At 45.1% G+C, this 576,716-nt stretch overlaps 1 protein-coding gene across 1 annotated transcript; it reads right to left on the bottom strand.

Annotated features, from left to right (window-relative positions):
• Window positions 1-119,707: 119,707 nt before the first annotated feature.
• Window positions 119,708-479,817, bottom strand: TMEM278 (transmembrane protein 278). Its single transcript, XM_086920048.1, has 2 exons — window positions 477,609-479,817; window positions 119,708-120,813 (listed from the first exon to the last, which is right to left on the bottom strand). Exons 1-2 carry the CDS (start codon window positions 477,876-477,878, stop codon window positions 120,544-120,546), a joined length of 540 nt encoding a protein of 179 aa, XP_086776174.1. The 5' UTR covers window positions 477,879-479,817; the 3' UTR covers window positions 119,708-120,543.
• Window positions 479,818-576,716: the final 96,899 nt, after the last annotated feature.

The raw sequence follows: 576,716 nt of genomic DNA, 5'->3' as shown, positions 1-576,716 counted from the left end.
TGAAATTCTAGAAACAATATTAGGACAGGAGGATATATAGTCACTCGATATTGTCACATTCATCTGCACATTTCTTAAAACACGTATGGAATTCAGATGATGTTCTTGCAGTAACTGTCCATAAAGCAGGATTGATTCTCTTAAACGACACAGCTGGAGGTTGCTTGAGCCATGCATGGTTTACTGCATTTTTAGTAGCAGACATCCTGCACTTCTTTTTTCCATGAATATCAATTCGTTAACACTGTAGAAGAATCTGTTTTTATTGAAAAAGGCTTTGATAAACTGGTTAATTGATCTTCTGATGAAGTGATAATTGCTGGCAGGACATCTTGCTGTGGGTATTCTGAAAGGCAGAAGGACAAAACTGGATGCTAGACATTCAGGCTGCAGACAAGGTCAGTTTGTACCCTATCCAGGCGACAGTAATAATAAGCATAAATCCAGAGCTGAATCCTGTCATGAAGAGCTGTTAAGGGCCGTTGCTACAATTGAAATTCTTTCACACTCCCTGCCTTGTCTTAGCTCAGTGTCAAACCGCATGAAAAGACTTGACGACGGTAGATGGGAGCCGGCTGGCCTTCCGTCCAGGGCATACGTGCTAGAAAAACAATCGTTGGCAAAACCAAATAGGTCTATGCAAGATCTATTGGCTTTACCAATATATTTTAGCTAAGTTGTACACCAGCGTGTCTGCTGCTCAGCATGGCTATATGTTAGTGGTGTAGAGGAAAGTGGCATGGAGTGTCATACAGTGGAGTCGGCATTGAGTGTTGTGTATTAGAGTGGCATAGAGTGGAGTTGAATAGAGTGGCAGACAGTGGTGTGGCATAGAGTTGAGCGGACTAGCGTAGAGTTCATTGGAGGAGGGTGTTGCAGAGTATAGTGCCGTAGATTGCAGTGGCACAGAATTCAGTGGTGTACACTGCAGCATCGTAGAATGCAGTGCCGTAGATTAGAGTGTTGCATAGCAGCGTGCAAAAGAAACAACTGATGGACGGAATGCTGGACAATGCAAACATTCACCCCCAGTCACAAGGATCTGGGTTTAATCCATCATTCTTTTGCTCACCACACCACCCCAGTTTGGACCCAGCCATATGCAAATCAGTCTTAAACCTGTTCCTTGTGGGAACAGTCCAGCCCGAACTGCCAAACCAGGTTGTCCCTGGACCTTAAGCAAGCATCCTGGGACCGGTTTCAGAGCTTCACCCTTCATCAGCCAGGCTAGCTTGAATCCAGTGGTGTAGGGAGCCCGGGACCCACATCTGGGCATACCCTTCTGAAAGACCAAAACCGGTCCTACGATGCTTGTTTCCAGTCCAGGGAGAACCTGGCCTGGCAGTTCGGGCTGGACTGTTCCCATTGGGCGCAGAGTCAAGACTGATTTGCATATGGCTGGGTCCAAACTGGAATGGCATGGTGACTCTTGGTGAGCAAAAAAATGATGGATTTAGGCCCAGATCTCTGTACAGGGGTGAATGTATGACAGTGTTCTGCATTCTATCCATCAATTGTTCTTTTTACATTTGTCACCCCGAGTGGGACAGGTATATCCAGACGTGGGTCCTGTGCTCTCCATGCCACTGGAGTCAAGTTATCCTGGCTGATGAGGGCTGAAAGCCTGAAACCAGTCCTAGAATGCTTGTTTCCAGTCCAGGGAGGACCTGGCCTGGCAGTTTGGGCTGGACTGTTCCCATTGGGCGCATGGTCAAGACTGATTTGCTTATGGCTGGGTCCAAACTGGAATGGCATGGTGAGCAAAGAAACAATGGATTTAGGCCCAGATCTCTGTACTGGGGTGTATGTATGAAAGTGTTCTGCATTCTGTCCATCAATTGTTCTTTTTGCATAGTAGAGTGCAGTGGTTTAGGGGGTAGTGGTGCGGAGAAGAGGGGCATAGAGTGCAGCGGTGCGGAGTGGTGCAGAGTAGAGTGCTGTAGAGTGTAGCAGAGTAGAATGGCATAGAGTGGTACAGAGTAGAGCATAGTGCAGTAGAGTGCAGTGGCATAGAGTGCAGTGACACACTGTGGAGTGCTGCAGAGTGCAGTTGCAAAGAGTGTTGTGATGCCGAGTAGAGTGGCGTAGAGTGCAGTGGCATTGAGTACAATGGTGCAGAGTAGAGTGCAGTGGTGCATAGTGGTGTAGAGTAGAGTGCAGTGATGTACAGTGGAGAGGAGTGGCATAGAGTAGAGTGGATTGGTGTGGAATGCAGTAGTGTAGAGAATTCCAAAGCACAGTGGCGTAAATTGCAGCAGCATAGAATTCAGCGGCATACAATGCAGCATTGTAGAAGGCAGTGGTATAGATTAGAGTGATGCATAGTAGAGTGCTGTGGGGTCAGGGTGGAGTGGTGTGGAGCAGTATGGCCGATTTCAGTGGTGTAGGTTGCATTCGTGCAGAGTAGAGTGGCATAGGGTGGTGCAGAGTAGTGTATAGTGGCATGTAGTGGAATATAGTGCAGTGGCATAGAGTGAAGTGCTGCAGAGTGCAGTAGCATAGAGTACAATAGTGCAGAGTAGAGTGACGTAGAATTCAGTTGCAGAATGCAGTCCTCCAGAGTAGAATATCGTAGAGTGCAGTGGTGTAGAGTGATGGCATAAAGTGCAGTGACAAAGAGTAGAGTGCAGTGGCATAGAGGGCAGTGGTGTAGAGTGCAGTGGTTTGCAGTAGATTGCAGTGGCATAGAGTGGCACAGAGTGCAGCGGTTTAGAGTAAAATAGATCATAGTATAGTGAGGTGCTGTACAGAGGAGTGGTGCAGAAAATGATGAAATGGCATAATGTGCAGTGGTGCACATTAGAATGGTGTAGAATATTGGCTTAAAGTGGTGTAGAGTGCAGTGGCATTGAGTGCAGTGATAGAGAGTAGATTAGAGTGGCGTAGAGTGAATTTGCATACATTGCAGGGGCAAGGAGAGTGGTGGTACAATGTAGAGTGTTTTGACATTGATTGCATTGGCATAGAGTGCAGTGCCATAAAGTGTAGTGTTGCAAAGTGGCATGAAGTGGCATAAAGTGGGGTTGTGCAGAGTTGAGTAGCCTAGACTAAAGTGGTGTACAGTACAATGGCAAACAGTGCAGTGGTGTAGAGTAGAGAAGTGCGGAGTAGAGTGCAGTGACATAGAGTGAAGTGGCATAGAGAAGAGTGGTGCAGAGTGTAGCAGAGTGCAGTGGTGTAGAGTGCAGTAGCGTGGTGTGTAGTGGTGCAGAGTAGAATGCAGTGGAGTGGTGTAGAATAGATTGGAGTGGCATAGAGTGGAGTATGCCGGGTGTGTTAGCACACTGTCATTACAGACAACTCATTTTTAATTTAAATGACTATTACATTACCACAAACATAGTTTTACCATTAAAACTATACAGAGCACAAATGATAATATGTGGATATGCCATCACATCATTGTTTTGATCACATTACAGTATCCAGCACACTTCAGAATTAACAACAAAATGTGCTTCAATTGTGCCTTGCTATTTCTGAGATTTCTGAAATGCTTGCACAGTTCATTTAAATGTTGTTGTGTGCTAGAAAAACCCTTTTCTTCTACCCCAGTATCAAGCTAGATTGTCACATAAATCCTCTCACTTTGAAGTCCGAGAAAGAAAATTAGACACCAATTTCCCTTCGAAGACAGAGCCCGACTTTTGACCTCTGTTTTTTGAATCCCATCAAATATGACAAGGTGAACAAGGTTAACAGGCCTATTTACAGAAAGGAGCACTTGTGGAAGAATACAGAGAGAGATAGTGTGACAAGGCTTTGCTCCTTGGGAGGGACAAACTGAATCTCGACAGCCTAAAACAATTATAGCTAGCAAACAAAAACAGAAAACAGAAAATGTGAGTTGCAAAGCCAATGGAAGGCAACGGGTAGACTGCATTCACAGGAAGCTTTCTGAATGTCCCCAAGATATCTGTAGCAAACCAGACAGTTGTGCTGTCTGGTAGGCTCTGACCTAATGGGGGACACGTTCTAATGTACAGTCATAGCAAGGAAAGTGGTGCAAAAGAAAATGTGAGCGCAACCCTATCACCCACCCAGACTTTAACCACAGTGGGTCTAATTTCTATACTATGACAGGCCGATTTTTTGTGAATTCTGTTAAGTCACTGAAGTAGATGTTTTTTATACTTCTCACTTTTTTATGTTCCATTTTTGGTTCAATCTTAGCCTGGAGCCCCACATAAATATTTTTAGAAAGTGCACCAGTTTAAGTACTGCCTGCTGAGATATGCGCACAAGTTAAAATTCATGGTTCAAATCCCAGTGATGTCAACTGAACCTATCATCTTTTTCAGGCACAGGAAATTACATCCTGGGGCTGCATTACATACAGTGCGCCAGAGGTGCAATGGGCCTTTGCAATTGCTTTTTGCACCCACAGGGCATTAAAGTATTGCAGATGGGTTTGCAAAGGCTTTTGCGTCCCCTTCTGTAATACTGATAGCACTGGTGCACATTTTGAGTCAGCTCTGTCTTGAGATGGCATTCCCTCATTTGCATGGGGGTGTGCCCCGAGTTATGTTATGCAGATTTGTAGAGCGCTCTATCATCCTGGAGGGTTTCCTGCAAAATGAAGGAGTAACTTAGCCTCTTTGTCCTAACCCTATTATGGATGCATGGGAAGAGGCAAAGAGACCCGTAATAGATCCAATAGCAGTGCACGAGAGAGAGGTGGCACACTGTGAGTAAGCCCTCTAACAGAAGCTATCTGGAGGGCGGAAAAGTGGTCACATGACTCCCTAACACATTCCTATGCAGGCGGGTGCATTCACTCACTGCATCTATCCGCAGTGGCAATCTTTTTTCCCCTTTATAGTGCAAGCAGTTACCACCTTGTAAAGGATGTACTCGGGGCAGGGGGGGGGATAACCCGTAGAGCGAAAGGAGGTTCACCCAGAGAGAGCTTTTGTGGGGTAAACGTTTGTTTTTATTGGGTTGTACTTCAAGGAAAACAACAAGAGTCTCGTGTCTTGAGATAACAAAGTCTTAGGTTTATATCCAGCCAGCTTTAGGTCCTTCACTGTAGGCTCCCAGGGTGTAGTCCAACAGAAAGTATTCAGGCTTCGAAGGTACTCAAAAGAAGGAAAAGAAAGAATACCCTAAGGTACTGGCGTGACCGATAGTCCGGTTATGACAGGAAGGGGGACGGGGGAGTGAAGGGGATCACCAGGGACCGCAACCGATTCGTGCAATGCAGCGTTTCAATGTACTCGTGGACGTGAGTAGGTTCGCACACACTCACGCTTGCCCCGTGACCACCCTCAACCACCCCTACCCGTTCCCTCCCTGTGTGAAGAACACTCCCCTTAGTTTCGCACGTACCTTGTGGAGCCACACTTCTCCTCCTGAAGTGTGGCGGGGCGGAGCGTGGTCCCGTTGGCATCCCGTTTTTTTCTTCTCCTGCGGCGACTCGGCTTCTCTGTCTTCTCTCCTCTCCTCGGGCAGCGACGTAGCTTCCGTGTTCTCCCTCTGCACAACGAAGTCCTCCCGAGGTTCACTGGACGCTTCCTCCTCTTCTGTTCCGGTCGCGCCGTTCTCCTCCTGACTTTGCGTTAACAGTGCCTCCGTTGCACCGGATTGGAGGAACAAGGATGACGTCACCGGCGGAGCTCCCACCTCCGGGTAAGCCCAGGCTGCCTTAAAGGGAGCGTATCCGTCCTGTGTACGCCGGGGTGGAAAGGAACAGGGGTTAATGTTGGTACCCGACTCGTGGCAGGCAGGGACCCCCTGACACACATATACTGTAAAACACTGAGTGGCTTATATGTAGCCACTCCGCCTTTCACTGAATGCCCTGCCGCCAAGGAAGTCATGAGTTTGTGGTGACCCTAGGAGCAGTGTGCACTATCCCTGTCCGCACCAGGAGAAAGCACCCCTTTACAAAGGTTTTTCAGCCCTTTGAAGTCTGAATACTGCACCAAGAGCTCAATAGGCACCCTCATCCTGGGCCCCTCTTAGATACAAAGTGGACATACAGCTAGAGGGGATTAAAAGGAAAATATTTCTATGTGTTTGTCCAGATAACGGTCAGTAATTAAAAGGAACAAAAGAATCTAGGCCACCTCTACATAAACCGGGGTTTATGTAAAGGAACCATAAGCCTCTATTTGCTAGTGAATGGTTGATGATATCTTTGGCCGTGACCGCAGCACAGATGCCTAGGAGATGTCCTTGATATAACCTGTTCATCTCTCTTTTTCTTTTGCAACGAAATAGGCAGCCACGGAGTTGCCTATTTTGTGGGAGAGCATTGCTTTGGAGTCTATGAATTCAGAGTTCTGGGGTTAGTTATTACTTATGTACATTTCTCTTGTTTGGTAGCTGACAAAAGGCACAGTGCTTGAAGTACAATCTTTTTGCCTTTTTGATGGTGGGGAGATTCTCCACATAGTGCAAAATTAACTTGCGTTATGGTTAAATTACTTGCAGAGGGGGGCATCAGCCAAGATGGGCGGATATTGTAGAAGCTCTGATGCGACCCTTCTTCCAACCCCAATATCCGTACGTGATACGCCCAGCCCTGCGCTGTGGGGCACGCCGGGGTGTCCTCCCTTACTGGGGGTAGCCTTCTGGCTGACGACAGAACTGGCAACGAAGATACAGGGAGGCCGACAGGTCCTAGCCTGCAGCCGCTGGAGGAGGCCAGTGCGGGGCTTGCCCGGGTGTCGAGCTCCGGATGCTGCAGGGAGACGCTGCAGACCGGAGTCCGGGTGAGGTGGAGCCCTAGGGCAGCCGCCCGAACCTACAGTGACCTGGGGGTGAGGGCGCATTCTCCATCCCTGTATGAGTCAGAGTAGCGACTCCGAAAGAGCAAGGGCAGAGCAGGAGGCTGGACGGGTGTGTATCGCCCACCACCCCTGGTTTTCCTCATGGTCGGAGACTAGAGAGAGGAGGCGACAGAGCAGGACGCTAACACCCGGGAGCCCCCACTGGCCAATACAATCAATCAATCAATAAGAACTTTATTCGGATAACAAAGTATCCATAAAAGTACAAGTACAAAGGAAAAAGAAAAAAGAAAAAAAACACAAAGCAGTTAAAAGAAGCATCAAAAATTCACATAATACATACAATTTCATGGGTCAAGCATAGTCTATCTAGCTCGGACGGCTGTACGCAAAAAAGTACCAGTGCGAAATATGAGTTCATCGTTATCCATAGTTAATATCATTAGATATGCATTTTCCAAGCTAATAGGCTTAAGTTTTTTAAAATACGGAGTTAAAAACCATTTAATATATTTCATATAAAATTTACAAAAGAATAAAAAATGCAACACAGATTGATCACTCAAGCCATCACACGGACAAGGCAAGGAATCAAATTCTTTCTGATGGCCAAGAGGGAAACAAAGTGCAAATTTAATTGAGCCTGCCCTCAGGCGGAATAATAATCCCCGCACCCAGTGGCTCATCGGAAGTGTCAGACAGTGAGGCATAGGCGAAGTTAAAAAATCAAAAGCCAGATGTGTGGAAACAGTGGTCTTAAGAGATTCCCGGTTTGATCTTTCTTCATCATACAGTGTGTATAGCGCATTTCATATTTCATTTTTGTGTGGGAGATTATCTGCAATATGCTTAGTAAAAACATTCCCATAACTAATGCTACAGAGACTATTATACACTCCAGAGAGCCAGGGAATATCCAGACATTTATCACAGTTCCGACAGTCAATAATAATATCCCTGGTGAGTGATGCCGCCGGGTTCTTCCAAATAGAAAGCCAAAGCAGGGCAGGGCGAGCACGAATTAAGTACTCGATGAAATTCAAATTTAACTCCTTGTGACAAACATATTGTGTAGTAGAGACAGGGACACAGAGCATCTTCCTGAGGAATCTATTATCTTCCAATTGTATGGGTTCACACTTAGCCACACCCCAAACCTCCGCGCCATAAGTGGCAACGGGGGTACACTGGGCTTTATACATTTTTAAGATAGCAGATAAGGTGCCAGTGTGCTTGAAACTGGGTAGGCTAAGGATTGAATTGATGGCCTTTGGGAACCTAACACTGGAGTGAGCAATATGCTCAGTCCAGGAGTTGTTCGCAGCAAAGACCACCCCTAAATAAGGAAAACAATTAGTGGACCACAGTTTGTCTGCGCCTACCGAAATACTACCTAACTGTCGTTTATTAGGGCCACAGGACATGATAAAGGATTTCTTGAAGTTGGTTTTTAAGTCGAGAGACTCCATATAATCGACAAATCCCTTCACCAAGATGCGTAAAGCATTCAGAGTGCGGCCCATAAGGACCGCGTCATCTGCGTAGAGCAGAACGGGGCGGGAATTGCCCATAATTTTCGGGACATCATGGGAAAGAGGGATAAGGGTTTTATGAAGGCCATTAATATAAATATTAAAAAGGAGAGGGGCTAAGACACAACCTTGTCTAAACCCTCTTTGGACTTTAAAAGTGTTTGTTACTTCGCCCCCATGCCAATTCTGACGCAAGCGTTCAAATCTTTGTGCAAGTAAGCAAGGAAATGCACGAGGGGCTCGTCTAAGCCGTAATTCAATAGGGGTGTCCAGAGTTTCGATCTATTGACAAAGTCGAACACAGAAGACAGGTCCATGAAGGCGAGATAGACTGACGATCTGCGTGCAATATTGTATTTCCCCAGAATTAGGTTTAGATTGAGACACTGCTCAATGGTTCCAACCCTATTGCGGAAACCTAATTGGCAGCGTTCCAAAATGCCATTGTCCTCGGTCCAGCACAGAATCTTATTATATAAGATCCTGCCAAGAATTGTTATCGTATTATCGATGAAGGATATTGGCCTGTAACAGCTTGGTTGAGAACGATCTCCCTTTTTAAAAATAGGGACGATAATGCTTGTTGACCAAGTGCAAGGGAGGGGAGCAACAGTAAGATTGTTAAAAACATTTAAAAGGAGCGGAGCCCAGACATCTGGATTCAGTTAGATAATATCTATGGGTAAGCCATCAGGGCCCGGTGCCTTATTCCCCACGCTCTGATTAATGCCATCTTCTACCTCAGATAGAGTTATATCAACCCTTGGTGGGTGGCATAAGGACAATAAAGCCGGCTCCGAATGGGGCACGGCATAAATGGCATTAAAATGATTCACCCATGCTTCACCTGTGATGGTGCAACTGATCTGGGTCATGAGCTGTCCAGAGGAACGAAGGTCTTTAACATCTGTCCAGCGTAGGTCTTTTACTACTCCTAAACTGAGAAAAAACCTAACTTTAAGACTTTCGGTATTCACAGAAGGCATTTAAGATTCCTAAAGTTAGGACTACTAACTTCTGTGAATACCGAAATGAGTAAGTGCCTTCTGTGAATACCAAAATGAGTAAGTGCCTTCTGTGAATACCAAAATGGTAGTAAGTTTAGGATTTTGTCTTAAGTTAGTTCTGTGAATCGGGCCCTGGATCCCTAAAGCGGAAAAGAGATTTCTAGAACTGAATCTATATTCTCAACTGGAGAGATTGCGTAGAGGTGTGGTTAATTGGCAGAAGCTCCCGGTCTCTCTTATGGGACAGGCTTAAGTATGAACACCCCCAATCCGTTACGCTTGCGGATTTTGCGGATTTTCGGTAAATTCGCAATCCGCGAGATTTGCGAATTTCCCGCAAAATCCGCAAATTCGCACGCAGCAGATTTTTTTTTTTTCTTGGTGATACAATATTGCGGCGCGCGGCGTTTATCATCGTTTGCCGAGTTGTTTTTCTCGATATTTTGCGAGTGCTGCGCCATTTTGAATCTTGCTGCGGGATCCCGCGGGAATTTGGCAAGCGCGATTACGTAATCGCGGCTTGCCAACTTTTGCAGCAAGCGTTTGTCAACGCGAGTACGCCGAGATCACGTCTCGCGGTACTTCGCAATTGCGAGCTTTGAGATGCGGCGAGCAGCAACAATCTCGCACACGCGAAAATATAAAATTTGCAATTCTGCACAAGAAATCCACCCGCAAGCAGCATAAACCTTCTTGAAATGATGATTTTTATCTGAATAACTCCTTAGGATGACATTTGCCTGCACTTTTTTTGCGAGGAGTCCATTTTGGGGAGGGGGGGAGGGGGGTGGGAGGAAGGAAGTGCCCCACAGTCTTCAACTTCCTGTTCCTGTCCAGCAGGCTCCTCCCAGTGCTTTGTCCATCTCCTGGTCACTTTTCATTTGGATCTGGAGCTGGAAGGATTACTTTTTGTGGATGCTGCTGGATATTTGGATTTGAGGCCTTTTTGACTTTCTTTGGATCACTTTTGGATTAGAAATTTTACAAGTAAGTTTGTTTGGGGCATTACAGTTGCTGCAACTACAATTTTGGAATTTTCGATTTTTGGGCTGTTTTGGGGCCTTTTGCCCAGGGGTACTCAGTGGTGGGTGGACTTGAACTTAAACATCATGGAGGGCATGGATGGATTGGGATTGTGCTGATTTTTCAGTTATTTTCGTTTTTTGGGGCTGTACTTGTGGCCTTTTCACCAGGAGTATTGAGTCTAGCATGGGCCTAGTCTTTTTGTGGGGTGTCTTGAACTTAAACATCATGGAGGGCATGGATGGAATGGGATTGTGCTGATTTTTCAGTGATTTTCGAATTTTGGTGGTGTTCATAGGGAGGGACAGGCCATGTGGCTGGGGGCCATTTTGAGTGCTGCTACAGGCCCTGGCCATGTGCAGGGAGGCAAGTGGCCATTTTGAATGTAGGCATTGTTGTTAGGCCTGCAACCATTTTGCCTACTTTTCAACCTTTATGCCCAGGGGTAGTGAGTCTTGCATGGGCCTAGTCTTTCTGTGGGTTGTCTTGAATTTAAACATCATGGAGGGCATGGATGGAATGGGATTGTGCTGATTTTTCAGTGATTTTCGTTTTTGGGGGCTGTACTTGTGGCCTTTTCACCAGGGGTATTGAGTCTAGCACGGGCCTAGTCTTTTTGTGGGGTGTCTTGAACTTAAACATCATGGATGGCATGGATGGAATGGGATTGTGCTGATTTTTCAGTGTTTTTCGATTTTTGGGGGTGTTCATGGGGAGGGACAGGCCATGTGGCTGGGGGCCATTTTGAGTGCTGCTACAGGCCCTGGCCATGTGCTGGGAGGCAAGTGGCCATTTTGAATGCAGGCATTGTTGTTAGGCCTGCAACCATTTTGCCTACTTTTCAACCTTTATGCCCAGGGGTAGTGAGTCTTGCATGGGCCTAGTCTTTCTGTGGGGTGTCTTGAATTTAAACATCATGGAGGGCATGGATGGAATGGGATTGTGCTGATTTTTCAGTGATTTTCGTTTTTGGGGGCTGTACTTGTGGCCTTTTCACCAGGGGTATTGAGTCTAGCATGAGCCTAGTCTTTTTGTGGGGTGTCTTGAACTTAAACATCATGGAGGGCATGGATGGAATGGGATTGTGCTGATTTTTCAGTGTTTTTCGATTTTGGGGGGTGTTCATGGGGAGAGACAGGCCATGTGGCTGGGGGGCATTTTGAGTGCTGCCACAGGCCCTGGCCATGTGCAGGGAGGCAAGTGGCCATTTTGAATGTAGGCATTGTTGTTAGGCCTGCAACCATTTTGCCTACTTTTCAACCTTTATGCCCAGGGGTAGTGAGTCTTGCATGGGCCTAGTCTTTCTGTGGGTTGTCTTGAATTTAAACATCATGGAGGGCATGGATGGGATGGGATTGTGCTGATTTTTCAGTGATTTTCGTTTTTGGGGGCTGTACTTGTGGCCTTTTCACCAGGGGTATTGAGTCTAGCATGGGCCTAGTCTTTTTGTGGGGTGTCTTGAACTTAAACATCATGGATGGCATGGATGGAATGGGATTGTGCTGATTTTTCAGTGTTTTTCGATTTTTGGGGGTGTTCATGGGGAGGGACAGGCCATGTGGCTGGGGGCCATTTTGAGTGCTGCTACAGGCCCTGGCCAGTGCTGGGAGGCAAGTGGCCATTTTGAATGCAGGCATTGTTGTTAGGCCTGCAACCATTTTGCCTACTTTTCAACCTTTATGCCCAGGGGTAGTGAGTCTTGCATGGGCCTAGTCTTTCTGTGGGGTGTCTTGAATTTAAACATCATGGAGGGCATGGATGGAATGGGATTGTGCTGATTTTTCAGTGATTTTCGTTTTTGGGGGCTGTACTTGTGGCCTTTTCACCAGGGGTATTGAGTCTAGCATGAGCCTAGTCTTTTTGTGGGGTGTCTTGAACTTAAACATCATGGAGGGCATGGATGGAATGGGAATGTGCTGATTTTTCAGTGTTTTTTGATTTTTGGGGGTGTTCATGGGGAGGGACAGGCCATGTGGCTGGGGGCCATTTTGAGTGCTGCTACAGGCCCTGGCCATGTGCAGGGAGGCAAGTGGCCATTTTGAATGCAGGCATTGTTGTTAGGCCTGCAACCATTTTGCCTACTTTTCAACCTTTATGCCCAGGGGTAGTGAGTCTTGCATGGGCCTAGTCTTTCTGTGGGGTGTCTTGAATTTAAACATCATGGAGGGCATGGATGGAATGGGATTGTGCTGATTTTTCAGTGATTTTCGTTTTTTGGGGCTGTACTTGTGGCCTTTTCACCAGGGGTATTGAGTCTTGCATGGGCCTAGTCTTTCTGTGGGGTGTCTTGAACTTAAACATCATGGAGGGCATGAATGGAATGGGATTGTGCTGATTTTTCTGGGTTTTTTTTCGATTTTTTTGGGGTGTATAACTGAACTGATGTTCCTCTGTCTTCCATTGTTTTTAGGTGCACAAGACTCAAGAGAACCACCAGTGCCAGGAAGAAGTCCTGCAGCGGTGTGTGTGTGCAGCATAACGTCACGCGACGTCACGTCTGGCCTCAGACAACTCTACAATTTGTGCAACTGCGGCCTGCTGTCTGACCTGCTCTGAAGAAGATGGCCCCAAAAAATGGTCTCCGTAGCTCCTCTAGCAAGAAAGTTGCTAGTAAGGAGCAGAAGAAGCAAGTTACCAAGGAGGCTGGTGTGCCAACCGCCACGTTTTTTGGGAGCAAAAAAAAAAGTACGCCTGCAGCAGCAGGATCTGCTGGGGACCAAGCTGGGAGCAGCACCCCCGCTCCATTGGGTTCAGTGCCTCCACCACCACGCCAACTTAAGTCAAAGCCCTTGAGTGCTTCAGAGGCAGTCAGTGTACTTCTCCAATCACCATCGACCAGTGATGTTGGCTCATCGCAAGAAAGTAGCAGCAATGTCCCTGAATCAACACAGCTTGTTGTAAGTCATCTGACAAGTGTTGAACAACCACAGCCGCAACAACAACACCATGTGCAAGTACAAGCCCAAGTACATATGGAAGGAGAGGCAGCGCAAGGAGATGTGCAAGCAGAGGTGCATGGAGGGTCACAAGTGCCCACAATAGTTGTTCCTCCCGACGTAGGGGCACATCAGGAAATCGACAATCAAGGCGAGGTATCATTTGAGGAAGCCACTCCTCCTGATGATCATTCATTGTCTTCCACACCCCTAGCAAGGAAGAGATCAAGGGTGAGGTCTACATCTTCTTCAAGCACACCTCCTTCTGATGATCGGGATGAAGATGGGGAACCACCAAGGCTGTCTGAGAGTGAGGCACACCATGATCTGACAAAGATACCTAAGCGTAAAAGGAAGGTCGTCGAAAAACTCATACCTATGGAGTGTGATGAGGCTCAACAAGAAGTGACGCATACTGCTGCTGATGAAGCCCTTCACGACGACGATCCAGTCATCATAATGGTGACTGCAGCCCCAGCGGGCATGCAGCAAAGAGACATTTTGACCCTATCCCGAGAAGCTGCTGAGCGTGATGATGATGTCGACGAGGAGTCAATGGAAACACAACAATCATTGGATTTGGAGTTAACTAGTACACCAACACCTACCGCTTCCATATTTCTTCCTCGCAAGAAGGTCAAGGGACCTCCATCCACCTCGACCTCAATTAGTGGTGGTGAAAAGGCAAAACGTACTGAAGTTCGGCAATCCACATCCTCCACTTCATCTGGCATTAGCAGCAGGACCACCACCACCAGTATCGCCGCCTCCTCCGGCCCCCAAAGACATTTCAAGTCTCCAGTTTGGGACTTCTTTAGTGTTTGCCCAAAAAAGGAAAACCTCGCCATTTGTAGCATTTGTAAGCATGCAGTTAGTCGTGGTAAGTTTGGTACCAACTATGGTACCGGAGGCCAGAGAGGTCATCTTGAGAGACAGCACGCTGTCCAATGGTTTGCACACCTAAAGGAGATCAAGGAAGCCGGAATTGCAAGTCAAGAAAACGTTGATGTTTCATCTGATGATGACGAGGAGGAAGAAGACGTGTCAAACACTTCACTTACACCCAGTACCCCTGTCAGCAGCACACCCCATGTGAGACACAATAAGAGTGTGGGAGAGAGTGAGACATCAATGCGAAAAAGTTCATCAGCGAGCGTAACTGGGTCGAAGATATCATCATCATCCCGTAAATCTTTGGTCCAGGGCAACATTAAAAAGATGTTGTTTACAGAAGCGCAATATGAACGCAACCACCCACTGACGCGTCTGTATATGCAGGACGCTTCCCGCCCTCCCATGGTATTTAAATCGGTAAGCAGCGCTGCCTCGCTGACTCGACCGATGTCTTTCCCCTGAGGCGGAAGCCGGGGGCGCTGTGCTCTGCCTTTTTAATATTGCACCTTGCACTTTGTATCATCTATTTTACTGTGTTGGTTATTTGATTTTACGAAAATTGCCGCACGTGTCAGAATATCTTTTTAAAATAATTGTACTCGGCAGGTTAGTTGAAGAATAACTACCACGGGTCCCTGCCCCCTCGAACCGACTCCCAGAGCGCATTTCCACCCGTGGCGCCTGGAGAGAAGGGTTCGGCCATCTTGGGTGAGGGAGGGGTAGCGCTGTAGATGCAGGACGCTTCCCACCCTCCTCACACCGGATATAAGGAGATGCTTTCCCGTCCGCGCAGCGGACGGGCGCAGCGGGCGCGCCGGCGGCGCGCCAAAGGCAAGCCCGTCTGCGCCCGTCCGCGCCGGGACCGGGCCTAGGGCCATGACCCCTGCTCGGACCTTCCCGTACAAACGGAGTACTTTACTGGGGCTTCGACCAACCCACGCCTCCCGCTGTACAAAATTTGACCTGCCGCATACTCCTATGGGTGCCAACGCTAAATGCTCTCATTGTGATACCATAATTCCCTTTCACAATTGTACTACCCCCACTCAGGTCCCAAAACATGTCAATGAGAAGCACGTCACTATGGCCCTCATCAACGCGCGATCCTTGGGCAAACACTGCCAAGAGATAGCGGACCTCATCATCGATCACAACTTAGACGCTCTTTATATCACAGAAACGTGGACGGATGAGGCATCCGCCCCCGACTTGGTCACGGCAGTTCCACCTGGCTATAATGCCTATCAGCAGGATAGGGCGAGAAAGAGAGGCGGAGGTCTGGCCATCATAGTAAGAGACCAATTTGAGGTCCGCATATCACCTATTCCTGCCACGTCATGCGAAGCTATACATTTTAACATAAAATTGACATCTTCTTTTAGCTTCAAGGGAGTGCTCCTCTATCGACCTCCTGGGACCAGAGCAGCGTTCCTAACGAATTTGAGTACCATAACAGAATCAATAGCCACAGACGAGTCCACCACTGTTATGGGCGATTTTAATTTTTATCTCGAACAAAATAATGATAAAGATACTATTACCCTCACATCAGACCTGGAAATAATAGGCCTCAGGCAATTGGTCACGGCTCCAACCCACCAGGCAGGACACATGCTGGATGGTATGTTCACTAACGTTGAAGACCTACATGTAACCGAAATTCTCCCCATGACCTGGACAGATCACTCGGCCATATTTAGTAGTTTGACCATTAAAGAATCGTCGAGGAAGAAGATCTCCTACCCAAAGCTAGGCACGTTTAAAGCATGGAAGGACATAAACTATAATAATTTAAATATACTTTTGAATAACACTAGACCTGACCTATCTAACGATCCCTGCATTGCGACCCACCAATTCCATGAATGGTTGGGCGATGCCACGTCGCAGTTGGCACCCACCAAGTCCCACTCAAGAAATAGGAGCACGCCGACTGCTCAGTGGTACACAGAAGAGTTAAAAATACTAAAACAATTAACGAGAAACAGGGAAAGGCACTGGCAACGAACTTATGATAGCGAAAATAAGAGCAAATATAAAGAAGCTCTAGCCACCTATAAAACTATGATAACGGCAGCAAAGAAGCACTTTTTTTCACTACATATAGAACAAGCCAAAAATTCCAGCAAACAACTGTACAACATAGCCAAAACCCTATCCGGTAACACACCGGATTTAAATCCCCCTCCATCACAATCACTATGCGATGCCTTGTCTGAGTTCTTCTTCGCGAAGGTAAATAATATATACCTAGCTTTTACCTCAGAACCAAATATCAGTTTTGCCCCTACCTCCCAGACCGTCCTGAGCAACACTATGACTAGTTTTAAACTCTTAACGACCGATCAAACAAAGGTCATACTGAGTTCCATTAAATCAGGATCAGCCCTGGACCCTTGCCCCACGTCGGTGCTAGCCATGTTATCAGACACAATTATTCCAATTATCACCCACGTCTGCAACACAATATTGAGCTCTGGGACTTATCCGGACACCTTAAAAAATACGCTGATTAAACCTCTGCTCAAAAAACCAAATCTCGATAGACAGGAACTGAAAAATTACCGGCCTATAGCAAGTCTCCCTTTTCTAGCCAAAGTGACGGAGAAGGCCATGAACCAGCAGCTGTCGGAACACATAGAGAAAAACAACCTGCTTGATGATACTCAGTTCGGGTTCCGTAAATACCATGGGACGGAAACCGCTCTCATCAAAGCAGCGGATGATATTAGACTCATCCGGAACCAAGGAGGGACAGCACTGCTGGTACTCCTAGATCTTTCGGCAGCTTTCGACACGGTTGACCACAAGACCTTGGTCGACCGTGTCGGAAAAATGGGTATTCAGTCCGCTGCGAGAGACCTGCTTGCCTCCTTCTTGGCTAATAGAACTCAGGCGGTCACATTAGGACCAATTCAATCTGCCAATTTGTCGTTACCGTGTGGGGTTCCTCAAGGCTCATCCCTAAGTCCGACACTATTTAACATTTACGTGTCGGACCTTGCTAGTGTCATCAAAGCACATGGGATGAGCCTAACCTCATACGCAGACGACACGCAGTTGGTGTTGGCCTTTAAGGGTGACGGACAGGAGGTGGCAGAACGGTTCCAAAGAGGAATGACAGCTATCTAGCATCTCAAACAGACAATGACACTCTGACTGTTCTCCCCCCCACCGAAAACACTAACCTCACGCTGACCACATTCCCTCCTATCAACAATGAAGAGCTGTTCACACTAATGACCCATGTAAAATCCGGGTCTCCGGATGACCTCATCCCTGTTAACACCCTAACCTCCCTCAGCACCTTGTTAGGTCCACACATCCAAGATGTAATTAATCAGTCTCTGAAGAAGGGATATGTACCAACTGAATGGAAAAGAGCGGTGGTGAACCCCATCCGTAAGAACGCGGCTCTCCCCTGGACGGAGCTTTCCAACCTCCGGCCCATCTCCCTCCTACCGTATTTCAGCAAGCTGGCCGATAAACATGTCAACGCACACCTGTCTAATTACATCGAGGCAGCAGGCGGCCTAGACCACTCACAATCTGGTTTTAGGCCCAACCATAGCACCGAATCAGCCCTCCTGTCAGTGACAGATAACATCAGAATGTCACTTGACAGGGGGAGCTCAGTGATTCTGGTGCTATTGGATTTGTCCGCTGCCTTCGACACGGTGTCGCACAAAATCCTTCTCGACTGCTTGAAGGGAGTGGGAGTAAAAGGGACCGCCCTTGCGTGGCTTGAAAGCTTTCTTGCAGACATACAACAGGGTGTCAAACTTGGCTCCCATGAATCTATCTGTAGGAAGCTCACCAAGGGTGTGCCACAGGGCTCATGCCTGAGCCCCACGTTATTCAACGTATATGTGGCCCCCTTAGCGGAGATTATAAGATCTTACGGGTTCTCCCCAATCTCCTACGCTGATGACACCCAGCTGTTGTTTCCCTTCCAAACTATCACACCTGCAGTCATGCAATCCTTTCAAAATGGCATGAGAGCTGTGGCAGGTTGGATGGCCCAGAACTTCCTCCAATGCAATGTGACTAAAACCGAAGTCATGTTGTTTGGAGGGGCCACCCTGCTCTGGTCTCCGGATTGGTGGCCACTTGAGCTAGGACCTGTTCCTGTGCCCAAACAGACCATCAAAAACCTGGGAGTACGCCTGGACCAAACACTGATTCTAAAAGACCATGTCAGTCAAGTCACGGGAACGTGCTTCCGAATAATTGGTCTTCTACGGCGCATCTTCCCTTTCCTGCCAGACATCCACAGGAAAACGCTGGTACAGGCACTAGTTCTCGGGCGGGTAGACTATTGCAATGGTCTACTCATCTCTGCCAACCAAGAACAACTATGCAGACTGCAGGTGGTGCAGAACACCGCAGCAAGACTCATCTTGAATGCCCCCCCCGTACCCCGTCACGCCCTCTCCTTTCCCACCTTCACTGGCTCCCAGTGCAACAACGGGTCAGCTTCAAACTTTGCTGCATAATGCATAAGTGCATTTATGGGTCCGGTCCCAAATACTTAAAAGACATTTTTGTCCCATATTCTCCTGGACGTGCTTTGCGCTCCAGCAACACCATGTTGATGCATGTACCCAAAGTCACCAGAGCGAGACAGGGTGGCCGAGCACCTTCTCTCAAAGGCCCTTTGCTATGGAACTCCCTCCCACCACAATTGAGACAAGTCTCTAATCTTTTCTCTTTTAGGAAAAAACTAAAAACATACCTATTTACCCAAGACTAATTTTCTTCTGCTCCCTACACTGCCATCCCCACATTAAGTTCTTTCGACTCATACAGAAGCTACGCGCGGAGATACCCCTTCGGGGCTGATTCAGGCGCGCTATAAGAATATAAATAAAATAAATAAATAAATTGGTGAGTGGATGGCAGGAAACTGCCTGAAACTCAATTCCGATAAAACGGAGGTGGTCATCTTTGGCACTCTCTCGCCATCCTGGCCTGCAACTTGGTGGCCATCAGCATTCGGCACTCCACCTTGTCCTACTTCCAAGGTTAGAAATTTGGGAGTCACCTTTGACGACCAGCTCAACTTTATGGCACATGCCAATAAGGTAGCGTCCACGGCCCATTTTAAACTCAGAATGATAAGGAAAATCTTGCCTTTTCTGCCTGACACGGCCGCCAAGACCCTGGTCACGTCATTGGTTTTAACTTCATTAGATTATTGTAATGGACTCTTTCTGAATGCACAAACCAGAGTCACAAAAAAGCTGCAGACGGTACAGAATGCGGCCGCACGCTTGCTGTCCAAAAAGCCTAAATTCGCACCCATTTCGGATACCTTGAGGACCTACCACTGGCTATCTATCCAAAACAGGATAAAGTTTAAATCACTGTGTACAGTCTACAAAGTGATGCAGGATCAAGGGCCTCGCTTCCTAAAAGACCAATTAATACCTTACAACCCAGCCAGAAAGCTCCGATCCTCATCACTGAATCAACTAGTGGTCCCACGCAGCAGAACAGTCACCTGGGGCGACCGCCGCTTCTTAGTTGCGGCTCCCAAAATCTGGAATACCCTGCCATACCACGTAAAAACCAGTCCCTCACTCCTACAGTTTAGGAAAAGACTGAAGACGTGGTTATTCAACCAATAATACAGTATACCAGTCCGCATGAATTCACCTCTGAGGAGAGACATTACTGCAGTCTAGCGCCGAGACACCTACGGATATTCGTTCGCGCTCTATAAATGTCAGTAAATAAAAGTAAATAAATAAGTATAACACTAAGCTGGCTAAAATGCTAGCTCTGGACCTTCTCCCTTTTTCTTTTGTAGAAGGGGTTGGTTTTCTAGAATTAGTGGCAGCGCTCTGCCCTAAATGGAAGGTTCCTAGCCGGTTCTATTTTGCCCGAGTTGCGGTTCCAGCACTACATGAAGATGTTCTGGAGGTGATTGGGGCAGCTTTGCAGAAGAGTGCTGTTCACACTATACATCTGACAACAGACATGTGGACCAGTGGCGCAGGCGCTGATTACATGTGCATCACTGCACACTGGGTCTCTTTTTCAGGGGCTAAAGCAAAGCTAAACACAGGTGTTGACCCGGACATTGTTTTTAAAGCTGCTTGGAAACATGCAACACTAGCCATGTTTGGTTTGGAGAAACGTCACACAGCAGAAAACATTTTGGATGTCTTTAACACAAAGGTCCTTAAGTGGCTGTCCCCAAAAAAACGTCAGGTTGGTTATGTTTCCATGGACAATGGCGCCAATATAGTTAAGGCCATGAGGCTGGGTGAGTATTTCAGAGTGCCGTGTTTGGCGCACTGTATAAACCTGGTTGTCCAAAAATTCTTGGGTAATAAAGACAGTGCAGCGTACAGAGTATTGGACACCTGCCGAAAAATGTGCAACCATTTCAGCCATTCTTTTAAGGCCCAGAAGCAGCTGAGGAGCCTGCTATATCAACGTCAAATGCCAGTGAAAGCACTCATCCAGGAGGTGGTAACACGTTGGAACTCAACCTTCTACATGCTTGAGCGTCTGTATGAGCAGTATACGGTACTCGATCAATATTTCTTAACAGAGGGTACAGCTCAGGAGGACCTGTGGATGGGTGCGGCGCAATGGAACATAGTTCAAAGCCTGACACGCATGCTTCGTCCTTTTGAGTTCTTCACGCGTGCAGTCAGCAAGGAGGACTGTAATTTGGGAAAAGCTATCCCATTGTTGTACATGCTGGAGCACCAACTGAAGGAGGTGTGTTCTGTGTTTGAAAAAGATGTAAAAAACCAAGACTCTTTTGTTCTGGCTGAGAAATTATTAGAGCTCCTACAAGGTGATGAACGTCTTAAAATGATCCACTCAGAACAGCATTACATTTGTGCTACTATTCTGGATCCAGGCTACAAAAAGGCGCTGGCAGGCCAAGCATTCTTTCCTTTTGATGATGAACATGTTCCAAAGTACAAACGTTGGCTAGCCTTGTCAGCCAAGAGGTTTGAAAGAGAACGGCAGAAAATCGAAGGAAAAGGCAGTACATCAGCATCAGCAGGCCATCCCCAGTCAAAACAATCCACTTCTGCACCTGTGGCTGTGGCACAAGTGACCTCTCAGCGGTTAAAGACACCGGCAACCGGATCATCTGCACCAGACACAACAGAAACATTGGAGGCTGAAGAGGATTGGCTAGCTCGGCTTGGGTTTGGTTCTCAAAAGGTCAGAGGCACAGCAACAGCTAAGCAAAGTGGAGGAACCTTGGATGAGGACCTTGAGTCGATGGTGAAAGACTATCTGAATGACTCAACAGAGGTCTATGTTAATGCTGACCCATTGGCGTATTGGCATGGGAAAAAAGAATTGTGGCCACAGCTCACCAACCTGGCTTTAAACTACTTGTCTTGCCCACTCGCAAGCGTGTCTTCTGAACGTGTTTTCAGTGCTGCTGGTGGCATTGTAAAAATGTGGAGAGGTTAACAATGATCAAGATGAATCAGCACCTCATACCACCAGATTTCAGAGTACGAGAAAGCACGCCGGATGAAGACGAGGTGGCCAGCAACATAGATGAGGGAATTTCTACTCTGTCAGGTGACACTGAGCTCACCCTGCCTGAATTCGCAGAGTATGATGACGAAGCCTTATTCTTATTCCTGGACCGTGATACCGAGCCCTGAAAATGAGACAACGAATCAATAACTTTCTTTTTCGTCCTTATTCACTTGTATTCCTGTGTGTCTGTCTTTCTTTGTTGTGCACAGTTAATATAATTCAAACTTTAATCAGATAATCACAAAAACAAGCCCATCAGCAGAACTGTCTTCACTTGTTTGCTAATTGATTTGAAGGTGCCGCAGTCTGCATTCCTCAGGTTCACAAGTTCAGAAGAACATGCTCCTCTATCCTCCTCCTCCAGACTCCTATTTCCATCAAAGCAGAGAGCTGGTTTACGCCCAATGAAGAAAGACTCAGCACTTGTAGGGGTGTTGTTCTACCTCTTTGCAGGTGAGTTGACGGCTCTGGGGCCATTGTTGGGAAGCTCTAATACCGTATAAAAGTGGTTTGGACCAAATCCGAGGCGCAAATTTTTTAGTGTTTTTGCTGACTTGCTTGCCTTTGAGGTGCTCTTAGGGGGGTTCCGTCTGTTTGTGGGTGAGTTTCGGGGTCTGTCAGCACTGCTGGGACACTCTAATCTTGATTGCATTTGCTTTTCAGGAAATCCGTGGTGGCAACCCCGACTTATGGCCTAGCTACGCAGCGCGTTTGGACCGAAGGCCGAGAAATATTGTAAGTAGGAGATGTTGCTTTTGGCCTGTTTGGGGGTGTTATGCTTTTTGGCGGGTGGGTTGGCGGGTCTTGGGCCATTCCTGGGAAGGTCTAATACCGGGTGGAAGTGGTTGGGACAAAATCCAGGCCGATTTTTGTTGTTGCTATTTCTGACATTTTGCTCAATGTAGCGTTTTCGGGGGCCTGTTTGGGGGGCTTCCTGGTGTTTGTGGGTGGGTTTCGGGGTCTGGGCGCACTGCTGGCTATGGATACTTTACATTGCAAGAGGTTTGAAGCAAATCCATGGTGGCAGAGGGGAGTTAGGGCCTAGCTGCAGAGCGCGCGCGGAGTGATTTGGGAAATTTGGAAAAAAATGACAAAGTCCCCATTTTTTGTACTTTTGCTCTTTGGCTGTTTGGGGGTCTTCTACTCATTTTCTCCTGGGTTGACGGCTCTGGGGCCATTGCTGGGAAGCTCTAATACCGGATAAAAGTGGTTTGGACAAAATCCACGCCGATTTTTTGTTGTTGCTATTTCTGACATTTTGCTCAATGTAGCGTTTTCGGGGGCCTGTTTGGGGGGCTTCCTGGTGTTTGTGGGTGAGTTTCGGGGTCTGGGAGCACTGCTGGGACACTCTAATCTTGATTGCATTTGCTTTTCAGGAAATCCGTGGTGGCAAACCGGACCTATGGCCTAGCTACGCAACGCGTTTGGACCGAGATTTTGCTTTTGGCCTGTTTGGGGGTGTTATGCTTTTTGGCGGGTGGGTTGGCGGGTCTTGGGGCATTCCTGGGAAGGTCTAATACCGGGTAGAAGTGGTTGGGACAAAATCCTCGCGGAAAAGCCTTTTGGCACTTTTTGTAACTTAGGGTTCGTTAGGGTTAGCCCTAACAGCAGGATTGCATGTGTTTCGGGGTGTTCTAGATTTTTGCAACTGAGTTCTGGGGTCTTAGAGCACTCGTGAGAATGTGTAATTTTGGTTGCAAGTCATTTGAAGAAAATCCATGGTGGGAAAGGGGGGATTTGGCATAGTTAAAGAAAGCCTTTGCCACTATTCTTAACTTAGGGTTCGTTAGGGTTAGCAGTATTTCTATTGCATGTGTTTGGGCGGGGGGGTTTTCGAGTCTTGGAGCGATGCTGGCTATGGATACTTTTGCTTGGTTGCTTGCAAGTGGTTTGAATGCAATCCACGGTGGGTAAGGGGGTACTTGGGCCTACTTTTACTTTCAAAGTACGTTTTGTCACCAGTTTTCTGCTAGGCCTCGTTTTTTGAGATTTGATTGGGGGTCTTCTACATTTTTGAGACTGGCTTTAGTAAGGGTCTGGGTGGGAGCACTGCTGGGAAGATCTAATTTTGTTCTAAAACACAGTTTACAGTACACCTAGCTTGAGGGGAAAGATCCGCTACATTAATTTGCCCATACTTATTTATCCTTCAAAAGGTGACTCAGACAGAGTACGCACTTTCAAAAATATTGTACTGTCTACTAGGAAAATCAAAGTGTGACTTTTTGCACTCCACAGCCTACATACCTTATATTTATTTATCAGTGGTGTTGTAATATTATATCACTTCCTGTTTTTCGTTGAATAATTACAGGCCGGGTTTCAGTCTGTGCAATGGGGAAAAAAGGATGGAGTCAGGCTTCACATTAGCGAGCCACAATTCAGCATCAGGCAGGCAGTGGACAGGGTGTCTTCTGGTCACCAACATTGATGGACGAAGCGTCAGCTGCAATGGAGGAGTGCCGCTAATGAGAGGAATTTTTTTCTGCATGCAACTTACTTACCAAATTCAACAGGACAACTACAACAAAATACAGATACAGTATCCTTTGTGTTTTTCTAAGACTGTGACTGCATTTCTTGGATCTCTCTCTGCTTCTAAATTGATCCCTTAACACATCACTTAGTCCACTCCACAATCACATCTGCACCAGACATAGTCATTTGTAAGTGCTCCTACGTAATTCGCAAGTCGCAGCACGCCCCAGCCCGTAGAGGACTGGGATGGCCCCAATGATGAAGCATGTCACCAAGGGGCAACCCTGGTGAGTGAGGGGACACCTAGAAAAAGAGCAATTTCTCCTTTTCTATCTACTATACCTTCCAGACCAACCCCATTGAGTGTTGTGAATGGGTTTATAGTGACCAGCAAGGCTCTCAGGTATCTGGCAACAGAGACCTTATGTTGAATATAGTTATCAATAATTCCACACATGCCCTGTACTGTCGCATTCTTTCTTCCACAGTTGTCGAAAGTACTACTTACTTTTCACTGACATGCATGCAGTAGTGCATGCACTTTCAAAGATTGATGGATAGGTTTGTACCCAAAGATTTGTTTATGTTCACAATTGTTTGTCCATGCTGTGCTATTTTTACAGGGTGTCTTCTGGTGACCAACATCGATGGACGAAGCGTCAGCTGCAATGGAGGAGTGCCGCTAATAAGAGGATTTTTTTTCTGCATGCAACTTACTTACCACTTTCAACAGGACAACTACAACAACATACAGATACAGTATCCATTGTGTTTTTCTAAGACTGTGACTGCATTTCTTGGATCTCTCTCTGCTTCTAAATTGATCCCTTAACACATCACTTAGTCCACTCCACAATCACATCTGCACCACACATAGTCATTTGTAAGTGCTCCTACGTAATTCGCAAGTCGCAGCACGCCCCAGCCCGTAGAGGACTGGGATGGCCCGAATGATGAAGCATGTCACCAAGGGGCAACCCTGGTGAGTGAGGGGACACCTAGAAAAAGAGCAATTTCTCCTTTTCTATCTACTATACCTTCCAGACCAACCCCATTGAGTGTTGTGAATGGATTTATAGTGACCAGCAAGGCTCTCAGGTATCTGGCAACAGAGACCTTATGTTGAATATACTTATCAATAATTCCACACACGCCCTGTACTGTCGCATTCTTTCTTCCACAGTTGTCGAAAGTACTACTTACTTTTCACTGACATGCATGCAGTAGTGCATGCACTTTCAAAGATTGATGGATAGGTTTGTACCCAAAGATTTGTTTATGTTCACAATTGTTTGTCCATGCTGTGCTATTTTTTCTTGTCTCCCAAAACCTTTCCCAAAAACCCCGGTACCCATCCATTTTTCAAACCCTAACCCTCTTCCCCCGGGCTGTGTGGTTTTGATTGATGTGTGACTAAATTACAGCAATATATCCACACACTTGCTGGGGAGGATAAGGTGATAGCAACAGGCTGGTGAAGAAATCCGAGGATATATTCTTACTCTGCTTGACAAAGACCCATGGCTAATGTCAAAGAACTTCAACCGAATTAGTAGTTATACTTTACCATTTGTTAGGCTACAATGTGGCACTGTTCTAGTGTACTTCTGTCACCTGCTATATTCTCTATTGTACCGTTGGATTGCTCAGGAGGACAAACCAGATTTAATTTTATTTTTTTTCATAGGCATGCAACTGCCACTGTGTCACACCACTAGTACCACCGCTATGAGGAAATTTTATCCGCCCAGGATTGCCAACCTTATTCGCTGTTTCCCGTGGAGCCAGCCCTGGGTCTAGCCCTACTTTCAAACACAAATTACAGGTAAGATAAGCGTTTGGTGGTTTGGGAGTATAATGGAGTATTAGGAGAGACGAGAGACTGACGGTAGTACTACTAAAGTCCTAGGACTCTTGAATTCACTTCACTTACTCTGTGAGAGGCACTTAGTGTTGAAAACATTTGGGCATTTACACTTAAAGGAAGAAAATGGAACTAAACTTTCAGGAAAACAAAGTCACTGTTAAACCCCCACCCACCAGGCAAGCAGTAAAAAACAGGTATGCTCAGATAAAGTTTGAAAAAGTATATTTATATCCCTAACAAAATAATCTCCCGCAAGACCCTCCCTAACCCCAACGATTGTCCTTCAAAAGTCCCCAAAAACCCAACTCCCAATTCCCACCCCCCAAAAGTCTCTAAAAAAGCGGCAAGGGACACTATGGGTGGATGCTGTTTACTTTTTGGGCCAGGGCATCATGCTCCTGGCGGAGCAAGGCGTGCTCTACGCGGAGCCCCTCCAACACGTTTGTAAAGTGGTGGAGCTCCTGCTGAAGGCGGGACACCATCAGGGTACTGCGGCGCAGGCGTGCCTTCACTGCCCTGCAGGTGCAATGGCTGTGAGAGGCAGCTGTTGTCCTTGCTGCTCGGCGGTGGCGTTTGGCTTTGGCAGCCCGGCTCAGTCTGGGTGGAGCACTGTGCTGGGTGGCAGCCGACGTTGTTGTTGTGGTCGACTGCACACTTTCTTCGTCCTCCAGGGCCACCAGCCGCCGATATTCCGCAACAGTGGCATCGATCCTCCGTTGCCGGGCCGCTCTAGCCAGCTCCTTCCTCCTTGTTGGTTTGGCAGGAGCATCTATATGAAGAAAGAAAGACATAATCTGTAACCAATGCTCTTTAAGATTAACTCAATCATTCAGCAGAAATTTGTGTTGCAGTACAACTAGCAACTTGCAAGCGCATTACATAACTATTGAGGCCAGTATCTATCTAACCTCCCACTTCTTCATCCTTGCTCTAACATTAGTGGGAGTTTAAGGAACAAATTCTACGAGCACTATGGACTTCCATTGGAGTCGACTATGAAAGTACACCAGTCTTATTCTTCTTCTTGTCTCTTGTTTAGGAAAATTGGTACGTTATCTTCTGCAAGCCGGCATAATGCCAGCGCAGTGAACTTGCACCCGAGAAAAAGAGACGCACGCCATGATGAGTGACCTAGACTTGCGTTGCGTTACTGTACCCGTCCAGTACATGCAGGTGGTGAAGCTCTTACTTTTCTATTACGGGTGGCACTGAGAATACTCTGTTACAAGGGCTACTGCTTAATTAATTTAACTTTCACCCTACAGTGCAAATGAGTACTAGAAATGGAAAATTGAAGAAGATAAATAATCTGATTATCTATCACTTCACATGGGATGTTTTTGCTTATATATGGGATGACTTTAGGTGCTTTGCTTTTTATTGAGTGACCAGTGATACATCCACACATGAATGACTGAGTACTACTAAACTTATTAAGAGAGGTAGGGAGTGGCCACCGTAATAACCAGATCTATGCTGTGCTTGCAATACAAACTACTGCTACTGTTGATGGTTGTATTTGGACAAAATTAAAACTTCTTTTCCTTGCCTTTCCTACACTGGAACGGACGTGCGGGTGCAGTGTTACATGCTCTTCAAAGTTACACTTAGTTCATCCACTGACCGTCTACTCTCTCTAGATCACGGGTACTCACAAACTTTCTCTCAGGGGCTAAATTTGCAGTGTAGTTTGTGGCCGAGGGCCGCACTGGTGGGGGCGGAGTCAGAGGGGGCGGGGCTAAAGCAAAACGAAAACTTGTGACCATGAGGTTGCACACAGGTCCCTGCAGCAGATGCCTTCATCCACTGAGCCACCAGACCCAGCATTTACATACATCTCTCTCCCTCCTGCTCTCCCTCCTGCCCTCCCTCTCCATCTCTCTCTCCCTCCTGCCCTCCCTCTCCCTCCCCCTCTGTCATCTCACTGTGTGTGTGTCTGTCTGTGTCAGCCTTCAGCCCGGGCTGAGACCGCTTCCTCAACGCGCACACACAGACAACCACACCAAAGTACTTAACAGGTCTTTAAAAGACCATTAACATATTATTGAGGCTTTGTTTGTTGTAGCGCCCCTGCATCTCCACCCTGACAATCACTGCTTGCCCGGCCCCACAGAGCAGAGGCTTTGTTCTATTTCACCTCTTTGTGGCCCTGCATCTCCACTCTGCTCTGTGGGGGCCGGGGGAGCAGTGATAGTCAGAGTGGAGATGCAGGGGTGCTAACAGGTTAAATACAACAAAGCCTCTGCTCTGTGGGGGCCGGGGGAGCAGTGATTGTCTGCAAGGTCTGCGCACCGCCAAGGAAGGCTTGCCGGGCCACCACCGGCCCGCGGGCCGTACTATGAGTATCCCTGCTCTAGATACACATATGCTATCTAAGAGTCAGATAGTAGCATGATCCAGGTATATGGACACACACAGTTTCTGTGTCACCCACCCAGGCTGTTGTCCTTCCACCCATCATTGCTTCATCATTAAGCATGGGTGAATTTTGCGAATCTGGCGTTCGCGAATTTTGCGAATTTGCGAACTCGCAATCCGCAAAATCCGCGAATTCTCGCGAATTTGCGGATTTTTCTTTTTTGTGTTCGCAAGGATTTCTGCCAGTTCGCAAGGATTTCTGACAGTTCGCGAGGGTTTTGTAACAGTTCGCAATCGCGAACTTACATGTCGGCTCGCAACGGTCACGATTATGTTGTTTCTACGTCTGGTTCATCATCATAGGTTCCCAGCACCCTCTGTTTCACCCCTGCCACCCTCTGTTTTACCCATGCCACCCTCTGGTACATCAATGCCTTATGCCACCCTCTGGTTCATCACTGTAGATTATGGGGAGAAAAAGCAAGCACACCTGCCTGCTTCAACTGACATGAATTAATTTGGGGTTGATTTATTAATGTGTCACTGTTTTAAAATTCCAGTCTGGCACCTGCATCCTTATCTGTAATTTGCTTTCTGTTGCAGTGCAATTTTTTTTTCCAGGACCTTTGTGGCCTACTTGTAGCTATTCTATGAGCCTGCTGTGAGGGTCAGAGCAGGGTCATACAATTGTTGCAACTAGCAACTGAACAATTGTTGCAACTAGCAACTGAACTTTGGAGGGGCCCTTGTCAGGAAGCACTACAGGAAACGGTTACTAATGATGAGTTTGAACTTTTGAACCTGCTTTCACTTTTGCAAAACTCGTTTTTCTGCAGAGCAGCATTACAGCAACTTTAATGCCCCACCAAGCTTATATGAGAAAGTTGACTTCTAATCCAAAAGTTATCCAAAGAAAATCAAAAGGCCTCAAATCTAAAAAAGTGCAGGTAAATGTCAACCTGAGGAGTTATTCTGATAAAAATAATCATTTTCAGAAGGTCTATGCTGCTTGCTAGTAGATTTCTTGTGCGGAATTGCAATTTTTGTAATTTCGTGAGTGCAAGATTGTTGCTGCCCGCCGCACCTACATGTTTGCAATTGCGAACTTACACCGCAAAGAAAAAAAATCCGCTGCGTGCGAATTTGCGGATTTTGCGGGAAATTCGCGAATCTCGCGGATTGCGAATTTACCGAAAATCCGCAAAATCCGCGAGCGTAACGGATTTTCCGCCCATGCTTATTCATCATTCACCCAGCCATGCATCTCATATTCTTGCCTTCCCAGCCACGTCTTCAATCTCAATAAGTAAGGAATATATAAGAGCTTACCTCTGGCCGCCACCACCACCGTCTCAACTCTCACAGCCGCCGCCTCCTCCCCTGAAGAATTGCCCTCCGCCTCCGTGTCGAGCACCACCACCTCCACGCTGGCCCCGCCACCAGATGTTCCACCTACAAAGTACATTTAAGAATGTTAGAATAAAGCACTCACTAGTATTTGGTCTAGGAATGAAGACATGTGAAAACAATGTAATTTGTGACTGTCTACTTTAAAGTTAAAAAAAATGTCCCTTTTTCCAGGGAAGGTTGTCTTGCTGCACTTTTTGGCACAACTGATGAAGGCTGGTTTTTTAACACGCACCATTTTTCTCCACACAGACAGAAGATGGACTTCTAACAACAAGATCAAGTTGAAACCAGGTGAGAGCTCGGCTCGACCACAAGAAATGTCTTCAATTAATGGTCAGCACTAACCACTTTTCCATTATCAGTTAAACGTTTAGTTTTATTATGACTTCATTTTAATAAATGTGTTTACTTTTAATAAAGCTTTTAAACTTAAATAGACTCTGTGTTTTTTTGTCCAGACTAGAGTGACTGAGCGAAAGGTTTTGCAATTTTTGCAAGCATGAGTCCAGATAGAACACTTCAAAAGACATTATGGACAATCCCAGAGGACTGCACTAAGTTGATAGAGCTATTGCTGACTAGAATGGGAGTTTCGCCAACCGTGCAATCTTAGTTAGCTACACAGACAGACTAATAAGAATAATCTAGTAATACCACAGGGAGTCATAGTAGAGGTAGGATAAGAATTTAGATACAGTCTACAAGAAGATCAAAGACGATTTTGAAAAAATCAAATGAGGAACGCTAGGAAAAATAGGTACTAGTCTAAAATGAAAACTTACTGGGGCCAGCAAAGGAGCCCTCGCCTGCCCGATCCTGGCCCTGTTCAACAGCATCCGCCGCCTGCTGCTCCTGTGTCCTCCCCTCGCCCCTGGGGGGAGCTGACGTACAACATGAAAGAAAGAACAGAAAACATGGATGATTGTTGCTTGTCAATGTCAACCAAATCAAACATTTCAAAACAACAATAACAAAATATTTCTGCGAAATTACATTCATTAGGGTTAGTTTTCATTGATTTGCGGACCTGCGACTTCTAAAGTCACGTAACTCACTAAACAAAGTACTGAAAGGTTCACCTAGGACTGGCAGGCAGCAGTCCGCAGGCAAGACGCAAAGTGACAGACAAACTCCATTGTGATTCAGTCAGATCAGTGACAACACTAACAGTTGCCTGCTACATAACCAGTCATTTAAATAGTCAAACTATCAATCCACCGCCACTATTTTTCTTATTGTCAGGGGTACAAAGGAAGGGGCAGATTTAAGCCCCTTGCGGCTCTTTTGCTCCGATCTTGCGTGACTTTTGTGACGCAGCAGCTAAACAAAAGAGGCGCCATGGTGCGGCGTATAATATTATAACAACGTGACGCATTTGGGAGATGCATCCCGTTATAAAGCCCTGCGCCATCAGGGGGCGTTCCGGCGCAAGGGAGGGCATTCCTGCGCTGGAACACATCCTAAAAGTGGCTGAGGGAAATCTACAAAATTTCAATCAGTCACCTTTAGGACAATGATGCGTCACACAAACCGTGCACCTGCTTGAAGCAGACGTACGGCTTGACCCAGCATTGGGGAGATAGGGTACCCAAGAGCATTGCTGGAGCTGCGCCATCGTTGCGACGCAACTCCAGCAGTAAAGCTTCGGTGACGTTTTGGGCCCATGGTGCGCCGCATTACAAATACTGCGCACCATGTTTGGTGGTGGTAGCGGGCCGCACAATTACTGGCGCATCCCTGCTACTTTGCAGGGATGCGACGGTAATTGCAATTCTGCCCCTTAGGGGCATACTTACTTAAGCGTTCTGGCGCATCTCCAGAGATGCGCCAGATCAAATGCGTCACGCAAAACTACCCTTGCGACACGGCAGATGCGCCTCATTTACAATGCGGCGCGCCCTGGCGCAAGGGTAGGCACTTGCGTGACGCATCTCGTCACGTAAGAGCGGCGCATCGCTGGAGTCACGTCGCCAACGCAATGCAACTTCAGTAATGCTCAGGGCCACCCAATACGTAACATGCTGTGTCAGTCCTTACGCCTGCTTCAAGCAGGCATAAGGAATTGAATTGACGTAGCAGCGTCGCAGAAGTGCCTGCGTTAAATCTTGTCGATTTCACGCAGGCACTTTTGCGAGGCTCACAGCCGCAGGACTGCCCACCCTGAATACTAGGAACGCACCCATTGTGGCGCAGGCCCATGGCTTTATAACGTGACGCATCTCCCTAGATGCGTCACGCTGTAAATGACTCGCAGGGATGCGCCACGTTTACGCCGCTGTTGCGTCACGCAAGGCAACGTAAACGTGGCGCAAGGGGCTTGTAAATGTAATCTGCCCCCTAGTGTCTAGCATTACGCAGTTCTGTAAAGTACACTCATACATAATTGTTACTCAGGCCAATGAGACCACAAAATAGAAAACAAATAAGCATAGTAGCAATGCCACTGAGAAGGAGAGCAGTGCACCTGAAATGCACAGAAGATTTTGAAATATAATTTAACTACAATGTAATCGTCAGCAGCATTATTGGCTTGCTCCATGTAAAAAAACAAATATTTGCAATACAACAACACAGAGCAGGAGAAAACATAGTAGTGAGTGATGAAATAGCTACTACTACTCACCAAGCCCGGGGATCTCCAAGCCGAGCTGGTCCAGCAGGTCGCGTTCCCTGTCCAGGACGTCCGTCCAGCGGTGGGTGACCTGGCTGTAGGTGCGCTGGACCCCGGAGAGTTGGGACATGGCCCAGCACACCTTCTCCCACCGCTTCCGGCGCTCCCGGATGTTGTAGCCGGCCGCGATCCTGCCGCCTCCCGCGATGGTCCTGGGCAGGCGGCGCTGGACGAAGTAGACCAGCGCGCCCACTTCCTCCGGGCTGAAGATCTCCCGTCGGGTCACCTGCTCCCCCCTCAATCGCCCGCATGCTGTCCTGGCACGGGGTCCAGGACTCCTCCTCCCCGCCGCCGCTGCGTCCCTCAAGTGCCTGGGCAGCTTCACGGCGCCTGGCTTCACCATGGTCTGGGCAGGTAAGGTAGGAAGTAGAAAATTAAGAAGGAATAGGATAGGGAAGACGAAAAGAAAAGAGTTTAAAAAGTAGTTTAAAAGTAAACAAAAATAGCAGAAAAGACAAAAATATACAGCTAGGAAAAGAGAGGGATAGATAAGAAGCAAAATCGTTTGAAAAAAAACTGAAAACAAGCAAAGGATGGCAAAGATAGCAAGAGGATAAACACCATGCCCAGACACAGGAAATGAATGAAAAACAAGATGGCCGCCCGTTCACGAGCGCGAAAGTAAGTTCGCACGCAATTTTCCTCGCGATCTCGTGCGAACTTGTACTCGCAATGCGCTTACCTCGCGAGATTATACGTAGCGGGCGGAAACGGAAATACGTCACGCAAACAAAATGGCCGCGCCCGTACTCGACTTTGGGGTAAATTCGCGTGTTGCGCTGCAAGCGGCTCGCGAATACTGCAAAAAAACTCGCGAAATAACACGGTGCAAAAAAAATATAAAGCTCATTCGCACGAATTGGCGGCTTCCGCGGTCGGTTTTGCACGACGCCGAGCCTCGCAAATAGCACGAAATTACCGAAGAACGATTTTTGCAAAAGCAAAACAAATGAGCAGGTGCAAAAGGTCAATCTCATGATTTGTAACGATTCCCTGTTGTGCTTCCTGAGGGGGCCCTCCAGAATTCGGTTGCCTGCTTGCAACAATTGTGTGACCCTGCTATGACCTTAACTGTATGCCACAAAGGTCCTGACTCCTGATTTACAGCTAAGGGAGCAGACAAGCAGGTGCCAGGCTGGAACTTCAAATTCAGTGACACATTAATTAGCCCCTAATTCATTATTGTCAGTTGGGGCAGGGCAGGTGTTGTTAATAAGCTAACCCCAAATTAATTCATGTCAGTTGAAGCAGGGCAGGTGTGCTTGCTTTTCCCCCCCATCTTCTACAGTGATGATGTAACAGAGGGTGGAATTGATGTAACAGAGGGTGGCATGGGTCAAAGAGAGGGTGGCAGTAGTGAAACAGAGGGTGCTGGGAGGCTGTGATGATGAACCAGACGTAGAAAAAACATAGTCGCGACCGTTGCGAGCCGATAAGTAAGTTCGCAATTGCGAACTATACCAAATCCTCGCGAACTGGCAGAAACACTTGCGAACACAAAAAAAAAAAATCCGGGAATTCGCGGATTTTGCGGATTGCGAGTTCGCAAATCCGCAAAATTCGCGAATGCGAGATTCGCAAAATTTGCCCATACTTAGACAGGCTACCCTGTTCAAGATGATGGCCCTTCCACGCCTGCTCTATGTGCTTCAAAACACCCCACAGCAGGTCTCGAGCGCAGTTTTTTGAACGATTGGCGGAGAATTGCGCACCGTGTTATGGGCAGGGGGCAGCTCCCGAATTGCACTGCGTAAGCTGCAACAGGGAATTTATGAGGGCATACTGGCGTTATCGGATGTCAGGAGTTATTACTTGGCAACCCATCTTATCAATGTAAATGACTGCGTCTTTGCACTATATACGGAATCAGCGTACTGGGGGGACTGTCATCCCATGGGGCCTGGGTGCTACCCAGTGGCATTGTATCAAGGAGGACGCAAGGCATTTTTCCCTACACACACGAGGACTGTGATTCAGCCATGGTGTGTGGACACAAAATTGCTGGGGTGGGAATCCAAATTAACAGACTTAAACCCGTTATGGGACTGTGATCGGTTGGGAGAAGTCGGTTGCTTATTGGGTTTCTGCAAGTAGGGTGTTATTGGGATCGATGACCTCGTCTGGCAGAATAGGGCCATGATTAAATTTGAAAATCTCCAGATAGAGTATCAGTTGGCAGATGGGGAGTGCTTCTGATATTTACAGTTGAGGCACACTTTCAGGTGCCATATACCAGAAGGAGAGATGCCAACTAGAGGATAGGTTGCTGATAGAACCAATGGTGGTCAAGGCTATCTCTCTCACATATTGTAAGATCATGAATAATTTACCAGATCCACTGAGGGAGACGTGGGAAATGGACCTGGGATTGCTGGAAGATGAGGATTGGGCGGAGACCATACAGAGTCTCAGGGAAATTGCTATATGAGCAAGATTTAGACTGATCCAGCTAAGGATTTTACACAGGTCATACACAAACACTTCAACAGAGGCTGGGCCGGTATGATTCAGTCAGTGTGTTAGGAACTGTGGGGAGGTGGGAAACTTTTTTCACATCCTCTGGACCTGTCCTAAAATTCAACGATACTGGGAGGAGGTATCTCGGGTGATGGCTACGGTGGTGGGTATGCAGATCCCAGTCGAGGCAAGATGCTACCAAGTGGGTGTGAAAGGGGAGTTAACCTCTCCCAAACATCCCAAAACATGGCTTATTCTAGCCTTGGGAGTGGCAAAGCGGAACATTGCAAGATCATGGGGCAGTTGATCCACCAAGGTTGGGGGCCTGGAAACAAGATCTAGACTAGTGTCAGCAGGCGGAAAAGGTGGTTTATCATAGTAGAGGGTGCCCCAAAAAATGGGAGTAAATCTGGACCCAATGTGAAAAATACAGAAGCTAGTTGTATAGAGACGGGGAAATGCCACAATATAGTAGGTTAGAGCCCAATATGATGGGTTCCGGACCTGTGAGACTTACTTGCTTAAAATTGTACTACTCCTTCAATCAATGTTGCCCTATTATATCCTGTACTGATGATGACTATGAAGATGTATTGAGCAACTGTTTAATAAAAAGAATTATATAAAAAAAATTACTTGCAGAGTCTTTTCAGTATCCTATTTGAGTTTAATGATCTTACTTCAGGTGTCAGTCAAATTTCTTAAGGGTTCAGAGTATGGTGCACATTTGAATGAGAAGTGGCCATCTAGTACACTGCCATTCTCAAGTAGAATTGTACAACTGTTATTGTGGGGCTGGTGGTTAAGGTATAAGGTAATAGGGAGCAAAAGAGAGATGGGTCCAATTTCTTTTATGCTGTAACATAGGGGTCTCCAAACGTTTCTGTAATAAGAGCTACCTCTGGTCAATGAAAATCATCCTGAGCTACTAATATTGTAATTTTGTCAGAACAGTGGGGTTTGCAGTATCAAGGTTTTTAATGAGTATGTGTTTTTTACGGAAGAAAATGGGAGCAGCTGCTTAATCAGATTAGTTAGAATGCTCTAGACAGATTTGCTGACCCCAATGGAGATCGGAACACCGAGGTCTACAATGAGCATTGAGTTTGCACTGAAGAAAGTGGGAGCTGCTTCCAAACTTGATAAACAAGGAACTTTTAAGGTGTATAATTGATGATGACTAATTGATTTTAAGATTTTAAATCACCTGTGCTGACGCTAGGGAATTGAGTGGCATACCAATACATTTTAAAAGTTTTTATTTATTTGAAGGCCATAAATGTATTTTAGGATTATGAATGTGTTTTATGATAATGACTGTTTCATGACCCTAAATGTAAGTCTTTTTTAGGTATTTTTGATTACTGAAAGAAAGAGTGTTGATCTGATCTGACATACACCACCCATCCATAATCAATCTAAAATGCCTTACAATACCAGGTCTCTCGGCCACCCCTGTACATCGGGTGGGCAACCAGGACTCTAGCGACCCCACATGGGTGCACCCCAAATGTTTGTAAATGTTACTTTAATTGCGGCAACCAATGCATACCGCCAATGTTCTATGTTTTCTTTGTTTTTACTTTGCAGAGAGCCCTTTGGCATAATTGGGATGCTGAAGTGGGAGGGGGGAGGGCTATACGATTAGAAATGTTCTTGCCATGGCATTACACTGATTGCTATAGACAATGCACACAATGATACACTGATATATTACCAGCTTAAAAATTAACCAAGACTAAACTGAAACCACCTGACACCACCTCATTAATCACATGGACTGTTCAAGGGCCCTGCAGAACAAGTCAGGTACTGGTGTAACTAGACTGATGCTATATACAGATTGCTCCCCTTCAGGAGGCTCATTTGATAAAATGGACTGAAAGTAAGGTGGGGTTGTGGTGGGCTGGGACCAGACTGGCCTCATTATACTCCTCATATTTCTAGGGAGTGGTGATATTGATAAAGAGAGATGTGCCATTCACGGTGACTCATGCTATTACAGATGATCACGGCAGATATGCTATGCTACAGAGTGTTCTTTCTGGCTCTTTAATCACCCAAGTGAACACATATGGCCCAAATGTGGATGATACAGAGTTCCTCACTTGCATATGGAATACCCTATGCACCTTGCCACGATCTTTCATTATATGGGGGGTATTTTAATGCACCTGTCAACTCACTGCAGGACAGATCAGCACACACACTCTCCGCAAACCTGACAAACAGTCGGACAAATGCAAATTGTGACAACCCCACTCGCTCATTAACACTGACGTTAAAATATTGGCTAAAATTCTAGCCTGCAGACTTCATTCCCCTTAACTAACATGGTCCTACCTGATTAATCGGGATTCATATCAACCCGCTCCACCACACACAATTTAAGCACAATATTTGTACTCCACCAATTAAACCCGGAATTGGAAGCAGCCGCAGTATTACTTCATGCCGCTAAAGTTTTCAATTCGATAGAATGGCCTTAGATATGCACTATATTAACGAGGATGGGGATCTAAATGGGGTTCCTCAGGTGGGTGAGATTGCTGTATACATCTCCAGTAGCCAGGGTGTGAGTCGATGGGCACACATCAGAGCTTATATCGATCCATCGAGATACAAGACAGGGATGCCCCGTCTCCCCTATTATATTTGCATTAACTCATGCACCACAGGCATGCATGATTCAACAGCGGCATGTAGCTGCAGCAGCACTACGATTCCAGTAGAGACCGATTGACATCTCACTATAAGCGGACGACATGGTCATATACCTGTAGAACCCTATACAACACCTGATGAACCTTCTTAGCGAATACATCCGATTTGAAAGGCATTCTGGATTGGGTATAAATCGGGCGAAATTGGTAATTTTACCTTTAACCATATGCTCTAGAGTACCCACTTGAGTGGAGTACAGAACCTGTAAAATACTTAGGCGTGTGGATACATAGAGATCCTGAACTGGTGATACGTGAAACTATGGTAAAACTACAGTGAAACTGGAGTACCAAGTGGTGAGATGGATACAAATGCATCAGTCCCTGGCTGACAGAGTTGCCATAAGAAAAATGATTATAGTGACATGATTCCTATACCTATTTAGCAATATACCTATAGTAATGCCCCAGGCCCTTTTTAAAACGCTTTGTACACAACTAATCACGTTGGCATAGGCGGGCAAACAACCACACATCGGGTGGGACATAATGACTGGACCTTATGCGCAAGGCGGCTTCGGAGCACCAGATTTATATCTCTACTACCTATGGCTCAAGCGCAATAGGAGCCCTACTGGAACTTCCCCCAGGCGTATGTGCTGCACCTGGCAATAAAGACAGGGGACGTGCATCCCATCCCACTTAGATATGTCCTACCAGATAAACGTACAGATACCTCTCGCACAGAAGTAAACACGATCGATTTCACAACATCAGCCTGGAGAGATCCGGGGCAAGACCCCACAAACTCCCACTATATGCTCCTTCACTGCCACTAGGATATCCCCCAGCCCTTTCATTAACTCAGGAAAATGAGGTTCTTGCTCAACTCAAATGGGGATTGAAACGATGGGGGATAAATACCCAAGCGGGAAATTTCTGGAACTCACAGACCTGAAATACATACAAAATGCAAAACCACTTTTCACATTCATGTGCAGTTTTCGCAAGGATCACCCATGGACGACGAGGAAGAGGAGGAGGGCAGTCCGAGGACGCCGCAGTACAGGTAAGTGTTTTTTGTTTTAGTTTTCATTAATGTCCAATTAATTGTTATTAGTGGGGTGGAGGCGAGGCTGGCCAACTCTGCAGTGTGCAGAGATTTGCCTTCCCCGCGTTCTCCGCGGAACGCAGAGTCGGCAAAAACTCTGCACACTCCGCGGGCGGAGCAGAGATCTCCGCCCTTCGCCTAGTGAGAAGTTTTCGCCAACCACAGCATATAATTAATTACATGATGTGGCATGACAGAGGAAATTCAGGACTTTTGCAGAATTACGGAAGTTTATTCTAGTGCAATGGAACTTTCACCCAGGCCTAGCTGGTTGAAGGTGGAGATACAATCAGAGACTGACAAGTGTTGTGTCGAGTGGGGCACACTCGACAGGGTGGGTGACACTGTGGGGGCAGTGGGGGTGACACTTGGGCCCTATACAATGAACACTCGGACATGGAGTTATTCTGTGTCTCGTCTTCCACGCCGTCGCCTCTCTGGTGTACGTGCGTGCTTAGACGCTATTTATTCAAACCAAGTCACGTGGGTGTGACGTGTTCCGTTGGTTGCGTCACCAACTAGAACACTACATTCCTCCCCACCAAACAAAAAAACATCATAGAACATAGAGCCTCTGTCTTTCAATACTGTTGATCACTGTCCATCAGGGGCATAGGCCGCGTGGCAACAGAATCATGATGACAATAATAATCAAAACAGGAATCAAGTAAAACAAAGAACAGTCTTACATCATGTAGTCTTTCAGATGGCAGGAGGGGGCCGGATTTTTCCTGAGCTGGTACTGGGACAGTCCTCAGCCCTGGCTTTCACTACCTCCAGACTCACCATCACCTCCAGTTGCGGCAGCCGCTTGGTCATAATTCTCCGCACTGACAGGACCACTGGCCTCTTCCAGTCCACCCCCCCTGCGGTGCGTCTCATCACGGGCTTGGGGATAGTCAGTGGGAATGGCCACGTCCATCAGGGTCCCAGGGCTATCGGGATCATCAATTGGGAACTGTGGTCTGGCCGGCGACGGCATCCTTTCTTGCTCCACTGGGGGTGCTGTGCAAACTCCACTCTGTTGATATTTTTTGAAGTGGGATACATTGCTGGTCACTCTTTCTTGACCTCTATTTGCAGTGACTCTGGTGCCTTTGATGCTGACTATTGTCCATGGGTCAGGTTCATAGGGGAGCCTGAACTTGCCACTGGTTACTCTGTTCTTTAGTAACACCAAATCCCCTTGGGCAATCTGGGGCCTCTGGGCCCTTCGCCGGCGGCTGACTTGCGCATGTGCTCGCTGACGTCGTGATTCAACCCGACACTCATCTGGAGATGCAGGCTGCCACTCTGGATGATGGGGTATCGAGTCCATGACTAACCTTCCCATGAGCAAGTGGCCCAGAGCAACGCCTGTTGTAGTGTGGGGTGTCTGCCTGTAGTTTCGTAAAAATTTGAAAATGGCCAATTCGATGGAGTGACCTTTGTCATGGGCAATTCGGATTACTTTATCAAGAGTCCTCATAAACCTTTCAGCTTCACCATTGGCCTGCGGCCATCTTGGAGTGATTCGTCGGTGTCTGATGCCTAGAGCACTCAAATAGTTTGCTAGTTCCTGTCCTTGAAATGGAGGACCATTGTCCGTTTTGAGTTCTCGTATGAGTCCATGGGCTGCCATGATTTTCTCGAGCTTTGGGATTAGTTCGGCCACGCTGGTGGTGGATACAATCTCCACCTCTGGATACTTGGAGTGATGATCAATTACTACCACTGTATGACGTCCATCTGGAAGGCTGCCAAAATCGAGGCTGACACAATTCCACGGAGCCTTGGGTCAGGGTTCCACCAATATCGGGGCTGGCCTTGGGAGATCTCCGGTCGTTTGACAGGCGGCACAGTCCCGAACGGTGGCCTCAACTAGGTCATCCATCAGCGGAAACCATACCTTGGTCCGAAGGCGGGATTTTGTCTTGACCATACCTTGGTGGCCTACATGAGCTAGCTGAACAACCTGGTCTGTTAAGGAGGACGGTATTACCAGCCGATGTCCTCACAATAAACATCCGGTGTGGTCCTCATTTAGCTCTTCCCTTCCCATGAGCAAGTGGCCCAGAGCAACGCCTGTTGTAGTGTGGGGTGTCTGCCTGTAGTTTCGTAAAAATTTGAAAATGGCCAATTCGATGGAGTGACCTTTGTCATGGGCAATTCGGATTACTTTATTAAGAGTACTCATAAACCTTTCGGCTTCACCATTGGCCTGCGGCCACCTTGGAGTGATTCGTCGGTATCTGATGCCTAGAGCACTCAAATAGTTCGCTAGTTCCTGTCCTTGAAATGGAGGACCATTGTCCGTTTTGAGTTCTCGTATGAGTCCATGGGCTGCCATGATTTTCTCGAGCTTTGGGATTAGTTCGGCCGCGCTGGTGGTGGATACAATCTCCACCTCTGGATACTTGGAGTGATGATCAATTACTACCACTGTATGACGTCCATCTGGAAGGCTGCCAAAATCGAGGCTGACACAATTCCACGGAGCCTTGGGTCAGGGTTCCACCAATATCGGGGCTGGCCTTGGGAGGTCTCCGGTCGTTTGACAGGCGGCACAGTCCCGAACGGTGGCCTCAACTAGGTCATCCATCAGCGGAAACCATACCTTGGTCCGAAGGCGGGATTTTGTCTTGACCATACCTTGGTGGCCTACATGAGCTAGCTGAACAACCTGGTCTGTTAAGGAGGACGGTATTACCAGCCGATGTCCTCACAATAAACATCCGGTGTGGTCCTCATTTAGCTCTTCCCTCACATGGTACAAGCTGTCCAGGATTCGTTGTGCTCCCGGGGTCAGGATCTTCCACTCCTCTTTTGCCTTGTGCCAGTTTCCACTTTGAACTGCCCCAATAGCTCTTTGAAGGCATTCATCCTTCCTGGTAGCTTCCGCGATGGGTTCAATAGATATTGGCAGCGGACATGATCGGGCAGTGATGCACCTTACATACTCTTCGGTGTCCGCGGCATCTTCCATCTCTTCTTGGGTGGCTGCCCGCGGGTGTCGTGATAGATAGTCCGCAGGGTTGCGGAATCCAGGCTGGTACTCCACCAGGCAATTGTAGTTTTGGAGCTGTAACATCCATTTTTCAATTCGTGGTGGGGGCTTTGTAGACGTTCCTGAAAACAACGCCACCAATGGTTTCCGATCCTTGGCCACAACGAACGGTTTCCCATATACATAGAGATGGAAATGCCGACACCCCCAATGTATAGCTATTGTCTCCTTTTCAATTTGAGAGTATCTCTGTTCCGTTGCGGTAAGGGATCGACTAGCAAAAGCCACTGAAGACCAATCTTCCTCAGCTCGCTGGCGCTGCATCAGAACTGCTCCCAGTTCAACCGGACCTGCATCTACCGCCACCAGGGTCATTTTCCGGGGGTCGAAGAATGCTAGGGTGGTGGCTTCTGACAATGCCTCCTTGATGTCTCGGAATGCTTTATCTTGTTCCGGACCCCATTTCCAGGGGGTAGCTTCTTTGGTTAGTTCCCGCAAAGGCAATGTTAGGTTGGCCAGGTCTCTCATGAACCTTCCACAGTAATTTACCATTCCAAGGAAGCTCCTGACTTCTGTGACAGTTGTGGGTGGTGCAGCCTCCTTGACGTCTTTGACTTTATCAGGGTCAGGGTTCACTCCTGTTGAAAACATGTAGCCAAAGAATTGTATTTTCCGCTTTAGGAACTCACATTTTTCCCTGTGCAGCGTCAGCCCCATTTCTCGTAGTCTCCGCAGAACTTGGGTGAGGCGACTGTTGTGCTCCTGTATGGTTCTCGCGTGTATCATGATGTCATCACTGACATTTATCACCCCTGGAATGTCAGCTATGAGTTCCTGGATCACATTTTGGAAAACCTCCGCCGCACTCGAGATCCCAAAACTCAGGCGTGTGTATCTCCTGAGTACCAGATGCGTCGAGAACGTGGTGATGTTGCGGGAGGACTCGTCCAATACTAGCTGATGGTATCCTGATCGTAGGTCTAACTTGGAGAACCAGCACGCGCCTGCCATTTCGCCTATGAGGTCATCAACGGTGGGAGTTATGTGGCGTTCTCGTTTGATGGCGGCGTTTGGGGAGCCGCATATCTACGCAAATCCTGACCGCCCCAGGTTGCTTGGGCTTCCTCGTGACCACGATTGGTGACACCCAGGGGGTCGGGCCGGTTACTTTCTCTATTATTCCGGCCTGCTCAAGCTTCTTGAGTTCATCTTCGACTAGTGGTCGCAGGTGGAACGCTATCCGGCGGTGCCTCAGGGCCACGGGTTGCACGGTCTGGTCAATGTGAAGGTTGACCTCCTTTCCTCCGAACCTTCCAATGCCTTTGAACACCTCGGCAAATTCCGTCAGTAGTTGTTGAATGGATTCTTGATGTACTCCGAACGCGAAGGATACTACTCCTAGGTCTTCAGCCACTCTGCATCCCAGTAGCATGCCCTGTCCATCTTCTGACACGAACACGTTGGCGGTAACGGACTGATCCCTGTGTGATATTACTGTCTTGAACTTTCCTTTTATCTTCAAGGGAGTGTCTTGTCCGTAGGCGAACACAGTGATGGCTGACGGGGTTAGGCGCGGAGGCGGATCTAACGTTTGGTGTAGGGCCGAGGCCATCAGGTTGATGGTGGCCCCTGTGTCCACGACTGCCAGAACGTCTTGTGTGCCTACCCAGATGACACATTGAGGCAGGCTTCTGGCCTTGCGCGTGGCAGCGCCAATCATGTGCACCTTGTGCACCGTCCGTTTCTCTTCTTCATCATCATCCATGTCGCTCTGATGAGGGTCTCCTTCCGGTATGGTATTTACGACCTGGCGGGGTTTCCTGTACTTTATCGCTCTACATACTTTTTCAAAGTGATTAAACCGGCCGCAGCCCGAACATCTTTTTCCTTTTGCGGGACACTCTGCCGCAGGGTGTGGGGAACCTCCACAGTAGCCACATGACTTGGATTGGGCCGTCCATGGTGCTCCAGGGCCCTTCTTGGTCCATTTTGCCGGAGACTTGACGGTTACTTTGTTGACTGGTTCCGTTTTCACAGGCGCCAGAAGGGCAGCTTCCATGTGCGCAGCCCTGGCTTTCATAGCTCTTTGGTACGCCCTAATGTTAGAATGTCGGCCAGGGTCTTCCCAGACTCCTCTAGGATTCGCTCCCTTAGTTTGGCAGATGAGCACCCTTGAATGATTTGGCCACAAACCTCTTCAGTGATGTCCGCAAACCCACACGTGGACGCAAGATTCTTCAAGCGCGCGTGATAGGTGTCTAGCGACTCCTCTGGCAGCTGTCTCGCCTGCCGGAAAATGAACCTCTCGTAGTCCTGGTTAGCCATGGGCTCAAAGTGGGCGTTCAATGCGTTAATCAACGTGTGATGGTTCTTAGGGGTGGCTTCCACCAGTGTCTTTGCTATGTGGTGAACATCCTTGCCTCCTAGATGTAAGACCATGGCTCTCTTTTGCTCCTTGTGAACCTTGGTGGCTTCAAAAAATATCATGAGCCGATCCACCCAGTCTTTCCATTTAGGGGCTAGCGACGATGGGGATCCCTCGACCACAAAGGGTTCAATGGGAGGTATTGTGGCCATGACGTGACTCTGGACGACGTAGTATCCGTGTGGGACGAAGAGCCGTTCTCTGGTCCTGACTCACCGTGCTGCCCTGACTAGAATATCCCCTTTTCGTGTTTTTAGACTTGTTGGTGTTGCCACTGCTTGTTGTGCTTTTCTCGCTGTGAAGCTTATGGTGCTTTATGCCCCCGGGGCTGAGTTTGCGTGTGAACCAATGTATGCTGCAACCCTGACTGAGTCCGCAGGCGTCTTGGTGGCCAGTAGTATATTTGCGATGCAGTAATTCACCCCTTATCAGCTTGGGGCACAGTAGAGTCTGGAAGTGTCCTGTGGTGTGTTCTGGACTTTCACTGTGGCTTGACTTTAAATGTATGGTGGATTGTCATTGCCTGCCGAGGACACACGCACCTCCGTGCGCCGCTCCGCGCTGTAGCGGGGATCGCCCCTCCCCCTTCCTTGCTGGGGTCCACGTGGCGCTAGGCCTGCGACCGGCCGCTGCAGGGACAGGATAGCAGGGGGCAACGCTCCTCACCTGTCGTTTGCGTGTGCTGCGGGTACAGCCGCGCTGCGTACTCCTCCCCTCCGACACTCGGAGAGACAGCCACACTTTGGGGGCCCGCCGGGCACAGGCACCGTGAGCCGAGGGCAAGGCTCGCGGCCGCCACGCGGCAGGCACGGGGACACAGCAGCGAAGGTATCCCACCCTCGTCGCCAGTTGTTGTGTCGAGTGGGGCACACTCGACAGGGTGGGTGACACTGTGGGGGCAGTGGGGGTGACATTTGGGCCCTATACAATGAACACTCGGACACGGAGTTATTCTGTGTCTCATCTCCCACGCCGTCGCCTCTCTGGCGTACGTGCGTGCGTAGACGCTATTTATTCAAACCAAGTCACGTGGGTGTGACGTGTTCCGTTGGTTGCGTCACCAACTAGAACACTACAACAAGAGGAGGTGTTAGGATATGAGAGGGTAGGTGGACTATTTACTGTGTTGTGATGTGGCGCTCTGTAAAAGGTATATCTTTTGCTTTTTCCTGAATTCAAGAAGAGTAGAGGCAATCCTGATGGATATCGGGATTTTATTCCAGATCTTGTGTTGATAGATAAAAATGGCTTGTTGATTTTTTTCCTTTTTTGCTCTTCTTCTTCTCTTTTCAGATGCTGTTCTTACTGTCAGTTTGCTTAGAGACTTTTGACTTGGTGAACTTGCCTGTCAGACCGAAAGTATGAAGTCTATTTTGGACCAGAGGGAAAGTTAACCTAAGAGAACAATCATAAACAGCTATTCTTGAATCAAGAGATAACCTGCAGGGTACAATTAATTAAAATGTAGTCATCCAGGCTAGCAGTCCTCATTGAGAAGAACCCCCCCCCCACCCCCGGGACAACTTACTTAGGAAAGTCAGAAGAACTTCTGAGATTTTGAAGAAATGATTGCCTGAATGTTCTTATAAGAAAAAATATGAAGCAGCCAGGTTACCAAACAACCACACAAGTCAGTGCCTCCAAAAGAAGAGGTGACAGCAGTAACTAAATTGACTTGCGGGGTCTCAGTTTATAAATGGGACACAGAAATGGTGTGTTAATACCACTCCTTGATTTTCTCATCTTAGAGATGTCAACTTCCGAGACCCTGTGAGAACAGCTTTCAGACCTTTGAATTAAAGAGGAAGCAGGCCACAATATTTCTCCAGGCAAGCAGCCAGTCTTCTCCAAGTTCTAGAAAATGTTCTGATTTCCAGAACCAGGAGCCCGAAGATGTACTGGCTGGTGGAGGGCCCTAAAGATATCCTCACAAAGTCCCCCACGCTTCCAACCTTTACAGTGCTACCTGTAACTAAAATTTCCCCAACATGCTAACCCAGGAGCTTTGTAAGATCGCAGACAGTGATCTCAGATGCTGGAGTTCCATAAGCCAGTCCATGGTCTTATCTCTTAAAATGAGGTACCGCACTCTCTCAGCTATTGAGAAGGTACCGCACTCTCTCAGCTATTGAGAAGGTACCGCACTCTCTCAGCTATTGAGAAGGTACCGCACTCTCTCTGCTATTGAGAAGGTACCGCACTCTCTCAGCTATTGAGAAGGTACAGCACTCTCTCAGCTATTGAGAAGGTACCGCACTCTCTCAGCTATTGAGAAGGGTCCGCACTCTCTCAGCTATTGAGAAGGTACCGCACTCTCTCAGCTATTGAGAAGGTACCGCACTCTCTCAGCTATTGAGAAGGTACTGCACTCTCTCAGCTATTGAGAAGGTACCGCACTCTCTCAGCTATTGAGAAGGTACCGCACTCTCTCAGCTATTGAGAAGGTACTGCACTCTCTCTGCTATTGAGAAGGTACCGCACTCTCTCAGCTATGGAGAAGGTACCGCACTCTCTCAGCTATTGAGAAGGTACAGCACTCTCTCAGCTGTTGAGAAGGTACCGCACTCTCTCAGCTATTGAGAAGGTACCGCACTCTCTCAGCTATTGAGAAGGTACCGCACTCTCTCAGCTATTGAGAAGGTACCGCACTCTCTCAGCTATTGGGAACGTACCGCACTCTCTCAGCTATTGAGAAGAGCCTACACTCTCTCAGTTATTGAGAAGGTACCACACTCTCTCAGCTATTGAGAAGAGCCCGCACTCTCTCAGCTATTGAGAAGGTACCGCACTCTCTCAGCTATTGAGAAGGTACAGCACTCTCTCAGCTATGGAGAATGTACCGCACTCTCTCAGCTATGGAGAAGGTACTGCACTCTCTCAGCTATTGAGAAGGTACCGCACTCTCTCAGCTATTGAGAAGGTACAGCACTCTCTCAGCTATTGAGAAGGTACAGCACTCTCTCAGCTATTGAGAAGGTACCGCACTCTCTCAGCTATGGAGAAGGTACCGCACTCTCTCAGCTATTGAGAAGGTACCGCACTCTCTCAACTATTGAGAAGGTACAGCACTCTCTCAGCTATGGAGAAGGTACCGCACTCTCTCAGCTATTGAGAAGGTACTGCACTCTCTCAGCTATGGAGAAGGTACCGCACTCTCTCAGCTATTGAGAAGGTACCGCACTCTCTCAGCTATTGAGAAGGTACAGCACTCTCTCAGCTATTGAGAAGGTACAGCACTCTCTCAGCTATTGAGACGGTACCGCACTCTCTCAGCTATTGAGAAGGTACCGCACTCTCTAAGCTATTGAGAAGGTACCGCACTCTCCCAGCTATGGAGAAGGTACCGCACTCTCTCAGCTATTGAGAAGGTACCGCACTCTCTGAGCTATTGAGAAGGTACAGCACTCTTTCAGCTATTGAGAAGGTACAGCACTCTCTAAGCTATTGAGAAGGTACCGCATTCTCTCAGCTATGGAGAAGAGCCCGCACTCTCTCAGCTATTGAGAAGGTACCGCACTCGCTCAGCTATTGAGAAGGTACCGCACTCTCTCAGCTATTGAGAAGGTACCGCACTCTCTCAGCTATTGAGAAGGTACAGCACTCTCTCTGCTATTGAGAAGGTACAGCACTCTCTCAGCTATTGAGACGGTACTGCACTCTCTCAGCTATTGAGAAGGTACCGCACTCTCTAAGCTATTGAGAAGGTACCGCACTCTCTCAGCTATGGAGAAGGTACCGCACTCTCTCATCTATTGAGAAGGTACCGCACTCTCTCAGCTATTGAGAAAGTACAGCACTCTTTCAGCTATTGAGAAGGTACAGCACTCTCTAAGCTATTGAGAAGGTACCGCACTCTCTCAGCTATGGAGAAGAGCCCGCACTCTCTCAGCTATGGAGAAGGTACCGCACTCTCTCAGCTATTGAGAAGGTACTGCACTCTCTCAGCTATGGAGAAGGTACCGCACTCTCTCAGCTATTGAGAAGGTACCGCACTCTCTCAGCTATTGAGAAGGTACAGCACTCTCTCAGCTATTGAGAAGGTACAGCACTCTCTCAGCTATTGAGACGGTACCGCACTCTCTCAGCTATTGAGAAGGTACCGCACTCTCTAAGCTATTGAGAAGGTACCGCACTCTCCCAGCTATGGAGAAGGTACCGCACTCTCTCAGCTATTGAGAAGGTACCGCACTCTCTGAGCTATTGAGAAGGTACAGCACTCTTTCAGCTATTGAGAAGGTACAGCACTCTCTAAGCTATTGAGAAGGTACCGCATTCTCTCAGCTATGGAGAAGAGCCCGCACTCTCTCAGCTATTGAGAAGGTACCGCACTCGCTCAGCTATTGAGAAGGTACCGCACTCTCTCAGCTATTGAGAAGGTACCGCACTCTCTCAGCTATTGAGAAGGTACAGCACTCTCTCTGCTATTGAGAAGGTACAGCACTCTCTCAGCTATTGAGACGGTACTGCACTCTCTCAGCTATTGAGAAGGTACCGCACTCTCTAAGCTATTGAGAAGGTACCGCACTCTCTCAGCTATGGAGAAGGTACCGCACTCTCTCATCTATTGAGAAGGTACCGCACTCTCTCAGCTATTGAGAAAGTACAGCACTCTTTCAGCTATTGAGAAGGTACAGCACTCTCTAAGCTATTGAGAAGGTACCGCACTCTCTCAGCTATGGAGAAGAGCCCGCACTCTCTCAGCTATTGAGAAGGTACCGCACTCTCTCAGCTATTGAGAAGGTACAGCACTCTCTAAGCTAGTGAGAAAGCAAACTTCTGGTATCCCTTTGTCTCTAGCACCCCTCTCTTAGTTTCTGGAAGTAAATATTTTTGCAGTTCTTTTTTCACTCCATACCTAAGTGTTTGAGACACTGTTCCTTTAGGATCAAGGAGCAGGGCGGTTCAACTGGTGCGACCCCACCCGGTGCTGATTTTGGTTGGGGCGTCGTGTTTGATGCATATTATGTTTAAAAAGCACCTGCTGCCGCTTTCCTGGTTTCTAGCATTTTCAGGAAAGAATAAAAATGTCAAGATAACTCTGGTGATTAATGTTCTTTCTAAAGAGAGTTCAGAGGTTTGTCTAGTGGAAGTTTTTACCTATGGTAAGATAGTACAGAAGGTTAATATACCTGCGGCAAAGAGCGTGTAGCATTCCAATCACAAAGTGCATTTTGTGTAAATAGGGCAGTGAGTTACTGCTTTTGTCTGAGAGTATCTTTGAAACTTGCAGATTACAAATTATAATCCTAACAAAGCAGTGACCTATTAACACCTTCGCTGCGGCGGCTATTTCCCCGCAGCGCTAAGGGGCGGGGCGGCCGCGCGGCGCACCCATGCTGGTGACGGAACCGTTCCGTCACCAGCCTTGGTTGAGCTGTGCTCATGACAGAGCGGTTCCGTCATGGCCTCGCCCGCTCAATGAAACGCCCAGCGCAGGCACGGAATCCACGCCACGCAGGCGCGGCGAGCGGGCCATGATGGAAACGCTCCGTCATCAGCACAGCGCTACTGCGGCTTCTGACGGAGCGGTTCCGTTATCAACATCGAAGGAGTTAACAGTCATCAAAGAGCTGCATGCAAACTGCAAGGTATAGAGCAGAACATTATGATTTTTTTCCAGGTATTTCCTACTATTGGAAAAGGGTTCATTTGGGTAGAAAACAATTCTGATTATTAAAGAGAACCCCCAACCATTGTGGTACGTTTTATATTCTGAGTTTGTGCTTCTCCAGACCAAGCACTCTTAAACTATCCCGCCTACCAGTTTTAATAACATGTGACTCCTACAACTTGTAGTCCTCTGTCTTATGTAACATTTCCTATACACTGATTTCCACATCTATGATTGTATCTGTGTAGTGTGTGATGTAAAATGATCTGACACCCTACACTAGTATGAGTGGCAGCGACGGTGCTATAAAACTAATTTAATGCATCTGAGAGAGAGCGATTATGGAGACTTGAGGGCACTGTTAAAGGGTGATAGTGAGGGAATCCCTGGTAGAGGTGGGCATTGGGGGGCTCCAACAAACTTTGTCACACTGGACGCCACCAGCGCTATAGCCAGCCCTGCCAAGGAGAATATTAACCCATATCACTAACTAAGTAGGAAACAGGAGTTTCCTCCCAAATCGCTTCTATAAGGTGTTTGTAATTGGTAATACCGGGGACAATTCTCAGGCGAATCCTGGAGGAAACTTTACCCTCAAAGAGGTTGGAATTGAGAATTACATGCAGAAATGGTGGAGGTAATGCCAGTTCTGATGCTACTACACATACCATGAGGGTTATAAATGGGATTGCTTGAAATTCTGTAGAAATTCCGCTTCATGGAATTACCCATACCTGTGGTGTCAAGAGTGCTGGATGCAAACTTATTTGCCACAACTGCAGCGGTACTTGTGATGTAGGGTAAAGTGTCTTACAGGGTGATTGACTCCCTGGAAAAAAGGCCCTAACAGATCCACGAATGAGATGCGGCTGGCAAATGTGTACTGTGATCAATCTCTGGAGTAATAAGTAAGCCAATTCATTCAAAATCGACCAGGCTCCCTGTTTGCTGAAATCCATCCGAGCTTGCTTTTGTTAGTATAATGACAGGCTGATGGCAGGCACTTTAAAGAAAAATTGCAGGTTACTAGAAAACGAGCAGATCGATTCACTATCACCAAGGGCTGTTTCATTAAATGCAATAAGGTTTCTCTTATGCTTGTCATTTGTGTTGCTCTTTGTACACCGCATATCACTGCCATTTCACTCTTTCATGATCAATGACTCTTTAAAAGAGGAAACAAAACATATTTTAAAAGAGGCCCTAGGCTCGGTTGTAGATTGATTCTCGAATTGTTTTGTTGCAATTTTCTTCTGGAAAACAGAAAGTAAATTTGTAAGTCTGCAACACTTTTACAAATTACAAAACTATGAACATGTTACTGCACACTTGTATGGAGAGAGAGTCCCTACAGTCTGCTGTGGTTGGCAGCTGACCGCTTAAAATTGAAAGGCAGCAAAGCTCCTGTTTTAAGACCGTCTGCCTTTTAGCTGCAGACAAACTAAAAAAAATACTGTGGCTAAGCCTGGGGTCAGCAGGCGGCATTACGTTGCTGGCCATTCTAGAGAGAGTTTCCGTACCAGGAAAGGAGCTTTTCTGCCGTGGCCCCCTTAGGTGACACCAATGAGGGCTAACTCAAGAGAGACCTCAACCAAAGGTGAAATGCAACATAAAAAAACGTATGCCACGGGGGGCGTGGCTTGGATGCCGAGGAGGTAGGCAGCGTGAGCCCGGAGCTCCGTGCCCGATCCCGAATATCATCCTGATTATCTGAACGAATTCCAGCGAAACTGGGATAACCCAAAATCTAAAGTCATCGCGGAGGGTGTGGCGCTCACAGCGGACGACCTGGAGCCGTTCCTGGCCTTGAAATTAGACTTAGACGGCTGGCACCGGGGGTGATGCCAGCGATCTAAGATGGCGCCCTGAGCCCGGGACGAAGAAACGTCGAGAGCGCGAGGCTGGACTCTTCTGCTATCCTATCACTGGTGCTGTTGGATGAACTGCAGGACCCCTCTTGGCCTACCCGGCGAGCACGGACGAACTCTCCTCGGATTGAGGCGAGCTAGTGGGAATAGTCGCCATAATTAAGCTCGCCGACGAAGCGACAAAATGGGGGCGGCCCTGTGACGACGGTCCAGATTATCAGTGCACAGGCTGGCATCAAAGGGCTCAACGGCGGCAGGGGACCCTAAACTACGGCGCAATCTAGCGCGATTGGAGCGGAGCCCACTGTGCTGAGTACATCCGTGGTCTTTGATCCTGTTGCCCGGGGAGTTTCCTAGTGGCGGAACTCTACATTGCGGAGACAGTGGGGGTGACAAAGGGACCCTAGAGGCCACCGCCATTTGCAGCCGAGATGGGGAAACCGAAAGGGAAGGGAGAAGGTGCGACCGACACAGAGGCGGCGGATGGAGCGGATCGTGACCACTCTGCTCTCCAGCGCATGCAGGACCGTATATTGGAGGCCATCGCGACCACGAAAGACTCCCTGCAGCAGGACATCGCCCAGGTGGCGACAGGTTTGGTTCTCCTAAAAGCGGATCACGATAAACTTAAGGATAGAGTGAAATCCGTGGAGGTCACTGTTCAGGAATTGGCCCCGGACCACGCAGCTCTGAAAGCGCAGATGGCAAATGCCCTAGACAGGCTGAGGGTGCTGGAGAGGAGGGCCAAGAATGCGGAAAACAGGAGTAGGCGCAATAATGTTCGCCTCGTGGGCCTGCCGGAGAAAATTGAGGGCGATGATATGGTGGGCTACCTCGACAACTGGTTACGTATTGAGGTGGCACCGGAGGGACTGTCTCCTTTCTTCTCCCTGGAACGGGCCCACAGGGTACCGGCGAGGCCTCCGGCCCCGGGCCTTCCACCCCGCCCGGTGGTGTTCAAGTTGCTCCATCACAGGGACCGGGACTGGCTACTACAGAAGGCGAGGGAAGCGGGACCCTTTCAAGTGGACAATAACAGAGTCACCATGTTCCCGGACTACACTTTTGAGACTCAGAAACTCAGGGCCAACTTCTTGTCCCTCAAGCGGGAGCTCCGTGGCGAGGGCATAAAATACTCCCTGCTCTTCCCAGCAAAGTTGAGAGTGGTGGTGGATGAAAAATCGCTATTTTTTACGACATCGGCGGATGCTTGGGCCTGGTGGGACACTTATAAAGCTGGAACGGACGGAGCTAAAGCCAGGGCGGAGGAGGCTAGAGTGGAGCAGCCGATCAGGAAGTCCCAACGGATTCGGAAAAATCGTTGAAGAACTGGTAAACCATCCATGTCACAAACAGAGATAGAGAGGAAGGCGGCCCTGCAGGCAGTTGTGGACCTATCTAACACGACTAGAAGCCAGTCCGGGAAGGGCACGGACTCTGATGAGCAGGGCATGGGGTCGGAGACGGGGCTCTCGGAATTTGGCGGAGCCAAAGGCCCAATAGTGACACCGCAGACTTCTGGGGAGATCCTGGAAGCATGAAACACTGGACGAGAGGAGCGGCCTACTGGTCGGACGCTGGGGCGCGATGCCCGTGAACGCAGTAAATTGCTATATGAGGTATCGTGACTCTGTAATGAGGGGATCATGGGACGGAATGTGCGGGACTGATTTGTTTTGACGGACCCTCTCGGCATCGGTCCGCGCCCTACTGGCCCTTACGGTCATCGCAGTGGAGACTGCGAATACTAGTGCCTTCTTTTGAGGGATGTTGGGTGTGATTGTTTGGATGGGGTTGCTTCCGATTGTGGAGGGGCCTGTCCTGGGGGGGTGGGAACCGAGAGTAGTTGGGGTTGCTCAGGTTGTTTTGGAGGGGGGGGGTTTCATTTGTTTGGAGTGGGAGGGAGGGGCAGTAGGCTGTTGGCAAAAGCGCATGGTCGATGACTCTTATTGTTCTATCTGTGTATGCGAAGGGATATGGCTAGTACGGGGGCTCTGAAATGTGTGACTTGGAATGTGCGGGGTCTCCAGACTATGGAACGGAGACACAAGGTTCAAGGGTATCTGAAAAGTAGGGGTGTGCACATAGCGTTCCTACAAGAGACGCACCTCAACAAGCAGGAGGGGATTGCGCTGCAAAGGAGGTGGCGGGGACAACTGTTTAACACAACCTATTCGGCCTTTGCAAGAGGGACGTTGATTTGGATACGAGCGGGGGTCCCTTTCCAAGTCACTAAAACAATGGTGGACCCGGAGGGAAGGTATGTGGCGGTGGAGGGGAGATTGAGGGGCCGGGTGGTTTCTCTCTGCAGTGTGTACGCTCCCAATGACGATTTGCCTGCTTTTTTAATGACTCTCTCGGGCAAACTGGCGAGCTACTTAGCAGGGCCAGTGCTTATGGGAGGGGACTTCAACTCGGTGGTGGATGTTGATATGGATAGAACCCACCCCCCGCTGCGCGCGTCCCCAGTACACAGGGTAGCAAAACGCAGGCTAGAGTGGCAGGAGAGTTGGGCCCTAGGAGACGCTTGGAGGACGCTACACCCCACCACTAGGGACTATTCCTTTCACTCACATATGCATGACCTGCATGTTAGATTAGATGCATTTCTATGCTCATCACATATGCTCTCCACAGTGGGTAGCGCGGAGTATTTGGCTCGCACGATGTCGGACCACAACCCTTTGTTGTTGTCCCTGAACTGGATGGTGGAAGTTAACTGTGTACCGACATGGCGACTGCAGCCTGATACCTTAGATGACTTGCTTTTCAGGGAGGCCTTAGGGGAGCGAATAGAGCGCTATTTTGAGGAGAACAGTGGCTCCGCCTCTTCTAGGGCGGTGGAGTGGGACGCGTTTAAGGTGATGGTCAGGGGGCACTGTATTGGGAGCACTGCAGGGGCTCGGAGGAATTTGTTGGATGATCTTGAAAAGGCGGAGAAGCGGTTGAGGGAGAAGGAGCGGGAACGCCCGAATCACCCCGAGCTTCAGGAGGGGCTTAGTGGCGCCAGGGAGGCACTGGCGGTGGAATTAGAAAGGCTGCGTAGCTTTGACCATAAAGCGTACATGGCAAAGGCGCATGCGGAAGGTGATAAGGCGGGGTCGATGCTGGCGTGGCTTGCCAATCCGGTCAGGCGGGGCTCGCCGATCATGGCGATTCAGGCGGTGGGGGAGGAGCTGTGTCACACCCTGGCCGGGATCCTGGATAGGTTCAGGGCGTATTACGAGTGTTTGTACGAGAGCGGAGAGACGGGCGGGGTGGATGAGCTGGGCACCTTTCTAGACGGGTTACAGCTACCACACTTGGAGGAATCGGAGGCTGAGGAGTTAGGTCGGCCCATCACGGTCGGGGAGATAGGGAGTGCGGTGAAGCAGATGGCTAGGAATAAGACTCCAGGGCTTGACGGTCTCCCGATAGAGTTTTATAGTAAATGTTTGGAGTACCTAGCTCCACAACTACAACTGGTCTACAATGAAGCGCAATCGTGTGGTCGGCTCCCGGGCTCCATGTGTGAGGCCCTTATGATCCCATTATTGAAACCTGGCAGAGAGGGCACGGCCCTTTCATCCTACCGTCCGTTATCCATGCTCACGACGGACTACAAGATCCTGAGTAAAATCCTAGCAAATAGATTACTGGCCCACATGACCGATCTGGTTCACAAGGATCAATGCGGATTTATCCCCACGCGTAACACTACCCACAATATCCGCAGGCTAACAAGGTTGATGGGGACCTGCTGGTCGGATGCCACTACTCCCTTTGTGCTCTCCATAGACATCGAGAAGGCCTTCGATAGCCTTGAGTGGGATTATCTATACGAGGTGATGAGGAGGTTCGGGCTGGGGGATGGGTACATCAACTGGACCAAAGTCCTGTATACGGAGGCCGTAGCTAGAGTCAAGGTTGGCACCCTAATCTCGAAACAGTACCCCGTACGGCGTGGAACCAGGCAAGGGTGCTCCCTCTCTCCCCTCTTATTTGCTTTGGCAATGGAACCCTTTGCAGTGGAAGCCAGATCTTGCCGCCACTATGCGGGGCTGATGTACAGGGACAGGCCGCATCTCATCTCGTTGTATGCGGATGACCTACTCATGTTCTTGGCTGATGCGGAAGCAGAGTTACTGGGGGGCGAGACATCTGTTGGAGCTGTTTGGGAGGCTGTCGGGCCTAAAGGTTAATTGGCCCAAATCCTGTCTGTACCCACTGAGACAGGGGGAGCCGTGCCCTCTCACAGCGCAGGAACTCCGATGGGAGCCGCACTGCCTGCACTATCTTGGTGTATACATCTACCATACTCCACCGGATATGCTGGATGGTAATATTAACCGTTGCATTACTGCTCTGAGAGGGAGTATGGATTTTTGGTCCACTCTTCCATTGTCGCTGGCTGGGCGGGTCTCTCTCCTAAAGATGGTGGCTCTAACCAGGCTGTTGTACTACTTCAGAACGCTCCCGGTATGGATTCCGAGCTCTGTTTTCCGACGCCTGAGATCGCTGACTATAGCTTTTCTTTGGGGCACGGGTAGGCGACGAATCGCGCTGGACACCCTCCTGAGGCCCAAGGACGAGGGAGGAATGGCGGTGCCTGATTTTGAAGGTTACTATCTGGCGGCTCAGTTGCAGGCTTTCACTCAGGAGGTCGCGAGGGTATATCGAGGCCCGAAGCATGCTAGGGATGAGGGCATCCCGCGGCATGTGCTGGCATACATCACACTGCATCAGAAGCTCTTGGTTAGGGATCTGACAGTGGAGGAGCAGACATTTCGACTCTGCTGGAATCGGGCGCGCAAACGAGCGGGGGTCCGCCTCATGTATGCTCCGGAAATCCCGCTGGGAATGGTCACGGCCCTCCCTCATGGTGGGGACTGGTTGCGTTTACTGGGCTGGGAGGAGGCTGGAGTTCAAATGCTGGGCGACTAGTATGAGGACGGTGTGATGCTCCCATTTCAGGAATTGCAAGAGTGGTTCGATCTCCCACGGGGCGACTATTTGTTGCATGCGGCGGTGACAGGCGCTATGCAGGATCACTGGGGAGAGGGTCTGCAGGAACCGGCGGTCTCCATGGCGTGCCAATACGCGATGATGGCAGCCGGGACCTTTAAGGCGGTAACCTGTCTATACTCCAGAATGTTGCGGGAGGCCTTGCAGCCGCTCGCGGCTTTGAAAGCTAAGTGGGAGGTGGACCTCCAAATGGAGATTCCTGATGCAACATGGGGACAATTGCTGCAACGGGCGCGAAAAAGCTCAAGGAACGCTAGGTTCCAGCTCATACACCTTTACATTATCCATCGGGCATACCTCACGCCCCGGGAAAGTGCGGCAATACTTTGGGGTAGAACAAGCGGCCTGTCCCAGGTGTAACACAGTCGGGGCGGATTTGGGTCACATGTTGTGGGATTGCCCTGCCTTGGGGGATTACTGGCAGGAAATCGGGAGGGCTCTGAATAATGCTACGGATAGGGACATACAATACACCAAGGCAGTGGGGGTCCTACATTGGTTTCCGCACACGTCTAAGAATAAAAACACCAGCCGATTTATAGATTTGGGGCTGATCCTTGCTAAGCGGGAAATAACGAGGAATTGGAAATCGAAAACGGGACCCACGTATAGGCGGTGGTATGGTGAATGTTTGCGGTGGGCAGCGTGTGAAAGTACTTTACGGTACCAGTTGGCTAGGAGGACGGATGATGAGAAGGCGCTGGAGAGGGCAACGGCATGGGAAATGATGGTGCAAGCGCTCCGAGATGATTCTGAGGAGGAGGATGAGGAGGGGGAGGAGCTAATGGTAGTTGACCCTGCTAGCACACCTAGGAACACACCTTAGTGAATGTAGGACCTTCTGCAACACACCAGACCATACTTTGACTAGGATTCTTGCGTAGCGCTGCCACGGGGGGGGGGGGAGTTCGGGAATTTTGGGCAAAGGGGGGAGGGTGTTCAATAGGGGTGGGGGAGGGGCGAAAATTACAAAAGCGGTCCACTTTTTCTTGTAAATAAGGTGTCGGGCGTTGAGTTATGTAGCAAGGACTGACCTCGGCGCAGTGGCAGATGAAGTCTTCTTTTTGGGGACACGCCAGGAATGTTGAGGGGTGAATTTTCATACTGTGTCTTCTTGCTATGTTTTCTAACAATACTGTGAAATTTATGTCTGTACGATTATTTTGGTACTGCAATAAAAACGATGTTACAAAAAAAACCAAAAAAAACGTATGCCACGAGGACAGAGCCTGCTCTGTATCGAGGACTTTACACCAGCAGACCAAAAAAGGCTTACCTCTGCATGACCGAGACTACATGGAAGCCGGTTCGAGGGAGAGCCGGCAAGGCAACCATAATGAAGCGCAATTCAGTCAAGCAATGTGCCAAGAGGAGTAGCACTTAGGACCTGATTATGATTTTGGGGGATGGGATTCACCATCACAAATGTGACGAGTATCCCATCCACTGTATTGCAAGTTCCATCGGATATAATGGAACAGTAATACAGTGGACTGGATATCCATCAAGTTTGTGACGGAGTAACCCTGTCTGCCAAAATCGCAATCAGGCCCTTAGTCCCTGACCTTAAGTGAAGCTTGACACACAGGACTATGCAGGGTGTCATTTAACCAAGTGCCCACTTTACAGTGTCAGCTTAAGGAGTTTTTCAGGAGCGTTCGGTCGTGGGAGGACTGTCGGGCAGTGACGTGGGGAGGGGAGGGGCAGGGTGGGGGGTAGTAAACTATGGATTACAGCAGATTACAGGTAAGTAAACATATAAATAAATTAAAATGAATTTCGTTGCGCGCACTGCATCACATTTGGCCCAGTTGTCTTTCTGCCTCCTCTATGTATATTTTTCTGTCCCAAAGTACGATATTGCCTCCTTTATCTGCAGATCGTATAACTAGATTCTCATTATCAGCTAGACTTTTAATGATTTCACGTTGGGTTCTTGAAAAAATTAGAGGATGTTCGTGTTTTCCCTTCCTTCTTGCGGAATTGCATGAGATCTCTGGTTACCGTGTCATGGAAAGCATCGATGTTATCATGTGGCGTACTAGGGTAGAAGATAGATTTGGGTTTGAATTTAGTTGTTGCTGGTCGGTCGGTGATGATCTTACAGTTAGTTTCTAAGGGACCTAGACCTGTTTCTACATCTTGCATGGCGTGTAGGGTATTCATAGCTCCCACACTGAGGATGTTACTGTCTTCTCTATTCTCATTGTCACTGGGTTATTTATTTATTTATTTAAAGTATTTGTATAGCGCGGCTAACACCTTGCAGGTTTCTTGGCGCTGGAGAATACTCTTTAAACTGAGGAAAACGAAGCGAGTAGCAGGCGAATAGAGTTAGGGAAATAGCCAGGTCTTGATACTTTTCCGAAAGGGGAGGAGTTGTGATATTTGGCGGATGTCAGAGGGCAGACTGTTCCACAGTTTAGCTGCTGCAACTCTGAAGGATCTGCCCCCAGTTCTAGCTTTGTTGTATCTAGGAACTGTTACCAGACAGGCTGAGGCAGAGCGAAGGGTTCTGTTGGGGGTGTACCAGGAGAACAAGGCTTGCAGAGGTCTGGGCCCGACTCCATGCAGAGCCTTAAAGACAAGGCAAAGGGCCTTGAATGCCACACGCTGCTTCAGAGGGAGCCAGTGTAGCTCGGATAAGGCCGCTGTGGCAGAGGATCTCCTGGTCCAGCCGAGAGCTAGCTTGGCAGCGGCCGACTGAATTCTTTGGAGTCGATCCAGCAGCACAGCTGGAGACTCAAGTAACAAAGCGTTACAATAGTCAAGGCGACTAAGAATAGTGCACCCGACTATCAACGCCTGAGCTTGTGCGGGAAGGAAAGGCATGATTTTGCGCAAGGATCGCAGAAGGGCGGAGCAAGTCCCTACTGTTTTTGCAACCTGGGTTTCCATACTCAGCTTGTTATTAAGCATGGCCCCCAGGTTGCGGACCGAGGTGATTGACTGTGGTTTTTCCGGTGTTTCCCGAGGCCAGAAATCGCTCGGGAATGGGCGTGGTATTCGGTTACCAGCACAAAACAGAACCTCAGTTTTGGAGGAGTTGAATTGCAGGGAGTTTTTGTGCAACCACCCAGCCGTCTCTCTTAGGCAGTTGTGAAATGATGTTAAGGGGACAGAGTCTTCTCCCTCCCATGAGAGAATAAGCTGGGTGTCGTCCGCGTAATTGATAGTTTTTAACCTGTAGGTCTTTATTAACGTGATCAAGGGTTTAAGATACACGTTAAAAAGAATGGGGCTGATGGAGGAGCCCTGGGGCACTCCCTGGGGCACAGATGCGAATGCGGATTGGAATGGGGGAAGGGACACTGCCTGTCTCCTGTCCCGCAGGTAGGAATGGAACCATAGCAAAGCTGTGCCATCCACCCCAGCCTCACCGAGTCTCTCCAACAGAATCCTATGGTTAACCGTATCGAATGCGGCAGACAGGTCCAGCAGTATCAAAGCTACTGCCTGGCCCCTGTCTGCGCGCATACGAAGATCCTCCATGGCTGTCAGGACAGCTGTTTCGGTGCCATGGGCTGGACGAAAGCCAAATTTGAAGTCGTCCAGAATGTGGTTCTGCTCCAGGTGAGTAGAGAGACAAGAGCTGACCCATCGTTCGGCAACTTTTGCTGGGAATGGCAAGAGGGAGATAGGCCGATAGTTCGACAAACATTCAGGACTTAGAGAGGGCTTTTTCAGCAGCGGGGTGACAAGAGCTTGCTTCCATGGAGTTGGGACATATCCACAGTGCAAGGATTGGTTGCAGATTCTGCGCAGACTGCCGAAGAGTTCGGTTCCAAAACTTTTCCAAATTTTTGGAGGTAGAGGATCAAGAGGGGAGCCCGAGGTGATTCCGAGCGCCAGTCTTTCAAACTCGCTTTCTGGAATAGGGGGGAATTCCCGCAACCTTACCGTGGGGAGATGACCTGAATGCGTCGAATCAGAGCCGATGGTACTGGCTCCCTGGTTATTGGGGCAGCCCAACGGAGGGGAGGTGTTCAGATTGTGGATAATGGTGTTGATTTTGTCTATAAAGAATGATGCGAGATTATCGCAGAATTTTTGTGTAGGTGGCAGAGTCATTGTGGCACAATCTGGGTGGGTGAGGTTTTTGAAAATCTGAAAGATACTTTTCGAGCTGTTGGAAGCTTTGGCAATGGTTGAGCAAAAGTAGTTGGCTTTACTTTGCACAATAGCAATTTTGTAAGCCTGAAGGTTATCTTTCCAGTTCTATGCTGTGAGTGCTGTATTCTTGGTCTGGTGTTCTTGATCCTGTGAGAGTGTACCATTTTTTAAGTTTGAGTTCCTCTCTAATTTGTACATGTCTATTCGAGTTTCCGGGTAGTGCAAGTTGTTGGAAGGGCAGAAAGACAAGCCTAGGCAGAGTGTTTTCTTCTCTAGCACAGATAGAGGTCGGTAGTAGAGGTTAATGATTGTTTGATGTACCGTTTCGTCATCCATTATATCTGTGTTTTTGGGCCAGTTGATTTATTTCCCATGAGCCTCTTTCCTCGGCCTCCCCCTCTTCTGTTTCCTCTGCCTGAGTCGCTTTCTTCTCATCCAGTTCCTTCCTAGCTTCTTCCTCTTCCTTTTCCCCTGCCGCGTTGTCCTCTTCCTCGTGTCCTTGGTGGTGGGATTGTTCTTTTGGTCTGCCTCCCCATCCATAAGAGGTGATATTCGTCCAAGACAGTGGGCTTTACTCTTGTTCCTGTTGTTCCTTTTGAAGATGTTGCAGCTGTAAGGGAAAGATCTCCCTCTGTATCACTGCTCGTGATGGAGTCAGTTCCGGTTATGTTCTCTGTTGTGTTGTTGATTGCTTCTCCTAGTGACATCTTCTCGTACATGTGGTCATATTTGTGGCTGTATGTTAGAATTCTTGCCTCCTCCCCCACCCCTAAAGTTCCCCCTTTCCAATTCCTTGTAAGTATTTACAACCCCTATTCAATCAATAACTGTTGAACTTTAAGATTGTGACCTCTTCCTACTTCTCAAAACATCTATCTAACTAAGCATCCCCTATCTTAACTTCCTGTTATTGCCTGCTCCCGGATTAATTTGTTCCTCACCCTAAACTTTACCCTGTAAACCACTAGCTACCACACTCCACTCAGAAAAGCCCCACGCCTGACTTAGGACTTTTTTGACCACCCCAAACTAGGGTGCTTAGGATATCTCCTAATATAGACAGATCTATCTATGATCTCTTTTATCTTTTATCTGAATCAGATACTGCTCCATCCCGAAGCGTGACACATGAACACCATCATCCCTGAAAAAATACACCACCGCATACTTCAGTTCTGGATGTTCTACTCTACCCATACCCTCCTTTTCGCAAAAAATCCTCATGTCCCTGTTAATTTTTCTCCTGGCTTTATGAATTGCAGAGGGCCTTTCCGCATCCCCTCCAATGTCTTCTGGGAATAAACTCTGACCAAATAATAAAACAACCGGACCATTGCGCTTGATTTCTGCTTCAGCTAAACCTTTGCACACCACCAGGTCATTCTCACCAAGGTACACTAACAACAAATCAGGACAAATGTTACTGCTAATTAAGTTGTTCAGACAGGGGATGAGCTCGTGCCATCTTGTGCCACTCTTCCCACGTCAAGGAACATGGAATAAAGACGTATCCAAACCAAGATTCAAACCTTTCCCTTTTTAGATTTCATGCCTCTCTGCCCATTTTACAAAAGAATGACCAACTATCCATATAGACAGCTCCACAGAAGCTCGCCCAACCACTGCACCTGGAAAGACACAAGTGTCCTATATGGAAACTAGGCATCACCATACCCTTGTTCCCCCAGCTTAATATACGTATTAAAACAATCAGAAGTCCACCGCCCAAAACGCATGATCCTGTCCTGCCTCCAACCTTGCATAGCTGCGTCTGCAGCTACCCTGATCCGGAAAGAGTGAGTAACATATTCCCCGGGGCTTCCCCCAGAGGCAACAGTGCTCTCTGCATCACCCAAAGCAGCTGTGCCACTGTGACCCCTTTCCTTGCCAGCCTTCTGAACACTCCCCCAGAAGCTGTCCCAGTTAAACCGTGCAAATGAATACCCCCATCTCACCGGCCATACCGCCCTGTTAATTCTGGCTCTCACTACAACACACTACCCTTATCCACTTTAGTCTGTCTCTGATTGCTTTAGCTTCACTTCAACCACCCCTTTCAGCATGTTCACTTCCCCCCATTGAAGACCTGGGATGCCTTTCCTGTCCAATAACTCTGAAACCTGAAAGCCCCCAAAATACATCCAAGATATTAAAGTAGAGAATAATGTTGTCTCTTCCATGTTCTTGCAAATACTCTGCATCAACTGTAACATGTGGGCCATCAATATTTTAGACACTGGTCTCCTCATTCAGGGCTTAGACCCCTTTTCTCTTGCCCAGCCTTCTAGGATACACCAGTCTAAGTCGCCTGCAGAAGGGGCATGCCCCCACCACACCTTACCCATGAATGTAATCCCTGCTAGTTTTCCTGTAAACGTGATTCTCGACACGCCCCTTGAATAAACTCAAGCCAAGCCTGCTTATACGCCCTCCTAGTTGAGGGAGCCAAGGGCCCTACCACAAATTGCAGCATCCTTTGTCTCTGATGGACTACATCCCCACCGGCACTGGTGTCTTGCATGTGTCCGCCTCCATGGCCAGACCATGGAACCTCTCCCACTGTGAATGAAACAAAGCTTTCACAATGTCATTGTCCACCCCAGGCATGTGTCTGGCTTGAAACAGTATATCATGTTTCAAACCACTGAATAGGAAAACAATCATCAACTTGAGTACATGGGTATCCCTAGCAGATTTCCTGTTGACCACCTGCACTACTGCCATGTGGTCCACCCTGAAAATGACCTTCTTGTGTGCCATTTCCTGAGCCCATACTGTTGTTGCCACCATTAGGGAGAATAATTCTAGAAAGGCAATGTTCCTGCCCCTGTTCTTCCACTGTTGTGGCTACTCTTCAGTGTACCATCCACCCTGCCAGTACAGTCCGAAACCACTAGATGCTTCTGCGTCAGAATATATGTGTGCGTCCCATTCCCATTCCTTGAGTTTCACCATTGGCATGCCATTGAAGTCCTCTGGGAATTTCTGCCACATGTGTAAATACTCCTTCGTCCCCGCAGACAACTGCATGTGAAGATGTGGGAGCGAGACGCCCACTAATGACCTGCTCAGTCTCCTGCAAAAAGTCAGCCCTGTGCGCACCACTCTACATGCAAAATCAAGATGTCCAAGCAGCACCAGCACCACCCTGACCGCCACCTTCCATCTGGCCAGCATGTCATCAATCAGCATCATCATGTGCAACTTTTTGTCTGTCAGCAGGCATGCCTCCATTGCCACAGAGTCTAACTCAATGCCCAGCTATTACAACACTGTACTTTGACCTTGTGTCTTCTCTGGTTTCAGGGGAACTCCCAGTAAACCCATGAGCTCTTGAAGACTTGTCAACTGCTGTTGACAGTCCATGGAACCAGGTCGAACCACCAGGAAGAAGTCGTCAAGGTAGTGTGTCACCTTCTCTTTACCCGTCTGCCATGAGAAAGCCCATTGCAAGAAGTAGCTGAAACACTTGAACAAAGCGCAAGAAATTGAACATCCCATAGGCAATGCTTTTTCACAAAGATGTGTCCTTCAAACTGTACACCCAACAGTTGGAAATCATCCAGATGCACCGGCAGTAAACAGAAAGCTGATTTTTTGTCACATTTTGCCATCTCTGCACCTTTCCCTACCTTCTCCACCAATGCCTTGACTACATCTACTAACGAATATGACACGGATGTCCTCTTATATGAAATCATTAACTGAAGACCCTACCATCCAAGAGAGGTGCTGTATCAATCGAAAATATCCCAGTTCTTTTGTGGGTACCTCCCCAATTGTTGATATTATCAAATCCCTGATAGGTAAGTGTCTGAACGGTCTCTCCATACACCCTTCCTCCATCAACTTTTCCCGCACTGTTGCCTTGTGTGCATTTACTGATCTCAAATTCTCCGCCCACCCTGCAAACTGTGGCCCTTCTTACCCTAGCCTAAACCCCTCCTGAAAATCTTAACTCACTAGTGCGACATTCTCACGGCATGGATAGTGTGTCAGCCAGTGGTCTAAGCATTCTTATCTAATGGGTGTACGAACCTTTTCCCATGGGACCCTGTGCTCCCCTCTTATCCTGCCCCCCACCATCTGGTGAACCTGTTGCCCTTGAAAGGAGCTCTTGTGCTGAAACCTTGGCCATACTGTTGCCCCTGTCTGTTGTATCCTTCCCCAAAACATTGTACCAACGGGTGTCGCCCTGCACACTTGTAGCACTCATGTCAGTGTGGCTCAATGATTAGAGCTGCAGACCCTGATGCAGAGGTCTAGCCCGGGACCAGGGTTCAATTACCCACCTTGGCGGGTCTTGGGCTCAAAATTCAACGGACCTGATAATTCTCGCCTCTGTGCCTATTCCAATCATGGAGTCCCACTCTGCAACTCTGGGCAATAGCTTGCTTAATCTCCACAACGGCCCCCACAATGCTAAGGATGCCTGGCCTCCACCTTGTGGGTGCCCAGGAGTGGACGCCTCACAGGGAAAGCCAGGATGGGTTCCACAGCGGTATTCGTACAAGTCCCTTGAGACCCTTGCGGGTGAGTAGTGGACTATACAAGTATCAATTTACATTACATTACATTTATATGTCTAAATCTGCAGTATTCCCTTCCAAATTATCCTTTATTGAAATCCAAGCAGGCCCCCTGCACTCCTCCTGAGTTCTTTGCTGTGTAACCCACCCCCTGGGTGGGGTGGCTCTGAAAGGGGTGACATGTCAGTGGAAGTCCGCAGGCTGTGTACATTGTTTTTACAAACTTAACTGCCCCCACGGTTTATTGGTACAAATCTGCATTGATCTCCCCCCATTTTGCTGCTTGGTCCCTTGCTAACCTGGCCCTAAGCTCCTTGTTGTAGTGTGTCCAAGTGTAGCCACTATACGTCACCTGTGAACTTCTGATCACGTCCATGCAAAAGCTTCATGAAAGGGTTTCAATGCTTTTGTATTTGACTTGTGAGGGACATCTAGTAACGACTAGTGGAACTGCAGCTTGATGTAAGACTAATTTCAATGCATTTGCATTTGACTCGTGAGGGACATCTAGTAACGACTAGTTGAACTTCAGCTCTTTGTAGAATTATTTTGATGTTGGATAGTATAATATTCACTGCCCTCTGCTAATCTCATCCCATAAGGCTTTGCAGGGCCTTTGGTTGGGTTGGTTTTTTGCCAATAACTGTGCTTGGGGTGGTCCTATGAGGATGGGACCACCACTGAATCGTTCATACAGATGTGCTTTTTGTTTATGCTCTTTGAGTTCAAGGCATCTGCTTGGTCCTCCCCCTTGGTTAGGGGGGACCCCAAAATCGTCACCTCTCTCATTGCCCAATATTTGCATTCAAAATGTTCACTTTTGTGAATTGGTTATATGCTTTTTAGCATGTAAAATTGATTTATCAAAGCATCTGTGGATGTTGTTGGTTTTGTATTGTGCTACGTGCAATTTGCGGAGTGTGAATTAGTAAAATCCATGCATACTCCCTTAGTGTAGTGTAGTGCTACGCCCAGGGTTACCCAGCAGGGTTGTTGCACTGCCTCTGTTACTTCTGATCAAAGTTTGGCTGTGATGTATTCCAGCTGGCGGCCTTTGCCTGTGCCATGACTTCTCCTCGGAAGCACGGAGCCACATGGGACTCACCCGAGTATTCTATCTCCTGAGCTGGCTGCTCCTGCAAAGAAAAAGTAAAGTCCAGCAAGCCGGGGTTAGTGGCTCTGTCTGTGCTTACCCCCCTTGAACACGGACACTACTGGCAAAAAAAACTATTTCTTGCCTTGCTTCATGGTTTTCCCAAACCGCCCGCTGTCCACTCCTTCCTCTCAGCCTTCCTGCCATGCCCATTTCCTCCCCCCTGTTGAGCTGCCCCCCATCCTACTCCCCAGCACATATATGTCCTGGCTGGTGGTATAGACTCTGTCACTTGTCCCCTCTCGCTAACTCCCTCTTGCTCCTCCACCTCACTCCACTCTAACATGGCCGCTACGGTCGCTGCCACTGATCCCCTGTGCCGCCCCCTTAACCCACCCCTAGGGAAACCCCTGTCCTCCCACTCGTTATTCCCTGACGCCCCTGTCTGCGCCTCCTGAAGCCGCCCCCCTCCTCTGACCAGCGCGATCTAAGCCCCCAAGGGACCCTGTCTAGCCAGCCTTCCAGTTCCATTGATGCTGGGGGACACCAACGTTGCCCCACCCCCTCCCCATTTTTGCCGGGCCTATCTCCTGCCTCCCCTGTCCCTGCGGTACAAAAGGGGGTGGTGATGGACGGAGCATCTGAACCAATCAAACACTCACTCCCAGTCTAAAGATCTGGGTTTAATCCATCACCGTTCTTTAGCCCACTCTGCCACCCTTTTCCCTTTGTCCAGTTTCACGCCAGAGCTGGAGTGCCCCAGCACCAGTTTGAACTTGACTATGCATGGGACACCTTGGGTGCCCCAGGCGGTGTCTCATTTCTTTCAGCCCTCCCTGCCCCAATACACTATAGCCTGTCTGAGGTGGTGCTAGCACCTCCCAAGACAGGAAACCTATTGTCCAAGCCTCCCTCGCTAAAAAGACTCCCAGCAGCAAGAGGTCAGACTTGTGTCTGTGGCAGCAGCATCCATTTTGTGATGCTGAGGCTCTGGTTAACTTTAACTGGGATTAGTAGGAACAACATGTCTTCTCCTTCTAGAAGGGTGGAATGCTACCCCTGTCACCAGAACTGGCAAGGGGGTAGTATTCCAAAGCGTATGACACCTTACACGACATGTTTTGATAAAGCCAAACCAGAGTTAGCATTTAACAGCGAGGTTCATAATGCACTTAGGAGTATATGGTATGGCTATATCCTGGAACAGCTATAAGGACATGGTTCCGAAAGCTGCAGACAGGCTCAGCTCATGCTAGGGCCTCATCTCACATAAAACCAAGCACTCTGCCTCCAGTATTGTTAAGGCCTGCCATAGGAGTGACTTATAGGTGTATATGTGTCTAGATATAGGGTTAGATATAGGAATACTATATCTAAGCAAGGGGTGATTACACAACATTGCCCCAGCCTAGTGATCAGCCAGTTGTGTCAATGTGAGTGGCCCGGCAGGGGTGGCATAATACATGCTGCAGCCCCTGGTAGGCCTTGGATGCACCTATGCCCTGGGTACCTATAGTACACTGTAAAGGGGCTCATAAGGTGACCCAATGTCTAATTGGAGCTGTACCTAAAGTCCATTTTACAGTGAAAGCAGATAGCCTGGGGCCCTGATTAGCAGGATCCCAGGCCAACTAATTAAAAAACCAGCTAAACACTAGGCAAAATATCTGGGGTAACCATAGTCAGGTATCCACCTTCCTACACAACCCCCCCCCCAAACGAAAGGAGATAAGGCTATCCTTGACCAGGTAAGCCTATATTGCCTAAGTGGCCATAGAAGGGAGTACCTGCACTAGCATGGTTACCCATGGTTACCCCCTGTCTCATCGTCCACTAAGAAATCCCTTACCCTAAGGGTATCATAGGGTCTCCACCATAGGGAATTTCTACCTGTGGTGTGTTTTGGCAAAGTAAAAGGCTGGTGTTGAGATGGAGTACTGAAGTGAGACTCCTCTAATTTAGGGCTCAGCTTCCTCCAGTCATCTTCCACCATGTGTGCCTTTCTTTCCAGGGCTGAGTTGCACTGTGCTCTCAGGGTCAACCTCTGGCTGCCTACAGCTGGAGGCGGGGTCCCTTTTGCTGGCTTACTGAAAGGGCAGGTCAGGTTTGGGGCCCTTAGGTCCCAGGTTTGGCTGTGCCCAACAGAATCCATCTGGGGAAGGTTCCTAACTAAGTGTAAGGGAGATCCCTCAGGAGTTTTAGAAATTTTCACCTTGCTAGGGCTGCTAGCTTTGGTGCCCCTAATATGCTGATGGGGTGGTTTTTGTGGACAGGGGGCCCTTTGGGGTCTACCACTGGCCTCCCTGACCTCTGCCGCCCTGGGCTGACTGAGGCAGGGTAGAGAGGGGCAGGTTACCTGCTCCAGGCTGGGTCCCACCTTGGAAGGGTCCACTGACATCAGGGGCTCTGCCAGGCTAGGCCTGACTACCTCTGGGACAGTTCCTTCACAAGGGGTAGGGTCAGTTCCCTGAGGAGGCTGGCTCCCACCTAATGTCTGCTGGGAGGGAGACTTTTCTTCCTCCCCAATGCTCTCTGCCTGAGTGGAGTGATCCATAGTTTCAGGCTTCTCAACACTAAAATCTGTTTGAGTTTGGGCTGTGACCATCACAGCCCTACCAACCTTTTCAGGAAGGAACTCTGTTTGGGTGTGGGCTGTGACCATCACAGCCCAGCCAACCTTTTCAGGGAAGTCTGCCTGAGCTTGGACTGTGACCATCACAGCCCTTCCAACCTCTTTAGGAAGGAATTCTGCCTGAGCTCGGGCTGTGGCCATCACAGCCCCACTAACCTTTTCTGGAAGGCCTACCATTTTGGAATGGGTTTCTTGTTCTACCCCAGTCCAGGCTGAGATCTCTGGATCATTCCCCAGTAGACAATCTACAGGCAAGTTTGTAGACACACCACCACTCTCTTGGGGCCAGTGACACTTCCCCAGCTGAGATTAACTACTGCTATGGAATTATCTTTCTGCACTCCATCAATGTTGATCACCTGATAGGTGAACCCAGGTAAAAGTTGTCCTGAGAGGACTAGACTGTCAGTCACCATAGTGATGCTAGCCCCTGTGTCTCTGTAGCCTTCAACTTTCTGGCCATTGATGTGGGGCTCCTGCCTGTACTTGCCCAAAGTGTTGGGACAAGCAGTGAAGTTGGCAAACCCAATGCCATTTTCACAGACAAGAGTAGTTACATTAGGGGAACTAGTTGGACCAGCGTCCACATGAGTTCCCAAAGTAAACCCAGCCAAATTCTTGGGGGCACTCCCACCACCTGGGGGATTACTACTAATAGTAACAGGAGGTCTGGGAGTATTACTTGGGGGAATGTTATCCTTATTGTTGGCCCTTGGGCAACTGCTGTCAGTCTTCCAGTGGCCAGGCTGTTTACAGACATGGCAATAAGGTTTCCTAGGGTTAGAGGAAGTGTTCTGGGACCCACCCCCACCATTGGAGTTTTGGGGCCCTGTGGAGGACTTGTCTTTTGATGTATCCCCACCTTTCTCTTGAGGCTTGGTAGAATCTTTCTTCTGGTCACTACCCTGATTTTTATGCCTAATCCTGGTTCTGACCATTTGTCTGCCCTCTTACCCAATTCTTGTAGAGAGGTCAGATCTGAATCCACCAGGTGCTGGTGTAGAAGCTGGTTTTGACAATTACTTATCATGGAAAAGGGCGATGGTAAATAGAAGATTGCTCTACCAACGTGCAACTTCTGCCCTCGTCTCCTTTTCCAGAAAAATGGGTAAACCATCTCCCTCAGTACTGCTTAAAATCCACCAAGCAAAATGCCTGAGCATCGCCACATACGGAGCTGGGGTCTGGGGCTACATAAAAACAGATGAACTACAAAAAATACAAAATGGCTTCGTAAAATATCTCCTGGCTCTCCCGCGGAGCGCCCCCTCTTTTGGATGCCATACGGAGCTTGGGATAGACTATTTAACAGACTATGTTAGGTGTCAACCAATGCTCCTATGGCACCGCATATGGACAAAGCCCCAGTGCCACCTTACGCGTGCCCTGATCTCAGATTGTCTCGAGATGTCGGCCTGGAAAAACATCCCATGGCTGTCTTTCGTGGTCAATTTCCTGAAAGACCTTGATCTTACTCAGTACATCATCGAGCCTTCAGCCATTACTGAGATGAGTAGAAAAACCCTGAAAGTTCACTGTCTTACTCATCTAAGGGAACTCCGTATGTCCGGTGAAGTATCTAAACAATCTAATGCCCATATTCTGATGGTTCAGATGTCCCCAGGCACACAACCATATTTATCGTATCACATATCCAACTATGAAAAGTACCTATTAACGAGGTTTCGGTTTAATTTGTTTTTTCGTTTAGTTACCTTTCCTAAAATGTTAATCTGGTCACATGATTTGGATAAATGTCCATGCGACAAGGTCTCCCCTCAAACAACAATGCACGTAGTACTGTTTTGTCACTACTATGCAGTACCACGCAGGCGCTGGGTTTTACCTTTGTAACGCCAAATGGGGTTGAGGACCTGTCGCCCGGCATTTTTAGCATTGCAACAGCTTGATTCGCAATATGTGGCAAAGAATTTAGCTGTGTTTTTGAAAACTTGTATAGCCATTCGTAAAACTCTGGAAATGAACTTTGCCTGATTATCAGTATTAGTGCTGTAAATGAACAAAAACTGTATTCCTAAAATGTATTAATAACAATTGTGATTTTATGATGTATTGTTTAACTACGATGTACTTTTTATGATTGACAAAACGGTTAATCGAATAAAAGATTTGAACTGAACTGACAATTACTAAGGATCTGCTCCCTCATAATCAAATTATACAATCCTGTATAGTCCTGTACTTTGCTGCCCAATAACCAGCCCTCCAGAGCCTTAATAGTACAATCTACAAAATCAGTCCAGTCCTGAGTCTGGGCCTTCTGGGTATCTCTGAACTTCAACCTGTACTGTTCAGTGTTTAAGCCAAACCCATCAATCAGAGCACTCTTCAGGACTTTGTAGTTACTAGCATCCTCATCACTAACTGTGAGGAGCTTATCTCTACCTTTTTCTGAAAAGGAGAGCCACAAGATTACTGCCCACTGACTTTGGGGTACCTGATGTACTTTGCAGGCCCTCTCCAAAGCAGTTATCCATTTGTGGATGTCATCCCCATCTTTGTAGGGGTGCACAATCTTACTCAGGTGTATATTGTCATAGGACCTGTCTTTATCCTTAGGGATATTGCTGCCATAAGTGGGTTCTGACCCACTTAACTTCTTTTCTCTAGCAAAAACAAGTTTTTCTTTAGCAAGGGCATGTTCCTCTCTCTCTATTCTGAGATTGACTTCCCTCATCCTAGCCTGGTGTTCTCTTCTCTGAGGGGAGGTCATTCCCCTCTGAGAACCCCTTGAAGCATTGGAGTGAAGAGATTCACCTGAGTGAGATCTATTCCTCCTATACCTCTGATTAAGCCCACTTGAAGGCCTGAATGGGGCTGTCCCATTCTCAGAACCAAATTGGCTTAGGTTAGCCTGGCTAAGTCTTCTGACTGTTACCTGGCTGTCTACCTCTTCCTCAGAATCTTCCCCAACCTCATCCTCATCATCTTCTATGACTGGGGGGTCAGTGTCATCATCTGCTGAGGGTAGGACCTCATCTGCATTCCCTGTAGGGCCTGAACCAGAGGCCTTAAGAACTTCAGATTCCTCTAGGAGTTCTATCAGTTGCTGAAGGGTAGGGTTAGAACCTTGTTTCAGCTTTCTTGTGGTACACAAGTGTCTCAGTTCTCTGAAGCTGAGTATATCAAATTTGGAGGGTGCCCTGGGAGGGTCACTCACCACAGATAGAGATCCACTTGGTTCACCTGTGCCAGACATGTTCTAGTGAGGAGTGGTGTGTGCACCTTCCTACACTCAGTGTTTTCCTACTAAACCTCTCTAGGAGTTGTATTCAGGGTGTGCTAGGCCATTTGGTCTACAACAACTAAGTTCAGTAGAACTTAAATATTATAAGTCTTGTTATATGTACCTATAGGTACCTATGTGATCTTTCAAATGATATTTTAAGATTACAATTGGTAAAACAACAGCAAGCTCTTATCCCAACGCTGCACCCCAATGTGATAAGTTGGCCTAATATGTGATGTCCACTATTCTAGTGGGCACCCTGTATCAGTCCAAACAACCCTTATGGTGATGGTTGTAAAGTCAACCTTATAGACCAGCTATCCTAGAGGTAGCATGGACAAAGCTGTCTCAGGCTAAAACTTCAGAGGGCATGTAAAGCCAGCTGTTTTACCATATGCAACCCCTTGAATACCAAATGAAAGGACACCACCCAGGATATATAAAAAATATATATGTATTTATTTCTAAACAACCCCCCTGAGCTCTTTATGAGGTCAGAGGCACAAGCACATAACAAGATGCTTAATTATCATACAATAAGTTGCACAAAATACAGTAGGGCCCTAGGGGCACGCTAAACCATATACTAAAATAGTGGTATAAGAACCACGTCACGAACAAAGGACAGGCCTAGGGCCTAGGGATTCGCTGGGGCTACACTGTACTACCAAGGGATAGGAAGTAGGAGGCCCACTGGAGGCGTGTGCAGTGTCTTTACACACACGCAAGTTACCATGGAGTTAGAATGAGAACGAATTGGAAACTAGTTCTTTTAGGTCACTTCTGGATGGACTAGGAGAAAGCTACTTGAAACTTAGACACTAGGATAGTCAATACCCACAGGAGCACCCGAGTACTCGCGTTACCTCACCCACAGGAAGCGGGTGCATAGGTGTCAAAGTGTGTCGGGTTCCGTCACTGAATCCTATGGAGCCTTGAAGAAAGATGCTGCAGGGGACAAGGAGAGAAGTGTCCGGTTGGATCCAAGGGCGGATCAAGGATGAAGAGTACCTGAAAGCAGAGGGGACAGAGTCTGGGTCACTAGCCAGGAAGGAACCAGGCGATGTCGTGAAGCAATCAGGTGATGTCATGAAGCTTGTCTCTGCAGCCACGTGGACCAGGAGATGTCGACGACAACCAAGAGCTGGGCACGGACTGTCCCACAAAGGATCTCGCAGTTAGCGGTGTCGGCTTCCGGATTGGAGTCAACAAGCCTTGGCTAAGGCAACCCACGCAGGAATCAAAGATGGCTTCTTAATCAGACCAGCAAGTTCTGATGGGCTTCATCTTTTTAGGGAAGAAAGGGCCAGTCTGGGGCAACCAGACCAGAGGTGTATATTCAAGATTTCTTCATCACAGAGGCCACTAGCCAATGGGCAAGTGACCGGACAGATGCGTCAAGCAGGAAAATGCAAAAGGGCCCCACGCAGCACTCGAAGAGTGTGGAGGGATGATCTTTGGTGCCGATGATGCTCGGCGCTCATGCTTCTTAATCCCCAATGCACAACTTCGAGGTTGCCTCGGAAGTTGCACGGAAAGCAATTCGCTGGCTTTCCAAGATGACCAGTCCCACATCTCGCGTCGCCTCCACGGGGCTCAGCTTTGATGGGACTGTGGATCAGGCTGAAGGAAGTCTGGAAGTCTGGGTCTTGTCAGGCTCTGTGCCCGGCTGGAGCGATGACAAAGCAAGCCACCACAAGGGAGATTCTTCAGTCTTCTATCTTCAAGTAGAACATCGAAGGTCCAGAGTTTTGTTTCAAGTTTCAGTCAGGATTAATCTAAAGTCTTGGGACTCAGCTCCTACCTATATACCAAATTTAGGGGCTGGATAACCTGCTAGGTCCTTCCTATGGGTGGGACCAGGGAAGGGGGTGGTTAGACCCCTTTCCCTTTGTCCAGTTTCATGCCAGAGCTGGGGCTGGAGTGCGCCAGCACCGGTTTGAACTGGACTACGCATGGGACACCTTGTGTGCCCAAGCAAGGTCTTAATTTTTTCAGCCCTCCCTGCCCCAATACACTATAGCCTGTCTGGGGTGGTGCTAGCACCTCCCAAGAACGGAAACCTATTGTCCAAGCCTCCCTCGCTGGAAGGACTCCCAGCAGCAGGAGCTCAGACTTGTGTCTGTGGCAGCAGCATTCATTTTGTGATGCTGAGGCTCTGGTTAACTTTAACCGGGATTAGTAGGAACAACATGTCTTCTCCCTCTAGAAGGGTGGAATGCTACCCCCGTCGCCAGAACTGGCGAGGGGGTAGTATTCCAAAGCGTATGACACCTTAAAAGACATGTTTTGATAAAGCCAAACCAGAGTTAGCATTTAACTGCGAGGTTCATAATGCGCTTAAGAGTATATGGTATGGCTATCTCCTAGAACAGCTATAAGGACTTGGTTTCGAAAGCTACAGACAGGCTCAGCTCATGCTAGGGCCTCATCTCACATAAAACCAAGCACTCTGCCTCCAGGATTGCTAAGACCTGCCATAGGAGTAGACCCCTCAGGATATAGCGGCATGGATTAGCAAATTTAGCGGCACAAAAATGGAAATTTAGCGGCACAAATATGGAAATTTATTGGCATTTTATTTGGCCATTCTTCCTACAACAAACACAGATATCTTAGTTTTTTTAGGTATTTAACAACAGGAAGCTATGCATATTTGATTTATTTACAATGTAGACACTGGGGGACTAGGGAATAAGAAAGGTTAAATGTGCTAACGGACAATACAGCAGTTTTTGCTACATTTACTTTGTATAAAATCATTAAGCATGGGCGAATTTTGCGAATCTGGCGTTTGCGAATTTTGCGAATTTGCGAACTCGCGATCCGCAAAATCCACGAATTCTCGTGAATTTGCTTTTTTTTTCTGTGTGTTCGCAAGGGTTTCTGCCAGTTCGCGAGGGTTTGGTACCAGTTCGCAATTGCGAACTTACTTGTCGGCTCGCAACAGTCGCGACTATGTTGTTTCTACGTCTGGTTCATCATCACAGGTTCCCAGCACCCTCTGTTTCACCACTGCCACCCTCTGTTTCACCCATGCCACCCTCTGTTACATCAATGCCACCCTCTGGTACATCATCACTGTAGATTATGGGGGGGAAAAGCAAGCACACCTGCCCTGCTTCAACTGACATGAATTAATTTGGGGTTGGTTTATTAATGTGTCACTGTTTTAAAATTCCAGTTCTGGCACCTGCTTCCTTATCAGTAATTTGCTTTCTTTTTTTTTTCCAGGACCTTTGTGGCCTACTTGTAGCTATTCTATGAGCCTGCTGTGAGGGTCAGAGCAGGGTCATACAATTGTTGCAACTAGCAACTGAACTCTGGAGGGGCCCCAGTTAGGAAGCACTACAGGGAATGGTTACTAATGATGAGGTTGAACTGTTGCACCTGCTGAGTGCTTTCAGTTTTGCAAAACTCGTTTTTCTGCAATTTTGCGGGATTCGCGGGGCGCAAACTTGCGCGAGATCGGATTCGGAAGCAGCGAATTCGTTCGAATATGCGATTTATGTTTTTGCGGCGTGTTAGTTCGCAAGGTTTTGTGCGTTTCAACAAGCCGCTTGTAGCGCAAGGCGCGAAGTTACCCTCGCGGTCGTTCAAGGGCGCGGCCATCTTGTTTACATGACGTATTTCCGTTTCCGGCCGCGAAGTGTAATCTCGCAAAGTGTGCAGCTCGCTAGTACAATTTTGCGTGTGTTCGCGAGGAAAATATCGCGCGAACTTACCCGCGCGGTCGTGAACGGGCGCGGCCATCTTGTTTCTCATTCATTGCTATGGTTCTGGGCATGCTTTTTGTATCCTCTCTAAATCTCTGCCATCCTTTGCTTGTTTGAAGTTTTTTTTAATCTATTTTACTTATTATCTATCCCTCTATTTTTCTAGCCCTATATTTTTGTGTTTACTGCTACTTTTGGTTAATGTTAAACTACTTTTTTCAACTCTTTTCTTTTCTTCTCTTCCCTATTCTATTTTCTTTATTATTTAGCTTCCTTTCCGCCCAGACCATGGTAAAGGAAGCCGGGAAGCATCCCGAGAAGGGGAAGGGTCCCGCAGTCTGAGTCCAGGTCTATATTCATCACTAACTGGTGTTGATGTAAAAGCTGAACGAATGAATTATTGACAAACTCCAATCTTGTAGCAGACTAGTGTTCAGGCAGAGGGTGAAAGGAGTGTGGGGAAACAGTAGGAGGAGGTATGGGCTGTGTAGTGGGTACAGATGTCACTTGAAAAGTTAAGCAAACATAACCTATTAAAAACATCATCACACCAAGCAGCATAAAAAATGCATATAATTAAAAATTGTTTTTCTTGCCATCACAGTGCATATTGTCTTTTCAAAGTTTGTAGATCTGGCAGGTCTCTCCATCCCGGGAAACTCCATCCTCTAAGTTGCTGCCCGCGGTGGGAGATTGATTCTGCTAAGGAGTGCTTCTGTTCAGTCCAGGGTAACTCCCTTAGACCAACCAGAACTGTCGACCTAATCGTCTCCAGCTGCACTCCAAAGACTGTGGCAACCGCGACCCTAGCAGCAGAACCGGATGGCGGTTCGAAAATCAAAAATGAGCAAGTTTCGTGGATGAGAGAGCTGCACAATCAAAAAGAAAAAAAACGTTTATTTAGTCCATAGTCATAGTTCTTGGCCTACAAATCCGCTTCCATTGTTTTCTTCCGCGTTGAGCCTCTTCAATTCAGGCTTTTTCATGAGAAAACAAGACTGTTTAGTTGGAGTGCCCTCCTGGCAAAACACCCACAGCTCACTCGAAAGTCTCAATGTCTCAAAACAAATGCACCAGTGTCTCTTCTTTGTGGCAGACACTACAAATGATGTGCTCTTCATTGATCAAGGGCACAAAGCATCTCGTGCAGATCCAAGCACTACTGAGAAACAACCTAGCAAGATCAGCAGCACTTTCAGACTCCAACACTCATTATTTAGTGTCAGAGGACGCTCAAGCTGCTTTCCCATGGACGCCAAAATGTAGTGCCTTTTCCAAACGTGGATCCTTGGGTGCACTGCCTTTCCGCTGGAGCAAAGCAAAAGAGGTGTGTGTATGGCCAAAACTCGGGCCAAGAGCTCAAAGGACTGTACACTGACAGAGGTTTCCAGCACATAACAGGTACAAAGCTCAAACACACAGAAGCTCTAATTCTGTGGCAAACAAAGAACCAGCTCCTCCTTTTTTCTGCCTTGCCTTTCGTTGAAGTAAATGCCTTGCTTGGGAGGTACCATTGATGTCACGCTGATGATCGCTGTCCAGCTTCGCGACTTTCTTGTTGCAGGAATTGTAGAGCCAAGAAATCAGTCATTCATCTGTAGCGGTCACTGATGGGGAGTGGGCTTAGTCTTGATCACAGGTCTGCAGGGAATCACTCTTCCTTTGACTCTGAAAGATCCAGCAGAACCTAGTGATGTAGGAAATGTAACACAATTGTTAGTTTCCCTCAAATCAAGCACAAAAAACAGTTCATGGGTTTTAACAAGGGGACTGCAAACAGGTGGCCTGCAGTCTGCAAGGGAGTGGCAATACGTCATAGGAACCTAAATGGGTGTCCTCACACAGTGGCATTGTCTAATGGGGTAAATACATATTTCCCTCAATTATTAAGCCTAGGTGTTTCTAAATTCCTTATCTTAGAACATCTCAAAATAGAGAAATTACATAATACAGATTATCAAGGACATGAGGAAAAGTCCCTTTAAAAAATGTGCATCAGGTGCACTATGCAATACAAAGGCTAATGATCAAATGTGCAGACAAAGGACAAGCACTAGAAGGTCCTGGTATTTGCATGATTAGAACACATCTGATCCCACCAAAAATTAAAGCAGCAGGAACAAAAGAGAACTGAAAAATTTAAAAAATAGACATTGAAAATTCGTCATGTTCAAAAGGGTAAACTTAAGGTATCTCCTATTGAGATGGAAAACTTGTCTTGCTATAATATTGGGTCAGTTAACCAGCCTATCACTACCCTGACAGTCAGTCTGAAAAAAACATTTTACATAACATGGGGGGTCCCTGATACATCACTACAGTCTAGAAGTGTGCACATAAACAATACACCCATAATAAATGGGCTGACTGGTGAAAGGAATATGGAGAAGGGGATATGGAACCAGGACACAACTAAGATCCCCAATAACTAAGCATAATGCGACATTGGTCAGGGGAGAAGCAACAAAAGAAAAATCTATAGGAAGAACAAGAGTTTGCTTGGGTGCCTCAGGCATGTGACACAGCACCAAGAGTACGGGGGGGGATACACAAAAGACCAAAGTTACACAAATTCTAACTCTGCTGGCAACTACACCATATACGGTAATCCTAACTAATGTTCCTGTTCTCTCTTCAGGAGAGAAAAAATGAAACCTGGTTTCCTTTCAAGGGACAAAGCCATATGCTATTTGGGAAACAAAACATGATTAAATAATGCAATATAGAAATTAGGTCACCTTGAGTCACAGATCTATAATTCCATCCTTAGGTCCAATCAAGGATACATAACAATTTAGGGCTGCCTATCCCTTTAAGGGAATGTGCAGTAAGTGACTAACATCAAGTGATACACTTTGATTCTGTATATCTTTTTAGTTTTCTTCAATATCATTACAGCCAGATTTAGGCATGCACTGGTAAAAATGCTGCCTGTCTTCCTCACAGTATGAAAACCATATCTGTGAAATTTATCATTATACCAAATTCATCCAATTATTGTGTAACGATACGTATCGTCATACGGACCCCTTCACAACACAGGACAACTTGTAATAGTAACAACATAAAACAAAACATACAAAAAAAATAAAAATGCACATGTCAAGCCATCAGATATACTTGTTGGCGGTGCCACACAGCACCATGGCATATGTACTTTATGCACTGTAAACCTGCAGCCAAAAACCCAGTATTTGGGCCTGCACCATCCTTTTGACAGTAGAACACAACATAGTTGGAGTCTACTGTCAAGTATAACTTTACTGTCTCTCTCCTAACATACAGGACCAATTAAAATATTTCACGATAGGGCCAAATACACAAACATGAACATTTTTTCCAAAGAAATTACACAAAAACACATCCCTGTTCAATTAACCAAACTCACGTGTCTTGTCTGTCTTAGAACAATCCATGAATAATCTGTTGGCAGAAGCAGAAAAATACATAGCACAAAAAAAATATTTTAACATACACAAAAATAAAGTTACATTACTTAACTGTTACTCTCTTGTCAGTTCACATCGCAACATCAAGCCATCATATTTTTACCGTTCTAAAAGAAATGGTTATACTGACACTCTATATTAACTTGGCACCTATAATGTGCACTGAAAAATAATATCTAATGAGCAAATCTTTTTTTACGTAGGCCTGTAGCCTGTAGCCATCAAAATTTGGAAAAGGGCTGCATCCTATTTTCTATCTAAGACTTAATGCAACACTATTTACAATATTTTTTGTTCTTTACAGTTCTTCATCGTTTGTGCAAGAATTTTCAATTTGTAAGGGTAAAATCCCTGGAGTACTACGTCGACAGTCTGCTCGGTAATCCTTCCGCTATCGCGATCTCCGCGATAGCGGAAGGATTACCGAGCAGACTGTCGACGTAGTACTCCAGGGATTTTAGAAGAACTGTAAAGAACAAAAAATAATGTAAATAGCCTTGAAAAAGCCCTGGCGCAAATCGCCATAGGGGCGAAACACGTGTCGGCTGTTTATGTTTTTATCTAAACAAATAAAGAGCAACTTTTCTACAAAATAAGGACTTCTGACTCTGACTATACAAGCAAGGATTGAGCCTAAGGACACTAAGACTTGACACCAAACACACTCATTACCCCCTTCAAAACTTGTCATTTTAGTGATGCAACATAACTTAAATCAAATTTTGATGCTAGGAGGTCATAGTATGAGTGTTAAGCTTCATAAATATTAAAAAACGATTTTTGTAGCACTAATTTTTAATAATTATTTTTCATAATTAATAATTTTTGTCTTCTAAAAAAAAACCAATTATCCCTTTTTGTGATTGTTCTACATATAAGAGTCCGCTGCATCCCTTGCCTATCATTTAGATGCAGTAACTCACGAACCTAAGCGCATATGCCTAACTTAAAATGCGTCACAATCCTGCGTCACATTTTTTTTCCGCCACATTTAAAAGGACTGTTATGCAAAATTCCACCCGTGTTTAACTGAAAAAGTGCTGGCTGAATGAACATTCCAATCAAATATACTGCAGCTGAAAGGTTTGCCTGTGAACATCTAAATACAGTGCATCTAAGGAAAAATGCTGTAAATTTATTTATTTTTGCAAAAATAGGTAATTTTGTTTTTATTTGGGGCCTTATTTATATCTATTGAATGTGACCCACACACACACTGAGCTCATTTCAGACATAAACAAAAAGTGTTGAAACATTCAGGACACACAATACAATGCTTTCATAAATTGCTCGAACGCTATGTACATACCGAAGTTACACTAATGAGAAAACCCACATAAACATTTAAACACACATTGAAACCCACAAATCAACACTCAGGACGAAAACTGGACAGTGCAGACTGTACGTAAACCAAGTAGCTGTAAGTCATATTTACAAGAAACACTTCTCAATAGTGTTCCAAAAGACTGTATAAACAGCCCAACAGCACTAGCTGTATGTGCAGGCATAACATTGCACAGAGCAAAGGATCCTTGTTTTGTATTATGTCATATTTTAATTCCCTGGGGATAAAAAATCACCAAGGAAGAAATATGTTAGTAAACCTAACCTATTTAACCGGCTAATCCAAACATATACAAAGTTGGCCAACACAAATCTTCAAATTTGCTAAGATCAGGCATCTTATAGCTCACTAATCTAGCTTCAAACTTCAAGGGGCTATCTCTATCGATACACTTGTAAATATACGAAACCCTTAGTTATTGAAAATTGCAATCTTCAAATAATACTAAACAAAAACAAAGGACTGGGAGCGACCCACTTATACTTCAACTAAAGCAGACGGAGAAAAATCCCATTACCTGCCTACACAAATTGCAATTTGCATATACAAACCTATACAAACCTATCAAAGCTATACCAAGAAATAGTTCTCTAAATTCTAACTGCCAAGTTCTAACTGCACCTACAGTCTCTTTTTAAAAAAAAAATTACGCCAAAAGGGTTCCTCAGTAAGGAGTGACATCTTTTGGAGATTTTAAGTCAGAAAAATCAAAAATATACTGAGCCACAAAGACAGAGAATCCCCCAGAACCTCCGTGCACAGAGTACCTCTTTTAGTAGATTTCTGTCTTGCCTTCCCCAGTAGATTTCTGTCCTCTGACAAGATTACTCCTCCAGGTAGTCACTTCTTGATGAGGCCCACAGTTGGTTGCGCCATCTGAGAAACCTAACAATCCTCATACTCCTGCCCAGGGGTCTTACCAATAAGTAGTCCATTCAAAAGCAGCAAAGAAATCAACAGAGAATCTGAAATATGAAAAGACATCTTTATTACAATTAATTGTGAGGCTACGTCGCCCAGTCACACCTAAAGCAACTGAATGAGGTAGTCTGCCTGAATGGTCTCTGCACAGACCTTTTATACAATTTATTATGCCTTAGGCACACATTCTTTCTTTGAAATACATTATTGTTGGTCACTCCCAGGACGTGCACACAAAGCACTGTATGATGACAAACCCACTTTCAAGATAAGTCCAGGCCATAAACAATGTCCACATAATGCGTGCATTCTCTAGCTGACAAGGCCGGATAAACCCAACACATTAAGAACACAGCCCATGTCATAAATAGCTTGTGGAGGCAGGAGCAAGAACAGATGGAAGTAAGATAGGCATGTTTGTGTGTAGTAAATCTTTACCATGTCCTGTGCTCTGATCTATAATCTTGATCAGCTAAAGGGCAGGAACTGGCTTGGCAAGGTTAGCCTCAAGCAACAGGGTCAGCTTTCGTCAGGTCATGCAGAAGTTAGCAAAAACCCATGCTAAGGTTATGCCCTTAAATACTTGTTCTGCCATGGTTAGTGCCTACTGTAAGGGCAATGCACAAAATGGCTGCTATTCACAAGATGGAACCCAAGGCTTCAAAACAGAACCTTCAAATACACAGTGAATCCATTGGTGTAACATGATGAAAACACTCATGCATACCGCATTCGTCATTTGCGGTTCGCTGATACCAAATTCATAACAGAATCATGATATTTAAAACACAGGTTCAGAATTTTCAGAACCACACTCCTGCTCTGTGTGTTATTATCTTGCAAATTTTTGTTTTTTACCAAGAGCAATAATGCTGCTGATTACATTGTAGGTAAATTATATTTCAAAATCTTCTGTGCATTTCAGGTGCACTGCTCTCCTTCTCAGTAGTGTTGCTACTATGCTTATTTGTTTTCGATTTTGTGTTCATTTCATTGGCCTGTGAAATTATGTATGAGTGTAATGCTAGACACTAAGGGGCAGATTTATGAGGCCGTTGCGCCTCTTTGTGCCGCAATTGCGTCACTTTATTTGACGCAACTGCGGCGCAAACAATGCGCCCTATTTACACCTAGAAGATGCGTCACGTTGTAAAGCACTGCGCCATAAGGAGGCGTTCCTGCGCAGGGGGAGGGGGGGCATTCCTGCGCAGGAACGCCTCCTGAAAGTGGCTGAGTGAAATCTATGAGATTTCACTCAGTCGCATTCAGGGCAATGCTGCGTCAAAACCCTGCGCCTGCTTGAAGCAGGTGTAGGTCTTGACGCAGCCTTGTGTAGATGGGGCACACCCGAACCTTGCTGGAGCTGCGTCGCTCTTGCGACGCAACTCCAGCAATGCACCACATTTCCGGCACAGATCCGTCACGCATCTGTGCCATTTTTGCACCATGGTGCGCCGCATTATAAATGCGGCGCACCATGGGTGGCGGAGCTATGGCGCACTGTGGCGCACGTTAACTGGCGCATCCATGGGGATGCGCCAGTTAACATAAATCTGCCCCTAAAGTTCAGATTTTTAATTACCGGCACATCCCTGCAAAGTAGCAGGGATGCGTCAGTAATTGTGCGCCACGCCACCACCACCCATGGTGCGCCGTATTTACAATGCGGCGCACCATGGGCCCAAAATGTCACCAAAGCGTTACGCATCTGTGTTGTAAAGGCGGTGCATTGCTGGAGTTGCGTCGTAACGATGCCGCAGCTCCATCAATGCTCTGGGGTGCCCTATCTCCCCAATGCTGCATCAAGCCGTACGTCTGCTTCAAGCAGGCGCAGGGTTTGAGTCACGCATCATTGCCGTTAAAGTGAGTGATTGAAATCTTGTAGATTTCCCTCAGCCACTTTTAGGATGCGTTCCTGCGCAGGAACGCCCTCCCTTGCGCCGGACCGCCCCCTGATGGCGCAGGGCTTTACAACGTGATGCATTTCCCATATGCGTCACGTTGTTAATATACGCCGCACCATTGCGCCTCATTTGTTCTGCTGCTGCGTCACAAAAGTCACGCAACAATGGAGCAAAAGAGCCGCAAGGGGCTTCTAAATCAGTCCCTACAGACTCAAGTCCAGTCCTTCCTTTGTACACATGGCAATAAGAAGAAATAGTGGTGGTGGATTGATAGTTTGAGTATTTTAATGACTGGTTAATGTAGTAGGAAACTTTAGTGTTGTCGCTGATCTGCAATCACAATGGACTTTGTCTGTCACTTCGGGTGCTGCGGACTGCTGCCTGCCAGTCCTAGGCGAACCTTTTTAGTATTTTGTTTAGTGAGTTACATAAGAACTTTCCAAGTCGACGGTCCGCAAATCAAGCAATACTAATAACGTAGTAGACCACATGAGATCGGTCAATATATCCTGTGGAATAGTTGTCAATTTGCTATTTCGCCGAAATATTTTGTTATTGTTCTTTTGAAATGTTTGATTTGGTTGACAAATATCATCCATGTTTTCTGGTCTTTCTTTCTTTCATGTTGTACATCAGCTCCCCCCAGGGGCAAGAGGACACAGGAGGATGAGGCTGCTGTTCAACAGGATGCAGGCCAGGATCGGGCAGGCGAGGGCTCCTTTGCTGGCCCCGGTAAGTTTTAATTTTAATATAGAGTACCTATTTTTTCCTAGCGTTCCTCATTCGATTTTTTCTAAATCGTCTTTGATCTTCTTGCAGACTGTATCTAATTTCTTATCCTGCCTTGACTATAACTCCCTGTGGTATTACTAGATTATTCTTATTAGTCTGTCTGTGTAGCTAACTAAGATTGCACATTTGGCAATTCCATTGGACTCCCATTCCAGTCAGCAATAGCTCTATGCACTGAGTGCAGTCCTCTGGGATTGTCCATAATGTCTTTTCAAGTCTTCTAAATATTTATGCTTCTGTCTGTTAGGAGAAAAAGTGGTGCGTGTTAAAAATATAACAGAGATCATTCATCAGTTGTGCCAAAAAGTGCAGCAAGACAACAGCCTTCCCTGTAAAAAGGGACATTTTTACTTTAGAGTAGACAGTCACAAATTATTACATTGTTTTCTGTTTTTTTCACATTTCTTTATTCCTCGACCAAATATTATATAGTAGTGAGTGGTGTATTCTAACATTCTTAAATGTACTTTGTAGGTGGAACATCTGGTGGCGGGGCCAGCGCGGAGGTGGTGGCATTGGACGAGGAGAACAACTCTGGGGAGGAGGCGGTGGAAGTGCCGGACAATTCTGTGAGGGATAACACGGTGGTGGCGGGCAGAGGTAAGCTATATATTCCTTACTTATTGAGATTGAAGACTGCAGAGTGTGCTTTCTGCACGGGTGTATTATAAATATTATAAATCAACCAGGTAGTAGCCTCCTCTAAATGTACTTCGACTTAGCTGTGAAGTTTTCAGCGAGAAGAATCCCAATCAGATCTGAGATGAACTTGATGGATGGGATGAACGAAAAGCGAAAGAAGGGTGTAAGTAAGTGTGGAAGGCCGAGAAATGTAATGATGACTGGCAAAGAAGAATGATATGTGTTTGCTTGGTCCCCGAGGTGGCTGGGAAGGAAAGAATATGGTATGGTGCATGGCTGGGTGAATGATGAAGCAAGAATGGGTGGAAGGAGAACAGCCTGGGGGGGGTGAAACAGAAACTGTATGTGTGCATATACTTTGAATGCATGGATGCCTGGATCATGGTACTATCTGACTCTTAGATAGCATATGTGTATCTAGAGAGAGTAGACGGTCACTGGATGAACTAAGTGTTACTTTGAAGAGCATGTAACACCGCACCCGCACGTCCGTTCCAGTGTATGAAAGGCAAGGAAAGGAAGTTGTAATTTTGTCCAAATACTACCATGAATAGTAGCACTAGTTTGTATTGCAACTGCAAGCACAGCATATATCCGGTTATTACGGTGGACACTCCCTACCTCTCTTAATAACTTTAGTTTAGTAGTAGTACGTCATTCATGTGTGGGTGTATCACTGTTCACTCAATGATAAGCAAAGCACCTAAAGTCATCCCATATGTCATCAAATACATCCCATGTGAAGTGGTAGATAATCAGATTATTTAGCTTCTTCATTTTCCTTTTCTAATACTCATTTGCACTATAGGGTGAAAGCTAAATTAATTAAGCAGTAGCCCTTTTAACAGAGTATTCTCAGTGCCACCCGTAATAGAAAAGTAAGAGCTTCACCACCTGCATGTACTGGACCGGTACAGTAACGCAAGTCTGTCTCACTCATCATGGTGTGCGTCTGTTTTTCTCGGGTGCAAGTTCACTGCGCTGGCATTATGCCGGCTTGCATAAGATAACGTACCAATTTTCCTAAACAAGAGAGGAGAAGAAGAAGAATAAGACTGGTGTACTGTCATAGTCGACTGTAATGGAAGTCCATAGTGCTCGTAGAATTTGTTCCTTAAACTCCCACTAATGTTAGAGCAAGGATGAAGAAGTCGGAAGTTACATAGATACTGTCCTCAATAGTTATGCACTGTGCTTTCAATTTGCTACTTGTACTGTGACACAACTTTCTGCTCAATCATTTTGTGTTAATCTTAAGGAGCATTGGTTACAGACTATGTCTTTCTTTCTTCATATAGTTGCTCCTTCCAAATCCAACAGACCATCAAGGAGGAGGGAGCTGGCTCGAATGGCCCGGCAACGGAGGCTGGATGCCACTGTCGCTGAATATCGGCAGCTGGTGGCCCTGGAGGAGGAGGAGACGCAGTCTACCGGTACTACAACAACATCCAATGGGACAGATGCCTCCTCCTCCGTGCCCCCACGGGCTGCCAGCCAGCGCAGTGCTCCAGCGGTACGGAGCCGGGCTACCAAAGCCAAACGCCACCGCCGAGCAGCAAAGACAGCAGCTGCCCCCCACAGGATTTGCAAGGCACGCCGGCGCCGCTTATGCCTCAGAGTGTCCTACCTGGATCAGGAGGTCCTAAGCTATAAGAACTTGGTAGAGGGCCTCCGCTTCGACCATGCCACCCTCCGCAAGGAGCATGATGCCCTGGCCGCTAAAGTCAACAGCACCCTGCCGTAGTGCCCCTTGCCCCTTTTTTAGAGACTTTTGGGGGGTGGGAATTGGGAGTTGGGTTTTTTTGGGACTTTTGAAGGACAATCGTTGGGGTTAGGGAGGGTCTTGCGGGAGATTATTTTGTTAGGGCTATAAAAATATACTTTTTGAAACTTTATCTGACCATACCAGTTTTTTACTGCTTTTGAGTCTGGTGGGTGGGGGTTTAACAGTAAGTTTGTTTTCCTGAATAGTCCTAGGACTTTAGTAGTACTACCGTCAATCTCTCGTCTCTCCTAATACTCCATTATACTACCTCCAACCAAACGCTTATCTTACCTTTAATTTGTGTTTGAAAGCAGGGCTAGGCCCAGGGCTGGCTCCACGGGCAATGGCAATTAAGGTTGGCAATCCAGGGCGGATGAAATTTCCTCCTCATTGTGGTGGTACTAGTGGTGTGACACAGTGGCAGTTGCATGCCTATTGAAAAAAAGAAAATGAAACCTGGTTTGTCCTTACTGTAGCATTACAACGGTACGATAGAGAATATAGCAGGTGACAGTACACTAGAACAGTGCCACAATGTAGCCTAACAAATGGTAAAGTATTGATAGTATAACTTGTACTTGTGTTGGATTTTTGACATTGGCTACTACTACAAGAAATAGTACTGAAGCTGAGTAAGTCTAGAATATATCCTCGGATTCCTTCACCAGCCTGTTGCTATGACCTTATCCTCCCCAGCAAGTGTGTGGAATTATTGATGTCATTTAGTCACACATCACGCAAAACCACACAGCCCGGGGGAAGAGGGTTAGGGTTTGTAAAATGGATGGGAATTGGGGTTTCTTTTTGGGTAGGTTTTGTTGAGAGAAAAAAAAAAAGCACAGCATGGACAAACAATAATTGAACATAAAGAAATTTTTGGGTACAAAGCTAACCATAAATCTTTTACGTGACATAAAGGAAGTGCATGCACTACTGAATGCATTGTTACTGAAAAGTAAGTAGTACTTTCGACAACCGTGAATGACAGAATGCGACAGTACAGGGCTACATTAAATTAGGTTTAAAAAATAGCCGAAGTAAAACCTATAGAATGGCTGTAGGGATCAATTTAGAAGCAGAGAGAGATCCAAGAAATGCAGTCACACACACTCATAGAAGAAAAGAATGGATACTGTATCTGTATTGTTGTAGTTGTCCTGTTGAATTTGGTAAGTAAGTTGCATTCAGCAAACAATTCCTCTTATTAGCGGCACTCCTCCATTCCAGCTGACGCTTCGTCCATCAATGTTGGTGACCAGAAGACACCCTGTCCACTGCCTGCCTGGCGGATGCTGAATTAGTGCTCGCTAATGTGAAGCCTGACTCCATCCTTTTTTCCCCATTGCACAGACTGAAACCCGGCCTTTAATTATTGAACGAAAAACAGGAAGTGATATAATATTACAACACCACTGATAAATAAATATAAGGTATGTACGCTGTGTAGTGCAAAAAGTCACACTTTGATTCTCCTAATAGACAGTACAACATTTTTGAAAGTGCGTACTCTGTCTGAGTCACCTTTTCAAGGATAAATAAGTATGGGCAAATTAATTTAGCGGATCTTTCCCCTCAAGCTAGGTGTACTGTAAACTGTGTTTTAGAACAAAATTAGACCTTCCCAGCAGTGCTCCCACCCAAACCCTTACTAAAACCAATCGCAAAAATGTAGAAGACCCCCAATCAGATCTCAAAAAACGAGGCCTAGCAAAAAACTGGTGACAAAACGTACTTTGAAAGTAAAAGTAGGCCCAAATACCCCCTTACCCACCGTGGATTGTATTCAAACCACTTGCAAGCAAGCAAAAGTATCCATAGCCAGCATCGCTCCAAGACTCGAAAACCCCCCTCCCAAACACATGCAATAGAAATACTGCTAACCCTAACAAGCCCTAAGTTAAGAATAGTGGCAAAGGCTTTCTTTAACTATGCCAAATCCCCCCTTTCCCACCATGGATTTTCTTCAAATGACTTCCAACCAAAATTACACATTCTCACGAGTGCTCTAAGACCCCAGAATTCAGTTGCAAAAATCTAGAACACCCCGAACACATGCAATCCTGCTGCTAGGGCTAACCCTAACGAACCCTAAGTTACAAAAAGTGCCAAAAGGCTTTTCCTTATGGATTTTGTCCCAACCACTTCTATCCGGTATTAGACCTTCCCAGGAATGCCCCAAGACCCGCCAACCCACCCGCCAAAAAGCACAACACCCCCAAACAGCCAAAAAGGAAAATCTCATACTTACAATATTTCTCGGCCTTCGGTCCAAACGCGCTGTGCAGCTAGGCCGTAACTCCCGTTTTCCACCACGGATTTCCTGAAAAGCAAATGCAATCAAGATTAGACTGTCCCAGCAGTGCTCCCAGACCCCAAAACTCACCCACAAACACCCGGAACCCCCTAAAGAGCACCTCAAAGGCAAGCAAGTCAGCAAAAACACACAAAAAATTCCGCCTCCGATTTGGTCCAAACCACTTTTATCCGGTATTGGAGATTCCCAGCAATGGCCCCAGAGCCGTCAACCCAGGAGAAAACTAGTAGAAGACCCCCAAACAGCCAAAAAGCAAAAGTACAAAAATGGGAACTTAATCATTTTTTTGCTAATTTCCCAAATCACTCCGCGCGCGCTCTGCAGCTAGGCCCTAACTCCCCTCTGCCACCATGGATTTGCTTCAAACCTCTTGCAAACTAAATTATCCATAGCCAGCAGTGCTCCCAGACCCCGAAACCCACCCACAAACACCAGGAAGCCCCCAAACAGGCCCCCAAAAACACTACATTGAGCAAAATGTCAGAAATAGCACAAAAAAAATCAGCGTGGTTTTTGTCCCAACCACTTCTATCCGATATTAGACCTTCCCAGGAATGCCCCAAGACCCGTCAACCCACCCGCCAAAAAGCACAACAACCCCAAACAGCCAAAAAGGAAAATCTCATACTTACAATATTTCTCGGCCTTCGGTGCAAACGCGCTGTGCAGCTAGGCCGTAACTCCCATTTTCCACCACGGATTTCCTGAAAAGCAAATGCAATCAAGATTAGACTGTCCCAGCAGTGCTCCCAGACCCCAAAACTCACCCACAAACACCCAGAACCTCCCCAAAGAGCACCTCAAAGGCAAGCAAGTCAGCAAAAACACAAAAAGAATTCCGCCTCCGATTTGGTGCAAACCACTTTTATCCGTTATTAGAGCTTCCCAGCAATGGCCCCAGAGCCGTCAACTCACCCGCAAAGAAGTAGAACACCCCCACAAGTGCTGAGTCTTTCTTCATTGGGCGTAATCCAGCCCTCTGCTTTCATGGAAATAGGAGTCTGGAGGAGGAGGATAGAGGAGCATGTTCTTCTGAACTTGTGAACCTGAGGAATGCAGACTGCGGCACCTTCAAATCAATAAGCAAACAAGTGAAGACAGTTCTGCTGATGGGCTTGTTTTTGTGATTAGGTGATTAAAGTTTGAATTATATTAACTGTGCACAACAAAGAAAGACAGACACACAGGAATAAAAGTGAATACGGACGAAAAAGAAAGTTATTGATTCATTGTCTCATTTTCAGGGCTCGGTGTCAGGGTCCAGGAATAAGATTAAGGCTTCATCATCATACTCTGCGAATTCAGGCGGGGTGAGCTCAGTGTCACCTAACAGAGAAGAAATTCCCTCATCTAAGTTGCTGTCCACCTCGTCTTCATCCGGCGTGCTTTTTCGTACTTTGTAATCTGGTGGTATGAGGTGCTGATTCATCTTGATCATTGTTAACCTCTCCACATTTTTGGGTGAGAGGCGGCTCCGTAAGGGAGTTACAATGCCACCAGCAGCACTGAAAACACGTTCAGAAGACACACTTGCGAGTGGGCAAGACAAGTAGTTTAAAGCCAGGTTGGAGAGCTGTGGCCACAATTCTTTTTTCCCATGCCAATACGCCAATGGGTCAGCATTAACATTGACCTCTGTTGAGTCATTCAGATAGTCCTGCACCATCGACTCAAGGTCCTCAAGGTTCCTCCACTTTGCTTAGCTTTTGCTGTGACCTTTTGAGAACCAAACCCAAGCCGAGTTAGCCAATCCTCTTCAGCATCCAATGTTACTGTTATGTCTGGTGCAGATGATCCGGTTGCCGGTGTCTTTAACGGCTGAGAGGTCACTTGTGCCACAGCCACAGGTGCAGAAGTGGATTGTTTTGACTGGGGATGACCTGCTGATGCTGATGCTGATGTACTGCCTTTTCCTTCAATTTTCTGCTGTTCTCTTTCAAACCTCTTGGCTGACAAGGCTAGCCAACGTTTGTACTTTGTAACATCTTCATCAGCAAAAGGAAAGAATGCTTGGCCTGCCAGCGCCTTTTTGTAGCGTGGATCCAGAATAGTAGCACAAATGTAATGCTGGTCTGAGTGGATCATTTTAAGACGTTCCTCACCTTGTAGGCGCTCTAATAATTTCTCCGCCAAAACAAAAGGGTCTTGGTTTTTTTCATCTTTTTGAAACACAGAAGACACCTCCTTCAGTTGGTGCTCCAGCATGTACAACAATGGGATAGATTTTCCCAAATGACAGTCCTCCTTGCTGACTGCACGCGTGAAGACCTCAAAAGGACGAAGCATGCCTGTCAGGCTTTTAACTATGTCCCATTGCGCCGCACCCATCCTCAGGTCCTTCTGAGCTGTACCCTGTTTTAAGAAATAGTGATCGAGTACCGTATACTGCTCATACAGACGCTCAAGCATGTAGAAGGTTGAGTTCCAACGTGTTGCCACCTCCTGGATGAGTGCTTTCACTGGCATTCGACGTTCATATAGCAGGCTCCTCAGATGCTTCCGGGCCTTAAAAGAATGGCTGAAATGGTTGCACATTTTTCGGCAGGTCTCCACTACCTCGTACGCTGGACTGTCTTTATCACTCAAGAATTTTTTGACAACCAGGTTTATACAGTGCGCCAAACACGGCACTCTGAAATACTGACCCAGCTCCATGGCCTTAACTACATTGGCGCCATTATCCGTGGAAAGATAACTAATCTGGCGTTTTTTTGGGGACAGCCAGTCAAGGACCTTTGTGTTAAACTCATCCAAAATGCTTTGTGCTGTGTGACGTTTCTCCAAACCAAACATGGCTAGTGTTGCATGTTTCCGAGCAGCTTTAAAACTTGGTCCGGGTCAACACCTGCGTTTAGCTTTGCTTTAACCCCTAAAAAAGAGACCCAGTGTACAGTGATGCACATGTAATCAGCGCCTGCGCCACTGGTCCACATGTCTGTTGCCAGCTGTATAGTGTGAACAGCACTCTTCTGCAAAGCTGCCCCAATCACCTCCAGCACATCTTCATGTAGTGCTGGAACCACAACTCTGGCAAAATAGAACCGGCTAGGAACCTTCCATTTAGGGCAGAGCGCTGCCACTACCCCTTCTACAAAAGAAAAAGGGAGAAGGTCCAGAGCTAGCATTTTAGCCAGCTTAGTGTTATACAGACGCGTCAGTGGGTGGTTGCGTTCATATTGCGCTTCTGTAAACAACATCTTTTTAATGTTGCCCTGGACCAAGCATTTACGGGATGATGATGATGATTTCTTCGACCCAGTTACGCTCGCTGATGAACTTTTTCGCATTGGTGTCTCACTCTCTCCCACACTCTTAGTGTGGCTCACATGGGGTGTGCTGCTGACAGGGGTACTGGGTGTAAGTGAAGTGTTTGACACGTCTTCATCCTACTCGTCATCATCAGATGAAAAATCAACGTTTTCATTACGTGCAATTCGGGCTTCCTTGATCGCCTGTAGGTGCGCAAACCATTGGACAGCGTGCTGTCTCTTAAGATGACCTCTCTGGCCTCCGGTACCATAGTTGGAACCAAACTTACCACGACTAACTGCAACCGTACCAATGCTACAAATGGCGAAGCTTTCCCTTTTTGGGCAAACACTAAAGAAGTCCCAAGCTGGGGACTTGAATTGTCTGTGGGGGCCGGAGGAGGGGGCGATACTGGTGGCAGTGGACATGCTGCTAATGCCAGATGAAGTGGAGGATGTGGATTGCCGAACTTTAGTACGTTGTGCACTTTCACCACAACTAATTGAGGTCGAGGTGGATGGAGGTCCCTTCTGGCGAGGAAGAAACATGGAAGCGGTACGTGTTGGTGTACTACTTAACTCCAATGATTGTTGTGTTTCCATTGCCTCCTCGTCGACATCATCATCACGCTCAGCAGCTTCTCGGGCTAGGGTCAAAATGTCTGTTTGCTGCATGCCCGCTGGGGCTGCAGTGACCTTTATGATGACTGGGTCGTCGTCGTGAGAGCCTTCATCAGCAGCAGTATCCGCCACTTCTTGTTGAGCCTCATCACACTCCATAACTATGAGTTTTTCGACGACCTTCCTTTTACGCTTAAGTATCTTTGTCAGATCATGGTGTGCCTCACTCTCAGACGGCCGTGGTGGTTCCCAATTTTCATCCATATCATCAGAAGGAGGTGGGCTTGAAGAAGATGTAGACACCCCCCTTGATCTTTTCCTTGCTAGGGATGTGGAAGACAATGAATGATCATCAGGAGGAGTGGCTTCCTCAAATGATACCTCGGCTTGATTGTCGATTTCCTGGTGTGCCCCTACTTCGGGAGGAACAACTATTGTGTGCACTTGTGACCCTCCATGCACCTTTGCTTGCGCATCTCCGTGCGCTGCCTCTCCTTCCACATCTACTTGGGCTTGTACTTGGACATGTGGTTGTTGTTGTGGCTGTGGTTGTTCAACACTCGTCAGATGAGTTACATCAACCTGTGTTGATTCAGGGACATTGCTGTTACTTTCTTGCGATGAGCCAACATCACTGGTCGATGGTGATTGAACAACTAGACTAAGTGCCTCTGCAGCTCTCAAGGGCTTGGACTTAAGTTGGTGTGGTGGTGGTGGCGGCACTGAGCCCAATGGAGCGGGGGTGCTGCTCCCAGCTTGGTCCCCAGCATATCCCGCTGCTGTTTTTTTTACTCCCAAAGTTACCAAGGAGGCGGCACACCAGCCTCCTTGGTAACTTGCTTCTTCTGGTCCTTACTGGCAACTTTCTTGCTAGAGGAGCTACGGGGAACTTTTTTTGGGGCCATCTTCTTCAGAGTAGGTCAGACCAGCAGGCCGCAGTTGCACGAGTTGCAGAGTTGTCTGTGGCCAGACGTGACGTCGCGTGACGTTATGCTGCACACACACACCGCTGCAGGACTTCTTCCTGGCACTGGTGGTTCTCTTGAGTCTTGCGCACCTAAAAGCAATGGAAGACAGAGGAACATCAGTTCAGTTATACAACCCAAAAAAATCGAAAAAACACAGAAAAATCAGCACAATCCCATGCCATCCATGATGTTTAAATTCAAGACACCCCACAGAAAGACTAGGCACATGCACCACTCACTATCCCTGGTGAAAAGGCCACAACAACAGCCCAAAAAAACAAAAATCACAGAAAAATCAGCACAATCCCATGCCCTCCATGATGTTTAAATTCAAGACACCCCACAGAAAGACTAGGCACATGCACCACTCACTATCCCTGGTGAAAAGGCCACAACAACAGCCCAAAAAAACGAAAATCACAGAAAAATCAGCACAATCCCAAGCCCTCCATGATGTTTAAATTCAAGACACCCCACAGAAAGACTAGGCCCATGCACCACTCAGTACCCCTGGGCATAAAGGTTGAAAGCTAGGCAAAATGGTTGCAGACCTCAGAACACTGCCTGCATTCAAAATGGCCCCCTCCCTCCCAGCACATGGCCAGGGCCTGTAGCAGCACTCAAAATGGCCCCCACCCATATGGCCTGTCCCCATGAACACCCCAAAAAATCGAAAAACACAGAAAAATCAGCACAATCCCATGCCATCCAGGCCCTCCATGATGTTTAAATTCAAGACACCCCACAGAAAGACTAGGCACATGCACCACTCACTATCCCTGGTGAAAAGGCCACGACAACAGCCCAAAAAAACGAAAATCACAGAAAAATCAGCACAATCCCAAGCCCTCCATGATGTTTAAATTCAAGACACCCCACAGAAAGACTAGGCCCATGCACCACTCAGTACCCCTGGGCATAAAGGTTGAAAGCTAGGCAAAATGGTTGCAGACCTCAGAACACTGCCTGCATTCAAAATGGCCCCCTCCCTCCCAGCACATGGCCAGGGCCTGTAGCAGCACTCAAAATGGCCCCCACCCATATGGCCTGTCCCCATGAACACCCCAAAAAATCGAAAAACACAGAAAAATCAGCACAATCCCATGCCATCCAGGCCCTCCATGATGTTTAAATTCAAGACACCCCACAGAAAGACTAGTCACATGCACCACTCACTATCCCTGGTGAAAAGACCACAACAACAGCCCAAAAAAACGAAAATCACAGAAAAATCAGCACAATCCCAAGCCCTCCATGATGTTTAAATTCAAGACACCCCATAGAAAGACTAGGCCTACGCACCACTCACTACCCCTGGGCATAAAGGTTGAAAGCTAGGGAAAATGGTTGCAGACCTCAGAACACTGCCTGCATTAAAAATGGCCCCCTCCCTCCCAGCACATGGCCAGGGCCTGTAGCAGCACTCAAAATGGCCCCCACCCATATGGCCTGTCCCCATGAACACCCCAAAAAATGGAAAAACACAGAAAAATCAGCACAATCCCATGCCATCCAGGCCCTCCATGATGTTTAAATTCAAGACACCCCACAGAAAGACTAGGCACATGCACCACTCACTATCCCTGGTGAAAAGGCCACAACAACAGCCCAAAAAAACGAAAATCACAGAAAAATCAGCACAATCCCAAGCCCTCCATGATGTTTAAATTCAAGACACCCCACAGAAAGACTAGGCCTATGCACCACTCAGTACCCCTTGGCATAAAGGTTGAAAGCTAGGCAAAATGGTTGCAGACCTCAGAACACTGCCTGCATTTAAAAAGGGCCCCCTCCCTCACAGCACATGGCCAGGGCCTGTAGCAGCACTCACAATGGCCCCCACCCACATGGCCTGTCCCCATGAACACCCCAAAAATCGAAAAACACAGATAAATCAGCACAATCCCATGCCATCCAGGCCCTCCATGATGTTTAAATTCAAGACACCCCACAGAAAGACTAGGCACATGCACCACTCACTACCCCTGGTGAAAAGGCCACAACAACAGCCCAAAAAAACGAAAATCACAGAAAATTCAGCACAATCCCAAGCCCTCCATGATGTTTAAATTCAAGACACCCCACAGAAAGACTAGGCCTATGCACCACTCAGTACCCCTGGGCATAAAGGTTGAAAGCTAGGCAAAATGGTTGCAGACCTCAGAACACTGCCTGCATTTAAAAAGGGCCCCCTCCCTCACAGCACATGGCCAGGGCCTGTAGCAGCACTCAAAATGGCCCCCACCCACATGGCCTGTCCCCATGAACACCCCCAAAAATCGAAAAACACAGTAAAATCAGCACAATCCCATGCCATCCAGGCCCTCCATGATGTTTAAATTCAAGACATCCCACAGAAAGACTAGGCACATCCACTACTCACTAGCCCTGGTGAAAAGGCCACAACAACATCCCAAAAAAACGAAAATCACAGAAAAATTAGCACAATCCCAAGCCCTCCATGATGTTTAAATTCAAGACACCCCACAGAAAGACTAGGCATATGCACCACTCAGTACCCCTGGGCATAAAGGTTGAAAGCTAGGCAAAATGGTTGCAGACCTCAGAACACTGCCTGCATTCAAAATGGCCCCCTCCCTCCCAGCACATGGCCAGGGCCTGTAGCAGCACTCAAAATGGCTCCCACCCACATGGCCTGTCCCCATGAACACCCCAAAAAAATCGAAAAACACAGAAAAATCAGCACAATCCCATGCCATCCAGGCCCTCCATGATGTTTAAATTCATGACACCCCACAGAAAGACTAGGCACATGCACCACTCACTAGCCCTGGTGAAAAGGCCACAACAACAGCCCAAAAAAACGAAAATCACAGAAAAATCAGCACAATCCCAAGCAATCCAGGCCCTCCATGATGTGTTTATTAAAGAGACCCCACAGAAAGACTCAGTCCACCCACCACTGAGTACCCCTGGGCAAAAGGCCCCAACAACAGCCCAAAAATCGAAAATAACAAAATTGTAGTTGCAGCAACTGTAATGCCCCAAACAAACTTACTTGTGCTATTTCTAATCCAAAAGTGATCCAAAGAAAGTCAAAAAGGCCTCAAATCCAAATATCCAGCAGCATCCACAAAAATTAATCCTTCCAGCTCCAGATGAAAAGTGACCAGGAGATGGACAAAGCACTGGGAGGAGCCTGCTGGACAGGAACAGGAAGTTGGAGACTGTGGGGCACTTCCTTCCTCCCACCCCCCCCACCCCAAAATGGACTCCTTGCAAAAAAAGTGCAGGCAAATGTCAACCTGAGGAGTTATTCAGATAAAAATCATCATTTTCAGAAGGTTTATGCTGCTTGCTGGTGGATTTCTTGAGCAGAATTGCAAATTTTGTATTTTCGCGAGTGTGAGATTGTTGCTGCTCGCCGCATGTATGAGTTCGCAATTGCGAACTCCCGCGATACGTGATCACGGCGTACTCGCGTTGACAAACTCTCGCTGTGCAAGGTGGCGAGCGCGATGACGTAATCGCGGTCGCCAAACTCCCGCGGGATCTCGCAGCAAAATCCAAAATGGCGCAGCACTCGCAAAATATTGAGAAAAACAACTCGGCAAACGCTAAATGACGGTAAGTGAACGCCGCGTGCCGCAAAATTGTATCACCAAGAAAAAAAATCCGCTGCGTGCGAATTTGCGGATTTTCGGTACATTTGCGAGCGTTCGCGGATTGCGAATTTACCGAAAATCCGCAAAATCCACGAGCGTAATGGATTTTCCGCCCATGCTTAAAAATAATATATCAAAGAAGACTATGAAGCATTAGATTATGTATTATTATTTTTTTAGACATTGGCTAGCTTTCTCCACCAAAAGCCAACAGGATATCATCAGCTTTTCACTTATTTCAAGTGAAGGAGATCTGCAGGACATGCCAGAGGTTGTCGCCTGTTTCTAGGCGCATAGTTATCAATGTGCATCAATTACAGTGGCCGTAGGAGCGACGGGGACCTCCTGCGCCCCATTTACAATACAGCATAAATAATTGCGTATGGTGTGGGAGAACAGGGACATGACCCTTCTCCCCTGGTGCTTTCAGGCAAGACCAGGGCTTGACTGGAGCATTCCATGTTCAAAGTGTCGCTAGCGGTCCCCTGTATTCCTTGTATTCCACTCCGGTTGTTGTTCTTTAAACTCGATGTAACATCCCCCTGTGAGCCTGCTGTCTTCGACGAATTATAAGGCGGCACAGGCCAATAAAAAGCCGGCACCTCGGAGGCTTCTTAACAGGAAGGGCATACATTCAGGCTGAGGCAGCAGAAACTAGGCCTTATCAGTTCTGGGAGAATATTCATGCATGTGAAAAGTCAAGCATTAACAAGAGACTTCCGGTTTCCAGATGCTTCGGGACAGCAGGTGCTATCTTGGTTTCACGTCCGTGGTGAGCAGGCGAGAATCCTGGGTCAGCGTTCAATCAAGACGATAACAGGCATCAGTGGCTGCTGAAGGTGGGGCCAGGATCTTCATTTCCGGCTTCCTCAAGCCAGGTGTACACAGCAAGCCATGAGGGCTGCGCAGGAGCAGAAAACAAATCATGGTGCACCGAGAGGGGCAAGAAAGATAATCAGTCAGACCCCCAGGATATAGCGGCTTTTGTAAAAATGCTGCGATTTCTACAAAAGTGCCGATTTCGCGTCACTTTTGTAAAAATCGCAGCATTTTTACAAAAGTGCTGATTTTGCGGCTAACCGCAAAATCGCGAAATCGCGAAATCGCGAAATCCTCGAGGGTCTGCTTATAGGTGTATATGTGTCTAGATATAAGGTTAGATATAGGAATACTATATCTAAGCAAGGGGTGATTACACGACCTTGCCCCAGCTGAGTGATCAGCCAGTTGTGTCAATGTGAGTGGCCAGCCAGGGGTGGCATAATACATGCTGCAGCCCCTGGTAGGCCTTGGACCTAGACCCTGGGTACCTATAGTACACTGTACAGGGGCTCATAAGGTGACCCAATGTCCAATTGGAGATGTACCTAAAGTACATGGAGTCCATTTTACAGTGAAAGCAGATAGCCTGGGGCCCTGATTAGCAGGATCCCAGGCCAACTAAGTCAAAAACCAGCTAAACACTAGGCAAAAAATCTGGGGTAACCATAGTCAGGTATCCACCTTCCTACAAGGGTAATGTAATCTGCTTATCAGCACACAACGCCAGCAGGATGTCACATTGTGCCGCGTTGCCCGCTTTCCGGACATGCCATCTCCCTCCTGGGCACCTCTGTGCTCTGTGTCCTGCCCCCTAGCTCACCTGCTGCAGATGGTGGGACAGTGGGGGTCGCACGCAGGGCCGGTCTGGGAACCGCAACCGGTCCTGGCAAAGTGCTCGGCCACCCCCGCCCTAAGGGGTTGGAGGTGCTGCCGACCTCTTTGCCGGGGCCGGTTTTCGGACAATTTCGGTACAAAGCTGATTTTGCAGCTATGCTGCAAAAAGGGCCCTGTAACAAAAACGGCCCCCACCCGTGCGGCGCACCGGGGGTTTGTCCGGTGCCCACTATGGCCAGTCCGGCCCTGGTCGGACGGGCAGAGGAAGATGTGTTTGTTTGTCAGAGACAATGTTGTGGTGCGGCAGATGGCAATTCCTGACAGCGGGCTTTGCTCCCTAACACCCCTGTAACACTCCGAGTAGCGCTGGCATGTAGGGGGCACCTCCCCATCTTCTTTAGACATACCACTCTTCTTTTCTTTTCTTTTTTAAATCTTTTCATTTATGTTTTTTAAGTACAAAGGAAACTAGAATTCTGGCTGATCCGAACAGGGCTCGTGTAGTCTGCCTGCTCTGAGAATGGGCAGCCAGGATGGTTTCCAGGCACATCGCACACCATGCTGTGTTTTGGCATTTTACGGTAACTGTTTTCAAGTACGGTAGGGACCCTCAAAGCTTTTTCAGCTTAGGCGCCCTCTGGGCTGTCCTGCCCGTCGCATAAGTAAAAAACATTTCTATTACAAAGCCAATAGCTTCATTTAAAAAAACATGCAAGCCCTATTGTGTTGCAAATGCTTGTTTAAAAGTTAAGGCTGCCTTTTTGAAGATTGGGCACGATTTTGTCGGGTTAGGTGCCTCGCCATCGTGAGGCAGGGTCTTAGATCTAGCTGTTAGTTTATTCAGTTTTTGCGCAATCGTTTTTTCTGCGTTTTTGTGAGATGGGACATCTTGTTCTTCTCGTGTGGCAAACTTCTGGTCCTTACTTCATTTTTATTCCTGTTGTCGATAAGGGAGCTCTTTGGGCTTGCAAAAAGTGAGAGCCTCTTATCTGGCACTTCCACTGGAGCTCCAAGGCTGCTGCTGATCGGAATTATTGGGGTCTTGAGCAAGGATTTGTCATTGAGGTCTTGTTCGCTGAAGCCATCTGCCGCCTGAACTTTCCAGGTTTATTTTTTCTTTTCTTTTTTAAATTTTTGTGTAGCGCGGACATGGCCCGAAAGCATCAACAATCTTTACAACAGCAGCATGATACAAGGGTACAGCAAGTTAAAGTTACAATAATTATGTTCAGACATATTGCATCTGTGGCTGCGACCAGAAACTGTTGGACAGGGACGTACACGGTTCAAGCACTGATTTTGATGGTGGGGACACACAATGAAAGTTTGTTTCTGTTGGTTGATGAGGGGGAGCCCGAGAAGCTACCCATGAATATTCGAGCGGCTCACTGTTGCTCCGGTAAATCTGAATGTTATGGATACATTGGGCGAAGCAGGTTCAAAGTAAGTTTTTATCTTGTTTAATAAAGATTGTGGCTGAGAGCTTATTTGTTCAATCAGGGGGTACACATGCATGTAGTTGAGAAGGATGTATGTTGAAGCAGAGCACTGTTCATTTGAGTTCTCTAGTTTAGAGTCCATGCTGGTCACGTATACAGCCAGCATTTTTAAAAGCTCTACTTGGGTCGCCAGTTTTTCGGAGTGAAAATTAAGGGTGTCACATTTGATTAAAACATATCTATGAACAAGGCCCAGTAGTCAATTTTCCCCACTTTTTTCAAGTTATGAGGTTTGTGTATCAGTGTTTTTTTTACCCCAGGCTCAAAGGAGATCTAAACATTTTATTCACACTTAACAATGAACCCGGAGTTATAGAAGCCAGGGTGGAGTTGCGGGAGGAGGTCACGCTTGCCCTCTCTGGCCTAAAAATCTGGTTTGGAGTTGGAAGAGTAGATGATGAATTGGTTATCGGCTCTTATTCCTGCTGGGTGGGGTGCCTCAGCCTCAACCTTAGGTTGCAGTTTATTTTTTTTCAACTGAGGCTTAGATATGGGTTAAATTCATGGACCATTCCCATGAGGACCAGGGTCAAGACTTGTTTGCAAATGACTGGGTCTGAACTGGGGTGGCGAAGTGAGCTAAAGAACGATGATAGATTCAACACAGATCTGTGATTAGAGGTGAGTGCTTGAAAAGTTTCAGTGCTCCGTCCATTATCTTATTGTGTCTGCTTTGTTCGCGCTAAGTTGGCAGGGTATGCCCAGACTTGGGTCCCTTGCTCACTTTGCCACTGGATTCAAGCTAGCCTGGCTGATGAGGTGTGTTACCTTGAAACCGGTACCAGGATTCTAGTTTCTGGTCCAGGGAGGACCTGGCTTGGTAGTTCGGGCTGGACTGTTCCCATGAGGAGCAGGGTCAAGACTGATTTGTATATGGCTGGGTCTGAACAGGGGTGGCGAAGTGAGCTAAAGAACCATGATGGATTTAACCCAGATCTAATAGAGACTGGGGTGAGTGTCTAAAAAGTTTCAGCGCTCTGTTCAATATCTTATTTTGTTTGCTTTGCATCTCCACTGATGTCAATAGAACCACTAAGATACTGGGATAGGTCACATATTTTCCTTGAACTCCTTGATCCCATTGACCTTGGTTTCAAATACATATCCATTTTAGCGTGTCAATAAGCCCGTCTATGTTTAGTTTATTGGGAATTTCTTATTTCGTTTTCTAGGATTCACTTTCAGATCGCTTCATGCTCTCTCCCTCCATCTGTGCTCCACTGTTGCTGTTCTCTGACACACCCTTTGGTCTGCTTCACAGTTGCTCCTTGCTGCACTCTGTCCCACAGTCACTCAACCCCATTGTCAAGCTCTTTCCCTTCTGGCGCCCCATATATAAACGCTCTTTTCTTTCCATTCGCTGTGGCCCCATTGTTCATTATTTTAATTCTCTCCTGAAGGGCTATCTTCTTGCCTCGAGGGCTTCTTTATTGTATTTTCATATGCAATGTATACTATATATGTATATTTTAAGTGGTCTGGCAGAAGCTTGGGGTTAATTTACATATATAGTTTCCAGATAGATTGTAAAGCGATAATGGTTAAAAATAGAGGGGCCACTGGTTGCACAAATACAAAGAAATATTGAGTATACATAGTAGGCGATCAACTAGTAAATTCTGTAGTAGTTCTTGAACATTTCCACAATCTTTTTTGCATTATCTTCCGTCAAATCATATTATGTGAACAAATATGAGTATGGTGATGTATTTTTATGTATGCGATAGTCCTTGCACACAATGCATTGCCTTTTCTGGTGTGTGTTAGATGTATCGAGCCTGCATACCGATGCTTTCAGTGTACAGCAGCACGTGAGTGCATTCGGGCCATTACACTTCAAAGCATTCAGTTAGTGTCTGTATTGACGTCTGTGGATGCATTAACGTAGTAGGCCCTGCGCACAAGCAGCCATTTTAGTGTAAGGAAGTAGTGAGGCGAGGCAAAGGTTTTCATACATATTTTAATGCTTATCTGCTTGTTGTGGGGACAGAAGAGGACAGCAATCTGAAAAGCGAGCCTGGGAGTGTAGGATGAGAGGTTGCTATTATTATATATGATTTTATCACGTTCATCAATGCATATGCAGCAGCCAGGCAGGCGCATTTTTTTTCTTTTTGCTGGTGCGAATAAGCTGTCGGCTGACGGCTGCCTCGCCCTCTGTTGGGGGCAGGAAGGCAGGCGCGGAGTGCCAGCTGTGGGCGTCGCGCGCCCATCAGATGCGCAGTAGCGCGCGAATGCAGCGTCCCCGCGCCTGGCCAGGCAATTCCACCGTGTTGATGAGCTGTGACTGCCGTAGAGCGCGCGCTCCTGCTCGCTGAACCCCATCGGACTTATTTCCGCGCTGAGCTCTCTATGCAGCCATAAAAATAATGGATACGCAGTGTAAATGCCATGAAAGCTGGAGCTCCAGCTGTGCACGCCCCCAAAAATAAATACAAGGGCTCTCTGGGGCAGATGCAGACCAAGACCAAACCCGAAAACGTGAGGATGAAGTCAAGCACTGCACGTACAAGTGACGTGCACAAGTAATGTCGAATGTTAATGCATAGGACACTATTGAACACTTTCTTGGCCTCCTAGCACTGCCTTCATGTCAGAGTTCGGAACAGACGTCATAGTCAATAGCATGAAGGTCATTTGGTCATGAGTTTGGTAGTGCGGTGATCTGTCGGTCTGCTTGTGTGATACCAACCAGTCCCTAATGAGAGGCTGTGTGGGTGACCACACCCAGGTGCCTGGAGGATGGCAAGGGATGTCTGAAGGTAAAATGACTGTCTTCTAAATGGTGTGTTTTTACTGAAAACAACTTTGCAGGGCTCTCAAGTTAGTGGGGTTTGGACTTGTGACCTTCATGTACTCTCATCTTGTGGTGCGCGGGTCATGTGGAAGTGTGAGGCTAGTCAAATAGCACGTGTGTCGAGGTGGTTCGAGGTCCTGGGTGCTTTATTCTGTGATCTGGTTAGATTGTACTTACTTGGGAGAGGTCAGTGTGGTGTGATGCTGATGCATTTCTTTGTGTGTTTGGATGTTTGGGTGAAAATGTTGCTAGATTGTACTCACTTGAGAGAGGTCGATGTGGGTGTGTTGTCAGTCGTTTTGTGTGGTTGAGTGTCTTAAAGAGGAGGGTGTAATGAGGTGGAGGTGTGATGTGCCCAAAAGGCAATTCAGTAGAGAAGGGATTCTAAGTGTGTCATTCCTGAACACAGAATCAGTGGTTTAGGCACTAATGGCATGTTGGATAATATTGTTCTGTGTTGTATTAAGTGATTGCCTATTCTACAGTCCACAATCTGCCAACAGTATAGTCTGAGCGATAGGTATTCTGGGTAATTTTCCAAACGGTTACTACATATATCTGTCTATCAGGTGATTGATAAAGCACAGACCTACACCCCAAAAGAGGTCTCTTGGCACTGAGAACTTCTGAAGAACAAAAGAAACCTGAAATTCTGGAGGCTACAAAAAAAGAAGCCAGAAAGTCGATCGTTTAGCATTTTCCTAAACTTTAGGAGTTTCTCTTAATTTTAGATAGAGGTTTCAATAACGGACCGCAGTCTGGTTCGGCTTTTGACGATGCGTAGGTGGGAGCTGTCTTTTGATAAGTCTTTCAAATCAATGGTTTTGTCCTATTTAATGACCTGTGGGGTTTAAATTTGTCTGACAAGTGAGACTGAAGGCTTTACTGATTGTGAAAGTGTTGTCTACTATGTAAGACCAGTTATTTGCCTGTTGTGTGGTTCAGACTGACTCTATCTCAGCAGCCAGCCGACCTCCTGCTCACCTACCAATTTCCAATAGGCCACTTTTTTCTGTCTAAATAATAATATGCTAGGTTTCTATTTTTGGGGGGGTAGCCATGTTAAATTTGTTAAGTGTTATATGTTATCTTATGAAAATGTATACTTATCGTTGCAACTGCATATTGTGAAGCTGAAGTCCGTACATTCTGGTGTTTTTCTTAAAACGTTATCATTCTAATGCAAGTGCTATTGTAATATCACTATTGCACAGTAGTAAATAAAAAAATGAACTCATAATAATATAGTTCTAATATATTCTTTAAAACATAAAAGGACTTCTCATAGTAGTAACACTGTACAGTTACAAATGAGCTGCCTGGAAAAAATCAAACATGGAAATAATATTGATTATTTGTCTCTTACAATTGCAATGTGTATTGTTTACCATTCCAGGTTTGAGATAAATATTGTTTGCTAATATTTGTAGGTTGCTATGGTGTGAACAGACTCATGGCGTCCTGCATTTATTAGTATTCTTTCTTGTGGTCAGTCGGTATTCTGCACTGCTTCAATGATGACTGGATGACTCGTTGTTTGTTGTCAATTATAAAACATCTTAATTTCAGAAGCTTCAGATGCCTCTTTGGAACATCATGCTGGGAAATTAGATGTTCTCTTCTCCAGTCCATTTTCCTATATATGACTTAATACTGCCATTATATTCGAGAAGCACCAACATCTGTCCGATAGTGGAAAGAGGACCAAGGAAATGAAATGACTTCTAAGGAGCACAGTTTTTAGTGAAAAGTGTGAAGTAAGAACTTGAGCTCAGGTTTGTAGATTTGAGGCCAGAGTTTTATTGTCTCAATCTTCTTAATTTGGTGCGAACCTTGTAGCAGAGCCATCCACTGCGAGGCTGACACTTGCAAAGGCTGCTGTCCCTCCGAAGGGTACAATTGGCACTGCTAGAAGATCCCTCTATAAGCATAAGACTCATGCTGCAGTCTTGGGGCATGGCCATATAATCAATGCCAGCCTCCTTGAACTCACAAGCATTGACATGATTGAGTAACAAATCCACCAACCCCTCCGATGATCATTCAGTCAGATAACGTATCCTCGGCTCTCCGTACCATGGATAAAATTACACACCTCCCCAATCACATGGACTTGAAAAACAAGACAATTATCTTACTGCATGGATGGATTTTGGGATGATTACACTTCAATTTAAGCAACCACCATCGTGTATCTCATGCCCTAAACATTAGCTACTTAGGTTTTTTTTATTGACGAGCAGGCAATAGCATAGGACCTCTACTCTAAACTTGAACCCTGTGTTTTAACTTTAAAATCTTAATGCTGGCTAAATCCATCTATCACAAAGGAAGTCACTTAGAATGTGCTAGAGAAAGCCATGTACGGCATTACACATTATTAGGGACTAACCATTTCATAGAAGATGTAGTGAAACGTGTGAGCAATAGGAATTTATCAAAGCCAAATTTGGTCCCCCTGGTCACCTTTCCAATCATAGTGGTATCTCCCTCTATTTTCCACACACTTTGCATATTTATCTATAAGGTGCTCATGGAGGAATTCCTGAGAATTCTTGCTGTCCTCCATTTTGGTGCTGCCAATAATTAAAAAACTCATTTAGTTTAGCATATACGAACAGGGTATGGGGCAATAGTGACCGCACCTAACTCTTTAGTGGGATCTAGTGGCTGGGTAGGGTGCCTAGGACCTGAGACGCAATACCCTTCTGTCTCCTATGGAACAATCCACATAAAGTCAATTTAACATGCAATGATCCAGCACTCCATTTAGTAATTTAGAACCTATAACAATACATAAAATTTTCAAAAGAACAGAAAAAGCAGGTCATGGTCTGACTTCTTTATTCAAGAGCTTTTTTTTCTTATTTTCTTTATGAAACAAGCGAGGTAGCCAAACATGAGGTAGCCAATGCGTTTCGTCCTAACAGGACTTCTTCAGGGTGAATCCAGCTTCCTTTAGTGTGTCCCTTTCATTCAAAAACAATGGTAAAATCCATATCAAGACGGCAAGAATATATGTATATTCAATAATAACTGCAATGAGATATTTAAGAAGCTTTGAGCGCACTAGTAGTAAATCCAGAAGTCACGTTTCCACAGGAGATCGTGGTGCTGAGTTGCTATATTTCAACCTTAGAGTCCAACACCTTGGAAATTCAGCCGCCCGACGTCACGGTAGCATTTTGCTCGCAAGGTTATTATTGAATATACATATATTCTTGCCATCTTGATATGGATTTTACCATTGTTTTTGAATGAAAGGGACACACTAAAGGAAACTGGATTCGCCCTGAAGAAGTCCTGTTAGGACGAAACGCGTTGGCTACCTCGTGTTTTGTTTGCTCGCTTGTTTCATAAAGAAAAAAAGAAAAAAAAACTCTTGAATAAAGAAGTCAGACCATGACCTGCTTTTTCTGTTCTTTTGAAAATTTGATGTATTGTTATAGGTTCTAAATTACTAGATGGAGTGCCGGATCATTGTATGTTAAATAAAACTCATTTAGTTACTGGAATGTTCTCCTCTTTCCAGATCCTGTAATTTTAGGAGATGCTAGATCCCATCAAAGTCAGACCTCTTCTGAAACTGACCGGTCCCTGAACAGCCCCCTTTCATCCAAAACACTGGATGCCTCGTTAGATTTACTTCTTTAAGCCTTTGTTTGCCACTGTGTCTTTAGAGATTATGCAGTTATACCCTTTCACTTATCCATCACTCATCCATTCAAGCTTTCACTCATCTGTCCATCCATTCACCCTCTCTTTCACTCATCCATCCATTTTTTCACTCATCCTTCCATCCACCCTTTCATCTATCCACCCTATGTTTCACTCCACCATTCTTTCACTCATCCATCCCTACACCCTTTTTCCATCCACACACATTTCACTCATTCATCCATTATTTAAATCACCCATCCTTTATTTCATCCATTCATCCTCCCTTTCCCTTCATCCATCATTCCATCTTCCCGTTCACTCATCCCACCCATCGACCCTTTCATTCACACAGCCATCCACCCATCCTTTCTCATCATCCATCCATCCACCCATCCTTCCAATCATTCATCCATCAACCCACCCTCCCTTCCACTCATTCATTCATTCCCTCATCCACCTATCCACCCTTTCATCCACTCACACACCCTCTTTTTCAGTCATCCATCTATTCTCTCACTCATCTTTTCTTACAACCATCCTTTCATTCATACATACATCCACCATCCATCCTTTCGCTCACCTATCCATCCACCTTTCACTCACATCCATCCACCCATCCTATCTCTCACTCACCTTTGTCTGCCAAGTTACAGACAGAAGATGCACATCAAGAAATTCATCCCCACTGTAGTTGCTAAAGTTGGGGGTTCATGACTGCCCAGCATCCATCCTTTTACTCATCAATTCATCCATCCTTTCGCTCACCCATCTATCCACCCGTTCACTTTGTCCATCCATCCACTCTGTTACTCCACCCATCAGTCATCCATACTTTCAATCACTAATGCATTTAAACATTCTCTCATCCATTATCCCTTTCACTTATCCATCCATTCACCCATTTATCCATCTATCCGTCCATCCACCCACCCTCTCTTTCACTCATTTATCCATTCTTTCACTCATCCATCCAAACATCCGTCCTTTCACTCATTCATCCACCTATATACCCATCCACCCTTTCATTCACTCATCCATCCACACTTTCACTCACACACCCATCCATCAATACTTTCACTCACTCGTGCATCCGCCCACCCTCTAACATTATTTATAGTCCTTTGCAGGCCGTGGTGCAGACAGAAGAGGCCCATCAGGAACTCCACCCTTGCTGTAGCTGATAAAGCAGGGATTCACGACGCCCCTGTTTACACCTACATCAATTCCATGCCCTTGTAGAGGTTGCCATTGTGGCCTGCTCAGCAGTGGCCAGCAGACTCTGCCCCGTTTGGGCTTCTGTCAGTGATGCTTCTGCAGCACTGCTTTCCTTGTCTCTTTGCTTAATCTATCTCCATGTAATCCATCACTGCCATGTTTCTGGTGTCTTGATCAATATCTATTTACCCTGAAGTTCTTGTGAGTAAAACAGAAGAGCAGGTCAGAGTTTTGTTTGATTGATTTGTAACACTGCTACCTGTGCTGACCTGAGAGCCTGAAGCTTAAGATCCTCAATATGAGCGACCAAGTCGTCATTCATCACCAGCACTGCTGTCATAGCAGAGAAAGGTTCTCTAAAATCAATCCCTTATCTTAGCAGACTTTCATTCATGCCCACTGCTGGAGGGAAGTGCCTGTTTCTGAAGCTGTGAATCCTATTCTCCCATGTCTCTAAGACCTGGGTCCACTAATGGTTCAGGCATTCCTGGTGAAGTCTCATGCTCTGATATCAAACATGGGCACATCGGGGCCCATTAGGATGGCGGGCGGATCGCCCCGCCAGGCTGGCGGTAGCCTCCGCTGGCCTGGCGGGGGCGATCCGCCCGCCATCCTACCCTGAATGACCCCCCGCCTTATTAGCATGGCGGGGGGTACCGCGGAGGACGGAAAGACCGTCCGCCGCTTTTCCGCCCCAGTCGCCTTGCGGCTGGGGCGGAAAAGGGTTTATATGGTGGCGGTGTCTATTAGATACCGCCAACCATATTATGATGGGCACTTGTGAATGCCTTTCTGTGGCGGCAATGCCGCCATGGAAAGGCATGCGGAGTCCCCCTGTGGGGGCCCGTTGTGGGCCCCCAGGGGGTGCACATGGGGGGTACCTATGGTACCCCTATGCATTTCAATGCACAAAGTGCATTTTTAGCATTGCGGTGGGCGGTGCTTTCAGCACCGCCCGCCACAATGCTAAAAATGTAGAAAGCACATGCCACTGTGGCGGGCGCATCCTAATATGTACAGCGGGACCCCCGCCCTTATGGTGGTTGGTCCAAGCACCGCCCACCCCAATGCTAAAAATGTAGGAAACGCCCACCACTGTGGCGGGCGCATCCTAATATGTATAGCGGGACCCCCGCCCTTATGGCGGGTGGTCCATTCACCGGTAGGATGACAGGCGGACAAAGTCCTCCCGTCATCCTAATGGGGGCCATAGTGTGCAGAGGGCAGCAGGCCCAGCATGCTTTTCAAAGTCATCAATAAGCGCGTGATCAGCAGGTTTGAATTGCAGGGGCTAATACCCAGATTCACCTGGCAACTGGACCAGGGTGGGGTTTCAGTTAATGTACCACTGAATCACAGAGCTAAATACTGCATGTGGAAGACACAGGCTTGTGTCCATGGTGAGAAAAATACCACTGTGTGTGAAAATTGTACTGTACTGTCTATTTCTGTTACGACTGGTTCTTTGTCACGGTCTCATATCAGCCAGTCATGCAGACACAACGATGTGAGTGAAATCTGAACCTGTAAAAAGAAGCCACGCCTACTGGCGGAGAATTGGCAAAGATCTGTTGCTGATTTAGGTCAGATGAAAGAACGTTATTTATTTCCAATAGTTATTCTTCTTAATCTCTTCTGCTTTGTAGTTACCAGGACACGAAAGAAAGCATGCTGTAACCTGATTGTGCACAGTAAATTCTTCATATTGCAATTACAGCTTTAACATCGTGAGTAAACAAAGTATCAATATGTCTTTCTTGATACATTATTTACAAATGTATTAGTATATTTTTTCTTTATCGCCTACCAGAAAGCAAAAAGTATGTTGTAACTCAAAAAACTATTTTTCAGATAATTATTCAGTTTTTGGTTGAAGGGTGGGTTGATTTGTGTTTAGTGTCGTTTTGAGCAGTGTTTTCTTTCCAGCTGTGCAGTGACTTTATTGTGCTCACCATTGCCAGAGTACAGTGAGCAGCGAGGGAAAAGGAAAGACCAGGATGAATGCATCAGTAATTTAGGGGCACAATACAATTCTCTCATCCTCCCTGAGGGTGTTTTCTGTCTTCTACTTTTTCATTGCTGCTGGGTGAACAATGACTGCTGATGGGGTGGCTCTTTTGAAAATGCAAGTCATAAATCCCATTTGGTTGATTTTTTTTTAAATTACCTTTTAAACATTTTTTTCAGGTAACAGTTCTATATTACACGTAGGGTTACGTATGGCCTCGACAAGGTCTGGGGAAATTATTGCAAAGCAGGTCTTCTTCAGTTATACAACGAGAGTAGGCATTAGAATATGATTGAACCTCAAACATAACATTAACCATATCTCATTTCTAAAATCGCATCAGAGAATAGGAAATGGTGCGCTATCCAGTACAGGCCTACAGCATGCACGCTGTGTCCTCAGGGGCTCATCCCGGTACAAAACCCTATACTGAATCTATCATTGCGCCCCTCAGCTGCGTCCCTTTACACCACCCTTCGCAACATTCAGGAGCCATGGGCACAGCTTGGTCAGTATGACTGTGGGGGTTACCTTCAGATCTCCCAACAATCACTCTGGGGCATCTTCTTAAAACACATTATATGAGAAGCAAGACATGAGGGGGGCTTTCGGGAGAGTGGAAAGAGAGAAGAGAGTGGATTCTTAAGGGTGCACAGTATACTGAAAACAGACGAGAAAGAGTATGTGTGTTTTTGTCAGCGTGACCATTTAAAATTCCCCGGTGAAATCCGACAGACACTTCATATTACCCTAATGAAAGCACGTGTACCCAAGTATTTACTGCAGAATACATTTCTTAGGGGGTGTAACATCCCAAACACCCCCCTGGGAGCTGCGCACCTGGTTACGCCTCCGCTGATTTATCAGTAATAGCCAAAACCATGGCTTTCCAGTCATTGGAAGCTGAGCTCCGGCCCTGCTAGTGCTGCTGAGCCGTGACTGCTGCCAACTCGCCCACACTCTGTTTTTTCACATCATAGAGCCATTTTTTAGGTCTCGCCTGTCGATGCGCATGCGCATCGAGCAAGCGAGAGTATTGGGACTTATCCACTCTTTATCCACACTGCAAGGAATCGTGGCGATTCCTTGCAGTGCCCGTGACTTTTAAGCTCAATGCGCATGCCCATTGAGCTTAAAAGCGCGTGCACGTCCGTCTTGGTTTACCCGCTCCGCCCCCTCCCCTTCCCGCCGTGTCGCATTTCTCCTCCCCCTCCCCTCTCTTCCCTCCGTCTTGTTTGGTTGTCCCTCCCCTTCCCGCCGTGTCGCATTTCTCCTCCCCCCTCCCCTCTCTTCCCTCCGTCTTGTTTCCTTTAGCTGCCCTGGATGATCTATTCTTACTCAAACTTGCACCGCTTTTACTAAATCTTACCCTTTTAACCTTCGCGATGTTTCCCCCTTTTTACCTCCAGTGCTTGATATATCGTTCTCCCCTTTTTAACTCGGTTTTGCGAGGTCTCCGTTTATTTATCCTCTTGCTGGCTCCCCTTTTCTTTACCCCGCCCGGTCCGGAGGATCTCCTCTGCCATAGCCCGGTGCTGGATCTGTCCTCGTTAGCCCGGTGCTGTAATTGTCACGCTCCCCCTTAGCCCGGTGCTGGATCGCCCTTCTCTTATTTACTTCGCTGTTGGATTCACCACTCTTCGTCAGCTCAGTGCCGGGTTTTCGTTCGCCTAGTTAGCACGGTGCTAGTTCGCCCATGTTTCTCCGTCGGGCGCTGGATCGCCCCTTTTCTCTCTGTGCTGGATCTCCTCGCTTCGGTTTCGCTCGCCCTCCCTTCCCCCTTCCTGTGGCTGCTTTGTCTGCTCTCCAGCTCTGCGGGCTCGCTGCTGCCCCGGGCGTGGACTGGCTCCAGTCCCCGCAGAGAGCGGCTCTTCCCCCGACCCTCCATCCCGCTCTCTCTGCTCTGCCTCCCCCTCTCTTCCAATCAGCCAGCGGGCTCCAGCCTGCGCCGACCCCACAGCAGAGCAGCGGAGCCAGGCGGACGGAGAGGGAGGGCTGTGCTGTTGCCTGCCACAGAGCAGGGGGCACTGCTGTCTGTGCCTGCTCCTCGCGATCTGGAGAGGAGACAAGCACGAAGGGTTTACTGTTCGGATCGGGCAGCCAAAGACGGCGAAATCTTTTGGGGTTCATCATCGCTACCTACCACACGCCTGGTGGCTTACTGCAGTCCAGTCTCCAGCTTGGGACGACATTGGCTGCCGTCATCGAAAAGCATTCTAAAGGCTGCCTACTCCTATTTTCTGTAGTCCGAGCCAACAGGCACACCTAAACTTTCTGGTGGTTGTCCTGGAATAGAGCGCCAGGCACAAGGGGGAGCTACCAGTGCTGCCTGCCTTAGACGGAGAAGGAGGGCTTCACACATTATTGCAGAACTCTGTGCCTGCCCACACCAATGACAAGCGAATCCCTCAGATGTCTTGCATAACATCAAGTATGGGCTGTTTGTTACTTGTCACTGTTGTCTGTCGTTGGCAGCGAGCTCCTACCAGCAGGAGTCATGACCACTGGTGCCAGGACATCCCGTGCCACAGAACACCCGTAATTAACGCCCTGTTTCCAATGCTTGCTTCTGGCCTCTCACAGACATTACTATTTCTACCCCCGCTATTTAACAGGATCCCACACATGAGTTGCCCGACCGTGCTAATCCTGACTGCATGAATAAAATCCAGCACAGGCAAACGCACCCGTTCTCCTACTGTAACTTCAATATACTCGCAGGCTCGCCACCTCACCCAAACGTGCTCCCCCAAACAACGCGGCCTGCCACGCAAGGACATCAAACCTGGTTGCTGGTGGTCCCTACAGCTGCTTGAACCAGGTCCCGAGCTACAAATACCTCTCCCTAAATATTCTTGACTTCCCCTGCCACCCTCAACCCCTCACCCTCACTCACTCACCCTCAACCCCTCACTCTCACTCACTCACCCTCAACCCCTCCCCCTCGACCCCTCCCCCTCAACCCCTCACCCTCACCCTCACTCACCCTCACTCACCCTCAACCCCTCACCCTCAACCCCTCACTCACCCTCACTCTCACTCATCCTCACTCACCCTCAACCCCTCACCCTCACTCACCCTCACCCTCACTCACCCTCAACCCCTCACCCTCACTCACCCTCAACCCCTCACCCTCAACCCCTCACTCACCCTCACTCTCACTCAGCCTCAACTACTCCCCCTCCCCCTCACTCACCCAAAACCCCTCACTCACCCTCACCCTCACTCACCCTCACCCTCACTCACCCTCAACACCTCACTCACCCTCACTCACCCTCAACACCTCACCCTCAACCCCTCACCCTCACTCACCCTCACTCACCCTCACTCACCCTCACTCACCCTCACTCACTCACCCTCACTCACCCTCACTCACCCTCACCCTCAACCCCTCACCCTCACTCACCCTCACTCACACTCACCCTCACCCTCACTCACCCTCACTCACACTCACCCTCACCCTCACACAGTGCAATAGTTCTCAGACCATTTCAGTTACAGCTTTTAGAAATGTTTATGGCTTTTTTTATTTGTAATACTTTAGCATTGGCTACAGGAAACAAAAATGCTAAACATTTACAAAAAAAAACCATAAACAATTCTAAAAGCACTAACTCTAATGGTGCGAGACCTATTGCATTTCCAATGCTTGTTTATACTTGGTGCCATATTTGCCTTTTAATCCATAGCAATGTCTCTTCTGGCAATTGCGACGCTAGGTCAATGGATCTACAAACTTGTTTCAGGCTCCTGGCTCTGTCAATGGGCACTAGCATACATTCTGATCAGTGTTTTCTGTTTAAAGACACTGGCTGGATCTATCCCCAACTTACCGACTGATGTATGCCAAAGTACCTTCCATTACAGCTCACAAACACACTCTTACAATCATAGTCTCTATTGTGTGAGGTGCATACATCACGAAGAGGAATACCCATTTGGGAGCTGCTATTGTCCTCCCCTCCCCTACATATTTGTGCTGTGTCCAGCACCCTACCTCCTACAAGCCTTATTTTCTGTAGCTACGCCTAAAAATGCAGGACATTTCAGCTAAAGCAAACAAGGCAGGTATGTGCCCATTCAGGCCACGAGTTCAGCAGTCATCAGGATAACTACACTACCCAACCAAGTACCTTATCTATAGCAGCTCTGTCAGTAATCATCTTCTCGTTTCATAGGTTTTGAAGCAGAATCCTGTGAGTTAGTGTTTTTTGCAACATTCTCCACCAGTTGAGCTCTTTGAACGTGCCAGTTGGATTCCCTGGAACCAGGTGTCCTTGTCAGATGTTGTCCTGGCGAGCCATGCGTCTTTGTTTATTCTGGTCTCTTCTGTCTCCCGTAGCAATCAATCCCTGAACCCTCCATACAGGCCAATGCATCTTTCAGGGTTTGGACCGAGATGAGTGATGCCCCCTTAGATGCATTCTCTATTTCACTGGGTTAAGTAGTGTACATTAGAAATCATGTTCTCGCAATGCGCATTTGATTTCTAGGAAGGGCCGTCTTTGATGCTGAATTAATAAGCTATAATCGGGGGAAAAAGTGCACCGTATTGTTTTAAAGTGACCATTGCCCATGTTCACAGGTGACATGCAAGATTTAATATCCGTCCTTAAATTTAGCAAGAGCACCGTCAGTGGCTGAGTGGCCCTGCAGGGATGGCTCGGTATCCCAAGTGTCTATGTGCCTGCTCAATTGCGAAGATCTTGAAGGACCTACCTGCATAAATATTCAGAGACATCCATTCCTCCAGAATCACCTCTATATTTGGACCTTCAGTCTGTCCTTGGATCTCTACCAAAGTGACAGTAAGCCTTCGGGATCGACCTTCAGCATTTTGGCTCTGTGCTGCAGGGATTTCACGGTCACTACTCTCATGGTAGATAATTTGGATTCATTCATGGTCACTCTGGTCACTATCCTCTTATGATTACCTCTCAACAAGTTCACATCTATAGGATCATCCATGTCTACCTTTGCTTTTAAAGTGGTTTTTGGGTGAAAGATTGCTTTATGTGCCCTTCTAATGTGGATTCCACTAGCCTTAACACGTCCTTCTCGCCCTCTTCTTTAAATGTGTTTTCGGATCGGAGAGGTCCTTGCTGGATGCCTTTTTTTTGGGCCCCGTTTCACCATTCTTTCAGCTGGGGGAGGTTTGCCATGCTCTGAGCACATCATGATATGCACCAGCCCCTGATATACCCTACCTTATTTAGTACCTGGTCCCACATGCAGCAGCACACAAAGTGGAACTCTGCTCCACGGCCATCCAGTCACTCAGGATTGGGGCCTCAATGGGCCAGTCTCACTCGAACGCTCCTACTAGTACATGCCCTCTATCATAAGAATCACAATTCTATTAGTAATTGCAAGGTGTTGGGTGGTAGCTTTAGATATTTAGTGTTCTTTACACGTGTTATACTGTCTTCATCAATTAATCCATTGTCCCATAAACAAAGACACAGTATTTGTTTACAGGACTGTTGGGAGGTGATTATATGGTCCTCTACATGGGGACATGGCCTTCATGAGCATCCAGAAGCAGGCCTTCCTGGGAACGTTGCAGTTCTGTGCTCTTCTCCCCTGTTTGAATTCTGCTTCTGTGGTAACCGTATCTGAAGGCCATTTGCACAAGAAGGTGACATATTCACAAGGCTCCTCGCAATCTCTACACAGTCTCACACCAAGACACGCGTCAAGCCAAGCCCACATGTATTCCATCTACTTGCTGAAGAATCTGGGAGGTCCTTCTGGGCTGAAAGGCCCCCATAAGCGGTGGTGTATGATTCATCCCTTTAATTTTCATACATCAGACACCAGCACCTGGCCAAACGCGTTGGAAACATCGACGGCAGTGTTAAGTGCTCCTCATCAGGCAATCATTGTCATTGCCTCAATTCTGGAAGGACCTCAAGACCTCGCTCTTCGACTGAACCACAGTGCCGTCAGTAGATCAGCAGTCCCCCGCAGCACATTGTGACCCTTACGGGTGAGTATCCACACTTCACAAGTCACTTGATTGATTGACTGATTTACTGCACCCACCAGGATTGAAATCCAGATCAAAAAGTACAAATCCCTTCTAAGGGTGCTGCTTGAGACTACTCCTCCATCTGAAATACATAAGAAGTCAGTCATGTTGCCTTGGTGCTAATTCTATTTTCTTCATTGAAGGGTAGGATACAGGTTTGCTCACGGGTTAGCTTAGATTAAAGTAAAAGAGATGAATGTAGCATGGGCTAAAATGTTAAATATAATGTTGGTGAGATAGTAGACCCTGGAGGTGAAGTGTATAGCCCTGTTCTGTTGCTTCTTGGGACATGGGTGAACTGGTGATTTTGCAAGGAACAGCCGATTCTCCAGTAAATTGCCAAATCTGTTGTCATGGAAACGTAACAAGTGGTAGTCTCAGCACAGGAAAAGAGGAGGGAGAGGGTGTAAGGTGCTATTGTGAGCACACAGAGGTAGTTCGGGGGGTTCCACCCTGGGCCGAAGAAATTGGGCTGGCAATGGGTATTTCCAGATTGGATTGGTGAGAATTTGCAGACTGAGGACCAGAAAAGGGAGAATGCAAACCTGGGTTTTTGATGAATGGAATGAAGGAGGCGAGAGAGGGAGGTGGAAAGTGACAAGGTAGGTAGGGATTAAAAAAGCAAAGATCCGGAGAGAGGGACTATCGACATAAATAGGCTGGTCGCCAACAAGCTGGAGCAGTACAGAAACTGCATACACCAGCCCAGTGGTGGACAATCGCCGCATCCTAAGTTTTCCACCTATTCTGTGGGTAAATTGTGTAGCAAGTCATTTCGACAATATGCTAGGAGCAATGTTGGCAACAGCAAGAAAAAAGCAACCAGCCCCACATGTCATACTGGCTGGTTTTAAATGACAAAATCCAACCTCCCAAAACAATGAGAGTTTACTTTGAAAACCCAAAATAGCATTGACTGTCATTGGTGGACATTTGAGCATTTTTCATGTCTGGGAAAGTCTTGTTACCCGTGGTGGTACCGAGCATGAAAACAATCTAATGGGAAACAAATTGGAGAAAGTGCCATAAACATGGCAGCACCTCTGATGCCCTGCTCGCTGACTGATGAGAGAGTGAGGTTGTTTTTGAAATGAGACATATCTCCAACCTCTAGTCTAAAAGAAGAGGGCAACGGGTAGTGGGCACATGGGGCTTCTATGACTCTTTGGGGGACGCTGTGTTACCCGCCAACTTTATATATAACGGCCCAAGTTATCTTATTTGCAGAGAACAGGCAGAGGGCAGACGGTTTAGCAGGAAAAGACAGAATGTTACTAGCAGCACGCAAGTGAGAAATGGAGGACCGTGTGCTTTAGGCGACTGAAGGAGAGAAAAGGAACTAGGGCAGACACACTTTATACATGTAGCGAGTTATGCTTCCAAGCATCAAATGACATTTCACTTAGGTCAAATAAATACATTTTATTCTAATTTGAGCATGTAGTCAGTTACTTGTGTACTACGAGATCAGATAGTATACAAGCGACAGAATGTGAAATGGAAAGAGAGAGGGTGAGAGTGATGAGATAGAGATAGAGAGAACAAAGACGAATAGAACAAGGTAGAGGAAGAGCGCGTAAAAGAGAAAACCGAAGAGAGAGATGAAGATAGGGAAAGTGAAAAAACGGAAAGGGGGAGTATGAAAAAATAGGGAGCGATAAAGAAATAATAAGCAGCCCTGCTCCAGTTGCAACCAGAATATACACAGTTTCTCTGAGAGTAGTTATGCATGAATATATGAACGTATGAGTCGGTATATGTAGAGAAGAACCCTAGCTACAGAGCAAGGGAGAACTTTGCACAAGGGATGGAGCCGGGGTCTAAGAAAAGGTTTCCAGATCCATTTACAATGAAGCAGGATGTTCGTGGGTGGTTCAAGAGAGAGCAGAGAGTGCAAGCCCAGGGAAGGGAGAACCTGAAGTGTAAGCTAAGAGCAGCCCCTCAATGGAAACTGCATCAGAGGAATTCAATAAACGAGTTTGCAAAGTCATTAAAAGACATATTAGTGGGGTTGGGACAGGGAGCTTGTGTTCTTTCGTAGGAAAATACTTAATTTTCTAGTACCTCTTTACTCCCTAATAAGCATTTATAGGATTAGCTTTCGATATCTTACAAGGGGAACGTCTTGTTATAGGGTACTGGGTTCAGTCTTAGTAAACACTTGCAGGCGCAGCACAAGATCCACGATGAGAGTCGGGTTCATAATGTTTATGACATTTAAAGGCCTCTTAGTCTTGAGAGGTGAAGAGGCGAGAGATCAGCGCTCTCTTGATGCTGAACACAAGGGGCCTCATTTATGAGAAATGACGCATCGCTGCGTGAAAGCAGCGATGCGTCACTTCTCAGTGCGCACTCCTTGCGACATACCTGATGCGTCATATTTACTGTATGACGCATCATGTCGCAAGGAGTTACAGATACGTCAGTATTTCTGACGTATCTGTAAGCACAAAAGTGACGCATTTCTGGAGTGTGTCACAAAAGTGACGCATCAGCAGCGCAAAACTGACGCAAGGCCTCATAAATGAGGCCCCTGGCTTCCAGAGTCAGTCTGTCTGTGTTCAGAAGGCCCGGAAGAGGTCCTTGTGTCACAGGAAGTGCACAGGGGATCGGGTGGCCTTTACAGAGCCCATATACTGAAGGCCTCTGGGTGGAACCGCACTCAGATGCCAATATCCACTCGTCCTCAGGAGACTGTGAGAGCAAGGCCAGCGGGCGGGAGGCTAGGGGTTAGATCCTGATTGTAGACATTATTTACTCTTCTTTGTGGAACGGTTGCCTGCAGGAGCTTTTCGTCTTCAGCTAAAATTGAGTGTGTGCAACGGATGTGGTGGGAGTCCCTTTTCCTCCTCCAGGAAATGGATTTGGAGAAACTCCAGTGCACAACTCACTTCAGTGACCAAGTACTTTGTTTCGCTAGGCTATAGTCCTCGATTCGCAAATATAACAGTAAAGTGATATTAGGCAACCTTTGAGCCTTGACGACATCGCATGGCCCTTTGTCTTATCCTAATCTCCCTTTTGATGGCTAGGGGCAAATGGAAGGACCAGGGCATTGATTTTTGTTTTTCCTCTGCCTTCTTGACCCCTCGGACTGAGGGCAGAAAGGGTGGTGCCAGAGGTAGGGTAGGGCGACGCAAAAACCGAGGCTGCAACTGCTCGATACCCCTGGTTGGCGGGCCAGCACCCTGTTTCAAGCCTGTGATATCCACAACTTGTTATCTCTCATTAGAAACATTGCGCCGTTCATCAAAAGAAAGTTTAATTCGTGCCTGCTCCGCTGGTCTCAGAGGACTAGTGAACGAAAACGGATCAAATGAACAATGCTGCAAGGTAAAAAATAAAAAATATTAAACTGATCAGGTACAGCCAGAAACGTGTTAAATATGAAAACACTGAGGGCTGAAAGAAAACATTTTTTTTCAGTGGATCACAGAAATCTGAAAAAACAACAACAAAATGAGAGTACTGTGGTTTTCCTACCCACTGAGAACTGGATTCAGACTGGAAACAGTGTCAAGAAGACTGGAATCCATGCCGTCCAATGGTTATAACCACATGCTCTGGTCTACACAACAAGAATAAATAGCAAGTCTTTACAACAAACCCACAGGTGTCCTTTCAAGTCTCTGGCCCTTTAACAATGACGTTGAGATGTTCTTCTTCAGAAAAAAACGTTAGAAAATATTTAAACTAAGAAACAATCATGGCTTCCAACGATATGGGAAACAGCGCATTGAGAGACCAAGGGAAAAAATGTTTTCATTACGTTGAAGTCTGTGCTGTAATCAAAAAAATCCCTCGCTAAAAAGTGATGAAATACACTATTTGGAAGAGCTAACACAAACACCAATTTGATTGAAATGAGGAAAATTTCTGCTGCACATTCTCCTTTTTATTATTTGTACAGTGGCATTCATTTAAGCAGATGTGCAAGCATGGTAAACATCTGTAGCATACAGCTCATTCAGACTGCCCTTTCAACTTTATTCAGTCTCTGAAACAGACATGTGCACCAATGGGACCAGTGTGGGGGCCATGAGTCCATCCATTTCATCCTATCACCCCCTGGCAGGTGGAGGATGGGGTTATGTGCCTTCACTGTATTTGTCATCCGCTGAGCCCCCAACGCCAGCCAAGTCTCTCCATCCTTGGCTCTCAAGCTGCTGCCAGCGGGCGACATGTCAGACCCAAGCCTTGACGTGGCTGTTCCATTCCTTGATGCAGCCGCACAGCCCGCCGTCCTCATACCAGCGCCATTTCACCCCCTTGTATACAGCCCGGGCGTAGGGCTGGAAGCACATGAAGAGACGGAGGCGGCGGGCAAGGCTGCAGTAGAGCGCCATGGCCACCACGATGAGGGGGGACATGATGACGAAGCCCAGGATGATCAGGGCTGAGGAGCTGCTGTCGTCCAGGATAGCCTTGCAGTAGTAGGCATCCGAATGGAGCACCTGCAACAGGGAAGAAAGAACACAAGGCCATCGGTATGAATGTCCATTGGAGTTGACCCATAACATTGAGCACTCAATTCTATCTGTTGACCTTTTGCTTAGCCTTGCTTGACACACTCTCTTTAATATTGATAAACGTTAGTACTTCTCATTAAGTTACCTTTTTGCAGAAGGTATTGTGCACATTTTTTTTTCTGCAAGGGTCCATGTCATTTATTATTGCCACAGGGACAATGAACACAAAGATCGCTTGGTGGAACATACTATCTTCCTCTCGGGGGAGGAGGAGTATAAACCAATGCTTCATTTATGCAGATACCAGCCTTCCTTTGAACATCTTTGATTGGCCTATATTGAAGGAGTCTGAAATACTGGTCCTTGCTTCAACAAATCATTACAGCCCCACAAATCACAGGTTTGTGCCGATCTTGTCCCTTTAAATGTTGTAAGGCCCAGCACTAGATACATCACAAGTATCTACATATAGACTCAACTCACAATTCTTCGTGTTTATGTTGCCAATGGCTCTTTTTTTGAGTGCACGTTATTGTGGTACACAAAACAGTGTGAGGCTTATTTATAAACCCTTGAGTCATTTTTGAGCCACTGGTGCGTCACTTTTTGTGACGCACCAGCAGGGTAAAAAATTTGCCTTGTTGCACCATATTTACAAAGTGACGCATCTAGCTAGATGCATTACTTTGTAAACCCCTGCGCCACATTATACCTGCGCCAGATATGCAGGGGGGCATTCTAACGCAAGAAAGGGTCATAGAAATGATGCAATGAAATCTATAAGATTTCACTGCCCCACTTCTAGGACGCAAATGCGTCATATCGTACTCCTGCGTCATGGCAGGCGTAAGACTGACGTAGGCACATTCCACATGGGACTTGCCCATGTGTAATGACCCATTGCTGGAGTTGCGTCACTTTTGTGACACACTCCAGCAATGCGTCATTTTTGAGCCTACAGATACGTCAGAAATACTGACGTATCTGTAACTCCTTGCAACATGATGCATCATAGTATAAATATGATGCATCATTGGTGTTGCAAGGAGGGCGCAATGAAAAGTGACGCGTCGCTGTTTTCTCGCAGCGATACATCCCTTTTCATAAATGAGGACCTGTATTTGTAATGGAAACTTCACAAACATAATAACAACGGTATTTATGATCTCGGACGGATTATACAAGCATGAATTCTAAATTATCCACTTTATGGTAATGCATAAAAGAGGGATGAGAAGGGGCAGCCCCGGTGAGAGTATGTGTTCTTTTCCACACCAGAATTCTAATCCTTATTTACACTAAAAGACAGCCTCCATCTGAAGGCAATTGGATCTCGAGCCCTCCCCCCCACCGCCTCCTCTCTTCTCAACTCTCTTCATTTTCTCTCATTTTCATTCCTTAGCTTGTCCTGTGCTTTACATCCATCACCTCCTTTTTTCGGTCTCCTCTACCTGACTGTTTGTGAAAAAGTCTATTGTCAGCGTACAGTGGATTTAGAACCCACCCATTTCTGACCATTGGTTGGCTCTCTTTCCTCTTCTTGTATTTGTTCCTCCTCTGGAGCATAGCTTCATTACTTGTGTCCTTTTACTGCTTACTTTACAAGCGCTACTTTTTCTTTGGTTAAGCACTCCATGAGAGTGCATGTGTTTTCCAGCTGTCTTCCTCATGTACCTCTCTACCACCTTCTGCCAGTCTCTGTGTTGATGTCTCTGGCCCGTGTGCTTCTCCAAAACCCACCTTTGTTATGTACTCGCCATCATGTGCATTTCCCTCCTGTGTTGCTTTTCCTGCCAGTGTTCTTCTCCTTACCCAGTTCCATGTTGCTCTCTCGCCCATGTGCTTCTCTTTCTGCCTAACACGCCATGTTGCTCCCTCTCTCTGTCATGCACTTCTCCCATTCACCCTCTGTTTTGCTTCCCACCCCACCCCTACTCTCTGTGTTGCTTCTGCCCCCCCAGGCCCTCCATGTTGCATTGTCCCCCCACCTTCAGTGGAGGCTACTCTTCTTTAGCTCATGGTGTGCCCCTCTCTTAGCCCGCTATGTACCTGGTATTGTATTACTCTCCTCTGACCCCTTGTCCTGTAATTTTGTAATTATTCATGTTTGTTGTTCTTACTTGATGTCGATATTGCATTTATTACCTGCCTTCCATCCTTTTGTAAAGCGCACTGATATCCTTCGGGATCTTGTTCGCGCTATATAAAATGTTATAAATAAATAAATCCCCTGCCCCTGAGTTGCCTGCTTCCACCTTCTTTGTGAAAAAAAACAACTGCTTTTGCCTTACTTTTTTAAAATTTACCAATCCAACTGAGACTGGTAAACAGAAAAAAAGTGCTTGCCTAATATGGTAGGCCAGCAACACCATTGGCTTTTTCTCTTCTCTTTAGCCATGCTATATAGCACCAGGGCTGCAGTATAGCATCACAAAAAAACAATGGAAAAGCCAATAGGTCCCGAAGGGAAGAGGAAGTGGACAAACAGTACAGAGCAGTCAGTCACTCTCAGATCTGGGAAGTTGGGTTCGAGTCTCGGCAATGACGCTCAACACCCTGTGATTCTGGGCAAATCACTTAATCTCCCCGTGCCTAACAAATGCTCAAGTAAAGCGCTCTGATACCTGATACCTTCGGGTCAAGTTCACGCTATATAAAACTCCGGGGAAAAAAAAGTAGAGACCTATTTGCATTTGTTTTGTCAAGCTGAATTCCCACAGCACTGGTTGAAGCTTTGTCAATACGTTTCAGCCTACAAGCCCCAAACGTTTGGAATTGTAACCTGTTTTACCATGAGCTTTATGCGAAGATTTGCACTTGGATTTAGATAGCACTAAATTCCCATGACCAGGCATGAAAGTGCTTTTGGTGGATGGGTAGCATGATACTCTGTCATTCTGGACCATGAGTTAGGGCTCAGCAAGGTGGATACGGAGTGTGATGCTTTGTCATAGTCCGATTCAATAAAATGCCACCATATGCATCTCTTTTCAAGTGCTGGGGATGATGAAGTTATTAACATCTAGAAATTAGTGCTTGAGATGGAAATATATAAGTGCAGGCACTCGCTATACCAGAATACCAATTTGCCACTAAGTGCAGGTACTGTCCATTTGATGGTACATCTGCTGAGAAGTGCAGGCACTCTACCTTGCAAATCGAAGGAGTGCAGGTAGTCTGTACCTGACAGTTTCTGTGACAAAACCTGCCCATTGAAAAGCAAGTTTTAGTCTTGCACTTTGACTGGGATGAGGAGTGCTGCCTCCAAATAAAATGAATATCATATCATTTAAGTTGTGGGATTTTTCCTAATGGGAAAATCTCACCAGCTGAAAGTAACTTCTTCTTGTGATATGAAGGCTAGGGTAGCTTGCAGTGCTTAGTTTGTAAAACAAATAAGTACCAGGGGGGCCCTCGTCAGTAGGCCACTGCTGCTTATGCCCCCCATTGCCCCTACCAACACAGCCAGTGAGAGTACCAACACAATTACCAAACCATCACACACCCAAGTGCAGCAATTTAGACTCCCAAAGCCATAGTAATAACTTGGGTGGCAGGTATGAGTCACTTTCAAAGTATGTTGAATTGATAAGCAACTGTTGTTATGATGCTCTCTAAATTACACAAACAGCGCCACCATGTGGCAGGCTGTCATTAGTACCAGTGTTGCCAATTAAGTGCCGGTGCCGAGCACCGGAAACCATAGGCTCAAATTAAGCACTGGTGGGTTGTGGCTGCAAAGATTTAAATGAAACCACAGCTTAAACTTAAATACACTTAGGCCTGGGTGAAATTTTAATTATGCTGATGTAAATGGAACAGTTTTGTAAAATCATGTTACTCTTTTGATGCAAAATTCATGAAAACAATGTGATTCTGTCATTTAGCATAATTATCAGTAGTTTGGCACAAAAATCATACTTCAGGAGCACAGGAACAACGGACTTAGCACACGTGAGCGGCTGCTGCTGTTCGTGTAATTTTGCTTCTAGTGCTGTTTTCCCAGTACAAAATGCATCCTCAGGTCCATTTAGAAAATAGAGATAAATGCTGGTTATGTTTCTTGCTTAATTCCACCTAATTGCGCTTAATTTTGCTGTCATTTCACACAATTCCACGACAGCAAATTATCAGAGCGATATTGATGCCTGAACACACCCCCTGTGGAGAGCATCCTCTTGGGCCAATAAGCCCATTGAGTGCACAACCTGTAAGATGCAGAGCACTAGTCACACAGCACTCAAACCTGTACCACTTGCAGCTGCTGGTGCTGATTCAGTACTTTTCGGGATTATGATAATAACTGTGGCATGCTTAACAGAAATGGACTGGCCTATAGCAGTGGCGTTTTCTTCATGACGCCGTTGGAGCGTTGTCCCCCTGCCCGCTGAGGGCTGCGCTAAGCGTTACAGATTAAGCATGGGCAAATTTTGCGAATCTCGCGTTCGCGAATTTTGCGGATTTGCGAACTTGCAATCTGCAAAATCCGCGAAGTCTCGCGAATTTTTTTTTTTGTGTTTGCGCGGGTTTCTGCCAGTTCGCGAGGGTTTTGTACAATGTCGCAAATTGCGAACTTACCTGTCGGGTCGCAAGTTCGCGAACTTGTTGTTTCTACGTGTCCAGCCTGTTTGGGACACTCTTCTTCATCACTGCCACTCTCTGTCACCACTGCCACTCTCTGACTACTCATGCCACCCTCTGGCCCACCCATGCCACCCTCTGTTTCATCACAGCACCCTCTGGTTGTCCAGTCAGTGTACATTATTGTGGCAACGCAAGCACACCTTCCCTGCCTCAAGTGACCTGAATTAATTTGGGGCTGATTAATGTGTCACAGAATATTTTTTTAGCTGGCACCTGCTTCCTTAGTGCTTCCTGATTAGTGATCTTTTGCACTTGCTAAGTGCTTTCATTGTTGCAAAATTAGTTACAACACCTGCCCTGCCCCAACTGACAATAATGAATTAGGGGCTGATTAATGGATTTGAACTTCCAGCCTGGCTCCTGCTTGTCTCCCTTAGCTGTAATTCAGGACCTTTGTGGCATATGTGTAACTATTCTGAGGTTCAGAGCAGGGTCACATAATAGTTGCAACTGGCAACTGAACTCTGGAGGGGCCCCTCAGGAAGCACTACAGGAAATGGCTACTAATGATGAGCCTGAACTTTTGAACCTGGTAAGTAGTTTCAGTTTTGCTAAGATCGTATTTCTGCAATTTTGCACTTATTCGCGGGGCGCGAAGTTGTACTGGGAAGCCGCGAACTCACACGAACAGTGCGAGCAAAATCCGCTGCTCGCGGATTTGCGGATTTTGCGGGAGATTCGCAAATCTCGCGGATTGCGAATTTACCGAAAATCCGCAAAATCCGCGAGCGAAACGGATTTTCCGCCCATGCTTATTACAGATAAAATGACAATGAAGTGATTTTATTGCGATTTTATTTTTCAGCAAGGCACGCTGCAGCCGTAAGTCTTTCCCTGAGCCAGGAGAAATGGGGCGTGTCCTCTGCTGCTGATTGGCAGCATAAAGTACTAGAGCAGGGACTTGACTGGATGCTCCCAAGTGCCATGCCACTTTGGCCAGCAGTCTTGCGTCAGCTAAAGTGATATGCGCACTTTGAAGCTGGAGGAGAGCCAGCACAGGACTCCAGGGCCTGTAGGAGTTTTCAGCAACTCTGCTCCATCCAATCCTGGCGCTTCTCTCATGCTGGTTAGTAGCATGAGAACAGTGTCTTGATTGGTTATCAGGAGTTCTTCGTGACACAGACAAACTGCAGAAGAACACTGAGGAGGACGCGTAACCCGTGGGTAAGTACCATCTTTTTTTGTTTATATCAAATGTGTAATGCATGTAGTTTAGTTATTGCTTATGCTTTATGGTATGTTTTTGTAGGGAGGGATTGTTTTAGTTCGGGCTTTTTGGAGGGAGGGGTTGTTTAATTTTGCTGTTTCCGAAGGATACCAGCTGCGCGTTGGCCAATAGGCAAATCACAAAAAGTTTGCCTTTTATCTCTGCGTTCCAAAGACCGCCAGATGTGGTGCTGACCTGAGCACATGCCAGTTATGTCTTCACTGGCAGCTTGTTCCCTTAGACCATGTACACAAAGAGGGTTCTTTTAAAAGTAAAGAAAATGAAAAAAATAATTACTAATGCGAGCACTGGGGAGCAACTAATCCCAAAGTATCTTCTTGAATTTTCCCTATTGATGGATAATGTTCCTGTGTAAGAGGCGGTTCAGTCTGAGAGGAGATATCTTTCAGGGAAATACTGCATTCCAGAAATTACTGGGGCGATTGTTAAGTGAAGCATGTTAGCGCAAGGTCACCCTTTTCAGGGCGAATGTTTGCTCTGCCTAAATAAATTAACTTCTTGATAAGATGGATACTTCATAGTGGTTAACCCTTTCGATGCTGATGACGAGCTCAGCTCGTCATCACCCAAAGGTGTCGTGTGCTGATGACGAGCTGAGCTCGTCATGGTGCCACTAAAATGGCATTTTCCAGCACAGGGGGGGAAAACGCCCAGCAGCCATGTGGTTAAGGTATAAAGGGGCATATTATCAACAACTAGCAATATCTACGCTAAATAAGCTTAGCGACAATTTTTTTATCGCCGTATTTTATCGCAGAGATAACGTGCTATTAGCAACGTTTATCTCAAATGTGACAAAACATCCGGCAATAGCGGCTTAATGCGTGAATATCGATGGAAATCCACCAATATTCAGGCATTAACGCCAATAGGGTCTTAACCTGAATATCCAACTCCCATTGGATATACAGGTTAAGAACTGGTCTGAGCAGGCGTTAGTTTTCAGCGATATTCGCGCTTAGCGTGAATTTTTTCATCGCTACGCCTGCGTTGATAATAGGCAATAGCGATGTTAGCGATTGCTTTCAGTCGCTAACAGGTTGGGTACGCCCACTTTGCATGTCATTAGCGATAAATATTGCTGACATGCAAAGCGGGCCCCAAACCGCTCGCTATCACCTAAAAGCTGTCGCTAACTGATGTTAGCGATAGCTTGCTAATAGGGCGATGAAATTATCACAGTCGCGGCGATGATTTCATATCGCCCGCCTTGGTAATATGCCCCAAAATTACTTGCAAACAAATTTAGGCGAGGCAATTGATTAGCCAAGGAAATGCTGAACTGCAGCCACTGTACAAATCAAGAGCCATTAAATCACCCCATCCAAGTACACAAAAGCAAGTGAAATATATAGTAAGTAAATGAGTATTCCGCTCCAAACACCGTGGGGCAAATTTACAAGCCCCTTGTGGCACTTTTGCGCTGCTGTTGCATCACTTTTGTGACGCAGCGACCGCGTAAAAAATGCGGCCAATTTACAACGTGACGCATCTAGGGAGATGCGTCAGGTTGTAAAGCCCTGCGTCACATGATATCTGCTCCAGGTATAATGTATGCAGGGTGGGCATTCACATGCAGTAAAGCCTCGTAAAAGTGATGCAGTAAAATCTACAAGATTTCACTGCGTCACTTCTAGGACGCCACTGCGTAAGAAGTGAGGTAGTGTCCTGGGAATAGGCCTCAAAATGCATTGTTGGAGTTGCATAGTGCTTGCAACACGACTCCAGCAATGTGTGTCTATTGTCCCAACAGATGCATCAGAACTTTTGACGCATCTGTCAATCCTTCCTCCATGGTGCACCGTATTGTAAATACGGTGCAAACATTGTGGCGCAAGGGTTCCCAGGGTGGCGCAGGGAAAGTGATGCATCTCTACAGATGCGTCACTTTATTGTAAATATACCCCCAAATATATAGCATGTAAAAGTAAGAGACATAATAGACACTTAAAGCACCTCACCTTCTCGTTGCAACGGATTAGGGGGCCCAGTGCTGCTTGTAAGAGAAGCAGACTCAAATTTCCTGACCTACATAGGAATGCAACAACGTCCATGTTTGATTATTATGTTATGTTAATTTCGATTTATATAGCGCCAAATCACCGACAGGTCTCTTAGCGCTTGCTTTGGGAACCCATCCTGGCTTTCCCTGCGAGATAACCCCTACTGGGCATCCCCAAGGTGAAGACCATGCATCCCATTGCGGTGGGGCCATAGTGGAGATTAAGCAAGCTATTGCCCAGAGTTGCAGAGTGTGAACCCATGACTCGAGTAGGCACCGAGGTGAGAATAATCGAGTCCATGGACATTTTTGAGCTCAAGACCCTGCCGCGTCGGGAATTGAACTCTGGTCCCGGGTCTGACATCTGCATCAGGGTCTGCCTCCTCTAACCAGTGAGCCACACTCTGTCTCCTTTCTTTTATTACCTGTTTTCACCCCTACCACAGAACATACCAAATGGTAAATAATTTATTACTGAAGCAGAAATAGTACAAAATGTACTAAATTGCTGCACGCAAGAGCGAAATGTAGCTCCCAAAACTTTCTAAAAAAAAATAAACTAGCCACCATCCGTCTCCTGATTGCTGTATTAAAGAATTAAAGATGTTTGCATTTTGCCCAGGTTTTGTTAATATCCTCAATTAATGAATTTGGGGAATTGCTACTGTCTGCAAATGGAACTAAAATCTCTAAATATTTAATGTGAACTGGAAGGAAAGAATAACAAATGTAAGAAAAAAACAGTTTTGTGTCGCTGTAAATGCAAATGTATGTTTCTGTGAGAATGTTGTGACAGCATCACTGATTTTAAAATGGCACTCAGAAATTAGAGGAGTCGCGCCCATTCTGCATATATCTTTAAATTATGATGTATTGAATCATAAAGTGCATATAATGAGGCACTTAAATAATGATTAACATACATATTGTTCTGCAGGGATGTTTCGTGCTAAGAAGACATTCTCCTAGATGCACTTGTGTGGCAACAGAGAGAAACCCGAAATCGAAGACAAGTTTTAAAACACATCCGGGATGAACAGAAAGAAAGATGACTGCTTTCATTACAAACAAGCATTTGCAATGCAATAGGTCTCGATTTTGTTAAAGTTAGTGCTGGTGGCATTAAAAATAACTATGTTTTTTATTTTTGTTTTTTTGCAGTTGAGTAATTTTAAAAGTAAAAGTAAAAAACATTGTCATTTTTAACGCCAACATCTCTAACTTTAACAAATGCGAGACCTTTTGCATTGCAAATGACCATTACTTGTTGGCTATGATTGCAGGCAGGCCAGGGCGTGATGGCTGTGCGATTGACGGCACTTGGTGGCTTTGGGTTGGAAATCAATGCAGTTTAATAGCATTTAGCTGTGTGTCGGAAAATATGAGTTACTTGGGCAGTGGGTGTATGATGAACAATAGTTTTTGGTTGCCGAATTATACATGGAAGGGTGGCCCGCAGGAGTTGTTCGGTGTTGCTGGGGTAGTCTGAGTACCATTAGTGGGATGGGTTTTAGAAGAAGGAGACTGTAGGTAGTATTGTGAAGTGTATCAAGCGGCTGGGAGACAACCATTGCTTGCACTGTCAGTGTCTCGTTTCAAAGTATGAATGAATATTCATGAGCTCGATGTAAAAAATCTGTCGGCACACCACAACTGCAATCAGCCCCAAATAGGCACAGGGTCTGCTTACTTTGCTATCAGACACATAAGAATGACAAGAGCAATACAAATGTTATAGCGCTTACAGTCACAATCACAGCTTCCGAACACTTTGAAGAATTATTGCTTCAAATTCCTATTAGAACAATCTTTGAAGATCTTACAGGTAATTCCCTATTGCTGTGGTTTTTAACCTGTGGTACGTGGACCCCTGGGGGTCCGCTAAACCTAATCACTAAGTCCAAGACTGCATAGAATATTAAATAATATCACAAATTTAATAAAGTGAGTATAAATAAAAAAGCAAAATGTAGAATTAAAATTGTAATACTTTCTGCCAATGTGAAATTGGAGGATAAAACTAACGATTGCATCTGCAGATTGCTCCATGGGAGCAGTGCAAGTGCATTAAATAGGTTACGGTAATGAAGATGACTGGCCTCAATTACATTAAGCAACGCTTGACCTTCCCATTAAAATCCATACTAATATAATAAAGAGAGAGCCCAAACCTTTGAGGCGGGTAATCTCAGGAACCACAGCACCAATCACAACACCCAATACAGCGTTGGAAAGGGCAGTTGCAGCAGAAGGACATAGGCTATGCTGACGCCCACCATATACATTTAAAAGGTAAAAGAACCGTGCCAGCAAAGTAGTCCCTTGTGGGTGTGTCTGCGCTGTGCTGTGGGCATGTGCTTGGGGTGTGACAAACACTGGGGGCGTGTGGTACGTTCCGCCCTTCATGTCATGTCTCGTATTGTGTGCTAATCCCACCCTGCTCCCTTGAAATACCCCTGCACCCCAACGTCATAACCCATCCATACACCTTAAAATACCCTAACACCCTTAAACACTAACCCATCTTAACCCTATAAATATACCCTGTACCCCAAAACCCAAAACCCAAACCTATCCCTAAACCCTAAAAATACCCCTATATCCCAAAACCCAAACCTAGCCCTGAACCCTATAAATACCCCTGTACCCCAAAACCCAAACCTAGCCCTGAAAACTTAAAATAATCCGTACCCCAAAACCCAAACCTACCCCTGAACCCTAATAATACCCCTGTACCCCAAAACCCAAACCTAGCCCTGAACCCTAAAAATAACCCTGTACACCAAAACCCAAACCTACCCCTGAACCCTAAAATACCCATGTACCCCAAAACCCAAACCTAGCCCTGAACCCTAAAAATACCCCTGTACCCCAAAACCCAAACCTAGCCATGAACCCTTAAAATACCCCTGTACCCCAAAACCCAAACCTATCCCTAAACCCTAAAACTATCCCTGTACCCCATAACCCAAAACTATATCTGAACCCTTAAAATACCAAAACACCCCAAAACATATACCTCAGTACCCCAAAACATATACCCATACTTACCTTCTCCAAACATTAAAAAAAACATGCTTTTACCATTCATGCATTTACAACAAATTTCGTTTAAAGTGTATGCGTGGTAAAAGCATATAAAAGGAAATGCCATGCGTTATAATGGCATTGCGGAGGGAAAGTTGTGGAATAATGGGTGTTTACCCTCCCCCGGTAAGTACATTGGTGGCACGGCGGCCAACATCTTCAGCAACATACTCATATTTTTTCACCACCCATTTTAAAAATGCACAGGTCTCTCTCATTGATGGCCAGCACCGACATACAGGCACGGCCCGTGCAGGGCGCTATACCGGGGCGGTGACGTCAGGTGGGGGAGGGTCAGGGTGGGGGGTCATAAAGTGTGGGATATGGACCATTACAGGTAAGTACCGAAAAAAAACAAAAAAACGAATTTTGTTGCCCGTGCTGCATCACATTTGGCGATGCAGCGCGGGTAACGAAATTCGTTTTTTTTTCTTCTTTCGGTACTTACCTGTAATGGTCCATATCCCGCATTTTATGACCCCCCACCCTGACCCTCCCCCACCTGACGTCAACATCTTGGTATAACGCCCTGCATGGGCCGTGCCTGCCTACATAAACTTTTAGACACACCGCCCGCCACAAGTTCTAGAATTGCGAACTTTACAGCTGGGGAGCTACGTTGGAATCTCGGCATCGGCTCAACATCCTGTGATTCCAGGCAAATCGCTTTGTCTCCCCGTGCCTATCACAAATGAATGTGTTCTTCTTTAATGTAAATTGTGCTCATGCCATGTTGTCGAGTTCGTGCTATATAATATTGCAAGGAGAAATAAAGTAGGGAAACTCGAGTTCACACACTACTGAACGCGCACTCTTAAGTGCATCAGCAGTGCACTGTGAATCGGAGCGTTTCACAGGCCTGTCCCAGATAAGAAATGCTATCAAAACGAAATCCTACAAAACAATATACTAATGGCCGGCAGCAATTCATACCCGGACAACGTCGGGACGGGCTGTTAGTTAATATATATATATATATATATATATATATATATATATATATATATATATATATATATATATATATATATATATATATATATATATATATATATATGTATATATATATATATATATATATATGTATATATATATATATATATATATATATATATATGTATATATATATATATATATGTATATATATATGTTTATGAATTAAATACAATATTTTCATCGTTTGTACGTATGTTTAATGAATGCTTTGCATTTGTATTTTCCATGTGTTTTTTTGCTGTCGAAATTATCAAGAATTTTTAGATTGAGGTCCCTGGCTTTCAGTAATTATTTAGTGGGGTCCCAGGGTTCCAGTAATGATTCCGTAGGGGTCCTTAGGTTCCAGCAATGATTGAGTGAAGGTCTACAGAAGTCAAAAGGTTAAGAACAACTGCCCTATTGCATTTAAAATGGCAATGTCAAATACTTTCAATGCAAGTGTGGAGGCTAAAAACGACCTTCAAAAATAAAATAGCAGCTTGTTGGAGTTTTACTAAAGTCTTAAATTAAAGCAGGGTGTTTGATTTCCAAGAACAGTCTAAAACATGCCTTCTACCTGTCTGGGCCTCTCTCCCTCTATGCGGCAGAATCAACTTGAAAGTTCTACGTTGGTATTTTACGGCAAAAAGGATTTAAAAAACACACACATGACATCAACAAATGTCTGGGGAGGGGAGCTTGTTAAAAAATGTGTGAACTTCAGGGGAGAGTGTTAAGGGGGACCTGAGCATAGAACTGCACAATAAGCGCACACCTCAGTTACTGTAAGAGCTGTATTTACTCCTAGTATGCGTTGTCACCTTCCAGCCGTGTGATCTTGCTGCGCTGTAGTAGCGTAGCAAGCTCAGGTGGTACCCTGTGCGGAAAATTTCTTGCCACCCCCGCGTCGAATTCAGCAACACTTCGTTGCGTTTGTTGACTGAACTAAAAAGTTTCAATAAGTACATATTTTTGCCATTTTGTCACCCCCTCAGTGATGACACCCAGGGTGGCTCGCACCCACCGCACCCCCCTTCCTACGCCGCTGCTGTACAGTGTGGCAGAACCTACAAACTTTCCACTAGTTGCAGGAGAGGCGGCAACAGAGCTTCGAGGGGAGTAAAATAGCTCAATAGTTAGGGTACCCAATGGTGTTAGGTTTCCAAACTGTGGCCAACAGGTAGTCCACCTGACAGGGCAAATATAGCCTTCATCATTTACAAGATCTATAACGTAACATGACACAACTGCATACTAGCATCACATATCAATTAGTACCAATTGTGTTTGTGGAGGCAGCTTTGTAAAAAGTACTACAGTGGACATGATGGCAATTAGGGAGACGGAAGAGTGGGCTATGGAAACCCTCTTTTTAGGGAAGGGACAGGGAGCAATCATCACACAGCATTGGTAGTTAGGGCCACAACAGTACACGAATGGGCCTGGGGCTGCAAGCACTCATCTGTCAGAAGTAACTTATATTAAAAACATTCTGCAACTAAACTGGTGTACTCACCTTTAGTCCATAATACACAAATGCGTAGTGTCCATTTATTTGAATTAAACATCAAATAATACTAATATGGCCACTAAAATTGCGACAAACCATTGGCTTTAATGTGCATTAGGAAAGATGTATTGAAAGAATTGTCTCCTGAAGATGCCACTGCCTTCCACGCTATTTATGAAATGGTTTTCACCCCAGCCAGATTCACTGGGCATACTTACAGTAGCTGTAGGTAAGTGCTCTCTTAATGGACAAAAACAATTTTTTGCACTGACGATTCCGAGCAAAAGCTCAGAATAATGTTTCACTCTAAAGACAGATTTGCTTTCAACTATCATCTAAGAACCACCATATCTCATAGCTGTGCAAGTATCATTGGTGCATGTTGTCAAATAAAACGAATTGCATGTCGCAGGATGTATTGCCCCTCTCGAGACCCCTCCATTTCATGCTGAGTTCCAATAGCATGAGGGCGAGGGAAGCCAGAATAGCAGCGCCCACCCTTGCTGCGCACCGGGGGATTGCCCGGTGCCCGCTATGGCCAGTCCGAGCCTGGCTGCCACCTCTCGTGCAACGCCAGGCCTGACTGAGTGTTAAGGGGCACGCAAGTACTCCGAGTCCAAAAAAAAGTCAATATGCAGCACGGGCACCCTACAGAAGCGGCTCCTTGGCTGGCATACCGACTACCTGACTGGTAAAACGAGAAATGCCTGCCGCCCGTCTTTATAGCAATTAAACCTGTGCACGTGAAGTGTCGTAAAACCGGAAGGGTCCGTGAAGTTGAAACTCCAGTTCACTGGCAGCACGAGAAAGGCCAGCTTTGTATGTGCCTGCTCATGTAAATTCCCACGCTGCAAAACACAAATACTGCGCTAATTTCTCCCGGAGCATCCACACCTTTTCAAAATACAAGCATTTGAAATGCAATAGGTCTCGCATTTGCGAGAGTTTAAGCTATTGGCATTGTATATGACATGCCTTATATTTATCTGTTTTGATAATTAACACATAAATAAAAGGCATTGTCATTTACAGTGCGAATAGCTCAAACTCTTGTACATTTCACTTCAAAGAATCGGCTGCCATTATCCCGGGCTGCTTGGAAAGTAGAAGCGTGCATGGGACCCTGAATGTTGCAGGAAAGCACGCTGTGCCTGCTGTGGGAAAAACTTATTAAAGAAAATAGTGCTTACAGACTAAAGAAGACATACCGTGTAACAACAGAAGTAAAAGGGCCAGTCCTGAAGGAAGTCACAAATGAAGACAAGGCCGTACTAAGGAGGGACTAACAAGCCTAATAACAAATCAGAAGCCAGCATTTACAAAGGACAATGACACAAGCCAGTGAAAAGTACAGGCGGAGAATGGGCGGAGCTTCAAGTCCATACATCAACACAGCATGCCTCGCAGAGCAGAGCATGCGCTGCCCGGGTTCAACCTAAAACAGGTGTGTACATGTGTTTTCTCACGTTTGCATGATGCATCGTTATAAATGTTTCATGAAAGCTATTTTACTAGAAGAGGTAGTAGGGGCATTGTTCATTAGATAATATTCCTGTCCTTCCATCCAAAACAAAATTATGAATTGTTGATGAAAAACATTTTGGACTTCTGAATGTGTCCAATTTTCTTTCTCCTGAAACCATTACATTTTCTAAAACGTTGTGATCTCTGTCGTATCAGGGTTTATGATAATGCAATACCAAGTAGACAACAACCCCATTCAACGTGCTGCATAATATGCAGATTAATTTTGCTTTCTTTGAAGCAAAATGTGCCATCCTGTACCACATAAATAAGCCAGTCTTTTGCATAATTGGGTCCTCCACTGCCACATAATTCTCGCGGTGCCACTTGAAGCACAGATGTAATAAGATCCATTATGTCTCTGCCTGCCCTTATGTAAAGAAAGAATAAATTACCTTCCACAACCCCTATTACCACGTGCTACACATTAGTTACAGCTACATAAAAGCACTGTACACTAATGCATTGCTTTTCATCTCCTCTAATTGGTCATATTTTTGATAATTGCCCAGAATGATCTTTGTTATGCATTATTTTCCAGCAGTAATTTCCTTCTTTTAGAATACATCTGTGAATACAACATCATCACCTGTGGGCAGATGACGGAGATGCCAGCCCTGACAAACAAAACTGTTACATGTTCTAACCAAATCCAAATCCAAAAATCTTTATTTCGGCCTTTTAGGCCATAAAAGAGACATTCAAATACATACAACAGTATAAAAAACATCATTGGAATGTACACAGATACAAGTAACGAGACTTCTTATCCATTTTAAAATCGAATAGATAAAATACATAAAAGGGAACAGCACAATTCATTACATGAGAGTAAAATTGACATTATGGTAAAGGACATTTACAACGGAAGCCGTAAATAACAATAAGACAGTGGCAGAATATTCAATCTATATTAGTTTATCCTTAATCAGCTTGGACCTCATACGCCACATGGCAAGGAGATATTTAGAAACTGCAAATACAATATGGGGGGAAGAGTCAGATTTCAGTATTCTATAGGATGACAGACAGTTCCTTATGGCCATGTTCCTTCATAGGGGCACCAACCAATATTTCCTTGGGGATTTATAGGTGGGGCAGAAAAATAGAACATGGATTTCGTCCTCATCGCACAGATTGCAGCCAGGGCATAACTTATCCCCCCCATTGGTCCATTTACTAGTAAAGGATTTGATTGGCAGGGAGCCAAACCGCCACTGTAAAAACAGCTTCCTTGCCAAGGTTGGGTATATAAAATCCCAAAAAGTTTCAAACTTGTATGAATTTTTGGATTGGGTAAAACAGTGAGTTAGGGTGCCAGTGCTAAGTGCAGTCATGTGAGATGTGAGATTTTGTTCCTTGTACACTTCCACTAGTCTTTTCCGGGGTACCTTGCTACAGCCTATTTCTGGAGTCACCCAAAGCTCGCTAAAACCAAGATGTTCTAACTTCCTGCTAAGATGTGTAGTTAGAGAGAACATTTTGAGCAGGAAAGCAGGAAACATATGTCGGCAGAGTTGTTCTTGCAGTGTATACTGATTACACAGAAAATCAGAACTCCAGACAGTAGCAGCAGCCTGCCAGTGTTGTGGTATGACATCAAAGAGCTAGAGTTCAGTCTGTCTGTGGACTTACAAAGCCTTCACTGAAGCCTAAAGGGTTCCATTCACAAAATGCCATGGCAGGAGCGGCTCATATTGGGGAAAAGAGGCGGGGTAGGTGAGAGGGCCAGGGGTAGGGAAGGGGTAACGGGGGACAATGGAGGTAGATTAGAATTTGTATTTACAAAATAGGCGGAGGGGGGGAACAAAGACTAAAAAATAAAAAAGAAAACTTACCTGTGGCCCTCCATCATCGCGTAGCACTTTTTTGCTCCTCTCCGCCGCTGCAGGCTGGCACAGGCTCCCAGCCAGCCCTGTGGCAAATCCTGAAGCTGCTCTCAAATGAGAGCAGCTTCAGGATTGGCCTGAGCGCCGATGATGTACACTCCAGGACAAACTGGGTGTCTGTGCCTGCTCTCGCCAGCCCAAGCAATGCAGCTGGGGTTGGAGAGGGGTCACTATGTATGTGGGGCCTCATTTATGAAAAGTGACGCATCGCTGCGTGGAAACAGCAATGTGCCACTTTCATTGCGCCCTCCTTGCGACACCAATGATGCGTCATATTTACAGTATGACGCATCATTGCGCAAGGAGTTACAGATACGTCAGTATTTCTGACGTATATGTATGGCACAAAAGTGACGCAACTCCAGCAATGTGTACTTTCACATGGGGCAAGCCCCATGTGAAAGGGTCTGCGTCAGTCTTACGCCTGCTGTGAGGCAGGCATAAGAAATTGACGCATTTGAGTCCTAGAAGTGGTGCAGTGAAATCTTATAGATTTCACTGCGTCACTTCTATGACCCTTTATTGCGTCAGAACGCCCCACCCTGCATACATTATACCTGGCGCAGGTATGATGTAGCGCAGGGGTTTACAAAGTGACGCATCTACCTAGATGCCTCACTTTGTAAATATGGTGCAACAAGGCACATTTTTTACGCTGCTGGTGCGTCACAAAAAGTGACGCACAGGCGGCGTAAAAGTGACGCACGGCCTCATAAATGAGGGCTGTGGTTTTTGACCAGACTGAGAGCGCCTGCCAAAAACCACATGTGCCGTGTAGGTAGAGCCCACCACTCCCTCTCCACCCTATCATAACTCTGGCCCGCCCCAAACCCGGCACAAGCTAAATAAAATGATACTTAAATAGGTTTTAAACCCATTTTAGTAATGTTTTATATTTACATTTTTTAGCGTGCTGGCAGGGGAAGTAATGCTCCTCCGCCATAGCGAAGGAGCCGCCACTGCTTGAAGGACAGCCCGGCCAAGCAATGTCAAACCAAGAAAAACACATCAAAACGAGTGGTTGAAGTGGGCCTGGACCAAAGTCCAATCTTTCTCTCTGTACTTCATACTGTACTGTTGTGATAAAATTAGATGATTTAGATATCTAAAACTTCCTGGATCTAAAACTTGCTGGACCTAAAAAGAGAGAAATCGCAAAAATCCCCAAGTCAATCTTAAGAGGTCATTTATTCCTTATTTTTCTGTGCAATCTAATAGTTGTATTTTTTCGTTTCTCATCACAAAATACAGGACTACAATTACCAGAATGCAGAGGGGGGGGGGGGAAGAAGAATTGGATGAGATGCTCCTGCCTGACATATGTTTGATTGATTTAATTTTATATGTCAACTTTTTGACTAGCAAGCACTGTTGTTCTCCCCGCAGATTTCACACATTAAACACTTTTTCCTTGAAACGGTTTCCAGATTACTGTGTTTGCTTTCAAAGTATGTTAAACACAAATATCTCTAACTTGAAATGCTTCCTTTTCCTCCTTTCAATCTTGCCATACCCTCAGGGCTCGTTCTCAATGCGGATGTATTAGGAAAATAGAGCTCTGCAGAGGATAGTCTGGCTTGTTATATGAAAAATCCATTGCTATTCACCCTCAGGCTCTTTCCAGGCAGTCAAGAGCAAGCAGTGATATTTCACTGCTATTAATTGCAAATGGGGCTTGAGGCGGCCATTTCTAGATTGTTTAAAGCAGTTTTAAGTGTCAGTGAGCACGAATGAACCTGATCTGCAGGGAGTGTCGCTGTGTTTGGTGGGTGGACTAAGAAAATCGCCTATAATAGCCAATAATGTGCTTTCGGCTTGGCTGTGACTTCTTACTAATCCCTAGCGCCAAGAAACCGTGCTTTACAAGTTCAGTTTAACATAACATAACATTTGATATAACATATCCAAGAGTGCAGAACTGCTTCGGCTGCGACTGTTCTGACCGCAGTGATGCTGGGACTTGGCTATCAATGGGGCAGCAGGTGCAGTGACACTGAGGCTCAGAAGCAGGAGGGGCCACACACCCCTGATTATTGGTGTATTTTACTACCTAATCAGCAGTCGGAAGGCCCCTTTTGTCTTCTTTGCACTGGGGCTTTAGCACCCTTGCTACTCCACGGGGGTGATTCATTCTTGGGTATCCAACTTCTAACTGCAGCTATAAAATTAAAAGGCCAACAAACAAAAAGATATGGTTGGAGGCACTGAATGATGTTGAGTGACTGGAGAGAATGCCAGAAAAAGAGACAAGGGTAGGGAGGGAAGGGACTGCCAAACAAACAGGTAAAGGGAGAGATGGATCTTTATAGACCAAAATAAAACGGAATGCGTGGTTAATTTGTGATGCCAGACTGCCTACACACAACTGTGGGTGTGCACGAGTACGCGTGTGTGTCACTTTTAAGTCATGTACAACTCCTCCTATAGATGTACATATGATGCATTGACCTATATTTAGAGCAATATAGATTCACATTAGCAGCTACACTGCTATATATGTATTAACCCTTTCGCTGCGGCGGCTATTCCGCCGCAGCGCTAACAGGGCGGGGCGGCCGGGCGACGGCCGCATGCTGGTGACAGAACCGCTCTGTCACCAGCCGCGGTTGAGCTGTGTGCTCGTGACGGAGCGGTTCCGTCATGGCCCGCCCCGCTCAATAGAACGCGCAGCGCAGGCGCGAAATCAGCCGCTCCGTCATCAGCACAGCCCAACCGCAGCTGATGACGGAGCGGTTCCGTCATCAGCATGGAACGTGTTAAGAGATAGCGAAGCCTAGTCTTGGCCATATCTTGTGATAAGAAAGATAGATTTATGTATTGTGTTATGTATAGAATGATACAGCCAGACCGGAAAGTGCCATCTGACTACCACACTCAGGTTATTCACATGTATTCTGAGAATCCTCGTTTCCTTTCTACTCCTTACAGCTATGGAGACTATGGGCCTTACTTGGAGTTTGGTGGATGGGAGACTCCATTAACCCGTTGCGTGCTCATGACGGCTCCACGCCATCATGAGCCATGGGCGGCGTGTGCTCCTGACAGCGTGGAGCCAACATGCTGCTGCCGCTCCGCCCACGCAGCACTAATTCCCCACCTGTGTGGGCGGATTAGTGAGTGGGCGGGGTCATGTCGGCTCCACGCCGTCATGAGCACACACCGACCGTGACTCATGACGACGTTGAGCCGTCATAAATACCGGAGCTCTGCGCTCACCCCCGTGCTGCGGCGGAATTCGCGGCGCAGGGAAGGGGTTAAAAAGTGGCGAATGTACCATACACCATTTTACTAATGCCATAGGCTATAACAAGCTTGTAGATCACGGGAGGATACCTTCCATTTTTATGATGGAGTATCCCATCTCCCAGACTTGAAATAGGGCCCTATGCCACCAAAGCTTAAACAGCACCAAATTCTTCTAGTATAAAATATGTCCTCCTACTCAACTGATTGAAGGTGGAAAGTTGTCCTGGGCGGAACTCTGGGAAGTGTTAAAAAAACTCTGCTGGTCTACGCAGTTCTGCAAGCGACAGAGTGCGATAGGTTGCGCCTTTCACATTGATATTTAGTACTGGTAGTTTGTCATGCGCTGGAAAATCAGTGCAAACGGCATCATGCACAGCGCAAAAGGAACCTGCTTCTTCTTACCGCTCGAGCAGATGTTCTACGCAAGTGGCAGCTTCCTCGACACGAACAGAAGTTTTCTAAATGTGAGTGGTAGCTGCCATCCGCGACCACCCGCATTGAGAAATCGCACCAGGAGATGGCCTGGAGTAAGATTTTCCCTGCTTCCGCTCACCAATTTAATGTTGGTGAGCGGGGAAAAAATTCTGCTCCAGAATGAGAAAAACTCTTCAAAATCCACAAGTGGCCAGGTCCAGTTGAAAAGGCTCCTAAAAGCTCAAACAATATCCTCTTATGCTGCTTAAATGTGTGTATGCCCATTTACAGAGGTTTCTGTTGTGCAATAGATGCTATCTAAGTACCAGGACTTCTTACCATGTGCAAATGAACAAGCCTTTTTTAATGTTCCAGGTTCAGTCTGGTATAAAAGACTTCCCCCTGCAGCATACTTGGAAGGCAATAAATCAACATCAATTCACCAACTGGCAAGAGAAGTGACATCATGCACGCTTTGATACCACATGATCACCCGTTCTAGTATCCCTTGACTCTCAACAGCCTGATATTGGCATAGAGGGACGGGGAAGAGTAAAACTACAGAATGGAAATGGTGGGCTCTTGGGCCCTGTTTACATTGTGTTCCTGATACTTCCTGAATGACCTCTGAGAACAGGGGTAGCATGGATAGAGTCAGCAGTAGCAAAGGGATACCAGGGTCAACGGCTGATGCTCCTGGATATCTCTGACTGACACTCCTTAGGAAATATGGCTTCCCTTTTGAATGTATCAAATGTTTCACACAATAGTCTAATCAAATAATTGAAAAGGGGGATAGCTTGGGTCATAAGAGACACTTCAAATTCTAGTAGCATTATGACATATATAATATGAATGGTCTTTTTTGCAAGAATATAATTTCCTAAATGTTTAAATTAAGAGAGATAACTGGATACATCTTGTACAGTAAAAGCCCAATTTCCTTTCTTCTTTCCTTGTACATCCCTTCCACTTCTCTTCAAACTGGGTTTTCAAGCAGACTAAGCAAGTGCTAAGCAGCACAGTATGGTTTATGTGTATATTCTTCCATCTCTCCTCTCTCCTCTCTCTTGGATCGCCAGGTACTTCCTCCATCCCTTCCACTCTACTTGCCAGTACTGCATATAAGAGACCAAGGATGGAGCTGCATATTCATAACACCTAGTGGCAGCTGAGAACTTGGGGCGAGAATCCTCAGTTTGAATACTATATATGGAGAGAATAATTTGAGGAAGCAGAATAATTGAGAATTTGGACTATTCTCTAAAGCCCATTTGTAAATAATGGGACCATCAAGTGTATTTTATGGGAAACATCTATTACAACGCATTCATTACATCGTAGTGCCTTTACAGCGCAGTCAGTCCCACGACTCAGACGTTACAACGACTTGCTTTAGAGAATGCTGTGCTGGACTGGTGTTGAATTTTAAGTCCAACTCCTTCCCTACTGATACATCAACTGGAGTTGTAATAGTAAGTAATTTAAACTATTCCAAAGTTCAGTGCTTTCCTAAAGCAAGTCATTGTAATGATTTGAATTGTAATGGAACTTGTGGTAACGACACAGTTGTGGTATTGACTGCTTGTTAAGCCATGCATAGTTTTGGCATGCGTGGTAACAGATGCTATTCGTATTTTACAGTCCATCTTTCAAAAAGAATTTAAAATACAATACAAAGGGGTCTATTAGGATGGTGGATGGCTAGCCGCGGCCAGGCCGGCGGTAGCAACTGCCGGATCAGTAGCGGACATCCGGCCGTGATAGCCACCTGGAAAACTACCGGTCCCATTAGCATGGCGGTGACGACCATGGCGGCCACTTTTCCACCGGTAGCAGTCTGCACGCCTGCCTAGCGGATGGAATTGGACCGCCACAATGGCGCCGGAGTAGGGCCAGGCTCCGCTGACATGATTATGATGCCGGCGGTAGCCAGCCTTTCCGCAGCAGTGTGACCGCAATGGAAAGGCATGCAGAGAATGTCTCCGGGGGCTCATTGCGGGCCCCCAATGTGTTGGGGGTGTATGTGGGTGCACTGGGGAGGGTACCCATGGTACCCCCCTACATGTCCCTGTACCAGGTGGCAGGCACTGTGTAGTGCATGCCAAACAGTGCAGGGACATGCAGGACATGCTTCTATGGGCATCGCGGCAGTGCTGCTGGCAGCTGCCACCGCTGCAATGTTAATTGCTGCAATCCGACCGCCGTGGTCGGATCTCGACTACGGAGCATACTAATTTAGATTGCAGATTTCTCGCGGTCCTAGCGGGTGGTGTTTTCCTGCAATCATGTTGGTCAGAGTGATTTTCCGACCACCATCTTAATAGACCTCAAAGGCTTTTACATGCAGTGCAGAAGGGTTACTTTTTAACTATTATAATAATCCTGGTCTGCCACACAGAAACTGACCCTTCCCAGCCGTGTTGGGTAGAATATCGAATGAGGTTCTGCACAAGAATATTTTGAAGAAATAGACCCTGATGGTGCATTGTATGGCACAGTTACCAAATAAATTTACTGAAAGCCCACAGGTTTCACTGGCAGATCATATCATTTATTTATAACACTTATAAAGCGCTCTATCACATAACAGGCATCCTGGCGCTGACCCAACAGTGTACAAACAGACTAGTGTTCCCGGAGGCGCAAGAAGGACCAGTTACATACTAGGAAAGAGCCAAGTTTTGAATCTCTTTCTAAAAGGGACGAGATCCTCCATTTGTCTCAGCTCCAGTGGGAGCCTGTTCCATAGTCGTGCAGCCGAAATGCCGTAAGCCCTACCTCCTAATTTAATTTTTTGGAACCTCAACACCTTTACCAATCTCGCTGCGGAGGAGCAAAGGCTTCTCTCCGGAAAATACCAAGCAAATTTCCTCCTCAGCAGTATCAGCCCAAGCCTGTGCAGGGCTTTAAAACTATATAAAGAGATTTAAATTGGACTCGCTGAAATATCAGAAACCAGTGCAGCTCAGACAGAGCCAGGGAGGTAGAGGAATGTTTTGGTTTCCCCATGGCAAGTTTAGCTGCTATTGCATGAATCCTCTGGAGCCTTTCCAATAAATATCTCGGGATTCCAGCAATAAGGTATTGCAGTAATCTAAGCTGCTTGCAATGATGCATTGCACTATCAATGCTCGAGCATGCATTGGCAGAAGCAGAAGAATTTTGTGCAGGACTCTAATAATGGCAAAACAGCTCCCCACGGTTTTATTGACCTGTGATTCAAGAGTCAACTTATTATTGAACATGACACCCAAGTGCTCTACAAACAAAATATAGAATACTGGGCAAAGGCTCTTAGTCCTTTGTTCTGGGAAATAAGAACAACAGGCCAACTCCCTCCATCCTAGCGATTTCGATAATTTCACCAATCTTTAAATCAGGTGATAAGACCCAGCCCAAAAGTTATCGGTTAGTCGCCCTCTTGGACAACGATGCAAAATACTTTGCTGGGACACTGCTGGACGAACTGCAACTCTGGGCGGAAGACAACTCAATCATTCCCCTAAATCAAACAGGCTTCTCTAAATCTGTGGGGACCTCAACAAACATAATAACAATGGCTTTGTTAATTGATAAGGCTGATGTCACAAGAAGGCCATTACATTTATGCTTCATCGATTACCGGGCAGCCTTTGACCATGTGAACCAACAGAAACTCTGGTTGAAACTGGCAGGCTGGGGCATCCTCCAGGATTTACTGAACCTGTTAATCAACTTGCACACTGAAACATGGGTGCAAGTAAAGCTCGGCGATGGGTCAACACTATCCAGGAAAATTCCAACAACAAAAGGCCTCAAGCAAGGCTGTGTACTGGCCCCAACGTCATTCAATCTGTTTCTTGCAGATTTGATTCCGTTAATAAATGCCTGCAACACGCACTCCCCAAAGATTGAGAATCTAGTACTACCATGCCTGCTCTACACTGATGATCTAGTATTGATTAGTCAAACAAAGGTGGGTCTTCAGCGTCTTCTTGACATCACGCTCCAAAACTCGGAGGCTAATGATTTAACCATGACCCTGGAGAAAACTTAAACCATGACAATTAAAAAGAACCTTAAGAAAATACCTGTCTTGTTTTGGGACAAGATTCAAATAGATTCAGTGTCAGAGTATAAATACTTGGGGGTGATCATTGATAAAGGCGGGCACTTTGTAACCCAAAGAGATGTGATTAAAAGGAAAAGCATAACCTTAACCACCTCAATGAGAAACCTAAATTCCAGATTAAGGGCCCCCTCACTCGCCCCTCTGGTTGAAGTTATACAAGCCCAACTACTACCCACAATAACCTACGGGAGCGAGGCACAGAGGGGAAGGGATTTGAAGCTCTTGGACACTGTGGTTGCAAAAGTATACAGAATTGTCTTTGGTCTACCTACACGAGTCTCTCCAGCACAAATCAGGCTCGAGTTTGGCGTGCAAAAACAGACCATTGCAAGGAAAGGCGCAATAGTTATTTTCTGGGACAGAGTAAGGAAATGTAAACCACGTACCTTAAACTGGCACTTGTGGACTGAGCTACAATAGAAATGGTTGTATGGCATTACAACGCGGGCTTTTACCACACGTGCCATTACAATGCTGTTTTTACAACGCAAGTCGTTACAACGACTTGCGCTGTAAGCGCTGGATAGTGGAATAGTTTAATTTTCAATTCCAACTCCAGCCCACGTTACAGTAGGGAAGGTGTTGTAATAGAAAATTAAACTATTCCCTATCCAACAGCGCCCTTCCAGCGCAAGTCATTGTAACGACTTGCGTTGTAATAGCAGCGTTGTAAAGGCTGTTCCCCATAGAAACAGTCATCTCCAGCAGCAAAATATATAGCTACTAGTTTGTCAATCCTGGGCCTTACCAAACTTTGGGCAACTCCGACAAGTCACTGTCTTCTCAAAAATCAACAAAGCAAATAGTAAAACAGGAATCTTGGATTGAAGATACGGCAGCCCTAACAAAGAGGTTGCATGGTTTGATGATCCTGGGCACCTATTCCTCTCAGACTTCATAAATGTATTTAGCTTTTGGCTTTGCCAAACATATAAAAATCTAATTTTTAAAATACAGACTAGGCTTGTTGCCATGCACAAAGCACTTTCCACATTGGTGGAAAAACCAATCTGATTCTAACTGCCGTCTATGTGAGACAGCGCAAGAAGATAGGCTGCATCTCCTCTGTACATGCAAAGATCTAACAGAGCAAAGGAGACAGCTTTTAAAACCACTTTACAATCAGAGAGACATCCGTACACGGAGACATGCCGTATTAGCGTGCTTTGCACCTGGGGACACGCAGCTTAACTGCAGGTTTGTGAAATTTTTAGTAAAAGTGGAGAAGAAAATGCAAAATCAGATCAGCATTGCATCTGACAAGGAAAGAGACTGACGCTGTTAGAATAATCGCTTGCTTTTCTAATGGACTATAAATACTATAATGTCTTTTAATCGATTTTAATGTTTGAACTTGCAATGAGATATTTGTAGCTGTGGTTTTAAGTAACTCTGCTAAATAAAATAAATTTGAACAAAAAATGTGGACACCCAAGCTACGGACCTTCTCGACAGGCAGCAGTGGGATGGCTGATGCTAATGGCCAGAAGTTTGGGGGGAGCCCAGTCGTGTTCTTCCCCTCTGGACAATGGAGAATCTCAGTTTTCTCTGAGTTAAACTGAAGCGAATTCTCCTTCAGCCATTGGGCAGTATCTCAAAGACACTCATGAAACACCTCCAACGGTGTGGACTGTTCTCCCTCTAAGGAGAGTAAGTTGGGTATCGTCTGCATAATTTACAATATTAATATTGTGTGACCTCATAACAGCAATTAAAGGTTTCATATAAATATTAAATAGGATAGGGCTGAGCGCAGAGCCCTGTGGAACGCCATGTAGGATATCAGTGAAGTCCGACTGATAGGGGAAAGGCGCCACTGCCTGTCTCCTATTTGAGAGAAAGGATTGGAACCAGCTCAAAGCCGTGCTTGCTATTCCCACCTCTTTAAGTCTCTCCAAAAGAGTGGCATGATTGACCGTATCGAATGTGGCAGACAGGTCAAGCAGGATTAAACCCACTGCCTAACCTCTGTCTGCACGCATACAAAGCTCATCCATCATTCAATGTGTCCTGGCCTCCAATCAAATTCCAATACGTATATGCATCTTTCCTTTAATTTTACCATTCACTTACTTTCATCCCCTGCATCTTCAGAGTAGATTCTCAGTTATCAAGTATTGATCGAAATTCTACCTAAAAATGGACACGGGGGAAACTAAAAGTTCCACAGATCTCTACAGTCAAGCTTGAAACACCAGTGCTATGCCGCGAGTCCTGCACATGGTACAATCTGTAGAACTAGATTATCTTGTAAGGAAGCAGGCGTATTGCATGTTCCCACACCCAAACTTTTGTGCCCCATCTGACCTCCAATGCTGATGTTTTTTAACTCTGAAAGTGCCTTGGAGCATGATAACCAGATCCCAGTGCCAGTGCTCTAATGTGATACATGTGAATTGGTAACCCCAGTTGGCAAGGAATTTAACCCCCTTATAAGTCCCTAGTAAGGGGTACCAGTGGTACCCAGGGCATGGGAGGTAAAGAGGTCACCAGGGCCTACAGCACTGATTGGGGTACCCCAGTAACCCAAAGAAAAAGATGACAGCACGCCTGCCATTGCATACTGCAGGAGAAGTGCAAACTTCTCAAAATCGACTTTCCCATCACCATGAGTGCCAAGGGCACTGCACTATTTTTAATATATGTAATTCACCCCTAAACTATACCTCCTGATCCCCGGGGACAGGGTGCAATATATTAAAGGTGTGTACATATAAGTCCAAGCATATATGACCCTTAAGTAGTCTCCTTTCATTAGGGGCTACTATACATTTTCATGGGGCCATAGGATAACACAGGCTGGCACCTCGGCACCCTTAGGTTGCCAGGTCCATTATGGTCCCTCTAAAGGTGTCATGTTTGGTATCAAACAACTTGCCTTATCAAACCCGACTTTTTCCCAAAGTCAGTTTTAATGTAACACTCATTCAGTTGGCTACCTCAGAGGTTGCTCACCTGGTTGCCTTAGCCTTTCCTGTGCCCTGACTGACAGGAATCTGACCTCCTGCCATGGGATGTGCGCACTTTCAGGAGTCATAAACAAAGGCCTGCCTGGGTAGGAAAAGTCATCTCCCTCCCTGGCAGGATGGCTAGTGAAGTGGCACATCAACATTGTGCGGTTGAATGCTCACCGCCTCTGATATGCAACCAGGCTAACACCCAAAATGGCGCCGGTATCAATAAGAACTAACGGATGCCTCGTGGTGTTCCTTAGCTAATGAAACTAGATGTACTAAGATTTATATATGAACCTTTGCGCACTTGATGAAAAAGGGAGGAGGGTTCGCTTGACGAACATTTGAAAGGGGTCCCGTAAAAATGTTGATTTCAATGAACGATTTATTTTGATATTTATTGTAACTGGTACATAACGTCGCTTATGATGCACACCCACGGTATACATCTAGGAAATGTGATTGCAATGAGCTTGACTGTGTTTCCATTTATGAACTGAAATGCCCCTGATCCCTCATCACGCAATGAAACGTTTTTAGTTACTTGCAAATAATTAATTAGGCCTTTCTAACATGTTCTTGTGCCGCGAAATAACCCCCCTACTGTATGTGCTTCCATCGTCGACATGTCCGGCCAAAATATGATTGCACTCTCACATTTTACGTACTGAACGATTATGCAAATAAAGGTTTTCCAAACTATGAATAGGCATCACATACTTTTGTAAATGTGGGAATTGGTGGGAGGGCTTTTTCTGTGCGCAACCGTTCTGCTCTTTTTTTAAGGTTATCTGAAAAATGGTTGTTCGGCCCTGGATTGATGATCGAATCAAAGGTATGATACGCTGCCTCCAAAATATGCGACTAAGCTCAGGAACTCACGTATGAAGAAGGACCTCGACTTCTGAGAATGGGTAAAGTAAAGCGGTGTGATTGATAGAATGTTATAAAGGTATGGTGGTCGAAGGTACTAAGGGACAGGGTTGACCGAAGAACTGATATGCCTTAGAACATCACAGCTTTGGGAATGATTTAAGGATCCCGATGGCCAGATACATCTACAAAACCAGGTACCTCGCGCTAGGCACCTCTGATTCCTCTTTTTAGCGTTTCCCTACACACGATCCATAATGCCACCCTCGAACCCCCCCATGAACCACCTATCACGCTGCCCGCCCCCTTGACTTCAGAAACCAAGACCATAAGAACGAGTATGTGGTAAGTAAAGGACTTTCGTGCCCGTACATTTGATGTGTTCGAATGTTGTTCCCCCTCCCTTTTCCTCCTTTTTTCCTCTGCAGGTTACATTGGAGTCCCGATTAGGGTATCGTAAAGGATCTGGAGCCACGTCACGCCCGATGCATGAATACGGACTAACGCTGCAAGACGACACAACAAGACGCCCTACTCAATGCGCGACCTTTTTGTACCTGACCTAATGCTCTTTCGTCCCAAAACTGCATGCTCTCTACGTCCTAACACAGACCCGAAACGTCTAACGTTGGGTAACGCACTGAATAGCCCAAACAATACACGGTCATTCTCCATGTCACACGTGTACTATTTGGCCTATTGTGTTTCTCTCTCTCTCTCTCTCTCTCTCTCTCTCTCTCTCTCTCTCTCTCTCTTTCACCCCTCCACACTTTCCCTCTTCCTAGCGACTGGCACCTAATTGGCGAACCTGGTGCACCTCCTGATTGGCCCCAAATACCACAAGTATTTGCACAAATTCGTCCTAAATACAATTGTATCGATACCACGTTACTACCTCTCCTTTTCTGCTAAATATGGATGAAAATTAAATTGGCCAAAAGGAAAGGGACAGGTAAGACGACTAAGGTTCCCTAAATTTGACCCACAGTCAGGGAACTATTTGTCAGTGCCTTCTTTGATAACAAAAATGTCTGTGGTAATGCGACCTTCCCCATTCCAAATTGTCTCCATACCCCAAGCAGTAAGAAATGATCGAGACACCCCCGTCTTCCCAAAATGCCCCCAGTTTGGTATCAGCTGCCCTGAACGAGAATCTGAAAAACGCCCCTTGCTTCAATTCGCTGTGTTCCTAGTTGTTTTCCATAAGATCCCACCCACCCCAAGGATAAGTTTAATAATTATCGCAAGCCCCCCGAGTTTTTGTAGTAGCCAGGTTGCGAGAATCTATATAGAAAGTTAGAAAGATGTGTGCAAAGTTAAAATTAGATCGAAAACTGAAAGAACTTGTTGCAGTAAACCCTGTTGAAAATAGGATGTTTAGCTAAAAGATAGGACGCATTGATGTAATGGAGAGTCGTTTAGCCTATGTTCATCCCTCAGAAGGATGCCTATCAGACTATGGTGAATAGCACGTTGCACTTTTCCGTAAGATACAAAGCCCTGAAGACCGGCCTAGCCTTGTAAGACTCGTACTAGGGAAATGGGTCTCTGCCAAAAGAACTGACATCTACTGTAATAGACGAATGCAATGAATGGGTACCAGACCTCGTACCACGACAAATGAATGTAATAACCAACAAAACGCCAAAGAATTAGCCACAAAGGGAAGTTGTAGGAAATCCAGCAAACCCATCATCAATTGTTGGCTGCAAATCTCAATGTAGCGGATGTTTACCCCAGCTGCTTGGTGTTGGGAGAGAAATAGGTTTATGTAATTACCTTCTTCTGCAAAATCTCTAAAGACTGTCTTTTCAAACTCATTTAAGGGTACCACTGTCGGAGGAGAAAGAGACCGGATGTGGGAGCACGCGGCCTGACTGCGGATCGTGGAACCTCAGCGACGGAGGCCAAGGCGAGACCACAGCAGTAAGGAGTCGCAGGATGAGGCACTGTTTCAGACAAAGCTAAGGATAGGGCTGACCTGAAGCCCCTGCTCTATGATCGACGTGTGCCAAAAAAAAGAGTCCCCGCTCTCTGTACCTGGTTATGGACCCGCCTGTCTCAAATTCTCCGTCCCCCTGATCTGTTCCCGACTTGGCCCTGCTCCATCTCCTCCTCCTCCGACCTACCATAAGGACTGTTCACACACACACCTTTCCACCTGAACTTCCAAGTTCCTCCAAATCCTACTGAGCTATCCAGAGAAGGGTATTCCCTGCGTCAAAAGGGAGGGAGCTCCAACTAAGTAGACCACGAACTATGTTAATCTCAGAACGGTGACCTAGAACTCCACCAAGGGTCGCCCCTAAAGAGAAGATGAACGAAGTATGTGGTTCTACCCGCTGCTGAACGCCTCGATGATGATGGAAGCAACAGGAAATACCCACCACAGAGACTCAAGAAACAAACAGACCCCACAACTCAAAGACAATTGCACTTTTCATCACAATCCTTTTTCTGCCTCCTAATAACTATGCTCTGGGTTACGGAAGAAAATGCACCTGCTCCAAAACCGTAACGCATTTCTCCTATGAGGTCTGGCGAAACAAAACAAAATGTACCCCTGCCCGCAGACCTCCAACGACTCAATCCACATGAACATTCCTGTTGACAGAACGAATTGTAATCCAGGTGTTTAACAGTGCCAACAGAAGACGACAAAGACACTGAGAACTCTGATTTTTTTTTTTTTTTTATATATCTCATTTCTCTCCCAACCACCATTGGACTGACTATGCTCCCGCCGAGTACAAAAAGGACTTACTTATATGATAACTTACCAGTTCCTATTCCAAATGACTATAAGTATCTATGATCTGTACCCAACGCCCTCGCTACATAATTCTAGTCTGATATTGCAGTATTATGACTTTTTCTGCAACCAACTTAACGATGAACCCGCCTACTAGATGATGAGATTTTTCAACGTGATGTTTATAATGTGATGTTTATGTACAGTTCTTTTACCTAAGTCCCCTCTCCCTTACTTATGACCGCTGCAATAGGTATAGATAGGAAATAGGCCAGCAAGATGTCTTGGAAATGTTAAAGGGAGGACTGTGGAAAATTAATACAGTTTGGTGAACATTATCTACGCCATCTTGCCTTTTTCCGATGCCACACTTTTCGTCATGCACATCCGCCATATTTTAGCCGTTACGATCAGAATCACCCTCACGAAAGACCCCCACGCACCGGTCATCCCCACTCTCACATGCCTTGCGCATAAGCAGCAGCCATTTTAAACACCATGGCCTCCCTGCCCCTCGCTGATAGCCGGCGCGTCTCTCTCTCTCTCTCTCCTAACCTCGCAAGCATCCCCCGCACGCTGACAACCCCCGCTCTCTCATGCCTTGGGTCATAAACCCCTCTTCAGCGCAGCTCCGCCACAGAATCCCATCCTGTTCCCAGCGCGACACCTCCCTTCGTTCCTTTCATGGTCTCAGATCCTTTTGATGCAAACCCCCTTTCCCTGTGTCCCCGTTTGTCTTCCTTGTTCCCAGGCCGCCACCTGGCCCTGCGGATACAGTTTATTACCCCGTACAGTAGGAAGCTTCCCCTCCCCATCAAAAGACCCTCGAGCCGATCAAAGCCCCCACCCTATGAGATCCGATCAACTCCACGCATTCCGTGAATCGGCGGAATGCCCTGCTGCGCGACAATCATCACCTGTTGTGACCGGGGTGGGGAATTCAACTGTAAATGTATGTGGGAACGGGCCTGAAGGGGAGATTCCGAGGATGTTCTTTCAAATATCAAAGTGTTGCGAGAATGTGTTACGTGCAATAAAGGTCATAAACCCTAGTATAAGAGGCCAGGCCTCAGAGATGTGGTTAGAGCACCTCGTGACGATACTTGCTGTCTGAATTGATGTGTTCTCCTCCGGAGAGAATAAAATCCTCGTTTCCTGCCTTCCAGTCTCCAGCGCCTGCTTCTTCATTGATTAATATTGGTGGGTCATAGAGGCGACACCGCCGGGCAACATAAAGGGGTCTTTGGTTACTGGTTGTCTTTGAACCCCTTTTAACACACAGAGGAGGAAAAAGCCAACCCCTTGCCCCAGACACATTTGCAACCCAGGCAGGCAGGATAGTTAGATAGTCAGGAGACATATGCCCCCAGAAGACTATCCACACCACTAAGGTGGGTTACCTGGTTTGTACAGCGAAGTAGGGTTCTACTATTTTTAAAAGAGGCAGAATAGAGGCTTCTCAGTAGAAAAGGTGTCACACTCCACCTGAAATGGTTTCCTCAGGGCTGGATTCGTGGCCAGGGCTAGTAGCCTAACAGCTACTAGCTCCCACACCCCTAACACCCCTAAATGTAGGATTTGGGGGGCTCCCCAGGCACCGTAACTTCAAATCTGAATGACTCACAACCAAAAGAAAAAGAAGACACCCGAGTCTGCGACTTCCAGCCCTTCACAAATTAAAGGTGCCAAAGACTGCACCTGTGGCAGCCACCCTGCAACGACGTGACTATGACTCATGTTGGACAATCTACAAAAGGAGGGGCAAAGGGCAGATAAAGGTCCAGCACACAAACTCCCAGGGATGCATGTATGCACAGAGGAGTCCTGTATTGGGGCTCTTTGACGGATTTCTTTTTAAGCTGCCGTCGTGAAGTGTGAGGTGCTACGTAAACGTGCCGTGAGTGAGTAGAGTGGTGTATTGTAAATCTAAAAATAACTTGAGGAAATCACAGAGCTGTAGTTTAATATATGGATCCTTCTGGTATACTAAAAACAGGTATAGGCCAAAGGGGGGATGTGATGATCCCAGATGGCTCTAAATACAGGTGAAGGTCAACATGTTTCTTGCCATTTATGTGTTGTAGAGTTGATCGTGGGTAATTCGCCAGGACTGTGAAAAGTGAAAACTAAACTACTCAAGGGAAGGTCGTTCAGAAGTACATGTGTTTCCTAAAGCCGTACCTTACCCCAGCTCATTAACAGTATATAGTATAACTTGATACAATCAATGTATGAACCGACTGCGGAAAGGGTGGGCTATGGCTCCATAGACAGTAGCGGAGTCGGCATCAAAGGTGTCAAACTGCAGAGATTAGCCGATGCGCAAAGAGTGCAACCTACCCCGGGCTTGCCGAGCCCAGGGGTAGGTTGCATGATTTGCACGGTGGTTAATGTCAGCGGAGCCATAGTCCGCCCGCACACCCAAAAACGGCAGGAAAGGAAAAATAAAACTAGACTTGTTTTATTTCTCCTTTCCTGCTGAGTCTTGGGGGCGGGCCTGGGGAGGTGACAGCACTGAGGGGAGTGGTAGTGTACTCCCATCACTGCGCATGATGGTTTGGCCGGCCGTCTCAGGCTGGCCAAACTGTCATGAGCAGTGAAGCTCTTTCCAGCCCCAGTTGCATTGCTGGGGGTGGAGAGAGCAGGCACTGGCTCCAAGTCTGTCCTGAAGCGCTAATTTAGGGCACTCAGGCAAATCCTGTAGTTGCTTTCTTGTGAGAGCAGCTTCAGGATTGGCCATGGGGCATTCTGGGAGCCTGTGGCTGAAGAAGAGGAGCAAAGGAGCGGGGCACGCGACGCAGCGGCTGAAGGTACGTTTAGAAAAATGTTTTATAATGTTTTATTTTGCCTCCCTCCCTTTGCGACCCCTATGCTCCCCCCACCCCTTCAAACCATGTCACTCGTCCTAAACACCGGCCGTGCTGATGCCTGTGTATAGGAAATTTCACCCAGGCTTTATCTTTTGTCTACACTACTGCTCTCATCACCTTGTGAGCTTCACAGCTAACTCCCTTTCACAGGTAATTTTATCTTTCAGACATCCATTTTCCTCCATTTAACTGCAACTTTTACGACATGTATTCCTTGCTTATGATTTCACTGCAGTGGCTTCTTTTACCATTCGAAGTTCAGTTTAATGTTTTGTGCATTGTTCATAAATGCATCGATAGATTGTTCCCTATATCAACCTGTTTGGTCTGTAAATTTGATGTGTCATTTTGCCCATCTTGTTCCCTCTCCTAAATTCTTCCTTTCTTCCGCCTTCTCTTTGTGCTTGCTCCTTTTGGTATTGCTCCCATAATGGCCACAAATTCTGCAATGATTTTTCTCCTTCTGTTTGTTTAAATCCTGCACTTGTGACTTTTCACACTGATCGAAATTGTGTGCTTTCTGTTATCTGTTCTAGAACTTTTCACTCAGTATAATTTTCCTACCATTTCACATTGCTGATTTTAACTATTTGTGCCTTATATTGTCCACCACCTCTTTTTGTATAAATTACCTAGATGGCTGTGCCATTTAAGCTACAAAAATAAACACATAAATAAAGAATGCCAGTTAATACATTCATGCTCTCGGGTATCCCCACAAAAAACTAGTAATAAAACTGATGTCCTCATGTATTCCCCATTGTACACGTCGTTGCCTTTGTAGTCCTAGGTATAGCAGCATTTTATGCCACTCATTACAATTGTGTGCATAGGTGTACCAATCAAAAGCCACTCAATATAAGTGTAGGCCTAGGCATCTGAACCCATATTAAATCCATTGCATAATTACCAAAGTATCCTCTAACATATGCCAATAAATGCCACCATGATCCCAGAGAGCTCCCATCACATGTCAATCATAGCCATCACGTACCTGGCATGGGTGACTCCTCCATTAGGGCGGAGGGGTGTCGCCCCACTGCTTTCTCGCAGTGCTAGAAGCAACAATATAAAATTGTATTTTAAATACCATTTTATGTTTCTGCTTCTCGCGCCCGTCTGGGAATTGTCCACACCAATAACTATGCTGCCATTGCAGCTTTGTGATTGGCTAAGGGGAGGGGAGGGAGGCTGCCTGTGGCTGCTTCCTGTTCAGCAGGCTAGCAGCAGGAAAATGTGGACCCGGCCAGGAGTGGAGGAGGTGCGGGACTCGGTAAGGTAAGATTTTTCTTTTTTTTTACCCACCGGGACGAACCCCCACGTGAACCCACCACCCGTTGCCCCACCCGTGAGTCATGTGAGCCGAGACTGGTACCTAGGTATTTTTAATTAATTCCATCTTGTGCTCAATCATCTCAAAGCGTAGTTCAGTCAATGTTCTTTTGTGTCCATGTATCAACTATAATTTGCCAGAGAATTCCAATGTGTTCTAGGCATCCCCTTTATTTCCTAACCAATGCCAATGTCAGCGGCGGCTTCTCTGCTATGGCGCAGGAAGTGTCGCCCGCCTTCCAGCAGTGTAAAGTAAATAAAAATAAAATGATAATGAACCGTGCTTTAATATCATTTTATTTTGTGTCCCTGAGTCTTGGAGGCGGGGCCAGGGGAATAACAGGCACCCACAGGGAGTAGTATGCACTATTATCCGTGGCCATGACAGTTTGGCTGGCCGTCTCAGGCCAGCCAAACTGTCATGCGCACATTGCATGTTCTCCGCGCAGGCTGCATTACAGCCTGGGAGGAGAGCATGCCCAGACTTACAGTCCCTGGCTGAGAGCCAAACCACGGGGCTCAGACCAATCCCAACGCTGCACTGCAGTGTTGTGAATGGATCAGGGGAGCCTGGGTGGTTTCTGCTTCCGGCCGGATGACAGATGAGGGACGACTAGAAGAGATGCGGCGGCAACAAGGTACCATTTTTTTTTTACTACCCACCACCCCCGATCCGTGCCAGACACCACAGGCCAATATGTACCAAGTTATCTCATTCTATGGCCAATATCACCATCAAGTGTCCAGGTGACATTCATCCTATGCCTGTCAATGTCTTCATGTATTTAGGTCTCATAATATTATGGTAGTCAATATATTCTCCTGCTCATATGTCAGTGAATGCCATCATGGCTTCTGGAAAGAACCATCCAATGTTATTAGTTGCCCATGTATGTCAATTCACTGGCCCTTCATACGGACATGTGCACACCATCACACGTGCGCTCCCTTCCCCGCTCACCTCATGGTGACTGGCATCTCCAGTGTAGCTCGTTTGCCACTCCATTAGCATTCAGTTAAGTGGAATGGGGCTTGGATGGGAAGGCCACATGGATGGTTCATGTTCTCTCATGGCTGAATTGTCTACGATGGATATTGAGGAATCACTTGGCAGGCGTGAGGAAATGGGACAACCAGCTTTCTGACTTGGATGGTACTGGCACACATTTCTGTGAGTGGCATATACATACCAGGCATACATTGCTGCTGTGGCCAAACCCTCGAAAAGGTCTAAATTGATCATTTTGATTGGTCACTTCCTCTGAGTAGTGTGTGAGGCTGGTATTACAATGTTTTCCTGGGCCGAATTTAGCTCAGAGTCCAGCCCTGACAGCCTAACTGACTTTATAAGTTCAATAGGCCCATCATCATTGTTAGTCCCTACATTAGGGGTTACTGGCAGTTAGCTGCTGCTGGAGAGAGAGAGAGGGACAGAATCGTGGAATTCATCTGGTTGTCATCACAGCAAGTGGCCTTAATATTAAGCATGATGCCTTGTGATGCTTCCGTGTGATGTTCAGGGCATCTTGTTCCTTAGCCTTTTATGAGGATTTCCACATTGTGAGATTGGTTGCAAATTTGACTTAGAGTGGTGTCTGCATCTGGTGTATATGTGTAATTAGAACATTGGAATGTTGGGAGCTCCATTGAAAACAATGGAGTCGCTCCCGGCTTACAATGGCTGGTATAAGCCTGGAGCTCCAACATTCCAATCTTATTTTGTTCACAGCTCTGCCCTGGAACAAAGGCTTCAGGGAGCTTGAGGGGATTCCAATCCCCTCACGCTCCCATAAGGCTTTGTTCTTTTTTGTTAGAACATTCTGCCCTCTAGTGGCAGAATGTTCTAATAGCTTTATAGCCCTTCGTAGCTGGGCTATACCGGCTATTAAAGTCCCTCTCCCTTGTTAAAGGCCCGGAGAGGGCCTTTAATAGCCGGTATAGCCCTCTACAGCGGCCTATAAGGCTATAATAAGGACATATAATAAGGACATTGGCTACGTATTTATTGGCCACAGTCAGAGATTGACCAGCAGTGCCAGAGACAGATAACAAGGATACAGGCAGTGTCTTGTGACATTTCCGGCCTTGGTGAAGCCTGAAGCACATTTCTAGCATTAGGTCCATGGGTGCTCTTCGCAAAAGTGTTTGTTCGCAGGACACTGATTCCAATGTCTGCCAGTTTTGAAACATGGTTCGAATGGCAGGGATAGAAGGCCGACTGGTTTCACCCCTCATTCCTCCTCTACTTATGAATCAGCAACAGATGTGGAAGCAAGTTTTGGGGCAGAGAGATTGCAGAAGTTTAGGTATTCTATGTATGTGCTGTTTGTATAGCTCAAACCTAGCCGAAAAGGCAGTGGAGCACTGTACAGGACCAAAGGCAAGTATACAGTCAAAGAGTAATTGGAAAAGTAGCTGGTTATTGGATTGTTACTGCATTGGGATGTAGTGCTCTTTGAAGAGATGAGTCTTGAACTCTTTTGTAAATTGAAGCAATGTTGAGGCGGTCCTTGTGGATACAGGAGGGATGTTCCACTCCCTGGGTGCATGGATGGAAAAGGCCTGTTGCCCTGTTCTTTGTATTGCACTTCTTAGTCTCTAGTATGATGGTGTCCTGGCTGAAGTTGTGCGGACAACCACCAGAGATGGTGGGCGGGATAAGAACTACCACAGATGGTGGGGTGTTGCTTATGATGGCTTTGAAGATAATGCAGGCCAGCGAGGGGAGCCAATGTAGTTTCATCAGGATGGGAATGGTGTGATCGTGTACCTTTCGGTCTTGTGGCTTGTAGAACACCCAGGGTGCCCGGCCAGTGTTAGGTCTAGGAACCCATGGATCAAGGTGTTGCCACATCCACTGGTACTTGGAGTGCAGTTGTTTTAAATGTCATGAATGCCCTTATTTGCTGTGATATTTCGTTGCCCTGTACATAGTTTGATGTAGGATTGATGATCCTGCTGAGTCGAGTCCTGGCAGTCTGCCACAATGCTTAATTCATGAGTAACTAACAATACTTGATCTCGGACTGAAATTAAGATTTTACTTCCTGAGTACGATTAGGACAGAACCAAACAATTTGGTCAAGTGGTGCAGTTCAGGGGTATTTCTTTTATTGCCATCAGACACACAGTTTCTTCCTCACTCCTCTACAGGCTTCGACAGGGACAGGACGTTAGGGATCACATCTCAGATTAAATTACCTAGGCAGAGTCATTCCATTGTTCTCTGGCCCCACACGACCTCAGCTGCATTCTATATACACTTTAACTCGTCAGGGTGCTTTCTTCAACTTATTTTCTGCTTATTATCCAATTTTAACTCATAAATGTTATTGACTTCCAGTTTCTGGACATTGGAACATCTCAGGACGCAGCTGCTTTTCCTGTCTGAATGTGCCCTCCAGGCGGGAGCCTTTTAATTTCAAAATGCGGCGTGACTGATGTTCCATGACGGAACATGCATCAGGACAACATGTCCTCATATTTTGTTATTCTGCAGAGAATCACGGGCTTCACTTCAAAGTCTTGTGATACAAGTTCGGAAACTGGCCTTTTTGTACATAATGGTTTTCATTCACTCCGACTAAAAGGGGACACCCTTGGATGAATTATTATGTACAGCTGTTTCCGTGCGGTTTGTTATCTTCTTTCTTGCTGCATTGAGCGTGGATTAAATTGTAAGAAAAAAGATAGGCTGGCGGCACCTGTTTTTGTTTGTTTTTATGCGCCAAAATGTTTATTTAAATACTTTTCTGATTATCCATCCATCCATCTACCTACCAATTTCTGTGTCTGTCTGTCTTAATTTTATATATATATATATATATATATATATATATATATATATATGTGTGTGTGTGTGTGTGTTTGTATGTGTGTGTGTGTGTGAGTGTATGTATGGACACATATGTACACACACACAGATGCACGGAGTGTAGTAAGTTATTTGCTCCATTGTACAGTGTAAGGAGGGCTACGACTCAGCAGAGGCAAAGCCTGGAGTGGGTCATGTTCAGTTCTTTATTTGAGCCGGTGGTTGCAGGTGGGACCCACCGGCAGGGGCCTCATCAGCCCTCCACTGTAGCTGCTTGAGTGGGGGTGGGTGTCACTGGGCTGTTTTGCGTGACATGAGAGATTTAAGTTTTTGTTTATGGTTGCCTTCATTTTGATCAAAGGAGGGGTGGACAGGAGACTGGAGAGAGGATACATAAATGAATGCAGAGATGGATGGATAGAGTGATGGGTGAAGAGAAAAAGATGGAGAGAGGATGGACGAAGAGATGCATGGAAGAGAGAACGAAGGGATGGATAGAGAAAAGGGTGGATGACCGAAGGAGGTATGATGTTGGACGGAGAGAGAGAAGAATGGAGAAAAAGACAGAGTGAAGGATGGAAAGAAGAAGAAACTTTGGATTGATGGAAAGATGAATGGGTGGATAGATGGCGAGAAGAAAGGGCGGATGATGAATAAAAAAGGAAGGAATGAAAAAAAACATGGATGGAAAGATGGAAGGATGAATAAAAAGAAATATTGAGGAAAGGAAGGTTGGACGCATGGAAGGATAATACAAAAGGATTGCTTGATGAACGGAAAAAGAACATTGGATTGAAATAAAAGGTAAGCAAAGTGAAAAAAGACAAAAAATGATAGAGAGGAGGACAAAAGGACATTTTCGAATGTCAGAAAACCTTCTGGGGGAAACAATCTCCTGAACGACTCCCAGATGTACCTCGTTCACTCACTCAAAGCTATTTGATACATGGTTCACAGTGGTGTATTTACTTTTTGGGCTACTCCCTTGCCCTATGCCACTAATTTTACGGGACCAGCATTTCATTTTTTCAAAACCAGACTTTGCCCAGAGCAAGAGAGAGAATACAAAAGAGGGGAAAGAGAAACAGGAGAGAAAGTCTTAAAACAGTGACAAAGGAAGAAGGCAGGAACGAATAAGAACCGTTATAAGTGAGATAAAGGGGAAGGGGGAAGTCTGTGTTGGTGAATAGGAGCCAGGGTGTAATCGAGACTATGAAGCATTGGTATTCGGCAGCCCCAATAATTGGTAGCTCAGCCCATGATCAAACCTTTGGGCCATTTACAAATGTAGTACCGTTGTTGCCTCTCCCCTCTGTGCATCTCCATATCTGTTTCATTTGTACATGTTTTATAAAGGCATTTAACTAAACACTATATATGTAGGTGTACAGAGTGTATTATGCTGCATATTACCATTGTTCAGTGTGGGGAGAGGTCTTGATTCACAAAAGGTGAAGCTTCTAGTGGGTTAAGATTCCCCGCAATCAATAATGGCAATAATTTGAGTTATTGCACCCGGAGCAGCTGTATCTATGGCTTCTGGCATGGCAATTTTAACTTGTGTATGTGTTTTAAAATAAGATATTGAACCAAAACCAGGATGCAATCGTTCAATTTGAGGAGGAAGGTAAAATTACTTGAAGAAGCCTGGAGACTATTAGAACAGTTGTTTCTCTGTGTTGAGTTGGTGTAATATGGACTCCGTCAAGCAGTAGCCACTACCTGCCTCCTGTAGCTCTTCCTACACTATGGTAATAATGTGGCAAGCGACCTTTTCAGTGCAGTAATAAAATGTGACTGTATGGTTATAGTACAGTCACGACCTCTTTGATGTGATTATACCAACTGCTCAAATTTAACCAATGGCATCCTGGTTTTGTGTAAACACCCTTTTTACATAAATACACAAACATCGATAGCATGGCCATAATTGGAGATGCAGAATGTAATATGCTTTTTTAATTACTATTGTGTATATTTGGTGTTGATTATGATAACTACTGCTTTGGCGCCAAAAACAGTTACTTCATAACTACTGATCGCTGTTAGTCTCGCAATAAAAAAAATGGTTCAATGGACAAAATTCAGTTATTGATAATTTGTGGAATAGAATTTATGTTGCTTTGGTGATCGTGAAAGAACAGTCCTGGTCATTGAAAGACAAATATTATGAATCACTTGTGATTACTCAACTGAAAAACTCTTAAGCTAATGGAACCCACAAATGTTAGCCTTGACTCGAACCACCTTATCTGGCCAAAGTTCTCGAGACCGTCATATGTGGTTACATTTCTGGAGCCACCCAATGCCTATGAAATGGTATACAAAGAGCTGTGCTGTCTTAGTTATCTATCTCCATGGAGTAACAAACATTGCACCAGCCTCGGTCAAGGGTTACACCTGGCAGTGAGACAGTCCATCATTATCTCTGGACGAGTCCACCAGAAAGCTGCTTGTGTAAATACTGCGGCCATGTTACTGCTGGTGCATTTAAAATGGTTGATCAGACCATGCCAATCAACCACCTATCTCTTACTTTCATTAATGACTGAAATTTGGATTCATATGGTTCTTTTAAATCAGCTATCTTTAAGTCCTGATTTAGGTAATGATGTATGGTCGGTATGTATTTAATCTGCTTGCAGACTGCCTCAAGGTTCTACTCTGTAGTTGTCTTTTTAAAGAGTATATTTTTCCCCTCGAGGCTGACATTGGGTCACATGATTTGTCTCCCAATTTGGGTCTTTCTCCTAAGTCTGCAGTTAAGCAGGCGTTTCGGTCTTGATCCTTATATACAACTCACAACTGGATGTGTATCAGTGTGTTGAAGTTGAGTAGAGCCTTACTAAGCATGAAGCTATTGTAGCTCCACTGCGTCTTGGTTTTCGTATGTGTGCAGAAATGGTTGAAGTGGTGACTTTCCTCTTCTAACGAAAAAAATCTTAAAAGGGTCTTGGAGCCTGCTCATTACTTATCTTTACTCACCATTGGTTGGCTCACACATCACTCTAGTTTCCTTTCTTCCTGTTGATCAGTGCCTTCTACTGCCTCCTGACTCCTGCATCCTGCTCAGCTTCAAATCTTTATCAGTGATGTGGAGCTAGGACCCAGTACTACTGCTTCCGGCTGTCAGTTGGCTTCTGCACTTCTAACATACGTGACCGCCCCTACCATCATTTCACTTCTCCCACCACCTTGCTACCATCACTGCATGCCCCTTCCCCACTACGTTGCTAGTTGCCTTCATCATAGCTTGTTTACTATAGTGCAAAGGCGACTGGAAGGACTTGGAATGCTTTACATGAGCACAGGTTACGTTACACAAGGACACAAAAAGGTTTACAGGCACGGGGAGATTAGGGGCCAGATGTAGGTAAGTATATTTTACCGATTCATAAATACCGAATTTTACCGATTCGGTATTTATGAATCGGTAAATACCGAATGTTGCAAGGGTGCAGGGGGTGTCACTTTGACACCCTCTAGCACCTCGAATTATGGCATGTGGGACATGTGGCACACAGACATGCCCTAAGAGCATGTCTGTCTGTCACATGCCATAGGTGTGCATGCACACATGTGCATGCACACCTGGAATCGGTATTTTACCACCCAATTGGATTGGGTGGTAAAATACCGATTCGGTAAGGCCTGTGGGACTCAGAAGAGTCCCACCTACATATCAAAATTACCGAATTGGTAAAAATAACGATTCGGTAAATTTACTGATTCGGTAAAATAGGCCACCTACATCTAGAATAGCCATTTACCGGTCGGTAACGGCCGAATCGGACGTTACCGGTCGGTAAATGTCGTCCTACATCTGGCCCTAGGTGATTTGCCTAGAATCACAGGATGAACTGCTGGCCCCGTGACTTGAACCTGGTTCCCCAGCTCCTAAGTCAGCAACTTTGACTGTAACGCCACAGCCTGTCCATGCTCACTGTTCCAGCCAGCTACACTTTGGCATGCTATATTAACTGCATTTTAAGTATAGGGAAAATAACAATTTTAACTTGTTTGTACATGAATAGCTTAAAGTTAAGAAAGAAAAGTGCTGTGGCACCATCTTGCCATGTCATATCGCTTTTATTTTTTTTACTGAAAGCTTTGCAGAACAGCATATGGCACAACTGTGAAACATTTAAAAATAAACAGTGGAAATGCCAATAGATCTCACATAGGCGAAACCTATTGGTTTTGCCAATGCTTGTTTAACTTCTTCACTACGTTTAATGTGATTGGGGTGTACAATCAAAACCACTTTATGTAATCATCTGCCTTTGAGCTGCATGTATGGACAGTTGTCATAAGAGACAGATCTTGGTAACAGATTCCTAGTGTCTGTGATGCAACATACGCTTCGTTGATAAAATTGCCAAACTGTGTCTTCATTTTGTGTTTTTATTTACAACTTATCACTTAAAATGTGGTTGTGGTGGTCTTATCTCGTGCTATGGGTTTTAGTGTAACATACTATATGGACAGTAAGTTGATAAGTGATGCTGCTCTATGGCATTTGCTTTGCAATCAATGAAACAGTCCCTTGTGCAATCCTATTTATTTCCCGTTTATGCCTCTCCACTTGTACCCTTCTCATGCCCGCCCATTCAGACCTCTCACAAGTCTCCTTTCCCCTGACAATTAAGAGTCTCCCTGCTTAGGGACCGCAAATATCTTCTAGCTCGTGCCCCTCCTGTGCCACCCTCTCCCTGCCCATTTAGCCCACTGATGGGAACAATCTACCTCTTCTGCTCTGTGTCTTCATACGCGTGCCCTCAGTGCCTCCATCTGCCTCCCAGCCTACTAACACATGCGCGAGGCCCATGCCTCACTACATCTCATCTTCTTACATCACACTCGCCCTTGACAAAATCCCTGCAACTATCACACACTGCAATAACCGGTCATCACTATACCCTGCGACTCCATGCCACTTGCCCCTTCCTGCACCCACCTAGGTCTGCACTTCTAAATCCACTTTGCTTCCTCAATCAGATGCCCCTCTTACACCCTCACCCACTGTGCCTCCTTGCCCCTTGGCTATGCCCCAACATGTCTCTCCTCTCCTTGTGTGCCTCCACAGCTGCATCTTCCATGACTGTGCAATTTCACTTCACTGTCACCTTGCCTGTGACCCCCAGCGCCTCTGCCCTTGTGTTCTCCCAGTACACATCATCACTTCAGTCATATTGAAACAGGAGGCACGTGTTTACTGCACCATAACCTGAAACAATTAGTTCATTTGGTATTTTTTATGTGAGTGAAGGTAACACTGCTGATCAATGTTCTTCACTGCGCCTGCCCCAGGGAGCATGTGTTTGCATGAGAGGGCATGGTTCTGCGATGAATCTGCTCTGTGTGAGGGAAGCTTGCACCACTGCTGCCCATTTGGTACCGCTTCAGTGTGCCTTTTCTTCATACAAAAGCTTGGTTTACCTATTCAAAGAAATTGCAGAAAAGGAAACTGGAGACAAAGAAAGTCGGGATGAGGGTGTGTAGAAGGAACCAAACAGCTTAATTGAGAATCAAGAATCATAGACAAATAATGCATTTATATAACAGGTGTTCATGACGAACCATAATGTCATACAATAAAATATTTTTACTAAAAAACCAACATATATTTCAAGTTACCATTTGACATTTTGACTAGGCCTGAGAGAAATTGTAATTAAGCCAGAGTAATAAGAGTAATTACACATTACCAGTGTGATTGTGAAATTTAAATCACCAAAATTCCGCGATTATGCCAGCTTGAGTAATTAAGAGTAATTTGGGGTGTTAAAATTATTGATTTTTTAATAGCGGTTGCTTTTCAGCAAATAACCATAAATTGGAAAGATTTTACAAACATTTCTTACAAAGCTTGGTGGTATGCTGTTTGCCATAATCATAGAGTGGACACTTCTTTTGTTTACCGTTTACATATGGCAATGAAACGTATAAATCTGTGGTCACCTGTCACAGCATACATAGACGCAAGTGCCCAAAGAGGTTCCTTACCACAACCATCCAAGCAAGAAGTTCTTAAACCACCTTGATCCTCCTGATGGTTCCTGAAATGTATTTCGTCAATTTTATAAATGCTTCACTATATTCTTTTTGCCTTTCCTTTTTCCTCTCGTCAGGAAGTCCGATTCATATAGTTCTATTGTAAAAGACGTGTAATGTAATTATGTGATTTTAATACTTTGTATTGTATGCAGACACCTCTATTCTTTTTAATAAAATTATCTTTTGAACTAAAAAAAAGCGTAATTTGGGGCAAAAATCCTATTACAGGAGCATAGGAATAACAAACTAAGGGGCATATTACCAAGGGCATTATCGCCGCTTTAGCGGGAATTTTTCCCGCTAAAGCGGCGATAATTGTATCGCCCGATTACCTAGCTGTCGCTAACACCAGTTAGCGACAGCTAGTAGGAGATAGCGGGCATTTAGGTGTCCACTTTGCATGTCAGCGATAATTATCGCTAATGACATGCAAAGTGGGCGTGCCAAGATGTTAGCGACTAGAAACAGTCGCTAAAATCTCTATCTCCTATTACCAACTTTTGGAAATAATTGCGCTAAGCGCAATTATCTCCAAAAGCTAACGCCTTCCCAGAGCTGTTCTTAGCCATGTTATCCAATGATAGGTGGATAACATGACTAAGAGCATTTGCTCGGTAATGTATGAATATCGCTGACTTTACAGCGATATTCATGCATTTCGGCCGATTTTTATCGCTTAGGAGATAAACCTTGATAATAGCAAGGCTCCTAAGTGATAAAAATCGCCGCAGCTCGGCGATATTAATATTGCCGCTAAACCAACACAGCGATAATCATCGCTAGTTGTTGGTAATATGCCCATAAGAGAGAGCAAGCACCTGCTGGCTATGGCTGCTTGTGTACTGTACCATTTAGTGCTATTTTCTTAACGTACATTTTGGATGCAAGGGTGCATCTTGCACTAAGAAAATCGGGCTAAATGCCGGATTACGCTTCCCACACAATTACAAGTAGTTACGAGTAACTACGCTCAAGAGAATTACCCCAGTTAACCCCACTCCTAATTTTGGCATGTGTATAATCGTGCCTCCACTCATAGAGTCTGGCAGAAATAATTCTGAAACATTCATTTTACTGACCTTGACAGCAGGAGACTGAACACATCAAATGAGGGCTCCGGCGCGGGCAGGTGAGAGAAGACGTGGTCAATGGGCTGGAGCGGACAGAGACAAAGAACAGCCGGGGACGCTGAGTTCTCATAAGAGCTTTGATGCAAGCTTCAGGCAGGAGGATTTGGAGCTCAGTCAGGCAGTTACTTAAAGCACAGTGAGGAACAGCCTGTCTGACTTTATTTCTAAAGGTCAAGAATGTAAGACCTGCCTTTGAAAGTGTAAGCCTTCTGCTGCAGTGAACCCTCAGTCTCCATTGGGCAACTTTAATTCAAGTCAGCATTGTACATTGGAGATTCTTCTACCCTTAAGGCCGCAGTAATATTAATCAGTTGTTGGGGTCAGCGTCTGTTGTGATGGGTTGTTGTGTCTTGTGTGGCATCAAGTTGTGTGTAGGTGAATGGGGTTAGGATTGGCCTGTGTGTCTCAGCTTCAATTTGCATCAGGTTGAGGATTCCCTCAGAGTGAGTGTTTGACCTGGCAGTGGACTGTGTCAGGATGAGTCCAGCACATGTAACTCAAGAGCAGCCCGAATAAAGGAAGTCCTTGTGTGACTGTTGTGTCCTGTCACTTCCTGACTGACCCCAACACTAACCTTAACCCTTAAAATAAACACAAAACACTTTCTCAAACATTAACCCTTAACCTAACACTAAGACTGACCCAGACCTTCATCTAAAACTAACACTAACGCTTACAATAACACTACCCTTTTCTTGAGTACGTGCCATTGTTATCACATTTACACCTTTGTGTCGCATGATTTCTTCACTGATCCCAATTTTCTTTTACTTGAATTATATTCAATTCGTTACATTGACAGAGCAGTAAACTGTTTTACAGCCACATTTCTTCAGATCAACGCGTAGTGTCCTAATCCCACATACAAAAACATGTAAAGAATTCAAACGAGGTTTGACGTATGAAAAGTACTCATTAATTGAGGGTACTATGTAATACCCTGTGGGAGAGATGGACGGTTGGCAGAGGAGAAACATGGCTGTGCTGATAAGGCCTAGATTTATTTTCAGTTCTACAAACTCCCTGTCACTCCTGTCAAGTATGCTTGAGTTGCCAACAAGGTCAAGAGGCGAAGTAAAGCTGGATCTGACCTGATAAATGTCCTCTGTTACTCATTTGGAGTTGTTGGTAGCTTATTGGGGATGCTTCTGCAACAGCGACTGTTGGGATGTCGTGGGATGTGTTCACAGATGCTTTAACATTCCAAACTCCCGTGGGTCCAATCTTTCTAATCGGGGACAGTGAGAAATGTGAGACTTTATTGGTCCTGGAGAAAAAAGATTTTGAAGAGGCGATGATATCTTTTCCTGAACAAAGATAAGTAATTACAAAATGCCATCTCTATATAAATGGATTTCTGAGTCCAGAGAGGGCCTTCAATCACTTAAGAGTAATCTGTGGACCCAAAACTCATTTATTTTTGTAATATCTTTAAATCATTTGAGTTAGTCCAAGAAAAAATATCCGTAAGTATCACAGACTTTGAACAAGAATAAAGTAATTTCTCCGGACTAGATGTCAGTAGAATATCTGAATAAATCAGACTAAGAATATCATTAACAGCTGAACAAGGAGAGTGGTGCATGGAACTATTTTGCAGTCATAAGGCAAAGGTTTGTGACCACACAAAATGTGTCCATTATGCACTAGAAGTACTTTGCAAGTCTGGAAGGTCTTTCCAGTTCACACAGTATCTTCTCTCCCAAATGTCATTCTATGGGAGGGGAGTGGGGAGCCGAGCCTCCCTGTGTACCGGGTAGGGCCTGTTTTAAAAAAAAAATGTTTGACATGCAGAGCATGTGCATGTCTAATGTCCCTTGCAGGCCTTCGTTCCTGCATTCACAACCACTGGCTGGGGTGTAGTAAAAGGACTCCTGTCTTCTACATAAAGCCTGGCACTAGTGCCTCCTTGTAGTCACAACGTTTCCTAATAAGGCTAAGGACTGGGTGGATTTTGCCTGTTGGTGATGTGTTACATCCCTCAAATGAGTGCCTCCCTTGAGCCACACAATGCCATTATGGGGGTGAGGTATGGCATTGGATTTGCCTTCAAGTGGAGTGCTGCTGTGATTGTCTCCCCCAAGCCAATCTTCTTAAAATGGGAATAATCTGGATTTTGCCTGTCACTGAAATACATTCTCTTACAGGTTACATGGAGTGCATGCATTGTATGAGCTACATGTTGTTATTTATAGTGAAGACTGGATTACGCACCTTCTCCAATTGATGGGGTGAAAGTCCACATTTGGCTGGTCTTGGGTTGTATGACGGAACAACGCAGCTAAAACCATTGCATGCTTTTCAACGCATTTGTGACCTCGCATTTTTTTATTGAGCATATGATTTTACCTTGCATGCCATTACCAAGCATTAGTAGTCTACCTAAGGTAAGTATTAGTAAGGTAAGTTTAAATATATATATGTTTATAGATGTTTCGTTTGTAAGAGCTAATATATTTCTTAGATGCATTTGGAGTGTTCTATTGTACGTGAACAAAGAGAGTGATAAACAAATCCCTATACTTACCTAAAATGCATTCTAAAGTCATGTGTGGTAAAGGCCTATACGTGGTATAAACTTGGGGGCATATTAGCAAGGGCCAGAATGCTGCTTTCTCAACTCTTTTTGCCGATAAAGCAGCGATTCTTTTATCGTCCAACTACCAAGCTGTCACTAACAGCAGTTAGCAACAGCTTTCTGGCGATAGCAACCGGTTTGAGGTCCGCTTTGCATGTCAGCGATATTTATCGCTAATGACATGCAGAGTGGGCGTACCCAAACTGGTAGCGACTGAAAGCAGTCCCTACCACAGCTATCGCCTATTAGCAATACCTGCGACGCAATAAAAAAACACGCGCTAACCGCGATTAGCGCCAAGATTTTACACCTGGTAAAAACCTGACTGAGCAGGAGGTACACAGACAAAATATCGAGTTTTAAATTTCGATATACAATTATATCAAAGTTTAAATATCGATGGGACAAAATATCGAAGGTAAGTAATATCAGCAGTCTTGATATCGATATTAGTATGATATCAGTAATATCGAAGTTTTAAATATCGATGTCAATGTAACTTCGATGTTACTAATATCAATTTTTAAATAAATTTAGTGTATATTATATTGTATTTATTATGTTTTATTATTTATTTTTAATGTAATTTAATTAAATATTGTCTTTTACTACTGTAGCGGGTTGTGGGTTTATAGGGGAATAGGGTGGGAAGTAATTTTATTATGTTAAATTAATTATTAATTTGTAGGAATTATTAATTAATTAATTGAGAATTAATTTTTAATTAATTTTAATTAATTGATTAATTGATAAATATGTTCTGTAGCGGGTTATGGGTTTATAGGGGAATAGGGTGAGAAGTAATTTAATAATAATTAATTAATTAATATATGTTTGTACATATTTTAATTAATAATTAATTGGTAATTAATTTAGATTAATTAGTTAATTAATTAATATAATTTTATACATATTTTTAATTATTAATTAGTTGGTAATTAATTAATAATAATTAGTTAATTACATTAATTAGAGTAATGTTTTATATATAATTTTTTGGTATTCCTAATTAATTAATTGGGAAAAATAATATTAATTATTAAATTAAATTAATTACAGCTAATGTGCTAATATATTTACTTTATTGTTATTGTTAATTAATAATGAATTGGTAATTAAATAATAATAATTCATTTTGGGTAAAGGAGTATTTTTAGGGTTCAGGGTCAGTTTTCAGTTTTTGGGTAAAGGGGTATTTTTAGGGTTCAGGGTCAGTTTTCAGTTTTTGGGTAAAGGGGTATTTTTAGGGTTCAGGGTCAGTTTTCAGTTTTTGGGTAAAGGGGTATTTTTAGGGTTCAGGGTCAGTTTTCAGTTCTTGGGTGAAGGGGTATTTTTAGGGTTCAGGGTCAGTTTTCAGTTTTTGGGTAAAGAGGTATTTTTAGGGTTCAGGGTCAGTTTTCAGTTTTTGGGTAAAGGGGTATTTTTAGGGTTCAGGGTCAGTTTTGGGTTTTTGGGGTACAGGGATATTTTTAGGGTTCAGGGTCAGTTTTGGGTTTTCGGGGTACAGGGATATTTTTAGGGTTCAGGGTCAGTTTTGGGATTTTGGGGTACAGGCGTACAGGGTAAAAATAATTTTTTTTTACATTAAATCAATTAAATGAAATTAAAAAAAAGAAAATTACATTAAATTATTAAGTGTTTTATTTATTTTAAATGTATATGTATTCGTTTTAATTTTGTTTTAATATTTTTATTTAATATTTGTAAAATTATATGTATTTTAAAATTATTTTTACAATATTATTAATACATTTAAAAAAACGATATTTTTAATTTCGATATTTTTGTACTACGATATTATTTTTTCGATATTTTTGTACTTACCTTTATGAAGATATGACTCCGATATTTTTGATGTCGATATTTTTGTGCCGATATTTTTGTATTTCGATATTCTGTCTGTCGATATTATGTCAGACATTCTGAGCAGGAATAGTCAATGGGAGGTGGATTCTACGGCTAAGTCCCCACCTGCCTATTAGCGAGATTTTCCTTAGCGATAGGATTTTTATCGCTGGAAATCTCATACGAGGATGCGATTCATCGATATCACTGGACGGACTTTTTATGGCAATGGAGATAAACGTTGGTAATACTGTGTTATCTCGGCGATAAAATCCAGCGATAGGAGGCGATTAAATTTTTTTTCGATAAGAGCGGTTTGCGATAATTATCGCAAGTTGATGCTAATATGCCCCTTGAGTGGTAATAAATGCATGGTAAAGGTACTCGTTGTACAGATCGCGTTGTAAAGGCTGTTTCCCATAATCTTGTGGCTCTTTCTCAATAGTGTTCTTTTTCCATGCGAATGATGGCTGGCAGACTAACCTTTTCGACTAGGTGGTAGTCTTTTACATACTCTGATCACCACTTCAAAAATGTAGAGCTGGAATAATACAGCTGTCCCAGCCGGCGTTTCTTTTATTATGTCCCTTAAAAGTTCTCTATTCGTTAAATCGTACAGAAAATACCTCTCCTTCCCCCACTGGGCACAACTTCCTGTTTGGCTGGATTGATGTTTAGAGTTGTTGATCTTAGCATTGGTGATGCCTCCCTGTTGGCTTAACTTTAGCGCTATACTGACCCTCCTGCTTCAAAAAAGCCATACAGCACTGTGCAATGTAGGACCATTGTGCCTCTTATACTGTTAAAACGTTCATAAACGCAGGACTGTGCAAATACACGAAGAGGAACACTAGATGGATGCAGATATGACTACCTCCCCATTATATTTCTTAATGCAGTGATCCTTTTGCCTTCCCCTGTTTAGCTTAGGTGTAGAAATATACAGCAACTTTCAGCTCTGCCAGCTGTCTTCCAAAAGTGCTGGAAGAAGCTTGCCAACATTTACTGTCTGAGAAAGAACTTCATTTAAGTTTTTTTTTGTTCATGTGTAGTTTAGGTACTTTAATCCACACCCTGCAGCAGCACAAGACAGCTTCGCAGCTGTGCCCATGAGAAAGCCTGAGAATTGGCTTTTGGCAGCAGTTTACTGGTGCACATAATCTTTAAAACAGCCTTGGAACCGTTTGGAGCTGGACCCCTGCCCTGCTCCCTCATGAGCTAAAATGCAATGTTTCCTTCGTGGAAAGCTTCTCTGCTCTCGACCACGGACCTGCATGGCTGCCTTGCTGATGCTTCCTGTCATCATTTTACTATGAACCAATACTTTTGGTGTTGTGGCAGGGAGTGAACCCACCCAGCAGCCTGTCAGTGGGAAACATATCCAGTCTCACTGTTGAAACTGTTAGGTGCCGCCTAAGATTTCGTGATCAGGAAATACCTCGTTCCAAGAATGTCATTTAGGGGTCGCCAGAGGTCACATCTGCGACCCCTAGCATGATCCCTGCGACCGCTGGCCCTGCCTTTGCGACCCCAGGCCTCAGAAGCTGGCAAGACAATAAAAACAAAGAAGAGAACAAAATGTGAATGGTGCCTTGATGTGCAATATTTACATTCTACATTTCTGGCTGCAAACTAAGGCATTTTGCTCCTTGCTCAGTAAAACAACTAAGTATAGAGGAGTGCAATATAGATATCACTTCTTGGGAGGGTTAAGTTTCCCATCGTATGATAACACTTTGTGTTATGTGATTGATCAAACAGATATTATGTGATGACACTTTCCCTACCCCTGGCATTTTGGTGAATTAACAGTGACTCTGGGCCTCATGAGAAATGTCAACTTGTCTCTAAACAGCATTCCAACTCGGGACCCAATATCTGGTTTCTTTGTTTTTTGTAAGTTTTGAGGGCAGACAATCACCAACAATTACAATGTTAAGAGCTAGGAGATCATCGCTTGCAGTTAGTTTGAAGTAGCACGTCCAGCCACGGAGTATCAGAATTATTATTAAATTATATCTGCCTCTCTGAAGCCTTCTCTCCTCTTCCTTTGACTTACTTGGAACTCCTGTCGTTCAAAATGGCTGCTCTGGCTTCCATTTTCTTCTTAGACTTGGAAATTTTAATTTTTAAAGAACAAAATTAAATTACTTCCACATTTCTGGTTCTGGCATTTTATTGACTTGGGGGCATATTACCAACGTTTAGCGATATTTACCGCTAACGATGCTTAGCAACGAATTTTTTAACGCTAAGCATCGCCGGAAATTATCGCAGAGATAACTTGCTATTAGCAAGGTTTATCTCAGAAGTGATAAAAATCCTCGCACTAACTGCAAATTGAGAGATTATCGCTGGAAAACCAACGATAATCTCTCGAAGTTTGGTGTTAGCTTGATGATAGGGGCTCACAAACTTAGCCATGATATCCACCTTCCATTGGATATCATGGCTAAGTAAGGAAAATACCAGGTGTAAAAAAAGCAGTGCTAACTCCGGTTAGCACTGCTTTTTTTTATCACTTACAGGGTTAGCGAAATCCTTGATAATAGGAGAAATGTCGCTTAACAACATTTCTCCTATTATTTTTCTCTGGAACGCCCCCTTTGCATCTCATTAGAGATGCAAGGGGAAGCGTAGAGAAAAAGGGTGCTAACATGCAAATTTGTGTGTTAGCACCCTGTTGCTGATAGGGAGATAATTTTATCTCCTCTTTCTTGGCTTTTAAAGCCAAAAAAGTGGAGATAAATCCCTTGATAATATGCCCCCAGGTTTTTTAAATAGTTGGCTAATGCCATCTAGTATACTAAAACAAAATTACTTATCCCCCCTACTCCAGGATAGAAAGTCCTTGAACCCAACACACGACATCAGACAGAACCACGTAGGCAGGCGCCACGACAAATCCCTTAACTAAGAAGCCAGTTTGGTTTCAATAATAAGTTTCTTAATTATTTCACATCACAGAAAAAAACTAACATCATTAGTCTGTCCAATTATAAGGAAGAGCGCATCATCTTCAGCCAAATATAATTATTGTCTCATTACTCGTTTCCTCGATGCCATATTAGCCTCTTCACAGTTTAGGGTCCTTGGGCCAGGCATAAATTACTTCTGCGCAATTTCTGTTAATTAACTGTACATTGAGAAAAATACCACTCAAGAAAGAAAACTGGATTGAGACTAATTAATGAGCCCCACGAGCTCAGGCCACTTCTAGACATAGGTTAAGAATGAAAAGGTTATTTTTTTTTAATATGATGTGTTGTGCGGGTTGCCAACTTACTAAATTCTGACTCCTGAAAAATGCGTTAAGACTGTAGAAAAATGCAGATTTGCAAAACAAGAAGTATGATTCAGAAAATACAAGGAGACGCAGCATACAGAGAATATCAAGTTGTATGTTAAAGAGGGCTTCAACGGATGCATGGTAGAGGACCTGGATGTATTTCCTGTCTAATTTGTCTTAAGTAATCTTTTAGGAAGTGGCAAATTAAATCTTGAAAAAAAACCTTTCTCACCGGGGATGAGCAAGTAAGGGCAAGTAAGGGCAAACAGTGGTGTGATGCAAGTTTCTGGGGTCCCTGCAGATGAAGAGGCTCCCGTCATTCTCCTATATCCCACAAATATGTATTGAAGTTTGGTTGAATGGGGCTCCCTGGAGAATTGTGTGCCTCAGAAATGCCCACGGTCCTTGGCATTAGGTGCTTGCGTTACACCCCTAACGGCAAGTCAAGAGTTTTGGAAATCAAAGGAAAAGCAAATAAACATGAAAAAAGATCTCAGGAGCTGAGAAATCTGTAAGTGGAATAAGTATTTATTTAGATACACGCAGTGCTACTGGTCAGGACAAACAACAGACAGCTAATGATGTTACAGATCCCCTCACATTCCACGTTTCATGCTAACAACAGTATGCATGGAGACTCATGCTTCTGCCCTGGCTTCTAAACTTAGAACCCAACACATCTCCTTCCCTATAAACCAACATCAATTTACCCCCACACAATTCCCAAAAACGAAACTTACAAAACAAATTGCAGCAAAACTACTACCCCTTAGGTAATGGAAAGAATACATTTAGAGAATCACATATAAATAGCCTGTACCATCCAAAGAAATACATAACACTAAAGTAAAAGCTTAACAATTTCATGTGACAGAAGTACATCATTTGCGACCAATGCTGATGGGGCATCTGACTCATATTTTCACATAGTACTTATGCCACACAGGTGGGCTTCTCTGTCCTTCTGACCTCAAAGACCTTTCTAACCCATCATACATCATAGGTTTGTAGGATAACATTGGAAGAACTGGTTGCTTCATATTGTTTGGATAATTTTTTCTTTATTCCACCACTTGCCATTGCTCAGTTGAACCACACTCTTTTGGCAGAAATTACTTGCTTGGGAACAAAACACTTAGAGTGACCCTTAGGGACTGTAACAGGAAATCTCATTCTGACCGAATCCCCACTTTAAAAATAGTCTGACGTCTACCTTTAAGGCTCCTTTCACTCACATATTTATTTTGTGATTTTTGCACAACTTACCTTCACCTGCTACAATTTATCAACAGGCACGGTAGAATCATACATCCGAGGCGTAAGCAATTTGGTGGTAGCCAGCCTTCCCTTCAACAAGGCAAATGATGACACATTGGTGGTGGCTTAAGGAGTAGTATGTAAAGTCCACAATAGATTCCTGAGTTAATTCTTCCATTCCAACCCATTCTCCACAGACAACTGAATGTGTTCCTTGATAATTCTGTTGCATCACTCCACTAGCCCATTGCTACGAGGATGATATAAAGAGATCATATGTGTAATGCTCAACTGAGATAAAATAAAATCTAGACCTCTTCTAAAACAAATGGCACCCCATTATCAGTGATAAGTTCAATTGGGGCACCCTCCCTCAAAAATACTGGTTGTAAGAATTCTATCACTCCTTTGTTATTAGCCATTTTGACAAACTGCACCTAGTTGCATAGTCTACTAAGGTAAGACCATACATATTGCGCTCATCCAGAACATAGAAAGGTTTAATTATTTATATATAAACCTAGTTTCAACCAAGGATTCTCAGATACAGAAATAGCCTCCACAGGGCTGGGAAATGTCACCTGGGTCTTATCACTTACCACGCAAGTTATACAATCCCCCACAAAGTGCTCAACACTCCGGTTCATCCTAGGGCACCAAAATATCTCCCTGATCCTTCTTTTCATTGCTCTTATGTCAATGTGACCCTGATGAGCTAAAGTCAACACTTTTTTCTGCATGGCACTTGGAACCACAAGTAGATCCATCCTTTTCATCACACCCTTCTTCAGGCTGCATTCTGGGTTACATGCTTAAATGCCTTGTCATCTTCTTCTATACGTATATCCAACAAATTTTTACTCAACATACTTACCACCTGTTGCAAAATTTGGTCCTCACGCACCACTGCCATTCACTCCTCCTCCAGAATATATTGAAATTGCCATTCCCTGCAATGCCGTAATCATTCAAAAATCCTCATCTAATACCTGCTCTATGGTATCACCCTTAAAAGTCATCTAGAAAAACATTCCGCAAACACATTTTTTATGCCCGTGATATATTCCAAACAAAATTGAAATTACAACATTCTGCAATGCCACTTAGCGATTCGAGGCATAGGTTTGCTGGCACCCTCCATAGTGAACACAGCCAACAAGGGTTTGAGATCCATGTGAATAACAAATTCAGGGGCATATTACCAACAACTAGCGATAATTTTTGTCTCTAACTTGTTTAGAGACAAAAATTATCGCCGCACATCGGCAATTTTTATCGCAGATAAACCTTGCTATTAACAAGGTTTATCGCAATTGCGATAAAAAACGGCCGAAATGCATGAATATCGCTGAAAAGTCAGCGATATTCATGCATTATCGAGCAAATACTCCTAGCCATGTTATCCACCTCCCATTGGATAACATGGCTAAGAACTGCTCAGGGCAGGTGTTAGCTTTTGGAGATATTCCCGCTTAGCGCGAATATCTCCAAAAGTTGGTAATAGGAGATAGCGATGTTAGCGACTGTTTTCAGTCTCTAACATCTTGGTACGCCCACTTTGCATCTCATTAGTGATAAATATCACTGACATGCAAAGTGGGGCCCAAGATGGTCGCTATCTCCTACTAGCTGTCGCTAACTGGTGTTAGCGACAGCTTGGTAATAGGGAGATAATTTTATCTCCGCTTTCTTGTCTTTTAAAGCCAAAAAAGCGGAGATAAACCCCCTTGATAATATGCCCCTCAGTTCCCCACAAATATTTCCTGAAGTGGTCTACACTCCACCAATATGCTAGTGTTTCAAAATCGATGGCTGCCCCAATCAACACACCAGAAGCTAATGATATAGATATACCTACATCTCTACCCTCTCCAATATGCAAATCTACCAAATCCACTGCAAATCTGCACTTTGAGGACTTTAAAGTGACACCTTTTTCTGTCAAAATAGTTACAACTCTGTCTAAGGTTTTGTTGTGACACTCCAGAGACTTACCATACACCAAAATATCATCCTGGAAACATTTCACGTTTGTAACCCCCTTGAACATGGCTTCCACCACTCTCTGAAAAACATCAGAGGCAGATGCCAAGCCAAAAATGCATCCTTTTAATTCCAAATATACCAGAAGGTGACAAATGAAGTTAGATGCTGACTTCCTTTATGCAAAACAATGTGATGATGTGTGGATCACATATCAAGTGTAGTGAAAACGTTGGCCCGATTGAGAGAACTCAACATTTCGGTGATGTTTGATAATGGGTGTCTGTCCTCCCAAATTCTCTCAGTAAGATCCCTCAAGTCTAAGCACATGCTTAAACTTTCATTAGCCTTCCTTGCTAGAACCACAGGTGACAACCATTCAGAACTCTCTATAGGTTTAATTATGCCTTGTTCACGTAAGGATTTGAATTCCTGTTTCATCTTCTCCCTCATGGCAAAAGACACCCATCTGGGCTTGTGAACTACAGGTTTCCCTCCATCTTTCAAGATGATGCAATGTGAAAATTCCTTGATTTTGCCCAATTTCTGACTGAAAACCTCTGAAAAGGCCTTCTCTCACACTTGATCCTCCACTGACCACACATACTTGCACCCACCCCTTAACAATACTTGTTCCTGACTATTAGATTATATACAAAGAGATTGCAGAAAAGGGAAGTGTGACGTTGTCCCTCCTGAAATCAAATCCAAAATGATCAAAGGCTGGACAAAAGCACAAGGGGGACTCTTCAGGACATGAAGGGGAGGATAATACTTTTGCACAGTAACCTCACTCTCTATAGCAATTCCTTTGTGAAAACCAAAAAATAAATGCTTTTCCTGCTCAAAATGTAAAGAACGGTCCACTACAGTAAACAAAATGTATGGAAACTACTTTGAGTTATTTATTCGGTGCACACATAAACAAAATGTTGCTTGCATTTGAATTGATCGTGCTGTAATTGTGCATCGATCATTACCTTCCTGTGCTCCTGCAATCGTTTTTCCCTTGAATGGACATCTTGGTTGTGTGAGATGGCATAAGGAATAAGCTCCCACTGCATCACCCACTGCCCACCCCTTTCACGCTAAACATAGAATGAAAGGGGCCCTTATTTACAAGGCAGCGTTCTTAACGCTGCCTTGTAAATAAGATGAAGCACCTATCGCCACAGAAACATCACAAAAAGTGACGTTCAGTGGCAATAGGGGCTTGTACATACACCTCTGTGCCAAACCGAAAATCAGTTGGATTGCATTTGCAACCATTCCATAACCTACTGAACCTTATTTGAGTGAGATTAGCTTCAGGTATGTCAGTCTGATGGGAGTTCACAGGTGTAATTAGCTTATCCCAAACCTTCTTTAATTAAGGTAGCGCTCACTCAAGAACATTAGTAAACGAGGCCTACATTTTCAAGATTTATTTCTAAAACCAAAACCCTAACCTGGTCCCGCGATATCAATTACTACCATAAAAAAACTGAATGGTAGCTGCAGTTTACGGAAAGTGTGAACAACAAATAATATACCAACATATTTGCTGTATAACTTTATCAAAATCCTGCCTTCATTCATTTATTCGCTAAAGTGTACTTAGCACTAAATGGAAAGTCTAACCTGAATTCCAGAGATGGTTCACACCAGCATACCTGTTTGAACAATAACATTTTATTTTCGATGTGAGAGCAAGGCCTGCTGTTCTCCTCTTGTGCTAGCAGATGGGCTTAGAAGAACAGCAAGTGAAGGCTGAATGCCTTCCTGTTAGCCTTCAGCCAACATGGGGGATGTGAATCTGCAAGTCCTACCTTGTCTGTGTGTGTGTCTCTTGGCACACAATTTCCTCTTTAGAATCTCACACTCTTTGCTTATTTTACTTGTTGTTGAATTTTTCAGAATAAAAAAATGTGCAGAAGTGGCCTGATGCCCTTTTATTTATCTTCATTCAACAAGACTGAGCTCCTTTGAAGAATACGTAAAAAGATGATGTGTATTTATCAGCTTCCCATAAAACCATGTTCATAACAGCGCCAGGTATTTTAAAGTAACACAGTCAGCTTAGATTAAATACTTTCAATGTGTTTGACTGAGGAAGAAAGCCTCTGATCGCAAATGTATTAGTTGGCAGTTGTCAATGTTTAAACTTTATACTCTCCACGCGGATACTGTTGGTTTTCAACAATACTTAACAACGGTCACCAGAACATCACATCGGTTCGTGCTCACTAGAATGAGACTAAGTATTGTCCATCATTTGGTGGCCTTTTCATGTGTCAGAAAATATCCAACTGCACCATGTCCATGTGATGGAGTAACAAAACAGAGCACAATGCACTTCCATTTGTGATTTATATTTGTACCTTCGTATTGCCTTCCTTAAACCTCTTTTTAAAAAATATGGCATTTTAACTGTAAATACTGCCATGAACTTGCTGTTTTCACTACAAGAGTCGGATATGTGTTTTTTCACTGCCACTTATATCCTTAAATCCATTGCTGCTAGAAAGAGTGTGACATTTTAATATTTGTTATCCTGACTGTTTTTACATAGCCCGATATACAGAAAATTGCAACCCAAAATGTATTGTTGTTAGGAAGAATATAACATTGTAACATTGTTATCCTGATTGCTGCTATATGTATAAAATGTATTGCTGTTATAAAAAAAAAAGGATATTTTAGCACTGTTACCTTGATTACTGCTATATGTATAATGTTTTGTCTATGTTTTTATTGCCTGTGCTTTTATGATTGTTTTTAATAATCGAATAAAACTTACTGAACTGAACTGACTCAGGAGTCAAATAAATAGTGTGATGGCAAAGGATGCCCACCAGAATCTCCGATGCCCCTTCACCTATAGGATGTTGTCACATCTTCAGCAAAGGATAGCTTACTTGTAATCATTGTGCTGCAAAGGTCTGCGGTGGACATTTAGCTCTGGGCTTGCATGTGTGTGACTTTGAATGTTGTGATGAAGCTGAGATAAGATTGAGGTACCATTAGTTTATTCATCAGGTAGTTCTCTCTGGGGTGATAGTTCCAGACTGGCTCCCTGTGCATTCCACACTGGTAACCTGTGCAAGGATAACTGTAACCTAAACTCACCCAAACATCCAGTCAGGTTGTGCACACACCACCCACTCAGAAAAACACAAGAAATCCACTCCACAATCTCCTGACATGCAATATCTTGATGTGTCTATGAGTAGCCAGCATCGTACCCAGGGACGAATGCATGTAAACATCTCTGGGGTCACGTCATGGAGGATGAACTGACTGGTTGAAGAGTGTAGAATCATGAAAGTGTCATATTCAGATATGGCGGCTCCATTCGCAGGCGGACAAAGTCAAAAAGCCAAATTCGCTTGCGCTATTCCTTACCTAATGTCCTGCGCTCTGGCCTTTTTGGTCTCTTTTGTATCAGTGGATAGTAAAATGGAACTGGGGCAGATCTGAGCTCCATAATAGTGTTGAGGGAGGCATCTTCACCATTACCTAGATGTCCCTTTCCCTACTTGATGTAGTGCCTAGAAACCCTGTTTGGTGTATTGCCTAGATGCCCCTTTGCCTACTTAATGTAGTGCCTAGAAAACCTCTTTGTTCTAGGACTTTGTCCAGTTCATTAGATATTGGAGTGGCTATGAGCTCAGCAACAGCTCTAACAGAGGCAAGGCCACTAGTGGTTACCTTTCCCTACCTAATGTAGTGCACAGACACCCTATTTGGACTATTGCTTACATGTCCTTTCCCTACTTGGTGTAGTTCCTTGAGACCCTAATTAGTCTATGACTTGGCCAAACTCATTTGCTATGTGAGCAACTATGAGCAGTATATAATAGCCCTGAGGGAGGCATGGCTGCCAGGGGCCAGCATTCCCTACCTAATGAAGTGCATGGACTTCCTATTGGGACTATTGCCTGGAAGCCTCTTCCCCTACTTAATGCAGCGCTTAGAGACCTTATTTGGTCTATGACTTGGCCTAGGGCAGTAATAGCGGAGCAGCTGTGTGCCCAGTAAAATCAAAGAGAGAGGCACAGTAATTAGTGTGCAGTCAGTGGGTTGATGGACTGGGAGTCTGAATCTTCATATTTCTCAGCTGACTGCTGCCTCTAAAGTCAAGATTGGCTGGGAAAGGGTCTGCTATGGGTGAGGTATTTCTATGACAGGCCAATAGGATTTAGGCAGAACCAAAGACGTCATGTCACCTCTGAGAGCCATCAGAAGGTTTTTGGGAAATGTCAGTCTCATGTGAGCCAGTGTCACAGCCAGGGTGGTAGGGCTGGGGCAGACACAGTTACATACAGGCAGGCGCGCAACACCCATTGGGCTCACAGGGCTTCAGCCCCCCCCCCCCCTCTAATTGCAGCCGCACCCAAGTACTTAACAGGTCTTTAAAAGATCATTTACTTGTAAATTAGGCTTTTGTTGTGTTTTAACCCCTTCTTTCAGTCTCTCTGCCTATGGTTCGAAGAATTAGCCCCCCGAAATATTTTTCAGCCCCTCCCCCCCGAAATTTGGCTCTAGTTGCCCGCCTGCATACAGGCTTCTTGTCTTTTTACTGGCAGATTGTTCCGAACCACTTAAACTTCGAGAGATTACGTCCTGTCAAAGATGGCATAACAATTCCCACATTTTCCCGCGCATCTGGCGTCCGCAGCTCTTTTTCTGGTACCTCCGAGAAACACGACGCTCTCCTATTCAGAGAGCCCCGCGGCAGATCCGCGCCCACCTCCCTAGATTGCTCAGGTGCGCCCATTGGCTCAGCGTCGCTGAAGCGACGTTCAGCGTCTGCAGACGGCGCTGCGAAGAAGGGGCTTTCAATCTCCCTCGATACCTTTGATGTTACTGTTCAGAGTTTGTCATTTATTGTGCATTATCGCTCTCGGGATTGTCAAGCGGTTTCCGTGAAATGAGGCATCAGACCAAATGTGGTGACCAAATGTGGTGTCTCAGATTCTCCATAGATTCGCTGCCTCTGCTTGCAGACATATAGGCCTAGATGTATCAAGCCTTTTGCGATTCCTTAAGGCCGAAATTCTGCGAATGTCGGCCTTAAGGAATCGCAAACGGACATTTAGCATCTTTTGGGATGTATCACACATTAGCAAAATAAGGAATCGCAAAAAATTGCGATTCCTTATTTTGCTTATGCATTTAAGGAATCGCAATTTTGCGATTCCTTAAATGGCATGTATGACACTTTTTTAAATTGCGAATTTGGGTTAAGGAATCGCAAATTAACACCAATTTGAGGTTCGTGTTAATTTGCGAAATCCTTTTAAAAAACAAAATATGACTATTTTGAAGGTGGCATGTGACACACATACATGCCCATAGGGCATGTATGTGTGCCATATGCACACACATGTAAGTTTTAGGGGTGCAGCAGGGTGTCCATGAGACACCCCTGCACCCTTGAAATAATTCTCAAATTGCGATTAGCAAATTGCGAATTCGCAATTTGAGAATTACTGCACAATCATTCCTATGGGCCTCCTGGCCCATAGAAATGAATGGGAAAATTATTCCTTAATTGCGATTAGCAATTTGCTAATCGCAATTAAAGAATTTTAAGGAATCGCTAAAAAATAGCGAAATTCTACATACATACCATTTTGCACTTCTCAAATAGCGATTCCTTAACAATCGCTATTAGAGAAGTGCAAATTGGTTTCTTGATACATCTGCCCCATAGGCCTTCTAATCTCGAGCATCCCTTCGGCCCTGCTGCAGTGAAGAGACGTGCAGCCCGGTCCATCCGGGAAGTGTGGGTGCCATTCACCGAATAAAGGGTGCCAGGATGACAGAGTTATAAAAACGTACCGCCAAAATGTGCATAGCATCCTTCAACATGGTTAATCGACAAGGAAAAGCGACTGTCGCTTGCGTAGTCACTGGGTGGGGGGGAGTTTGGCTGCATTTTGGGCACGCCCCATAGCACCTACCGCAGCCACAGGAACCAATATTGTGATGAGAAAGAAAATATTCTGATGTGTTCCTTTCGGGAGAGCGAAGCCTGAAGTGTCGGAGTGAGAGTTGGTGATGGTTTGTGGGTTACAGGAGACAGGGCCGGCTTCAGCGCTGGTGGCGACTGGCGCGATAATCTGTTTTGCCCCCCCCCCCCCCTATGACTTCCTCCTTGGATTCCCTCACTAACACCTGGGCAAAGGTGCCCCTCATCTCTCCATGACCCCTCTCTCAAATAGATTTCATTTGTTTTAAAGCTCTGGTACAGGCTGGCTTTACTCATCCACTCAGCTAATATCCAGATAAAATACAGATCTCTTCTCTGTGCTACTTTATGGAGAACCAAAACTGCCAATAGAAAAAGCTCTGACATCACTCTCTAGCAGGAACATAAATCACAAGAATTATCATGACATTTTTATTGCTGCCCAAAAGCTGGATGCACAAGGAACTTTGCAGCAGGTGCTATTAAATCACATGTTGTTGCTAAACATAGCGCCCTCCTGAGGTCAGTGCCCCCCCCCCCCCCCCCTGCCCAACTCCCCCTCATCCCTCCCAGGTCAGCACCCTGCTGCACTGCACTGAAGCCAGGCCCGGTTAAAGAACAGTGACACTGGGAAGTGTCTAAAAAACAGGCAGGGTTGCATCAGAGTCAATTACATACTGGTATGTGATAAGGTTTTATTCAGGGCCACGGAGTACCTGCTTCTAAGTTAAAAAAAAAGAATAATTAAATACCAGCAACAGAACGAGAAAAAGCCGCAACTCCAGCATCGGTGTCATTTGGTAGAATAGCAGCGCGAGCTGCCTCTTGATCAATAACCTTGGCAGGCTCGCTTCAATATATTCAAATAGGTGTCGCTGCAGGAGTAAGGGGGCCATGAAGCAGCAAGGGGCATGCGCGCTGACACCCCCCTACTGCCTCTGTCTGATGACCAGGTTAAATTACAGGCAAATGCCCCCTGCCACACTGTTCGATTTGTCAAAGTGATGCAATGATTGACTTTTTACCTGCCGGACAAGACTCAGTTTTACCAATGAGTTGGACTTCTCAGTTTAATTGCACCAAACAGCAAAAATCCACTGTGGCATTCAATGTAGTTGGATTTAGAGGCTGCATATTTCTTTCGGAACTGTCACACCCCGGTATTCTCTTCTCTCCCATGCTGGGTTCCTGTTTACACTCCTAACTCCTCATGATACGACTGATGATTAGAGAAAAGATTATATTTGCAGCATATGGGTGCAGAGAAGGAATGCCGGTGGCCTTTAATGCAAACGAGTGAATCAGTGGCCTGTGTGAAAATGGCGATGTAAGGAAGTGTCCCCTGTGTTCAGGGTCAGCGGTTCTCGGGTGTCAGACACTGTCCCTGCGCAACAAAAACTGAAGAATGTATGTCAATGAGCTTTCTGCTTCGGACAAATACCAGACGTTAACGGAAGTGACATGACAAACTCCCTGACTTCCATGATATCATAGCTTTGTCACACCCCTTGCCACTCTACAGTCTCTCACTTGCTGCTGAAAAGGACAAGCAGTCGAAGCTATCATTTCCCTAGAGCTCTTTCACTTCCTGTTGTTGCCGCAGCTTCCATGACCCCTTTGAACCAAGTGTTGAAAGGACAATACAAAGGGTACGATCCTGATTGGTGGCTCCGTTGATGCGCAGAGCCAATTATATTAAACTATTTGTTTGAGGCCTGTATACAGGATTAGCATGCTGCTTCTAAGCCCTCCAAAGCAATAAGCAAAGGAAGATGACAAAAACAGACACAAAACGTAGAAAGTTCTAGTTAACACAGCATTGTGCATCCCAGGACAAGGAGACTATATAAGGACATGGACGCAGGTGCCTCCTAAGCTCCACACTCCCACCTCTTCTAATTTCGCAAATATCAATCCTCTATACAAAGAGCCACTGGAAAATGTGAATTTGTGGCTGCAGCGTTTTAATTACCAATATGAACCCATCATCTGCTGCACAATTAGCGGATTTGATAAAAAAGTGTTTTGATAAAAGAGATCCAAGGCTATTAAAATTGCCTTGCTAAACACAGGCCACAATCCTTTTCCAGACACTATCGAACATTTACTGGTCATCTTTAAATGCAATCAGCCATTGAAACAGGTGACACCTGTTGGCCTTGGCTTTCTCTGCAGTGTCATCCCCAAACTTGTTACCTTCTTCTTGCTTTCTGAATCCTTTTTCTTGACTTTTAGGACTCTGCATTTTACCACAGCCAACTTGTGCTAAAGTGCTTGTGCTCACGCTTTAAACATGGTAAAATTGGCTTACACCTATTTGGCAAATTTAATTTACTTTTAAGTGGTACTGCATGTACCCAGGATCTATGAATTGAATACTAATGGCCTGCAGCATTTATTGTGTCACATATTTAAGTAGCCCAATAAAATATGTCTCTGGTCTGCTGTTGCAGCCAGTGTGCCACTTCGACCTGGCAAAAGAAACTTTTTGCCAGGCCTAAGCCTTTCTTTTTAAAACATATAAGCAGCTTATAGTAGACCCAACACCACCTATTGGGCAAAGTGCATTGTATTTAAAAATTAGGACATGTGTTTATAAGTTTTACGTGTCCCAGTAGTAACAAACTACTAAATTAGTTGTTCACTACTGGAAGGCCTACCTCTCCCATAGGATAACATTGGGCTACCTTACATTTAATAAGTGCTAACTTTTGATTGGGAACAGCTAGAAATGACCTGTTTGGACTCAAATTAACTGTAATTTAAAATCCTCTTAAATGGTATGTAATATTTTATATTACAATGTTGAAAGTACCACTTTTAGAAAGTTGCATGTTCTTGCCCTAAACTTTTTGAGGCCTTCTAGGAGTTTCCTGCTTCCTGGGCCAGTTCATTGCACCCCAATCAGAAATGCGTATTTCTGTCCAGACAGTGAACTATAGGACATGAGTGTAGCTGGGAGAGGGTCATCCTTCCAGGATTGGAGAGGTGGAGCTGCTTCCTAGCCACTTATATTTAAACGAAGCAGCTTTAGCACACTCACAAAGAACTTGACACCTGGCTTTTGTCACCCCAGACATTTTGGGACCTGGGCAGGGAGGAAGGTAATTCCAGACCCATCTGTGGGGGGAAACTCAAGACGGTTCTTCCACTTAAAAGCTGGCACTTGGTATAAACAGTGGACCCTCAGATTTACCCTTAAGTACACTCTTGGACCTCTGGAAGACAACAGAAGGCTGTCCTTGTACTCTAGAAGACTGCCCTGGTGCTTGAGGCTTGTCTTGTTTCACAGAGGACTGCCCTGCTGCTTGAGACTACATTGCTTTTTGAAGGAGAGAGAACCATCTCCTTGAACCCAGGACTACCAGAGTGACTCCATGAGCCAGTTGTCTGACGTCTTGTTCTGAACTACAGAGACACAGCAAGCTCCAGAGGCCTCCTTGCAGCCGCCCAGCCAACCTTCCACAACTGGACCTGCCTGGACATGCAACTGGTTAATCCAAAGAACAGTGGTTCCTGTGGCATATTTATTTGACACGATATTTAATATAACAGCTTAAATAAGCACTATTAAATTGTAACAGAAAGGGGTTGGCAAGGAAAGAAGCACACATATATACCAATTTGTTAAGAAATTACTTTTTGTATTTCAACTTTAAGACACTCAGTCTAATAGTTATAACAGCGACATATATACAAAAAAGTGCAATGTGTCCCCAGTGATTTGTGAACAAAAAAACAGAACATAAAACAATAAGTGATCTGTACAGTTTTGTTGTTATGGATATTTACAAAGGGAAATGACCAAGCGCAATAATAAAGCAATTCTTAACAGTGACTATCTACAATCATAGAACACTGTGCTTGAAAAGGTTCATTCCCTATGGCGTCGACGGCGTTTCGACCTGCTTTGTAAAGGTCTCGTCAGGACTAGACAGTGAGGGACATCTAAGGGAAAGTGAAAATTGTGTAAGTATGTGTAGTCGCAATAATTAATGAATATGTATGAAATAAATTGAAATGGATAATACCTTGTGGTGTCTTTTATTAATACCACCCATGCGTGATAGAGAATTGGAATAGACTTACAGTATACCCAGCCGGGCACTGTTTGGAAGCAAGATAGAAGATCAGTTGTTGTAAACACGTACTTTAAGGTGGGCTAGAGTGTCATAAAAGCCACAACTTAGACTTATATATAGCACAGAATTAGCCACTCACCACTGTCGGTGGAATACGTGGTAGTCTTGAATGTAAGGCTGACAATCGATAAATGGCAGCAGAAAACAGGAAAATGCCTGATAACAAACGGAATTTGTAAATTTATTGCAGGCATCTTTGTAAGGGTCTTAAAAAGTCACAACTTAAACTTAGACTTATATATAACACGGAAGTAGCCACTCACCACTGTCGGTGGAATACGTGGTAATCTTGAATGTAAGGCTGACAATTGGTAAATGGCAGCAGAAGACAGGAAAATGCCTGGTAACAAACGGAATATGTATTAAAAGAAGGTTGATTTACTGCAGGCATCTATGTAAGGGGCAGTCTTGGAGCTTACCTGCTCCCAGAACTCGGAACGCCTGATCGCGTTTCCCCGGTCGTCTGTCCGATAACAGAGTAGTTCCGGGTGTGTGTGCGTCATCGCGTTTATAACGCGGTGCGTAAGGTGCGCACGCATTCTCTGTGAAGTAACGGGTGTTAGTCATGGTTACGGCCGTAAAGATGTAAACAAATACAATTGTCTACATTGTATAAACACAGGACATTCTATCGCGGTGGCAATAGTGTAATTCAACCCAATCGTCGTTGTTCGAGTCTTCACCTTTCAAAGTGCCAACCACATTTGACAATTACTATATAAGTCGAGCAGCCCTTCCTGTGTAACAATTGTTTGTCAAGATAGCGGTCAATCACTGTCACTATTCAACTTGATGTACAGCAGTGCAAACTTCCCAAGTTATGTCACACATATTAAAGATTTTTTTAAAAAAGAAGTGTACAGATACCATACATATTTAAGCTAAGAGAATAGATGTACACCAGTCATATTTTGCCTTGTTTACCAATACTAGCACCTCTCTTATACAGTTATGCAAATAAATGAAGAAACATTTCAAGAACATCTCAACACATTCACATCTCTAATATATGTTCAGACGTACAAAATGAACACATTTTTCTACTTGGCATAATCAGGTTATGACGCGGTGCGTAAAGTGAGCACGCATTCTCTGTGAGTCGTCGTTGTTCGAGTCTCCACCATTTCCAACCCCAAGGTGCTAGCCACATTTAACAATTACTATATAAGCAGAGACATGCAACTGGAACTGCCTGAACCCTGCTGGCCTCTGCTAGAGTGAGGTCCTGATCCCCAACAGATGCCTTTCCAGGACTTGCACCCTTGGCTGGCATCAACTCAGCTCATCCTGTGAAATCCTGAAGTTTTGAACTCTGCACGCTCAACTTTGAGAAGGCAATTTTTCAGTGGGACTAAGCTGGTCCCTGTATCTGGCCCTCGCCGTCGACCTGAACTTATAACTTTGTCTAAGTTTGCTGTGACCAGATACCCACAGTTAGGGCTTTTTGCTTCTTGGTGCTGCTTTTTAACTTAACCCTTTAAAACTGCATATCTCCTGTTCTACTAATTTGATTTTTGTTAGTTTGGTCTCATTTTATTGATTACATTTTACTAGATTTTCTAAATTGGTGTGGGATTTTTGTTGATTTTTTTTTTTTTTTCTGTCCTCATACCTCATACCTCATGCCGCCAGTTAGTAAATACTCTAAGTAGGCGCTCTTCAAGCCACTAACACAAACCTTCCTTCCCAGCCCTCGTGTTTGTGGATAGCCATAGAAGATTGCCCAGAGGTATGGTTGTTACCCGTCCAACTTCCTCTCGTAATGGTACTTGCTGCTTAGGAAGGACAGGACCACAAACCTCTGGCATAATCATTGGACTATTAGTTTATTTTTCGCTCCAGGCATTCAATGCTGACCACAACTTGGCAGACTTTTCGCCCCCACATAAAGTGTCTAATTTACTCACCGCCATGATGTTTTTAAGACAATCTGCAAACGTCGGAGGGGATACCGACTTCCAAACTTTACAGATCTCTCTTCTAGCGATCACTATTACATAGAAAATAAACTGTGAGAAATTACTGTTAACTACATAATCAGATGGAAGACCAAAGAAGATTAATCTGCAAGTGCATACGATTGGAACTGAAAGTACCTCCTCTAAAAACTTACACACTTGTCCCCAGAAGTTACATATATTGGGACACTCAAAAAACATATGGATATCATTTGCGCCCTGTAGATTGCACCTTGGACATGAATATTGGACTGCAGAGATCTTAGAGAGTTTCGCTGGGGTCCAATACACTCTATACATTGTGTATAAATGATTTCTTCTTAAGTTAGAAGGTTTAATTATTTTTTGAGACATGGAGAAGGAGTCTAACCACAATTTCTCTAAATCCTCTGAGGTCTGGACTGGAGAAGGGTCCCATAGTGTAACGATCTCTGATTCCAGATTGTCTTTATGGTCTAATAAGATCTTATACAATTGTGCAGTCTCCCCTTTCCTTCCTCTAGGATTGCTAATTAACTCCAACAGAGGGTTTTCATCATCTGTATCCCAGTATTGGCTACCCCACCAAGTGGAAAGTTGATAAAACTTAAATCTCGTGAGAGTACCACTGGTTAAACCAGCTAAGAATTCCCATTTTAAAACTTTCGATGTATCACATAGATCCCCCCATCTCAAGAGACCAGCTCTTTTTAAAGGGAGAGCCAGTTGGTCCATTAAACAGTCAGGGGTGCCAGGGGAATCCCAAATTGGGGAATATTGATGGTAGTACTGAATACATAACAGCTTACAAATCTGCGACCAGTAATATAACGCTGCCTTTAGAAGCTTCAGTCTAACCTTTTAAAAAAACTTTTTGTCACCAAACTTAAACAAAAAAAAGTCAGTGCCATAAGGAAGGTCCTGCAGCATAGCCTGAAAAAGTAAACTATTAGAAGTAAAGTCCAATTTATTGGCTAATAACCTGAAGTTTTTAAGCTGGAAGGCATAGCAGTAAAGTAATAAATCCGGGAGAGCTAAGCCACCTAATTTTAATCCCCTCCTTAACTTCTTCCAAGCTATCCTTGGGGTTTTTGTCACCCAAATAAAAGACCCAATCCTACCCTGCAAGTTGAGGATATCTTTTCTGCTAAAAACTAAAGGAATAGAGTTAAACAAAAACGTTACCTTAGGTAAGATGATCATTTTAACTAAATTAACTCTGCCATAGATGTTGAAGGGCAGAGTATTCCACTTAGACAGAAGTTTTTTGATCTCCTTTACCACTACTTCCCAGCTGATCTTAGGAATATCTTCTAATTTATGTGTCAAATGAATACCTAGATATCTCATTTTAAGCTTAGCTTCTGTAATTGGGACTGAATTATTCCAACACGTAACCTCAGTTTTGTCCCTGTTAATACTGTAACCTGAAACAAAACCAAAATTCTCAGCAAGCCTAAATAATCTGGGAATTGCTTCTAGAGGGTTTGAAGTATAAAGGAGAAGGTCGTCAGCATACAGTGCTGTCCTGATTGATAATTCTCCTAGGTTAAACGAGGAAATAATAGGATCTTGCCTTAAAGAACAGTCAAAGGGCTCAATATATATGTCAAATAATAATGGAGACAAGGGACATCCTTGCCTTGTTCCTCTGCAAATGTTCAGCCAATCTGACAAACCACCGTTTACCAGAATCCTAGCTCTCGGACCCCTGTATAAAGATTCCACACTCTTAATATAGATCTCAGGGAAGCCAAATTTCTTCAACACTGTCCATAAATACAGCCAATTCACTTGATCAAAGGCTTTGGCTGCATCTATTGCAACAATGGCGAGTGGCTTTTTCTTCTGAATTGCGTAATCTATGGCGCCGATTACTTGGAATGTAAGTTTGTTCAATTGTCGACCAGGAATAAATCCTCGCAGGTCTGGGTGTATGATAGTTTTTATCACCTTAGCCAGTCTGTTTGCTAAAATACCTGAATAGATTTTTAGATCAGAGTTCAATAATGAAATGGGCCGATACGATTCTGTTTTTTCTGGGTCTTTATTCGGTTTCGCGATTAATGAGATGGTTGCATCTAACCAAGAGGACGGAATTTGCTGTCCCTGAATGAAGATTTCATTAAATAATTTCTGGAGTGGAGCTAGAAATTCCTCCGTATTATCCTTATAAATCTCTATCGGAAGCCCGTCTGGACCTGCAGATTTATTTCTTGCCATTTTCTTCAGTTGAGATCTGATCTCCCCCTCAGTTATTTCCTTTGCCAAAGAGGCTATGTCTTCACTGCTCAACTGTGGTAGGTCTCTCAGAATAGCCAGGTTTTCTAATTCATCAGATGGCCAATTCGCTTTTTCACGATAAAGATCTTCATAAAAAGATCTAGCTTCCTCCTTAATATCTTTATCTTCTGACAGAACAGTACCAGTTCCTCGTTGTATTAAAGATTTAATATTATTTCTAGTCCTCTCAGTCCTAGCTTTCCAAGCTAGCAGTGATCCGCATTTCTCACCATATTCAAAATTACGCAATTTGCTCACCTCCCATTTATCTTTGAGTATTTTTTCAGTCCTTAATCTGAGGTTAGTTTGTAGGATGGATAGTTCCTTTTCCAGTCTTAATTTCTCAGTTTGATCGTTAGAGATGGCAGATATAAGCTGCTGTTCTTTTATTTTAATCAAACTAAGATCGTTAACATCCCTTTCTTTATTTAACTTTCTATTCAGAGCCATTTGAGAGCCATATATTCCTCTTAAAAAAGATTTAAGAGCATCCCATATAATATGATCTGGAGCTGAGTCATTATTAAATAAGAAAAACTCTGATATACTTTCCTTGATTTTGATGTTAAAGTCTTCATTAAGCAAGATAGTCCTGTCCAAAGTCCACCTATACTCTGAAGAATTTTTTTGAATATTAATACTTAACTTAACCATTGAGTGATCAGACAACCCTATCGGAGTATAAGTGATAGAAAAGATGTTTACTAACAATGATCTATTGAGCAGAAAATAGTCTATCCTGGAGAACTGATGGTATTTTTTACTATAGAAAGAATACTCTCTCTGGGTTCCATGTTTAACTCTCCATACATCACACAACGTATACTCTTTCATAATATTCTTCAGAGTAGAGAAAGATTTCTTTGGTCAGTTATATCTGGCCTTTGAGGTGCGGTCTACTTCAGGGTCTAATAGCATATTAAAATCACCTCCTAACACTATAGGAATAGTATATTGTAGCAAATAACTTTCTAATTTATGTAAAAAACAGGGATTATCCTCGTTTGGACCGTAGTAGACCCCACATAAAAGCTTGACTGCACTTATTGATACTACTGCGGCCAACCACCTTCCTGACTGATCTGTGGCCCAATCGTGGATAACAATTCCCTTATTGGCGCAAATTATAATTGCCACCCCTCTCGTGGTGCCAGATTGTTTTGAACACAAAATGTCCTGAACCCACTTGTACTTTATAAAAATATTTCTACAGTCTTTTGCTTCCAAGTGAGTTTCTTGTAAGAAAATTAAAGAAGCTCCAGCATTTTCTAAAAAGTGAGAAACATTAAATTGTTTCTTGCGACTCCCTAAACCATTCACATTCCAGGAGAGGATTATAGTATGCCTAACTTGAAACATCAAAAAATTGTAATCTTCGATTGTGGCTAGCAAAAGAGCATAATAACCTATAGAGATAATTAAAAAAGAAAAAGTACACTTTTATGGCGCATGAGGACATTTTTATTTGATTTTTACCCCCACCCCTGGGCACCCCACCCGCCCTCCCCCCGAGGAACCCTTCCCTCCTGATTGGCGAATATACGCCTTAAGAGGCCATTAGATCCCGATTACCCCACCTGAAAAACAAAGAAAATGCAAGTCTCTAATTCCCTATCTACATTGTTAGTTTGGTCTCATTTTATTGATTACATTTTACTAGATTTTCTAAATTGGTGTGGGATTTTTGTTGATTTGTGGCTGCACTTCATTACTGTTTGTGTGCTGCATAAATACTTAACCCGGTGCCTCTAAGTTAAGCCTGGCTTCTTTTGTGTCAAGTTATTAGAGGGTTAAGCACAGTTTACATTGGGGACTTTTGTGGTTCAGCATTACAAGGATTGTGGTTGTTGCTTGGAAGGGCTTTTACCCCCCCCCCTCAATCAAAAACCAAATGTCTTTTAACGCTGTTACCCTGATGGGTTAACCATCCCCATCAGATTGAATGCTAGAAGAGCTGTGGTATGGAGCACGATTTTCTGTACAGCATGAAATAAAAACCTCAAAAACTTAAATGAACTTTAAACAAGATGCATAAGATAGTTCCTTCTTTGTCAATTCATATTTGCACCACACAGACTGATTTCAAAGCTGCAATTCCATTAACAGGACACACAGACTTTAAAAGAATCACACATATGTTGTGTCTCTTTTTAAAGTGCCATATCTTGAACCCTAAAGTTCCTTAATGAATGCATACATAACACATATGAGATATAAAATCCAGGGTTTTTAAGAGACCCTTTTAAATGGAAATACCTGCTATATAATTCCTAGATAATTTGCAGTTCCTTGCTGCACAGCATAGTCCACTTTGCTACATAATTTGGTTCTCTGCTGCCATATGATTTCCAGTGCCCCTGTCTAAAGGAAGTTTTCCTAGGAGTCACTAGGAGCACTGTGGGTGGGTGTTGATGTGTGCATCCCATGCATTGCAGACTGCAGTGCAGTGGCGGCTGGCACGGATCGGGGCAGGGGTGAGAGGGTTAAAAATAAAGAAAAAAACCTTCCAGATTGTCGGGTCTCTCTTCTGCTGTCCCTCTGTCATCTAGGAAGCAGCAAGCTCCCGGCTCCCAGGATCCCCATAGCCAATCACAAAGCTGCAATGCAGCATTGTGATTGGTCTGAGCATCGTGGTTCGACGCTCAGCCAGGGAATGGGGGCCTGGGCATGTTCTCCATGCAGGCTGTAATGCAGCCCGCATGGAGAACATGCAAGAGGCGCACGACTATTTGGACAACCCGAGAGGGCCGGCCAAACATTCATGCTCACGTAGGGAGAGCAAACCACTCCTCCCCTGACCTGCTCTGTAAGCAGAGCAGCCCCGCCCGCAAAGCTGCGGCAGCAGGGAAACATAAATGATAACAAGTTATGATCATTTTATGTTTTCTTTATTTCACTGCTGTAAAGCAGTGGGGTGACGCCTCTCCGCCTTAGCGGAGGAGCCGCAACTGGTGCATTGTCACAATATTTGCTGCTTGGACTTAGTCTGAAGTGGAATAGCCCAGTCTTAGGCCCTTCTAGAGGTTCTCTGAGACATATCTGCATGAGCTTGTGCCTTCCGTCACCCAGAGATGCATGGCTGCACTCAGAGGGTAGAGTCAACCCAAATTCTTGACTTAGCACCATAACTGCAATGTGGACACCTGTGAAATGGGGAAGGGGGGTCAGAGCAGTTTTAAGGGATGGGCAAGGCAGGAAAAGCCCTGTGTCTCCATTTTCTTTGAGCCCCAAGTTAAAAAAATCCTCTTCTCTCTGGTTCACCTCTCTACCTCAACACTTCCTCCCTGCCTAACCTCTTTATTTCTATCTAACCCCTGACATCTTTCCATGCTTTGCAGAGAGTCACTCAAGCTTCCAAATGTATATTGGGTTTCCCACCTTCTCCTACACGCACCATGGATAGGGCATCATATGTCTGCCTGCTGTGCAGTATGCAAGGAATCCATATAGCGTGCACGGTCCTTCTGGCATCTCATGCATTGAAGGCCTACTTCCTAATGATGACTCTTCTCCCTGGAGTTGGGTCGTCTAGAGCAGAGGAGCCGTCTAAGATGAACAAAGGAAGATGGTCTGATAATGATCTGAAAGGGCTGCCCTGCCTCTGCTCAGACATGCTTCTCATCTTTTAAGCGGTTCTCGGATATAATGGCCTTTCTGTGCGAGTCCAGCTGATTAGACCGACTCTTCCTCATAAGCGCTTATCGCATGACCGGATTTTCAGCTAATTTGATTGCACCGATGACAACTAGGAACATGTACATTTTGGCTTCTATCCATCCGCTTCTTGTAGATATTCGTAACCTGACCTCACCTCTTCTTAGTGATGTTCAGTTAAAGAACTGGAACTGGTCCAGAACAGCGATCATTGCCAGAGGACAGCTTTAGTAGTAATGAGTGAGGGCAGGGCTTTAAGTGGGCCGGGTCCTGCCGGTGCTCAGCACCAGCAGTTCTAAAAAGCAGGTGCTGAGACGGGTCCCTATCGGGTCTCAATGTTGCCTTCATCCTCAAGGTGGGAAAAAATCTGAACCCTGCAGCAGTGCTACCCATCACTGCCTGTGATGTAACTTCAAAGAGGCTCTTAGTAGGTCTTTAAGTCTCATCAATTCAGAACTGAAGCATTTTCAATGTTTTATACAACAAAGCCAGGGCGCGCTATGCTCAGGGTTGGCTTGTTAGAAAAGCAGGGTCACTAATAAAATGTGTTACAATATTTGAAGATTCACTATCACTACATTCAAATTTCCACTTGCCAATATTCTGTGACCAAAAGGAGGTAGGGCAATGGTCCGGGACGGAAAAATCGGGCTGGAAAAAATTAGACGAGGCTTGGGCTGCAAGTAGAGTCTGGCCTCAGCCTGGCACCCTCCTAGCCCTTTTCCAGAGCACAGGGGTGCCCCAAATGTTCCCCCATGCCAGTAATTGGGTATTTTGCGGCACCCTTCCTACCCCCTGCCTCCCACCCGCAACCTGCACTTATTAAGCCCCAAACTTCTATTAGCTGGGACATGGAAGCATATTTGTGGGTAGAATGGGGCCACCACACAAGGTACCGCCAGTGCAGGTAAGAGTGGTGGGTGGGACAGGGCGGAGGGGATGTCGATGGAATAGGGAAAATAAAATAAATAAAACTAACTTACCTTGCGAACGCCGCATCGCTGAGTCGGCGATGCGGCAAGCGCAAGGTAAATGGTTTCTTTTATATATTTTTTCTGTTCCTTATTCCGTCATCTGATGACTCCCCACCGCCCGCCCACTGATCTTACCTGCACCGGCCGGGACTGCACCGCAGACAGATTTGGACCTGTAGATCCAGGTCACATGCTATTCAAATTCGGGGTCAAATTCTAATTATAGTAGGATTTACGTGGTGGTCACTCGGGGCGAATGCTATCTCCAGCCACACGATATCCCCGCATATAAACCCGGGCACCTTGTAGCCAGGGCCAAACTCACATAATGATGACATCTCTGCAAATGCCATCAAACGATGTCTGGCATGATTAGGACATTACAGGAAATCACATTACTTGCTAAGGGACCTGGATCAAAAAAAGGACAATGACGGTTCTGGGCCAGATGGCCTCATAAGGAAAACATTTAACGATGCAATGGAATTAAGTTTTATGCGTTGTGGCCAGTTTTTATTTATATAATTTTTTTAATTAATTTGAATAACTGGAGAAGTAATGACAGAAATAATTACAGTTCTTTCAAAATAGCCCACCATCGCATTATCTTTGACCACAAAATCAGAATGATACAATTCGCATGTTTCATATGTAAAACCTTTCCATACCCTCCCCGCTATCTCCATCAGAACCCAGTACCAGACATTTACGCCTTTCCTGCTCCCCCCCTCCCCCCGGGGCAGGGAGATTCCCATTAGTGGCCCTAGTCCAGTCATCTCTTATAGTACTTCCTTGGGAAACCCCTTCCCGAGTACACCGGTCTCACCCAGCTCATGCCACGCTCTTCAACATTTAAGTTTCCGAACTTGCTTCACTGATTAGAAGTTTTAACTTGATTCCCACTTCCTATGCCGATGATACCCAGTTGGTAATCTCAACAGTGGATAAGGATGTTAGCCACTCCCTCAAACTACATGACTGTATGATCACACTGAGCAGTTGGATGAGTAGGCACTGCTAGAAGGTGATTTCAAGAAAAACTGAGGTTGTTCTGTTTGGAAGCCTTTTTTCACCATCGTCTCCAGCTTGGTGACCAGACACCTGTGGCCCCCCTCCCACACCAGTAGTTAAAGACAAAAATCTTGGGGTCCCTGGTCTCCAAGATTGTGTCTTCCTCGTAATTTACCATTAGAACCTTACGGAAATTTCTCCCATTTTTTCCCAAAAACACCAGAAAGAGAGAGATGACCTTTTTGGTTTTATCAAAATTGGATTCTTGGAATGGTCTACATCTCAACCTCCAATCCAACCTACTGAGAAGGCTGCTGGCGGTACAAAAAGCAGCTGCTAGACTAGTCCTGGATGTTCCCAAATATCAGTCCGTTAAGACAGGTATTCAGGATATTCATTGGCTGCAAGTTTGTCAGCGTATTACATTAAAGGCTCTCTGCATTGCACATAAGGCACTGCACAGAGAAGGCCCACAATTTCTCTGGGACCTTTTTAGCTGGTATTCCCCAAATAGACCTCTACGTTCGGCCAATGCCAACGTGATACACACTGCCAGAATTAAAATGACGAACTGGGGTGGGAAGAGTTTCAGCTATAATACCATCAAGGAATGGAACTCCCTTTCATTACATCTCAGGAAGATTCCCTCCCTTCTTGAGTTTAGGAAACAACTCAAGACATGGCTTTTTTAGAAACTAGTTGTCCTGGCACAGTATGCAGAACCGGAAGCGCCAAGACACCCATGGGTATGAGTGCACTATATAAATTGCAAACCCATAACATAACATTCAACCCTTTCTTCCACTCTTCAAGTGTTGAAGAGTGAGGACCTTCTCATATCGTATACAAAAGGCACCCATTGTGTGTGCCAGGTCAAGTCAAGAAAATCTTTATTCGACCACATAGTGATCATAAAAGCACATAAAATAAATACAAAATTCATAATCAATCATGAAAAAAATAAGTGGTCATTAAAAAAAAACTTTTTAAGAATCTAAAATCACAATAACAGACTTACATTACATAAGATTTTCTAATTTCCATAGCAGCAATTATGTAATTGAGTGCAGCATAACAGAGTTCTGGGGTAGCCAAGGATTTGGTTTAATCCTAGTCTTGTCAAATAAAGTCTATGATGTGGGTTGCTTATCCAAGGTAAATAGGAGAAAGTTCCAGGAGTAGTAAAAATGTGCATATAATTAATGATAGCACTAGTGGCAGGACATTTTTCAATTCTAATGTCTTCTCTATGGGATGCAAAAAACTCTTTAACCCTTCCTTTTGTTTGCGGGCATATGCTTTCTGGGGAGTTTAAGAGGGCACTCAGGCCTAAATTGTAAAAACCCTTCTTCACATAAGCCAATCAATGAGATGGCATTCATATTATCAAGGTTCAAACAATCCTGTAAAACTTCCCCAGAAAAGCCAGTCTGATGGGTGCTCCATAATGTAACACATAATACTAATAAGGGGGCGATACCAATAGAGTCTTCTAAAAACCCAGCCCTAATTCTGCAAGTGTGCTAAAATTTGGGATAGTTTTTGGTAATGCAAAAAGTCTGAATAAAAACGTATTCTCTGCAATCTGTAGCTTCCTTACAGCTGTATATCCCCACACTTTTGCTCCATAGGAGCCCAGAGATAAGCACTTACAGCCAGATTCATCATTGTCCCGTTTTGCGAGTCCTTAATAGCGATGAATAAGGAATCGCTATTAAGGACTTGCAAAACGGGATTCATGTAGGAATCGCAAAATAAATTGCGATTCCTACAGCTTCCTTATTTGTGGTTAGCATTTTGCTAATCGCAAATAAGGATGCGATTTCAAGGGTGCCAGGGGTGTCCAAAGGACACCCTGTAGCACCCCTGAAATGAAAATGTAGACTGATGTTGCGCACACATGTGTCCAAAGGACATGTGTGTGTGTAACATACAACTTAGATAAATGCACTAAATTGCATTTTTCTAAGTTTTCGCTATTTACCACGAAGTCAGACTTCGCGGTTAATAGCGGGCAAAAATTGCGAATTCGCAAATAAAAAATGGTTAATGAATTGCATTTAAGGAATCTCAAATATTGATTCCTTAAATGCAATTCCTCGCAATTTAGCGATTTTGCTATTAGCGATTATTGCATTTGGGATGATGAATCCCAAATGCAAAAATCGCGCTCGCAAAGGGCCAGATTCTCAAAATCTGGCCCTTTGCGAGCACAATTTTCAATGATGAATCTGGCTGTTGCTTTGATAGCGCTGAATTGTCTCCCGAATCGGTTTGTGTCTCAATTTTTTTTGCAAACTTTAGGATCGCATCCCCAGCTACTTTCATCTTGTGCGATCTCTGATGAAGCAAATTATCCCAGGAACCATTTGTATTAATCAGGAGGCCTTAATAACTAAAAGTTGATACCTTTTCTATTGGGGTTCTTCCAATATTACAATGCTTAGTCTCCGTACTTTTGGGGCACGTCATTATATAGGACGTTTGGTGATTTACCTTAAGTTTTTAGCTATTCATAAAATCATTAAAGCCATTTAATAAACTTTGTAGACCATTTGCAGTTAGCCCCCAAAAAACTGAATTTTCCGCATACCAAAGAACGGTTTCTGTACGAGAACCGATTCGCGGGATATCTGTGTGTCACTAGCTCCAGCAGAGCGGGGAGGGTATAATTCCACCTCTCCATAGCCTGGTTCTTGTAAAGTCTACTCAATGAATGTATACTTTTTTGCTGAATTATTCAGTCGTGGAATACAACAGCACAGCAGACTCCGTCGGGGATGCCAACACCTTCAATCATCGCCAGCAAGCGGTCTCAGGTCTTTTCCCCAAGCTCGGCAGAGCTTACCAAATGCATTTGGGGGGTTAATGACAAGAGACTGGTACATCTGGTTTATTTTGTGGTTGGGTATCTCACCCACCAGCAATTTCGCTTCAGCAAATTACTCTTGAGATTGCAGCTGCTTTCAGCAGCCAATCATGCTGGGGCATGCATTGAAAGGCCCACTGTAACACCACAGATATTATAATTGTGGGCGGCCTAGCAATATTCTATGGATCGTCCCCAATATCAGTAGAATAATTTAGAGAACTGTGGGGGCTGATAAAGGGTAACCAACCTCTGAAATCAATCAGGCTGACAAGTATACAGATTTCACATAGTGTTGTGTGACTTTTCAGGCTACAAGTACAGCCAATCACCTCTCATTCCATCTAACTTTCGGGGATGAGAAAGCTGAAGAAAGCTTATGTTATATTGACAAATGAAGACTCAAGGAGTAAGAAGATGCAGATTTGTTGGAGCTTAAGTCAACATAGTCTTCTCCCAAAAAACGTCTCCCAAACAACCCACATCCAAAAGTTCAGACCCTCCACAACATTTGACTTCTCTCCATGCACAAGTGCAAATCCATTCACCAAGAAGGGCCAGGATGGAGAATCATGAAACAGGAAATTGGAAATGGTAACAGAAGAGGAAAACAACATATCACTATCCTCTGTATATACAAGTAAATAGTAGTTGAACTGCAAAATATCCAATGACTACAGCCTCATACACCATGTCACATTGCAACATGACATTTACCAGGCAAGCAGCTACCAGCAAAGACACATACAAAACACGAAAGAAAAACAAAAGAATATTACACAAAATAGAAAGAAATCTAACAAACTTGGAACAATTCTTCAGTCTATTCACAAATCTGTGAACATTTGAGTTTGTCTCTCTTCAATAGATTTTTCACACAACCACATTGAAATGCGGAAAGACACATAGAAAGGTGTTGCAGCAGAAACAGAGTTTGGACTTTCCTTGGGAACATGTGTTAATATTTTTAGATGTGGTGGGATCCAATAGAGGCGGAGGTTGTGTGCAGACATCTGTTCTACTGTTTGTGAACCATTACTCAAGGGACTGGATGTATAGTGTAAGACCAGTGCCACAATGAAAGTGATGGTTCTTAGAGATAGGAAGATTCGGCTGTGATGGATGGATTTCTGGAGAACAATGGACTAGAGAACGAGGTCTTCACTATGCCATCAGAGGTTTGATGAGATGCTGCAACGTTTGAACCGTACTGTGTACCTGAGCATAAAGATGGCAAAAGAATATGGTAAAGCTTGGACGTTGGAAATTGGAAGCAAGAAGTCACAATGCATTCATGGGTGACGCTGTTGTGAGGATGACAGAGTAAGACAAGGCAGCAATAAAAGCAAACCATTAGATTTATAATGTGAGAAAAGTGACTAGAGCAAGAATTGTAAAATTGGTGAAATATGGATATTAAATTCCTGCATGGAAAAGAAAAATGTGCCTTGATATCTTCTAAACTAGTAGAAGTTTTGAAGGTTTTGAGATGAGCTGTGTTTTAGTGAGGGGAATTCTGGAACGACTGAAGAAATGTAGTGTGTAGAGGACTCGCTCTTTCTTGAATAGTTGATAATAGAGTCTTAACTGGTGGGGACAAGATGGCAGAAGGAAAAGATGCGTGCGTTTGTGTGAGAACGATGTGCAGAAGGACCATTGAACTGAAAACAGTGTAGAAATATTTTATTTGGGGTCTTCAGTCATTTGTGTTGGTGTAGATATTCTTTACTTGCTGTGTCCTTGTATTTGTGGTTTTGTGTATTGTCTTTGTGCTGTGCTAGTGTGTGCAAAGAAGGAGTCATGTAGTGATACAGGTGTGTGTTGTGTGGCTTTCAGGCAGAGGTATGTGTAAAGGCTTTCAGTGTCACAATGAATCACAACGGAAGAAATGGAAGGTTGACTACTTGGTGGGCAGACATTTTTGGGTGTGAGTTTAGGCAGGTCCATGACACTTCCTTCTAAATTGTGTCACTCATATTGCAATTAACATTACTTTGTAGGCAAGCTCTAAATGTCTTGTTTTTGTTACTGACAATCCAAAACCCACATGTCCTTCATGGGCCAACTCTTTCTCTTTCCTTCAGAATAACTTGAAGGAATAAACGTATATTCAATCATGACAACATTATTCTTCACAGTCAGCAAATCACTCATCTGGGCAGTAGACTCTTATGATCCACTGAGTACATTACCAATAGCCACTATCAACAATGGCTGTGTGACCTGCACAACAGCCATTTCATATTCCAGCATCCATTTTTTCTCATTCATGCAGCATTTTGTAGCAAAGTTTCTGCGTGTTGACCCAAACCTTTTTGTCCTTTTTTGGACCCTATTATTGTTGGCTTTAGCACTCTGTACACTTTCTAAGCAGACGTTACGCATGTGTGCTTTCACTTTAAAATTTGATGTACATTGGGACCCGGATTGGGCCTTTTTAAATGCCCTATAAATCCATTGTAAATGGTGCCTTGGATGCTCCCATGGCATGGAAAGTTTAAGGTCATATGTGGGCTGCATTGTGTTTTTACACCACCCACATATATGACAAAACTATTTACAGCAAGAGCAGCACTGTGCTCTAACTAGCCAGCAGTTTAAGTCCATTGCAGTGACACGTGGTTGGGAGAATCGCCTTTCCATGTAGGAAGAAAATATTTGATGTATTCATAAGTGGAACCTATCCCTAAAGTTCTGGGCCTCATGGGGAGCAAGACATTGGTAAACTCTCAGTCACATTTGCCTCAAGAGGATACCCCTGCGTTAGGCCTAGACTCTCTTTGCTCATGTACCTGAACCCCCCCCCTCCCCCCCTCCACCTTCTCCCCAAGAGCAAGCCAACAGCTCCAAAGCGGATCCTAAAGTATCAGGTTCAATGGAAACATATACTTACATATTATGATGATTCATTGATGTGTTGTGTCTTGTAGTTCATAGATTAGTGTATGCCGTTAGCATAGTCCCCGAGGAATGCCACTGAAGGGTGAGGATAGGATGGCAGAAACATGTCAACCAACTCTAATTGTTCACTTTTGGGATTATAAATTCCCATAAGTCCTTTTTCTGTTTTCAGTTTTACCATGGTTAGTCTGAATTAAAAATAAGAAAAACATTCAAACCATTACTGCAATTAATTTTAACCACTTGCAATCGTCCTATCTAAAAACAAAGGGGCAGATGCGAATTCCGGCCTTTGCGAATCGCAAAAGGCTTTTTAGCATTTTTTGACATGTATTAAAAAATCCCAAAGTAAGGAATCGCAAAAATTTGCGATTCCTTATTTTGCTTAAGCATTTAAGGAATCGCAAATTTTGCGATTCCTTAAATGCGATGTATGTAGCTTTTCCAAAGTACGATTTTGGGTTAAGAAATCGCAAATTACCACCAACCTGTAGTTGGTGGTAATTTGCGAATTCTTTTAAAAATGCCCAGTTTGGCATTTGTGAAGGTGGCATGTGATGCACATACAGGCCCATAGGGCATGTATGTGCACCATATGCACACACAAGTAGATTTCAGGGGTGCAGCAGGGTGTCTTTGAGACACCCCTGCACCCTTGAAATTATTCTCAATTTGCGATTAGCAAATTGCGAATCGCAAATTGAGAATATTTTCACGATCATTCCTATGGGCCTAAGACTAAGAAATAGCTAAAAAATAGCAATTTTCTACATACATTCCATTTTGCGATTTCTAAATAGCGATTCCTTAAAAATCGCTATTTAGAATTTGCAAAATGGAATCTTGATACATCTGCCCTAAAATGTCTGAAGGTACCTAAACTTTGAGGTTATTTGCCCTTGATAACAAAAAGATGTCCGTAAAGAGCAACTTCATGGAGCCCATAGGGTTTTGCACAACCTTGATAGGTGAGGGTCAGCACATCCTAAAGCGGATAGTATTCGGACCACGGAGTTGGAAACTTAGAGGAAGTTTACCCCAAAGTATCATTCACAGAACAGTGCATTTTGTGAATTGATTATAGAGTTTTGGGAGGTATGTGAGTGACCGAGAAGCGCCCTCTACTTTTTTAGTGCCGCATGGTGGGATGTGCGAACCTTACTATTTATTTATGCACGAGCTATCGGTGTTAATTTCCATACAAAGGAGGCAGTTTAAGTTATGAAAAGGTTTTATTTGTATATGTTATGAAACAGGAGCCACCTAATGCAACACAACAGCAGCTGACAGAGACAAAGCATCAATTGTCAGAATCTCATCTCAACAGTTTACAAACAATACCCTATTATTCCGAAAGGGTAGACGCGGGCGGGCCTGAGTCACAGAGGTAAATGCAGCACTTTAAGTGGAATCAAAAAACTGGGGAGTCTCTCAAAGGGGCGTGGCCGATGTAATTAAGGATGTGGCTTAAAAATACAAGCTAATAATCTGTGCTTAGCATAGTGTGCCACCCAACTGGTATTTTGCTGCTTCTGTCGTTGCATCCAGATATACAATACAAGTAACATTTACATTTACAACAAGTCAGGGCTATTGGCTTTTCCAATGGTTGTTAGTTGTGTAAAATAGAATACTGAAAATACTTCAGTTCTGAAATTATGAGACTGGAATAACTCTAACGAGTCTCTTTAAAGTAATGAACGGTGGTACTGCTGCAGAGTTTTAAAAAAATCCACCGAGGGTGAGGACGAAAATGGAGAGCCCGTTAGAGACCCGTCTCAGCTCCTGTTTTTTACTGCCGGTGCTCGCAGAACCCGGCCCACTTAAAGCCCTGGGTAATTGTACACGTGTGTGTAAGTTTACGCTTTCTCTGAATTCTTAAAACTGCACTTTAATAGTTAGTTTACGAGTGCCGAACATGACGGAGAACTCTGCACCTAAGGAGATGGGCCTGTCCTTTGCCTATGGCCGGCAGGCACTTCATGGACACCCGCCATGTAGAATACCCTGGACATTTTGGCACAGCCAGATGACCTCGGCAGCCGAGTGTTTTCTGTAAGTGCTCAGTTTACCCGGCACAGTTTCAGATTTGAATCCCCTGAGCGCGAGATGACTAGATTGAAAGGCGACCACGACAGACAGAAAACATCTCCGGCTGCAAACAAATCAGATATTTCATCGCCCCCAACATGCCGCTGGCGGCGTCCTTCACCGAGAGCCCTGTTAGAGCTGCACCAAGCGTTGATTGCTATTACGGATGCCGCGCGCTATTCGCCGCCCACTGGGCCTCGCCTTGATGAGACGGCGCCGCCGTTCCACCCGAGCTCGCGCCCTCACCTTCCACCATGTCACCTTGAGGAGCTCGTAAAGAGCAGACGCGGAAACACATCCAGCTTCAATATAAAGGCAGAATTGCTTTCATCAGCGCCACGCGATAAGGGCCCGGGATCCATGGCAACGGGTAACAATAAAGTCCACTCCCAATCCGATAATTGAGTTATTAGTATTTTTTCGTGTTCACGTTGTGTGGTTCATGAAGTAGAAGCCGTCATGATCAGTATAGTAGGCATTTCAACCCTTTTTTTATGTTTGTGCTTTCTAAAATTTTCTTAGCTGTGGAAGGGTGGTTCCCTTTAAAATAGCTTCTCACAACGATTCTAAAACTTTCCCCGTTGGCTCGGACATATGTTTCGAATGTACACATGTGTGAGTGGAATCCAGCCAATGCTCTCATATCATGACCATGTTTGTCCATTCCCCCCCAAAAAATAAGTCAGGTGGAGACAACAACGGACACTATTCCTGGGACGCAAATATAAAAACTTATTTTTTATAGTCACTCAGGTGCATAGGGTTTAACTTCCTGGTGCAGAAATATTTATTATTTATTTATGAGGTTTTATATAGCGCTGCTGGACCCAAGAGTATCAGAGCGCTTTACAAGGTAGGTAGACATATTAAGAAATTATAAACAATTTACAATGTGCAGGAAGATTCACAGAAAGGTGAAAACATTGAATTGAATGCGTGAGGGGGGCAGAGAAGCAACGGGATAAAAAGAGGGATACACAGGAGTTGAAATTAGGGAGAGAAGGGGGTGTAGGGAAGGGGAGAGGGAGAGTGGAAAGAAGGAGAGGGGATGGGTAAGATGTGAGTCTCCATAGAGCGGTAATCTTGATCCATTCCAAACAGTCCCCTATCTGTTTGTACCTAAATGCCATAGAGGTGTCACTTGCTAACATCGCACCTCTCTTAAAGCTCGCCAGCTCTGGACAGACTTTATAACATTGGAAGAGGCTCTAAGGCCCAAGTCTGTTGGAAGGCTGCTTTCTACATGGTGAAACTCTTCACAAGAAATTTGAGACTTATCAGAGTGACTCTGGTGCCCTAAGTCCACAGTCCTCACTCTGGTGCACTTGTTACAGTTATAAATACAAAATAACAAGCATTGGCAAAACCAATAAGTCTTGCCTATGAGAGATTTATTGGCTTTGTTGATTTTCTATTTAGCTGTGTTGTACTCTGCTGTGCAGCATGACTGAATGTTAAAAAAGAAAGTGCTATAACATGGTCAATCCTGGCCACATTGCAGTATTAAAAAAATATATTATTTCAACTTTGCAACGTTTAATGTTGCAAGCGGAAGCAAGGTTCCGGGTACCAACAACAACCCTAGGGTAGCCGGGGAGAGGAGATGGCCTGAAAACTCATGCAATTCAACAAAGTGCTACATCTGAAAGAAACAAAAAAGTAACTCCAGAAACGCATGACCAGTTGAAGGACACTAGTCGCCAATCACGGAAAAAACGGATAGTAGTATTTTCGTACTGCAGATCACAATGTGAGTGGGCCTCTTGAAGGATTGTGTCTTGGTCTCTAAAGATAACAAGCATTTACAATGCAATGGTTTTGCCTTTGTTAAAGTTAGAGCTATTGGCATTGCTCTTGACATTATTTTTATTAATGTTTTTTTTAACATAAATAAATGGCATTGTCATTTACAATGCCACTAGCTTTATCTCTCGCAAATGACACCCACAAACACACAGAGCCCCCCCCACACACACACAGAGCCCCCCACACACACAGCCACACAGAGCCCCCCACACACACAGCCACACAAAGCCCCCCCACACACAGCCACACAAAGCTTCCTACACACACAGCCACACAAACCTTCCCACACACACAGCCACACAGAGCCCTCCACACACACCCACACAGCACAAGCAGGCAACAGGGACACACGGAAGCACAAGCAGGCAACAGGGGCACACGGAGGCACAAGCAGGCAACAGGGGCACACGGAGGCACAAGCAGGCAACAGGGGCACACGGAGGCACAAGCAGGCAATGGGGGCACACGGAGGCACAAGCAGGCAACGGGGGCACACGGAGGCACAAGCAGGCAACAGGGGCACACGGAGGCACAAGCAGGCAACAGTGGCACACGGAGGCACAAGCAGGCAACAGGGGCACACAGAGGCACAAGCAGGCAACAGGGGCACACGGAGGCACAAGCAGGCAACAGGGGCACACGGAGGTACAAGCAGGCAACAGGGGCACACGGAGGCACACGCAGGCAACAGGGGCACACGATTACTGGTGGCTGACATTATTTCATGAAGTCGACCCATCACTTGTTTTGCTTTCCTTAAACAGAACAGGGTAGGAATCGAGTTCCTGCAGGAAACACATTAAAATGCACATGGAGTATTCCAAGCTAGCAGAGAAATGGGGTGGACAGTGATATTATTCTGTGTCTTCTACCGTCAACAGAGGGGTGGCTATCTATTTGTTCTAGAAGTGATAAACATGGACCAGGAAGATTACTTCTGATAGATGTTTCATAAGCAAGAGCCCTATGAAACGGACAAGCAATGGTAACTGTGTAATGAAGGGTAAAATGGATATCCTCAATGAACAGGGACAGAGCACATATTTTCGAATGTAGTTGGCTGACTTGATGGATAGCGTAGATATGATGGATGACTGGAGAGAACTGCATTGCACTGAAAGGGATTATTCCTTTACCCTCTCCACCTACCCCCTATCCCTCACCATGGCTCAATAAAAGAAAAGACACGAGAAAAAAAGCTAAACCTAGCATCTTCTTTCAGCCAGTGGGGCTCTCCTGCAACTCCGGCAGCCGAGGCAGTGGTAGGGGGCGGGAACGGGAGCCGAGGCAGCTGTAGGGGGGCGGGAACGGGGCCGGGGAGACACAGAGAGCGAGGCAGCGGTAGGGGGGCGGGAACGGGAGCCGAGGCAGCGGTAGGGGGGCGGGAACGGGGCCGGGGAGACACAGAGAGTAAGGCAGCGGCAGGGGGGCGGGAACGGGAGCCGAGGCAGCGGTAGGGGGGCAGGAACGGGGCCGGGGAGACACAGAGAGCGAGGCAGCGGTAGGGGGGCGGGAACGGGAGCCGAGGCAGCGGTAGGGGGGCGGGAACGAAGCCGGGGAGACACGGAGAGCGAGGCAGCGGTAGGGGGGCGGGAACGGGAGCCGAGGCAGCGGTAGGGGGGCGGGAACGGGGCCGGGGAGACACGGAGAGCTTGGCAGCGGTAGGGGGGCGGGAACGGGAGCCGAGGCAGCGGTAGGGGGGCGGGAACAGGGCCGGGGAGACACGGAGAGCGAGGCAGCGGTAGGGGGGCGGGTTTTAGGCATCTAAAAGACAAGCATCGTTACCCTCACCACCACTAAAGTTTTGCACTTTATTGACCTTGAAATGATCAAAGGCTAAGCAGGTCCAGTGGGAGTTCAAAAAGGGACTTACAGGCTAAACAAATAGCAGCAGTAGACAAGGTGCCCACTCAGATGGTCCACTGTGTAGCCCTCCAAGGCCTATGATCTGGAGCATCTTGGGTGTGTAAGACTCTGTTCTGACTTATCAAATCAGCACAGTCTGGAGCCTTCTGTATTGGTTTGTTTCACAAATGCACAAAGTTACAAACGTTTCTAAAGTGAAGGCCTTGGACTGAAAGCGTGGGAGGCATGCAGACACAGTGTGCTGCCCACCCTAAAAACCAACTGCCTTAAGTATCCTAATACAATGAATAGTACAATCTAAGCCCCAGAACCGAAAACCTACAGTTGTATTTAAAGATTGCCACATGGTCAACACACTTAGTTATGTGCTGAGATCGCACACCTCCCACAAGAGAAAGCAGGTGTCATTCCCTCTGTGACCTGCGCTTCAGACCTGTTCCTCCCCTAGATCTGACGTGCTTCTCCTGCCCTGCGCACTTGTGCCCTCCTGGACTTGTTTGCCCCTGGGGAGCTGCTCTCGTAGAGGGGTGGCGGTGTCCCTTTGAAGTGCGGTTATCACACCGAGCATTTAAAGGGGACAGCAGCGCTTTTGTTCTCCCCGTGGGTGGTGTTGTGCCAGCGTGGAGTTGCTGTCTCCCAACCGCCCCGGCTCGCTGCTTTCCCCCTGGAGCCTCCTGCCCGGGGGCACTGGCGCCATGGAGGTGCTCTTTGCTCTTCTCCTGCGGTTGCAGTGTCACCCTGAAGCAGTTGTCTCTCCAGCTGGACTCCGGGTGTCTCAGTGGAAACGTGCTGCTGCCGTGGAGTGGTCTCACCTCCTGAAGGCGCCCAGGGCCCGTGCCCGTCCCCTCTTCGCGGCGGCTGCTGCCTCCGCCGCACTGTTGCTCTTCCCCTGAAACCCGGCGAAGTTGTCGCTGCTTCTCCGGAGTTCGGCAGTGACAGGCTGTCACCGCCCCGGTCCTCTGTCCGCCCCTCGGATTCAGGGGGCTCCGGGCAGGTGGCGCCACGGACCACGATCGGGGAATCAGCGCACAGGGCCCGGGAGAGCCAGCAGAGCGGCCGAGAGAGTGTCGAGGCAGCGGTAGGGGGGCGGGAACGGGAGCCGAGGCAGCGGTAGGGGGGCGGGAACGGGGCCGGGGAGACACGGAGAGCGAGGCAGCGGTAGGGGGGCGGGAACGGGAGCCGAGGCAGCGGTAGGGGGGCGGGAACGGGCCGGGGAGGCACGGAGAGCGAGGCAGCGGTAGGGGGGCGGGAACGGGAGCTGAGGCAGCGGAGGGGGGCGGGAACGGGGCCGGGGAGACACGGAGAGCGAGGCAGCGGTAGGGGGGTGGGAACGGGAGCCGAGGCAGCGGTAGGGGGCGGGAACGGGTCTGGTGACACGGAGAGCGGGAGAGGGGGTGGGAACGGGCAAAAAAAAGCACAAAAAAAAGCAAGCACTCACCTGGACTTCTTCCGGGTGCCTTCAATGCCGGACCAGATTCGGGGGCGTTCCCGAGAACAGGCTTTCGGCTGACGTCGCCAAAAGCCAAAAATTCTCGGGAACGCCCCCGAATCTGGTCCGGGATTGACGGACAGAGCCAACTCCCAATGGTTAGCCTCCATTTATGGAGCTAGCCAATGGGAGGAGGGGGCTGTTACCTGACTCCACACACAGATCATAAGATTTTTCCTAGCGCATGCGTACTTCGTACGCATGCATTTGCTAGGCAAAACCTAAAAATGGGGGCTATAAGCATGTGAGTGGGTCCCAACGCTTGGTGTGCTCGTTCAATGGAGAAATAGTTTGACAGTCTCTTGGGCCAGAGGGTGTTAAGAATAAGGTCTTTGAGGAAAAGCTCTGCAGATTGTCCCTCCACTCTCTTGGGGACCCCCACCACACTGATATTGTTGCATCTAGACCTGCCCTCCTGGTCCTCGAGGTGGGTCATTGTCTTGGTCTGTTGTTTTGTTAGTTGGGCGACTTGTTCCTCCACAAATTTAGTTTTCGATTGTAGGCTCCCTTTATGCATTTCAACTTTGGACACCTTGTCTGCCATTTTAAGGATGTCCGCTCACAGCAGGTTCCTTTCCTAAGTGACTGTATCTAGTGTAGGCTCAAGTGTGCCTCTGAGATCCCTAATTGCCTTAATTATATCCTTTAAAGAGTCATCAGGCATGCGGTCCTGCCTGCCTGCCACAGTGGGGTCAGTGGTTGCCCCTCCTGTTCCCCCCGTCTGTCCCTTTGCGATGGTATATTTGTCAATCTGAGTAGACTGACCTGGGTGAGGGCCTTTCGTTCGAACCTTTACTGTCATGCACTATGACCAGTAGCAGAGGGTCTAGTGCAGGGACCTGGAATGCTCTGGAGGTTCACACAGTGTTGTATTCTCCTGGGCAGTTGCCTGGTCACTGGTTAGAAGAAGGTATCTCCTACGCCTATCTGTTGTGACTGTGAGGCCACCGTATCCCCACGCTGGCCATGGTTTTCTCTCGCTACAAGCAGGCTGCCTCCGGTCCCTCTATGCAGGCCCAGACACTAACTTTAATGCCATCTCTATCGCCCACGCGGCTCATCAGCAAACATTGGGAGTGAGGGGTTCACCCTGCAAGGGACAGGGGCGGCTCCTCCGCTATGGTGGAGTAGTGTCGCCTCACTGCTTTCTTGCAGTGTGAGAATTCAAAACATAAAATGGCAATAACTTTAAGTTATTACCATTTTATCTTTGCTTTGCTTTGCGGGCGGGCGGGCGGGCGAGTGGGTGGGGCTGCACTGCTCACCTAGCAGGGCAGGGGAGAAGTGGTTTGCCCATTCCTGAGTACTCAAAGACAGTTTGGTCAGCGCTCTTGGGCCGGCCAAACCAGACATGCGCACTGCCCTTCTCCATGCAGGCTGCATCACAGCCTACATGGAGAACATGTTCACCCCCACTAGCCCTTGGCTTTGTGCTCTTCCGACCAATTACAAAGCTGCATTACAGCATTGTGATTGTCTTAGGGGAGGGAGCCTGGCTGCCTGCTTCCTGTTCTTGTAGGAGACAGGAGAGCAGGAGGAGAGAAGACACGGGACCCGGAGAAAAGGTAGGTTTAAATTCTTTTAAAATTATGACTCCCCTCCACATGCGACCACCCCCACGAGAACCCTCATGCCCGCTCCCCACCGCGAGTCATGCCTGCCGCTTCTGCCAAGTAAATGGCCCAGCAATCAAGCTGCTGCCGTGGACAGTGTAGCTCAGCCTAGGCGCAGAGAGTCCCACCACGTAAAGTGAAGCAGAGGGGAGGTCTCCTGCACTCTCACTTCACAAGGGAGGAAGGGACAGCACACCCAAGGCTCAATCTCCAGGTTTCCGCTGCTCCACTTGTGTCACCAGGGTATCCGCACCCTCCACCACAGCAACTCTCGAGGGCCCTGCGATCATCTCACCTCAGTCAGGGCCACCATCAGGGCCTCATATTTGGGCACGATCTCACCTCATCTCCTAACCTCCACCCGTCCAGGCGTTTGCGGGTCCCTCACAGCCGAAACTAGACTCACTCCCATTTAGCGCCACCCATCGCTCATCACCCGTTCCCAGACCTCTCCAAAGGTCCACCTCGCCTCCATCGGGCTGCTGGGGAGCCAGAACATGTTCTGACGTCCACACCTGTAGGGCAACATCCCGACCAAAAACAGGACAGAGGTCAGGGGAGCTCCAGTCATAATCCTCGCAGACGGCACTGCTTCCACTTATACCTGAGACTCGAAACGGCCACCGCCATCTTAGGTCACGGCCGAGGCTCACCTCAGAATCACAGGTTGTCTCCCCTACTTGAACCGCCTATATGAATCTGCTGTTGTGCACTTCAGTGCACTATATAAGTCTCCAAGGTAGGTGAGAGACGGACCTACAAATTATGACAGATTTTTGGGAGTGTTCACTGATGGCTAAAAGTGCTCGTTTAGTGTGCGGCCTTCTTTGTTGGCTGCAGACAGACTTACTGGCACTATATTTGAGTGTATTAATAGAAATCCGTATGTACCATTAGATTTCTAAAAAAAATGTTTCTGTTAATAAAGTGGATTGAGCAACACCTCCCTTCTATTTCTTCATTACAAGAGGTACACATCTGCACTGTTTGCTTTTTATCGCTGTAATTGAATTAGAGACCCACTTTTATTTTGGGACCTGTTGTCCTTTCTTTAATAGATTGGGTTTCACATTACGCGGTTTCATTTCCTTAGCCCAGTGACTGTTTATTGAAATGGATTTGTGACCCCTTATATGCGGTGTAATTGTGACAGCTTTGATGTCCGCTTTGTGCGCTGCAAAGCAGTCTGTGAGCCTTTAGTCAGGACCCTGGTTCCTTCCGTTATCTTCCTTTCGCTGTATGGGTTTTTACCTGTTCCATTATGGCGGACCTGTGCTCTCGCGATACCTCGCGAGTGTTTGTACAACGCCCAGGAACTACTTCTAGCTAGAGGAGTTGGTTCCAGGCGTTCGCGTGTGCTGATTTAACGCTGGTTTCTTCTCTTTTACCGGTAAGATGCATATCGTTCGAGTCTCCGGGCCCCGTGAATTGCCAAATGGTTGGAATGGTGTGGCGAGGCTCTCAATTTACCAGTAATCCCACATGACTTTGCAGTGCGATATGCAAAATATTCCAAAACAATGGCCCCAAATGTTTTGTATCGCATTATGATATCGCGATATACTAATTGTGGCCTAACGATATTCATTCTAAAGAGACTTTGTATTTTTTAGGACGTGGGTGTTTGAATCGTTACATGGTGAAAAATGTAGTAAAAATGTTTGTGCATAGTGGCTCAGTGGGACCATCACCGTAGTCGTGTTTTTATGATGCACCACATTGAAACCCCATCGAACATAGTGTTTACGTCATAGAAAGCTCTGTGGTTGATTGCTGAACTGGGTTTTTACGTGACATCACCTACATCCTAATGGCCCCCTGTTTCCTCCAAACTTTGACAGTGTCATAGTGGTAGAATATAGGGTGCAGTAAGGGCTCACAACATCTTAAGGTGTGCTACAACTTGAGATAGATAGAGATTAATACCACATATGCTCTATTTTTTATAGCAAAATTGCGGAAAGAAGAGTGACTCACACCTGGAGTCACCCTGAAACGTATTATGGTTTGGACCTCTTGACTGGTATGAGCCAACGTGGTCAATTGAGGGTAAATAGCTGGATGTTTGGGACACCTCACATTTTTTGAAGCCTCCTACCGTTTGGCTTCTATACATGAAAGGATGACAAACTACATGTGTGTGTTTTTATTTGTATTTCAGTTGTGAAGACAACGATTGTCCTCATGCAGTGGCTTAAAAATCTGTGATGCCCTGAAGAAATTGCCCGAAATGGAACTGGCAATGAAACATGTCGGCAAGTGGAGTATGGCTAGAAAGGTATTAGCCATTCTCATTTTTTTAACATCCCACGACCAACACGAAAGTGACAGAATAAAGCTAAGTTCTGTGTTGCTTGTGGTCTTTTACGTATTTGTCTTTTGACACGTTTTTGTGTTTGTTTGTTACTCCCACACACTGCATTCCCTCACAAACACTGTTTTGTTTGTTTTGTGAACACCATTCTTTCTTTTGAGCTTGATGGCGCCAATGATTAGATCAGGGCAATCCTGGTGAGCACCTGCCAGGTTCCCGTTGGTGGTTCGCCCGTGAGGCGCCATTTCGCTCACACACACTTTTTTCTACTTTTCTCCATTTACCTATTTAGGCACATAGGTGTGTGTTATTTGTTGTCTCACAACTGGTTTATGTTTTTCATGGGTTTGGGCAGTTGTTTTTTAACTATGGCATAATTTGGGTGTACCTCCTACCTCAGCAATTAAAATAGAGGAGCAGTGTGCAAAAAGGTTTCCATTTGATGGTACACCATCAATTGATTGAATGTTCTATGCCTGTTCGGTCTACGTCTTGGTTTGTGAATATATATTTGAGTGCAGACCACGCCCCCGATGTAAAAGAGATGTAATACACCATTAGATTCAAATCTGGATACATGTGATAACTTTAGAAATCTGCATAGAGAATAGAGAATAATTGAAGCAACGCGTCTGTTTATCCGAGATATTGACTTCTGGATTTCCATTATCAGTTTATAGGTTGTAAAATGACACAAAGTACACAATATTGGTAACCTAACCAATGACTTGCCTTTTTTTATCTGTTAAAAAAAGCTTAAACTATTGACCCTTGAGTCTACAGGACACATGGGCAGGAGCTGTGTCACTGCAGCATGGAGATATGTACAATCAAGGCCAAACATACATGAAAGCCTGGTGACACCCTACACAAACTTCTCCAGTTGGTAATTAGTGGATTGATTTTAAAAGTCGGAGTACGTGGGAGCCAGATCGCAGATATAAAATCACAATGTATACAAACGATACAGATTATCTCTGCATATTCTGAGAAATTTGGTTTGATTCTTTCCTGTATATTTAGGAAAAGGAAAGAGTCCACCACTAGATTGTTGGACACTTGAGCAACAAGTGACTGACATCACTTAGTATATGGAAGATCAAGACCTGCATGAATCCTGCTTCCGAAATTGATGGAGGTATTCAATGAGAACTTCCCTATTGGTTCCAAAGCCCTGCTCGCCACTATGCTATGATGGAGGACACGAGGGGCAAACCTTTTCAGAAAAACATTAACCTTTTCCTTGGTTGGAAGATTTGGCCCTTTGAGGTGTTCAGTACCACTCCTGCTAACAGGAGCTATTTGAAAGTTAATTGTCAGGACATTACCTTGTGATGGACTAGGCTAGAATGAAGAGAAGAGATGCCAGCTAGGTGTGAGAGAGAACAGGGTTCATAGGGGAAGAGGTTCTCACCAACTAATCATTCAACTGGGAACACGCGAACCCTCTTGCCGCAAACATAAAAGTATTGCTAATCTGCACGTAAATATGGTTGATCCAGGTGCTACCTGACCACCAAATGTGTATGTGTAGTAAGGAGTAGGAAGCTGATGGTGGAAGGTGTTGTTGGGTGTGTGTTATGTTCTGTCCTGTTCTAAGTGCACAGTTGGACTAACCTGTGGAGCATCTCAAGGGAAGAAGTGGATAGCATTGTTAATAGTCTCACACTCCAGTCTCAATATTGATAAATATATCCAAAGTGCAATGTAACCTGAAAGGGAGCACTTTGTATTGATGGTCAAACTCTTCTGGCCTAGCTCACCACACCTCAAATGTTTTCCTGAGGTTGATGGTGCATTTATAGAGCCCTGGTGGGATTTATGACACTGTACTTTCTTCCTTTGTGAAAAAATTATTGAATAGATGGAGTTCGAGCATGGTATGTAAACTGTATCCACTTGTCCATCTCAAAATGGCAAGACTAAAGCCAAGAGCGATCTTCAGGGCTATCGATAGCATGAATTTGTCCAGCAGATTCTGTAAAAGACCTGATCCAGGGCAAGGCCAGACATGTTGGCTAACAAGAGTACCTCTAGTTGGAGATTCAGGTGGCTTCTACAAGGAGAAATGAACCTAGCAGAGAGATTTCAAATGGATTTTTGCTGAATGTGCAAAAACCCAATGCCCCCCATAATTCTGGATCTCACATGGAAATTGTGGGTAGATCTGAAACTCCTTAAGGTATGAAAAGGAGTAAAAGGTGACAAAGAAAATCTGAAGCGCAATCTAACTATCATCAGAGTGATCCTATTGTGTGTCAGAGTTCAATTCTGACCACATGAATGTTAATTTACCGACATGAGCACTCAAATAGTGCAGGTGGGGTCCTATCGATCTCTACTGAACTTAGCCAGAATGAGATCACATTTGGAAAATAACATAAATGGAATATTACCGGTAAAAGACACAGGGATTGACGTGGGTGCCTTTGTTTCTTTACTCCAACAGAGCACATACAATAAATATGAAGGCTTTATCTGTGGATAATCTAATGCATATCATATGTATGGTTGTTATTGCATGTAGATATTAAAAAGATTGCAGCAATTACAAATGATCAGAAAATAAAAATTATAAACACAGAATACTTAGTACATGATTCAAATTTCCTTTTTGCTTGGTGAGGCCAATTACCACTGGAATGCATTCCATGGTAAGGGGTTCCATTCTGTACGTGAACGCTGAAGGTAAAACACTCTGGCTGTCTCCAAGGACAATCAGGGTTGGACTGACATATAGGGCAATCATACGGTGACCAGATTTTGAGAACCAAAAACCCTGATATTTTGCAAAAATAGAAGAAGGACTACCATTTTACATCAACGGAGCAGCACAGAATGACAACTCTCATGAACATAGGAACACAGAAGAGGCACTAAGAAAATAAATAATATGTAATTTCTAAAATCAGCATCATACCTGTTAAATAAATTGCTTTCTTACACCAGCTGCTAACTAGCACAGCCTTAGAACACCCAAAAGGTGCATCTCACTGTTTCCAGTTGACCCACTCTAAAAACCAGGACATGAGCGAAAATTGTGAAATCTGCTGGTACTGCTGGTGAAAATCCAGGACTGTCCCGGCAAACCTGGGAACCCTGGTCACCCTAGGCCATAGGCCTTCAAACTGTGGGGCGCACCCCCCTGGGGGAGGCACTCCACCCCACCACTTCACTTCCATTGTTGCTTCCAGGCGCGCAACGCCCATTAGGCTTCAGCCCCCGCCGTCATGTCTCATCCTGAGCTGCTGGGGGTTTGGCTAGGCAGTGTCTGGGGTCTTATCTCCAGCACGCCAGGGCTGTGCCTGCCTGGCTGGATTTCTGCAGCCCTCCCACTACGCACTCCGGTCTCCAAATAAAGAGAGTGTGGAAATACTTGTTTTCCAGGGAGAAAACATTCCTAGCAGGAAACAGTACCAGGAAGGCGATCAAATGCAGGAATCAGACAAGTGGGGCTGAAATCTTGCAAACTATTCAAGAACTGTCAGTCCAGTTATCTGTCTTTCCTTCTTGGCGTGTTATCATCTGCACCATTTGATTTTCCAAAAGGGAGAATCTTATAAGGAGACATCAATAATTTCACAGTGTTCCCGTCGATCTGGGAACTAGCACAATCTTGTACTCCTGAGGAAACACTGTCAGTTTGTAGGGAATTATGATAGGCATCCAGCTGCATGTGGCATTTAGCACACAACACACGTTTACTTGAGTTGAGGGGTTTATTTACCTACATAATCTATAATTTAGAGATCACGCTATATGACCTCTATCTTTTTATCTCTGGCTTCTGAGCACACCTGTCTGGCAGAGCTTTTTTCACCACTGTTATAAAACATTTAATTACAGTTCCCCAGCGGATGTATGTCGTTACAACGCATGCTTTTTCAACGCATGCCTTTACAGCGCAGGTTTTACAACGCAAGTCATTACAACGACTTTACTATTAAATATTATTTAATTTACTATTCCAACTCCAGTCCCCGTGGATAGTAGGGAAGGTTTTGGATAGTAAATTAAACTATTCCCTATCCTACAGCGCCCTCCAGCGCAAGTCGTTGTAACGACTTGTGTTGTAATTCCTGCGTTGTAAAGGTAATGCATTGAAAAAGTTTCATTGTAAAGGATGTTTCCCTTCCCCAGCGGAGTAAACATGTCACTCCTCATTCTAATTACAGGTTAGTGTATCATTTAGCCCACTCGACAGCGCATCCATAGTAGTGCATTAGATGCATTGGGGCAGATTTACAAGCCCCCTATACCACCAGTACGTCACTTTTCATGACGTACTGGTGGCGCAGGGGACTTCTCCATATTTACAAGTAGAGGAAAAGCCACCTGCATGACTTTTCCTCTCCTTGTAAATACGGCCCCTTCACACGCAGCACTTTGCGTTGAAGGGGCATTCCATGGGTGTTGCTGTGGGTATTCCCACGCAACACCCATGGAACAAGACACATGTCCAGATTTACGGGAAATCGTAAATCTGGAGATGCGTGTGAATGCTACGCCACCCTAGAGGTGGCATAGGGAGGCGCACAGGGAGAAATTTTTTCATTCCTCCTCATTATTTCCTCTTTCAATGCATGCTGCATTCTACAGCACACATTAAAGGAGGAAAATGCCTGTAGTGATTGTTTTGTGCAGGAAAGTGTCCCTTCCTGCACAAAAACAATCTCCCCACGACGTAGGCATCCTTGCACCATGGTGCAAGGGTGTCTGCGCCAGCGCGTGGCTGCAGTTTGTGCGCTAGCACAGGGGGAAGCACAGAGACGCGACATATTCTTGTAAATATGTCGCATCCCTGTGCTTTGAAAGTGCCGCAGCGTGGCACAGCTAAAGGGCTTGCGGTGCCATGCTGCGGCACTTCCTCATAGATCTGCCCCATTGTTTTCAGCACATGGTAAGGACTCTTTGGTATAGCTAGGTGCCATCTTGGAAATAAGGCTTTCCTCTCTAAGAGCAAAATGTTTTATATTATGACCAAATGTTAAATATGTAAATGCTCAATATTATTGGTCATGTGTTCTTTTAAAAGAAAATGTTGGTGTGGAAAAGGCACACAGAAAAAATATCAGAGACATTATTTAGCGTTCACACACTTCTTTATCAGCTGTGTCATTACTTCTCGTAGGCTCCCACTTAATTCCTCAAAATTAATTGTCTGACTTTGTTTCATTGTGAGCATGCTCCTAAGAAATTCTATAAGTGGCATTATAGTGCTTCTTCTATGTCACTGGCAGTATGTGCCATTGTGGTCTTTCCTCAATGTTGCTGGTTGAACGTGTCACTGTTGTCCATCTATATAACACGTGCTATCCCCCTTAATTCTACTTCTTTTACGTTGCTGGCTCTGTGTGCCACTCTGGCCCTTCTTAAAAGTTACTGTTTGTATGTGCCACTGTAGACCTTCTTCTATGTTTCTGATTGTTGTAATTCTTAAATATATAATTTTTTTAGAAACAGTAAATCCAACTTAATCTACCAGTGACTTAAGAAAAATGAATTTGACCGTGTTTAAAGTCGCTAGTGCTTGTTTAACCCATTCCAATCCCTAGAGCTGAGTCCACAAGCCTAATATAACAAATATTGTGAAGTATGCCTACCATCTGTCCTCACTTCCTCCGTAGACCAAATTTAAATGCTTTCTTGTGCAGCTATTTCTGAAGCTTTGGAAGGTGATCTTCTTTATTAGCCAACTATTCTAACAAATTGACTCTTGATGCTGCTAGAGAATAAAGATGTATATATCCTCTTAAATCACGTATATCACATGTGTATGATGTAAATGTCCCCTAGGCCTTTTTGGAAAACTGTGGCTGGCCTCTTACTGGAGTGGCAACACCTGGCCATACTCCACATAATCACAGATTTTTCAATTGTGTCTGAAAGCATGTTTTGTGGAACCCCTTTTTCTGATATGTTGTCTAGGGGCAAGGATGTGGCGCAACAGCCAGAGCTGATGACTCTGGAGCTGGGGAACCAATTCTTGGTGTTTGCTCAACATCCTGTGATTCTGGGCAAATCACTTAATCTCCCTGTGCTTACAAAAATGAATGTGTGCATGCTTAATGTAAAAGATGCTCATGAGAAGCGCTTCAATACCTTTGGGTTATGTTCACTCTATATAAAACAGTAAAAAATATATTCCAAAATATTGTGAGCACTCCCGTTTCCAGGTACTGCTCAAGACTGGAAGCGGAGCCCAACCTAAGGATGGCAGAAGCAAGAATCCATCCACACATTGACTGTCTCTGTGGAGAAAAACAGGCACACCCCTCTCCTGTGGTTTGGGAGTGTTTTTACTAATCGATCCTAAATTTTGTGTTTTATGTGAAAAATAAAGCACCAATGTAATTTTTTGTGCACGTTATTTCTTGGAGACTTTTCATTTGAACTTTATATTAAGAACAAGCACTACAAAAACTTCAGTTTACTAAACACTCTTACTTTATTTCATACTAGCAGCCCGTCCCGACGTTGTCCGGGTATGAATTGCTGACGGTCAGTAGTATATTGTTTTGTAGGATTTCGTTTCAATAGCATTTCTTATCTGTAACAGGCCGGTGAAATGCTCAGATTCAAGTGCACTGCTGATGCACTTAAGAGTGCGCGTTCAGTAGTGTGTGAACTCGAGTTTCCCTACTTTATTACAGCATGAGCACAATTTACATTACAGAAGAACACATTCATTTGTGGTAGCTAAGGGGAGACAAAGCGATTTGCCTGGAATCACAGGATGTTGAGCTGATGCCGAGATTCGAACGTAGCTCCCCAGCTCTAAAGTTCCCAATTCTAGAACTTGAGGCGGGAGGTGTGCCTAAAAGTGTATGTCGGTGCTGGCCATCAATGAGAGAGACCTGTGCATTTTTCAAATCGGTGGTGAAAAAATATGAGTATGTTGCTGGAGATGTGGGCCGCCGTGCCACCAATGTACTTACCGGGGGAGGGTAAACACCCATTATTCCGCAACTTTCTTTCCGCATACCAAAACTCTGCATACTTTCATTACGAAAGTACCATGACTCCGCAATGCCATTATAACGCATGGCATTACTTTTTATATGCTTTTACCATGCATACATTTACAACGAAATTCGTTGTAAATGCATGAATGGTAAAAACATGTTTTTTTAATGTTTGGATAAGGTAAGTATGGGTATAGGGGAATATGTTTTGGGGTACTGAGGTATATGTTTTGGGGTGTTTGGGTATTTTAAGGGTTCAGATATAGTTTTGGGTTATGGGGTACAGGGGTAGTTTTAGGGTTTAGGGATAGGTATGGGTTTTGGGGTACAGGGGTATTTTTAGGGTTCAGGGCTAGGTTTGGGTTTTGGGGTATAGGGGTATTTTTAGGGTTCAGGGTAAGGTTTGAGTTTTGGGGTACAGGGGTATTTTAAGGGTTCAGGGCTAGGTTTGGGTTTGAGGTACAGGGTTATTTTTAGTGTTCATGGCTAGGTTTGTGTTTGGGGTACAGGGGTATTTTAGGGTTCAGGGGTAGGTTTGGGTTTTGGGGTACAGGGTTATTTTTATGGTTCAGGGCTAGGTTTGGGTTTTTGGGTTCCGGGGTATTTTTAGGGTTCAGGGGTAGGTTTGGGTTTTGGGGTACAGGGGTATTTTAAGGGTTCAGGGCTAGGTTTGGGTTCTGGGGTACAGGGTTTGTTTTAGGGTTCAGGGGTAGGTTTGGGTTTTGAGGTACAGGGGTATTTATAGGGTTCAGGGCTAGGTTTGGGTTTTAGGGTACAGGGGTATTTTTAGGTTTTAGGGATAAGTTTGGGTTTTGGGGTACAGGGTATATTTATAGGGTTAAGATGGGTTAGTATTTAAGGGTGTTGGGGTATTTTAAGGAGTACGGGTGGGTTATGATTATGGGGTGCAAGGGGTATTTAAAGGGAGCAGGCGGTACACCCGGAGCTGGAATGTACAGAACCTGGGAAGAAAAAACAATGAAATATTGGGCACAACGCTCGCTTTTTTTACGTAATCCCGCGCCCCGCACACGCCCACTCCCCCAGCACATGTCTGCATAGCCTATGTCCTTCTGCTGCAACTGCCCTTTCCAATGCTGTATTGGGTGTTGTGATTGGTGCTGTGGTTCCTGAGATTACCCGCCTCAAAGGTTTGGGTTCTCTCTTTATTATATTAGTATAGATTATTTACCTTATATATCCTGTGCTCTGCAGGAGGGACTGGCAATCAATGGAAGAGTACCAGCTTTTTTTGTCAGGAGGTGGTTGCTGTGGGGGGGCTCGACATGTAAAAAGGTTTAGATGGGGGGTTCAGACGACAAAAGTTTGAAGACCTCTGCCCTAGGCAATCAGACAGTGTCCAACGGGCTGGTCTGAAGGTCAGTGTGTGGGCCAATTTTTTGACTGCTTGTGGGCTTGTTTTATGGTCTGCTGAGCTAGTATTTACTGTTGATTTCCCAGGTATTAAAACAAATTTGACCGGCAGCGAGCATAAATGCATGCAGTCTACCATACCTTATAAAACAAATTTGTGTCTTTACATGATCAGAACTGTTCAGATTTCCAAATATGAGCAACTTTCTTAGCCATCTCATTCACTCACAGGGGACACTTTAATTTTGGTGCCCGGAACCATTTTCTGTCCCAGTCTGACCCTGGGCTAGATTTATTTTTCTGAGAGACCAGGGTGTTATCAGACAGCAGCCTTGATGCAAGGACAGTAAGTTTCTTTGTAGACCAAGTATTCGCTCTCCGCCAAAGGATCAGGAATGCTGATTTTATACCGATTTCCAAAACCATTATGTGAAAATATGATTGTCACACGTGATGTAACTTAAGAGGAAATCCATATGAGTTGTCCATGAGAATTATTTCTCCATTCTATACATATGACCTCCCTATGCCAACATAAACACTACTCAAGATGAGTATATGAATATCTAAACTAAACCCACACTCTAAAAACTCATAACAAATATAAATCACACATTAATTTAATCTAGGAAAATAGGTAACAGTTATAAATAAAAAGGCCTTTGGGCCCTAAGGGAATGACGGGCAGATGTGCAAAGGATATAGAACACATGACAACCCCAATCCCTAGGTGTAGGGTTAAAGTGGAACTCTTTCCAATTGTGTGATTTAAGCCCAGACAATTGTGAAAACAGGGTCAGTTGTGTTTCGCATTCTCGGTCACTTGAGGGGAGAAGAAGCCACCCCTGCAAAATGTGAAAAAAAATCCTGTAGAGATTACAAAGCCACCAAACCCACTGGCCACTCCTAGGGACCCAAGCCTGTATTCTTTAAATGTACCTGCCTCACTGTACCAACTTGTAGAGAGGTTAAGGGGCATATTCTCAAGAACGTGTGATAACCATCGCAAAAGTAACTTAAAGCAACTCTCAACATTGCAGTCTATTGTGGGAAAATTATGACGTGTTAACCAAGTATTCACAACACGGCGGTACCATGTGATAGTCTCCAGATAGCGCTTCAAATGACCGTGTTAAAATCAACCCCGTGCCACAAAAAAAGCAAAACGCGAATGCAAAAAACTTGTGATGAGGCCACTCGCGGTACAAAGAGCAGTGAAAACCAGCGACAGGCCTACAAATCCCACGCGTCTGGCTGGAACATACACTATAATATCTACAGAAACAACACACCAGAAACAATCCAAAACGCGTAGCAACATGGATGCACCCTGACCGAGTGCAGAGGCCAAAATGAATCCCACAACCCCCACAGACCACAAGCAAGGAACAACAGGGTTGGTGAAGGCCAAGGAGAAGAGGGAGTGGAAGACGGGGTGCAGTTCGCAGAAAAACCAGATCTGCGTCATGGAGGTAACAGAACACTACCATCAACTGACCCACAATTAGACCACCGGGAATGCAGTTGGGGTGTCGAGGAGGCCAATGGAGGAGGCCAAGAGGTGCTGGCATGATGTGATAATCTAAACCAGGCACAAACCCGCTGCCAACAGGAAGGCAGCAACGGCAACAGGAGGTGGGAGTCCTCCGCCACAGGAGGAGCTGAAGGAAGGGGAGGCCACAGTCATCAGTGTTGAGACGGTGCAAGGAGTAAGGAGTACGGACATAACTCAAGAGGACCTGACACAACATCAACTGGGTGAGTAAGAACCAGGGACTGGGAGACGGGGGAAGATGGGCACAATGGCACACATGCACAACAATGTGTAGCCCACTGCACACCCACTATGACCCTAGTTCATGTCCCTGATCCCCGTGGCACACTCCAGCACACACACAAAGCAAGAACAGCACACCCACATTGATGACAATGTGGTACAATGCGCAAACCCGACACCGCATAACAGAGGACACAACTGGCTCCGCACACACGCAGTAACAGGCCTACTACATCTGACAGAGCTGGAAACTGTGAAATGGAAATGTAAGTGTACAATACCACATCTGTTATGTAGTCCAAATGTACACTGTCCCGCATCTAAATCCTGCACCTCCAAAACAGTCACAATGTACATTGTCATCCAGTCTGCATGTAAACAAGAACAATGGCCAACATACATGTCAACACAATGTGAACATGTATATCTCCTTCACATTGCAGAGGGACACACAACACCTCCAGCAGAGCACAGAAGACCATACATCAGTGATGCCGGAGAGGACTACCACACCTTCGACACTGATGCCCTACAACTGCCCATGGACATCCCACCCAACCTACCACCAGGAACAGGGCAGCCAAGCTACTTAGAAGAGAACCCAGACCCTGCAACAGACCACACAGCAATGAGCACCCGCACGCACGGCTGGCTCACTACACTTCACCGACCCACACATGGCACCCCAATGACAGTTGTCAGAACGGCAAAAGGAGGTGGCCGAACAGGTGTGGGTGGGATCCATACCCATGGAAGGAAAACTAGATCACATACGTGGGTGTCTGTTATCCTTCAGGGACCACTCACACACCACAAAGGAGACCCACACTGCCATAGTGATACATGAAGATGCACATTACCCGTACAGAACCACACTCAGGGGCACGCAAATATCAGTCACACACCCACGTTGATACTGCGTACTACAGCCTAGCCCACTCCCCTTACGAATTGAGTGGGTGATGACAAAGCTACATGTCCAAGATCTAACCCTCTGCCTGCGGTGACATGTCTGCGTTCGCTGTTCACAGCACAATGTAATGTCATAGGGTCCAAGGCCCTCATGCATACAGCAAGACCACAGGGACACACCAGATATTATGTTGAACTGGCACGGGCACGTGCGACCGGCCCCTTTATTAGCAGGGCCACATGTACAGTGATGCCTGTGCTGGATATGTGTGGGGTGAGTGTAAGCCAGCCCGCACGGAGTGCTTGGTGCTGGCAACAACTTCAACAGTGGATACCAGTGTAACTGAAACTGAAAACACCTGCTTACCAGAGTCAACTGCTGAGCAACATGGAGGGAGCCTGACCAAGTACAGAGGTCACCCAACATTCAAACAGAAGTGTCCGTGAGTTGCAGTGCACTGAGGTTGGGGCACTAGAGCTGAGCGCACTCATGTGATGAAAATGACTAGGATTGTGTCCATTCGGGATATTCCTGATGCAGATGCAGTGGGGTGTGTTACACCTGCATCATCTTCCTCATAAACGTCCCAGGTCTCCTACACTGCCTGAGGTGACATTGCTGCGCAGCCTATCCACAGCACAAAACTCAATCAGAAACGGTCCATGGGTTGAGGTGCACTAAGTCAGTGGCACCTGGAGTGCTGAGCAGGGGATCAGGCAGATGACGGCATCCATGATAGGTCTGAGCAACTCTGTTAGTCTGCCAGTACCAATGTTTCCACTCTGGCAGATGGTGGTTGGAGTTGGCCCTGGCGATGGTGGTGTGTGCCTCCTGCGGTGATGCGATGTCCGGGCCGGTCAGGACTCAATTTGATGTGTAAGCCCCGGTGGTCCGCAGGTGAGGCCGAAGGCAGTGGACAGTGCAGGGCCACATACACATGGCATTGATGACCCCAAGACCACCGTCACAGAGGTCATCCAATATTAAATCAGACAGGGTCCCTGACTTGAGCTGCACAGAGTTAGTGGCCCTGGAAGCACAGCCGCCGGCACAGGCACACTGTCACGGAACGGTGACTTGCGGTCCACTGAGGTAGGGCCATGCAGACTGAGCGTGTCCTCATTGATGATGAAGGTGAATGTGGCAGAGGGTTGCAGGGGACAGTGGAAGGTGTCCTCCAGGGCATGATGCAGAGGGCAGAAGCTATCTGGAAGCAGCAAATGGAGGAGAGGAGTGCCACAGTCTCGTTGCCACCACCAATTTGGTATCATGTACATGAGGATGAAAACTACCCCCTAGTCCATAGACTCAGACACCACTAATGTTCAACCAGAGAGTGTCCATAAATGTTGGGGAACAGACTTAGTGGCACCAAGGCTGAGAGGGGATGCAGTCTATGATGATGCTGTTACACTGAAATGTACTCTGCCATTGCTAAATCAAGACTCTGTGACCTACTGGTCCACAGTTTAGGCCGGAGGAAGCGGTCAGCAGTGGCCCACAGCCACGTGTCGTAGGTTTGCGATGCACAGAGTTAGTAACACCAGGGCAGTTGTCAGTAGTGTTCGATCACCTCCGGAACGATGATCCTTTTTTCCTCCAAAATACAGCGTGTCATCCTCTAACGCCTCTCCTTGAGTGCAATGATATGTACTCTGCCTTTGAATATTCGATGTTCAGTTCTAATTGTGTGACATACTCAAGCGCAGCGTAGGCCAAGAGCAGTAGTCTGCGTTGGCCCACAGAATCTTGCGGTTGTGATGCACTAATAAGACCTGGTGGCATCACATCAAAGGGAGTATAGTGACATAAAACTCAGACATAATTAATGTGCTCTGCCATGGTGTAATCAAGACTCAGTTACAAATGTGTGACCTACTAGTCCGGTGTGTCAGCCGGTAGAGTACGTAAACGAAAAAGGAGTACTGTGTGCCTTGCTCACGGTGGCCATCATGGTGGTAGCAGGTTGCCAGGCTCGCAGGCCTCGAAGCGTACACTGGCACATGGTGGGCCCTCTTCAACACAGGCCGGTGTCGGCAGGTGGGCATTGAGGCCTGGGTACGCAGGGGCAGGGGCGGGTAAGACAGGTTCGGGGACCAGCGTCCCGGTGTGCAGCAGGCACACAGGATCACAGGCAACCTCGCTCACAGCGATGGTGTCGGCCTTGTGGCGGGGTGAGAAGTGCCACCCTCGCAGAGACTTTGGGCATTCCGGAAGAGGACCACGCCCAGAGTTACATGCCTTTTATTCACACCCCTACGCTGGCCTGGCGAACGCAAGGCCAGCTCACTGCACTCACGCTTACTCGGGGGACACAACAAGGTATATTTCAGTGATCTTCCCCACTGGCTGGGGTGAAATGGTTGCATCCACTGTCTACTACATTGCAAACACCAGCGGTGTGTGTCGACATGGATATGTGTGTGGTCTGCATAGTGCAGTTTGGTCAGCACATCCACGCCACACTTGGCATTAAGTACAATCTCATTCATCCGTCACTTGCCTCCTTCACACATGCCTGCTCCCCACCTCTTCCGACATTCTGCTATTGTGTGGCTGAGGTGCCATGTCATTGATGACTAATGAAAATGGCTGGCCCAGGTTCCCACAGTGAGTTGTTCTGTTGTGTCTGGTGGGTGTGCATGTTGTATGTGAGCCTGTGACTGTTGCATTTCCTGTGTTGTGGGTTGCATGATGTGGAGTTGAGAGGTGTGGTGTGTGCATTTGGTATTGGCCAACGAACAGTGCATTTCCGTGGGTGCTGTCCTGGTAGCACAGGTTGATGATGAAGTGTCGAAGGTGTAGGAATCATGCACACTGCCTGGGTGGTTGGCGGTGACATTGGCGAAGATTCCCCGGTGGTCCACTATTGCCTGCACATTGGTAGGATTTGTGCACTTTCTGTTGTGCTTATTGTGTGCAGTGTTGCCAGGGGCCACTAGTAGGACATGTGTGTAGTCAATTGCCCCCTGACATGTGCGGGAAGCCAGCTGTGGCGTGGATGCCTTGCTTGGTCTCCAGCTGTTCCTGCGCACTGTGTGGAAAGTATAGATAGTTGAATACCAAGCTGATGGTGTCATCCATGACCATTGTGAGGAACTTGGATTGGCCTGACTGTGTGACTCCTCCGTCTCAGACGGATGGTGATTGGAGGGTACCAGAGGCCAACACGTGCAGCACGGCCAGCAGCTTTGACTGAGGTGGGACGTTGGTTGTCCGCTGCATTGGTACCGTCATCCTGTGGACAATGGTGGTCAGGATGCGGAGGAGGCTTGTCCCTTTGAGCATGTAGTGGGCAATTGAATTCTCTGGTGTTGGGTCTGTGAGGTTGGTGAATGTTCAGATGTTCGCTGTCTTTGTCTTCGCTGCCTCAGTGTTGGTCTGGGGGGGTGGTGTGTGTCCCGGGGGGGGTCCTGGGGTGGTGGCAGTGGGTGTTGTGGCCTCTTGGGTGTCCGGATCGCATGTTCAGTGGCTCCATGTCATCTCTTGTTCTTCCGGTGTGGCTCTGGGCTGGGCTCCCTTTTCTGGTGCAGTTTGCTGTCCGACTTTACACCTGGTCAGAGCAGGTGCTAATTTCCTGCTTCTAAAGCGTCTTCTCGTATGTTTCGTGGTCTTTTCCCGATCTGGCTGGTCATTGAGAATGTTGCGGAGTGGTGTTGTTGTGGCTTTTGGCACGGGAACACCTACTCTGCATCTCATTCGCGACAGTTGCCGGGGTCGTCTGTGGCGATGTTTTTTGCAGTTGCTAAGGTGGGTAAACTGGTGTTATGGGCTGTTAGCACCAGCTTGTGAATGGGGTGATAAATTTATCGTGACTTTGGGTGCGATAAAGTGTCGTTAACTCGGCGATAACTCCTTGAGAATATGTCCCTAAACGTATAAACAAAACTGAATTGTTATTGCTTTCTGGCTTGTGCCGTATGAGAGTATAATTCTTTCAAAGTATAAAAAAGGTTTTGACTTTAAATGGTAGGTGTGATCCTTTATCTTGAGGCTCATGGTAAAAAAAATCCAGCAGAACCAAGCCTGCTGATGGACGATCAAGCCTTAAACCATCTCTCTGGGTTCTATTGTGACATTACCAAGGGCTAGGATGAGCATGCATTTTCATGTTTACCTCTCCTACCAGAGCAGCACATTCTGGATACTGTGAGCTGGCAAGAAATTTATGCAACTGGGACACCTTTAAAGGTTGCATCCTGACAGAACTCGGTTTACATTGGATTGTCATATTTGTGATGGCAGTCTAAAAAACTGTGTTGCATACCAAATCATCATATTTTGACTCTTTGTCTGGAGAAGAAGAGGAATAAATATTTTCTCTGCTCAGAGCCACTGACAGAACAAAGTTCCCTGTAGTGGGGCCTGGGAAGGCACATCTGTGCCCGCGAAAGCATACCGCACCTTCATCTGTGGACCTCAAAATATTTTTTTGAACAACAGATGCAGGTCTAAACTTCCGCTAGAATTTTATATTCTGTCAGTTCATTGTCTAGGCTAGTAATTGAGGGCTTCTGGTCAGAGCTGGCCAGAGGCCCCTGAGGTGATGTCCCAGCTGATTTAAACCCTTTTCTTCCAACACACCACACTATCATTGTGAAAGTAATGTGAGCTTGGAGGATTCCTCATTCAGTGCCTCCTAACCCTGTGCTGAACTTCATTTGTGATGGCTTTAGGACTCTGGGCACTTTACCACTGCTGAACAGTGCTAAAGTGCCTGTGCTTTGTTTCTATAATGTAATGGTATTTGATTTCCCATGATTGGCATATTTGATTGACTAGTAAGTCCCTAATACAGTGCACTACATGTGTCCAGGGCCTGTACATCAAATGCTACTAGTGGGCCTGCAGCAAGGATAGTGCCACTCACATAAGTAGCCCTTCAAACTTGTCTCAGGCATGCCACTGCAGAGCCTGTATGTGCAGTTTTATACTGCCATGTGGACGTGGCGAATTCACCTTCTTATCATGCCCAAACCTTCCCTTTTAATGCACATAAGACTTCCCTAAGGCAGGCCCTACATAGCTACATAGGCAGGGGGCAATGTAATTAAAGGTAGGATATGCACTTTTTAGCCTTACATGTCTTGGTAGTGAAAAACGACTGAACTAATTTTTCACTACAGCAAGGCATATCTCTGGCCTGAAGATAGGCGAGGGTGTTTAGGGATATGGAAGGTCCAAAGGACCAGACTGACAGCAGGATGAGAACATTTCCACTGATTGACAGAAAAAGGAGTCAAAGGAACCAATGGTGCTAGAGATGCTTGACTTAACTGGTTGACAATTTCTTCTAAAAATTAGTCGAGGCTGATCAACTTCATATCTGTTGAACAGGGTGGCTCAATAAATTCCCAGGTGTAAAAAAATGGCAAGACGCTACTGTCCTATCGACATAGGGGACGTGACTGAATGAGAATCTTTAAAACCACCTAACCACTAAGCGATTCTATGAGTAAATTGATTGGGGAACTGGACGTATTCGAGGTGACAGAGTAACTCTTGCTTCACCACCAGTTTTTCCCCTCTTCTTTGTTTTATAGTTGGAACACTGAGTTTTCGTGAAACTTGGCAAGTGCTAAAAGTACGACCACTTGGGGTGTCAGTACTGATGTGTTCCACTGTAACTGATGCAGGGATTAATGACATGTGATTTAGATAGTGTTGAAAGCATTGAAAATGGGAGTGATACGTAACATTTGGATTCAGTACTTGGACCACCTCGTTTGATTAAAATATTATTGAGTCTCTGGTAAAGGTGTCTAATGTTAGTCGAGGAAGGTACATTGATGTCTGCTAATATTAGCCCTAGAGGTCGTTTTCAGAGCAGGTAGTCACCTAGGTTCAACATTTATCGATCATTTGTGAGAGAGGGTTTACTGTCGACCGCAAGGGATCTTCACTGTTATGGCGAGACATTTTTGGGCAGAGTAGTTCACTGCCAAAGATTTGCAAAATTATAATCTCACCTACAAAAATATTAGTAGAAGATTTCCCCCACAAATATTACCTTCTTAGTGGTAAAATTCTCTCTGAAAAAAATAGATTGAATGTTTTTTTTCTGACAAAATCTTTTTTCAGAATTATTCACTTGCTAGTTAGCGAATGAAAGTTTACAAAGTACATAAAGCCAAACTAAGCAAACCTTTGCCACCTTTTGAATAGGGCCCTGAGACAAATGTGATTGATACTCTACCTTTATCCTAGGTATGGAGTCTTTTAACTCCACATGGATAATGTAGAAGTAAGTGCTCCCACTACAGCAGATTCTTCTAAGCCTAGCTGAAACAAATCGCTCCACATACAAGTGGGAATGGAATATCCTAGTTATACAAAATGCAAGCCCAAATACTGAAAGAATCTTTCTAGAACCTGTGAAATGTTGCATCAAGATACTTTGACCAAGAGACCTGTGTCATATGTCGAAGCCCTGAAGTGAGCCAAAGAGGCACATTTGATAGTGAGAACATCTCTTCAAAAACTCACCAAGCTGGGCAAAATAAAAGGATATGCCAGTGGCAGTCCCATGAGTTTGTGTCTTGTCATTAGGCCTGGGGAAAGTTGTAATCAAGCCGGAGTAATCGGAGTAATTTCAGTAATTGCTCGTTATTCCTCTGGTGCGAAGTTACAGAAATTACACAATTAGGCCAGCTTCAATAATTAAGAGAAATGTGTGGTAAACATTCGACTGCAGGAGCACAGGAACAATGAACTAAGTGTGAGAGTGGCTGCTGGATACTGCTGTTCATGTCTTGCAGCATTTAGTGTTATTTTCTCAGTGAGAAATGCATCTTCCATTTTGGACACAAGGGTACATTTTGAAGTAAGAAAATAGCACTAAATGCTGGATTGCGCGTTCCACACCGTCACACATAATTACAACTAGTTTTGCATTAATTACGAGCAATTACGCTAGAGAGAATTTCACCAGTTATGCCTACCTCTGTTCATAAGATTGCCTGAAAAAAGGGGTTATGAAAATGGGGGTGCAATTCAGGGCATAGGTTCGTGGACCGAGAAAGAAAACTTGTGGCAGGCTTCCAAAATACTTTCACACTTTAGAAAAAAGTCCCGGCTGTCCGCATGAAGGAGTACAATGTTTCCTAATGAAATATTTATGAATAAAATTCACATGTCTTTACACGAGTCTCTCCGTCCGTGTGTGCATTAGTAATGCTCTAAAAATGATGAATACTTCATTTTATTTTTAAAGGCTAAGTGGTCACTCACTGTCTACTCTAATGAAAAAAAGACTTTGAAAATAAATCGGTATACTTGATCAGCAGCAGGGCAGCTAGTGCTTTCGTTCTCAAAATTAATTATTCATCAGTTGTTCACCTGGTACTGTGTACACACCGTAACAGACTTGTAAGGTCAGATAAATCTTGGTTCATCAATCTTTCCACAGGGAAGGAATTTCTTCTTTATTTTTAGGTGTTAGCATTCCAGCATTCTGAGGGTTGGAGGATAGATGTTGAACTACAATTTCAATCCAAGATGCCCAAGTCATTGCTCTTTCTTTGCAGCCTATGTAAAGGCTCACTCAGTTCCTCTGGCTAGAGCAGCTGACTTTGAAGCTGGGGAACCAGGTTGGAGTCTGGCGGGAAGCTCAACATCCAGTGATTCTGGGCAAGTCACTCCATCTCTCTGTCCCTAAAAACTCCTTCCCAAAAAATAAATAAAAACTAATGTATCCATCTGTAATGCATCTGATACTCATATAAAGCGCTCTGATACCTTTGGGTCGAGTTTGTGCTATATACAACTGCAAAAAAAAAAAAATAACTTGTGATAGCCACAGCGATCTTGACGATAAACGAAGAAACCATATTTTTAGTGGGTCTGAGGAAGGATCCCTCTAAATGTAAGTGCTCTTCTGCAACAAAACATGGGTCCTTATTGAAGGAAGGCAAGGCCGCCCGCTGGCCTCAAAGGTCTGTGATAATTAGGGCCATGCTGAGGGACAACTTACCCTGTGCCTTCAGTGGAGCCACCAATCATTTGCCGAGCCGGCAGTATGTTGATGTGCCCACCTAACAATGTATTTTTGTTATGCAAGGACAAACTCCAAAGTGAGAGTTTTGTGCCTTCTGAACAGAATAATATTGATTGCAAGGTTTAGGGAGTTTGCACCTTCAGCGTTGGTGTCATGGTGTGATTTACCTACCCGGGAGAGCCATGTCTTACCCACCCCCTGTCACGTGATGCACATACCATAAGGTCTAGGATGTCTACCATTGGAGCTGGCTGAGGCTCCCTGGCAGACTTCCAGTAGATCTCTCCCCTCTAAATATGGTGGGGGAACTTTGAGTCTGAAGGTAAAGTGGATGTGCCACTTTATGGTAGATGCACCGTTTAGACAAGTTCTAAATGATCCCCATAATCTCTTCTGAAATCATTATTATTAAAGTCAACAGGCATAAGATAGTGATTGAACCCATGGTCATGAATGGCAATTAGGGGTAGCCATGGGTACCCTGTGCTACCCCTGGTTTGCTGTTTGGCAACCCTTACTATACCAGGTGTTAGGGATCATAAGGAAGCAGCAGAAACAGGATACAAACATGGTATTTGGAATCAAGTTTTTTTTGAGTGGATTCCACCTCTTGCTCAGCTCCAGCTAGGTTGCTGTTGAGGTGCTAATGAAGGACAAGGAAGACAAACCTTTTAGGTCATTGAGGTCAAACGCTGTCTGATGTTACTGCAGCTTCCCCAGAGTTATGGTAAATAGGTATCCCTACTTCTGGGTGGAACTTTAGCCAATTACACCTTAAATTATTTTTTCTTCTGTATTCTTACTAATATTGATTGTTGGGTTGCGGAGACAGGGATAGTATTCTTCTCAAACTTGTTTCACAGCAAAATGTTCAGTGTTGTCTGAAAGCATCACAATATTTCACAATTGTGTAGCTTTTTGATTAACATAAGGCTGTAAGGGCTAGTTTCCGCTCCAGAATAAATTTGCCATTCTACCAAATTCTACTACTGTGCAAGCGAAAAATATTGGTCTGTATGTATAAAAAAAAAAAATCGATACTAAATGGAAGAAACTTTGAATTCAGTTGTTTTCATGTCTCTCTGGTGGGTGGTTTTTCTGTTCTCAAGCTGTGTGTTAAAAAAAGAATATATAGAATTATTGCAATTATTTGTTCTTAAAGCTGCAATCACTAAACAGCAGGTTTTCAATTAAACCGACCGGGACCTCACGTATTAAATGATAAAAGCTTTTTTGTGCTCTGCCTTGAAAGTGACTTCTAAAGCTTTATTTTTTTTATCATCAATTGCTTTACAGAATGCAAAATGGAATGAACAGTCAAAAGAATCTAGATGGTTTTAATAACTGGTGAGATTGCAAACATATTAAAAACGATCCAATTTCTCCAAACACAATAAAGCTGAATTGGCCTTTGCTTGCTGTTTTAAATGAATAACCTTTCTATTTCTGAAAGGCGGCCTGGACAAAAAACATTCTTGAAAATGGTGCCTGCCGATCCCTATATTGCTGTCTTCGGCCAATCCAAATTTGTGCAAAACAGTCAATAATGTAACAATTTTGTAATGTTAATATGCGAATACAAAAGTAAACACACTCCCAGGTGGAACCTTATTCCACTGCCCCCCAGGTCCTCGAGTCAACTTTGCTAGCAACATTATGGACTTCATCGCCTCCCTAGTCATCGACTCCAGCACATTCACCCACCTAGGAGACCTCTATTTCCATCTAGAAGACCAGACTGACCCCAACTCATCTGCCCTTCTTGACAACCTGAGAAACGTGGGACTAACCCAATGCTGCTGGACACACCCTAGATCCCATCTTCACATCCTATTTTTGATGGTGTTAGGACTCTGGGCACTTTACCACTGCTGACCAGTGCTAAAGTGCATGTGCTCTGTGTCTAAAATGTAATGGTACTTGGTTTCCCATGATTGGCATATTTGATTTACTGATAAGTCCCTTGTACAATGCACTACATGTGACCTCGGCCTGTAAATCAAATGCTACTAGTGGGCCTGCAGCACTGATTGTGCCACTCGCTTAAGTAGCCCTTCAATCCTGTCTCAGGCATGCCACCGCAGAGCCTGTTTGTGAAGTTTTAAACTGCCTTGTAGACCTGGAAAATTCACCTGCTGACCAGGCCCAACCGTTCCCTTCTATTGCATGTAGGACATCCATAAGGTAGGCCCTATGTAGCCCAATGGGCCGGGTGCAATGCATTTAACAGGTAGGATATGTACTTTTAAGTCTTATATGTCTTGGTAGTGAAAAACGACTACACTTGTTTTTCACTACAGCAAGGCCTATCTTTCCCATAGGTTATCGGTTTTTTCTTTTGTCGTTCAAACTGCTTTATTGCATTTTTCATACAGTACACTGCTTTGTTTTCGCCTATAACCCGGAGGCCGGCAGCATAAGTGTTATATCAATAAATAGGTAGTAAATAATGTGACACAGCCTTTGTTACCGACATCCCGGAGGTCCGGTGGCGTAAAAGATTACCAGTTGGTACATGTCCTGTATCTAGAGCAGGAGTATACTTGTTATTTTGCTGCAGTAGAACAGTTTTTTGGTTTTTATCAGTTCCCAACATGAACAAAACTAGGAGGTCTTGAAAATACACATGGAGGTAGAGTTCCGAGTCGACAAATCATCTTATGTATCAAAGATTTTTGATATTATGCAGTAATACTTGAGTATCCGTGGTAGTGTACATTCGTCCTGAGGTTGAGCACAATGTTCAGTGATATGAGGCGTCGTTGAGTTTGATGCTGTGAATGCATGGTGTGAGCAGCGCGATAATACCAAATAGTGTGTGAGGGCCCGAAGGCAGGGTCAACGAGGGCAGTGATCATTGAACATAGGTAAAGGTGATTCGGGCAGGCCTGTGAGGTATAGAGTGATGCATGGGGTCAGCTTACTGGGTCGAAGGGAGATCAGTGGTGAGAGAATCAACAGACAATGTCCCCTGTCTCTGAATGTCAGCAGTATCCCTGTTATGGTCCCTCTCCGGATCGTCATCATCATCTGTCTGAGCCAGCAGATAGCTAACCAGAGGCCCCCAAATGTCTTTAGGTTGATTAGTAATTGGCAGCAATTCAGTGAAGGTGAGATGTTGTTCCTGACAGTAAATCATGTCCGCCAGCCAGTCCTTGAATTTAGGTGCTCTGCCCCGACCCCAACGGCACGCCACTCGCCAAGAGTAATGCTGTATCTATACATTTTCTGCAGGATTTTGGAATGTTAGGCGTGTGTCCGAGTAGCATGAGTAAATGGCTCTATAGGTATGGGTTCTTTAGTCATTGTTTTAAGAGGGTCGTGTACCTGTTGCCAGTAGAGACGGACAGGGGGGCATTCCCAAGCAAGATGCAGGAAGCCCGCACGCTCGGCGTGGCAACGCTTGCATCTGTCATTGTCAGCCAGGCGGAACCTGTGTTTTTTTACCGGTTTGTAGTACAGTCGCTGTAGGAATTTGTAGTGAATTATCTTGAGTCTACTGCTGGCCGATATTCGGGCTGTAAGGGCGCAGCAATACTGCCATTGTTCGTCAGTGAGTTAGGTCTCTAGGTCAGCGTTCCAATGTGCTCGAGCACTCGCCTCGGGTATGGGAGCGTCGGCCCTAAGTTGGTGATAGAGGCCGGAGACAAGGTGCGTGCCTTCCTGTGAACACATCAGAAAGTATAGCGGAGGCAGGACCACAGGCTCATCAGGGAACCCAGGAAGGATATCTTTCATCCCTTGGCGTAGGCGCAGGTAATAAAACACATCGGTGGAGTGCGAACATGGGTAGCAAAGAACAGCTAAGCAGACTTGAACTTGCCATTCAAGAAAAGGTCGCCCCAACAGTTAATGTGTATGCATTCACAGAGCATTCGAAAGCCCCGTTCTTGTAACAGTGCGAGTTTAGGGTGATATGTCAGCGGTAGTCTAGGGGAGTATGGTAGGCAGCAGGACAACCATTTGTCTATGCGGCGTCATGCGTCTAGTGTGCAGGAAACTGACGTATTCAATGTCGTTATTAAAGATTCTGGGCAATGGAGTAGGCCATTAAGTGGGATGGGGTGCACAATCCAATCCTCCACCGCCAGTTGAGGCATGAATGGGGTGGGGACCAGCCAGTGGTAAGCATAATGCGCCTGTGCACATAGATAGTAAGCCTCGAGGTCGGGGACATCGAAGCCGCCTTTATCATATGGCTGAATCAGCGTGGACCATTTCAAGCGCGGGCCCTTACCGCCCCAGAACAATCAACAGAGTTCCGACTTCAAGGTTTTAAAGAAGAAGGCTCCTGGGTAGTAGGGGATGTTAAGGAAGAGGTATAGAAATCGGGGTAGTATTACCATTTTAATTAGGGACGCTCTGCCAGCCATGGAGAGCGGCAGGGTAATCCAGCAGTCCACTGAAGCCGTAAGCTTCGTGATTGCTACTCCGTAATTGGAGCGCAGTATTTCGTCTTTGTCTCGGGAGATCTGTATACCGAGGTATCAGAGGTCTGACCGACACCATTCCAGGGGGTAGTCAAGGGGGAAGTCAGTAACTGCATCTGTGAGTGGGTAAAGTTGTGACTTGGACAAGTTTATGTGCACTCCCGACATCCTTTCAAATACCACAAATTCTCTAAGTAGGGGATTAAGGTTCAGGTCAGGGTGTTTGACATAGAGCGTTATGTCGTCAGGGTATAACGACACATCAATCTGTCGCTGGAAGCATTGTATCGCACCATCTCGGTGTAATTGCCGAAACCTGCAGGGAAGGGGCTCGATCGCGATCGAGAATAAGAGGGGAGATAGAGGGCACCCCTGGCGGGTGCCCCTGGTAATGGCAATGGAGTCTGAGAGGCGACCATTGAGGAGGACTTTCGCCGTTGGTTGCGTGTAGAGCAGGTAGACCCAAGAGATAAAGAGCTTGGGGAAGCCCATGCTCGCCAGGACAGAAAACAAGTAAGGCCATTCGACAGAGTCGAATGCCTTGGTGGCATCCAGGAAGACTGCTGCTACTGGTAAGTCGGAGTGGACTGTGCGAAGCAAGGAAAACAGGGTGCGTAAGTTGTGAGAGGTGGATTGGCCCGAGACAAATCCGGATTGATCAGGCAAGACAATCCTAGTCATCAGGAGGGACAGCCTGGTAGCTAAAACATTCGCAAGGATTTTGATGTCGCAATTTAAGAGGGAGAGTGGGCGGTAAGAGCTGCAGGAGCTAGGGTCCTTGCCGGGTTTCAGGTGCGAGGTAATGACCACCTCACGCATGGAGCCGGGAAGGACTCCGTCATGTAGGGATTCCTCGTAGACCTCTCGAAGGACAGGGGCCATAATATCTATGTAAGCTTTATAAAATTCGGCAGGGATTCCGTCTAGTCCGGGTGCCTTACCGTTCTTCAGCGATATTATAGCTTCCTGGATTTCATCTAATTCAAAAGGGGCTGCTAGGAAGGCCCTATCGCCGTCACTGAGCCAGCAGAGGGCTACGTCACCTAGGAAGTCAGCATAAGGTACATCATGCGTGATGGCAGTGGTGTAGAGTGTGTGATAATGAGTGGTAAAAGCGTTGAGCAATTTGTCCGAATTCCGTATTGTGTGTCCCTGGCAGTCTGTAAGTTCTAGGACCGCGTTGCGGTCTCGTGGAGTGCGCGTCATCTCTGCAAGTACCTTTCCTGGTCTGTCGCCCTCACAGTATTTCCTAGCCTGCCAGTGTTTCCCACGAAATGTTGCTTTCCTATTAGCTTCCTCCTCATATTGTGACAATTTGTCTCTAAATTCAGCGTGTATGTCAGGGCTATTATCCTCCACCATGTGGACCTCCAAAGCCTTCAGTTCCCTATCCAGAGTGCGAATTGTGTTTTGTATGTCTTGCAGAACCCCAAAACTCTTGGATATACAATATCCCCTAATCGTGACCTTGAAAGCCTCCCATATGTGTTCGACCGACTCTACAGACCCTTTGTTCCTGGGAAAGAAAGCGGCAATCTCTTCTCCAAGTTTGACGCGGAATAGATTATCCAATAGGGCCGTCGGCTGTAACCTCCATTGCGGCCTAGGGCTATCCCATCCGGGTATACGTGTGTGCATAAGGACGGGGCTATGGTCAGAATATGTCCTTGGCAAATGTGTCACCCCCAAGACTCCCGTGGTGATCTCTCTGGTGATAAGAAAATAGTCCAATCGTGCCCATGTGCCCGACTGCGAAGTGAAGTGCGTGCCCTCCCTCCTGGTGGGGTGTAAACATCTCCATATGTCCAATTATCTGCCCTCCGTGATCACACCCTCCAATGCCTCTCTAGATCTGGGTTTGTAGTGCATCGCTCCATCCGCCCTGTCCAGGTGTGGTGTCAATGCCAGGTTAAAGCCCCCCCCCAGATGATGTGGTGGGACCCTACGGCATGATTTTGCCCCAGAGTGTAGTGAAGAAGGCGGGCGTATCGATGTTAGGAGCATAACAATTAACAAAAGTAATAGTGTTGTGTCCTATACGCCCCATAGCAGGGCAAAGCGCCCCTCTTTGTCAATCAATTCTCCACCCTTTCGGAACGGCACAGTACGTCTAATGAGGATAGCGACCCCTCTCGCATATGTAGAGTAGGAGGAGAGTATACGGACCCCAGCCCATTTACCTGCAAAGGTGGACCCCATTTGTGGTGATAAATGAGTTTCCTGTAACATGGCAACATGTACATGGTGTCGGTTCAGATAAGCAATCACATTTCGAATTTTTTTTGCATTGTTAAGCCCTCTAATGTTCCATGACATGCAGTTCAGTTGTGCATCAGTTCTTACGTCCGCCAAAAGCCAATAAGCACCAGGTTATCTAGTTGTGCTATCAGGAATGCATCAGCATCCGCCCTTCTCTGACGATAAAGTTCACCATGACACTCTGTACCTCGCCCATTCACTCCGTGTGTAAAACTTCCCTCCCTGAAACAAACCATCCCCCCTCCCACTACAGCATCCCAAACATGCCTGCAGCCACCGTTCCCACCCCTCCCCCCCATCAACTCCGATAACTCAGCATTATACATGGGGAGCACCCGTGAGGGAAACAACATCAAGGGCGCACAGCCACTTCTCCCGCCGATGGCCATCCATACTGTACCACCCTCGGTGGAGGCCAGGGCAGGGATAGTGGTTCTTGGCATACGTTACCACTGGAGAGGTCAGCTAGTCCTGTTCTGCAGTACGTCGCTCGTGCCCTCCGTGTCCACATAGCAAGGGTTGGGCATGGCCGTTCAAAGTTATAGCGATTCCGGTCGTGTCGGTTTAGTCTGATCAATGTTCGTCCGCTGCTGAGGATGGGTCTTCTTCTGGGTCCGCCTAGGCATCTCGACCCTCCCTGCGTGCCCTGCGAATCGATTTCAGGTAGTCTTCAGCCTTTTGTGGGTTTGTGAAAAAGCGATGCTTCCCCTAGTGCGTTACTCGTAGCTTCGCCGGGTAGAGTAGAGCATAGTCCAGCTGGGCCTCCCGCAGCTTCTTTTTCACAGCGATGAATTTGTGCCGCTCCTCCTGCACCATAAGAGTGAAGTCAGGATATATGGAAAATGCAATGCCATTGTAATGTAGATTCTGTTTAGTCCGGGCCGCTCTCAAAGCCACATCTCGGTCGCGATAATTCAGCAATTTAGCGATAATTGGTCTGGGCGGTAGTCCAGGCTTGGGGACAGGGGCCAACCGATCCCTTGAGGAGTTTCTCCACATACAGTTCCATCTTGCCCGTGTCTGTGGATTCTGGAATACCTGTGACGCGTATGTTGTTGCGTCCACTACGAGCTTCCAAGTCCTCGTTCTTAGCTGCTATTAGTCGTAGCAAGTTATCCATACGGGCTAATTGTGTGGTGTGGGAGGCGGTGACGTCATTGTTGTCTGAGATGCGTTGTTCCGTTGCCGTGATCCGTTCTTCGTGCCGGTCCACCTTATGTACCAGGGCGTCCAACCTGCACGTCATCCCGTCAACCTATTCCACCACTGTGGCGAACCCTTGCCTCATCTCCTGGAATAGGTGGTGCAGGTCCATTTCTTTGGTGGGAGAGGCAGCGACGGTCGAGTTCGTATCGCTAGGTCCCGGCTCAGCCGGTGTAGTTTTTGTACCCTTTTTTGCATTCTCAAAGTTTATTTTGGTCTGGCAGTTTTCGGGTCACACCATTTTGTTCTCTGGTCGCTTGTTTCCTGTTGCCTCGAGGTGTAAAGCCGTCACCCCACGCGCCTTCAAGCCTGGGGCGGTGTCGCGGCGGCAGCAGGCTCACTCCGAATCCAGAACTTTCTCAACTCCACACGCAGTGTCTTTTAATTTCGGAGGAGCCTGTCACTGCGAAAATAAGCTGCACTGTAGGATATCCGAGTCGTCAGCAGGTACATATGCAGTTGAATCGGGCAAGGGGAATGCGCAGATGTCTGTCAATAGCGGGCAGTATTCAGTGACATGTAACGTATGTCTCGCACGATGTACAGCGGCGCTATGGGTCAGCAGTATTTCCGCGCCGTAGGTACCTGACCCTGGGTGCCTCTCTCAATGTGCAAGCCGGACAGCGACAGCTTCCATAACGTCAATGGTGCGGGAAGGTGGCCAGCCCAGGCATAGGCCCCGGCAGCAGGTGACAGGGGCAGAGTGGTGCAGTGTCGATCTCGGTCTTGTCTGTCCCGCAAGCCGTCCAGCAATAACGAATCGTGGTATAACGGTGGGACCAGGATGTGTGCAGGCCTGTTTGTGTGACAGTGCAGTTAGCAGCAGTGGTCGCAGGCACCGCGTCCCTCGGCGTAGCGCCAAAGAAAGAGAAAATGAAAAAATAAGCGGCCGTCTACAGTGCCAATCTCTCTGTACCTCGTTTGGCGCAGCGATGGGAACCACAGATATCCGACCCCCCCTCGATGTCACCAGGGATCGGGCAGCGGTGTTGGCGCCTCGCTCGAGGGGATCTCTCAGCATGGGCCGCACGGGGAACAGCAATGCACTCCGCAGGTGGTCACTCCGTCAGCCTCGAGCCGTCATCGAGGGCCAGTCTGCATGGGCAAGTGGCAGCCCGCGACAATAGTTGAGGCCAAAGTTAGTAGCAGTGAGCGGTGCCAGACTTATCTCGAGCGCCGCATCTGAGAGCTCAGGTTGGGCCTTCCGCCTCGTGGCGAGCACCAGCCTCGCGTTCTGAGCAGCGGCCGACCTCCTCACCTCGCGGTCTCCGAGGGCATCGCCGGAAAACTTTCCGAGGTTGATTCCGCGGGTTCAGGTGCCGCCAGCGGTCCAGGACTCGGGTCGATTGTGGAGGGCGTCTTTCTGCATCGAATGTGTAGAGTTACTCGCCAGTGATGTAGGATAATTTAAGGATCTTTAGCCAAGAAACTGGAGCTACTCAGCTAAGCAGCCATTCCGTGTGCGCGCCCTCTAGCGCCCCCCCTCCCATAGGTTATCGTTGGAACTGTCTTGTAACACTTTTTAAGTGTATCTTACAATTGTGAGCAGTCAGAAAATTGGAGTTTGGTGTCACTGGTCTCACAATTTAAAAATACATCTTTTAGTGGAGTTTTTTTTTAAACTGCAGGTCTGAAAATTTCACTTTTAGAGAGTTGGCATGTTTTTACTTGAATAATTCTCTGCCTCTGCCTGCCCCTAGAATATACGTCTGGATTGGATGACTGTTGGAATTTGTGAATTCACTCTAGACAGTCACACACAAAAGGAGCTGAGGTGTGTCCTGCATATCCTGATAGCCCAATACCAGGTTGATGGGCCTTTCTGAGCTAAAATAGTGAGAGGAGTTGTTACTTGTACCTGAATAGGGTTGTGCCTTTCCCCCACACAAAGAGCTGCCTCTCCTCCCCTTTAGTGTTTCTGTAGCCTGGGCCAGGAAGGGCAGGGTCTCAGGCACTACAAATACCTTTCTTTGAAGTCTCCCTACTTCAAAGGCTAAAATGGGTATAAATACTGGATCTCTGACACCATATACATAGAACACTTCTGGACTGAGAACATTCTGCCAGGAAGAACAGCTGTTGTGCTGCCAGGAGGGACTGCCACTTTGATGCTTGCTTTGCTGTATTGGCCTTCTGCCTGCTGCTTCTGTCCTGGGCGTGAGAGGACTGAACTTTGTCCTCTGCATCCTGCTTTCTAAAGTTCTCCAAGGGCTTGAGTTGAGCTTGCCTCTTTAACGAACTCTCAGGACAATCAAAGATTTCACCTGGGCTCCTCTGCTGATAGCACTGTTCTGCCAAGTAGTGCCAAATCCTATTCCTCTGCCTGTGGACGAGAGATTGCTGAGACAAAAAGAAGAATTAACCCATCGAGTCACACGTTATTTCGGAATCTGCGCAACTCTTCAACTCTGTGCCATGGTTCCCGTTTGACGCAATGACTATGACTTACAACACAGGCCCACATCACTGCAGCACCTTCAATGCACCACAACAATGGGAGCCTCGAGTACTGTTTCACTGACATCTGTGGCAACCAACTCCCACTCCGCCACAAGACCTGTGGGCCAGTGGTGTGACATCGTCACTGCGAAGTCGATGCCTCATGGCTTGACCCTCAGAGGCCCACCAACACCGCACCACCATTGGACTTGATGCATTGCCGCAAATGTCACATCACCTCCCCTGAATCTTGCAATGTCCTATGGCATATGCGGCTAAATGACTCTGCATCGCCTCTAGGAACTGACACTACACTGGCTTCACTGACGCCTTACCTCAGTTGTGCAGTGCATGTCCCCAAGCACTGACAGGTCAACGACCTGCCTAGCAATTAAAAAAAATAACCCACCTGTCTATGCGATCCCTCACCTTCCCAGCACCTTGCACCGTCATTGGTTCTCAATATTTCCAAGGTACAGTAACCGGGGTCTGCACAACTCCATAGCTGGACCTCGCTCCATCATGGTCGGCCTGAACTTGTGGACTCGTCAACCACGTTGAGAATAGCCAGAGCTATTGTTTTGTATGTGCTTTAACAACAATTAAATTTTTTGAAAATTCATATCTTGACTTATGTATGATGGGTTGTTTCCTGTTTTGGTTTTGTTCTACTCAGATACATGTTGGCTCTTTTTCTAAACTGGCATGGAGTACTTTTGTGGTGTTCTCACTGTGTTACTGTGTGTGTGTACAAATACTTTACATATTGCCTCTGTGGATAATCTTGACTGCTCTGTGCCAAGCTACTATGGGGGTGAGCACAGGTTATCTTTGGTGGGTAACTTGCTTTCCCTGACTAGGATTGTGGGTCCCTACTTCAACAGATACCCCATATTTACCAGGTGGACTGGACAACCTCCCTCCAGGAGAACAAACCAAACCGTTGAACCTCCCAGCACATGACATAGAAAACTTCAACAAATGCCTATTATGACAATACTGAGGCTGTAGCAAATGAACGGTAGTTTGTGAATTGCAACAATCTTAGTTTTTTGTAGTGTGTTTTGTACCAGCATGTCATTCAAAGCTCCTCCTTTGTTTTCAGTAAACCCCATCCATAAATGTGTGCAGAGATCTCCACCACTCTGCATAGAAAAGAGAGGTAAATGAAAGGCGCAGATCTGCACCTATAACTTTGTGAACTAAATATTGTGGTATGTGGTACTGCTGGAGCTCTTCTTTCCATATTACAAAATGCAGTTTGTGAAGCCATGAGTGCCTTTACAGTGTCAACACCAACTGAGAACAAGAATATGTGAGGGGTCTCTGTCTGTATTATGCATACTCAATATTATAAGCAGAGGCTGCAAAAAGCGCTACTAGGGCACCAGTGCAAGCCTCTGCGCTTTATAAAAGTCATTAAAATAACATGAGGTGCACTGTTTCATGAACACAAGAGGGCAAACCTAGCTGCCTTGGATGCTGCCCCCATTTTAACACATCCCTTTGGCTAATTCCCAAGAGGCACGTTTGCTACAGGCTGCGGCCCATCAAACGGGGTGCATCTCTGCAGACAAGCACTATGTGGGCAAGCCTCAGAACTGCATAATGAGCATGCTGGGTGAATCAAACTAAGATCAGATGTTAATGTTAAACATTAGGCCGTGCTTTAAATGGGTAGGTACTCTCAGGTTTTGAGTACTTGGACTTCTTGTTTTTTAATTTTTTTTATTTTTCCAAAACCTTTACTAAGGAAGAATTGCACATCAAGTTACAGCATTGCAGGCGGAAGGTCCGCAATCAAAGAGGAGAACCACATCTTTTACATACAATACATAAACCATTGTATATAAGTAGCCCATTGCATTACACAGAAAGAGAAATGCTTAGGTGAAACAGGAAGAGCGGGGAATAGCACCTGGGAAAGGGCCAATGCTGATGGAAGAGGGCGCAAGGGACCTGTATAGTGTGTGAATGGGGAGGCAACACCTCACGAGCCAACGCCGCCTGCCGCCGCGGGCGGAGTGCCAGCAGGGAGTGCGGGGGAGGTCGCAGAGGGCAGGGCGCCTTGGCGCTGGAGATTAGAGACAAGGGGACCCCAAATATCGATCGGGAGGCAAGTGACCAGCACCAAGTCCCAGAATTTGGACAGAAGTGTCTGTTGTCTGACAACGCAAAGCATCCTCAAGCCAAGCGCCAACTCTGGGCACAGACCGTCGACGCCAGCACATGGAGACCCTGCGCCGTACAAGAATGAGCAGCATCGAAGTCAGCCGACGGGTAGCGTCTGGGCAGAATTTCACAAAGCCTAAGGGACAAAGCAGTGGGTCCAGCGTGACCAGCAGTGGGTCCGGCATGACAGGCGTAGAGGTGATCTCAGTGACAGTGACGCACACATCGCGCCAGTATGAAGAGACCTTGGGGCACAGCCAGGTGAGGTGGGAGAAGTCTGCCGCAGGAGCGAAACAGCACAAGCATCTATCGCTGGGGGTGAGGCCATTTTGTGCAGCTGAGCGGGGGAGCAGTATAGCCTACGCAGATATTTAAAATGTATGAGGCGCAGATGGAAATTTGGGGATGAACGTTTGGTCTGATTGCAGCAGTAAAGCCAGACCTCCTGAGAGAGATTGGCGCCCAAAACAAAACTTGGACTTGATCTATTGCAATTAAATCTGTAAGTGACTCACCCCCCCACTACTTTTAATCTGCAAATCTACAAAAATGGAAGCTCATTCCTTTTGGAAATTGGGTTACTTGTAAACGGGGTGAAATCCAACTCAAGCAGCAACCACAATTCTTGTCAGGGGGAAACATAAGCAAACCCTAAATTAATCTGTACTCAACCCTCTCGAAGTTTGGCACAAAGCAGTCAGGCATAACCAAGAGCCAATTTGTAAAGCATTTATGCTCACTTCAAAGATTAATAAAGTGAAAACACTATACAAATCCATCACTAATTTAGAAAACTAAGTAAAATTTTGCAAATTATTTGGTATCAAAACAACAAAAATCCAATGAGTAGAACTGGGGATGTGCAATTTCAAAGATTTAAGTGAAAACAGTGCTTAGAAGCACAAAGCACCAACTGTGGTTATCTTGTCGAGCAGGCCTGGGACAAAATCACAAGTACAGGCTAACTGAAATGATGCGTTAGAAGATACAGGGACCAAGTTAGGCCCACTGAACAAAATACCTTAAATAATGGTATGCAGAGCCTTCCAAGATCCTGCGTCGAGATGCGTTGTACACCAGCAGTTCTGACGAAGCTGCTGGGCTTTGATTAAAGGCCTGCATCGCCGTCAAGGATGCCGTCGACAAGTGGTGGCCGCCGCAAAATGAAAGGGGGGAGAGGAGCCGGGCAATTTAGGTTTAGACTCTCCCTGCAGTCGAAAGCACAGGCTCCCCACCCAATGCAAACACTGCTCTAATGCTATGGGAGCAGTGCCAGGAGTAGCCTGGTCTGCTGCTCAGACAGTGCCTGGGAGGCTGCGGCTTTTTTCAAACCCGGCTGTGCACCCCAGCTGGGTTGGAGAAATAGAAGTGCGTATGTCTGTTCCGCCGGCCTAAGAAAGCCAGCCAAACTGACATGCGCACTTCCAAGTGTCCGCCACTCCTCCCTGTCATGGCCCGGCACCACCCCGCACACATGCCTCAGCCAGAGCCAGTCACAGGAAAATAAAATTTAATTATTTTATTTTTTTGTGATTGACTCTGACCAGTTGGGTGACGCTCTTCCGCCATTATGGAGGAGTTGCCCTTGCTGTTGACAAGAGGCTTGAGATACAAAGGTCTGAGTCAAGGATGCGTCGTGCAGCAGTGGTTCTAAGGAGACTGTGGGCTGCGATGCGCGGTCTGACGTCAGGGATGCGTTGTTCTGTGGTGGTTCAGAAGCAGGACTGCAAGGAGATGTATTGTGCTGCATTGGTTCTGTCCACACGACCACAGATGGCCGGCAGAGCACCTTTAGGCCCAAATCCAAGGGCCCAGGCCTCAATTGGCACCATTTTCAGGGAGTAGGACTGGCAGCATACATAGTACAAGTGATGGGTGCAAGTGATAGCAGCCTTTTCGGTCCCCGAGACTTTGACCGGGAGGCCAGCCATCAAGCCCTTGGAGTCACCCTGGTGGTCCTGCATTCCAGATGGAGGGTTAGTTCTTTTTTACTCAGGCAGCAGGGTATTATAGTAGCAGTCCTTCCTTGAGGGCAGTAAACAGTACTTCTGAGTATTCCACATGTCTACAGGTGTACTGAAGTGTTGGGTCTGAGGGTCCAATATTTATACCTGGTACCCATTTATTAGGAGAAGGTTCTGGAGGTGCTTGCAATTCCCTACCTCCCTGCCCTAGCCCGAGGTCATCTGGGGTCACAAAAGACAAGAATAAAATACTTTGTGAGTGTGCTCAGGCAGAGTCTTTGTGATGTGCAAATGTGGTAGGTGACACCTCCACCCCCTCATCAAGTCAGAGGTGGCACATCCTGCCAACACCTATTACGCTTTGTCTTACTACCTGAGAGCAATATACAAAGACCAATTTTCGGCTACTCCTAGTCGTGTGACCCAGGATACAAGCTTTATACACCAAATAGTGAGGACTAGAAAATGACAACTTTTTTTATAGTGCCATTTTCAGAATTGTGACTTAAAATCTGACTTTCCATTAAAGGTTTTAAATTGCAATTTCATCAACACCAAACTCGCCATTCCTATCCGCTCTCAATTCACAGTTACCACTTGTTACATTTAATAAGGGAACCCAATGCTATCCTATGGCAGAGGTAGGTCTTGCAGTCGTAGAAAACTAATTTAAGAGTGTTCACTACCAGAAGATGTAAAAGTTAAAAGTACAAGTCCAACTTTTTAAATACACTGCACTTGGCCCTATAAACTGTTTAGGACCTACCCGAGGAATGACTTACCCATATTAAAAAGGAACGTTTATGCCTGAGAAAAGGCTTATTTTTCTAGTTGAAATGACACTTTAAAACTGCACACAGAGGCTGCAATGGCCGGCCTGATACATGTTTTAAAAGGCTGCCTAATTGTTACTGCAGTCCCACTAGTAGCTTTTAATGTACAGGGCAAGGGTACCTGTTGGACCAATTTACTAGGGATGTACAAGGAAAATAATGTGCCAATCGGGTGTAAGACAATTTTATCACATTTAGAGGAGAGAGCACACACACTGGTTAGCAGTGGTAAAGTGCACAGAGGCCTACGGCCAACAAAAACAAGATCAGCAAAAATGAAGAAAGATGCAAAAAGTTTGGGGGAAGACCACTGTAAGACTGTCAGGTCAAACAAGCCCTTGTATCAAAGTCAAATCACAGTGCAGCTCTGTGATATGCCATGCGATGCCAGCAGTAGTGACAAAACCATCCACTTTTGTGGCATCAGCAATTAATACAAAGGAATGCCCTACTACCACCATCATATTACCAAGTGCACCCCAATGCAGGGAAATATAAACCATGTCATCTCCCCAGCACATGATGATTACAAAGGTACTTTAGTGTTACTGCCATTGGCTAATCCGGATAGTTTTACAAATGTACCCAAAATACACAGTTTCAGTACCTATCCAGGAAAAAACACACACACAAAGGAAAGGGTGTGGCCACCAGATCTAGAGCACTTGAGGTGAGTGATTGAGTGCTAGAGATTAAGCTTCTCAAGCAATTATAGTGGTTGACGTGCAAAATCAGAGTTTTTTTCTGTACTCTAGAAAAATCTATCCAAAAGGATGAGAGTTTCAAAGAAAATTCTTTGTTTCAACGGAAGCCTGTAGAGGTAGATTCTTGCCTGACTTACATGGTCGAATTTTCTTATTAGCAATATGGCTGTGTTTTGGATCTTCTGGAGTCAACAATGATTCAGGTGGCCAAGATAAAGGATGCTCAAGTATTGATTCTAGATAGAACACAGGCAGAGACAACCTGAGCAAGGGGATGGTGTGGCAAAAAAAATATTCAGATGACAAAGCCTTAATCTGAGTTTGAAAAGATATGGGAGCCAAGCATAACCCAAAATGACTTCACCCTCGGTACAGGAGATGGGGCTTTTTCATAAGTGTAGACCAGACTGTTTTTTGTCATACTCGATGATATTACCACCTAAGAAGATTTTAGATTTGTTGCCATTTAGTTTGAGAAAGTTAAATGCCCTCCATGGCATGTGACCTGTTTAGCTGTGGATTGTGAAGCCTGATGATTTAGGCACACATTCAGATATGTATCATCAGCATAGAAATAGCAAGGCAGGAGGAGAATATAATCAGTTGACTCAAATGGCAGACGTAAATGTTGAATAAACTCTGGGAAGATATCATCATTGAGGGGCCTCAAAGTTAACTGGTACAGGTAAAGAGCAAAAAGGTGGAAGCAATGCCATTTGGGAGAACCATGCATGATCTGCCCCTTTTAGCCCAGCCTCGGCTAAGCAGCTCAAGAATTTTTTATGATCTACAGTTTCAAATGTAGCTCAGAGGTCAAGAAGAATAATGGCAGCAGTCTAGGATGGCTATTAATTCATCAAGCGAAAGGTCAATAATTTTCTTAGCACCCCTGCCCAGCCAGAAGCCAAGTGGCCAGGGACCCAGGAAGTTGCATTCTTCCACACGGTCTGCTAGTTGTTTGGCTACTGCCTGCTTAGTTATTTTATCCAAAGCTGGAATGAGAGTTATTGGTTTTAGTACTTAACCTCAGCTTTTCTTGGTTGTCTCTTTTTTAAGGAGGAAAGTGACTACTCCCATTCTCCTGTCCCGCGGAGTTGCTTCAGTGGAAAGGGACACGTTGATGATGTTCGAACTAGTACCGACCACAAGACTGTAAAAAGGACACCAGAAAACAGGTGATCACAGGAACCAGATTTAGTTAGCCTTAGCATGGAATGTATTGCCTTGTGATTGGAGAGAGTGAGTTGGACCAATATATAGATCGAAAGGAGCATTCGTGAGTAGTGGGAGGACATTGGAGAGAAGAACTAACCAATCCATTAGAAGGGGATCTCCTGTAGAGCAAAACCTTCACTGCTTCATTCAAGATAACGTGAGAGTGATCGATCTAAGTAACACAAGAGCTGCTGAACAACTCTTCATTTGTCATCGGATTGACTAACCTTAGTGGAAAGGCAGTCAAGGTTCCTGGAGAGTTTAGCAGGATAAGCTTGTCAGTTCACGCCACATGGCATCAAAGGTTTCTCAACTGTTAATGTTAGCTACAAACACTTGACTTTGATAACTATCAAGAGTTGACAAGTAAGTATTGTGTAAGGAGCTCACTTTTAGGTCTGGCTAATAAGAATTTTAGCGCTATTTGGAGCAAATGGTGCCATCATCATTGCAGTAGTGTAGCATGAGGCCAGGCACCTGCGATATTTAATGTGGATATGAGCACGGTCCGCCTTTGAAGTATAAGTGAGGCTAGTGGGGACACGAACCATATGAGAAGAGCCCAGGCGATGCCGCTCTGGCCGAATATTGTGAAATCGTGTGAGGAACTTGGGGCCATATGTATCAACACATTTCCCCATAGACACAGAATGGGCAAAACCCTTTGATACATCTGGCCCTTAGACACTATATAAGAGGCAGGTAAGCTGGCCCTAATCATAAAATATAAGCACATTTGTGTGTTGTTTTATTTACATTTTTTACAGTTATTTCTGCTCTCAAATGTTTCTGGCAGCCAGAGCCCGCTGTGGACATCCCAGGCAGAGGGACTGATAGAAATTAAACTGCTGGGCATAACATTATAATGTTGAACACCCTCACCTGAGACTTTAGTGAACAGTAGCTGTCTGCCATGACGGGGAATTGAAATGAAAAACACAGCCAATCAAGAAAGGGGGTCGAGGAGCCTAGACGCTCCAAGCACAAAGCACTGCGCGATGACCAATGAATCATTGTAAGAGACTAATATTGAACGCATAACCAAGACAGGCAACTTTCTATTGGTTAAATGGCACCTGAGGAATGCCCGCGGACTCAAATGAACTGTCATGGCAACTGGACACCTGGCTCTGCCAGCAAGAGTTTTTTAGCTCACGCTCTCGATGTGGCTGCACAGATTCAATACCATTTGTGGGTGCCACTGGGAGGTTTTTTTATTAGCGCTTGGAGCAACTAAGACTTGTCTTTAAATCTCACAAGTGGACCCTGCGGTTGGGCGGAAGTTAATGAGCCAGGGAATTAGGAGGGAGAGACAGATGTTAGGCCGTTATTGCTTCCACGCCGCACTGTTTATGATGCAGGCTTGAATCCATAACCGTCCCGCTGATATTACATATTGCGGCCACGCGCCATGAGCTTGCGGCGTCCATCTGTCTCTGTAATATCAGCATCAGCCTCAGTATCCGCCGCCGCTCGGACGTGGCGCACACAGACTACGGAGCAACGCACTGCGGAAAATGTAAACGCAGTCAGACGTAGGCGAGCGTGGCGCGTAGACGTAGGCGAGCGTGGCGCGTACTCCCAGACTACCTCTTGCGGGAGTCCCGGGTGCTGTTTTTTTTCATTTCTGTTTTTGTTCTGGTTTTATGTCTGTGCAATTCTGAAGCGAGTTGGGCAAGGGGCAATGAAAGGGGATGTTTTTCCCCCACTGGTGATATATCATTTAGTGAGATAAAGAAATGGCGGGGAATAAAACAAAACCAGTCACAAAAAGTGCGTGTAATCAATGATATATATGTAAACTTTCATCAGGTAAAGTTGAAATAAGAAGGCATTATCCAACTTCAAATCGTATTTATTTCAAGAGGGGCCACAGTTTGGGAAACCTACACTGCGTCCTCAGAGGGGCTTGCAAACAGTGAACTCCCACTTCACCTGGTGAAAGCTGCACCATCCACTCTGTGAAGGGCAGGGGAAGCGCCACATTCTGAGAGAGGCCTTGGAGAGCAAAGAGGCGAAATCTCCTCTGGGACTCCATGAAATGGCCGGTGCTGGGTTGCATGACTCTGTTCCAGGCACCACAGTCCTGAATTTGAAAAAGGGCTAAGACTGACAGAAGATAGCAGAGCGGGGAGTCAGGTGCAGAAAGTGAGCTTCCACCACCACCTGCACCCACAGAAGAGTCATCTAACTCAGTCGCGACCCGTGCAGGTAAGAGCGGTGAGGCTGGGTTGAGGGGGGATTCGACAGACGACCACGAGGGAAAATAAATAAATTATTAATTTCCCCTCATGGTCGTATGTCGAAATCCCCTCCCCGACCCCACAGCCCCACCAGCATGGGCAGAGGCTGATCTACCTTTCAGAAAGGAATTGGAGGGTCACATTTTCCAACAAAAAATCTTCTCGCTGAATATTGAAGCTCCAGTGATCAAAGCTGGGGAATTATTGTAGCGGCAAAGTAATTTTGCCTTTTTTCCTTAGGATACTTCTGAGATTCAGTACCATACGCTCATCACACACCCCTACAATGAGAACACTGGGGCAGCTTAGAGCTGATTGCAACAACATTAGAAAACTAGGTTAATGTTCAATGTAACTTACCAGCTGCCTCCCTTTGGAACCTGAACTAAGCTAAAATATCCACCACAGACAGGAACAGGTTTTGGATAGGCCTGGGTGAAAGTTTAATTATGCTAGAGTAATTGGAGTAATTTCAGTAATTACACATTACTCTTGTGATGTGAAATTGCCAAAATGATGTGCATACAACAGCTTGACTATTTAAGAGAAATTTGGGGCAAAAATCCAACTGCAGAAGCAGAGGAACGATGAACTAAGAAAGAAAGAGCGGTTGCTTGCCACTGGTGTTCATGCCCTGTAGCATTCAATGCTATTTTCTTAGCGAAAAATACACCCTTGGGCCCATTTTGAATGCAATGGTGCATTTTGCACTAAGAGAATAGTGCCAAATGTTGGATTAATCTTCTCATACAATTATGCATAATAACGAATAATTGTACAGTAATTACCAATAATGACACTAGGGAGATTCATGCCAGTTAAACACCCTTCTCTTTAGTTTTGGAATTAAATTCAGTCAGAATCTATTTTAACACACTGTTTTTTTTCTCTTTGAAATAATAGTAAGATTTTAAACCCCTGTCTGGTCAATTCAACTAGTACTCCTTGAAAAATCCTTGACCATAAACAAGTCTAGTGCATTGGCTCTTTTAACTTTAATGCAGCACCCAGGTATCCAAGACACCTCTAGTCACTCACAAAAGAAAGTAGGCACTTTCCTCCACTCGGCAGAAGAATGGTGTTGGATTGGAAATAGAAAGGAGTCATCCCTTGGTACAAACAGAAAAGCGTGCTGTTTGCTTGGCTGGAAACCTTAAAACTCTTGTGGATTAGGATATAGTAGAGTATGGAGGAGAAGATGACAAAGTGCTGAACTATTTGGAACTTATCTCAGTTAAGGATACTTAGTAATAGGTGTATGTCAGAGTATCTACATACATTAAAGAAATATATGTTCACTGAAAATAAACTGGTAAAAACTGAATTATGGTTCTGTCTTAAAACTGCAGAACCACTGAATTCGCTGTGGTTACTAACACAGACAGAAAAAGTCATACCTCGCGCTGCCCACCATGTTGTTGTTTTAATAGGTCTTTGTTTTTGTATCTATACAAATTGCTGTTTTCAACACAGCTGGAGGCACGGATAATGTCATTTGTTTTGTGCATTGGCAATTTAATTGCTTTTTTAATAGATGTACTTAATTTCCAATCCCCACTGTGCAGGCATTCATCTCTATTTACCATAGGCAGCCAACTCCTGCGGCACATAACCAAAGGCCTTGCACAGTGAGGGGTGACCAAGCATAGCTGTAAAGCACCAGTATTTTAAACTTGTTTCTCAGGAGTCATAAATCATGTAATCCCAGAAAGGTCTCAGGCTAATTTACAAGACAATGGGAGACCTTTGATCTCATGGATCGCATCATAAATTGCACATTTGCAGGGGGGTTGCAAACCTACCCGCACAATTTTGCATTATACTAGTTGCAAACTATGAACTCTTTAGAATGACTGCAAAGAAGATTTGTTAAAAAGCAGTCATGCCAATTAAAGGGACAGGAGATGTTTTTAAACAGATGTATCCCATTTGGAAACAAATTGAGAGGGGGCATGCTGTGGCCCTGTACTACACTGATTTCTTCCTCGAGGTAGCCCAAACTCATATGGAAAGAGAAACATCTCTAAATGGAACAGCCTTCCCTTGGCAAACCAGTTGTCACCCCCTTTGAGGTGTGTGTAGCTTTCAATGGTTTGAGACCACAAGAATGGTCACAAACCATTAATCCATACCACAGCGATTCACATTTGTAGGAACGCACCTTACATTCTGCCTCCTAATTGTATTTTGCAATGATTTGCAAAACTTCTTTAGAAAGTAAGAAAGGCTTTTCTGACTCGCAAAAGAGGATTAGAACATGGCGTAGCACCCTTTTACAGCCACAAACCCTATGAGTTTTAAAATTGCATGGTTTGCAATAGCAAAGATATTTAGTGCATTTATATTTAGTGGGCATACTGCCTAATTCAAAAGGATCTAAGATGAGCATGGTCCCACATACAACACCATAAGATACTGGCATGTCATCAATTCCATGACACAAAGCTAGTAATGCAACACATGTCATAGATAATACAACATTTACCAATAAAATAAAATAAAGGCATTTCAAAGCAGATGAATTGATTGCCAATAAATTAAGATATATGGTTGCTCATGTCATCCTAAAAATAACACTGTTGGCCAGAGTAAGTGATTTAATTTCTAGCTTGGGGTGAATTATATCACTGTCACAGATTAAAGGCTGCTGGAGGATGAAGCTTGATGGTTATATCAGCTTCAAAAAAGGAACACTGCCATTAAATAGGGCTTGTTGTAGTAACTACCAGTTTCCAATGTTGAACACTATTGGAAGGAGGCTTGGTGTAGATTTGTGGCATTCACTAGAGGATGGGCTTGTTGAAGATTATATTGCTTTCACAAGTTTAACTCTGCAGGGGTATGGAAGAAAGGTGTTTGTTGTAGTTTATATCAATTTAACAGGTTTAACACTCTTCAAATATGGGTCTTGGTGTGAGTTATATCACTTTCAGACGTGGAATAGCCAGCCAGTGGATGGGACTGGTTGTAGCACATACAACTTTCTGATGTTGAACACCATTGAAGCCTGCCTTGTGTTCGATTATACCATGTTTACATTCAAAAACCTGTGAAAAGATCATGTTGGGTGTTGGTTATTTAACTTTAGGATGTTGACACCGCTGTTGGGTGGGCCTTGGTGTAGGCTATTTTGCATAAGAATCATTGCTAAATAATGACATCCTAAAACTGTAAGACCTCAACAGTTGTAGCGAAGAATATAGCAAAAGATAGTGGATGTGCTTGATGGAAAGAAATGCCTTATTTGCATGTTGGCCCCCACATTTTTGGACTAATGCTGCTGGTTTTTCGACTCTGAGAGTGTATTGAGGCCTGCTGTTCAGATCTCAACATCGTGAAGGAAGTCTCCAACCCCAGCTTCAACACCAATGACTTCCCGCTGTCGCAATCCCTGTGCGACTCCCTTGCCACCTTCTTTCACCGTAAGATAGCAGACATCCACAACAGCTTCAACACCCAGACAGCCCCAACAGAGAGCAACACAATAGACCCTCCGCACACCATCGACCACGTCCCCTTGCTAGCCTGGACCAGCGTGAGCGTCGATGACACCATCAAGACCATGAGCACAATCCACTCCGGCCCTCCGTCAGACCGATTCCCGCACCACGTCTTCAACAAAGCAAGCAGCTCCATCGCACCCCACCTACGCAATGTCATCAATCTCTCTCTTGAGACAGCGACCTTCCCAGAGAGCTGGAAACACGCAGAGATCAACACCATACTAAAAAAACCCAAGGCAGACCCAAGAGACCTCAAGAACGTCCGACCCATCTCTCTGCTCCCCTTCCTGGCCAAGGTCATCGAGAAAATCATTAACAGACAGCTACCTCGAAGAGAACAGAACCCTGGACCCTTCCCAGTCAGGGTTCTGCAGCACCACAGCACAGAGACCGCCCTCATTGCCGCCACCGACGACATCAGGACCCTGCTAGACAACGAGGAGACTGTAGCACTCATCCTCCTAGACCTCTCCGCCGCCTTCGACACCATCTGCCACCGCACACTACACCATGCCTCCACGCCGCAGGGATCCGAGCCATGGGTCTGGAATGGACCACCTCCTTCCTCTCCGGCAGAACCCAGAGCGTCCGCCTCCCCCGTTCCGAAGCCTCCGAGATCATCTGCGGAGTACCCCAAGGATCCTCCCTCAGCCCGACACTGTTCAACATTTACATGGCCCCGCTCGCACACGTCGCCCGACAGCACGACCTCAACATAATCTCCAATCCGACGACACTCAACTGATCCTCTCCCTCACCAAGGACCCCATCACCACCAAAGCCAACCTCCATGAAGGAATGAAGGCCATCGCCAACTGGATGAAGATCAGCCATCTGAAGCTGAACTCGGACAAGACAGAGGTCCTCATCCTTGGCTCCAACCTGTGAGCATGGTATGACTCCTGGTGGCCAACAGCACTGGGGGCAGCCCCGTCCCCCACAGACCACGCACGCAACCTGGTAATCATCCTGGACTCAACGCTCTCAATGACCAAGCAAGTCAACGCCGTCTCCTCCTCCTGCTTCAACACCCTCCACATGCTCCACAAGATCTACAGATGGATCCCGACAGATACAAGAAAGACGGTCACCCAGGCCCTCGTCAGCAGCAGACTCGACTAAGTAAACACCCTCTACGCGGGAGCCCCGACCAAGCTCATCAATCAACTATAACGCATCCAAAATGCCTCGGCATGACTGATCCTCGATGTACCACGACACGGCCACATCACCCCTGACCTGAGATACCTGCACTGGCTCCCCGTCAACAAGAGGATATCCTTCAAGCTCCTCATCCATACACATAAGGCACTCCACAAGACCAGCCCAGCCTATCTCAACAGACGGCTCTCCTTCTACACCCACAACCGCCAGCTACGCTCTGGCGACCTCTCACTCGCCACCGTCCCGCGCATCCGAAGGACAACCACCGGGGGTGATCCTTCTCCCACCTCGGCGCAAAGACATGGAACACCCTCCCACTGAGCCTACGACAGACCCAAGGCCTGCTGACCTTCAGGAGGATACTAAATACCTGGCTGTTCGATCAGTAGCTGCCCCCATCCCCCCCCAGCGCCTTGAGACCCTTGCGGGTATGTAGTGCACTTAACAAATGACTGATTGATTGATCGATCTCAGTGCCAGTGTTCTAAACCTATACCAAAGTTATGTTACATTGGATACACCCAATTGGCAAGTACTGACTTACTCATAAGTCCCTAGAATATGGTACCGCAGGTACTCAGGGCATGTAAAGCAGAGGGTTTCCCCAGGGTTGCAGCACTGATTGTGCCACCCTGCATGTGCGAGAGGCAAAATGGACCCCAGACTGCCACTGCAGACTGAAAAGGCAGTGTTTTGCGCTGATAGTTCAACTTTGTAATTACACCTAATGGCAAAGCCACCACTTGCCTTAAGGATATATGTAATTCTCCCCTAAGGTAGACCTATGGAGCCCTGTGGCAGGGAGATATATATTGTTAAGTAGGACATATGATTTTCAATATGTCTTAGCAGAAACATTTCCAAGTGTCACTTTGGTGCAGAAAGGTTAGTAGCCCCATCGGCTAACACAGAGTTACCGGCTGTCATCCTAGCCTGGCTAACCTCTGAATGGGACTACCTAACAAGGTTGAGTAAGGTATCAAATTAAGTGTGGCATTAAATCTGACCTGGTGCCCAGACCAAACTTTAGGTCACTATTAAAGTTAGCAACTTTTAGAAAATTGCCCCTCTGCACTCCAGGTAGACCAGTGGCCTCACAAAGGCCCTGACACATAGACAGATTTCTGACCGCCTGGGGAGATGTGTGAACAACTCCCAGACCCAGGAACAATGGCAGTCGCCTCCTCTCCCAGGATTGCCACTCAGGCTCAAAAGGAGATGTTCAAAGAGGAAGCTGCCTTTGAAGGGCCGCTTGAGCAGGATGCCTTATGTTGCTGGAGATAATTATGAGACAGAGTCAAGGAAGGTAAACCTGTGCCCAAACTGGTTTTGCCACAGGTAGTCACACCTCTAGGGTGGGCTACCCTGCTCCTGATGACCGAGTAAGGGTCGTGCAATTTTGAAAGGGGCAATAATGGAGCACTCTGTGATAACTAGATGCCACACATAATAAGAACTTCATTACTAAATAGAAGGAGACCGAGTAGCACTTGTCCTAGTGACAACTTTGTCCCCTCTGGCTAATTCATGGGAATGTGGCACCCCTGGCACCTTGCCCTTCAATGTATACTGAAGAAGAAGAGAGGACTGAAGAAGGACTGCCCTGCTGCCTTTGACCTGCACAAAGAAAGGCTGCACCATAGAGAGGACTTCACCAGATGCACTTTTGGGCTAGCAAGACTGGGAGTGTGTCTACTGCTACTAACATGAGGAAAAGTTGATTTCCTGCCTTTCATTGATTCCAAGGATCAGTTGACTGATCCCCCGGAACCAGCTCTAGGGCTACAAAAGCTGAAAGATCCCAAATTGGCAAGCTAGTAGCCACTACAGACGTTTTGCGGCTACCAGTTGCTGGGCACTTCAAGAGACAAATCTCAAAAAGCCAAACCATGCACCGATGTCTGCTGGACCCAGGAGTTCTCTCAGAGTCCATATTAGTCACACTCAGTGGACACCAACGCCCAACAAAGAGTTTGCATCCAACCGTGTTGCAGCGAGACCAGTACAAAGTATTCTTTCTGGTCCACTAGTTCTTTTCCTTGCCGGATTTGTTTACCCAACCTGGACCAGAGTTCTCGTACTAACTCTTTCATACTTTTGAAAAATGTACAAACTTTATGTTGACCAATGCTTGCTTGCGGTTGCACTTAAGTGTGAGAAAAGATTCTGAAATCTGAATCTCTGGAACCCTCTGGTGGATTTGAATGAGCAAGGTCTCTAAAAATTCATAAAAATATGGCCTGTTTTTATAAATTTTTGTTGTGTCTCTTTATTGATGTGTGATTTTCCTATTCTGTTGTTTGGTGCTGTTAAATGCTTCGCTCTAAGTTCATTTGCCAGGTCTTACTTCTCATAGCCACAGCTACCCAGGGTTAAGCTAAGGCTAAGTAAACAATGCTGACTGGACCCAAGATGATATCTTCAAATGTACTTCACAATAGGGCCCCACAGCCATATCAAAAAGTACACTCAGATCCTCAAGATTAGTGCCTAGCGGTGGAATCCAGAACTTGTGTTTAGCTGAACCAGATATCTAATAAAACGATAACCACTGACAAAAGACTGCCAAGTTGGCATTAAGAAAACGTTTACGAAGTTGCCAAGTTCGGAAAATTCCAAGGGCACCTGTTCTCTGTAAGAAAAGTTTAAGCAGCAAAACTTTTTTTCTGCAAAGTCATCAATGATGGAACACATCTCTCAAGATTAATACCCCAGAGTCACTGTGCAGGGAGAGAAACATTTTTCCAGGAAATACTGCATCTAAGAAGGATCTCGAGAAAGCCCTTGAAGCTTGAGAGGAAACAAGGAGGGCCCAGATTCAACTGGAAGAAGAGATTCCCCTCACTCACAGTGGAGAAGAGGGGGTGATATAGAGTTTGATAACCTGGAGGGGGGTGACAATGACAGTGGAGTCCGCACCATTCAATCAAGAGTCAACTCCCTGTCGGGAAGTGAAAGGAGCACTTCTTCAGTGAGGTGACCACAGTCCAGTATCCCCTCTTGGAGATCCAGGAGAGGAATCAGGCCCTAGAAGAGAGGAGGGTCAAGCTGGGGATGAAATGGCAAGAGAATGGTGGCAGCAAAAAAGCAGAGATAATCACTGGTGGTGCCTATGATCCCATGTTGCTTAAGGGTATTGTTCCTAAATACACTGAGGGGGATGACATAGACAAGTGGTTAGCATCCTATGAGAGAGCCTCTAGGGTGAGGAGGGTGAGTGCATAACATTGGGGGTCCTTACTTTGGGAACTGATACCCATAGTAGGGAGAGGTAGACTGCTTGCACTTTGAGCATGAAGGGGCAGAATCTTAAACACAAATGAGGGAGGCACTTGCTGAGCTACTTGGTCTTACCCTTGAGGAGTATAGAAAAAAGAGTAGGAGCATACATAAAGGAGCAACATAGACATGGGTGGACTTTGTGGATGACTTTTCGTGAAATCACTGTAGGGCTGGAGTAAAGGTAACAAGGTAAATACACACAAGAGCCTATACAATTTAGTGGTAAAACAACACATTCTTACAAATTGTACCTCAGAGAAGTTATACCAGCATCTAGCAGACTCTAAGGTATCTAGACCTAGAGATTGGGGAAGATAGCTGATGAGTGGGTACAGACCAGGATGCCCATGTAGTCCCAAGGTGGTGAAAGCAAAAAGGTGGACAGGCCCCCTCCTTCAGCGGAAATATGGGGGCACGTTTAAAAAGACAGAGAAACTTAAAGAGGGCCCAAAAGATACTCAAGATGGGCAGTCTAGAGCCACATCCCAATTCCAAAAGAGGAGTGGGTATCAAAGGAAGAATTTTGACCCATCAAAGGCTGCAGTGTTCTATGACTGTAGACAGCCAGATCACAGGAAAGGGGATCCTGCATGCAGAATGAAATCACTCACTGCTCATAGAACCAAGAGAATTGTCAGTGTAGGGATTGGGGTGGAAGTTGGCCATGGGGATTGCAGGCATTACACTGAAGCCACAATAGTTTCCCCGGATGATGAGGGAATTTAACCCTTGGCCCACTAGCCTGCGGGTATGGTAAAGTACAGGCAGTGAATGAGCTTGTAAACTCTGACAGTTACAAAGTCACAACCCACAGCTGTGGTAGACTTTTAGTGGGGAAGGGTTACTGGCCCTAAGACAGTTACTGTGTCCCATGCCATCCCGCTGGACTGTCTATTGGGCAACGACCTTGAAACGTCTGCTTGGGTGGAGAGAAGGACTCATGCAGTAATGCTGGGTCTCCCTGAGTGGGTTTGTGTCTCCGCCAGAGCACAAAAGGCCTTACTGGAAAGTCAAGGGACTGTGGATCCTGAAACAATGGACTGGTCCCTAGTATCAAGAGGAGAGTGAGGACACCTGGGAAGGTCTGTCCAAAAAGTCCACCGAGCCAGAAGGAGCCCAATCCTCAGGGGGAAGACCTGGTCTCTGAAGTCGAGGGAACTGACCTGTAGGACTGGCCTAACCTGGAAGAAGTTAAAGGAGCAGGGGGCCTCTCCTGAGAGGACTTGAGCAAGGGGCAACAGTCTTGTCCCACTCTTGAAGGCATGAGCCAGTTGGCTGTCAGAGAAGAGGAAGGAGATATTAGTAGTACCCCTAAGGTATGCTGGGAGGAGGGAATCCTGTGGAGTGAGGGCCAATTAGGAGAGTGGTAATCCCTCAACAGGACAGAGAATTCCTCCTTAACCTAGCCCATGGCATCCCTTTAGCTGGAAATATGGGGCAGACCAAAACCCACGACAAGTTGGTCAACCACTTTTATTGGCCTAAAATATCAGAAAAGATGAAGGTGCTTTGTCCCTCCTGTGTTACATGTTAAGCCAGTAATAAAACCTGATGTCAACACATGTCAAAGATGGATCCGTGGAGGGAGCAGTTCTCTCTACCACTTTGAGTGGTCAGCAGCAGAGAGACTTGCATGGGCACATGCTGACTTGTTTTTAATCAACACCAGGTTTGACAACATGGTGCACACATGATGTGGACAAAGGTGACAGTTTACCTGGTAAAAGTAAAATTTACAAATTTCCAGACCAGGTCAAGACTAGCATAAAAGCAGAGATTGCAAAAATGCTACAGTTAGGGGTGATTGAGCCCTCCAGTACTTCTTTGCTGGCGCAGTGGTTCTGGTGCCCAAAACCAATGCAAAAGAAGGAAAACTAGAGTTAAGTTCCTGAGTGGACTACAGAGGCCTAAATACAGTCACAAAGACTGTTGCTTTTAGAGTGGCCTACTGTGATAGCTTGTATGCAAGTTCATCTAAACAACCTATTCCGAAATTATAGGTTATACAACACTCTGCGTCCAGACTGGTAATAAAACGTCCCCAACGTTGCTCTGCATTTGTAGCACTGGAAGTTGTACACTGGCTGCCAGTGCACAAAATGGTTTTTTTCAAAATCCTTGTATTTGCTTTCAGAGCTTATAGAGCACTGAGGCCAAAATACTTAACTTTCAGAGCCACTTACCATATCTATGGTTGCTTAGGTCCTCACAAGTCAACCTTCTTAAAACTCCTACATTCAGACCTAAAATACAGGGAGAACAATCCTTTACAGACTTAGGTACAAAGGCTTGGAATCATTTTCCTAGGTATTTGAGATTCATTGAATCAGAAGTCATCTCTAGAAGGCAGATCAAGACATAGCTTTTTGGCATTTCTGATTTGCTGTGTTACTCGCTTATGATTTGAAGCACGCTCTTCTTGGGTCACACTGGATTATGTAGCCACAATTATGGCCGCTTTGCTCTTTAAGAGTGGCAGTGCGCTCTATAAGTACGCCATGTTGACGGGCAACAATATGCCACCATGTCCCATACTTAATAGCAGCCACGCAGCGGGCGCACTGCTGGCATGCCAAAGACATGCCCGTCTGCCCCCATCCGTGACCTGACCATGGCCAACGCCAGGGACCCTGGTTCTCTGGCCTTCTACCACTACGACTCAGCTGTCTTCCTCGCAACAACGGATGGAACAACAACTGCCAGAGATCAACGGCGAACACCACCCACGGCTAGTTCTTCTACCTACACTGCGGACAATTCTTCACCATCAACAGCCCCCCACGACCACAGAACCCACGCCGGACTCCCGCACCACCAAAGCCCTGACGTGCATCCTACTCAACATGCATTCCCTCAACAGACACGCTACCGAGACCTGGGACCTTCTCAACACCCTCTCACCAGACGTCACCTTCTTCGCGGAAACGTGGACCAACACCACCTCCGCCCGACATTGCCACCGCCATCCCCAACGGATACAAGATCCAAAGAAAGGACCCCCCCACTGCCCAGGAGGAGGCCTCGCCATCGCACATAAGAGCTCCCTCCGACTTTCCACCTCCAGAACGAGCGACCCCCTCTCCAACACAGAGCAACTCCCCTTTCAGATCCAAACCAGCCCCATAACCACACTGCGCGGGACCCTCGACTCGAGATCCCCTGGCCTCGCGCCTCCTTAGCCACCACCATTGCCGACCTCGTAGCACCCCACCCCATCACCTCCATGGACTACATTCTCGATGGAGACCTGAACTTCCACCTCTACAACCACAGCGACCTCGACTCCACCACCCTCCTTGACAACCTCGACAACCTCTGACTGAAACAGCTCGTCAATGCTTCCCAAAAACAGAACTGGAGACACCCTCGGCCCCATCTTCGCAGAAGGTGCAACCATCCACTACAGCCACACAATGCAGCCCCTCTGGACAGACCACCACTGTGTACACTTCACCTTCAACACCACCACCACACCCAATCCCACCCCGCTCCCACCACAAAAGAACTGGAGCAAGACCACCCTTCTCCACAACCCCCGCCTCTGCATGACCGACGCCAACTCGGCAGTCAAAGAACTACACCGCTGGCTTTCCTGCTGCACTGTCAAGCTCGCAACCCATCAAACAATGCCGCCGGAAGGCCACCTAGTTCACCTCCAACCTCCAAGAAAAAAGGGGCTCTTGCAGACGCCTCGAGAAACTCTGGCAAAACAGGAAAACCACTGCAGACCAGAACAACTACGGGAATGCCATGAATGAATCCCAGCAGTGCATAAGAGCCCCCAAGCAGACCTTCATCAAGAACAAAATAAACCCCAATGCAAGTAACGCTGAAGAACTCTTTAACATCATACAACAGTTCACCAAGCCCCCCAGCAAAGCCACGTACGTCCCACCTTCCTATAACCACACAACAAGCTCAGCTCCTACGTCCACCTGAAAATCAAGGCCCTTTAATTAAAACTTCAGCGAAACAGACTCTGTACACCTCTCTCCCAAACCACCTCCAACCAGCCAACCATCACCACCTGGAAACCTGCTACTACCGAAGACACCACCACGACCATGAAGGACACCCACTCAGGAGCCCCTATGGACCCCTACCCACCACACATCTACCACAGAACACCAGAACTAGGCCGGACCATCAATGCCTCCCTCGAATCCGGCATCTTCCCCGACAACTGGAAGCGAGCAGAGGTCAAGCCCCTCCTCAAGAAACCCTCGGCCGACCCGACAGACCTGAAGAACTACCAGCCCATCTCTCTCCTTCCCTTCGCAGCTAAAGTCACTGAGAGATTAATCAACGCCCAGCTGACCACCTTCATCAAAGAGAACACCATCATCGACTCCTCCTAGTCTTAATTTCGCAGCAACCACAACACCGAGACTGCCCTCCTCACCGCCACCGACGATATCCGCATGCTACCCGACCAGTGCCACACTGCGGCCCTCATCCTACTAGACCTCTCCGCAGCCTTCGACACCGTCTCACACCGCACTCTCATAGCCAGACTCCACGACGCTGGTATACTAGGAACCACACTCGACTGGATTCGCTACTTTCTCTCTGGCAGAACCCAAAGGATCAGAATGCCCCCCTTTCTTCTCTGAACCTACAGAGATCAACTGTGGAGTACCCCAAGGATCGTCGCTCAGCCCCATGCTCTTCAACATCTACATGGCCCCCCTCGCCACCATCGTCAGACAGCATGGGCTCAGCATAGTATCTTACGCCGATGACACCCAGCTCATGCTGTCCCACATGAAGAACCCTGAAGACACCAGACTCAGCTTCCAAGGAGGAATGAAAGATATTGCAGCCTGGATGAGTGACAGTTGCCTAAAACTGAACTCGGAGAAGACTGAGGTCCTTGTCCTTGGACCCTCCCCCACTGTGTGGGACAGCTCCTGGTGGCCCCCTGCCCTCTACATCCCACCCACCCGACGGATCATGCCCGGAGCCGCTGCATCATTCTAGACTCCTCCCTCACCATGACTCGCCAGACCAACGCTGTTGCCTCTACCGGTATACACCTGTTACAACGCATTTGTTACAACGCACTACCGTTACAACGCGACTTTTACAACGCATACCATTACAACGCATTGCGCTGGGGGGCGCTCTAGGATAGGGAATATGTATAATTTACTATCCAACACCTTCCATAGGGTCCACGGGGACTGGAGTTAGAATAGTAAATTATACTTACCACTATCCAGCACCTCAAAGCGCTATGCGTTGTAATGGTATGCGTTGTAATGGTCGCGTTGTAACGGTAGGTAGTTGTAATAGTATGCGGAGTAACATGGTACATCCACTCTACCTGCTTCATCTCCCTCAACATCCTCCGCAAAACCTTCAAGTGGATCCCCCGAATGCAGAAAGACCATCACCCACACACTCATAACCAGCAGACTGGACTACGGTAAGACCCTCTACGCCGGAATCAACAACACCCTGCTACACAAGCTCCAAACCATCAAGAACACCGCAGCCAGACTCGTATTCAGAATCCCACGACATGAGCACATGACCCAGCACCTACGAAACCTCCACTGGCTCCCTATTGAGAAGAGAGAAACATTCAAACTACTCACCCATGCCTACAAATCCCTCCACAACATCGGACCCAAATTCCTCAACGAAAGAGTCTCCTTCCACGTACCCAAAAAGAACCTTTGCTCTGCTGACCTCACCCTGGCAGAGACCCCACGCATCCGCAGAGCAGGCGGAAGAGCCTTCTCCTAAGTTCCAGCAAAGACCTGGAACACGCTCACTGTCAACATAAGACGCTCCCCCACTCTGCACAACTTCAGGAAGAGCCTCAAAACCTGGCTTTTTGACTGATCCGGAGCTGCACCTCCCTCCCCAGCACCTTGAGACCCTTGCGGGTGAGTAGCGCACTTTATAAACCCGTGATTGATTGATTGATTGATTGATTGATTGATTGATTTGTTGTCCAACCTGAAGTCTCAGACCTTAGGATTGGTGCAGTATTGTCACAGCTGAATGACCAGGGTCAAGATCAACCAGTTGCCTTCATCAGCAGAATATCCCTCCCCAGAGAGCCATGTTGAAGTGCCATTGAGAGGGAAGCCTTATCTGAGGTTTGGTCCCTGAAGAAGCTAAGACACTTCCTGTCTGATACTCGCTTTGAAGTTCAAACTGATCACATGCCTCTCAGATAGTTTATGCAGATGAAAGAAGATAATCCCATTTCCCTACAGTGGAACATAGACCTAGGACTGACCATTTCAATGCAGATGGCCTTTGCAGGTTTTCGACTAATATGATGAGAATCACTAGAATAAGTGTTAGCTTGCTCATCATCTATCGTTTGGAGGGAGGCCATGTAAGAAAATGCCTCTTTTTGTATGCTTGCCCCCACACTTTTAGACTGATGGTGCTGGTTTTTCTACTCTGAGAGTGCACTGAGGCCTGCTATCCGGACCTCAGTGCCAGAGATCAAACCATATACTAAAGCTATTTTAAATTGGATACACCCAACTGACAAGTACTGACTTACTGAGAAATCCCTAATATATGGCACTCCCAGGTACTTAGGGCATGTACAACAGAGTGTTCACTCAGGGCTATAGCACTGGTTGTGCCACTCTGCATGTGTCAGAGACAAAATGGACCCCAGCCTTTCACTGCAGACTTAAAGGTCAGTGTCTCAATTCGAAAGAATGTGATATCTAGATGCCACACCTCGCAGGAACTTAGTCAATAGGTAGGAGGGAGCACAGTAGCCCATTATCTAGTGATCGAGTGGTTCCCTCAGGGCACCTCATGGGATTAATATGCAATCCCTGGCACGGTGCCCCTCATTTCACACTGGAGAAGGGAAGAAGAGAGGACTGGAGTAGGAGTAACCTGCTACCTTTGACCAACAAAAAGAATGGCCGCACTGTCGAGATAACTCCACCTGCTGAAGGTTTGGGCTAGCAAGACTGGCATTGTGCCTGTTGCTCCTGACACAGCAAAAAGTTGATTTCTTGCCTTCACCCACAGCAGTGACTATAACGATCAGTCCACTGATCATCTAGAATCAACTCCAGGGCTACAAGAGCTGAAAGAGTCTAAACCGGCAAGTTGGTAGCCACTGCAGATGTTTTGCCAAAACCAGTCGCCAGGCACAAGAGACAAATGCCAGATAGCCAAACCTTGCACCTGTGTCTGACAGACCCAGAAGTTCTATCAGAGTCCGAGTACGCGGGATTCAAGGTATACCAGTCCCTACCAAAGATTTTGCAACCAACTGCAGTCCAGTGAGTATAGAAGCGCAGCATCGGATGTCTGACTACTGCTCCATAGAGGACTTTGAAGGACCCCTAACTCCAAAGCTAAAGTTGCCCCATGTCACCCGTGGCCTGAGGAAACACCACTGAGACACCTCTGTTGACTGCACCACAATGGGAGCATCCTTTTGAGCATCTTTGCCTGTATTCCCAGCACTAGGACCACTCCATTGAAGTCTATGCTGTTGTCTTGTTTTTTTTTAAGCAAACTTTATTAAACCTTCAGTTTAAGTACAGTATCATGGTAAGTACACGTGGCATTTTTGTTTTAGTTGAAAGTAGTCCAGTCATCATCAATAAATCATTACACAGTACAACGCACTGTAACCAATGTAGTACATCACAGTACATATGATATGATTATAAGGACCATGCGAATCATCCATAATATATACTGTGAGTTTGAAGGATGATGGCTCTGTATCTAAGTCTAGAACTATAAACTGAATTCAACTCCTCCCCTCCCACCCTCCCCACCCTCCCCCTGTTCCTGGTCTGTTTATCTTCTGTCATCCGTCCCGCCTCGTGCTCCTAGTTTATTATCATACTCCGATCTGTGCAGCTGGTGCGCATTGGGCCAGTCCGTGCTGTCTGCTCAGGCCATTGCCATCTATGGGCATCATAACTAGGTCGTTCCTGGGTCAGGGTAAGCAAAGGTGAGTGGAATATCTAATTGTTTAAGCTCCTCCAGCATAATGTCCCATTCCATAGAGATGGGATTTTTCCGTAGTCCTCGTGCTTCCTCATGTCTGAGTGTCGCGCTCTCTGCACTACCTCACCTAACTACTTCATCCCGCCCTGTGTGTATTGGGGGTTCCTAGGGGATTTCCATCGCATAGGGATTGCTCTGATGGGCAATATAAATGCAAGGTCTAAAAAGCGTAATTGGACCTTAAGGGCACTAGTACGCTTGTGCAAACCCAGTAGACACTCCAGGTTATTGTCAGTAGTGGTGAGGTTTGTGATCTCTCCAAGCGTAATCGGGATCTTTCCTCAGGAGTCTCGAAGATGTGGGCAGGTTCATAACATATGAACAAAGCCCGCCTCTTCTGTTTTGCACCTCGGGGAGCAATGTTGGGCATCAGGGAACATGTGGTGTATCCCCTTCGGTGTTAAATAGGATCTATGTAGCACCATTGTCTGTATACATTTTAATTTTAAGTTCTGGGAAACCCTTTTGGGATGCTCTAGGATACTCTCCCAGGCTTTGTCCGTAGGTTCTGTGGTAGCGTCCTCTTCCCATTTCGCGCGGAGTGCAGTCAGAGTAGTGGACGCTTGCGCTCTTATACCTGTATAGAGCCATTTCACTAAGTGCCCCCCCCCATATAATAAAGTAGGTGTAATAGATTGTGACGTGGCGGCTCAGTACATTGAGGTGCCCATGATGATAATGCACAATCATTGCGTGAAGCAAATAAAGGCGGTCTGGTGCGCCAGTATTCCTCACAAAGGTGGCATGGTCTGATAAAACCCTGTCACCAAATAGAGAACCAACCTCCCCTACGCCTGTGACTATCCAGTCCTGTAGCCTGTTCATCGTGAACCTACCACCCGCGGTTGGTATCCCCAGTAATGGGATATTTTACTTGCATAGGGGAACGTGCAGAAAGTATGCTGTAGGGATTTTTTCCAGCACCTTGGTGCGGATATTAACAACGGGGTCCGTCCTTGGGTATTTTCACTTTCGGGTGCAGCAAATTATACAGGGTACCTCGGCTTAGAGCGTTGGTGTCATAACATATTTCCTGTAGTTGGGATGCATAGTAGTATGGCTGGCAATCAGGAACACCCAACCCTCCCCTGTGCGTTGCTAGTTGCATCTTTCTTCAGGCCAACCCTATATCTTCCTGCCCCCCAGATGAGCTCCAGCAGTAGTGTCTCTGGGGTATGAAAGGCGGTTGTCCTGTTAAGCTTGGAACCTACTTCAAAAAGGCTCTTGTGGCCAGGTAACTATCCGAATTATTCTTTTTGACATCCTAGACCTTTCCCCTGCTGGATTTAGTTATCCAACCAAGGCCGGAGTACACGCACTAACTCTTTCAAAGTTGTGAAAAGTTTACAAACGTGTTGTTGACCAATGCTTGTTTGCAGTTGCATTTAAAAGTAACTACAGCTTCTAAACTCTGTATCTCTGGAACCTTCCGGTGGATTTGGATGATCAAGGCAGTCAAAAATGTATTAAAATACGCTTTATTTGTTATAAATTGTTGTCGTTTCTCTTTTTTGATGTGTAATTTTCTTATTCTGGTGTTTGAGGCTGTTAAATGCTTCACATTAACTTCCTTTGTCAAGCCTTACTGCTTGCAGTTACAGCTACCCAGGGTTGAACTAAGGTTAAGTAAACGATACTGACAGGACCCAAGACAGTATCTGCTAGTGTACTCCACAATAAGGCCCCACAGCCATATCATATAGTACACCCACAGCCTCACACCTGAGATTTAATGGTGGACTTGAAATACTTCCAGTACTCAGCCTCACCGGCTCTTTGGGACACTGGGCCATGAAACTCATCCAATGTCCTGTTAGCCCACCCGTCTAACTGAATCATTCCTAGCCAGTGCTTTACTCAGTGCCAGAATGCCTAAGACTGATCTTAGTGACAAGGCTTTTCTAAATACTAAGCTTGGGAACTGGAACTTGTAGGAAAGTTCTCAGAGACTGGCTTTCATTTTCTCCTCTCTCTTCCCATCATGACTATTATCTCCTCCTTCTCTTCTGAACCCTTATGTCATTTTTTCTTTTGCTCACCTTTCATTTCTGTCACTCATTGTACCTCGTGACTTTGCTTTCCCTTTTTTCCCTCTCATTCACTCTCTACCTTCGTTCTCTTTTGCTTCCCTTGGTCTGTATCCTGTTACCATCTTTCTCTCTTCTCTTGTCGTTTTTGCATCTCTTTACCCATCCCCCTGACCATTTTCACAACTCCTGTCTTTCTATCTGTCTCCAGCTTCTTCCACTTTTTAGTCCCATCCCATCACATCTCCTCTTCCTTCTCTTTTGTCCCCTTCACTGATCCTGATTTCAATCTTCAATTTCCCTGTTCTGGTTTCCCCACCTCTGTCCCAGTTTATAACTCTAAGCACTCTTCTACCTCTTTTACCCATCTTCTTCTCACTACTTCTGGTATTTTTCATCTAGTTCAACATACAGTGCCTTTTCTCGCTAGACTCCAGTATTTGCCTCATGACTCTCTACATATTACTACCCATTCATCGTTTCTCCCTTTCTCCAGCTATTTTACTTTTTAATCTGCTCCATCTGCTCCAATCTCCCTGCCTCTCACCAATCTTTTTTCCATATCACTCTTTCATATTTATTGCTACAGTCACTGGCTGGTTTTACTTGTTTGTATAAACCATCCCTTTCCTATTGTGTCATCACATCATTTGGACATTCTTTTCACAAATGTAGCCCCATATTTTGCTTCTCTACTTTTTAACCTTCCTTCCAATTTTCTTTCCCCTCATCAACTCCTTTATTTTCTCTTCTTTAATCATTCTTTTTGCTCTCTTTTTTTCATTTCCATTTTCCTGCCTGCTGCTCGTAGTATTTGTCCCCTAAGCTCTCTCCTTTTTAGTTTGTGCATTCAAGACCTCTTGTATATACTTTAGTATATACTTATATGTGTATGTACTGTTTGGGCTCTGGAGATCAGTCTGCTTCCACGTAGGGACTTTTTTTTTCTGTTCAACTGCCTCTATTTAACTGTCTTGATAGAAAAGGACCAGCAGAGGTCAGTAAAATACCAGAATCGCTTTAGTGTTCTCTAGATTCCAGTCCATAGAAATTGTCTTCCAAAAGCACCCGTAGACAATAATATTTTTTTCACATCTTGTATTGTCAGTGATATTACCACCGAAGACCCTGATTTTATATTAAAAACAGAGCTTAGGACTATATCATTTCCTTCTGAAAGGCAATATTTCTCTCCATGTGTTCCCATACCTGGCATGTCACACAATTTGGTGCTTACTTTCCCTCCATGTTAAAGAACAGTAGATGTTTCAGCACCCAGGCTAATGTGCTGCATAGCTGAAAACATATAAGGTTCCAAAGGCGGGACCGATTTAATTGCAAATGCTTGTTTACCTTCCTTGCACTTTTTCTATTGTCATCTCTTGCACCCTTCTGCATGTTTGTCTTCTGTCCGTCCTTTCTAGCCTCTTCTCTTCTTTCTTCTCACTAGGGGTGGGCGAGCCAAATGCCTGACTCTGGCTCAGCTCAAAGTCTTCTTGGACCCTCATGCTACATGAGCCAAGCCTTCAGGTGGCTGCTACCGCCCACCCTCTTACCTCGACCGCCCTGGCTCCCTGCTCCCTTACAGCAGCAGGGGAGATGCTGCCCAGAACTGTGCCATGTTCGCTTTGTAGGTGAGCTGGGAGTGAAGTCCCTGCAAAGTCCTGTTAAAGTTCTTAGAGAGGAGTGTTATGGTAATGATTTTTCTTCAAGCTCTTTCATAGCACTCTCAAGGCTCTGATTTTCAATACAACTGATTGACAACCCACCACTTCAGAGGGGAATGACAAATGCAACTCACTTGCGCGGTGTGGGCTCTGTGTCAAAGTTGCTTGCAGCCGAGCTTTGCCCATCACTTGTAACAGGTAAAGTCCATGGACTCTCCTAAAATATCATCGATCCCTTTGTTAGGACAGGGGAAGAAGGCTATATCAACATTAAAACAGTCAGCTACCTTCCCTTCATTTTGTTCTAAAAGAACCTCTTGTTTCACCTTGATTTGACTCGTTCTACATACATATATTTAACACAGAGTCAGATGTAGACCCTCAAAGTATTACATTCAAAACGTTAACCTTTGGTGTAAAACAGGAGAAAGAAAGAGAGAAAGAAAGAAAAAAACAGCAAAAAGAAAGAAAGAAAGAGAGAAACACATCTACTGAATAAATTGCACAATACAAAATGGGGAAACAGGCTAAATCCTGCAGTCTCCACTTGACCAATTTGTGTCATCCTGGACAATTGTCTTATATCACTGTCGTCTTTTCCTGTATCTTCACTTTTCAGAGCACAAGTAAATACATCAGTTCAATTTTGCGCATTGCACAAAATATAGGGTGCACTTGGTAAATGACTCGCCTCTCAGTTCATAATGGCATAATCATCAGGGAGTTGATAGGCCATGAATTTTCTAAGTTCAGATTTAAAACTATAATTTTTTTTTAAATGCCACACAATGCAGTGATATGATCAAATTTATTAGAGTGAAACGCTGCATGTGGAAGAAATACACATTTTTTATTTTTAAGAGTCTTTATCTATTATCACATGATTCGTGATGCACGATTTAAATGTCAACTATGTTAAAGGCTTGTAGTCACCTGCACTTCTCACTTGCACCTCGTTCCCTCATTAATTATCTTGTTGCTTTCTTATCTTACCAAGTCTTCTGGTTTTTCCCCTCTCCTGCTCCCATTTCTTTCTAGCTCATTTTAAATTCCTCTGTTCCTGTGCTTCATCCCTTTCCATCCAACCCTCAACCCCTTGTCAATTTTCCAAGGTCGCAGTGAAACCCACCGTGCTTTACAAATTGATAGAGGAGGTCTTTTCCATTACATAGAGATTGTCCAAATTCCCTCCCATTGCCATCATCCGGCGCCTTGGTAGCAGCGAGACCCTTTCAGTCAGGGATCAGAGCCAAGCGCATAAGATTGCACTTCACTCACGCAAGACCTCAGTCGGAGAAACCCATCAGTAGTGTGTAAAGGGGGAGGATCTAAGGCAGCTTGACTCCATCTGATTGCACTGGATCAATTCCAGACCATTTGTAGTTATCGCCCGCTGGACAGCATTGAAGGCGGCGTGATAAGCCGCGTAATTAATTCCATTCACCAATCTAGACATAGATTGCAGACTCAGATGGCGCTCGAATACGGTCAATCAGCTTCACTCTTACGCTTTCTTTTTTTTCAGCTACTTGAGTTTCACCTTCGATTCCCTGTCCTTGACTGATTACCTTGCGGTGATGGGCACCCACCCTCCTCCTCCTTGCTGGGCTTCAATTACTTATGCACACAGCGAGGAAAGAGGAGAAGCCAAGGTTGGCCATATGAAGACCGGCAGAAGAACTTTGTCCATGTGATGACTGATGAAGACAACTAGTAAGTAAGTAAGTAAGTAACCTTTATTGTGTATGGTTAATTAAAACTGTTTACAAAATACATTTTAAGAAGCTCAGTTCTATTCAGTATGCTTAAAGTTCATAAAAGAGATTAAGAAGTGCATACTAAAAAAGATTTTAAATTTGTGGGGACCATGCAGCTGTCTTCATCTAGTTCTGTTTGGTTTGCGTGGTCCTTCATTCTAGGCCGTCCGAAAGGGCCCTGTCTGTGCAAACTCTTTGCAGTTTGTCTTCTGCCGGTGTTACCAATTTCACCAGCTTGCAACTCAGGTGGGGGTTGTCTGGTTTAAAGCAGGCTATCCCTGCTTGTCTCGCGTGCGAATCCTGGGGAGGTTGAATAGTGGTTTGAGCAGCCGAGACCTTTCTTCCCTCAAGTGAATGAAGGTGCAGATCAAGTGCGCCATATCCTCAATTCCAACTCTGCACAGGCGGCAGCTCGTTGGGGTTTGCCCCCTCAGCCATGTTTGGAGATGCAGGGTAGAAGAAAGTTTTCCCAGCCGATCTTTAAAGAATTTTCCTGTTTTGATCCTTGAATATCTCAGGCTGAAGTATATTTAAAGCTGAGTGTTTCATATCCATTGATGAACAAAACTAGGTACAATGACAAAGCAACACATGGCGGATGAATGGTGGGTGCTAGACAAAGGGTTCCAGCTCTGCATAGGGAAACAAATTCTGTTGCCCGCCTTTTGAGATAAGCAACACCCACTTCCATTTCAGAAAGCACGTGTATTGCACTTGTAAAGACTTGTTGAAAGTATTCAGATAGGGTTGAGGTTTAGAGTAAAAGAAGCTGAGCAGATGCTTTCTTGTTCCTGGAAAGTCTATTAATGGACCTACTTAAAATTACACTAAGGACTTCTGAGAACAATCTAACTAGAAGGCATACACTGCTTGAAGGGGATGTTACACAAGAGCCTCCAAGGTGTTATTCATCTTTTTTAACAAAAGATTGCATGGTTTTAAAGTGCTTTTTTGTGCCTTTCTTTGGGTAACTGCTTAGAGAATACATAGATTCTTCCAGCAGCTCAGCTTGACAGATTTCCTCTTAATGGAGTGTTTAGCAAGCTTTTGTGCAGCCCATGTATGGCCAGGTACCACTTTTTCAGTTCTCAAATTCTCAACTGAGAAAGTCTAGAGTCTACTCACTGAGTGACATGAGGGGAGGACCACTTGGAATGCCATCATCCAGTCCTTCGTATTACAAAACTGGACGCGTCGAGTATCAGAGGCAACACAGGGCCAGGTGAAGATAAAGAAGGCACCAGAGAACTATCAGTCCACATCTTGCCACTTTTCTTATTTTCCCTTATGTTGGATTTAAAATAGGGAAGGGTGTTAGAATTGACAGGGCCTGAGGCGGATTGACGGATGTGATGAAATGTGTGATGTCACCTATAGGGATAGGAAATTGGTGTGCTTACAATTTACACGTTGTCTGAGCACTTGTTCCTGCTGTGCAGATGTAAACTGCAAATGTTCATGCAGTGCCGGTGTCCTTTCTTCAACACCTTGAAAGGAGAGCACAGAGCTGGCACCCAATTTTAAGCATCTGTGCCAGGATGACCACCTTGAACCTCTCCTTAGAAAGTGGTTTGTGGATGAGACAGGAGGCAGGGGTGGGCGTAACTCATGTAGTTCAGTGCAGCGTAATCACACAGAATTACCCCAAAATTAAATGAGATTACGCATAATTGCGCAAGAAGACTAATGCTGCATTTAGCACTATTTCTTAATGCAAAAAATACACCCTCGCATCCAAAATTAGCGTGAGAATGCATTTTATACAACAACAAAAAAATGGGAAATGCGACAGAACACAAATATTTCGCACTCGCTAAATGAGGTGATGGGGTAGGATTTTACCCCAATATACCCCCGGCATTTCGCGCTATTGTCTTATTGTAGAATGCCCTCTCACGTCCAAATTGTGTGCAAGAAGGCATTTTGCGCTAAGCAATAGCATTAGATGTGCTGTTGGGGTAGAATTCTTCCCCATCTTGCTCCCAGCATCTAGGGCTACTTTCTAAACACAAAATACGGCCTGGTGCATTTTGCATTAAGAAACAGCACTAAATGCAGCAGAAGACAAATGGCGAGAGACCGCTCATGGTGGCTAAATGTGCATTCTCCTTAATCACTTTCAATTACACAAGCAGGTGTAATCGCGTTATTATAGGTATACAAGTGTAACACAGAATTACTCTAATTACTCCAGTGTAATTAAGCCCGGGCCTAACAGGAAGGAAAGGAAATCATCAAACCTCTTGCCCACAGCAAGGACTCCCTCTATTTCACAACAATGTATGACCCCTTCGAGCAAGGAACTTATCCAATGGGAGCTCCTTCAAATCTGGACATAGAGGGGGGGATGAGGGAGAATGTGGCAGAGGGAGGCTGAGCCACTTTCTCACCAGTGACCGAACCCAAGTGTCCAGTATAATTCAGCCCAGTTCTGAAGGCTATCCGTGTGATGATACATCTGAATGGTGTGCCCTTGCCATGGCTAGAAGTTAAGCTGCTTCTCTTTCTCTCTCTACTGGGCCAGGGATGATGGAATAACGCCTTTGTACTCAGATCTGGGATGCTCCCCTCGTGGTTCACAGCTCGATCAGTCTGCACAGACCATTGCTTAAAACATGGGTTTGGAGATTGGAGATTGCCTGTCTGTAGGCTCGTGGTGAAGAGATGGTGAGGGCTTCGGGGAGTTTTAGAGGACATGGCAGTAACTAATGAGTTTTTTCACCTTTTTAGTACTTAATATGGGTGTGAGATGCGTGTGAACTCGCAGTAGCCCCGAACCAAAGGAAATGGCACTAAAGGATTTTTTGGCATGGTTGTAGGTGGAGTCAGGGAGATTGATGCCTACATGTGGCCCATCATGTACCCCTGCGTGTTACTAAATTAATCTCTTCATCTACTGAAACAGGTCCCTCGATGCACCATAGTTTCATTCTTCTAACTGGCGAGATGCCTCTGTCAGTTAAATGCTCATTGCTAACATTTGCAGAGAACTCCAGGTCACTTGTTCAAATTCTAGTAATGAAACTAAGGGCCAGATGTAGGAAGGCTATTACCGGTCGGTAACTGCCGAAATCGGCCGTTACTGACCGGTAATACGCTTTTCCTATGTAGGTGGTATATTTACCGATTCGGTAAAAAACGAATCGGTATTTACCGATTCGGTATTTACCAAATCATCATTTACCGATTCGGTATTTACCGAAACGGTAAATGAGATGTAGGAAGCACTTTAAAGAATGCTTCTGTGCTTACAGGATTCGTTATTTACTACCAACTATTAGTGGTGGTAAGTAACGAATACCTCTGTAAATGCAAATCTGTGCATTTACACCTGTGCCATGTGATAGACATACATGCCCTTAGGGCATGTATGTGTGCCACATGTGCACACAAGCACTATTCAAGGGTGCAACAGGGTGTTAATGTGACATCCTGCCACCCTTGACTCTTACCCTATTTTACCGAATCGGTAATTACCGATTCAGTAATTGACATTCATTCCTATGGGCCTCGCCGATTCGGTAATTACCGAATATTAACGATTCAGTAATTTTTACCGAAATATTACCTACATAGGATTTACCGATTCTAAAATACTGAATCGGTAAAATTCGGTATTTTAGAATCGGTAAATCCTATTTACCTACATCTAGCCCCAAGTCTTAACTTTATTACAAGGTCAGCAAATTGATTGACAATAAATTGTCTAGTGGAAAAAAACACCTCATGTTTACTCTGTTTAAAGCACTAGAACTATGGTATGCAGTACTATATAAAGCACATTATTGTAATCTGAAACATGCATCTTGAGAGGATCTGACCAGCATCTGCCTTCCAGAGAGAAATACCCCATTTTGGTACAGTTTCTTCCCTAATGATCTTAACTTTATTTCCATCTGAGGGTCACTTCAATAGTACAGAAATAGAACAGAAATCAAAACAAATGGCCCCAGCGATATCATGTGGGATGAAAAAGCATTGTTGGGAAGAACTGGTCAAACGGCCCTGTGACATTTAAGTTAAGTCCTGTGCCATAATCTCTATTAGCAAAAGGGTCACAAAATGGCATCTTCATCGCCCTCCCGATGGCCAGGTTTTCCACAACAGGTGGCATCAATATGTTGGCCAAGGAGATGTCCAGCCTGGTGACCACAACACAGTTCAAATCCAAGCATTGCTGCAGGCTGAACAAAATATATAGTAAGGGCCCACCTAGATGGTTAGTAAGAGATGCTTCAAAATAGAGCTGATTAAGTGCCCGCTGACTCTGTGAAGACATCCTCGGCAAAGACGACAGCCATAGACCTCTCAAGAGCTGCTACCGTAAAGATGTCCACTTTTAAATAGCGGGAGCTCTATAGGTGGCTGAGAGGACCGAGGAAAGTGTTTCACACTATTGCCCGAGTATCTCGACAACAAGATGCGCAGTGCCCATCTCAAGATTTTATGGAGCACTTTCCTTATTACATTTCTAGCTCTTCCTTTATTTTTGGGTCCCCTGACCGCCGGTCCCAGTTCAACATGTCATACATTGCACCCTACACCACACCAGGTGGCACAATGAATGATCGCTTATGTGGCTAATCCTAGAAGCGGTGGAAGAGTCCAGATTCAGAGCGGTTCTAGAACTGTGAAGTCTAGACCACCAGCTTAAGCTTATTTCAAACTACACAAAATAGTTTAACAAACACGACAACTTAGCAATAGAAATAAACTTATTGAACCATTTTTATGTCTTTTATCAACACATGCTTTGTCGCTTGCTAATGATATTTGTTTGTTTTCTGTTTTAGGGACATATAATGATGTTACAGTATTTTTCAATGAAGTTTGCCAGGTACGAAGTTACCAAAATGAAAAAAGATTAAATAAGAGCGGCAATTTTCAGAAGCTCTATGTGAAATCGGGAAACTATTTTAGGAGCAGTGTGTGGGCAGCAGTTTGTTAAGGAGCAGTGGGTGGGCAGGAGTTTATTAGGGTAGGCTCCCATTAGAGCGTAGGTCCACAGTATGTGTCGGACCCATCCCCCAAATGGTCTACTACCATACTGCCACACTGCCCTCTCGTCCACTTCTCCAAGCTAAAGGGAGGGATACAGCACCACCCATCTTCCCACACATCGACCCAGAGCACAAAGCCTCTGCAGAGGCCTGGGAGACCACCCGGACAGCCCATCTCCCCCCCAAACATATCTGCTCCTTGGGTCAACACATATTTTTGACCACAGTACGCTGCATCGCTTATTCGACAGGACATCTGAAGCCAGGTGAAATCCTAAAACCTAATCTGGCTTTCCAAATTTAGCACTTTGGTCTCCTGCGTCTCAGAAATTCTCCCCTAGCCAGGCACCCTCTTTACTTATTTGCTCTCCTCATTGTCAAGGGGAGATTTGCTGGATTTTAGTCTTCAATAACTTTAATTTTGAGAAATGAAGGGCTCAGGATAATAAGGAAAATTCGAAACAACTGTAACTTCATTTCTGATGACTTAGAAATCACTTTATTAATAATCCTTTGGGGCTTTCTATGAAATATGCTTTTGTATTCTACTCTCATGAAGGTTATTACTTTTTGTAATCTCTGCCCAATCCTGAGGATTTAGAAAATATATTAACATAGTTCTTTACGTTTTTATTAACTTCCGTGAACATCAGTCTAGTAAATTTGAGTGGTGCCGGTACCATTCCGTTGCAAGTCACCACAGACTAATGAAACAGCTATTGTTGTAGCGACAGCACCATATCCTTGTAATGACATCATGATGTTTCTGTAACAATGTCATCACTAGTGGTGTGCAAATCTTAAATCTGCATCCTGGCGTCTATATATTTTTACGTTTTGGAACTTTATGTGAAACATCTAAATTAAAAAAAAACAGGTTGCATAGCCATGCCTTTGCGGCAGCAGGAAAAGGCTCTCATTCCAACCAGGAGTTGTGGGGCGAAATGAGGGCACTGTTGTCACCTGACATCTCTCCGCGAATCCATTTCGCTGCTAAGCTGGCCCTTTGGTGCCCCACCCCAGTTTCAGGCTAGACTTCTTTCTGGCCCTGGATGGCACTGGCCTGCCCATCATTCCACACTATGGTTCCACGGTAAGGAAGATGTAAGAGCGCCAAGTGCCACATCTGAAACCCCAAGGCGTCCGTCACAAAGCTACAATCAAGATTGATTTTACACCATAGAGATATGGAGAAAGCCACACATCTTCCCTCTGTAAACAAATGAACATTTATGTATTCAAAGTGCATTTACATGAAAAACACAGTTAAATAGAGTCACCAAAGTGCACTAAAATTTAGGAACACACAGGGGGAAAATGAGCATTTTCAAAATGAAAATAATCAATCAGATAAGTGGGCTTTCAAATACATTTCCTGCCCACATAATCAAATCCCCCAAAAGACATCCCTGGAATATTCTCTCATTTGGGGCCACTCTCAGAAGTCCCATCAATGACGCTACATCACCCAAAAAGCGGTTTTCTCTAGGTCTATTTCTGGTAGCAGCTACGATTCAGAAAAGGGGGTGGTGATGGACAGAGTATCTGAATTAAACAGAACACTCGTACCCAGTCAACAGATCAGGGCTTGATCCATCACCGTTTTTTAGCTCACTGCACCATCCCAGCTCAGAACCTGGCTACATGCAAATTAGTCTGTCCCTGGCCCAGTGCATCATGGGATCAGGGCAGACCAAACTACCAAGCCAATTCTTTAACTGGAAAGGAAACAAGCTTCCAGGGACCGGTTTCTGGCATTACAGCCGTCTTCGGCCCGGCTTGCTTGAATCCTGATGGTGCAGTGAGCAAGGGACTCACATCTGAGTATACCCTTCCACGCTTGTGGTGGACAAAACGATTCAGAAAAGGGGGTGGTGATGGACAGAGTATCTGAATTAAACAGAACACTCGTGCCCAGTCAACAGATCAGGGCTTGATCCATCACCGTTTGGTAGCAGCTACAACATCCTCATCATCCTTCACCTCATGTACTCTCTGACGAACTGAGACATGACTTAAAATACAGAATCTAGTTTTTTCAGTTTTCACTGCATACTTGAACATCTCAATGACACGCAGTGGTCCAGGGAACGTTGACTACTTCACAGTGCCAATAGTTGATTTAATCCTCATCCAAACAACCGAACACACACCAATATCCTTCGTTGCTTCCTCCTATCATAATACTTCTCCTTCTTTGGTAACTTCCTTCAATCATCTTCCCCTGACACATCAACTTTGCCTTAGTGACACTTCATCAACGCAGAGCAAGTTTGGTGTCTTCTTTACCCAAACTGTGCTCCTACTGTTTTTAAGTGGAGACATTTTGTAGGCAAATAGTCTTATCTGGTCCTCCCTCTCCTAATCAAATCCATTCACTATGGCTAATTGGATTCCCTCGTTGGTGATTTTGTTGAACCTAGCCACAATGCCCTTCATTTCTGGATGACATAGACAACTCGTCGTCTTATATTTAATGCCATAAAATAACTCTCCACTTAACTTGCGGAAAATAGTACTCTATTGTCGGGCAAGAGCAGCAAGATCAAGTTGGGGATACACCCTCTTCTAAGAACTTTACCGCACTTCTGGAACGTAGGTCCCCAACACATTAGGCCTGCAGCTACCACGAAAATATGTCAAATTAAATGAAAAGTATGGAATTTCCCCTAGGTGGTCCAGCAATACATTGACAACTACTCTCTGTGTCCTCTTAAGCAGAACAGGATATTGCAGAGGTGAAATGCGCTTTTTGTGAACCTTGTCATTTATATAATCTTCACTACAGTATCATGTAGCACACTTCGTATCCAGGTTTTTACCCGGCCACCAGAGAACCAACCCAACCTTCTCCTTATTTTACACTACTCCTAAATGTCCTCCATGGACCAGGCTGCATCTTAACGCAATCTGAGGAACCACCTTTGTCCCCATAACAATTCTTTCTTCTCAGTTAACTCATCTTAAAATGATATACAAGAGTTTCAATTCTGTTCCGATGTCTTCCTTGCTTGGCCACTCTTCATTCATCTTCCTCAAAGTTTCTAAATGAATAACATTTTAAGCATCTCTCCTCTCCATTCTTCCTCAGTTAATGCATCATTAGTAACCAACAACAACTCTCCATTATTCAGCCTTTTTCTTACTGAAATTCCTCATTAGTTTCTTTTGAGTCTAACTTTGATAAACAGAGAGGAGCACATGTTGTTTTCACCCAGTATGTGTTCACCTTTGAAAGTGAATTCCTTTGCGCCAACCACCCTTTTTGTGATCCTTGCTGACACCATATCAACTCCCCTCTTAGTGAATATTTCCCTCAAAGTATTGTGGTCTGTTCTTACAGTGAATATAGTTCCACACAAAAATGTCTGAATCTATGTATTGCCCACCTTTCCACGAGAGCTTCCACTAGAACCTCTTTTTCTATTACTGGATAATGTAGCTCGGACGCTTTTAAAGGCTCTCTCTTCAAAAGCTAGTGTTTGGTCTTCCATATCAGACATTTATAATAGCACTGTAGCAAGACTATTAGAGCATGCATCACAACGACTAGAGCGTCTCTTCCTAGGACAGAAACTGGTAGGTTAGGATGATGTTCTAAATCCATTTTTATCTTCTCAATTTAATTCCCACATTAGTCATTCTAGTAACATTCAACATTTCTCTTTATAAGTTCTATCATCTTGCAAGTTATCTCCACTGATTTTTTTTACTCTACAGAAAGTTTTACCATTCCTGAAAATGACAATAATTCGTCTCTGACCTTTGGGTTCTTTACATTTAAGACAGTCTCAACATTTTTCTGATCTGACACCTTTGGCTAAAACATGGTATCCCAAATAGAAAATGTCTTCCTTACCAAAGCAATTTTTATCTGCCTTCAAATGTAAACTTTTTTCTAAACCTTTAATTTTCTTTACTCACACATTGTGTTCCTGCCATGCATTTCGAAAAATCAGCTTTTGATCCTGAAAATACTTTACACATGCCATTTCACCTATGATTGACAACATAGTTCTCTGAAAAACAGAGGCAGTTGAATCTAGTCCAAGTTGCATTCTCTTCAATTAATATTCTCCCATTGGCGTTATAAATACCTTTAAATCTTGAGAGTCACTACGTATCCTTATTTGCAGACATGCTGAAGCTAAATATATTTAGTAAAAACGTAGCTTTTGATAACATGATATCATTTCTGAGATGTTTAACAAAGGGTACTTGCTAACTTCCACTTCCTTAACCCTTTCGATGCTGATGACGAGCTCAGCTCGTCATCACCCACGGGTGTCGTGTGCTGATGACGAGCTGAGCTCGTCATGGAAACAGCAAAATGGTAATTCCCAGCACAGGAGGGGGAAAACGCCTAGCAGCCAAGGTGTTAATGAGTGTTCTCAAGTCTACGCACAGATCAATTTCTCCATTGCCTTCCTGGCAACAACTGTGGCTATCCACTCCATGGACTCTAACTATTCTATCAAATCTAATTTGCCAACTTTTGCTAAATCCTTGTCAACAGAATCATTCACATTTATGTGCAACGTTCTAACTTCTTTTGAAGCCACTGGAACTACTTAATTTCTATTTTTTTATTTGTGACTGTACCAGGTGCGGTGTCTCAGTAAAGAGGCCTGGCAAACTCAGATCCACTTTAAAAAAAAAAATATATTTTCATTTTATTTATTTCTAAAGCACCCGAATCACCCCAACAGGGGTATTTCTACGCTGGGACTGCCATTACCAACCAAGGAGAGATGAATTAGAACAGTGTGGTTTTCAGCAGCTTTCTAAAAACCTGGAAGTTAGTGCATTGACATAAGGGAATAGGGAGTTGGTTCCAGTAAAGTGGGGCAAGGTGGGAGAAAGCTTTACAACCCATGCAAGCTTGTTTAAAGCGAGGGATATGGAGGAGAGCTTTGGACGCTGACCTGAGGGGCCTAAATGGCACATATCTTGGCAACTTATCTGTCAGATAGCTAGGACCCACATTGTTTAGAGATTTGTAAACCATAAAACAAATCTTGAATGTAATCCTTTATATTCCTGTAATTTCTATATTGTAGTTTTGCTGCAAGGATATGCATTGGACAAAGGTGAGGCCAACTACATCTCTAGAATATGAAAATGTTTTGTTGGGGAGTGCCTTTCCTGAGTTGTTCCTATGGTACCTTGCTTAATTAAATGAATGCAGCTTGATGATACATTTTAGCTGTTTTTCATTCATGCACACTTCATGTTCATCAACAAGTGAATACAAAAAGATAGTATTCTGTATTATAAAAAGATATCTCCAATTTCTAGTTCCAGTAATCATTTTATTTCGATGATAAAGTCTTGGTAGAGAATATACAACTTGTGGTTACAGTTTTCTGTTGCTCGGCCAACATGTGTTTTACCCCTGCAGCTTCCAGGTCTAGGGTTTCCTTAAGGATTTAGTTGGTCGATACTCTCTTGCAACCTTCATGAATGTTCCAAAAAAGGTTGCTACTCTGTGTAGTCCTTTTATTACTCAATCTTTGTCCATCATGACTTCAGATACTGCTTCTGCCAGAGTTTAGGTCACATTTTCAACTGGGCCCATTGAAACTGCATTATTCTCCCTTGCCCTTTATTGACCCGACAACATGATTGTTTTAAGATGACATCACAAAGCCTCTATTTGCAAGGATATTGTAATCCTGTCTATCCTGCTTTAGTAGCCTCAGCACCGTCTTGTCTCCCTTAGACGACACCTACACACCTCTGTCCTTTTAACTACATCACAACAGCCTTTCTCCTAACACCCAGTAATGACATTCCAAACACATTTTCTTCTTCTTGCAACACAATAAGTCTCTTTCTTTCCCTCCAATGACATTACAATACACCTCTTTCATTATGACTTAATTTAAGTTACCTCGCAATTACAGCACAATTCTTCCTCCCCTGTAAATACATTACAGCGTTCTCTATCATTATGACATCTCAATCCCATGTTTCTCCCTCTCCAATGTCATCATAATCCTTTTTATGTCACAGTGATATCACAATAACTCTCTCTTGTAGTGCCATTGGAATCCCTTTCTCACTTGGTAGTGAGATAATTTCAATGTATTGCTCTTGAGGTTCTGTAATTCTCGAGACTGACTCCATTTTATATTGTGCCACCATTTTGTGTTGCCCTCACGTAGGCCTGTGAAGGTAGCCTGGCGAATAAAGTGGCCTGGCCTTCTTAGTCCATGTATACATTAATTAGGTTTCTTTCTGACTCTGGAATGAACTGTAAGAAACTGACCTCTTCACCTGAAACTGACCTCGCAAAGCCAACTTCCCTGATTGATCTTTGTCTGAGATTGCCAATCAATGTTCAGGACATCGTTAACTTTTAGTTTCCTTGCACATGCCTTATCTTGTTCATCATCTGTTACTGTTTCTTTTTATGTTTCTTCATTACATGGGTTATGCTTTCAATTATAGGTTTGTCCGGCTTTTGGAAGTTGAATTTGGGACATTCTTAATGATTAACTTTTGGGTTGGGATACTGTACATGTAATCATGCCATGCCCTGCAGTGCCATCTAAATCAGATTAACCTTTGTGAACTATGTAATTATAATGTTTTGCTGATATCCTGCTAAAACCCCAAAGGCTACTCACCTGCTGACACTCCAGATTTTCCATTTGTTTAGGAATGTAATTGGTACAACTCCCCTACATGCCTGGGGCAGGATAAACAGTATATAAGACGTGAAGTAAGACCATTCGAGCAAACTGCCTCATTCAGTTGCTAAGGCTTCTGTGTGACGTAGTCTCACTCATTTGAGTTTAATAAAGATGTTATTTTATATTCCAGCTTCTGTGTCAACTTCTTTGTATTAGTGGAACCCCTGAGAAGTGGATTTTTGATTTCTACACTCTACAGGAACCACAGACCCCGAACTCTCTGTGCAATGGTATCACATTACTTCACCTCTTTGTAATGACATTGCAATATTCTTACTTCTCTTTGGTGGCGGCATTCTACATCTCACTGCTTGCAATGACGTCAAAATTTCTTTTAATTCCAGCAGAAACATCACAATTCCCATATATCTCAGTAATAACATCATAATCCCAATGCCTGTCTGTACTGACAAAAATGTCTTTTCATTCCATGTAAGGACATCACAATGCCCATATGTGTCAGTGACAACATTCCCCCCTCTCTCCTTATAATATGGGCCATCACAGAGCCCATATTTGTCTGTACTGACAAGTTCCCTCTCTTTGTCTTTTGAAGACAATGGAGTGCTCCATGCGTCTAATGGCTGGTAGAAGCTAGGAGCATCAACATTCCAATGTTTGTTCACAGCTGTTGCTGTGAATAAAGGCCTCGCGCAGCCCGAGGAGATTTCAGCCCCCTCAGGCTCCGTGAGGCCTTTGATTTACAAATTAGAACATTCTGCCCGCTAGGGGCTGAATGTTCTAATAACCTTAGAGCCCTCCGTAGCTGGCTATATCGGCCATTAAAGGTCCGCTTCCTTCTTAAAGTCCTTCACCTTCGGCTCGGGCATTTAATGCTGGAGCTGCCCTTTAATGGCCAGCAGAGCCCGCTAAGGCGGGCTCTTATGCTATATTATTTCTCTTTGAAGACCGCATAATCCACCCCAGTAGTGATATCAAAATTCTATTGAGTTATTGAAACAATATCATTATTAAGGCTCCCGGTTTTCTGTTTAAACAGATTTTTACATATAAATAAATACAGAAAATATTTTTCTTCCATCTGTATTTATAAATAGAAACTGAAAAATACGACCAAATCAGATTTTAGGATTCTGAGAATTGTTTGGCAATCCTTGCTCCAGCCCAGGATTGTGTCGCTTCGCCCCTCTTCCTGATTGCTGTTTATGCCGGCACAGTTTAACACCTGCTGGGCCATTAATCTTTGGTAGGCGCAGGAAATTAGTGTGAAACCAAAAAGGTCAGAAAGACCTGTGGCATAAACACAATAGGGAAATGAGGTCGCATTAGCGATACTTTCAGGCCTTAAAACATAAACTTTCCTCCTTGACATGGTCCCACATTAAGAAACGCAAACATTCCTGAGAGACAGAGACAGCGGGGGCAAACATGTAAGCTCTTTTTCAAGTTAAATCATTTTTTTCACCACTGTGCGAAGAACTGTGTGGAATTACTGTATTAAAGTAAATTGTTCAATTTCTACTAGGCTGTAGAAAGTAAACTAAGGCAAGTGATACATGCCCAATGTTTTCAACTTATGTAAAATGTGTTTCTGCATTAGCAAAGGATTTAGTTTAAAAAATTTGAATTAAAAGCTGCCAGCTCACATGGGTGTTGTTGGGTATTTTAGGCCTCAGATATATGAGGGAAATAGTGCCCGGCATGACTAATGCAAGGGCCAGTAATTTATTTGTGAAATAAGAGCTTGCTGCTTCAGAGGAGGTCATTTGCTCTCTCTGTTGTGGATAGTCAACTCGTCCCACAAGCATGCGGCAGGGAGGAGCATGGAACTGACAATAAGGAGAACGAGGCATCCAATATCTCTAATTTATCACAAAAGTAGACAGGTCTTTCATGCCGTCTTTGGCCAGGTCACTGAAAGTGCACAGGTGCACTCGTCTAAATTCAAATTGTGTTTACATCTAATAATCATGGCTAGTGACAGTGTTTTCAATATTGTAACACAGCAGCAGCTCACTAATATTACTGCAAGTAATCTCTGTGACACCACTGTGACTTGTATTACAATGTCAAAGTTTTCAGATGACAGTATTGTGTTTACTTAATTTGGCACATATAAAAATATAGCTAAACCTATAACAACCGTGTGCACTGTCTATTTAAATAAATGTGGAAAAATACTAGCTGCAACGTCTTTTTTTGCTTGCGACAAAAATGAATGCGGATATATAAAGAGAAAATTACATAAAAATAAATAAGGATAAATACAGACGTAAATGTTAAAAAAATAAATACCATGAAACCGGGAGCCCTAATCATAATCACCATCTCTCTCCTTGATGACATCACAATCGGGATATCTGTACTGACAATCCCCCTTCTCTCATTGTACTGGCATTGCAATGCTAATATCTCTCTTTCATTATATTTCCCTTTTATTATTGTAATGACATCACAATCTGCATGTGTGTCATGACAATCTCCATTCTATAGGGACATCAGGATCCCTATATAGGTCTACACCGATAATATCCCTGCTCTTATTGTAATGACATCACAATCTCAAAATCGCTCCGTAGAGACCATCCCGCTCCTTGGATAGAACTGCATCACAATGCACAGATCTCTCTCTACCATTACATTGTTGTGTGCTCGTTGAGAGGTCCCCTACTCAAACAGTTAAGAGATCACTATCCCATTACTGTAGCCATAAATTCCATTGGAAAAGCACTTGACGTTTTACTACTAGATTAATACTAACCAAAAAGTAAACTGACATAAATTAATGTTCTTCCGTTCCAAGTGAGAATGTTGTTTTTACACTTTAAGGCAATCATTAGTGTGATTTACCTTGCAAGATCTCATTGGTCCACAAAACAAAATTATGTATCACTTTAGGTTATAATATTATGTAGGACCTGTAGGCAACTATGCAGTATAGTGATGATTAACAATCCTGTTTGTGAAATGTTCATGTGAACATTGACTAGGCTTTTGTGATAAGGAACAGTATGGGTGTGGTAATTCTGCTGGAAGATTCTCCATCATGGAAAATCCTGCAATGGAGAATGTGCCACTTCCTGCACAGATTGGGGATTTACTGACGCCTTCCCTCCTACCACAGGTCCTAAGTCCTCTCTTTCACTCTTGCAGAGATGAGCGTTGAACATATTTTAAATGCTCTTCTGGTGAATATGAACCTATGGCTACAGTTAGCATTCCCTTAGTAGGGTTATGATACTTTTTGATCACCTGTTAAATTCATTCCTTCCTACGTTTTGTTACACTTTCTAGGGGACATTGGATTCTTGCTTTTTCATTGCTTTCAATTGCGTTGGCTCTGGTATTGAGTCGGTCTCCACGCTCCCCAAAAGCCCACTCTCAGAGGGAGAGGAAAGGTTCTTGAAGACTCATCATGTTCCCTCCTTGTCGAGGACCTAGTTGTAGTATTCCCTCCTGAAGACTGTGGATGTTCAAGCTGTTCTTCCTTATTAAATCTTCTATCCACAACTACTCTGTTTCCTGAATAACTACACTAGTACTTGCTGAGCAGCGATAATCTTCCGGGTAAGGTTCAGCCCTGACTCCTTGGACCATCTTTAAATGAATCATACACAAAGGTGTGGTACCAGAATGTCATGGACTAAATATCATTCGACAAAAACATTATGCCCTAAATATAATTTGCAATCATATCACACATTGGATTTAATATTATACAATCTATACCTACTGGGTACTATATTTAGGACATAATAGCTATGTTAGACAATATTTTTGTCAACAATACTCTGACATAAACCTACCATGTGACATCACCTTGTCACATTATATATGCTTGTAGTTTCTCATATTCTGCGCTGATCTGTGTGGTTTTTCCTTGCATGTATGACCCATTTGGTTTGAAGTGATATATAAGAGAGACGATGATGATATACACAGCCCCACGTTTGACAATTTGCATTGCAGATTTAGACACCTGGTATGCCACTCAAGTCCCGGCCCAAAATCCCTTTCTTTGTGACCCTGGGACATAAACTTTTTTTTCCTCCTGTGTCAGGCCCGGCAACAGCACAATTAAACAATAATGACAATGGAATTAAACTACCCAGTCACAAATGGATTCTATTGCACCCTGATGCCAACAAAGGGCTATCTAGATCTTCATTGATGTGCTAGGAAGAAAATTCATGTTAAACCCAAGCTCATTGAAGAAGTAATCATTGCTAAATATTGATTTATTTTGAATTCTATTGATGTGATCAGTTGACCATTAAATTGATGTTTTTTTTTCTTCTGGGCATCTATAGTCCAAGGTCTCACAACCCTTCTGTCAGAAACCATTGGAAATGGTCAACAGGAATCGTCAGCAGGGATAAGCTTCTCAAGCGTGGGGACACATATGAAGTAAGGGAGGGCAAATTTTTAGCTCCAGGTAAGAGATGGTGTCAGGAGCTGTTGCTAGAATGATAGTGGCATGGGTAACAAAAGCTGGTGTGATGGCGGCGGAGAAGCAGGGCAGCAGTGAAAAGTGGGTCCAGTCCACTCACAGTCTTGCACAGCACTTTCCGATTGAGAGAATGCTAACGGCATCTGCAAAGTGCCACTGACACTGCTTTTGTAAGTCTGAGGGCTTTGCAAACTTACAGACTGCCAGCCTGAAGATCAGCTGCAGAAATGGACTGCAAAGGATTCCACAGCATAAGGGGAGCACTTGCGTGGGGCGGGGGCAGGGAAGTCCACTCTATAAATGGGCAGAACTGCCTCGAGATGCTGAATTATCTGAACCACTTACCAAAAGTAAATGAAAACAACATGTTTACGAAGCAGAAGAGATGGTGCTAGCGGCGTCCAGCGAGAAGACGGTGGAGCTCTCACCGAGGACATATTGATTGAAGCCTTTAAGCCCATTAGCTTCGCTGATAATGTCGCAGATGGTCTGAGAGAAAGTCATCCCAGCAGCTGTGAGGAGGCCTGCCCGCCATTTATCCCAATTAATGTACTCTGATGAAAGTTGGTTTATATTTTGGCATGAAGCCTTTCGCAGAAGAGATGGTCACAGTGGCCAATGGGGCGACTGTGAGATTGACTGCAGTCAGGGAAGACCAGAGCAGAGTAAGCCACATTTCAGGCAGCCAGACACCTTCTCAATTCTGCACCGGCATTTCTCTGTAAGCAGGCCAGCACCGCATATAAAAAAAACCATAGGGCAAAGCCAACAGGTCTGGCGTAGCCTTTTGGCTTCGTTAGTGCTTGTTTTTTTTCTTTTTTATTGTTCGAGAAAAAAATATTGATGGGGAAGCTGCTAATACATGAAACATAATTTTTGGTAAAATTAAAAGAGCTTGGCTAATGACAGATCTAAAAATCGTAGGAGCTCAAATTCTTTCTTCGAGCCTGCTGCTGGTGCTATGCCACCGAATACCAAGTTTGCGAAAACCAAGGCCACCTATTTTGATTCCACCTCAAGCCTCTTTCTTTCACTTCCCTATTCTTTCTATCTATTTATTTCACTATTTTGGGTTTTTTGTCACTGCTTTCACCTCCCTTCCTTTCCTGCCTTTCTCTCTTTTGTTCTGGGTCAAAGCCTGGTGTTGAAAAATAAGTCCTGGTAAGGGTCCACCCACTGCAAGTGCAAAGTTAGCACTGAGGCAGACACTCCTCTGAAGGGTGGAAGGACACAGAAAAACTCCCCGGTCGAGTATACTAGTTTCATATATGCTTTACCACAATCTCAAGATATTCTTATCAACCTGTAAAATTATCGACCCCAGATATTGACTATGACCATATTGTCAAGGTGAGCCTATGTGGATATGTATAGTTTTGCTCCCGTAGCGCCGTAGATATTTTCGCAGATAAATATAGTTTACCTCGATATTGTGGTATAAAGCTATCACCAATTCCTGCTGGAAATCTAGGATTTCAAACAAAAACTTCGGATAATGAGTCACTTGAGCAGCAAATGGAAATGGAGCAAACTACAGAAGAGAGCGACTTTTACGAGGGTTTTTACAAATCTACTATTTAAATTATTTTGATATATGCTACGGTGCAACCCATGGTAACATCATTGGTTAGAATTGCTATTTGCAGTGGTGGCTGGTGACATTTGAAAGTGGCGAGGCGTAAAAGTTTGTGATGGGTGACATGTGGCGAGCAAGCATAGCGAGCAAGCCCAACTGCTAGTGGGAGGGTTCAGGAGGTTCTCCCACTGAGAAAAAAGTTTGAAAAAAGAATGTGCAAATGGTGAATTTTCAAGCAAATTTACTCACTTATGTACTCAGTCAGATATGCTCACTCTGATATTCAAACTGTCATTTTGTCTAATATCTTGTCATTTGCGCTTTTGTTGTAGCCCCTTGTTAAACACTCACTCGCTGTTTACCCGAGTTATTGGTGCACTCACACCCTCACCTGGTTTCTTGAAACCCTCTTATTGGATTGGGCAGTTACTTAGTTTATGTATCACTAATGATTGACCTGATCAACTCAATGGAAGCCCCATTCGCTCTCTCCCTCGCTTGGTCACTCAGTCCCTATCACACACTCTCCAATTCATTCACTCACTTGGCTATATACTTGTTTATCAGTCCTCCTGTTAATTATTCAGTAAGTAATTAATTCAAAGAAAGTTTATGTGTTCATGAACCATAAGTGATTCAAAAATAAACACTAAAAAAGAAAAAGGTGTGTTAAAATCATTATTGATATTAAAAACTACACATTACATATTAAAACAGAGTAAAATACTTTCAATTAAACGGCTGACTAAGTGTTAATATTGCCTATATAACCAGGAATATACAAGATTTAAACTCAATTGAGAATATTTTAAAACCTACAATTTTCTCAGTTTTTCTCAAATACCAGGGTGAAAGCAATTATCTGGAGATGGTGGATAGCGAGGGCCACTGGAATTATACAGAAGAGAGAGCCAATTATATGGCAAAAAAATGCAAATTAGGCAGCATAATGCAGAAGATTTTGTGATAGCATTATTTCATTTTTTGTCATTTCATACACTTGTTAACACTGTCTGGGCTTTGTTTATACCTCAATAGTAGCAGTTTAACAACCAAATGTAGCAACAAGCAACAGAAAGATGACCAGTCAACCTTTGCAAAGGACCTTCCACTGCACAGCAGCACGTTGCAGCATTTTTTGTAATTTTTTAACCGTGTGAGCTAGAAACAAATGTATTTTTGTTAACCTGTGCAGATTAAGCGGCAGATGATGGATTATGTGGCAAATGCTGCAAATCTATAATTATGCGAAAACCGATGCAATCACATGCAATCACATAATTCCAGTGCCTTGCAAACACCATGGAAGGTGACCTTGTTAAAGTAATCACTTGTCCAGGTTTTTGAAAATGAGTGCTAAAAAAGGCCTGTCATGAAGACCCAGATCATCGCCCAGTATTTTTGGTCTAGACAAGTAAGGCCGGTACCACAGCTGCCAATACATGCAGGCATTTTACTTTCAAGGTGCATCTTCTTATCCTTCCACAACCCATGCCCTTACCTACACTATACCTGATTTTTAAACTATGTCCACCCACTATCATGGGCAAGATGACACCAGACTAAAGGCTCGCTCTGAATTGGTGTTGGATTAAAGGGTACTGAACACTTAGGAGTAGGAGTCTGAGGGAGAGCGGGGGGAGGGGGGCGGGACATAGGGAATGTGCCTTAAAGAGAAGCCCGTCCATAGATTGTCTCAAACTTTGGCATGCAATAGTATATCCAGCTAAAGTGAAAAGCGCCTATCTTAAGGTGACTGGGCATTCACTTGGATATGTTGAAGGGAAGGGAAGGTGACAGAAGATCAGAGATAGAGCAATAAAAAATGCAAACCCTCCCTAAACGCCTTGGATTAGATTCACCTGCACCAAAGAACAATGCAAAATTTCAACCCAGATTGTAGAATAACTGAAGAATGAAAACAATGATATCCTAACTGACATCAGAAACCGCACTTTGTGAGGCTCTTTCTACATACCCTTTATAAACCTCACCAAGTGTTCGTTGAACACTATTAACAAACTATTAGCTAAGTGTGCGCACATATTTAGTTACTGAGACTGACACGATTCGTACACCCATTCTCTATCCGTCTCCCTTAAAATCAGATGGGTGCAGATAAACCAATAATTGCTGACATGTTGGGGCATAAAAAGATTTGTAAAAAGCAAATGTACACAAGTAGGCATGCCACACACAAATAGATATACATGCAACCATATTTTAGAGCCGATAGGCACGTGGCCACGAGTACATACTTTACTGCTGGGCTCACAAGGAGGGGCAAGGATACCAAGGGCACATAGTCTGTCAGGGGATAGCTGGGTGTAAAACCCCAAATAAACATACTTTCTTGCTATCACGCATTCTCAAACACATTCACAACTTCACACACAGATGCACACACTGTTCAAATACCTTAATTATAAAACTGCAACGTTTTCCTCTCGCTTACTCACGCATTCTGTGATAAATGCAGGCAAACATTAGTATCAGCCTCACAGACACACAAGTGTGTATATTTGAACTGTGTTGCATTTGTTATTTACACACGTGTGGACTCATTTTCATTTCTTTTTATTTATTTGCAAAGTTTTATATAGCGCTGGCTAGACCCGGAGGTATCAGAGCGCTTTACATGAAGATCAGCGAGTTACAGGTTACATAGTTATATCAGTTGGATCAGCGAGTTACCGGTTACAAAGTTACAACAGTTTGAATCAAAGAAACAGAGGGAGGAGGTGGGGGAGGGAAGGAGACACAAACGGGGAGATGAGGAAGACAATGCCAGATGACCGGCTGGGTAGGTGATGGCCAAGGGGCCAGACTCCTCTATAGCTGCATAGGACAGCTCCACTGGGCATCGGCCAAGGTTGCTCAGGCTCCGCTGTAGGTATCTACATCAGTTGAATCAGTGAGTTACAGGATACATAGATACATCAGTTAAAATCCACACAATCGCAGAGGAGGGAGGAGGGGGAGGGAAGGGGACTGAACGGGGAGACGAGTAAAACAATGTCAGATGTCAGGCTGGGTAGGTGACGGCCAAGGGGCCAGACTCCTCTATAGCTGCATAGGACAGCTTCACCAGGCATCGGCAAAGGTTGTTCAGGCTCGGCTGCAGGTATCCACATCAGTTGAAACAGGGAGTTACAGGACACATAGTTACAGCATTTAGCATCAAGAGAATCAGAGAGGAGGGGGAGGGAAGGAGACCAAACGGGGAGACGCGGAAAACAATGTTTGAAGAAAATGTTGTGACAGCCACTTCACACTTTTGCCCGTTAATACTGTAGATGTGCACACTTATGACTAAAAAGCAGTACTGTACAGACCATGGCATTAGAGGTTCTGTAAGCTGTAATTGCTACTGCGCCCAAATGAAAGCAAAGGATAGAAGGCTTAGAATGACAGCCAGCATTCTGAAAGCTCGAGGCTTCAAGCTTGTGTTCGGGGCAGGCACCAGGCTGTAACCAAGTAATTTGGAAAGAACCCAAAAGGCTGTAAATCATCAGTTGGTTTTATTAGAAGGAAACACGTTTTTGCCATCAGTGAGCAAATGGGAACCCTTGTAATACACAAACTGAAAATAGTTAGAGTTTCTTGCAAATCATGGCTTCCAACCAGAGAGGGCTGGATAGAGTTGGTCATCTGAAAGGCAGCAATGGCTTGGACAGAGCCTGTCTGTTGGGGGTTGGGGCAGAGTCAGCCACCCGCCAGTCAGCAGGGGCCCGGAAAAAGTTAGTCACGGTTATGCCTGCAGAGAGAACATTCTAGAACTAGGTGTTTAGTGATATTTGTTCACCTCCATTGATCCCAGCACCACACCGCCCCCCGTGAAATGGTGTGAGCAGGGATTCAAATGGTGTAAATTGGATTCTGATCCCGTTGTCCGTTAAGGTATTTATTTCAGCCTGCAAGAATATCACCCGAGTTACACACATCTAGAAACAAGACGTTTTCATAGGAGAGCGCTGTGCCTTGGTTTAGACTCTGTCTGTAGCTGCTCTCTTTCAGTCCGATCGACGCTCCGAATCCTTTACAAAGTAAGCCAAGCCAATACACTGGGAGCTTTATTCAGCCACGGCCCGTGGATGGAGTTCCGGTGGGGGAGAAAGGGGGGGCGGGGGAGGGGCAGGGTCTAGGGTGCTAAAAACCGGAATATGGATAATTGGAGGTAAGTAAACAATTTAATTAATAAAACGAATTTCGTAGTGCGCACTGCATCGCATTTTGCGGTGCAGGGCGCGCTACGAAATTCGTTTTATTTATTAAATTGTTTACTTACTTCCAATTATCCATATTCCAGTTTTTAGCATCCCCCACCCTGCCCCTCCCCCTCCCCGCCTTCCTACCCCACCGTAACTCCCTCCACGGACCGCGGCTGGCTATATTATATACCAAATCAAAATAAATGCTTAAGCAGGCAAACTCACCATCCGGCACCAGAACCCTCTGGAGTTCACCGAAGGTCCAAAAGCCCCACCCCTCTCCTCGGGACTCCTGAGCCAATCTTCACGCTGCTCCCTTCATGACAGCACATGAGAATTTGCTGGGGCAGGGGCTGCCAACGCCCCTTTAGAGAAATGGGAGCTGTGGATGCAATCCACCCTGGGCTCCTATCATTGAAGATAGGCGACGGTTCAAGTACGCATGTCGGGCTGGAAAAAGCAAGGCACCCGTCCAACCCTACATGCGCACTTCACCCCAAGGAAGCCCTGCTGTGTGAGTGTCACTCTCAACGCAGCTCCACCCTCTACCCACGTCTTACTCCGCCCACACCTGCTGATTAAAAATAGCAAACTTTGCCATGATGCCGCGCAATGCTGCTGCTAATAAAAAAAGTGTAAAATGAGGCACTGATCTTGAGGGTGCCAAAGCCAGTTAGCCAAGAATTTGGGGATCAAAATTGACAATGGCTTGACTTTAAGATCTCAGATCCTTGCCCTCACTGGCACCTGTTTTGGTCTTCTCCGTATGCTTCGGAAGTTTTTCCCTTTGCTTTCTGAGGACCACAGGAGGACTACGGTACAGGTCTTGATCGGTTCAAGACTGGACTATTCCAACGTCCTATATCTTGGCCTGCCGGAATATATCCTGCAACGGATGCAGGTGGTCCAGAACGCGGCAGCGCGTGCCATTTTTGGCCTGCATAGGCGAGTCAGAGTTTCTGCCTTGTTGCAGTCGCTTCATTGGCTGCCTATCCGACAGCGGATAGTCTTCAAAGCCTTAACTCTTGCTCACAAGGCCTTTTATGCCACAGGGGCTAAATACCTTCAGAAGAGGCTTGTCTCCTATCGTCCTTCTCGATCTCTGAGATCAGAGTCGATGTTTCTTGCTACTGTTCCTCGTGTGAGGAAGGCCCGTATGGGAGGTCGTTCCTTTATGTTCCGGGCCCCTCAGCTTTGAACTCCCTGCCCCTGACATTGCGTAGCACCTCAAATCTGTTGGCCTTCAGGAAGGGCCTAAAAACTTGGCTTTTTGCTTCCTAGATCTCCTTATTCTGCTGACCCTGTTTGCTTTTAATTTTGTGTTGTGTTTGTCTTTTTCAGGTTGTCAATAAAGCGCCGGGACACTCTTTTGAGTAGCCGAGCGCTATAAAAGACACAAAATAACATAACATAACATAACAGAGGGGAACACAGGCAGAGTGGGGCAGAAAATGAATGGGATAGCACAGCTGTGTGTACAGCCCAAGGGTTTTCAAACATAAATTATCATGGAGTTTCGCACTTCTGATGCCCCATAACGTAGCATTACATAGAAAAACATAACATGCCACAGTATAAGCAACCATAACATGATGTAGCATAAACAACTATAACATCAAACAGCATAACATAAGAAACCATAACGTAACACCATAACATAACAATGCGGCACAATATGTCATGCAGTGGCGGTCGGAACAGGTAAAATCGGCTAGTTGGGGGAAGTCGACAGACAATGGAATAGGTATAATTAAATAAATAAATGAATAATACCTATACCATTGTCTGCCGGCTTCACCCCTCCCACGCCCTGACCCGCCCACTTTGCTTGCCTGTGCCTGCCACCGCTGATGTCAATGAAAACATACACATGGCCATAGCAACATTTGAACTAAGGAGACTAAAGGCACAATGGTTATAGTGCTCTGTTCTTTAAGCTTATGGTGATTTTACCGCACTGTTTGCAATGAACGACCTTATTTTAACATGGACAATGTACAAGCTCAGATAAAATCCGACACTGAGACATTGAGACAAGGAAGGGGAGCATATAGGAGGGCAGAGCGTTATGAAGCCCCCAGTCTCAGCTGAGCAAATTCAAGCTGTCAGAAGTACACAAAACAAATTGATATATATTCATCCAGGTACCCAACCTCCAGTGTTTGTTGTGTTTATTTATTTGAATATTGTTTTCGTTGAGCAATAACTAGGCTAGTTCACACAGCGGGGGCTCCGTCCATTTTTTATGTCTGTAATACTCCTCGTGATGACAGTGTAGGTTAAGACGCCCTTTTTCTAATAGTTTATAAATGTCAGTTTTTCAATCTGTTGAAGATAGTATTGCCTGGAAACTTGTGATTTTTTGGGGGCCAGTAAAGTCAAATTTTTTTTTATGCTATGTATTTCTTGCGATAGCTATAGGTTTTTCCTGTGCTATACAAGAGTTTCAGTCTGCGTGAAATTTGGGACTTTTTGTATTATTTTAATTGTGAGAGTCACATGCTTCCTATACGTTTGTGAATATAAAAGATGTTGCGGGCTTTCTCACATGACTGTCCTCTGCGCACCTACCAGGGCCGGTTTGGGCGCAAGTGGCGCCCAGTGAGACGATCACTTTTGGTGCCCTCCCCTCACCCCATGACCGCCTTCTTGGATTGTCTCACTACCACCAGGCAAAGTGCTTCTCATCTCTCCAATTATAAGTTATTACTGAACACAGCGCCCTCCCTGAGGTCAGCGCCCCCGTCACTGGTCATCGCCCAGTGCGGCCGTATCAGTCTACTGCCCATAAGCCGGCCCTGGCACCTACAGTATGTTGCACGGTGAACTTTGCTGGCACTGTGCAAAAATCAGACTGAAGTTTCAAACCAGCTCAATCACGAGAGAAATCTGTGTGGTCGGTGTAAGAATAACCGGAAATTACTCGAACTATGGGCAGCCCAGTAATTGGCATCTGTGTGAGATTCAGTCTTGTAATGAAAAATAAGCAGAGGCATAATTATTTTTTGTAAGACATTCATACACTGTGCATTCTCTCATTACAATGGTCTCAGAATGGGGCCTTGTAGATTATAATATTAAGAATTGTGTCTCAAGAGGAAGCCTGGTTTGGTTCATGAGGTGTGACTTCAGCAGTGTATTTCTGAAGTGGCCCAACAGAGAGGAAAGCCTTCCTTCCAGCAGCAGAGGTAATTACAGTACAGCGTGGAAGAAAAAACTGACTCTAATGTCAGTGCTAGGCACTGAATGAAAACTGGAATTTCCAAACACTCATATGAGGGACAGTGTGCTAGGACAGAACAAATGTCCATTTTGAACATAAGGGTGCATTTTGGTCTAATAAACTAGTGCTAAATACCAGGTGGGGAAAATCCTACCCAAAGTACACATTCAGAGCCACAAGTGGCTGCTTGCACTCACTATTACTCTTCTGTGCAAAATGCATCCTTGTATCAATTTTGGACTCGAGGGGCATTTTTGCATTAAAAAAAAATACTATATGCATAACTCTCGCACTGTGCCCACTCCAGAATAGCATGCAACCTTCTTATCCATGTACCTCTAATGAAACAGCCAACGCGAGTTGTAGTTTTTGTGATTGATGTTGGCTGCAGTTTTATTACCATTATATGAATATTCATCTTTTTATTTTTTACAACACCCTGGTCAAAATTGTATGTCCCTGGCCATAAATCACCATTGTGAACTGTCATACATTGCTTGCCATAAATCATTTGCACATCCTAGATTCGTAAATCACTGTGGCAGTTCGTTGTTCCGCTCTTTTGCAGGCATATCTCATTTCTTACGACTTTTGGGGTCATAAAATTGTTCTTTTGGTTTCCACGCTCCTTGCGTGTGGGGGGTAGCCTCTACCCGGATTGAGGCCCCAACTCGCTACCTTGTTAGTCTCTTTTGTGCCCTGCCGTCTGGCGGGGTCTGGGCTGAGAGCGCCGTGTCCTTTTGCTACCCCCTTTTGTCAGGCCTACTCACCCCGAAGTAAGGCATCTCAAAGTGAGTGGCCCTCCTCCTACTCACCGCCCTGTCGGTGTGACCCATAACCAATCATTGTACCCCTTCTTATCTGCCTACCTGCTGTCCAGCACTGCAACACTGCTATTCCTTTGGTGTGGGTCACAAAATTCCAGATGCGCCGCTCCCCAGCTCCACGATGATAATACTGAGCTGTGTGTGGAGAGTGGGCCTTATAAACCCCCACAGCTTTCCCGCCACCAAAGGCGGTTCCCCCCATTGGGGGGTTCGAAAACCATCTGGCCCTCTATTGGCCAGGCAACTCAGCGCCTCTCTGGAGCACTTTTTGGCACGAGGGTGTAGCCCCCTCTCACTTCTGGGTGATTCGTAGCGGCTGAAACCGAATCCTTTCAGAGGCCTTGGTGGCTGTTATAGCACCCCCTTAGGGGGTGGCTTCTGCAAGAATTACTCTTCTTGCATAATTCTGCCTAATCTTGCAGAATATTTAGGTAATTCCTTGTGAATGCGCTACATGGAAATATGCAAGTTACGCCTACCCCTATAAAAATATCTACACACACAAAGCGATGTCCTGTACACACTAAGCCACACTGGACCCGATTCACAGAATTAACTTAAGACTCAATCCTAAACTTACTACTGTTTTGGTATTCACAGATTGCACTTACTACTTTTGGTATTCACAGAATGAACTTACTACTTTTGGCATTCACAGAATTAACTTACTACTTTTGGTATTCACAGAATGAACTTACTCATTTCGGTATTCACAGAAGTTAGGACTCCAAACTTTAGGACTCCTAAATGCCTTCTGTGAATACTGAAAGTCTTAAAATTAGGATTTTTCTCAATGTAGTAGTAGTAAAGTTAGGACCAAAACTACCAAAAGTAGTAAGTGCATTCTGTGAATGCCAAAAGTAGTAAGTTCATTCTGTGAATACCAAAAGTAGTAAGTGCAATCTGTGAATACCAAAACAGTAGTAAGTTTAGGATTGAGTCTCAAGTTCATTCTGTGAATCGGGCCCACTGTATCCCCACAGCCAGACTCTACAAACGGTCAAACAAGCTGCACACTTCCAGCCAGTGTGCATGCTGCTAGTTTTGTCCTGAGCACTCCCAATAATGCTCTGTACACTCCCAGCTAAGCGCTATGCAATGGCAGCATCACTCTGAACTCTCTCCCTCCAGTCTCTGGATATGTTTCTCTGGGGGTAGATCTCACATACATACACACATCTACTAGGGGAAAGAGGAAATGTGCAGAGGTAGAAGTCTAAGGCGCTGTGCTGGGTGGTCAGGCGTCCGCACGAACGGTGAGCCACTGAGCTCACAAACTGCTTGCCACTTACTGTTCACAGAAGTGCTCAGAGATGTGCTGCAATTACTGGTGAATACAATCCAACCACACGAGCACTGGGACAAGTTCAGTGCTTAATTTAAGCCAGTGGTTTACGGTGCTCAGCACCAGCACTTAAACATCAACACCAACGCTTTTAATGAGCACCAGTCAAGGACACATTCATTTATGGTAGGCACGGGGAGATTAAGTGACTTGTCCAGAATCACAGGATGTTGAACTGACTCCAAGACTACAAAGTCGGCAGCTCTGGCCATTACACCACATCCTCTCCCCACTCTCATGATTAGTAGTTGGTTTTAGGCAGTGCTAACAGGAGAAACAGGCTCCTGCAAGCTGCCTCCTGACGAGAACCCCTGCACTTATTTCTTGTACAAATTGGACGAGCCATTACTGACATCTCTTAAGCTACTGTCAAAAATATCAAAAGCTAAATACAGGCAGACTCCTGCCAACGCCGAGCAAAGCGCCCTACCTGAGATTAGACAGCTGCTAATATTCACTCTGGCATATCTATAACTGACAGCATTTTACAGGTCAGAAATCAAACCCTGAACCGCTCAGCATCAGGCTGTACATGACTCGGATAGAGAGAGAGCTGAACGGCATACCTAGCCTTAGGGCAAATACTCCTGATAGCATGGAGAAATGGATTTCCTTTAAATTGCATTGACATTACACTTTCTCTTATGGGTCACATACACCATTGGAAATGCCGTGCTTGCAGGTTTCCATTAATCCTGAGGTGTATCTCTCATGTGAAAGATGCATTAGGAATAGGCACTAGGCACCAGTCTTCAGAATGTGCTGCAGGTCTATTCAGCATTGTATCAGTTCTCAAATTATTTTGGAATAGGTCTTTGGATTTTCCTATCTGAAGCATAGTTATGCTCATGTAGGTCAGTCTGTTGGTAATGTAGCTCAGAATCTCACTCATTTGAAGGGATGTGCCGGTTATAACTGGAAATTAAAGAAACGTGCTTACAGACACTTTATTTCACTTCTCTTGTGAAGCGGTCCCTCCAATGTACATACATTTTTTTTAACTTTGTATGTGTATGAAAGGGTCATTTGAACGTCTGTCTGGAAATATTCCTGGCCCAGGGCTTCTTTCAGGCAAAGCTTCCTAGGAATGCGAGAATCACGCCTTTCAGTGGTAGAATCACCTCAAATGTAATGATACTTGGGGGCATATTATCAAGGAACGGAGTTAAAATCATCGCCGCTTTAGCGGCAGAAAACTGCTGCTAAAGCGGCGATAATGGGCTCGATAATATGCCCTTGAGAATTCCAATAGGAGCCCATGAACTGGTGTGAACATGGGCTTCTATTGGAATTCTCAAGCATGTATTATCAAGCCCATTATCGCCGCTTTAGCTGCAGTTTTCTGCCGCTAAAGCCGCAATATTTTAACGCTGTTCCTTGATAATATGCCCCTTGAAGTGTTACACTATCCATAATTCGAAGCATTGCGACTGCTAAGCCTGTCGTTCCAACAGTGCATACAACAATGAAATTGTGTCCTGACTAATGCCAGATTTAAAAACACTGGGGCAGATTTAAAAGCCCCCTGCGCCACAAGTATGTCACTTTTTTCATGACGTACTGGTGGCGCAAGGGGCTCCTCCATATTTACAAGGAGAGGAAAAGCCACCCTGCGTGACTTTTCCTCTCCTTGTAAATACGGCCCCTTCACACACAGCACTTTGCTTTGAAGGGGCGATCCATGGGTGTTGCTGTGGGTGTTCCCACGCAACACCCATGGAACCAGACACATTTATGAGAAATTGTAAATCTAGAGATGCGTCTGAATGCTACTCCACCCTAGAGGTGGCGTAGGGAGGCGCAATGAGGAGAAATGTTTTAATTTCTCCTCGTTTTTTCTCTTTCAATGTGTGCTGCATTCTACAGCACGCATTGAAAGAGGAAAATGCCTGTAGTGATTGTTTTTAATGCAGGAAGGTGCCCCTTCCTGCACAAAAACAATCTCCCCATGAAGCAGGCATCCTTGCACCATAGTGCAAGGGTGCCTGCGCCAGCGCGTGGCTGCAGTTTGTGCGCCAGCGCACGGTGAAGCACAGAGAGGCAACATATTCTTGTAAATGTGTTCCCTGTGCTTCTGAAGTGCTGGAGCGTGGCGCAGCCAAAGGGCTTGCGGTGCCACACTGTAGCACTTCCTTGTAGATCTGCCCCCACAGAACTTGCATATAAACTTTAGAAGGCAGATTTGGGGGTTTAACCATATCAACCTCAAAGCAATTATTTCTCTAGGTCCAGAGGATCCACAACACCTGCAGAGTCCCAAAGCATTCCTTCCATCTTTTCCCTGCCAACTTCAACATCTACAGGAGCTTGAGTCACTGATAATAGGATCAACATTCACCAATAAGCTGATGATAGATAATTCTGCTTGAAAGTGTTGACTCCAGACATTCTAATTTCTACGCCGTAAGCAGTGCCTCCACTTGGGGCGTGGCCTGGAGGAGTGGGATGGCGAACGCATAGACTGTGAGCTCCCACTCCACCAAAGAAATCCTTTGATGTTTTTTGGTCCATAGGAACCAGACCTGACTGCCATTGCCTGAATCGCCCTTCTCAATACCTGGGCAGCCTTTGTTGTGGGAAAGTGCACCAGAGATGGGCCGCCTTCATTACTGTGGTGAACGCGGGTTGACTGGTGGCATGGAGGCCTTATGACGACCAGGATTGCATGCGCTGACCAGGGCTTGACCCTCCGCAACCAGTCAACCTACTGGGCTCTGCAACGGGAGACGTTGGCCCGCAACCACAAGACGATCACAGGCACGGCCCTCTGGAGCGGATACGCATTGGACCTGAAATGAGCCTCATTTGACTCGGATCACCTACCTTAGCACCTGGGGTACAGCTGGTGAAGGTGTGTACATCGGAGGAGGATGCCGGGAATCCCACAGGAGGTTGGATGGAGCTGATCTGGGGGAGGTTGATGCTGCCTGAAACAGCAACGCAGCTGAGTGTGGAAGGCGGCGTGGGGGGCCTTGCGGGAGGACAAGGGGGTTTGTGACAGTGCCTGCTATCGACTACTACCCATGGCTGATAGATTGGTTGGTCTGGGCAGCTGGGGCCCTGCACTTGTTCGGGCAGGGCCCACAACAGGCAGGTGACATAAGACTGAGCCTGAGATGGGACCTGGCCTGCACCACCCACTCAATCACCCTAACCTCCCCTCACTTCTGCAAGCAAGAATGCGCCCATGGGTACCTGAAGATTGGGCACAATCGCAAATGGTCTGGGGCAGAGACCCCTGAAGGCGAACTGGATGTTTCTGAACTACAGATGTTCATGCAAAGCACTTGGTGATATGCTCTAGACATCTCACATTGCACTCCCGACCAAACGTGTAGACATTCGAAGCCCTGGGTTATTACTGGGCCAGGCGGGATGGACAAGATGGGCAAACCCACAAATAAGAGCACCCACACTGGCGGTCAGGGAGAGAATTCCCAAGCTGGGTGGACCATGCACGGGGTTCTGGCCACCATAGGGAGAAACTTGGAGATGCAGATTGTCACTCTAGATAACAGCTACATGGGGACCATAGTGCAGGCGAACCGGGAATCCTGTGCGGTGATGGAACTGAAAATAGATGCCATCGCGATCCATTTGGGTCTCCTCTGGGCTGATCAATGGAAACTGACAAAAAAGTAGGGAAGAATGAGTCCACCAAAGGCGTTATGAGACCAGCAGTTTCCGCTTTGATACAACAGATGGAGACTGTGTGCCGGCATCCATTAAAATGGCAAGAACAAGCAGAAGATGCGGAAAGTCGTTCCCGAAGCACCAACATTAGGACCCCATTTGTGGCCTCCCTGAACATAGAAAAAACTTTCGAGACTCCACTGTTGCCATACCTGTTTGTGGTGCTTCAGGCTCTGGAGATTAAGGAAAATAATTTGAAGTGGATACAATTACTATACATGAAACACCTTGTTAGGGTTTACACAGGAAGAGTTTTTGTCTGACAGATGGCAGTTGGATAGGCATACCAGACAGTGCTGTCTGTTGCCCCCTTTTATTTTTGTACTGGCCCTGGGACCCTTGGTGTGCCTTCTTTGCAAAAAGGGACCAGGATGAGGGATCAGGGTAGGAAACAGATACCATGCAGCGGCTTGGTATGTAGATGATGCTCTACTATTCCTTAGAGAGGTGAAGGTCACCTTACTAAGATTGGAGGGACTGATGGAAGAGTCTGGGTCAATATCGGGTCTATGGGTGAATTGAGACAAGCCCTGCTGGTTTCCTCTCCGCCTGCAGTATTGGTGGGATGTCCTTTATTTTTGGTGACATCTCTCATCTGGGAGAATTTAGATGTAGAGATCTACCATACGGACCAGGACCTACTGGGGAAAATGTGAATAAATGTGTCTCTAATACACAGGGAGCAATTCCCTTCTGGCTCCACCTCCCACGATCCCCTCTAAGGCACGTGGCCATACTTAAGATGATTCTTCTCCCCAGATTACTGTACTTCTTGATAGCTGTCCGCCTCAGCTTGTATAGGACTTTCTTTAACACCATGCGCGCTAGCGGAATTCCGCTCGCACGCTGATATTTTGTAAATCGCATGTAACGTGACGAGCTGGGCTCGTCATCAGCGTGCGAGGAGGCTATGCCATGACGAGCCCAGCTCGTCATCAGCGTGGAAGGGGTTAACGGACTGAGGGCTCTTTTTTGTAACTAATTTGGGATGCCCAACGATGGCAATAGAAAAGTCGATGAACCCCTTAGACATGAACAGCATGGGAGTGCCGTACTCCTAAATCTACTACGTGGACGCTTCAGTTGGTTTGGCTGGCACGGTGGATGATGGTGGACACAGACCCAGAGAGGTAAGATATAGTGGGCCTACTAGACAATGGGGACCTTACACTAGTGCGCTCCAAATGATGAAGGCTTTCTGGGGCATTTATTCTAGGAAAGTGGGCACGAGAACCCCATACTCTCATGATACCCCACTGTGGGTGTCCCAGCAGAAAAGTAAAGAAAAAAAATCAATAAAAAAACAGGGCAACTGTCTTTCTACATCCAAGCACCCAGGATCTGGAACAACCATGCAGCCACAGAAATGCAACAACCCGACTGCAATGTAAGACACCATTTATTTTAAAGAACACTAGCTGCCCACTTCCACCTGCAGACCAAGCCTCTCCGCCAAGCACTCCTTAACTTTATCTTTGCCTTTACCCTGTATAGCTGTGTGATCTGGCTAGGTTTACACTATACAAATACTACGTGCATACATAGGTTAGTTCAGGTCTTGTTTTCTCAGACTACCAGGAATCCTCTTTAAATGGTGAATTTTTTCAGGCGCTAAGCATGCTAGATACTTTATTTTATTTATTTATTTATTTTAAGAGTTTTATATAGCGCTGGCAAGACCCGGAGGTATCAGAGAGCTTTACATGAGGATCCACAAAATTACAAGATTACATCAGTTCCAATTTATATCAGTTGCTAGACAAACAATTACAACAGCATAGAAAACGATATAAGTGAAGTGTAGAGGGGAAGGGGGTAAGGGCAAAGGGGTGGGAGGAGATACGGCAGAAAGACGAAGGAAAGTCTGCCCAAAGTCCGGCTGGGTAGGTGACGGTCGAGGGGGAAGTCCCAAAACCCATCTCCTCTATAGCTATCAGGTAGCTCCACCGGGCTTTGGCCAAATAGCTATGGGAAACATTTAAGGAACATGGAGGGCAAAATTAATGGAGCGGGGAGGGGACAGGGAAGGTGAGAAAGGGAGGATAGGGGAAGAGACAACAAGAAGAGAATGAATGAAATCTGTCTAAAGGCCGACTGGGTTGGTGACGACTAAGGAGGGAGTCCACGGCTCATCCCCCCTATAGCTAAACCAGGTACCTCCATCGGGCATCAGACAAAATAGTTCAATTTCAAAACATTGAGAGAGGAGAGAAGGAAAGACATAAATAGAGGGAGGATGCGGGAAGAGACGACAGGAGAGATGAAAGGAAGTCTGGGTAAAGACCGACTGGGTAGGTGACGTCCAAGGAGGGAATCCCCGACCTGTCTCCTCTATAGCTAAACCAGGTACTTGTGGCCTGGACTGATCTTCTGTACATGGGCATTTCCTGTCTTCTCTCCTGACAGCAGGCTTTGGCGTGCCAAGAACCAATCAGCTCAGTGTGGCGCTATAGGGCGCTATATACATTTTCCTCTCAGTAAAAAACGAGCTGTTGGTTCATGTCCCTGCTAAAGACATTAAGGTGCGACCCCCGACCACGGTCGGCGGGAAGCCCTGCCGGTGTTACTCAGCTGAGTAGTGTTGAGAGGGTGGTGTAATAATAAAATAAGTTATTTACATTGCTACCGAACAGGAATCCCGAGGCAGCAAGTGTTATTTATTATTGATTCTTAGTTAGACTTCTGAAAAATGATGAACTTACTTGAACAAGCACAGTGAAGGCAACTTTAATTATTCTCAGAATGCACCTTTCAGCAGAGTCAAGGCTGCTATTTTTAGGAGGGGGATCTCAGAAGTTTGATGTCCAAGTGGTAAACAGCTCCTTGGTGAGTTCTGAAGCTGCCGGAAAGGACATGGCCTTCTCGAGTGTCTCCTTCCAGCAGATTGCAGGATGTTGCTCTAATGAGCAGGCCAAATTGGTTATTAATATTTCTCAGTGATCGCCCACGGGCAAGTCATGCCCTAGGGACGCTCAAGCACGCAGGGAAAGGAAATAAAACAAAACCTGAAGATACTAACGACTGAAATGTTGGGGTCACCGAGACCCGTTCTTCCGATTAAATGCGGTAGCAAAAGCTCTAATTGTATTCGCATATCTTGCGCAAGCCCTCTTTTTAAAGGGCACCTCTATAGTTAGTGCATTTTTAGTCATTTCTGCTGAGTTGAGGGGGTGGGGGTGGGGGGGGGGGGGGCTACGAGGTTTCACAGCCATTAAGAAGAAAACTTTAATTCTCCTGTTCCAATTTAGGGGGAATCAAGGGGGGTTGGCTCAGCGATATCTATCTATCTATCTATCTATCTATCTATCTATCTATCTATCTATCTATCTATCTATCTATCTATCTATCTATCTATCTATCTACCTATCTACCTATCTATCTATCTCTATATATTATTCATCAGTGAGCAAGGACATTTCTGTCCGAAACACGTCTGGCGGCTTGCACCACTATTATTTATTCAATGAAATTAAAAGCATTTGACACAGAAGTCTGACTCCGGCGATTATTGGTGTCTGCGTACCTGTCTGTGCGGCTTGCACTTTGAAGAAGAGTTGGATTTTATATATAAATATATATATATATATATATATATATATATATATATACAGATATACATATTTTTATATATATATATATTTGTCTCTCTCTCTCTCTCTCTCTCTCTCTATATATATATATATATATATATATATATATATATATATATATATATATATATATATATATAAATGTTTTTTTTTTTTTAAGTTATTAACTCTATTTAAGGCTTGTTGCAGAACCCCTTCACTATAACCACGAGTCCTAAAACGTTATTCTGGAGACTGAACGTCAGGAACTCAATTAGCATTTTGTTGTGTTCATAGAACCTGACCGGTCTAGTTTCCAGAAAATTTTGCACAGCTTTTAAACCAATGTCATGGGCTATACTGGTATATAGACTCGTAATATTTAATACCATCATACAAAAGCCGTATGTTCAGTCTCCAGAATAATTTTTTTACATTTAATGGCCAACTATATAGATAACTGTTAGGGGTGGCCATGGGTTCTTGCTCCTCCCCCAGTTTCGCAAATTTATTCGTGGGCTGGTGGGAGGAGCGGGTGGCCTGGGTGGACACCAATGACAGTTGGTTCAGGAGGGTCATAACATGGCATCGATACATAGATGATCTTTTTATTATTTTCAAGGGATCCATTGAAGAAGCTGAAATCTATGTAGAAATGTTAAATGACAATAAGGTAAATTTGAGGTTCAGTGGAGAAATTAGCAAATTGAGTGTGAACTATTTGGACTTAACTGTTTACATCGAAGATGGGCAATTATAAACTAAATTGTTTCGAAAAACAACAGCAGGTAACTCAACACTATTTGCCACTAGCAACCATCCTAAAAACCTCATTAACAACATTCCATATGGCGAGTTATTAAGACTCAAAAGAAACAACTCTGACACTAAAGAATTCCAGAAGTCAGCCAAATGCAGTATGGAACGTTTTAGGACTTGTGGTTATAGTGAAGGGGTTCTGCAACAAGCCTTAAATAGAGTTAATAACTTAAACCTTGAAGAGCTCTTAAAAACTAAACCAAAAATAACTTCAGAGAATAAGAGTTTTAGACTCATAACCACTTTCTCTGATCACGCAGGCAATTTGAAAAGGATCTTGAAAAAAAATTGGAGTATCCTATTAACTGATACCAGTATCAAAGATGCTTTGCCAACCAATCCGCAAATCACTTTTCGTAAAGCGAGATCTTTAAAAGATCATTTGGTACACAGTTACCATGCCACAAAAATTATTAAACCCAAGACATTACAACCAATAAAGGGTTTTTATCCCTGTGGCAGGTGCAAAGCCTGCCAAATGAGCAAACAAACTTTGAGTTATAAAATTCCAGGCATTCGCAAACCCAGAAAAATCAACAAATTCATAACCTACTCGACCCCATATGTAATCTACTGTTTAATATGCCCTTGTGGGCTGCAATATATTGGCAGTACGATAAATCCAGTAAAACTCTGCATATTGGAACATAAGCGTGCGATTAATAATGTTGATAAAGCGTACCCTGTTGCCAGACATTTTAACAACGTTCATGGGCACAATAGGGACCTATTGGCCTATTATTGTCTGGACCACACACCCATACATCCAAGGGGGGGAGATCGCTTACAAAAGTTGAGACGTTTAGAATCTCGTTACATTATTGATCTTCAAACCAAGAGTCCACTGGGTTTAAATAATCATGAAGAATTAACTTCACACTTGGGCTAAAACTAATCGTTCTGTTGTTCTTGCATCTTCTGAAATTTGTAAAAAGTAAAATGAATTTGCTAGATGTAAATGTTCAAATGAATTGATAGGTTTTTTCAGTTTCTGATGTATTTACAAATTGTTATTTTTTAAAGACCTTACAGGCTGTCATGTACTGTCATTGGATGTTTGACACATTAGCCCATCTATGGGCAAGATTTAGATGCATTTTTTGCGACTGCAATATATATTAGCATCAAGCCCATCCAGGGCTACATAATCCAATGATTAAGAGGCATTGGTCCCATCGTGAAATACAATGATGTAATGAAATGTATACAATGGTAAACACCGACTTGAATTGGGTTTGAATGTTCATTGTAAATTACATGTTCCAAGATGGCGGGACTTTTGTTACACATCTAGTCCCTTATTCATGTCAATGTAACATTGATGACGTTGTCAGCTTGTATCATATTTAAAAATGGCCGCGATGCGTTATGTGGTGCAATGGAAAAAGGCCAAGTGCCGAAACGCGTCTTGCTGGTGCTTGACGGTTTCGAATAAAAACACTGGAAACCTCCCCCTCGTGAGTGCTTTCGTCTTTCTTGGCGGCTGACTTTACCGCATTTCGGAAAGGACTTTGGGAGCTTGTATTCTATAGCGGGTACACCCCCGCTTTGATAGCACCCGCTCGTGAGTGCAACCGGCTGGTTGTCATTTGGAGCAGTGGATATATATATATATATATATATGAGACAATCCCTGCTTACTCTCGCCTGGAGCCCAATCCTGGATACCGCAGCGCAGAAGAAGAGAGGAGACCCAAGTGCAGGTGAGCAGTGTATTTTATTTCGTCGGGGAGACGGCACACCTCAGCATGACGTTTCGGCCTTCATATTGTCGCTCCAGGTTGTCCACCTCTTGAGTAGCACAAGAGCAGCAGCTTAATTTATGTGTAGGTGAGGACGGGGATCCGCTTGTAGATGTCGCTCCGTAATGGATCTGCTCGACTCGTTTCGAAGCTCCATCTGCTTCTCTTCAGGGGCTTTAACGGAAGCGGTGTGCGCACCCGCTGACACACTTCTCCAATTTCCATATGACACACCCGCCGATGGGAGGCTCCGATGAGACTGTGCATTATGGGAAGTCTGGTGCGGAAAGCACACAATCAAGTCCTGTATGGACCCCACAAGTGGGCCCGTCCTCGATCCCATGTACGGCTGCTGTTTCACTTCCGTGACCCCCAAGGATAATATATATTGCTTTGAATCTTCTAGCCCTCCGGTTCCCTTCTGGCAGAAGTCACGGCACAGCAGCAGCAAGTAAGTTTTACAAAAACTATATTTTTCACACACTATATGCAAGATTGCGTGCAAGATAAGACGGCCTACGCGTTTTGGCTTCTGCAGCCTTCCACTGGACCATAGAGTCCCTGATGTCTAGACCTTCTTAAAAATACTTAGTGAGCGTGCCCTTTTTCCCTTTCTATTGCTCCTCTAGACAATCAACCTTGGTTACAGATTAAGGCCAAAAGATGGGCGCCATTTTTTTGAGTGAAAAAGATTCTAACTCTAATTTCAAACAATATTTACAGTAAAGTACACATATATTAATTGAATTTGAATTAGATCGTACTGCAGCATGCATCATCACTACAATTTGATTTATTGCATTCATTGTAAAGTACTTATTGATCACCATTTTAAATTGAAATTATTAACTATTGCCATTCTATGACTTCTTTTACTCTTTCGATAAATGAAAAATTCGTTTTTCCATTATCAGTCCCACTATGTACACTATTTACAACCATTTATATATATATATATATATATATATATATATATATATATATATATATATATATATATATATATATATATATATATATATATATATACCCAAGCACAGACCTGCCGCCTCCAAGCGGTTCTACGGTGCGAGGAACGCCCACACTGACTACAGAACGGAGGGCTCAAGAACGAAGGACCGACATAGACAGCAAGCTCAGTGTTTTGAACTTTCATCACCCCACTGTGGTCTTGATTTTCAATATGGCACAGGACATTGCGACACCCACTGGGGTTATTTTTTTGGGAGACTTAACTGATATAGTAAATGTAACAACAACAGGACTCAATAAATAGGTCAAATAATCAGAGTGATAATGGACAGCCCTGGAGTGTCTCTCTTTCAATCTGAATTGCCCCATCACATCTCCATTCCACATTAGCTATGCTGTAGAGTCCTGATATTAAAAAATACAAATTAGTCTCAAAAATTGGTCAAGAAAATAAGTTGCCAAGAGGACCTTTTCTAAAAATTCCCAATTCATCAAATCAAAAGCATTCACAGCATCCAGAAAGCAAAACAGTGATATATGAACTGGTTGCATAGTCTACCACCTCCCAAAGGTAATGGGTATTGAAAGCTAGAAGTCTACCTGGGATAGGTCACATCTGATTTGTACAGAAGATTGTTGCAGCAAGCTCTGCCAATCTAGAGGAAATTATTTTCATGAAAATGTCATAATCAATATTAAGAAATTTGATTGGGCTGCCCAGGAAAGTCCCTTTTTCAATCAGAAATCACCCCCCCCCCCCCACATATCCATTCAATATTAGCTGTGCCTTGTAGTCCTGATAGAAAACACACAAATTAGTCTGGTACATTTTTCATAAAAATACTAGCCAAGAGTACCTTTTGCAGAAATTCCCAATTCATCAGTTCAAAAGCATTCTCAGCATCTAGAAATCAAACAGCCATGAATGATGTAAGACTGCTTACATAGTCAACAGTCTCCAAAAGATAATGGATTTTGCAAGCTAAAGGCTTCATTACAAGTTTGGCAGAGCGGGAACAGGACCACACTGCTCTCACACCGCCAAACCCGTGGCTGAACCGCATGCCAGATTAGAAGTTTTTTCCTGTCTGGAGGGCGGTTCTTTGCTGTTCCCACAGCAGTGCCTACAAAATAGGCACTGCAGTGGGAACGTCAAAATCAGAAACTGCACGGCATGGACTGCTGCAGTCCATGCCGTTCATGTACAACATGTGCCCCCCTGCATGCACTCCATGGCACAGAGGCACAAGCGGGCCCGGTAGGGTACCCTATGTTTCCTCATCTCCACATTTTTCAAGGCGGTCACACCGCCATAAAAAGTCGGGCAGTGAAAAAACTCATAATATGTTTGACAGGGTCGCAGTGGCCCCACCTCACATATTGCAGCCTCAAGACCACTGCACCACTGCCTGGAATCTACAATCCCTGGAGATTGAGCCGCCCAATCGCCCTGGTCGTAGTAGGGTGGTTCGGAAGACTGCCACCGGCAAGTCTGGTGGTTCCTGGACCTCCAGACTCGTAATGATGTCTTAAGAGTTTACCTGGAATAAACCACATCTGATTTCTTTCTCTAAATGTTGCAGCAATCTCCTCCAATCTAAATGACATTATTTTCATTAAAGTATTATTTTCAACGCTAAGCAATGTGATTGGTAGGTAGAAGTTACAACTTTATGGACTCTTTCTGGTCTTAAAAGAGTAACTAAGTTCCCCAATTAGAAAGATGGTGTTTTTCCCCTTCTTGCAATATTGTATTATTCAATATACTTAAGGGGGGATAATCTCTTTTGAAAGTAATTTCTACATTTCCACTGGTGGACCATCTGCCCCCCAAGCTTTGGTGTAGCCATAGAGTTTTTTGATTCCTTAAATTCTTCTTGACTTATTGCCCAAACTCTGCTGTTTTTTCCAGATTGGGTTCCTGTAAAAAGGTTAGAGTATCTCCCATTCTAGGGGTTAAAGTCTCCTGATACAAGTTACAAAAAGTAAAACATATTATTATCGATTTTGTCTGGATCTTCCGCAATATTGCTAGTTTCATTGTTGTTCATTTTACCAACACATTTTCTTGTGATTTTAATTCCCATGCTAAGAATTTCCTTACCTTATTGCCCTCCTCATACCTCCATTGGTAAGCTCTTTTTTCAATAAATATCTCAATTCTTAGTTTTATATTCTGTAATACTTTGATATTCACTTGGTTAGGATCAGACTTTTTAAACTAATACCTAACTGTAGCTGTGTTTTGTTTTTGAAATGGATACGTGCCTCCAGCTTCCTTCTCTGACTACTCTTCAAAGTCCAAACACAGAAGAGCTCAAGTTAAAGAAAACAAGTCCTTAGGCCTGGGTTAAGCTATGATTTCCAAATTTGGCTCCTGAATTAAGTTACAGGTCAGCTCTCCAATTACATGGTATGACTTTTAATAGATGCCATAGTAAGTTAACTGGAGAATGAGCTGAGAAAGTAGGGGGAGCAAGTAACTAAACTTACATTTTTTTAAATTGGCTGAACTGAGAAAACATTAAAATGAGACCATGTTTTGATATTTAAGGTCAAAGCATGTGAACTACTGTTGGTACGTGAAAGCTTCATATCAAATATATTTGAATCCCAAACTGTCTTGTATCAACTTTATTGCTAACCACATATGGTGACTCCTTAAACTATTACTGAACTTGCTACTTACTCTAACTATAGGTGTTAAAGCAACATGTAAATGTTCCCCTGCTATAAATGAGGTGTGATGAATGTTGACAGAGCCGGAATGAATTCTTCTGAGGGATGTGGATCATCAAATATACAACCGTAATAGCTACACACCAAGATAATCAGACACTTGTTAAATTGTTAACTTAATCCATCTTCTAATGTTATACCGGAGTTCTTTGAAATTCGTATTTCATGGTTACAGCATTGGCGGGTTTTTCGAGCAGCCGGAGGTTTGGCGTTTGGGCAGATATGACCCACACATAAGGTGAATGTTTTCTGGGGAGATATAATTGGATTTGGACTATCATATCCTTCATTTTGTGGAAATTTATATGGAAGACTGACTCTTGAGGATCTCATAAAATACTCAAGCCCTGAAGAAGTTCTGTTGTACAGAACGAAACGCGACGGCTGGCTGTGGTACATAAATTTAAGAAAAATAAAATAACATTTAAATATACACCAAGATTCAGCGCCTCAATAAAGACTCTAATTGATATTTTTTGACGGGACTTGCTGCATAAGTGGTGCTGTACCAAACTTGAGAACAACATGTAAATGTTCCCCTGCTATAAATGAGGTGTGATGAATGTTGACAGAGCCGGAATGATTTCTTCTGAGGGATGTGGATCATCAAATATACAACCGTAATAGCTACACACCAAGATAATCAGACACTTATTTAATTGTTAACCTAATCCATCTTCCAATGTTATACCGGAGTTCTTTGTAATTCTTATTTCATGTTTTTCCTAATCACAATTGCTACTTCTATGATGGCTTCCATTCCATTAAATATTCTAACTTACCAAACCAATTAATGTTTATTCTACTTCTACTTTTCTGTTAAATAAGTCTTTCAATAGTATGATCTCTGCATTGATTTGCTCTAAACAATCATTGCCATATTTATTTTCAGATGGTCTAATTGGCAGTAGTAGATTCGCTAGAGGGGGCCAAATGTGAGCTTGTGACCAGGTCTATTTTCCAAGACCCCCCCCACCCCCCGTGGGCCCCACCACCCTTGCTGTTGAATGTGGGAAGATGTCACACAGGAAAAGACAAACGTTGCATCTTGCCACCCACATGTATTTTATCCATCTGTTTTCACTTCAAAGCAGTGTTTACTTGAGGCAATGCATGAGCCTACATGTTTGCTTAAAATGTTTACATTTGACTTTCTATGTGTGTGTGGTGGGGGTGTCTATACATACATGTAAGCATTTTAAACAAGCATGTATTTGTGTATTTACACAATTGTCATAATTGCCCTTGACAGTGGCTTTACCAGTTTTACCTGTGGCCTTGCGTGTACCACCATTAAAAATAATTTCTAGAGATACCACTTCTAATGCACCATTCACATTCACTGCTGGTACTGTTCATCTGTGCTTGGTTTTACTTGTCAGCTATTCGTCTGCTACTCCTCTGCATTATACACACTTTCATTTTATACCCAGCTGTTTCCCGTATTCCCAATACGGGCTGTTCGACCTTTGCCCATCCCAGCCACACCCAGAATTCCTCTGTCACCGCTTCACCAAGCCTCCTTTTCCCTACATGCCTGGGCCCAATTCCTTGGATGCTGTGCTTCGTCACCGTCCATGGTGGAGCCCATGTGCAAACTCTTTTATACTTGAGTGCCTTCTTTATGCTTATGTGCTAGAAAAGGGTTGGGGTATCACTATTGACATCAAGTTAAGCTACTTCTGTCTGAAAAGAAACCGTTTTTAGTTACTTGGACAATATCATCCCAGTTGGGCCCATAGGGAATAGGAGACTCTTCAGCACATACATATTCTAAATTCAATATCCTAGTATTCTGGTTGCTTATTTACTCAGGTTCCACACTTCTGTATATTGTGTCCCATTTTCAATTTTCTTCAGCAGCCCTTTGGCTTCTGATGTTTCTTGTAGAAAGATAAATTCTTTATTCGCAAGTATTCTCAGCTTTCTCTGTTGTACCAGCTGGATCTGTATGCCCAGAGACCTCAACTCTGGTATTGATCTGTACATCTTCTTGTCCTTTTCAGTTGGCTCATAGGCAAGATCCAGGAAAAATCTAACAATGGAAACCAGCTTTGGTTTTTCTCTCCATTAATTTTCTTACGATTCAGTATTTTTTCTTTTAGACTAAAGATTTGGAAATATGCAATCACTGCCTAGGGAAGTGCCTTCTTTTTTTAACCTGATAAAGGGAATTCTTTGGGGTCTCGAAATAGTTACATCTTTCGGTTCATTGTCCCTTTCAGTCAATAAGGTATCCTTATAAGCTTAAGTAACACTTGTTCCATAGGAGCACTGTCCTCCAATCCCTCTGGTAGACCAAGAAATCTTAAATTGGATATGTTTTCTGGATCCTCACAATGAAGCTTATGTGGAGCCGCGTCTGTTCCTTTTTTTCTATTGGCACAAGTTGTCTTAGTTTGTTCAACAAACACAGCCTCTCAGGGGCTCCATCTTGTTCCAGTCGGCGGCCTGGCCGCTTCATCATAGCTGCGGGTCTGCTTTCCATCAAGAACAAAGCTGCCATGGAGTCCTCCACAGGATCCATTCACTGAAAGTATCCACAGCTGAACGCCAGAGTCTCCTCTCCGTGCTCTCTTTCCCAAGTGAATTTGGCCGGGTGTCTCTAGGCTGATGGTGCTCACCATATCTATGGGATCCGAAGCTATGAAGCCACCTCTGCCATGGCCTAAAGGGACATTGACGCACTTCTCTGCCTTTTTCTCCAGGTTGCCTCTGGGTTGCCTTGTACCATTTCGACAATGATGCTCCGTTTCACCCTCGTAAATACATACAACTACTGTATCAAGTCTTTTGTCAGTGGGTGATATCCTCACTTAATCACTACTCACTGCACCATTTGCAGTGCTTAGTCAACATGCTACTGCTGGTGAGCTGCACCACCAGCTGAGGAACACACTTGATGTTGAAATTTCGATGAACGCAACACAGTTTTTCAGTCAGTAGCGTTCCTTCGGTGTTGTGTCTTTCAGACAGAGCTATGTATCATTTGTGTACTTGTGGATCATAACTGTGCAGCTGGCAACGTGCCCATAACATGGTTCATGTACAAACTGAAGGCCACAGGGAGAATATGGGTCCATGTGGTACTCCAAAGGTCAACAGTGGCCATTTGGATCTGGAAGTGTTGGTTAGAGGTACAGCCTATGTAGCGGGGTACCAGTTAGAGTTGCAACCACAGCAATGGGTGATGTGCGTGGGCCTCACATGGCCCTGGCACATAGACCTTAACCACTGTTCCACTTAGTCTGTCCTAGGAGAGCATAAGAAGTTACAGCCACACCTTTCAATCATAGCTCTTCAAAGGACTCAGTTAGAACCCAACCTCATTAAAAAAAACCTTAAGTCCGCACTTTTAAATGGATACTTTGTTAATACATGTTACCACTGCCGGTCAAGCCATTTAATTGCAAGTTTGATATGTACCATGCGTTATCACAACTTTAACGAGTAGAGCTAATGCTCCAAAGAACCTTGAGCTGGCTCTAGGGTCTATGGGCCATAGGAGTGAAAGTGGCCATGGAAAGCTTGGGTGCTGAGACTGAAAGTCGAACAAGAAATCTCAAGAGGAGTAGGGAAGAGGACTTGTATAGAGGAAATTGTTCTATGTACCTCTACCAAAGTAGTACAATGACCAGCCATGTTGTGTAGGTGCTTCCAAGCTCTCCCAGTTTGTGCACATGGGAGAAGTTAGACATCTCTAGTGGCGGCTCCTCCACTAAGGCAGAGGAGCGTCGCCCCACTGCCTTGAAGCAGTAAAAGAGAGGAAAAAATAAAATTATAATAACGTGGTGTTATTATCATTGTATTTTGTTCTTCTGCTGCTGCAGTTTTGCGTGACGGGCGGGGCTGCAGAGCAGGGGAGGATTGGTAGCACCCTCCTAAGTGCACAATAACTGTTTGGCCAGCTCTCTCCAGCCAGCTAAATAGTCATGCGCACTTTCCCTGTTCTCAATGCAGAACATGCCCAGGATCGCAGTTCCTAGCTGAGCACCGAACGACGGCGCTCAGAACAATCACAATGCAGCATTGCAGCGTTGTGATTGGTATGGGGAGTCTGGGTGCTTACCAATCACAATGCTGCGCTGTCATTGGTCAAGGGAGCCTGGCTGCCTGCTTCCTTTTTTCATTCCCGAGGCGAGTAGAGACGACGGATAGACGCTGCAGGAAGGTAAGTGTTTTAGCTTTTTTAAATATCCCCTTACGCCCCCGAGCCCCGCCACTCCCGATCCATGCTGGCCGCTACTGGACACCTCCTGCTTTTTCAAACCACTCAGACCTGGACCACTACTACTGCTCTTTCAACGGACTGAACCCCACCAATTCGAGAACATTCTATAGCTCTACCAGCACACCCACCCTTTCACCAAATACCCCTCGGGCTGGAGCACTAAATGGGCTTCAATGAAACAATAGAGTCCACTACAAAACACCCAAATTACATTTACAAAGTAATTAAAAAGGCCATTGGTAGTGCAACAACAAAAACATTTCAGTATAAGAAAGCCAGAATAGTTACATTTACCAATGTGTGCCATAGAGCTCAGTTTCACTTTCTACTTCGTGTGTGTGTGTGTGTGTGTGCCCACTGATGGACCAGGGACCAAGTTCTGGTTGGTTTTGCTTTATTAGAGTCAGTCCGCTGGTCTCGCTGGATTGGATGTACTTTTGTTCTTCTTTTTCCTCCGTTGCTGTCGCTTGTTTTATCATGTTGCCAGTCCCGTCACTCAATTGCACAGTCTACTTTTAATCTTTGTTGGTTTGTATGTGAGTTTGTCATATTTTGACAAAATGTATCCTGCACCGCAACGACTTTAATCCTGCCCTCGAAATCACCATGTTGGTGCTTTTGCAGCAGCATTCTTCGTCGCATTAAAACAGGTCATGCGTAACGAACGTGATGCAAAAGAAATCGTTCCAATGGGAAGGCCGTGTTTTTCTGTAAGTATAATATTAAAACACTGGGCCTTATTTATGAAGGCCTAGCGCCGCCAGTGCGTCACTTTTAAAACGGGCATAAGTGACTTACTGGCGGCACAAGGCCTTCATAAATAAGGCCCACTGAGTTTTAGGGTAGACCGGAAACAGCCCGGCCTTATAAATGTGGTAATCCAGCCGCGAAAGGTTATGTCTTTCTCCATCTTCCAACCTGTTTTCAGTTTTACTGTCTCGGTATAGCTGATTTCCTTAAGTTCTTGGAGGTCATTCTGCCCTTGGTCCCACTGGCCTGTAGGGCAATCTGGCAGAGCCAGGAGGACTCGTCTGACAGCGGTAGCTATTTAATATGCCTTGCCCACGTGGCACTTGTTTTATGTTGCTGCAGCCCTTTCCCTTTCATGATCCTGTCATTTCATAAATATGGCGCCTGCCAAGGAAGGGTACACAGGACACGGAGTGCTTCAGAATCCCTTAAATCTATTTCTCAGGCCTAACAACACGCTTTACATCACAAGAGTGCTTGTTGTAAACCAGAGTGCCAGATGTGACTATGGAAATGCGAGGGGGTTACGTGATTTAACCCAGAGTAAGAGGGTGTTGTGCCGGGGCTGGGCTTAAACCTGGTTCTACAATCACCAATAGCAGCTTTTTCCCTGAGGACTTTTCTCTACCTTTTGTCACTTTAGGTTCAGGGTCCGGTATAGATGCAGTCCAGCATCCTGGCCCTCAGAGCACTTAGCCATTCTCACGTTCCTTCCTGGGGCATTTAAATCCTGCCCCGGGTCGTGCTGGCCTATAGGGCAATCTGGAAGTGCCAGGAGGACTGGTCTGACGTGTGTGTGTGTGTGGGGTAGATAAATGCTTGCTCCCATACCTTGCAAAACAACTATAAAGCGTCTTAACAAGCATTTACAATGCAATGGTCTCGGCTTTGTTAAAGTTAGAGCTATTGGCATTGCAAATGGCATTTTTTTTAAAAACAGAAATAAATTGTTTTGTCATTTACAACGGCAATAGGTGAGCATTAGAGAGTAGTAGAGAGTATTAGCGGACACAGAGCCACTCACACAGAGCCACACACACACACAGAGAGCCACACACACAGAGCCACACACACACACACAGACAGAGCCACACACACACAGAGCCACACACACACACTCAAACACACAGAGAGCGACACACAGAGTCACACACACACACAGAGTCACACACACAGAGCCACACACACAGAGCCACACACACAGAGAGCCACACAAACAGAGCCACACACACAGAGAGCCACACACAAACACACAGAGCCACACACACACACACAGCTCTCTGCCCTGTAACGCCCCAGGGAACAAAGGCACGAAAAAACGGATCACAAGCAGGGAACAGAGGCACGAACAGGGAACAGAGGCACGAAAACCAGATCACAAGCAGGGAACAAAGGCACGAAAACTCGATCACAAGCAGGGCACAGAGGCACGAGCAGAGAACAGAGGCACAAGCATGGAACAGAGGCACAAGCAGGGAACAGAGTCATAAGCAGGGAACAGAGGCACGAAAACCGGATCACAAGCAAGGAACAGAGGCACAAAAACTGGACCCGATTTTCGTTTTTTACGGTTTCACTGAGATAATGGACACCGACACCGGACTCCATTCATTTCCTCATACCAAGGCCAAACACTGAGGTATCCTAGGTGAGGCCAGGCCACGCCCCCGGTACCACCTCTCCCCCACCAAGATAGAAATACCCTCTACCATGCCCCTAAACCTCGGCAGACCACCATTCTCCTTTCACCCGAAGATTTACCTGCACATCCTCACTCCGCAGCTCGTTGATCAGCATGGCAATGGGGTAAAGCGAGTCGTCTCCGTCAGCACCAGCCATCCTGAGCCCGAGAGAAAAGCAGACCACTTCCGGCCGCAAAGAGGAAGGCGCGGGGACTAGGGGAGGAAGCGTCAGCTGGAGCAGGGGAGGGGAACTTTACCCGAAGGTGTCAGAGCGCTTCACAATAGGAACAGAACTGATACATGAGATAAACCTGAAGCGTGAACAAGTTGAAACGAAACTACGCATCAGGGCTGCTCGCGAGAAGCACCTTTATAGTTAAAAATATTTTTGTATTTTGCTTTTCTTTTATTACGCCCAAATACATTTAAAAAATTGCGGATCGTTCCCCAAAATATCTGGTGCTGATTATCCGTATTTGTTGTTTACGCCTCTGCACTTGGTCCCGATATTATTTATATCGTTTAGCCGACCGTTCAAAAGTTCTTCCATATTTAATACCTCGACTGTTGCGGAGTACGATCTGGCTTTAGCTATAGTTTTTTAAACATTCTTGCTGCCCATTTCCCTATTCTCTGCTTTTGCAGTTGTTAACAGACCTAATCCATTTCTGCCGTCTGCAATGGCAAACTAGTCTGAAAACAACTCTTTTGTTTTGTATTTATCAGGAAGGGACTGCCTTTCGAAAACATCAAGATAGGCTCCCTCTGGAGTCCGTGCTACCTTATACGCAGCTGTTTGCATTTGAGCAGGTAATGTGTGCCTTTCTATTTTTCGCCCTCTGACGGGATTTCCCTGACTCTTAATCACAGTTGTAGGGAACCTGAATATCTTGAGAGTCTTACTACTAACTAATGTGAACCTTATGGCTGTATGCCCTTTCAAATGCGTTGGGTAGAGTTGCTTTGTGATTAAGGATGGTTCTATTGTTTTTCCATTTCCCTTCTTGTATAGAACTTGGAATTGGGACTCCTCTAACTCCGACCCAGTGTGGAACGTCTATCAATATCTGCGCCCTTTGAATACGGATTATACCTGTTTTCCCCGGAGAGGGTTTGGGTATTTGTTGTTCGGTGAGTATAGGGTAGAGAGGAATTCTAAACTGTATCCTTTCCTTTCAACTATAATTCAAAAAACTGTTTAAACACTGGCGTTAAGTTTATTTGGTTTTTGTGCAATACAGCCCGTGTATCCTGGATACAGACGAAGGTGACTTATAAATCCCCCTTCTGTAAACGCCATGGAAAAAAAACAACGCTTCGTGCGGAAGCGTCTTAAATGAACTGACGTTAGGAAAGAAAAGTAAGTAACGCCTCTAGGAATTCTTTTAAAGAATGCACAATTGGAAAATAAAATAAATTATGCTCAGCAACTAAGGGAGTTTCTTGTTCCTGTTTTGATTATGATCCACCCTATTGGGAAAAATTAAGAACCCTGTGTGGTATAGAACTACAAGATCCAAGAGGGGGCTTTGAGGGCCTTGCCGGCCACTTTTGTCTCACTTATACATGACCTATGAATGTGAATGTTTATGTAAGTGCTGTATTATGCTATTGTTTGTTTCTCCTGGGGATTCCTGTTCTATTCGATTGAGCTACCTAACCCCCAGATTCATCAAAGTCCTCTTTTGCGAGTCTGTATTAGCGATTATTAAGGAATCGCTATTACAGACTCGCAAAACAGGATGCATGTAGAAATCGCAATATTTTTTGCGATTTCTACTGCTTCCTTATTTGCGATTCGCAAATTGCTAATAGCAAATAAGGATGCGATTTCCCATTCATTCCTATGGGCCTTAAGGCCCATAGGAATGAATGGGGAGTCAATCCTTATTTGCGATTAGCAATTAGCGATTCGCAAATAAGGATGCGATTTCAAGGGTGCCAGGGTTTCCAAAGGACACCCTGTAGCACCCCTGAAATGGAAATGTACACTGATGTTGCACACACACATGTCCAAAGGACATGTGTGTGTGTAACATGCAACTTAGATAAATGCACAAAAGTGCATTTATCTAAGTATTCGCTATTTGCCAGGTAGTCAGACTTCGCGGTAAATAGCGGTCCCGGATTGCGAAATCGCAATTTTAAAATGGTTCATGTATTGCATATAAGGAATCGCAAATTGCGATTCCTTAAATGCAATCGCAATATCAGAACTCCCAATTATTTGCGAATTCTTATATTGCGAGAGCATGAACCATTGATGAATCCCAAATGCAATTTTTGTGGGCGCAAACGGCTGATTTTTGCGATTCGCACCGTTTGCGCTCGCAAAAATGCTTGATGAATCTACCTGCAAATGTATTATCAGTAAAGAGATTCTTTTGCAATTGATTGAACTTACTGTGGCAAATGCAAGGGAAAAGTTGTTTAGTATTTCACTAAATTCTTGTGTATTTAACTGTATCTTTCTTGATATTGGTACCTACCAATGTGGCTGTAATATTATATGTATGTTGACCTTGTATCTAAGCTTGGGATATAGAATTTTAAAATGTAGTTTTGCCTATTACAGATTTTCTGCTGTTGTGTTGTGGCCCCGTCTCCCCTCCTTGGCGTTGTTTTGCCCTGATGAAGGTGTTGCCGTAAACCTGGCTCTGCACCGAAACGCGCGTTGGCGTTGTGTTCTCTGTCTCGCATTTAAATCTTCTGGCCTCCTTGTGTGATCTTGGAAGACCCACCGCGACAGACAGAGTGTGCTACATCCGAATCTATGATGAGTGCAGAATGTGAGATTGGTATATGTGGATGACTGTGTCTGAGTGTGCTAGAGTATGGCAAGTTGTATTTAAGTGTTGAATGGTTCATGGAGTGTTGCGGGCCGATATCGATTTGATGTGTGTATTTCTAATTTTTGATGTTATGAAACTATATATTCACTTTGAATGAACTATGCTAAATAAAAAAAAAAGAACAAAAATAATAACTAACTAAATAAAAAACACGTTTTTTTGACATCTATGTTGTAATCATTGATTTTGGTGTCTGGTTTTAGCTTCAGTGAGCTCATCTTTTGCTTTTTTCTAAACTACGGACTCTTTATGAGCCATTTATATATCAGGAGGAGGCAGACAATTTTGTGATTTTGTACCTTGTTTCTTCCCCTGCGTGTCTGCTTCATATTAGTTCTCAGGGGCCCCTTTCTTTGTATTAGTTGCCTTCCCCAAAATCCATCGGATAAGACTTTTACATCAGTTAAGGTAAAATGCATTTTCCCTAACAAGTTTAAAGCAGCGCCGTAGACGCTTCCGTGTTCCTTGTTTACAGCAGCTGTGCTTGGAAACTACCGCCACGTGACCTACTCGAGTGCTGCTGTTTTCTTCTATCATACTGTATGAGAAAGAACGGCCTCGCTGGTTATTCAGTAGACGTGTGCACCTGGCGTTTTGGTTTGAATTTTTGCCCAAAAATGCTTCTGGAAACAGTGTCTACTAATACCAAATGGATCGGGGATAAATGAGGCAAGAAAGGAAGTGGGAGGGAGATCACATGATTGTACTTTAATCTGGTGTCAGCTGACTCTGTAGCTATAAAGCGCCGGTCTTGTAAGTAGAATGCTTTATGTTGGTAGAAATCCTAGTTTTGGTAATTTGATTTCAGGGAATATGCTTTATTTTGTCCGCAGTGTGTCTATTTTGATTTCCTGCTCACATATACCGCTGTGCGCACAGGAAAAAAAAGATTGTGTTATTTTGGTACGTTTCCGCTGACTTGTTCGTTCATTGTATTCTTTCTACACTTAGAGGGTAGGCGGTCTGGCAGACACTGGTTCCATTTGCCACAAGTTTAAAAGTTCTCCCGGTTTGGTTTGGTTGAGAATAATGTTTAGGGGATATTTTTAAATATTTTGTTTAGTGGAAGCGGCATACGTATTCTTAAAGATATGTTTAGTTCAACGATCGAAGTGCATGAAGTCCGCCACAAAGCACACTGCATTTCAGTGGGCGCGCCTGTGAGGGGTGCTGGGGGTCAGTCCTCCTTCCTGTACTTGAACACGACCACACCATGAACATGACCACGTTTCTCCAAGGCAAAGCAGAAATGCCTCAGAGAAACGAAGCTTCATTTTTGGATTCGGGGTGTGTTTTCTTTCTCTGCTCTTCCCATTGGCTAGAATGTAAAATTCCAGCCAATGGGAAGAGGAGAGAAGGAAAACAGAAAGAAGCAAAAAAACACACCCCGAATCCGGGCTTCAATGGAGTGACGCCCCTCTCCTACAATGATTCAGAAAAGAGGGTGGTGATGGACAGAGTATCTGAATTAAACAGAACACTCGTACCCAGTCAACAGATCAGGGCTTGATCCATCACCGTTTTTTAGCTCACTGTACCAGCCCAGCTCAGAACCTGGCTACATGCAAATTAGTCTGTCCCTGGCCCAGTGCATCATGGGAACAGGGCAGACCAAACGACCAAGCCAATTCTTTTACTGGAAAGGAAACAAGCTTCCGGGGACCGGTTTCTGGCATTACAGCCGTCTTCGGCCCGGCTTGCTTGAATCCTGATGGTGCAGTGAGCAAGGGACTCATGTCTGAGCATACTCTTGCACGCTTATGGTGGACAAAACGATTCAGAAAAGGGGGTGGTGATGGACAGAGTATCTGAATTAAACAGAACACTCGTGCCCAGACAACAGATCAAGGCTTGATCCATCACCGTTTTTAGCTCACTGCACCATCCCAGATCAGAATCTGGCTACATGCAAATTAGTCTGTCCCTAGCCCAGTGCATCATGGGAACAGGGCAGACCAAACTACCAAGCCAATTCTTTTACTGGAAAGGAAACAAGCTTCCGGGGACCGTTTTCTGGCATTACAGCCGACTTTGCCCGGCTTGCTTGAATCCTGATGGTGCAGTGAGCAAGGGACTCATGTCTGAGCATACCCTTCCACGCTTATGGTGGACAAAACGATTCAGAAAAGGGGGTGGTGATGGACAGAGTACCTGAATTAAACAGAACACTCGTACCCAGTCAACAGATCAGGGCTTGATCCATCACCGTTTTTTAGCTCACTGTACCATCTCAGCTCAGAACCTGGCTACATGCAAATTAGTCTGTCCCTGGCCCAGTGCATCATGGGAACAGGGCAGACCAAACTACCAAGCCAATTCTTTTACTGGAAAGGAAACAAGCTTCCGGGGACCGGTTTCTGGCATTACAGCCGTCTTCGGCCCGGCTTGCTTGAATCCTGATGGTGCAGTGAGCAAGGGACTCATGTCTGAGCATACCCTTCCACGCTTATGGTGGACAAAACGATTCAGAAAAGGGGGTGGTGAGGGACAGAGTATCTGAATTAAACAGAACACTCGTACCCAGTCAACAGATCAGGGCTTGATCCATCACCGTTTTTTAGCTCACTGCACCATCCCAGCTCAGAACCTGGCTACATGCAAATTAGTCTGTCCCTGGCCCAGTGCATCATGGGAACAGGGCAGACCAAACTACCAAGCCAATTCTTTTACTGGAAAGGAAACAAGCTTCCGGGGACCAGTTTCTGGCATTACAGCCGTCTTCGGCCCGGCTTGCTTGAATCCTGATGGTGCAGTGAGCAAGGGACTCATGTCTGAGCATACCCTTCCACGCTTCCTCTCCTACAATGGCTGGCCTGCGTTTAGGAAGCCAGCCAATGGGGAAGAGGGGCGGGTTCAAACCCCCATACTGAAAGACAAAATTTCTCGCCAGCGAGACTGCGCAAGCGCAGCCTACGCAGGCCGAGACCTAACAAGTTAAAAACTGGCCTCATTTGCAAATGTGGGCTACATTGTTTAGAAATCTTCCTCCCTAATGGGGCCCACTTTTAAGGTCTTGCCTGCGACAACTCATGACTGACACCCTCGCTTGGGACCTGTGTCCTACAAGGAGCTTGGAGCCTGCCCATTGCTTACCATTCATGGGCAAAATATTCACTCACATTTTCTGCCTCCTAATTGGGCAGCCTGAGCAGGCTTTGCTACTTCTTCTTTTGTATAGTGCGCGGAAAAAGCACAAATAGCTTCATCTTGATTAGGGTCCTTCAACTGCAGGCACTGTGATTGAGGTACTATTTAAATTCTTCCTGTCATGTTTATTCCCAGCCAAACACTCACGCCTGTTGTCTATGTTGCTTCTTTCCTACCACCACCTTCATGTTGTTTGTATTGCTTCTTCCCTACCACCAACCAGCACCGTTGTTCCCGTTGCTCTTTCTCTCTAGTTGCCTGTGTTGCCCCGTCACCTACCCACCATAAAAAAAGAGCTATAAGTGATGCCTGCATCATAGACCTTTTTTTATCCTTCCTGCATCAAAGTGCTTTTCCCAATAGCTCTCACATAGAGGAGACCTCCAGGATTTGCCAATGCTTGTTTCTTTTATTTTAAGCACTCCATGAGAGTACATGTGTTTTCTTGCTCTCTCACTTGTATGTTGCTTCCCCTCTCAGTTAACCCTCCTTGCACGCTCTAGGTTGCTCCCTCCTTCTCAACTTGCTTTCAACCTCTGGAGCTGCTTTTCCTATTCAAAACACTTACAACCACTCGATCAGTAGCGGTCGGTGGTGGGAGTGCTGCCGAGCAGTGACGTGGGGTGGGGGAGGGGCAGGGTGAGGGGGGTAGTAAACTACAGAATACGGCCAAATACAGGTAAGTAAACATATAAATAAATAAAACGAATTTCGTTGTGCGCACTGAATCGAATTTGGCGATGCAGTGCCTGCAACGGAATTCCCTGCCATTATCCCTTAGGAGTCTGGAGGCTCTCTCAGCCTTTAGAAAGGCGTTGAAAACCTACCTCTTCCCGAGGACAGGCTAGCGGCTGAAGTTGCTGGATCAGGGTTCAAAGCGCCAGGATGCCCTTGGTGGTGACAGGCTGCGCTATATAAGTATACCACAATACAATACAATACCACCGACTGCTACTGCACTCGATGTACTTCGTATTCAGGGACATGTTAAGGAGTTTGGGGGCCCTGGGCCAAACGGATTTTGGGGACCCCTGTTCGGAAAAGTTTTGATTTTAAGAACCAGTTTCAGCATTTTCATGAACTCTTTGGCCAGGTCACTGACAGTGCACAAGAACGCTGGTCTAAATTCTAAATGTGTTTACATCTAATATTTACGGACAGTGATGTGTGTTTTCAATATTGTAACACAGCAGCAGCTCACTAATATTGCTGCAAATAATCTCTGTGGGCCACTGCCATTTCTCACATGCGCGGCCCTTCTTTGATCTAAAAGAAATTTGTTTTTATGGATGTTGCATGAAACATAAACACAACATTTTTCTGCAAAAGACTCTCATACATCACTCACACCAATAATAAATTAAAGGAAAATAGTGATTAAAACAATATGTTTAAGAATTATTCAAGGTCAACAGGGCAAGACTCTCTGCAGAACAGAGCTGGGTCTATCAGGGGGCCCACGAAAACCAGGGGCCCTGGGCCAGAGCCCACTTTGTCCACCTCTTAAAGCATCTCTGTATGTGTTGCTCCCTAACCTTCCAGTTGCAGCTGCTCTGCGTAAAAAAAACAGTGCTTTCACGCACGTGCTATCAGCAGTGACCCATCTATGAAAGTAAAGTAGTCAGTTGAGAGGTGCAAAATATGAGGCAATCAGTCAAATTTTATAAACGTTGAACGAAAACGAATTGGTTTGCCCATAATAGCATTTTACCATGTTAATCTAGAACAGCTAACATGGGCCGTATAAGGAATGTGTGCACTGCTGCAAAGCAACTTTTCCCTGGTTAGTCTATGAACTGCAGCCAGCACAGCTCAAAATTAGAGTATAAATTGCACACAGAATTACTCAGAAACTGAGCTATGGCTGCTTTTCTCTCTTTCGGAGCTTTGCTCTTTACCTTCATGCATCAACTTTGAGAATTTCCAAGTTAAATGTATGTGTTTTAGAAAGTGAAATGCTTAATTTGAGCCAGTGGTTTCCAGTGCTCAGCACCGCCACTTATTTTACAGGGCCGGGTCTACAGGTTTTTTTCTCCAGTTGGTGGTGGTCCAGATGCGAAAATAAAACGAAAATTGTAACTCGCCGGATGAATCACTTGGTATATTATGGCAGTATTTTACGCCTAAAAGGGATGGGGAGGACTACTTTCCATGATTGGATTAGGCTCATATAGAGCGTTTCTTCTAAAGTGTGGGATAGCTCAGAGGGTTAAGGTTTCGCTGCTCGAGTTCTAGCACGTCTGAATTGCGTTTCATTTTTCCATAAGCGTAGATAGTAAAAAGTGTGGCCCTGGTTACATTATCATCTGAGGCCACGTACATAATACAAAACTAACGGGTGCCCTGCAAGTCCACATCAAGCAGCACAGAAAAAAATCCAAGCATTCAGAAGTGACAGGCTTCTGAACAAAATGTAGGCCCGGCATCTATTCTGACTGAGTCGTTATTCCTGGTTTCCAATGTTTTGTGCAGGGAGCAGAATGAGACACTTATGTAGCCACCCACTACAGGCTCATGCCCAGATTACAAGTTGCAGGCTACTTGGGTAACAGTAAAATCACATGCAAGTTTACTGTTACCATCTGGTCATTTCATGCCATTATCCTGCAATTAAGATTAAATCCCCATGGACTGGGAAATATTCAGTTGTAAAACCACACATAGTTCTTCATGTCCCTGTTTTACCCGCTTTCATTTACCACCTGCTCCAAGTAGGTGGTACAGTGGTGTAGCAATGGGGGGTGGCGCTCTTACCTGCCGCCCACTCTTACCTCCTGTCTCGGGTGGAAATCGTAAGCCCCCCCCCACCGCTCCTAAATCTGTTTGCTGAAAAAACTTGCCAGCAAACCCCCCCTTCTCCCCTCCCCCACCCTGCGATGCAGGGTGCGCTACGAAATTCGTTTTATTTATTAAATTGTTTACTTACCTTCAATTATCCATGCTCCAGTTTTTAGCACCCCCCACCCTGCCCCTCCTTGCCCACCTCTCTGCCCCACCGAAACTCCCTCCACGGGCCGTGGCTGTGACTTAGGTCTTCCATCAAATGCCTCAAAGCTGACAAGGGAGGCGCTTTAGTCATCCTCAACACACACCTATACAACCGGAGAATGACGGAACATGTCATGGACTCCAACACCTACTTGCTACTAGATGGGAACCCCACCAGTGAATATAAAATTGAGCTGTCTAAAATCATTGCTAAAGCAATAGAGGATGATATTATTGATGAAAGAACAAAAAGGTACCTGACAGTGGAACATCCCAGGAGCCCCACTATCACCATGTTACCTAAAATACACAAGAACCTCATGGACCCTCCATTCCGTCCAATCGTCTCTACTAGAGGTTCTATACACGAACCGATAGGCAAGTTTATCGATCGATATCTGCAACCCATGGTCTTGAGTTTGGAAAGTTACATAAAAGACACTACCGAGTTTCTAAACAAACTGTCATCAATACAAATCAATGAGGATGAAAAATTGATTTTATGTACTGCCGATGTCAAGAGTTTATACACTTCCATTCCCCATGAAGGAGGAATTGACGCAGTAGAACAAGCCGTACTTTGATCCGACATCACCGATCCTTTGAAAACTTTCATCCTGGAACTTATGATATTTACTTTATATCATAGCTACTTCTCTTTCGAACAGAAATGGTACTTACAAATGTCTGGAATGGCTATGGGCAATTGCGCTGCTCCAACATACGCAAACATTTACATGGGCAATTTTGAACTCAACAACATCCACTTGAACAAAAACTGGACGAACAATTTGAAACTTTACGTGCGTTATATAGATGACTTGTTCTTCATCTGGAAGGACTCCCGAGAAAATCTTGCACTCGCACTCGCAGACTTGAACTCAAAAGACGATCGAATCGAGTTCACATGGAACATCAACTGCCAGGAAATAGCATTCCTGGATGTACTCATAAAAATCACCTCTCATGGTATTCAGACAGACCCTTTCCGTAAACCAACGGACCGAAACAACGCCTTACTATACAGCAGTTTTCACCAAAACTCCTTGAAAAGACACTTACCGTTCAGTCAGATGCTAAGAATCACACGTATAGTATCTGACCCCAACACCAGAACGGACCAAATCAAATCCATGGCATCAAGATTCCTCAACAGAGGATACCCAGAGGAAATAATCAATGAGGCAATAAATAGAGCTTCTTCAATCTCCCGCTCGGAAGCTCTAAAGAGCACCAAAAAAACCGACAATCAAAGAATGGCTCTAGTCTCCAGATACTCCACATCTAGTAAATCTTTCAAGAACATTATTCTAAAACATTGGCGTATCCTATCCTCAGAACCAGACTTTGGGGACCTTTTTAAGGAACCTCCCATTTTTGCTTACACCCGCCCTATGAACATCAAAGAGATCCTGTCAAAAACCACCACTGCACCGGTGAAACACACGGGCACACGCCCCTGTCATTACTGCAACAACTGCAATAATATCATCAGAGGCAATAGCATCAATCATCCAATGAGAGGTTTCAACATCAAATTAAACGTAGATGCTACATGCGACTCCACAAACCTCATCTACCTTCTCAAATGTCCTTGCGGAAAAATCTACGTTGGCAAAACCAGCAGGAAAATAAAAATCCGTTTGAACGAGCACAAGTCTAATATACGCACCAAAAACATCAAATCCAGCGTGGCCACCCATTTCAACGAAGCCAATCACAACATGGCTCAATTAAAATACCTGGTTCTTGAAATTGTTCCAAAGATCGAAGGAAGAGACACTCACAAGACCCTCCTACAAAGGGAGACAGCATGGATTTATAGACTTCAATCACTAAAGCCTTTTGGTCTTAATGACCGGACTGAATTAAGTTGTTATCTATAGTACCCTTTGGGTAAATTTTTGATACATTGTATCTCAGTTTTGTTTGTTACATTCATCCTGTGATTCCATTGTGTTACACATTCGTTTCCCATTTTAAGATGGCTGCACCTTTTTGCCCTCACCCCCATTGTCCCTCATCGGTTTCCACCACCCTTTAACCTCCTCCTGGAACTCCGCGTTCACTCCGCGAAGTTCTCGGAATCCGATCACAGACCCGGTCGACACGCTTCACGCCCATTCCAAGTAAGTTTTGTTGTGAAACCCCGGCCACCCGTCCTGGGACTTCCCTACTGACTCCCTTACGCTGAACGGTCCATTCCCGTTACTTTTTTGCAGTGCCACGCGAACATTGACCTGAAGACCATTACGTAAGTCTCGCCTTGCACGAGCAGTTGGTTCATTTATTTTCTTTACCTGTTTCCTTTTAAAACACACCCTACCATTCTCCGCCTCCGTATGCACCGGCGGCATGCCGTTTCCCCGATTCATCCTCACCAACCATCACCCTTTCTTCCATTCATTTTTTTATTTTCTCACTCACAATCGCATTTATTAATTTCCTACCCACGATCGTACATATAACGCATGGACACTGTTTGTGATATTGTTGAAGGTTAATCGTCTATGTGGACGCATGCGGATGATTCACCCACGCACCAATGTTAACTATACAGGATGATTCAATTGTATTTTTGGTACAATCATTGATTTAAGTTGCATTTTGTTCTTTGTTGCAGCGCTCCTTGAGAAAGGACTCTTTCAGTCAGAAATGCATTGGAGCATTTCTAATCCACTTTAATTATGTCGACAAAATTCATTGTCTGATGATTTACATGAAAAACGTATAAACTTCAAAATGAAAACTTCAAAATAAATACAGCAACATGATATTTTGAAACTCTTTCTTGAACTTTTGTGGAATCAGTTGCGTTTCTCACAACGAACCATATAAGTGTGCCCAACAGCAGGGATGCGCCTACGCCTCAGTAGCGCACTCAACCCTTCACACTTATCCAGCCACCCACTACAGGCTCAGGCCCAGATTACAAGTTGCAGGCTACTTGGGTAACAGTAAAATCACATGCAAGTTTACTGTTACCATCTGGTCATTTCATGCCATTATCCTGCAATTAAGATTAAATCCCCATGGAATGGGAAATATTCAGTTGTAAAACCACACATAGTTCTTCATGTCCCTGTTTTACCCGCTTTCATTTACCACCTGCTCCAAGTAGGTGGTACAGTGGTGTAGCAAGGGGGGGTGGCACTCTTACCTGCCGCCCACTCTTACCTCCTGTCTCGGGTGGAAATCGTAAGCCCCCCTCCCACCGCTCCTCAATCCGTTTGCTGAAAAAACTTGCCAGCAAACCCCCCCTTCTCCCCTCCCCCACCCTGCGATGCAGGGTGCGCTACGAAATTAGTTTTATTTATTAAATTGTTTACTTACCTTCAATTATCCATACTCCAGTTTTTAGCACCCCCACCCTGCCCCTCCTTGCCCACCTCTCCGCCCCACCGAAACTCCCTCCACGGGCCGTGGCTGCGAATTAGGCTTGGTTGCTACTGCAGGCAGGCTCAAGCAATTGTTCCGACCAGTGCTTGAAATAGAAAAATAGAAGTGCAGGTACTCTCCCTCTCAAAATAAAGAAGTGCCGTTACTCAGTACCGGACAGTACTGGCCCATTTAAAACACTGGTTCCGGCTGGTAGATAAGGTAGGGTTCTCTCATACTCTATAAAAACTAGGTGTGGAAAAACCTACCAACTCTGAATCAAGCTGGGAGAAATTCCAAGTGGCATTTTCGCTTTAACGGGGTCAGAATAAGGCCCCAAGCGTTCTCTCCTTCTCTAAGGGTTTCAGAGCACTTACATTTTTAACTCAAAGCTCTTTTTCCAGGAATGCACGGAGAGAAAAGTAAAATGCACTTACAAACTGCCATGAATAGCAAAAGAGTGCATATTAAATTAAAACTCGCATTACACCATGCTTTTAAAATTGCAGAGCTCCGCACAAGTAATTACATACATTACATTATCAATTATGAATGTTAATCTAAAACACTTCCCTTATGTGAACATGTCTGTTTTGTTCCAACGCCCAAACGCCGAGCACGTTGCCAAAGTCTTAATAAAACAGTGTAAAAGACACACATTATAAAAGTTAGTCTTTGCAGCATGGCAGTGGAAATATAGAAGTGCAGGTACTCACTATTTAGAGTACCTGTCTGCTCCTGAGAAGTGCTGGTACTCTCCCTTTAAATGCTTTACAGCAGTGAAGAGAAGTGCAGGTACTCTCCCTTTAAAATGAAAGAAGTGCAGGTGCTCAGTACTGGACAGCCCCATCCCATTTAAAGCACTGCAGCTGGGTTATACCAATGCAGACATTGCCTATACATGCTGAGATGTTTGCCCAGTCACACTGAAGTCTCAAGAAATAGTCAGGATACTGCCAGGGCCGTGGGTGTAGGAGGATATGGGTGGGAAGGGGGCTCTGCGGGTGGGGCGGGCGGAGGGCAGATCATTGGATCCTTAATGGGATCTTGAACTGGAGTCCGGGTGTCATCAAGGGCCTGGCGAGGGCTAATTTTGAAATTTGCATTTAGGAATTTCACTGACGTCCATGCACAACAAGCACTAGCAAAGTCAAGGCATATAGCTTGCACTGTGTGAAGAGTTCAATATTGAATTACCAGGAGAGAATCAATTTCAGCTGGAGCGCATTGGGTGAGTGCATTTAGTGTCGTTCCGGCCTGCCAGGACTGGAGAAGCTGTTTCTGCTGCTGAAAATCTGCAACTATTGTTTTTACAGGAATTATCTACTTTCCAACATCACCCAAGCCATACTATATAAAGTCAATGGCACAGTGTAGCCATCCATTTGCAGCTAAGGGGCTAGGTAAAAGCAAGGAGTGGCATCTACAGAAAGTATTGTATATACAATGTTGATGACTTATGCCCTACCGTGTACAGCACCCACGTCGAACAGAGAATCAAAAATGGGATTTATTGTTAATCTCGCAGCTAGGCTCATGCAAGGTGGAACATCTTTGTTCAAGAAGCATGTTTATTTACTTAGGAGTCAGATGAAAATTGAAAAATTAGCATGAAATACTGCAAAACGAAAAGATAAGGCGTTCCAAAGTTGCTTTTTGTATTTGTGAGGTTGTGCAGATAACATATGCAGATTAAAAGATTAAAAAAATTAGTAGAAAAGATCTAGATTCGCGGTATAGTTAAGGATAGCACCTCTGTGCATGATGGGTTGTGTAGTACGTATGGCGAGCGCGGGTAAAGAGTGTAGGCAACATCATGTGGGAAAAGTGGGTAGGTACCTAAAGGTTTAAATTTAGGTAGTGTCTCAAAGTTCCTTTATTCGGCATTTCAACAACACCATAAAAGTACATTATTCAAACTATATAAACATTTCATTAAAAAAGAAGCAGGAATAGATTAATCAAATATATGATGTAAACCCATCTCCACATTTTCTCCATTCTTAACAGAATCAAAAATCTAATTCATCTAGTTGACCTTAATCTTTCTGATGACCTTAAAAAATGTATCACACAGAATTGTGTCAGGGGATCTCTAGACTCTTTTAAAAAAACAAGTGCATCTCTTGCTGATCTTAAATTAGCATTTTTTTAAAAAGATGTATTAAAAAACAGCGTCTTGGTACTTGATAAAATGGGCATAATAATACAAAATGAAGGGTGTCCTGTGGAGATCGATAATCGCAGCCACAGGGACCCTTTGACTCAACTGCATTAGTGAATCGCGCAGGTTCAGATAAAAGATGATGAAGCAAGTTGAGTCTAAAACGCGTTATTAAAAACCTATCGTGCGGGTTGTATACAAGGGAGAGAAGGGCTCCATCCCACTAGAGGGTTTCACTGTCATATAGACCTGTGCAGTGTGCTTATTCCTTTCCCTCATTTCTCGTGACCTGGTGGTAAGTTTGGAGAGCTTCTCATTTACTCTTGCTTGGTCTTGTTTTGTGATACTCTGTGGATTTGAAAACAAGTTTCCACATCCAATGCTCTCCAGAGCCTCTTTCACATACTTTAGCCAGGGAATAGACATACCCTTCTCACTCCCCAAACAATCTGTAATAATCATCCGCGACAGATTGGCATCCTGATTGACCCATAGTTTTAAGCAGGCCATGAGGGGTCTGTTCCTCACCCTGTCCTCCAGGTACGTACAGCCAAGATCCTCATGTACTATATATGACGGTACAGATTGGGGGACTTTAAGCAGCCTCCTTAAGTATTTGGTTTCCTTGGTTTGTAAACTGGTTGCATTTGCCATTCCCCATAACTCTACCCCGTACAGAACTTTAGCAACAGTGAACGAGTTGTACATGGTCAGCATTTGTTCAGGAGCCCAGCGGCCCAATCTGCGCCCAAAATTCATAACCGCTCCTGAACTCGCTACCATGTTCTTCGATCAATGGTTTAAAATTCAAATTTCTATCAAATAAAATGCCCAGATATAAAAAAGTCTGCACTTTTGCCAGACTTGTAGCGCCTATTCTGTAATTAAATTGTTTGCCTTTAAAGTTTATGTTTGGGGCCCAGCTCCATGATATATGATTTTGTCAGGTTGGTAGATAAGTCTAGGTTAGACATAAACTCCACAAACCCGTCTATCAGACGTTGCAGTCCTACTGGCGTTCGGGCCAGCAGGACCACATCGTCCGCATAAAGCAGAACTGGAACAGATCTACTTCCTATTCTGGGCGTGTCTGCTTTCAGGTTCAGTAAAAAACGTTCAAGCCCATTAATGTAAATAGAAAATAGGAAGGGTGCAAGTATGGACCCTTGCCTAACCCCGCTCGTGCATTTAAAGGAGTCTGCCTGGTCACCCTCCAGATTATACCTCACTGTTGCGGTGGTGTTCTGATGAAGGTTCCTCAAAATAGAAATGAGGCCAACATCAACCCCCAGATCTGACAATATTGCCCACAGCTTCGATCGATTTATGCAATCGAAAGCTGCTGCCAGATCCATGAAGGCTAAATATACTTTTTCCTGTCTGGCAACTGTATATTTGGTGACCAGTAAATATAAATTTAAACACTGGTCTGTCGTGGACCTCCCGGCCCGAAAGCCATACTGTACTTCTGTGAGGATACCATTTTCTTCTTCCCAGTCCATTAAGCGGTTCAGGATAGCCTTTCCCATTACTTTAGCTTTTACATCAATTAAAGAGATGGGCCTGTAACATTGGGGGCTATCTCTGCTACCCTTCTTGAAAATTGGTACTATTATCGCTGTTGACCATGAGCGGGGTAAGCCCGATACTATGGCCTCATTTATAACTCTTGTGACTACCGGGCCCCATAGTCTATGTTACGTAAGAAAAGGTCCGGCGGGATCCCATCAGGACCAGGGGCTTTGTTGCGTGTAAGACCCTTTATGCCCCCCTCAATCTCTTTTAGGGTGAATTCTATCCTTCCAGGAACGATGTCCCTATGGTCATCTTGTTCACCTTCCAGCATGTTCCCTCTGTTGTATAGAGCACTGAAATGTTCCACCCATTGTGCTGGGAGTACATTTGAGGCAATGCTAGGACTATTCCCATCTTGAAAGCAGCGTTTGTTAATTATTTGCCAAAACCTGGTAAGATTGCGTTTTTCTGCAGCCTCTCGTAGATCTTCCCACGTTTCAGATTGAAGGGCTAATTTACGGCGCCTAACTTCTTGCTTATAATGTGCTCTACAGAGCGTAATCCTGACACCGTCTCTGGGTTTCTGTTTGAGGGCGGCTCTAAGCTTTCTCTGGGCCAAAGAGCATCCCCTATCGAACCATCTCAGATTATGGGCTTCCTTCCCTTTCCCTGTTGCATGCATTAAGCGATTTACTAGCCTACCCATCTCCTCAAATGCCTCCACCACCTGTGGCCCTTTAATCTCCGGGTTTAGGTATACCTCCAACTGCTGTTTCCCTTTGGAGACTAGTGACTTATAAAAACCTCTGCTATCCCTTTTAGCCCATTTTAGTCTTCTGCCTTGATATGTGACCGTCTCCCTAACGTCTAAAGGTCTCTTCCTTATTTCTCTGTTCACCTTTGACACTACAATACTCACTGTAAGGGGGTTGTTGTCGCTAAAGCCACTACAGTCGATGTTAAATCTTAAAACTCTCTCTTTAAGTAAGCGGGAAACAATAACAAAGTCAATGTATGAGCTACATCCTCTACCTTTGAAGGGTGGATTGACCCCACTTTTGGAGTTGAGAGATAAAAGATCCATGGAATGAGACAAGTCAAAGTTATTCATCATCCCATTGAGATTAGCTCCATCTATTGTGTGGTCAAAGTGGGCGCCCTCCACTAGATTACACGATGCCCAATTTTCCATAAAGGGAATCAGCTGAGGACATAAATGGCAGTTAAAATCCCCTGCAATTAAAAGTAAAGGGGCAAGGGCATTATTCATCTTCTCTATCTGGATTCCCAGTTGATCCTCCAACTCCTCCACTCTACAACCCCCTGCATTATAAAAATTAACTATAATCAGGTTAAAATCCCTGGTTTTAAACTGAACTGCAAGCACACAATCTGATTTCCAGTTGAGATCTGTCAAGGTCCCATCTAGAGTCAGATGCGCCCACAGAACAAGACCTCCTTTTGCTCTGCCTGCCCTAGATCTTACAGCCGGGGTCCCAAACAGCTTATACCCCACAAGATTGAAATTTGTTGGGTCAACTTCCCATGTTTCCTGGGCACAGATTACGTTAAATTTATTTACATAATCCAGCCATTCCTTACTATGAAATTTGGTTGAAAGTCCCGCCACATTCCATGACAACAGATCTACAGTGTTCCACTCATTCAGTTTTACTGATCTCCTGACTGGCGGAGATCCCTCAATAACTTTCCCCACAGTTATTAATCCTTGTGATAAATTGCTTCTGGTTTCCCCTTCTGCCATGCATAACTGTCAGTCACAATCTTCTAATCCTGACAAGGCCCCAAACCTATTTTGTAACCTGATGTTCTGTGGCTTGTAGTAGTTGGAGCCGCACTTCCTAATGGGGTGCCCCATTCTGTGTTCTGTTCAGGGGCATAAAAAACCTTAGGGGAAGTGCTTGGATTCGAGATCTAGAGCCGAGTTGTCCTCCATTGCAAATCAATTCGGTACAACTTGTGTCCCTGAAGTTAATGATAATACAATCACCTTCATTCGACTTTGCCCGTCTTCCCACCCAATTTACTTTCCTAACAAATAATATCTCTGAACAAACGTAGCTAGGCAATGGCCAATTAACATTCAGCCAAAAAATACACTTATTTTTCAATTCCCTATAGGTCTCCCTCTTTCCATGTTCTAACGGTGGTACCCCTGTCAGAACTACAACGTACGGGGCTGAATCCGGGGGAAGATCAATTGTTTTTTGCCTATGCACATCATGAGTTATAGGGGTTTGTGTGTTGTCTGAGGTTATGCTAAAGGGCTAATAACCTTCACCGTTTTATCCTTGCTTGCCTGTTCTATATGAGGTACCTCTGCAGGGATTCTCAGGGGGACAGTGGCACTAGAAGCTGATACATTATTTGCTGCAAGGCTTTGACTACCTTTTGGAGATACATTAGAATTAGTTAGAGCATTAGAACTAGTGCCCACAATGCCTTGCCCCCCCATTTGACTGCCTGCAGGTTGGATCCCTCCCCTGAACACCCCTGGCCTGTACTGATGCGAGCAAAAGTTCGAAACACACCAGTCCATTTTCAATTCGGTCCAGTCTGTCATGTATCGGATGGGTTAGCTTGTGTACAGTACATTCCAATTTTTTCCAAAAGGCGACATCCGAAACCAGTGGGGCATCTCCATCCCTGGATCGCAAAATGTTTGCCCCTTCCTTTGCAGGTGGCGGTAGATGTGAAGCACATGTTAACAAGTTCTCTTTGGGCGCGACCTCCTTAGTTTTTTTCCCTTTTCCATCTGCCGCTTGATGTTGTACCCCTGTGCATTTCCTTTTGGATGTTGGGCCCTGTGACTGTTGAGCCACTCCAACTTTTGCACAACTGGCTGATCTATTTTTCATATTGGGGGAAGGCCCCTTCTTGGCAGGGTTACTCGGGTTAGGTCCAGCCTCAGGGCTTGCTTCCTGCAGTATAATGACACTCCCTTCCCTCCCCTCAATAGAAAACCCCGTATCGTGTGAATCGGTCTCTTGGGGAGTAGGTGATCTTGCCCTTGCCAGACTACCCAATGAGGACCGCTTATCCAAGAGTGGGTCTAACGATAATCTCTTTTCGGTAAGTTCGATATCTTTAGCCAGGGCGGTAGAGACTCTTCTCAAGAAATTGTCTAGAGTACCCATGAGAGACCCACCAGTACTTCTCCCACAGTTTCCCGCTGCAACTGGGGATGCAGTCATGGTTCACACAATCCTCTTAAAACAATGGATATGAATCCTTACTACACTTTAGATGTTGGTTGACAGAACATGCAAAGGACTCACTGACCTTTGTAACTGTAGTTGTTAAGGGGGTGGCCCATCCCGTCAATGATCGGTCTTGAACGGGCTTAAACGGGCCCGCCCTTGGCGCGGGCTTCGCCCGGATCGTCCCGCGACGCGGGGCTGCGCGCTGGTTAAATGCGCCTTCTGGCGCTGGTGGAACATGTATCTAGCGCGCCGCCGATGAGCCTGCCGGGATATGTAGTCCCGGGCGGCGGCGCTGGTTGTTGCGTCCGTTGATTCCTGGCGGTGGCGGCAAAGTAATTTGGGCACTCGCTGCCCTGCTGCTGCTGCCGGTATGTTTGATAGTCTGGGTAGTGAAATTGAAGAGATGACAGACGAGAGATGAGGATGGTGGTAGTTAGCAAGTACGTGCGGGGAAATGAAAAGGAGGTTGGGTAGAACTGATAGACGCACTGACGGGGAAAACAATTTGAAAGAATGGGTAGATATAGCTATATTGTTGGTTGGGAAGGAAGATGGGAAGAGCGCGGGTGTTGCTAGAAGGAAAGTAGAGACTTTAAGAGTAAGGTTGAGGTGGGAGTTGTGAAGGGTAGTTTTGATATACGAAAGAAGGGCTATCGGTAATGGGAACTGGGGGATAACTGGGCACGTACAGACGAAGGATGAGAAGTGAGGTTAAAAGTGGGGGTGTAGGAAACTCAAGAGGTGAAGTGTGGCTCGAGTGAAGTTGTGTCACATAAAAACTAAAGGAATCGAGCACTGCCAGAGGTGTTAGGAGGTTTAGAGGAATATTACAAATAACCTCATTGGTATTAATTACGGATAATTGAAGAGTCATACTTTGTGAAAAGCATTTTTATTGAAATGTTGAGTATGAATTAGTGAACAGTATTGAATGTATGTGCTATTGTTATTTTCAGTTTCCCCTGACGAAGGGCCCCAGAGGCCAGAAATGCATTGGGTTTTTAAATAAACTGCTTTCGGCGCTTGCACGTGTTTTAAATAAAAAGGCTCGGATGGCCCATTTCCAACATGAGAAAGCCAGGAAAATGCTTACCTTGCATGAAGACTTGAACAGTGTTATGAGTTTAAAGAGAAAGGAAATACAAAAGGAAGAAATTGGACAGAATCAGAAAATATTGGAAAAAGAAGTGCAAATGCAGTTTGGGCAGTACCATTGGAGCTAGGGTGAAAGGTCGCCCCGACAAGATGTATCTACAGAAAGTAACCATGGCTATTACAAAACTCTTTTCTTCCTGTTGCTGTATTATTGCTATTGTTAATTAACATATGGAGGGTCCCTTGAAGCCAATATTGCACGGCTGGTTGTACAATGCCCATACTGAAGAGTTCTTCTGCTGCTGCTCGTAAACTGACACCTCACAGCATATTTCAAGGTAGGTTATTTACTGCCCTCTATAGCTCTTTATATAACTCCCAGTCCAATGGGTTGCTCCTATACTGCTCCTGGTAGGACTCAGACAAAATACCATGACTGGTAGTACAAGGACACTTCCTGTGAGTTGCTTCCTAGCACTCTTGGATGGGCTCAATAAAATGTAATTTGGATGATTCAACATTGCAACCTCAATGGGTGGCATCTTTCACCGCTGGGCAATTCTTAAACCCACCTTCAGTGTAGTTAAAATTAGATGAAACATGCCAATCCAAAACTGCTCAGTAGCCACAAGCAAGTACAGCCACATCATCAGCGAGCTCTGCAGTCTCTGCAGACACACACGACTCCAAAAAAACCTTCCAACGTAAGCCTTGCTGCACTCCCACACTTTCTGTCCATCTACACACATGCATCCGAAGCTTACGGGACCTGTATCATCTCTTTCCACTTTTGAATTTGAATTTGAATTTTAACATATTTGTAGAGCGCGCTTATACCGGGATGTATGCATGGACCCAGCAACAGACCATGATGACGTACCCTCAGTTCAACTTCTCACGCACAGCAACAAAGTAGTACCCACCCAAATATCAGACACATTTTCTTACCCATAGCACTCCCACCCAATTGCACGCTACCCGAATACAACTGTACTTTGGTGCCTTGCATGAAGTGCTATATAAACACAAATACAATACATGATCCTGAGATCATGGTTAGCAAAGGCAGTGTTGGGGTAAAAAATGCCCGTCAAGGATGGAATTTGGTGTCTCTATCTACCTCCACCATGGATAAAACATGATTTGTCTGCCAGCATGTGGGCCTTTGACATAACATAACATGTGTATTTGTAAAGCGCTCGTTCACCCCTGACGGGGAATCTTGGCCCTGAATAACAGATGTTTATTGTTACCCAACTCAATGGTACTCATTTTGTCGACCTCAGATGGATGAAAGGCTGAGTGGACCTGCCAGGATTTGAATCTGTGACCATGAGAGGCCTTTGGAGTGGATGCATTAGTCCACTGAGCCACCAGAGCGGCCTAGTGTAGTGATGGTCCTGGTTCCAAGCGTCCCTAGATAGCACTCCTGACACTAAGGGCGGTCCAGCTGAAGAAAGACAAGTGTTCCAGAAGGCCACATGGAGTGGAAAATCTGAAACACACCTCCTGTGCCCTGTGCATTGCATCATATGCTCAACAGGAGTAGGCCAATAACTGATGTGAGAGCATAAATAGGGACAATTGCTGGTAAGTGTGGTACATTTAGATCTGCAGGTGATTTGACTTAGATCCCGCATTCTGATTTGGTAGGTGGAAATTTGACCAGCAGATGAGGTGACCTTCGGTACCTATTGCCTTGCGAAGGTTTTAGTTGTGGGTCCCTAGTCGAACTCTGGTTCACTTTCTGAGTTTCCCCAGCATTTTTTCCACTTTTAATTGCAGAACTGATTGTGTGGCTACTGAGAGATGTACTGACTGACTCGCAGCGCTGAAAAACCAGTACAGAATGGCACTGCCAACCTTTCAGGCACACATCATTCAGGACTCCGAGCCTCTGGTTCCAGTTTTAAAAATAACAAAGCTCCCACTCTGCAATCATGTACAAACAGGACACATTGGCAATCTATGAGCAGGCACACGAGTGGGCTTTGGAAGTTAATAAGCAGGCAAAACAAATCCTGAAAAGGCTTGGTTTGAAGCAGTCTGAATCGTTTTGCCTTTACAACAGGGGAGTAGATGCACAGCTCCATATCCAAGTTGGTCCTCTGAAAACACTGAAACATACAACGGCTTGCTGTGTAAAGGCTTGAAAACAGGTGAAATTGACTGACCACAGACCTGTGCAAAAAAATAAGCCTGCCATACATGCAATGTTAGAAACCATTCATCAGAAGCTTTTTTACTTTATCTGATTTTTATTTAATTCAATGTTTCGTACAGTGGCAGCAGAGAACATCAATGCACTTTGGCAATAAAAAGCCTCATGCAGGTGCATAGGTGATATACCTCTATGCAAAAGCCACCCTGATCTAAAAATAGGCACATCATAATCGGCCCCTTTGTGTCCAATGCTGGAAATCCGTAACTATGCGAAAAACGGCGCTGCCCCTGAACTGCATAATTCCAGTGACTCTGTCCATGTTCACCTAGCTAAACATCATTGCAAAGACCTACTGTAATTCGTCTGGTTCAAAATTACCAAAATCCACGATTGTTTGCCCAAAAATTCAGAACTGGGGGGCATATTATCAAAAACTGCTATAAAATTATCGCCGCATTAGCGGCAGGAAACTACCGCTAAAACGGCGATAATGGGTTTTAGCGGCAGTTTCCTGCCGCTAAAGCAGCGATAATTTTATCACCATTCTTGATAATATGCCCCTACGTCCCTTGTCTCCCATTTTACCAACTTAGGTGTAATATTTTCTCCACACTTAAGCCCTTGGAGACCCCTGCGGTGCTATCCTATGGTGCCAGTCATTATCCCACTCAGAAGCATCTGCCCAAGCACACAGAATGAGCACTGAAGGGCAACAGCATGGAAAGATTCTGTCACCCTTCATAAGCATCCCAGCCGCACTGTCTGTTTCTGGGCGCGCCTAGAGGTGATTCAGTTTGTGGTGTGCGCTATAAATGACAACTTCCTCAAATCAACACCAGGAGACTGCGGGGAGCGCCCCCTTCCACCCGCACGTCTGCATGTGTCAGGCCTTCTACTCAAAACCCCGCATATTTGTGGCCTTAGAATTAATTAGATTCTAATTGGTTTCGAGGAATTGGCTGACTTGAACGTTTTCGCCTAATCTGTGCGCGCCTTGTTGATTTATTTCAATTTGTAATGTTTCTGGCCTCGAGCTGGCACCACTCTTTAAATTATGCCATCATTACCCGATAATAGAATGCGCAAGTATAAGCAATCGGGGAGGGAGGGAGGGGGGAAATAAATTTATTGGGATTATTTATTTAGCTCTTGCAGTTCCGTTCTGAAATCCCAGCACATACATCAACTCAGCTCTCGATATAGAAATACCTGCAAGAAAGAAACTTTTCTCCTCCCATGGGCGGTCTCGGATTTTCTTTCTGTTCAGTGATTTGCCACTAACTTTGTGCAGTTATATTAAGCTATTTTTAATACCAATAATTTATCATTGATGCATCTCACTAGGCCTTGGCGAAATGTTAGTACACAAAGCAAATGGGGGATCATTTCTGCTTATTGTTTAATTTTTATTCTGGCAAGTTTTCTTTCCTGCTCGAAGACTTGCTCTAGCAGAAGAAGTCTCGCGGGGACTGTGGACCTGGATGAGTGCCACGGCAGTAAACTGCGCATGCGCAACTTTAAAGAAAATACATTGAGCAGTTATCTCCTGTGACTGAGTACGAGGACACTGTGTATGATTTGCACGTGGGTGACCGCCCTTGTGTATGTCAGAGAATACATGTTACTTTTTCGCAAATGTTGTGCATATATCTAGTGGAAATAAATGCAATTTCGTCCAGGGTAGCCCCCATTTAACGTGTTAGCCAAGGCCCTTGTCTGGACAGCTGCTAAAAGGGTATCTCAGTCGTAGCACAGGAACCTACCTACCCAACTCACCACCCACCGAGCTCCACACCAGGGCAACAATCTCACCCCACTTAAGCAACAAGATAAAAACACAACAGTCTTCCGAATGCACCGAGAATGTTCCCAGGAGCGTCTTGCCCTCTGACACAGTCTCCATCCTACCCCGCTGCATTTGTGTTGCCTTAGTTTTCCCTCTCACCCAACTTCACTCAACAACTGATAATGTAACACTCCTCTACCCAATATTCATCTGTGCAGGTGTGTTTGCCACAATCATATTGTGAAATAGAAAAGGGACATGTCTAAAGCGAATAGGTGTAAATGTCACACCTGAAATCTAAGTTGACATTCAGACATGACACATACCACTTTTACAAAACCAATCACCACGCACCACACAGACCTAATAAATAAATACACCTGTCTGCTTCCCTGCATAGTGACATGAAAAGGAGGCTTCTCATCCAGTTAGCCATGTGTTTTTGTTCCAACAATACAGTGCATGCCCACTCATGAGTGTTGCTGATGCTGTACCATGAGTAGGTGGAGTGGTCTTGATATGTGCGTGCACGTGGGTTCAGTGTGTGGTTGTTGCAAGTGTTTAGGTAGTGTAATTTCTTTGGCGACAGCTTCCTCCATTGGTGTCCATGCCACTCAGGCTGATGATGTGTGTCACTGTCCATGCCAAATTTGGCTGCTGCTTGGAGAAAACCATCATCTTATCCCTGTACTACTTGAGATGGTGGCTTTGGTGGGTTTACGGTATGAGTTAATGTTACAGTTGTGCCTGGCCCTCTTTTCTTTGTGGAGGAAGTCCAGAAGGTGTGGCTAGTTCTGGTCAACCAGGATAATACATGTTGAACATGCAAACATGTAGAACGACACTGGTTACCAGGCACCACCCTCACTTACACTGGACCGTTCAAAGTAGGCTATTTCCTCAGGGCCTCTGGAGAAGGTTGGCAGCATAAGCTGATAGAGAAATATGACTAGAGAGGCTTTGGAAGTTTCTGTTTCCTTAAAAGGCAGAAAACAAGTTAAGGACTGGGAGAAAAGAAATCTGTACTATCCACTGTGGAGAAAAGCAGGTCCATGATTAAAAGAACAAGATAAAGATCAAGTAGACTGAAGCCTAAGCGGAAGTTGCCCCCACCGGCAAACACTGGCTAAAATTAGGCACTGCTGAGAGCAGGAGAGGGAAAAACTTACAAAGGGGAAAGGAGAAGAAAGCAAAAGGCAAAAAAAACATTACAAATGGAGAAAACAGGTACCTGCAGGCATGGGATAAAGTGACAAGGAGTATCGGGGTAGGGTAAAGATTCATGAAAAGTCACAGCTTCTGAGCAGAGCTTTGGGCACCAGCACTAATTTTTCTTTTTACAAATTAAGCACTGCTAAGAGTGACATGGCTAGCCAAATATAGGGCGTAATGTCAGGTGCAATGTGAAAAGTAAGGAGGGGTGTTAAAGGGAGCTCTTAGAGCATCTGACTATCCTGAGAAATGTGACCTCCTCGACAAGATTATTTCCAGACTCCAAAAATTGCAGAATCGGACAGCCAAACTCTGCCTCAATCTCCAGGAACACGACCATGCTAAACTGGCCTTGAAAATGATTCACACCAGTGGAATCCAGGATTACTTTCAAAATCGTCTGCACCATTCACAAAGCTGACAGAAACAAAGAGCCCAGCAACCTTCAAAACATACGTACACATTACATTGTAGCTAGTAGTCTTTGATCAACAAATCTGCACCTTACCCTTCAACCTTAGTGACATCACAAGGAGTGAAATCATATGTCCATGATCTTTTTCAAAGAAGGCAGGTCACATGACCCTAACATCACACTTGTCCAGTACTTTACACTCATTCCTTATTATTCTCACTCACATACATTCACCCTTAATCTCACTCATACTTACTGACATCAGGCCCAGATTTAGTAACGATTTGCAACTTGTTTGTGTCATTTTTTGGTCAGGGGTTCAAGACCTGTTGTAACTTCTCTTGTGAGCTTAAAGCCACCCCCTTGCTTTCGATTTGTTTGTTTCACTGCTCTTTAAAAATCCTTGCTAGCTAGTGGTCAGTGCTGCCTTTTTGTCCCACCTTTTTCTCTTGAGTCCCTCCCATGCAGCAGGGACTAAGTACTGTCTCATTACACTGTGGTTCTTTATATGTTCTTTGATGGACTATTTTGTTTGATCTTGGTTTCCGGCTCTGTTACAGTCTGCCTTTGTTTAGCGTTGGTGCCATAGCTGCTTAGATTTTACTATATCATTCCTCCCTCCCACCTTCCCTTAAGTTGTGTTAGTGTGCCCCCTCTCACGATTTGCCTCCCACTATTTTGTGTGTGTGTTTTTTATGTAACTTTTTGATGGCCACGGCAATTGGGCTAGATATTGGTTTGGATTGGGCTTGTTGACATCTTCTTCCTAAGAAGGAGAGATGCAATGCAGCCCCTCCCACTCCTCCTAGTGCTCTGGCAGCCTGAATATGAGACAGAATCTGACTCCGGCTCTCTGGGGAGAGGTGGCAGCTAATGAGAGCACATAGCCAAGCAGTGCCCAGGCTCTTGCCTAAGACTGAGGGCACATCATTCTCCCCGAAATCCACATCCCTCCTGCTCGATAAGCCACACACTGCCCACTGCAGGCCCAGCCATCTCTAACAGGCACCTCCCACTCTCTAACCCCTGCCTGCATCCCCACTTCCTCCGCTTGACTTGGTCCAGGCATCCTTCTAAAAGCAGCAAAAGGCTAGTATTTTCTACGGGGAGATGCATCTCTTGTAGTAACATCTTTAGAAATATAGTGGCTCTACCAACATACTGCCCTTAGGAGCTGTGGGAGCAAGCACTGTAAACAACGAGTGGTGAACAGGGCTTAGAAGGTGCGAGTGAAACATAATCGCTCCCTCCTGCTTGACAAGCCACGCGCCAGCCAGTGCAGGCCAATGAGCACCTTCCACCCTCTAACTCCCATCTGCCTCACTGCTTCCTTCCCCTTCCTTCAATGCTGCTGATTGGGCTATTACCCGCAGAAATGGGTGACATTTTCTCCATGTGGCTGGTGACCTATTTTTGGGCTGTAGTTGGCCCTCTGTGTTGAATTTTTTCAAGGAGAGGTGGCACCCCCTTTAATGCGTCTTACTGCATCCACGGAGCATGCACGATACAGCTGTCTGGTTTCTTTTCCTGCCCTCAAGCAAGCTCAGGCTCTCCTTAGCCTGCCCCGCCCACCCTCCCCCAAGTCAGCTCCCACCCTCTCCTGTGAGGCAGCGGGCCCCCAAGTAAGCCCCTACCCTCTCCTAAGAGCCGGCTGGCTCACACACACTTGATACAAGTAGTTACTTTTAAGGCGCAAAGGAAAACGCCTTATGGTAACTAATGGTGTCCTTATTGACAGTGCCCCGGGCCCACAATGGTGTTTGACTGCAAGGCCATTAGAGCACGGGAAAGCGCTTGCACTGACGGCGCTGTTTAAAAGGCGAGAACACAGCTGCTGATTGGCTGAAGCTCCAACTCCTGTGCTCAAACTTGTGCTAAGCGTGAAGGGGTCGGGCCTGCCTCTTCGCCCAGCTTGAAGTAGGTGATAACCTCTGCTAGTCCATCAGTTTCGCTTGCATATGTTATTATTTCCAGTTACAATGAATAGAAGACAAGGGCAGTGTTCACTTCTAAGCTGGCAGCTTCACCCCCACTCTTTCTTCCTCTTCTGCCGCCCTCTTATTCAGCCATGGCCCGTGGAGGGAGTTTCACTGGGGCGGAGAGGCGGGGCGGGGGAGGGGCAGGGTGGGGGGTGCTAAAAACTGGGTATGGATAATTGAAGGTAAGTAAACAATTTAATTAATAAAAACGAATTTCGTAGCGCACCCTGCATCGCATATTGCCAATAATTTCTGAATAATGAGTGCACAAGCGTTAAGGTAAAAATATTGTTCCTGCCTACATTTCATATACTTTACTTAATCTTGCATTCCCTATGAGTGTGCTTTTTCCTGGAGGTTGTTAATTCTTTTTTCATAGTAAACCAACAGAATACCAGTACTGCGCAACTAATCAAGAAATAACAAGGACAATGAGTTATAAATCTCTCATTTCCACAGACCACTCTTTCAATCAAAATTTTATCTATTCAAATGAGTTTATTTTTAATTTTTCACTTATTTTTTGAGGATTTTTTTAATAGTATTATAAAAGACGGCACTATAAATATTTGGCTTTCACTTAGTCCAACATATTTATCATGAATAAAATTGGGGGAGGAAAAAGGGCCTTTGTATTGGACATTTTTTAACAAAAGCAGGAGTTATTTAGGAGTGAGGAAGAGTGGTAGTCCATAATTTGAATTGAGTCGCATCCAGGTGTTTATAGCAGGGCACAATTGGGTTGCAGCTGAAGGCAGTGCACATTTCTTTCCTTGGAGCAGTATGGTGTTAAGTCAGGGAGAGGATGTGTCACTATGGCCAGAGCTACTGAATTTGGAACTGGTGACCAGTCCACCAGACCACTCTCCATGAGGGAGCACATTCCCATGCTTGACCTTAGAAGCCCTGGTATCTTAGCACTGGCAGGTGGACCCTAGCAGTGTTAAGTATGGGTTAACCTTAAAGGCCTGTCTACCACAATCTACTCATAAGTTCACCTCCAGTCTTGCGGGCAAGCATACGAATCAGCACACCCTAGAGCAACCGTGACTCTGTCACTGAGGTTACAGGACCCTTGAGGCCAGTCTCCCTCACCCATTGGCCTTGTTTCAGAAGTAGTAGTGCAACTCACCAGGGATTGGCAATGCAAGATTTGCATGCACACCAAACTAAGTTTGCAAGCTTTACGGTCGCTATGCTTCCTGCACCAGCAGTTTTAACATGTGCTGTCTGCTTTGGGGCAACAGGAATTATGCAGCAATGGAGGACAAAATGATGTCACTGTGTTTGCTAAATTGTGCACCAAAAAAGGCTGCAGCGTAATGCGGAACATTTTTTGATACTTTATTATTTTGACATTTTTACACATACTAACAGTCTCTGCAAAGATGTTGCCTCAGTGCTAGTATAACATACAAATGCACGGCGAGAAAGGTGACCAGTCAATCTTTCCAAAAGCCCTTTAGTTAAAATTAATAGATTATGTAACAGATGATGTATTATGTGGCAAGTAAGGCAGGCCCATAAATATGTGGAAAACATTTGCAAACTAGGACATTTTGCCATCCATTTTTGAAATGCGTTTGTGGAAAAAGGGAGAAGTGCTGATGGCAATTGGCTTGTGAATCCACTTTTAAGCGCATTTGGGACGCTCTGTGATTGGAAACGTATCCCACTTTGTGAATGTATTTTATATTTTAATGCCAATATCTCACTTTAAACCTTAAATAAACATGCGCTTTCAAGAAGCAAGGCTGGCAGTAACTGCACCTCTTTTACTGCCCGCCTTACTTCCCATAAAACAAGGAATATATGTACAAACAGCCTGATTCATCAAAGACCCGTTTTGCGAGTCTGTAATAGCGATTCATAAGGAATCGCTATTACAGGCTCGCAAAACGGGATTCATGTAGGAATCGCAAAATAAAATGCGATTCCTACATATTCTTTATTTGCGATTAGCAAATTGCTAATCGCAAATAAGGAATAACTCCCCATTCATTCCTATGGGCCAAAAGGCCCATAGGAATGAATGGGGAGTATTCCTTATTTGCGATTAGCAATTAGCTAATCGCAAATAAGATAGCGATTTTAAGGGTTCCAGGGGTGTCCAAAGGACACCCTGTAGCACCCCTTAAATGCAAATTTAAACAGGTGTTGGGCACACACATGTCCAAAGGACATGTGTGTGTGCAACATGCAACTTAGAAAAATGCTTTTAAAAGCATTTTTCTAAGTTTTCGCTACTTACCACGAGGTTTGACCTCGCGGTAAATAGCAAATTCGCAATTTGAAAATGGATGATGAATTGCATTTAAGGAATCTCAAATAGAGATTCCTTAAATGTAATTCCTCGCAAAATTGCGAATTCGCTATTACCGATTTTTGCATTTGGGATGATGAATCCCAAATGCAAAAATTGCGCTTGCAAAGGGCCAGATTCTGAGAATCTGGCCCTTCGCGAGCGCTATTCACCTTCATGAATCCGGCTGTAAGTGTTTACGCACCGCCTGCAGGTTTTCAAAACATATAAATAATAAAAAGCATTTTAATTTACAATGTCAATAGCTCAAACTTGCATAACTGCTAGTCCTATTGCATTGCAAATGCTTGTACTGTTTGTGAGGGATTTACTATCCAATGAAAATCCTGATTTGTGTTGGATGGAATTCCAAAGCGACACAATTTGCGCTATACACTGCTTCACATTAGTTTGTGGCAAGTGGGTATTCTATTGGCATTCTCATGCACCCGACCAGGGATTTAATAAAAATCGCTGTCTACAAACATTGGTAGAGATTAACTTGTGGCAAAATCCTATGACTCCCCCAGGTAAGCATAATGAGGAGAAATATTATAGTTTTCCTCATTTTCCAACTTTGCATCTGTTGCATTTTATTCCTCTCTTCCTCTCTCTACACGCCACTTGGGGCCTCTGTTTGTCTCTGTCCTTCTTTTCAATGGTTTAAGTAGCTGCAAATCTAAATGTCTGGTGCTTTACAAAACAGGTAAATACAAACATGTGAAGGTAATGGCAGCCAGACTGTTGTTGACTGATATATCAGTAGGTGAGAAAAAAGTGTGTGAATGTTTTTAACTAAGTCTAAAAAAATGGAAAACATATGGCGAATATTGGTTCAGACATTAAGCAGAAAGGATGGTTTTAGCAGAATGCCTTTTTAATAATGGTAAGACAACTGTAAATTTGAAATAATCTTAGCTGAGCGAGTGATACAAAAAGGACAGGTGGCAAATTAACATTCTGGAGGAGAGGGTAACTGATTTGATTAGATGTGGTGCAGTGTGAAATAGCATCGCAAGGTGTTGGTGCCAAATCAACATGAGAGGTGGATGAGGGTGTTAAGTGTGAGGGATGGGCGCCATTACGTAGGGGAGAGCCATGAGCAGCAGTGGCGCTGGAACAAGTTTCCGACTGGGGGTGCTGTCATTAACCGCATGCGCGCTAGCGGGTTTTCCCGCTGTGCGCTGGAAATTCAAAAAACCTGCGTTTCGTGACAAAGCCAGCTCGTCATGCGCACAGCGCAGGTAACGCCCATGACGACCTGGCTTTGTCACCAGCATCGAAGGGGTTAATGTTACATCGCTGACATCATGAGGATTGTGAAAGACCCAAGCCTCGCACAAATAAAAAGAGTAGCAAATGGAGCATGCCCGTTCAACAGAAGAGTGCTAAGGATGTAGTATGTAACGGGTGGTGCATTTTACAGAACACAGCTGCATATATATTACTGAAGCATGGTGTGGTAGCACACTGTGATTTACAGACAACACATTTTCCAATTAAATCACCATTAGATTCACACAACGTACAGTTTTACTGTTCAAAATTTATAGTGCACAAATTATAATGTGTGGATATTGGGTTTGAGTAAATATTTGTCATTTGCGCATCACCAAATAAACTGTCTTTATTTGTTTTTATCATATTAATATCTTTAAATCGCACTTCAGAATTCGAAAAGAAAGTGCTTTGTTAGTGCTTTCCTTATTCTTTATTTATTTTGAAATATTTGTACAGTTCATTTATAGATATTTACAATTTGCTGTATGTAGGAAGAAAGGACATCCTACAGCCTTTCCTTTCACATTAGCAAGATTGTCAAATAGTTCACTTTACAAAATGATCACACTTTGCAGTAAAACACAAGTCTCCATCTTAAAAGAATAAAACATTTGTCAGAAGATCAGACTGGCGTTTGACCTCTGTCTTTGAACAATCAGAAAACGTGACAAGATTAAATAAAGTCCCCTTAATTGGACATTCACCTTTGGAACTCTAACATTGTTATTTTAGGGGTGCTGCAGCTTGGCCTGGGCAGAGTTAGTGGAGTTTTGCGCACTCCGCAAAATGACCAAAAAAACTCTACCGCGCTATGCGGAGTTCTGCAAGCAGCGAAGTGCATTGTTGCACTGTTCGCGCTGATTTTTAGTGCTGGGTGTTTTTCCCAGGCTGGAAAAGCAGCACAAATGGCACCATCAAGAGGTTGCTGCTTCTTTCTGCCGTTCGAGTAGATGTTCTACTCAAGCAGCATTTTCCTCAATGCAAACAAAAGGTTTATCAACGTGAGTGGTTGTGACCATCCATGACCTCCTGCATTGAGAAATCTCACTGGGGGGTGGTGTAGGGGTGGATTTGCCTCACTTCCGCTTGCCAAATTAACATTGGCGAGTCAGGAAAGAACGCTGCTCTGTGTTTTCGGAACTCCGCGAGCTCTGTGAAGCACGGAGTGACGAAAACTCTGCAAACTCTGCGAACGGAGCTGAGTTCACTGCCCAGGGCTAGCTGCAGCACCCCCACAGCCCTACTTCCAGTGCCTATGATGAGTAGTGCTCTAAGAGAGTTTCTGGTTGTATTGCACTAAGTGAAGTTTCCCACAGTGATTTTGGATGAAGTGGTGACGATGTGAGTAGTGTGCAAAAGTGACTTGATAGCGCTTTGTAGGCATTCTGGATGAGGCTGGAGAACAGAGGTCAGACTGAGGAACATTTAAAAACTGTCAGATTTGAGGGTTGTTGTGAATGTGTTATGGTTAGGTCTGAAGGGTATATGGAATATTATGATTTTAAGGGCAAAAGTGTCAGTGTTGAGCAAGAGCTATGGACATTTGATAGTGTGTAGGAAGGTGAAAACAGATTAGAAGGAATTGAGGACAATAGATAATTACCTATTGAAATTGTAAGGGAATTGTATAAGGAAAAAGGGAAAGTTCTTAGTGAATGTGGACAATGTAGGGATAGATAGAATCAGGACTGATGTTTCATCTGAGGTAGCGACTGTAGTAGGATGCAAGAAACGTACAGGTCATAAATGTGATGTGTTAAACAGTGATCAGATGAGGAAGAGTTGTTAATGGAGAAAAACGAGACAGTTATTTACATAAGAATGCATTTGAGCATGTTGCAACAGGTGTGGCTGGGGGTCGGAGTGCATATTGCTGAATAATAAATTCAGTACCTTTAAGGTTTCTGAGGACTATAAAGGCAGTGAATGAGTCCTTTACAGCACAATGGTAGTAAAAAAAGTATTCGGTTGCAGGTCGATTATAATGATCTGGAGCTTGAAAGGGGATATATTTTTGATGGTCATAGAAGAAGTATGTAAACAAACAGATTTTACTACAACGGATCATCATTTTTCATGTATGCCATCTACATCTACGTTTTCACTACCTTTTCACTAATTTTCACTTTCCCTTACAAGTAGATTCTCAACCATAAAATGACCGAGAGTCTTCTTCAACGGGGAAGGGTGGAAAAATAGAAAAATGCAAGCCTTTAACAGGCAGAACACAGCACAGTGAGATAGACTTTACAGCTTTGACTACAGTGCTGTCACTTCATTACAGAGACCTTATGGGTTAAGGTACCCTATAGGTTACTCCATTTTTAAAGAACGGGGCCCGACAGCAGTACTTATTATTACTTAAGTATCAGCTTCTAATATATATTTGGAAATTCAATCCTTTTTTCTCCCAGACGTCCACTTGTGAAAATTCTGATGGAAATAAACGTTTTTCATAGAGAAGAAATAAGCAAATAAAAAAAGAAAACTAAGGATTATCATTAAAAACACATAATTTCATTCCTGGAATGCCAACTTTTTCATTTCTACTAAGTACATGTTTGGTGTTCAAATGTCAATTCGTCATTTTAAAGTACTCACAAGTACTGCTACAACACATCGAGTGATTAGGCCTTGCATTCCCATGTATTAACATCTCATGCCACGGATGCCCACACTATGGCAAGACATGTAATTATTAACCAAGGTTCAGCATTATGCCAAGACCATGACATGAATATCCAAATTAGGCAGTAAATCACCTCCATTATGCTGGCGCCAGCACTATATAATAGAAAATATAATGCATTCAATACCCACAGTATTTCAGGAATTATCAATGCAATTCCACTGCCAGCATGTCACTAGGAGTTTGCATCATACAAAGAATAAACACGCTTTGCAAATAATTACCACTTTTAGATGGGGTGGGCACTAGGCATAACACAGCCTTTTATTACAGGTATTATTATATCATAGATGCCAAAAATGTATAATGAATTGCAAGAAAATAGTTTAACAAGCAAGACTGAGGTGAAGCTGGCTCACAGTGGAAAAACAAATCCGGCATAGATTTCTAATCCTGGTAAGGAAAGCAGTACACTGCAAAGCCCCATGTATCTGATAGGCTAGTGCAACATTTAAGTGATGCTGGCAAAATTGGCCCAATTTTGAGAATTTGCTAAATTTACGAAGTTGAGCTATTACTCCAGTCATCTAATTATGCCGCTGATCAGTGAAAATTATAGAACAGGGACAATGCAAACAACCAGAAATACAGCGACTGTTATTTTCTGAAATGTTGTTTTTGATGCAATTTTTTTTCGGGTCAAATGTGTCACACATTGACTTGAAGGTGAATTTTGTAAAAGGTTTAGGGCCAGATTCATCGAACAAAAATCCGCTTGCAAAGGGCCAGATTCTGAGAATCTGGCCCTTTGCGAGCGGTATGATGCATCCCAAATGCAAAAATCGCAATTTTACAAAACGCTGAATTGCGATTATTTGCATTTAAGGAATCTCAATTTGAGATTCCTTAAATGCAATGCATCAAAGTGTTTAAAATAGCGAATTCACTAATAATGTACGCAAATTACTAGGAAGTACAACTTTGTGGTAATTTGCAAAAACTTTGAAAAATGCATTAAAGTGCATTTTTCAAAGTTCCATGTTGCGCACACACATGCCCTAAGGGCATGTGTGTGCGCAACATATGTGCATATATCAATTTCAGGCGTGCAACAGGGTGTCCTTTGGACACCCCTGCACCCTTGAAATCGCAATCTCAATTTGCGAATAGCTAATTGCGATTCGCAAATTGAGATTGTCTTCCCATTCATTCCTACGGGCCTCTAGGCCCATAGGAATGAATGGGGAGGTATTCCTTAATTGCGACTCGCAATTTGCGAGTCGCAATTAAGGAATTCTAAGAAATCGCTATTTTTTAAGTGATTTCTTGATGCCTTCCATTTTGCAATTCCTTAATAGTGAATTGGTATTTTTCGCTATTAAGGAATCGCAAATTGGTTTGTTGATGCATCTGAGGGTTGGTGCTTAGTGGCAGATTTGAAGTTTGCTTAATTTCAAGTAATTTTCCCAACATTTGATAAATCTACATGAAAGCAAATTTAGCCAATTTCCTACACTTCTAGTATCTGACTGAAATGTTTTCCTATAATTAACCTGCCAGACTTTTATATCGAAAAAAAGAACAGAGACTACAAATCCCCAAGTGGCATCTCTTCAAGTTTGTGGTGAATTCACTGAAAGCTGCAGGTGCCAAGTTATGGAACGAATGTCCCGAAAGGTTCAGATTTATAAAGGACTTGACTTTATTCAAACAAAGGCTCAAGCAAACCAACTGCATAAAGGCCAATGTGAAGCTCAGATGAGTCACCCAGTCCTTGTCTCTGCCAATTCCGTTTTTGCTTGGTTTACTGGTGTATTTTTAGTTGTACCTTTTCTTTCATTTGTTTACGTTGTTTAATATCTTATCCAGTGCCTTGAAGCTGAGATTCTGGCAATGTTGTGCCTGAAAAACAATAAGCTTAAATGAAAAAGAACTAAACTAAATGAATCTAAGTTACCACCATTGTACCAGAGCTACAATTACCAAAGGTAGGTATCATACCATGGGTGGGAACAATCTTCTACAAATCAACACTGTTTGGCCAGGATTACCAAGGAAAGGCATAGTTCCATGGTTGCCAAAGCTTTGCCAAGAATTACCACCATCATGCCATGGTCATTGTTATACCAGAGGTAGGCAAAATACTATGAATGCCCACAATTTGTCAAGCATTACTGCCATCATGCCAGTGCCGGCATTTAACAAGAGGTGACCACTGGACGAAACACTGATACAAAAACCCACCTGAACTACATTATGTAATTGTAAATGTAAATGTATTGTGATTTATATAGCGCACGTATCACCCGAAGGCACCAAGGCGCTTGCCTTGGGAACCCGTCCTGGCTTTCCCTGCGAGATAACCCCTACTGGGCATCCCCAAGATGAAAGCCAGGCATCCCGCAGCAGGTGGGCCGCCGTAGTGGCGATTAAGCAAGCTATTGCCCAGAGTTGCAGCGTGGGACCCCATGATTAGAGTAGGCGCCGAGGCAAGAATTATTGAGTCCGTGGACATTTTGGGCTCAGGACCCTGCCGCGTCGGGAATTGAACCCTGGTCCCGGGGCAGACCTCTGCATCAGGGTCTGCCGCTCTAATCAGTGAGCCACACTCCTCCACATTAAAACCTAGAAGTCCAGTATCTAACTGAAATTCTACTCTAAGACTGAATTCCTACTGTTTGCCAAGAACAACAAGCAACAATTAGTCCAAACCTGGCTCAGTGACATGAAGGAATCCCAATTTCTTCCGTTGCCGTGTCACATGGATCAATCTGGGCATAAAACTCACCTTCAAGGAAAACATGGGGGCCGATTCACAGAACTAATCTGAGATAAAATCCTAAACTTCTACTTTTGGTATTCACAGAAGGCGTTGAGTAGTAGTAAAGTTAGGAGTCCTAACTTTACTAGTACTAAATGCCTACTGTGAATACCAAAAGTGATAAATTTAGGATTTTATCTCAGATTAGTTCTCACCACTCCTCCCCCTGCTCTGTGGGCAGCCCCGCTCGCCACACAGCTTCAGAGCCAGAACAAAAAAATAAAATATTAATAACATGGTGTTGTTATCATTTTATTTTTCATGTGAGGCGACACTCTTCCGCCTTAGCGCCGGAGTTGCCGCTGAAGACTTCCCACTAGAGTATGATCGGTGTCATCAAAATTCAAGAACATGTATATCTTAAACACACGGAAGCGGTTCACCTTAGTGGATCAAACTAACTGTGAATGATTTTTTAAAAGTGAGAGTTTCTAAATATGATCGCGTTGATAGAAATACTATTACTGAACTAAGAGGCATGTCAGGAGTCTTGAGGCCTAGATTCCCATTATAGAGTAATCATCAACATCATAGGTTAATAAATCAAACACAAGGCAGGGTTTTCTGTACAGCGCTCATTCTGAACCCGTGTATTTGAGGGTGCTCTCATAAGTGATAAACAACCAAAAGCAGGCGCAGGGAAATAAACTGTTGATCCCACATTTTGTAGCATTATTGTGTGCAATTCAGCTACTAGATGGATATCTCTTTTACACGCCAAAGTTTAACATTTAGGGCAAATGTATCATGCAAATTCGTAATCGCAAAGGCCGAAATTCGCAGAATTTCGGCCTTTGCGAATGCGAATTTGCTAAACGGAATGTATCATGAAAAACTGGTGAAAAATAAGGAATCGCAAAATTTGCGATTCCTAAAATGCAAAATATGTAGCAAAAAAATTGGCAAAATGCCCTTAAGGAATCGCAAATTACCACCAACTTCTAGTTGGTGGTAAGTTGCGAATTCCTAGAAAAATGTACATATTTGCATTTTTCAAAGTGCCATGTGACGCACATACATGGCCCTAGAGCATGTATGTGCGCCACATGTGCACCCATGCATATTTCAGGGGTGCAACAGGGTGTCCTTTGGACACCCCTGCACCCTTGAAATTATTCTCAATATGCGATTTGCAAATTGCGAATCGCAAATTGAGATTAACTTCCCATTCATTCCTATGGGCCTCCTGGCCCATAGAAATGAATGGGAAAGTATTCCTTGATTGCGATTCTCAATTTGCTAATCGCAATTAAGGAATTCTAAGGAATCGCAAAAAAATGCGATTTTGTACATACATACCCATTTGCGATTCTCAAATAGCGATTTCTTAAAAATCGCTATTTGAGAATCGCAAATGGGTATCTTGATACATATGGCCCTTTGTCCTTATATCTTGGATGTTGAGAATAGAGCGTGGGTAACAGGCAGAATCTGCATTTTATTTTGGCCGGTTTTACACAGAGCAAGCCTTGCCCAAGGACACTAAAGCACTTCACAACCAACAAAGACCACATTACACTTTGTTCCCAGCAGTAATAGATGTGTTACGATTCACAGAATGCTGAGCTGAGGACGAGTTTTTAACCTGTCGCCCCATGATGCATGGTCAGGGGCTGTAGCCACTAGGCCACATTGCCTTCAGTAAAAGCTTGGCTTGTTGTGGTCCGGAGGTTGCAAGTGGACCTCGGGCAAACCCAGAGCCTGGCATTGGGCTCGAGCTTTCAGTGGCTCGCCCACCCCTATGAATGGTAGTGCAGGGCCCTGTTAAACGTAATGTAGCGTGTATCAGCTGAACACAATATACTCTGGTGCTTGGCTCAGTGTGGGATATAGACATGTTCTGATCTGACAGTGTTGTCGTCCATAGCACCTGCACCACAAACCCTCCACTCTGCACCTCTGACTGTCCCTGTGAATACAGCTACTCTCTCTGGCCAAAGAGGCATTCCACTTCTCAAGGAGAGAAAATCCAGAGGTGCTGCTACTCAGTGGAATGAAAAGCAACAAATTACACAGGCTCTGATTTCACCAACAGAGTTTAATGAGGAGGAGGCGAGCCTGCAAAAGGGAAATTCTGATTATATAGAATCCGGAAGGTGGCAATTCAAGGGGTGTTACCTGGACTCCTCAAGCCAGCCATGCACAGCATAGATGCCAACCTCGAGCCAGAGCCTCATTGAGACACCATAGCAGGCCGCCTAACACGGCCCAGGACACTGCTGTGGACGCTGAACACGAGCTGAGAGCACGACCCCGCCCTCGGCATCGATGAGGGGATTTGGAGCCAAATCCATTCCGCATCTTGACGTCGAACGGATCAATGCCAATATTCTCCCTGGCACGAGGCATGAAAGCGCCTGAAAGCGCTGCTCGCGGGGCCTCTGTTGCTGCATCAGGAGCGCCGGTGCTGGGATTAGGCTGTCAAGAGGCCCGTCTCGGGCAGATAACTTGGCATTTACAAGGCTTGGCACATCATTAGGATCCCCGGCTTCCGCTGAGAGGATGAACACGTCTTCGGATGCTTCACGGTAAACTGAACCGAAGTGCCGTGCGTGCGCGCGCCGCGGCCGCCGCTGGCATTAGGAGGATGTTAACAGGGAGCGGACGGGGAGACAGAGACACCCGGCCCGTCAGGGAGCCTGTGGCGGCGCAGAAGTGACAGGCCGTCCCTCTCCGGCCATCCTTCGCCAGCTCGTCGTCCCCTCTTTTTAATAAACATCTCATTGATCTATACGGCAGCTCGGCAGAACAACAACCCCAGCCTGCGGGGACGAGGGAGAAACCAACAGGTGACACTGACAGCCGCACCGCGGCGCGTGCCCAGAATACCACACTAATGCAAACAGACATGCACAGAGTACGCGGACTGTGGCCGCATAGGGCCCCTGACTGTATGTTTTATCTTTATGTCGTGCATAACATCCAAGGGATGCAGGTGTGTTCTGTTTTATAGGATATTTTATGGGATTCAGTGGTCCAAGTGGGGAATAAAAAGTAGGGGAACTGTGGGTGGAGAATCAGGGGGCGGGAATAACCGAAGATTGGACCAGTGGGCGGAGTCAGGGGTGTGGCTAGAAATCGCAAAACATACCAATTTTTTGTATGTTTAGCATTTCACTGACCAGTTACAACTTATAACGTTATTTAATTCAAGCAATGGATAAACATGTTTATTGGAGGTTTAATTCAGGAAAAAGCAAATACTCATAGGGAATACATGTTTATGTAAAGCGGGCGAAATATAAGCAGGAACAGTGGCATGGGAGAAAATTCAGGATGGCGAGTGTAAAAATTCAGGACAAGGGGTCTAAATTCAGGACAAAAATTCAGGACAGGAGGTCAAAATTCAGGACGAAAATTCGGGGCAACAGGTATGCTTTGCAGACACATCAGTGGATGTCATGCAATAGTATATAAATAAATAGGCAACAAACATAAGTACAAGTCACTTCTCCTACCCCGTCACCGCTCCTTCCCTGTCATTTCCCCTGCCCTGTCACCACTCCTGCCCATTCACCGCTCCTGCCCATTCACCGCTCCTGCCCTGTCACTTCTTCTGCCCCGTCCACTGCTCCTGCCCCCTCCACTGCTCCTGTCCTGTTCACTGCACCTTCCCCGTTCACTGCTCCTGCCTCGTTCACCTCTCCTGCCCTGTTCACCTCTCCTGTCCTGTTCACTGCTCCTGTCCTTTCACCGTTCCCGCCCGGTTACTGCTCCTGCTCATGCCTAATCACCACTCCTGCCCTGTCACTTCTCCTGCCCTGTCATCTCTGCTGCCCCGTTACCTCTCCTACCCCGTCACCACTCCTGCCCCGTCACCACTCCTGCCCGGTCACCTCTCCTGCCCAGTCACCTCTCCTGCCCAGTCCCCTCTCCTGCCCAGTCACTGCAATGCCCCATCACTTCTCCTGCCCCGTCACTTCTCCTGCCCCGCCACCGCTCATGCCCCGTCCACCGCTCATGCCCCGTCCATGCTCCTACCCATTCCCCGCTCCTACCCATTCACCGCTCCTGCCCCGTCACTTCTCCTCCCCGTTACTTCTCCTGCCCAGTCATTTCTTCTGCCCGCCACTTCTTCTGCCCTGTCACTGCTCCTGCCCCGTCACTGCTCCGGCCCAGTCACTGCTCCTGCCCCATCCACCGCTCCTGTCCCGTCACTTCTCCTGCACCATCATTTCTCCTGCCCCGTCACTTCTCCTGCCCGTTACCTCTCCTGCCCCGTCCCCTCTCCTTCCCCTTCACTTTTGCTGCCCCTTCACTTTTCCTGCTCCGTCACTTCTCCTGCCAGTCGCTTCTCCTGCCCAGGCACCTCTCCTGCCGGGTCACCTCTCCTGCCGGGTCACCTCTCCTGCCCGTCACCTCTCCTGGCCCGTCACCTCTCCTGCCCCGTCACCTCTCCATCCCTGTTGCCTCTCCTTCCTTGTCACTTCACCTGCCCTGTCACTTCTCCTGCCCCGTCACTTCTCCTGCCCATTACTTCTCCTACCCGGTCACCTCTCCCGCCCCATCACCTCTCCTTTCCTGTCTCCTCTTCTGCCCCTTCATTGCTCCTGCCCAGTTGACTCTGTGTATAACATCAATATATTTCACATGGTGGCAAGTTCCCCACAGTACTCTGTCTGGGGAAAGTTCCTCTGTAATCACTAACTCAGCATGATATGCTAAAGGCAGAAGGCGGCGCATTGCCATTCGAAAGGGGATAATCAGCCTCAATCGGAATGACAATGGGCCTGCCCACAGCCTGTGTGAGCTCAGGGAGGGGCTGCTGCAGCCTCTGGAGTTCAAAAGTGAGAGCCGCCCCTGGAAGCTGACAGAAAAAGTTATCACAGTTGGACTATTCTTGCCGTCCCAGGATGCTTTTTTGAAAGAAAGAAGTAGGGGAAGGACTGAAATAATTTTTAAAAGTAGGGGCACGCCGTGCCCTTCCGATCCCGCCCACTTCTACCACTGATGGGATTGTATTCTTTTGTGGAATTGTGGAATTTGACATGTTTTTACAGTTTGGATGAACGGTACACTGTACTGCCTATTACTAAGGGCTGCAGATATGTGGCTTTGTTGGGTGGTGGTGTGCAATGTCTGTTTTTTTTGGTCACCTGCAAAGATTGAGAGGTTTCCAATTTTCACCCTTCGTGAAGGCTGCTAAGGTCTTTTGGGTTTTTTCAGTGCTTTTACCACTGCCTAGTTCTTTCTCACCACAGCAGCACACTTTTCAAGCTAATAAAGCTGTTTTGTTAATTGTGGCTCACGGCAACCCGAGGGCCTACACGCAGTGGGGAGGTGTGTGATACTCGGAAACTTATACACATGCTATATTATTTACTAAGCCACTGTGTAGGCTAGACTTTGGTCTTGAAATGAGACCTGAAACTGTTTTACCAAATATATTATGTGTGCAGGTGTATATTTAAAGTAACATCGAGCTTATACTACATTGCAAAGAGTACAAGCAGGGGGGTAGATTGGTCAGTAAGATTAGTGCGGTGTGAGGTTCAGATTTCCAACAATTAGGCTGGCATATAATGTTTAAATACATTATAAGGCAAGCAGGATTCATGAGAGGATCATAAGGGGCAGTGGAAATGGAAAGGAATGCTGTTTGGTAGGAGTAGTAAGAGAGGAAGCTAAATATTTTGTAAAGTAACCACAATTTTTGAGGGCTTTCAAAATAGAGAGGGAGTGTGTGCGTGTGTGGGTTTTTGTCTGAGCGTATGTAAATATTCCCGGTGAAAGCCAACAGGCATCTCACCATATCCGGATGAAATCACCTATACCCAACTATTTATCGGAAAACGCATTTTTTAGGGGAGTGGAACAACCCAAACACCCCCCTGAAGCTAGGACCCTGAGTACACACAGATTACTTGTCTTAAAATGTATGAGACCCTATCTCAGTGGTTGATATCAACATCCAAGTAAATAAAGTAAGACATTTTCCTGCGAAGATTCAAATTTATGCTAAGAAGGCAACATGCAGATGTTTACATACTCCATGATATCCACTGAATCATTTTCCAGAATATGCATTTGTTATTGACAGGTTACACCAGGATCTCTGCAATAACTGCCCTATCTCACTGAACTATCAGTTTTCAAGGCAGTACCCTAGGTGTTGTTGACTAGTGAAGAGCCTGGCTGCACAGTGAATGACCATCCCTTGGGAATCTGTGGACTGAGCACCCATGGGGTAATTGGTAGGGCATCTTGTGGGCTGTGAAGGCAAGGAAAGGGACCCTGGGGGAATTGGGGATTGTTTAAAACACCCAAAAGGTCACAGAGTAAGTGGTGGATGCTTAGGAGGTCTTAGAATTAGGGTCTTAGGACTAACAGAGGTGCTTTACTGCTAAGTTTGGGTTGGTAGAGAGAGTTTGAAGGCTGCCTGAAGAGCCCTCCCAGTCTGGGTGATAGGATCTATGAGGGAGCAAAGGAGGCCCCAAAAGATTCAGAGAGTGAGCACTGTAGGACAGGGGATTCTACAGCCATGATTTCCCCCATAAATATAGATTTGCTGCACTTGCCACATAACCCACCATCTTCTGCATAATTTGTGTATTTTAACCAAATAATTGTTTGTAACTACCACACCTGTTGCCATGCATATAAGAATGGAAAAACATTGAAACATTGAAGAAAAAGTGATTCAAAGTGTGCCACATTATGCTGCATAATTTGTCTTTTCTTGCTGCATAACTGTCAACACTGCCACATATAATGTGTCCCTCCTGTGCAGCATAATACAAATATCCCTGTGCTAAATCATGGTCTGTGATGGTGGCATATGATGGCCGGTTAAGGGCTTCTGAGGGGTGAGTTAAGGCTTTCTTCCAGCTCAGCCTCTCTGATATAAACAGAGGAGCAGCAGGGTGTGATCTTTGGCAGACTGAAGGCAGGCTGAGAATATTGATGGAGAGGATGAGACCTAGTAAAGGGCATTTTACAGACTGAGGAGCAGGAGAGAAGGCCCTAGGGCTGGCAGAAGGGAACCAAGGGTCAATTTTGTGTATCTGGAGGCCAGCCCAGGATTATTCTGGATGGAATGACATTCTCCGAGGCTAGACAAGGACCTGCTATGTTTGGCTGATGCCTAGTGGTCGAGCTTGACTTTGAGGGTTGGTTGAGCATCCGTGAGGGCCTGCTGGAGATCTGTGGAGATGTTCTGGGAGTTTTAGCAGAAGAGATGTGAGATTCAGCTAAGGGCCCTCGAAAGGCAACAGACAACATCTATGAAGGCAATTTGAGGGCCTGCATAACAGCTAGCTGAGGGTTACTGAGTACAGGCCGAATTATCAAAAGATCAGATAAGAGGCTCAGGGATGCATCGAAGATGCCAACGTTGTTGTGTCCCACTAATGGTTGAAAGAGGAGGAGGATGATAGAGGGCTCAACCCTTCAACCAAATGCCTTGCCTTGTCCTCCCTTTTTTTGTACAGCATTGGAAGAGGGATAACAATGGCATAGTACCCGTGTTACAATTGGGATTTCTAGTTGGCTAAGGTTTGCACCAAAGCTTGGCAGAAACCACCACTCTAGTCAGGATAAGGGAGTTACACTCCTAAAATAACCCCTGCTCACCCCCTTGGTAGCTTGGCACTAGCAGCCAGGCTTATCTCAGGGGCAGTGTGTAAAGCATTTGCACATAACCAACAGTAATACAGTGTAAGCACTAAAACCGGACACCACACCAGTTTAGAAAAATATCCAATATTTTTATATACAAGACCAAATACGATAAGAATCCACAATACAGTACTTTAAAAATAGTTATTTCACCAGATGTTTCTTAAATGGCAAAAATACTTTGAAACACAGTTCGTACGAGCCGGTACCTCGGTCCGAGCATACCGTGATGCTGAAAACAACAGAGTCTCGCAGTTCCAGCTGACCGCATCGGTACGGGCCAGCAACAGAGGGACACATTCGTTCACAGTACCTTTCTTAGTGCGGCTCACACGGAGGTGCGAGTCGTTCTTGGCATCTGTCGTGGTTGCGATGCGAAGTGGAAGTGGTGCCCGGTGCCTCTGGATGCGGTGCAAGCAGCGGCTCGGTGACAATCATCCAGATGGCGTCGGTGAGACCAAGGCTTACGGTGCAGGGTGAGACGGTGCTTGATGCGGTGCTGGCAGGTTGTGGTGCAGGTGACAGAGTCGGTCGTGGCATCAGTCTCGGATACGGTGCAAAGTGGAAGCGGTGCACGGTGCGGTATCCCTCTATGCGGTGCAGGCAGCGGCTTGGTGATGATCGCGCAGACAATGTCGGTGAGACCAAAACGTGTTGGGCAGGGCGAGCCGTGTTAAATGCGATGCTAGAATGTTGCGATGCAAGCGATGGAGCTGGTGTGATGAGGCGGTCACGGGTGTCAAGCCAGCGGCGACCGTGTTGGTGATACTAGGCAAGCGAAGTGAAGCTAGGCGATGCGGGTTGCGGTGCCCCTTGATTCGGTGCAGGCAGCGGCTCGGTGACAATTGTGCAGACGGCATCGGTGAGACCAAGGCGTGCGGTGCAGGGCGAGACGATGTGGCCTGCGGTGCCTTCAGGACACAAGGCCAGTGATGGAGTCGGATGACAGAGTCGGTCGCGGTTCCCTCTTCTCTGTGGTAACTGAAACAGCGGTTCCAGGAGCGGTACCCAGAAGTTGGTGAAGTCTTTGCAGTCTCTGAGACTTCTTAACAAGGGGCCAGCTCAGTTTCAGGCCCTTGGGGATACTCAGCAAAAGTAGAGAAAGTTCAGTCCAGTCCTTTTACTGCCAAAGGCAGAAGCAGCAGCTGCAGGCCAACCCAACAAAGCAACAACACAGCAAAGGGGCAGTACTCCTCCTGGCGGCTCTTCCAGCTCTTCTTCTTGGCAGGTTCCTTGATTCCAGTGAGATCTAAATAATCTGGGGTTTGGGTCCCCCTTTTATCCACAATTTCTCTTTGTTCTCTGAAGGCAGACAGGCCTTTGCCAAGTCCAAACCAGTTCTGGTCAGGGCTGGAGCACTTTCTTAGGTGTAGGCCAGGGACATCAGACGCACCACAGGAGGTGGAGCCAGCATTGTGGAGGGAAGGCCCAGCCCTATTCAGGTCCCAGGTGCAACTCCTCCCACCCATCTACATATAGATCTTGCTATTCAGCCCTGTGCTGGCTCACCCTGCCTCCGGGAATCCCCCAGCTCCTGTCACTCAAACTCCAGACAAGAAATACACTACCTAGCAGAGGCAGGCTTAGATGGTTGGACAAGAAAATATCTACTTTCTAAAAGTGGTATTTTCAAACACAGAATGTTAAAACCAACTTCATTAAAATATGTACTTTATCATTCAGAGTTCAGGCATACTAAACTCGAATTTCTACCATGTTCCCTGAGTCAGTTAGTATTATAGGATGTAATAATCAAACTGCCCATTCTTGCCTATTGGGAACAGCTAGTCTTGCAATAGTGAAAAACAAAGTAGGCTGTAATTCACTATCAGGACATGCCACACACACCAGGGCATGTTCCACCTTTTACATACAATGCACCCTGCCCATGGGGGTACCTTGGGCCGACCTTAGGGTCGACTCACATGTAGAAAAGGGAAGGCTTAAGGACTTACAAGTGTGTGCACTTGCCAAGTCAACATGGCAGTCCCAGGCTGCGCACAGGCTCTGCAATGGCAGGCCAGAGTTACACTTTATGGGCTGTTTGCGTGGTTGGCACAATCCAGTGCTGCAGCCCAACAACAGCATTTGATCTATAGGCCCTGGCACTCGTAGTGCACTTTATTAGGGACTGACACATAAATCAAATAGGCCAATCATGGAAACACCAATCCATTACACATTTTATACAGGAGCACTTGCATGTTACCACTGGACAGCAGTGAGGAAAGTGCGCAGAATCATTACACCAGCAAAAACAGAGTCAAAACCAGGTCAGAAAGCAACAAATCAGGGGAAACATGCCAAAAAATTGTCAAGTCTAACAACCCACCTCAGTCCCTCTCTCTGGCATACACTGTAAGGTTCAGACGAGCAGTGTAGCATACCCTTGCCTTTGACACCTGCCAGCATACATTGGTGAGCCAAGAAGACCATACAGTATGCACCTGCCCCCAAGGATGACTTTCAAGGGTCGTATTGCTTACAGATTCATCGGCCCTCTGTGCGCCATAGTGCACACTTTACTGGGTGCACAGAGCATAGCCCTGCACAATGATCCCTTTAGCAGTGAATACAATGTATAGAGTGTAGATTCAAATAGGCGTGCATTTCAAATGGGGGCAAAGATCCTTTGGAAGTCATGTACATAAGGGAGTGCATATGCCTATAGGGAGATGCTTGGAGGTCCCTAGGACCCCCATGTGCCACTAGGTAAATGCAATGACTATACACCACCTCTGTGTGCCTACAGTTGGCCTATTTGTCTCTGAGCTTGTGTCTGTATAAATGCAAAATGAAAAATTGATGGACAGAATATGGAACAATGTCATATATTCACCCCAGTACATACATCTGGGCCTAAATCCATAGTTTTTTTCTCCCCATGCCAGTCCAGTTCAGACCCAGCCACATGCAAATCAGTCTTGAACCTGTTAACCATGGGAGCAGTCCAGCCGGATCTGCCAGGCCAGGTCATCCCTGGACTGTAAATAAGCATCCTAGGAAAGGTTTTGGGGTATCACCCCTCATCAGCCAGGATAGCTTGACTCCAGTGGCATGGAGTACACGGGACCCACGTCTGGGCATACCCGTCCTACTTGGAGTGACAAATGAAAAAAGAACAATTGGTGGAAAGAATGCTGAACAATGTCATAAATTCACCCCAGTATAGAGGTCTGGACCTAAATCCATATTTATTTTTGCTCCCCATGCCATTCCAGTTCAGACCCAGCTGCAAATCAGTCTTGACCGTGTTTCCCATGGGAACAGTACCGCCTGAACTGCCAGGCCAGGTCCTCTGTGGAATGGAAACAAACATCCTAGGACTGGTTTCAGGGTATCACCCCCTCATAAGCCAGGCTAGCTTGACTCCAGTGGCTTGGAGAGCACGGGACCCATGTCTGGGCATACCCTTGACCACTTAGGGAGAACATAGCAAACACAACCAGATGATGAATAGAGTGCTGAAACTTTTCAACCACTCACCCCGAGACACAGATCTGGGTTTAATCCATCGTTCTTTTGCTCACCATGACACCCTAGTTTGGACCCAGCCAAATGCAAATCAGTCTTTACCATGTTCCTCATGGGAACAGTCCAGCCCAAACTGCCAGGCTAGGTCCTCCCTGGACCAGAAAAAAGCATTCTGGGACTGTGATTGCCATCATACGCGTGAAAATCATTTGAGTGTCACATACATTCCATCTCATCCACGAAGCTTCCACATTCAAGGAGATACCTGTCCTCGGAAGGGCAGGTAGCCGACTGGATCCTGTGGCTAATCCTACTGTGACAAGCCCACTCTGAGCTATGTCTGTATAAATGGCACAGACACAAAGGCAACAGAATCCTTTTCTTCAATAGAGCCATGCCTTCATGCAAATGAGGGAACGCCTTCTTGAGATCAAGTCACCGGCACCGCACATTTAGTGCTCACATGAATTGTGTCACAGGAGGAGTTCTGCAAGCCTCTGCTGCCTTTGTTAGAATACCAACTTTCTATAATATTGCCCCTGATGTGTCTGTTATACCTGCTCTTACTGTGACATAAAGTTCCTCTGATGTTGTCTGTCCTATATCTGTTTTGTGTGGGAAGAAGTCTAACACTGCTGCTGCATATTAATTGCAGTGCTTACATGCAAACAAGTTCTCATTATCACATTCTGAGATCACATGGCCACTTCAATGGAGTACATTAAGCTGATCTGCTTCTATTAACTGCCTGTTGTTTATTTGTTTCCCTTAGTTATATGACTCTTTCAAAAATATAATGATTCTAATTAGAATTAATGACTGTTCTTGTTTACAAATGTCTGTCATTGTTGAATGTCTTTGCCCGTGATGGCTAACAAATTAAAAATCACACAGGGATCATTAGCCGTCACTCACTCCACAGCCACAGTGCTTAATTTGTGCGTGTGGTTTCCTTGATCGGCACCAACAAATAATTGTCAACACCAGAGTTTGTGATAGTCTGCTACAAAGTGGCACTGTCTGGCTAATTTAGAGATGACCACAACAACAATTAATTATTAATTTATTATTAGCTGCTGACCAAGTAATTCCTTGGGGGTCTGGAATAGTCTGAATTGCCACACTTGTATGTGATTGTTAGCACCTGTGTTGTTACTGTCATTGGCAGCATGTCAGGGGCAATGTGTGGTTCAAGCTGAAGTGGCCACCTAACGAGAGCCAGGGCACTTACATTTTTTTTAAATTAATATTAAGCACTGCTCCGGCATGAGTCATACCGTGTCAAAATGTGTCAAATTAGATTATTATCCTTGTTCGCTTCTGCTGACCACAAATACTGAACAGTGTGTGTTCTGCATCCCACCCCCAGTAGAGACCCATGTGGGGATGGTCCAACAATCATGCATGATCACTGAGAACACATGTGTAATGGCATGAGACCCAGGCCATAGAATGTGCTGTGTTTCTATAGACTCTCTTGTGCATGCACAGGTACGTGAACCTCACTGACGAGGGCCTAAGCGATGGGTTGATTGGGGTCTGTCTATCACACCTTCCCACTTGGATTGAACAGATTTCAGGAATCTATGATCCATAACTCCTCAGATGCTGGTGGCGGGTCAGTGTGCTGGTTTTGGCTAATGCTAAATGAGTATGGGTTGCCCGGGCACAGAGTTCTGACCTACATGGTGAAATTCACTGGTTAGGGTTTTGTTTGTTAGTGGTGTGCTGGTCTGGTGTATGGCTCTCAGTAGGAGTAGTTCAAAATTCTCACCCAGAGTCACTGACATGTAGTAGTTTCTTCTAGTGGCGAAGACGTAAAATTGAGTAAGTGGTCCATTTCTGGGACTGGACCTTACTGCAAGACATAAGGAAGAAGTGTTGCTTAGCGTGCAGATAGGTCTTTCCATAGGTCTATCCATTCGGCAATCAGACTTATTCCTCGTTTGTCAGTGCTGATACATATGATTTTGGAGTGGCATATGTTGGGATGTATTTTTGCATACCTGTCCCTGAAGAACATGCAGCCTGCCATCTGTTGGCCTGCTCAGACAGTAACGGTATCTCCAAGCCTGTATTTTGTTTCCACTTCTGTGCACAAGACAATCACACATATTGATTGTTGACTAGGGTTCATTAATAATGGCTTAGAAGTCTAGAGTGTGGCACTGAGGTCAAGCGAGGAACCAAAAGTGCGCCTCTTGTTTTGACAGTGACTACTGTTCTCCCTCTAGGCTAAGAGGAACTGACAGTGGTGGAACAATTTGAGCATTGTCAAGGAGTCAGATCCCCTTTGTCCGCTCCATTTAAGTGTGAGATAGCTACCGTACTCTCCTGTTGAAATGTCTGTGTCCTCGCTAGCAAACTGGTCCTTTGCCCAGACGTGGGTCCCTTGCTCGCAGTGCCACTGGATTCACGCAAGCTTGGCTGATCAAGGGTGAATCCCTGAAACTGGTCCCAGGATGCTTGTTTACAGTCCAGAGAGGATCTGGCTTGGGAGTTCGAGCTGGACAGTTACCATGAAGCGCTAGGTAAAGACTGATTTGCATATGGCTGGGTCCAAACTGGGGTGGGGTGGTGAGCTAAATAACAATGGATTTAACTCAGATCTCTTGACTAGGGGGGTTAATGTTTGATTTGTTCAGTATTTTGTCCATCATTTGTTTGTGCAGCATTCCCTCAAACACCAGCAGCATATTTTGTGAGAGAAAAAGCTTGTGTTTTTGGACCAGGACACATCAGAAACTAACATGGACTACATTACACTTGCGGTTTCTTTCATATTCATTTATATTTTCATGTGCAGTATTAGCAGTATGTAGAATAAAGTCCTTGTATGTCTTTTCAGTAAACACACTGACTGGAGAAGTAGCATTATTGTGTGCTTTTGATGTGTCTGCTGGACTTTAATGAGTTTCTAGCCCACACCACCTCTCTGGCTTAGTCCTGGACCATCTGTTTCATTACTTGTCGAGCCAAGAGCTAAACAGACACTTGGTGCTCTGTAAGATTTTTACAGGACATCAGAAATATAATGTCTCAGTTGGCACAATTGAGGCCCAGAAACCTATGATCGCCCTGCCCCCTCCACCTCTAAAAGCAGTTTTTACAATCAGTAAAACCCCTCCAGTGCGAAAGAAGCGGACTAAACATTCTGGACAAGGACCCTAGTTTTCCATTCCTTCCATCGGACCAAATCTTCTTTCCCATACATGCTTGCCTCTGCTCTACCTCTTGTCTTCTAACAACAGAGTGTGGTGTGGCTGTGTCCTGCAATCATGCTTTTGCTATCTGTCTTGTCCTTGTATGCTTTGATGCCTTCTCAGGTTCCTCACCTTAACTACGCCCTCTTTTCACCGACTTCAGTAGCTCCGGCAAGCAATCAGTGTCAGGTGGCTGTGCACAGTAGAGCATGGTCTCTGCAGTCTCTTGCACTTTGCCTTGAGATTCATGCCTCTTCTGGCTGCACTGATCCAGTAGTACCAGCTGCAACATGTGGCACAGCAGAGGTATTGCACAGAAGGCCAACGTGAGGTCTGCAGCTCGCTTCAGACTTCCTGCTGCAACTCTTGTCCAGAACCTGTCCCAGTCCTAACTGGAAGGGGTTGTGTGTGTAGGCTTCTCCTGTGCCTCTGCTGTGCAAGAAAGGGAAGCTTGTACTGCTGCTGCCAGTGTCATATATGTGTATGTATGTAAGGAATGTTTGCACTGATTTTACCAATACTGTAGTATGGGGTATATTTATAAGGAAATGGTGCAGCGTGGCACTGTGGCAAATATTGGAGTACTGCATCATTTATTAACCGCATGGATGCGCCGTATTTTCAAGAATATAGTGCACACCTGTGTATTCTGTTGCACTGGTGCTAAAAATAGCTGCCTAGAGGCAACACAACCACCCTTGCGCCATAGTGCAAGGGTGTCTGTGTTGCATGGAATGATTGTTTATGTGCAGGTTAAGACACCTTCTTGCACATAAACAATCTTTAAAGGCACTTTGCTCTTTCTGTGTGTGCTGTGGAAGGCAGCATTCATAGAAAGAGCAAAAACAAGGAGAAATCAAAGTATTTCTCCTCGTTGCGCCAATCTAACATGTGCTTTTGCATGGTGTTAGTTTTTGGCGCTGCCTCAGATTTACATTTCCTTGTAAATCTGGGGCAGTTTAAAAAAGCAATGGGTGTTGCGGTGGATAGGATAGGTGAGGAAAATAAGGTCAAGGGTATGGACACCATTATAAGTGACAACCTCGAACAATTGGAGTAAATTTAAGTCCTCCATTGGTTACCTAAACAGTTCTGCCAATCTACATGTATGATCATTGGTATGTACATTGGATTCTTTCAAGACCACGAAATTTGAGTATTGTAGGTAGAAGTGGAGAAGTGTGGCTCAATGATTAAAGCGGCAGACCCTGATGCAGAGGTCCAGCCCGGGACCAGGGTTCAATTCCCCGCCTCGGCGGGTCTTGGGCTCAAAATTCCACGGACCTGATAATTCTCGCCTCAGTGCCTATTCCAATCATGGAGTCCCACTCTGCAACTCTGGGCAATAGCTTGCTTAATCTCCACAACGGCCCCCACAATGCTAAGGATGCCTGGCCTCCACCTTGGGGGTGCCCAGGAGTGGACGCCTCACAGGGAAAGCCAGGATGGGTTCCACAGCGGTATTTGTACAAGCGCCTTGAGACCCTTGCGGGTGAGTAGTGCGCTATACAAGTGTCAATTTACATTACATTTACAAGTGTGTCTAAAGACAAAGCAGAGATTTTGGGAGGGTGATTGACTAAGGCCCCCAAGAGGGAGAAATCGGCTGAGACCTTGAGAGATAGACCAGCCCCTCATTGAGGTCTAGACCCTCAAGCTCAGAGATGGTACAACTAAATTTGGAACGGTAGATAATGTCAACCTCTCCTCCAGACCAATAGATCAATAAGTATGAATGAGCAAATAGCCCTCTGCTACTGCCAGAGGTATATTGGGGGCTGAGTTGGGGTTGACCCATATTTCAGTTAAAAATAAGACATTCCAGGTATTATCATTTAGAAGATCCCAAATAAATGTTTTGTTTTTTGGGACCGATCTTACATTAATTAGGGTGGCATGTAATTCTCTCGGGTTGTGCAGAGAATTACCTATACCGTTTATATCACAAGGTTGCTTTTGGGTTCTCAGGGCAGCCTCTGGGTTGTTGGACAAGATGTGCCAATCAAGGTTACATGTGGAGCAGTATGTCATGGGGCTAGCCTTTAGTAAACAGAACAGTGTTGTACCACAGTGCTGTGAACGTAAGGCAAGTAGAGCTTCTTTACCATAAACTCATTTCAGAGCAAGGGGTGGATTAAAATGTGAGAAGAGAGCTACATCTGCCAGTGACAGGGTAAGCAACCTTTAATTCCCAGGGAGGGGCTGGGCACAGGTCCCAGGTCATCCTTCTAAAGGAGGGAAAACACCGCTCCACATTGAAGCCCTGTATCCACTGTTGATAACGGACACTGACATAATGGCCCTTTTGACTTAGGTAGGAAAAGGACAACTTTCTAAAAGTGTAATTTCCGAAATGGAAATATAAAATCTGGCTTGGTCATTAAGGTGAATTTTAAAATACTATTAAAATGAGTTCTTGAATCATCTATCTAGCAGCTGTCAAACTGAAATCAAGGTCTATAAGTTGTCATAGTGTAAGCCAGCATTTTCCCATGGAAGAGCCAGCCTTGCCTCAGTGAAAAACAATTTTGAAGGGTTTTCACCGCCAGGACACGTAAAGCATCAGATGTACATGTCCTACTTTTTAAATACCATGATCCCAGCCCTATGGGCATTTAGGGACAACCTTAGGGGTGACTTATAAGTATTAAAAAGTAAGGCTTTTTTGCCAGATCAAAATGGCAGCTAGAAACTGCATCCCCAGGTTGCAGGGCAGACCTGGAGCCATGTTTTAAAGGACTACTTTAGTGAGCTTCTCAATGAGTGCTGCAGCCCACCATTAGCATTTATTTTACTTGCCCTGGGTAAATGGAGTGGCATAAAATAAGGACTTATAAGTAAATTAGATAAACCAATTAGGTGTATAACAATTTCACCATGTCTAACAGGGAGAGCACTTGCATTGGTTAGAAGGAGTAAAGTGTGCAGAGTCCTGATGGCCAACACAAATGGGTTCAATAAAAGAAGGCAAACATCTGGGGTGTTATATATAAGGGATAACCTTAAAAGTGCAAGTGAAATGTAAACCTTCTAAAAATCAGACTCATAGCTAGCTTTTTGACTGTTACTTTGAAACAGATAAACTCACTTCTCTTGATACAGTTTGAACCAATCATCACATATGACAGCAAAGCAAAAATGCAAGGAAAAAACATAAAAGCAAATGAGATTGAAATCCTTTTCCCAAACTCCCTCAAAGTAAGCTGCTGATTATGGCTCTTTGGAATTAAAATCAGTGTTTGGGTTTAGGGCCCAGTTGCTGGCCTGGCCTGTTCTGTACAGGCTCCTTCTAAGGGAGAGAGTCCATCACAGGCCTGCAGGGCTCTGGAATTTGGCAGGCATCATTTGTAAGTCTCCCCACCCCCAGAAGCCATATGAATATGGGGAGAGTTTTGCAGCCCATGCGTTCTGGCTCCACCTGTGACTGGTGGACATGAAAGATAGAGGTGAACTAGCCTGAATCAAAGGTGGAAGGACTCTTGACTGACTGCTGCTTGTTGGATGGCTGATGGGCTGTTGTAAAGTTAATGATTTATTCGGGTGTCTGCTGTCTCTCTCTGGTGGCGATTTTCTATTTTGACACTCCACTCTCCTACAATGCACACAAAAAGCCATTAAGAAAAAAAGAGCGATCGCTCCTACTTCTGTGCTTGTTCAACAGTGCTTAATTTGAGCCAGTGGATTCTGGTGCCCAGCACCAGCACTTAATTGTCAACACCGGGCTTGTGACAGCTTGCCACGAGGTGGCAGTGTCTAGATAAATTAGAAATGACTCCAACAACAGCTAATTTGAGATTCAAAATAGATTAAAATGATTCTTGCCTGCTGCTCAAGCCATTCTTGTAGCTTTGGGGACTTGATATAGTGAGTATTTTCACACTTGTAGGTGTGTGATGGTTAGTAATTGTGTTGTTACTATCATTGGCAGCATAGCAGGGGCAATGCATGGTGCAAGCTGCAGTTGTTTCCCGACGAGAGCCATAGCACTTAAGCACTGTTGTATGAACCAGCTGCCAATGACTCTAGGGCTGTTCTATCGTGATATTAATTCAGACTATTTCGCAGCCTGGTCGCTGCTTCGTGATAGCCACACTCAGTGCTGTTCAACAATAAACATCCCGCAGAAAAAGCAGGCAATGCTAAGCTAGTGTGACCAGGCATCCCGGAATTGCCCGGACTGTACAGTTTTTTCGACAGTTGTCCAGGCAGATTTGGGTAAAAGTGGCTCAGGTCCCGTTTTTTTGAGAGGGTAAACTGAAAACAGTGAGAGGCACTTTTTAGGTGTTCCAAAGCAGCTGTTATGAGTAAGCAAGTTAATTAAATCACATTGTATTTATTTTCTTAGTGCCTCTTCTGTGTTTCTATGAGGATGAGGGCTGTCATGCTTTGCCATTTTATTGATGTAAATTTGTAGCCCTTCTTCTATTTTTGCGAAATGCCGCCGTTTTTGGGTCGCACTATCTAGTCACCCTATGCTAAGCGTTCTGCTTCGCTGGGCACTAGCTCTTCGGCAGCAGAGCAGACCCAAGTGACGCAAGAGGGACACGTGGGTCAACGCCTCAAAATTGATTCGGCACAGTCGCGACTTCCCATTCAACAAAATGTTTGACCTTTGGTTAATCAGCGCATCATGCTGTATCCGAGTTCGCTTATCTGAAAAAATTGTATAGAAAAAACCTTATCTTTCACATTACTCGGTTTACAGATAAATGGACAATAAATGAATGTGTAAAATAATTATGCTTTGCATAATTGCAAAAAGGCGTACTTAAAGAAATTGTAATTCTAATCACAATACAAAAGGAATACATACAATGAGAAATTAATCATTCATATGATTATCCCACATTCCTAGCACTCTGTAGTTCAGCCTTTAAAACTCCCCAAACTGATTAAATACCCAACACATTTTATTAGATTCTGTTTTCATTAAAAGAAAATCCAATACTTCATTACCAGTTTTAACCCCATGTAATGCGGAGCGGGGCGCCAGGAGAGTCGTTATTGGCAATGGGAATGCAGGAAAAATTAAAAACTCAAACTTCTTGGAGTCTACTGCAGATACAAATCCTTGCAAACCTACAATCCGCCACAAACCTGTTCCGAGGGTAGGGGTCAAATAGAAAGATGCAAGGACTCTATTTAGTGGTCACAGAGAAGCAAACTGTAACCCTTGGTTTCCATGTAGTATTCCTAAAGTATACAAAAAAGTGATGGATGGAATGCTTGAATTATTCTCAGCCACTGGTAATCACTCAGGCCACATTCCAGTCCATCGTTAGTTTGCACACCATGCCGCCTTAGTTTGGACCCAACTATATAAAATTCAGTCTTGACCCTCCTTCAGCCGTCATTCCGAACTGCCAGGCCAGTCCGCCTTGGGCAAGAGTAATTAATAGTGGCTGAGATTAATTCAAGCATTCCATCCATCACATTTTATATGCTTTAATCCATAGTATTCTAGGCACTAGCCATGCTCCACCTGGCCTTAGAAGTCCAGTAACTAGAGGCAGGAACTGGGGGCCCGATTCACAAAGGTAAACTTATACCTGAAGTCTAATGGCACAATTCTCATGGGTAAACTTAAACCTGAAGTCTAATGGCCCAATTACCAATGGTAAACTTAGACCTAGACTTCAGGTTTAAGTTTACCTTTGTGAATTGGGCCCAGAGAGTATAAGGGATAGACGACTGGTGTCAGACTTTGAAACTTTAATGAGAAAAATGGTCTACAATCAGTTTTCGGTGGAGCAACAGGAGAGAGAGTGTATAAGGGTTAGAAGACCCCAGTTAATTCTCTATGGTTTCCACTGCTTGCTCGTCCCCTATCCTCTAGGCATCAAACATGAGTATATGAAGGGGCTAGGGGTGGTACAATAATGCTAGACCTAGGGTAGCCTTCCTAGCCCTGACCTCAGAGGTCCTCGTCTCCTAGCCTCTAGACATCAAACATAAGAATATCCAGGGCTAAGGATGGTACAAGAAGGGTAGACTAGGGCTAGCCTTGCTAGCCCATGCCTCAGAGGTCCTTGTCTCCTAGCCTCTAGACATCAAACATAAGAATATCCGGGTCTAGGGATGGTACAAGAAGGGTAGACCTGGACTAGCCTTGCTAGCCCTGGCCTCAGAAGCCCAGTAGCTGGAGGCAAGACAAGGAATATAAGGGTTAAAAGACCCCTGTTCACTTTCTATGGTTTCCACTGCTTGCTCGTCTCCTGGCCTCTAGGCATCAAACATCAGCATATAGAGGGCCTAGTGGTGGTACAAGAAGGTTAGACTTGAGCTAGCTTTGCTAGCCCTGACCTCAGAGGTCCAGTAGCCAGAGGAGGACAGAGAATATAGGGGTTAGAAGATCCTTCTTTACTTTCTATGGTTTCCACTGCTTCCTCGTTTCCTAGGCTCTCAGCATAAGAATATCATAATAACAATATCATAATAATATCAACAGGATAGGAATGGTACAAGAAGGGTAGACCTGGTGCTGCAGACAGTCGTCAAACAGGTGGACTGCTGAGAAACAAGCTCTGCTCTGGGAGCCAGTCACATAGCACTGTTGTCTCACTGCCTGGTAAACCCACGTGCAGAAATAAATAAATGTGTCTATAGGAATGAAGGCAACATCTGGCCAAACCTTGCGTTCACCCCTCCTTCTGGACCCCATAGTCCAGGAAAAGAGCTCTTGCGCAGGGCAGAGCAGTAGCTGCTGCCCTTGGGGATAGCGGGGTACAATCACTTTCATCGCATGGTCCCAGAAAGGACCACCAGGGCATTGGCCTGACCCCTCCTTTGGAAACTCTCCACTTTCATGATATTCAGACTCCCCATTGGTCGGAAATAGAGGAGAAGAGACAGATGGGGGTGAAGCCTAGCAGGAGCCAAGAGTGCCTCCCACCACAGTGTCGTATTTGTGGGGCGTGGGCAGCCACAGAGCCGAAGACGATACATAGGTGTGATCTTGCGCTGAGGATAACATTTTAATTCAGGAGGTGTGGAAACTCTGGAACCTGCTCTGTGATATGCTATGGGCTCAAGTGGTGGGAGAAAAGTAGAAGCTCGTTTGGGGGGCCTGTGATGTGTTAGCCTCCTCTACAGTGGATAGGGAAGAATGTTCACTCTTTTAACAAGCATTTGCAATGCAATAGGTCTCGCATTATTAAAGTTTGAGCTATTTGCAGTGCTAATAATAATGCAACGCCAATAGCTCAAACATTCAGTAATGTGAGACCTATTGCATTGCAAATGCTTGTTGGAATATGGAGGAGTTGGCATGTGTTGTTTAAGGAGAGCCATGGAACAGGTTATGCTTCCACTACAGACGGCTGACATACAGGAAGACTACCTTTCACACTAGGGTGATCATCAAGACTGACCTCTTAATTCTGACGGGCCTGGTAATCACAGGCAGTAGGCCCACTGGAATTATGATTACAGTAGAAAAAGTAACACCTAAGTGATCCAAATGGAAATTCACCTTCAGTTACCATGACCATTGCAAAGCCATGCCAACGGCTGCTAGTGCACTGCTAAAATGTAAAAAAAAAAAAAAAAAAAAAAAAAATAAGCCCCAAATTTCTTAAATGGGCTCTCGTCTGGGTCTACAAACCTTTGTTTTTAAGCATTGCGAGTATCATGCCTTGAGTGTTTTATGTCTTGGTATTCCATGTTTTGCACGATCAGTCAAGACCAGTGTCTGAAATCATCATAACTCCTGGTGACATATTACAATTGTACACATTTCCCTGGTGTTATGTGTAGGTGCATCTTTTTGGAATACCAACACAGATAGTTATCTTTACAGTGTGCAACGACCAAACTTGCCACATTAACTTTATGAAATAATAATTGCTAGTAACTGGTGCAAGGATAGTGGGAAACAGCTATGGCATGCAGCCAAGGCTACAGGAACTCATCCTGGTAGCAGTACTTTCCTGTACTGGGTAGGGTAACATATTGAAGCTGCCACTACCACAATATACGCTGCCTTGCCTTGCTCAAGGTGTGCATAATATTTATGGGTGGTCGCCTTGCTGACAGTGCTCTAGGCACAACTTAATTTCAACTTCCCATATTATCCATCATGATTGATCCCACTAACTTTAAATGACAATTCCTTTTATTTTTGTTTCAGTTTTTAAAATTTTAATTAAAGGCATTGTATTTACAATGCCAATAGCTCAAACTTGAGTAAATTAAAATTCTATAGTCTTACCAAACTGTAGAAGAATATGTTACTTTTCTACAACATCTCAGTGCAACTACTGGTTTCACTTTTTTAAATGTTTATAGTATGAATATCCTTATTTTGACTATGTTCCGCATTTGCAGTTTAGGGCTTAAAGTACTATATAAAGGACTAGAAATGGAATGGATTTGAACGATGGGACTGAAAAGATGGTCCATAAAATAAATATGTCTATAAATCCGGAGAATCAAATTCTGTTTGATTACCTATTTAAATTGTCGAAATTAAATTGGTTAAACCTGTAGCTATTACTCTGCACATCTTGCCAATCTCTCAATGAGGTGGGGGAAGACACAGCATCCCAAAGATCCCACCGGTACAAACATATCTACATGCCTGGGTCAGAGGGCTAACTAAACCAGCAAACAGTAGTGTCCATTTACACCTGAATTAAGGAATCCCATTCTCCAAGGAATCCCATCTTTTTATTGGTTGTTAAAAAACATATGCACAGCAAAAAAGATCATTTCATAGGTATCTTTATAATGATTACCTAAAAATGCTTACAGGTAACGGTTTTATGTTTGAAATCCCTACTCCATCCCTACTTTTTATTGTTCCTACTATGTAGAAGGGATTCCTAAAATAAGTCCTTCGTTGCACTAGGAGCCATGCTAGTATTTAAAAAATAGGCTTGCACTATCTCAGCTCCTTCCATAGTCAGATAAAATTCAAAACTCCATAGTGTTATTGCAATAGTCTACAGGAATGTAGCAGCATGTTTTTTCTCAATGTCCATGAGCAACATGTGGCCTCACTTTTTAAAATGTTTTTAGTTTGAATATCCTTAATCAAACTATGTTCCTCATGTGTAGTTTGCAAATAATGTTTACTTGTAGGTTCATCGCTAGAGTTCTGATTACTTAATGTCCACTAAAAATATACATACTGCACAGCAACGACAACAGGGAAAATATTATTGTGATCTACAGAAAACATATAAAAGTAAACTACACTACATTTTACTAGGTGTCACACCAAGGAATGCCACCTCAGCACTACTTTCCTCTATGGGCTGTAAGCTAGAAGTAATCCACGTGGGTATCTTCATCCTGCATAGCTTCTTACTGTAACTAGAAATTGGAGGGGGGTGTATGATTAATGGGCATTTTTCTTTTCTGCTGCTCATTAGTAAATGTTATCCCCTTTGTTTTAAACTTGGATTTCCTACTTTATATGCAAAAATGCGAATTCCACACACTTTGTTCAAAACTACGTAACATGTTGCTTGGAATGTTGCATAATGGAATTTTATTGCAGAACTGGTAAGATTGAACGGGAAACTAACATCATTGAATTACTGTACTTGCGCACTTATAGCATGAAATTCCAAAGAATTAAATGATATGCAGCTGACTGAAAGTTAAGTTCTAAAGTTCCAAGTGGCTGGCTATCGATTCACAATGTAGCAAACCCAATGTGAGCAGTTCCATGGACTGAAAAGTGCACTGGGTTTATGCTGAGCTCAACTGAGTAAATCCAATGTTATGCTCTGATACGTTCTGTTTGTTGAGAGACTTATGAAATCCTCAGATCTAGTGAAAGGCCTCCATCCCAGAGTTTAGTTTATACTTAGACTGGTAGACGCCTCAATCCTTCAGTGGTCCTAGGAGACGGGCCTCTAACAGTACTATAATGGATTGTCCCCAAAGCTCCCTAGCGATACGCAGTCCTGCCAAGTACAACGCATCACTTGTGACACTAACGCATTTCATTGTGGTGTTCCGCACCACCTCACTGAAATGCTTTGTCACGCATTTTAATGCCACTCTCTTGGGTGCTACTACTAGCTTGCCCCCGCTCTGCTGCTCTCAGCAAAGTCACGTGCTGCTGGCGGGCCGCTGAGCGCTCTCTGGCTCATAAACAGTTAAGGATCATCATGCAGCTCTGGCTGGAAGTCAGGGTGCTGCAGTGCTAGCTACATTCTTACAATTTAATTTGCGGCCTCACAGCCACGCCTGCCAGGCAGAGCCTGGCTTAATTAATATTCCCAGATCTGCCCACAGCGCCACCGCGCTGCAGGCTGTGAAATTAACACACAGCCCACATGCACCAGGGTGCCGGGGCCTGTCCATTTTCTGGATGAGACGTCACGGCGGTCCTCCTGCACACTGCAGGAACTAGGGGGATAATTATGATTGCGGATTTCCCGCATCTTCCGGGCCGGCGGAAGCCACCGCCGGCCCGGAGGATGCGGGAAAACCGCTGCGGAGCCTCCACAGACCCACCGCCAAATTAGGATGGCTGGTGGGTCTGATATTCTGTCCGCAGCTTTTCCGCCGCAGTCGCCTTCCGACCACGGCGGAAAAGCACAAACATGTCTGACGGTGTCTATCAGACACCGCCAGGCATATTAGGATTTCTGCATTGCTATGCTTTTCCACGGCGGCTTTTCCGCCGTGGAAAAGCATACGGACCTTCACTTCGGGGGCCTGTTGCGGGCCCCCTGGGTGAAGGGGTGGTGGGGGATGCACAAGGGGGGTACCTATGGTACCCCCCTGCATTTGCGTGCACAAAGCAGCAGGCACTGCGCGGTGCCTGCCGCTTTGTGCACACAAATGCCGTGCATGCATTTTTAACATTGCGGCGGGTGCAGCTTGAAGCTGCACCCGCCGCAATGTTAAAGATAGAGGATGTGACCGCCACCCTGGTGGTCACATCCTAATCTGCACAGAGGGAACGCTGCAGCCCATGCGGACGTTCCCTCCTACTCTGGGGTCGCGGACGGACTCTAGTCCGTCTGCGATCCTAATGACCCCCTCAGTGAGGTCACTCGTCGCTACAGAAGGCCCGTTCACTGGTGGACTGGAGTGAGTGAAGTCAAGTTGTGCGCTCGCCGCTCAGCTAAGCTACACTGAGTGCTGCCTCAGCGGAGCTGCAGCTTGCTGGCGCTACTGCGCAGTTCCACCAAGTTGAGCTGCCTCTGAGCTGGGTTAACATCCACCAGGCAGGCAGCCAGCCGCAGTGCAGCCCCTGAGCCAGCACGCTGGACGACGGTGGGCAGTGCGAGTTGCACCACAGTGGAGTATTCAACTCTTACTAAGCCTGACAGAACAGAAGATGATCATCTCGGCCCACCGGGCCCCGGCGCTGCATGATGACTGGCATCACGGGCGCTGCGGGGAGTGTGACTCGACTGCCAGCTGAATAACTGGTGGTGCTGCAGCCGGTCATCATGTGTGCCAGCCAGTGCGCCTGCATTGACCACGTCAACTGTTCCACCACTGGGCAGTGAGTCTGGACTGGCGCTGCTGCCATAGTGACGCTTCGGTAAGTACGTTAACTTAAATCGTCTCACTGTGAATGGCTGTTTTTGCTGCAAATCATGGCGTAGCGCTGCTTGTTCGCACCACCGCAAATTTAGAATCATTCACAAATGAATGTTACCATTGCAGCGGCCAGGACATTGTCATTAAACTCACAGGTGAGTGGCTTGCGGCTTGAACCTGCCGCAAAATTGAAGTAAGTGACTGTACTCACTGCAGTGCAGCAGTATGTGTGTAAATTTTTAAACAATAATTTCCTTTTTAGCGGCAGCGCTGCAGGATCAGGCAGGCCCATACTTTAAGCATGGACGACCTGCTGTGTGCCAATAAGGCCCAGTCTGTGCACATATAGGATAATGCGACTTATCGATTTCCATGTGAGTGAAACATTCCGACCCTTCGTCTTATCCCGTGCCAAGGCCGCAAGTACATAATGGTGAAGCAGAACTGCATCTCCTAGGCAGTCTCGAACCGACCAGGCCCCACCACTGTCTGAGCCCCTTCATTGCAGCTCCAGGACACGCTAGTGCAGGCTGGGCTCCCAGGCTGGCCACTGCCGATCCCTGCTGACCCTTTTGGTGTGTCTGCCCCTCTGGCACCGGGCTGTACCTGACATGGAGTCAGGGAAAGACCAGGACAGCCGCGGCTTCGGCTGCCACCTTATCCCCGCAGGCCCTCACTTGCCATTTTGACCCTGAGAGCAGCTGTCAGGTAGGGTGAACAGCAGCTCTGGGGCTGGGACTGCAGACCTGGGAGGTGTGAGAGGTAGCCAGCTCAACCATCACAGGGGAAATCTGTACTGCCAGGGCCACTCAAACCCAATCTCTGCCCACCGCTGGGAGCTCCCGGAAGTGCCCCGGACACAACCACCCACAGTCGGAGCTCAGGCTGGAAGGTTCAGCGAAGAGTCGGTTCCTACCACTCGTGTGCTGCAATGGACACCGACGAGGAACTAAACTTTTAACACGGAAAACATCAACCCAGCGGCCATCTTGGAACATCATTTGTTACGGTCTCGGAGGGACAGTGCCTTTAGTCTTCCACCTTCCATGTCCACAGTCTACAAGAAATGCTGCATGGGATGTTTATTTAGTTAGTAGAGGAAGCTGTTCAGCCTCTTTTTCTCTCAGTGCGAACAACCATTGCCCACAGAAAAATATTGAAGTAAAAAAGTAAATCAAAGCGAAAAATGTATTACATTAACATTACATGGTACAGAGAAGGCACAAATCTGAAAATTGTAATGGTTCTTAAGTTGACAACGAACGCCAAGTTACTTTGAACAAAACTTGTGGTGCGCACGCACCACAGAGGAGCCATACACGGGAATCTAAACCAGTGGTGCATGCGCACCACAGAGGAGTAGGGGGGACGAGGGAACCTTTTCGTCAGTGCCGTGCGCTGATGCGCGTCCTAGACAGAGACAGGAATGGGCGGAGCAAAGTCGGGACATGCGCCCGTCTTTGCCCAATTAGGTGCCTTATTTTTGTTTTTAAAAAAAATAAAGCCAATGGTGATGGCGAAAGCCTGATCACACGCACGAGCGTGTGGTCAGCTTTCAAAACCCCTTTACAAGAGGTCTCATGCTGCGCGGCAGGGCTGCGCACTGCAACGCTAGGTGCAAGACCTAAAAAGGTTGGGGAAAGAACTGGCACGTGAGGGGTGTTGCTTGCCAGGTGCGAGTGGGAGATGGAGTGATTGACAGTGAGTGGTGATAAACGTCCCATAGTGCGAGCAGCATCTGTACCTTCTTGTGGTTCCTTGTGCTTTTTATCCCTTTTCTGTTATCGTATCTGACCTCACCATGCCTGATCTGCTTCGCAGAGACTCCCGGGACCCAGCTCTGAAACATATGAACCGGCAGAACCTGGCACAGTTCTATCTTTTGCTCCGAGTCAGCGACCTCACTGCACCTTCTCAGGGCCCCTGTAATCTTGCGCCTCTAGAGTGCCGAATTGTATAACAGGGTTAACAAAACTATGCAGCAACAAAAGAAAAATGGTGTGACATAATACGGCGCAATCAGTGGCAGTATTGATTTGCTATTTGTCATTGTCAGACATTACTTGGAAAATTTGGGCAAAATTGCAGCTCATTAGTGCATGTTTAACGTCTGAATACAGCAATCAGAAATTGAAAGTTCATCCGTTAACCTTTGCAAATGTTCTGCCTCTGGAAAAAGCGTCAGTTTGAGCTTTTTAGAAACTTTAGATCCATTTGAGCTAAAAATTTGTTCTGTTAAATCTGAAAAGTTATACGGTAGATGGTGGATTACATTTCAAAAGCAGCAAAGCCATGCAGAATCGGATAATCCCAGTGGCCCTGCTCCTGGTGGACAGATGGCTGTTGGCCATCTGGTCACAGTTTTTAATGGTGGACCTTGGTCTAGCCAAAGAGCGAGGACAGCTGCAGTGGAACACTGCACCCCCTTGTAAAACCAATGAGGTTCCCAAATAGGGACATTTTCCCCACATGAAAAGAGGAAAGGGATCCTTTTTCAGGGGGATGCCTGAGTGAAATCAAGCAGCTCCATGTTTTGGTGGAGGGTGGGGGTAGCTATGCCGGACATAGTATATTTCTTTTCTTACAACTTTTTCATGTCTTCAGAACAAGTGACACACCTGCAATTTCCAACTGAGAAGTTATTTTTCCCTTTCTGGAGGTGGTTGGTCTGAATATACGAAATGTAATGCCATGCCAGCTTTCACCTCCCCTCTGAGACTCCCTACAAAAATCAACTAGCGTGCATGCCCAGAAATATTCAAGTGCAAATAATGCCCCTTTCTTATTTTGACTTGAAGACCATACTCGGTACACTTCTTCCTTGAAGCCAATCTTGTTAATCTTTTTTATGACTAGATTCACAGTATAGAAACACAGCTGCCCATTTCATTCCTAGCAGAACCAGCGCAACAAAATTCATTTTATTTATTTACCTCTAATCGGCCGTAATCCATAGTTTACTACCCCCACCGTGCCCCTCCACCTTCCCACGTCACTGCTCGGCAGCACTCCCACGACCGACCGCTACTAGTAGAAACATGCACTGGGGAAAGAAGATTGGAGGTTTTATATACATATATATATATATATATATATATATATATATAGAGAGAGAGAGAGAGAGAGAGAGAGAGAGAGAGAGAGAGAGAGAGAGAGAGAGAGACAGAGAGAGAGACAGAGAGAGAGAGAGACAGAGACAGACAGAGAGAGAGAGAGAGACAGAGAGAGAGAGAGATATCAGACATGGAAGCATTCAGCTGCTGAGCCACAGATAAAAAAATATGATGCTATTGGTTGGCCAGATAGGAGCTAGCAACTCAGTCACTGAGACAGTTCTAGGCAGAGCCCTCCATGACACTGGGATACTGTGGGAGATTTCCCTATTGGTTTGTACCTTTGGAGTTTACCATTGTTTGAGTCAGTTGCAGGATCCAAACTTTGACTGAAAAGGTGATGGAAGTAGGTGCACTGAATCACCTGCCTTTGAGTAGAATCAGAGTATCATTGGTAATGAGATGCAGAAGCAGAATATAGTGTGAAGATGGAATCCATAATAGTGAGGAGATTTTGAGAAACACCATAGAGTGCATAAAAAAATTCTAAGACTCCCAGAAAATACTATACTTGTTTGGAAACATGGGTGACCGGTGTAAAGGCAGAGAAATGGCAAGAGTTAGTTAACCAATTTCCTTGGCAACACATATTAGACTCCTTGTGCTGAACTAGAACTTGACTGTTCCGATAACCTACTAACTCTGGCTGTGGACAGGTGTAAAATGTACAGGATAAACCAAAAGTTGTACAATGTGCTGCAAAAAACCAAAGGACCAATGTTGGACTTGGCCCTTTTTAACTTCCTCCTATGTTTTTTCTTACCTGCTGTTGGTGGTTTTATGACTCTCAGCACTTTACTACTGGTGATCAGTTGTAAAGTGCATGTGCTCTCCCTTGTAAACTTGGTAAGATTGGTCTACACATGTTTGGCATATTTAATTTACATGTGAGTCCCTTGTACAATGGTAGCCCATATACCCAGGGCCTGTATATTAAATGCTACTGGTGGGCTTGCAGCGTTGCTTGCGCCACCTACTGAAGTACCCTTTCAATCCTGTCTCAGGCCTCTGCCACTGCAGGGCCTGTGCGCACAGTTTACTGCTGCTGTGATGTGGCATATAAAGTGGTTGCCATGTCTGCAACTCCTCTTCTACTACATATCAGTTCACCGTTAAGGTAGGCCTTAGCTACCCCTATAGGCAGGGTGAAGTGTAGGTAAAAGGAAGGACATGTGCCTTAACTGTGTGTCATTTCCTAGTAGTGACAAACAGCCTATTTGGTTTCTCACTGCTGTGAGGCTGCCCTCTCATAGGTTTGTGTTTGGGATTCCCTGATATGTGCTTCAGTGGTAATTCCTGACATGAGAGGGGTAGCACGCCCATGTTTGGTATGTTTGGAATAGTAGTGATAAATCCTGCCTATTGGTGAAAGCGGATTTATTATTACTATTTTAGAAATGCCACTTTTTAGAAGTGGGCATTTCTGTGTTCTATGTGTCTTTGTGCCTGCCTGGATGTGTATTGACCGTCTGGTTCTGACTAACAGGGGAGACAGGTTGCGCATTGTTAGAAATTGGGTTTCTAGTTGGCTAGGGCATGCACCTAAGCCAGGCAGAAACCACCACTCTAGTCAGGGCAAGGGAGTTACACGCTGAATATAACCCCTGCTCACCCCCTTGGTAGCTTGGCAGAGAAGTCAGGCTTATCCCAGAGGCAATGTATAAAGCGTTTGCGCAACACACTCACACAGCAGCGACACACTAGGCACACCACAAAGGAAACTCCACACAAGGTTATATAAAAAGAGCCTTTGTATTATCCATAAAAACACATTAGAACACAATCACATATATCACTGTGCTACCAGGCACTTTTCAGAAATGTACATGGATTACATAAATCAATGGCCAATTGTGCAATGGACATAAGCATCACTGTTGCCCCCACCCAGTAGCTACTGGAAGGAGCTGTACTTAGCATAACACATTATACATATCCATCATCAGCACTGCACCATAGTAAACACTGGTAAGGTGAACACATTATGAAAACACCAATACGTCATGAAACACCTCATCCCTTAGTATGGCCATAAGCACCTGAAACACGTGATGAGTGAAAGTTCAGAACTCATAAACATCAGGGCATGCAATGTAGTTGGGAAATGCAGAACACAGCAGTATTACCTGCAACATATCCCTGACACCCTATGTTTACCGTAAACAAATCTGGTCACATTGTGCTCCTATTACATTGGTTCTGGTTGCCAGGGCATTTATATAGGGCACCGAGACCTCTGGGTATCTTCCAAACAGAGTCTCGTAGTCACTCCTCCCTGATATGTACACTTCATGGCACCGGCCCGCCTACAACCGTGAGTCTGGTAGTTTCAGCAAGCTTCCCTGGTGGAAGCAAGGGGGGACAACCCTCCCTCAGCGGGATGACCTCTCCGCCCTAGTGTGTGTTCCAACTCACCCGACTCACTCAGGGCAGCTGCCCACTACCACACAGGGCAACTCTCATGCCGGGCATATGGAGCTATGCGGGCCCAGCTCTTCCTGCAGCCTTTTACGGCTGGACTTTGGGCTGCTGTGTAGGCAGGATGCACACCGGCACCTGGAAAGCTTCTCCACGCTGTCTCAGGGGTTGACGTCCTTGCTGTAGTGCGCAGCCTGCCAGCTTCCTGGCAGTAACGTCAGGGGTTCCCAGCGACTAGTGTCAACACTAGTATGCTACTACTCAAATAATTCTCCCGCTCCCGCTCCCCCTCCACAAGTAGTGAGGGCACAGCTTGACTTCTGTAGTCCTCCCTACAGTCCCTGTCGGCCTGATGCGGCTGAGCGGCCCAGGGTGGGGTTCCGGTTCTCGTGTCCTTGCATGGCTGTTGGGTGACACGCCGACCCCTGGGGAATCCTCTTTCCACACGGGGCTTCTGCACCAGCAGGAGGCACCGAATTGAATGCCTGGCTGTGCCCCGGGGGCACCAAGGAGCGCGCAGCTCCCAGGGAGCACTGTTTGCAATGCGATAAGGGAATTGAAGTGCACTCACGCTGTACTCGATTCCCAGTAGGGCCTGCAGTATGGCTGGCAGGGCAACCCCAGGTGCTCTCAGCATGCGCCAATGCCAGCAGGCAGAAAACAACAGCTGCTTTGTACATCATATGCCCTAAGTGAGAATAAAGCTGGAACAAGTAGGTAATCAACCTGTCCCAAGGGAACACTGGCAGGCCAGCACAAAGGTCTCTAGAGACAGTGGCAGTCCTTCTCTCCACCAATCAGGCAGCAGGTCAGCACTTCAAGCAATGGAGTCCAATGGTGGTTCCACCTGGCAGTCTGTAGAGCCAGCAGTATATGTTCCAGTTCCACAAGTACAAGCTCCCACCAAACAAGTGGTCACAGCCACAGTACTTATAGCACTACAGTCTTTGTTCTCCCCCTGGCATAGTCTCTGAACCCAGTCCATACCAGTTCTGGGGGCACTTTGTAGGTGCACAACAGCCTCCATTGTCAGTGTAAGCCCTGCCCCTGGACACACCACAGGGGGGCAGAGCCATCATTGTGGAAGGTAGGCACAGCGCTATTCAGGTGCAGGTGCTACTCCTCCACCACTCCAAATGCAGACCAGGCCTATTCAGACTACTGCTAACTCATCCAGACTCTCTGGAGCTGCTGCATCTCCCCAGGCCCTGTCGCTCCAAGTCCAGACAGTCAATACACAACAGTCAGGCACAAAGACACATAGCACACAGAAATGCCTACTTCTAAAAGTGGCATTTCTAAAACAGTGATAATAAATCCATGAACACCAATATGCAGCATATAACACTACTATTCCAAACATACCAAACTTGATCACGTTACTCCTCTCATGCCAGGAATGACCACTGAAGCACATATCAGGAAATCTCCAATGCATCCCTATGAGAGGGCAGCCTCAAATCAGTGAGAAACCAAATAGGATGTCTGTCACTACCAAGACATGCCACAAAGTTAAGGTACATGTCCACACTGCACCCTACCCATACGGCTAGATGGGGCCTACCTTAGGGGTGACTAATACTTAGAAAAAGGGATGCCACAGACATGCCAATCACTTTATGTGCCACGTCACAGTGGCAGTAAACTGCGCACGCATGCTCTGCATTGGCAGAGGCCTGAGATAGGTTTGAAAGGCTACTTTGGTGGGTGGCGCACTACTCCTCCCCCTGCCATGCCTGTTACACAGGATTGCCTGGCCCTGCCTCGCTGAAGACTCAGGTCGTCAGCTGCCAGCCAGTAACAAATAAAATGATAATAAAATGCTTTATCATTTTATTTTTCCTCTTTTAGCAGGGAGCATTGCTCCTACGGCATTACGGAAGAGCTTCCCCTGCCCAGTAGAGGGCAAATGTTATTCAAGAAGATCACCAAAGCTATTTCAATCTACCTGATGTATATTTTTGTAAATTAATTCATAGCATTAAGCGGTGTCTGTGTAATAAATTTAATATTTCATTTTCAAAGAAAAAGCACTGACTAGACAACCATTTACTGAGTGTTGTTATTGCATGTCAGTGGCCAGAGTTTACTAGCCATCACCACCTCCCTTGAGTAGGCCTTGAACTGCTCTGCTTCGCTACTCTGAGAGGGTCAAGTGTTACAGTGATGTACTTGGTTGCCAATAAGGTGACAACTGTGGACCTATTACTTGTGCAGACTTCACATCCAGCAAAACAATAATCACATTTCTTACAATTAACATAAAACAGACACACATCTGTGCTTTTAGTGAGTGCACATATTCAATTACTACCCCAGATCACACCGCCTTCTGCACAGGTAAACAGTGGTTGTACCTGCTCATCAAAGCACATAGTAGACATTTCAAGGGGAGGTTGTTTGACCTTCTCTGTCCTGAGTGAGTGCTGATGAGAGTGAGACAGCTTTGGTTGTGCCATGGCATTTCCGTGTGATTAGCATCATGCATGAGAAAAGTGTTTGAGTGTCATGTACATTCCAGCTCATTTTGAAGGTTCAACAATCAAGGAGCTACCTGCCCTTGAAAGGGCAGGTAGCCAAGTGGATCCTGTGGATAATCCTGCTAAGACAGGTCTATTCTGAGCTACACCCTGAAGAGGTAGTCTACAATGAGTTTAGCTCTTCAAAGTGGTCAACATATTTTAAGCCTATCCTCTATTGGCTCATTGTCAGGACCTATAGGAAACCAGTTCCTATTGGTACCACTCAGTGCTGTCCTTTAAGAGGAACACATCTTTGTGCTGTCTCTGGAGATCAAATTAGGCTCAAAGGCCGAGGACAGCCTTGACAAAGGTGTGACCACAGGCCCCCTCCTCCCCGGCAAGACCATGACGCACTAGTATGGTGTTTTAAACATACAGAATGATGTTACAGGTTCTACAAATTGTATGTATATTATGTGCATTGCGCATGGCATACTATTTATTGGGTTCCTATCAGAGGACAGCATTGAGTGGTTCCAATAGGAACTGGTTTCCTATAGGCCCTGACCGAAGAGCCAAACGGGGATGGGCTCGAAACATGTTGAGCACTTTGAAGAGTTAAACTCATTGTAGAATACCTCTTCAAACAGAACCCCCTGGTTTTAAACATACCGGCTAGAGGCAGGAATAAAGTAAGGGTCCTACTAGTCAGGTATTTTTAACATGTTAGCACTAATTTCCCACTCTCCTCACCAATCACAGTCTTTATCATAGACTTTATTTCTAAGTGCTCCCGCGGATAAGTTTGGTTGTAGCACACCTCAATCAGTAGAGGATCGGGATGAACCCCAATGATAAAGCATGCCACCAAGGGGCGACCAAGCTGGGTGAGAGTTTTCTAAGAAAAACTATGTTTTTCTAAACTTTTCCATCGCAGTCGACAATTTTGCCTTTTTCCCCCTTGCTGGGTTTTTCTATTTGTTGAGTACATACTACTGAGGAGGGTGAACCCAGTTTTTCCTCTTCCTCTCCCCCTAGTTTGGCAAGGTTTACAATCTTTAGGCACAAACTGGTAACCTTCTAAAAGTACCAGTTACTTAATAGAAAAATGTTGGCTTCACCATTAAATTGAAATTTAAGTAACTATCAAAATGGGTCTTTGGAATATTTCTCTAGCTATTACCAATGCACATTTAGTATTATTTCTCTGTCTGCTACCAATGCAAATCTAGTATTTAATAAATGTAGCAATGTGGCCCAATGATTCCCAAAGGAAGTATCCAGCCGTGCTCTAGTGAAAATCTTTTTGGGGGATATTTTACTGTAAGGTCATGTTCAACATTAACTCCCACATCTCCTACTTTCAAATATCATGCAAACCTTTATGGGAAATAAGGCCTGCTTAGGGGTGACATCAATATTCAAAAGGGAGGTTTAGGCCCTTCAAAAGAAGGTCGAATTTCCTATTTAAAACTGCAATGGGAAGATTAATTGCGCGCAGCTACCAAGCTGTGCACGACTGTACTCTCACACTCGTAGCCTGCATCTGTGTGCATCAGAGCTCGAGTTGGGGTACCACGCAGGTGGACGGCGTCCCCCCACTTTTTTACCGGGCCGTCCCCCCTGCCAAACAGCTGGACTTCACTCTCTGGCCTCTTTGGGACTAGGAGCTCGGCTCCTTTCCTGACGTCATTTCCTGTCGTGACGTCACTTCCGGTGACAGCGTCCCCCCACTTCTTTTTCTACGACTTGTGCTCTGGTGTGCATATTGTGTGCACACGTCTTCATGTGTAAGCAGCTCAGTACCCCTTCCCCAGGCTGCATTGCAGAGGCCTTACTTAGAAAGTGAACACTGGTGGTAAGCATGCGCAGTCAATTACAATGCAATTACCGTAAGACTCAGGTAGGGGCGTTCACCCACAGTAAAGTTCCGTAACCAGGCGATCAAAAGCAAAAATTCCTAGCGCACTAAATGGGCAGAACCCATTCGCAACCTTACCGAGCTTTCGAAAGTGCATACACTTGGCCTAGATTATTTTCCAGTTAGTGTCCTGATGATAAAACTGGGAAACAGTGAGACAAGCAATTTTGTTGGTTTCATTGCTGTGCTGTCTAACTTTTACACTAATTGTGAGAAATTTGGAGTCAAATGTATTTTCTTTTAACATGTGCTATGTGGTGGGCCGCTGTAGGGCCTGGCACGTGGTCCCCGGACCCTTGAATGAGACAGACAGGGCAGATATTGGTTAGCCGGAAAGACCCCGAGCGGTCTTCCGCCTTGTTTATTTATACCCCGGTGCGAGCCCGCCCCGGGGTGTGCATGGATGCATGTGCAAGTGGCAACATTGTTTAGGATTTATTTTTATTTTTTTATTTATGCATTTTTATATAGCGCAGACTTTACCCGAAGGCGTCAGAGCGCTTCACAATAGGAACAGAGATGAAACATGATGGAAAACATTTCCTTCTTGAAAGTGGGAGGTTCAAGCAGTAGATTCTCCGCATTGCGTGAAGGTCTAGAGCCTCCAGAGAGTTTCAGTTTATTCGCCAGGTAGTGAGGAGAGGAGGAGTGCACGGCTTTGTGGGTGATACAAGCGGTTTTGTAGATAGCTCTAGCCTCGAAGGGAAGCCAGCGGAGGGTGGATAACATCGGTGTGATGTGATCGCTTCTTTTGGCCCCATAAATGAAGCGAGCTGCTGAATGGAAAACAGACTTAAGTGTGGACAGGTGAGATTTGGGGAGGCCAGTAAGAAGAGAGTTGCAGTAGTCTAGTCTGGAGAGGACCAGCGATTGCACCAGGGTTATAAGGTCCTTCTCCGGGAAGAAGCAACGGATTCCCCAAAGAAGGCGCAGTTGGTAACGAGCAGATTTTGCAATAGAATTGATGTGGGGAGTTAGATTGAGTTTTTTGTCAAGAATGACACCAAGGGATTTTGCGCTGTCGACAATGATGGGTTTATTGTTTAGTAGATTCATCTGATCCATCCATGATTGAACCGGGGGAGGAGAGAGTGAGGAGGAGAGGAGGAGGAATTCAGTTTTGGAGGGATTCAGAATCAATTGATGAGTTGACATCCTGTTTTGAATGGAGTCAAGAGTAGAGCTTAGGATGGAGAGATCATGAGTGGAGGCAACCTTGAGGTAGAGTTGAGTGTCTTCGGCATAGAGATGATAGTGAATCCCGGATTTGCTTAGGAGGTTTCCCAGTGGTTCTAAGTTAAGATTGAACAATGTGCCAATGCCAAACACACTTCATGGTGTGGTAGCGGGTGCACTCCTGCATCATCCTCCCACCAACTTCTACACATCCCAAGACAAACAAAATCTTGCTGAGGCTACTGCCAATGTTCTGGGTTGTTTTTTTAAAACCTCCAACAGATATCGACTGCTAAGAGCCTATAAAGACGAGCTGAAAACCTCTGTGCAGGGGTTTCCAGCTCGCCCTCCCTGCCACAGGGTGATACCGGCTCTTCGCCGATGTCTTGTGACACACGGTGACACAGTGTGAAGCTGACAGTTCTAACTTTAATAGCACATGTTCATGAAACTGACAATGCTCGCGATGTTCCTGCGCAGTGTGATCTCAGGCGCATTCTACTGCGCAATGTGTAGGCTTCCAATCTTTTCACCCAGTAATTGTGCCGTCCAATGCATGAGAATAATACATTCAGTATTTCAGAAGGAAGTGCTTTCGGAAAAGTAATTAATTCGGCCTGAGGGAGATGGATAGTCAGACCTGCCCTTCATTCAGGTTCTGATGAAATATTGTGGTGAATGCCTGGCTGATTTAGTGCCCGGTTTTGCAAAGGTCAGCTGAAAGTGGCAATTCCGTGGTGTATTCTAACTCTGACCGCAATCGTCTCCAGGAAAGGCTCGTTCATTGCACTTTCTATGCAAAATAGGAAATCCGTTTCTTCAGCAATGTAACACGTGGAATGGCTGTGCGTGCCATATTATAAAAGCGCCTGGAAGAGCGCCGCAATGGGCTTTCATTAATTAGTAAGAGTGGGGTTGGATGAATATGAACTCACTGAAAAGATCGCACCTGTATATGGCTATGTAATTATAGGGCCTGGCCAACAATGTATTTGCATTTAGATGTTTTTTTCCCCCAACAAATCTCTTCTTATTATCCTAGTAAATTCCTCAGTGTGTTTAGATTTCCCTACAGGATTGTTATGTTAAATATTTGTAAAGTGCAAACATACACTCCAGAGTCTTTTTTGACTTATAGCATTAATAAGGCGGCAGGCATGTACAGTGATTGTTAATGGGGAAAGAGGGCGTTTTAAAACCCGAGAGTCATTTTCGGATCATGTTTTTAAATCCCAGCAAAGCGGACTCCGCTTTTTGGCCTTGTAAGGTTGATAAAGTGAGAGACCAGCTGGTGTTGTTGGGGGAGGGAGGCTAATGGAATCCGGCTCCACGACTACAGGTAGTTAAGGTGGTTATTTGGCGTTACCGGGTGGCATTTGTGGGAGGGTAGATGTTTGATCCAGAGGTAACTAAAGGGAAGAAAGTAATCTGAAGATACCTTCCGGTCTTTACCTTTAGCCCCAGGTCCCTCCAGTCCCTGTCCCTTCCATTACTTGTGGAGATAACCATCTCCCTGACAGAATAAAATACAGATGAATGCTGGGACCCAAGTAGGACATGTGCTGGTGTGTTTTACATGTCCTGGTAGTGAAATACTGCCAATTTCGTTTTCACAATTGAAAGGCAATCTGTCCCATAGGCTAACATGGGAGTTACTTTGTAACATCTTAAAAATATACCTTTCCATTTGAACCAGATAGAGAATGGAGTTTAGGCTCTCTGAACTCAGAATTTAATAACACATCTTTTTGGGGAGATGGTTGTTAAATTGTGGGTTTGAAAGTGCCACTTTAAGAAAGTAGGCATTTTCTTGTTTAACCATTATGTGTGCCTATGCTGTTTTGTGTATTGACTGTCTGGTTTGGAGTAACAGGAGATGGGTATGTGCTGTAGACAGCCACAATGGGGGTTGAGGTGTGTTCTGCCTTTCCTGGGTGACTCATATCTGAGTTGAATAGACTTTAGCTGCATTGGTGGAGGGATTTACATGCACCCAAATAGGCAGCGTCACCTTTGCACAACGCTGTCTCCACCCCCTGTTGTTAGAACTGGTTTGGACTGGCCTCAGAGATCCTTGCCACAAAGAGAACAAAGACAAAATGGGGCATAAGTAGTGGGCCTTAAACCCAAAAGAATTGGATCACTTTTGGACTCAAGAGGAACATTTGTCAAGGAGAAGAGGTGGAGAGCTGTGAGGTGGAGTACTGCCCCTTTGCTGTGTGCTTTGCTGGGCAATTGCTGCTTCTGCCAAGGAAAGAACAAAGATAACTTTGATGTGAACCTGCTTGAAGAAGAATCTCCAAGGGCTTGTGTGTGCTTGCCTCCTGTTCGGAAGCCTCAGGGACATAGACTTCACCTACAACCCGCTGACCAGCACCTGGACTCCTGCGTAGACTGCATTCAAAAGGGCGCCAATTCCAGTTCCTGGGCCCTGAGAATTGTGTGGTTGCTGCTGCAAAGCAAGAAAAACAACTCTGCCGCCGTCAACACCACTGCCGTGATGCCATGTCCAACGTTGTGGCCAGTGGAACCACTTGTAAAGTGCACAATGCACCGCCCTGCCCTCACCACAACTACGATGCCCTTCAACACTTGCTGATGCCTGCAGTTATCAGCCTTCCTGACGCCGGCGCCCGCACCGATGCCATCATTGCCAGTGCCTGCATCCTGTTATCGTGGACCTGATAACCGATGAGGGTGACTTCAGGAACTCTTTGACTTCACATTACCTCACCGGAAGCAATATCTCACAGCTGACATCCTGTCCTGGACTCAACTCTTCATCTCCTTACAGACTCAATGCCTTGCCTCCCCCTTTGGCAACCAGGGAACCAGCTTCGACCTCAGCACAGATGCCTTACATCCACATTGCTGTGCATCGTCCTTAGAATTTGTTTTCCAAGGTACTGTTGTTTGGGGGTCCGTGTGACTCCGTGCCCAATGCCATGCAACTCGCAATCGGCTCTGTTCTTTGGATGTATTCCTGTCACAATGTCCTAATAGCCCAAGTGCATACTTCTGCCAATTAGAGACCCCCATTTCTAACATATGTCCTTAACTTTACAGGCAAAAACACTGATACAATATCTGAACAATTAATGTAAAACATATTAATGCAATCCATCAGTGATTTAATCAGTGTATTTTACATGTATTGTTTAATCTTGCATTCTCCAAGCGTGTTAGCTATTTCCAGGATGTTGTGTTTCTGCATTTCTTTTCGTATAGCCTATTACTCTTGTATAGTGTTTACTCTGAACTGAATTGCCTCCAGGTGTTTATAACTGGCACAGTTGAGATTTCTGGTATTGAAAATGAAGGCAGTGTGAGTCTCATTGTGGGTGTCAGTGGGTCAGATGGGTGCTCATAGTACATGGTCATGCAATCTTTGGACTCTCTGCAGAACACACAGAGCAATGGCCATGTATTCCAGTTGCAACTGTGATTCTGTGCAAATTTGTATGAAGGAGGTACACAGTTGTCAAAATATGTAAAGGTTAAATTTAAATAAAATGCAGTGTTTACAGGAGAGTGGGTGTGTTGTGTGTTTGGGGAAAATGTGAAAAGGGTGTGGTGAAGAGGAAAGACATGACATGTAAGATATGTAGATGGATGAGATTTGGAGAGAAAAAGGATGCACATTCTAACATGGAGTTAACATAACAGGAGTGAATGAGACACTCTAACGATCACTACACCTTCAACAGGCCTCACTAATGTTAATTCACTTTTTCACAACTGTTACTGACGACAGGACTCTCCCAGTCCAAACCCCGACTAAGGAAACCTGTGAGGCCCTTAATCTTTTCTTTATCGAGAAGATTATTAAAATAAAAGACTCCTTTATCCCTGCCTCACAGCCGTCATCACTCCTCGACGCTTCCCTGGATAACCCTCTATCCCTCACTCTGCTCCCCACCCTAGACTTCCCTACCTTAGCGAAATTAGCCACCCGTGTAAGATCGGGTTCACCGAATGACCACTGTCCTCCCTCGGTACTGCGGGACATCTGCCTTAAGCTGCCAGAATGCATACTACCTTTCTTGAATGCATCCCTCATCTCTGGCACAGTTCCCAGCTCCTTTAAGGAAGCAATTCTCGTGCCGCTCTTGAAAAAACCAGGGGCGGATCCTGCTGAACCCTCTAACTATTGACCAATATCCCTGTTGCCTTATTTGTCAAAACTCCTCGAAGCCCATGTCACCCGGTGTTTTTCCAACTTCATCGAGAGTTCTTGCTTCCTTGAGCCCAATCAGGCCGGCTTTAGGCCGGCCCATTCAACGGAAGCTGTTATTTTGGCAGTCATGGATTCTCTGAGAGGGAATGCAGATGCTAAGAGACCACAGGCCCTTGTTCTTCTGGACCTGTCTGCCGCGTTCGACACGGTGGATCATGACATCCTTCTCCACCGTGTCGGACAGGCTGGCATTCAGGGTTCTGCTCTTAGGTGGGTCAAGTCATTCCTTACAGGCAGGTCACAAGCTGTACCTCTAGGTCCCTTCACCGCGTCAAAATCTTTCACCACTTGCGGAGTCCCCCAAGGCTCTTCACTTTCCCCTTTATTATTTAATCTTTACCTCCGCCCTTTAATTTGTTCTCTCCATAATTGGGACGTCACAGTCTTCAATTATGCAGATGACTTGCAGCTCGTCTTTCCACTTGACTCTCCACAGGCGGTTAACAACTTTCACGCCGTTATGACTCACATCCATCAATGGATGAATCAAAACCAGTTAAAACTTAACCCTGGAAAGACTGAGCTGCTCCTCCATGGCTCAAGTGCTGCATATTGGGGCCCGCAGTTCTGGCCCCTTGACTTTGGTCCCTCTCCTACACCACTCAAGGCAGTTAGGAGCTCGGGGGTGACGATCGACGCGGAGCTGTCACTTAAAGCTCAAGTGGGTGCCACGATCTCTTCGTGCACGTTCCAACTTCGAAAGATCCGGAAGATCAGGCACCTACTCCCACATGCGGCTCTGTGTCAGGTCGTCATGTCCCTTGTCCTATCGCGCCTTGATTTTTCCAATTCCCTTTACCATGCACTCCCACGATTTCTTCTGCACCGTCTTCAGGTCATGCAGAATCAGGCAGCCCGTCTCATCTTTAAGATCCCTAGGTGGCAATCTGCGAAGCACTTGCTCCGCAAGCTCCATTGGCTGCCAGTGGAGGAGAAGGCAGCCTTCAAGATGGGCTGCATGGTATTTAAATCCCTTCACTGCCCTTGTCCTGCTTTTTGGAAATCCTTGGTCACATTGTATCGACCTGCACGATCCCTCCGGTCAGCTCATCATCACCTGCTAGTCACTCCCAAATTCAAAATCAATAAATTTGGGGGTCGCCGTTTTGCTTCTCTCGCCTCTAAATTCTGGAATCCCCTCCCCCAGGCCATTAAATCTAGTGCCTCCCTTTTCCAGTTCAGGAAACTCCTTAAAACTTTCCTGTTTACTCTTTCTGGGTAATCCTCTCCTCGTTTTTCTTTCATACGTCCCTCCAGCAAGCGCCAGGAAACCTTCGGGTGTCAGTGTGCTCAAAAAGTGCCATTTAACATAACATAACATAACACAATTTCAGAATAGAAATATTTTCAATATTAGTTATTTATGACAAAATCATTGTTGTTACTCATTTATCTTAAGCAGCTTACAACCAGTGTTAGCTGTTTTTTTTTAAAGTGGTGGGCGTAAAAGTTCTTTCCAACTTTCATGGCATGAGCGAGGAAGCCACACGGTCTGAAAGTCTGAACTGCACAGTGTAAAAGCAGAAATCTTGGGACCAATTCTGGCTTCCCGTCTTGAACAAAATGTGTGATCCAAGGCAAATATTTATTCACCAAGCCTCCGTTTTCTTCATTATCACATATGAGTGCACCTTAAAATACTAAAGTTCAGGAGTATGTGCTCTGTAGAAAGACATGTTATGTTTGATTTAATCAAAAATAACTTTGTTTCATGTTAATGTTGCTTCATAAGTAACTAGACCACATACTCGGCAGATACATCTTAAGGATTCTTTGGGCCCTGGGACAAACGAATTTTGGGGGGCCTATTCAGAACAGTTTTGAATTTATGATCCAATTTAACTATTTCAGGCCTTATTTATCCAGGTCACTGATAGTGCACTTGTGTAAATTCTAAATATGTTTACATCTAACATTCATGGATAGTGACGTGTTTTCAATATTGTAAGATCAAGGACGAGACCTGGGCAGGGAATCCTAAGGACTGTTTCTTTTATGCCCTCACACATCCCTGGGGATGCCATGGGGCCTCGATCGATCCGGGTGAGGAGAGGAGGGTATGTTGCGTGCATCACACGTGCATGGACCACTTAGCAGCTAGGTGCTAACCTCTGTCTTGACCTATGGGACAAGACTGGTTGATCTAAAGGGTTTGGACGACTGTTTTTAAACCTTATCTGGGTAATTCTCTGTCATGGGGCATACCTCCACGACACATCATGACATAGGTGTAGGGTAGGTACTCTACCTCCTTTTTCATGCATGAAGTAGCACTGTGGATCATTTTCAGACTGTAGGGTGTGAAACATGTGTACCTGATTACACTACACCCTTAATATTGCAGCTACTTGGTTACATCATACCCCATAGTAGCACCAACCTTCTTTATGGTTTTCTAACCCTGTCAGGAAGAGCCTCAAATTGAAAATAATTTTGATATCTCCTAGGCAGTTTTAAATTAGTCACTTTCACACACATTTTCACTCCACACACCTAGGACGCCCTCAAACTTGCACCTTTCACCATTCATCTTAAAAAAGAAAATATCTCCACTAAAGTGACCCTTTGGGGAACCCGAAGGACATTGTAGCACCAGCCCCACGCGGAGCAAAAAGCCCGGTGATGAAGCATGACATCCCCAGGGAAGTGTGAGGGCAACAAGAAAGAGCTCTTAGGATTCCCTCCCCAGGTCTTGTCCACCATCTTGCCTCTTTCTATAATCTTCTGAGAAGAACAGTACCTCCCTAATTTGGTTTGACCATACCTTTTGCAGCTCAGGTACTGGATCTTCATTAACTCTGAGTCCCCACTCCCTTTATGTGTTATTTCATATTGTAAACAGCAGCAGCAGCAGCTCACTAATATTACTGCAAATAATCTCTGTGACGCCCTCCCATTTCTCATATGTGAGGTCCTGTTTTGATCTAACAGAAAAAAATGTAATTGACGTTGCATGAAAATAAATGGGAAAATGTATACAATAGCCTCTCACACGTCACCAACATTAAACATAAATTAAAGAAAAACTACATTTCAAACAATCTGTTTAAGAATTATTCAAGGTCATCAGGGCAACACTCTGCAGAGCAGAGCCAGCTCTGGAAGGCTGGGGCCCTGGATCAGAGCCTACTTTGTCCATGCCCTAATACGCCTCTGATATGCAGTGTACATGACAACTGGATAACAGCATTGCCATTAGGGCGGGTACACAGGAATGTTTCTAAATTCACGTGTGTGGTGTTGCGCTCTAGTCTGTGGACGCTACGCGATGACGCGCCACGTCCCAGACGAGAGCGGAACAAGCGCGTAAGCGCGGGGCGTTATAAGAGAAGAGCGCGAAAGAGAAAAGTGGCAGTTGGCGACCGGAGCGCATGTAACCCAAACGCTCGGCGCTCTATGTCTTGAAGACTCCCAGTTGAACTGCAATAAATCTATTGTGCATACTCCGGCGTTGTGTGCTGTGTAAGGGGACGAAATAACAACATTATATTGGCGACGAGGGTGGGATTCACCCACCGTCCAAACACAGCCATTGCAAACGCTAAGCCCGGAATCATCTCCGTCCTGGGCCGAAGAACCGCCAAAGGAGCAGCCAGGAAGCACAGGCATAGAGCGTGGCAGCAGCGCACTTGAACTAGCGACAGCCGTCGCAACACCAGCGGGACGCAGGTCAGTGCAACCCAGGGGCAAGATGCCAGTAACCCAGCAAGCTGGCAGCTAAAAGCGACAGCCAAAAGCCAGAGGAGGGGGCGCAAACCACCGATCCTTCACAAGAGGTAGTGGATAATACCCCAGGCAGCCCCAGAAGCCAAGGCGACACTGCAACAAGAGCAGAGTCCTCCAGCGCACCCCGCGACCTCAGGGCCCGTACAGAAGCTCCCAGAGGTGAAGCCAAGATGGCGAACCAAGCCTCAGCGTTAATGGCCCCCATTCCGTTCCTACCCAGACCAGGGGAACCCCAAATGAAATGGGAGGATTGGAGGGAGTATTTTGGGAACTACATAAAAGCGCTAGAAGACGAAAATGGAGAAGCGTACACACCTGCAAGAAAAAAGAGACTCTTGCTCCATAACCTGGGTCCGGAAGGGGTGCGAGTGTTCAAAAACATCGTGCCCAAGGAAAGAGAGGCGACAGAAACGGACGTTTTCGAAAACGCGCTAGATGACCTGAACAACCACTTCCGCCCAGCAGTATGTGTCTCCATAGATCGTTACAATTTCCAGCAGAGGAAGCAAGAACCCGGGGAACCAATAGATGAATATGTGGCTGCTCTACGTCGCCTGGCCATTACATGTGATTACGGAACACGGCAAGACGAGTATATAAAAGACCAGATAGTCATGCATACCACCAACAGATCTGTACAAGACAAACTATGGGCACAAAACGAACCGTCACTCAAAGAAGTAATAGCCTTGGTGAAGAAGGCGGAAATGTCAAAAAGGTGTGCTGATGCGGCCAAACGTGATAGTGCTCCCAAGCAAATGGTCAACAAAATCGACGAAGCCCCGGCGACCATCAAACAAAAGAACACGTACGGGGATCAGAAACGTGAAGCCAAGTGGTCGGGCAAACAACCTGTACGCACGACTGGAGACAAGAAATTCTCGTGTTACAGGTGCGGCAGCACGGCGCACTCAGCCCAAGATAAACGATGTCCAGCCTTTCGCGCCAGATGCGCGTTCTGCGGCCTAGTCGGCCATTTTGAGAAAGTGTGCCGCAGGAAGGGCAACAAGTCCACCGTCAAGTGTGTTGAATCAGCGACGACGGAATTGAGCGAGGAGGAAGTCCAAGAAGAAGACGAAATGGTACTATGCATTGAAGGCCAGGTCCTCGATGTAGCGGGAAAACGCAGGGACAAACCCCACACGGACATGCTCATCGGAGGTGTCAAGGTCCACGTGGCAGTTGATTCGGGATCTCCATGGACGATAATACAAAGATCCATATGGGAAGAAGATTTTGTGCCCGTGGTGGGGCAGGAACTTTGGCCGCCGGACATCAGAGCTGTTTCATACACGGAAAATGCCATTCCCCTGGTGGGCTGCAGGAACTTCAAATTCGAATTCAGAGGGAGATCCGCCACATGTACATTGTACATAGCCGAGAAGGGCCCGTCTGTCCTGGGGTGGAGAGACGCCGGCGATTTGGGTATCGTACTCAACCCAGGGGGTAAAGAGCAGATCCTTCTAACAGACGAATGGCCTATTCCCAAGAGTGACGACTGGAAATCCAATTACCCTAAAGTCTTCGGAGGAACGGTAGGGAAACTAGACAAGTTTGTCCACAAGATTGTTCTCAAAGAAGGGGCGACACCTGTGATCCATAAGGTCAGGAACATTCCCATATCCACCAGTGAAGCCGTACAACAAGAACTTCAGAAACTAGAAAAACAAGGGATCATAGAACCGGTGGACAGTGCAGAATGGTTGTCTCCCCTAGTGGTTGCCAAGAAACCCAACAGAAAGGTCCGTTTCTGCGTGGACCTCCGCGAACTCAACAAATGTCTCATCATAGAAAAGTTTCCCCTGCCCAGGATAGAGGAGATGCTAACGAAGACTAAAGGAATCAGCCATTTCTCAACCATCGACCTCACGTCGGCGTACCACCAGATAGACCTGCATCCCTCGAGTAGAAAATACACCGCCTTCATCACGCCGTTTGGATGCTATCAATTTCGACGCATGCCCTTTGGGCTGGCCTCGGCGGCGGCGGTGTTTCAAAAGTTGATGCATCGGTTGTTCAAGGAAATACGAGGAGTACAATATTTCCAAGACGACATACTGGTAATGGGAGCCACCAAGGAAGATCATGACACGAAGCTGACCCGGGTCCTGGAGATTTTACGTGACAAAGGCCTCACAGCAGAATGGAGCAAGTGCAAGATTGGAAGGAAGTCCGTCAGATACCTGGGACATGAAATTGGCACGCATGGCATCTCTCCCAAAGAGCAGAACGTGAGGGCAATCAGAGAAGCCAAGGCCCCGACGACCAAGGAGGAAGTGCGGTCCTTCCTCGGAATGGCCGAGTACTATAGTAAGTTTGTGAGACACTTTGCCACCAAAACACACAGGATGCGTCAACTCATCAGGGACAAGTCAAAATTCCAGTGGGACCACGAAGCACAGAGTGAATTTGAGACAGTGAAGACCTGCATCAGCGAAGCCATTCCCTTGCAAGGGTACGTTCCCTCCGGGAAATCTGTACTGACGACAGATGCAAGCGACAAGGGATTAGGAGCTGTGTTAGCACAGGAAAGTGATGACGGGTCCAAAGAAACCATCAGCTTTGCCTCTCGTGCTCTCACCCCGACGGAACAAAGGTACAGCGTCATAGAAAAGGAAATGCTGGCGGCCACCTGGGCTATGGGCAAGTTCCGACAGTTCATCTGGAGCACCAGGTTCAAGCTCCAGACAGATCACAAACCGTTGGTCAAAGTCCTAACATCCTCGGGGCATGATACAGCGACCCCACGCATAGCAAAGATGACACTCAAATTATTGGACTACACGTATGACGTCGAGTATTTGCCAGGCACCCAAAACAAGGTGGCGGACTACCTTAGCAGGGCCTCAGCTATGGAGGACGCTAAGGAAGGCAGTCCCGAAGAGGAAGAAATGGTGGCGAGCCTGGAGGATGTTGAAACGGCCATCAGCAGGCAAGAGTGGACTGCCGCGTATGAACTAGATGCAGAAAAAGCGGAAGTGAAGCAATACCTTACCTCTGGTTGGCCGGACAAAAAGAGACTCACTGCAGGCATTCGGAGGTTCTACGAAATGAGAGAAGAACTGTCGTTGAGCGACTCAGGAGTCTTCCTGTACAGGGGAGAGAGAGTGGTTCCCCCCGAGGGCCTGATACCCACACTACTGCAGATGCTGCATGAAGGGCACCTGGGCATAGTGAAGACAAAAGCGAAAGTGAAGCTCATGTATTGGTGGCCGGGCATGGATGTCCAAATAGAAAGACAAGTGAGAGAGTGTGAGCAGTGCCAAGGGGCAGACAAGATACTCAAGCCCCTCAGACCAGCGCTAGGAAAATTCGAGAACCCGCTCAACCCTTGGTAGAACCTAGCCATAGACATCCTGGGCCCGGTGTTAGACAACCGGGGGGTAAATAAGTTCCTATGTGTGGTCATCGACAAATATTCCAAATGGCCGGAAGTCGACATACAAGAGTCCATGGACACTGAGACAGTGCTGAGGTTCTTGACATCTTTGTTTCTGAGAGAAGGAATACCCAAGTCCATACTAAGCGACAACGGACCGCAGTTTGTTTCTGAAAAATGGTCACGGTTCATGAAAAGGAACGGGATAGAGTCGAGACACACAGCCATCTACCACCCCGCATGCAACGGCCAGGTCGAGCGGTTCAACCGCGTATTGATGGGGTCCATCCAGGCAGCAATCTCACAAGGAAAGGACTGGGAACTTGAGGTACAGAGCATGCTGTGGGCGTATAGGATCACCCCCACGGTGGTAGGATACAGCCCATTCCAAGTGTTGCGGGGCCGACACCCGTGGTGTGGAGGGAAAAGACCATAACCAGCAAGTGGTCCCCGGCAGTGGTGCTGCATAACCTGGAGAAAGCCCAAAAGATATATGCCGACCAGTACAACAGACGACGCAACACCAAGGAGACAGGACTGGAAGAAGGAGAATGGGTCCGTGTCAAGCTACCGACTATGCAAAAGAAAGGAGAGAGCAAGTATAGCAGGCCTCTACTGGTCAAAGAAGTGCGAGGAAGGGCTGCCCTCCTAAGCGATGGGAAGGTGTGGTCCCAAGACCGCATGGCGAAAGTCAACAAAATTGTGAGGTGGCCCAAATCGGAGGAAGGAGAAGTACCTATTGATGAAGGAGGAGAAGTACCAACACTGGAGGAGTGTGCGAGCAGAGCGCATGGAAATGCAGGAGAAAATGAAGTAAGAGACACTTCCACTGCAGACACAGAGCAGGGTCAGGACGCCTCTGCTACAAGTGGACAGAGAGAGGGAGCCGAGGAGGTTGCAGAGATGGGTGGTGAGAGTGGAGCAGGAGGAGACACGATGGTAAGAAACACCCGCTCTGGTAGAAGAGTAAAGCTGCCGGCGAGATATAAAGACTTTGAAATGAATGGAGCATAGACTTTGGACTGCATTTTATAATTCTGTTTAATAATAAAAAGGGGGAGATATGTGGTGTTGCGCTCTAGTCTGTGGACGCTACGCGATGACGCGCCACGTCCCAGACGAGAGCGGAACAAGCGCGTAAGCGCGGGGCGTTATAAGAAAAGAGCGCGAAAGAGAAAAGTGGCAGTTGGCGACCGGAGCGCATGTAACCCAAACGCTCGGCGCTCTATGTCTTGAAGACTCCCAGTTGAACTGCAATAAATCTATTGTGCATACTCCGGCGTTGTGTGCTGTGTAAGGGGACGAAATAACAACATTATAACGTGAATCACGTTAAAAAAGAATATACAAAAGACAGAGCAGGGCCACGTACTCTCTCATACACATGCTTCATAATCACACAAATCTGCGCCAGTCAGAGCTTTTATTAAAAACACTTTAAGTTCTTCACTCTGGGGTCAGAAAATGTGTGATGCTGTCAGTTGTAGTGCAGTATCTCGGAACCACGTAAGCCTCAGGTCATCTGGCGCATGCGCGTTGACTGCTGATGACACTATAAGCTTCTTCAGCGGTTAAAATCGAGGACCTAATTTCCTTTGCTGTCAACTACGAGGAACGTACTAGATTTATAGTTAGCCTATTTGTAACTAACAATCTGTCAAAAAATACCCATATAATTTATATGGGCCTCCTTCACCTGGTAGAAAAATGCCACTAAAATATAATTATTTCTAGCAATTTACGTAATATCATTTTTTCTATTCTGCATAGAAATTAGTTCATCATTTTAGTCCCTTCCGGGTATCAAAGATGTGACAAGTATAGAGGGCGCAAAATCCATTGGATCAAATTGATTTATTAGAGCTTGAAAAGTGTAATGTCTGATGCTTTCATTAAAAATGAGGGTGGAGCGTGGTTAGGGGTGAAGTGAGGGAAAGAAAGAAGAGTAAGCATTAGAAATAGAGGGAAAGAGTGAGGGGGGATTGATTGAAGGCGGAAGATTTAATCAAAACAAGCACAAAGAAAGGGATAAACGGAGAGGTAAAGAGGGTTTCCTTCCCCGACTTAAATCTTGTACTCTGCTCCATCCCAGTCCTGGGTGGAGACATCCCTTTAGGTTGGCTCTTTCTGCCTCTACACCCGCGTGCACAGGTAGTCAAACTTCATTCTCTGACTCCTCCTGGTTGGGAAAAAGAATCCCAGGCTCCCCAGCCAATCCAAGCACTGCTCTTATGCGTTATATAATACAATACTAAGCAACATAAGAGCAGTGCTGGGACTGGCTGGGACATGAAAGCCCAAAGTTCCACTGAAGACCAATGGGGCTGTGTCTTTTCTGGCGCAGCTCCATGGTATCCTCACTGCGGAATCCTGAACTGCGCATGTCAGGCTGGCCAGAGCAAAAATATCTGCCAATCTGACAAGTGCAGCTCAGTTTCAGCCTCAGCTGCGCCTCCTACCCACTGAGAGCTCCGTAGCCCCATCCCATAAGGAAATCAAATGAATGGAGGACGTATAGGGCTAATTTAAATTGCCAAATGAGCCTGGTAGTGGCTTGCAGCAGTAGGGGGCCAACGCCACTGAGCCTCTGTGAACGAACCGCTGCTGCTAACAACCACTGACAAAGCCAATAGTCCTGACTGGTTTTAGCTGTATGCCACTTGTATTATATATCTGGATGCAAAAACAGAAAGCACAGAGAGGCACCAAAATACAGGCCACTGCCTTGGTTACATAGGCCTCATCCCTTTTAGAGAAGCCCCCACACTTTTCTCACATCACTTAAAGCTCTAATCAAACAACTGCCCACACTGTGAAGCATTAGCAAAGCAAATGTGCCTTGACAGTGAAACCTATAGGCCAGCAAAATGCTCTTTTGTGTTAGACACTCATCGGCATAGCTGTTGTGTCCATCTTGGAGTTGGTTTATTAAAACATTACAAAAGAAAGATGACCACTATAGATGTGTGCACATCCATGGTGGTTATCCTTGAAAGCATTTGCAAGGCTTCAAAAAATGCATTCGAAGATGGCCACGTTGGATGCACACAAACCAAAGGTGGCCATCTTTGAATGTGCTTGTAATATATAATTCAAACCTATTTCTTGGTATCAACCACACCTTTGTGCACACACGCTTGATGCTGGGTATGCTGCAATGGGTAAAACATATGTTAAGATGAACACCAGCAAATACCGTGGCAGATGCAAAAAAAATGTATAATGAAGTGGAATAGGGGTAGGGATGAACTAGCAGGGAGAAGCAGGGGTGGGGGGTGTTAAAAAAATAACTGGATGTCAAGGGATTGGGGAAGTAATGGAAGAGCAGGGCGGAAGTGGCAAGCAAAAAGGAGACTGAGCAGGGTTAAGGGAAAATGAAAGGAGTTGCAGCACATGGCTGAGAAAGCAAGAAAGTGCATGCTCTCCCATGCAGTGCCTAAATGAAAAGAAAAATATAATTTCCTGAATGCAAGCAATGTCAGCAGTGAAAAGATGCATGTCTACCAACCAGAGCACCTAGAGACAGAAATTGTCTTGTGCATGATAAACATAAGCTGACGATAGTCACTGACTCAAGAGGAGACACCTGAGATGAAGAAAGACAACCACTCATGAGCAGGGGACTGACCCAAAGCCCACTCTGTGCTTTCTAAACAATAAGGCTAGTCATCAGACAACAAAAGATGTCTATAGCTGCGACCTAAAAAGCACATTAGCAGAGCAACGGACAATTGTTTCCAAACAAGAGAAAAATGAAAAATCCCTACAGCACACCCAACCACTCTCACAAAATAACACATAGGTCTTAGTAAATTAAACATATCGTACTTTTGCCAAAAACTTGAATAGCACCTAAGGCAGAAATAGAGCAGATCCGAATCCGCCCCACATAATAAGTGGGTAAACACCCTGCGCAGCACCAGCTACCAGAGATGCTGCTGCAGAAGCAGAAAGAACAATGAAAATCAATAAGGACTCAGGCCCTCTTTATTCAATCTCTTCCCTAAAAAACGATCCAGCCAAAGTTAACGAGTTCCATTCTATGAACTTCTTCAGGGCGTGAATATATTCATTAACATCAAGACATCCAGGTCACAAATGGACAAGTACACATAGCGGATTAAGAGGCATATTATCAAGGGCTGCTGATAATTAACGCTGAGCGCGCTTAGCGCACTTTAAATTATAGCCGGCTATCACTGGAATATATCGACAAGCTAGCGCTGTATTATCAACGCTTAGCGCTATGGCGATAAATATTCCAGCGATAGAGGGGGTTTCCATGGAACTGCGCTGGTTTTCCAGCGATGTTCCATGGAAAACACGATATCTTGATGATAAGGCCCTGTGGCCTTAGCCCCACAATCCACCTCCCATGTTAGGTATGCCTTAGTCAGGAATTTAACAGACGTTAAATCCCTGCATTAAGGCATAGCTAACGCGATTTAAAATATCACTACACCCGGGTTGATAATATCCCGAAGCTGCCTTTGCGATATTTTCCCTGGTTGTTTTCACAGCCACGCCCACTTTGCATCTCATTAGCGATGCGAAGTTAGGCATGCTGGAAACGGCTGCTAAGTCAGCAAAACACGCGCTAGCTTGTCCTTGTTGATAAAGCATTAAACTTATCGCCGCTTTTTGACCGAAAACGGACAATAAAGCGGCGATAAGTTTATCGCCAGTCCTTGATCATATGCCCCTAAATTTTCAAGATGTTTTCAGAAGTTTTAGCTTAATTCTATGTGGTATGAGAGGTACTGACACCAGAGCACGTTGTGAAACGCCAGCTTCGAAGTGCATTGTGGGTCACGGATCCTAGTGTCCCCTTCGTTAGGTATGTAATTACTCTTATGATTCTCATAGATTCTCTAGAGGAATCTATGTGAAAATAAAGAACCCTATTGTTAAGAAACGAATCGCCCATACAAAGTTAAAAGGAAATCATTAAAAACGTGTTTTAATATTTGTCACCACCATTGCTCTTGGTAATTAGACCCTCCGTATTTAAAGAGAATGTGCCTATGGTTTCCCATATTTTTTTTTGTTTCTTGTTTTTTGTTAATGAGAGAGAGGTTTGAAGGGACTTGAATTGCCTGCCTGGCAGAAGTACTCCTGGAGCCTTTGCAGAGCCGAGCGCCTTTTAGGCGCCTGCAGGGAATAACGTTAATTTATTTAACCCAATATTTCTGTGAGCTAGTGTTTATTTTAAGACTGCACCTCTTAGAAAGAAGCAAACCTTGCTCACTGTTTCTGAGCTGTGCTGCCTGAAAATAAACCACTAACATATAGAAGTATCAATTTAAGGGAATTCACACTACACCCAGCAGTAGATTAAATGGGCATATAAACACCCCATATCGTATGGCCAATGGAGTTCTTTGAGGGTTCCAGAAAAGCCAGATTCACTCTAAATAGAGGTGTTAACTCAAGGGAGCAATTTTTTCTTGTTTTTTTCAAATTGGAAACCAATTCACACTGTGATGTGATCTGCCTAAAGTGGAAATTTTCTGCAGCTAGGATATTGTTTTTCAAAATGTTTTGAGATTTACAAGTCTGTTTCAAAGAATGTACGATACTGTATCATTGATATAGACAACCTCACAAACCCAAGTAAAGTGATTGAAAGAACTCTTCGAAAAAGAACTGAATATTTAACAAATTATTTTTAAAATGAAATTCTCCAGATGAAAAAGCATGCCTCTAAACAGCTGGCAAGACGCTTACATGAAAAATATGTTCTCTGTTCACAAAATAACATTAGTGAAGAATAAAGGGAAAACCTTCTTGTGCTAAATTGGGTAACGCGTGAAACTTCACCTCAGTGAAAATAAGCAATATTCTCAAATTTGTCCATATAGTCTATCTTGTGTAGAATCTTGAGTCCTGCTACTGCTTTATATAGGAATGGGTCCAGCATGAGCTGCAAACTTACAAATAATTGGGTGGCGTGTAAGTGAAGAGAATTGAAAACACAGTACTTTGCAGATAGTTTGGCATTTAATTTGTAATCGAGCCTACCAGGCAGCGCAAGCTGTGTTGTTGTAAAAGACCTACTGTGAACTTAGTCCATTGCTTAGCATTGGTTGGTTTATCGTCACTGATAGTAGCGTGATTTTAATTCATTGCTTTATGTGGGTTTGTCCTTCCCCTAGATCATAGCCTCTTTACTTGTATTCTTCAACTGCTTACTTTTATGGAACTCTAGGGGCATATTATCAAGGGGGTTTATCTCCGCTTTTTTGGCTGTAAAAGCCAAGAAAGCGGAGATAAAATGATCTCCCTATTACCTAGCTGTCGCTAACACCAGTTAGCGACAGCTAGTAGGAGATAGCGACCATCTTGGGCCCCTCTTTGCATGTCAGTGATATTTATCACTAATGACATGCAAAGTGGGTGTGCCAAGATGTTAGCGACTGGAACAGTCGCTAACATCGCTATCTCCTATTACCAACTTTTGGAGACATTCGCGCTAAGCGCGAATATCTCCAAAAGCTAACACCTGCCCCTGAGCAGTTATTAGCCATGTTATCCAATGGTAGGTGGATAACATGGCTAAGAGCATTAGCTCGGTAATGCATGAATATCGCTGACTATTCAGCGATATTCATGCATTTCGTCCGATTTTTATCGCTTAGGAGATAAACCTTGATAATAGCAAGGTTCCTAAGCGATAAAAATCGCCGCAGCTCGGCGATAAAAATATCGCCGCTAAACCAACATAGCGATAATTATCGCTAGTTGTTGGTAATATGCCCCATATTTTTATTTTTTGTTCAGCACTCCAAGACAGTTCATGTGTTTTTTGTATTCCTCCCCTTCGTGTCCTTCTCTTCTTCCCCCTCCACCACGCTCCTCTATAGCTCCCCCTGCCCACCTGTGACCTTTTTTTAAACTTATTATATTTTTTTCTCGCAGAGGCCATTCTGCCTTAAAAGCACTTTTGTGCTACTTCTGTTTTCTTTTATTTACTGATTTATCTCAGATTTGTAAGTAAAAAAGATGAATCTCGTGTAATTTTGGTAGAATTTTCATGTGTCTGCAAAAACGTACTTGCTATCCTTCCTGACTAGATTGTAATTGTAATTGCATTTATATAGTGCTTACTACCCTCGACGAGGCGTTGAAGAGCTTCTTTAGCGAGTAACACACTACTCCAGAACGCAAAGAGGATTAGTGGTGAATTATTATAGGGAGATATGAAATTAATCTGAGCCGTGGTAAATATTTTGCATTTATGGTGTGAGCAGTACTACAATTTTGTAACGATTGCTTGAGGCTAGAAGCCTAAAATGGTGTGAAGTACAGTGTATCTGAAAAACATCCGGTTATGAGCAAAGGAATACGTACAAAACTCTTTTCAAATTGCACAATTGTTGGAATTTTTGCAAAATCGCTGTGTTCAGAGACAGGTTCATTTGGGGTAAGATCTGAATTTCACAGAGCTACTCTATGATGTCTGTACACATTTATTTAGGTGTTCTGCTTAGCACTGAGAGATTTGTGCAGCCCATTCTGACCAGAACAGCTACAGGTGCAGATGAGCAGCTCAGATGCATCCCGCTACTAGACCCAGGTTATACATTGGGTGGTGGCCCTCCAGGGGGAGGATGTAAAGAAGTTTCAAGGCATAACCAGTTAACACTTCTTTATTTCAAGATAAACGACACACTGGTAGGCACAGCAGCGCTCCGCAACCCGCTCACAACATAGATCGCAGCCGCTCATAACTCAACTGTCAAAACCTTAACTGTCAGTGGACAGCCCACTGACGTCACACATGTAAATGAGGGAAGTCGCGCGGCAGGGAGGGGAGCATGCAGGGGACAAAAGCGCGATAAGAGACTATCAACGTAACACATCTCCTTCCCTAAGAAAGAAGAAAAACATGAACTGTAGTAGGACCATAAGTCCTTGTACTTCATGGACCGGACCACCAGGTGCCCATGTCAAACGTGAGACAAGTTTCTTCCCCGTCCTAATCATTTGGGTTACACCCCACTTCGGACCTCTTTTCGTCCACTGTTCCAGAATCACTGGTGTTGTCTCGGCAAATAGGGTTTATACCTTCCAGAATGGCTTCCACCCAGTCCTGACCTTCCTCCAACATGGGTGATTCAATTTCGCAAAAGGAATTCACAGGGTCCTCTGATCCCCCGAACCTGTGCTTCTCCCTAGACTCTATATGTATCCAGTTCGCTCCCAAGTCCTCTTTAGGGTGTGGATGTTGTAGGTGTTCTAGTGTCTCTTTACCCACGTTCCCCGACTCCTCGCGGTACATCCATTCGTAGCAATCCACTATGTCGTTGTGCTCGAGCCTTCTCTTACTCGCACATTCTTCTCTGCACAGGTCTGTGTCCCTAGTAAGATAATCCTTTTCCTCAGGATACCTCTTGACACTGGTTGCCGTCTTTTCACCAACATCTGTCCACTTGTTGTGCTCAGTACTGGAACAGCCCGTGGCGTTGCTGACCCCTGGCTCCATTCCTTCTGTAGAAACTTCTTCTAGGACCCTTTCTCCCATCAACCTGGATGATTGAATTGCACAGGAAGAGTCCTCTGTACCCCTGTACACGTAGTCACTACCTGGATGATTGAATTGCACAGGAAGAGTCCTCTGTACCCCTGTACACGTAGTCACTCCTGGACCTAGTATGCATTCCGCCCATCCCAAAATCAACCTTGGGTAGTACACTTTGTAGTTGATCAAGTCTCTTTTTCTCCTTATCTTCTGACTCCTCCAGATACAGCCAGTCATGGTAATCCGCTTTATTGTTGCACCCAAGTTCCTCCTGACACAAATCCACTTCTTCCCCCTCGGGTTGTGTAGGTATACTCTGTCCTTGTTCAACAATTACATCCTCTTCCACCTTTACTCCTTTACTTTTCCGGGTCTCGCATTCTTTGCTTACGTGTTCACCATCCATATTTTCCTTGTAATTACCATGGTTTTCATTGTTGTCCCCTATAGTTGCTTCACTTGTTCTTTCAGCACTAGAAGTAGTTTTTTTCCATCCGTCATTGTCCTTTGCTTGGGGTGCCAAGCAGCTCACTTGGTCAGAAATATTAGGATTCAGTGTTATTCGTAATTTACTCCGCTCTCTCCATCCCAGTACCGACATGCCTTTTTCTGAAATGTATGTTCTACTCCTGGTACTTCTCGCTTTGAAACTCATAATCACCTCTTTGCAAACAACCAGGTCGATGTTTTCACCTGTGTATGTTTTTAGCATTAAATTTGCTTCCCTTAACTCTTCTCCTAGTTTTCCTGCCAATTTGCTTTCCCACATATTTTTGTTAACTATTGTGCAATCTGACCCAGAATCAGCGACCATTTCAATCTCCACTCCACCTATGGTGATGACACACTCTGGTTTTTTTACACACTCTTCTTCTTTGTCCTTGGTATCTTCTTCTGTTATGATGAGCACACATAGGTTGTTTTCTGACTCATCCGAAGCTTCTGATTCCTCTTCTTCGCTCTCCGCCATATAATTCATTTTTCCCTTAACTTTCCTGTAGCACACCTTCTGAGAATGACCTATCAGTCCACATTGGGTACATTTGCTGTTCCTTGCTGGACATTCCCAATCATCTGCCAAGTGTCTTTTGCTTCCACATCTGAAACATCTCTGATCTTTGTATTTCCTAGTTTCAATTCTGGTATCATTATCATCCTCCTTTACATTTTTCCTTTTGAAGTGCTTCTTCCTACTTCCTCTTAATTTAGCTACTATTACTGTTTCTTCCTCTTTTATGACGGCTTTTGCACAACGAGCTGTTAATTCTTTCTTCTTTACAATTTCAATTACCTCTTTGAGTGGTTTCTCTCCTTTAGCTCATAATGCGTCCTGTATGTCGGGATTAGCTGCACACATTACTATCTGGTCTCTTATCAAGTCATCATGAATGTTCTCGAATTTGCAAGTCAGTGCCAAATTTTTTAAGGCGGAAACATAATCTTCTATACCTTCTTCCTTCCCTTGTTTACGCCTATAACATTTATATCTGTTAACTGCTACACACACAGTTGGCTTGTAATAATTGTCCAAATCATGCATGGCATTATTGAACACATCTCCTTCATTTACGCCACATGTTTTTTTTGCAATGTTGTACACCCTCAGGCCACCTGCCCCTAAACAGTGTAACAGTATTTTTTTCTTTTCCTCTGGTGGTAAGGCTTCTTCAGGTTTGTCAAAAGTTGATATGTAATTATTGAAGAACTCTCTCCGTTCTTCCCGTTTGATTTCCAGTTCCCCTTTACCTATTAAGAATGATTGTGGGGGTGGTAGATTATATAAGTTGCCTGTAGCCATTTAGAAATAGAAGGGATCTTCCTTTGAATGTACCACTAAAATGTTGTTATAATTTTATTTTAACCTAATACAGTCCTTCTTTTCTTTTTTTTTTCCAATGGGGTTTCTAATGTAATTTTGTTTACAGTATTTTTTTTAAATGTACTTTCTCCACACACGTGCTGTATAACTGTTATTGTTTAGAGAACTGTGCGGTGCTGTCAATGCTTCACTTACGATTCACCTCACGCTATTGCTTCCCTCGCTCACAAAATAGGCTCTGTGGCTTCCTCACTCAATTACGTCATCACGTGTGCTCATGAAGTGTACTGGAAAGATGAGGCGAGTTTTTCCTCACACGCTATCGCGTCTACTCAAAACCGTTTAATTCACGGTTGCGGGAACCTCACTATATTCCCACACTGATCACTCTACCTCCTCCAGCATTACCGGCTCACCTCAACTCAATTACGCTGATGTCAACTCCTTTTGCTTCGGGTCTTCCTCCGTTTCCTTAAAACACCCCAAAGTTCACTTATGTTTCTTTTTTAAAACTCAAATCCGTTGACAGCGCTTTCCTTACTAATAAATTATTCATGTGCGTTCATGCTCCTCTGCTGATGCCTCGCGCCGCCTTCCTCTTAGGTTAGTTGCCTTACAAATCATGTATTCTTCAGTGTGTCGGATCCCCGTCCTCGTCGCCAAATTTGTAAAGAAGTTTCAAGGCATAACCAGTTAACACTTCTTTATTTCAAGATAAGCGACACACTTTTAGGCACAGCAGCGCTCCGCAACCGGCTCACAACATAGATCGCAGCCCCTCATAACTCAACTGTCAAAACCTTAACTGTCAGTGGACAGCCCACTGACGTCACACATGTAAATGAGGGAAGTCGCGCGGCAGGGACGGGAACATGCAGGGGACAAAAGCGCGATAAGAGACTATCAACGTAACAGAGGACCAGCGTTTAATTTGTGTCAGATGTTGGTGGTGGCCACAACCTGCACTCATTTTTGGATAGCGAGGTACTTTTATTTGCTTGCAGTGAGAGTCTGCATTGTAAGTGAGTGAAAAGCGAGTCACATTCACCACAGCTTGCTTAGCCAGTGGTTACGTTTGGCAACGCCGGAGCAGTGCAGTCGAAATATTAGTTGTGGACCTGTTTTGGCGGTATGTTGAAATGTTTTGGGTCCTACCAGAGTCTGTATGCTTAGGTTTCAGCAGAAAGGGCTGAAAAGAAAGCCCGGGAATGCCACATGCATTGTCCCGATGGTCCAATGAAGATGGTAGGGGATTTGATGGAAACAAAATGCCGCTCAGAGCGGGAAAGGCAGAGTTAGAGGAGCAGGCATTGCAGGTTCCCAAGTGCGCTCTTAATGAGGGGTGGGTCAAATAAGTTAAAGAATGGGTAAGAATGCGTGAATTGACAGAAAGTTCAGAATCAACATCGGTTTTCTGGTACTTTCACATCTCGCAGTCAGATTCCTTTCTACTAAGGTGGAAGTGAGGGCGGTGGCAGTAGAGATCAACACCCTTCTAAGGAAAAGGGAGATCGAAGGGAGTTGGTAAAACTCTCCAGTGAATGTCAGACTTCTGGATATGGGATATGGTGTCTTTCTCTCCAGCTCATCCACATCTTCTCTCAGGGTGACTGTGCCTCGAGGTACTCAGGGAAACCAAAAAAATACAACCATCATCCTGAGACCTGGCACACATGAGGAACGAGGACACATCTGCTACAGTCAGTACCACTGATTTACCAAAAGTGAAACATTCATTCCCACATTGCTACTACTTCAAAGCAATGTTGTTGCAGCCAGTGCCACATTCCAAGATAATTTTGCTTCACCCCTCTGAAACCTGCCAGTGATCCTGTATCTGTGCATTGCAACATTCTTTTTAATTTTTTTTATTTTTTTTAGAGTTTTATATAGCTCAAACTAGACTCAAGACATCGGGTATTTGAGCGCTTTACATGAGCACCAGTTTTGTTACATGAGGACATATTCATTTTTGTTAGGCACGGGGAGATAAAGTGATTTGCCCAGAATCACAGGATGTTGAGCGTCGTTGCCGAGACTCAAACCAGGTTCCCTAGCTTTGAGGTTGACCGCTCTAGCCCTAACGCTACATTCTCTCCCCATCATCTCCCTCTCTCAACATTAAAAGAAGCAGTGATTCTATGAAGGCACAGAGGTGCAAACTTTGCAAAGGCTGTACTTTGTGAAACGTGCCCATAGGTTTCCATTGCCCTGATTCATTCTAAAGACAGTAGCTACTATATTTGTTATGGTACTTTGTGCATTGGTAAAACTGGTTTGGATCATAACTTGTGAATCGTACGAGCTGGAGATAGCTGGTTTTACTAGATAGCATCATGTTAAATGATCAATGAATCTAATGGGCTGATTTAAAGTTTGGTGAAAGGGTACTCGGTCACCAAGGTGACGGATATCCTGTCCATTTAATTACAAGTGCATTAGAATACAATCATATTGGTGATTCAGTACCAATCCACCAAAATCAAATTTAGAATCTATCAGCCTGATTCATCAAGCTGAATTGCACTCGCAAAGGGCCAGATTCTGAGAATCTGGCCCTTTGCGAGTGCGATTTTTGCATTTGGGATTCATCATCCCAAATGCAAAAATCGGTAATAGCGATTTCGCTATTTTGCGAGGAATTGCATTTAAGGAATCACTATTTGAGATTCCTTAAATGCAATTCATCATCCATTTTAAAATTGCGAATTAGCAATTTCGGCCCGCTATTTACCGCGAGGTCAAACCTCGTGGTAAATAGCGAAAACTTAGAAAAATGCTTTTAAAAGCATTTTTCTAAGTTGCATGTTGCACACACACATGTCCTTTGGACATGTGTGTGCGCAACACCTGTTTAAATTTGCAGTTAAGAGGTGCTACAGGGTGTCCTCTGGACACCCCTGGCACCCATTAAATCGCTATCTTATTTCCGATTAGCTAATTGCTAATCGCAAATAAGGAATACTCCCCATTCATTCCTATGGGCCTTTTGGCCCATAGGAATGAATGGGGAGTTATTCCTTATTTGTGATTAGCAATTTGCTAATCGCAAATAAGGAATATGTAGGAATCGCATTTTATTTTGCGATTCCTACCTGAATCCCGTTTTGCGAATCTGTAATAGCGATTCCTTATGAATCGCTATTAAAGACTCGCAAAACAGGTCTTTGATGAATCAGGCTGTAAGTGTTTCATTGAACTTTGCTGGTTCCTTGGCATTTTTATTTGTATTTTCAAAGACAAACACCCTAACTAGGGGGTGGAAGCAACTTCTGACATTCAAAAGGGAAATATCAAATATTCGTTTAAAAAAAATAAATGTATGCATCTCTTTAGCTTTACCTGATCATTTCATCATTAGCAATCTAATTCATCGAACAATGCAATGTAGATTCCTTCTCCATTTAAAAATATTTTTAAAAAGACAAAATGACAGTAAAATCTTTTTACAGAGGCAGATGGATATAACACGCTCCTCCTATTGTCCTTACATTGTACTTGTGAAATAACGGTTTTGAATTCAAACTAATCTTCAGAAAAAAATGGAATATGAGCAGACTGTTTAGTTGCACATGGGTACATCCTGTACTGGAGAAGCTAATAAAAAATTGTCACGTCGGCCACCAGATTAGTCAATCCAATTATTTTGTCCTGCAGGTAAAGCCACTATCCTAAAAAAATATGTAAATGTGACCAATTTCTGAATACAAATTCGCTTAGAAGTAAAATTTCATTTGATGTGGAATAGCAGGACAGCACATATAAGTAATTCATCTATTTATTTCGCAGTCTTCAAAGCCTCTTAAGAAATTATTTGTTTGAGTTATACTTTTAACCTTTTAGCTGAGCCAGAGTTTTGTTGTTAAAGATATCACTCTCTAACCCCTAAAGTCAATATATCTGCCCTAAACAATCTAGTATATGTATAAGTAACGTTTGTATCTGAAGTAAGCCATAACCAAATCAGCGCCCTCAAAAGCCCCTCGGGGAAGGACGTAGGATAATAAAAATATGGCACAACTGGATGGCAAACACTGCTCTTTGGGGGCATTTCTACTTTTCCTGACCAGGACTACAGATTGTCAGAATAGCCAAACTGGTCTTGCTGTAAACTCTTACAGCCTACTTTTTCTCCATTTGACTGAGCCTCAAGGGTGGGTGGTGAGGTCCATTGACCTACGGTCCTACGTCCTTGAGTTTCTGCTCACCAGTTGATCTGCCTCCCGCTATCAAGGCGCTGTGTGCCGCACTGCGCTTCCTACGATTTTGACAGCATCAAGCACTGCTGGACGGAGCTGTAGTAAAGTCCTGCATTAGTGATTTCTGGCCGTTATACTTTCAGCCATCAAGAGCATTAAGGGCAAGAGTTCGGCACAGCTGATTCATGTGGTGAGCCGCAGTACGGTAAGCCACAATCGCTACAGAGCGGGCTTTTGAGTCTTGCTGCGGCCCTAGGGAGAACTCAGAAGACGCCTGCTCACGGACAATCTGCATTGACACTCTACCAGCAATTGTCACCATTATTATACTGTGGAGTTGGCGATGGAAGCCCGCTGGGACCCTGGGGAAATCTCAGAGAGAAAAGAAGGTAGAAGACGTCTGATCAAGGCATGGTGCTTTGAGAGCTGGGCGCGGGACTGCGCTCTCATGAAAATGCCTTTGTTGGGTTTTGCTATTATATGCAATTTTTAAAGTAATTTTGAAATCAACAGTATGTTATAGAGGAGGCTTTCTGCTATTCTGTTAACAAAAGAAGGTAGTTACTCAGCAAGCGAGCTCTTGGGGGATACAATGAATGCCTCCAAAGATAAAGCACCTGGGGAGAGAAAATTTATATCAAGGAATAGGGCTGTTCAAAATAGCTTGTGAACAACCCAGCATACTCTAGTTACAAAATGAGAAGCCAAGTGCCTAAAGCTGTCAAAACACATGATAATGCACAATATTCCCTCATGGACTCTGTATATGACTTGTCAGATCTAATTTTGAGCGATATAACCAAGCAGATAAGTGTGGACACTGGTTGCACGAGTATGCTCAGCAGCAACAGAACCAATGGGCTCCACAGAGCTCATGTGCGTCTCCTGAGATGGCAGCATTCAGTGGCCTAAGTGCATCTCTTGTTTATGTCAACAGGACTAAACACAGAGAAGACAGCCATGGGCGTTCAATCATCAAGAACCCGATGAAGGCTGTTAAGCCAAAACATGCTTATGGTTAGCTGTTTCCATTGTTTCAAGCTTGTAAAGACTCTATTATAGTTAACCTAAGGTTGGGGTCTCCAACCATTTCTGGATCTGAGAAATCCCACATGAGCTACTGAAGGCCAAACCACTCTCGTAGTTTTACCAGACACCCCCACGCCCAACTTCATTGAATATAAGCTTAAAGTTCATAGAGACAGATACTATGGTTTGAACAAAATACTTTGACTAGGCTTACTATGACAGGGCTGCCATGTGTGTCAGTCAGAGTGTGGTCTTTGGGGGTGTATAAACATGTGTACATTTGAATTGGATATAGGTGCATGGGTGAATAAGAGCCTGTGTTGTATGTACTTGTGGCACAAGACATACCTTTAATCATATGTGTCACCGTTACATATTTAACACAAGTATACAAACTTTGTTTATATGGGAGAAATGTAAAGTGGAGAAAAATGTTCTGCATAAATGTGCATAACATGGAACATTGGCTTCCTCACTCATGATGCAGGCCCCACAGTCATTGTGGTGGTCCCGCACTCGTAGTGGGACCTCCATATTGCAATTATCCATTGTGGAAGCCCCATCACGAGTTCGAGGGCCTCTGCAACAAGTGCAACAAGCGCGACCTCCCGGGCCTAGGTGCAGTGGCTGTTTGTGAATGACCCCCTAAATTTCTACCACTTACAAAAATGGCTGTGGTGTTCTCTTATAAATGTGGCATGGGAGCAAGATGCCTCCTGTGTGTAAATGTAACACTTTTAAATGGGAGATAATTAAACTGGAGAGTTAACTCAACTTTATGTTTATATGGATCCCACAAAATCATTTGAATTTTCTTCTATTTCAATTTTACATTTACAAGCAGCAGGCATCTTTCACCAGTGGCCAGCTTAGCAGCCACCACTCGTGCAAGTAAGGTCAGCGGGTTGGTGGGGCCGTGCAAGGGGGGGATTGGACAGATGACTGCTATGGAAAATTCCCTAATTAATATTCCCTCATCGTCATCTTCAACAACCCCCCCCCCACCACCCGGCCGCACCACTCTTACCTGCATGGCTGCAGATGCAGCTTAGTAAATTGGGACACATTCTTTGTAGGTTTAGATATGTGGCATGCCTTCCAGTTTACTCAAACCTTGTAAAAACGGGGATCAAAAGCTTTCACCACTATAATAGATAATTTGGTGAAAGCTGGAAAAGTTCAAATCCCTAGATGGGATCCTTCAAGGTGTCAGTGTTTCCCTATGGCCTAGGTGCTTTTTGCACTATTCATAGAGCCAGTGACTATTAAAATTCATTTAGATAATAGGATATGTCCGTCTATTCACTATGGGGCGTATTTACAAGCCCCTTGCACCGTGGGTACGTCACTTTTTCTCATATTAAAAGTGACGCAACATCGGCACAAGGGGCTTGTAAATAAGCCCCTATATGTCTAAATAGAAATGTATCCAAATAAAAATTGTCTGTGGACAATTTGATTTTACAGGCAGATAGTAATAATATAAGAATGTTCTAGATTTGATACAAGAATTTTCAAATAACTGTGGTTATACGTTAAACAAACATAAGCAGATAGATTTTTATTTAATGCAGCTGCTGAATGCCTGCCACAAAATCTGCAGTTAAATTACTCCCTGAATCAGGAAATAAGATATTTATTACTATAAATCATGTTGATTTATTCGATTTAAATCATCACGCAGTGAAAAAGAAAATTGAATATCTATTTTCTAGATGTTAATCACTGCCTCTTACAGTTCTATGGGACTGGCCGAGCTAGTTAAGATGTCTATTTTTCCCGGCCTTTTTTTCTACTAATGTCCCTTGTAAATTACATCGAAGTTTTATTGCACCTGTAGAAAAACTGGTCTCTTATTTCATATAGCGAGGGCTTTAACCTTGGCTTAAAAATTCTAAAATGAAAATAAATAAATAAACACGGAGTTTTAGTTTTGCTCAGCTTTAAATCACACTACTTTCCTGTCACAGCTACTCTTTTAACGAGTAAGAATAGTAACATGCTCCGGAGACCTTACAATAATCCAATAATACATTTGATATGTGAGGAATCAAAGCTTTAGTTGTCATTTTTTATAAAATAACCAAAATATTCGAAGAAAGCTAGGAAAAAGACTCTTGAAATAATTTATTGTTGCTCAAGGCGCATTATATTTTTCACAAACTGCGAGACATTATATACCCTTTGAGAACCTAAAAATTATGGACGAAAACTAAAGGGGGCTAATTAAAAATGGAAAGAAATAGTGCTGTGGGACAAAATAAAAAGAAACAGTGCAATATGTTATGTTACTTGGTATACGGCAATGAATCACACCCGAAGGTATATCTCGGCTCTCTACTGAATCAGGATTGGCAGGCAAATTAAAACTGCCATGTCTTTAAAAGTTTTTAAAATTTGGCCAGCTCTGTACATGATCAAATGTGTAAGGGCAGTGTGCTCCAATAAAAAGGAGCTAGGTACGAGAAGGATGAATTTGAGGAGGCCGAAGTAAGACTTTGGGGCATATTATCAAGGGATTTATCTCCGCTTTTTTGGCTTTAAAAGCCAATAAAACGGAGATAAAATTATCTCCCTATTACCTAGCTGTCGCTAACACCAGTTAGCGACAGCTAGTAGGAGATAGCAACCATCTTGGGCCTCGCTTTGCATGTCAGAGAAATTTATCACTAATGACATGCAGAGTGGGCGTGCCAAGATGTTAGCGACTGGAAACAGTCGCTAACATTGCTATCTCCTATTACCAACTTTTGGAGATATTCGCGCTAAGCGCAAATATCTCCAAAAGCTAACACCTGCCCTGAGCAGTTCTTAGCCATGTTATCCAATGGGAGGTGGATAACATGGCTAAGAGCATTCGCTCGGTAATGTATGAATATCGCTGACTATACAACGATATTCATGCATTTCGGCCGATTTTTATTGTTTCTGAGATAAACCTTGCGATAAAAATTGTCGAAGCTCGGCGATCAATTTTTATCGCTAACCAAGCAATAGCGATAATTATCGCTATTGCTTGGTAATATGCCCCTTTGTCCTTTGATTTTAGCAGTCTCACAGAACAGTGATGGCTAAGCCTACTCTGCAAATAGATTGTGCCTTTCCCAGTCAGTTCTTTGAGGGTGAGACAACATAACTTGAATAGCACACGCTTGCTGATTGGCAACCACTGCAGAGAATTTAAGATAGGGGCGGATGGAGAAACTGAAGGAAGATTACATACTAATCGGCCGCTGTGTGCTGTACAGCCAGTAAATTAGACATCAGTGTTTCATTGGCTGCTAAAAGCAAAGCATCTCTGTAGTCCAAGCGACTAATGATTGAGGATTTTAATGAAGTTTTCCTGGAGGCCAATGAAAGCCACGAAAATACTTTTTTCAGTAGGTGGATGGCAGAGAAGCAGGTTTCCCACACTGTTGAGACATGGTCCTTCAAATCAACCACCAATTGTATTTTTTTAACTTTTTATCAGATTATGGGCTAGTTTACGAGTTTGGCTGTCCATAGGACTGACGCACTCGTGGTGGTTTTGCGGTCACCGCCGCCCTGGCCATCCGACCGCTTCAGTGGTTGGACCGCAATGGGACTGCCGCAACCGCCAGGGACCATAGATGGCACAGTGGTCTGGGGAGGCAATATGTGTGGTGGTGCCGCTGCGGCACCACCCAGCATATTACGACTTTCCCCACTGCCGCCTTTTCATGGTGGTGAGTCAGCCATGTAAATTCTGGCATGCGGAAAGAAAGGGGGCTCTACTCGGCCTCCTGTGTCCCCTGTGCATGAGGGTGCATGCAGGGGGGCACAACATGCATGAACCCCAGTTCCTGCACGGCATGGACTGAAAAATACATGCTGTGCAGGAACTGTCTTTGGTGTTCTATTTGCAGTGGCTTTTTCATTGGCACCTCCGTGGGGCTGCCAAAGTACCGCCTGCCAGATATGAGAAAACTCATGATCTGGCTTCACATGGCTTGGGTGGTGTGGATGCAGAGTGGGATCATGGCGGTCCCACTCTCTTACTGCCAAAGTTGTAACTGGGCCCAATAACTTTTCAGGGGTCTCATTTTGATAGTACAAAATCCTACACAATCGAAATTGTAAATACCCTTTATGTAGACAAATAACGTTGTTTAAGGGAACTCTTATAAACCCATTAAGTAAAACTTGCATACTACTCTACTAGAGGAGCACTTTAAGAAATAGTTTAAAAAAGATAGGAATGTCTAGAACCTATAGAATATGGTTGGAGATCACTAAATTTGTTTACGAAACATTTTGAGGTTCACATTTCAGGAGAATTGCTTGTTATACTAGATGGCTTATTTATTATGCACCTAAGTTTAGTAAATGTCATCCTAATGTTTCATCAATTTGTTTTAAACGTCAAAATACGTATACGTGTGTCTGGTGGCATATGGTATGAAAGCGCCAGTTTTCTGGAAAAATAAGTTTATAAACTCTTTGATAGAAATTGACAGTTCAACAGATCAGTTAATAATATTACTTGTGTCTACCATACAATTAAATAGAGAGAACATTTGTTTTTTATATCAGTTTGTTGCAGGCTCCTTAAGTCTGCAAAACTGAAAATCATCAGATATTCCTTTATTCTCAGAGTGGTATGCAAAAATAAATAGGGCTCAAGCTATTGGAACTGTTGTATGCTCTGCTTTAGAACAGGTGTCGCCCTGTGCGACAATGTTTATCGGAGCACCCCAATGACCTTCTCCGCTGATTCCCACACCATCACCCTTAAGTCTTCATAACCACTTTCTCTCACATGCATTTCTTTTGTTTTATAGCAAAACTCAAACCAGTGTACGGTGTCAGAGCACTGTACATCACACACTCATTACACAGACACAATGTATCATACATGTGTAAATCAGCATAGAGGAAATGTTACATAAGACACAGGACTCCAAGATGTAGAAATCACAAGACATCCATACTGACAGACAGCATAGTTTAAGTCTGGAGAAGCAAAAACTCAGATTTTAAACCGTAGCACCATGGTTGGGGATTGTGTTTACTAGTAATAAATATTTATGCTAAATGAAACCTTTTTATTACATTAGAATTGGGAGAGACGGGGGAAAACATCCTAACTCTGTAACCTATACCTTGCTGTTTTCATGCAGCTCTTTGAGGGCAGTTAATAGATCGCTGTTCTATATTAGGATTTTAACGTATAACCTGCAAGTAATAACATGATCTCTCACAAAAGCAGCAACCCAGTGTGCTAGCAACATTATATGCACTTTATGATCTGCATAGTACAATTTTTTTGTAGCAGGCACATTAACCCAACCTGTCCTACTTTAGATGAGTGACCACTTCCACTTGACAAAACTTCAATCTCTCTCCAGCAGGTTTATTAATCATCAGTTATCTTGCCATTTTTTTTGCTGCCTGAAAATTGCTGGAAGAAAGGAACTAAACATGGCACCTCCCGAAGTCAGCGCCCTGTGCAGTAGCACCGGTTGAAACGCCCTAGGGCCGGCCCTACGCTCTCAGGTCTAACAGCTCAAAAAAAGTCTTTTAAAGATTTTTTTCAATGAACCATGTCTGCGCTCAGTCTATTTGCACAGGTGTATTAAAAGATATATTTTTTTCATGCATTTTGAGTAATTAAGGCTCTTAAAAACAAATATATTCACACATATATTGTATATGCCTAGTTTTCTACCCAAAAAAAACCAAAGGAGGCTATTTACAAGATAATCCCGGAGCACTGTGTTACGCCAAGTTCCATCATTTTCAAAACAGAGGGATGTGCCGTATTTAAAAAATACTAGTAACAAGTATCAAAGTCTCGATGAGAGTCAATAAGGGGAAAAAACTTTAGGGGTTACTTAATTTTCATGCACATTAAATTATAATAGGTCTGATATTATCATACAACTTAAATGAAAACAAAAATAGACCCAAAAATATAATTAAATGTAAAATATTTTGCACATACCAATTCGTTTTTTCATAAAACAAAAAGTGAAATGGTGAACACTTTGTGCTTGTGGGAACAAATAAACGGTACAAGTTAACAAGTGAAAAAAAAGGAAAATTGTGCATGAATCAATACACACAAGGGGATCTGTGCACACGCCTAATTTAGTAAGACCTAAATGTCAATATTCAATAACATTCCACCACTGCAAACAATAAATCAGTGCACATGTAGTCTTGATTGTTGTTTTTCTTCACGTATTCTTTAATTTCACGCCCAGCCAACACGTGTTTCGTCAGGGCACTAAGCCCACGACTTCATCAGGGCTCCAATCGGGCTGAAATTGTCTCCATATGCACTGCAATATTATAATGTGCTCTCCGCCGGTTGTAATGCTGTCCCGGCTGCCGGGAAAATGTATAAAAGACGCTGATGTAGTTCAAAGTAGAGTTAGTTGGTGAGTACCAATGAAACAAACCGAACACCGAATTCGTGTTCTAGTTCCCCAGCCGGGAACTAGAACACGAATTCGGTGTTCGGTTTGTTTCATTGGTACTCACCAACTAACTCTACTTTGAACTACATCAGCGTCTTTTATACATTTTCCCGGCAGCCGGGACGGAATTACAACCGGCGGAGAGCACATTATAATATTGCAGTGCATATGGAGACAATTTCAGCCCGATTGGAGCCCTGATGAAGTCGTGGGCTTATTGCCCTGACGAAACACGTGTTGGCTGGGCGTGAAATTAAAGAATACGTGAAGAAAAACAACAATCAAGACTACTTGTGCACTGATTTATTGTTTGCAGTGGTGGAATGTTATTGAATATTGACATTTAGGTCTTACTAAATTAGGCGTGTGCACAGATCCCCTTGTGTATCAATTGTGTGTGGACCTAGGTATCCATTGGAGGTGCTGGGTTTTCCTCCTTTCTGTAGCACCGTCATAGATTAGAGAATTGGTAACTAACGTGACTCACTGTGGGCGCCATCATTGATCGACCAACAAAATAAAGCCCGGTTCACTGTCTATACATGAATCAATACAGTTGGAGAAAGATGTAAAATCATGTCATAATTCAAAAGCCCATATTCTCACTTGAGCACGTCAACAGTGTTTCCATCTTCATGGCTTGAGGTCATCATCAGGACATGCAAAACCCAACAGTTGGTGATAGGTAAAGGCAGGGCCGTTTCTACCATTAGGCAGGACTAGGCGGCCACCTAGAGTGGCAAAAGGTTGGAGGGCGGCAAAAACCATGAGTTTAGGAAATTCCCCTTGAATGGCTCGAAAGGCATTGGGTAGTGCCTTCACGTTCACGCCACATTTGGTGCCAAGGGCTGGGGCCATGCGCGCCATATGCGACTTCCGATCGGTGTTGGACCTCTGAGTGAGGTAAGAGTGCCTTGAACGTCCGCCCAGGACTACTCCCCCCAACCCTCCAAATCTCTTCTAGTCAGAGGAGCTGCCAGTCCGGGTCCAGGGCACAGCTCTCCGTGAAGGATGCAGGCCTGGAAGGATGACGAGGTTAATGAGGCGCCGCTGCAGTAGCTGAGCTCACAGGTACTTCCTCGGCTTGTAGGCCATCATTTTCCATCTCCTCCTGTTGAGGTTTGGGGTTCATGATCTTTAAACTGACTAATTCGAAGACTAGAAGTAGATTACCTAGAGTTCTGTGTGAAATAATGCCTTAGCTCTCGTCAGGCACGAGCTACCAGGATACAGGAATACATTTCCCCGGTGACGGGGAATGGGCTGAATACAGGCAGGTAGCCGAGCTCTTTCAGAAAGGTGGGAGAACCCTTTCCCTCCTACAGCTCCACAACCAGTGACATGTCACTCGGTGCCAGAGGCAAGGCCTGACTGGATTCGTTTCATTCTACAACATTTCTATATGGTCTCCATAGACAGAAGGAGGCACGTGCCTTCCACTCCTTCCTCCCTCTCCAAAAAAAATGATTCCTCTACCTTGAGTTCAGTGGTATCATCCACCACTTTTACGACTTTCTAGGACTGTCACCTAACGCCATGTTGGTAGGACGCCAGTCCTGGGTTTTATTTTATTATGGTATTTAGAGGGTATGGGAAATACCGGGCAACTCGTAATCATGCCCCAAGTGGACGTGTGTTCAAAAGTCCAAGCATATTTCGCCAGGTTGACCGAGAGTGGAACACAGGATCGGGGGCACTTACCAGTCAGGCAGTATTGCTAGTGCAGTTGGTTCGATGTAAAGATACAGTACTCTATATTGAAGGATGAAATAAAATTAAGGTTATCAAATGATAGCTCAGGGTTGGAAGGTGCTTGTCCTGCAAATATCAAGTGGGGATGTAACGATGTGTGTTATGTTTTTTTGCCTCAACCATTTTATTGTGTTACATCACATTCCGTGGCTTGGTGCTGTTTCCTGCGGGTATTGGAATGCCACTGAACTTGACAAACCATTGTTTGAAACTGTATGTCTTTTGAGAGTGTTAAAGTAACATGAGTGCAGCCTTGGAAGTTCTGTGTGGTGTTTTTCTGTAAATGGGTGGGTGTGCTGAATGAATTGTCTGCAGTGGTCCAAGTGCATTAAAAAAGTATGGGAACTGTGATGATGCGCAATGGAGGCAGGGGTAAGTAAGAGTAGTAAAAGGGAGGGGGCGGCATTTTTCAATTCTCGCCTAGGGTGGCAAAACACCTAGAAACGGCGCTGGGTAAAGGGATTCCGAAGCCCGGTGAATCCAAACTTCTAGGCGTCAATTCATGGTGCACTTCCAAGACGGTACAGACATCCCAACATGAAACACAAGTCAGACAGAATTGGGGCAACCTCAGGGTGGGAAAAAGGTCATTCGAACAGAGACTCCAAAGAAGGGTCCTAAAGAGGATCCATGGAGGTAGTGGAGGAATCTGATCATTTATCGTGGCTCAATCACTCCTGTTGGAAGGGCAATCGCTCAGCACAGAATCTAGCGGGCCTCACTCATTTAAGGATCAATTAGTGATAGTGGGGTGATGGCAATTCAGCCCCGAGGCGCAACACTTTCCGATGGAAGGTTTATCATGACTGAATCAGGCCGACTGGGCGTTGCGGCGAGGGCAAGGCAAGTGGTTTTATTTATTTTTCATTTAATTTCATCTATTCCATCCTTTGTTGACTCCCCCCACTCTGCCCGCCCCACCTGCCCCACCTCTCTTACCTGTGCCGGCCGCACCTGCCCTTACAGGCTGCACAAAGGTCCATAATTCGTGAATGTGATGGCTGGACCGCCTGCATTGCTTCGTTTGCGCCGGTTGTTTCAGTCATTGGGCACCTGGACTTATTTTTCCTTATTAGACTTTGACCCAAAGCAAGAGACAGAAAGGCAAAACGAAATAAAGAGGAAGGAAGAGAATCAAAGAAAAGCAGTGATAAAGAGAGACAGCAGGGATGGAAAGAACCTGCCTGAGAGAGGTAAAGAGCCAGGAAGGGCAGGGGGTGGTAGGGAGGCATGAGGAGAAATGAAAGTTAATTAGCCCTGGCATTTAGAAGTGCTGGTGGCAGGCTCCCAATTAAAAATTGGGCCCTACCACATATTTCTTTATTTTTATGAAATAAGCTCTTGTCTGCAAAGCAGTCCATGCCTTTCTGTATCTGAAAAAACTCCCTTTAAATCTGCCAGGCCACAAAAACACAAGGCTCCTTGGCCTGGCATCCGGCAGCAACACGCTAGCGCCCTGGTAAGCACGGGTGCTGTTATCAAACACCTCTGATGGTGGATAAAAAATGTTAGGTTTCATTTTAAAATGTCTTGAAACGGAAGGGCAGTGACGTTTGAGCATGGCTCAAGATGTGTGGGATGCCTTACCTCCCCTGGGATGCAGGGAGAGCTTTTCATTAAAAACCTCCCCATCCACACTGCGGCAGAACAAGCCCCGTGCTCCTGTTCGGATCATTATTTTGGACAACAATGGGTCGCTGAAAATTAAAAGCTTTGGGGGACACTGCTAGGGTTATGTAGGAGTCTGTAGAAAGATGAAATCAACGGGAAAAGTGTTCTGATCAGCGCAGCAGCCGGGTAAATCCCTCTCTTCCGGAGGCACTTCTTCTCAGCCATTTAATTGTCAATTATAAAGCTCAAGACAAACAGCAAAAATCTATAAGGAGCTGCTGCATTTTATTTCTTAATAACAGATCCCAGGGGCCGATACTTCTGGCTGGCCTCAGACGATTAGTTGACATAGAGTGTGTAAAGCATCAGGAGCAAGCTTCCTTCCCGATACAGGTACAGGGCATGCTATACCACTGGGGGTCAAGCTTCCTTCTCGATGCAGGTACCCGACATGCTATACCAGTGGGGGTCAAGCTTCCTTCTCGATGCAGGTACAGGGCATGCTATACCAGTGGGGGTCAAGCTTCCTTCTCGATGCAGGTACCCGACATGCTATACCAGTGGGGGTCAAGCTTCCTTCTCGATGCAGGTACCCGACATGCTATACCAGTGGGGGTCAAGCTTCCTTCTCGATGCAGGTACCCGACATGCTATACCAGTGGGGGTCAAGCTTCCTTCTCGATGCAGGTACAGGGCATGCTATACCAGTGGGGGTCTAGCTTCCTTCTCGATGCAGGTACCCGACATGCTATACCAGTGGGGGTCAAGCTTCCTTCTCGATGCAGGTACCCGACATGCTATACCAGTGGGGGTCAAGCTTCCTTCCCGATACAGGTACAGGGCTTGCTATACAGTGGGGGTCAAGCTTCCTTCTCTATACAGGTACAAGGCATGCTATACCAGTGGGGGTCAAGCTTCCTTCTCGATGCAGGTACAGGGCGTGCTACACCAGTGCAGATCAAGCTTCCTCCTCAACGCAGGTACAGGGCGTGCTATACCAGTGTGGGCCAAGCTTCCTTCTCGATGCAGGTACAGGGCATGCTATACCAGTGGGGTCAAGCTTCCTTCTCGATGCAGGTACAGGTCGTGCTACACCAGTGCAGATCGAGCTTTCTCCCCAACGCAGGTACAGGGCGTGCTATGCCAGTGTGGGTCAAGCTTCCTTCTCGATGCAGGTACAGGGCGTGCTATACCAGTGTGGGCCAAGCTTCCTTCTCGATGCAGGTACAGGGCATGCTATACCAGTGGGGTCAAGCTTCCTTCTCGATGCAGGTACAGGTCGTGCTACACCAGTGCAGATCGAGCTTTCTCCCCAACGCAGGTACAGGGCGTGCTATGCCAGTGTGGGTCAAGCTTCCTTCTCGATGCAGGTACAGGGCGTGCTATACCAGTGTGGATCAACCTTCCTTCTTATTGCAGGTACAATGCATGCTATACCAGTGTGGGTCAAACTTCCTTCTCTTAGTCATTACAGTGCATGCTAAACCATTGTGGATCAAGCTTCTGTCTTGGTTCAGATACAGTGCATGCTATAACAGTGTGGGTCAAGCTTCCTTCTCTTAGCCAGTACAGAGCATGCTATACCAGTGTGGATCAAGCTTCCATCTCGATTCCGGTGGGAGGGGGAGATAAACAATCTATCCCCTGCACGCAGACACCCTTGCACTATGGTGCAAGGGTGCCTGTGTTGGCGTTACCCTGCTAAGTGTAGCACCAGTGCAGGGGGAAACACAAGGCTACGCCATATCTTTGTAAATATGTTGCAGCCTTACGCTTCGAAGTAGCAGCGTTAAGCCATGAGGGCTAACTCCTCACTCCGCCACTTCCTCATACATATGTCCCCTAGAGAGGACATGTGGTGCTGACAGCATTGCTTGCAATCTGCATGTGTCAGCTAAATGATGGCTCTCAACAGGACCATGCTCACTGGCACTCACAGAATGCATGCACAGGCAAGAAGTGCAGAGGAGCAGAGCAAGCTTCCCTCACATACAGGGCAGGTAATGCACCAATAGGGGAGGCTTTTCTCTCACGCAGGGCAGAATAGAGAAGACCCCAGGGCAAGCTTCCCTTTCACATACAGAATATAGGAGTCTTCCAAGATTCCTCAAACACCGAACAGCTATAATGTGGTGACCTAGCTGTGGCCAGGGCTACAGCAAAGCAAATCAAGTAACACAAAGGGTTATTTCATATTTAGATCAGTAGTTTAGTTCAGCTCATTTTGCTTCAAGCTCTGAAGTATAAAGATTAGGGGTGGGCGGAAGTCGCGGAAGGGATTATCGCGGAGAGGCACGGAGATTGAACCAATATCCGTGCCACTCTGCAATATTTCCGTTTCGCGAGCCCGCCGCCCGCCTCCCGCCCACCTTATTAAATTATATTTACAGGCTACAAATAAACTTAAATAAAACTTACCTTATTGTGCTGCAAACTTCTCCATCGCGCATCTTCTTTGAAACTGCGCATGCTTGGGAGCCTGCGCATGCGCTTTCCTGGCGAGGAATGCGCATGCGCAGGTTCCCGCGCATACGCAGTTTCAAAGAAGAAGCTGTGATGGAGAAGTTTGCAGCGCAATAGGGTAAGTTTTATTTAAGTTTATTTGTAGCCTGTAAATATAATTTAATAAGGTGGGCGGGAGGCGGGCGGGAGGCAGACGGGCAGCCAACTTCCGTTCCACCCGCGAATGTGCGGGAATTTGCCTAGTTTTTCCGCCTTCTTTGCTGAAGGCGGAAAGTGCAAATTTCCGCACATTCCGTGGGCAAAACGGAAATGTCCGCCCCCCCAATAAAGATATCCCAAGGGTTGAAGGACTGTTCACTAAACACGTTGGTCCAGGTTGTTGAGTATAAATGGATTCCCGATGCTACAGGTGGGAACGATTTGAAGCACCTTGATTAAAAGACGACTTCGTAGGACTCCATGCATTTCCACCTAACTGCCACTGGACAATGATTCACAAACTCTGACAGAGGTTTCTTTTGTGTCAAGGCAACATATGGCATTTGTATGCTCGTGGCCGCAAGAGAAAGACCCTGGTCGCACCAAAGAGAACTATGGACTTTATTAATGCCAGACAGTGTTGTCCCTGGATCGGGTACCACTCCACCACAACACGGCTGGCCCAGTGTTCCCAAACCTGGAATTTCTGGGTGTGGGAACACTTGACCTTACTTTAGCTGCTGCTGAATTAACACCCTGTAAAATCACATGTCATGATCATTGACTGTGGGCAGGGGAACCGCCCGGCTCCCAATGGAACCCTTCCAACAGCATGAGGAAGCATATAATGCTTTCCCCAGCTAGACCTCAGACTGGGCAGGCTCTGGAAACCCTCGTGACCCCCACCCCGCTTCCATTTACAAAATACTTAGGGGCTTATTTTGATTTTGGGTGGAATTACTTCCGCCCGACACCGACTCTGTCCTGGGACCGACGACACCCGGTTCGTCGGTCCCGACCAACTCATTACGATGCAACCTTACACTGTTCAGTCACATGCTCCCTTTCCTCAAAGGGAGCTTGTGTTATGGCCGTAAACCAGCTGTAACACAAGCTCCCATTGAGGAAAGAGAGGTGCAGCTCATCCCTACACCCTGTAGCAGGCGCCACAAGGTGCCTACAACAAGGTTCATGGATCAACAGGGGGGCACCATACATGTCCCCTCAGCCTCCAACCGGAGGCTGTGCCCCAAAGGGGTTCCTGGGGGCCCCAAAATATGTTTTCTGACATGTTTTCCATCCCAGACAGGCTGGCACAGAAACCATGTCGGAAACCATGCATCGTAATCCCAAGGGCGGAAAGGCCCCACTTTGAGATTACTAGCCAGCTTCCGAATGGCAAAAGGGCTTTCCAAGCCGATTGGAAGCCCGCCGGAATGACCTGCCGGTTTCCTTTCTGACTGCCTCCATCATAATGATGCAGTCTGAAAGAAAACCGAGTGGCCCATTACGATGCGGCCCTGCGGCCGGAGCCTTTACAGGCCGCTTTGTAATCGCCCCCTTAGAGCAGGTGGGAACCGGGAGCAGAATTATCCCTTGGAAAGGGATAACAACCCGGAAAAGGACTTGGTATTCAAGGATTTGCATGCTTATTCTCCGTTATGGGGATAAGTATTCGATCTTTTTACCGCAAAATTGTCTCCAGATGCGAAGCCTCATGGGAAGACTTCAGGTATGGGGTAACTTTTCTAGAGGAGGGATACGCAACCTCTGTGTCCAGGGCGTGACAGAAGACAAAACAAGGAAGGACGGGGGCAGGAGACATATAAAAAACATTTCATGGACTAAATTCCCTCATAAAGCTATTCCTTTCCCTGGTACCTCCTGCGCAGCACGCCGCGTCATCTTCCCCAAGGTGGAAGCTCTTCGGCAGTGAAGTGATAATTCATTCTTCGCAGGAGCCAGGGTGACGCTGCTTCGGTGCTCTGCTTGGGAAAGGTTCGGTGCATTAACCCAATGAAAAGCACTGTACACCCTTCGAGAGGGGAATTTAATTCAGAGCATAAAACGTCTTTCATGGAGCCCATTAGACAGCTCGTGCATTCCTCTCCATTTATTGGATCCAGCAGGAACTGGCGCCTTTTGTTTACTAGAAAATAGCCTTTTATATGAGGCATAATAACTAAGAAATTGTAAACTGGGCTTGTGGCTATGGTTCAAAGGCGTTCAGTTAAATATTCCATTTACTGACAGTCACGGTTTGGAAGCCATCAGACTAAGAGGGTGGGGATGATTTTGCAATAAATTGCAAGAGATAAACAATTACTTTTGGTATTTACAGCGCTTTGAAGTGGAAAGCCTGTGGCAATACGCTGTACTCTAGGGATAATTCATAAAGGTGGGGCGACGGCCTCTCCCGCCCCGAGCCTGAATGAACATGCAAAGCGTATCCTAAAGCAAAGGCAACAAAATAAGTCACAATCACGAAAATGAATTTTTAAGTAAAAAGACTCAATACCTAGTGTGAAGATCTAATAAAATTTGGTGGAAAGAAGTTATTTATTTCGAAGATTGATGACTGCATCAGGCTTTTATTGCACAGTAAATTCTACATATTCCATGTAGTGTTCTAACATATTCTATTGAGTCTCTGACTGGGGGACATTCGGTGCGGCCCTCTTTGAAACTAGAATTCTGAATAAAATGATTCCAAAGGAGTGTAGGTTATTTATACAGGCAGGAGTGCACAGCATACAAACAAAAACACCCTTTGAGGGTTGATGTAATCGTTTCTATAATCAGAAGTACATTATATACTTTTCTGTTGAACTTGCAATCCGAATAGTGGGCCATCGTTATTCTTCAATACTTGGATGTCTCTGCTGGAAAATATCAAATCTGTTCGGCAGCGTCCCTGCTATTCTAATGGGGCTTTGCGGGGGGTGGCCGACCGGAGGGAGGCTCTCTCCCCCCCCCCGGGGATTTTGGGGCCCCGGGAGGATGGGTGGGGGGAAGGATTAGACTGGGGAACAGGAAGTGGTTTTTGGGCTGGTTGGGCTGTTTAGGGGGATTTGGGCTGCCTTGGGCAACTTTTGGGCTGGGGGACTATAATTACGGCCATCCTCTCCCCGTCTCCCGATGGGCCCCAATAAAAGGATCAACACACATACCTACCATTGCACCTTGTAGCATGGGCCACAACACCCCCTGATTTGAATTTTCTGCAAATAGACACAAGGGAATTGGAGCTGATCCACCCCCTCGTCCTAGGATCTTCGTTGAGTCCAGGAAGTTAGTAGTTTCTTTTAGTCAAGCCTTTCCTCAATCCTGTAGTTGTTGGGACTACCTCTCTGTATCAAAGCTGAGACTGCTATGTTCCCTATTAGCTATGATTTTGATTGCTGGAAGTTTGCACCCCACAGCCTCGTGGAATATTTGCAATAGCTTGATCCTGCAGTCGAGGCCTAGCTCATAAAAGGTCCTGAAAAGGTTGAGCCAGACACACAGATGCACACACATACCCTAAAAACATCAAGGTCATTACTTGATAAAAATACCACTTTAAAACATCTTATAGTTACTGTACTTTACAAAGTGTTCATATGTTTGCAATCCTAAATCTCAACTATATTGGGATGTGTTATGGCACATTATAATACTATTTCCTGGAATACATTGACTAACAACTAGTTCAGTTTATTTCTTCAAATGTCAAAGATAATCATAAAAGATAGCATACAGAACACATATAAACATAAATATATAAAATACACCAAAAATGGTGAACACTAATAAACACAGAAACATAAAAACCTAGAAATTCTGGCTCTTATAATTAGATACAGCTACTTTAAGAAAACCACCGATTTTAAATCATACATCAGTGCTAGATAGCAGTTGTAAAAAGTGGAGAGCAACTCTGCATTGCTTAAAATTGTGAATCCTAAAAAGAGGTAATAAATATTGGGCTCTAAAAGATTTATACAGTTTACAAAATATCACAAAGTGCAGTAAAGATTAAAGAGCCACATTCTCACAGGTACATTTTCTCCTTTCAAGGTTCCCAAATATCCCATCGGGAAGCATAGCAGATAACATATAGTCCCAGCTCTAAATTTTAACAATAAGGCTCTTTCTAAATTGTTATACACATAAAATAGATGTGGTTCAGGGCCTGGGTTGGTTTTTAGGGGGATATAATTCCTGACTAACGGTTTGCTTAGTTCCAGACTTTCTCTCATAGCATAACATCTTTCCACGAATAATCATTTCACAGAGTATCAGTCTTACATTTTGATAGAGGGTTATTAAATAAGGCAGGTTTGCCCAGAGCACCAACAGCCTGCTTAAAGCCAGGGGATATAAAAGCCCCATTCCTTCACTCCAGACACAATCAGTAATTATGTTGTGACTGAAAGAAGCCTGGGGGTTATTCCATATTAAGAGCCATAACAAAAGTAGAACCATCCCAATAAAGTCCTCAAGATAAGGCAAAGCCAATTCTTCATAACAAAAGATTTAGGGGGTTGATAGGGGAAGGGAGAGGAGATGGGTGTAAAAGCGGTTCTCCTCTTCTTACAATCCTCCGCATTCTCTATTACCCCATACTCCATTACCATAACTAGCAATTGGAGCATATTGTTATGAGTGAAGAAATCGGCTTGCCCCCCTACTACCTTACAGACATTAAATAATGAGAATATATAATTTGCTTACATTTAGTATTTTTGTACCTATCATTTTCTACCCAAGACACATTAGCATCAAAAGCAAGACCTAAATTAGGAAATCTGGGGACACTCTCTAGACTATTCTCATTAACCCATAGAGCACACAACAGAAAACGTTCCAGGCCACATGCCATGGTAAGAGATTTAATAAAATTAGTTACGAGATTCAAGTTCATCACGAATTCAGAAAAAAAACTAGTACAAAGCGACATGAGGCGTTTAGAGTTTGGGTTAAAAGTATGGCATCAGGAGAGTACAATAGTATGGATATAGGTACAGAATTGGCATAAGGAATATATTGTGTGAGAATGTATATAAAATCATTAGGTTTATTAATTTACAAAATAAATAATAATGGGGCTACAACACAACCTTGCCCCACACCTTGGTGCAAACAAAAGGGATTTAATAGTTCGCCATTTGGACCAAATCTGACCATAGCGGTCAGATTTTGATGTAGATATGCTAAAAAATGAGCAATAGCAATGTCTATCCCCAGCTCCAATAAAATAATCCATAGCTTAGTGTGATTAACCTTAGATTCCTTTTAGATCTGGTATATTTGCCTATTATCAAATTGAGATTTAAACACTGTTCCATCACACCTAATCTTTCTCTGTACCCATATTGACAGCGGGAAAAAGCATTGTTATCATTGCAGCAACCTCTTAATCTATTAAAGATGACCCTTCCCTTCATTTTAATAGTGAAATTGATTAAAGATATGGGCCTATAACATTTTGGCTCTGTACGACTTCCTTTTTCTTAAAAACAGGACAAAAATGGAACTTGACCATGAAGAGGGAAGATCCTTTAAGTATGTTAATAAAAACATTAGTAAGCAGAGGTTCCCAAAAATCTGCTCTGCATTTAAACATATCAATAGGCACCTCAACCGGCCCAGAAACTTTTAAAGAGAAGCTGTCATTGAGAGAAATATTCACCTCGTCTACAGAAAAATAGAGCCTGTCGGTAATATTACTTATTTAAGGCAAGTCAGCAAAATCACTGCGGTCAGGAGTACTGCAATATATGTTGCTAAAATGAGTTACCCACTGGTCATTAGTGATGTGGCTGCTTATTAAGGAGAGTGTTGTCTTTTGTGTTCTAAAACCATTGACCACTCTCCAAAATTCACACAAATTCTTGAGAGAGGCTGCGGTGGACAGACAAGCCCAGTTATCCTTTTAAATTTCAAACTTTCTTTTTTGCAAGGCTTCTTTATAGAGTGCCCGAGCATGTTAGCTGTTGATGGCTGCCATGCTGGAGCTCTCCATAGAAGCTCCGGGGCTAGGGATCACTCTTTTGTGACTATCCCTGCTTATGCCCCCCCATCCACCCTTATACTCGACAGCCCTGCTTCAAGGAAATCGTCTGCAACGTAACTATCCCTGTTACACCCCCACAAAGAAGAACATTTGTTTAGGAATCCTACCTGAAAACCTTCGCAGATGACGACTCCTCCTGGAGACTGCCTCGGACACAAGAGGTGTTTGGAGCCCCCCGCATCTAGACTGTTGTGGACCCAGAGTCCCGCTGTTCGTGCGGAGTGAGTCTCCTGCTTGCCTCGCATCGTATTATCGTTGGCGTGGATCCCTGGGCTAGGCAAGGTGATCGTTCCACCTGCAGCCGTCGTGACTCTTGTTGTGGTGGCTTGTTGGTAAGATCTGCCCCAGCGGCTTTGCCCGTGATTACCGCACTGGGAGTCGAGTGCCTGGGCTTCCGATGTGTTGCTGGATGAGCCTGCATCTAGTGGAGATCGCTGAGCGGTTCCGGTCCGGTGGGGCTGGCTCATCGAACTTGAAACTCGGTCGGATGAAGAGCCCCTGAATAACCCCCACAGAGCCCAACTCCGGTGAGTACCCAAGCAACGAGTACGAAAGGGTCTACTCACGGGAATCTGAGATTTGGTGAATTATCTCAACGGACACGTAGTCCCAGTAACAGGAGACATGAGGCTCACTACCGCCTGCCTGACCCTAAGATGGCGGCATTTGACGCCTAATCTATTTCCCTCCTACAGAACAACCCCTTAAACAAATTCCAGCCTTTTACTCATCTCCAAACTGGACAACAACTTAGCCTAGTCGCGCTGGCCCCAGAAACAGGAGGCGAAGCACACCCCATCACACCACCATTACCGGGGGCCTGTCCCCAAGATGGTAGCTGCCCGCCCCTAACCACTAATCATCGGAAATCTCACCAGACCCTCCAGCACTCCTACCCTCTCCCTGGAAACTAGGGAATAACAATCTCAGACGTGCTGGCCATAGAAACTGGAGGCACAGTGCACACCATCACTTACCACGTCTTGTGCCACTTTATCTTCATTCTGAACATCCTGGAGAACCTATGCCTGCTCCCTTTGACATACGTGTCCTCTACAGAGGACCCTGCAGTCTACGAGTTGGCCAGCATTGGGTTCATGATCTTCTCCCTCAGCCTCATGATTCTGTACTATCCCCCCTGGATGATGAATGGGTTAAACACTGTTAGTTCTGAGCATCATCCTCTGCACCCAAGAACTTAATATGAAAACATCTGGATTTCTGATGTGCAGCGTACTATAAACTTCTGTGAATTGTGAAAAATAATTTGAATTACAAACTGTATGCTTCATGTCCTGGATGACAAAGCTTCTGGACAGGCCTGTGCTAGGTTTTTACCTTAGAGATGGGGCAAACTCATGGCCACAGAGAGAAAACAGTCTGTCCCCATAACTGATGCTGTCTGTTCCCATTTAGTTCTCTGTCTTTCTTTGTCTACTTCCTTTGCTCATATCCCCTCTCACCTGAATCTTTCCCCTTGCCTGCTACACCACCTAGCCCCCTGTCCTTTTGTGCCCTTTGACTAAGCACTCCTTCTCCCCTTGTTGTAGAAAGATCCAATATTTATACTCTGGAGTCTCAGCGAACCCGGTGAGAGAGTCCACAGCACCAATGGAGCCACTCACAGTAGAGGTATAGTATGGCACCCCTGGCCAAAGCACTCCCGCTCACCTTTTTGGGGAAGGATCCAGTATGTAGGCCTTGGAGTCTCAGAGACCCCTCTGAGAGAGTCCACTGCGTATAGGGAGCCTCTTGCAACAGAGTTGAGGAAATGATACCACTTCCCCTGGGATCACAGCTTACTGGACTTTGGACGCAGCTTTGACTCGTCTACCGGTTTGTGTCCCTGTCACCCTCCCCCTCCTCTTCCTATGCTGTGTCTCTCACCCTCCCCTCCACTTTCCCTCCTCCATTCTCTGTCTACTTCCCCTGCTCCTACCCCCCTCCCCTGAATCTCTCCCCTTGCCTACTTTTCCCCTTACGTATATGTCCTTTTTGTTTGTCTCAACCTTACATGTAACTATGTTTGCCAAGATCTAATAACTATGTAACCCTTGTAACAATGTAACCTGCAACTATGGTCTGGTACTCATGTAAAGCGCTCTGATACCTCTGAGTCTAGGAGCAGCGCTATATAAAACCTTTAAAATAAATAAATAAATAAAATAACTACAATAGGACTTCTAGGAGTAGCAGTCAGGACTTTCCACAGATTGCTATTCATGTAAAAACACGATCTATTAAACCAACAAATAATTAAGGAAGTGGATCTGCAAACCAGCTTAAGTAAAGAGTTGTGTATTAAGTTACATAAAGTTTTTAAATGACTGCATAACTTTTCCTCCGCAGGAATTTCAGATAGACATGGCAAAAAAATATCTAGGTTTGATTTGGTTAAGCAATCCAGAAATGTAATTGATTCAGTTACATACCAAACGAGCTCGAGCCTATTATATTGGGACAATAGTTGCACCACAGCTTGCACTGGACCTCTCATGATACCCTTTGGTAATGAAAAAATAAGCTGTTAGCGGATTGTGATCATTAAATCTGGCGCGCAGTATGTCACACTTAGCCAAATACTGTGTCAGTCCAAGAGTTGTAAACACAGTCAATTTTTGACGCACACCCTCTTCCATGAAATGTCGGAATCCTGGGCTCAATTTCATAGACAGGTTCATGAATATTTACAAGATCATGAGCCAAAAGATAGTGACCTAATTTATCACTACTACTATTGGAAGGGCCAAACACAGAGCACTTGCCGTAGTAAGATGGATAGAAGCTAGCATCAGAGGTTTACAAATTAGGTTTAGAGGTGAAATCACCACAGATCATAATATTTCATTCAAACTGTGAAAAAATGAGTTTGGTCATTAGTTCATCAATAATATTGAATAAAGATACAACATCACTGTTAGAGGAACTGGAAAAATCATTATTGTAAAAATGAATAATAAACAAGTTAAAAGTAAGAACAAACAAACTCTAATACTTGAATGTCAGAGCAATGATCCACAGGGAATATGTTTCCATGAACCCATAGCTTGATCAATATCTATAAACCTCCTTTAGGATTCCCAGATGATGAGGGAATTGTAGGGATGGAACAACAGGAGTAACTGTTAAATTCAAGCAGAATTACGGTCCAAGTGTTTTTGCATGATGACAAAGTCAAACTGTTCAATCAAAGACACCCAGTCTTTCAGGGCCAGCTTGCTGTGAATCGCTGCAATATACCATGACAGAAAGCTAAAATCAGAACAGTATCCATTGGGCTAGGTGGTTGTAATAATTCTCTCTGCTACTGAGTCCTTTCTATTCTCAGTTGAGGGTAAGTTATTTTTAGGTGAACTGTATAAAACACCAACTCTAAGCCTAAGACAAGATTCCCCCAAAAAGTAGCCTCCACAAGGCCAGAATTCTACGCACAGGCTTGGCACCAAGTTCATCTGGGAGTCAATTACATTCTGTCATATCCTCTGAGACGACAAATCTGTTGGTAATGGGCAACCCAGCATAGACAGGTATTACATGATCCAAATTTGGCCTGGTGAAAGGGCAAAAGCTGGATCAGAAATATCAGGCAACACAACAGGAGATGGTTTATAAAAATATCCCAATGGGAGGGGACATAATTGAGAGTGTCCAGAGAAAAAGAAGGTCAGGCTATAAGCTACGTACATTTTTTGGGTCTCTAGAATTCACAACAATAGAATCTCCAGATAAAACTTTAGGAGATGATCCAATCCAATCTACCCTCCTAGCCATAAGAATTTGATTAGATAACATGGAATTAAATCCCATGTGCTTTCCTAGCCAGTAGAACACCTTATGAATCAGTTGGTTGGATGTCTCTTCCTATACCAGATGGAGTTTAGGGACATTAGACAAGATTATAAAGTAAGGGCAAGCTGTCAGGGCAAGTTCAATATAAACTCCCGCTGAGTACACTAGCATCCTCTCCTGCACGGGTACGTGCAAATGATCACGCCACATACGGAGCTTGGTATTACACATCTTTATACCTCAGTTTGTAATTGAACATTCTACATTTTGAATTCTATCACCCACACCCAAGCACTTACGTCCCTGGTCTATGGAGTCCATCAGGAACCAAAAGGGTCCAACCATCTCTAACTCACAATACACTACATCTCCACCTTTGTTAATTAAAAAGTATACATAATACAAATATATACCACAACTCTTCAATAAGTAATTTTGGTACTTGAATAAATCGTCCAGATTTTGTCATGTAAAACTGTGGAGATACATGAGAAGAGTCCATGACTGGCACTGGTGACAAAGACATTGATACAGTTGTTGGGCTCTCCGAATTCTCAGGTGGAGAAGTCTCAATTATGACATCTGGAGTTGGCGAATGTCAAAGCAGGTCCTTGAAATGTGAAGAATCTTGTCTAATGGACTTTCCATGATAGAGAGCAGTCACCATGTGTCCTTCAGAGGGTCAGCGTCAAAAGGGGCATCAGACATGTACTTCCATTTCTGCCTGACTGTGACTTGGTCTCCTCTTTGACGGCGTCTATCTGCATAGGTCTTCGTTTCATTTTGCGTTTGTGAGACAAATCAGAAGTGCAAAGTTTATCAATGTCAATACATCTTTCAGTGGTCGGTTGTGGCAATTTGGTTCCTATGGCTCTCCCAAACATTAAAGTGGCAGGGCTTTCACCCAAGGTGAAATGTGGAGTTTACATATATGAGCGAAGCGTAGACTGAAGAACTGATTTGAGTTCAATCTTTTCCAGTGTAACACACTGAACGGTCTTCTTGAGGGTGCTCATAAATTTCTTAACAACACCATTCACCTGTGTCTAGAGAGGTGTGCTTTTCTGATGCTTGACATTTAGATGAGTGAGGGCATCTTTGAATTATCAACTATTAAAAGGCAGGCCATTGTCAGATTTCGAAATTGAAGGAACACCCTATGTTGCAAAAGTACTTTCTAATGTCTCAATTACTCTGTTATGAGTAGATGACGACAGAACTTCCACAAGAGGAAACAGAAATATTCATCAGCAATTACTAATGGATGATGTCCATTGTCAAGGGGTCCAATGAAATCAATTGCAATATTCTCCTAAGCATGATTGAAAGATCAGACATGTTTAACAGATGCAGGGTTGTTTTCGATGACAAGCAGTTGCACAAATGACATGCCCTTAACTCCTTTTCAACTCTTTTATCAAGACAAGGGAACCACACTTGGTCGCTTAGAGCTTGTTCACTAGCAACAACTCCATGATGTCCCTCATGGGCCAATTCAATCACTTGTTGTCTCAGACTCTCAGGTATAAAAATTCTCGACCCTCGTAAGATAATGCCTTCAGGGGTAACCAAAAATTCTTCCTGCACATTTTTGAATTACTGGTATTCAAGGTCATCATAAAGAGGTTGACTATGTTTTTGCCATGATTAATGTGTAATAATGTCTTTAAGTATTAGTGAATCTCCTGCAGTGCTCCTGGCAGCAATGATTTGTTCCACCGATATGGCAACAAGGTCACTGGATTTAGCGATGAAGTTAACATGAGCATCAGGCGCTTTAGAAGTGGTGCCATAACACGGTATTGGTACCCCTGAGGGTTTTGATCTTTTCATGGGTGATGTATAATCGTACAATCATACTTCTGCCTTGACAACATCCACCTCTCCTTGCAAGGGGGCATCTTAACATCAGGATTGCTAAAAATAGTAAACAATGCTTGGTGGTCAGTGACAACCGTGAAATGCTTTCTGTACAGGAACACATGAAAATACTAAAAAGCCCACAGCAAGGCTCTCTTTTTCAGGGTGTGGATTGGCATGTTCCGTCGATGACAAACTCCAACTACCCTAATCCACAATGTGTCATGGACCATATGGGATGTCCAGTGTGTTGGGCAAGGATGGCACCCAACCCCATTGGCGTTCATCAACAACAACCTCTGTCTACAATTTCAGACAAAAATATGCCATTTCAGTAGCTTTCTCAATTGCATGCTTTGTTTTCTCAAAGCTTCGTTCACATTCATGTGACCATCCAAATGGAACATTTTGTTTCAATAAGTCTCTCAATGGGGCACTTACAGTGGCAAAGTCACATATATAGCAAACACAAGGAGATGAAGGACGGAGCGCCCAAACTTTTCAGACACTCACCCCCAGTCACAGATCTGGGTTGAATCCATCATCATTCTTTAGCTCACTCTGCCACCCCAGTTCAGACACAGCTATATGCAAATCAGTCTTGACCCTTTGCCTCATGGGAACAGTCCAGTCCGAACTGCAAAGCCATGTCTTCCCTGGACTGGAAACAAGCATCCTGGGACCAGTTTCGGGTTAACAGCCCTCATCAGCCAGGCTATCTTGACTCCAGTGGCAAAGTGAGCAAGGGACCCATTTCTGGGCACACCCTGCCAACCTAGGGTGAACAAAGCAAACACAAGGAGATGATGGACGGAGTGCTGCAACTTTTCAGAGACTCACACTCACCCCAGTCACAGTTCTGAGTTGAATCCATCATCATTCTTTAGCTCACTCTACCATCCCAGTTCAGACACAGCTATATGCAAATCAGGCGTGACCCTGTGCCTCATGGGAACAGTCCAGCTCGAACTGCCAACCCATGTCTTCCCTGGACCGGAAACAAGCATCCTGAGACCGGTTTCGGGCTAACAGCCCTCATCAGCCAGGCTAGCTTGAATCCAGTGGCACAGTGAGCAAGTGACCCACGGCTGGGCGTACCCTGCCACATATATACCTTGAAAAGTAACTGGCCATACCAAGGAAAGATCGCAGCATAGTTACCTCCTGTGGGAGAGGAGTGGGTGAAAAGGCTTGTACTTTATTTGGATCTGGTGTCATTCCCCCATCAGAAAAGATATGACCAAAGAACTTGAGTTTGGGTTTATGAAGTTCACACTTTGCAGCATTTAAAGTGACTCCTGCATTGGCAAGTGTATGACACATTTGTATAAGAGCTTTATCATTTTCCTTTCATGTGGCCCCAAAAAATAGAATGTCATCACTGTAATTGAAGACATTTGTGACTGACTGTACTATGTGCCGAATTATATCATGAAAGAGTCCCGCATCTTATGGCACTCAAAACGTAGCCTTTTATATCTAAATAAACCACATGAGTCAAAAAAGGCATTAAAAAACTTTAACTCCAGTTAGCTGTCCAATCATGTTAGCAATGTGCGATCCCAGATGTGGTTCCCTTACAATTGCCTTGTTGCATACAAATGCAAATGCGCATGGTTCCCCTACTATTCTTCTTCCTCACTACCACAATGGGTCATACCCATGGCGTTGGGCCAATGAATAGCTACACTATTCTTCTTCCGCACTACCACTATGGGTGATACCCAGGGCGTTGGGCTAATGTATAATTCAATTTTGTCGTATTTTAATAATGTCTCAATTTCTTTCTTAACATCCTCTTGTAAATGAAATGCAATTTGACTGTGTCATTGAGCATAAGGATGGATCTCCTCATTTATGTGAAGTTACACTTTTTTTGCCTTAAGTCTTCCTAGTCCATGAAATAAGAATGGAAATTGATTCACTAGCTCATGATGGGCATTGACGTTGTAGTTTACAGAAGTTGAAGTGCCTTGCAGGACATGAATTGGTGCATGTAATTTCGTTTCATGCTTCACAGTTGCTATGAGTGAACTTTGACATTGCAGCAGCATTGAAGCAACCCACGTATACACTTTGGTTTTCAATGGGGTTAAATGGGGCACTGGAGACAGTTCATTGTACTCTTCCACAGGCATGTTTATCGCCGCGCTACTGTCTATGATAAAAGTTATGGAGCACCCACTCACTTTCAGGGTGATTTTGGGACAGTGCACAAATTAATTTCGCACTTTCACTTGTCGACCTAGCTTCGACCTGCATTCTTCCTTGCAAGAAGCGAATCCCAAATGCACACGTTGTCCAGTGGTCAAAATTGACATTGCATATTGATCTTCATCACTGTTGCTTGACAATGATGAACTTTTAGATGAGGAATTTGATGACAATCAATGCCATTCAGTTTCTACTTGCCTCAACTGATGTTGCCACTTGGCCTTGTGGGCTTGGTCGGAACATCTCTGGAACGTTCCGGAATCCATTATGTTTCCTTGATATGATGCATGTGATCTTTCCTTCACTTTACAAACTGTGTGGGGTGTACGTAATCTCTTGTCTAATTGCCAGTTGTAGCAACCTCCCCATCCCATATACATGCAAATGATCACGCCACAGACAGAGCACGGTATTGCACATCTTTATTCCTCAACATGTAACTGTTAACTGAACATTCTACATCATGAATTTTGTCACCCAACCCCAAGCACTTAGTTACATCACTGTTGAAAGGAGCCACTCAGGGACAAATAGAGTCCCATCATATCTAACTCACAAGACACTACAAGTACGTTGCTTGCCCAGAGGCTCCTCCTGAGGAAGAGCAACCCGATCGTTCAAGGTAAAGGGGACAGATGGCTTAGGCAAGATTGGCTGAGAGGGAAATAAAGGGTTTTGAGGAAGCAGGCAACAGCTGGCAAGTGGGAGTAGTGAAGCTAGAATTAGAGTATTCCTTCTCTTGGGAGTTAGTAGGTACACTAATAAGAACAATATTATTGACACTGTTGGCAACAAAAGGAACAACTAGGGATTCAGCAGGAGAATTACTAGTAGCCTTATGCTGAATCAACCTAGTTAGTCTGACTGGATTTGAATATTTCTAAACAGAGTCTAAAAATGAACTTTTAAAATGGACTAAAATCAAGTACATAGTTTATCTAAGTGATTCGGATCATTCCCATTGGCCACAGTGTCCCGCTTGGTGCCAGCAGTTTACTGCCCCCCCCACCTCCCTCCTCTTTGCAGCATCTCCTTTTTTCTTTTTGACAAGGGGCTCAATGGGTGAAAGACTGTCAATACGATCCTCACAGCCACCACCTAGTTTTTCCTACTAACCAAGTGAATAAGTGTCACCAGTGTTAGAGGAGCCACGAGACCCCAACACTTCATCATGTTGAGTTCAAGCAGACAGGCCAGCTCCTTCAATCAATAATCTTCTTTTAGTCAAAGCAATTTCTTTTGAAATCATCCCTACTGCTCACATCAAAAAGGAGTCAATGGTGGTGACAGAGGCTACAGGAGCAGAACTACTCACAATGTTTCTCTTACCCATTTTAGGAGAAGGCTGAGCTGCCAAGGTAGCAAGGTCTGGCAAAGACAGGCCCACTCTTGGCCCAGGCACGTGCCCTGGCGCATGCCACAAGCATCCGATGCTGCAGGCAGCAGTCAAACGCTATAAAGTGTGACAGGGCTGTGGCTACTCCTCCTTCACCACAAGACTCCTGAGAGTTGCAGTCTCCTCCAATGGCAGCAATGATTGTCGGGTGCCCAGTGCTGTGAGAAACAGTAAAGCGGTATATGCACGACAGGAATGCAGACCCTCCTCCTTTACCAAAAGACTCCTGGGACTTGCAATCCCCTCCAGCGGCAGAAATGATGATCGCAATACAATGAGTCTGAAACCTCGGGCTTCAGGAAAAAACAGCTCTTGGCCTGCAGATGCTAACCGCAGGGTGGCTTGAGAAGACTGGCAACATGTGTGGCCAGGCATTAAGGAAGCGGCAGAAGATCAACACAATATTTGGGAGACAATGTCTTCAAATTGCAAAAGTGGAGCTCCAATCAATATTGGCAGTTTGATGCAGTTGATTCAATGTTGTGCTCCATCCGATTGAGATGGCCTTTGCAGACTTTCACCCGCAGTAGACTGCCAGAGGATGTGTCTCCCCAATGTGTATACCAGGTCAAAGCGAGACATGAAAGAACAGCTCCTTATAGGGAGCTTCCTCTTTTGTTGATGGTGGATTTCACATGACCTTTCCGCTCTTTCTTGACTGGGAACCAAAACCGGCCCTGTCAAATTGCTCGGCCGCCCCCTCCCGCCCAGGTGGGAGGAAGGGGGGGGGGGATGCGACAGCGCTCTTTGCCAGTGCTGGTTTTCGGACGATTTTGTTACAGGGCCGTTTTTGCAGAAGCGCTGCAAAAACAGCCCTGTAACAAAAATGGCCCGAGAGGCCCAAAACCTGCCCCCACCCTTGCGACCCACCAGGGGATTGCCCGGTGCTGGCAACGGCCAGTCCGAGCCTGAGTAGGCTGCCTAGGTGTGGAGAACTATTCATTTCTCCAGAAAGTAAAGCAAGAAGGGAGAGTGATGGGGACATGTTCTGTCTTTGTCCTGGCACCACTGTTGTCTATGCAGAGCACACTCAAACACACACTAACAGGAACCTCACACAATCTCCATAAGGTGGAAATCGGCCCCCTTTCCTGGAAGCAGTTGGGCTAAGCATTAGGGCCAATATACTCACTGTTGAGGTGCATCCACACCACATCTCAAAAAATGATAAATCACTCTCACTAGCCAACACCTTTAAATGAAGGTGGTTCAGAGGAGATGCCCCCTCCAGAACTATCAAATGGAAGGTCCCGTTTTCCCAGCAGTAGGCTAGTCCTCTGCTGGGAACCACTGGAGTTTGTCTGGTTTCTTAGATTTCAAAGCAAACACAAGTTATAGAACCCTTCCAGGGACAGCGTATAAATGGTAGTGGGACAGCTGGTAAAAGCACCTGTGACCTTTCATCCTTAATTTGCACAGAGTACAGCATGGCCAATGTAACTAAATCATCCAGATCCCAACAGTCAGAGAAGAATTGCACAGTATTTACACAATGGTCTAGGGACAGCATCACCCCCCCCCCCCCCACACACTACACACACACACACAGACACACACACACACACACACATATGTCAGCAGCAGCCAATTGCCATAGCTGAGTTATCTTGCTGACAGCAGTAACTCAACCAGCTGAGTTATTTGTCTGGCTCTTCTTTTCCTTCAGCCTAATGATTTACAAACTCCACCTTGCTGCCTTCCCTTCTCCTCCTTAATACTACCCCGCGCCACCATGGGATGAAACTACTCCTCTTCCATCATCATCGCTGTGTGGGATACGGATCCCTACCACGATCACAGAAAAATAATAACGACAAATGATTAAAAACAAAATGGAGCAGGCCAAGCAAGGGAAGGCGCATAGGCTGTGGTTTGGCTCCTGCTGCCTTTCATGACTGCGGGGCACTTATTACAGAATGTTGCGCACGCACTCAACCCCAGCATGCATCTGAAGGCTCACACAATATGAGTCCCCCAGCTGCATATTTACTTGCTTTGATTAACAACAGCTAGGTAATTAAAAGCAGAATAATAAATTCACACCTGACAGGGTGCTAATTTGTGGCGGGGAGTGGGCGAACACTGCTAATTATCGAGAAGAACGGGCAGGAAGTGCTTACCCTGTCTCGATGTTGTTGAGTGCAGGTGTGTGTGTGCAGATGGAAGGGGGCGGTGAGAATATAGGCTTCGAACAGTGGTCTTCAAACTTTTTATTACCGTGCTACCCCAGTGGAAAACTAAAAACTATCAGGCCCCTAACATAATTTTCACAATTATTCTATTTAAGTACGTCTAGACTTATTTAAACATTGCAGTTAAGTTCTGTTACCGTTTTAGATATGCAATCAAATACATGATTGCCAAACATACTGTTCTGGTCAGGCAGGCCTTAGAAATGAGTAAAGGTATCCACACAGTAATTATTAGAAAAGGGGGTGAGTAGATTTGAAGAATACTAGCCCCTTCCCTTTTGACACCTACTTCCAGCCAGGATATTAATGACAAAACATGTTAGTGATGACCCATTACAGAGCGGCTTACTGCATTGTTATCAGAATAATGTTTCTTTTGGCTTGAGCCTAACCCACCCCCACCATTGGGATCACTTGAGGCCCCTAAGGGGGCCAGCCCCTCAGTTTGAGGACCCCTACATTAGAAAGAATCCACGCAAGATTAAATGAAAATGTCCCAAAAACGACATAGGAAAAAGATACTGGTTGCTCCGTAGGCTGTGCTTACGGGTACAAAATATTACATATGTATGCTTTGATCACAAGGTGTTTTCTTTTTAGAAGCTTCTGTAGGAAAATTAATTTAATCATGTTTCCACACAAAGATTTTACTTAGGTGTACACTGTTTGTATGCATAGACATCCAAAATACAAATTTAGTCTTCATCATTCATTATTAAAAATGTAAAATGATCTATACAAAAAATAAAGTGTTCTCTAAATGTGGAGACAGTCAGATAAATAATGATACATGCATAACAGACTCACTGGTGCATATCGGGGCAACAGTATCTAGTACGACGTTTGTGGAGAGAGAGAGATGCTTATTCTATCAGCAATTAAGTCGCACCATGGAAATAATGAATAATGTGTACAAATACTAAATAAAGAGCATGTCGATAGTGTTTCGGTTGTAATTAATTTCTTTCATGCTTCACCAGGACAAAACAGACAATTAAGAAACAATGAACAGTAGTTGCACAGTATCTCTATACAGCCCCAAAATGTTCCGCAGGCATCTCTTAACCAGGATGTCACAGACACAGATTTTGATGATCAAAAGCTCAGATTGATGACTCCTTCATCGAGGATCACTTGCTTGGGAGATAGCATTGAGTCAAACATGATGGTGGTGGAACAGCCAACAAATTCACCCAATGCAGAACCACAGTAATAAAGGGGTGTAATGACCCCAATAATAAAGGAATTGTAGTGAATTCTACAGTTTCTAGTGAGTCGCCTAAGGCCTGACTTCCCAGAGCATTAAGTATTTTCCAAAATACAACACTCAGACCAAAGGTCAAGAACCAGATACATTCCATCCAAAGCAACAAGAACAACATAGCAAACAGAGCTGAGTCCTTCAGCCAACCAGGAGCAATCAACATAAGCTTGCTTGAAACTGAAGGCATTCCCATAATGGCCAGCAACCTACCGGTGCCCAGTATCACCTGCATAAATGAAGACTTTTAAAATGATTGTTTTATAATTAACCCTGGGCTCTGTTCACGGAGTTTGTGGACTTTTCCACACTCCGTGCTCCATGGAGTTCCCGCTCCGTAGAATTTTTTTCTTCGCTTGCGCTCGTCAATGTCAAGTTGGTGGGAGCAAGTGAGGAAAATCCACCTCCCAGCGAGATTTTTGCTTGGTAGCGCTTGCCAAGGTCAACTTGGCGAGCGCGAGCAAGGAAAATCAACCTCCTGGCGAGATTTCTGAATGCAGGTGGTCAGATTTCTCAATGCGAGTAGTCGTGGCAGGTCGCAACCTCTCGCGTTGAGAAACCTTCTGTTCACGTTGAGAAAGCTACTGCTCGAGTAGAAAATCTACTTGATCATTAGAATGGAAGCTGCGCCCTCTTGCACTGCGTATAGTGTCATTCGTGATGATTTTACAGATCGGGATAAACACCCGGTGCTCAAAATCACCACGAACAGCATGACCCTAACGCAGATCACTGCTTGCGGAACTCTGCGTAGCGTGACGAAGTTCTTTTGTCACTTCACGAAGTTCTGCATAGTTGAATACCCCGAACTCCGCCGAGGCTTATTCATAATGCCTCTGCCATTTTTATGATCAATCCGAAATCTCCAATAACAGAAATCACCATCTGCATAGTAGTGTACACCAATACATGTGCACTCTGTGATGGTAAATTATATAGAGCCGTAGGTGTCCTTTTAACATAATCTATACGTCATGGTGCCGTCTTGTTTCTGAAATGTGCTTGCTTCACTTAAAGGAACACAAATATATTGAACTCACTTAATTAAGGCACTTTCTGAGCTCATTAATAAGCCAATCACAGGACACATCTCTTACATCTGGAAGATAGGGACAGGTTGAGCACCATGATGCTCGCAGTGCACCGGCCAATGGGAATGCAACTCATCGACTCGACTGCGTGTTCTAAATGAGTGGGTGGTTTGACGAAGGAATAGTCAGGACATAGGAGTATGAAATTGGACTAACACCATAGGGATTCACAAGCCTGGCAGGCCCAGTGTGGTAGCCTTTACCCTCCTGGCCACTGGTTGATGGTGATGGTACAAGCTGGTGGAAATCAGCAGCCATTGCTATCTGGCCTACATTATACCAACGAAGTTATGGAAACGTTCCGATTTTCTTTCCAATGTAAATTGTCTTCGCCAGTGAATTTTCAGACACTTTTCTCTTCATTGCAGGTTAATATGTCTCTAAAATAAATCCAACCAACATGGAAAATATAGATATACACTTTTCTCTGCAAATTTGTCTTATACGCTAATATATGTAGCTATGCAATATTTTTTTATCTAGGCCAGTTTACCTTTTTTCAAAGTTTTTCTAGGCAAATGACAAATGTATGCCCAATTTTTGTCTCTTAAATTGTCACGAAAGTCCCGATTTTCTCACAAATATGGAACGTATAAAATGTTCACAACTTTGAAATAGTTTGTACAGCACTTTTCAAAGCTCAAAAAAACTTTGCACACCCAGAGAAATTACTTTCATTACAATCTGTAAATCACAGGTTTCAATCTAGCCCTAGGGGATCATCTCCACCTTTCATTCTTCCGAGGTCGATAAAATGAGTTCCATAGAGGTAGAAATGTTACACTTGTGCACAACACGTATAGAATCTACTTGCTGCAAGCCGGTGCATTAGCTAGATAATAATTACCTTATAAACACACGAGTACATATAAGTGTTTAAAATATTAAAACATTGGATCATTCTGCCCTGCCTGGCTTTTCTCAGGCGCACCAAAGAAGAATCAGAAAATAAAAAACAGGAAAGGTGTGCCGCTTCTTTATTAAAGACTAAGATTGCACATCTTTAAATTTCCCCTGTACATTTTATAAGGGCAATTACACACTCATTTGGCCTCGTGCCTGGATTCCCACCCAAGGCTGCAGCATTCTTCAGAACACGCCTTGCCCTGGTATTTTGGTTTTCTGTTTTCCACATAAGCTGGCCTGGGGGGAGTGAGTTTAGTCAAATAGATGGTGTTTTGTGTGCTGCCTAATCATTCTCTTGCTCTGCTAAAGATGTCTAAGGTCTCATGAATGGATAAAATGAGGCCTTAAATGGCCAGTGTAATTGTGGGAGGCAGACATTACTCTGCACTGAACAGACGCTGACGCGGACGATCATGACACACTTCATTACTTTCTATAGCCCAAGCGAGTTACGTGCATATACGTGCACTTGAAGAGAAAGGAATGAAATACATGAAAACAAAAATATATTTTTAGTTTTTTTTCGTTATTAAATTATATTTATTTTCAATCAATCCATCAAAATCAACTTTTTGTCAACTTGAAGTAAAGCCATAGATGTTTAAGTCAAGATCAATTTGAAATACAGGAATCGATACAGAAAAAAACAATAACATCTACAAAACTACTCAATAATAAGATACCTATTGATAAGATACTAAAACAAGATTCTTTAGACATGTACATGGCCTTAAAGTGTTTGACAAATAGAGTATAATCATATAGTCCAGGTGGTTTCTTAAAAAAACTCCTGCATCACTGACAGTTCCCCCATGGTAAGACAAATAAAGGGTCCTGAATCAAAAATAAGCTTTGTGTGGCGAAAAGTAAACCAATTTACTAATCTTAAATCAGGGGTTTATCTCATATGCATAAACTTTAAAATGCAAGAAACAATTAAAATGCAAAACTACAACATTAAGAAATGATAAGAAACATCTATCTTAACAAGATATTGCCCCAATGTATTTATTTATATTTCTAACTATTTTAAAGTATTTAGTTTACATTATTTCTCATGGGGTTTCATTTTATGTCCCTACCGTATTTATTAGCTAAGCAAGGATGTTGCAGTACCAGGACCTCGCGCTTTGTTTGCCAAGAACATCGTCGACCTCATTGCACCCCACGCCATCGCGCCCTTGGACTACATTCTCATCGGAGAACTGATCTTCCACCTCGACAACCTCAGTGACCCCAACTCCCCCACCCTCCCGGACAACCTCGCCAACATCGGTTTGATACAACTCCTCACCGCCCCTACCCACAAGACAGGACACACCCTCAACCCCGTTTTCGTAGGTGGGAACAACATCTGCTTCAGCCACACCACTCAATCAACATGGCCAGACCTGCGCTGCGTACACTTCCTCATCAGCAAACCCACGCAGCCCAAAGAAGCACCCCACCATCCACGAAGAAACTGGAGCAAAGTCACTGAGGAGCAACTCAACTCTACACTCAACAACGATGCCCCCACCACCTCAACCAACGCAAACCTTGCAGCCAAAGAACTCCACAGATGGATCATCAACTGTGCAGGTGAGCTAGCTCCACTGCGCAACCTTGACAAACAGCACCCCAGGAAGGCCGCCTGGTTCAGCTCCGAGAATCCAGATGCACCTGCAGACGTCTCGAGAAGAACTGGAGTAAACAACAAAACTTCAGAAGATCTCACCACCTACAAGAACACCATGACGGAATACCACCAGCGTATCAGATCCACCAAAAGGACCTTCATCCAGAATAAAATTCTTGCCAACTCCAGCAACTCCAAGGAATTATTCAGCCCCATCCAGGAATTCACCGAAACCCCCAGCGAGTCCACAGACGTCACCCCTTCTCAGGACCATTGCAACAAGCTCAGATCCTGCTTCCATCTGAAAATCAAGGGCCTCTACAACAACTTCAATGACCAGACACCTGACTCCGTAGCCACCCCTACTCCATCAACGCCAGCCAACCCACCATCTCCTCCTGGAACTCAGTCGCCCTGAAGATACCACATCGACCATGAAAGGCATCTTCCACAGGGCCGCCACCGCTCTGGAACTGCAACACACCATCAACACCACCTTCAAAACCGGCATCTTTCCCGCCGACTGGAAACGAGCAGTGGTCAGACTCTACTCAAAAAGCTGTCAGCAGATTCCAAGGACCTCAAAAACTACTGGCCCATCTCCCTCCTCCCCTTCATCCCCTTCGCTGTCAAAGTTAGAGAAGACCGTCAACTCTCAACTAACAAAATTAATCTAAGGAAACTCCATTCTCGACCCCACTCAATCTGGATTCCGCAGCAACCACAGCAGTGTGACCGCTCTACTTGCTGCAACAGATGACATCCGTACCCTCCACGACTAAAGACACACCACGGCCCTGATCCTACTCAACCTCCCAGCAGCATTCAACACCGTCTCCCACCGCACATTCACCGCCAGACTCAATGGCGCTGGCATACAGGGAACCGCACGTGCCCGGCTCCGCTCCTCCCTCACTGGCAGAACCCAAAGAATCAGACTGTCGCCCTTCCTCTCCGAACCCTCAGAAATCAATTGGGAAGTTCCCCAAGGATTTTCGTTCAGCCCCACGCTCTTCAACATCTACGTGGCCCACCTCGCCGCCATCATCAGAAAGCATGGACTCAGCATAGTATCCTATGCCAACGACACCTAGCTCATCCTCTCCCTCACCTAGGACCCCATCACCACCAGACTCAACTTCCAGGAAGGAATGAAGGACGTCGCATCCTGGATGAGCAGACAGAGGTCCTTGTCCACAGACCCTCCACCTCTGCATGGGACAACACCTGATGGCCCACCGACCTCGTCAGTCCTCTCACCCCCACGGACCACACCTGAAACCTCAGCATCATACTCAACGCCTCCCTCTCCATAACCCGACGGGTCAACGCCCTCGCCTCCACCTGCTACAACACCCTCTTCTTCCTCCGAAAGACCTTCAAATGGATCCCCCTGAATCAAGTAAGGCTGTCGCCCACACACTCATAACCAGCAGACTGGACTATGGAAACGCTCTCTATGCCGGAATCAACAAGTCTCTGCTCCACAAACCAGAACACCACAGCCAGATTCGTCCTCTGCATCTCTCCACACAAACACATCGCCCAACACCTACGAGACCTTCACCAGCTCCCCGTTGAGAAGCGAGTAACCTTCATGATACTCACCCATACCTACAAATGCCTCCACAACATCAGACCTCAATATCTCAAAGACAGAATCTCCTTCCACGTACCCAAGAGGAACCTCCAATCCGCCGACCTCACCCTCGCTGAACCCCTGCACATCCATACAGCAAGAACATGTGGAAGAACCTTCTCCTACATCGCAGCCAAGGCCTGGAACAAGCTGCCTACTGATATCAGATGCTCCTCCACCCTGCACATCTTCAGGATGACCCTCAAGACCTGGCTCTTTGACTGACCAGAGCTGCTCCACCCCCCCCCCTCCCCCAGTGCCTTGAGACCCTCGCGCATGAGTAGCGTGCTTAAAACTCCCTGTTTGATTGACTGATTGATTGAGTGGTTCGCTGTTTCTGGTGCTAAACTTGCTCCTGCTTTGAGTTTGGGTAATTTGCGATTGTTTGTGTCTCTTTTTGAATGTAGTAACTTTAGAATTGCTGTTTGTGAATAGCAATAGGTTTACTCTCTTTTCTCATCCTAAACATTTCCCTAACCCTCTCTAAACCCCTCCCTACTCCTTCCTTACCCTCTCCCACTTAATAGTATGCCTTTGCTTCCACCAACCCCCTTTATTCCGCCAACATTTACTACTAAGGGGCCTATTACGATCTCAGTCGGAAAGCCTTTGACCTTAGGTTAGAGGCTTTCCTACCGAGATAATGGGTTTCAATTCCGACTGCCTAATTACAACATAGGCAATCAGAATTGAAAACGGCCGGTCATTCCGGCTGGATTCCGACAGGCTCATGGAGCCTGTCAGCCAGTCTGAGACCGTCCCATAATTCCAATGGATAGCGTTTCTGCTGTTGGAATTACGATGCAAGGTTTCCTACAGGCTTTCCATGCCGGGCTTTCTGCCATGGAAAGCCTGTTACATAGCAAGTTTGGGGGCCCCTAGCAGGGCCCCCTTCTTTTTGCGGCCTCTGGTTGGTGGCCGTGGGGATACAGGAGCCCCCCTGTGGATCTCTGCACTGTGTGGCAGGCACCTTGAGGTGCCTGCCACGTGGTGCAGAGATGAACACATTCTCCCATTTCTCTATGGAAGTTTGTGCTACGACCAGGTTATGGCCGTAGCACAAGCTACCATAGGGAAATGGGAGAATGCGACTGCATGCGGTCGCATCATAATTAGGCGGTCAGGACCGCCAACTAGAAGTCGGTCGGTCCCGATCCTTCGATGATGTCGGTTGGAGGCAACTCCGAAAAACATCATAATTGGGTCCTAAGTAGTAAACTTACATGTGTGAGTATCTCCCCACAGACAAGATGGGAGAGGAAGAGGTTAACACTCATAGCTTTCTGAATATCAGTAGGTTTCTGAATATCACTTTAGTAGTACCATGGTAGTACTACTAAACATACTACAAGATGCTCTTTGCGCATCAGCCTCCATGTTTTTACCTTTTACAAGGTGATCTAGTCAATTTCCAATGATGTTACTGCTTGATCAGCATGTAAACCATGTTCATCTATTTTATCTATAGGCACTGTTGATTCATATCATGCATGAAAACAAGCACTGAAAATGTCATTTGTATATGACTTTGGAATAGTGTTTTGGCAAAATGTGTTTACCAAGCTTCACTAACATGCCATTATGGGATAGCACGGGCAGCAGCAGTGAAGCTTTGCAAAGACAACACAAGGAGGCTGGAAAAATAATGGGTGTGTGAGTGACAGTGTGTGAGAGGGTGTGCATGTTATGCTTGTGCATGTGCTTCTAATTCTAACATACTGGAGTTAATTCTTGACTTATGGGGTGGACACCCATGCACATGGGTGGGGGAGGGTCCCATATCAAAATGCAGGCGCTGGAATACTAGCGGTAATTCTTTGCATACGGGGGTATCTATGGCAAAATGCTAGCCTTTATATAAACAGAGGTGTTTGTTTAAAAAATGGGGGCACCTATGGACTAAAGAGGCTTCCATGGCAGTAATCTAGCACTGGCATATCAGTTATTTTTGGCATAAGGAGGCCAACTACGGGATATGGGGGACATCCATTATAAAATGCTCGCCAAGGAATATTAGAGATAATTCCTGACCTAAGGGGGAAACCCACAGTGATATTCTGGCCCAGGCATACTTGAAACAGTAGCTAACATAAGGGGTGAGCACTTAGCTTTTTAGTAACTTCGGTTAAAATTATGCTTAAAAATATAGAGGCATATTACCAAGCAATAGCGATAATTATCGCTATTGCTTGGTTAGAGACAAAAATTTACCGCTAAGCTGCGGCGATTTTTATCGCAAATAAACCTTGGTATTACCAAGGTTTATCGCAAATGCGATAAAAATCGGCCGCAATGCATGAATATCGCTGAAAAGTCAGCGATATTCATGCATTACCGAGCTAATGCTCTTAGCCATGTTATCCACCTCCAATTGGATAACATGGCTAAGAACTGCTCAGGGCAGGTGTTAGCTTTTGGAGATATTCGCGCTTAGCGCGAATATCTCCAATAGTTGGTAATAGGAGATAGCGATGTTAGCGACTGTTTCCAGTCGCTAATATCTTGGCACGCCCACTTTGCATGTTATTAGTGATAAATATCACTGACATGCAAAGTGGGGCCCAAGATGGTCGCTATCTCCTACTAGCTGTCACTAACTGGTGTTAGCGACAGCTAGGTAATAGGGAGATAATTTTATCTCCGCTTTCTTGGCTTTTAAAGCCAAAAAAGCGGAGATAAACCCCCTTGATAATATGTCCCATAGTGTTTGACCCCTTCTTTGGGAGACTCCCCAACCCTCCTGGAAAAAATTAAGCACACTAGCTTGTGCACTAGAATTCTGGCCACATATTACACACCATCTCCTTCAGAGATCACCAGTCACCACAGGCGCGTAGAGGTGGAAGATACACACCAGGAAGTGAGTGAGCAGAGGGGGAAGGAACAAAGATTTAGAAAATAAATGAACTGCTTATTCAGTATTGAAATGCAGATTAATGCTTCAATTTCACAAGTGGTTAAGACTGCTGCACTTGCGCCCAGCTGCATTTCTTCCCAATTTAAATTAAAAGTGTGGTCAGGTGACCTGGGCCCTACCAATCATTTTGCAAACCTTGAGTTCACAAACAATGGCAAGTTGTTTTTTGCTGTGATGGAAGAACAAGGGGGATGCAGGAGAAATGCCAATAACCCTTTGAATATTCTACAGCTGTGTTTTGTGGGGTGGGGGTGTGTGGGGGGGGGGGGCAACTGAAAGAATAGAATAAAAATGCAAACCATCCAGCGCCTGGATACTCTTGTGTGTGATAAGCAGCACTCTACAAATCCAACTTACATTACATTATATTACCATTTCTTTTTACATATTTATATCTTTTAGGAGAAGGAGGAAAAGTGTTCAGCACTCCCCATGTATTTGCTCATTCTTTCCTTCTGCCCCTCTTTCGGAAGACAATCTTGACTTTCATACCTCTATATATTTTGAATTATGTAAGTATTGTATTTCTTTGAAAATGCAGCAGACCTGGTTCGGCTTTTGGACTTGGGCTAAAAGTGTGTGTTTGGGAAGAAATCCATATCCTGCAGATTTAAAATATCTCTAAGATAAAAAAATGTCTAAGGTAAGAACAAACGGCACACTAAGCTATCTTTTACCTTCCCATTTCCATGTGGATATTAAAATCTGTTTTTGTAATGAAATTTCAAAAAGTCCTGTCACACTAAAGGTGTGAATTAGGACCACGCTTGTTTTCATTGAATTTGTCTTAAGTGAAGTGACAAAATACAGCAGTTTGTAAAATGTGGTCTCCGTGGCCAGTAATGATAGCTGGAACAGCTTTTCTCCAGCATTTCTACAGGTCTATTTTTTGGTAGTAGAATTTGCAAAATATAAGCTGGCTGCTACTGATTTCACCTCTTCTGACTTTCCTTCTCCCTGCTGATGCCCACCTGTCAGCTCACAATTTGTGGCTTCCCAGAGTGCATGGTTCCATTTGTAGCACTGTACATGAAGTTCAAAAGTCCATAATGCCTACACATGGGAGAAGTTTATGTGCCAGTCCTTGCAAAGCTCAATGAAAATCTATGCCAAGTTTGCAGTTTTTATAATTTTGCCTCTTTTGGGTAACTTTCGCTACACTTTTTGTTGCTTATATGTATAAGATTTGGGGGCTTATTTTTGAGAGCCTGCTTCACTTTTGCACCACATAAAGTGGTACATGTGTGAGGCAGGGCTCTCGTAAAGATTTATGAAGCCAGACAAAGCCACCCTGCCTGGCTTTGAGTGGCCCCATAAATCACAAGTAAGGCAAATCACTGCATCGCCTTACTCTGCGTCCAGGAGGCGTTCCATGGGTGCTGCGGTGGGTTTTCCCACTCAACACCCAAGGAATTTGACTCTGCCACAGATTTACAGTAATATGTAAACCTGGGGAAATGCCAAATCCATAAGCCTCCTGAGGTGAGGCATAATGAGGAGAAATAGCTTAATTTCTCCTGCACATTTTTTCCTCAGCACACATGGAAAGTGGCAAACGCCTCATAAGAATGTTTTTGTGCAGGAAGGTGACCCGGCTGCACAAAAACAATCCTGCATGCAACAGAGGCACCCATGCACCATGGCCCAAGGGTGCCTATGTTGGCGCTAGGCCACCAAATCATCACTAGCGCAGGAAGAAAGAACAGGAATTCACAGTCTTGCTAAATATGGTGCATTCCTGCCCTTTCACTTTGGCATAGAGTAGCGCAGCACAGCAAGGTGCCTTGCTGCTGCCCAACGCCAAAATCACATAAATGAGGCCACAGGTTTACTTGCAAAGACAAAATTAGTGCATGGAAACTCAGCAAAGACAAATTCTGTGTATGGAAGCTCAGCAAAAGGTGAACTTGCTGAGAAAAAAACGGCATGCATTTTCCATCTAGACTAAGTTCAATTACAGTTAAATATGTATTTTTTATATGTGGAGAAGATTATGTGCAAGGCGCAGAAAAAAACTGGCAAATGTGAAGCATAACCGGGAAATTAAACAAGTATGAAAATGAGGAGTTTATCACTGAAAAAAAACATAACTTGACATTGCTCTCTGCTGGAGTTGTGAATTGCCAGGGAAGAGGTTGACAGGGACTGCTGCAAGAACACCACCTAGTGGCTAACATAAAAAAGAACTGGTGAAGGCACACTCCTAAATAGATACAGAAGGAATAGAATCTCCAAGCACCATCCGCCCCACCCACCTGATACCACCTTTGTTATCATCTGGCCCTGTCTCAAAGTGCTGTAACTTAAGGACACTTTTCAGCTCACCTACAACACCAACCAGACAAAAAAACATAGGGCCTCATTTAAAATATTTTGTCGCACAGCAGCACAGCAAGCCTTCGTGCTGCACTACTCTGCATCAAAATAAGAAAGCAGGAATTTGCCTTATCTACAAGATATGGTGCATTCCTGTCCTTCTCCAGTGCGTTGGTGCACAAATAGCAGCTGTGTGCCACTGCATTCAGCCTTTCAGGATTTTGCAAGGGTGCCTGCATTGAGAGGATAATTGTTTTTGAGTGGGAAGGGACACCTTCCTGAACAAAAACCATCATTAAAGGCATTTCCTTCTTTCTATTCATGCTGCAGAATGCAGCACACGAGGAAAGAGGAAAAAACAAGGAGAAATAAAAGTATTTCTCCGTGTTGCGCCGCTGTTGGCATCCCCTGGGGAGGTGGAGAATTCTGACGCATTCCCAGGTTTACAAAATACTTCTAAACCTGGTAATGCATAAAGTTCCATGGATGCTGCGCGGGAACACCCACACCAAGACCCATGGAACACTCCTTTTACGCAGAGTTATGTGTGAAAGGAAAATATATTTACAAGGCCATAAAAAATCACGCAGGGCGACTTTATGTAAATATGGAGAAGCCCATTGCGCTGCCGTGACGTCGATAATAGTGACGCACCAGCGGTGCAATGGGGTTGTAAATAAGCCCCATAGTTTATAAAATTTGCTTTCTCAGATAAAACTTCTCTTTTATAATTCTTATCTATTGTTATCTCCCCTGAAGAACTACAGCACAGCATTCCCGGGGAGCACAATGTAAGAACATTATTATATATAATGAAGTTGTCATTTAAAAAAAAATAGAAAAGATTTGTTTTTTGTTCACTAGTCAACAAAGAAAAGAAAACAGGACATCCATTAGTTATTGGTCCCCACCAGTGACGCTTCACTGACATAAAAACGTTTTCTTTTCATTTTCTGCAGCTTATCATCAACTGAAATCAACTAGCAACAAAATAAAACATTGTGCAAGCATTACTGCATTATGTTTAACTCCATCAAAGCCCACCAATCTCAATGGAACTTTATCTGCAACCAGAGTCCATTGCAACCGTTGTCCGTCAGTGAGCACAGACGGGACGCATCGACTGCTGAAGCACCCAGTGTTGGTACTTTACATCAACAATATTGTCGCATGGTTAGCTCCCAACCTCAGCTCCTTTTCATCATTGTCCCTGGTAAGTTGAGACACCCTCTCATCTGCAGCCTCGACAAGTGACACTCTCTGCTTCTGCCTACCTGCATAAGCCGAGTTTAGTTTCACTCAGTGATCACAGGAGCTAGGGCCAGTTTCCTTTTAGCTAAAGACAATATATGCTAAGCAAATTTCCAGAGATTTTCAGTTTTTGCATGATTTAGAAGCCCCAGCAGACACTTCTCAGGACTGGTGTGTCTTTGTATAACTGATGTGTATATTACATTCACTGCCAGAACAGTTGCATTGAAACAGCTCTGCTTGTGGAACATCTTGGGCTTGTGTCGAAGACCCCTCGATCTATTCTGCTCCGTTTGCTGGGCGTTAGGAGGGGCCTGCACACAGGAGCGGCTCCTCCATATGGGCGGAGGAGCTCAGCCTCACTGCTTTCTCGCAGTGCGAGAAGCAGTAACATAAAATGCTATGATTTCCATTTCATGTTACTGCTTCTCGCACTGCGAGAAAGCAGAAGGGTTTGGTTGGGGGCGGGTGGTTGGGCGGTCCTTAAACAGGGCAGGGGAGGAGTGGCTAGCCCAATTTTGCAGGCCCTGACTAACCTGTCATGCGCACTCTGCCATTTTCTCCATGTAGCCTGCATGCAGCCTACATGGAGAAAATGGCCTCCCCATAGGCGCCTGTCTGGGCGCCATCCACACCAATCAATGCCATTGCAGCATTGTGATAGGCTTAGGGAAGGGGAGGGAGACTGCCTGCTTCCTGAGAGGAGCAGAGAAGCAGTGACGACGCGGGAACGGCTAGGGACGGCTAAGGTAAGTTATATATATATATATATTTCTCTATTAAAATGAAACCTCCCTCCCACGTGCCCCCCTACCCGCGTGACCCCCCCCCCTCCCGCGAGTTATGCTGGCCATGACTGCCTGCGCAGAATATTGAACTGTATTAGTTCAAACCTGTCTCGCTCCATGAAGTCTCTTGCACTCAGCTCCCTCAAAGCCCGCAAAGGCTGCCCTGTCATCTCATCAAAGCAATATTTAGCTGCATGACCACTTTCCTACCCTGACTTCAGAATCGACTCCAGAATTGCAAGCACCTGTGGGGTGTCCCAGAACAATATTCCATATACCTGCCCATGCTCAAGGGTCTCGACCTCTCCTGTCAGTGGCACAGCCAGGGTTCCAGGCATAGAATACAGGCTCCCTTAACACATTGGAGGGGGCAGGAGTGCATAGTGACATGCACAGGCCTGGGCTATTGTGCCATTGCACCTGCTGCATCTTCGATAGCTGTGCCTCTGGCTCCCATGGCACTAGCCAAGACCTTAGGGCAGGGGTCTCCAAACCGGTCCTGGAGGGCCGGATCTATGCCAGATTTTTAAATTTACTACATGTATCTCAATGGGGATATCCCAAATATCTGGCATGGATCCGGCCCTCCAGGACCGGTTTGGAGACCCCTGCCTTAGGGCATGTACTTGCCCCATCAGATTCTCTAAATTGTCCTTAAAAGTGTTCTCTGATCTAATCCAGATCATTTACAGAAACTCTTCCACTGCAAGACCTTCCAGCACAGCAGTTCAGCCAAGATTGTTGCTTCTTTTCAACTCGGGTTAAAACAGTGCGGGTGGGAAGAGGTCTCAGATTCCTCAACACATACTGCTGTTTAGACTCCCAGCTTTGGACATCCATCACAGTCCCTCTATCTACCTATAATCCTAGAAGCCCCCCATCATATTTATTCACTTTCAAGAGATGTCACACACCTTCCTGCAAGACACTTGGGGGCTTATTTACAAGAAACCGGCGGCGCCAGGGAGTCACTATTTTTTATGCTCCGGTAGCGCAGGCCTCTCAATCATATATATAGGCGACGCAAAGCCACTCTGCGTGGCTTTGCATGACCTAATATTTATGAAGTAAAGCCTTACTTTGCGTCAAGGAGGCGTTCCATGGGCGTTGCGGTGGGTGTTCCCATGCAACACCCATTGGTTTTGACGCATTCCCAGATGTACAAGGACTTGCACACCTGGGAATGCATCAATAGCCTACGCCTCCCCAGGAGAGGCATAACAAGGGAGAAATACCTTTATTTCTCTTGTTTTTTCCTCTTTCTATGTGTGTTGCATTCTACAGCGCACATGAAGGAGGAAAACGCCTCCATTGATCATTTTTGCACAGGAAGGTGTCTCTTCCTGGACAGAAACGATCATCCCTGAAACGCAGATGCCCTAGCACCATTGTTGGCAGAAAGCAGCCAAAACAGGGCCAGTGCAGTGGGAAAGGACAGGAATGTGCTGCATAACTTATATATGATGCATTCCTGCTCTTTCCTTTCGATGCAGTGCAGCAAAGTGACTCACTGCGCTGCCCTGAGTCAAAAACTTGTAAATGAGGCCTTCATTTTTTTTCAGTAAATATTCATTGACAGTAACTGAAATAAAATTCAGGAGCTGGTTCTCTGTCCATTTTCTTTTTAGGTCGAGCATTTGAGACCTCTTGTATATACTTTAGTATATACTTATTTGTGCATGTACTTTGTGGGCTCTGGAGATCACCCTAGGACGTATCTGCTTCCGCTTAGGGACTTTTTTTCTGTTCAACTGCCTCTATTTAACTGTCTTGATAGAAAACAACCAGTAAAGGTCAGTAAAATACCAGAATTGCTTTCTGCTTGTTCATCTGCCTCTATTTGCTGTCTTGATAGAAAACGACCAGTAGAGGTCAGTAAAATACCAGAATTGCTTTCTGCTGAGGGACATCTTTTTTTTAATTTTTCTGGAAACTGCCTCTATTTAACTTTCTTGATTGAAATCGACCAGCAGAGGTCAGTAAAATACCAGAATCACTTTAACATTCTCTAGATTCCAGTTCATAGAAATTGTCTTCCACGAGCACAAGTAGAATATAATTTTAAAAATTTTTAAATCTTATATTTTCAGTGATATGACCACCAAAGGCTGTGATTTATATTAAAAACAGAGCTTTGGACTATACCATTTCCCACTGAAAGGCAATATTTCTCTCCAAGTGTTCCCATACGTATTGTGTAATGCAGTTTGGTGCTTACTTTCCCTCCATGTTAAAGAACAGTAGCTGTTTCAGCAACCAGGCTAAATACTTAGAAGGTCCCAAAAGCGAGAACGATTGCATTGCAAATTCTTGTTCTTCCTTATGACTTACAAATGGGAGGATGAAAACTCATCAAACTAAGAAAAGGCACATGGCTAGAGTAAAAACAAAAGGTGAATTTTCGTTAAGCGAGTTTTGAGTGGCTTGTAATGAAAGTCACCAATGGTGATTCCCATATTATTTGCAAAAGTGACTCGGTTAGGCATCCAACTATATTGTTTGACTCCTCTGACACATCTGCACAATCTTTTGTACATGGACTGTGTCCATTTTGAAATGGTTTAATTTGGTCAATGGGAACTAAACTTATTACAGCGGAAAAATGGGTTTCCTTCATTGTATTTTGGCATCAGTAGAAAATGTTCAGTTTTTAGAGCATCACAAGCCTGTGGCAGATTTGCAGACTTTGCAAAGCATAATGTAAAAAATGTTTTCGTCAACAGGAGCACTTCTGCTTAGAAATATTGAATACAAATCATGAGTTTTGAAATCTATTGCTCAAATATGTTTAAGATTATTGTCTCCAAGGCAGAATAACAGAATTTCAGTAGGCATGGTGGGTGAAACTTAAATGATGCTGGCAAAATTCATAACATTTGTGAAATTTCTCAAAATTTTAAATCATACAATTTTCACTTGCAGGGGATAGGTAAATGAAGAACAACTCTAAAACAGATGTAATTATTATTTTAAACACATCAACTATTACATTCTAAATTAGAAAATATGTATTATACAAATTAAATTTGTAAACAAAAAACAATTAATTTATATTGAGTAATAAAGCGCTAATGAAACATTTATAATCATAATTTCAAAAGAACACCAAAAACATATTATATATGTATTAAGGCATTAGAAAGTCATTTTATCATATATGACAAAAACTGATATTTTTAAAATACTAAACCACATTTCAGTTTAACAAACACTGAGAAAGTGCATACATAGGAGTGGAACAAATGGACTATTCCAACTTCACTCCAACAAACGCTGGGGAAAATGTGTACATTAGACAGTCTGATTCACTATTCTAACTTCCAACTAACAAACACTGGCATACAATGGTAATATGGGGCGGAGGGGCGAAGTTCATATTCTGACTGTAGTCTAACATACACTGGGGAAAGTGCATACATGGGTGGAGTCCAATTTACTATTCTTACTCCAGTCTGAAATATATTCGGGAAAGTGCATATAATTGTAATGGGAGTGTTGGATCGACGATTTCTACTATTTTACCACCAGTCCAACAAATGTTGGCAAAAGTGCACACATTGAGAGGGATAGGGAAATGGTTTATGTTTCTAACTCCAGTCTAAGAAACATTGGGGAAAGTGTTTACATTGCTGATTAGATTTACTACTCTAACTTCAATCTAAGAAACATTAGGCAAACAGTGGTGGCTCCTCCGCTAAGGCGGAGGAATGTCGCCCCACTGCTCTCTGAGCAGTGAAAAAGGGAATAATAAATTATAATAACGTTATGTTATCATTTTGTTTTTCCTACTGCAGTGACTCTGTTGTTTCCTGGGGGTGAGGCTGTATCCTGTGACACCAGAGCACTGCAGGGAGAGGAGTGGTGGCACTCCAAGTGTGTATGACATTTTGACCAGCCCTCTGGTGCCTGGCAAACAGTCATGCACACTTACTATGTTCTCCATTGACTGCATCATAGCCTGAGTGGAGAACATGGCACAGACTCCCAAGCTTGGTCTGAGTGCTGAACTATGCCAATCAGACCAATCACAATGCTGCATTGCAGTATTGTAATTGGTCAGGGGAGCTTGGGAGCCCGGGCGCTTCCTGCTGCTGGACTCCAGACAGGAAGAAGACAAGAAGATGAAGAGGATCAGAGGAGGTCGGCGGCAACACCAGCCGTAGCCAGGTAAGTATTTTTTTTTTATTTTATCTTTTTCATTTCCCCCAGCTGAGTCCGGTAGCAGCTGCTACTGTAGGCAAAGTGCATGCTTTGTGGTGGTTGCTATAAAATTAAGTATTTGAAAGCCAGTCTAGCAAACACTGTAGAAAACGGATTTATTTTGGCTGTCCAATTCACTATTCCAACTCCGGTCTAACAAACATTGGGGTAAGGGCATATATCTGTGTGGTCAGATTGATTACACCTAAACATTACACATATTCATTAAAAAGCAATAAGACATTGTTTGAAAAAATAGCAAAACATAAAAACCAATAAAATTGGACACAAAACCTAAAATATTTTTTACAAATTAAATATTTAACACAATTGCTCAAATGAAAACTATTAAAAAATTGAATAAAACATATCCTCAAACTCACACATAAAATAAACCATAAAATATAACATTTTTGCATTTTGAATATTTAAACTGTGAATGAATACATACATACATACATTTACATACATACATTTGTATAAATCCTATTTACAAACAAAATACCCGCCCTTTACCTCAATAATCTCATCACCCATTAAAATATTACTAATATTTATTTTAAAAGTATATAAAGAATTGTTTTAAATAATACAACAACTTCTATTTTTGAATTCAAAAATAGTTATAGATATATAAACTACCCACCTAATCCCTCAATAAACCTCACAAGCCCACATTCAAATTTAATACAATTAAAAAATAAGCTAAAATTAAAATATAAAACAATTCCCAAATTAGATAATTGATATAAATGATTATATAATAAAAAACACTACCCACACAATCACCCCATAAGAGACCAACAAATTGAAACTAAAATATGACCATGAATTAAAAATGTTTACACTTTATGTTTTATAAAATAATGCAATATATTATTCAACATTATTATATATAAATTAAAAGACTAATCTGCTAATCCTTCAATAAAACCAGCCACCTAAAAAATATATATTGCTTTAAAAACGAATTAAACTATTCTACAACAACATATATAATAAAATAATAATGTAATACAATATATCAAAACCCCCTAACAAAAAACAACAGAAAACAATATTTGAAACTTTGCTGTTATAGGAAAACAGAAAATGCACAGTATCCTTTACTTTGATATTTTGGTCCATGACATTTTTATAGTCACCATATTTTTACTTGGATTTTAGGTGGAATACTTTCTTCGGTGGATGTCTGTCTGTTTCTGTTTCTATATTAGTGTTCTTTTTTTGTGGAGTATGGCAAGGTTTTCCTATGTAATGGCTACTAAGCAGCACAGTGTGCTTTGAGAAGTATTTTCAAAATGAGGCCCAGTTGTGCACACAGTCTCGGGTCCATTGTCGCTAGCAAGCTTGGCGTGAATGTCTTTTTGCTACCCCTATTGGTCTTTTAGGGAGCACTGGCCTGTACAATTGGCTCATCATTTCTATATAGTCAATTTTGAACAGAATCTATTGAGGATTGTTCTAACAAAAAATTGGGAAATTTCAACAATGATCACTAGAGGTTTCAAGAGTCAACTTCAGGAACTTTTGTGGGGATGGACCATGCCTACTAGGGATGCTTTGCTCAACAGTGAATCCACCTGTCTAGCGCACGGCCATCTTCGATAAAGGGGCTTTGCCAGACCCTCTGGCTGTGGGAGGTGCTCCTTGTACACAGGTCTGAATAGCCATTCTCGAACTCTGGCCCTTTACAGGTGGCCGGCATGAGAGGGGGTTGCTTTGTTATGTTATGATATGTTAAGGGTTGTCTTATAGAGCGCTCAGCTACTCGGGCAGAGTGTCCCAGCGCTATACAGACCTGCAGGGGCTAGGCCGAGAATCGCATAGGTCTATTGTCCAAATAGCCAAGTCTTGAACTCCTTCCTAAAGGAGAGCAAATTATCTAGCTTCCTGAGGGAGAGTGGAAATTTGTTCCACAGTTGAGGTGCCAAAAGTCTGTATGAACGTCCCCCCATACGAGCTCGTTTACTAGCAGGAACAATAGCCAACGCTTGAGCAGCGGATAGCAGGTATCTGGAAGGATAGTAAAAGCGCACTCTTCTCCTTAAATAGAAGACGCCGGTGCTGTGTAGGGATTTAAACGCCGTGATAAGAGTCTTAAAGACAATGCGTTTGCGCACCCGCAATCAGTGGAGCGAATTTAAAAGAGCAGAGGTGTTAGACCTTCGGCTGAGGCCAAAAATGGCCCTTGCAGTCGAATTTTGAACAGATTGAAGACGGGTGAGAAGATACTCCGGGAGGCCTAGGTAGAGTATGTTGGCATAGTCCAACCGTGATCCAATCAAGGCCTGTACCGTAACCCTCCTATGGGCATGTGACAAAAAGGGAAGAAATTTCCTTAGAATTTTAAGAAGACCGAAGCCAACTACACTGAGAATCTTGGGTTTGAAGGTCAGTCCATTGTCCACTTTCAGAGCAGAATGAGATGAGCTGCTATGACACAACAATGAAAGCCCCTAGTCACAACCTTCTGCAGTTAGGAGGTGGAATGAACATTTTTCCAGGACTGATTTTACTTTCTAGTCCGCCTCCCTATGCACATCTAACTCAAGTCCTACGCCCCCGTGGTCTCTTCTTCAGAGGCGCAACAAAACTAAAGGGGCCCCCTGTATTGTACATGCAGGGGCCCTCCATGGCCTGGACCCAATTTGGAGCTCTCAGGTCAGGAACCTGCCAGTGCTGGAGGGGGGCCCCAGAGCCCCCCACCCCACACACACACAGTGCGGACTCTCGAGGCTTTAGTTAAGCCACTGCTCTTCTTTACTCCAACAAGCATTTACAAACAGATGCTCCGTAGTAATTACTGACGTGCGAATATTAAACAGGGTTCCTCTTGTAGGAGCACTAGGACGTGCATTGAATAAACAGATGCATGTTTTGCGTAGACATTGCAGCTAACCACAATCAGTGTGCAACAGCCGAGCTACACTCATTTACAATCAAAACCACACCCTTCCCAGAACAGGTTCCTTCTCTTTAATGGTCATCTTAAGGGTGTGCTTTATTTGTCTAACTTATATAAATCACAGTACTTTTTTAAAATATGTGAATACATATTTGCCAGACACTTACACAAGAGGGATTATTTTAGGCTTGAGGCAGGTTTGTGCCCAATTTATACATATATTGATAACTGGGGTAAAGAATCCCAAAATTCGATTCCCATGGCTTTTGTTTGAATACCTGTATTTCTGGCATAAATAAATGCAGCATATTTTGCTTTAAAAAGTACACCGAATTTAGAGATTCCTTACCCCAGTCATCACTCTATGTACACAATTGGCACAGCCCTGTCTCAAGCCTAAAATAATTGCTCTTAACCGTGTAGCTCTTGGGTGTAGCTACTTGACAGGTATGTGCCAAACATAGAATTGGGTCTCAAGTGTGCCTGAACCCCGGCATCATCCACCCACCACCCCTGACAGAAAATCACTTACACAAGAGGGCTCTGGTGGTCTGATGACCTGAAGCCTAGAGATGGGTTGGTTCATGATGTGCATGACATCTGCAACTCAAAATATAATAAACAGGAATGTCAAAATATTAACAATATCCATACTGTGACATCACTCTAGCGTGTTTGCCGATGTGCATGTGTGTGCGTATATGCATGTATGTGTTTGCTGATCCCTGACTTGTGAAACTTCTTGTTGAACTTTCCGAAAAGAAGGAAATTCTTTTCATTTAAAAAGTTGAAAAAAGTGATACTTGACCAAGAAAATGTGCCAAAAGAAAAAAGTGCGTAATTGTGTACTAGGGCATAAATAGGGTTGATTTACTATGGTGTATGAGGAAGTAGTATACTAAGATATGGCCAGTGTCATAAATACCAAGGTATTGGCAGCGATAAAAGTCCTAGGGTATAGGAAGAGATAGTGCTAATGGAATATAGTTGGGGGAAGCACTACAGTGTAGGCAGCAGAGAATATACTGGGGTATAGGCAAGAGCGGAGGTGCTGGGGCATAGGAAGCGAGAGATGTTGTGGTTCAGGCAAGAGTGCTCTTAGGATGTAAACAGGTGTACAGTTGTTTATGTTAACCCTTTAAGTGCTGATGACGGAACCGCTCCGTCCACAGCTGCGGGTGCGCTGTGCTAATGACGGAGCGGTTCCGTCATGGCCCGCTCGCTGCTCATGCGCGGCGCAAATTCCGCGCCTGCGCTGAGCATTCTATTGAGCGGGGCGGGCCATGACGGAACCGCTCCGTCATAAGCACAGCGCCACCGACGCTGGTGATGGAGCGGTTCCGTCACCAGCATGCGGCCGCCACGCGGCCGCCCCGCCCCCTTAGCACTGCGGCGGAATAGCCGCCGCAGTGAAGGGGTTAAAGGTAGGAAAAGGGGTATTAGGGGATTGTTAGTGGTGGTTTACTAGGATGTAAATGTGGCTAAATTACAGGGTGGAAGAAAATAAAGCCGGGTGAGAAGTGGAGAGGACCGTCTCAGATATAGGAAGAGCGATGAGGAGAAAAGAAAAGGAAAAGGATAAAGCTGAAGAATGGGTTCCATGACAAACAAGACCTGGAGAGGGTAAGTGGAGAGAGTAAAAATTGAGCACAAGATTGAGCCCTTTGTGGTATCCCTTGTCCCTGCCTATGAGACAGAGCACTTCTGAGTGTTTGTGCATTCTAGACTGTGACTCTCTCTGGGATTCTGTATGGGGCAGTTACTGCAGACTAGGCAGTTGAAGAGGTGTAAGTAAACACTCGGGGTATGTATGGCTCTGGTAGGGAGCCACTGGCGTGGATAACTGGATTCAAATCCAATAGGTTTCTGCTATGATATAGTAAAAGTTGTTAGCAAAAGCTGTTACGCACTGTCGCTACGTCATGAAGGAATTCCGAGCTGCTCTGGCTGGGCTCTATTAGAGCCTGTCAGGGCTGCACTGGAAAACCATGGAGTGCAGCTGCTGGGGTAGGGGGCTGTCGTCTATTTGATGCCACTCAACCCCATGGTGAAACACATAGCCGTAAATGCCTGTTATTCATCTATAGATCTGTATCTATCACCATAGTTAAACTCACCTACATTTTTTCATCCCTCAACATCCCTCAAAGGGGAAAAGAGAGATCGCCCTGATCCTGGTGAAAACCCAGCTGCAGGTTTTTTTCCCTTCAAAGCCATTCACAAGGAAGCTGTGCCTGTTCTAGATATTTGGGAAGATTGCACTGATGTTGCTTTTACATTACCGGTTGTGTATATTATGAAAGCTGCCATGAATGCTGTTTCTGCTGTTCGTAATGCATATGTTAAGGAGCTGGCCCAAGACCTGCTCCAACTGTACCTGGTATGTTGATTTGAGAAGCTTGCACTACTGCTGCCCATGCTGCACTGTTTTAGTATGTCTGAATGCTTTCATTCCTTCTGCCTTTGCTCTGCCTGTTTGTTCAGTCCAAGGGAAGCTTGCACCAGCGTTGGGCGTGCTGTGCCAGTTCTATGAGGGACAGAAGTTTGAACTGATATAGCTCATACTGCACTGTATGTTTGTAAAAACTTGACTGCCACTTCTTAAGCTGATGAGTTTTGTTTTTAAGAAGCTTGCTCTACTGCTGTCAGCCACAACTTTTCTGAACATGGTTGTAAATTTCCCATGCAAGTACCTAAAGGTGCTTTCAATAGTCACTCTAGAGACCCAGGCCCTTAAGGAAGACCTTTGCAGTCTGTGCTGTGCACATTGACAGACACTTAGACCAATTCTGCAATACTATTTTTGCATGGCTCACCCGTCATGCATCAACTAAAACTACATTACGCATTCATGACTTGTATGTAGCATGTCAAAGCAGTTAATATGATCGCTCCTGACTGAGCGAGAGAATTACTTCCACCGCCCTCCACATGGCATGAGAGAGAGAGGATACCTTCAATGGCACTTAACAGCACAGCTTCTTCCACTTCCTACTGGGTGTAGTGGAAGGATGTGGCTTCCCCTGTTCTCTACAGAGCAGAGGCAGCTGATAGGTGAAGTAAGACCCCCTATCCATGCTTAATGGACTATATTTAAGCCTTATATCCGCAGTCTGTTGTGTTTAGTGCCTGATGCAAGTGAATAGTCTGGGCTTTCTGTAGCTTCAGCCCTGGGAAATGGCGTCTGCTATTCTCTATTGGGAGTAGGTGAGAATTATATTCAGTAGTCCCTACAAGATGTGAGCGAGAACGGTGTCCAACTACACTAGTCCCGGCATAGTCTAAATGGATTGCTTCTTCTTCTCTCCTGGGCACAGATGAGAAGAGTGGGTCCACCTGCACTCCCCTAGGTGGGAAGGGGAGGTGACTTTACATAGTCTCTATCCTGATTGTACTTTGATATCTTCCACGTGTGCCCTCTCACAATAGACATAAGTGCAGCTTATTCTACTTTCCACTTTGCTCAGCTTTGTACTACTCTCTCTTGAGTGAAGGAGAGAAGGGAGGCCCCAAGTACTCTGTCCTTGCCAGAGTTCAAGGATGTACCCTACTCACCCACCTCAGCAGGCTTGAGGCCCAAACGCCTTTCGCCTGAAACACCCCCAGTGAAGCGAAGGACCTTGACGCAATAGTTTGCAATCACTGCTATGCAAAATACCCCCTCCGGGGCAGGCGTGAAGGAGAGCTCTTTGTGTAGAGTTACTCACCCTGGAGTGACACTTGAACCCAAAGTAGACGACTATGATGGTCGGTAGTAGCACGATGCTGAAGACCACCACCATGAAGACGAAGTTCAGCAAGAACACCAGGAAGTTCATGGCGGACACGAGCAGGGTCCAGGCCCAGCACCCAAGGGTGCCGCGAGGCTCCATGGGCAGCAGCTGGTCCTCCATGTTGTACGGGGGTAGGCCGGGGATCATCCGCGAGGTGTCTGACAGGTTATCCACATCATAGTCCTCAATCTCTTGGTCTGACATCTTCAGGGCGCTGGCGGCTCTCTGGCTGGAAATGTAAGCACAGTGTCCTTTAGCACAAAGTGTCTGAGTATGGCTCCTTCACTCTGTAATTAGCTTTTGTCTTACTTTGCCTGGTCCAGGTTGGTGCTAAGACTTTCTGAAATCTTCTAACTTTCAATGATTAAACTTTGGGGCCGCGAACCCCAACGATATCTGCAGCAAATTGATGTCACCAAAGAGAAGTTATTTCAGACCGAGATCCTTGAAAACCATATAAGAAGTACAGAGAATTTAGGGCAGAGTCAAATGAATTTCATTCTCTGGTGATATATCTCCACACGCTGGACCAATGCTCACTTTTCACCATCCAAGAGACGAGCAAGGACTTTCCAGTTCCGGAAACTTTGCAGACAGTGTTTATCCGCACGCCCAGCTGTCTGCTCTTGTGGAAAGGGCGCAGAAGACTGTGAGCCAATAAAATGAATCCACTCCCCTTTCCTGACTCTTTCACTTTACGAAGACGTGATGGAAGCGCTTGGGTAGCGCCGCACTGCGAACTGAAGCTCTTCTAGGCACACCGCGGCTGAGAAAGCGGTGGTTGGAAGTGTAAGACAGGTGCCCCTGCAGTGTCTCCCTGAATGATAGATGATTTGTCGTGAGTGGAAGCTGGCACGAAAGACTGACAGACAGAGATCCACAGAGACTGTCAGGGACCAGATTGTATTCGGATTAAGTTCAGGTGACACTAGACCCGCCTCCGTTCATCTGTAAGGGCTCGGCGCCTTTCTTCTATGGACTGGCGCCAGCCTCGCCAGAGTGTGACTGCAGACAGACTCCGCTGCTTAACCTTGCATTCAAAGAGGTCTCTTCCCCCAGCCCTAAAAAACGGGGTGCACGCAGAGCCCCTAAGTCTAAGCTGCAAGAGCCGTGAAGGACAAGCAGAACCGAGAGCCGCACCGGTGAGCGGAGCTGTGCCACGAAGGAGAGGAGTTAGGTCGGGCGCAGTGGAGACAGGAAGAGGCGCCAAGAAGGTCTGTGTTACAAAGAAGAGAGCTTTGCTAGGGAGGAGGGATTTTTAAAGGGAGCAGTTACACGGAGCGGGGCAACAGCGCGATTATTGTGTAGGAAGGTGAGCTGTGCTGGTGGGTCGTGTCAGAGAACTGAGTTGTGCTACTAACAAAGCGAGCAAAGCTGTGTGGAGAGGTTTATCGCAACGGAGCTGTCCAAATAAGCGGAAATGTGAAGTAGGACAGGATGTCGAAGTGAGGCGCGGTATGATAGAGCCAGGGCAGGGGTTGTGTAAGTGCGAGGAGCTGTACCTGAGAGGTTGTCAGGAGCGGAGCTTTGATAGAGTAAAGGAAGCTGCCAGGAATTGAGCTATCCAAATGAAAGAAGCCGTGCCAGGACCTGCGCTGTGCCTGGGAGCAGAGCTGTGCATGCAAAGGAATCTGCCCGGAGAGGAGCTGTCCAAGTAAGCGGAGCTGTTCAAGACCCACGAGTCGTGCAAGGAGCTGAGCTCTCCACTGATCAAAGCTATTTCAGCTCGGTTAGAGGAAGAGCTTTGTCAAGGTCGGAGCATTCCATGCAAGCAGAGCTGTGGCAGAGAGCGGAGCTGTGCCAGAGAGCAGAGCTGTGCCAGAGACAGAAGCCGCCACGATCGGGGTTAGCTTAGTACGCGGAGCTGTGCCAACATCCGAGCAGAGGCGGAGCTGTGTGAGAGAGAGGATCTGCACGCATCAGAGCTGCCCAAGCAGACAGAGCTGTGATAGCGCTGCAAAGGTAAGCTCTGTCCAAGTAAGCGGAGCTGTGCCAGAGAGAGGAGCTGCAGGTGTAAGATCTGTCCGAGAAAGCAGGATTCTACCATAGAAAAGCTGCCTGGAGTTGAACTGTCCCGAGAGAGACATCAGCGGGAGCGGAGCTGTCCGGAGTCCTCGGTGCTGAACGCGCTCATCGCTCCCGGTCCAGGCTCTGCCGGATCTAAGATGCTCCGCTCTCAGCTTCAAAGCTTTCTCTGAGCGCGAGAGCCAATGAGCGGCCGCGGCTGGTGCGCGCGCTGATACCGCATCTCTTTCATCACTTAGTGAGTGGAGCTGCACCTGTGCGCACTATGCAACCTCCTCTCACAGGTCAGGAGAGGTTCTGTTTCATGCACTGGCATCGTTGTGGAGAAGTGTGGATCACTGGTTAGAGGAGGCAGACCGGGAAGCAGAGGTCAGCCCTGGACCAGGGTTCAATTCCCGGCTCGGCGGGGTCTTGAGTCCTAAAATGTCCATGGATTCTTGAGTCCTAAAATGTCCATGGATTCGACAATTCTCGCTCCGGTGCCTACTCGATTAAGGGGTTGACACACTGCGACTCTGGGCAATAGCTTGCTTAATCTCCACAACGGCCCCTTGCGGCGGGATGCCTGGCTTTCACCTTGCGGATACCCTGCTGGTGTTATCTCACAGGGAATACCAGGACGGGTTCCCTAAGCAAGCGCTTAGAAACCGCTTGGTGATTTGTGCTTATATAAATTCCTGTACATTTACAGTTAAGCTGGATGGAATCCACGACTAAGGCGTGAAATCAGGCTGATACATATTGAATGATCTCTGAGCGGTCAGCAACCTAGTGCAGTCTCCAGCTCTCTCGATACTCTTACTTTACCCCTGCGCTCCTTGTTGAATCATGTTGCTGATTGTGGCCCGCTTCTACTGCTGTAAAGCAACTTTATATAGGTAGTGCCCATGTTGGCAACTAGAGCCAAATTTCGGGTGGGGGCTGAAAAAAAAATTCGGGGGGGGCTAATTCTTCCAGCCATAGGCAGAGTGGCTCTAACAGGGGTGAAAAATAAGTAAATGGCATTTTAAAGACCTGTGAAGTACTCAGGTGCGGCTGAAATAACACGGACACCAGCCCGGGATGCTGTCTCAGCCTGGGGCCAGGCTAACACACACAGGGGGGGAGGGGGGCTGAAGCCCAGTGAGAGCAATGGGTGTTGCGAGCCAGGTAGTGCCATCTCACTGCAGTCTTTGTCATGGTAGCCCTGAGAGCACACGCCTACGTGTTTGTCAGTCATTCCTCTGCTACTGCCTCAGATCCCTATGAACTTACTTCTGCTCCTCCATTCTGTTCTTACCATCATGTACTTCTTCTTCCGTATCCCACCACCACTCAGCCTCCACCATCTCCCTATATGCTGCTCAAGATGCAGCACTCGAAAAATCTATGGCCAATCTCTAATTGATCTTTGCTCTTCTGCAGATGTGGTTCTAGAACCGGTCAGCATTCCTCAGATGAGACGACTAGAACTGGATCCGATACAGAGATGCCATCAGGGAACTTGGCAGAGTGCTTCAGAAGGGGCTGTAGAGGCAATCCTGCAATATGCCAAGCGCGGCCTCCAGAGGAGAGCACAATATTCCAGAAGTGCTTTCCAGAGCTGAATGGGATACTCCAGACGTGGCCGCCAGATCAGTATACTCCAGATGTGGTTTCCAGACTAAATGCAAAACTCCAGATATTGCTTCCATATCAAGATATTCCAGATGCAGATTCCAGAACCGAATACAGTACTCCAGATGACGTCTCCTAAACAGAACACAATACCCCAGCCAATACCTCCAGAGCATAGTATCCCAGCTGTGGAGGCTAGAAATGAATTCAGTACTCCAGATGTGTTCTTTGGAACAAAACATATGTTCAAAATGTGGTGCGGAGAATAACTGAACTCCAGATGTGGTTTTCAGAAGTAAACATATTATTTCAAATGTAACTTCCCCAACTGACCATAACACCCCTGTTACTGCCTCCATGACTTGTTACAATAATTCAGACATAGTAACGAAAGCAGAATACAGTATTCCGGAGACAGGCCCCTCAACTGGAGACAAAACAACAGATTCAGTCTAGCGAACTTTTCATTTAGGGCCATATATATCAAGCATTTTTTGCGTTCGCAAATGGGCCAATTGGCCTGTTAGCAAATAAAAAAAATGCTTTTCACTTTTATCAAACCCTATTTTGCAATTCCGCAACCGATTACTAAATTGCAATATGGGTTTGCGATTTGGTATATGGAAGGGGCTTGTTTAGGGTGTCTCTTCCAAATACCCAATTGTAACGGTATGTGTAAATGTTTTGTGACAGTGAATGCGGTTGCAAAACATAAGCATCTTACCATCAACATTAAGTTGGTGGAAAACCATTCGCAAACGGGATAGGGTCCTCAAGGGACCCCTTCCCCTTTGTGAATGTATGCAAAAAACTTTTTTAAGAGCAGGCGCAGGTACCATGGGCCACTGCCTGCTCCTAAAATATGAAAAGTGAGCTATTTGTTTTTTTTACTAAACCAACCCGTTTTCCTACAAGGAAAACAGTTTGCGTTTTTAAAAAAAATTGCTTTATTTGAAAGCAATCACAGACATGGTGGTCTGCTGACCCCAGCAGTCCACCATCCTGTGACCACATTAATATTAATAAGATAGGTCAATATGCAACCCCCTATGAATCGCTATATATGAAACTCTTGGATTTTCATACATTTGTAATAGCGATTACCTAATTACGATTTTCAGATAATCGCAATCAGGTAATTGCTATTACAAATGTTGATACATGTGGCCCAATATTTCTGCACTCCCAGTGAACCGGGCTTAGTGCTCACTGGCCATCAGAAATGGGCACAGTCATATAGATGTATCATAACAGATATGGATTACACAAAGAACAGCCTAATCGGATGAGACCTCATCGCTGGCTTGCTTGGAGTTGACACAATCTCTGGTTTGTACTGTTTATATCAGTTTCTCTTCACCGAACCACTACATTTAACTTGTCCTCGTGGCTGTAGTAGCCACACGTATCATGTATTCTGCAGCACATCACACACATTGTTGAATATTCAGTCAGGACTGGAACTTTACAGCCAGCTCTGAATCCAGGTATCCCAAAAAACAGCACATGTGCTGTTCGCTAGTGAGTTCACTCAAAATTGATCCCGGGCATTGCGTATCAGCACAACACGTAGCTGCACGTAGTATACTTAGAACTATGTAGAGTAGCTGATGGCACTGTGTACTTGTCTGCACTGTGAAATAATTGCAAATGGCATCTCGCACAGGGCCAGTTATTATAAAATAAGCATCTCTATCTTTATATACTAAAGAGCATATAGTACTTATACAAAAGTGAAACTGAAAAATTAGCAAGCAGAGAGAGGTGATGATTTTGGGATCCTCCCTAACCTAGGGAGAGAACCAAGCAGATGCCTTGAAAACAAAAAGCACATCTTGTTGAATGATTTGGTGGCAGTCCTACCGTCTTATGACCACCCCAAGCACAGTTATTGGCAAAAAAACAATCCCAACAAAAGGCCCTGCAAAGCATTATGGGATGAGATTAGCAGTGGGCAGTGAATATTATATTATCCAATATCAAAAGAATTCTACAAAGAGCTGTAGTTTAACTAGTCGTTACTTGATATGCCTCACATGTCAAATGCAAATGCTCGATGAAAGGGTTTCAATGCTTTTGTATTTGACTCGTGAGGGACATCTAGTAACGACTAGTGGAACTGCAGCTTGATGTAAGAATAATTTCAATGCTTTGCATTTGATTTGTGAGGGACATCTAGTAACAACTAGTTGAACTGCAGCTCTTTGTAGTATTATTTTGATATTGGATACTATAATATTCACTGCCCACTGCTAATCTTGTCCCATAATGCTTTGCAGGGCCTTTGGTTGGGATTGTTTTTTTGCCAATAACTGTGCTTGGGATGGTCCTAAGAGGCTGGGACCTCGACCGAAGTTCAACAAGATGTGCTTTTGTTTATGCTCTTTGTGTTGAAGGCATCTGCTTGGTCCTCCCCCTAGGTTAGGGGGGGACCCCAAAATCACCTCTCTCATTGCCTAATGTTTCATTGAAAAAGTTCACTTTTGTGAATTGGTTACATGCTGTTTAGCATGTAATTTTGCTTTAGCAAAACATTTGAGGATGCTGTTGATTTAGCTGCTACTGTGCTACGTGCAAATTGTGGAGTGTGATTATTATACCCAGGTTTACTCAAAATAGTTTTCTTAATGTCTTTGAAACTGGGAAAATGTTGGCATTTTTTTCATAGCTTACAAATGGTGTGAAAGATTTGATTTTAACGTAACACAGAAAGTCATCACAGTGCTCGCAATAATTCCAGAAAGTTCAGAAGAGAAAAATGTTGCAATTTCACAACCCACCATTTAAATCAGCAAAACTCTCTAGAAACATCAAATCTTGGCTTCATTGTGTCTCTTTTGTGCCCAGTTTATTTTGCCTATATTCTTGTTTTCGGTTATTTATCCATACTTTAAATTGACTTGTTAGCTGAAATATTTTTTTTTAACAATAAACATTGCTTCATCTGTTCTTGCCACATGGACTTAAATTCTTCAACCTCAGAATCCACTGTGCCTTGGGTTATGATGTCTCTCTGCATAGGAGGATGTTTTGATGCTGATAAAAAGTCAACGTTACAGTTTCGTGGAGAGGCCTCAAGGATACAGGGGGATATTTACAAGGTAGTGGCGAACTGTGGTGTTTAGCAAACATTGCTAACACCACAGTTTGCCATTCTGAAAATGCAGGGAAGAGCTGAACTCACAAAAATGCAGTGCACCCCTTCACTTCTCCTAGTGCTGGCGCTAAATCTAGTCTCCCAGCGCCAATGCAGGCACCCTTGCACCATTGTGCAAGGGTGCCTACATTGTAGGGGATTGATTGGTTATGTGCTAGATGGTGTCCCTTCCTGCACATAAACAATGCAGTATGGCAAATTGTATCTTCTACGTGCGCTGCTTTGTGCAGCACACATAGGAATTGCAAATCGTCATTTTTAAAATTATTATTTATGTGAAGGTAGGGACATCTTACTGCACATTAACAATCATTCATGGCGATTTTCTGATTCTATGTGTGCTGCACAATGAAGCACACATAAAAACAGCAAACATGAGGAGAAATGAAGCATTTCTCCTCTTTTCGCCATGTTAAGACCAGGTTTTCTCTGGTCTTAATTTTAGCGCTGCCTCCTCTTTACGCCAGTCTTGTAAATAGAGGACAGCGTCAAAATCAATGGGTGTTGGTGCAGAAGTGTGGTATAAAAGGGGGCCTTATTTACAAGGCGGAGTTAAGCCACTTAACGTGGCTTAACGCTGGCTTGTAAAAAGGCAAAGGGTTTATCACCACAGAAATGTCATAAAAAGTGACATTCCTGTGGCTATAGGGGCTTGTAAATATGCCACGCAGACTTTGTGGTGTGCATAAAGGTGATCGTAGAGAGTTGAAGTGGGTAGTTGGTGGAACAGCTCTCTGAGGCTGCTGCTCTGCTTTATAGCTAGCGGTGGGCAATATATTACACTCTGCCAGCAGAATTGATGGAATTTGCCATATTTTACTGACCACCCCATTGCAGTGTTTTTCCCACATGTGCGGCTCAAAAACAGTAACATGGCAAGCGAGCGAGCACTGATATCCCCTAGTGCAATTTTCATTTCTAGGAGGACACCCAGGGAGATTTTATCCAACAACGCGGCCAGTCACGACCATTCGCGGTCAGAAAGCTGCCACTCAAGTTGAAAATCTACATGAGAGTCAGCAGAAACAGCTTGAGAAGCCGCCACTCCGACACACTGCGGGGTGCCGTTCGCACCAATTTTTCAACTTCGGCCTAGCTCATGGCGCTAAATCACAGTGTGAGCAGCACGATGTGCTTACTTCCGCATCTTTGCAGAATTCCATAGAATCTCAGGGGCAGATTTATGTTAACTGGTGCATCCCCTGGGATGCGCCAGTTAATGTGCGCCACAGTGCGCCACAGCTACGCCACCCATTGTGCACCGCATTTACAATGCGGCGCACCATGGTGCTAAAACGGCACAGATGCGTGACTCATCTGTGCCGGAAATGTGGTGCATTGCTGGAGTTGCGTCGCAAGCGCGACGCAGCTCCAGCAAGGCTCGGGGGTGCCCCATCTTCACAATGCTGCGTCAAGACCTACGCCTGCTTCAAGGAGGCGCAGGGTTTTGACGCAGCATTGGCCTGAAAGTGACTGAGTGAAATCTCATAGATTTCACTCAGCCACTTTCAGGAGGCGTTCCTGCGCAGGAACGCCCCCCCTGCGCAGGAACGCCTCCTTATGGCGCAGGGCTTTACAATGTGACGCATCTCCTAGATGCGTCACATTGTAAATAGGGCGCATTGTTTGCGCCGCCGTTGCATCAAATAAAGTGACGCAATTGTGGCGCAAAGAGGCGCAAGGGCATCATAAATCTGTCCCTCAGAGTTTTCGGGTAACTCAATGAGATTCCCTGGAGTAAAACTCCACGAGTTCCACCCAGGCCTATTCATACCCCCTTTCCTGTCAAAGGACAGACACTAGGGGGCAGATTTATGAGTTCTGGCGCATCTCTGCACATCAGCAGGGATGCGCCAGAACTGATGCGTCACGCAATTCCCTCCTTGCAGCACCACAGATGCGCCGCATTTACAATGCGGTGCACCATGGTGCAAGGAAGGGCAGATGCGTGACGCATCTTGTGGTGTACGGGCGGCGCATTGCTGGAGTAGGGTCGCAAGTGCGACGTAACTCCTGCAATGTACAGAGGCCATCCATACATAACGTGGTGCGTCACTCCTTACGCCTGCTTCAAGCAGGCATAAGGATTTGACGCAGCAGCCTCGTAAAACTGACTCAGTGAAATCTTGTAGATTTCACTGCGTCAGTTCTACGGGGCTTTCCTACGAGGGAACGCCCACCCGGCGACAGACTGACACAGGTTTCATGTGGCGCAGGGCTTTACAATGTGCCGCATCTGCCTAGATGCGTCACGTTGTAAATAGGTCGAAGGGATGCGCCGCGTTTCCGCGCCGTTGCGTCACGCAACGGCGGCGTAAACGTGGCGCAAGTCCGTCATAAATCTGCCACTAGGTGCCGGCCCTTCGTATTTACAAAATTGATGACTCGCTTGTGGCATTACTCACACAGTGGAGTAGCAGACAGTTAGCAGCTTTGCTCCTGTCACTCACATGTGGAGTGTGTCAGTAGCGCCTTGTGTTCACAGCCTGAAAGAGGACGCGCTGGATGGCTAACAGGAGAGAGGTGAACCTGTGACTGAAGAGAGGCGGACCATCGACTAAATCTTTGCGGGGTGGAGCAAATGCCTATTTATGAGCTGCAGCGGTTGCTAGGAGTCAGTACCAGATGCAGACGTTTAGCTCGAGGAGTCGTGGCGCTAAGGGAAAAAAAATGAATCTACGGAGCACACACACACACAATGCAGATGGGTCCCGCAGTTCTGGGCGCCCTTGGGTCTGCGGTGCGCACGCTTTTAAACAATTTGTGTGAAATTAAAATTTTGTGATGCGCCCACCAGTAAAAGGAATCGTCAGTTGGTCACACAGTTTAGAGTGTTTTGAGATCTGAAATGGATCTGCAATGCCCGCAAACTAAAATATTTGTGCAATGCAAGAGCCTTGCGACACATGTACATCAGAGAAAGGAAGACTTGTAAAATGTACAGAGCACAAATACTTTGTGACCACGGGGCGCTTCATACCGCTGCCCAATCGTGGCAGCTTTGCGGATCTTAGCTGCTAGTTAGGAGCATGAGAGTTTCATTGACCAAGTGACCAGGGGCTGCGCTGTCTGCCATTGATACAAAAGGAGGGTGCAGGAGCACTGGTTAGCATGCAAGAATCCCTCATTAGAAGGAACAATTGACATTAACGAAGGAACTGAACAATCTATGGCGACATCAAGGTACTGAATCAAATTAAGTGAGTCAATATGGCTATGGATGTTTCAGTCAATACAGTTAATGATACGTTTAAAATCAAGGATTTCCAGGGAAAGAGGTTGAAAATAGTTGTATCAATAGACGTTTGCATAAGACAGACAGAGCGTGTGGCAAGAGTGGTTACGTGCTCGGGTCAAGGAATCCAAACACTTGCCCTGCAGAAGGTAAATCACACACGTGTAGATAAAAAGTGCATTTTGCCCAGGTGTGTAGGAACCCGGAGGAAAAGACTAACGTTTATGATGGTATCATGGGAAATAGGGATAATCTAGTCCACATGGTTGATCGTGGAATAAACAGTAAACTGATGTATATCTTGACTATTCAAAATAGGACAGAAAAGGGCTAAAAGGAGAGAGAGGGAATAATGGTGTATTGTATATCTTTTCAAATATGTGATAAGAAAGCAATATACAATTGTCTTAAAGATGCCTGGATAATTGCAAATGTGAGGTTAGGCAGCACAAACCCATATAAACACCTATATGGTTTGCATATTAAAAAGACGCAAGACTTTCACCCACCTGGGTGGCATACGTTAATATTGGGCCTGAATCTACTGGGTCTGCCCCTCGTCCAGGAAACGATGAAGCATGCCACCAACATGGGAGAGGGTCTTAGGTCTTTTTAATAGGCCTCCCACCTAGGGTTTAGAGTGGGTCAGGGAAAAATCTGAATTACAAACAAAACAAATTAGAACAGCTATGATATATAATTCTGCACTCAAAGTCGTTCAAAGAGGCCTGCCCCTTCCAGGGGATTTTGGGCCAGGGAGCAGCCAGAGCCCAGTTGGGCTTGTTGGGCTACCCTGGGTACGTTTGGGCTCCTTGGGCTAGGGTTGGGCTGGCGTTGGCCTGGTGCTGTATTTAGCCGGCCATCTTAGGTCACTGCCACCATTTCGCTGGTAGTGACACGACAGCCGGCTGGGAGGGTGTTACTGTGGGAGCTTTTTGTCCCGCCCTCCCTTTTTAGGTTTCGCCTCATCGAAAGCTGCGCACTGCGCAGCTTTTCGGTGCAGGCGAATCTAATGTTAGAAACAGTGTGGCCTCAGTCCCGCCTCTGTCTTCCATTGGCTAGCTCCGTCATTCTGCGAGGCAACTCGTGGGCGTTCCATAGAATTTTTCCCTTTTGCCTACGTCAGTGCGGCGGTGGGCGGGGTTTATTTATTCACTCGTTGAGGTTTCATTTGGTCATTCCGTGGCCGACCGCCGTCGGAGGAAGTCCAGGTGAGTGCCTTTCTTGCCGTTTGCCGTTCCCTCCCCCCTCCCGCTGTCCGTGCCTTTCCCGCCCCCCTCCCGCTGTCCGTTCCTTTCCCCCCCCCCTCCTGCTGTCATTGTGCCTGTTAACCCGCCCCCCTCCCACTGTCCGTGTGTCCTCTCCCACTAGCATGCCTTGGTTCTATGATTTGTCCTTACGGTGCCTTGTTCATCGCTGGAGTCAAAAAGGCGAATATATCCTCGGATGTAGATCGGCTCGACCAGCCCGGTTTCCTGGAGACCGCGGGTACTTGGACAGCTCTGGGTATTACAGGAACGCATGCGCAGTAGTCTCGGGTTGGCTCCGGTTTCTTTGCGCTGAGCCATGTTTGGTCAGGGAGACGTGGAGTGAATCTTGCTTTTCTGACCATGTCTCATGTGCCTCCTTGTGACCTTTACCAGGCGGGGGCAGTGCCGGGTGTTGATTGGGCCATTGTTCCTACCGTTTGCAAGCTTGCAGTTCAAGTGGGTGTGCGCTGGCCGAGCACACTCTGAGTACTGCTTGTCTTCAAGTATATCTCCTGTGCACCTCCTGACAGGATTTGCGTGGACAGAGTAAAGACGTGGTGGTCTTGCTGCCTCTCTTGCTTATAGCAATATTCAGGGGTTTTCGTACAGCTCAGTTGCACAAGGTCACACTGCGCTCACCACATGTTAAAAAGTAATTTGCATTCACCTCCTACCAATATGGACTTGAGAGGCTGAAGGGGTAAGAGTATAGGGCGGCACGGCAATTCATCTAATATTATGCACCCCCCCTGACCCCTCCCCACCACAATCCAGCTGTTTCATCCCTGGCACTGCAGCTGAATGCCCGTTAGCTGTACCTGAGGCTATCTTGGTTCTCTGCCTCTTGCCTGTCACAGGGCGTGCATAACATATAGTCCAGCGTCCTGTAGCAAATACTAAAGATATGTTTCATTAAATCTATGCAAATATTTTTAAAATATAAATAAAATTACAAACCTAGGAGGGACAATTTACGTATTGAAAAATGATTCAAAATAAGACAGCCAACTGAGAAATAGGAAATACATTAAGAAGCTTTTATTAAGCTGATCAACTGTAAATTTAACATTCTCTTCCAATAAGTCATTTGTTTCTTGTACTCTGATATTTTATTTATTTCATAAACAGAAAACCTAATTGTCAACTGTCCTTTACACTCCAAATAAATAAATAAAAAATATATTTGTAAAGGGCACTCCTTAAGAGTTCAAGGCTCTGGGGGTCGTCGGAGATATTAAGTTTTCTGTTTCCCAGAGTGACATGATGCTGAGCTGAGCCGGGGGTCGAACCGTGAGTCCCGCGCTCCTGAGTCAGCCTCTCTGGCCTCTGCGCCACACCTCTCCCTGTCACTTCTAGCTTAGACTAGCTCGGACGGAGGAGGACAGGGATGTATCTTGAGTTTGATACTTCCGTAAATCTGTAGTTCAATGTTCTAGGACGGTCAACCTACATATCTAATGTTTAAAACAACACCTACATTGTGCATATTAAAAAGTTACTAAACAGTTTCACAATAACAAAAATATATCTAATGAACTGTTTCTTTGGATTCTTTTTGGATCTCTGTAAAATTTCAATAAAATTTAGAGGTATGCACCTGTTACAACGCATTTTTTACTCCGCACTACCACTACAACGCAGGCATTACAACGCATACCGTTACAACGCATTGCGCTGGGGGGCGCTCTAGGATAAGAGGTAAGTTTAATTTACTATCCAACACCTTCCCTAGGGTCCACGGGGACTGGAGTTAGAATAGTAAATTATACTTACCACTATCCAGCACCCCAAAGCGCTATGCGTTGTAGCGGTATGCGTTGTAAATACCGCGTTGTAATGGTACGCGGAGTAAAAGTATGCGTTGTAACGACATACATCCGTCTGCTTTTCGAAGTGTTGTGTTATGGAGGCCAACTATAACTTCTCATTGACAAGTAATGAGCCTCTCAGTTGTAGATGGAATTCAAATATGCTGAGTTGTGTGGACAAATGCTTTTAATTGCTCTGCTCAAAAAAGTTACGAATGATTTCTACTAATGTTTTACATATCACTATTCCCAGTTACATTCCAAATATTGCAGTATTTTACTCGAGGTGCACAAATTAACCAGGTATCAGCCGCCGTGATCCTTACTAGCAGACCGCCAAAGGTTGCTCTCCACTATCTATTGTGAAATATGACCCAGCATTCTCAAAAAACACGAGTTCACAATATGTAAATCAAAAAGATAAACCCAAGAATATTATGGTGAGATCAAATGATTTGAACACTGATGAAACAAACAACTAGTTGACCTGACGTGGATGTGTGAAAATGTCTTTATTTTTGATTCATTTATAATCGAACTTGCTTGTAGCTTGAAAAACTTTACTTTTCTGCAGCCAAGATATTTCTTTCTATTCGACCTTCTTTAGGGCTACAAATAAACATACATATAAAGGATCGTTTCGGAGCCTCTCTCTTGCCCCAACGCCGCGCTTCGGCTGCAGACTGCGAGACGAGACCCAGCAGGAGCCCCCCAGATATGGCCGGGAGTCCGCAAACGGTGGTGGGCAGCCTGCAGCCGGAAGCGCCTATCAACATACAGCGGCTCAGCGACTTGTTAAATTAACTTTCGGACTCTCGGGGTTGTGATCACAGACCATCAGCTGCGGGCACCCAACCTTTCTGATGGGACCGGCCGGCTCACGCCGCCGATTCTGCTATGTTTTTACCTCACTCAGGAGTAAAGAAGGTCACTCCCAGCTCTTCATAAAACTCTAAAATAAATACATTGTCACTCCTGTAATTTCCTTTGCACAAGAAAATAAGTTTACATGCCACTTAGGCATAGTTCATAGAGCCCTCACCATTCTGGCCCCAGCTTTGTGTTGTAAAGTTGGCCCCATCGATTACCCTAAATTCATGAATCAAAAATTCCGGCAGGTATATTTTTTCCAGCAGGATATTGCTTTTGGGTTCAAGTCGCAATATCCTGAAATTTCCTTCCATATCGTATGAGAGGTGAATGCAATCCGATAAAGTGTAGGGAGCCGCCAAAGCCTGTCTCTCCCACTGTAGCGCTGGCAGGTTGTGTTGCCACCTCGCCTCCTATATAGGCCCATTATATTTCATAGCGCCAAGACGCCCTTGTCAGTTGCACAATGCAAATTCCAAACAGTATTAAGTAAGAGTGGGCGAAATGTAACCCACTCCCCCTACAGACTTCTTCAAATGTTGTCATACTTCACACTTTGAATGTTGTGAAGTTTTGAAAACGTGTCAAAATATGAACTGCGGTCAAAAACTCATGAAACAAAGATTTGCAGAATTAACTTAAACAGTTTTAGCAAAAAATCCTTACCAAAAGCTATTTTTAGTTTATATTTGCTTCATTAAAACCTACCTTTTCCTGATTTTTATCGTCATTTTTTTTCAATCTTCTAGGCATTTGCAAAGGTTCGGAAAAAACAGGAAAGAAACACTTTACAGATTTGAACAGCTCTTGAAGGAAGGTGGTCCAATGAGAGGGCAATAGTTGAGAGAACACGGTGATGACGCTGGAGCCCATGTTGTGTTCTGTGTGTGGAGGGTAGGCAGAAAAGGGGCAGACTTGGTGAGACTTTTGATCCCTGGCTAACGTTACCATATGACCCCATATCACAAGCCCTTTATTTTCCAGTCCTGGAGTTTTCTTTTAGAAATGATTGTTTTGGAGTGTTTTAATTACTGTAGATCATTTGATGTTAAACGAGGACTACAACTCCCAGAATGTGTCTTATTGTAACATTGGAGGCCAGCTGAAGCACAGAGCCACTCGTGAGATTGCATCGTTGTGTAACTTTGTGCCTCCAAACTCAGTGTTTGCAGTTGACATGATCGGTGACGTCACGTGGGAACCCTGCCTTAGATTGACTTGCATAAGAGTGCACAAACCTGCTTGGGCACTGGGACTCGGGCGGAAGGAGAGGCAGAGACTGCAATATGCTAGGGAGTGCAGAGTGACTGCAGAGTGCTAGGGAATGCAGAGTGACTAGGGAGTGCAGAGTGACTGCAGAATGCTAGGGAGTGCTAGGGAGTGCAGAGTGACTAGGGAGTGCAGAGTGACGGCAGAGTGACTGCAGAGATTCAGCTAATGGCAATGTAAATGACAATGCCATTTATTTATCTGTTTTCAAAACCAACACATAAATACACATTTTGTCATTTACAATGCCAATAGCTCTAACTTTTCCAAAGGCGAAACCATTGCATTGTAAATGCTTGTTTTTTCTGGAAGTCCTGGGGGGGGGGGGGTTGGGGGGGAGACAGCTTTAGTTTTATGAGCAAATTTGTGTAGTTTCGTTGGGAACAAGTGCATCGGGGGAAACATGTACTTTTGTTGTCACTTGAAACAGGTGCTGTTGTGGCTAACAATGTTTTATGGGGGGCTTTTTTCTCAGTATAGTTGGTACAGCGGTTTACAGTTACAGTTTATTGGATGGGAAGGTCACTTTGGGAGCACGTAGGAAGGGGAAAGAGCATAGGAAGTGTACATAGATAGCTAGGTGAAGAAAGGTTAAGAAGTTGCAAGTTTTGGGGGTTTATAAATGTTTTGCAGGGGGAACAATTTTAGGGGAGGGGAGGGTGTAAGGTAGGAGGATAATATTTAGTGAGGTTTAGTTTTGTGCAGCACAGGCCAAGGAATGTTGATGTAAGGTGCACCTGTTTTCAATAAAGCGGCCTTTTCCACACCAACAAGCTAGTCTGTGCTCTGTGCTGCACCCCTCTTTGGCCCAAGAGCAGTGGCAGCCATGACACTCCATTAACCACATTTCAGATAGGCTTCACACTCAAAAAACAAATAAATTATTCCAAATGTGTTGCATAATACATTTGTGTAGTCCAAATATAAGAAGAAAATCCATACAAACTACATAATCAAAAAGAGCCATATCCGTATTCAGTCAAATTGCCAAGGGGCAAACAACTGCATTGTCATCTGTCCCTAAAACAGGAAAGATAAACATGCACCATACACATTTTATATATAGATTCTAACCTTTGTACAACAACTTGGCCCAAATCTCCGTTTCATCTGCCAATACAATGGAAAAAAAACACATGTATTTATTATTTGTATCACCAATGTATAATTTTTTATTTTGAGGGACCTATCTGATGTCACAACCTATGCTATCATAATTCTGTAATAAACGTTATCAATTAAGTTAAAGACGTGTCATCCAGTCTTTTCCTGTCCTTTCTCTTCACTTCTCCAATCCCCTCATCAACCTCCTCCCCACCCATATTCACCCCATCACCCACCCCCACCCTCTACCGCCTACTCTTCTACCACCTCCGCTTCCTACAACCATTCCTCTCTATATGGCTACTTCTCTCCTCTATCTTGTTTCTCTTCTCACTCTCCCCTCCCAAGCCACAATACTACCTTGGGGTATCCCACATCACAAACTACCAACTAAAACTCTATAGTTCCTTTAATTACCTCTAGTACTTTTGGTGTAACACAGTTCTATGCTCCAAAGATACCATGATTTGCCATAACTTCATGCCTCCTTAATACCAAATCTCCTTTGAAATTCATTATGTAACTATTGTCGTTTATCATACTCCAATATGTGATGCCTTTATTTCTTCCCTCTGTACTGTAAGTGTACAGTTTGCTTTATAAAAATCTCAATAAAATAATGTAAAATAAAGAGGACTTGTCATCACAACCAGATACCCATACTTCACACATATTTCAAAAAATGACATTAAAAAATCACTATAAAAAGGCAATCAACCCATATTCCTACCCCTTATTAGTGTATGTCATTCAGTGTTTCAAATATTTCTGTAAAGAAACAATCATTTTTCATTGTAATGGTATAAATGTCCATGCTAAAATATCCTGTGCTCCTTCCATACCAAACTTAGCTCCTCTGTATATTTGAGTATGCCTTGTTTTCTTTCAATCCAAATGAACGGAATATTTCTTCATTAAGTCAGTAGTCCCCTATAAATAAAGAAATGCAATATAGAATATATCTCAATCAACATATTGCAGTGTACAGCACCTGTATACCATAAAACTACGCTTACATCACTCTCTAAAAAATAGAAAGAGTTCTAGGAATATATTCACATAAATCCCAAAGAGATTTCTCATTACAGTATGGAATATTAGCAAAACATGTGTATTTGCAAAGAACACGTTTACCCCGTCAGGGTCAATTGCTGCTAAATAACAGAAATTTATTGGTACCCACCTCAATGGTACTCATTTTATCAAACTCAGATGGATGAGAGGCTGAGTGGATCTATCGGGACTGGAACCTGTGACCATGAGGTCAAACACAAGTTGCTGCAGTGGATCCATTAGTCCACTGAGCCACCAGACCCAGCTATTAAAACTGACCCGCTCTCCAACTTCTGTATACCGTAGGCGGGAAAGATGTGTTGCACATAATGGCTGTCAGCCATCTTTGAGTGGGAGGCAGACCACTTAAAAACCTTTTTACTTATTGAGTTTGCAGAGACAGCAAAAGAATGGTTTGCTCCATTTTACGCCAACCTGTTTATGGGTTGGTTTGAGAAGGGGGGAGTGGCAAGCCTGGTCCAGAGAAACCTTGGAATGGGTAGAACATATCCATTTCTTAGGGTTTTAAATGGGCTACCTGGACATCAATAGTTACAATGTTACTATAATTATGTCCTTTCACAAAACCTGCATGGCTTTTTTTTTTAAAGATGTGTTACTTTATAGCTCAGATTAGACAACAGCATGTAACAGTGTATTTTACAGACAGTCAGTGCCTGCCAAGCACATGTCATAAAAGTGATCCCCTTTGGGGAAATGGTCTGTATTCAGAGAAAATGTGTTGAGGTTCTAAATGTATAATAATGAATCATATGATCCAGAGAAGTTATAACCCTAACAGTTTGAAAAAGACCAAAGAGAAAGGAAAAGCAATTCCTAGAGAGAGAGAGCCGTACCAATGCTGAAAAGTAGTAAAGAGACAGCTGATTATTGTTTATAACAACCCACGACAAGTCAACAGGTATATAAAATTCTCAACAAATATTGGGATCTTTTATCTACATGACAGAGTAAAAAAGAGAATTTGTGGTGAATTGAGACCTATCCTGTTTTCATTATTTCGTCCAGTACAGCAGGATGACATCGGTTTGGTAGTTCTCATTTTTTGCAATCCTAGCCCATGGTCTCGATTAAAGGAATATCTTTCACTGAATTGAGCTACAGAACAATTCTAACTAGCTGACTTCTGTTATTATGTTACAGAATGCCTTCAGGTTTAAAATAATGCACTTTAGCCTTAATTCAGCTCTGTCTTTGTTTGAAAGACCCAAGCTGGCAAAGGCATAATATCCTTCCAAGATTATATCCTTGTGTTTGGTGAGAATGCCTGAGAGCATGAGAAAGAGTTAGAGAGAGCTCAGTCTTTGTTTCTTTGTTAAGTGAGAGGGTTTGACCTTGCAAATAGGTAAATGCAGTTTTTGTAAAAGAGAGACTGAGTATTTATATCATGTTATTACATGAGAAGGGGGTCTTACCCAACCTATTTCAGGCCCTATTCCATGCACCCTATTCAATTGACAAAGAACAGCTCATGAGATTATTTGACTATTATTCCAAGTTTGTAAATAATTTTGTTGATAAAATCGAACATTTCAAAAGGTTGGTAAAGAAAACCACACCAATATTAGGGGATGTGTCATGTCAAAGGTGTTTTAACGCCATCAATAAGTCAACTCAGTTAAAGCCTTCAAGTGTTTTGATTCCAGTTTGAGGAGTATTATCACAGTAGTCGCTAGGAGAATGGCATTGTGCAGTGTTAAATTAGTTTAGTGATCAAGAGGAATGTAGCACTACTATTAAGAACTTTAAAAACGACAGAGCACCATTACTCAGTGAGGGAAAAGGTGGCACTGCTTTGGACTTGGGCTTTGGAAATTTCAAACAGTTCGTATGGAGTAATAAATTCATGATCCAGGCAGAACAAACCCGCTTGCATACATTTTATAGGGTGAAAAAAGAGGAAATTGTTCAGCTTGCTTGATATCTTTAGATGCACGCATCAATGAATTATCAGTGTCACAATTGTCTCATTGTCAGCAGGAAGAATGCACTCCCAGATTGTCTGTCATGGTTGCCTATTGAGACTGAAGTGAAATTACAGGAAGATGCATCATAGCTAGTTTGGATATAAAAGAATGTACAGATGTGTATTAATGAAGAAGAATGGGTGAGCTCAATGTGGGATGATCGATTTTTTTACCTCATGAAGTATATGCGATAGGTTGGCCTAAAATAAGACATTGTCAAAGAAAATACATTGCTTTTGAAAGGTGAAAGATGAGCTTTCAGAGGAGGACAGTTTTGTATAGAAATTATAAATGAATCCCTCTGCCAATGCTTAGTCAATAGTTGCTTGTCGTTGCTTATGCCAGTCACATTGAAGGAGTCAAAAAAAGCAGAGAATGTTATTTTGGTGGTTGGGCACGGATGACATTGACCTCCTGCGGCAGGGTTTTATGGAGTTTTGTGGGGCTGTCAAGTCCATGTGTACACATCGGGCTCCTCTTCAGCCTATAGTTCCACCGGTTGTGCAGAGGCACACAACAGTATTGATTTCATGGGCCCTTTTCAGTGATTTGAACCTGAGTTGGGTATCTTGGGGTGCTGACTGATTATTTCCCAAAATGGTTTGAGTGGCTGTTTGTTCGGTATGCCACTCCACAATAGGTTGTGAGATTTTTTGAAGGACATTGGTTTCCACAAAGGCATCCCATCTGTCAACAGAGTACAGTTTATGTCACATAAAATGACCAGCATCCTCAAGGTGGATCGGATTGAACCTAAGAGGACTGCTTTGAATCATCCTCAAGTCAAGAGCTTGGTGGAAAGAGCTAATCTTGTCATCAAAGGTTGCATGTAGTGGCCGTCGGCTTGACATTCATTGTTTTTGATGCTTTAAAATATCTAACTTGTGCTTATAAGACTATACTACATTCTAAAACCCATTTGTTGCTTAGAGGTCTTCAGGCATCAAGTGTTTGGGGTCCTCAATGGGTTCTTGCTATATATAAGCATGTTTGGACAGATCTGATGCTGTGAGTGGAAAAGAATTGAGACATGGTGGGCAAAAGGATGTCTAAGAGTTAAGGTGAGATAGATGAAGTGCAATGATGATAAGCATAAGGTTGTTTCTGTAAGTTTAAAACGCGAGGACTGGGTAAGATTGAGAAACTCAAACTAAAGGTGATTCAGCCTATTTCAGGCCCTGCAAAGAGTTGAAGATTGTTAAGAGTCATGGCACTCATTTATGAGGTTTTGTCATAGGGCAGCACCGCAAGCCTTTTTGCTGCACTGCCCTACAGAAAAAGAAAAGGGTCGGAATGTGCTGTAGCTATCAGATGCAGTGCATTCCTGTCCTTTTCCCCTGTGCTGGCTCACAATGGGCTGTCGTGCTCCAACGCAGACACCTTTGCACCATGGTGCAAGGGTGCCTGCTTTGTGGAGATGATTGTTTTTGAGCAGGAAGGGAAACCTTCCAGCCCAAAAACAAACACAAGAGGCTTTTTCCCCTTTCTATGTGTGCTACAAAATGCAGCACACATAGAAAAAGGAAAAATGAGGAGAAATAAGGCTATTTCTCCTCGTTGTGTCTCCCTTACACCTCCCCTGGGGAGGTGTATGTTTTTGGCGATAATTCAGAGGTAAGAGTTGTCGTAAATCTGGGGCAGTGTCAAAAGCCATGGGTGTTGCTGGGAATGTGCCCAACAACACCCATTGCACTCCCCGTTAACCCCTTGGGCGCGGGCACGATTCTGCGCCTGTGTGGCACTTCTGAAGAGTGGGCGGGTTCATGACAGCCCCAACCCGTCATCAGCACACGAGCACCGTGATGCATGACGGCTGGGGGCCGTCATCAGCATAGAAGGGGTTAACACTGAAAACTGTGTTAAAGGAAACGATATTTACAAGGCAGCATTGAGCCAAAAACAGTGCCCTAGTGCTGCCTGGAAAATATGGAACAGGCTCTTGCACCACCGGAGTGTCGCAAAAAGTGACGCACCAGCAGTGCAAAGGGTTTATAAATATGTCCCCCTGTTTGCATATGTGATAGGGAGTGGGGAAATGTCAACTGTGTGTGGAAATAGCAGAGAAATGGTGTTTGCTAGGCGCAAGATGTGAGAATTATGCCATATGGGTCTGGCATGAAGATCACAAGGTAGTATAGCAAAGTATGAGAGGTATGGCAAGGCACCTTTGTTTATGCCTTGTGTGACACAAGACTAAAGAAGCTTGTGTGAGAGGGAGTGTCATCATCAGTGTGTCACGGGTGATAAACAGTTGTACTGGAGCGCGGTCCTGGTTGACAGTAAGAGTTATGGTGGTTCTCATGATCTTGCGGGAAAGCACATAAATTATTGAAGCAATGTTCACCCCATTATTGTATACTCATTATTTCGTACGTGTCAAAGTTCGGCAAGATGTCTGTCATTTATGCTTTTTTTTGTTTATTGGGAAGTGCAAATACTCTACTGTTCTTTTGTGCGAAGGGAGCAGTGTTATGATTTGATTTACTGAATGATCTTGAAGGCGGCCTCGTGCATGGAATCCTGAGTTGTCCACGAGGACGGCAGTTGCTCTCTATCTGCGTCATTCGACCGTTGGAGTGCATGCTGGGATTGGAGCGTCTCTCTAAGGCCGCCTCCCCGCCTCATACACCCTCTTCTGTCGATAAAGGGTTGAACACTCCTGTCCTCCTGTTGTCTTTACAGCCTGCTTCAAAGATCTTTGTGTAACTTTGTGGTTTCCAGTTCCCCTGAGTCTCATAGACTTGGTTTATATGAGATTCGTAAAATAAGCCCGATTGATTCTGAAAATGTTATTTTCTGTCTGAGAAACTATTCACTTTGTGATGTTTCATTTATGAAGGAGTCATGCGTTTTTCGAGCTCTCTTTGGTGGGTTTTGAACACACGTAGCTCTTTCAAAAGTGATACTGCACTTGCTGCCCCAGTAGTATCTTTGGGGTTATAGTTAGGCATAATTCTTCAGTTTTCATTACTACCCAGTGGTGGAAGTGGGTGAACAGTTATGGCCTACTCAATGCTCTTCAAACCTTCAAATTCCGAGCCGTCTCATAATTTAACCGGGACCACAAAATGCCCACACTATTTCTCACAAAACTAGTATAATTTTGAGTATTACAAGCAAGCTAAAGCATTTTGGTGAGCCCTAAAGACACACTCTTTGATTAATGTAGAGAAAGTGATATTTCATAGTGCTTTTTTATTTACCACAATAAATATATGCATAGCAAGGAAGCCAAACATTTCAAATGAGTTAGCGGAGTAAGGGGCCTTTTCGAAGAATAGTTTCAAAGCAATATTTTGTGCTACTTTCTATTTACAATAAATTCTCAATTTCATATTAAAAATATAAGCACATGTGTCAAACTTTGTGAGAGACTTCAGCCTGCGAGCAAGAAACTTTGACAAAAAAGTGAAGCTCATTTTTGTCTATAATTTTTTCTCTTTGAATATGTGACCACGTGACAAGTATTACATATTGCACAATTTGTAAAATAAATGCTAGAACACAAAATGTATCTTATGAGGAGGGCGTTGACACCTAACCTCACTTCTGTCAACCTCCGCCAGTGGGGCTGCCCATCAGAAGTACCAGTGTGAGATGTTCAACTACCAGAAACCTATAGCCGATTCAAGGCATTCTCCCTCTTGAGGCATTCTCATCCTTTCTTCAATTGTCAAGATTCTACTCAATAAGAGCACAATACTTGACCTACTATGCCTGGTCTCCCACCTTAGTTTCACCCACTCTCAGTAGCATTTTAGCTCCACCACAAAAACAGCCGTTTTAATTGGCAGATGGCAGGGTAATCTACCTGGTGCCCCTGGACTTTCTTAACTACCCTACTGTTCACTGTGAAGCACATTCACTCTGGCTACACCCATGACTGGCCCACCCAAGCCCAAAGACAGACACACACACAAACGCAAAAACACCCACACACCCCTCTGTTTCTGCAAATTTCCCCAGAAGCCAGGTCAACCCTTGTGATGCTGTTGCACTTTCTACCAACCTGTAGTGCAGACTGTCGCGACAAGCATATGGTGTAGAATAATGAGTGCCGATGGCCGGAACCTGCAACCACCTGCACACATTAACCCCTTCGACGCTCATGACGAGCTCAGCTCGTCATGAGTTACACCTCTCGTACGCTCATGACAGGCTGAGCTCGCCATGAGCCGCGGGTTTTTAAAAAAGTCAGCGCACAGCGGGAAAATGCGCCGCACGCATGGTGTTAAGCACTGAGCTGTATCGCCTTCAGTCAGTCCTGCCACTTTAACCATCAGCACTTGTTGATATTTTTAAGGCAATAGTTACAATGTTGACAGTGAAAATGCAAGTCCCATTATGCAACCTGATGTGGTCTGAAACACCAGGGGTGGGTGATGGTGTGGCGCAAGAAGACATGGACTTACTGGACCGGTATGAGCCCTTTGAATATTTCTAATGTTCAGTTATCCTTTAAAGGCCCTTTCACATGTCAGATTGCCAACATGTTATTGGCTGAGTTAGCACCATAAAAGTGGCCACAATATAATCAGATTTAAGGTCCGAGGCAGTGGGGGTTTTAATTAGTCTAAACAAGAAATAACAACTGCAAGAGATAAGATTAGCAATTAGCTAAACCAATTCACGTCATATGTACCTGTAATATGTTAAAAGACATAAGAATCACTCTGCTAAAGCCAGTGTTCAAACAGTATGGAGTCAGATCGTGCAGACAAGCGGTAATGCTGTGCTTTAACCCTGAGTTGGTCCAGTTAAATTGTTGGCTAATTAAATTCCTTGACATAACTGCAAAAAGAAGGAAGCAGCGGTCGGAGCGGCCAAACGACTACACATTACAAGATCCGATTTGAACTTTATAAGGACGGCCACAGTCGAAATATCATTTACAGTCAATAATGCCATCGTGCAGAATGTTTTAATAATTTGGACACTTTTTTAACGTGATGTAAAATCCTACAAGTTATTCTAATTATCGCTGCTGATAAAAAGTTGGGAATTTTTATAATGATTTTATCGTAAACTGTAAGACATTTTACCTTTTTGTATGCAATGGTTTTAATTAATCTAGCATAATAAATAAACTACTACTACTACCAACAGGAAGTGGGGCACAGCAGTCCTCTTTCTAGCACTTGTGAGACTCTTTTTCATACCTTTATTTATATTTTCAAAACTTTCAATATACAGCACACTAGGAGAGGGAGAGAAATGAATACATCAATTTTTATCTTGGATGATTCAGTATAATAAAGAAAAACATCAGTAAAAACATTACGAGGGATATGTTCAAGGAAGTGATACCAAAGGGGTCCCTGAGTTGGCAGGGTATGCCCAGACATGGGTCCCTTGCTCACTCTACCACTGGATTCAAGATAGGCTGGCTGATGAGAATTATGAATACGAAACCAGTCCCAGGATGCTTGTTTCCGGTCCAGGGAAGACATGGCTTGGAAGTTCGGGCTGAACTGTTCCCATGAGGCACAGGGTCAGACTGATTTGCATACAGCCATGTTTGAACTGGGGTGGTGGAGTGAGCTAAAGAATGGTGATGGATTAAACCCAGATCAGTTGACTGGGGGTGAGTGTTTGATTTGTTCAAATGCTCCGTCCATCATCCCCTTTGGTATCGCTATGTACAAGGAAGTGCCAGAGCGCGGCATTAGCCTCCTTGGCTTAACGCCACGCTCTGCCACTTCTGTAATGCAAGGCTGCACCATATTTACAAGAATGTGGTGCAGCCTTGCATTTCCTCCTGCGATGGCGCTAAGATTAGCAACTTAGCGCCAATGCAGGCACTGCCTTCTACGTACGCTACCCTTGTACATAGGGGGCAGCATCAAAATGAACGGGTGTTGCAGTGGTACGCCGACCGCAACACCCACTGCCCACCCCTTTCTCGCTAGCCATAGCGTAAAAGGGGGGTTCTTATGTACAAGGCAGCGCTAAGCCACGTGAAGTGGCATAATTCTGCCTTGTACATAAGGCGCAGCCCCTATCGCCACCACAACATCGGTAAAAGTGACGTTGTGGTGGGGATAGGGGCTTGTACATAAGCCTTAATGTTTCTCCCCAGGCTATTGTGAGGCGAACTCTGCACCCCCATACATCCCTCTATCAGCAATAAATCATCCATTATGCAACATTACTCAATATCATGCTAGCCTCCTGTCTTGTCATTAAATTTCAGAAGCTCAGTAAATGTAGGTTCTAAAAAGAGTCTCCAAAAATATGGAAAGCCAAGAAGGACAAGGTGGGGTGACAGAGGTAAACATAAAAAGAGAGGGAGGACGAAGGAATAAAATGTAAATGTAAATTTGTTTGTATTTATATAGCGCCTTCTACCCAGAGGTCTCATAGCGCTGTATTCATACCGTTGTGGAACCCTTCCTGGCTTTCCTGTGAGATGTCCACTCGTGGGCACCCCCAAGGTGAGGCCTGGCATCCAAGTACTGCTGGGGTCGTTGTGGAGATTAAGCAAGCTATTGCCCAGAGTCGCAAAGTCGGACCTATGATTAGACTAGGCACCAAGGTGAGAATTATCAGGTCAGGGGAGATTGAGTCCAAGTGCCGCCGAGGCGGGAATTGAACCCTGGTTCCAGGCCAGACCTCTGCATCAGGGTCTCTAACCATTGAGCCACGCTTCTCCAATGGGCATGGGGTGTTCATAATTTGAGGAGGGTATACCCCTCGTCCCCACCGGTCTTCCCTCACAAAGATAAAGTGGCTATAACTGAAGCAGAAAGAGAAAGTGGTGGGAGTGAAAGGCCAGCGAAGGTCTTAGTGTGGCTCAATGATTAGAGCGGCAGACCCTGATGCAGAGGTCTAGCCCAGGACCAGGGTTCAATTCCCTGCCTCGGCGGGTCTTGGACTCAAAATTCCACAGACCTGATAATTCTCTCCTCGGTGCCTATTCCAATCATGGACTCCCACTCTGCAACTCTGGGCAATAGTTTGCTTAATCTCCACAACGGCCCCCACAAGGCTAAGGATGCCTGGCCTCCATCCTGGGGGTACCCAGGAGTGGACGCCTCACAGGGAAAGCCAGGATGGGTTCCACAGCGGTATATGTACAAGCGCCTTGAGACCCTTGAGGGTGAGTAGTGTGCTATACAAGTATAATTTTTTTTAATATTGCGGTATAATATATTAAGAAGAGAATCTGTGATATACCTTCATACAAGGCAGCTAGATGAAATTAAACTTTCAACAATTTTGACAAATCTCAAGAGGTAAAATTTATTATGACTGGTTAACAGCATGGTTCCAGCAGGCTGGTAATTCGACTGCTATAAATTGTGCCAGGATCTCAAGCAAGCAGGTCAATGCCCTGCCAGAGCTAATGCTTCAAACATGTCATAACATGTCTCAAACTGAATGGGGAGAAGACAGAGGTGGTCATTCTGGGGAAAAATAAGAACCTCTGGGGCCCTCAGCATTGGCCAAATGAGATGGGTGCACTTCCTGTACCCACACATGCTGTACGTAACTTGGGCGTTCAAATTGACGACAAGTTAACAATGAAGCAGCAGGCCACTAAGGTCGCAGCAACCTGTTTTTCTACTCTCAGGTGGCTACAAAAGATCTTATGGATGCTTCCCATTCCTTCCCGTAGAACGGTTGTCCAGGCATTGATAACATCTCGCCTGGACTATGGCAACATACTATATTTGGGTGCTGATGTAGCCACTGTTAAAGTATTGCAGGTTGTACAAAATGCAGCCGCGCGACTCTTGAAGAATGTCCCTAGAAGAACTTCTGCATTATCTGCCTTGCATGATCTTCATTGGTTGAAGATCTCCAGCCGCATAAAGTTTAAGGCATTATGCTACATGTTTAGGATCAAGCAAGGCATTGCACCTACTTACTTACAAAAACTGGTGCAACTTTACAGACCTTACGATCCTCGGAAATTGGCAATTTCTCTATACCAAGATTTAAGCTGGCAAGGATGGGGGGACGTTCCTTCTCCTATTTTGGTCCCAAATATTGGAATGCCCTGCCCACTGCCCTTAAATTAGAGACCAGTCTTCTTCGTTTTCGCAGAGCACTGAAAACGCTGTTGTTCACATAAGTAGTTGGATCCTGTATGCTGGCTATCTGATATCTTCTTCTCCAGTCTGTCCCTAGCTCCGGGAAACCCACTGTGGGTAGCTGTGCGCGGTAAAAGTTTAAATAAATAAATAAATAAATATAAAGTTGCACTAATAACATATATGTATTTCTAGAGCATCCCAGAGGTACACAAAACCTAGGAGTTACAATTTACCATCCCAAAACATTTTTCAATACTATTTATTAATACCACAATGAAAGGGGCAGTCTTTGCAATGCCTTTTAGAATCTGTCTTGTACCTGGAGTTGCGAGCCCATTCAGCTCTCCACTTCCAGTAATCGAAGGACCGGTCACTTCCAGTCCCTTTCAGTGTTGTGATGCTGGGATCCAAAGGCAAGTTAAGTTTTTCAAGAGACCAATACAAGTGCTTGAAATGTACCAGAAGTTTCAACAGTGATTCTTTGAAACATAACACTAGGTTAAAAACTCACAAGATAGGAAGTCTGTTTCAGTGATTGTGGTTAGGTTCCAAGGAACTCTGGCAACAGACAGCATTATTTAGGGGCACATGCACCAAAAACTACCATTCACAGCGGAGTTTTTTCCCCATTTCCCAAAGTGCACACATGGCCATGAACCTTCGCGGAAAGAACACATCTAGCACACATCTGATTTTGCACCTTTACATTTTCTGTTGTCCCCTTTCCTTAATGTTAGGTGTCATTAAGTAAACTGATGGATCTTAATGTCCTTGTTGGTTTTAAGAAACATCTGGAGATCCCTGCAGAGGTCAAAGTTGACTGGAAATAGGGCAGAGATAGCACTGGTTAAACGGGTGACGACAGATCTGGAGGAGCTCAGCCCAACAAGCAGAAATCTGCTTGTTAGGTGGGATGCAAATCTCTGGTGGAATATGCCAGGGATGACCAGAAAGGGTGTTGAGTAAGCTTTTATGGTCAATAGCTGCAGAGACCTCTTGCATATGAGAGGATATAGATGTCTAACTCTATTTGACGGAGTTCCTAAGCATGCTGTCTACAACTTTGATGGTTGCTCTTTCAGTGTTTCATTGTGGTCTCAATCCATATTATTAGTTCTGGAAGAGGGTATTGTTCTTACATTTCCTATGACGTTGAATAACAACTGCCATTTCTGCAACATTACCCAGGAACCGTTGATGTGTAATGGGGCATTAAACTGTAGAGGTGTCAGGTTCAATTAACGTTTCTTCAAAAGTGGTAGGTAAAGGTTCTTGGAAGTTGCCTTAAGAGAAGGACACATTGATGGCGTTAATGAAGCGTGTGCAGTGTTATCATATGCGGCCTCCACTATTAATTATGGGATGAGGTCCACATATGATGAAGCTTTCAGAGAATTGAGGTGTAATTTTTGGGGGAGAGGGTCTAAGTGACTACTTTTGTATGTGTTGAGGGTTATCAATGTTGAAGAAGTAACTTAGTTTTCTGTGTTGTAAAGTGCTGTTTACTGTGTTGATCTTTCTTTAAATAAGTTATTGATGTTTGAGTATTTCACCTTTAAGTGTTTTAGAACTGCAGCAGAGTGGGATTTAAACAGTGCATTACTGATTTGAAGTGTTCTCTGCTTACGTTGGATGCTTCAGTAATGGTCGTAGAGTAGGTGGCCTTGAATTCTCTCATGAGCTACCTCTGGTGTGGGTGGGGTTTCTTTGGGACTGCCAGGCTGACATTCAGATTTGTTTAGTGCCTATTGCTTCTACTGCCTTTTCATACCACATTTCCTTTCTATAGGTTCTTCTGTGTACAATCTTGTGGATGGCTTGCCTTTTTGAACACAGCATAAATGGATACTAAGATTCAGAACGTTTGTCTGAGTAGGGGAAACAAGGAGTTGATATAAAAGCCAGGTAGAGATTCATTGGGCGGAATGATTCAAGTGTGTTAGGTTGAGTTGATGAGTAAGACTTTGAATGAATGGGAATGTTGCATATAGGGTTTCAGCTGTCAGTTTTTTGCCTGGGCTGGCCAAAGAAAGATGAAGAAGACTTGTATGTGATTGGTCCAGTCAGGGACTGAGCAGGTGAATCAGTTGATGCTTGTGCAGGATGCCCAGATAAAATCAAGGGTATTTCCTTTGGTTTGTATATTGTTTAAGTGATGAGTGTTTTGATTTTAGGAATTTACAGTAGGCTAAAGAAGGTTTCCTTCCCTATCTTGATGGCCGGTTTGCCTGGGAAGCTGAAGAAACCATGTAAGCTGATGTTCATTTAGCAGCTTTAAGATGGTAGATGTCTTGGTTGGGAATGTCGTGTTTTGTCAGGATTCATGATAGATCAAATAGAAGTTGACAATCTGTGCAGTGGATGCTGGGGAGTGGCAGGAGAGGGGAACATAGTTGTTGCTGTTCAGTTGCTGCAGGAATGTGATGGGCAATGCTGATGTGTGAATGATGGTGTGTTTGTGTGTTCAGTAATGCTGGTCAAAAGGCAGGCTATGTAGGCCTGCAGAGGGAGCACTGACCATCATGATGTGTGGCAGGTGCTCCATTCACTTAACATGTGTCACTGAATGTGATGTTTATTAGGTTGTTTGGGTTGTGCATCCAGTTGACCCTTCTTCAGCATGCTGGTTGACCATTGTTCATAGACCCAGTTCTATCTTGTGGTTAATACCTTATACCAAAATATATGTTTACAACCTACTAGCCTCCATTAGTCATTCTCTAGCAGTATTAAAGTGAAGTCACTGCTTTACCCCAGCACCACTGAACGTGATATTGGGTATCTGCATGGACTTTATACAGAGGGGTCCAGAGCCCTCGCCCTACGGTATCTAATAGACTGTAACCCAAACACTCTATAGTCTGCCAACAACCTGAGGTTTTGTAATTCTCGAGTCTGACTCCATTTTGTTCTGTGCCACCATTTTGTGTTGCCCTCACGTAGGCCTGTGAAGGTAGCCTGGCGAACAAAGACGCCTGGCCTTCTTAGTTCATGTATACATTAACTAGGTTTCTTTTTGACTCTGAAATTAACTGTAAGAAACTGACCTCTTCACCTGAAACGGACCTCGCAAAGCCAATTTCCCTGATCAATCTTTTTCTGAGATTGCCCATCAATTTTCAGGACATCGTTAACTTTAGTTTCCTTGCACATGCCTTATCTTGTTCAGCATCTGTTACTGTTTCTTTTTTCATGTTTCTTCATTACATGGGTTATGCTTTCAATTACAGGTTTGTCCGGCTTGTGGAGATTGAATTTGGGACATTCCTAATAATTAACTTTTGGGTTGGGATACTGTAAATTGAGTTTTTGTTATGCGATACTTTGTTTGAAAATGTACCTTATTGGCTAGAATTTTGTGCAGTGGGTGTACATTTATAATGTGAATATTGGGTATAAAAAGTGACGTCTCGCCTTAGTAAAATGAGCAGTCTCCTGAGAATTTACACCGTGATGTATTTCTAGGATCACTGTTACTAGCTGCAGCTAATAAACTTGTTCTCTGATGCCATCCAGAAGTATTCCGTGTCTCTGTATACCAAGACAGGTGAACTCGAAGATTTTAGGCGTGCCCCTGACGCTGCTGGGTTAAACCCCGGTTCTTCAACCCAAGCGGCCACTGCCACCAATCCAGCAGTCACCCCACAATGAGTGGGGGAAGGATACAAGGCAAATGAAGGTGGCCCTTCAGGAGTAATTTTTCAAACTGAGTGTGTATATCTAAGACTGCAGCTCAGTCACTCTCTAGGTTCTAGAGAGCACATCATAACAAAGAAGGACAGTGACGCGTAACAGTAGGACTGAGGGTAATGAAAACTACTGGTAAGTAATCAGACTGTTAATGTTGAGGTGTGATTGTCATATGATTATATCCTCATGTGTTGTTGTACTCAGTTGGGTACAAATGACCACCTGTCTTGAGTTTCATAGGCTGTGATCACTTTCATGCTATGTATGTGTGGCACGGATACATTAGGATACAGTTACATGACCGAAATTTGGGAGTCAGGTCAGTTCTGTACAGGGGTCTACACAGTTGGATGGGGATCAAAAATTGGCCCGGGTACCCTGAAAAATGTAGCCCACATTTGCGAATTGCGCCTTTTTGCAAAACACTGCTTCAGTGGTATAAGTATTCTAAAAAGGAGGGGAAATTCTCTAAAAGAGGCATGTTTTCTTAGCTTCACTAAAAAAAAATGCAAATGTTGCCAGATCTCTTTGTGCACGGATTAGTTCACAATGGTGAACCACACCTGAATTAATATAAATTAGGCCACTTTTGCTCAGGTCTCCCTGCCTCTGCTCAATCTGCATACAATAATAGGCCGGTCAAGCAAGAGACTGGGAATGACACCTCTGCCCCGTTGGTAAAAAGGAGGTATTAGATGCGCATCTGCCTTCAGAAAGGCCACTCAGTCCCCAACTGGGCCACCGGAGGTATCTAAACAGCATAGCCACGTCCCTTAATTTGGCAACCAAGCTGGCTAAAAAAAGAGATCCACAGCTGCAATTTAGATACCGGCCCATTGTCCATTGCCCATGTGCCCGTCATACCAATCTGACCCTGGTTGTCTATGGGAAGAGCAAATGGAGGTGGAACAACTGATCCTCTGCACAGACAGTATAACAATGCTAGTCAATGATAACCTTGAATAGTTCAGCTAGATCTGTGTTTTTGTAGGGTGTGCTTCACAATGGGCTGTACACTGTCTGGATTATAGTGTGAAATAAATAACAAGACCTGTCTTTAATTTTAATTACAGCATAATCTTTAATTCAGGAGTAATTAGTGACCGAGACTATTGTAGTTCAGGTAATTTCATGTTTTCCCCACGCTTAGCGTGGAGGGTCAGGGTGTTTGGAAGTGGAACAGAGCCGGAGGCCGCCAAATCCCTGCCAGGGGCCGCCACGCAAATATGTATCCATCCTCAGAGGATTATTATATTAAGGATATATATTGGCGTGGTGGCACCTGCCTAAGGCCGCCCCTGTTGTGGTGCACTCGAATGTTCATCACTTCACCTACAGCAAGTGGATAATGGACAGCCATGAGGGAAGATAAGATCATTTATACCAGGGAACAGATAGTGAAAAATAGGGCTTTCTCCATGAGAAGCATTGGTAAAATATTAATTTTCATGAGGACACCCACCCTCTTATAACATGTGTAAAACATGTAGTTCTCCTGTGAATCATGCATGCAAGCTGAAAATAACAATGTGATTTTGCCCACACTAAATATAGAAAGCCATAAGAATAGAGGTACTCATTTAGAGTTTGGTGGACAGGGTATTCTTTTGCAAATGAGAAGGAATACCCCCTCCATCAACTCTTGGTCCACCTGTCTCATTTAGAAATGGGCAGTCGCTAAGCTTCCCAGAGACAAAGCCCCTGTTGGTCCTGTGGATGTAAAGCGTCCTCCAATGACCCAATAGAGTAGGGGCCGTCAGAGGAAGGGTATCAGAGAAGGCTTGCTCTTCACTGAGCCCCTGCTGGCTCTGCCCATGGAAAGCTTACTCTGATGGCTTGACGGAGTATGGGCTGTCAAAGGAAGGGATTCACAGGGGGGGGGGGGGGGGGTGATGCGTAGTCCTTTTTCAGTCTGTCACAGCCAGGAAAAACAACTGGTGGTAAGGGATAGAAAAAATAATGAGGCCCACGCCTTGGCTGTAAACTCCCAGAGTGTGAGTGGGTAATTACTTGTTTGTTTCTCAGAAAAAAAATCTCCTACTTTGTGAGTTTTCTTATGAAAAACAAAAAAAATTAAAAGTTTGATGGACTGACATTAGAACTGACGGCGACCTTCCACCTAACATTTATTGCATTAAAGGGAAACGGGGTGATTCCCAAATCAGGCCCTAAACCTCACCAGATGACTCCCTGTTAATCTAGGTCCTGATATTTCTCATTGCACGTAGCTGGACTATTAAAATAACATTTCATTTATTTATACATCAATCTTGCATTGTTTTTGTTTACTTGGGGTGCCTTCTAAACTAAGGGGGTCATTAGGATGACGGGTGGACTTTGTGCGCCCGCCATCCTGCCGGTATGCGGGACCGCCCGCCATAAGGGCGGGGGTCCCGGGGGATGGTATTAGGATCCTGCATGTAAAGCATTGTGGCGGACGGTGCTCTCAGCACCGCCCACCACAATGCTTAAAATACACTTCTACATTTGCATAATCAAAGCGGCAGGCACCGCGCGGTGCCTGCCGCTTTGATTATGCAAATGCAGGGGGGTCCCACAAGTGAAGTCCGCCTGCCTTTCCGTGGCGGCATTGCCACCACAGAAAGGCATTGCCTAAAGCACATCATATTATGGCAGGCGATGTCTGATATACACCGCCACCATATTATTCCTTTTCCGCCCCGGCCGCAAGGCGACCGCGGCGGAAAAGTGGGGGGCGGTGTTTTACTCCGCTGCGGTCACCCCGCTATTGTAATATGGCGGAGGAATTCAGGGAAATATGTTGGGCGGATTGCCCCCGCCAGGCTGGCGGTGGCTATCGCCAGCCTGGCGGGGGCAATCCGCCCGACATCCTAATGGGCCCCTAAATGTTTGCATAAAGGCTCGATGTAGCCCTTCCGTAAAATATTGTCGAAGTTTCAGGCTCTGTATTAACATTATGAACATATTTATGAAACGTCTGAAGATTTCGGGTAATAGCTGCCATTACTACACACCTCCAATTCAACAAGGGCTGTCTGATGCATTTCCGAATGGCAGGCAATCTGCAGTATTATCATAACACTTTCTAGTATTACCGCTGCAGGTCTCAGCCATCACCAGACATATTTAAAATGCTTCAGAGTGAAAAAACGATGTCTCTGTAATTTTATATATCTTTCAAAACATTATCTGAAGGTAGTAAATTACTGCTAAAAGGGTATCTGAACTTTACACGTAGCACGGAGTGGCTTACAATAATAGCCATTAACAAACCCAATAAGACTGGCTTTTTGCAGTGATAAGTGCTTCTTAATTGAAGAAGGTGCGCATGTCTGTTAATCTCTGTGCCTTTCAGTGGTCTGTCAAAGGAGCCTGATAGTGCCACCTTTGCCCTCTAAACAGTTTTCTGCCATATGCAGGCAAGACCCAAGGGTGTCTGGGTAGCTCTGCGTGTCCACGCCCCACTTAGCAGTGGGGGGCTGAGCCTGGAGTTGGGTGGGTGGTAAGCTTGGCTGTCAACACTCACTGCTATGTGAAGGCCAGCAGTGGAGAGATCGGATGAGATGGAGATTTACACACACATATACATCCTATGCATGTTAAGCGACTACACAACCAAATGAGAAAGAACAAACAACTACAATAAAGAAAAACCTTGCCTCTGAAAATGCAAATCACAACACTTACCGGGAACAGTAGATTTATTTTCAGACATATCGAGTGCTTAATTTGAGACAGTGGTTTCAGGTGCTTGGCACCTGTACTTAATTCTCAACATCAGCACTAATAGCAATGCACCACATGGTGGCGCTGTCTGTCTAACTTTGAGGTGAGCTCATCAGTGTTTAATAAGCCCATATACGTTAAAAATGAATAATACCTGCATCCCACTCCATTTCTACTTCTTTGGGCGGCCTGGATTAGTGTGAAATCTCACACTTGTAGGAGTGGGATGGTCTGTGATTGTGTTGATGCTGTCATTGGCAGTGACAATGGGTGGTGCTGGCTGCTGTGGTCTCCTGAGAAGGGTCTTGGTACTTACTTTTTTTTAAACAAACTAAGCACTTAAAATATCCTCACTGAAGAATCTGAAATATCTCCCCACCCTCTGGGGATCAATAGAATAGGTAGGGGCATATTATCAAGAGCCTTATCTCCGCTTTTTTGGCTTTAAAATACAAAAAAGAGCAGAGATGATATTTTCACCCTATTTACAAGGCGGTGATAACATGCATTAGCGCATGTTAGCAGCTGTCTTCCCGACACCTCGCTCTGCATCTCTAATGAGATGCAAAGTGGGTGTCACTGGGCGTACCCCTCACGGAATACCATGTAAGTTATCACTATATTTGCAAGGCGGCCCACAATACGGTTAGAGATTTTAAAATCTGCGCTAATCGGGGTTTTCGCCGAAAACTAACGCCTGCTGAAAACCTGACTTACCTGCATTATGCAATGGCAGGTGGATCGTCAGGCTGAGTGCACCCTGGCCTATCAACAACGTTTTCGCCATTTCTGTGGACTTTTCGCTGGATTTATGGCGATATCCCCTCCTACAACGCCGCTATCGCTGGGATTTTATCGCCCTGGAGAAACACGTTGCTAATAACGCGCTAACCGGGCGATATATTCCAGCGGTAGCCGGCGATAAATAAAACAGCGCTAAGCATGCTTTGCGATATTTATCGCCGTCTGTCGCTGATATACCCAGTAGTGCTCTACACAGAAGCAAATTGCTGCAAGTAAGTGTTGGGGCAATGGGTAAGGAGGGGTGTTATGGTTCGGGGCTCACTTTGGTATGTTGCTGATTAAAGACCTTGCAGAAAATACAGTGTCGCTGGGTAACGAAAAATAATAGAGAGAGATGGCAGGTCTCATCTATGAAAAAAAGACAGTACAGAAGTATCGTTTTAATGCAAAAAAAAAATGGGAAAAAAACACAGAAAACTATCCCAACATAGCAAACGGATGATGCTGAAGATTTGGCGCAAGGTTTTGGCCATAACAGGACAATTATGCATCTTGGAGTTGAACAAAGCAGAGTGTTCCTTAGGACAGATTAAACAGAAATATAACGAAGGGGGCAGAACGTGGGTTGTTTCTTGGAGGCCAAACTAGACTGAGGCAAGCCTACACACCACATATCATCTGACAAGGGCCATGGTGGCCACTTATACTATGGGGCCCGTGAGAAACGTTAGCCATATTATCAAATAATGTACTGGAGGGAAGATCCAATGAGGGTGCAATCTCAATTGGAATCCAAAAGCCAGGACTTGGGGCCCTGTCAGAAGGAACTAATGGAACCCTGCTCTCCAAGGAAGAGGCTCTAAAAGTGATAAGCACCTGGCCCAAACAGCTTTAGTCCCATGTTCTATAAACAGTTTTGTCCAAATCTGATAGAACTTACGACCACATTGTTAAGCACATTTGCAGAAACAGGTGAGTTTCAATGATGGAAACAAAGGTCACCACCGGCAGTGAGGGAAGATAAGGTTGGAATTTGTACTGCGCAATCTAGGGGCAGTCAACAGTACTTGTCGCTCTTACTAGGGTGGACCATGGTCTCGAACATTTCGATAACAGTGAAGCATATTGTGCCCCACAGTAAAGACAAAGGACCTGATTATGAGTTTAGTTGTTATTTATCGCCAACTGATAAATAACGATACCATGCGGTACATTATTCATCAGGTGCAATAAATAACACCTATTATGAGTTTATGTGGAAAAACTTGTGGATTTCGGCATGTAGCACCAAAATTCATATGATATGCTTAATATAGGGGGGATATTCTCAAGAACGCATGATATTCATCGCCAAAATTGGATATTGCAATGTTTCATATTGCCGTCTATCAAGGGAAAATAACTCAGTCAACGTCCTATTAACAACACGGCGATAACATGCGATATGTTCCAGATAACGCGTCAAATGTCCATGATAAAGTCACCGGGACGGCAATAAAAATCTAAACCCCAACATTAAAAAAGTTGCAATGGGCCCTACAGGGATAAAAAAAATCAGCGCTAAGCTGTGCCAGCCCTGCAATTCACATACTTCAGGCGGGAAAAATCACTATAAAATTTAAGAAAAAAAACCAAACAAAAGCAAAACAACAGCGAATGTCAATGGAGGCAGCCGGAGCAAGTACAGAGGACAATCATAACCCCACAAGCCCCCCTGGAGGACCTGCCTGGGACGTCGGGGTCAGGGAAGGGCAAGGACAAGAAGAAGAGGAAGACATGGTTCAGTCCACAGGAAAACAGGATCATTACTATGGAGGTGGTAGAACACCATCAACTACTGTTCGTCACCTCCTCTGTGCCATTGGCAACAAATAATGGAATAAGGCAGACCATTGTGGACAAGGTGAATGCAGTTGGAGTGCGGAAGAAGGCAATGTAAGAGGTCAAGAGGTGTTGGAATGATGTGAAGCTCAAAACCAAGCAGAAACTCCAACAACCGGAAGGCAGCAATGCAGACTGGAGGTGGGAGCCCAGCACCACAGGAGGAGCTGGATGAGAAGGAGGAAATGGTGTCACAGTCATCAGTTGGGAAACGGTGACAGGAATTCGGGGACCGGATACTGCTCAACATGACCTTCGACAACAACACTAGGGTGAGTAACGACCAGGCACTCGGGGGACGGGGGAGATGGGCACAATGGCACACATGCACAATTAAGTAGAGCATATCTGTGGACAAACCATGCCCCAGACCCCCAACTCCCATCAACAGACCAATGTACCCAAATATGCAACATCTCAGTACTGTATGAGCACAGAAGTGAAAGACACACCGCATGAAAGGGATAAGGGGTAGCAAAATCAGAGCGGCAGGGAGCGAAACCCAATGTACTACAGGCGACTTTCCCAACATGCATCACACATACACTACATGCAGAGCACATCAACATTGACAACAATGTGGCACAAACCGCAACACATCCACAACAGGAACAGAGGACACAACTGGTGCCGCCTGTGTGTAGAAACTGGCCAATCAAATTTTGCATTGCATTGAAATGTGAGTTGACAACGTACAAGTACAAACACACATCAGTGAGTTGTCTAAGTCCAATCAGGGACCACTCACAGTCCCTAATGGACACCCACAGTCTGCTCTATGCTCTCCAACAATCCATGGCTGACATCACATGAGTCCTGGCTCAGAGACAAAAACAACGGTCTAGTCAGAGTCGCTCCAGCGATGTCAGCTGGGAGTTGGGACACATGTGGAGGATCATGAAGAACATGGAGCGGACGCAGGTGGAAAGAGCGGCTGCCGGCTGCACACCAGCGAGAGGTAGCTGGTTTCCTCAGTACCCTAAAGACCCTCCTCATGGCATTGCTGCCCCAAGGCCTGGTACTGATGCATGCTGCTGCTACCCCTCCATCCACATCTCCGCCCCCTGAAGTGTCAGTACCACACAGTGCTGCAGACATTCCACCTTCGGCCCCTGAGGTATCACTGCCACACAGTGCTAGAGACAGAACACCACCACCCACATGTGAGGCACATGAAACAGCAGAGGCTGAAGATGCGGATGAACCTGCCTTCATGGTAAGAAGGATGCAGTAGTATTCATCTACGCCATAAGGCCGGTTTCTGGTTTATTCAGCCCTCTGCATCACCTTCTACTGTCCCCGGATACACTCTGCAACACTCACTTTGGGCCCCAACATGGACTGCCATATTCTGTTTGGTCACCAATGACACAGCATTCAGACTGCGGACTGTGCTCTTCCTCTTCCGATGAACTTGTCATTCCCTAAAGGACTTTTTGCTGGCCCTCCACGGGCCAACAATGTAAAGTTGGTTTGCATATGTACTGCTCCAGCTACAACACTCCACTAAATGTGCATTAAACATTCATTTTCACACAGATGTGTCATGTCTATGATCTTTCAAGTGTGGAATTATGGATGAATGTAGGGTCAGTGATTCCCCCTTATGTCCATATTGCTCATTTTGTGGGACTTGGGTCACAAGGTGATACATTGTCGATTGCGGTCCGGGTGGCACCGACACTACAACAGAGACACACGTAGTAGTAAATTCCTTGTCCAGCCCAGGACGGAACCACGCCCAGAGCCCCGGGTTTATTGTTCACACCCTTACGCTGGACTGCCATGCGCCAGGCCAGCCCATTCCGTTTACGCTCACAGGGGAGGGACAACAGCGCTACATGTCCCAGGTCTTCCCTGTAGTGATCTGATCACACGTCTAGTTGTCTGCATGCCACAGCCAATCCCTCATGGCTGCTTTACACCCACACCACACCCATCTAGCACACGCATCACAGGACATGTGACCCTGCCAATAAATAGGGCCAGGTGCACGTGCTGGATTTCATTTCCACTCTCTATCTGGGTGTATCCGTGTGCGTATTATTAATGCATGAGGCCCTAGGGCCCTACAACATCACATTCCCCAGTGCCAGAGGTGACATGATGGGGTCCGCACCACGATACTCAATCATAGAGGGTCAATGACTTGTGTTGCACAGAGTTGGTGGCACTGGATACACTACGGGTGGCATGGGCCTACCGCCACGAGACGGTGACTTTTGGTGCACTGAGGTAGGGGCACCTAGAGAGCTGAGCGGGTGTGCAGCCTGCGACGATGCCCCGTCCTGGTGGTCCAGACTGGTAAGGATTTGTATGAGCCCTGCTGGACCACAGTGTAGGCCTGAGCCAGCGGGCAATGCGGGCCTACAGCCATGTGGCGTTGCATTGTGGTTCACCAAGTTAGTGGCACCTAAAGAGGCGATCGGAAGTACAGCCTGCGATGATGCTGTGTGCAATGATATGATCTCTGCCATTGATAAATCAAGACCCAGAATCAAGTGTGTGACCTGGTGGCCTGCTTTGTGGGGCTGCATGATTTGAAGGCTGCATGGTCACAGGCCCCGGGCTTGGAGCTTGCACCGGCACATTGTGTGCCCTCTTGGAGACACACCAGTGGCGGAAGGTGAGCAGAGAGGCCTGGGTGCGTAGGGGCGGGCAAGCGATGATGGCTTGTGCAACTGTATGGACTCTACCATTCATGACTCTGGACTCTGTTTCAGATAAGGGACCTGGTGGACTGCAGTTTGTACTGGCACATGGTTGGAGACACACCGGTGGCAGCAGGTGAGCAGTGAGGCCTGGGTCCGCAGTGTCAGCACTCTCTCTCCCTCTCTTCTTTTCACTGTCTCTCTTTCCCTCTCTCTCTCCCTCTCCCCCTCTTTCTCTCTCTCTCTCTAACTCTCTTTCTCTCTCTCTCCCTCTCTTTCCCTCTATCTCTTCCTCTCTTTCTTTCTCTTTCTCTTTCTCCTTCTCTTTCTCTCTCTATATATAATATATAATATATAATATATATATATATATATATATATATCCCAGTGGAGTGAGGAGGGCACTGAAACCTGACTGGAAGCGCACTTGCAGCAGTGAATTTGTGTCCAAGGCAGCACCACCTGCGTTGGCGCTGCGCCTGCCTTTGTTCCATGACTGCAAGCTCCTACCAAAAGCCTGCATGGACCCTCATTCAAGGTGGGACTTGCTTCCCGACTGGGCAACAGCCGAAAATATTCAATCCAAACAGGTAGCCTTAACAGAAGCATTGCCACACGAAATTTTTCAATCAGGCGCACTTGCAGCAGTGAATTTGTGTCCTGCCTTCGTTCCATCACTGCTGCAAGTGCGCTTCCAGTCAGGTTCCAGTGCCCTCCTCGCTCCACTGGGAGAACATTGGTTTCAAATTGCAAGGTTGAAGAAGCAGCCCCACTGTGGGTTACAGGACAGTGTACTACAAAGCCCAGGATGCAGTTCGCCTGAGACACGCCCTTAGAGGCAGGTGAGAGCTACTTGAGTAGACACTGCCAGAAACTGTTTGATTGACCTTCACGAACATTGCCTCTGAGGAAAGGGTCATCCCTGAAACGCGTCAGGCTTTTATGTTCGAAGGAGAATCTGAAATCTGCTGGGGAGCGAGCAGTGAAATGGATTCAAATAAACGTGCTCATTGAAAAACTTTGTGTGGCAGTGCTTCTGTTAAGGATACCTGTTTGGATTGAATATTTTCGGCTGTTGCCCAGTCGGGAAGCAAGTCCCACTTTGAATGAGGGTCTATGGAGGCTTTTGGTAGGAGCTTGCAGTCATGGAACGAAGGCAGGCGCAGCGCCAACGCAGGTGGTGCTGCCTTGGACACGAATTCACTGCTGCAAGTGCGCTTCCAGTCAGGATCCAGTGCCCTCCTCGCTCCACTGGGAGAACATTGGTTTCAAATTGCAAGGTTGAAGAAGCAGCCCCACTGTGGGTTACAGGACAGTGTACTACAAAGCCCAGGATGCAGTGCGCCTGAGACACGCGCTTAGAGGCAGGTGAGAGCTACTTGAGTAGACACTACCAGAAACTGTTTGATTGACCTTCACGAACATTGCCTCAGAGGAAAGAGTCATCCCTGAAACCCGTCAGGCTTTTATGTTCGAAGGAGAATCTGAAATCTGCTGGGGAGCGAGCAGTGAAATGGATTCAAATAAACGTGCTCATTGAAAAACTTCGTGTGGCAGTGCTTCTGTTAAGGCTACCTGTTTGGATTGAATATATATATATATATATATAGATAGATATATAGATATTTATTCACTGAAAAAACCATAGTATAGACCATATATAGTTAGGGATTAGCATTTACAAATCCTTATTTTACTCACACAAAACCATTGAAATTCGCATATATAGTTAGTTGCACTAACTATATATCGCGCACCCGCAATCCACTGCTGAGGATGTCACATATTACGTCATTCATGACATGGTCAGTGACATCACTGATGACATCACTGATGACATCATCCAGTGACTGTATTTTTCTGTAAAGTTAAAATATGTCTTACATATTGAAGAATGAGTGGATGTATAAGTGTCTGAATGAAGGATTTAGTAGGTGCATGACTGACTGTATGAGAGAGTGATTAAATGTGTCTCACTGAGTGCATGGGTTAGTGATTAAACTGTCTTAATTTGTGCATCATTATATCTGTTGTTCTGTAAAGTGCTGCATGTGTTGATCAGTACCTATATGAGTAACTATATGGGTTATTGATTGGTTGCCCAAGTATTTGTATGGGAGAGTGAGTGTGTGTGTGTGGGTGGCTGGGAGGTGTGTGACTCTGTGCATAGATGTGTGAACAGTTGATTCACTAGATGTATGGGTTCGAAACTGCATGTGGAAACAGCTGTATGGGTGGTTGACTGTGTGCATGAGTGTATTGGTGAGTGAATGGATATCTCAGTGCTACATGTCAAAGTAAGTACATATGTAAAACACAGTACATGTGAGAGTTGACATATATAAATTACTGTGTATAAGAGCCAGTGAATGTGTGAGTGGCTGCATGGATCATTGAAAACTTGTATTAGTGATTGTATAAGAGAGTAAATATGTGTTAGAATATGTTTGAATAAGTAAGGTGTGTATAACTGTATAGTTGAGGAAATGGAGGTGTGATTGATTCTTTGCATGACTGACTAGGTGTATGAGTAACTCCATGGATGAGTGACAATCTGTGAGTGTCTGTTTACACTGAGTGTATCTAAGGTTATATTAGAGTCTGAAGAGGTTCATCATATTATCACATGAATGATGTCATCAGTGATGTTGTCAGTTATGTCATTTGAGTTGTCAACAGTGATGTCATCAGTGATGTTACTGACCATGTCATGAATGATGTAATATGTGACATCATCAGCAGTGGATTGCGGGTGCGCGATATATAGTTAGTGCAACTAACTATATATGCGAATTTTAATGGTTTTGTGTGAGTAAAATAATGTTTTGTAAATGCTAATCCCTAACTATATATGGTCTATAACTTATGGTTTTTTCAGTGCATTTTCAAGGTTTGGTAAATGCTAATTCCTAACTATATATGGTCTATAACCTATGTTTTTTTCAGTGAATTGCAATGGTTTTTTAATAGCAAATATCAAAAGATGTAAAATGTATTATTCTTTTAAAGGAAAAATATATTTTATATGTTTTTAATATAATTTTTTTATGCATCTGCCAAACCCTGACCTCTTAATAGTGCACTGTGGTGGAAGTGATTTGGGCACTATGACTGGGGTTGGTCTGGAAATGCTTTTAAAGGACACCTTTCATCAATGGATGACACTTTTTCCCCAAACTGCCTTGGTATATTCCAATATATGCCAAAGACAGAAATGGAACTGGTCCAACCAATTTTGTCCACAATTTGAGAAAGCACAGAAACATGTGAATAAATCTGTTTCTGCTTACATGAGAGACTTTAGAATGGGTTCAATATACAACAATAACTTGCGTTACAACATGCAAGACATCTACAGAGGAGATGGTGTGCACTTCTCAGATGAGGGGAATAGAATATTCCTCCTGAATTTAAGACTGTGCATTGGAACCTACCTGTAGGTACCTAAATCAGCCACAGAACCCAACAGCTCTTTTCAGAGCTACCCTACCTCTGATCATTCATCATTTTTTTTTTAGCCTATATGAGCGTCCTAAGCCCCCCTCAGAAAACCTAGAGGGTCAGGAAGTGTCTACCGTGCCCCCTTCTACCCATTCCGAACATTGTTTGCCCTCCATCTTGTGTCTCAATTCTACCAAAACACAAAATGGAGGACTCCTGTAACGCTGCCGGTACGTGTACCGGGGCGCGCACCGGTAAGCGCCCGGAAAGTAATTTACAGAAAAACCACTGGAGACACTTTCATCAAATATAGAAAATATAGAATAGGCCCTACTACATAGCAGTCCCTACCATTTACCCAAATTTGATGGAATTCCATTGAGACAATTATGCTGTAGGCCTGACTAAATATCCTGAGGTAAATTACATGACAAAAACACATATGAAGTGTTAGAATTGACAACCAATTAAAATGTTACTTTCATTTTCTACTATTATTTCATGACATTTGATTGGTTATGTACCTGAATATATATAAAGAGAGAGAGAGAAACACAGCCATTTTGACTACTACTTCCTGAAGTACATTTCAAGAGCATTTTCACTGACAACTTAAACTTCTTTTTGAAAGGTAAGATGTTATTTTAAAAATTTAACAGGAGAACTATGTTATGCACTTTAAATTAATTTAGGAAAACGTTTTCAGATAGTTATATACTGTCCCTCTATAAGAGTTAGTCATTGAGAAAGGCTTAATAATTTAAATTATTGATTGAGTTAGGCTTCTGTGGTATAATTATGAATTTACTTAGGCTTCATCACAGGCACTTTTTAATAGTTCTACTTCTTGCCTTAAACCATACAGTGCCCAAACTGTCTGAACTTAAACCCAACAGTGCCCTATCTCTACTGATATATTTATTTTTTATGCAATTTACAGCAAGAAAATGGAAGCACAACTAAAAGAAAATAATATTTCATTTCAAATTAAGATTGAAAACAATCCTAAGGAAGAAAAAGAAGAAATAGACTTTTTGGATGACACTGTAGACCAAGAATTAATTAAATGTGTTGAAGAATGTGAATCATGGAATGAAAAGGAGGACATACCAGACGTTTTAATGTTGCAAATTCTTTTAGATTTTGAAAAATCAGAACAATAAATTTAAATTTTAAAAGTTAAAATTGTTTGAGACATTATTCTTTTTTATATGAAAATTATGAAATAGTACCCAAAAAGATATAATATAAAGTGAGACTTAAAATATACTGTGCAACTTTTTTGTGTTACATAGTAAGTTTGCTCATAGTTTTTTCCTTTCTCCAACTATATTATCTCCAATGTGTATTTAACATCTCTTTATCATCTCCTGCCTCCATATTGTTTCTACTTTCCTGACAGACTATGGTATGAATTCCATATACCACAATAACTTCTGAAACAAGATGCAAGATATCTACAAAGGAGACGGTGTATATTAATTTTTAGACTCTGCATTGGTACCTACATGTTGCTACTTAAATTAAAAAAAACAAAAAAGAACAACAAAAAGAATAATCAATAAACATACAATATTTGAAAAGTCTATCATTCTTTTTTCCCCATGTATATATATATTTTTCCCCATATATATATATATATATATATATATATATATATATATATATATATATGTATATATCACCTCGCAAATTGCCAGCAGATGTATCTCACTTACACACACTTGCAACATAAAGACAACATTTGCATGGTGTCAATAAGGCGCTTAGTCCGTTGAACGCTCATGCTCATATATTACCAACCAAACATATATGTTTAAATGGCAGCGCATAAAATGATACATGAAGTAAATGTAAAAATGCCTGTATGTTAAATGAAACCAATTTAACTACAAAGCCCATAATGCAATGCGTGCAAAATGTGTATATAATGCAAAAGGGAAAAGGGACTCATTGTCTGATAATTTGCCGTGATCAAGAACGCTACGTTCGAAACGCGTAGGCGATCACAGTTGTTAAATAAAACCCTTTGAAATATTCCCTGAGTGGAGTGCCATCATTTCTGGAACTTGTGTTGGAGATATATATATATATATATATATATATATATATATATATATATATATCAAAGCAGAATTCAGGTAAAAGAATTCATACGAGCCCGTAGTTCTTACAAAAGGTCTTTATTTGGCAATCAAGGAGTCGAGGGATAACGCGTTTTGAACAACAAGTTGTTCTTGGTCACACATAAATATATATCTCTCTCTCTATTTTGCTCTCTCTCTCTGTCCTTTTGAACGCATGGCACACCTCCTTATCTAGAATTTTGTCTTGCAGGCTGATGTACAGATTGTCCTGAGAAGACCCGCAATGACTCTTCAAATTAGTTGTTTTGAGTTTATTTGAATAAAATGTTTTGTTTGGTAATTCAAAGATGAATAAGTGATTCTCCTTTTTCTGACCACACATGCATGTTGAGTGTTGTAATTGTGCGACATCAGATAATTGTTTTGTTCATGATTTCGTTAAGTTGATGTTACATACCTTTGTCTGAGCTGGGTGCCCAGGGTAGACCCGGGGGGGGGGGGAGTTCTGGGGGTGGTGGCGGTGGGTGTTGTGGCACCAGGTAAGGTAAGAGCAGGTGTTAAATCTCTGCAGCTAACACACCTTATCGCCTGTGTTGTGATCTTACCGCCGATCTGGCTAGTCGTTGTGTATGTTGCGAAGTTGTGTTGTCCCAGGTTTTGGCATGGGAACGCCTACTCTGCATATCATTAGCGATAATTGCTGGGGTAATCTGTGGTGATGTTTTTTGTGGCTGCTATCACAGGGAAACTGGTGATATCGGATGTTAGCATCAGCTTGTGAATGGGGTGATACATTTATCGCTACTTTGGCTGCAATAAAGTGCCGCTAACTCAGCGATAAATCCTTGAGAATATGCCCCTGCATGTTTTCCCCTGTAAATATATGGCAGGTTTGGCCATTGATGGCATTTAGAAGTCGCCACGGTTCGCAACTGCAACCCCTGGCTTGCCCTTTGCTGCCCCTAGCACTGCTTTTATGATGCCTGGGCTCAGAGGTGGCAAATTCAGTGCCAGGAATGAAGGGGCAGTTGGGGTTCCACTCTCTTTATTTTCTTTCAATGTTTTATTACAATAATAGTGAACAAAACAAATATATTATTCACTAATAGTGTAATAAAAATGGAGTACAATAAGCTGGAGTATGCCATTCCATGGCACAAGAGGTAAGTAAAAAATGCTTTTAAATGTATGTTGTGTGCCTGCTTGCGGGTATGAGAGTATATGTGTGTGAATGTGTGTGTATGTCTAAGCATGTGCATTTGAGTCAAGGTGGAGGTCAAAGGGCATGTGATGTCACTTCTGCAACCCCTGGCATTTTGGAGAATTGACATCCATGCATGGGTTTGACGTGCTGAAATTTAGTGAAGGTTGAGTTATTTAACATATCCAATAAATATTGCATGCATTAAATACCTTCAAACACTTAATTCTGACCCATGCATAAACAGGGGTTAACATACTGGTCGGTGTATTATGAGCAACTCGTAATCAGGCTCACGGAGAAGTAGATTTGTGAATGATAAAGGTTTAATACAAATTGGAACATTGGAATTTCTAGAGCCCCATTGAAGAGAATGGAGTAGCTATGAGCTAAGAATGGCTTGATTATGCCTGGAGTGCGAACATTCCTATGTTTGTCTTCATGTTTCTCTCTTTTCAATTTAGAACATTCTACCCTTAGTGGGTGGAATGTTCTAATAGCCTTATAGTCCTTCTTCCTCGGTCTATACTGGTTGATAGGTGCCCTCCCCTCGTTATAGGTTCTAACCTGATACAGAAAAAGTGTTATGCACAGCAAGCAGAAATAGAACATTTATTCCAAAATGGAATAAGGCCTACTCATGATAATATTAAGATGCACATATGCTAACCTAAAGTTAATCAAAAACGTGGTTCATTCAGTTTATTAAATATAAAACAATGTTTAAAATAATGTGTGAAATATGTGGAATAATTCACAAGTAGTGTAAATCATGTGGAAGTCATGTGAACATGTGGGTTACAGATTAACATATCATTAAGCGCAAATAAGTGATGGCGACAAATCTTCACCCTCTGATTAAATCACCTAATGCAGAATTTGATCCACCTGCATTAGGTGGGATTCATCTTCAAGCTACAGGTAATCCACTTAATAAATGGAATGAATAAGCATGGGGGTAACTCACTATAATTGTCCTTGGATGTGGAGAAAGCATTTGACGGGGCTAACAGATGTTTTTTGAGGGAGCCACTTCAAACCCAAGACACCAACCCCTGCATTTTTAATATGATTCTATTGGGATATGTCACACCACATGTCCAGGTTACAGTGAGTGGGGCATAATCAGGAAAAGTAAGAGGTGAATGGGGCACCAGGCAAAGATGTCCTCTGCTTTTCACATTATAACTACAGCTGCTGGCGAACGCCATTGCAGACCAGTGCACTCATAAAACCCCATTCTTGAGGAAGTACAAGATTTAGCAGGGCCGGACTAATGAATCAAAAGCAGTCCTGGCAAAAATGCTCAAACTAGCACCACCCTCTTTGACTCCTCGTGTAAACCTGGCCTCCAAGGGCTCCAGTCCACTAGGGAAATGCACAGGGCGATAAAAGGCCTGTCTGGTCCTGAGGTTTAGTGAAGTAGCTAGGTTCAAGATCAACATGCAAAAGTCAGAGACTGAGGGGGTGGCAAGCCGCAGGAGGGATACAGAATGGTTAAAGCTGCACTCTCCCTTCAAACGGAGTACTCACACCCATAAGATAATTGGGTGTACAACTGGCATCAGCATCAGCTCTGACATACTTTGCGTCCCTACAATTCTCCATAAAGACATGTCTTTTACAATGACATAACCACTAGGGCCCTTATTTATGAGGCCTTGCGTCAGTTTTGCGCCGCCGGTGCATCACTTTTTGTGACGCACCAGCGGCGTACAAAATGCGCCTTGTTGCGCCATATTTAAAAAGTGACGCATCTAGGTAGATGCGTCACTTTTTAAACCCCTGCGCCACATTATACCTGCTTCAGGTATAATGTATGCAGAGGGGGCGTTCCCCCGCAAAAAGCCTCGTAATAGTGACGCAGTGAAATCTATGAGATTTCACTGCGTCACTTTTAGGATGCTGTTGCGTCAAAATCTTACGCCTGCCTCACAGCAGGCGTAAGACTGACGCAAGCCCTTTCACATGGGGCTTTCCCTATGTGAAAGGACGCATTACTGGAGTTGCGTCACTTTTGTGACACACTCCAGCAATGCGTCACTTTTGAGTTTACAGATGCGTCAGAAATACTGACAGATCTGAAAGTCCTTGAGACATGATGCGTCATACATTAAATATGACGCATCATTGGTGTCGCAAGGAGTGCGCAGTGAAAAGTGACGCATCGCTGTTTTCACGCAGCGATGCGTCACTTTTCATAAATGAGGCCCCGGGAGTGTATGAAATTCACATAATGTGCTTTCATGTAATTATTCAAAATGTGGGAAAATGACGCTGAATTATGCGTAATTATGTGAAAGACAAACCTCTCATTTTGTGATATATTTGAGCACTAAATGTGCCCTTGCATCAGTTGACACAAGGAATCGTTTTGCACTAAAAAAACACACACAATTGCTATGAACGACTGCCACTTGTGTTCTGGGGCCATATGTAGGTAATTTGTGTTTTGCGATTCTCAAATTGTGATTTTTAGGGAATCGCAAATAAAGAATCGCAAAACGCAATGTAGGTAGGATTAGCAACATTTTTTGTGAATCCCACATATTCCTTATTTGTGAATCGCAAATTGAGATTTGCAAATAAGGAATACCTTCTCATTCATTCCTATGGGCTAGAAGGCCCATAGGACTGAATGGGAAAACATTCTCAATTTGCAATTCTCAATTAGAGAATCGCAAATTGAGAATGCAATTTCAGGGTTGCAAGGGTATCAATAGGATACCCTTCTGCACCCCTGAAATTAGCATGTGTGCACATGTGGCCCATATACATGCCCTAGGGGCATGTATGTGATCCACATGGCACTTTGAATAAAATGCCAAAAAAGTGAATTTTTCACAGAAATCGCAAATTACCACCAACCTGAAGTTGGTGGTATTTTGCGATTCCTTAAGGCAAAATTTGCACAACTTGGGTGCTTCCTACATTGCATTTAAAATGCAATTGCAAAATAAAGAATCGCAAATTTTGCGATTCCTTATTTTGCATGTGGGTTTTTGTGTGCTACATAGCACACTGCCCTAATTGTGATCACAAATACTGAAATTCTGAGAATTTCAGCCTTTGCAAGCGAAAATAGGCTTCCTTCATATGGCCCCTGGTTGCTTGCGTTGTTCCCATGCTCCCACGCTACGAAATGAAATGAAAAGAACATTTATAAAGTGCATGGCTATCAGAAGGCCTCCCAGCGCTAGGCATGACTAGAGATCAATTGGAACAGCATAAAACCAGGGGAACAGAAGGGTTTTAATTTGTTTCTGGAAGGCAAGATGACTGGTATCTTTCCGGAGGTGGAGGGGCAGTGCATTCCAAAGCCTACCGGCATTCAGGGAGAAGAGTCTGCCGCCACTTCTGGCTCGTTTGATTCTAGGGGTGTCAACGAGGTGTAGTTCATCCGAGCGATGAACTACATGGCATAATTTTGCCATGAGCAGTGGTGTAGTTATGCAACATGGCATCATGGTGTAATTTCGCATAACAAGTGTAAGGTAAAATACCTGATAATATGGGAATCACGCAGCATAATTTAAATTTCACCCGGGCCTAATAATCACTCACTGTCCTTGTTGGGTCACATAGCCGGGGTGGCTACTCCATGTCGGTGGAAGAGCGTTGCCCCACTGCTTTCTTGCAGTGCGAAAAGCAGAAACGTCAAATGTTTTTTTAAATACCATTTTCTGTTTCTGCCTCTCGCACTGCTAGAAAGCAGAAGGCAGGGTCTGGTTGGGGGCGGGCTGGTGGGCGGTCCTGCTCCAGGCAGGGGAGGAGTGGCTTGCCCACTGTTGTGGGCGCTGAATGTTTGGTTGGCCCCAGGTCGGACCAATCAGTCATATGCACTCTACATTTTCTCTGTGTATGCTGCATGGAGCCTAAATAGAGTAAATTGTCTCCCCAAAGACGTCTGTGGGGTCGGCTTCCCAGTCAATCACAACACTGCCATTGTAGCGTTGTGATTGGCTTAGAGGAGGGGAGGGAGGCTGCCTGCGGCTGCTTCCTACTGTAAAGAGAATGCGGGACGACACAGACCGACGGCACAGGATGGGCTAGCAAAGGTAAGTTAACCTTAACTTTTATTTTTTTATTTATTACACCTCCCTCCCACCCGCCCCCTGCACGACAACCTCCCCGCACACCCCTCCCCCCCCCCGCCAGTCATACCGGCTGCGACTACACATAGCAACAGTAAAAATGGTTGTCCCAGCTAGGATACTGTTTATGTTTCAGTCCCTGCTACTGAGTGAGAAACATACATTATAACACAACTCCGAACAGCCTCAACAAATTTTATAGAGGAGGGCGAAAAGGCAAGTGTCATGGCTAACCCTGGCAGCAAACAATCTATTGGAGTAGTCAATAGCAGACACCGAGAAGCACATGTGCTTCTTTGATCATACACTGGCAAAGCAGCCTCTCAGAGAGACACCATGGCAAGATACCACTGACAGACCACCGACTATGCTCAAGCCCCCAGCAACTAAGCAATGTTAGACTTGTGAGAACACACAAGCAACTTTTCTTCTTCCTGCAGTACAACATTTAGGAGAGCTGCATTCCGAACATGGCTATGATGAGGGAGTTTTTCAGAAGCAGTGATTGGCATGTTCCATAAGGATAAGAAACTTGCTTGACAAGGGGGTAATTAAACCCTTTGAATGGATTAAGGGTGGAATCCATAATAACTCCAAGGGTTTTGGCCTTGGTGACTGGGGTGGGAACAGTCCCTAATTCAGATGGCCACCACTCTGAGAACCAAAATGTTGTGTCTTTGCCAAAAATTAGAATCCCTGTTTTATTTGAGTTCAACACAAGGCAATTTTCAGACATCCATTCACTGACACATCTCATGCACTCCTTAAAATTCAGAGCTGTTTCATCCTTTTTGCTTGAGATCCATATAATAATCTTCATGTTGTCTGCGTCCCTATCCTTCTCACAGCATGTAAAAATGCTTACTGATTCCATCTATTACACTATGAAAATTCTGAGGAAAGTGCTCCCATTTATACCGAAAAATCTCCAGAAAACGGCGGTGTCAGCACTGGTGTTATCAAAACTCGATTATTGTAATGGGCTACTGGTTGGAGTAAATAAAACGGTAGTGGCTAAGCTGCAGGTACTTCAGAATTCTGCTGCAAGATTGCTTTTCAGACTAGCCAAATACTCGTTGGCCAAACACGCTCACAACTCTCTGCATTGGCTACCAATGGAAAAGCGCATCAGGTTTAAAGCCTTATGTATTGCCTTTAAGGCACTACAAAATTCAGGACCCAGTTACCTGATAAAGCGCTTCAAATGGCATATCCCAGCACGCACACTTCGGTCGGCTTCACTGAAGCTGGTGACAGAGCCTACTTTCCGCCTTCAAAGATGGGGTGGTAAAAGCTTCATCAGTATTACTACAAGATGGTGGATAGAATAAGCTACCATTTTATTTAAAAAATGCTTCTGATCTATTGTCCTTTAGGAAGGGACTTAAGACATGGCTCTTTACTCTGTAAATCTGTCCAGGGATTAGAAATCAGTTGTTTCAGCGTGCTCTTTGTGTCCATTTTGCAAGCACCTATACACCCTCGAGTAGTAGTGCGCTATATAAATAAATAAATAAAGTCCGATTACGGGTTGGGGAAAGAGAATGGGTTTAGGTACACAGATATCATGCACTGGGCGGTTACCCCACAGATTAAATTGGCAGCCTCCTATCTGAAAAATATCTGTGTGGTGTGCTAGATGACTCCTGCCTCATTTCACGTAGCTGTACAGTCCTCCTGGAAAACAGTTCTCTAGCCAGAGGCAGATTCCAGGCAAAAATGGGAAGAAGAGGTGAGCCATCACTTCACTGGTGAGCGGTGGTCCCATATATATGTAATCTACACAGTGGAATCACCCATGCCTTAGGGTAGGTAGACATAAGGGAACATATTACTTTAGTCCCACTACACCCCGCTGTGCCTCCAAGCGGGTTACAGTAGGAAAGTAGATACATTCTTGATGAGGTCTAACCAGGTAGGTACAATTTCCCACATTTGATGGACTTGCCGCCTTATCCAGAAGCTCTAAAGGGTAGTCTTGCTGCCCTGGTCTCGATAGTGGGGGTGTAAATAACAGAATCATTAGGGAACATACTACTGAGTGGGATGTATGGTCTAGTGGAGGAGCGGGAGGAGGAAACGGGCTAGACCATTAATAAACCTATTATTTATTTATTTATTTATTTAATGGTTTTGTTAAGCGCGTAGTAACTCAGAAGAGCATCCCAGCGCTGACCTGCTTCTTCCAGGGTTTCTGCCGTCTGGTGTGTTTATGTTTGGGGGAAAAGGGAGGTCTTAAGGGATTTTCTGAACTGGAGATAGTTCGATTCTGTCCTGAGTCTTCGTGGGAGAAGGTTCCAATGTTTGGCAGTGTGGACCGAAAACCGACGGCCGCCAGTCTTGGCTTTTTTGACTCTGGGAGCCGAGATGAAATTTTCTGTACTGGATCGAAGATCTCTTTTCGATTTATAGGGATTTAAGATTTCCTTGAGAAGAGGGGGGCCATTGTTGTTGAGGGTTTTGTGGGCCAAGCAGAGGGCCTTAAAGATGACCCTCTCTCTCACTGGGAGCCAGTGGAGGGATTTAAGAGCCGGTTTGGCGGAGGATCTTCCTGGTGTTCCTGTGAGTAGGCGGGCGGCGGCATTTTGGACTTTTTGCAGTGTGTTCATGGTGGCTTCAGGAGCTCCCAGGTAGATGGCGTTGCAGTAATCTAATCTTGCCAGGATTAGACCCTGAATGAGAAGCCTTCTTGCGGTGTCGGGGAGCAGGGGGAAGATCTTCCTGCAGGCTCTGAGTAACCGGAAACAAGTTCCTGCTGTCTTTTTAGCCTGGGTCCTAAAGCTCATGTCTTTCTCGATCCATACCCCGAGGCTCTTGACCTCTTCCTTGGGAGCGGGGGGGTCACCTAGGCAGCTAGGCCAGAGGTGAGATGGCAGAGATGGTTCCTTGTGGCCCATCAGGAGTATCTCGGTCTTGGAACCGTTTAGTTTCAGCGAGGATAGATTCATCCATCGGTGGACTTCGGACAAGCAGCTGTGGAGGTCAGAAGGGGCGTGGTGGGGGTGTGAGAGGGTTACGATCAACTGAGTGTCGTCGGCGTAGTTGATAATTGACACGCCAAACGGGCTGACCCTCTTCTCCAGTGGGGCCATGTATACGTTGAACAACGTAGGGCTCAAGGATGAGCCCTGCGGTACTCCACACCGGAGGGGGATGGTAGGTGAGTGGCTGTCATTTTCCCGCACCTGGAAGGAACGTCCTGATAAGAATGATTCGAGCCACTTCAGGGCCGAACCTTTTATTCCGACTTCTCCCAGTCGGTGGATAAGGGTAGGGTGGTCCACAGTGTCGAAGGCCGCACTGAGGTCTAGGAGGATCACTGCCACTGATCCTCCCGTGTCCAGAATGCTTCTGGCCTTCTCCACTGCTGCCAGGAGAGCGATGTCCGTGCCCTGACCTGGACGGAACCCTGTCTGGGAGACCCCTAGAAGGTTGTTACTCTCGAGATAGAGTGATAGTTGCTTGTTAACCAACTTCTCCGCGATTTTGCTGTTTCCAGGGAGGAGGGAGATGGGCCTGTAGTTGGCGAGGTCTTCCGGGTCTAAGGAGGGTTTTTTTAGCAGACCTTTGACTGCTGCCGCTTTCCAGCTAGGGGGGACTATGCCCTCCGAGAGAGAGGAGTTGATCAGGGCCGTGAGGGGAGGGATGATGGTGTTCGACACTTTTTTTAGGAAGCGGAGGGGGGCCGGGTCGAGGGGGGAGCCACTTTTGATTGAGGTCAGGGTTGCTTCTACCTCTTCCGTAGTTACAGGGCCGAAGGCGTCCAGGTAGGGTTGGGGGTACGCAGACGGCAGGGAAGGATTAGCGGAGGTGATGGTAAGATCCTGCTCTATTTGGGTCTGTATAGGAGGGGGTATAGTGAGAAGAATTTTTTGAATCTTCTCATCGAAGAAGGTGGCTAGGTTATTGCATTTAGTTTCAGCTTCTTTGGGATCGAGGGCTTTGAGTGGGGGGTCAGGGGCGTGAAGCAGTTCTTTGAGAACGGAGTATGTTTCGTGGGCCGAGCAGGCAGCGTTTTTAATCCTGTTCTCATAGAAGCTGATTTTGGTGCTCCGGAGCTCTTTTTTGTAAGATTTTATGGAGGTGCGGAATGATTCCTTTTGTTCCTCGGTTTTTCCTTTCCTCCAAATGCGTTCGTTTCTTTTACACGTCTTACGCAGAAGGTTGAGTTCCGGGGTGTACCATGGTACAACCTACTTCTCCCTTCCGCCAAACAGGCGTTGCTGTCTAAATGAGGGACACCCCTTTTGTCACATAATAATAATTGGTGCGATAGACTTTGGTTCATGTAGGGGATAGAAAAGTTTACCCATGATATACAGGACAGAGAGAGAGAGAGAGAGAGAGAGCGAGAGAGACATTTTCTACTGAAGGGAGTCCCCATCTTGAATATTTTGGGAAAGAACAGACCTGCCCAAGATCATTAAGTGCTCTGCAGATTCTTCCATCCGACTTGGATAAGGGTGGCTCAGGGAACCTTGTAAATATTGATACATGGTGTTTAAAAGGATCCAGTAGGAGCAAGAATTGGGTCTCTCAATGTATAGATATTATATTAAAAATAACACAGTGCCAGTTGCCACTGTGTAGTTATAATTAGGACCAGGTTGCCGTAGAAGGAGGATTTTTTATTTTGCTAATATCTTTGGCAACGTTTGAGGAATCTACACAAAACTTTCTAACATTAAAAAAAGAGTTTCTTCACCTCAATTCCTTTCTGGAAAATTTCAAGGCTACCTGTCAAGCGGGGGGCCAAGAAAAATGGGGGAACCCAAACACATGTTCCACATGCAATTTCTCATTGGAAATTTAGACACAGCTACAGCAGAAACAGTTGAACGGAAATATACCAAATTTGGCAGAAAGCCAGATCGTGATCCAAAAAGCAAGCTTTTTTTGTGATTTGATGGAAATTAGTCAGTACTGTTCAAAATGCATGAATATTTCATGCTGCAGTACCGCAAGCTGAAAGCATGTGACATATTGGCCGCACCATGAAAGAAACTGTTGCAATTGTCATTTTAGGACTCAGGAACCCAGTCCCCATGTCCTCAAAAACAAAGAAAAATAAGGAATAATGCAGAAGGGTAGAGGTACACAAACCACTGAACCTTACAGAGGTTCAACGCTTGGGATTAAATAAAAATCAACATATTTTTTGGGGTTGGCAAAGGCAATCTAGGCCAGCCTATGGTGTCCACCTATAGAGAATTAGCAGGGAGCACAAGCAGGAAGGCACACACATCCACACACCCACATTGGCATTCACCTACACATTCATGCACTCTCTTGGTTTTAACTTTTGTAAATTTTGTATTTTGTTCTTAATGTAATGGTTTTGAGTAACCAACAATAAAGTATTAATTTGTTCATTCATTCATTCATTCATTCATTCATACACATTCAATCACACACTCAGAAACACACACAGACACACCTCCTGATCTGTACATACACCTACACACATAGCCACAGAGAAATTCACTGAAAATACCAAAGGTGAAAGTGATGTTATAATTACGTATGGAAATAACATTTCACTTTACTTGACAAAAGACCTGAGTAATTCAATGGAAAAAGCCAAAGATTAAGGTGATGTCATAGGTAAAAATTGCAGTAAAAACATAACATTTTAAACTCAATTGAAGAAAACACGAATTCACAGTCAGTTAACTCAAGAAACTATAACTTGAGTCCTTGCCATTCACTGCCTATGAGCTCATCTATTGCTACACTCAAGACATGTTCTATGACACAGTTGATAACATCACTGTCATACCAAGTGAATTGTACTGACCTGATTCAATTTCATGGTAAGCCAGGTATGCTTTGGCTGGTGAACAGGACAATGTCAGGACTAGGAGGAGGATAGTTTGATACAGTAGTGCCTAATACCGGACGGGGGTGCTGGGGCGGGGGATAGGGGAATGAAAAAAAGAAAAAAATGCACTTACCTGCGTACGATCAGCCTCTCCTCCGTCCTCTTCATCTTCCTGTCTCGAGTCACGGCAGCAGGAAGCACCTGGGCTTCCCAGCACCCTTAAGCCAATCACTACACTGCTGTCACCATGACAGCAGTATTGTGATTGGTCCTGAGCACCGTGGTTCGGCACTCAGACGGGTATTGTGCGAATTTTCCACCCTGACTGTACAATACAGCCAGTGGAGAACATGCAAAGTGCGCATGACAGTTTGGCGGCCCAAGACGGCCGGTCAAACCATCATCCGCACTCCTCCCCCCGCTCTGGTTAGCCCCAACCACGTGAAACTGAGCAACTGCAGTAGGAAAAATAAAATGATAATAACGTTGCGTTATAATCATTTTATTTTCCCTATTGAACTGCTCAGAGAGTAGTGAGGCGGCTCTCCTCCACCTGAGCGGAAGAGCCGCCACTTGTTTGCTATCAAGGGTGTTGGTGTTCTTCCATGGCTCTTCCGTTGCTAGAACAATCTTCATCTCTGTGAGGTGCAAAGAACAATGGGAGACTTACTTTGTGCATAGCTTTAGGAGTGACAAAAGTGCAAAAATGTATATAGCGAGTGGAGGAACAATATCATTTGTAGGAAACAGTTTGTAGGATGGATGTTGAAGGGAGGATTAGGACTGGTTACTCACAAAAAGGTTTGTTTGTCTGTAAAGTACTCTTTTGTAAAGAGTACAACTAATCACTGCTCTCTTTATCTTTCCAAAAGACCAGAACCACAGCCACAACCCAGGCCCCTGAGGAACGTGACACCTGTACCATACCACCCAATCAGCCATTCCTATTGGTGCTGACAAGTCATATTTTCTTATTTCTTGCTTTTAATAATTCTTACCTAGTATACATTATGGACTTCTGCATTTTTCATTTTTCCCAAATTCCCCCTACCTACTTCAATGTCTGTTAACCCTGCATACATCCTTGTGTTTTGTTTGATATTCCCTGTTTCCACAGGTGACTTGCTCCTGCTTTAGCTTTCTTTCTTTCATTGTTGCAGAAACCTTTCTGCCACCCACTTTCTCATATCTCCTTTTAATTTCCTTTCCCTGCTTTAATCATTGTTTTTCTGATCCTTTCCTAACCATTTCCCTCCATTATTAAAAATGTGTTTTATAGCTTTTAAATGTTGACTGCTTGATTTTAAAATGTCAGTCAGTCAAATCACCTTTATTCGGATAGCTTAAGCCATAAAAGTACAACATAAAACATCTACAGACATAAGGCATTGTATAAGCATAATTTAAATCTATTAAAACTCATATCTTTTTATATTTAGAATCCATTAAAACGTCATACAAAAGATAATAAAAACCAACCACAATTAAGACCATTAGGTAACTTTGGATGATGATCCACATAAACATACTATCAGTCTTGTTCAGAATGATTAACTCTGCTTTATTCTATTCCTGTATCTAATTGCACCAATTAAAAAACTAGCTACCCCCAGGCAGATTGCTGGTGAGCTTAACATTTGCAAGTAGACCAAAGCTGGCCTTACTTGAACAAAGTTTTGATCCCTTACCAGCGGGAGGATGTACTTTCTGCGTAGGTGATCATAATGGGAACAAAAGAACATAATGTGTAGAGTATCTTGCTCTGAGAAGTTGTCACATGTGCACCTAATTGGTGAGTTTGATTTAAAATAACCTTTCGGAAAGGACAGTAGCCAGGGTACCATATTTAAACGGAATCTTGTCAAAAAACAAAGAGATGATAAGCTTTGTTTATGTAGGTCAAGTATGGTTGCATCTGCTGCCCCAGGCTCAGTGTGACATACTTTCTCACTGAGGGCTTAATTAGTTCCTTTTCCTCCCTTACGCATTGATATCTATCTAAAAACTTCAACTTAACTGCTCTAACAGCGGGCTTAGTCAAAGGGGTAGGGAACATAAAGAATTCAGGGCAACCTAACTTCTCTGTTTGATTTATTAATATTGAATTATTAATTGGCTTAAGTTTGGGGTTGTTTGAGCCCAAATTCTCATCCATGGAAGAAGTGGGGCAACTGCAATCAAGTCTGAAATATAACCAGCTCCCAACTCCTGGTGTACGTTAAAAATTGGGGTAGATGCAGGGACAGAAAGTAGTTTATGCATTCGGGGGAAGATGTATCATCACCATCATTTGCGATTCCTAAATAGCGATTTTTTAGAAATCGCTATTTAAGAATTGCAATTGGGGATGTATGTAGAAGATCGATATTTTTAAGCGATTTCTTAAAATTCCTTAATTGCGATTAGCAAATTGCTAATCGCAATTAAGGAATAATGTCCGATTCATTTCTATGGGCCAGGAGGCCCATAGGAAGGAATGGGAAGTTATTGATTCACAATTTGCTAATCGCAAATTGAGAATAATTTCAAGGGTGTCTTAAGGACACCCTGCTGCACCCCTGAAATTTACATGTTTGCGCATATGGCGCACATACATGTCAAAAAGAGCATTTGTAAAAGAATTCGCAAATTACCACCAACTACAAGTTGGTGGTAATTTGCGATTTCTTAAGGGAAAATCGCTAATTTGAAATGCTTAATGCATAGCATTTAAGAAATCGCAATTTGCGATTCCTTAAATGCTTCGATAAAATTAAGGAATCGCAAATTTTGCGATTCCTTAATTTTGCTATGAATTTTGCTTCATACATACCAAATTGCTAATTTTTAGACGCAAACGCTGTTTTTTTGCAATTCGCAGCGCTTGCGACTAAAAATGACCTTGAAGTTATTTTCTGCCACTTGTATTTCTGTCATGTTCTTGTAGCCCCAAATGTCACTACCATAGGTAGTCATCGGGATACACTAGCGTTATAAATCTTTAAAATCGCAGGGAGCGGCTTAGAACCTATTCTTTTATTGAAATCTAATGTTGCCCCTGCCGCTCTAGCTAAAACATTCTTTTTGAGCATGTGTTGTGCACACCATGAGCATTGATCATCAAAGAGCACCCCAAGATATGGGGAAGTAGACACCTTGGTTAGCTCAATCCCCTTATAGTAAAATTTTGCTTTAGCAACTTCCTAGAACCGATAGTCATTGTATGTGATTTTTAAAAATTTGTAACCAAATCCAAAGAATCCATAAAATCTATAAAACAGTTTAATAACAATTGCAGCCCTCTTGCAGTTCTGGATATTAAAACCGCGTCATCAGATTTTAAAATGTCAATTAAACCTTCAAGTCAAATGTTACTTTGGCTAGCAATAATTTCACATATGTTTGGTACTGCTGATTTCCTAAATAAGTGCATTATATTATTGTCAAACTAGAACCGTGTAGAAGCTTTTGTACGTTTAAACTAAAATGTGCATTAATATTACTTGTTTTGCATGTCAATTTACACATGCATCCTGACATGAGCTATTGCAAATGAAACACAATATTTACACTGGTTTAAGGTTGTTTTCCTAGCTTAGATTAACTAGCCATCAGTTACGCCTCAATGCCATCTTATTCAAATTGGATGCATTATCATAATGTTCACTCTGTGTTTAATATTCTCGCTTAACTGCAAGATGTGGTTTGTTTATTTCTGAATGACACTGTTCCCAAAGAGTCTGCTAGAAGACATCCTTTTGCAACCTTATTCAAGGTCCTTCCGCTTGCACACAACATTTATTCACAATGCTTCAATGTTGTTTATGTAACTAGTTTCTTTTAACATCTCCGGAAGACATTAGATCAGACGAGGTGAATCAATATTCATGTAGTGGGTTAGTGCTGCTAAAGTGATAGGGTTATATGGCATTTAAAATTGTGATTTGTTGGAGCAATGATCATATCATTCTGACTTTGTAATTCTTAGTAATTTCTGTGCAGGAAACTGATTTAAATCCCTGACTTTGGGGCAAGCCAGATCCTTTTGGCCTCCACCAGGGATGCTGGTCGATTTCTTACTGCTTTTGCTATACATTTGAGACTTATTATTTTTCTGACTTTTTCCCATTATTATATTATTATGTATTTGAAAGCCTTCATTGCAAATTATTTCTAAGTCATTTAAATGAGTTCATTACTGTCTTTGCATTCATTATTTCCTGTATTAAACCCTCATGTTTTCCTAAAATCTAATCTCAAACTCAGTTTTTGAGTTAGTGCTTTCTTTTTGACTGTATTATGAAATGCTGTTTTGAAACTTCTCTAGGGACACATTTTCTAGGGCCCTGCGTGCCCACAACATCACCCACTCCAAGCCCAGATACCAATTCTTTTAAATTATCCACCCTCCCATGTTCCAGTCCCAGCCTCTCTTACACTGAAAGAAATCGGACGAGAGCATGCCACTCATACCCACCACCTCCCCATTTTGTCCCCCACAGTCCACAGTGCATGTGCTACCTTTCTACTCCAGTTTTTCCCTGTCTTCTTCTCACGGTTTCAATAACAATGTTCTCTCATCTACCTTCCATTAACCGTTCGAATAAGCATACTGCCTATGATATGAGTGTGACCCAACCTGTCCATGGCGTAACCTAAACCTAGCCCAAGCACCAACTTTTTATTAAACTTTAGCAAACACCCACTTGTTCCTTAATTGTGTGTATACTTGTAAAGCGCACTGCTGCCCATCTCGGGGCATCCTGGCGCTGTATACCACTGTGGAACCCTTCCTGGCTTTCCCTGTGAGATGCCCCCTCCTGGGCACCCCCAAGGTGAAGCCAGGCATCCTAGCACTGTTGGGGCCGTTGTGGAGATTAAGCAAGCTATTGCCCAGAGTTGCAGCGTGGGACCCATGATTAGAGTAGGCGCCGAGGCGAGAATTATCGAGTCTGCCGACATTGAGCCCAAGACCCTGCTGCGTCGGGAATAGAACCCTGGTCCCGGACCTGACCTCTGCTTCAGGGTCTGCCGCTTCTAACCAGTGAGCCACACTTCTCCTTAGCCCAGGACTACAGAATTTGTTGCTTGTGTAATGAATTTGGAATAGAGGGTGTAGTGTGGGACTTGGTCTAGACTCTTGGCAGAACTTAGGAGAGAGAAGTCTAAGAGCACGGCCATTTGAATTATTATGACCTGACATTTCTTGTAAAAAAAAAAAACACTGCCAACCTAGGTTGGGTCAAGTAATGTTGAACAATACATATATATAGTTAAATATATTGTGCAGCACAAAATGGAAAGGGGAGACCACTCGGTCACCCCGAACGTATGGATGGGTGCCCCGATCCCCCGGGAAACTGTGGCGGGCGGGGGGCGTGTCCCGGCCGGTATGCCCATAGCGGCGTGGTCGGAGCACGCCCCCGCCGCCTAAAAGGGTTGTCCTAAACACCCGCCCGGGAGTCCGTGTACCTATGGGCGGGATGGGGGCGCGGCCCCGCCTCCCCGCTGCTGGATAAAAGGCACGGAAATCCAGGGAAGCGTCCTCTTGTTCCTGCGCTCTGAAGGCTGCACCACTCGTCGCTCGTGAGCCCTCAAGGGAACAAGCTGCAGTTTTTTGAACGTGTGATCTTGTTTTTTCTGTTTTAGTCGTCAAGACGTAGCTGGGGTTCGAGTCACGGCTGGATAACAGGCAGAGGTAAAAGCCGTACGCAGACATGCCTGGCAAGAAGAGTGGAAAGAGATCCGAGATGGAACGAATGCTGCGCACATTGGTGAACCAAGTATCGGCAATGGACAGAAAATTCGGTAAAGTAGACCAGCTGGGTCGTGGGTTAGCGGCCCTCCGGAAACAAGTAGAGGCCCAAGCGGGCCCCTCAGGGCGAACTAAGAGGATCGTGGGGCCTGCTTTAGCAAACATTACCCCAGGGGGGGATAAGGGGAAAAAGAGAAGGGGAAAACGGTTCCTAGCGAGGCCCCAGTCCCGATGGAGGTCCCACTGGTCCCAGTAGCTCCAGCGTCCAGCCCGGTACCCACACCGGATGGGGGATTGCCAATCACTGTGGTTATCACACCGCTGGACAACAACCAAATGCCTCCCGAACTAGCGCTTCAGTTGGCAGCTGTGTTACCCTGGTTGAAGAAGGAAGCGGGGTGATCCGCGGCTGTGGAAGACCCGGCTGAAGAAGCTAGGCTGATTATAGAGCAGCTAAGGCAGACAAGGGGTGCTGGGACAGCGAACGTGCCTTCTATTTCTCCACAGGTGGCAAAGGTGGTCGTTGTCGAAAACCAGAATATGTCGACGGACACGGCTGGAGGTGTGGCGGAAGCCGGTAAGAGATCACTCCCAATGATGGGGGAGGGCGCTACCCTCAAGGCGGGAAAGCTTGGCTCAACATATTCCCATAGCCACTAAGGAACTGGTGTGGGCTAATAAATATATAAACATGTTTTCATTGTTGACTGATCATCGTGAGTTAGAATATGCCAAGACTCAGAAGGATTTATGGCACCCCAGTGTATGGCGGGCAAAAATTTCAGAATTCAGTGTCGAGGAGTCCATGATGAATTGGATCAGGGCATTTTCTATTTTTGTAGCGATTATCGCTGAACGAACACCGGAACTGTTGAGTGACCTGGCTTGCTACCAAAGCAGGATCACGAGCTTCCATGAGAAGTATGGAGGAGAAGAATGGAAAGGGTATGACATGGCTTTTAGAAAAGCGAAAGAGTTTAATGAAACACTGACTTGGGATTGTTTGGATACTGTATCGTGACATGCGCAGCTCCTGCCGGGATCAGTGAGTGGTTCAGGGTCGAGCACAAACGGCTCCAGGGCCTTTACACAAAAACAGCCTCAGCCCTTTCGACCAAACTACGGGGGGGACTCTCAGCCCAGGTCGTGCGGGAACGGAAATAAGCGAGGAGTGTGTTGGGGTTTCAATAAGGGGACGTGTAGCTGGCCGCAAGGAACGTGTAGGTTCAGGCATGCGTGCTCTAGTTGTGGTAACACCTCACACCCCGAAACTAGCTGCTGATCTAGAGCCAATGGTGCCGGAGGTAAAGGGGGTACAAAGCAGGATTTATACGGTGCTGCGGAAGTCAATACCATCGCCCATAGATATCCTGGCTTTGACCCCGTGGCTCAACAAATACCCTGATCATGCGTCCGCCGGGATCCTGCGAGATGGCTTCTCATATGGCTTCAGGATCCCGGCGGGTGATTTTCGGGGGGCCCCCTCATGTAAGAACCAACTGTCAGTTCAGCGCAACCCGGCGGTTGCCGCCAAAAAGATCGCCAAGGAGGTTGGCTTGGGGCGGCTTGCAGGACCTTTTTGTGACCCACCAACGGCCGATTTTGTGTGTTCGCCATTAGGGGTAGTGCCTAAAAATGACCCGCGGGAGTACAGGCTCATCAATAATTTGTCGGCACCAAAGGGGGCTTCCGTTAATGAGGCGATTGATCCTGACATTTGCAGTGTAAAGTATGCTTCTTTCGATGACGCAGTTGTAATGTTGAATCGCTTAGGCCCTGGTGCATTATTAGCAAAATCGGATATTGAATCTGCATTTAGGTTGCTTCCGGTGCATCCCCAAGATCAGCACTTGCTGGGTTTTACGTTTCAGGGGAGATACTACATGGATATGTGCATGCCAATGGGTTGTTCAATTTCGTGTGCCTATTTTGAAATGTTTAGCTTGTTTCTGGAGTGGGTGTTCTCGAAGGCCACAGGGCACCAACATGTGATGCATTATCTTGATGACTTCTTGTTTCTCGGCCCAGCGGGCTCTCGGGACTGTGCAGGATTTCTGCGTGCTCATGCGGGGTTTCAGGTTACCGTTGGCGCCAGGTAAGATGGTGGGGCCGACTACCTCGCTGGAGTTTCTGGGCATCGAGCTAGACTCCGTGGAGGGTTGCTTCCGCTTGCCGGAGGAGAAGATCGCCAAATTCAGGGCTTCCCTGTTGCAGTGTCTTCGGAACGAGAAAGTGACACTGCACCAATTACAGCAAACAGTGGGTCAGCTTAACTTTGCATTAAGGGTGATACCGATGGCTCGCCCTTTCTCACGATCCATTGCCCAGGCCATGGTGGGCCTCAAGGAAGGGCACCATCGCACAAGACTGTCGGCAGAGGTTCGCCAGGACATGCTCATTTGGCTGGCATTCCTGGCGGACTTCAACGGCCGAGTGGTATGGAGCAAAGCCCCGCCCTCGTCAGCGGAAATAGGCTTATGGACCAACTCGGCGGGCAGCGTAGGGTTTGGCCCGATCCTCGGAAACCGTTGGTCGGCCCAAAGATGGCCAGCTTGGTGGGAAACAAGCGGTTTGACGAGTAACATTGGCTTTCTAGAGCTCTTCCCCATCTGGGTGGCTCTGTCGGCATGGCCGGAGGAATTCAGAGACCGCTCGGTGGTATTTTGGTCCGATAACATGACTGTGGTTGAGTGCATTAATCAGCAGGCATCATGCTGCAAATGGATATTGCGATTGTTGAAAGAAATTGTGTTGAAATGCTTGAGATTAAACGTACAATTCAGGGCTAAACATGTGCCGGGTGTACTGAATAATGCAGCTGATGCGCTCTCTCGTTTCAAAATGCAGGCTTTCAGGGATTGTTTACCCTCAGCGGAGCTAGTGGCAGCGCCATTTCCCGAAGCACTATGGTAAATCGGCGCCCCGGACTACAAAACCTCGTGGCAGCCAGTTTAGCGCCCAGGACGAGGAAAGCTTATGAAGGGGCGTTCCGCTCGTACTGCGCCTTTTTGGGCCCGGCTTGGGAGCATAGATGGGGGCAGGAGGGGTCCTTTACCCAATTTTCAGTGGCACTTCATGAGGAAGGCCGGTCGGCGGCAACCGCAAGTCGGTATAAGGCCGCCATATCATTTATGGCTCAGCTCCATGGGATCAGGGACCCAACGGACTCCTTTCTAGTCAGGAAGGCGCTGCGCGGCTGGCGGCATTTAGAAGGGTGCAAAAAGGATAACAGGCACCCAATAGGATTTGACAAGTTGACCTCCTTGCTGGCTAAACTGGAGGAGACATGCTTCTCACCTAGCGAGGTTGTACTATTCCGGGCAGCGTTCGCGTTGGCGTTCTATGGGGCCCTGCGGGTGAGCGAACTAGTGGCTGCCAACAAAAGAGATACTGAAGGGGGTCTTCGCAGGGATCACATGCAAGTAAGGGGGGACTCTCTGCTGATCACGATAGCCAGGTCAAAGACGGACCAGGAGGCCCAGGGGAATAGCATTGTGTTGCAGCGCGCTCCAGGTAGTCCTTGTTGTCCAGTGAGGCATGTTGAGGCCTACCTAAAACAAAGGCTGACAACATGGGGGCGGGGCCTTGCTGCGACATACGGACGGCGCCCCATTGACAAAATTTCAGTTTCAGAGGGTGCTGGCAATCACGATTGCAGCGGTGGGCTTGAACCCGAGTGATTTTGGGACCCATTCATTCAGGATAGGGGCTGCTACAGAAGCTACGGCTCAAGGTCTGCAGGCAGACAATGTTAAACAGTTAGGCCGCTGGTCTTCGAATTGTTTCAAGAGGTACGTGCGACTGCACATGTTGTAAGTTACTGAAGAAGTGCACTCACGCTTGTTGTCTTTTGTTTGGATTACAGTTTCACGAGCCTGTGACGCAGGGCGGAAATTGGGACCGGCCCAGTGTCAGCTAACCAACACTTCAGGAACAAGGAATGGAAGACGTGTGGTCTGGGTCGTGGGCCACTCATACGTGAGGCGTGCCGGGGACATATTCAAGACAGGTGATGCGATCCACACATCTGAGGAATATGGGTTCAGGGTGTCCTTCCATGGGAGGGGCGGCCTGTGTATTGACCGACTGCAAAGTTTTGTGGAAGAATTACTAGGGCGGCACAGGTCACCGCCATCTGTAGTCATAGTGCACATGGGGGGCAATAACTTGGTAAGGTTGGGCAGACGAGCTTTAATTGAGCACATACTTTCTGCAGTTAGTTGGTTAGCAAAGACGCTCCCGGGATGTACAATAGCTTGGTCTCACATGATTTCGAGGAGGGTATGGCGGGGTGGTTTGTCCACAACAGCGTTGAACCATTCGGTAAAACAATAAAATGGAGAAATTGTTTCGCTCTGCTCATCTTCAAAGCATATCTCATGGGTGTATCTGGGGCGATCACTGTTATTCTGATGATGGGGTACACCTGTCCAGGGTGGGGAATGACTTATTGATAGGAGACATGATAGCTTGGCTAGTGGGGTTGAAGAAACATGACCTATAGGAGGTGTGGGGGGGCCAGATAGTCGGTCAACTATCTGGCCTGTGGCGGTAAGGTCATGATCGGTGAGCAGTGATTTCAAGGTCCCTGGGGGGGCGCCACCCATTATGGATGGGAGCGCCCGGGGTGAGGCGTCCATTGGCCCCTCCCACGGGGGGCGCCACCCATTACGGATGGGTCGCCCAGGGGGAGACGGCCATAGGCCCCTCCCAGGGGGAGACGGCTATATGCCCCTCCCCAGAATTTCCCGGGGGCCGGATATCCGCTCTGGCGGAAGAGAGTGCGGGGAAAGGGGGGGAGTCCACGCTGTCCTTCTTACGGATACCCCGCACGGGAACTCGGACGACCTTAAAATGGCGTCGAGTGAAAGGGGGCCCCCACGACAAGGGAAGTTACAGTTGGCTACGAGGGTAAAGTCCACTGCGCATGCGCCACTCACACGTGAGGGCGGGAATTTGGTGATAGGGATCTGACACCGGTTAAGACCTTGCCGTTGGCCCCTAACGTTAGGATGTACAAATTCGTATACAATGCATTTGGCATGATGTTAGACTCGGTTAGGAAATCTTTGTATTAGAGATTTGTTAAGGTTAGCCTGAATACCTGTCTTCATCAAATGTAATGGAAGTTGAATTTGTACATGATACATGAGACGTTTTTAATTTAAAGTTTTAAATTTTGTTTCATATTTTAATAAATACGGCCAGGGGGGTCGTGAGGCCCCCCTGCCTTCCAAAAGTTCAAACTGTGTCTGTCTCCTCCCATTGGGATTGGTGGTGGAAGGGGTGGCGGGCATCCCGGCCCATTTTAAAGCATGATATTTTTCTATAGCAATATATATGATACTAGCAGCCCGCCCCAGCGTTGCCTGGGGCAGAAGGGGGCTGCGGGCTGCATTATCCCAGGGCAGAACTCCCTCCCGCCCCCCGCCTCCCGCCTCCCGCCTCCCGCCCTGGACTTCAGCAACACGGCGGTGCACCCGCCGACTCCCCCCCGCCTCCCGCCCGGACTTCAGCAACACGGCGGTGCACCCGCCGACAACCCTCCCGCCCCCCCCCACCTCCATCCCGCCCCCCGCTCCCCGCCCAGACTTCAGCAACACGGCGGTGCAGCCGCAACGTACCTCTCACTGCTCCTCCGCTTCCCGCCGGCTCCTCCGGTTCTCTCATACCGGCTCTGTTGTCCTCCGGCTCTTCCTGGTTCTGCTTCTCGCCGCTCCTCCCCTCACTCAGACGTCGCGCTGCTCTTCCTGGTTCTGGTGAACGCCGGCCGCTCCTCCCCTCACGCAGACGTCGCGGCCGGCGCTAGTTGCAAGGGACTACTTTGTTTTTCAATTTTAATTTTTTAATTTACGTCTTAATTTTATTTTATGGAGCCTATGTCCATCTACACACCCTGAGGATTACAAAAATGTATTGGGTGTGTGGATTGGCGCTGTGATTCCCGAGTTTACCTTGCCAAAAGGTGCAAGTTCTCTCTTTATAATAGTAGTATAGATTTTGCAGCTCAGACTATTTTAATAACACATAAAGTATTTAATGAAAGTGTCATCTAATGAATTCATTTAAACTTTTCATTTATTTTAGCAAAAAATCTATTTCACATTATGGTGGTAGTTGTGGAATAATTCATACTATAAACTATGTTATGTGAGAGAGAAAGGCCCTGTGACAAAGAATCATATGAAAGAAATCCAATTGCCCTAGGGGAGAGCAATGTTTTTTACTGTCTGTTTAAACAAGTGTGTGCAGTGAGTACCACAATTCATGTTCTTTTCTTCTTTCTTTGGATTATGCAGCATCCCTGCCAGAGGCCAAGCCCTGGAGTCCCAGTGGGAGATAACCATCCTGCTGCACCTCCAGAAGATGGAGTCCATGCACTGGCTGGTTGGCAGTTGGAGGCAACAAGGCCATGCCATCGCTGCAACAGCTGGCAGCCTAGCTCCAGAGCAGCTCCCCCAACCAAAGAGGAACTCCCGCAGCAAGTCCTGAAAAGACTGGAGAAAGTAATGTAAGGGGGCCATAGGCCATAAAGGGAGAGTTGTTTTTACGGATTGGATGGGTTGGTTGTGGGAGGTGAGAGTGGGAAGGAAGTTGTGAATGGGGCTGTTTTTCTATAGGTTGGTTTAGTGGATTTTGTAGAGTTTACCGAGAGGGGTTGGACCTGTTGCGGGAGGTTTGGGTTGGAAATACAGTTGGGGACAGGGTAGTTTTTCTATAGGAAATGTTTGTGGGTTTTTTAGGGTTTAGGGGGTTGTTTTTGTTGCGAGAGATGCGAGTCAAAGTTAACATTTATATGTTAAAAAATGTTTTTTTTAATACCAAGTGTCTTTTTTTAAAAAAATTTACAACTAGGGTTTTCCTGGTCAGTGTAGCCTCCCTGTTAATTAAACAGGAAGCTCCACCAATGTAGTAAAACACTGATGCTGACCACACACATGGCCCACCACAAAGCAATTGTTCTCTTCTATCCATCCTCACTACTTGGGGGGAGAGAGGTAAGAATTTCATGAATGAATGTCTAGGTGCCATTTGAGAAAGGTGAGTGATAGACAAACAAAACATCCATCAAAAATATAATGACAATAAAGGTTAAGGGTGTGCAAAAGTCATGCAATTTGCTGTAGTATAATTAAGCAAAATTAACGTAAAATTACACACATTACTTGAAATCGAATTTGCTTTAAAAAATTACATGAACAGCCCACTTGAGTAAAAATGTAACTTAAAATTTTAATTTCAATTTGATTTCTGGTTGCTTACATTCAAAACCAAAATTACATGAATGGTACATCTCGCTTTAAATTAATCTCCAAAATGACGCAATGTGGCGTAATCTCTGTAGTTTTGTGTAAATGAAGAAAATTTCACAAATTACGCTGGCGTAATCGCATTTTTGCCCACTCCTAGTCAAGGTGGGCATGGTGCATAAGGGGTCAGAGATCAGTGGAGCATAAGCTGGCACACTGACGCTACACTAAAAATGAAATTGTGATCATCATATGACTTTTCCAGACCATAACTACTTCTAGAGTTTGCCACTTGAACTACTATTCAGCTCTATCCTGATCAATGCAGCTCTCTCCGGTCAACAGGGGTAGGCCTCTCTGAGTTCATTTGTTTCCTTTAGAAGTAGATAAGCTTTGGTCCTTCTGTTGACTGTTGTCAAAGGTAGTTGCAGATTTTATTTCATCCAAAAGGGGAGATCAATTTGTCGACCAGAAGATTAAAAGAAATTGAGTCTTAATCTAGTCTAGGTACGAACCTAAATGTGATGGACTTAAGTTCATAAAAGGACAATCAGGAAAAGTTACAATCCCGGTGACATTTGATGATCCAAAATGATCACCCAAACATAAAATATCAAGTTTAGTTTAATAAATATACCCCTAGCCATAACATGAATAATCATCATATGGCATTCACTGGTGCAAGATATTAGTTCCAAATGTGTTGTTCATTTACAAATGTGTCTCTCTTTCTCATAGAAGCATTATACAGTACATATAAGCAGTGCAGTCTTTTGAATCTTCACTGGCAGCCCAACATGGGAATGAACCCTAAAAAATAGGGTTGAGTGCCATCTTCTAGTTCTTTTTATGAAATGGAGGCTTCCACTGCAGACTGATACCATTACCCATTTCAAAGTCTACGGCTGAACCAAAGATTAAATTAGACTCTCTCACCTCTTATTGCGCTATCATCGCCCGCAAAAAAAAGGTCTGTGTCCTCCTTGATTGACTGTCTGTGCCATGTACATTGGTCCCTTTATGTTTAATTACAATTTAAAATACCCAACATAAGCCACACTTATGCAAACAAAATCTTTCTAAGTTTCCTCATAAATAATGTTTTATTGGAATTCTCTGCAGCGTCCCACAAGGGATTGAACATTTGACACTACTAGCCCCATAATGCAACGGTCTATGAGTGACATGTGACCATTTGAAAATAAAAAAGGGAAAACGCCAGTATGTGTGCTTGCTGTGATTTCCTTCAACTGCAGTCCATGATTAAGGGCGGTGGCCTGAAACGCGTAGGACTGACGATCATAATGGAACAGGAATGCAGAATAATGCCTCCAAAACGAGCTGATACTTACCTGTAGGCAAGAGTCCCACGAAGGGTAACCTTTTTTCTGTGGATGTTTAGTGGTCGGCCCTGGCACGGGACGAACGCCACCGCATCAAGTGCGGGTCCAAGTCTGCTCACAGTGGCGGATTGTGTATGGAGCAGGAAGAGCTTTTCCACGGGTGAGCAACAATCAGAGACATTAAGTTTCCTCATAAATAATGTTTTATTGGAATTCACTGCTGAGTCCCACAGGGGATTGATCATTTGACACTACTAGCCCCATAATGCAACGGTCTATGAGTGACATGTGACCATTTGAAAATAAAAAGGGAAAACGCCAGTATGTGTGCTTGCTGTGATTTCCTTCAACTGCAGTCCATGATTAAGGGCGGTGGCCTGAAACGCGTAGGACTGACGATCATAATGGAACATGAATGCAGAATAATGCCTTTGTTGAATGCCTCCAAAATGAGCTGATACTGATACCTGTAGGCAAGAGTCCCACGAAGGGTAACCTTTTTTCTGTGGATATATATATTGGGCGGGACCCTGTGCCCCCTCCTGGCTACCCCATCCATTCTCACGCACATGCGGTCTACCCAGCCATCAGGCCTCATTTGTTGAACCATGACACTATCTTGGCTTCAAACATACTTGAGAAAACGGATGCTTAGCGAACGGTCACAGCCAGATTCAGCAGGCCCATCACAATCTACCGAGATAATTACTTACGTTAACACTACGCTGTTTATCCCGAACAGAGCCTTGCCCGTCAAACAATTTTTACATCATGCATTTACCAACTCCGTCATTGCATGTATGCCTCTACATTAGCCTGCCTTGTACTTACTGGTAAACACACTCACACAGGGACACGATGTGTCTCGATTGGGCCACACGAGGTTACAGACCGCAGAGCAGCTGGGAGCTTATACACCTCGGATAGGAACTCTTCCATGTCTAAAACAGCACGTAACAGGCAGCAGCCAAAATGTAACACATTCATGTTTACTTTTTAGACATTAATACAAATCGCAAATACCAGCAACTTGATAACAAAAGCATTTTCTTTCAATTGTAAAGATGTATTTACACTGTTTTGAAATATTTTTTGCTTTATGTTTTACAATGACTTGCAATTTTGAGCGCAACTAACTTTTCTATGTTTACAGTCACATGGTTACCTATGTCACATGGTTGATCTACCACATGTCAGATATGCACTAGTATAAATGAGGCTCACCAACATGGTGCAAGCAGATGTAGTGAACAAGGTTATGTTATGTTATACGGAACTTGTTAAGCGCACGGTCACCCAGGGGTTTCATGGCGCTGAAAGAGACAGATGGTAAATGGTAAATGAAGAGACAGATGGAACAGTGCTCTAACCGTGCGCTTGTTTGAATAACCAGGTCTTCAGAGCTCCCCTAAACCCTGTCAGCTTGGTACAGTTCCGAATAGACAAGGGCAATGAGTTCCAGGTTTTTGGGGCGAGGTATGCGAAACAGGATCCGCCAAGTCGTTTCTTTTTAAATGTCGGCACCGTGGAAGGGACAGGTGGGCAGAGCGAAGGTCTCGGGTCGGTTCGTGTTTATTTATGAGTTGATTGAAGAACCTGGGGCTTTTTCCGTGGAGGGCCTTGAAGATTATGCAGCCTATCTTAAAGGTAATCCGATGGGCTATGGGGAGCCAGTGAAGGGAGGCCAACAAAGGTTTGGCTGACTTCCTGCGATTGCTCTTGAATATTAATCTGGCCGCTTGATTTTGAACAATCTGCAGGCGTTTGGCAATGACGAGGGGTAGGCCCAGGTAGATGGAGTTGGAAAAATCTAATCGCGAGAGAACCAATGCGAGTACTACCTGGATGAGAGCGGAATGGGTCAGCAGATGGGCGATTTTCTTTCTTAGCTGAAAGAAACAGGAGGAGAGCACTGTTCCGGCCTGGGTTTTCAGTGAGAGGTCGGCACAAAGAGTGACCCCAAGGCTTTTTACTGACTGGGAGGGGGATGGGGGAGTGCCCATTGAGGATGGCCAGAAGTGGGGGCCCCAACTGAGTGCGCTGTTACTGGGGAGTACAAGCTCAGTCTTTCCTAGATTGAGCTTAAGATGGTTCTGATCCATCCAGCTCTGAATGTGCAGCATGGTCTTTTGAAATTCCTCGATGGAATCCGGTGAGTTGAGGGGGAATACCAGCTGCAAATCATCTGCATAGTTGTAAATGGTGACTTTTCTGTTTTTCAAGGAGTGCAGTAGGGGTTTAAGATATAAATTAAAAAGGAGGGGAAACAATGAGGAGCCCTGTGGGACACCGCAGGTGGTGGAGAGTATAGGTGCTGTAAAGTTCTCCAGCTTTACAGCCTGGGATCTATCCGTCAGGAAGGACTTAATCCAAGCGAGAGCCGCGCCGCTGAGGCCGGCTTGTTCGACACGGTGTAATAAGATAGTGTGATCCACCGTGTCGAACTCGGCCGACAGGTCAAGGAGTACGAGGGCTTGGTGGATTCCATTGTCGGCATTGGTCCTTAGAGTATTCTGCACAGCGAGGATCACCGCCTCGGTAGAGTGTGCCTGGCGGAATCCCGCTTGGTTGGGTTCCAGGTAGTCTGATGTTTCAATGAAGTTGGATATGCAGCTGGTTACATGGGCTTCAAGCAGCTTGGCGCCGTAAGGGAGAAGGGAAATGGGGCGGTAATTAGAAAGGTTGGAGGGATCGGCACCTGGTTTCTTAATTAGAGGGACCAGGGTGGCATTTTTAAAGGAATCGGGTATTATTCCTCGTGATAGGGAGGTGTTCAAGATGGGAAGTATGCCCTGAGGGAGTGCAGCATAAACTTCCTTCAGTATATGCTGGGGGCAGGGATTGTTAGGTGAGCCCGATTTTACTCGGTTCATCAGTTCCAGTAATTTGGGTGGATCGATGGGGGGGATATCCTGGAGAGTATTAGGATTTCTACTGATGTCCGGATAGTCTGCCATGGCGTGGTTGGTTTGAATGCTGTTTTTTATGATGTCGATCTTCTCCTTGAAGAAATCGTTGAGCCGGTTGCACATCATTTGTGATGCTGGTTGAGAGGGAGAGGTTCTGGAATCGTTACATAAGTCGTTTACGACTCTGAAAGTTTCCCTTGATTTGTTTTGGGCGTTGGAGATTTTTTCTGAGAAAAAAGTTGCTTTGGCAGATAAGATAGAGCTCTTATAAGTTTTGCGGGCTGTCTTGTATAATGATCTGTCTGTGGTGTGGTAGCCATGTCTCCACTTCCTCTCTAGTTGGCGGAGTTCTAGTTTCTGCTTTTTTAAGTCAGCAGAGAACCATCTGTGGGCGTCCATGCGACGGGCGCGGGAGAACTTGGTGAGGGGAGCATGTTCGTTGCATGCAGAGAGAAGCCACTCGGTGTGCGCTTTGTCCATCAAATTGATGTCTGGTGCCGGGGTAGGGATGGAGTTGGTCAGGGTGGATAGGAAATCTTGGAGGTTTAGGGATCTCCATTTCCTGGCTGACCCCCCCCGAGGGCGCTTGGTTTTTTGGGTGGCCCTGAGGGGTGATGGAGAATTTCAATAGGTGGTGGTCAGACCATATGCATGGTGAGGCCGTGGGGCAGGTGGTAGAGATATTTTGAGACCAGATGTGGTCTAGGATATGTCCTTTTTCATGAGTGGGGATCAGGACGTGTTGACGGAAGTTTAAATTAGAGAGGAGCTCGAAAAGTTCTATGGCATGAGGTCCGGCTTCCGAGTTGTTGTACCAGTAATTGAGATCCCCTATGACCATGACCTTGTCATAGTCAACGACTAGACCTGCTAGTTGCTCAGACAGGGAAGCTGGGAAGGAAGGCATGGATGTAGGTGGTCGGTAGATCAATGCTAGCACCATGGTGCCTGTGTCGGTGTCAGATTTGATGACTAAGTTTTCCGTATCTGATAAGTCTAGGGGAGGTAAGGTGGTAAACGTATGGTCTTTATGAATGATGGCGGCAACACCTCCACCGGATTTTCCTGGTTTTCTATTTGCTGACAAGATGTAATAATCTGATGGTAGGGCCGTGAGAATATCTGGCAAGGAGTCTGCAGTGAGCCATGTCTCAGAGACAAATAGTATGTCTGGTCTATCCGACTTCAGGAGTAGGAATATATCTAATTGGTGTTTAACCAGAGATCTGGTATTAAGATAAAGACAGCGGAGGGTCAGGAGATTGAAGGTGGACTTGTCCGCCGAAACGCGTCTGATCATCTATATTGGTGAATACAAACCTTTGATCTTCATCCACGGAGTCGGTGCCTGTTCTTTTTTACGCCAAGCCAGGATTGGAAGAATATATATATATATATATATATATATATATATATATATATATATATATATATATATATATATTATTTTTTTTGACTGAAAGCACCGAATAAAGCATTTCCAGCTTTATATCTTCACTCTGCGTGTGCCTCTTCATTTTTTAAGCAAACCGTCTTGTCTGCTTAGTGAGGAAATATATATATACTTTCCACGAAGGGTCCTTGCACGCTATGCTCACAGGAGAAACCTGCACTACAGTGACCAGAGGGCCACGGGAGTGGCCACGCCCATTGGGGCGGCACTAATTACTTTAATAAACGTGCAAAAATTAGCGTGCTGAGACTGTGAAGCCTGTGCCTTTGAGGAAGTGATTTGCACGAAACGCGTCAGGCGGGGGCTCAAGATTTTCTGTGAAGTCCGTTTCTTTGTCCTCGCAACAGCCTTCAATAAAGAACATTGGCATACTCCTTACCTGTGATGTGGCTTCCTCTATCTGCAGGCAAACTGTGTTTTCATTTAACAGCGGTCCCGCCTGGGCCGCGGAGGAAGCCCGGATGCACTGATGCATTTCCCTGTCGACGCTTCACTACGCCGATGCTGGGTTTACAGGTGCCGATTTTTGAAGGATTACTAAGGATGTGAGGGCTGGAGGCTGACAACACAACTCACTGGGGTAATACTTTCCACGAAGGGTCCTTGCACGCTATGCTCACAGGAGAAACCTGCACTACAGTGACCAGAGGGCCACGGGAGTGGCCACGCCCATTGGGGCGGCACTAAATACTTTAATAAACGTGCAAAAATTAGCATGCTGAGACTGTGAAGCCTGTGCCTTTGAAGAAGTGATTTGCACGAAACGCGTCAGGCGGGGGCTCAAGATTTTCTGTGAAGTCCGTTTCTTTGTCCTCGCAACAGCCTTCAATAAAGAACATTGGCATACTCCTTACCTGTGATGTGGCTTCCTCTATCTGCAGGCAAACTGTGTTTTCATTTAACAGCGGTCCCGCCTGGGCCGCGGAGGAAGCCCGGATGCACTGATGCATTTCCCTGTCGACGCTTCACTACGCCGATGCTGGGTTTACAGGTGCCGATTTTTGAAGGATTACTAAGGATGTGAGGGCTGGAGGCTGACAACACAACTCACTGGGGTAATACTTTCCACGAAGGGTCCTTGCACGCTATGCTCACAGGAGAAACCTGCACTACAGTGACCAGAGGGCCACGGGAGTGGCCACGCCCATTGGGGCGGCACTAATTACTTTAATAAACGTGCAAAAATTAGCGTGCTGAGACTGTGAAGCCTGTGCCTTTGAGGAAGTGATTTGCACGAAACGCGTCAGGCGGGGGCTCAAGATTTTCTGTGAAGTCCGTTTCTTTGTCCTCGCAACAGCCTTCAATAAAGAACATTGGCATACTCCTTACCTGTGATGTGGCTTCCTCTATCTGCAGGCAAACTGTGTTTTTATTTATATATATATATATATATATATATATATATATAATATACACAAAAAAGGTTGCCCTTGAAGGAACGCCAACACAGTGGGTAAGTAACTCCAATCTTTATTTCCCAGGTCGTAAGTATGTCATGCTGCTCCCCCAGACGGTGCCAAATGGATTTCGGGAGCCATGTCCTTGTTCACTGGCTCCCCACTAACAGTCCTGGCAGCCAATGCAAACTATATACCAAATACCCTGCCCCTCTGGGACTCCATGCACTTTGCTTTCGATGTATTCTGGGTATGGTAGTTCTATAACTGATTCAAAGTGAATGCTTTCCAGGTGGTGTAGATCAAAAACTTCAATCCCCAAGTGGGTTCCATGGGGGAGCAAGCTCCAGAGTACCTGTTCGGTTCTCCGTCTGGAAAACCGGATTGACACACTCCTTCTGACACCCAGAGCTTGAGGTGCCATCGGTTAGCGGTTTTTCCCATGTTAATTCCCATAGGAGTTTTGAACACGACTACAGCCCGAACTGCTGTATGTAATTACACCGAATTTGGAAGAAAGGCAAATCACGGTTTCAGTTATTTGGTGTTAATCCATTCCGTAGTTGGTGAGATATTGAAAGAATTCAAAATTTGAAATCTATTGCTGCGATGACATCGCAAATAATAACAAGCTCATGCATAGATCTGCAGAGCTCTGACTGGCTGCCAACACTTCCACCAGGAAACTTCAGCAGCCATCTTAGGGCTCAGGTTCAGCCAAGTCCTAATAGGAAATGCAAAATAAAAGAAAAGTTGTCAGGGTACAAATACACTAATCCCTTAGCCTTGGTCCGGGGTCCAGCAGTGCAAAAAAGCAGTTCTTTTAAAAAAGTCACTGTGATTTTCCAGAATTCAAATTTAAAAAATAAAATAAGCATTAAGCATGGTCCCCAGCGCTTGCTTTTAATATTGCCCCTGGGCTGGGGCATGCTGACTTTAATAATTAAGGAGAGGGGCGCATGGGGCCTCCCTCCTATTAAAAGCCCGGGGACAACTACCTCCCAAAAACCACCACTAAAAATGAAGGATAGGGAAGGAGATGAAAATAATGCTCCTGCATGCAGGAAGCTGCATATTCAGCATCTCCCTGCTTGCTGGAGCAATGCTAGGGAACGTGGGAGTATTGAGGCTCCCCTCATGGTCCCCAACACTGCTTGGAAAAGAGCAAAAAGAGGCAAAAACGGTCAGAAATGAGCAGAAACGACCACAAGCAGAAAGGTTCAAGATTCCAGGCTAAGTTGGGTTGTGTTGAGAGCTCATGCTGTGCAGGGACGGGTGGGCATATTCTCAAGGAGTTATCGCTGAGTTAACAGCTCTTTATCGTAATAAAAGGGCAATAAATAAATCTCCCTATTCACAAGCTGGTGCAAACGGCCCATATCACCTGTTAAGCTGGGATGGCATCTTAAAAAAAACATTGCCACAGATGACCCGGCAACTATGGCTAATGAGATGCAGAGTAGGCGTTCCTGGGCCAAAATCCACGACAACACCACTCCGCAACATTCTCGATGACCAGCCAGATCGGCGATAAGAACCCAAAACAGGCGATACGGCGCTTTAGCAGCAGGAAATAACACCTGCTCTGATCTGGTGTAAAGTCCGACGACAGCCTGCACAAGAAAAGGGAGACCAGCCCAGAGCCACACCTGAAGGGCAACATATGCCATGGAGCCAACGATCATGCAGCTGGAAGCCCCAACAGGGCCACCACACCCACTGCCACCACCCCCAGGACCCCCCCTCCCCGAGCACCCCCCCCCAGGGTAAAGACATGCCACATCAACTACACGAAACATGTACCAGATATTGCGCCTGATGTCGCACAATCACATTTGGTGGCATGCATGTGTCATCACAAAAATGAGCATAACACATTCACCTTCAAATTAACAAACGAAAATGTATTCAAATAAACACAGAACAGAAATGAAGACACATGCCGGCTCTCCTCGGGTCAATCTGTAGGCCACAGCCTGCAAGACAAAAATCCTGATGAGAAGGTGTGACTTACGCTCATGAAAGGACAGTGAAAGAGCGAAGGAGAGAGAGAGATACAGAGAGAGAGAAAGAGAGGGAGAGAAAGAAAGACGGACAGAGAGGGGGAGACAGAGAAAGATGGACAGAGAGCAGGAAAGAGTGAAATACGGACAGAGCGAGGATGATGTTGGCCGGTGGAGGGCCAGCCAGCGTCCTCCAGGGAATGACAAGTCTAAAGGAAGAGGAAGAGTTCAGTCCGGAGTTTGATTGCTGTGTCATTGGCAATCAAACAGATTATGGCAGTCCATGTCGAGGTCCAAGGTGAGTGTCGTAGAGTGCATCAGGGGACAGTGGAAGGTGATGATGCAGTGGGCAGGACCAAGCAGAAACCGGCCATATGACAGAGAAGAATGCTACTGCTTCCTTTGTACCACGATGGCAGATTCATCCTCATCTTCATCCTCTGCAGTTTCATGTACCTCACATGTGTGTGGTGGTGTTCTGTCTCCTGCACTGTGTGGCAGTGACACCTCAGGGGCCAGAGGTGGAATGTCTGCCACACTGTGTGGCACTGACACTTCAGGGGGCAGAGATGTGGATGGAGTGGTAGCAGCAGCATGTATCAGCGCCAGGCCTTGTGACAGCAATGTAAATACAAAATATACTCCAGCGTCTAGATTATAAGAGAACAAAAAGGGAGTTCTAACTAAGAATCAATATTGTGAAATGGCAAATAAACATAAAAATGTATGTATGTGGATTCCCATCATCCACCAAGCCTGGTGATCAGCTTAATCATTTGGGTATCCTTTGGTGTAGAAAATGAGACTAGCTCTATAAATATCAGAGCTTATGAATGTCAGAAAGGTATAATTACCAAGATGAGCAAGATAGAACATGAGGGAACAAGATTTTTTGAAATTTTTTTAAGTGCAGTGCAAAATGGTGGAGTGCAACAATATAAAATTGGTGTGTGAACAGACTACCAAATTTTATTCGTGTCAGTCACGATCAATGATTTAAAACGTGAGCGCCGGACCAGTTTTAACAAATAGCTGTCCTAAGCAGAAGTGGTCAACATGTTTCAGCACTTTAAGGCAAGAGATTAAGCCATGTGCTTTCGTCAGGACCTCTAAAGACAGAAATACAGCTACTGCTATTTACAATACATCAAAAAGGATATAGTGTGAGTGTAGCAACTCACAATCCCGTTTTCCTCTTGATATCTTCAATTTTCTGAAAAAAAAATAAAATAAAATAGCACAAAACACATATGATTCTTAGAAAAGAATGACCAAATAGTCCTCTCATAACATGTGACCACAAAGGGGGGCGGAGCTATCCAGCGTCGATGGTGGACGCATAAGCGAGAAGCTCCGCACCATCACCCTGAAATAATCCGCCAATTGATCCGTTTTCCAACAAGGCCGGACAACAGAACGACGGGGGCCCCCTCGGTTCCCCCTGCCCAGGCTCCGGTGTGAATTTCAGCTCGGGACGTTCCCGAACTCCGACGGAAGCAAGCCCCTCCCGCGAGCGCCGGACCAGGCCGCAATCACCGGTCTCCCCTGACAGGCGAGCCGCCTTGCGTCACCTTACGTGCGGGCGCTGGCAGGACCGGCCCCCGGAGGCCTCCGGAGGTCTGGTGAGAGAGCCCCCGATACCACATCCGAACACTGATCCGAGGATCGCAGAGCAGGAGACGGGGACTACAGCCCACTGGGAGCCAGAGGACGCCCGTGCCCCCCTCCCCTTGGAAGCCCGGAGTGAGTACTCGAGCTCGGAGCCTGAGGGTGCCTCGTGGCCGCTGACGGCAGAGGCCCCCCCCCTGTGAGTGTAGCACGCTTGGGAGTTGCGCCTGATACCGGACCTGGGGGTGCACTGCGGGGGGTGAATAAATTGAGGGGGATGGACCTGTGATACCCCCAGTGCGGTGGAGAGAACCCAGACACGGCAGTGGCAGCTGTGGCCTACCTGAAAGAGCGCGCCTCGGCCCGACTGGCATTGGGACACGTACAGCCCTGCGCAGGAACGTCGCGGAGGCTGCGGAGGAACTGTTCTATCCTTCTAGCCCCGTGGAAAGGTCGCCTTGGGGACGACACCGGAGTGGCACTAGCAGCTCCCCCTCGCCACCTCCCCCCCTTCCCCCCTTTGGGCTACCTGCAGCACGAGTGACTGGCGGCTATCCCACGCGGGTGGGCACCGAAGGGATCAGGGACTTCAGCTGAGTGACACGAGCCCGGAGTGGGGGGCCTCACATCGCGCCGTGACCAGGCCGAGGCGCGGCGAGGAGCGAGTCATATAGCAGTCAACCAAGGTAAAGGCGGCCTCTGACGACACACCGGCCCACGGACACTCCCCGTCCTCCCGGAGCAGACATGGGAAAGGGTGACAGAACTCAGACCAAACTATCATTTGACCAACGTCGGCAGAAGGACCCGGAGGCAAGAGCAGAGTCGACACCACCACGCGGCGGAGAACCAGGGGGCTCACTCTGTGCGGAGATCAAGGACATGCTGACAACTATGGAAAAGGGGCTACAGGAAGGCATGTGTGCGATTGGCACCAAAATTGATGCGCTCTCATACCGCATGGACCGCATGTCCGAGAGAGTAGACAAACATGCGGAGAGACTAGACATGACGGAGGGACGCCTAACTGAAGCAGAGGAAGCGCAGAGGGAATGGGACAGTGACCGCAAACAGTTCAGCAGACTGCTGCAGGTCATCCAGGACAAGTCTGAAGATTTGGAGGCGCGCTCTCGAAGATCGAACATTCGCATCACAGGAGTGGAGGAAACAACCCCGACGGGGAAGATGGAGCTGTTTGTCGAGAAACTCCTGGTCACTCTCCTGGGGGACAGCGTCTTCTCACCAATGTTTATAGTGGAGCGCGCACACCGCACACTGGGACCGCGTCCACCCCCGGGAGCAAACCCCAGGCCAATCATCGCAAAACTCCTCAATTATAGAGACAGAGACGCGGCACTGAGGACGGCGTGGGAGAAAGGGAAGCTGCAGTATGAGGGAATGGATATATCACTTTACCCGAACTTTACGGCAAAAGTCCAGGAGGAGAGAAGGCACTTTGCCCCGTACAAGCAACAGCTCCGGGAACTTGGTCTGGATTACGCCATGCTGTACCCAGCGAGACTGCGAATCAACAGGCAGGGGCGCTCGCATTTCTTCACAGACCCTAAAGAACTGCAGAAATCTTTGAAGATATGGGCCAAGGAACAGCGCCGAAGCCCAAGGAGTCAGTCTGGGGAGGAAAGCGGCAACAACGACCTGGAAGAACAGGACTAAGTGGAAGGTGCAGAGTTCTGAGCGCCAGCGGTGACCCCAGATCCGCGGAATTGAACTGCAGGTCCTCTGAGGCACAGGCGGAGGCTCCTCAGAGCCCTTGCAAACTTTGATGGGGGAGATGACAGGAACCATACCGGGTGAGATCCTTGCATGCTGGTGTGGCGCCAAGGGGGAGGGGTGCACTGATTTTTTACACTGCTGGGGGCTGGAGACAGTATGCTATTTGATACCAGAGCGCCAGGAATTGATTGATGCGGAGCCTCTGTGCGGGGTGGGGGCGAAAGGGGGCTCCACCACCTACTTGCTGAGGACATTACTTGGCCAGGGTTGACACTTATGAGTAGGGTGATGGTGTAGGGGCAGACCTGTGATACTCGCCTGCAGGGCCAGTCTGGAGAAGCAGGACAATGGGATCTGTGTGGCGACCTCTGCCCTAGCGCTGTTAGCAATTCTGGCCCACATTGGGTCCAGTTTGGGATTGGGTCTTGGGTCCTGGTTGGGGAGAAGGGGGAGGAGGGCTTGGGTGTCGGTCTGACCAGGTTGGGGTTGGTTGGCTGTGGGAGGAGGGGGGGTTTGGGGGTAATGTTGAGGTTCCTGCATGGTGGGCGGTTTCCGGGAGAATTGGGAGAAGTTATGTCAATGAGGGTGGTCATGTTCTGGCTGAGCGCTCTAAGTGGTTTATGTGCTGAGGTCCAGGTCCTTACTCTCTGGGTCAGATTACTCAAGATTCAGTGTTCGAATGCTTTTGACAAGTATACCACTGTACACAGGATGTATATAGGCTTACACACCCGCGCCCCATCTGTTGGGATCCCATATGCAGTGGGGGACCAGAGTCAGATGCTGAGTGCACACGCAATAGGACACCTGAAGGGTTATGGCTGATGTGCAACCTGGGCACACGGTGGGGGATACCGAGTCCTTTAAAGCAATGACATGGAATGTGAGGGGCCTCAATGACTACCGAAAGCTACGTAAAGTCCTACACTACCTGCAGAGGCATCAGATAGACCTCGCATTGTTACAGGAAACGCACCTGCCTAACGCCAGCAAGATGCTCTCTTATAGGGGGCTCCTTGGGAACATCACACATGCGGGCTTTACAACTCATGCGAGGGGGTCATCACGTGGGTTAATCCCAAGTCCAAATTGCACCTCTCATTACTGAGCGCGGACCCAGAGGGGAGGTTTGTGTTGTCCAGATGTGTGGGTAAAGGGCATGATTTAGTAGTGATGAATGTGTACGGCCCCAATTATGACTCTCCCGACTTTTATGCTGCGGCAGCCAGGCACTGTGTAGGGATCGGCCCCTCTAGGATGCTGTGGGGAGGGGATTTCAACTTGATATTTGACACCGAGCTAGACAGATCTGCGGGCCCCCCCAGACGTCCGGCGGCTGCCGCTCTACAAATGCAGGCCGAAATGGTACAGTTGGAATTAGTGGATGTCTGGAGGGAGAGACACCAGGACAGGGGGTCTACACACACTACTCTGCCTACCACAACATAAACACCAGGATAGATTACTGGCTGGCCACGCGCTCACTACTAGGGATGGTGCGAACGTGCAAGATATTGCTGCGCACTCTGTCAGACCACTCCCCTTTACTACTGATTCTTGACTCCCCCCAACGTAGAATCCCCCCCATTCACATGGCGCTTCCCCCCTTACTCATTGCTAGACGAGGGGTTCAGGGGTGAGCTGGGTGAAGAGATAGAGTTGTTCTTTGAAACAAATATAGGATCAGTAGACAGTTTCCGGACTGTGTGGGAAGCATTTAAAGTCTGCATCAGGGGAGTGGCGATGGCTAAACACTCTAGCGTGCTGAAAGCTATTAGACAGAGGTTGGCACATCTCGAGAGACAGATAGCAGACTTGGAGAAGCAGCACATAGCGGGCATAGCCGAGGCCTAGTCGGGGGAACTGCAGAAGCTACTTACAGAGTTCAATGAGGAGGCAGACAGGGAAGTCTGGCACCTGGGCAAATACGCAACGGCGCGGGTATATGGCGAAGGGGAGCGCCCTGGCTCCCTATCGGCTAAAATAATGAAAGGCACCAGGAGGAGACAAGTAGTCCCGGAACTGGAATCGGAGGCAGGGGAGCTGCTCACTGAGGAGGGGGAAATCCTGGCCGAGTTCAAAAACTATTATGCAGATTTATATACCACTAAGCTTTCCGGGGTAGAGGAACAGATTGACAGCTACCTGAGTTACATCAAGATGCCATTCCTAGAGAACTGGCAAAGAGACTTCCTGATGTCACCCATTCAACAAGAAGAGATCTCGGACACGCTGGATAGAATGAGGCCTGACAGTGCACCTGGAGTGGACGGGTTGATGGTGAGCTTTTACAAGGCATTTAAAGACAGGCTCCTCCCGCATCTCTCCATGCTATTTGACGACATCTGCGAGGAGGGAAACATGCCGCCCTCAATGAGAGAGGCGATGCTCATTACGGTCCTTAAACCGGGTAAATCCCCTGCCCAAGCAAGTTCATATCGGCCGCTGTCCCTATTGAACGTGGACGCCAAACTATATGCGAAGGTGCTAGCTGCTCGACTGGCGTTGGTAGCCCCCGACCTGGTGGCCCCTGAACAAGCGGGATTTATCCCTACGCGCAACCTCACCTATAACACACGCACGGTGATGGGGACCATCCAACACACGCGGCAGGACACCAAGGCGATAGGCGTGTTCCTGGACATGGAGAAAGCGTTCGACTCAGTAGAATGGCCATTCCTGAATAGAGTCCTTAAGAAAATGGGCCTGGGAGAACTGTTCCTCCAAATGCTGGGTGCACTATACCACGGGCCCACGGCGCGTGTCCGACTGGGCGATAGGGTCTCGGAGCTGTTCGAAATTAGCAGGGGCACCAGGCAAGGATGCCCTCTCTCGCCACTACTCTATGCTCTGGTGGCGGAGCCACTGGCCTGTGCGATCAGAGAATACCACTCGTATGAGGCCATCAGCTATCCAACGTACAAGATTGGAATATCTACCTACGCTGATGATACCCTGCTCTATGTCAGAGACCCGGCTAATAACCTACCCTCAGTCCTGAGGGAAGTGGTGCACTTTGGCGCACTCTCTGGACTCCGAGTGAATTGGGCTAAGTCAGTTGCCTTCCCTCTTACTCCCGTCACTGTACCCTTCGACATGGAATATCCGCTACAGTGGACTACTGAGCCGATTCGATACTTTGGTATTAAGCTGCACACTGACCCTGATGTTAGGACCAGAGAGAATTATGGTGTAGCCTGTAGCAAACTGGAGGATGATGTGGAGATCTGGATTAAACTACCTCTGTCTCTAATGGGACGAATAGCCATAATGAAAATGGTGGTACTCCCGAGGTTTTTATTCCTCTTCAACAATATTGCAATAGTATTATCGAAGGCCTCTTTTGCCACACTGACCAAACTACTCATTCGACTGGCCTGGGGCGGCAAGCAACCCAGAGTGAAATGGGATGTATTGAAGCTACCGTATGAGCAGGGGGGCCTAGGCGCTCCAGATATGGAAAGGTATTACAGAGTTGCACAGTATGCCCATCTGCACATGTGGATCCACGGCGGTCCGGATATTCCACACGTAATCATGGAGAAACTGTTCGTGGACCCTGTGCCCCTTCCGGCAACAATATGCGGCCCTATGGACCGCAGAGTGGGGACATTAGACTCTATTATGACAACCAATCACGCTTGGCACTCCCTGTTGCGAAGACAGAACAAGGAGTTGCTATACTCGCCGCACATGCCTACACATTGGGTGTTGTGGCTGCCCACTCTGGCGGAGACAGCGGTTTCTGGAGCACTCCGGAAGCTGGGTGTACACACGGTGGGGGAACTATTCGAACAAGGGAAGGTTAAGACATGGGAGCAGATTACGCAGGAGGGAACTCTGCCCACACAACTGCAGCGATTCCAATTCCATAGGTTACGCAGTGCATTTCTCGAGCTGTTGGGCCCAGATCTGGAGGAGCCACCCGATGTCCCGGAGCTGACTTGTGTCATCAACACGGCTGCACCCCAGAAACTAATAACGAAACTTTACAAGATAGGACACGAGCACACTGCGCAACGATACACTAAGGCGCGCTTAGCCTGGCAAAGCAACTTACATATCCAAATAGACGATAACATGTGGACATACTGCTGCGCAAACTCTAGGAAAATATAATTGAACGGACAACATCGCCTGGTCCACTTCAAATACCTGCAGCGTGTTTATTACACACCGGAGAGGCTCCACAGGTATGGACTACGTGAGACCCCGGAATGTGAAAGGTGTCGCGCCCCAGTGGCGGACTTTTTGCACATGGCCTGGGATTGCCTGGGGGTGCAGAAGTTCTGGCGCTCGGTGTTTACGGAACTGGGCACTATAGTTGAGTTAGAGCTGGCAATGGACCCTGCCCTTGCCCTACTTGGATACTCGAAAGGGGTGCCTGTGGCGGTGAGAAAATTGGTAGGCATGGGAATGCTACTTGCAAAGAGAGTAGTGGCAAAGTGCTGGATGAGGGGCCCCTTACCTACATTGAAACGATGGTCCAGTGACATATTGTTTTGCAACACGCAATCAGAAATATATGGTGAATTGCTCCCTCCCAGGAGCCGGCCTAAGAACTTCTGGGGACTGTACCAGACCTATATTGGTTCAAAGGACACTGTTGAAGAGCGGGAAGGGGAGGAGCAGTCAGTGCTGCTTGACACAGGCCCACAGGCAGTACAGGAGTAGAAGCGCGGTTCGGAGACACACAATAGCGTTGGTACCCTGGGAAGAAGACAACAAGTTGGCATAACGTAGCCTGACTTAGTCGGGGAGGAGGAGAACGTGTCCGCTTGAGGTACCCCCTGGGCGGGCCCTGAAGGCGTTCTTGGAGCTCACACGACAGAACTAGGCCCTCCATTCACCGCAACTGCACAGCCATGTATCTGGAGCCACAACGGGGGGAGGGGGGGAGTTGGGACAGGTTGTTCGGGGGGGGTACGGGGGGCGAAAATGTTAAAATAATATGTTACATGATATCACAGATGGGGCAGAGTGTCGTCCTCCATCCGTGACACCTATTTGAGCACCTGACTTGCACACTGTTCGCATCTTTGTAATGTGATTTTTCAGATCAGTTTCATTGTAATGCCGGCCTGAGAAGGGTTGTAGGCGGACAGTTATGTATATGATGCATCCTGACAATAAAATAAATAAAAAAAATAAAAAAAAATATGTGGCCACAAAGCGTTATGCCATCATATATGCCCCTGAATGGTGCAAAACTCCATCTTACCTTTGTAATGTGGAAGACAAAACCTCACCCCACCTGGCAACGGCTCAGGATATAGGAGGCACCGCTCTAAAAAGAAGAGTACACCAAACTAAAATTCTTGTGGTGTATCATACTTTTACATTAAAATCAGTAGCAATTGTCCACAGCACTCAAACACAAAACCAACTAGGCGTCAGATACACTCTCATTATTTTTGCATAGTTTACCACTGATGATAGTAGTAAGCATGGGCGGAAAATCCGTTTCGCTCGCGGATTTTGCGGATTTTCGGTAAATTCGCAATCCGCGAGATTCGCGAATCTCCCGCAAAATCCGCAAATCCGCGAGCAGCGGATTTTATGGCTTGCTCGCACTGTTCGCGTGAGTTCGCGGCTTCCCAGTACAACTTCGCGCCCCGCGAATAAGCGCTAAATTGCAGAAATACGTTCTTAGCAAAACTGAAACTACTTACCAGGTTCAAAAGTTCAGGCTCATCATTAGTAGCCATTTACTGTAGTGCTTCCTGAGGGGCCCCTCCAGAGTTCAGTTGCCTACTTGCAACTATTATGTGACCCTGCTCTGAACCTCAGAATAGTTACACATATGCCACAAAGGTCCTGAATTACAGCTAAGGGAGACAAGCAGGAGCCAGGCTGGAAGTTCAAATCCATTAATCAGCCCCTAATTCATTATTGTCAGTTGGGGCAGGGCAGGTGTTGTAACTAATTTTGCAACAATGAAAGCACTTAGCAAGTGCAAAAGATCACTAATCAGGAAGCACTAAGGAAGCAGGTGCCAGCTAAAAAAATATTCTGTGACACATTAATCAGCCCCAAATTAATTCAGGTCACTTGAGGCAGGGAAGGTGTGCTTTGCTTTGCCACAATAATGTACACTGACTGGACAACCAGAGGGTGCTGTGATGAAACAGAGGGTGGCATGGGTGGGCCAGAGGGTGGCATGAGTAGTCAGAGAGTGGCAGTGATGAAGAAGAGTGTCCCAAACAGGCTGGACACGTAGAAACAACAAGTTCGCAAAACTTGCGACCCGACAGGTAAGTTCGCGTTTGCGAAATTGTACAAAACCCTCGCGAACTGGCAGAAACCCGCGCGAACACAAAAAAAAAAATCCGCAAATTTGCGAGAATTCGCGGATTTTGCGAATTGCGAGTTCGCAAATCCGCAAAATTCGCGAACGCGAGATTCGCAAAATTCGCCCATGCTTAGATAGTAGGTAAAAACAAACCCAAAGGTGCCTAAATGCAATATGCTCAAGAACATACAAAACAACTATATATGTGCAGAAGATTCAGCCAGATGTGTCTCAACTGTTAGGGTGCACCTTAGAGGAAAAAGTGCTGTTTTATCCTATAGACAGGCAAACTATGTTACCCAAAATACATTGACCCCTTAGATCTATACTGCAAATACACTATGAAACAAGCTATTATGGTGATATAAAATGTTGTATCACCTTACACGAGTCATAGATCTTAGCAAAAAGGAAAACTGTATCAACCCCTTGTCTCTGGGCAGTATATCAACCTGTCCCATTTAAAATAACACTGTTTCGTGTATTATGTAAAATAGTTCTAAGCATAAATACTCTGACCCCGTAATTCCAACACGTGCGGCATATTGACAAAGTTTCCTAGCAAAGAGAAAAGAGAAACACTAGCTTACCTTTCGGTCGGTACCTCGGACGGTCAGCAGAGCTGTCGGGGAGGCACCGAGCGGGTGGGCAACCATAGTTAAATGTCCTGCACACATACGGCAGTCTTCCGGGTCCCGGATAGAAATCTCGCGATGTCGCAAATAACGCAAGACTTTACTCGGAACTGCAAAAGAGAAGGGACATGTAGTACAGAGTTGGCCCGTAAAAGTAGGAGCTTGTAAACTACAAATTGTACACACAAAAACAAAGAAGAAGTAAGTCAGACGAAGACATAGGTTTAAAAGTAGTCTGTCCCTAGTCTGTCTGTCAAAGGGATACCCCGAAATATCCCGAGGTTAAAGGTCGTGTCCAGAACTACCAAGACACATGGGTTATGTAGTTCATGGGTTACGAGTCTCTATGGAATAATTGAATATTGACCAGTGTGACATCAACCCTTCAACAGAGGCTTGGGGTTCGTAAGTACCACTCATGGCGATCCTTTTAAAGCGAATTGGGAAATGGCTAACTTTTTTCGTAAAGTGAGATTACACATTTTCTTTAAAGACAAAGAAACTGATGCAGAATCCATTGACTCTAATACTGGGTTGAGGCAACCGTCTACTTTTTGTCCCCCTGTTAATCTTGTACCCCCACAAGTGCTTACTTTCGAAAGAGCAGTGAGTAGAGACCTTACCCTCACTTTACAAAAAGAACGCAAGAAATTCTCTAACCTTACGAAGGAAGAACATCTAGCTCTCCGTAGCCTTATGTCGGACACCACTGTTACCATCAAGCCGGCAGACAAAGGTGGAGCGATAGTTCTCCTCGAAACCGAGGTCTATCGTAATGAGTGTCTACGACAGTTAGGTATGAGAAATGCTTACCGACCCCTCAAACAAGACCCCACAGAGAGAATTAAAAGAGAAATTTCTATCATTGTGGAGGAGGCCGAAAGTGAGGGTTGGATAATAGCACATGAAGCCAAATTTCTCGTTACTAACAAACCTGTCATGCCTTATTTTTATGTCCTCCCCAAGGTTCATAAACCAAATCGACCACCTTTGGGATGACCGATCATATCAGGGATTGGATCCCTGCTTGAACCCCTCTCTACATTTGTTGACTTCTTTTTAAATCCCATGGTGAAGGAAATTCCTACCTTCCTTCAGGACACTAAAGACGTCCTCAGGCTCATTCCTGACATCGAATATAACTATGTGACAGATATACTTGTGTCATTCGATGTAGAGTCCCTCTACACTTCTATCCCCCAGGACGAGACTCTCGATTCTGTGAATGCTTTGTTGTCACAGCGGACCTTAGATTCTATAACACCGCCACATTTCATCATGGCGTGTGCACAAACAGCCATGAAAGAAAATTTCTTTAAATTCGAGGATACCATCTAGCTCCAAACATCTAGTACGAGCATGGGGAGCATTTTTGCTCCCAGCATAGCAAATCTCTATGTCCACGTGTTCGAGCAAGAACAAGTCCTCAATCAGAACAACCCCCATCGCAATTCCATCCGCCTCTGGAGGCAATATATCGATGATATCTTGGTTATCTGGAGAGGGGACACCGAGAGTGTGAACGAGTTCCTTATGTGGCTAAATGGCAGGAACAACTTCTTGAAGTTCACAGTAGAGATGGACAAACATAAACTGCCCTTTCTGGACCTTCTGATTACGGCCTCGCCTGATGGCCTTGAAACTGAACTGTACACTAAACCCATGGCAAGGAACTCCCTGTTGAGCTACAACAGCCACCATCCTGTAGCCCTCAGGGATAACTTGCCATATGGGCAGTTTCTCCGTATCCCGAGATACTGCTCCACTAAAGAGAGCTTTCTCAAACATGCTAAAACTCTGACATCTAATCTAATAGAGAGAAACTATCCAAAGAAAGTTGTCAGGCAGGCGGTCAAACGGGCCAGCAACAACAATCGAGAGAGTTTACTCGAGGTCAATACCAAAAAGACCTCGACTCAGAGGCTGACATTTGTGAATACATTTTCAACGGTGTCTAATGATGTAAAGAAATCTATTTTGAAGAACTGGAAAATTCTCAATATTGTAGGTGACAACCTGCCCCCCCTCTCTTTGCTATCAAAAGAAATAGCAATCTACGTGATAAGCTGGTGCACACTAGGCCAAGCGCCATCGAAGCAGCTACACAAGATACCATCTGGGGTACTCCGAACCTACAGGGTCATTTCCCTTGTGGCACCTGCAAAGTGTGTCCCATGACGAAGAAATCTAAGACAGTTGACATAGGCACCGATTGCCCATGGGTACAGAAGAAGATGACCAACTGTAACAGCGAGCGAGGGGTTTATCTTATTTCCTGCCCCTGTAAACTTAACTATGTGGGCATGACGGCACGCAAGGTTAAGCTGAGCATTATGGAACACATGAGCTCCGTGAGGTGCTAAAAACAAGCCACGAGATTAACTGCTCATTTTCTAGAACTGAAACACAAACCTGAGGATATGACATGGACTATTTTAGAACAACCCTACATCCCGCAGCATGTCACTGACATCACTAAATTCCTGTTCCTCAGAGAACAGCGCTGGGTTTTTAGACTCAAAAGTCACACACAGGGATTGAATGACTCTATTCCTTGGTCATCGCTGTAAACCTTTCTGTTCCTTTAAAAGCCGTGTGCGATGAAAAATCAGTAATGTCTTCATTACATCTGGGCATTCCATTAAGCTGATTCTATTATGGATACACATTGTCAGTTAAGAATGAAGGGTTGATGTCACACTGGTCAATATCCCATTATTCTATAGAGACTCGTACCCCATGAACTACATATCCCATGTGTCTTGGTAGTTCTGGACACGACCTTTAAACTCGGGATATTTCGGGGTATCCATTTGACAGACAGACTAGGGACAGACTACTTTCGAACCTATGTCTTCGTCCGACTTACTTCTTCTTCGTTTTTGTGTGTACAATTTGTAGTTTACAAGCTCCTACTTTTACGGGCCAACTCTGTACTGCATGTCCCTTCTCTTTTGTAGTTCTGAGTAAAGTCTCGCGTTATTTGCGGCATCGCGAGATTTGTATCCGGGACACGGAAGACTGCCGTATGTGTGCAGGACATTTAACTATGGTTGCCCATCCGTTCGTTACCTCCCCGACGGCTCTGCTGACCGTCCGAGGTACAGACGGAAAGGTAAGCGGGTGATTCTCTTTTCTCTTTGCTGGGAAACTTTGTCAATATGCTGCACGTGTTGGACTTACGGGGTCAGAGTAGTTATGCTTAGAACTACTTTACATAATACACGAAACAGTGTTATTTTAAATGGGACAGCTTGATCCTTTATACATATACTGCCCAGAGACAAGGGGATGATACAGTTTTCCTTTTTGCTAAGATCTATGACTCGTGTAAGGTGATACGACATTTTATATCACCATAATAGCTTGTTTCATAGTGTATTTGCAGTATAGATCTAAGGGGTTAATGTATTTTGGGTAACATAGTTTGCCTGTCTATAGGATAAAACAGCACTTTTTCCTCTAAGGTGCACCTCAACAGTTGAGACACATCTGGCTGAATCTTCTGCACATATATAGTTGTTATGTATGTTCTTGAGCATATTGCATTTAGGCATCTTTGGGTTTGTTTTTACCTACTATCATCAGTGGTAAACTATGCAAAAATAATGAGAGTGTATCTGACGCCTAGTTGGTTTTGTGTTTGAGTGCTGTGGACAATTGCTACTGATTTTAATGTAAAAGTATGATACACCACAAGAATTTTAGTTTGGTGTACTCTTCTTTTTAGAGCGGTGCCTCCTATATCCTGAGCCGTTGCCAGGTGGGGTGAGGTTTTGTCTTCCATATTACAAGGTAAGATGGAGTTTTGCACCATTCAGGGGCATATATGATGGCATAACGCTTTGTAGCCACATATTATGAGAGGACTATTTGGTCATTCTTTTCTAAGAATCATATGTGTTTTGTGCTATTTTATTTTATTTATTTTTCAGAAAATTGAAGACATCAAGAGGAAATCGGGATTGTGAGATGCTACACTCACACTATATCCTTTTTGATGTATTGTAAATAGCAGTAGCTGTATTTCTGTCTTTAGAGGTCCTGACGAAAGCACTTGGCTTAATCTCTTGCCTTAAAGTGCTGAAACATGTAGACCACTTCCGCTTAGGACAGCTATTTGTTAAAACTGGTCCTGGCGCTCACGTTTTTAATCATTGATCGTGACTGACACAAATAAAATTTGTTAGTCTGTTCACGCACCAATTTTATATTTTTGCACTCCACCATTTTGCACTGCACTTAAAAAAAATTCTAAAAATCTTGTTCCCTCATGTTCTATCTTGCTCATCTTGGTAATGATACCTTTCTGAAATTCCTAAGCTCTGCTATTTATAGAGCTAGTCTGTCATTTTCTACACCAAAGGATACCCAAATGATGAAGCTGATCACCAGGCTTGGTGAATGATGGGAATCCATATACATACATTTTTATGTTTATTTGCCATTTCACAATATTGATTCTTAGTAAGAACTCCCTTTTTGTTCTCTTATCATCTAGACGCTGGAGTATATTTTGTATTTACATGTCAGTTTGGGGCTACATATTCCAGTTAGTCTTCAAATTTTGGCTTCTGACCCTAACCTATCTTTTTTGTGTGTTTTATTCTTGTGACAGCAATGCCATGAGGATTGTTTTGAGGTCATTGAGGAACCCAGCTACTACGCTGGTGTGCAGCCGTGGCAGCCGTTTTTTCCGCATTTGCCCGCTCCATGGTCTCTAGTAACCTCTGCATGTTTCCCAACTCCTGTGTGACATCACTAGAGCCACTCTGACTGGACAGTCAGTCGGAGTCGAAGCTGTGGTGGTCCTCTTCGTCATCAGAGAAGAGAGGTTTGGGCTGCTCTGCAGGAGGTGTTGATTCTCCCTCTGCAATGTGGAGGGGATGTGCAGTTTAACAATGTGTCCACATGTATGTTGTTGCTTTGTACATGTTTTCATACAGACTGCATGACTGTGTACATTGTGGCTGTTTGTGAGGTGCTGCCTATTTGATAAGGGGACAGAGGACATTTCGACAAGATGACGTGTGTGTGTTTGTACTTGCACATTATCAACTCACATTTCCCTGCAATGCCAAATGTGATTGGCCAGTGTCTACACCCAGTCGGCACCAGTTGTGTCCTGTGTTCTGTTGTGGACATGTTGCGGTTTGTACCACATTGTTGTCAGTGTTGATGTGCTCTGCATGTTATGTGTGTGTGCTGCATTTCAGGGGAGTCACCCCTGCAGCTCTGATTTTGCTGCCCCTTCTCTATTTCATGCGATGTGCCAATGACTTCTGTGCCTTTGCAGTGGTGAGATGTTGCATACTTGGGTACATTGGTCTCTTAGTGGGAATTGGGGGCTGGGGCTTGGTTTGTCCACAGATGTCCTCAGCTCAGTTGTACATGTGTGCCACTGTGCCCATCTCCCTCCGTCCTCACAGTCCCTGGTCGTTACTCACCCTGTTTCTGTTGTGTCTGGTCATGTTGAGCAGTGTCCGGTCCCCCAACTCCTCCCACCGTCTCCCCACTGATGACTGTGGACACCATTTCCTCCATATCGTCCAGCTCCTTCTGTGACGCTGGACTCCCACCTCCAGTCTGCATTGCTGCCTTCCGGTTGTTGGTGAGTTTTAGCTTGGTTTTGCGCTTGACATGATTCCAGTGCCTCTTGACCTCTTCCATTGTCCTCTTCAACACTCCCACTGCATTCATCTTGTCCACGATGGACTGCCATTTTCCATTTTTGGTTGCCAATGACACAGTGGAGGTGACGAATAGTTGCTGATGGTGTTCGACCACCTCCGTTATCAGGATCCTGTTTTCCTGTGGACTGAACCGCTTCTTCCTACTCTTCTTTTCCTTGGCCTTCCCTGACCCGGAGGTTCCAGGCAGATCCTCCGGGGGGCTTGTGGGGTTCTGGTTCTCCTCCGTACTTGCTCTGGCAACATCCATTGTGCTTCGCTATTGTTTTGCATTTATTTGTCTGTTTTTTTCTACTTTTATGGTGATTTTTCCTGCCTGACTTGTATTGGAGGCCTGTCGCTGGTTTTTGCAGATTTTTGTATTGCGATTGGCCTCATCGCAGCTTTTTTTGCGTTCGTGTTTCGCATTTTTGCGGCATCACGTTGGTTTTAATGCAGTTATTTGACACGTTATCGTGAGCCTATCGCATGGTACCAACCGTCTTGTGAACACTTAGTTAACACAGCATAATTTTACCACGATAGACTGCGATGTTGAAAGTTGCGTTAAGCTAATTTTGCGTTCTTGAGAATATCCCGCGGGGTCTATTGTCTTCATCGTATTGACTCTCTTGCCCCCCTTCCATCCAAGTTTTTAGGAAAATGAACTGTTCTTGATGTGTATGTGGTGCTTGTGAACAGCCCCATTATTATAGCACCAACTTCTGTCCCCATTTAGGAAATGTAGAATTACTAAGGGAGGTCTCTATTGTAAATAAGCTTGCTTATCAGAACTGTGAAAGGGGTTTTGATTATTTTAACTTATATTAGCTAGAATTACGAGTTACGTGAGGAGGAACTGTATGACATGTAGTGAAATATGATTTGTTTAGACACATGTGTATTTGGTACTGTTTCTGATAAATGGATCTCCTTTGCCCTGGTTTTGTTGCATTTCATATATGATGCTTGTGTGGTGAACATATGGGCAAAGAGTATAATTTGATAACCAGCTTTGGTGGTGTAAAGTTGGTGCTCTATCCATTGTATTTTGGCTCTTCGTCTGCTGCTATCTCAAAAATGATTACATGACATTGCTTGATTTATCATCTGAAAACTGTTTCGTTGTTCATTTTTATGTTTGCCATTTCCTCTATAGGTCTCTATACCTGGTGTCCCTACCCTATAAAACCCTTCCCCTGTATCGCCACTATGTCACTCAGGTGCATATTATGCAGAGCCGAAACTTCGGAAAGGTAAGCCTCTGGGGGTACTGTTCCTGAGGGCCCTTGGGCCCTGATCCAGACTCGCTGATCTCCATGATTGCAGCCAGCAGAGCCGAAACACATGAGCTTGTATTTATTTTTAATTGTTACACTCTCTCTCAGTAAGTATTAAAGACCATGGGTCCTATGAATCAAGCCTTTTCCCATTCGAAAACGACCGATTCGCAGTTTGTGAATGGAAAAAGGACTTTTCCTATGCATATAGGCTTTGGCATTCAAAATTTAGGTAATCGCAATTATTTGCGATTACCTAAATTGTTAATGCATTTAGGGAATCGCAATTTGTGATTACCTAATGCTGATGCAAGTAGGCTTTCCTAAATGTTTACTGTGCATTTAGGAAACGCTAATTACCGTCAACTTCCAATTGATAGTAATATGTGCATGCTTTGAAAATTGCACACAAATGCATTTTTCAAAGTGTATTGTAGTGCACACATGCCCTTAAGGGATATGTGGTCTTTCCTTGTGCATACTTACCTTTTTTTGTGGGGTGTTTCAATGGGGCCTTAGGGCCCCGGGCCCCCTTGGATTTGTATTTGCTATGTGGGATTACCAATTTGGTAATCGCAATTAGCGAATGCAATACCTTTCATTTCTATGGACCTGTAGGCCCCTCGTAATAAATGGAGTCACATTACTTAAAAGAGATTTGCAATTTCCGAATTGCTATTAGGTAATGTAAAGGAATCGCAAATTGTTTTGCGATTTCTACATGCATAGCATTTTGCTATTACCAAACAGCGAATCAGTAAAATCCACTATTTGGGAATCGTAAAATGCACGCTAGATGAATATGCCCCAATATCTCTTAGCAAGATACCTCTAGATAACCATTGACCTTTATTGTGTGTGTTTAGTTATGTGTTATAATGTATTTGAAACCATCCACAGACAACTAGGGGCTTGAGAATGTATTTATTGTACAATTAAAAAGCTTTGTATAGATCTTGATTATTGGGACACTTGTCTGGAGCAGACATTTCTTGAAAGTACTCTAAAACCGGATGTGTGGAGTTTTATCAGCTAAATACAATGGCTGCATCCACCAATTCAGGAAGGTTATGTTATGTGATGATGTAAGGGAAGAAATAGCTCTTCCCACAGTAACATGCTTAAATCCACATTTTCAGTAACATTAACTTTTCAACAGTGTAACGATGCCCCAGGGTATTTGAGCACTCAATGTGTATTGCAGCCTCCAAAAGTGCTTAACCTGAGTTGATTATTGCAGGTGGGGTTCACCAGCACTCATTTTTGAGGACCACGCTTATGTCCCCTCAATAAACGTTGATCCAGAGCAAGAGAGAGGAAAATACAAAGGTTTGAAAGGATGCAGGAGAAAAAGAAAGAGAAACAGTGATAAAAGGAGAAGGCAGGAAGTTACAAGTGTTACGTTAAGAGGCAGGGAGTGTCTGGTGGTGGATTACAAATTAAGCACCACCGTCCAAATGGTGAATTTCCTGATTCCTTACTAGTGTCTAGGTTTTTTTCTGTTGAGCCAGCAGCACTCCAAACTTTGAGGTGTTTTACTCTCCTCTGCACCTGGACGCAGTATTTGGTATTGGTTTAGTCATAGTGAGCCTTTCATTTTCCTATTTATTCATTTTTTCATTGGGTGATTAGAGGATTTAAGACATAGATGGCCGTATGCACAAAGGATGGTTGCAGCTCCTTGCATAGCCCTGCGATCAGACTCACCTTTCGAGGTACATTTCAGATGCTTGTCCAATTGCTGCTCATTCTGTGTCTGTGCAGTGTAACTTGGAAGCTTCCACTGCTACTATGAATGCTACACCTGTGTGGCGGTACAGAAGGAGGGACACGGATACCAGAGCGGGGTAAATACGGTTTTATTTTGACAAAGGTCTTTTTCTTTCTTTGGGTTCTTCTTTCTCTAGCTAGTGATAAGTATGTTTGGGAAGCTTGCACTGCTATTGTGCATGCTATAACTTGTATGTATGTTTGGGAAGCTTGCACTGTTACTCTGCATGCTACAACTGGTATTTATGTTTTGGAAGCTTGCCCTGCTACTGCGCATGCTTCCGCTGTTATGTATGTTTAGGAAGCTTGCACTGGTACTGCTCATGCTACACATGTTATGTATGTTTGGGGAGTTTGCACTGCTACTGCTCATGCTACTCCTGTTTTGTGTGTTTGGGAAGCTTGCACTACTCTGTCCATGCTACAACTGTCATGTATGTTTTGGAAGCTTGCACTGCTATTGCGTATGCTACACCTGTATGGTTGAGAAACGTGCATTGCTACTGTGCATTCTACACCTTTTATGTATGTTTTGAAGCTTGCAGACTACTGCACATACTACACCAGTGTATTTTTGGGAAGCATGCACTGCTACTGCACATGCTACACCTGTAATATATGTTTCAGAAGCTTTCTTTGGTACTCCTCATGCTGCACCTTTTATGCATGTTTGGGAAGATTGGTTTGCTACTGCACATACTACACCTTTTATGTATGTTTTGGAAGCTTGCACTGCTAATGTGCATGCTACACTTGTTATGAATGTTTGAGAAGCTTGCTTTGGTACTGCACCTTCTACTCCTGTGATGTATGTTTGGGAAGCTTGCACTGCTGCTGAGCATGCTACACCTGCGATGTGTGTTTTGGAAGATTGCACTGCTATTGCGCATGTGCTGTCATGTATGTTTGGAAGCTTAAGCTACTACTGCTCATGCTACACCTGTTACATTTATTTAAGAAGCTTGCACTACTACTGCACATGCTACACCTGTTATCTATGCTTGGGAAGCTTGCACTGCTACAATGCATGCTACACCAGGAATATTGCTAGAATCTGAGTCGAACACGAGCGTAAAAACATGACCACCAACAATGTATTTCTGGGAAACATGCACTGCTGCTGTTCATTTGATTCTGAAGCCTGCAGTACATCTGTTCATGCTGTATCTGATATGTCTGACTGAGAATCCTGCACTACTTCTGCTCATCGTGTACCAGTTGTGTAACTTGGATGCTTGCACTGCTGCTGTTCG

This window comes from Lissotriton vulgaris, chromosome 5 (assembly GCF_964263255.1).
Source record: "Lissotriton vulgaris chromosome 5, aLisVul1.2, whole genome shotgun sequence".
In the NCBI taxonomy this organism is placed as follows: domain Eukaryota; kingdom Metazoa; phylum Chordata; class Amphibia; order Caudata; family Salamandridae; genus Lissotriton; species Lissotriton vulgaris.
The sequence above is the reverse complement of the archived record's forward strand: the minus strand, read 5'-3'. Positions and strand labels throughout refer to the sequence as shown.

Coding starts and splice junctions, on each gene's coding strand:
- TMEM278 (XM_086920048.1), bottom strand. CDS start 477,878: ATGTCAGACCAAGAGATTGAGGACTATGATGTGGATAACCTGTCAGAC. Junction 120,814..477,608: donor GGTTCAAGTGTCACTCCAGG/GTGAGTAACTCT, acceptor TCCCTGTTGCAG/GTGCTCCATTCGGATGCCTA.